The 535,451-nt window shown below is 42.9% G+C and overlaps 1 protein-coding gene across 2 annotated transcripts; it reads left to right on the forward strand.

Annotated features, from left to right (window-relative positions):
* Positions 1–119,195: 119,195 nt before the first annotated feature.
* CTDSPL (CTD small phosphatase like) lies at positions 119,196–415,180 on the forward strand. Of its 2 annotated transcripts, none has more exons than XM_029588367.1 (7): positions 119,196–119,901; positions 262,170–262,324; positions 300,309–300,410; positions 342,121–342,177; positions 379,031–379,123; positions 391,677–391,862; positions 414,654–415,180. In XM_029588367.1, exons 1-7 carry the CDS (start codon positions 119,826–119,828, stop codon positions 414,777–414,779), a joined length of 795 nt encoding a protein of 264 aa, XP_029444227.1. In that variant the 5' UTR covers positions 119,196–119,825; the 3' UTR covers positions 414,780–415,180. The 2 variants fall into 2 exon arrangements, with proteins under 2 accessions (XP_029444227.1, XP_029444228.1); XM_029588368.1 differs by lacking the exon at positions 119,196–119,901 and adding an exon at positions 125,383–125,856.
* The last annotated feature ends 120,271 nt before the right edge of the window (positions 415,181–535,451 follow it).

Consider the following 535,451-nt stretch of genomic DNA (forward strand, 5'->3'; position numbering starts at 1 on the left):
CTGAGAAGAACCAACAAGCTGATGCCCTCTCATGCTCCATTGATGCTGAGGGCTCTCTGGAATCTCCAAGGCATATCATGAACCCTATGAAGATTATGATTGCTGCTGCTTCGTAGTCCCTCCTGGGAATATAGTGGTTCCCAGCATCTACGTCAAAAGATTCTTCAGTGGGTTTATCACTCCCACTTGGCAGGTCATCCAGGTATCACCTGAACTTTAGAATTAATCTTCCAACACTACTGATGACCACAGATGAACACTGACATGATACATTACAAAGAGTCCTGTCCCACAAGAGCGATGAAAAAAGTGTGTAAGCTCATCCTTGGGAGTTGTTACAACCACTGCCAGCCCCCAAGGATCCTGGACCCACTTGGTCATTGATTTCATCACTGACCTTCCCCTCTCTGATGGTAACATTATCGTAAGAGTGGTAGTGGATACATTTTCTAAAATGGTGCATTTCACGGCCCTTCTGGGCCTCCCATCAGCACCTGAACTGACTAAACTCTTTATTCAAAACATCTTACATCTGCATGGTCTCCCTTTTCACATCCTTTCAGATGGGGAGTACAGTTCACAGCCCATTTTTGGAAAGGCTTATGCAGGAAGTTTGGAATTACATTGGATTGCACTTCAGCTTACCACCCTCAGACAAATGGGCAAACCGAGCGAGTAAATCAGAGTCTCAAGGCCTATCTACGAGCCTATGTGAACTAACAGTAGGATAACTGGGTCTCCCTCCTACCATGGGCTGAATTCTACCATAATAACCATGTAAGCAGTTCCACTTGCTCATCGCCCTTCTACTTAGTGTACAGGAACCATCCCCACATACCTAGATCTGTTCTGATATCAGTCACTTGTTCGGCAGCTAACCTGATGGGGCATGAACTCCAGGAACTTTGGCAGAATGCATATCACCTCCTAGAGCATTCAGCAAAGTGGTTTAAAAAACAAGTAGACAAGTAACGTTGCCCAGTGCCTCACCTTCACACAGGAAGCCTGGTTTGGCTCAGCACTAAAGACCTGTGGTTGAAATTGCCTTCATTGAAATTTGCTCTGTCATTTGTGGGTCCATTTCTCATTGAATGACAACATGGTCCAGTGGCCTACAACTTACCTCTAACTCTGTGCATCCATGATGTCTTCCACATATCTCTGTTAAAACCTGCAATTCTCATTTAAAATGGCTGATCATCTCTCCATGCCACTGAAGTCTCTACAGAAGAGGACACCCAGTTCAAAGTCCAGATATATTTTTTTATAAAAATGCTTCAATCATGCATTGTGAAATTACCACACTTTAAGAAACACTTGTACTAAGTGCACATATATCCCAAAACACTTTATGGTCAACTTATCTTCAACTTAGCCGACACCGAGGTGTTCCAATGTTTTATCCAAGAACAATTTCTTCTTTTCTTTTCTTTTTTTCACGTTGCATGCGCTACTCGTTTATCTTTTTTCATTTAATGCTGCCTCCGTGTTGCACGCACTGCTCAACTCCCCATGTTGCATGCGCGACTCATTTATCTTTTTTCATTTAATGCTGCCCTCCGCGTGTAGGGATTAGCTAAGAAGGAGGGTAGGCTATATAGGGATATACAGGTAACAGAACAGTGTTGATGGGCATATACAAGAGTAATGCATTTGTTAAAAGTTAAGAAAAAATCTTGAAAACTTTTTGGGACGATGATTAAAATTAGCGATATAAGATGCTTTATATATTCTAGATTTGTGAAATTACATTTATGAGTGCCCTTTAGTAAGCTTTTTATACTTTTCCACGTTTTTTTCATTATTGCATTTGTGGTAGGTGACATTTTCAGATTGGTGCCTTAGGAGAATAATTATTCATTTTCTTTTAATTTATACATAGGAAGGGTAATTTCAAATTGCGGCACGAGCACATATATACGCGTGTGTGCATGTTATGATTACAAATCTTTCTCTGGCCGTTCAAGCACTCAGTCACCCCTTTGCATCTGACCATAGATCTACTGTGTGGGCTTCCAGATGACCTGGAGCTGGATGACCAGGTATCTGAGGACCGACCTCTGCCATGGCCCAAATCCGAAGGCTGCAGTGTTGGCAGGCTAAGGCAGGCCCCTCATGGTCAAGTATCTATAGAAGGCCTCCTGATGGCAGGTCTACTCCATTCTGGTTTCCTTTCTCTTTTTTCTTCATGTTCTTCTGTCTCTCATTCTTGGGCATGAAAGGCTTCCTCAACAATGTTCCCTCAGAAGGGAGGGTCATTTTCTGGTGGACCTGAAATTTCCACCACGGTTTTGGAGATGATGGAAAGAGCAACCACCTCCATAATGACATTCACCTCTCCCGAGGTCTTGGCATCACCATTCGCTGTTGGAATGGGAGATCCCCACGGTCCTTCTGGCAGGGTTCCCCAGCAGGTGGCATTATCACCACTTCCCTCAGATGTTGCTGAAGGGGAAGTTAAGCGGTGTATAATAGGCCTAGGCACTGGCGGCACTGGAGCTTCAGCGGCTGCACTGGTTGAAGAGTGCAGCAGTCAGTGCATTCCACAGCACCCATGGATCTGGCCCTTTTTAAGTTGATTTTCACCCTCCTGCGAGGAATGAAGAACATGGGAGTTTCGCTTGCCTCCATTGTGGTTTAGCTGCCTGCCAAAAGTGGGAGCGATGTTCCACTCCAGTGATCCAGTGCTGCTCCCCATCCCAGGATGGTCACTCAGTCCTTCCTCCAAGCCCCGAACTGACCTATGGCTGCAGCTGGATCACATCAAATTGGCCATCAACATTTGCATTCAAAGTAGTGGTTTTTGTGCTCGCTGCTACTTCTCCTGCTGTTTTACCACCCAACGCTGAGGAGGCTGTGCCTTGTGCTGCATGGTTAATGCAATGATGTCATTTGCGCATCTCAACGGTGGCCTGCTTGATGATGTCTGTCAACATACTCCCGCTTCCCTCCTTCCTTTTGATGATTTGTTTTGGTGCGAACATTTTCGGCGGGTACAGCTTTGGAGCAAACAACGGCCATCATGGTAAAGGACTCAGATTTTCTTTTAAACGCTCAACAAGGATTAGTAGTTGCAACATAGCAATTAGTAAGTTCACTTTGACACTATGTACATCCTGCACTTGTTTGAGCCTCACATTCTCGGGTGCCATTTCATTTTTCCCCATCCCTGGGTAGATTGCTACCCAGCGAGGCCATAAAATAATCTGTTATACTCTTTGGGGAAGGAACCTTTCCAGGCTCTTGGCATGGTCTCTTTATTGCAGGCCTGAATCCTTTGTCGAGTGGTGGGTGTTGCGAGCCCCATCCGTGGTAGGCCCGCAACCGGGCCTACTCACCCTTGCAGCGCTGCTCCCAGACCTGGACCATCCTCACTTGCGGCTGTGGGCAGCCACCTGCGCCCCCGAGCACCTACTGCCTCGTCGGCTGTTCCAGACTCCTCCATGGACCTCCTCAGTTCCCGGCGGGTCTCCCCGCATGGGCTGTGGGGACATGCTGTCGTCCGGCCTCCTGCAGGCCCTGGCTTACCCACGTGCCTCCCGTTCCTTTAAAGGGACCGCAGCAGGAAACTAGGCTGCGGCCCCAGATGATGACTTCGTCGGGCTCTGGTATATAAGGCAGGGCTCCACCACTAGTTCCTTGGCAACAGGTCTTCACGTTTGATCGTGGGCTCATTGTCTATTGTTCCTGGTCCTGATCCTGACTTCGTTCCTGGTTCCTAATCTTGACTCTGTTCCTGGTTCTTGCTCCTGGCTTGTACCTTGGTCCCTTCCTTGTTTCGCTGGATTGACTCTTTGGCTTTGACCCTTGCTACGTTGGACCATGCTCAGGATTGCTTCTCCAGCTTTGACCCTTGTTATGTTGGACCACGCTCAGGATTGCTTCTCTGGCTTTGACCCTTGCTACATTGGACCACGCTCATGATTGCTTCTCCGGCTTTGACTCTTGCTACGTTGGACCATGCTCAGGATTGCTTCTCTGGCTTTGACTTTTGCTACGTTGGACTATGCTCTGGACTGATACTCTGGCTTTGACCCTTGCTCTGCTCTGTCTCAGTACCTTGTCTTGCTCAGCTGCCTGCCCTGACCTCAGCTTGCCTTGACTATGCCTTTGGTATCTACTTGGACTTGGCCTCTTGGCTTTGGCCTCTATTACTTGGGCACCCTCTGTCTCCAGCTGTTCCTGATGGCGCCTGGGTCTCTGGATCCCTGCTTTGTCCGGACCTACGTCGGTCCCTTGATACCTCTGCTGGTTCCCGGCAACTCTTGCACCACTACTACTGGGGTAGGACCTACCTGCTATCTGTACCGGAAACCCAAGCAATGACTGAATACATTCAAGAGAACCTGGCTAAGGATTTCATCAACCTGTTTTCCTTGCCGGCTTGTGCAAGCTTTTTCTTTGTCATGAAGAAGGATGGGTCTTTGAGACCATGTGTAGATTACCGTGGCCTTAATGCTATAACTCGCAAGGATAGATACCCACTGCTGTTAATCTCGGAAATGTTTGACCGCCTCCAGGGCGCTACCATTTTCACCAAATTGGATCTACGTGGTGCCTATAATCTGGTCCGCATACGCCCAGAGGATGTTTGGAAAACAGCATTTAACATTAGAGATGGGCATTATGAGTACTTGTTATGCCTTTCGGACTTTGTAATGCACCTGCGGTATTTCAATAAATGATTAATGAATAAACTCCTCTCTACCTCTGAACTCTGTTCCAAACTCAAAGGAATGCCTCTCTAGCAGTAGCCAGAGCCCTGCTTTTAAAAGCTTACATGAGGGATAGTCATTCCAGACCCCGCAGAGAGCGGAGCTGCATTTGAATGAATTCTCCCCACTATCTGATACTTGATATCCAGGGCTTACTGGTAACCTAGAAAGGTGCCCGGGATACAGTGTTTTCACCAAATCCTCTGTTAGTTTGTGGGCTGAGAGAAAAAATACTTTCTATGATTTGTTTTAAATATGCTACCCATTAGCTTCATGGAGTGTCCTCTAGTCCTAGTACTATTGGAAAGGGTAAATAACAATTCCCTATTTACCCATTCCATACCACTCTTGATTTTATAGACCTCTATCATATCTCCTGTACAGGGCTGGTGCTAGTTTTTTTTGCTACCCTGTGCAATGACTGTGCTGCTGCCACCCCACCATCATTCATTCATTGTTTGTCTCGGGCCCATCAAAAAAATCCCAGCTCCCTTCAGTGAAACAAATTTTAAAAACTAACATCAAAGCACCTCCCCGCTACCCCAGAATCCATGGCTGGTGCAAGGGTATTAGGTGTCCTAGGCAAACATAGCCTTGCACAATGCCCCTCCCCCCCCCCCCCCCCCCCCTCATCTTCCTCCCTCAGCCTGCTACACAAACACAGTTAAGAGTTAAGCATTTATAATAATATTTTACATGAAAAATATCAAAGTACAGTATTCTGAACCAGAAATCCTGCAAAAACACGCTTGGAACCCATATGGTAATAGGCCTGTTGTAACATGTTGTTTGTGGGCTTGACCCTTCAAAAGCCCTAAAATAATAATACACTTCCTATTAGGAGAATACCACACCTCAGTCACATTTGCAGAACATAAACAGATCCTCACCAAATATAGAACAGAGCAATCATAAAGTAGAAATATAAACTTGACAAAACCTGAACTGGAAACCACAAGAAGCCAGACTCTCTATGCAATGCAACAATAAAGAGCCAGAACCATCACTATTCCTAAAACATCAAACAATAAAATCAAGAAATAAAACAAATAATCATAGTAGTAAAAACATACTACTAATAATATTCCAAAAACAGATGATAAATAAAAGATCGAATAATTGAAAACTCATACAATTTTTTTTTAAATGTCCCAAACACCAATAAAAAATTTCAAAACAGCAGACACATTAAATAACACCTGAAAAATAAAACTAAAAAGGATTTTCAAAAAATGCATGCTCTCCATACCTGGGAAATTTAGATTTCCAGACTTCCTGAGATTGTCGTGGATTAGGGGGAGTGGGGTGCACAAACTTTCTCCTCTCTTTCTTATATATATTCACACACAAGCTCATACACACATATGCTCCTTCTCAGACAAAACCCCAGGTGTCTCCAGTTCTTCTTTGGTTGGGATCTGCCAGCAGCCCCATTTTCTCTCTCTCTCTCTCTCTCTCTCTCTCTCACACACACATACACAACCCAGACAAGCTCCTATTCACACCTACACACCCCAGGCATGCTCCCATTTACATCCATCCAAATAACAGGCAGGCTCTCATTCACACACACACACACACACATATTCACACACATATTCACACACACAGACACATCCCAGGCAAGCTCCCATTCACACAAAAACACCCAACCCAGGCAGGCTCCCATTTACACAAACACACACACACACACCCCTCCCAGGCAGGTTCCCATTCACACACCCACTCATCCTAAGCAGCTCCTATTCATCACCCACACATCCCAGGCAGGCTCCCATTCACACACACACACACACACACACAGACACACACAGACACACACATCCCAGGCAGCTCACATTCATACACCCACCCCTCCCAGGCAGGTTCCCATTCACACACCCACCTCTCCCAGGCAGGTTCCCATTCACACACCCACTCATCCTAAGCAGCTCCTATTCATCACCCACACATCCCAGGCAGGCTCCCATTCACACACATCCACTCATCCCAGGAAGACTCCCATTCACAAACCCACTCATCCCAGGTAGGCTCCCATTCACACACACCCACACTTCTCAGGCAGGCTCCCATTCACACATACACACATGTAGACCAAGCAGTCAAAGTCCAGCCTGTACCTTCTTCATTGGGGAGAACAGCCATTCTGCAGCAACTCCTGCATGCTGGCCCAGGGGTAATTCAACACTCGCGGTGCTAGAATTTCCTGTATTCTTATCTTGCAATGCACGAGAAAATAGTAGAAACTATCAACACTATGCTACCAAATAATACACACCTATTTACCAAAAATACTTTTTTATTATTTTTAAATCTTTTTATGCAAACAAAAACCATATTTTAAAATAGTACTACAAAAAATAGTGCAAAAACCACCGCATGTGGCCCCTGTCAGACCACTAAAGTAAGTGCAATGAGTAGAACTGAGAACTCTCCAGCAAGGGGAGTTACAGGGAGGTGTGTAGAGGAGAGTGATTGATGGTGGGTACCTTTTCCCTAAGGGGATGGGGTTTTGGGAGAAGGTGCATAAAAATGCCTTCCATGAGAAACAGTCTCAGCAGGGCTTCTGGGAAGGAGTGGTAATGAATCATGATTTGGACTTGCTAGAGTGGACACAGAGAATTTACTTTACTATCATCTGTAAACAACAGGAAGGATAAGGAGCCCTCAGTCCTGGGGATCCGTATTCTGCCTGGGAAGGCGCTGGTTGACAAGGAAGAGGAGAAGTTTGTGCTTTTTTTTTTTTTTTTACAGCTTTCCCACTGAGGAGCCCGAAGAGAGAGAGAAAGGCCCCGGTGAAAAGCTGTGAAGGGGACATGAAAAATTAATTACACAAAAAGGCTGAAGAAGAATTGTGAGCAACCTCTTTGAAGATTATTTATGAATTGTCTGAGAAGCTATGTCTGATATTTTTTTCTTGCTTCTATTTGGACTTTAATTTTCTTGGATTTGAAATAAACTTTTTTCTGTTTTGGAACAACATTCTGGGTGTGGTTTTTCCGGTTTTTTTTTTTTTTAGCATGTGTGGCTTCCCTTGAGCCCCATAGTGGATACTTTTCCCCGCTGGAAAAACTCTGTTCCTGGGCGACAAGCAGGTTGCCTCCCCAATGTGAAGGGAAGGGTTTTATATAAATATAGATGTAGCTATGACAGTTTAATATTTAAAGGTATGATACCCAATTATATGTTTTTACAGGATTGTTCTGGGAGGATTGGTGGAGGAGGTCATAATGATTGCTGAGTTTAATTCTTAAAGTATCGGGGGGGGGGGGGGCTATAAGCCTGAAAGTTAATTGGGGGGAGGGGGAGGTGCAAGGCAGAAGGTGCACCTAGGCTGTCAAATACTCTTGCACTAATCCTGCCCCTAGTGTAAGTCTCTTAACACTGCGACAGCCTGCCTGACCCAGAAAGAGGAAGAAACCTCACACCACACTTGCACGGGCCTACATGGGCCTACATGAGCCCGTGTTGGCCAGCATAAGTCAGGAAGAGGTGGGGTGGGGCTGCCCTCCAGTCAGCTAGAGCAGAGAAGGAAAGAGGCAGTAATAGGCTGTTAACATCAGATTAAACAGGGAGGGGATAGAGGAGGGGGGGGTGGAAGAGAAGGAGAGGGCTGGGGGTCAGGGAGAAGAGGAAGTGAGGTTTTTCCCAGGGTTCCTTAATCGGAAGAAGTGGCCCGACCTCTTGCACAACCAGGATTCACCCCCCCCCCCTGACTTCACCCCCACTTTCAGGATTCAACTCCTCTCTCTCCCCCCCCCCCCCACCCCCTACAAATCAATCAATCAGTTTCCCTGATTTGTGTTGAGGGGTAGCTACCTCGTCCTTCTTTCTTAGCCAACAGGAGACCCCAGAGCAGCCACTTGCTGTGTCCCCCTCCACCTCCTTTCCCCATGGCAACAGGGAGCACATGCTAGAAGGGGGAGTTGCTGGAGCAGAGAGAGGGAACCAACTCTTATCTCTACTCAACTCTGCTATGTCCACTGTCCATGTGCTCCAGGAAAAGGAGAAGGCAAGATAATCGGCAGTTACCTCCTCTCTCCCATCCAACTCATCCATTGCAATCCTGCTTCAGGCCAGCTAAAGACAATCAGTGGGCAGTAACAAAGATAGAAGTAGTCCGGGATGTGGCACTAAGAAGTTAAAGGGGGTGGCAAGGTAGATTTTAGGGGGACTCTTGCTTCACTCCCTCCTTGTGGCAACATCTAGGGTGAGACTTTGACAGGGACCTGCTGCATTCTTAGTCCCATATTTAACCCTGCCTGCAAGGTCACACAGAATGTGGCAGGGTCTGTCACCTGAATGAGCCATGTACCAGTCTCTCAATAGTGTTCAAGCAGTTTTGGGTCAAGCAGATTGTATAGGACAGTGGTTCTCAATAGGTGCTCAGGGACTCCCTGACCAGTCAGGTTTTCAGGATATAAGAATATGCCATACTGGGTCAGACCAAGGGTGCATCAAGCCCAGCATCCTGTTTCCAACAGTGGCCAATCCAGGTCATAAGAACCTGGCAAGTACCCAAAAACTAAGACTATTCCATGTTACCGTTGCTAGTAATAGCAGTGGCTATTTTCTAAATCAACTTAATTAATAGACTTCTCCTCCAAGAACTTATCCAATCCTTTTTTAAACACAGCTACACTAACTGCACTAACCACATCCTCTGGCAACAAATTCCAGAGTTTAATTGTGCATTGAGTGAAAAAGAACTTTCTCCGATTAGTTTTAAATGTGCCACATGCTAACTTCATGGAGTGCCCCCTAATCCTTCTATTATCCGTAACAGTAAATAACTGATTCACATCTACCCGTTCTAGACCTCTCATGATTTTAAACACCTCTATCATATCCCCCCCTCAGCCGTCTCTTCTCCAAGCTGAAAAGTCCTAACCTCTTTAGTCTTTCCTCATAGGGGAGTTGTTCCATTCCCCTTATCATTTTGGTCACCCTTCTCTGTACCTTCTCCATCGCAACTATATCTTTTTTGAGATGCGGCAACCAGAATTGTAGACAGTATTCAAGGTGTGGGCTCACCATGGAGTAATATAGAGGCATTAGGACATTTTCCGTTTTATTCACCATTCCCTTTCTAATAATTCCCAACATTCTGTTTGCTTTTTTGACTGCCGCAGCACACTGAATCGAAGATTTCAATGTGTTATCCACTATGATGCCTAGATCTCTTTCTTGGGTGGTAGCACCTAATATGGAACCTAACATTATGTAACCATAGCATGGGTTATTTTTCCCTATATGCATCACCTTGCACTTATCCACATTAAATTTCATCTGCCATTTTGATGCCCAATTTTTCGGTCTCACAAGGTCTTCCTGCAATTTATCACAATCTACTTGTGATTTAACTATTCTGAACAATTTTGTAACATCTACAAATTTGATTACCTCACTCGTCATATTTCTTTCCAGATCAATTATAAATGTATTGAAAAGTAAGGGTCCCAATACAGATTCCTGAGGCACTCCACTGCCCACTCCCTTCCACTGAGAAAATTGTCCATTTAATCCTACTCTCTGTTTCCTGTCTTTTAGCCAGTTTGTAATCCATGAAAGGACATCACCACCTATCCCATAACTTTTTATTTTTCCTAGAAGCCTCGCATGAGGAACTTTATCAACTGCCTTCTGAAAATCCAAGTACACTACATCTACCGGGTCACCTTTATCCACATGTTTATTAACTCCTTCAAAAAAGTAAAACAGATTTGTGAGGCAAGACTTGCCTTGGGTAAAGCCATGCTGACTTTATTCCATTAAACCATGTCTTTCTGTATGTTCTGTGATTTTGATATTTAGAACACTTTCCACTATTTTTCCTGGCACTGAAGTCAGGCTAACCAGTCTGTAGTTTCCCGGTTCGCCCCTGGAGCCCTTTTTAAATATCGGGGTTATATTAGCTATCCTCCAGTCTTCAGGTACAATGGATGATTTTAATGATAGTAAAAATTTGTAACCTAATAGGTCTGAAATTTCATTTTTCAGTTCCTTCAGAACTCTGGGGTAGATACCATCCGGTCCAGGTGATTTACTACTCTTCAGTTTGTCAATCAGGCCTACCACATCTTCTAGGTTCACCGTGATTTGGTTCAGTCCATCTGACTCATTACCCATGAAAACATTCTCAGGTACGGGTACCTCCCCAACATCCTCTTCAGTAAACACCGAAGCAAAGAAATAATTTAATCTTTCTGTGATGGCCTTATCTTCTCTAAGTACCCCTTTAACCCCTCAATCATCTAACGGTCCAACTGACTCCCTCACAGGCTTTCTGCTTTGGATATATTTTAAAAAGTTTTTAGTGTGAGTTTTTGCCTCTACGGCCAACTTCTTTTCAAATTCTCTCTTAGCCTGTCTTTGCAATGTCTTACATTTAACTTGCCAACGTTTATGCATTATCCTATTTTCTTCTGTTGGATCCTTCTTCCAATTTTTGAATGAAGATCTTTTGGCTAAAATGGTTTCTTTCACCTCCCCTTTTAACCATGCCAGTAATTGTTTTGCCTTCTTTCCACCTTTCTTAATGTGTAGAATATATCTGGACTATGCTTCTAGGATGGTATTTTTTAACAATGACCACGCCTGTTGCACACTTTTTACCTTTGTTGTTGCTCCTTTCAGTTTTTTTCTAACTATTTTTTCATTTTATCATAGTTTCCTTTTTCAAAATTTAGCTCGAGAGCTGTGGATTTGCTTACTGTCCCCCTTCCAGTCATTAATTCAAATTTGATCATATTATGATCACTATTGCCAAGCGGCCCTACCACCATTACCTTTCTCATCAAATCTTGTGCTCCACTGAGAATTAGATCTAAAATTGCTCCCTCTCTTGTCGGTTCCTGAACCAATTGCTCCATAAAAATATAATTTATTCCATCCAGGAACTTTATATCTCTAGCATGTTCTGATGATACATTTACCCAGTCAATATTGAGGTAATTGAAATCTCCCATTATTACCGCACTACCAATTTGGTTAGCTTCCCTAATTTCTCTTAGCATTTCTCTGTCCATGTCACCATCTTGACCAGGTGGACAGTAGTATACTCCTATCACTATAGTCTTCCCCGACACACAAGGGATTTCTAGTTCTACCCATAAAGATTCAATTGTGCATTTAGTCTCATGCAGGATGTTTATCCTGTTGGACTCTATGCCATCCCAGACATAAAGCGCCACACCGCCTCTCAGGTGCTCCTCTCTGTCATTGCGATATAATTTGTACCCTGGAATAGCACTGTCCCATTGGTTGTCCTCCTTCCACCAAGTATCTGAGATGCCAATTAAGTCTATGTCATCATTCACTGCTATACATTCTAATTCTCCCATCTTACTCCTTAGACTTCTGGCATTAGCAGTCAAACATTTCAAAGTTTGTTTTTGTTTGTATTTTCATTCTGCTTTTTCATTGATAGGGATAAGATTGAATTTTTTAGCTTGGGTGAGTTTTTAGTTACAGGCACTTGGATTACTTTTCTTATTATTGGAACCTCACTGTCAGGATGCCCTAATTCTAATGCATCATTAGTATCCTTTGAAGATACCTCTCTCCGAACCATGTGCTGCTGAGCAACTGTCGGCTTTCCCCTTTGTTCTATTTTAAAAGCTGCTCTATCTCCTTTTTAAAGGTTAGCACCAGCAGTCTGGTTCCATCCTGGTTAAGGTGGAGCCCATCCCTTCGGAAGAGACTCCCCCTTCCCCAAAAGGTTACCCAGTTCCTTACAAAACTGAATCCCTCTTCCTTGCACCATCGTCTCATCCATGCATTGAGACTCCGGAGCTCTGCCTGCCTCTGGGGACCAGTGCATGGAACAGGGAGCATTTCAGAGAATGCTACCCTGGAGGTTCTGGATTTAAGCTTTCTACCTAACAGCCTAAATTTGGCTTCCAGAACCTCCCTCCCACATTTTCCTATGTCGATGGTTCCCACATGTACCATGACAGCCAGCTCCTCCCCATCACTGTCTAAAATCCTATCTAGGTGACACGTGAGGTCCGCCACCTTCGCACCAAGTAGGCATGTTACCAGGTGATCCTCACGCCCACCAGCCACCCAGCTGTCTACATTCCTAATAATCGAATCACCAACTATAATGGCTGACCTAACCATTCCCTCCTGGGCAGTAAACCTTGGGGAGATATCCTCGGTGCGAAAGGCCAATACACCACCTGGAGAGCAGGTCCTTGCTACAGGATCCTTTCTTGCTGCACCAGGTTGATGCTCTCCAATCATGAGACCTTCTTTCTCCAAGGCAGCACCAGGGCTGCCAGTCTGAAGTTGGGACTTGGCTACTATGTCCCTGAAAGTCTCATCTATATACCTCTCTGTCTGCCTCAGCTCCTCCAAGTCTGCCACTCTAGCCTCTAGAGATTGGACTCGTTCTCTGAGAGCCAGGAGCTCTTTGCATCGCATGCACATGTACAACTTCCCACCAGTGGGTAAAAAATCATACATGTGACACTCGATGCAAAAGACTGGAAAGCCCCCCTCTTGCTGCTGAAATGCATTTACATACATTGGAGGCAATGCATGAAAATATATCTCATGGATATTCTTTAGAGGTATCTCGAAAACCAGACTGGACCATATTGAGGTATCATTGGTATAGTGGACCCGGGCCCAGAAGGAGAAAGAGGGTAATCTCCTGAGCTAGATAGGGATCTCACACTACAGGGATCTTCTCTATGACCCCTCTGATGACTATCTTCTCACAGTAAACCAGGAAATAGGGACTCACTTCAAAGATATATTCCAACAGACAAATGTTTATTTTCTGATGATATCAGCAGTCAGAGTACATAACAAGTTAAAAGACACTGATTAAGTCATGGTGCAGAGGCTTCCACATCTAGGTTGCAGCAGTTGCAAGAATATAGTAAAGGTTAATATACTAACTCTTTAACAATTATATACACCTTCCCCTTGGTAAGAAGAAGTACTTGCCATTGCATTTCCCACTCTCCCCTCCAATAATGTAAAGTATGTACAGTAAACACAGTTTCCTCTCACTTCCATCAAAATTCCTCCCTTCTCTTAATAGATAATAGTTCTCACAGTCTTAGCAAAAAGCATACCACTTAAGATGCATTAATATTCACTTACTGGACACATAATAATTCTCTTCAATATAAATAGAAACTCTGTAATCATTCAGCAGTTTCCTGTTGATGCCCAGTCAAGCAATAGCAAGAGACTTTCCCTGCTTTCCTTGGCTCTCACTCTTCTGAGGCTCCTTCACTCCAATTCCTCCTTTACCAACTATAAGACCTCAGGACTCTCCTCCACCTCCGGGTCTCGGATTGGTTCCCTGTTCATTTCCTCTTGAGGGGAAACACCTCTCTGCCTTGGGCCTGTCCCCTTCAAGGGGAAAGCCCCTGCAAGGCCTTCTCAGAACAGCGACAACCCTGGGCAAATCCACTTCCCGGATGGGTTCCCTCCAGCTCCTCTCATCAAACCTTAGGCCCAGCATTTTATATTGGTGAAACACTCCCTCTAAAGGACTTCTCTCCCCCCCCCCCCCATCCTTCTTATAAGAAACATTTCCCATTAGAACCCACTAAACACTCTTCCCAAATATTACTCCATACAAATGCATCATGTAACTTTACCATGCTTGATATGGTATCTAGTAGGGATGTGAATCGTTTTTCAACGATTAAAATTATCGTCCGATAATGTTTATATCGTCTTAAATCGTTATAGAACACGATACAATAGAAATTCTAACGATTTATCGTTAAAAATCGTTAAATCGTGTTAGTGCGCACTAAATCGAGTTAGTGCGCACTAACTCCCCGTTAGTGCGCACTAACTCGATTTAGTGCGCACTAACTGAAAATGATACAAATAAACACTTTCCAGGTCACTGAAGGTCAGTTAGGAATGAATATGTGTTCCTATTGGCTGGCTGCCCTCTTATCTATTGATGTTACCAAGGTTACCACTGAGGTGATGGTTGGGGGGATGGGAAATGGAACTGGAAACTAACGAACACCAACAGAAAATGAAACAAAGTGTTCACACTTCCCAGGTCAGTAAAGGTCACTTAGGAATGAATATGTATGTATGTATTCCTATTGGCTGGCTGTGCTCTTATCTATTGATGTTACCAAGGCTAACACTGAGGTGATGGTTGGAGGGATGTGAAATGGAAACAGTTGGAAGCTTGACAAAAAAAGTAATGTAATGATCAGCACTCACGTGACTAGAACTTGTTTGTTTATTATTTTTGTTAGCAGGCACCTGAAATGCTAGTGCATGTTGAATTTGCCAATCACTGTGCATTTTAGAAAGGTGGTCCTGGCTGGAACTGTACACAGTTCAAATATATGTAATTGATTGTTGGTAAGTGTATTTTTTAAGTAGCCACACTGGCACAAGTATGTTTACTTTTCCTCCTACTTAACTCACTAGCTCAGCTTTGTAAGAAGGGCTTCTCTGCTTGTGTGTTGTTTTTGTTTGGTGTGAGGAGAGCAGAAACATCAGATCTTTATTCAATCTACTACAGTCATCTCTTACAGTGCCCTATCCCTATTAATACCAGGAGTGTTGTGATCTTCCTGCACACAGTGCCCTAACCCTGATACCAGTCTGAGACAGCTCCCTCCCTGCATTACTAGTGAGAGGCTGGCTTCACAGACAGGGGGGAGCTGCCTGCCCCTCACTCCTGACTTCCCCCATGTCCCAGCTAGTGAATGGTGTGTGGGTGAGGGGGGGGGGGGAGGAGGATGGTGAAGTCTGAGACAGCTCCCTCCCTGCATTACTAGTGAGAGGCTGGCTTCACAGACAGGGGGGAGCTGCCTGACCCTCACTCCTGACTTCCCCCATGTCCCAGCTAGTGAATGGTGTGTGGGTGAGGGGGGGGGGGGAGGATGGTGAAGTCTGAGACAGCTCCCTCCCTGCATTACTAGTGAGAGGCTGGCTTCACAGACAGGGGGGAGCTGCCTGACCCTCACTCCTGACTTCCCCCATGTCCCAGCTAGTGAATGGTGTGTGGGTGAGGGGGGGGGGGGGAGGATGGTGAAGTCTGAGACAGCTCCCTCCCTGCATTACTAGTGAGAGGCTGGCTTCACAGACAGGGGGGAGCTGCCTGACCCTCACTCCTGACTTCCCCCATGTCCCAGCTAGTGAATGGTGTGTGGGTGAGGGGGGGGGGAGGATGGTGAAGTCTGAGACAGCTCCCTCCCTGCATTACTAGTGAGAGGCTGGCTTCACAGACAGGGGGGAGCTGCCTGACCCTCACTCCTGACTTCCCCCATGTCCCAGCTAGTGAATGGTGTGTGGGTGAGGGGGGGGGGGGAGGATGGTGAAGTCTGAGACAGCTCCCTCCCTGCATTACTAGTGAGAGGCTGGCTTCACAGACAGGGGGGAGCTGCCTGACCCTCACTCCTGACTTCCCCCATGTCCCAGCTAGTGAATGGTGTGTGGGTGAGGGGGGGGGGGAGGATGGTGAAGTCTGAGACAGCTCCCTCCCTGCATTACTAGTGAGAGGGCTGGCTTCACAGACAGGGGGGAGCTGCCTGACCCTCACTCCTGACTTCCCCCATGTCCCAGCTAGTGAATGGTGTGTGGGTGAGGGGGGGGGGAGGATGGTGAAGTCTGAGACAGCTCCCTCCCTGCATTACTAGTGAGAGGCTGGCTTCACAGACAGGGGGGAGCTGCCTGACCCTCACTCCTGACTTCCCCCATGTCCCAGCTAGTGAATGGTGTGTGGGTGAGGGGGGGGGGGGGGGGGGTGGTGAAGTCTGAGACAGCTCCCTCCCTGCATTACTAGTGAGAGGCTGGCTTCACAGACAGGGGGGAGCTGCCTGACCCTCACTCCTGACTTCCCCCATGTCCCAGCTAGTGAATGGTGTGTGGGTGAGGGGGGGGGGAGGAGGATGGTGAAGTCTGAGACAGCTCCCTCCCTGCATTACTAGTGAGAGGCTGGCTTCACAGACAGGGGGGAGCTGCGTGACCCTCACTCCTGACTTCCCCCATGTCCCAGCTAGTGAATGGTGTGTGGGTGAGGGGAGGGGGGGGAGGAGGATGGTGAAGTCTGAGACAGCTCCCTCCCTGCATTACTAGTGAGAGGCTGGCTTCACAGACAGGGGGGAGCTGCCTGACCCTCACTCAAGCAGAGAAGCCCTTCTTACAAAGCTGAGCTAGTGAGTTAAGTAGGAGGAAAAGTAAACATACTTGTGCCAGTGTGGCTACTTAAAAAATACACTTACCAACAATCAATTACATATATTTGAACTGTGTACAGTTCCAGCCAGGACCACCTTTCTAAAATGCACAGTGATTGGCAAATTCAACATGCACTAGCATTTCAGGTGCCTGCTAACAAAAATAATAAACAAAGAAGTTCTAGTCACGTGAGTGCTGATCATCACATGTCAAGCTTCCAACTGTTTCCATTTCACATCCCCCCAACCATTACCTCAGTGGTAACCTTGGTAACATCAATAGATAAGAGCACAGCCAGCCAATAGGAATACATATTCATTCCTAAGTGACCTTTACTGACCTGGGAAGTGTGAACACTTTGTTTCATTTTCTGTTGGTGTTCATGAGTTTCCAGTTCCATTTCCCATCCCCCCAACCATCACCTCAGTGGAAACCTTGGTAACATCAATAGATAAGAGGGCTGCCAGCCAATAGGAACACATATTCATTCCTAACTGACCTTCAGTGACCTGGAAAGTGTCTATTTGTATCATTTTGAGTTAGTGCGCACTAACTCGAGTTAGTGCGCACTAATCGGAAAAAACGATTTTTAACGATTTTTCAATGAAATAATCGTGCCAAACACGATTTTCTTCTCCTGCCACACGATTTCTATCGTTAAGACGATATGGAAAACGATTCACATCCCTAGTATCTAGTATCTATTCAGGATATCACACCTTCCCACAGGAAATTAACAATAATTGACAGTTTCCACTATCCTATAGTATATCCATATTCCCCATCAATTTCCACAAATTCAACAATAGCATCCAAGTAGAGATTAAGTAGTCTCTCTATCCATGTGTCTTCTGAGTGATGAATAAGGGCTCCTTCTTGCGAGAATGAACTATGAAAAATGTTTTGCTGAGAATGAACTATGATAAAGCTGCACTAAAAGCATGTTTCTCTTTTCTACTCTCTGCAGCCACCTTGTTAAATTATGTGTAACAAGGTAACTATAAATCCCACAAGCTTACCATGTGTTGGAGCCTTACAATATGAACCGAGCCTCATCTGGATCTGAATGATGTGTATTGGACCTGTCAAAAGGGGTTTTCAACTCCACTACAGCCAAGGTGAAGGAATACAAATATACATCAAAACTCATGTGCGCTCTCCTTTGAATAACAAATGTTCTGCGTGAGCCAGGATCCAGCACTCATAGTGTTAACAAGTTGGGAAAAGGGCTGTACTGTTTAGCCTGCCTAGAGAAGAGCACTACATAGCCAGCAGAGGAAGAAGAAGCCAAAGGAATTCTGGGAGACATTATAAGGTAGAAAACATACAATTTGGCTGGAGTTGGAGCCAAGAGCCAGGAAGAGAGGGGTATATCTGGAAGCTCTGCAATTAATTTTTTTTCCTAAAGAACTAATTATCAAGAGGGAGAGACAGAAGTATGTGCTCTGAGGAAATAGACAAATAGCCTTTTTTGCTTCATAACTGAGCTATATGGAAAATCCCAACACCCCCTGCCACAGCCACACGAGATAGGGCAGGGAAAGAGAAGCTGATGGACCGTGGTTTTTCTGTAAGAGACAGAAACCAGGCCACTTTCTGCTTAGTACCAAATAAAGCATTTGGGGAAGCTCCCCAGGACAGAGAAATCTTTCACACACCTCAGTGCTCATCTGTTTGATTTGTCCTCTAGCCTGCTCCACCATCAAGAGGGACTTCTTCAATTTCTTGTGTTTTTTCCACATAAATTTATGTTTGAGATAGAGTGCACTGTTTACAAAATGGTGGCATTGAGGTGGATCTGTTCCCCCCCTCCCTCTTTTTTTTTTTTTTCGTATTCTGGGGTAAAGACAATATTTGACAGCTGTGTTCTTCACTGCTTTTCTCACCGACCTTTCTCTATTAGTGTTCCTATCCTTATTTATTTTTTTTTTTTACTATCCATATGAGTATGGAGTATTCCCTGGCTAACAAGTCATACCCAGTGTTATTTTTGCATTGCTTGATTTAAAATAAGAAAACTGCACGTTTATATTATACTTTACTACTGTACTTTCCCCATTTAATGTTTTAGTTGGATTCACTGTCTACTTACACAATACTAGTAAAATGGTTAACTACGGTTTTATTCTGGTGTGATTAATGTATCTGGTCTTTGGTGCCACAAGTGAGAGGTTATTTAGGAAGGGCACAGAATCGTGGTATCGTGGTGGCTGGGACCCTGTCTCATCCCCCACTCAGGCTACAAACCTGAAGATAAATCATATTAGTAAATAATATAATTTCTCATGTGGTACTTCCCACCCCAAGCATAGGAGTAATTCATAGTCCAGAGCAAGGGGGGGGGGGGGGGTTGAGGCCACATGTGTTTACATGCTACAGAAGCATTTGAAACAACGTAAATTTACATCTAAATTATAAGGTGACTAAATTAACTTCCTCAGTCAAACCATTTGTATTTGATTCATCTAATCTTACCAGTATAAGAGGATGCCCAGCTCATTTTCACTTACAACATGCTTTGTAGCTGCCGTTTAATATTAAAGTCACCATGAAAAATTGACTCATTCTTGGTAAGTGGAGATTTGCAAAGTGCTACACTCAAGTTATATGTTAAACCTTTTAAGCTCCTGCGTTCTGAAAAGAACGAATGACCATAAATATACCCTGGCTGTCACTGCACTAATGCATATTCATTCATGCAGGCTGTGCCTGTTCTACATCCATAGCATATCACTAATCTTTCTAAACCCATTTTGCTCTAACTGGCAATAAAAATATTCAAATTGCAAATAAGGAATAAATTAAAGGGGATCCATTTCAATAAATTTGATTCACGAATGGAGAAAGCTTTCTCATCCAGCTGTAGAAGGATAGGAGCCACTTTTTAAAAAGTGGCTAAACAGCCAAGAAAGCCGGCTATGTTTGGCCGGCTATCTTTATGAAAATTCTCAACTGCCGGCTGAATGAATGAAAATGGGCCTAAGCCTATAGCCAGCTGGCTGTAATATAATAGACACCTCAGGATCTTTGAGAAAAACATCTTGACCCTCCCACTCAGGGCATCAGGATTCTAATTCACTCTCTCTCCTGCCGCAGATAAAATATCACCCTGCCCCCTCTCCCACACAATTGCAGCACTCTGACCCTGCAACAAGCCTCCCCCCCGACAACCAGAAATCCACTCATCCACCACCAATCCAGCATCCTCCTTCCCATCCTGAACACCGGTGTCATTAGGAATCTGGTACAAGAGTAGATAGGAGATACGGTAAGTGCAGACCTACTTCTGCTGCCTGAGTGGAGACGGGCTGGTCTGGATGGCTTAGAGGGTATGGTGGTCAGGACAGGAGGAAATGATTGCCGGCTGCCGGGGATGGGGTAAGTTGTTACAGGACTGAGATGCTGTAGATGTGAGAGATAGGTGTACTGCACATGGGGGAGTATGGCATGCTCAACTGGTATTTAAACCTGCCATTCATGCTCAAAAGGTATAGCCAGCATAATTTACCTAATTAGAAAATAGTGCTACGTAGCTAAGTTAGTTTCTCGATCCAACCCCACCCTAAAACTGCCCACAATTTTAGTGCAAAGGTGATGCTAGGAATTATAGCACCTGGGGCAGGCAAGCATATTTGTACCCCCTCCTTCTGCCCTTCGCTCTACCATTCTTCTCTCTCTATAATCCCTCCACTTATTCCTGGTCCTTTTTTTTTTAACTCTTGCTACCCTCTTACCTCCCCCACCCAACCTGCATGGCAGGAAGACAGGGATGGAGATGAGGCAGACAGAGAGTAATATAGAGGAGACCTTCAGGAACACAGTAACCAAGTCCCAACTACAGTCTGGCACCCCTAATGCTGCCTTGAAGGAGGAAGATCTCCTGGTCAGAGAGCATCACACAGGTGTAACAGAAAGTGATCCTGTAGAAAGCACTTGCTCTCCAAGTGATGCATTGTCCTCTCGCATCGCGGATGAATCTACCAGGGCTACTGCCCAAGAAGGAAGGGTTAGGTCGGCCATCATAGTTGGTGATTTGATTATTGGAATGTAGATAGCTGGGTGGCTGGTGGATATGAGGATCGCCTGGTAACTTGCCTGCCTGGTGTGAGGGTGACAGACCTCATGCATCGTTTAGATAGGATTTTAGACAATGCTAGGGAGAAGTCAGCTGTTGTGGTACATTTGTGTTGCGGTCCTGGGTCATGCCCTGGTCCCTCCACCTAGTACCTCGGGGATGGCCCGGGCCGTTTCAGGGCCTTCTCGGGCCAACTTGGCCTCCAGCACGTCTCACCCTCCTCGGGAGAGATGCCGACGATCTGCAGCGGCTGGCCCCGACCCCTAGACCGGGGCCCCCTAGAAGGGGCCAGCGCATGAAAACCATAGAGGATGCCCTGGATGACGTCAGACGCTGCAGGGTATTTAAACCCTACAGCTTTACCTAGACAGGGCCTTGCAACGAGGTTCTCTCAGTTACTGAGTGTCTAGTTGCTGCGTGAGATCTTAGATTGTCTCTTTCATCTTCCGTCTCCTGGCTTCTGATCCGGCGTTGTCTCCTGACTTGTCTTCAGCTTCCGCTCCTGGTTTTGGTAATTGACGTCTGACTTCTGGCTTCCGACCCGGCTCTGTTCCATGACTTTGTCTTCAGGTTCCATTCCTGGCTTTGGTATTGTCTTCTGACCTCTGGCTTCTGATCCGGCTCCGTCCCACGACTCCATCTTTAGCTTCCACCCCTGGCTCTGGTTTGGATCTCTGACTTCTGGCTTCTGACCCTGCTTCGTTCCTGGACTACGACTTCGGCCTCTTCTTCCACCTCAGGTATCCGATACTTGCAGGCCCAGAGGATTCTCCTAAGTCCCAGCAGCTCGGGCTCTCACGTGCTCCTCCCGGGGGAGCTGCAGGCTTCCGAGGGTGAAGACTCTTCCAGCCTCCTGGCTCCTGCCATCCTCACCGTCCACCTCTTCGGCCGCTGCCTGGATCCTTGGTTGCATAGGGTCCCGCCTAAATCCAAGAGGCCCGGGTCCCTAAGGGCTCCTCCTGGGGGGACCTCAGGCTTCCAGTGGTGAAGTCTTCTCCCGAGGATCTTCAGCGCCGCCTCCCGGCTGTCACACTTCCTGTGGGTTCCCACAGTATAACAGCTACCATCTCAGCCGGCCCAAGGGTCCACAACCATAACAATTTGGGCACCATTGGCATAGAAAAATGTGGGAGGGAGCCAAATTTAGGCTTTTAGGTAAAAAGCTGAAATCCAGAACCAGAGCTTGAGGGGAGAGGGCCACATAGTAAAACTAGACGGCTATAATTTAGCTGACTGAAAATTTTCAAAGGGATCAATAGGTGGCCAGATTGCTTTGAAAATTACCCTCTAGAATATTGACAACATATAAATAGCACAAGACTAGTTAATCTGTCTATTTTCCCTTTCTAAAATCTCAGTCAACTGTTCCCATAACTGGCTGTAATGGAAAGGATGGTGGAAGATGAAGAAAAGATTCGGGTCAGATGAGTGAGTGAGGAGATTGTGGGGGAAGGGAAAAATGAGGGTGAGTGAAGGGATCATGACGGTAGTTTAAAGAGTAACTGAGGGAATCATAGGAGAAGGGGAGAACATGACAGACAAAAGTGACTGAAAGAATGTGAGGGAATGTAGAGAAGAAAGTGATTGAGGGAGAGGGGGATTGTAAGGACAGAAGAAGAATGATTAAGGGAGAGTCACTTTTGGTGATTTTTCATCAGGAACGTGATTAACAAATGATATTAAATAAATAAGGGCGAGTGAGGGGACCATGGGGAAAAGAAAGTGAGGGTGGTGAGCAAGTGACTTAAGGAACGAGAGGGGACTGTGTAGGTGGGGGAAGATGGAATGAGGGAATGTGCAGAGAGTGAGGAAACTGGAGTGAGTGAGAAGATCATAGTGTGTATAAGTGGCGTGAGGAGACTGAAGGGGTATAGAGTGTGAATGAGAGAATTGGAGGAGGTGTGATGGGATCAGTGGGGAGTGCGAGAAGGGTTCTACATCAGAAGGATGTGTGTAACAGTGATCTTCCCTTTCCTGATCTAAGATCTCTTCCCTAGTCCAGGATCCCCACTTTTCTTCTCTTTCCCCTTGCGATCTTTCCTCCCTCTGCTCCCTAATTCCCCTGCTTATCTCTCCTCCTTCTAGGCCTCAAACTCCTATCCCTCCTCTCTGAGATACCTGCTCGATCCCTTGCTCCCCCAGTCACTACTGAGGTTCTCTCTTCCCAGCTCTGATCACTAAGTTCCCCTTTCCCCACAAAAGATCCAAATAATGCTGCCAGGTACAAGAAATATCAGAAAACTACTTTATTTTTATAAAATATGCAAATCCATTCAAATTTATGGAAACATGCCACAGAATTAGAGAAATTTTGCATCAGAATTTTCAAACTCTTACCATAAAATCTACCCTTGAGCTATCACAAGGAATTAGAATAGAGGTACCGTTTAGTAGAACTGATGTTGATGTAGTGGGTCACTTAGATGACAGTTCTGCCTGGTGGGTAGCAATATATACTAGAGATTAAGGATGGGGTGGGGGGGGGGCAATAATGAAGCTCCCTGAAGGCCTTACAGCCCTATGGATATTTATTACTCACAAGACTGCAAATGCATTTTTACAGTTCATACTAAAACTTAGGTGGGGAGATTTGATTGTGCAGTCTCCCCGCACAATGTTCCTTCTCTGAGTATATGCTGTGAGCAGCTCAAATACCTTTACTTTCACAGAGATGGTTTATGCAAATAAAATCAGACCATGATTTTATCTGCCAAGAAGGTGGCCTGAGAATTAGTAAAGATTTTCGGCCACATAGAGATTCCCATAGAGATTTTAACTTATGCCTTACAAAGTACAGATTAGCCCACCCTACGAGGTGACACCTTCCCCCCCTTCCCCTATCTAACCCTCCCTCAGCCCTACCTAAATCTTTCCTACCTTTTGTTGTCAAAGTTAAGCCTGCCCATGGCAGGCGTAACTTGCACGCGCCGGCCAGCTGCTGGTGCGCGAACCTCCAGCATGGCTGCTGTGCCGGAGGACTCGGGACCGCCCCCGGACCGCCGCCCCACCCCCGGACCACCCATTTTTGAAAGCCATGGGACATGCGCGCCGCCGAGCCTATGCAAAATAGGCTTGGCGCGTGCAGGTGTAGGTTTTCGGGGGTTACGCACGTATATTACGCACGTAACCCTTTGAAAATCTATCCCTAAGATTGCAAAACAAAGGACTATTAACTGTGCCAACAATGTGAATAACTCATCTAACACAAATTAGAGACCAAATGTTTTCTATTGCAGGCCCTAGGTCGTGGAATTCTCTTCCAGAGAAGTTGCGTCTGATAACAGACAGAAAGAGCTTCAAATGTGAGCTGAAGGGCTCTTCAAAAATGCATATAATCTAACATAAAATATCAATATGCAGAAAACTACAAGATTATAAGCATTGTAAATATTAGAAGAATGCGCGACAAGTATTGAGTGATGTAAAGAGAATTATGACAATTCTATGACTAACATATGAAGACTATTGAAATAGAAATAATATAATCACAAATGATTTTCCTAGCCCTCTAGTTAACATGTTTTAGATGTTGCATTATCCTATAATATGAATGTCACTTTTGTAAACCGTTGTGATCTTCTTTTGGAATGACAGTATACAAAATGCATAACTAAGCATAAAAGGTAACAAACTTTACATATTGTTTGACTGGGTCATAAGGTTAATTAAGATTCATTCTATAGACACCTCAAAATGATAACCCCAGAACAATTTAATATTAGTCCTATGAACATGCTTAGAAAATCCAAAATGACTGACACTAAGAACTGGTACAAGCAAATTCCATTGTTATTTCAGCAAGTGATGTTCCACAGACCCTAACAGGCTTTTTTCTTTTTGAGCTATTCTGTGGCTGACAATCCCAGAGAATCCTAGAAGTATTAATCATGTTGACTTAGGGGGTCATTTTCAAAAGCGATCGCACGCGAAAAGTCCCTTTTTGTGTACGATCACTAAATGGGGGCGGAGACGGGGTGGAGTCGGCCCCGGAAGAGGAGGAGTTGGTGCGGCACCAGGGCCGACTCTGCGGATACATCGCTGGCGGTGAAAGGTAAAGACCCTTATCGCCGCCAGTTTCGCGCCGAATAACTATACATTTTATGGTGTAGTTATTTGGTGCGAAAGCTGGCAGCCAGTGCACCACAGTGGTGCGATGGCTGCCACCTTTTGCAGACCCGCTCCCCACTTCACCCCCTGCCCCCCATTACCGCCGGATTTTCTAAGGTCTACAACCTTAGAAAATCCAGGCCTTAGGGGATAGCCACTGCTTATTACAAGCAGCAGTAGCATGGGATGTATTAACGGGTAAATTTTCGACCCGCTGCGCGCATAAATTCTGGCCTTTAAACGTGTGGCTGGGCCTTGCGCACACCGAGCCAATTTTCCACAAGGCCCAGCCATGCGCATAAAGGCCAATACGCGCACAAGTGCCAGCCTTCCCACAAGGGGCAGGACGGAGCAGGGGAAGGACCGGGACAGCACCATTGTTCGCTGTCCCGGCTGCTGATGCACGCAACTTACTTCAGCTCAGGAGCTGAAGTAAATGGCAAAACAAGAAGAAAAAAGAAAAAAGGTAGGGTTTCCAGATCATTTATAAATGATCTGGAAAGAAATACGAAAAGAAAAAAGGTAGGGTTTCCAGATCATTTATAAATGATCTGGAAAGAAATACGACGAGTGAGATAATCAAATTTGCAAATGACACAAAATTGTTCAGTGTAGTTAAATCACAAGCAGATTGTGATAAATTGCAGGAAGACCTTGTGAGATTGGAAAATTGGGCATCCAAATGGCAGATGAAATTTAATGTGGATAAGTGCAAGGTGATGCTTATAGGGAAAAATAACCCATGCTATAATTACACAATGTTGGGTTCCATATTAGGTGCTACAACCCAAGAAAGAGATCTAGGTGTCATAGTGGATAACAGATTGAAATCGTCGGTTCAGTGTGCTGCGGCAGTCAAAAAAGCAAACAGAATGTTGGGAATTATTAGAAAGGGAATGGTGAATAAAACGGAAAATATCATAATGCCTCTATATCGCTCCATGGTGAGACCCCACCTTGAATACTGTGTACAATTCTGGTCGCTGCATCTCAAAAAAGATATAATTGCGATGGAGAAGGTACAGAGAAGGACTACCAAAATGATAAGGGGAATGGAACAGCTCCCCTATGAGGAAAGACTAAAGAGCTTAGGACTTTTCAGCTTGGAGAAGAGAAGGCTGAGGGGGGATATGATAGAGATGTTTAAAATCATGAGAGGTCTAGTACGGGTAGATGTGACTCGGTTATTTACTCTTTTGGATAGTAGAAAGACTAGGGGGCACTCCATGAAGTTAGCATGGGGCACATTTAAAATCTACCCCTTAATATTTGGGTCCTTGCCAGGTACTTGTAGCCTGGACTGGCCACTGTTGGAAACCAGATGCTGAACTTGACTGGAGCCTTGGTCTGAGCCAGCAAGGCAACTTCTTATGTTCTTGGTTCTTTAAAGAACTCTGGAAAGGTTCCCGTCTCCTGATCTGAAAGTGTTATGCAGTATGCCCTCGAGTTGAGGGAACATTTGGAAATATTTGGAAAGTTTTCTCTGGAAAATCTCTTTAAGAGCCCAGCACAAGCAGGATTATTATTACATGCAAAACAAAAACAAAAATATTAGAAGATTTAGTGCTGCTTCTTAGTAGTCAAAACTGACTGCTGGTAAAACTGATAGAATCGTATGAGGTCAGCAAGACAACTGCTCAGAAACCCACAACAATCTCTTCAGGACCCAGAATTTAAGAGAAAAACGTTGCTAGGCTTTTCACAGATAAGGATAAAGTTGATGTAGGAAGACTGCTGTCAAGTGACCCATGTAAGCCACTCTAAAATCTTCTTCATAGTGGTAAGAGAGGAGGTATTAGGGTTTTATTTGTTTTCCTTGGACTCTGATACCAAATAGTCTCAAAAACTGAGTCCCAAGAACTATTGTGCTGCACTTAGCATTACCTAAGAACAGAAGTGCTGGCTGGCAACACAGAAATCCTTAAAGAAACAGTGACCTAATATTCGTATGCTGCTTAATTGCCCATTATGAGGGCAATTTTCAAAAGATAAATGGCTAAAAGATATATGAAAATTGTTCATCCGGTGAGCAGGGAAGAGTACATAGGTTGCTGCGGTGAAGGTATTCCCAGGAGAAGGATTAAGCAGGATTAGGCTACCAGTTGTGCAGCAATGGGGGGTATAAAGGGGTCTAGCCCTTACTAACAGAAAATGTTCCAGCAATGAGAGGTTCAGGGAGATGTTGGTTAAGGAGTAATTGATAGAAGGTTTCTTCCCCCAATAAATTATTGATCTATGCATGATTTCAAGCAGTGGGCAAGCAATCTGAATTACCTGATCTGTACATTTTTTTTACCCTAAGGTTAAATCTGACTCCCAATTTCCAGGAATGTTATCACCACTCTCCTCCTTCATCAGAGATGACTAGGTAGATTGGTCCGTTTATTCTTTATCTACATCATCCACTGTGTTACTATATTACTGTCTGAGCTAAATAAAATAAACTGCATGATATTTTCAAAGCATCATAGAAATAGAACATAAACGGCAGATAATGACCATACGGCCCATCCAGTCTGCCCATCCATATCTCCAATTCTGTTTTAAAGTCCCTTCACCTCCCTCAGCAATCCTCTCTGCTTGTCCCAATTTTTCGTGAATTCTGATTCTGTCCTTCTTTCCGCCACCTCCACAGGTAGACTGTTCCATACGTCCACCACCCTTTCTGTAAAGAAATGTTTCCTTAGATTACTCCTGGATCTATCCCCTTTCACCCCATCCCATAGCTTCCTTTCTATTGAAAAAGGCCCGCATCCTGTGTATTTATTACTTGATGTCATTTAAATGTCTCTAATTCTTTCAATGGTACCCAATCAATTATGAGGGATTCCTACCAAAATTTCAATAAACACACACGAAACCCTCTTGAAACAATTAACGAGGATGAACTCCCTGATGAAAGATCCCTGGACGGACTTGAAACGTGGCTGCGTCGGTCATTGATTTACAGCATCAGATTTGTCGGGATGTTGATTGAGCTTGTATTCAAGCCTTGTTTACATTTATAATGCCTGAGAGGTCGACATAGCTTGTTCAAGCACTATAAACTTATTCGGGCAGTTCACAGATTACTGGGACAGTTACATTAATTGTTTCAGTTTCTTATGATGTGAAATTCACAGTTCTTCCTAATCTGTTTTCTTATGATCTATAACGTACCTACTATTTCTTTTAATGTTAGTCAGGGTTAAATTTGAACTTTTTTTCTCTGAGGATACTAATTGACTCCTATTATGCAGATTTTTTTTTCCACAACCCCCATAAATGGGAAGTAGTTTATACCAACTTTGAGTGAGGATTTAAGCAGCACTTATTTGTCCACCATACTAAAGGTTCCTATGATATACATTTTCTCCCTTACCGTTATTGGTCAATAATCTATAAGTACATGTTTGAGACAGGGTTAGATGGGAAAAGCAAACATGAAAACAGCTCTACCACACCCTCAAACAGAAAGAAATATACTTGACAGCACAATCAAGCAAGCTCCCAAAAACAAAGAAAAGGAAAGGGAGAACAGATGGAATTTAGCAAATTTGATTTATCTTTATAGTTTTAAGAAGCATTTCAGTTTTCTCTTTCTGGAAAGATAACTACAGCACTTTCAGTTCCATGACATTTGTAAAATGTTCCTCAGGTACCTGATCTCACCAGTAATCCTCAGATTGTACTGCGGCTGCAATACAAAAGCTTTTGCAACCCTGTTATGAAGGTCCTTAAGAGATCATTCCGGTACTTAAACAGCTACATCTGAAAAATAATGTCTGAAGTAAAATTATGTATCAAAGACTAGTGCATGCTGAAGAGCTGTGTAAGTCAACACCTTTCCTATCACTTCCTGTTTGGAAAGAAGATTTATTATAATAAGAGGATAAAAGATGATGACTTTACTTTTATAGGTGAAGAAATAATTGAAAATTGTGCGAAATCATTACCACATTTTTTTTTAACTGCCTGTTACTTGCTAAGGAAGATAATATCACAGAAAGGCATTACTTCTCAAGATCCACTCAACAGTGATGCCCTTAACGCTCTGTTCCTGCAATCATATAACATAATGTTCAGAGTACAACAAGGGAAGAAACTGTTGAGCTACAAGGGATGAAATGTACATTGAAAATAACCAGAAGACCAAACAACTTTTTTATAGGGTTGCCAACTGGCTTTAGATTTTCAGGACAGACTGAGCCATTCCTGGTTTTACTGCATTGTCTGCATGGAACTGCATTCTTGTTTTCCCAAAGAAATCAGTAGGGACTACATGGCCATGCTGGCAGGAGAGTAAAGTCAGGACAGGATTAACCTGTCCTGAATATCTGGAGCCAATTGGCAACTCTAGTTGTTTAAATGTAACAGCACTTGATGGTTTTTCACCCCTTGCCAGTGTATTAATGCTATAAGAAAAAAATACATTCTGTTTGACTGAAAAAGTCAGGTACTTTTTAATAGTATACCATTATACAGAAGCGGGATTTCTTATGGTAGGCTTGATATGACATTCCATTATAGTCCCTGAATTTTCTCAAAAGTATGCACTCTCTTCTGATTAACAGTGGGTGTGTAAGAGCCACAATAAGCCAAAAATATGGCAGCTGGAGTTAGGCCACTCAGACTTGTGTGTGCCTAAGCTTAATCGGCAGTCAGTAATGCAAATCAGTACTAGCTAGCCAAAGTCTTCTCCTTTAAAGAACCTCCCTCCCCCCCCCCCTCACCAATATGGCGAATCCCCCTACCAGAAGAATCTTATAAAAAAGAGCCCCAAGCATCACCCCAATCTTCACCCTACCCATCTGATGTAAAATTTATGAAGTCCCTCCAATGCCCCCTCCCAACTGCACAAAACAAAATGAAAATTAAAAAAAGCCCCAAATCCTCTCTCTCTCTCATTCCATGAACTCTTCCTCTTAAAATCTCTCCTAAGCTGGCAGGGGGACTCAACCTTACCTCCTACCAGCCTGGTTTCCGGTTCTGCTTTGACACTAGGCATTGCCAAAGCAATGCTGGATAACATGAATGTACCTAACAGGAAGTGCAAATGTTTCCTCTTGCAAAATCAGCATTGTGAATTGTTTTTTTAGGCGGAGTGCCTGCTGGGTGGGGAAGGGGTTGATGGTTTTGTTTATTGTCAGTCAGACAGTTTCACTTAATTTTCATTAGATGGATGGGAGGATGGATTGGGGGGTGGGACCCTCTATAAGTAATGTACATAGCTGCAGGTTGGAAATCTCAGACAATAAAAGTAAAGTGTTTAATTGGAGTGGAGTGAGTTTTGTGGGACCTCAAGGGTGGCCAGCACTTAAAGATCAGAGGAGGGACTGGATTCATGGAGGGGAGTATATTGGAGGACTCCCTGACCAGGACAGAAGGGTAGCCTACCCTACAGTCTTTATCTGGGTTCTCTATGACCCCAATGTTTCTGAACTCCCTTGTAACAACATGAGTGGTCTTGGGGTAGGCAGAGAACAGGCTAAGGCTGGAATTTGGCAAACCTTTTGTAATCTTCTTTATTAATGACAAGAAACAAAACAAAAGCAGCAATGCTATCCTTCGCAGTTCACAAAACCAAAGGCAGTAATACAACTTATAGTTAGCAGTATTTTCTTTCTCTAGACTTCCTTCTCTTCACTTCCTTCCTGCCTGAGCCAGGCTAGTTAGTCTCCTTTCCTAGGTACCTCGGCCCAGGATCAGGATTCTCTACTGTACTGGGTTTAAGGTGGACTGGGCCAGATCTCTGGAACTGGTATTTTAAGGTGTTCTGCGGTTTTCTCCTGTATACCCTTTCACATCACCAAATAAATTAGAGAGCTTGATTCAGTCCACATTGTCACAGGTGTGAGCCCTTAAGCTGTAACATGGTTAATGCAGCCTAGTAGGTGAAGCCACTAGGCCCACGCAGACAGCTGTTGGACACACTCTTGCTGGGACAGAAGCAGGAGCTTCACCTGTACCTGCCCCGTTCTCTGTGGGTTGAGCCTTTGGTTTCCAGGGGCCGGCAGTGCTTAGGAACATGACCCTCAAGGAGCAGTCAGAAGGAGTCCAGATATAGATGTAGCAAGCTCTTATAAACCAGATTCCTGCCCCCATGAGCTTATCATGTGTTGGGGCCTTACTATGTGGACTGACTTGCGTCTGGATCTAAGTGATGTGTTTTGGACCTGTCAAAAAGGGTTTTGGGTTTTTTTTTTAACTCTGCAGAGACTGCAAACCACTTCAGCCAAGGTGAAGGAATATAAAAAAACATCATAACTCCTGTGCTCTCCTGGAGAATGATAAATGTTCTGAGAGAACCAGCATCTATCACTCACAGTGTGAACAAGTTGGGAAAAGGGCTGTATTTTTAGCCTGCCCAGAGAACAGCACTACATAGCCAGCAGAGGAGGAAGCCAAAGGAATACTGGGAGACCATTTAATATAGAAAAGGCACAATTTGGCTGGCTCAGTCTGTGGGCAGGACAGGGATGGCCAGGAGTTCGAGCCAGGCACCAGGAAGAGAGGAGTGCATCAATTCTTCTCCTAAAGTGCTAATTATCAAGATGGAGAGATAGAAGTATGTACTCTGAGGAAATAGAGAGACAAACAGCTGTTCTTGCTTCATAGCTGAGTTTCATGTAAAATCCCAACAAGGAACAGAGAAGCCAGGAGCTGAGAGACTGAGATTTCCTTTCCAGAGATATCTAGGACCAGGAGCACATAGCAGGAACACCCTCCTAAGAAACTGAGTTATGTAATCTAAACATTGCACAGAGAGAATCTTAGCAGAGAAGGGAGACGGTTTATTTCATTGTATTTTGTCATAAATCCAGTATCTCATCTTAATTGCTTCAGCCTTTCAGCCGAAGTCAAGCATAAACCCATGCTAGCAGTTATAGCCATGTGAGATAGGGCTTTGAAAGAGAAACTGATGAACTGTGGTCTTTCTGTAAGAGACTGAAACCAGGACAGCTTTCTGTTTAGTACCAAGCAAACCATTTGGGGAAGCTCCCCAGGAGAGAGAGAGAGACCTTTCATACTCTGCAGTGCTCATCTATTTGATTTGTCTTCTAGCCAGCTCCACTTTCCAGTGAGACTTTTCATTTTCTTGATTGCTTTTTTCTACACAACTTTGAGTTTGGGACAGGGTGCACCCTTTACAAACTGTGACATAGAGGTGGATCTGTGTCCCCCCCCCCCCTTCCTGAGTACTCAGAAGACAAGTTTTGAAAGTTGTCTACTTCACCGCTTCCCCCTCTTACCCCCAACCTTTCTCTATTAGCATTCCCTATTGTTTTACTATCCATATGAATATGTTGGTTGCCCTGGCTAACAGGCCATACCCAGTGTTATTTTTGCATTGCTTGATTAATAAGAAAACTGCAAGTTTATATTGTACTTCACTACTGTACTTTTTCCATTTAATGTTCTGATTGGATTTACTGTCTACTTACACAATACTAGTAAAAGAATTAATAACTGTTTTATTCTGGTGTGATGATTTTTATCTGGTCTGTGGTGCCACAAGTAAGAGGGTGTTTGAGAAAGGCATAGAATTGTGGTATCGGGGTGACCTGGGTCCAGTCTCATTCCCCACTCAGCCTATGAACCCAAAGATAAATCATATTAGTAAATCAAATTTCTCATGTGGTACTCTCCATCCCAAGCATAAGGGTAATTCATAATCTGGACCAAGGAGGGGCCACATAGATAATGGTCAGGCAGGCACCAAGCAGAGAATTGAGGCTGGCAGCGAGAAGACAATGTCCATGTCCAGGCCAAGGATCAGGTCAGTCAGCGAGAAGATGGAGTTCAGGCCCCGGCCCAGGCCCAGGCCAAGGGTCAGATTAAAACAATCAAGAGCTACGCTCTGTCACTGACATTAAAATAAACTTTTGATAAATTATGTATTTTTGTTTTGTGTTTTGATACAGTGAATACCTACACAATGAATGGAAAATTTTGCAAAAATTGTGTGTATAAATTGCTTTAACAAATAATGAATGAGTCAGAGAAAGGTTTCATACATAGTGTAGGTGCCCAGCACCTCTATAAGGTGATCTTATAATCATTAACCTTCCTCCTCCTCCTCAAGTGCTTTTAACATTTGTTTTTTAAGAATTTTGTTTGTGATTAGTGTTGTCCCGAATGTATTGGGTCAACGCAGCAATACTGAAAGGATTAAAACACACACATTGCTAGAGCTGGCAGAAATCGTTCTGCACCACAACTTTTTTTGGTTCGGTCAGAATTGTTATCACCAGATACATGGCATCCCGATGGGGTCGCCCCTCGCCCCTTCGGTGGCAAATCTGTATGTCGCCCAGTTCGAAAAGACCAAGGTGTACACTTCCAATTGGTGGCAATTCCTCCTATGCTGGTATCGTTTTATAGACGATATCTTTTTCATCTGGAAAGGCTCAGAAACACAATTACATTCTTTTTTAGAATGGATTAATACTCTGGACGACAACTTGCAATTCACATCCCATACTTCAAACTGTCAGATCACATTTCTTGACGTTTTGATCAACATAGTCAATGGGGAGCTTTAATCCACCATCCATCGCAAACCCACTGATCGCAATAACTTATTAAGATTCTCAAGCCATCATCCCCAGAGCTTCAAAATGGGGCTACCAGTAAGTCAGTACTTCAGAGCTAAAAGGATTTGTTCCACTGAGAAGGACTTTGAGACACAAGCAGCGATTTTGGCCAATAGATTTCAACAGCGGGGTTATCCACAGAAGGCCATTAATAGAGCTTATAAAAGAGCAAAGTTCAGTGAACGAACATCATTACTACAATACAAACCCCACAGGGAAGAAACACGGCTAACATGTGTTTTGAAACAATCGACGGCAGCCAGTATAATAAAAGCAGCCATTCATAGACATTGGCACATACTGTCTATGCATGATATTTTTTTGGAACCACCCACATTTGCCATGGCTCGGGGGAAAAATATCAGAGATCAGACGGTACACGCTCAGATAGACAATCTTGAAAGTGACGAACCTATAATGGGTCATCAAACTTGTGGCCATTGCACTTGGTGTGCACAAACCATTACAGGAGTTCAATGGGAAGATCCACTCTCAGGATACAAGATTTGGAGAAAGAGCAATACTAACTGCCAGTCCCACAACATGGTGTATGCAATCATTTGTACATGTCCCAAGTTATATATTGGACGTACTACCAGACCCATTCGGGTAAGACTTGGGGAACATAAATCAAGATTTAATACGCTGAAGCTAACCGCACCGATGGTTCAACACCTAGTAGACTTTGGTCACAAAATCCCTGATTTAAAATGGACGATCCTTGAGCGAGTTAATCCCTCATCACATGGTGGTGATATACGTTCGGCCCTCAACTTACGAGAAGCTTTCTGGATATTTACCTTGAAAACTTCTGCACCCCGAGGCATGAATGATGAGCTCAATTTTAATGCCCTTCTGTAAACGATTGGTTCGGTCCAGCCACAAAGCCTTTTGTTGTGCCACTAATCGCGCTTCCATGCCGCTCTATTTGTTTATCAGATCGCATTTCTGTTTCAAAGTTTCAAACAGGGCGTAGGCATCCCGCCGCGCTGAACATTGACAGATTAGAGGGCCTCTGTCAGGTCCGCTTATCTGAGTACTAGCATACAGAGCGAGTTCTCTTTCAGGTCCGGTTGTGACGTCATGAACATCGTTGCAGCTCTGAAGTCTCCTATTGGTGGTTTCAACTCCAGCAGAAACATATATAAGAAGTCACCCCGCCTGATAGATTATTCTTCCCGGCGATCGACAGAGGAAGATCGCCTGTGGCAAAAGCTCTGGAGGAATCGTCGAGCAAAGGGGTACAGACTCCGTGAGGTTGGTTCCAGCAAACATCAAACTCCCTGAGGAAAGGCACTCATGTCTGAAACATGTCGGGATAATTCATAAGAAGATGGACACACCAACTAGAATCGGGGAAGTCTGTTTTTATACCCTTTATTGACATTTCATTGAGTTTGATTTAGTTAATCTTTGCGGGTACGCATTTGAAAACATTATTCTGCCACGGAAGAGTCGTCAGGTGTCCTTCGGGACAACACTAATCACAAACAAAATTCTTAAAAAACAAATGTTAAAAGCACTTGAGGAGGAGGAGGAAGGTTAATGATTATAAGATCACCTTATAGAGGTGCTGGGCACCTACACTATGTATGAAACCTTTCTCTGACTCATTCATTATTTGTTAAAGCAATTTATACACACAATTTTTGCAAAATTTTCCATTCATTGTGTAGGTATTCACTGTATCAAAACACAAAACAAAAATACATAATTTATCAAAAGTTTATTTTAATGTCAGCGACAGAGCGTAGCTCTTGATTGTTTTTGTCTAGTATAGTAGTTCGCTGTACAGGTGGATTTTTGATATTTTCAAGGGTCAGATTAGGCAGCAAGCAGGGAAGAGTCAGAAACCAAGCAGGGGTCAAAACCAGGAAGTCAAGCTAAGACAAATAAGATGGGCAGAGACAATAAACCAAGAGATGGAACAGCGCAGGACAGGCAAGGCAACGAGAACTAGGGCAAAGTAGGACAAGGTACGGAGGGCAGAGCAAGGGCAGTATCCAAGCAGGGCAAACTGCAGGAACAGGCAAAGCATAGGAACAGCAAGATGAAGCACAGAGTAGCAACATGCACTGCAAGGCAGGAGGACCTGTTACTGATGCAAGGATCCAGGGGTCTGTCCAGTTTAAACAGAGGAAGAGGCCTGACAAAATCAGGAGGCAGTGAGAGCTGTTTCCCACCATCTGGCCTTTAAGAGCGGAGGTGGCACACGCACACACACCTTAGGAAGCAGCACAGTGTGGCCAGAGGCAGGAGTGGTGGCAGTGCTCCAGGCAGAGTTGAGGTGGGTCAACGGCATCTGGGATGAGTGCAGCCAGTCGCAGGGCCATCCCACAGTCAGCTAAATGCTATACACATGTGTCAGATCCCCTAGTTAGTTTATGTGCCTAGGGAATGGGTTATACTGTAATCCATTATTTTCATGTGAGTGCTTTACTGGTTTATAATATACGTGTGACAGTGTAACCTGCAGTCTTGGACTCCAGTGATCTGGAGGAGCCAAAGGACAAGAAGAGCTTATACTCCAGCTTTCAGCAAAAAAACAACTTTTATTTATTTGCAAAACAAAAAATGAACAGAATCAGCTTACTTTAGCAGTTTAAATAATTTTCAAAAGTTATTGTACTCATATATACAGGGTCAGGGCTGGCAGCAAGCATACTCTCTAGACCAGAGCTTTCCAAACTGTGTGTCGGGACACGTTAGTGTGTCACCTGCAGTGTGCAGGTGTGTCGCGCAAGCCCGGTCAACTCTGATGCGAGTTTGGGCTTTTTTTTTTCTAGAGATTCACTTTTTTTTTTCGGTTTATGGGTTGCTTATTATTGGGTGATTTTTGCTGTCAATCGCATTTTTTGGGGGGGCTTGGTGGGTGGAACGAGCCCAGCCATCCTTGCATTGGCTGCTGCTGCCGATGAGGCCTGGCCATGAGGAGTACTGACTGCAAGCAGCAGTGTCTGGTGATCATGGAAGGGAGTGAAGCACTTAACTGGCAACAATCAAAAAGACGAGGTACATGAGTGTGGGGGCCAGACATGTGCTGGGGGGAGAGAGATGAGTGAGTGGGGGGCAAACGTGCTGGGGGGACAGACATGTGCTTGAGGGGGAGAGATATGAGTGTGTGGGGGCCAGACATGTGCTGGGGGGAGGAGAGAGATGAGTGTGTGGGGGACAGACAATTTGTTTTATTGTTTCTCATAAATTATAACAATAACATGAATCTTGGAATATATATTTTTAATATAAATTTAAGGTTTTCATGAGATAGGTTGTATTGTGAAACATTTTATTTATGTATATATTTAAGGAAACATACATAAATTGTCGAAATATGTTTCGTTCGTTTAACCTTTAACCTCTGGTTTACTAGTAGACTGAATTACCGTGTCGTGAAATTATGTTTGTCTAAAAAGTTTGTCACCAACATGAAAAGTTTGGAAAGCTCTGCTCTAGACCTTCTTAGGCCTGATTTTATCTCCCTTCTCAGGAAATTGCCCTCTGACCTAGTTTCCCATCTTGGGTCTTTCTTAAGGTGGATTGGGCTAGAGAGCTGGACCCAGTCCTTTAGGGTGTTCTGGCTTATACATCCCTTCACAGTAAGATAATGAGTTAGCAATAAAACATTGTTCATAAAAAAATTACTTTGGAGAAGGCAAAATAACTCCATAAAATTATATTTTATTACTCAAGAAGTCCAAACTAACAGCTCAAACTGCAATTACTGACATTTTGTAAAGATATTTTTGTTAAAGATTATTACCTCATCTCATTATGGGCCTTATTCAAAAACATATATTCCATAATTAGAGAATGAGAAGTAAGTAATTCTGTTTGCTCTTTGCTGAAGAAAGCGAGAGGAATATGTATGTATCTCCTTCCTTCCAGGACCTAATTCTTTATACAAGGAGCTTTTAGTAAGGTAACCTATGACCTGTGCTATTAGTTTCCTATCTAATTCCATGGTACTTGGAAATTTTACTCCAACCATGTTTTTTCTTGGACACCAGGGGCCAGATTACTTTTTGATCTAACTCTCATTTCATAATGACATGAATTAGCTTGGTGACATATGTTCTTCATATGTTCTGTATTTGTCTCTCCCAATAAAGGGACATAAATAAATTAAACAAGGCTTAGCAATCCAGGAAGTAATTACTGTTGCCCTTGACACTGCACATAAACAGGAATTACATCCATAGATCAATACGATATATTATAGCTGCATAAAGCGTTTGCTGTGCCTTGGTGAATCTTAACAGGTAAACGTTCCTCATGCTCTCTTAGCTATAAGGAAATAGAAAGGAGAAGTGAGAAACTTACTCATGGAGCCCTCACCAATTGCTGAAGCATGACAAGTTATTATGGACACTGCCAGGCTGGCCTCTGGTCGCATCCTTCTGTTGCCATGGAGTGCAGGTAAGAAGTCGTACAGCTGGATCTTTCAACTTCTTTGAATTCAGACACTGGTGAGCCCCCTCCCGATCCCATGCAGGCAGCGGTAACTGACATGAATCAAGCTTGCACTTTTTTTTTTATTTTCAAATTTTCAACTTTTATAACAACAACGTTGTATGATATATATTGGATATGAATATATAATGACGTTAAATAGCAGTGATACTTATTCACTAATAATATACTCACTTACAATTTATATATCAGTATTTGTTCTTCTAGGAAAACTGAAGGACATTTAGCAATATCATTGAGCGATTCAAGTTATTAAGAGAATATACTACACTCTTACATTTAGCATAAGTCAGAGTAAGCAACATTATCTCATTATTGCTCTCATCCATTAGCTGCATTTAGGGGGTGGCCATCTAGGAATGCCTGAAAGGCGGAAATCTCGTAGAAAAAATATTTTTGTTCTTTATACAATAATTCACATTTACAAGGGTAGCGTAAGAAGAATTTTGCCTCCCTAGCAAGAGCTTCAGGTTTTAATTTAAGAAATTCTTGTCTTCTTAATTGAGTTGTTCTTGCCAGGTCGGGATATATCCAAATTTGTTGACCATGAAATTTTTGTACTCTATTTCGAAGAAATAGATATAGCAATGTATCTCTCTTCGATGGAAAAATAAAAGAAACAAATAAAGTTGCCCTTGTTAATATGTCAGTTTCTATAGTTATTTCTAAAACATCTGAAATATTTATGGATTGCTCTGGTAATGTATCTCCTAGTCGTGATCTTTGTGTTAGATAATATATTTTTGCCAAAGCTGGAATAGACTGGCTTGGCATTTTCAAGATATGTATTAAATAATCCTTTATTATTTACCGTCAATAATCCTTTATTATTACCGTCAACGATGCTGCTGCTATTTTCATTTTCACATACTGTTGGCCCTTGAAGAAGGCGTTTAGCCGAAACGCGGTCCGTGTCGGGCTTGACTCCGTGCATGTCCTCACGCCCATGTCTCTGCTAATTTCTTGAGCATAAAATCTGCGAATCTTCAGAAAAGATGGAAATGATATCTGTAAAGCTTCAGAAAAGATAAGCTACTTTATTATTCACTTGCGATATATTTTGTGATATGCCAATGGGCTATTTTATTGTTCACCTACGCATGAGGAAAAGTTTTTGAAAAAAATATACATCGGGCAATAGACCAATGATTATATCGCTGCTGTACTACTGCGCATTGGCACTAGATACGTATGCCCCGTATGAGGTCTGCCATGGAAAAAGAAAATATGAGGTCTGCCATGGAATAAGATGAGTTTGTGTATCTACATCATTATTCAGTTTTCATTTTGTGGGTTGGTAGCCTATATACTTATTACTTATTAAATAATCCTTAAACATTTCCCTAGGAAGCATAGTTTTTAAATAAGGAAAATGTAATATCCTTAAATTGGAATATTTTAAACTATTCTCCATATATTCCATTTTCTTCAAATTTGACATCTCCATCTTTACTGTATTTTTTTGAATAGCTTCAATTTTTTCCAATTTTACATCATGAGCCTCTAATTTAACATTATGTTGAGAAGTAACTTTTTCTAACTCTAAAACTTTCTGATGGGAATCTATATTAATATTAGTCAACTTTAATATTGCCACCTCAAGGGATTTAATCGCAGCCCAGAGTATATCCATAGTTACTTCAGTAATATTTTCTGGTAGAATAACTTTCAATTTAGGCTCTTCCTCCCTACCACCCCCTACAGCTTGGTTCCCCATTCCCAATTTTGAATTTGTTCCAATATTTAAAACAGGAGATTTCTCTTCGAAGAGAGAGTCTCCAAAAATATCTTTTGAAACTATTGGTGGGGATGGGGTATTGGGAGCTCCGGGGCTCAAGGAGATGGCTTCTCGCTCATGAACCATGCCTACTGCGGCAATTTGCCCCGGTAAAACATTTGTTGCTGCTAAACAGAAAGAAGATATCTGAGGTTGGGTCGGTCCGGATATGAGAGAAGAAGACATTATCTCCCTAATCCGGGCCTTCCGTTTAGTGTGAGGCATGAAGGTATATAAATTAACAAGTTATCCTTCCTTTTATTAAACTCCGTTCGATTCCTAAAGCTAAAGTCCTTCAGAATGGAGGCCTGGAGAAGTTGAAATATAAGTCACTTATCTGAAACTTCCGCCACCAAGATCTTATTTATCTTCCAGGAAAAAGAACTTAGTTCCAATACAAAGCAAAGCCGCGTGCCCCTTTGGCGCATGCGGCTTCTGCAGCGTGCCGGCATTGTCTGCGCGCTGCAGGGGGGCCAGTTTTGAGCTTACCGGTCCCTCCCCATTGACATCGGCGGTGCGAGAGGGACAGGGGACGGGGGTCTCTCCTCACCCTCGTTAGCGGCATGGGATACCAGCAAGCAGGCAAAGTCTTAGGTAAATTGCTCACGGCGGGATTCCTCCTCACCTCAGGAAACAAACAGCTTCTCTCGCACCCCCAAGCTTGTACTCTTTTTCCCTACCCCGCCAGCAAGGTGGAGAATGGCCAGTCCTCCCGGAGAGAGACAGTCGTGTCTGTGCGAACATCCTTGCTCACCACTGGGGTAGTAGGGTCAACTGGTGCAGCACAGAGACGGCAGAGGAACAGTAGAGGTGGCAAGCTGTGCTTCTGTTACTCCCAAAGAGATTTTTCGTCTAGTGGTTTCTTCTCCCCACCTCCTTGGAGTCTATGCAAGAAGAATGACCTGCTTTATAGAGACTAAAAAACCCTTTCCATGGGCAAAAACACTGCTTTACAAACAGAATTGGCTTGTTATAAAATTGTGATATCATTTCAAAAAGAATGCCACCATCTCCACATCGTAAATAATCCTTAGATAATTTCCCATTCGTACCTTTTTTTTTTTTTAAACTCTTCTTATAAACTTTATCAGCCTTCTAATAAACTTTGTGCAGCGTGTTCATAAATGGTGGAGAATGGCACACATTTTAGCATAAAAAGATGTAATTTGTATGCAATTTACCAGAAGAGATCTAATCATAATACACTTCCCTTTTTTTCTATTTTGCTTACACCAGTGTCATTCAAAAAAGTCCATATTGCCTAACATTCTTATGTGGGCTGCTACAAAATTATCCCCAACATGGAAAGTCCTGTTTACTCTGGAACATTCCATATCCATGTGTCCTGCAGATATTATTGCCCTATCTGCTAATTTTCAATCCAAAATCTTTGATTTTGAGGCGATCTTTTCAATTCATGCAGATATGCTGAATAGTTTGGAGAATCAGAAATTCTTGCTAGATTCTAATTTTGTGCTGATACAAAACTGGGCAAGCTGTTTAATTTGCATTTTACCAGAATTCCCTGACTCCTATGATTTCTGCTGCTGAGATGTACAAATATTTATTAGAAATTCTCAAATTCCATTAGACATGATCTCCCCCTTCTCCCACCCCCCACCTCCTCTCCATCTTGTGCTCCTACCATGTGACAGGGGCTGACCAATGGCACCGGTAGCCCCTGTGACATAGTAAGGGCAAAGGCTATCAGCACCATTTTGATTACTGGCAGCCAACGGCCCAAGTGCAGGAGGTCACTCCCGGACCCCCGCTGGACCACCAGGGACCTTTGGCAAGTCTTGTGGGGGTCAGGAGGGTGGGGGGTGTAGTTAATTCAATTTTAGCTGAGAAACAAATAAGAATTAACGCATGAATGTATCGGGGGGCCCCTTGCCGAATGCAACGTATCTGCCCCCTGACAAATACGAATCGTGAATGCAACGTATGGCATCCCTCTGCACATCCCTAATAGAAACATAGAAATGACGGCAGAAGAACACCAAACGGTCCATCCAGTCTGCCCAGCAAGCTTTCACTTTTTTTTTTCCCCATACTTATCTGTTACTCTTGTCCCTTGTAAGTGACTTTTTTGTTCTATTTCCCTTCCACCCCCGCCATCGATCTATTTCCCTTCCTCCCCCGCCATCGATGTAGTTAGCAGTGCTGGAGCTGCATCTAAGTGAAGTATCTAGCTAATTGGTTAGGGGTATCAGTGCTGGAGGTGCATCTAAGTGAAGTATTGTTGCGTCCGTCGCTGCTCGACGCCCTCACTCCGCCCTTTTTACCACTGTGGTGACTCCCTCAGGGTCTGATGGACGGTTAGCTGCCGCGGCTTCTTGCCATCTCTTTCCGGCGTCCCCGGATCGGCACAACGCTGTGGATCTGCCATGTTCCTGTTGACGTAGGATGCACGCGCTCCAATGTATGTACCAGCCAAGGCGCGAACCTCGGGGGCGTCCCCCTGAGATGACATCATCTGCTTCCAATATAAAAGGTCTCATTATTTGCTAACAGATCGAGTTAGCAAGGATTCGTCCAAGCTACTCTGCCACCTCGGACTTACCAGGGGTACCCGCTCCTCGGGGGCCTCGCTCTCTTTTCTTTATTTCAGAATACCTATAGGAACCGGTACTCGCTCCTCGAGGGCCCATGTTCCTGAACACTCTGAAGATTCTCTACTGCCTGGAAGCTATCGCAGATACAGACATTTGTGAGTTACCACCGCTCTCTCAGAGCTTTCCCTGGAACCAGGTACTCACTCCTTGAGGGCCTAAACCTTTCCAGCAACTGAGCTTTCTAAAGACCTTATGTGAGTTTTGTCATCTAGTTCTGGCTATGAACACAGCATACCCTGTCTACTCACTATCTATAGTTTCTCTACAGCTCAACCCTGGGATCGCTGTTCCAGTACCTGAGGGGTTTCAGCCCTGCCGGGCATATCTACTCACTCCTTCCACCTTTGGTGGTTCTACTAACCTGTCTAATAAAAGAACTATCTGTGTCTGTCTCCATACACCAGCCTAGCCGGTGGTCCCTCTCAGGATATCCTCCTGGGGGTGTATTCATCTGCCATCGGCCCAAGGACCCACCTATCTACATTCCTCTACAGCTGAGTGCCCTCTTCAAGCACTCCGCTGGTAACAGATTGCTACTCTCTCCATCAGGAGTCTTCAGCAACAGATTCATTATAGATTGCTACTCCGCAGTCTTAACTCTAACAGATTGTTTACTACTCTCTCTACAGGAGCTGAGCATATCAGACTGCTACCTCCTCATTCCTTAGGAGCTAGTTCATAACAGATTGTTAACTCCTCACGGAGTTCCTAACAGGCTGCAATAACTCCTCCCCTTTGGAGGGAATCAAAAACAGACTGCTAACTATCTAGCAAGTCTACAACAGATTGCTAACTCCAGTGGATCTGGCTTTAATTTGGAGAAGCAGTACTCCTGGGAATCCAGCTTAAGGTATGAGATGTCAGTACCCATGGACCCGGCAAACCTCTCCGCTTTGCAGGCTATACCGGGCCTGGCTCAACGAATCTCAGAACAGCAAGAAACCTTGAAGAAACTTACTGCAGCATTCCATCAGCTTCACACACAGAAGATACAAGGCACAGCTTCTTCCCAAGAAGGTCAGTTACAGGAGGTAACTTTAAAGACTGCTGTTCCACTGGCTGCTCCTATTCGCTTCTCCAGAGAACTCCAGAAGATGCGGGGCTTTTTGAACCAGTGCAGCATACATTTCACCTTACAACCGTCATTGTTTCCCACGGATCTCTCTAAAGCCACCTACATCCTGTCATACTTGAATGGGAGAGCCTTGTCGTGGGCATCTACCTTGTGGGAACTCAAGGACCCTATTTTGCAGGACATAGAAGGATTTATGGACTTGAAGCAAGGCAACAGATAATTGGCTGAATTTGCCATAGAATTCAAGACTCTTGCAGCAGAACTTTGCTGGGACCCCAGATGTTTCAAGACTCTCTTCTGCAGAGGCCTGGATGCCCATTTGAAGGACGAGCTGGCTGCTCGCCAGACACCTGACTCGCTGGAGGAATTGATAGCCTTAGCTACTCGGATTGATTGTTGGCTCCGAGACAAGGTGAAGGAACTCCGGCCTAAGGTGTTAACTGGGTTGAAACAAGTCAGTACCCCTGCACCTCGGATGGGTCCAGCTACTCCTGCTGTTGATGCAGATGCACCGATGCAACTTGGTCATGGTCACTTGACCTCAAAGGAGAGAAGATTCCGGAAAAAACGTGGGCTGTGCATGTACTGTGGTCAGTCTGGCCATGATGTCTGTACATGCTCCATTCGTCCGGGAAACGGACGGGCCTATGTCCCGCGGGAGGACTGTTCTTGGGCCATACAGCGTTATCTCCTCCAGTCTCTGTGACCTCTGAACCAGTTACGGTTCAAACCCCTGCCCTGGTGGACTCAGGGGCAGGAGGCAACCTTATTCTCAGACGTCTTGTGGAAGACCTGAGGAGTCCCTTCGTCAAATTAGAAGATCCATTATTGCATCACAACTTGAAGTGGACTTTGGACATTTCTTTATGTTGCACTTCTCTTGAGGATCTCGACAACGTCCACAGCCGTTTTTCTCCTGGCTACTGATATTCATAGCGGTTGCTATATTCGCTAGAGCTAGATGGCACTCTACATCTTTACCATCTTCACGGACTATAACTTAGAGATATCTGCTATGATTGTTTCACTCGGAAGTCGTGTCTGAAGCACTACAGCACTATTACTTCTGAAGAAGATATCTCTAGCTACCAGCCTGGTTGTTTTGCTGGTGCTGCCACCATCTCTCTTTCAACTTCATCTACGGAAGAGTTATCCAGAAGTGGGTTTTGGATGTACCCTAGCATTGCCACTTCTGTTGAAGTTCTGTGATGTCCATAGCAGCTAAGATTGCTGCTGAATTCAACACCTCTTCCAGCAATTCCACAGAAGAGTTATCCAGAAGTGGGTTTTGGACATACCCCAGCATTGCCACTTCTGTTGAAGTTCTGTGACGTCCATAGTAGCTGATTGCTGCTGAATTCAACACCTCTTCCAGCAATTCTACGGAAGAGTTATCCAGAAGTGGATTTTGGACGTACCCCAACTTTGCCACTTCCACTGAAGGTTCAGTGACGTCGTAGCAGCTAAGCTATTGCTGCTAAAGTCAACACCGCATCCAGTTCTTACTGATGAATTACCTTTAGAAGTGGGGTTGGACGTACCCTAACATCGCCACTTCTGTTGAAGTCAGTGGCATCTATAGCAGTTAGCTATTGCTTCTAAATACTACCATCTCTCATCCAGCATCTTCTACTGGACAGTCATCTTTAGAAGTGGATTTTGGACATTCTTCAACATCACCACTTCCACTGAATTCCTCAGTGACGTCATAGCAGCTCTACACATTGCTGCTGATATCATCAATCACACTTTGAAAGATTCTTCCAAATCTCACCTGTCACCTTTACAGAAGATGAAATAGAAATCAAGATCAAAGAGATTCTGGATGTTCACAATAGAGGCAAGACATTTTGAATACCTTCTGAAATGGGAAGGTTTCAGGCCCGGAGACGATCACTTGGGAGCCTCAGACCAATATCTTGGACAAAGAGATGCTTCATCAGTTCCACCTTGCGCATCTTCTGAAACCTAAGCCTGGTACCCGAAGAGGAGATCGCCCTTTGAAGGGGGGTACTGTTGCGTCCGTTGCTGCTCAACACCCTCACTCCGCCCTTTTTACCACTGTGGAGACTCCCTCTGGGTCTGATGGACAATTAGCTACTGCGGCCTCTTCTTGCTGTCTCTCTCCAGCGTACCCGGACCGGCAAGACGCTGTGGATCCACCATGTTCCTGTTGATGTAGGGCACACGCTCCTATGTATGTACCAACAAGGGGGCGTCCCGATGAGATGACATCATCAGCTTCCAATATAAAATGTCTCAGTATTTGCTAACAGATTGAATTAGCAAGGATTCATCCAAGCTACTCTGCCTCCTCGGACTTACTAAGGGTACCCGCTCCTCGGGGGCCTCGCTCTCTTTTCTTTATTTCAGATTACCTACTTGAGGACCCATGTTCCTGAACACTGAAGATTCTCTACTGCATGGAAGCTATCACTGATACAGACAGTTGTGAGTTATCTTTATTTCAGATTATCAATAGGAACCGGGATTCGCTCCTCGAGGGCCCATGTTCCTGAACACTCTGAAGATTCTCTACTGCCTGGAAGCTATCTCTGATGCAGACATTTGTGAGTTACCACTACTCTCTCAGAGCTTTCCCTGGAACCAGGTACTCGCTCCTTGAGGGCCTAAACCTTTCCAGCAACTGAGCTTTCTAAAGACCTTATGTGAGTTTTGTCATCTAGTTCTGGCTATGAACACAGCATACCCTGTCTACTCACTATCTATAGTTTCTCTACAGCTCAACCCTGGGATCGCTGTTCCAGTACCTGAGGGGCTTCAGCCCTGCCGGGCATATCTACTCACTCCTTCCACCTTTGGTGGTTCTACTAACCTAATAAAAGAACTATCTGTGTCTGTCTCCATACACCAGCCTAGCCGGTGGTCCCTCTCAGGATATCCTTCTGGGGGCACAGTCATCTGCCATCGGCCCAAGGACTCACCTATCTACATTCCTCTACAGCTGTGCCCTCTCCAAGCACTCCACTGGTAACAGATTGTTACTCTCTCCATCAGGAGTCTTCAGCAACAGATTCATTATAGATTGCTACTCCGCAGTCTTAACTCTAACAGATTGTTTACTACTCTCTCTAAAGGAGATGAGTATATCAGACTGCTACCTCCTCCTTCCATAGGAGCGAGTTCATAACAGATTGCTAACTCTTCATGGAGGTCCTAACAGGCTGCAATAACTCCTCCCCTTTGGAGGGAATTGATAACAGACTGCTAACTACGTAGCAAATCTACAACAAGTATCTAGCTAATTGTTTAGGGGTAGAAACCGCCGTCATAGCAAGCTCCTCCCACGCATGTTTATCCAGCCTGTGCAACTCAGTCCTTGTTGGTTGTTCTCTGAATATAAATATCTTTTCATCATTCCCCCTGCCATTGAAGCAGAGATCTTTTCATCATTCCCCCTGCCGTTGAAGCAGAGAGCTATACTGGATATCATTGAAAGTGAAGTATCAGGCTTATTTGGTTTGGGGTAGTAACCGCTGTATCAAGCAAGCTACTCCCCTGCTTTTTTGTGGATGCAAATCCTTTTTTTTTCATATTTCCTCTTGTCGTTGAAGCATAGAGCAATGTTGGAGTCGCATTAACTGTGTGGAAGTTTATTGAATTAGGATATTAATCTCCAGGTAGTAGCCATCATTCCCGCAAGCCGCCCCCATGTCTCTTCGCTTCATTTACATCCTCTAGACTTTATGGATCCACAGTGTTTATCCCATGCCTCTTTGAACTCCTTCACAGTTTTGGTCTTCACCACTTCCTCTGGAAGGGTGTTCCAGGCATCCACCACCCTCTCCGTGAAGAAATACTTCCTGACATTGGTTCTGATTCTTCCTCCCTGGAGTTTTAAATCGTGACCCCTGGTTCTGCTGATTTTTTTACAATGGAAAAGGTTTGTCGTTGTCTTTGGATCATTAAAACCTTTCAAGTATCTGAAAGTCTGTATCATATCACCTCTGCTCCTCCTTTCCTCCAGGGTGTACATATTTAGATTCTTCAGTCTCCCCTCATAAGTCATTTCATGAAGACCCTCCACTTTTTTGGTCACCCTTCTCTGTACCGCCTCCATCCTGTCTCTGTCCCTTCAGAGATACGGTCTCCAGAACTGAACATAGTACTCCAGGTGAGGCCTCACCAAGGACCTGTACAAGGGGATAATCACATGCCTTTTCTTACTCGATATTCCTCTCTCGATGCAGCCCAGCATTCTTCTGGCTTTAGCTATCGCCTTGTCACATTGTTTCACCGACTTCACCGACTTCAGAACATTAGACACTATCACACCCAGGTCTCTCTCCTGTTCCGTGCACATCAGCCCTTCTCCCCCCATCAAATACAGTTTTTTCGGATTTCCACACCCCATACGCATGACTCTGCACTTCTTGGCGTTGAATTTCAGCTGCCATATCTTCAACCACTCTTTCAGTTTCCTTAAATCCCATTTCATTCTCTCCACTCCTTCCAGCGTGTCCATTCTGTTGCAGATCTTAGTGTCTCTGGTGGTCCAGCGGGGGTCAGGGAACGATCTCCTGTACTCAGGCCGTTGGCTGCCAGTAATCAAAATGGTCAGGAGTCCCCCCAAAAGTCCCTGGGGGTCCAGCGGGGTCCTGGAGCCATCTCCTGCACTCGGGCCGTCGGCTGCCAGTATTCAAAATGGCACCGATAGCCTTTGCCCTTACTATGTCACAGGAGCTACCAGTGCCATTGGTCGACCCCTGTCACATGGTAGGAGCACAAGATGGCGCCGGCCGTCCATTGCTCTGTTCTAATCATTTCAAATACAGATCCCAGTCTCCACCTCCTATTTGTTTCTTTACATGATCTATAGTGCAAAATCAAAGGGTTTCAAAATGTTTCCAATTTCCCCTACATCAGACAGCTCTGATGTTCAAAAATTTTTGTTTTTAACATTCTACTTCTCTTTTTCCACGTACCGTAAACAGCAAGGACACATTGCGACATAGAGTACAAAGTCTGATGAACACGTTGCAAAGTACTTAAGCTTAAACTGTTTTCCAGAAATCGGATAAGCAAATTCTTTTAATTGTAACATGACTCCACATATTGCCTACACTAGGGTTGCCAACTGTCCACTTTTGGACCGGACAGCCAGGTTTTCAGGCATTCTGTACAGTGTCCAGTCAGAGGTACTGACTGGATGCTAAATGTCCGGTTTTGCAGGTGGATCCTGCTTTTTCCCACAGCCTCTTAGATGAAAAGAAAGGCAGGTCAGAGCCTATCGGAGGAGAGCTGTGCTTTATCCCTGCTGTGATTGGACAGCATAGAGAGAGGAGGTGCCCTCAGCTCCCAGTGGTTCTGCAGATACATAGATACACTGTTTAGGAAGATCACTGGCAGGATCTAAAATTTATTCAGATGAGGGGGTACCATTACCCCACCCCACCATCCCCAGTCCTGGTCTATGAAAAAGTTGGCAAATGTAGCCTACACTTAAAATGTCCCACCAATTCACTGCTCTGTAATGTTTGTTCAACCTTGTTTGATATTGGTTGCAAAGCAAATGGACACTAATGTTCCTTAAGATTACAATCTCTGGTATATGCAATTCTCATCCATTGGTTCTTAAATACTTAATGCAACTGACGCATTGACAAGTGTTTATATATAATTCTGACAATCTTCTGGGACATGACCGAATGACGCATAACATAAGTAATTGTATACAAATTTTCACTCTTCTTAATATTTTGATTCAAAAGAAGATCATAATTGGAATACAGAGCACGTTTCGTTTATAAGGGTATCTTTTCTGCCATCTTTTCTGAGTATCATATTCAGTCTCAATTTGGATTTATAATCCAGTATTATGTACAGTTTCTTCTACGTCTCAAAACCTAAGAGTAAGGAAAACTACTCCTCATTGCTGCCAGATACCAGCTAGTATAATGGCACATTTTGGTGCATAAAGTCACATCCTTTTGCTTACTCACTAATAGAGCCTTAAAAGGAATTGTGTTCTCATCAAATTGTGGAGTAAATTGAATGTTTTCTTCACATGGACTCAACCATTTATGGAATAATTCCTGCACACTGCTAGCTCACAAAAAGAATACGTCATCAGTACGGTTTTTCCAGATACAAATTCACTTTGTAAATGGCAAACATTTAATCCAAATATTTTCAGACCTAGTCATATACAAATTGGCCAGTTACAGCACCATGGTGGTGCTCATCACTATCCCGTGTGTTTGATTATAATAAACTCCTTGTTATGCTCCCAGCTCGCGGAGGTCCGCGGCCGGTCCCTCTCCTTAACTCGGGGCTGCTTTGCTTGACCATGGCGTCCTCCATGCCCGTTCGGGCCTTGTTGGGGCCTTCCCACGGTGCTCCCTCCAGGAGGGAGACGCTGCCGACTCGCTGCTGCTGATCCTGCCCCTTAGGCATGCGTGTGCACAGGGCTTGGGAATTTAAAGGGGCCAGTACGGGAAACTTAGCTCCGCCTCTGCGAATGATGTCAGATGCCTTCGGGTATTTAAACCCGGAGGTGAGTCCTCCTCTTTACCTTGCAATGGGTCTTCTCGTCTAAGAGTGAGTTGCTGTTCCTACTTCGTCCAGTTTGCTCCTGGTTCCTGATTCCTGATTCCTGCTCCGTCCAGCTTGTTCCTGATTCCTGCTCCATCCTCACCTGGTTCCAGTTCCTGCTTTTCTCTTGGATTGTCTCTCTGGCTCCTGACCTTGGTACATTCTCTAGGACTTCCTGCTTCGCTGCCCGTCCTGATCCTTGGCTTGTCTTCGGTTTCCCTTGTCTGCCACCTGCCCTGACTGCTAGCTCGCTCCCTCGAACTGCACCACTGCTGCCTGCCATGACCTTGGGACTTCTCCTGGATTCTCTTCAATTTCACCTGCCTTGACTCGGACAGCTCTTCAGATTCCTCTGTTCCGCCTCCCAGCTACGAGTCTTGCTGAGGGCATTCCCTCAGCAGATTTCCATCATCCTCTAGCCGGATCAAGGGTCCACACAACACTCCTTCAAAAATAACGTAGTCCAGTTTCAAAGCAATTGATGTTAATTGCATCAATAATTCTGTTGGTACTTTCTCTGATTTAGGTCATGAAGCCATATATTCTCCAGTAACCACAAAAGCTTCCTCCTGTGGTATATTAGTGTACAATGAGACCACATCCAAACTAGCCAATATATCTTCAGGACAAGAACCTTTCAAGTTTTCCAATATATTCATGAACTGTGAGGAGTCACACACAAAGAACTACATTTATCAAATGGTCGTGAAAAAGAATCCACAAAAATGGAGAAAGGTTCCAGCGCTGAATCATTAGAAGACACTATTGGTTTTCCTGGAGGATTCTCCAGGCTTTTATGGACTTTTGTTAGCATATAAATCGTAGATGTTCTTGGATGCAAAACATTAAGAAATCTAAATTCTTTCTTAGTTAGAAATACAGAACTTAGAGAAGTAGTTTTCACATCTCATATCCTAATTTTAAATCAAGGAATAGGATCTGAAGTTCACAATTTATAGAACGTATGATCTGATAGCAGTTGCAACAATTCTTGAATATATCCTTATTATTTAATAATACATTGCTCCTCCTTTATCTGCTGGTTTTATTACAAGCAATTGATCTTTAGCCAAATCATATACAGAATCCCTTTCTTCTCTAGAGAGATTACCATGAACATATTCATGTGATTTCTCTGCTTCCATAACATCCTTCAACATCAGTTCTTGAAAAGTATGTAAATAGGATCCAAGATACCTGGATGAGTCCAAGTTGATCAGGTTTGAACAACAGAAAGAGTAGATTCATAGAAAGAATTTTGCAATGTTCTAATGAATCTAAAAACATCAATCCTGAACTGAAAAGAGTCATAGTTGGTACTTGGTACTATCAGATTTAAATTTCTATTAGACTCAAAAAACTTCCATTCTCTCCTGCAGAGTCTCATCTTCTCAGGTATTGACTCTTTTAATGCCCTTTACATTGCGCTTTCAGCTAATTCTTCAAGAGCCCTGCAGATGGTGCAGAAAGCCTTTGTCCGGATTCTCACAGGAACCAAGATGCACGATCATATCACGCCAGTTCTGTATTTACTCTATTGGCTTCCTATTCAATGGAGAATTCAATTTAAGCTAGCAATGATAGTCCATAAATTCCTGAATAATGTTTCAGCACCATTGATTAATGGAATCCTACACATTTATAATCCAACACGCTCTTTGAGATCAGTTCAACAAGGTTTGGTAGAGGTACCCTACCGTTATTGGCACACTTAGATGAAAAACATGATCGGGCCTTTTTCATTTCAGGCCCTTTGTATTGGAATACACTTCCAGTTTACATATGTTCCATCAACACAACTATGGAATTTTAAAAGGCTTTATAAACCTCCTGTTTAAACAGCCATTTGGAGTCATAGAGCTTCAGGTAGCAGCTGGTAAACCGATACATGATCATCTTGTATTATTCAAAGGTTTTTCATGTGAAAAAGAATTAATTCTTACTACTTAATAGTGTTACTTTCTTTTGCCATGGTGTATATTTTTATTACTATGTATACTAATCTGTACCCCACCATAAATGCTATGGAAGTGAGTGGGTAATACATTTTTAAAATAAATAAATAAGTTGATATTACTGGAGAAGACATCCTAGCAACATGTACCTGATAGCTCAACTGCCTGATACTGTCCAGAGTGGAAAAAGAACAATGCTGGCTACACATTTTCAGTTGCATTTATTGATTTGCAAGTAGATAAAACCAAATGACTTGTGCAAGTCCTATAGCGAATGTTAAAGGGGACGTTTAAACTTCAGTCTCAAAAATTCTCCTGAATTATTGCTTTGTATATTACCCACAAATACAAACCTTGTCCAAATACAATGTTAATCCTACATCATGTGGCAGAGCACATTATTGTGTGACTGAAAAAGCAGAGATTCACAAGATAAATGGACACAGCATGTAAAGATCCTGGATCTTTAAAGTTCTATTAGTTTTTCCTACATATCATAGATTGCACAAATTGTTGCAATTAGCAGTCCACGGGCTAATCCTGTGAACCGCCACCCTTTCTTCCAACCCTGGGCCAGCTGTCGAGACAGTGAAGCCTCACTCTCACTTCATGCGGTGGGATGCCACTCACAGATGCATCAAGGAGCCACTAGGCCTTCATGCAGCAGAACACCATCTATTCCAGCATTCTGTGCCTCCCTCTAAACATGGACACGCCACGCTGCAACATTTAAATGGACTCCAATGGGAAAATCCCTGTGGCCCCTAGAGATAACATCACCAATGCTGTCCTATAAAAGGGTAGCTATCCAGCAGCAACACACCTCAGCAAGAGGTCCCACTACCCCTGTAGTTGCTACAGCATGTTGTCTTCAGCCCAGCCTTGTCTTTGGCATCTTGTCTTCAGATACTGCATGGTCTTCAGTGTTGCTTGCCTTCTTTGCTTCTCCTTGCTTCACCCATCCTTCCTATCCCTCCCTTCTTCCCTATGGTTAGATACCTGGATTAACCTCATCCCTTGACCTCGGATTACGTTTGACCACTGCTTGCCATCAACCTCTGCCTGACCTCAGATTATGCTTGACTGCTGCCTACCATAGACCACTCCTTGCTCCTGGATTACATCTGACTGCTGCCCGCTGCCTGCCACTGACCACTGTCTACTCCCAGATATGCCTGACCTCAGCCTATCTATGAACCTACTATTCAAGGACCTCAATTCAGCCATCAGCGGAGACCCCACCTAAAATCTGCCAGCCCTGACACTCAAAGGCTCAATCTAAGGGGAACAAAGGCTGGTATAGGCAAAGCTCCAGCTGGGTCTCTACTTCTTCTGGGTCTGCTTACTGATGATGGGATCTTACAGGGCTCTTCCCTGCAAGTTGTGCCAATCCTGCCTCAGCCTAAGTGCCCATAAACACAAATAATGTATACAACCCCAGAATTCTGACAAGTAATTCTCTGATGAAAACTGAAATCCAGGATGATATATTTTGGGAGACAATCACCACTCCATGACTGATTACAAACACTGCATGTCCAGAGTGGCACAAGCATCAGTGATCAATTTATCCTCAATACAGTTATTGTCTGACCATATACGGGTGCTTGAGAGAGGTTTATCATTTGTTTCCGTGATCAAGTTTGATTTGTTTCAAGTGGAACTCCATCTGTACAATTTTATACATACATTATGTTTACACCTCCTTTCTGAAGGCTCTAGCGTTCAGTCAACTGATGAATCAGTGATTTTTCCTACTTCTAGTGAGCTTCCACCTGAATCAGTTGATCTGGCTTTTCAAACATTTTATAATTTAGTGTTGAAGAATATTTATGCCATAGCTTCATGTAAGCAGAAGTTAGCATATAATCTTTCCAAAGCAGAGTAGTCACTGTTGGTTGAGTCATAATACCATTGAGATTAAAAGGGGGAGTAGTTGTTGCTTGACAAATGTAGATATAAGGAGGGAATTCTCCATTAATTATCAGAAGAAGCATTCTATCATCGATTAGAGAGAGACCCAACATATAGTTTGAAAGAACAGATAGATGAGATACTGGAGGAAGCTTTACAGCAACATTGGATTACATCAAGGGAAGCCTGTTTTTTAAGAGTGGATTTCCCAGTAACTCCTGTTATATATGTTACCAAAAATACATAAATCCCTTGATAATCCACCAGGGAGACCTATTATTTCTGCTAGAAACTTTAACAATGTTTGCTGATAAATTTCTACTCCCTACACCCTTCTGATAATGTTTTGATGGCTACTAATGATATACTATCTTTACATATGAATGTGCTGCAGGATGCGATGTTGTACATCATTCAGCACACTTTGGAATGTTGGGTGGATCTCCAGAGTATCCCTAATTAATTCATATTGACTTAGCCAAGTTTGCAATGAAACAGAATTTTTTCATGATTGATGGGGTCTATTACAAACAAATAATAGGGGTCACAATAGGCGCAATGATGGGCCCCCAATGTGGCCAACTGTGGGACAGTTTGAAGCAACATGGTTGATGGGTTCTGTTTTTCAGCAGAATATTGCATTATGGCATCAATTTATCAATGCAAAAAATAAAGTGGAGAACATGAGCGGTATACACACTGGTAACAAATCATATGTGGACAGTATAGCGCTAAAGGTTGTGGGATCCTTGTAGAAGCGATGAGAATCAAAACTCAAGCAGTGGAAGATATTTCCTAATAATTTATTTAAAGATGCTGTAGATCTCGATCTGCTGATACTGTTCTTGTTTCGTCACAAGCGCTGCGCCGGGAGGGACTGAAGCCCAAAGGTAACAACAGATAAAAGGCAGGGTATAGACAGACAAGGATCCAAGATAGAATAACAAATGAAATAAATAGCAAAAAGGCTACATCAAACGTAACACAGAAACAATGAACAAAAACCAGAAAAATGGGTAAAAAAGGAACAATGTATTCTGTACAGAGATTTAAAATTAAACCACAAAGAGAGGAGCAAAAGTAAGACATGGGACAAATAATGAAAAAAGAAAAATGACTGAACACAAGGTATTTAAAACATAAATATAGCCTCAAAACTTAGCAGAATATGACAGCAATATCATAGTAATAGTACAAACATATAATATTATAACACGAAAAATAGCAGTGATGGGGCAGGAAGGAGGAGGAGTGGGAGGGGGAGGAGGCATGAGGGAAGGGAGAGAAGGAAAAAGGAAGATGGAAGGGGAAAAGGGGGAAGAGGAGGAGGGAAAGGAGGTACTCTCCCTTGATGTATCTTCTCGTTTTATCTTTTTCTTCTTGTTAGAGTTTGCAGCTGTCACATTTGAATAGTTCATTGACGCCATGTCACTAGGTATGGCTTTTTATTACATGCATTTCTCTAGGTTATTTCAGACCCCCACCCTCTTTTCTAGTCCCTTGTTTCCCTTTATTTATTTATTTATTTATTGTTTTTGTTATACCGAGTTTCATGATAGGCATCACATCAACCCAGTTTACAAATAACAAGGAGTGTAAAGCATAACGTAACGTAAAAACAATATTTTCAATAAGAACCTTGAACTTTAAATACAGTGAATCAGAAAAAGGGAGAGGGAAAGTTACAAAAAATAAGGAAAATAAACTTGGGATGGAAGGGGAGAAATTGAACAGCACAATATTTACATTTCAGCCTATTGATACATTAGAATAGCAAATGAAAAAATAAGACTATGAAACGGTACATAGGTAATCAAATGAATAAATATGACACAGTTGTGAATGGTAATAGTATGATAAATATTCAGCAGGAATTAGTGAGAATTAGTCTTCCTCCCCTCCTCTTCCCCCTTCTTTCCCCTCCCCTTTCCTCCCTTCTCTCCTCTCCCTTCACCCCCCCTTCCTTTTTCCTTCTGCCCCCTTCAACGTATGTTCTTGAAAATCTGGTTTGACAATCTTGGGGAGATAGTTTGATTTGGCATTATGTGGGTGAGGATTCCCAAGTTGCAAGCATTATGGCCCCTTGGATTGAACAAGGAAATCAAATGGGGTATTTTGTGAGGATTTTGCCTTTTGAAATCTTTAGAATTGTTGCTTGGTTGTTTTTTTAAACCTTTCAAATTCTTTCAGCTGTGATTCACTACTCTTTGAAATTTGGTTTAGTAGGAGGAGCACGTAGTTGAAGAGCTGAAAACGTTACCATTTGATTGGCTAGGTGTTGCTTCCTTTATGTGGATTAGGTAACCTCTGGTAGGTAGGTTTCAAATATAAGCTTTGGGTAGTTAGTTTTATAATGGTGGTGCCATTTTGTTGAACCTTCATGGGCAATTTGTGAAACTTGCTCTGGTAGGTGGGAGATATATGATATTTTATATATTTTTAAAATTGTATTGCTTTTAAAAGTGTTTGATTTAGCATTTTGGGTATTTAACAGAGAACTTTATTTTGACCCCTGAAGAAGACAGTGTAGTGCTGTCAAAACACTGTCCAAGTTGGTCATATTAAATGAAGGTACAATGCAAGATATGAGGAATCAGCAAGAAGCTAATTATAATTTATGGTAGTATTTTCACCTGGGCATTTTTTATGGTTAAAGTTTAAAAAAAACCTCCAAGGTATGAACTATGACATAATGTCTGTGCTGGTGTCTGACAAGTGAGAGACAGTAGATTGCAATATTGCAGCATACACTAGTTTCTGATGCTGCTCCTTAGAAATATAAAAATTGAGTATTTATTGATTTGCCACCTCTTTTTATTTGTCTTGTGTGTGTGTGTGTATACATACATATGTATATATATGAGTTGTGAACTTACTTGTATTTCTTCAGGAAATGTCTGTCTTGCATCTACAACAAGAACAGCAGAAAAATGATTTTCCGGGTAGTGAATCTGCATATAGTACATGCAGAGTTTGGGAAAACTTCAGAGTAAATGTCAAAAATAAAATGTTATCTCTACAAGAAACGTGGACATGTTGCAAGGGATTTCTATTTTGTACCCATAGGAAATAAAAATCCTCAAATGCAAAAAGGACTAAATATTTTTTAAGCAAAGAAAACATAATCAGAGAACAAAAATAACCAATAAGTCATTTAATAATTAGAATATCAATGCATTCATCAAGAAGCAAAATGTATTCTATTTAAACACAAACAATATAGATCAAGAGACAACTGATAACCAAGAACCATTTTCAGTACATTCTGGTGCATCAAGTCATCTAACTGGATAATATGTCTTAAAAACTATACTGCAGTACAGGACAGATCTGTAACAATGGCAGATGGCACATTCGAGGAAACATTGGGAGTAGGAAGTATTAAATTCAGGCCATATGGAGACAGCAACTATGAAAATCTCATATCACTTTCCAAATTAACAGTTGCTGGATGGAAAGTGATTTCTGATAAAGACAATTGCAAAGTCAAAAATTGCAAATAACTTTTGTTGACTGCATTGAAAGTCTGGCTTTAGCGATTGATGCCTAATTGTTGCCAGAATGCCTTGCACATTTGAATTATGCACTCTAAAATCTATGAGCAGAAGAGTGAAAATCAACACTTGACGACAGGAATTCTAGATACATGTGAAGTTTATTTCAAATGTAAACATTCAAATAAAACATTTAAGTCAATTTCCCAGGAACCAAGCAAAAACCCTTTGAAGCTAATGCACATGGATTTACAGTATGTGAAACCAGGCCAGTGGACTCTATTTGTGGTAGATAATTGCAGCTGGAAATTGAATGTCTTTTTCCATAAGCTCAAAGATGAAGTCCCAGATATTTTTACTGATTTTGTACGATACTCAGAATACCAAATAGGCAAGAAGATGAAATGAGACCGTACCAAAAATGGGCATGAGCTCAACATAGGCAGGATTGAACATTTCATGAAGGCATATGGAATTCACTAGAAGAAGACAATTCCATATTCACCATTCCAAAATTAAATTGCTGAATATGCTAATCAAACACTATTAGAAGCAGCAAGAATAATGTAGATAAGAGCTGGACTACCAGTCATGTTTTGGGCTGAAGCCTTAAATACTGCTGCTTATATAAAAAAAAACATTGTTACTGAAAGAAAGAAAGAAAGAAAGAAAGAGAGCATCTCTGGGGAAGCCTTCACAGTATTCAACTATTTATATCAGAATAGGAGGGCCAGCTAATAACTTGAGGTGAGGTTTTGATGGTGATTTAGGGTTTTGGGGCCAGTTTGACATGCACAGTGTGACGTATGAACAGCACAGTACATCTCAGTAAAAATTTGACATCATTTGGAGTGAGGAAAATCTCACAAAGATGAGATTTCTACAGTGTTCTCTCGCCCTAGCTTGATAATACCCTGTTATAGAGTCCATCAAGCTAGGGCGAGAGAACACTGTAGAAATCTCATCTTTGTGAGACTTTCCTCACTCCAAAAGATGTCAAATCATTTTGGAAAATTCCCCCCTCTCCCTCTCTTGCCCAATATAACAAACTGCCTGTCTGGGCACTTTGCAGCTTGTGAAGTGAAAATCTTGCAGGTGCATTACATTTAACACACATTGTGATAAAATACCTATGCGAAGCGCTAAAATAGCATGCTGTGTGGTAACTCTAAAATTCATAGCCATGCCCTTTTCCTTATCGCGGGCATTATTCATGCAACATTTAGAGCATTTTCATGAATCTAGGAAAGGATATATATGGGCATAGTTTTAATGGAACAAAGCCAACATGGATTTAGCAAGGGAAGTCTTGTCTCATCAATCTGCTACATATTTATGAGGGCATAAATAAACATGTGGATAAAGATGAGCCAGTTGATATAGTGTATCTGGATTTCCAGAAAGCATTTGACAAAGTCCCTCAGGAGAGATTTCTTAGGAAATTAAAAAGTCAAGATACAATTGATAACTAAGAACCATTTTCAGTATATTCTGGTGCATATTGGAAACTAGTTAAAAGATAGATAACAGAGAGTAAGGCTAAATGGTAAATTTTCTCAGTGGAGAAATGTGAATAGTGGAGTGCCCTAGGATCTGTTCTTGGACCACTGCTTTTTAACATATTTATAAAAGAAATGGAAACAATGAGTGAGGTGATCAAATTTACTGATGACACAAAATTATCAAGAGAGGATCATGAGAAATTGCAAAAGGACCTTGAAAACTTGGAGACTGGGTGATTCCAAATGGAAAATGAAGTTTAATGTGGATAAGTGCAAAGTGATGCACTTAAGGAAGAGTAACCCAATTTATAGCTGCACAATGCAAGGTTCCATATTAGGTATCACCATTCAGGAAAAGGATCTAGGCATCGTCATTAATAACATGTTGAAATCCTCTGCGCAGTGTGCTGCAGCAGCCAAGAAAGCAAATAGAATGCTAGGGATTATTAGGAAAGGAATGGAGAATAAAACAGAGAATAACATAATGCCTCTGTATCAATCCTTGGTGCGACCTCATCTTGAGTATTGTGGGCAGTTAACAGTACTCAAGACTAAATTCTGAACGTCTCAACTTTTTAGTCACAATTTTTAACTAAAGATCTTCAGTGTGGCCACTTTTGAAAAATCCTACGAGCAAACCGCTAGAAATGACAAGTTAAAGACCCATCTCTTTACTACCTTTTTTGACTAAATTCACAGAGAAGGTGGTTCATAATTATTTAGAAGAAAATGATTAACAAGAAACCCAAAATTTCACCCACTAGCAAGATCAAATAGGCAACGTATTAACAGCTTATGACACAAAAATGATACTGATGACAGATCATTCTCTTGTACTAAATATGAAAAGTGGAAATTGCTTCAACAGGAAGACAGTCATTTCCATGACACCCTGCCTTGCTGCTATACCCTTTATCTTACAACTTAGGAGTCTTCTTCTACTCAGCATTGCTGCCGTACACAGGTTTTTGCACCTTGAGGGTCTTGCTCACTCTGCATTGCCATCATACCCCAAACTCTACACCTTGGAGTGTTTTTGCCACTATGGGAGGCTGCTTTGCACCTTGGTGTGTTGATGCCCTTCCTTGTTCTATTTTGCCCCGTTATGGTGCATTGGGGGTTTTCCTGCCACCTTTTCTGCTTCACTTCCTTTAAATGGTGCCTTAGGATGATGATGATGGTGACGCTGCCTTTGGGGGATCATGCCACTGTGGTTGGTGCCCTCTTTTGATGCCTTGGGGTGTTCTTACCCCTCATGCTGCTTTTTTGCTCCACTGATAGTATCTTCAAGAACTCCTGACACTTCTGGTACCCTTTGCCCCTTTCAGTGCCTTAGGCTATTTAGGCCACTTTGGTGCTACTTTACCACAGTCTACGGCCTTGGAATTCTTTCCCCCTTCTGGTGATGCCTTCCCACAAGGTTCATTGGAATTGATGAGAAATTCCCAGTTTTAGAATCCAAAATAGGTTGCAGTCCTTCCCCTCATTAACTTTAATTGCAAACAAATGAACGAACAAAACGTTTTTTTTTTTTGTCTTTTGAAACTAGTGAAATTAATTGAGGTGCCCCACGAAATGAATGAACCAAAACGTTTCTTCTGCACATCCCTAATAGTGAAAGAATCATTACATCTTCTATGGCAGAAATGCATGTTGGATTCTCATCAGTACAAGAACAGAAACAACCAGATAAGCAGGAACTGCATTTATTCAACATATAAGTCATGACCCCTAATAGACTAGTACCTAAACAAAAGGCAAACAATGTGCACTATAAAGTGAAAGGCCCAAAATGCATTGAAGATGTGATGAAAAATGACCAGGATGATAAATGGGCAACAGCTATGGCTGAAAAAATTCTCATCTCACAGAAAATGAAAACTTGGGAACTAGTGCCATGAAAGAAGGCCATGAAAGTTATTACCTTTAATGTAAAAACCCATTTTGATTTTAAGTCCTAAAGAAGATGTACATCAATATAAAGCATGACTAGTGACAGTTGATTATGATCAGCAATATGGAACGAATACCAAATAAGTTTCACGGGTAATGAAAATGACAGCTCTTATATTATTATTGTTGTCTAGAGATGTAGTGTCCCATATTTTCATTTCTTTTTTCATTTTATTTTGTTTGTTTTTTTGTCTCGGATCAATTTGTTTCTTTTCTTTTGTTTTGTTTGTTTGATTCATTTGTCAAATGGAAAACAATTAAACTATTCAAAAAAACCTCCTGAAACAAAAAAAAAAAACCCTCAACTGCTAAAAATAAAATGTAGGCCTCCAGTAGCCATTGCTAGGCTATCCCAGGCCAAAAAATGGCCCAGGTCCAGTGTCTAGGCCTAGCCCTGGCCTGGTACCTGGACCTGGTGCCAAGGCCTGGCCCCAGCACCAGGACTAGGTTGCCAAGGCTCTGCCATGTTGCTGAGGCCTGGTTCCAGCAATGAAGCTTAGGCCTGGTCCAAATGAAGGGGCCCAGCCCTGAGACCTAAGTCAAGTTCCAGCACTGATATCTGGCCCAATTGCTTGGAGATTTGGTCCATCAACAACGCCTAGGTCAAGATCTGATACTAGGGCCTGGCCTAGAGGCCTGATCCTGTCACTGAGGCCTAAGCCCAATGCTCAGACTCAGCACCAGAGGCCTGTCCCATACCAAAGCCTAGGCCTAGATATAGGCCTGATGCTGGGCTAAGTCTGGAGGCCTGGTTCCCATCAACAAGGTCTAGACCTGACGCCAAATCCCAGCCCTAAGGCCTAGGACTCCTGAAATAGTCTTTGTCCATGATCTTCAAAAACTCATTGGAGGGCACTATATCCCCAACAAAGTTGCATCAGTATTGGGGTGAGGGGGGGAGGAGGGTGGTCCGGATCGTGATGTATGTTTTTAGAAAGAGGGGTGGGGGGGGACACTATTTATGTGTGAGGACAAGGTTTTAGAGCTACTCCTATCCTTTCCCCTTGAGAGGGCTATCCTAAGATTTCAGAAGTATTTGGGACAAGAGAGAAGACACAAGAGCTTTGGAGACCCATCCCTGGTAATCTCTATCCCTTTGGGATACAGGACACGGGCTAGAAAAAGAAGACTGAACTTGTGGACCTCAGGTAGGAATTTTCCAGGATGAAGGGGATCCTTGCATAGTTAGGCTTTCCTGCCTATCTGGGACATTTTATCATCTCGGTACAGCAGTGATAAAAACATAAGAATATGCCATACTGGGTCAGACCAAGGGTCCATCAAGCCCAGCATCCTGTCTCCAACAGTAGCCAATCCAGGCTACAAGTACCTGGCAAGTACCCAAAAATTACAGTCTATCCATGCTACTTATGCTAGTAATAGCAGTGGCTATTTTCTAAGTCAACTTGATTAATAGCAGGTAATGGACTGCTCTTCCAAGAACTTATCCAAACCTTTTTTAAACCCAGCTACCCTAACTGCACTAACCACATCCCCTAGCAACAAATTCCAGAGTTTAATTGTGCGTTGAGTTGAAAAAGAACTTTCTCCCAATAGTTTTAAATGTGCTACATGCTAACTTAATGGAGTGCCCCCTTGTCTTTCTATTATCTGAAGAAGGTAAACAACTGATTCACATTTACCCATTCTAGACCTCTCTGATTTTAAACACCTCCATCATATCCCCCCTCAGCTGTCTCTTCTCCAAGCTGAAACAGTCCCTAAATCTTTAGTCTTTCCTCATAGGGAAGCTGTTCCATCCCGTATCATTTTGGTCGCCCTTCTCTGTACATTCTCCATCACAGCTATATCTTTTTCGAGATGCGGCGACCACAATTGTACACAGTATTCAAAGTGCGGTCTCACCATGGAGCGATACAGAGGCATTATGATATTTTCCCTTCTTATTCATCATTCCTTTCCTAATAATTCCTAACATCTGTTTGCTTTTTTGACTGCTGCAACACACTGAGCTGATGATTTCAATGTATTATCCACTATGACGCCTAGATCTCTTTCCTGGGTGGTAGCTCCTAATATGGAACCTAACATCGTGTAACTATAGCATGGCTTATTTTTTCCTATATGCATCACCTTGCACTTAACCACATTAAATTTCATCTGCCATTTGGATGCCCAATTTTCCAATTTTACAAGGTCTTCCTGCAATTTATCACAAGCTGCTTGTGATTTAACTACTCTGAATAATTTTGTATCATACTTCACTCATTGTATTCCTTTCCAGATCATTTTTAAATATATTGAAAAGCACGGGTCCCAATACAGATCCCTGAGGCACTCCACTGTCCACTCCCTTCCACTGAGAAAATTGTCCATTTAATCCTACTCTCTGTTTCCTGTTTTTTAACCAGTTTGTAATCCACAAAAGGACACCACCACCTGAGCAAAGGAAACCAGTGTAAACCCAGCTGTAATTTGGCACAATTATTTGCTGATTGGACATTTATTTATTTTGAAGAAATCAAATTTTGATTTGAACACCCAAACTATGTTGGGCCTGATCTCTGTGACACCATCACAGAAAGGAGCTTAGTAACATACCAGAGATGGGAAATTCACTACACCACCTGGTCCTTGAAGGTCATCCTTCCCCCTAGTAGAAAGAACTCACACCTTGGGTCAAGCAAGATGGGGAAAATATACTAATGGAGACAGCCCAACTATATTAGTGTTTTTATGGCCCTTTGGGATAAAGTTCACCCACCAAAATAGGGTTACATGCAGTTGAGAGAGAAGTGAGATCTGTTTTATTCCATAGAGCAAGGATAAGAAGGCATTTCAATACCCCCTAACTCTATGAGAAGGGATAATATATCACAACTTTGCCTGTCTTGGAGAACCAGGAGAATGGGAGCATCAGTCACCTATAGTATCAGATCTGACACCTTTGGTTAATGGGATCTCTAGGGTACCATTCTCTGGAAAGAGATATACAGGAGTATCCCATAATAATGATGTGCTTGGAAAGAGGTGACTATCTCAGAGTCAGATAATAATGGTATGTTCATACTCAACTGATATTCATTATCATTTGGTGCAGCGTGGTTTGTATAATCATGACATACCATAAAAAAAACACTGATGGGATTATTTTGTCTAAATTATCTGCTATGTAAAAGGTTAAACTTTACCCCATATACATTCTCAAAACACTTATTCTTATATAATGTTCTTTAGAAATTTGAAAATTCACTTATCTTACAAATGTATCTGCACTGAAAGTGATATTATTAACTCCATTATTTTTTATATCTTCACAACCCGTGAGGTCCCCAGGACTGGTTTTGGAAGTCCTGCCCTAGTAGTTCTGGCACTAGTGAATGGTAAAAATGATCTTGGCTCTTAGAAGAAAAAATAGTTTGTCAGTTTAATATCTTATTAAATGAACTGCAAATAGTTTGTAAATATTATTTCTTCTGTAAAACCTTTCTTCTGATTATTGTTCAAAGAAAAGGGACCAGTTCTGAAAACAATTTACCTGAAATGCTGTGAATTATTTGATGCAAGATGAAAATGCTCAAAAGGTAAGGAGTGGACTTTTTAATCTTATTTACCAGTGAAGCTCTCTCTAAAGAAAGATAGACTTAACTCCTAACACCTGACTGGGCACTAAAGCTTTATGCTTTTGGAACATACGAGGTTTGGCCTTTAATCCTGTAATGAAGTTATAACTACAGGGCTGGTGCAAGAGTATTAGGTGCCCTAGAAAGCACTTTTTCACTCAGAACACTATTAAGCTGTGGAATTTGTTGCCAGAGGATGTGATCAAGGTGACTAGCATACAGGGTTTAAAAGAGGCTTGGACAAGTCTATAACACCTTATTAGCCAAGTAGACTAAAATAAGCTATTGCTATCTCTGGAAGTGAAAACAGGAAACAGATATATACAGTACTTTATAGGATATGCCAGGTACTTGCAACCTGGATTGGCCATTCTCGGGACAGGATGCTGGGCTCGATAGACCTTGGCCTAACCCGGCATGGAAATTTTTATGTTCTTATGTTCTAGGCAAACCTTCAATCATGTAGCCTCCCACTTAGAGACCCCTCTAGTGGTGGCAGCTCTGACACAGTACCCCCTTCTCTCAATGCTCAGCATCCATCTCACTGTCCTCTCACCCTTTGCCAAGTCCTGCAACCCTCTCTTTTTGCTCCCTGTTCATCATCCCTACCATCTATCCCCATATCAGTATCTGTCCTCTCTTCTTCTCATCTTCACCATCCTCGTCTTTCTCCTTGTCAGTCCCTGCTCAAAATGCCAGCATCAACCCAATTGCTTTGCCCCCTTTGCGCAGATACCAGCATCCTCTCTCTCTCTCCACACACCATCTGTCCAGAATCCTCTCTCTCTCTCCACACACCATCTGTCCAGAATCCTCTCTCTCTCTCTCTCCACACACCATCTGTCCAGAATCCTCTCTCTCTCTCTCCACACACCATCTGTCCAGAATCCTCTCTCTCTCTCTCCACACACCATCTGCCTAGAATCCTCTCTCTCTCTCTCTCTCTCTCCCTCTCCACACACCATCTGTCTAGAATCCTCTCTCTCTCTCTCCACACACCATCTGCCTAGAATCCTCTCTCTCTCTCCCTCTCCACACACCATCTGCCTAGAATCCTCTCTCTCTCCCTCTCCACACACTCTGCCCAGAATCCTCTCTCTCTCTCTCCACACACCATCTGCCCAGAATCCTCTCTCTCTTTCTCCATCTCTCCTTCCATCTGCCCAGCACCCTCTCTCATTACTCACTTACCCACCCATATTCTTCTCTCCCTCCACCCTCATATCTTCCCGCTTGTGCTGCCATGCACTAAACATGGGTTGGCTAAACTTGGAAGTTTCCTGAGGCTCTGCAGCCTATTTCTCCAGTTGTGGAACTTTAGGTGACTGCTAAGTATTCAAATTGAAAGAACTGGCCCTGCATAATTAGGGTTGAAAGAATCACACAATTATGTAATGTCAGTAAAGGCTGCAGTATTCGACCCTTGTAGAATTGTGGGAAACAGGGTGATGAACCAGCACGGCTTCTGCTTGTCTATACCAGACCCTTTTTACCAGTCTATGAAGGTCACTTCCTCTCCCAGTATCACTCACAAGAAGAAAAGCAGAGAGAGGGAGGGAAACAGGTGGGGACTAGAACATGAGTGGGCAGAGTAAGGACTGTTTGGAAGGATGGAAAGGAAAATGTGTAGAGAAAAGACTGCAAGCAGAGGGACATGGATGATAAGAGATTGTTTGCCTGGGAGGGAGCAAGAGAGTGAACATGAAGCAGGAATGCAGAGTATGAATGAAAGGGATGAGATGTGTAGAGTATGAAGAAGAGGCATGAAAGAGAAAAGAAATTAAGATAAAAAAGAATGACAATTTAAAAAAGGAGGAAGAGGAAAACAAGTGGTAGAAGGAAGTAATAAATAAAAATGAAATTAATGAGATGTACACAAATGGATGGGAAAACAAAGGGAAGGTAATTTATCAAAGGACTTCTTCGAAAACCAGTGTTTTATGCCCAGAAATGGCCTTTTACAAAACTGGCCACAGGATAGGCAGGTAAACTTGCAGGCATATGTCCTGTTCCCACATAAGTTTACCAAGACTAAATGGAGGCATTCTTGGGTCCTGAGTTGGGAAGGGATTGGATTTAAATGCATACTTTTGAATTTTAAAAAGTCTGTGCATACATTTTCAGGAAATATTGGTACAAATGTTTTTGCAGGTGTAACTTGTGCAAATACATGTGGTGGGATAATTTCCAAAGCAGGCTTTGAAAACTGCGAGAACTTACGTGCATTTTTGCCAACATTCTTATGCGAGCTGTTTGAAAATGTAAAATAAAAAAGCCAGGTGAAAAGTTGTAATAAAATTGTACTTGTCATTAATAAATGACAAGCAAATTTATGTAAGCATGTCACCACATTTTTTTTTGCAATTGTACTGCAGAATGTTTAGCTCTTCATGCAGAATCTACCCCAAGTTGCCACAGGATACTGGGGAATGTGGTCATAGCCTTGTGCTTATGGCATCGGTTTGTATTTTGTGCATCACTGTAATGCCACAGTTCTGCATTGTCCCAGAAAACAATATGGAAGCTGATCCAACACAGCAGGAATGTGACCAAAACAAAATTAGATCGGTGTCAAGAAACGCTTTAATTATAAATGGTAAAAACCAATGCTCGACTCGGGCCGAGTTTCGTCCATACAATATGGACTGCTTCAGGGATTATGTATATAAAAGAACAACATGAAATAGATTATCACTTCCAGTATGCTGAGACGCTGACTTGTGCATTCGTGCTCTTCATTATTGTAAAGTTAAATAAGAATTCAGATTTGCAGTCTGCTGAGACGCCAATCAATTCACAAGTTTTGCGCTGAGCTTTGTGCTCAAGCTGATGTCTATAGCTGCACCACTAGTTACTGTGGAGGATTTTCTGTTTTTAACAATATTTGAATGATGATATTCTATTTCACATTGTTCTTTTATATACATAGCCCCTGAAGCAGCCCACATTATATGAGTGAAACTTGGCCTGAGTCGGGCATTGGTTTTTACCATTTATAATGAAAGCATTTCTTGACACAGCTCTGCATTGTGACATCACTGTTAGAGCAAGTAGTGAGAGAAGAATAAGAGAAGTCAAATGCTTAAAGTTTCTCTCTTGCCTCCTATATAAGTCCCTCCTGCCTTAAAAATAAAGGTGGTGGATCCAGGCATTTCATTTTCATTTTAATTTATTAAAATGTATTAATCACGTAACACTGGCAGCCTAAGCGATGTACAATAAAAATACTCATAAATTGTTACATAATAACCTCAAGACAAAAACTTAGCATAATAAACAAATAAAAACAAACATAAAGATTATACTCAAGCCATATATGCTCAATAACATGCTAGCTCATATACCACAACACAATAGGGAGGTTAGACTGTTTAATCAGATAGCATGAATTTCTTTATCAGCCAAACGCTTGTTTCAAGAGGAAATTTTAAAATGATAATCTAAACATCTTAATACACCGACTCAGCCTTAAATCTACAGAGAGAGAATTCTACAGAGTAGGCACAGCCACAGACTCTCTTGTAGTTGAGAGGTGAGCAAATCTAACAGAGGGTACATCATGCATACATTGCTGAGAGGATCCAAACTGATGGGAAGGCTGATAAATTTTGAGAAGCGCATTGGCCCAAGGACATGTACCTGAATTTAATAGTTTGAAAGCTATCATGCCCACGTTATAGGCAATTTCAGCTCTATGGGAAGCCACTGTAAACCTGCTGTCGTCATTTTGTTCCAGAAATTAATCGTGTAAAGGATGGCCGAGAAAGACCTAGTTGAGAAATTATTTTTATTTTGACTCCCTGTGGCATGCCAGTCTGGCTGATGATTGCTTCACAGATCCTCAGAAGGGCCTGAGGTATGAACCAACTTTCCACACAGCATTTAGGTGCAATTTTTCCCTGTAAACTTGTATGGGAAAAGTGACCATAAAAAGCCACTGGGTTGACTGGTCCACACATCACAGTCCTCCTGGGAGATTATAACACATGCTGCTGACTCAAACGGGACTAGCACTGAGTTTTTAAAAATTGTCTTTAAATTGATCATTCTGGGCTACTTTTATTCCCTATAAGGTGAATTTTAAAAGCCTGGTGCATGCCAAACTAAGGAGATGCGAACACAGGTCGAGCTGGCACACAACAAGCGAATTTTAAAAGCTGCCAAGATGCACGCATATCTCCTCTGGCACGCACATCTCACTTGTTTTGAAAACGGTGCATGGTCTGGGCAGAGCGTGGGTGTTATGGGGCATGGCCAAGAGATGTGCATGCAAATACTTATGTGCCTGGGCACGCGCCAAGGTCTAGTGCCACGTAAGGTTACTTCTGCAATGGAGGAGATGTAAGTTAAAAAAAGAAAGGCCATATCTGTAGAGTTTGAAAAAATGTTGTGACAAGATTACATAAATTTGCATGAAACCTGGTCTGGTCTAACTGAGGGGAGTGTAGACTATTAAACAAGAGGGTTTCAAAGACCTAGCTCTTAACTGGGTGAACTGGTGGACGAACTAGTGAAACTGGCAACAGCATGGGTACGACCCCCTTTTAAAATCCCATGACTTACGCAGTAGAAGTGAGATTGTGATATGTGCTTTCAATCTCATGAGAGCTTCTATTACTCAAATAGTAAATTCCTCGCTTACTTCCGGGATAATGCCCACCGTATTGAAATCTGCAGTAGTTAAACCATTGCTTAAAAAATCTAATTTAGATGCTAGTAAGGTGGAGAATTATAGACCTATTTCTTCACTTCCTATTATTGCTAAAGTGATTGAAGGGATTGTTTTAAATCAACTAACTGATTTCCTGGAAAGAAATGAGGTTTTGCGTCCTCATCAATTTGGATTTTGTCGTGGTTTAAGTACAGAATTACTTCTTATCTCTATGGTTGATTCTATTAAACGGAGTCTTGATAGTGGGCAACAATTTCTTTTGGTTTCGCTTGATATTACTGCTGCATTCGATTCAATTGATCATCAAATCTTATGTCGTCTTCAGGAATGCGGGATTTCAGGAATAGTTCTTGCATGGTTTAATAGTTACTTATCTCAGCGTTCTCAATCCATCAAATTCAGGAATTTATGTTCATCATCTCAACAGTTGAAAGCTGGGGTGCCACAGGGTTCTGCATTGCTAAATTGTTGACTAGCATCACCGATGGTTTTAAGATCTATGCTGATGATATTCAGTTTTACATAAAAGTTCAACATTCGTGGCAAGAAACAGTTGATTCTTTACTTTTGTGTATGGACACCATTAAACAATAGTTGAGACAAAATAAACTCCTGTTGAATACAAGTAAGACCACTATTCTCCTCATTCATCAACCACATTCGATACCTTCTCATGATACAGTGTCTATAGATAAGATCTCATTTTCTCTAGGTACTGTTATGCTCCTGCCCACAAGAAGCGTGTGCAGGTTCTTACCTCTCACAGCCACAGCCAGCCAGGCTGCTGACGCTGCTTCTTTCTCCCTGAATCACCTGGGGCCCTTTCCACAGCTGCTGCCATGTGGTCTGCTCCTCGGCTGCTGTCTCTGCCTTTCCCCGACGTGCTGCTGCGATCCCGGGACCTTCAGCGAGCAGGCCGTCTCTCCCAGTGCCTGCTTTAGCCCGGGTCCTTGCCCAGCAGGGAAGCCGTCCCGGCCGGTGCCTGCACCTCTCTGTTCTCGCTCACAGTTTCCTGCAGCCAGCACTTCTCTCTTCAGCCTTGCAGCGTGGAGCTGTGCCTGCAGCTTACTACAGCTTCCACTATCCCTGCAGTCTTACCTCTCTTCCTGGGGCTGTCCTCACGGCATGGAGCCGTTCCTGCAGTCAGCCCTTCCCCCGCAGCCAGCCTTGCCTCTCTTTGTTTCTGTCCTTGCAGCTGGGAGCTGCTCACTGACCTGCCTTCACCCAGCTCCAGTCCAGGGCTGCTCCGCGGCTTCCTTGGGCCCTCCACGTGGCTGAGGACACCACCAGCTGCCAGCTCTTCTCTCCAGCCTCCTAGGGCGCGAGCGCGCGCTTCTCTACTTACTGCTCTTCAAGGGCCAGCCAGGTGTGGCCCCCTGCTGACCCCTCCCTGGGCGTTGTCCACTTCATCCCTACTAAAGGGCTCAGCTTTCAGTGTATCTTTGCCTTCGCAAGGAGTTGGTCACTCCTGAGTTCCTCGTTCCAGGAGATGCCTTGTATTCCAGCCTTCTGCAAGGTCCAGTGTTCCATGTTTCCTGTTGAAGCTTCTTGTCAAGTTGTTCCAGTCCTGATGTCTGCCTGCCATTCCAGTCCTGATGTCTTCAGTGTTCCAGTCCTGATGTTTGCCTGCTGTTCCAGTCTCAAGGTCTGTCTCTTGTTCCAGTCCTGATGTTCCTGATGTCCATGTTCCAGCCCAGAGGTGGTCTCCTATTCCAGTGTATGTGTTCCAGTCCTGATGTTCCAGATATCCTTGTTCCTGATCCTGATGCCTAACCTGCCTTGTGCTGCCAGGAGAGCAGCGTATATCCTTGCCTTGTGCTGCCAGGAGAGCAGCGTATATCCTTGCCTTGTGCTGCCAGGGAGCAGCGAACCTGCTTCCTCTTTCCTGTGCTCTCCCGCTCTCTGCGTGGTCCGCGACCAGCCTTCCAGGGCTGTGTAGGGCGCATGGGACAGGGTGGTCCGCGACTCAGTCCCGCGGGTGGCCTGAGTAGGGCGCCCTGAGGGTCAGTGCCCATGTCTTCCTTCAGCCCTCGTTCCTGATTCCACCTCTGTGCATCCAGTACCTCGACCTGAGTTCTCGTCTTGCCTGCGTCCATGTCTATGCATAATGCACCCCGTTCCTGAAGTCCACGTCTATGCCTGAGTCCACGTCTAAGGATCCTGCATCTATGCCTGAGTCCACGTCTATGGATCCTGCACCTCGTCCTGAGTCCGCGTCTACGCCTGAGTCTACGTCATTCCTGAGTCTCGTCTGAATCCATGTTCCAGTCTTCACTGTCCTGGCCTCCATCTGGCCTGCCGCTTCGTGCCGTACCCTGCGGCAGGTCCGAAAGGGCTGGGAACGGTCGGAGGACTGTTCACAAGACCAACATTGCGTTGTTGGGTCTTCCGAAGCGCGCAGGTCCAGAGGAGGGCCTGTCAGCCAGTCTTCACTCCAGCCCTGCTCCCGTCCAACCCATGCTCAGGCATGCCACGCCTCCCACGGCACTTCTTCAGAGCCCTCTGGGGTCGAGCCGTGGCCCAAGGACACACATCACCCAGGAGTGGGATCGCTCTCCTAGCGCTCCACAACAGATTGCGAAGGCCCTGTGTCCGGCGTTCATGTCCCTATGATGGGCCTGTGCCAAGTTCCGGAGTTTCTCTTTGCCAAGGATTTTTTTTTAAAAAGGGAAAAAACTTCAGTTCCAGTTTTTTCACTGTGTTTACCGACCTGCTGGAGGCGCCAGCTTACTTGAACTTTTTGTTTTCCCCACACCGCTAGAGGCCTAGCACCTGTTTTCACCAAGTGCCTTCTTGAGACTTTTGCTTAGCCTGGGTACACTTGCTGTACGACCTGCAGGAGGCGCCATGCACCCAGGTTCACCACCATCTTACACGCTGCAGCACCCTGGTTCCTGTGTTGCATGACTATCTTGACCAGAATTTTTATTTTTTCCCTCCGAGAATGCTTGTTCTCCAGCAAGAGGTTCCTGCCCAGAAGAGCTTACTCTGCTGAATTTCCTGTACATCTTGCTCACTGTGTTCTCCATGCTACTAGTGATGCCTACTATCTGCCAGCTTGTGGTACACCTCTCCAGACGACCTGCAGGAGGCGCCTGCACCCCATCTGTGGTAATCTGTCCAATGGGGCCTGGAGTCTCAGTCATCTCTTCCAGCTGAATCAGCAGATGTCTTCGCTCTTTCCGCTCAGCCTCTACAGTACTTCTGTTACCACATGCTTGTCTCGCTCACCACCCAGAGCGCGAGTCCAACAGCTTCTTCGGGAATCCGCTGCAAGCTTCACCATCCAAGCAAAGGTACTGGTCCAAGTGTGCCTTTCCAAGTAACCTACTACCAGCTTGCTCTCAAGCAATCCAGAGGATGTACATCTCTACCATCAGCCGAGGACCACTCGAGTGTGAGTGTCTGTTAACCAAGCAACACCAAGATTCTGCCCAGTCTTAGGGCTTACTCCTAGATGGGAGTTACTGAACTTTTGTTTCTTTGTTCCTCTGCACTGCTCTAACCCTGACTCTCACCACCAGTTACTTGAGCTGCCAGTTCTTCCCACCAGAGCATCAGCAATGTCTTCACTAAGGATTTCAGTTACCAATCAAAGAACTCCAGCTTACATGCTTTGCCAAGCCTGAATCCATCTGTGACCACCAGCAGTGACTAGCAGTTCACCTGCCCTCTGGCATCTACACATCAAAGGAAGTCACGCTTGCTTAAATGGCATAGCTTCTAAGACTGCCAAGTCATCCGGTCACCCGGGCCCTTCAACCCTGACCCGTGAACTACTGTGTGGTACCCAACTCCGAGCGTGCCACCATACTTCAAAGCCAACTTGAACCAACTGGGGATGTCCTCCATCCTCTAGTGAAACCAAGATCATTTCTCGCCACGTCTTGCATTGCTACCTTGTCGCCTTGCTCCAGCTCTTCCACCTTGTGTCACTGGAGTCCCAAGTCTCTGGAACCATTAATCAGCACCTAAGTACTCCAGCCTGCACCACAGCTCCAGTCTTAAGCCTATGGACCTCCATTTAAGCCAAGTCTTGGATGGAGCCTTGCCTCTGCCTTGATCCTAGAACCAAGATGCCATCTTGTGGTTCTGTACCCTACAACCTGCCTGATCTACGCCTTCAACTTTCCATGTTCTATGTTTGTCTAGCCTGGACCTTGACCACTTCTGCCTTGTCTTCTGCTTCTGTATCCTTCTCGCTACAGTTACTCGCCAAGAAGTACCAGCTCGTCCTTGGATCCTCGCTTGCCCTCGACGGTATGGACTACCACCTTCTTCTCAAGCTGTTGACAAGAGGCTTGAGGGGGGGCTTTGAGGAGGGGGTACTGTTATGCTCCTGCCCACAAGAAGCGTGTGCAGGTTCTTACCTCTCACAGCCACAGCCAGCCGGGCTGCTGACGCTGCTTCTTTCTCCCTGAATCAGCTGGGGCCCTTTCCACAGCTGCTGCCATGTGGTCTGCTCCTCGGCTGCTGTCTCTGCCTTTCCCCGACGTGCTTCTGCGATCCCGGGACCTTCAGCGAGCAGGCCGTCTCTCCCAGTGCCTGCTTTAGCCCGGGTCCTTGCCCAGCAGGGAAGCCGTCCCGGCCGGTGCCTGCACCTCTCTGTTCTCGCTCACAGTTTCCTGCAGCCAGCACTTCTCTCTTCAGCCTTGCAGCGTGGAGCTGTGCCTGCAGCTTACTACAGCTTCCACTATCCCTGCAGTCTTACCTCTCTTCCTGGGGCTGTCCTCACGGCATGGAGCCGTTCCTGCAGTCAGCCCTTCCCCCGCAGCCAGCCTTGCCTCTCTTTGTTTCTGTCCTTGCAGCTGGGAGCTGCTCACTGACCTGCCTTCACCCAGCTCCAGTCCAGGGCTGCTCCGCGGCTTCCTTGGGCCCTCCACGTGGCTGAGGACGCCACCAGCTGCCAGCTCTTCTCTCCAGCCTCCTAGGGCGCGAGCGCGCGCTTCTCTACTGCTCTTCAAGGGCCAGCCAGGTGTGGCCCCCTGCTGACCCCTCCCTGGGCGTTGTCCACTTCATCCCTTCTAAAGGGCTCAGCTTTCAGTGTATCTTTGCCTTCGCAAGGAGTTGGTCACTCCTGAGTTCCTCGTTCCAGGAGATGCCTTGTATTCCAGCCTTCTGCAAGGTCCAGTGTTCCATGTTTCCTGTTGAAGCTTCTTGTCAAGTTGTTCCAGTCCTGATGTCTGCCTGCCATTCCAGTCCTGATGTCTTCAGTGTTCCAGTCCTGATGTTTGCCTGCTGTTCCAGTCTCAAGGTCTGTCTCTTGTTCCAGTCCTGATGTTCCTGATGTCCATGTTCCAGCCCAGAGGTGTGTCTCCTATTCCAGTGTATGTGTTCCAGTCCTGATGTTCCAGATATCCTTGTTCCTGATCCTGATGCCTAACCTGCCTTGTGCTGCCAGGAGAGCAGCATATATCCTTGCCTTGTGCTGCCAGGAGAGCAGCGTATATCCTTGCCTTGTGCTGCCAGGAGAGCAGCGAACCTGCTTCCTCTTTCCTGTGCTCTCCCGCTCTCTGCGTGGTCCGCGACCAGCCTTCCAGGGCTGTGTAGGGCGCGCATGGGACAGGGTGGTCCGCGACTCAGTCCCGCGGGTGGCCTGAGTAGGGCGCCCTGAGGGTCAGTGCCCATGTCTTCCTTCAGCCCTCGTTCCTGATTCCACCTCTGTGCATCCAGTACCTCGACCTGAGTTCTCGTCTTGCCTGCGTCCATGTCTATGCATACTGCACCCCGTTCCTGAAGTCCACGTCTATGCCTGAGTCCACGTCTAAGGATCCTGCATCTATGCCTGAGTCCACATCTATGGATCCTGCACCTCGTCCTGAGTCCGCGTCTACGCCTGAGTCTACGTCATTCCTGAGTCTCGTCTGAATCCATGTTCCAGTCTTCACTGTCCTGGCCTCCATCTGGCCTGCCGCTTCGTGCCGTACCCTGCGGCAGGTCCGAAAGGGCTGGGAACGGTCGGAGGACTGTTCACAAGACTAACATTGCGTTGTTGGGTCTTCCGAAGCGCGCAGGTCCAGAGGAGGGCCTGTCAGCCAGTCTTCACTCCAGCCCTGCTCCCGTCCAGCCCATGCTCGGGCATGCCACGCCTCCCACGGCACTTCTTCAGAGCCCTCTGGGGTCGAGCCGTGGCCCAAGGACACACATCACCCAGGAGTGGGATCGCTCTCCTAGCGCTCCACAACAGGTAAACCTATAAGGAGCCTTGGTGTGTTGCTTGATTCTACCTTTTCATTCAAACCTCAGATTAGGTCTCTTAATATAATCGGTTTTTTTAAACTATGGTTGTTAACAAGCTTACGACACTTACTTTATGACAGTGATTTTTTAACAGTGGTACAGGCGATTATATTCCCGCATATTGACTATTGTAATAGTCTTTATATTGGTTTACCTAAAGGTTTGATTCATTCAATACAGCTTTTATTGAATTCAGCCGCCAGGTTAGTTTCTCATTCTAAGCGTTTCGAGCGGATCACTCCTTCTTTATGTAGGCTTAATTGGCTGCCAGTTACTGAGCGGATTATGTTTAAAATTGGCATGATAGTTTATAAGCTTCTTGCCTCAGATTCTTCATACTGGCTTAATGCATTATTACGGATTTATAAACCTGTAAGATGTTTGAGATCTTCTCAATTGAATCTTTTAGAGATCCCTTCAGTTCGACATGCTCAGTTGTTTAGTACGAGGGAGACCTAATTTTCCATAGCAGCTCCAACGCAGTGGAATATCATTCCCATGGAATTGAGGTCTTTGGATGATGTTAAAAGATTTAAATTAGAATTTAAAGAGTTTTTACTCCACCGTGCTTATAATAAGTAACAGCCTGAAGTATGTGTAATTCAGTTATCAGAGAAAAGAATGTGAGAACATGGTTATTAGAAAAATGAAAATAATGTGAGTAGAGTAATTGCTATGAGTTCTCATTAATGTCAACTGAAGAATAAATAACTTGATCTAGGGACATAGATACCAGTATGCGGTAGTACTTTTCTCCAGTTTCTGTGAAAAAAGTTTTGTCTGAAATGTATGTTCATTATTGTTTTTACTAAGTATGTATTTTTGTTCATCGCCTAGGCCTACTTTTGTTAGGCGATCAATTAATTTTATGAAATGAAAATGAGATTTATGCAGCTAGGCATGTGTGCACTTAAAATTGGGCATACATATGTGCACATCCAAGCTATTTTATAACATGTGCATATAAAATTGCCGCATCCTGGGTGAGCCTGCACTCCAGTTTTAAAGTTACCGTCTTTGTCTTTAAAAGTGGTAAGGGAGAAGAGGAGGGGGAGTTATTAATTAATTAATTCGATTTATATTCCACTTTTCAGGCACTTCAAAGCAGATTGCATTCAGATACTGTAGCTATTTCCCCATCCCCAGAGGGCTCACAATTTAAAAGGTGAATTTTAAAAGCCCGGCATGCGCATCAGTTAAGGAATGCTCAAAGAAGTCTGGCTTATGCGCGCCCACCCTATTTTAAAAAGCACCCATATACATGTGTAAATGCCATGGCAAGCACATCTCAAAAATGTCCATAAAGGGGCAGGGTGTGGGTATGGTCTAGACAGGGCATGGCCATTTCAGGACTTGACCAAGAGATGTGCACATAAATACTTATGCGCCCGGCACGCTCCAAGGTCCCCTGCCATGTAACTTTACTTGTTGTGAATCTGCTCACAGGAGAGCCCGTGAGTGGCTCACTTACCTCCCAGTGTGGCCTTGTGCCACCGTTCTTGTCTCCTGCGCTGGCTCCCGGTGCCAGCTTGATGCCACCTTGCCTCTCTGCACGCCATCATCACAGCCCCACATTGCTGCTCAGCGGCATCAGAGATGCTGCCATCATTGTCCTGTTTTTCATGGCCTGGTCCGCCACCAATTTCAGTGCATGCTAGTGTTTCACGTTTGCTCAATTTAAAGGGACTAGGGTGGGAAAAACCCCATGGCACCTTCTGATGACGTCCTTCCTAGAGCACTATAAAAGGGCTCTTCAGTCAGTTCCTTGGGGCCCTTGCAAAGTCTGCTAGCACTTTCAAGTTATTCCATGCTGCCTGTTCTATGTTCCTGGTCTCTCGTTAGTTCCTGGTTCCTATCTTCAGTTTCTTTTTTTTTTTTTTTAATTCTTTATTTCTCGTTTTCAATAATACAAACAAATCAAAAACATTTGCAGTAGAAATACATGAACAGAATATATATTTATAATACATCCAGAAATTCCTCATTTTCTTCAGATATCTGAAGTAAATGAAACAAACCATAAGAAAAAGAAATCATACTCCATTTCATTCAACATTAATCATTATTAAGGGCATATGCTAGTAAAGAAAAACATGGGGAGTTTTTTATAACATAACATACCATATAATAAAACATCATATTGCTGCTATTTCCCTATTCTCCCCTAACTCGTAATTGGGGATGATGCCGGGATTTTTTCCTGTTGTAGAAATTCTTTAAGTTGTTCAGGTAGGAAAAAAATATATACATCGTTTTGTTTTCTTAGTACACATTTACACGGAAACCTTAAAGTAAATGTGTAAGCCAAATCTATAGCCTCCTGGCGCAAGGCTAGGAAGGCTTTTCTCCTTATTTGTGTTGAGTATGCAAGATCGGGAAATATCTTGATTGGCTTTTCCATAAATTGGACAGGATATTTTTGGAAGTAATTCTTCATTATTTGGTTTATGTCATTTTGTGAAAGAAAATTAACCAAGAGAGTTCCCCAATCTATAATTTGAGCACTTGTCTCGAGAAAGTTTGTAAGGTCTCCCTGAAATGGTTGCTCTAATCTATCATTTTCATCACTCTTTTTAGGTATAAAATAGCAATTGACTATATTTATTTTGTCTCCGAGTTCAGTGCCAAGAATTTCTCTTAGGAAATTTTTTAAGGTGGTCAGGGATAATTCCCCAATCACCCTTGGAAAATTTAAAAATCTCAAATTATGTTTCTTGGCCTTGTTCTCTAAAGACTCTAATCTTTTGAAATTACTTCTCTGTCTTTAGCAACTGCTGCATGGAACTCTAGATTTTTCTTTTGCTGTTTTTCTAAATCTTTAGTCCTGTCTGTTAAGTCTTTTATCTGTTTCTGTGTGTGTAATGTGTCTTGCTGGTAAACATTTATTAAGGTATCAACTTTCTTTTCCAACCCTTTTATATTTCCACACATACCCTCCATCATTCCCCAAAGTGCCTCGAGTGTTACCACTGCCGGACGGGTGGGTAAGCCAGGGCTACTAATCTGAGTTATAGATTCTTTATTCCCATTCAAGGGATTTGTTATTTCCAAAACCTCTCTCCTTACTCCACTTTTTGGAATAGCACCCAGAATATTAGAAGCACCTTCACTGATAGTCTCTGCTTCAGCTCCTTCAGAGCTTATTTCCACCGGTCTTTGTGCAGGAGGCCTATCGACATTGGGGCTTAAAGACGCCTCGTCTAGGAGCACACTCATCCCTCCCTGGATGGGTGGTTCATCAGAGTCTTTAGCTTTTCTTTCATTTGTAGCTGGAGAGAGTAAGAATCTGCTAATTTCTTGCTGGATTGGAGAAGGCAAGGGTAGTGTGGGAAACACCCGCACTTTACCCTTGCGCTTTGGAGGCATAATAAGTCAATTGGAAACAACAGCAGATTCCCTCTACGATATGATGGAAACAATTACTAGCACGATGGTCAGCAGAGACTAGATTAAAGTTATAAGGAAAAACTATAACAGTACCTGGAAATCCACCATTCGATATTCCGGTCGACTCTCGACGATTCCGGGCGAAGCCGGGCAAAGCCGGTACCGCGCGCGCCCCTTGAGCGCGCGCGGCTTTAGCGGCGCGCCGGCTCTGCAGCGCGCCGCTAGGCGCCCCGTTTAAATGGGGCACTTCCGGGTTCCGCCCCTGGGACCGCCCCTCACGTCTCGGCGTCGGCAAGCACGGCTGGAGCACCTCCGCGGGTAGGCAGACTTCCACCCCGGTTCCTCCACAGCGGCAGGATGGTGGTTAGTGTCTCCTCTCTGCGCCCTCAGATTGCAGACTCGAGCGCCCCGGTTAAATGGGGCACTTCCGGGTTCCGCCCCTGGGACCGCCCCTCACGTCTCGGCGTCGGCAAGCACGGCTGGAGCACCTCCGCGGGTAGGCAGACTTCCACCCCGGTTCCTCCACAGCGGCAGGATGGTGGTTAGTGTCTCCTCTCTGCGCCCTCAGATTGCAGACTCGAGCGCCCCGGTTAAATGGGGCACTTCCGGGTTCCGCCCCTGGGACCGCCCCTCACGTCTCGGCGTCGGCAAGCACGGCTGGAGCACCTCCGCGGGTAGGCAGACTTCCACCCCGGTTCCTCCACAGCGGCAGGATGGTGGTTAGTGTCTCCTCTCTGCGCCCTCCTCCTCTCTGCGCCCTCCCTATCTTCAGTTTCTTGTCCCTGAGTCCAAGTCTTCATTCCTGCATTCCATGTCTTGTTCCTGCTTCCAAGTCTTCATCTTGTCCAGAGTCTTCAGAGTCTTTGTTTTCTGGTCCAGATTTTGGGAAGTCCCATGTTTTAGTCCTGTTCTGAGTTCCTAAATTTTGGGGTCCTGTCCTTGGTCCTGAGTTCCTGTGTTTGAGTCCGAGTTCCTGAATCCAAAGTCTGAGTTTATGAGTCCTTGCCCAGTTTTCGGAATTCTTGTTCCAGCTCTGCCTTGTTCCTGAGCCCATTGCCTGCACTGCTATTGATGTGGTCCATGATCAGTCCACAAGTTGTATAAGGCACGCAGCAGTGCAGGGCACTCCTAGAGTCTCCATCATGTTCCAAGTCCTGATGCCAAGTCCTCATCAAGTTCCAATTCCAGAGTTTGTGCCATCATCACTGTGGTCCTTGGCCAGCCCACAGGCTGTGTAGGGTGCACTGTGGCACAGGACTCTCCCAGAGCTTCATCATGTTCCAAGTCTTCAGTGCCTTTGTCTAGTTCCAAGTCTTCAGTGCCTTTGTCTAGTTCCAAGTCTTCAGTGCTTTGTCTTGTCCAAGTCTTCAGAGCCCTCATCTTGTCCAAGTCTTCAGAGCCTTCATCATGACCTCATTCCAGAGTCATCTTCTATCCTCGCCTTCGTGTGTCCTGCTGCACAAGCCATTCCCAAGCGTCAAGTCTGAAAGGGCTTTCAGAATGGCCAGAGGGCTACCCCAGAGACCAGCATTGTGTTACTGGGTCTCACTTCCCAGTGCGTGCTGGACATTCAATATTTCCTGGTTCCAAGTTCAAGTGTTCCTGTTCCAAGCCAAGTGTGTTCCAAGTTCCAAGACAGGATTATTCCCATTCCAGTCAGCCCGTGACTGGATGCATTCGCCCACTAGCAGCATAGACAGTGGCCAGCTCCCGGGCTGTGCAGGTCGTGCCACGGCACAGGGATTCACACTCTCAAGCATCCGTCCATGCTCGCAGCATTACTTCTGTTATATATAACATGTAACTAATGAAATAAAAGGATTGAGCCATTTCAGAGGGGTTAAAGGGTCTGGGGTAACTGGCGGGAACATAGACTATCAAACCAGGGGCTTTGGAGGATCTAGCTGTTCACTGTGGGGCAGATTTTAAGAGCCCTGCGCGCCGGTGCGCCTATGTTCAATAGGCCTACCGGCGCGCGCAGAGCCCCAGGCCTTGCGTAAGTCCCGGGGTTTTTCGAGGGGGGCGTGTCGGGGGCATGTTGGGGGCGGGGCCGATCGGCGCAGCGTTTTGGGGGCGGGATGCGGCGTTTCGGGGGCGGGCCCGGGGGCGTGGTTTCGGCCCGGGGCGGTCCGGGGGCATGGCCGCGCCCTCCGGAACCGCCCCGAGGTTGCGTCCCGGCGCGCTAGCGGCCTGCTGGCTCGCGGGGATTTACTTCTCCCTCCGGGAGGCGTAAATCCCCCAACAAAGGTGGGGGGGGTCTAGATAGGGCCGGGGGGGTGGGTTAGATAGAGGAAGGGAGGGGAAGGTGAGGGGAGGGCGAAAGGGAATTCCCTCCGAGGTAGGCTGCGCGGCTCGGCTTGCGCCGGCTATACGAAATCGGCAGCCTTGCGCGCGCCGATCCAGGATTTTAGCGGATACGCGCGGCTACGCGCGTATCTACTAAAATCCCGCGTACTTTTGTTTGCGCCTGGAGCGCCAACAAAAGTACGCCAACGCGCCGTTTTTGAAAATCTACCCCTGTGCGAAGTGGTGGATGAACTAGTAAGCTAGGAATGGCATGGGTGGGCACCCCATTTAAAATCCCCAATTTATGAGGAAGAAGTGGGATTTATATGCCCATGCATGCGCCCTCTTAAAATTTGGCACACATGTGCATGTGGCCAGGCTATTTTATAACAGAGGCACATATATGCGTGTAAGTTATAAAACAGGCACATCCATGGGTGCAGGCCGAAGCATGTGCACAAATGTGCTCCAGCATGCCAGTTTGAAAGTTACCATCTCTGTTAGCATTCAGCGGCAGAATAGACATATTAGAAACACCTATTGGCTACATAGTAAATGTAGTAGGGAGTAGGGATGTGAATTGTTTTTCTGACGGATGAAAATATCGTGATATTTTCTCATCAGTCAGGAATCGGGAGTCCCTGAAAGCGATAGGAAAACCCCACAAAATTTTCGTGGGGTTCTCTTATCGTTTTGGGGGGGGCGGGAAGAAAGGGCACACAAAAACAACCCCCAAACCCACCCCCAACCCTTTAAATCTCATTATTTAGAATCCCCACCCTCCCGACCCCCCGCCCCCCAAAAACTTTTTTAAAGTACCTGGTGGTCCAGCGAGGGTCCCGGGAGCGATCTCCCGCTCTCGGGCCGTCAGCTGCCACTAATCAAAATGGCACCGATGGCCCTTTCTCTTTACCATGTGACAGGGGCTATTCGTGCCATTGGCTAGCCCCTGTTACATGGTAGAAGCAATGGATGGCCTGCGCTATTTTGTTTACTGGCAGCTGACGGCCCGAGAGCGGAAGATTGCTCCAGGGACCCCCACTGGACCACCAGGTACTTTAGAAAAGTTTTTGGGGGGTCAGGAGGGTAGGGGATTCTAAATAATTAAATGTAAAGGGTCAGGATGGGTTGTTGTTTTTTTTTGGCTCGTGACAGCCGACAAAAAACGCTCAGAACCACAGGAACGAAGATTTCCCGCGGTTCTAGTACGAACACAATTCCGGAAACGATTCCGGAAACGATTCACATCCCTAGTAGGGAGTATTACCAAAATTCTTGAAAAGCAAGTGGAATGTCAACTTCTATAGCACTATTCCTAGTATGACATTGCCAGCTCCTGCTTTTCTGGGCCATTATGGAACACAAACTTTATCTTCCCCTGCTGAGTCTGGGAGTGATGCTGCTGATGATCTCTTCACCCTGTGGAGGGTGGGGGAAAGGATGTTGGAAATTCTGGGCAGATAGAAATGGAAGGGAGAGGGAGTTTGGGGGCTGCTGAGCAGAAAGGGATGAGAAACAGGTGGTTGGGGTAGCTGGGCAGGGAGGGGGTAGGGAGAGTCAAGCAGGGGAGAGAGGGAGCACGGGGAAGAGGATAGGGGGGTCAGGAATGCTGGGCAGGGATGTGAGTGTGAGCGGATGATTGAAAGGGAGTAATTGGGAGAAGTGAAGGATGATGGAGACATGGAGGAAGAGTGGCAAGGGTAGAGGGTAATTTTCAAAGGCATTTCTGCAGGTAAGCCAGTATTTCACCTGCAGAGATGAGGTCTTTGCCTGGCCCGCCTGCAAGTAAAATTACATGTGTATTGCCATTGCCAATACTTTTACCCCAAGAGGGAGCGTATGTTCCCAGGGATAGAGTTAGCACTCGGGCACGTACTTTCTGATTTTAAAAAGTACGAGTGGAAATTTCTGAAGCAAAGAGGTCCTGCAGAAATATCAGGCGCGGGCCCGCCACACAGTCTTTTCCACCACTCAGATTGCAAACAGCCCAGTTATTTGGGCTTCCCTGCACAGTTTGAAAGCTGCCCTCTCCACTATCACATTGTCACCATACCTACGTACGCAGAGATGGACGGATTTAACGGTTCTTTTAATCATCCTAAGGAAGCGTTGCCAATATGTAAAACCCGGGACTCTCCACAGAGAGGGAGCATCAGATCGCAGCAAGAGTGAGTTCAGAAAGCGAATTCAGGGACCTCCCTGAAGAGTAAGCATAGGAGACAAGCGAGGCGTGCAGTCAGAAGCAGACTCCGGCAGCTGCACCGTCATACCTCTGTATTTTGCCAGACACCATTTCATTAATGGTACTCTAAATCATGTCCTGTCGAAGTCTCCTTCAGTCCGTGACAAGCCAGCTACATTTTACTTTTCGTTTCCATCTCCCATTACCTTGACATGATGCAGCACATAAAAAAAAATATAATTCGCCGGCGTTTCTAATCCAAACGCTGGCACCAGCAGGGCAGAGGGAGGCAGGCTTCCCCACACCAAAAAAAAAAAAATTGAAATCCGATTTTCTCCCGCAAAAGAGCCATAGAAATCGGGGGGGCCGGGCAGGCAGGGCGACCAATGGCAAAATTTTAAAAGATCCCTGAGCATCCAGTCCTAGAAGCCTCTGTCAGGCTGAGCGCCGCTGTACGAAACATTATGACGGTAACTTTCAAACCCGTCGGTCGTGGGCATAGTTGTGCGCATATGTTGGCCCGTGCCCAGGTACGTAGTCATTTTGTAACATACGTGTGCACGTGCGTGCACATTATAAAATAGACTGGACGCGCGCACACGTGCACCAAGTTTTAAGTGGGCGTGGGCACGTGCGTGCAAATCCCACTTTTACCGCTTAAATCGGGGGAGTTAAAAATGGCGCGAGCACCAATGTCAATCCCATTTTTACCAGTTCGTCACCAGTTCACCCAGATAAGAGACAGGCCCTCCAAATCCCTCTAATTTAACAGCCTTCACTCCCCCCCAGCTATCCCCGATCCTTCAAAGCCTGCAACGTCTGCCTATTTTTCTTTATTTTATTACTTATACATCATTCATAGCAGAAGTAAAGTTACGCCGCAGGGGGCCTCGGCACACACCGGGGTTGCATCAGTATTTTTGTGCACACCTCAGGTTCACGCCCCGAATTGCCCATGCCCCTCCCCTTTTTGAAAACTTCTGAGATGTGCGCACTCCGGGAGATACGTCACATATCTCGACAGCTTTTAAAATCCACTAGGCACATGCAAGCCCAACCTATTCGCCCATCCCCTAATTAATGCGCACGTCTGCAGTGATTGGCCCGGTGGAGGTTTTTAGCTCTGCATTTTTAAGGGTATTTTTGGAGGAAAGAAGGGTAAAAGAAGGGTGGCTAGATGCCCTGCTTTAGACAGGACAATCCTTTTTTTTGTTTTTTAAGAAATTGACCTTAGTCTTATACCCTGCTTGAGCAAAAACAGAACACACAATTGTCCTGTTTTTTCAATTTTACTATATACACAGAAAAATACATTTCCCTGAATTTCTTACATGACCGCCTGAATAGTTGTAGGATTTTCCAAAGGGATTGTGGACGACGGATTCCCTTGTCGCCTCTCGTTTGCTCTCTCTTTCGCTGCTCTCCTTCCAGGTTATTCTTCACCTGCTGTCCCTGTCAAGATCCTTTCCGTTTCACCTCCCATTCCCCTCTTCATCCTCCCAGCCCCTAACCTGCATCCACAAAGATCCTGTCCATTTCCTCCTTCCCAGCCTACAAAGTTCTCCCTCCAGCTTCTTCTCCCTTGCCAGGGTCCTCTTCATGTTCTCCCTGCCCTTGAATTCATTCTCTACCTCTTTTCCATCCCACCTTCCCAGGTCCATCTCAATCTCCCACCTCCATTCTTTTCTATTCGCCCACTCCATCTCCCCCTCCTGTCCTCACACACACACACACACACCCAGGTAGGATATAATCACTGAAATTGACATTGACCACCTCAAAACAGAAATAAAGTAATGGCACTCCTCAACCTTTTTTATTTCATGGCACACTTTCAAGTTTACTCAATCCTTGCCGAACCAAATTTTGCACGATTCTCACCCTCCTTTCCCCTTCTATCAGCAGGAGGAGAGCAGCACTTTTCACCTGGGGGTACCTCATTCTGCCAGCTTCAGTCTGAACACGCGGAGCCGGCTGATTACACAGCCCCACACATTCAGACATCAGACTGAAGCTGGCAGAGGCTGCGCACACAGGTAAGAAGCGCCGTTCACACCTCCCAGTGGGAAGGAGGGCAAGGTTACTAGAGTTCTGGTAGATGAATCTGGGACGCTTGTTCCCTGTAGTGCTTCTAGTGATTTAGCAGTTCGTTTGTAATGGGAGGGGGGGGAGTCCAGTGGACTGTCCCTATAGAAAATTAAACTAATTTACTTCCAAGCACACTCTTCAAGTTCTGTTACCACAAGTTATTTCTGAGCACAATATAAAATCCTCTGTGTTGGTGGGTATGTCCTACATACAAGCAAATTAATTGCATGCCGGAAAAAGACAAAATTAGCCAACAAAATGCAACTATTCTCATGGGGAGACATGTCCAAGTCAGGGACTTTGAACTGTGTCCCAGGATATTTCATACTGATGTATTATTAATATTCTCTATGCAGCAGTAACGTTTCTAACCATTGCTGTCTCTGGCTTGATTTCTTGCCCTAAAACACCTTCTGTTAGGAAAACATAATAAGCCAAGCTCCTATAGACCCCTATACAGAAACTGCTCACTAACAGAATAACTCACCATGGTCACACCTGCAGAACACAGACAGACCCTAAATACAGAATAAGGACACCATAAATTATAAATAGAAGCGTGCATACAAAAACTGAATGGGAACTGCAAGAAGCCTGACTCTTTCAATGGAAAAACAGAAACATTATCATTCCTCATACAATATTAAAATAAAAAAATAAAAATATCAAACATAATAGGAAAGCTATACTAATAAAAATATTTCAAGACAGCTTTCAAATTGAACCAATACTTAAAAACTCATAAATATGTTTAAAAATTTCACAAACACCAATCACATTTCAAAACTGCAAATATATCAAGTAACGCCAATAATTAAAATGAATAAGGATTTAAAAATCCCCCACTCTCCATACCTGGGACTTTAGATTCCAGTCACACTGAGATTATTGTGAATTAGTCAGGGGTGGAGGGTGTAGCAGACTTTATCCTCTATCTCTCTCATATACTCTCTTACTCCATAATACTCATATGTTCATTCTCACTCATATGCTCACTGAGTCTCTCATACACATGTTCATTCAGAGCATGCCAAGGAAATGCTCAGGATGCTACATATAGTGTCATGTTTGAGGACCATTTCCCATGGTCACCAAATTTGGCCCACATTGTGGTCCTACACAATCAGGACATGACCTGCTGTTGCCTGGGTCTTATCACCCTATCTCTTTGCTAAACTTTGAGATCAAATTATTGGCAAAGATTATGGCAGATAGGTAATCTAGTTGTATGCCGGGTCTTATTGGAGGCTCTCAAGTGGGATTGGTCCAAGGGAGGAACTCGGTGGTTAATGTACGGAGGTTTTTGCCTCAATGGAAATTAGTAAGAGGAGAAGTTTGCCTTCTCTCCTTCTCAGTTTCAATGCCGAGAAGGTTTTTGACCGTGTGACAATTTTTGTGGGAGGGTACTAGGGTTGTGGGCATAGAGGGTCATTTTGGGGCAGTTTTACAGTTGCTGTATAACCGGCCGACAGTGTTCATCCTGGTTAATGGAGTCCCCTGTGAGAGTTTTGAGATTTACAGGGATACCCGACAGGGCTGCACCCTCTCACCTTTACAGTTCCTTTTTTCTCTAGAACCCTTACTTATTTATGATTAGGAATAATGTGGCTATTAAGGGTATCTCTATGGATAAAGGGGATGAAAATATGTTTAAGCTATCGGCATTCACCGATGATACATTGGTCCATGTTACAGAAGTTCATACTTCTCTGCTGGCCCTTTCGGGGGAGTTCCAGACATACGGGGCATTAGCAGGATTTAAACTTAATTTAGATAAGATGGAAGCTTTACCAATGCTTGATGTGGTGAAACAGCTCTGTGGGTCCCGTTTTCCCTTTCTCTAGGTTTCTGATTCCTTTAAATATCTAGGAATCATTTTGCATAGAGACCTGTCTAGGATACAAAAAGAAAATTTTCAATCTGTGTTTCGCCATACTTCCTCCCTATTAGACTCTTGGATGAATTTGCCACTGTCACTGATGAGAAGGGTAAAAATCTATACCAAATGTCCATTCTCCCAAAGTGATTATATCTAATGCAAACTTTGCCTTGCTGGCTGTTGCGAGGGGATGTCACTGGGATAGAGAGGCAAATGCGACATTTTGTATGGAGCAGAGCTCGATTTCGGCTATGCCTGAACTGGTTAATGGGGCCATGCCAAATGATGGCTTGGATTTAGGCAATCTGAGGTATTATAATGCAGCATGTAACCTGCGCCACAAGCGGGATTGGTTGATGGGGACAGCTTTTTTCACTCCTTTACCCAATGAGCTGTTCCTGGTTGCTCCTCAGGAATTGCGCTTCCTTTTGCATAGGTCTCACTTGACCTTGCCACCTCATCTTCAATGTAGTGTTCTCATAGTCTCCATTATAAAGACATGGAATTGGTACCGCAGACTTACTAAAGTAGATTATCGTATTTCTCACTTTTTACCTCTATCTGGGAATGTTGATTTTGAACCAGGTTTTCCCTCTCGACCCGTCCAGGATTGGGCACAAAAGAGTATCCGCATAGTTAAAAATGTTCTCACTAAGGAGGGCTTCATTATGTCCTTTGCTGAGATGTGTGATCAATTTTCCATATCCCCTCAACAAAGGGTTTGCCTGTCTTCAATTGCACCACTATCTTGGGTCTTTGGATTTGACAGCCGTGCGAGGGGAGCAGCGGGAAATACAATTGGATTTGTTTGACGAGGATGACCCAGATTGTCACTCTCTGTTTTTGGTACAAATTATTGAAAAATCCTTATCGGAAGCCTGGTCTCGAGAAGGTGGTGCTGAGTTGGACCCGGGAGTTACTGGGGAATTTCCCTTTAATTGTCTTTCTAGGGCTCGCCGGATTACTACTAATGTCCCACTGCGGGAGACTCAATGTAAATTCCTGCTCCGGGCATTTTACTCCCAGTCTCAGGCATTTAAATTTTGGCGTTTAAACTTTGTTTGAAATTCCAGCAAACGAAAGGAACACTGGGGCATAGTTTTTGGGATTGCACTCACATCCAGGTGTTTTGGGGGGACATGCGGGCTTTATTGTCTGCAGTCGCGAATGTGACATTAGCTTGGGATGTTAAAATGTTCTTATTTGATGATTTACATTCTTATGCTTTCCCAAACCGATATATTTTTATTTATTTATTTATTTATTTATTTAACATTTTTATATACCGCAATTCATGTAGCAGAGTTACATATCATTTCGGTTTACATTAGAACATTGAACAGGCATGTAAGAATGCAATTACATAGAACAAGGGTATGACTAACTATCCCAAGGCAAACCAACCCAAACAAAGGCATGAACACCCCTAGAATCCAAAAGAGGGTCAAAGCAGCACAAGCAGTGGCATGAAGAAACCAAGGCATTGTAAGAAGGGTAAAGCAGTACCAACAGTTACATGAGCAGCTTAAGACACCAAAAGAGGGACAGAAGGTACCAACAATAGTGGTATGAATACCTCAGTGCATGGTGATAGGGGCAAAGAGCAACAATAACCGTGCCATGAACATCCCAAGGAACCAAAAAAGAGGCGCAACCCCTGAGTGAACAGTCTCAGATAGAAGTCCAGGGGCACACACACCTCAAACTAGATTTTAACTGTTCAGTTCTAATAAAGATGTCAAATCAATCTGAGTGTCCAGAATTCCCTGAGCTGGGTGAAGATTAATTTATAGACCCAGTTGCGTTACCTAACTCCTAAAAGCCATTTAAGTCCATGATAATAGCACTAATGCTCGCTCGCAGGAGGATAATGGCAGTAATAATCATTTTTAATGATAATTGAAGGAAATGGATGAAAGATTCCTTACAGATTTTGATGTTACTGTCCAATTGATTCACATGTTCATTCACATGATCATTTGTGACCTCAAATTTCTAGAAAATGTCTTGATGTTAAAGCCAATTTCGTTAATAATTTAGCTCCTTCGCCTTGTCAATAAATGAAATTAGGTTTTGCTTTTTCTCATTGTGAAATGGATGGAAATTTAAATGAATGCCCAAGCCCCATGTCTCTCTGGTAGTCGTCCCTGTTCTCCTTCCTTCCCTATTTAGCACCTAGATGGTATTGTCCCACTCTTCTCCTGTGAACAGTTGATTTGAGATGATGGTAGATACACTTGGCTGATGCCTCTGGTCTTCTTCTCTCTTCACCCAGTGCACCTCCTCTCAGTTAATGCATGTGAATCCATTGCTCCTTGATGATTTGGATGATCTTAGATGAAAGACACCATTTTCTTCAGATGACAAATAATCTGAGTCCTTGGTCTCTAGGGCATTCAGCAAAAATAACGCACAGGAAAAATACTTAAATACAAAGGGAAACCAAGGAAGAGGTGGGAAGGGTGGAAAAAAACATGTTTCCAAAACCCTGGACAAATCTATGGGACAAAGTACTCTGACTCCATCACTTTACCCAGATCGTAATCCAAAAGATCCCAGTCCCTACATAGTAAAATTACAACCCAGAGGAACTCGGCTCAATTTAAAGCCAACCATATACTTTATATATATTTATTTCAAAACAACATCTCATACAGTTTAACAAAAAGTGCTGAGTGCAATACATAATATCCCCGTTAAAAAACATACTCACATACACACCATACATACCCTCACATACCACCACATACTAAAAAACCCCACTAATACATAAATATTGCTAATGCCCCCCACTATATAACCCTAATGTTGCAATACATCCTTTATATTAAACATACACTGTTATTGCCGATACCAAGTATCTGTAATTGATTAACATGTAACATGTATCATGTTAATGAATAACTGATATTTGGTACATTGTAATATATGTTGATTGATACATGTTAATCAATTACAGATACTTGGTATCGGCAATAACAGTGTATGTTTAATATAAAGGATGTATTGCAACATTAGGGTTATATAGTGGGGGGCATTAGCAATATTTATGTATTAGTGGGGTTTTTTAGTATGTGGTGGTATGTGAGGGTATGTATGGTGTGTATGTGAGTATGTTTTTTAACGGGGATATTATGTATTGCACTCAGCACTTTTTGTTAAACTGTATGAGATGTTGTTTTGAAATAAATATATATAAAGTATATGGTTGGCTTTAAATTGAGCCGAGTTCCTCTGGGTTGTAATAATACAATGAGATTAACAGAGGGTGCACTTTAATATATAACCTACATAGTAAAAGTCATGTTGCCCCTAAGAGGGTCAACTAAGGGAATTCATGTTTGAAGATGGTGGCAGGGGTTTATAAATGGCATGGGAGAGCCAAAGTCCAACACTTTTGCTAACTACTCACTCTGTTTCCTTCACAAAGAATTCTTTCTAGTAGAGAATCCTTTTTGTTCTCTTCAGGGGCAAAGGGTAGAAACAGTAGCATAAACAGCCCAAAGCACTGTAAGAGCAACAAAGCAGCACCAACAGTGTCAAGAGCACACAGGTAGAGAGTCCATCAAGTTAGGTTGAGAACATTGCACAAATCTCATCTTTGGGTGAGTTTCCTCACTCCGAAGGTCATCAAATCTTCACAAGAGAGCACTGTTCTGTTCATATGTCTCACTTTGAATGTCAAAGTGACCCCTAACCCCTACACTAATACCTAAACCTCACCTCGAGTTACTGGGTGGGCCTCCCATAGAGATATAAACACCTATCTAGTGTGAAGGCATTATGGCTAGAGTCTCTCTCTCTCCCCCCCCCCCCCCCCCCCCAGTGGTTGAATGATAGAACATTTTGATAAATCCAGGCCTAAGTTGAACTGGATAACGTTATCTATTGAGCAGGTCTAACTTATTCAGTTAACTTAACTGGATAAGGCAAAAATAGGCATTTATCCGGATAAGATAACCAGATAATTTGATCCACCCATTGCCTGCCCCCAAGCTATTTGGCTGTCTACTTAGATGGATAAATACTTATTTGGCTAAGTGATGGCCGCTGAACATAGCCCAGTATGCAGCGGCTGCCACTTAGCCAGATAAGACCTAGTTATCTGGCTAACTCCTGTTTCAATATTGGCACCTGTGTGTCTCTGTTTATGCCAGCACTATGGAATGGTACCTGGCGCCAGAGTTTATGGAGAAGGATGATGTTCTCCATGTCCACTCACCAGAAGAGTGGTATTTTATCTCCTGCTGTCTATATTCAGGTCCAGTTCACCATCTGCATGACCACCTTCCTGAACCCACTAAATAAATTTCGGAGAAAGACCTTTCCACAAATAGGGAAATCCTCCCATCTTTTTAAGTATCTCAGGATGGGGTCACACAACTATTTGTCTGACTGAAATATATGGGAAGAGGTACAACATAAATGTGTAATGTGGTTCCTGAAAATTATTTTTCCCCATGGGAAAAGAACCTTGGTGCCAGTGTAAAAGGTTCCATTACAGACTCATGATGACATGCAAAGGTGGAAAAAGTAAGCTTGAAAGAAGACCCCATAGATCATTTTAGCAGATTTGAAATTCTGAAACAGCTTTTCACACAGGAACAGCCGTTCTTTTTTTTTTCTCTGTAATATGACGGCTCCTTTTCACTCGCAAAGATCCCAAGCCTTAAGAACTGCTTCCTCATATGACAAGCAGATGCTAGGGCACCTAGGAGTGTGACATCAGGAATAAGCCCCCAGATATACAAAAGAATACATTTTTATTAAAGTAAGTTCGCCTCAGAAGGGTACACCATACCCAATCGCAGCTGCAGATAACTCGATGTGCTAAAGGCTGATAAAAAGGCAGGTTTGTGCAAATAATAGCGCCTGCCTGCCTCCCTTACAGCTCTCACCTGCTACTTAGGCATGTAAGGACAACGGTGGTGCAGTGAAACCGTGAAAATATTTATTTATTTATTTATTTGCCATTTTTATATACCGGGATTCATGTAAAAAATTACATATCATCTCGGTTTACATTATAACGGTAACAAGTATGTAAGAATGCGATTGCATTGAACAGGGCGTAGAACTTGGATCAAATAAAAGGGGGATAACTAAAAAGTTATATTAAACGAAGTTATATAAAATAACCAAACTCATGGGGAGGGGACTAGAACTTTTGGTTATATAAAATAACTTTTTATATAAAATAACTTTTGGTTATAGAACCAAAAGTTCTAGTCCCCTCCCCATGAGCACTAGAAATCCACCAATCCGTGCTCTCTGACCCCTCCTCCCTAGCAGCGCGAGCATGCACGCGCCCCTCCTATTAGAGCCCACTCCATCCAAGCCCCGCCCATGCTCCGTTCCCCTCCACCCAAACCCAGCCCATGCTCCGTTCCCCTCCACCTCCTCCTTGCTTATGAAGCTTTTCTATACTGGGGCTGCAGCTGATTGCCTCCATGTTGAGAAAGGAGTAATAGAATGCAGTTAGTATAGCTGTGTTTAAAAAAGGATTGGATAAGTTCTTGGAGGAGAAGTCCATTACCTGCTATTAAGTTCACTTAGAGAATAGCCACTGCCATTAGCAATGGTAACATGGAATAGACTTAGTTTTTGGGTACTTGCCAGGTTCTTATGGCCTGGATTGGCCACTGTTGGAAACAGGATGCTGGGCTTGATGGACCCTTGATCTGACCCAGTATGGCATTTTCTTATGTTCTTAGAGAAGGAGACAAGAAGGGAGTCGCTGAGTGACAGAGAGCAATCGAAGGAAAGGTCCGAGCTCGTTCGGTGGTGCAAGTGGCTAAAAAAACAGAGCAACCCGGAGACGGGGATAATACTTCAATCCTACTGGAGCAAGAAACAGAATAAAAGCAGGAACTTTCTGCTTCCCCAGGGCTAGAAATCCCTGTAAACCTCAGGCCAGATCTGCAGAAGGAAAGAGAGCAGATTACAGGGTTTACCAGCTACCCTTCAGGGGATAGGGAGAGGAAAAAAATTCATATTCTTCTGCCTGGGGAATAGCCCTCATTGCTTTTTCATCAGCCCGAAGAGTTGTTCCCAAAGGTCCTTTTCTGCGAGCACCCTTCTCTCTTTCTTTCTTTCATTTTATTTAAATCTTATATTCCATAAATTTCTCTAAAAATTATATTCAATGTGGATTACATATTCAAACACACATTATCAAAATACAATATGTGTCAACTAAAACATTTAAAACGTGAAAACAATGCAAATCTAAATAAATAAATGTTACACAAATGGCCCGGCCCAGCACCACCGGGTGTGCAAACCATGCAATTGCATGGAGTGGCACACCCAGTGGGGCGGCATTGGGAGCAGGGAGAGGCCTGTGTTGCCGGCCGCCGGTGGACCAGATCCCACTGGCGGCGGAAGAATTTAGCTTTTTCTGCGCCAATGGATCGGGTCCACCGGCGGCAGGAAAAGCAGGAAGTAGTTTTATACCAGGGGCAAAGGAGCATGTCACTGTGGTTGGTGGGGCCGTGGTGCAGCTCATCCCACCACAGCCTGAAAAAAAATTCATGTCCAGGTGCCCCTCCTCCTTCCTGCCTGCGCAGCCCTGGAAGAAAAACTTTGCTGGATCCCACGTGGGCAGGAAGCAAGAGAAGCATTGGCCACGTGAAGAGGAGCAGTAGATATTGTAGCAGGGCCGCCACGGATTCCACGTGGCTGCCGGAGAAGAGGAGGCTCAGTAGCAGGGCCACTGAGGATCCCACCTCGCAGTAGCCCGAGAAGATCGGGCCGCCACCGAGCCCCTTCTGCGGCGACCTGCGAAGAGGAGGCCAAGAGGTGAGGTCTTGTAATGTATATGTGTATATGAAAGTGAGTTGAGAGATTGTGTGTGAGAGACAGTGAATTGAGAGAATGTGTGTGGGAGTGAGGGCCTGTATGATCGGAGACAGCATGAGAGAGCCTGTGTGCATGTGTGAGACAGCATGTGAGAGTGAGAAAGCCTGTGTGTGAGAGAGAGACAGCATGTGAAAGAGAAACCGTGTATTTATATATGAGAGAGCATTTGAGAGAGCTGTGCATGAGACAGCATGTGAGCATGAGTGCCTGTATGTGTAGGTGTGAGAGAGACAACATTTGAGAATGAGACCCTGAATGTGTGTGTGTGTGAGAGAGAGCGTTTGAAAATGAGAGCCTGACTGTATGTGAGAGAGACAGCATGAGAGAATGAGAGCCTGATTGTGTGTGTGTGTGTGAGAGAGACAGCATGTGAGAATGAGAGCCTGATTGTGTGTTTGAGGGAAGAAAAGAAGAAGACAGGTGGATAGAGAAGAAACAGAAAAAAGACTCTGTGAAGAATTGGCAAAAGATCAAGAAAAGGAAGGTGGGGGGAAAAAGCCTGTGACCAACCAATTAGAAAACTAAGATCAGACAGCAAAGGTAAAAAAAATAAATCATTTTTTAATTTTTAGTGATTGGCATATGTTATGTTTGGGAATGTGCAAGAATAGCACATTCTCTATGCCGATCTTACGATGTACAAGATCAGCATGGAGGAACTGGAAGCCCTGTAAATGTTTAATACCGCGGGGCCTGCACAGAGGAGGCAGCAGAATGGGCTTCAGTGTCAGTAGCAGCAATCAGCGCCTCCCCAATAGCCATGCGGCAGCAGTGACAGTGGCAGCAGAGGAATGAGAGAGGCTCCGAGGTTGCTGGCAAAAGAAAGAGAGAGGAGTCTGCCTGTGTGTGTGTGAGAATAGGTGCTGCAGGTGGATTCCAACCTGCCAGCAGCTGAAATGAAGATGAGGGCCTGACGCTGCTGGTAGATCCCAGTCAAAGAAAAGCTGGAGACGCCTGTGGGTTTGTCTGAGAGAGAGCGTATGTGTGTTTGAGCTTATATGTGCGTGTGTATATAAGAAACATAGGAGAAAGTTTATGCATCCCTTTTTCACTAATCCATGACAATCTCAGGATGAATGACAATCAAAGATCCCAGGTATGGAGAGAGTGAATTTTTTAAAATCCTTTTTAGTTTTGTTTTTCAGGTGTTATTTGCTGTGTCTGCTGTTTTGAAATATTTTATTGATGTTTGAGACATTTTAAAAAACTTGTATATGAGTTTTTAATTATTTGATCTTTTAGTCTGTTATGAACTAGCTCCTACGGAGGGAGGAGTTAGCAATCTGTTATGGATTAGCTCCTATAGAGGGAGGAGTTAGCAATCTGTTATGGTTCCTGCTAGGGAGTTAGCATTCCGTTAGGAGTTAGACTGCGGAGAGCAATCTGTTGAGGATCTGCTGTGGTAGGAGGAGTTAGTGATCTTTGTTATGAGCGAGCTCCTCTGGAGGAGCTAGCTATCCGTGATGGTTAAACTCCTATGAAGGGGAGGAGTGAGCAAGCTGGTAGCGAATGACACCTCAAGAGGGAGGAGTTAACAATCTGTTATGAATCTCCGTACGGAGTAGCAATCTGTTATAATCTATTCCTAAGAAAGGAGAAGTTAGTATACTGATATGCTCAGCTCCTGTAGAGGGAGTAGTAACAAACTGTAATGAATATGTTGCTGAAGACTCCTGGTGGGGAAGGAGTAGCCATCTGTTACCAGCGGAGTGCTTGGAGAGGACACTCAGCTGTAGAGGAATGTAGATAGGTGAATCCTTGGGCCGATGGCAGATGACTGCGCCCCCAGGAGGATATCCTGAGAGGGACCACCGGCTAGGCTTGAGTTCGGAGACAGACACAGATAATTCTTTTATTAGACAGGTTAGTAGAACCACCAGAGGTGGCAGTAGTGAGCTGATATGCCCGGCAGGGCTGAAGTCCCTCAGGTACTGGAACAGCAATCCCAGGGTTGCTGAGCTGTAGAGAAACTATAGATAGTGAGTAGACAGGATATGCTGTGTTCATAGCCAGAACTGGATGACAGATCTCACATAAGGTTTTTAGAAAGCTCAGTAGCTGGAAAGGGTTAGGCCCTCGAGGATCGAGTACCTGGTTCCAGGGAAAGCTCTGAGAGAGCGATGGTAACTCACAATTGTTTTTTATCTGTGATAGCTTCCAGGCAGTAGAGAATCTTCAGAGTGTTCAGGAACGTGGGCCCTCGAGGAGCGAGTACCAGTTCCTATCGGCAATCTGAAATAGAGAAAAGAGAGCGAGGCCCCCAAGGAGCGGGTACCCCTGGTAAGTCCGAGGAGGCAGAGTAGCTTGAACGAATCCTTGCTAACTCAATTCGTTAGCAAATACTGAGACCTTTTATATTGGAAGTGGATGACGTCAGTTCAGGGGGACGCCCCTGAGGTTCACGCCCTTGTTGGTACATTATTCGGAGCGCGCGCGCGCCCTATGTCATCAGGAACATGACGGATCCACAGCATCGTGCTGCTCCGGGGACGCCGGAGGAAGACGGCAAGAAGACGCTGCGGCAGCAAACCGTCCATCAGGCCCGGAGGGAGTCGCCACAGTAGTAAGGAAGGCGGTGAGGGCGTCGAGCAGCGATGGACGCAACATATTCATCAGCTTTTTTTGAAATATTATTAATATGTTTTTAGTATTATGATTATGCATTTATTTTATTTCTTTATTTTATTGTTTGATATTTGAGGAACGGTGATGGCTCTGTTTTTTCATTGTTGCACTGCAAAGAGTGTCTGGCTTCTTGCAGTTTCCAGTTCAGTTTTTGTCTGGGCATTTATATTTGTATTTTATGGTTGCTCTATTCTGAATTTGGTGAGGGTCTGTTTATGTTCTGCATGTGTGACTGAGGAAATGCATTAGTGTTTTAAGGCTTTCAGAAGGTCATGTCCACACCCAACACACATCACAATAGGCCTAATACCAAATGGGTTCCAAGTGTCTTTTTTGCAGGGATTTATGGTGGGCTTCACAGCAGTGCATGTAAATATAATGTAAGTGATACTTTTACCATAAAATACTGTACTTTTCATGTAAATATAAATGCATAACTCTTAACTGTGTGTGTGGAATGGGGTAGGGGGTGATGTCAAAGGCTATAAGGTTTGCTTAGGGAACCTAATACCCTTGCACCAGTAAATGTTTTGGGTTTTTTTTTTGGGGGGGGGGGGGTTAAAGTTTGTATCACTGAAGGGAGCTGGGTGGGGTTTTTTTTGTGGTCCCCTGACAGAGAATGAATGAACCGGGGGGGTGGGGGGGGGAACAGCACAGTAATTGTTCGCACAGAGCAGCAAAAAAGCTAGCACTGGCCCTGCAAATGGCACAGATCTGCAGCGCAACCATTGGTGATGTTCCTCGAAATGTCAACGTCCAGATGCCTCCTGAAACAACATGGTTTTAAGGCCATTCCTTCTCCCAACCCTCCTCTCAGTTCATCCTCTCTTCGTTTTATAGCATGAGCCCTCCTGGTTCTTCCTTGACGGAGCAGGAGGCAGGGCAAGTCCTGCAGGCCTGTGATGGTCAGATAACATGAGGGCCCGGGGGTGGGGCGGTACAGCTGATATTAACTGTTAAAGCTGGATTATTCCCCCCCCCCACCCCACCCCACCACCACACTGGATTTAGGGTTGCTAATGTTTCCATAGACCCGGACTGGACACTTGAGGACTGGGAGGGGGGGGGGGAGGAAGTGGGGATAAGAGACGGGACCCCCACCTCATTTGCTTACATTTTAGATCCTGGCAGCGAAGGGCCTAAACGCTGTTCCTGTGTTTGCAATAAAGGGCAATACTGAGCTGCGAGGCTGCACACAGGCAACAGTTTCTCTTCCAGCATCTCAAGGCAAAGAAGGGGGCTGCCTTGCCCTTCAGCTGCTCCCCGTTTCTTATCTCATGGATTATTAGGGGACAGTGGAAGTCACAAACTTTCTCCTCTGTCTCTCACTCATACACATACACATTCCTTCTCACACACAGACACGCATACTCCTCTTCTCTCACACACACGATCTCACACACACTTCTCTCACACACACGATCTCAGAGGATCAGAAACATGCCGGGCACAGAGGAGAGGAAAGAGGGGAGCCAGAGCTGTCAGGAGGGACCCTAATGCACATCAGTTGGCAGGGCACTAGTGCCTCAAGCCACCATTGGCCAGTTGTGTCATCCAAGGAGGTACTGCACCCCCTCCCCCCATGGCCAAACATGCTACCCGCACTCCCTGAGGCACTGGGCAGCCCAGCAACAGGCCTGAGAGGAGCAGGGAGATAATGGGCAGGGGAAGGGTGGAGAATGGGTCCGGGGCAAGGGATGCTGGGCAGGGAAATGGCCAGGAAGGGGGTACAGGCATGGGCAGAGAGGGGGAGGGGGGTCACTGCAGTACATTCTATGTTTTTGTTTAACACCAGATAACTTCCAAGTTGCTAAGGGACAAGGTGTGGGTCCAGAGTGAGCCCTGAGAGAGGAAGGTACAGACTGCAGAGCAATTTCCCAGACAGCTGCAGTTGTCTGGACTGAGTGTGAGATCCTGTGACCCATTCCCTCCCTCCATGGCCCCCTGTATCTCAACACTCCCACGTTCCCCACCATGTCTCTATCTACCCTTTTGTAAAAGTAGCTAAAAAACCATGTTGCTCTGCAGTGATGCTAGCACAGTTGATGAGCCTAAGAGAGGTGGCTCACGCTGATAAATTCTCTTAAATTCTCTTGCTCTCTCAGAAACAAACATACACACATTCGCATTCTCTCAGTCACACACACTTTCTTGGACACAGATACTCAGGCTTTCTGACGAGGCTCCTAAGATGGCGGCACGCTGAGAAGCTCGGGAAGTCAGGATTCTTGAAGCTCCTTAAAGTTACTTATTTTCTTCACAATGCCCACGAAAAGAAAGGGGAAAATACGTGTTTTCCCCTCAGTTTCCTTACCTATAGTAACTGGACAACAAGAAATCACGAACTTCCTTAGCCCGGCAACAAACACACCGAGGAATGAGGATACCGCTGGACTAGTCGGAGAGAGAGCTCCGAGTCAGTCACTGGAGGAGTTATCCTTGAGTCCAGATCTTAGACAAGCGCCGACTCAGAGGGCTGAGGTGGTTTTGCAGCCCGGTCCGCATATCGGGGGAACACTTCCTGGTTTGCCTGCAGAGGGAACAGCGGCAATCGTGGCATCGGCAGAGGCTGGGTCATCGGTTGCCAGCAACTCAGGGACCCCGAATGGTGATTTAATATCAGGTACCGGGCTGGGTCCAGGGGTAATCGGGGAAGAACCCCCGGGAGGAACTCTGCAAAATCATGTGGGAGGTTTACCCGAATTTGCCCCATTGGTTGTCCCCGAACGCCCTCAGGTCATAAGTCTTGTCGCATTGTGGGACATGATGGCTGGCATTGTGAACACTTTTAATGGGTTTAATACAAGATTGGAGCATTCAATTTCACAACATACAACAATTACTTTCTATATGCAAAATCAAATGAATTTACTAGCTGGTAAAATTCATGTGTTGGAAGAGAAAGAATCCGGAAATTTGGAGTTCAAAGTTGCCACAGTGAGAGACAGAGATACTTTGTCGAAAAGAATTGAAACCTTGGAAAATAAGTCAAGGCAATTGAATTTGCGCATTGTGAATTTCCCCAGAGTGATTGGAGAGACTCCTCTTACTACTTTTAAGAAATTTATGGGGGAAACGCTGGGGATAGCCCAGGAAGAACTTCCACCTATTAATAAATGTTATTTTCTTCCAAAATCAGCAGTTACCGCTACCACTCAGAATTGGCAAGAGAATCTCACTGATATAATAGAAAAGTTCAGATATTGATATATTGGAAAGAGCAACACTTCTGGTTTCCTTTATTTCCTTAATTGACCTACAATTAGTAATGAGAAAATACTTTAGTTCTTTTCCAGTGTCATATATGAATGCTAATGTTAAAATCTACCCTGACTTAGCTGCTGCTACACAAATAAGACGTAGAGGCTTTTTAGCCCTACGCCAAGAAGTGATTGTGTTGTGTTTCGCACCTGCGGCCGACCGCAAGCACGCCCCCCCTACCTGGCCGCGGCGGCGACCCACCGCAGCAAACAGCCCGAAGGAAGCCCGGACCCAGGGCAGTCGTTCCTGCAGGCTGGAGTGGGCCCGCAGGGTACCCACTCGCCGGGAGCCCTCCTAGCCTCCCCGGGGCTCAGCGTCTTCACTGCCGGGAGGATCCAAGATGGCCGCCGTCATCTTCACTATATTTAAAGGGACCTGACCCCTTTAATTAGACTCACCTGCTTCCAATGATCCAGAGCAGAGGAAGTATATAGGGAGGCTTCCTCTGCTCATTCCTCGACTTGGCAACGTCTCTTGCGAGTGTTGTTTGAGTCTGCTTGCCTCGGTGAGTTCCTGCTTCTTGCTCCTGTTACATCTTGGTGTTCCTGGTTCCTGACTTTGGATTGGCTTACGGTGATTCTCTGGTTCTTGACTTCGGATTGGCTTACGGTGATTCTCTGGTTCCCGACTTCGGATTGGCAAGCGATGATTCTCTGGTGCACGACCTTGGACTGGTGAGCGACGACCCTCTGGCACTCGACCTAGGACTCCTCCAAGACTCCGTCTCCAAGGGCCCACCTAAGTCCCAGCGGCATGGGTCCCTACGGGCTCCTCCTGGGGGGACCGCGGGCTTCCAGGGTGAAGCTCCAGTTGGCCTTTGCACCATTGCTCTGACCTCCCTAGGTCCACCTAAGTCCCAGCGGTCGGGTCCCTACGGGCTCCTCCCAGGGGGACCGCAGACCACCAGTGGTGAAGACTCAGCGCCTCATCTCGTCTCTTCATCGCCTCCATATTCGCCTCAGCCTCCAGTGCCAAGGGTCAGCTGGCCCCGCCTCCTGTTCTGCCTCGCCACCCGACAAGAGACCCTACGGACCCTCCGAAAGTTATACCATCCTCTTGTCGTCCAAGGGTCCACAAGCCTGAGCATAACAGATTGCTTTAGGTTTTTCTTTTATGTTAACATTTCCGTGTAAATGTGTGCTTAAGAAAGGGGTAGATACCTTTATTCTTTTTTCTCCTGAACAATTAAAGTCTTTTATTGATTTGAGAAAACCAGCCACATCGACTCCCACTACTACATGAAATATTTTGTTGTGTAGCGTGTAAAAGGCTATTCGCTCACTTTAGTATTTGTTATTTCCTATAATTCTCTCTTTAAATTCCATTGAGTTCTCCCATTAATTATATTGATTTTTGGGTAAATGGAAACATTTCAATTGAAACAGGATGGTGATGTAATGTGATTGGATTTAGTTAATCATGTTTCTTTCTTTGTTACTATAATTGATATTTCCATAATTTCTGTATTGCAAAAAAGATTAATTTTTGTAATTGAAAAACTGATAAATAAAGAATTAAAAAAAAAGATACTCAGGCTTTCTCAGTTACTTGGTCATGCATACACACTGTCTCAGTCATACTTTCTTTTTTTATAACACACACACACACTTCTACTACTGCTCATGTGGACTGCACATGAGCAAAGTAGATTTTAAAAGTCATTAATTATGTGCGTATATGTGCGTGCACAAGTTTTAAAAAAAAGGGGGCGTGGAAAGGGGTGGGGTAAGGCATGGGCATTTCGGGGCAGTGCCAACAGTCACGCACATCAATCCATATTTTAAAATCGGAGGCCACAGTGCCAGTGACTTGTTAGCCGCATATATTTACCTCTGCTCCGGATGAAATGCAAGTCTGCCGAAATCGCGTTTTAGACCTAACACGATAAGGTGAGTCCAGGTCAACTGGGGGGGGGGGGGGAGTGTAGGCTGCAGAACCAGAGGAGAACCAGAGGGGTCTGGATGACCTTGAGATAGACTGGGTAAACTGGTGAACTACTTGGGAGAACTGGGAATGTCACTCGTGTGAGCATGTTCTAAAATCCGCTTACCTGTGCGCGTTAAAGCCGACAAAGTCCTAAGGAAGATACGCAAAGTATGTTTGCTCGAGTAATGGCTTAAAATTAGGAGCACACATAACGCGCGGAAGGCGTATTTCAAGTCACACACGAGAAGCTGTGCATGTGATTTAAAATTCCAGCATATGTCTGCTCACGCGCCCAAATGCGCTTGTTTTAAAGTTACTGTCTTAGTAGGTGTCCCCTCCTCTGGGCTAGGCCAACCAAGGGCACTACAACATCATCATGAAAAGTTCTGCACTTGCTGCCAGCCCTTATCACCCTGCAGTAGCCACCTTTATACTTTCTCCTCCCTGTTCAGGACCACTCACTGTGTCCATGGCCCGTTGCATTGCCCTTCTCTGAGATTAGCCCGGCTAGCTAGCACAGAGGCATTACTGGCATGGCAGAGAACGTCCCCTGACTACCAACAGCACAGCACAGAAAAAAATAAAAATAAATAAATACTGATGATAAAACATAGTCCTCTATTTGTCTTCTGTTCTGCTGCTGTCAGTCTGTCATAAGGTGATAATAAAGTTGCAGCTCCTGCTAATTTTTTTTTTTTTTTTTTTTTTGCTGGCTGTGATTTGTTCTCTCTCTCTCTTTCTAGCAGAGAAATGTGTTCTTTCTCTTTTCAGTGGTGGAGGGATGATAGGGAAGAGACTGAAGGAGCAGAGCCTGTTCTGAGGAGTGATGGGCTTTATCAGTGTTGCCAGGTATTTATGAAAGAACAAGTATGCTTTGCCGAAAAAAACAAGCCCAAAACAAATTCCTTATTATTCTGTATTAATTTAATTTAGATTTATTGCAGTTTATAAATGCACAAGTATATCATGTAAAAAGCAAACATCCAATCATGTATTAAAATAAAAATCAATGTATTCTTTCATGAATCCTCTTTGCAGAAAGCCAGAAATCATGATAACTACAATAAAGTAGCATTAATCATCAGAACAGGTATAGAGCAGACCTAGGACAAATCACATAACAACCAACATGAAAAAAAATATTCAAATTCTTGTCACCTCAGCAAAAAATATCCCTCCACTGCTAAACATTTTGTGAAGTAACACAAACTCCTGCAAATAAAAAAGAGGTGTCTAGAACTTTGCCATACCATACAGTCACAGCACTGACTCATGACTCAAACAGCAACCTTATGAAAATGCAACAATGCAAATACTAAACCAGGCCCTAGGACATTAATACACCACCTATTGGGGTAACAGAACAAGCCAGACTGCTACAAATTCCAACAGAGAAATTACACTAGCAGAAACACTGCACCTCAGTCACACACAGGCAAAACAGAGACCAACCCTTACCTAATATAGAAATAAGGGACTACAAATTAGAAACAGAAACATGAAGACAAAACCGAAATGAAAGCGTGAGAACATAAGAAGAAAAGATAAGAACATGCCATACTGGGTCAGACCAAGGGTCCATCAAGCCCAGCATCCTGTCTCCAACAGTGGTCAATCCAGGCCATAAGAACCTGGCAAGTACCCAAAAACTAAGTCTATTCCATGTTACCGTTGCTAGTAATATGCCACATTGGGTCCATCAAGCCCAGTATCCTATTTCCAACAGTGGCCAATCCAAGTCACAAGTACCTGGCAAGTACCCAAACATTAGATAGATCACAAGCTACTATTACTTATTAATTACTGTCATAGCAGTTTATGGATTTACCCTCTAGGAACTTATCCAAACCTTTTTTAAACCCAGTAACACTAACTGCTGTAACCACATCCTCTGGCAATGAATTTCAGAGCTTAACTATGCGCTGAGTGAAAAATAATTTTCTTCGATTTGTTTTAAATGAGCTACTTGCTAACTTCATGGAGTGCCCCCTGGTCCTTCTGTTATCTGATATTTTTGGTTTTCTAATCGGTTGGTCCTGGGCTCTTTTTTTCCCACTTTCCCCTTGTCAGACTTTTCCTCATTCTTTTTCCAGGGTCACTCTACTCTTTCTGTTTCTTCTCTTTCTCCTGCCTTCTTCCCTTCCTCTCTCTCTCACACACACACAAAGGGGGTAATTTTCAAAGGAGTTACGCGCATAAATGTAACTACTATTGTAGCAATTTTCAAAAGCCATTTACTCACGTAAAGTGCACTTATGCGAATAAATCCTATGGACGATTCAATGGCATATATTGTAGCAATTTTCAAAAGCCCACTTACTCGAGTAAAGTGCATTTACATGCGTAAAACCCAGATTTACGCATGTAAATGCTTTTTAAAATCCGCCCCAAAGGCTCATGCTTTCTCTCACAGACTCCATTACACACACAGGCTCTCACTCTCACATGTTCTACCGCACTCACAAGCTCTCACTCATGCCCTAGCCTCCCATTCTACCACACACACAAGCTTTCACTCACGCACTCAGGCTCCCATTCTACCACTCACAAACACCCACACTCGGGCTTCCATTCTACCCACACACAAACACCCACACTTGGACTCCCATTCTTTCATACACAAACACCCACATTCGGACTCCCATTCTTTCATATGCAGACACCCACACTCGGACTCCCATTCTTTCACACACAAACACCCACACTCGGACTCTCATTCTTTCATACGCAAACACCCACATTCGGACTCCCATTCTTTCACACACAAACACCCACACTCGGACTCTCATTCTTTCATACACAAACACCCACATTCGGACTCCCATTCTTTCACACACAAATACCAACACTCGGATTCCTATTCTTTCACACACAAATACCCACACTCGGACTTCCATCCTTTCACACACAAACACCCACACTCGGACTCCCATTCTTTCACACACAAACACCCACACTCGAGCTCCCATTCTTTCACTCACAAACACCCACACTTGGGCTCCCATTCTTTCACTCACAAACACCCACACTCAGGCTCTCATTTTTTCACATACAAACACCCAGGCTCCCATTCTCATGCACAAACACCTATACTCATGCTCCCATTCTCACATGCATACAGCAAGCCTCACTGCCAAAACTCTTCTTCTGCCACTACAGGGATGGGCTCCTGCCACAGCTTTACTTTAGTGGGCCTTTGTTTTTGCTACCACGGGGATAGGCTCCCTTGGCCTCACTTTGGCTGGGCCAATCTACTTCACCGCCATGGGAATGAGCTCCTGTGGCAGCCTTGTTTCGGCAGGGCCGGACTTCCTCTTCGTTGCTATGGGGATGAGCTCCCATGGTGGCCTTGCTTTCATGGGGCCTTCTTCTTAAGCCACAGCAATGATGGAGTCAGCGGTGGCCAGGCCTCGTTTGGTGTCAGGTAGTCCTGATTGGGTGGGCACAAATCCTGCCCAAAAAAACACAAGTTAGAACAAAACCCAATAAGCTACCTGCAAGATAAAACAAAAGCGAAATGCTAAGAAAACAAGCCCAAACTCGCAGTAAATAAGAGAGGTTGGCATTTGGCAACACTGGGCTTTATCAAGCGGCCAGAGGGCAGGACCAGCCAACATGGCCCTCTAGCCAAAGATGATCTCAATCTCTTCTACTTTCCTGCCCAATTCTAGCCAGAGGCGGTTTCACTCTCCTGCACTTTTCTGCTTCCAGATATGCTCCGTAAGTAGGAAGCCTGATGGAAATTTTTGAGCTGTGAGAAAGTTGGTAGATCGAGCGCGTTGGGAAAGCAGGCGCTCGATCATGAGCGCCCGTTTTCACCGCACCGACGCTGCATCGGCCTGATTGTGAGAGAGAGAGAGAGAGAAGGGAGACCGGACCCAACGAATCCTCATTGTGGAGATTTGCAGAGCCACTGGGAACTGAGGGCTGTGGTGTGCTTTTCCTCTTTTTCCCATGCCATCCAGTCACAACATGGGAAAGGAAGTGAGGGGAAAAGAATCTCAACCCTGCTGTGGGGGAGAGAAGGCTCCACCTGTAAATCCAGACTTTTATAGCATGCAGTGGGCACTTCTGACTGGATGCTGCACAGAATGCCTGAAAAACCTGGCTGCCCGGTTAGCAATCCTGCCCGGGCTCCATGCCTTCCTGCTCTCTCTCTCGCTCTCTTTCTCTCACCTTTCAGTAACTTTTCAAACGCCCCCTTTCAGTTTCAGGACTTCCAGTAAGCTAGGTTTGGTTTATTCCTGGCACTTTTCTGTTTGCTTTTCTTGTCCGCACTGCACATCCCACGTTAGATTGCCTTGCCTCCTCTCACACAGGCAGTCTAAAAAAAAAACTGAGCAAGCACCAGCCCAGATGCTGGCTGCCTAATTAATTAATGAAGCCTTCTTTGGTTCCTTTGGGATTTCCCTTGCTCTGTTCTGCTGTAAAATGTAGAGAGAAGGTTGTTTTATTTTTTTTTCTCTTTCCTCCTGTTTCTTTTTATTTCTCCCCCTTCTTCTTTTAATTTGCTAACCCTCTGAAGGAAGAGGGTCACCCTCTTTACAAAAAGCCCCTCCTTGAAGCAAGGGAGAAGGCTGAGAGAGGAGTGGAAAAGAAAGGAGAGTGGGTGCTGTAACCCCCTCCCTCCCCCTCTCTCTAGAGTTTAATCCCCCCCCCCCCACCTCCTTAATCCTTTCCTTTAGTATTATTGGCTATAGACGCCTTTTTCTTTTCAAGTTCCTCCTCCTTCTCATTAACCCCCTCCCTCCCCCCCATATCTTTTCTGCTAAAAACCTTTTTTCTGAAAATCAATACCCGAAATGTCTGAACTAGTCATCTATCAGGAGGGAGTTTCTAGCAATCCTCCCCCCCCCCCCCCAACACCCTAGAACTAGTAGCCAAGGCGGTAGCATTGCTTTCTTAGCATCATCCCACCCCACAACTAGGGGGCCAAGGCAGAAGCTTGGCCTCGCCCCACCCCTGAATCCCAGTCACCAAGGGAGGATATGAACTGTTCCCAATTCCCCACTTTCCAAACACCCCTGCAATGCAGTGAAACCCTGACGCCGCTGTAGGGAATATGGGCGGGGAACAGGATGCCTCAGCCGGACACGTGGCGGGCGGGCAAGGGGGGGAACAGAGCCGTAGCCAGGCAATTTGGTGCCAATGGCCAAGTGAAAAAGTGCGCCCTCACCCGGTGCACAACAGGACACCCCGAGCTGGAAGACTCTTACATTTTCTTTTATTTAAACCTTAATACTATTACTATGCTATTACTTGGTCTCAAAAGTGTGACCTTCAGGTCTGTTGTTGAGTATGATGCTTTTCGTGTGCCCATGGGCCTCAGCCTGACCCAGAACTTCCGGACCGAGCCAAGGGTTGACGGTGGCTCCATGTGGCTGAACAATCGTGCCCTCGGCCAGGCCGGCAAGCTCCCATGGCCAACATCCAAGGATGTTGGAAGGTGAATGGTCCTCCGACCATTCCGGGCCCTTTCGGACCTGCTGCGAGCAGCATGGAGCAGCAGGCCTGGCCTGAGGTTGAGGGCAGACGGACCTTGAGACGTAGACATGAAGGTTGATGCGACGGCATCATATGGCACGAAGACTTGGGTTGATGCAACGGCATCACATGGCACGTAGGATAAAATGGACATCCAAACTGGGCATCTATTTTTTCAATGTGTGTATAACCACCTGGGACCTGATGCCAAAGCGTTAAGGACACCCAAGTAATCCCTAGTGCGTCCCTTTTAGCATGGCAGCTCATTTGTTTATTGCATCGGGCACTCAGGAGGGTGATTTGTGCATGCGTTAAAAAATCGTGCACCCAGTATGGACGCACATTTTTGGCATGTCCATATTGCATTGGCCTGTCTGTGCTGGATTCTCCGAGCAGAGAGATCCAACAGTGGGATACCGGCTGGTTAATCCAGAGTGCCAAAAGTTGCCACTCTGGATTAACCCTGTTGTAAAAGAGTGGCTCCTCTGACTGGTCAGAGGCTCAGTGCATTTGCTCAATTAGAGAGGGTTCTGCAGGCCAGGGGTCCCTGCCCATATACACACCACCCCCCCCCCCCTCACCTGCGAATAAGGAATAGGCTGTTTCAGCCTCCCATTGTCCAGTAGGCTGTGGAAAATGGCCCAAAGCTCTTTTGCACCATGCCGCGGAAAAGGCTCTACCTACTACTGGTCCACTCTGGGTACCGCCTCACCCTCACCTCCTGACCCTACGCACTTTAGTGGGATGTGCTGGGGATAAGGATGGTCCCTGCTGGGAGTCATTCTACTCGGAACCAACTCCCAGACACCAGGGACCAAAGTTGGAGCATGGTACTGTGGCCACTGGCAGGTTTTTATCTAATTTCACCCAGACAGATCCTTCTTTGGACAAGGGAAGGACGTGTTTCATTTTGGTTTATGTTGTTCCTGTCTTACCCCTTTCTTCTCTCTCCTTTCATTTATTACGCTTCTGGCTCTACTTCAACCCTCACCTCCTGGTATCCAAGTGTGCCATTTTACTGCTGAATGCCATCCAGTAGATAAAGTTTTTGCTCTTTGATTCCAGTTTTTAGGCCAACTTGGTTTCAGTTGATTTGGACCATCATACATACATACCTTTATTGCTTTCTGTATAATCATCGGTCCATAAAATCTATCCTTTTTTAAAATACTTTTTTATGCAAATAAAAAGTCACTTATTTTGAAACAAGAGCTTGTGTGGTTCTTCTATTTTTCTTTTTTTCATGAAACTGCTGGTGTAACGAATTCCATCAGTCCCTTTTCTTGACACACACCGTGTTTCGAGTGAAAACTCTGCCTCAGGGGATGGTGTTACCAAATGCCAAGAACTGAAATAGGAAAAAAGAGGACACACCAGAATGCTAGCACATAACTCACAGGGTAACATCACATACACACCATCCTTTTAAACTTCATTTTCTCATGGGTTCATACCTGACCCCGGACATAATCTGATTTATATAGACCAATGCTCATTGAAAGAATGTCTCTTATTGGCTCTTGACATAATGGTATGACATCATTGGTTGCCAAGTAAATTAGACATAAAGAATGTCTAAAAATAAATAAATCTATTGGCTCAAATGGTCCCAAAATGACATCTTCAGTCACTATGTAAATTGAATACAAAAAAATTAAACTAGCGAATACCAATCAATTTCTGCGTTTAATCCATAAGGAGTCACTGAGTTAGCTGTAAAAATCCAAAATTGTTCTCTTAAGTTTGTAATCCAAGCTTAGATCACGAGTGGAGCTCCGAACTTGTTCAATAATCCACAAACAAAGATCCGAAAACGAATGGGCTTTATCCAAACAATGATGGACCATAGGAGCTTGCAGCTTCTTTGTGGACAAACTACTTTTATGTTCAAGTAACTTTTTATTTGTTTAGTATGATGGCCCTTCTATGATTTCACATTGTACCACAATTGTGTTGTCTGTTTGTTTTTACAACTTTTCCTGGTGATGTTTTATTAGTTTTGAGTTGGCTCAGGACCCCAAAAAAGGTTGAAGTAGTTATTTTTTTAATTCGGTGTCTTGGATACTGGAATGGTATCATAACACAAGAAAGAGTGGGGCCACCTTTGGCAGACCCTGCTCCTTACCTGTTGTGGGAGTCTCAGTTTAGTGGACCCTTGGGCCGACCTGCTGGAGACTAGGAAGGGATGGACAATGTCTCTGATGAACAGCAGGCCAGGAGGCAGATGTTCAGGCAGGACATAGATGCTCTTCACCCTGGAAGCTGGTGCTGCCCTGGGAGGAGCCATAGGAGCCCAACCGCTGGGACTTAGGTGACTTCACCCTTGGAAGCCGAAGCCCCCCCCGGGAGGAGCCCGTAGGGGCCCGGCCGCTGGGACTTAGACGGGTTGTGGATCAGGACAGGTAACTGGAACCAGACTAGAACAGTAGTGATACTGTAACTGGGTACGGTTTCTGGAAACAGGCAGGAACTGTAGCAGGACTCGGGTAACTGTAGCAAGACTCGGGTACTGGAACCAGGCAGGAACCAAGCAGGTACTGTAGCAGGAATGGAGCGGTGCTCGCGGCCAGGACCGCAACAGTACCGCCCCTCTTACGCCCCCTCTTAGCTGATCCGGGTTTACTAGGGTGATCCAAATGAACCTGCCGTAATAAGTCCTTGTCGAGGATATTATGGGCCGGTTCCCACGAGTTGTCCTCGGGTCTGCAACCCTCCCAGGCAAGCAAGTATTCCCATCGGCGTTGATGGAACCGGACATCCAAAACTTCATGTACTTGATACGTAACCTTGTCCGGTACTGAAGGGTCCGAGGGTTCAGGAGCCCTGGAGTGCTATCTGGACAACACAAGAGGCTTCAACAATGACACGTGGAACACATCATGTATGCGCATGGAGGAGGGTAGGCGTAGATGGTATGAGACCGCTCCCACTCGTTTGGCGACTCGGAAAGGCCCACAGAATTTCGGAGCTAGTCTTCGAGAGGGAATACGTAACTGTAGATTTCTGGTGCTAAGCCAGACACGATCTCCTGGGAGGAAGGTAGGTGCTGGCTGACGATGCCTATCCGCCCACATCTTGGCGGACAGGGCAGCTTTCCGGATCTTTTCCTGGGTAGTGCTCCACAAGGCACAGAGCTGGCGAGCAGAGAGTTGCACTGCCGGGAGTGCACTAGATTCAGGCGAAGGCTGGGGCGGTCGTAGTTGCTTCCCATAAACAATGAAGAACGGGGAGCTTCCCGTAGCAGCATGCGTGTGATTATTATATGAGAACTCCGCCCAAGGGAGTAGCTTGGCCCAATTATCTTGTTGTTCGTTCACAAAGGCACGGAGAAACGTCTTCAGGGTTCGATTGGTTCGTTCCATTTGCCCATTGCTCTGAGGATGGAATGCAGACGAAAGACTAAGTTGCACATTAAAGCGCTTACATAGAGCCTTCCAATAGTGGGCTGTAAACTGTGGTCCTCGATCGGAGACGATATCCTGCGGAAGACCGTGAAGACTAAAGATGTGCTGGGCGAACAAGCCAGCTAGGTCAGGGGCAGAAGGGAGCTTAGGCAAGGGAACGAAGTGCGCCATCTTGGAAAATCGGTCCACGGTTACCCAGATGACTGAATTACCTCCTGAGACAGGAAGATCCATGACGAAATCAGTGGAGATATGTGTCCAAGGCTCCACCGGGATGGGCAATGGTTGCAACAAGCCCCTGGGCCTCCCGAGGAATGACTTTTGAACCGCACAAGTAGGGCATGAGTCCACAAAAGCTTGGACGTCTTGTCTCACCGTTGGCCACCAGTAGAAACTGTTTAACAATTCTAATGTTCCTTTCCAGCCAGCAAGGCCCCCAGTGAGGGAGTCATGGGCCCAAGCGAGGACTGCTCTCCTGGAGCGACGCGGGACGACGGTCTTCTCTTGGGAGGACACCAAGGTTGCAGCAAACTTACTTTTTCAGGGTCCAAGATATACTGAGGCATATCAGGGGTCTCCTTGACCTCAGAAGAGCGCGTCAGCTCGAACATTCTTAGAGTCGGGTTGGTAGCATAAGGTAAAGTCAAACCGATCAAAAAACAGCGACCATCGGGCTTGTCTTGGATTCAGGCGTTGGGCTTGCTTCAAGAATGCTAGGTTTTTGTGATCGGTGTAAATCGTGACTGGGTGGTTGGCTCCCTCCAACCACTGTATCCATTCTTCTAGGGCAAGTTTCATGGCTAGCATCTCTTTGTCACCTACACAGTAGTTGTTCTCAGCCGGGGAGAATTTCTTTGAGAAATATGAACAGGGCAACAGCTGTCCCAAATCAGAGTACTGGCTCAGTATGGCCCCCACGGCCACATTGGAGGCATCGACCTCCACCATGAAGGGCCGGCTGGGATCCGGATGAAAAAGGCAGGTGTCTAGTAAGAAGGCTTCCTTGAGGGCCTCAAAAGCTTGACAGGCAGAAGGAGGCCAATCCACCGTGTTAGCCCCCTTTTGGGTGAGGGCATTTAACGGAGCCACAATATGGGAGTAGTTGGGGATAAAGTGACAGTAGAAATTAGAAAAGCCGAGGAAGCGTTGCAATGCTTTAAGACCCCTGGGTCAGGGCCAATTCTTAATAGCCGCCACTTTCTCAGGATCCATTAGAAATCCTGCTGCAGAGACTATGTAGCCTAGGGATGGCAGGGAGGTCTTCTCAAAACTGCACTTTTCCAGTTTCACATATAGCCATACTCCCTAAGTATCTGGAGCACTTGGCGGACATGTTGACGGTGTGACGGCAGGTCCTGGGAGTAGACTAACATGTCATCAAGGTAAACAATTACACAGATGTTCAGAAGGTCCCACAACACCTCATTCATCAGGTGCTGGAAAACCCCCGGGGCATTACATAAGCCGAAAGGCATCACGAGGTACTCGTAATGCCCGTCTCGGGTATTAAACGCGGTTTTCTACTCATCTCCGGGACGGATCCTGACCAAATTATAGGCTCCTCGTAAGTCCAACTTTGTGAAAATCTTTACTCCTTGAAGTCGATCAAGGAGTTCTGGGATTAACGGAAGCGGGTAGCGGTCTTGCTTGGTAATCGAATTTAAGCCTCGATAGTCTATACACGGCCTCAATGAGCCGTCTTTCTTGCTGACAAAAGGCGACTTGGACGGGCGGATAAACCCCTTGGCCAGATTCTCTGCAATGTACTCGGACATGGCCCGGGTCTCAGGTATGGATAAGGGATAAACCCTTCCTCGTGGGGGCATGGTACCAGGTAGCAAGTCAATAGCACAGTCATACGGACGATGCTGCGGAAGGATCTCCGCCTTGGTCTTGGAGAATACATCGGTGAAGTCCTCATAAGGTGCAGGGGGACCCACAGCAGAGTGCATCAACGGAAGTGAGGGGGTCCTAGGCACCTTCATACAATTAGCTAGGCAGAAGGGACTCCATTTAACAATCTGTAGCGTGTCCCACTGACACGTGGGCGAGTGTTTCTGTAACCACGGCAACCCTAGCACCACAGGGTGGACAGCCTTATCCAGTACCAGGAAGGCTATCTCCTCTGAATGGATCGCCCCAGTGCGGACCGTAATGGGTGCCATGGACAGCTGGACGGGACCAGGAAGGAGCATCCCCTGGATCGAGGTAATTCCCAACCGGACCTCCTATGCGCAGGCATTCGCAACTGGGAGACTAGGTCATGCAGGATGAAATTACCTCCGGCTCCAGAGTCCAGGAATGCCATCGTCTCAAAGGAACCTCCTGGGTATTCCAGGGTAACAGGAACAGTGCATTGAGGAGCTGTAGCACAGCCTAGGAGGAGCTCCTCCCGACTCCTAGGCTTTGGCATTTTCCGCACACTCCTGGCAGTATGCAAGAAGTGGCCCTTCTGGCCACATTATAAACACAACTTCAACGAACGGCGACGTTGTCTTTTTTCAAGAGAAAGCAGGACCCGTCCCAGCTGCATGGGTTCACTGGTGGGGACGTCTGGACGAGAGCTCTTAGGAAAGGGTGCAAGTCTCGGCCCACAAGCCGGACTATGGCGAGAAGAGCGCTGCTCCTTGGCCCATTGATGTAGGCGGCGGTCTATGCGAGCAGCCATCTCGATCAAGGCGTTGAGGTCCTCCGGCAAATCTCGAGCCGCAATCTCATCTTTAATGCGTCCGGAGAGGCCTTCCAGGAAGATGGCTTTAAGACTACCATCCTGCAAACCAACTTCCTGGGCTAAAGTCCGAAACTCGATTGCATAGTCTGCCAAGGAGCGAGCCCCCTGACGCAGTTGCAGCAGATCAGACGTAGCCGTGGCTACTCGGGCGGGCTCATCAAAGGCCTGGCAAAAGTTCGTGAGGAACAATTGTAAATCCGTTAGTGAAGAATCATTGTTTTCCCAAAGGGGAGAAGCCCATATCAAGGCTTTCCCATTGAGCAAGGACAGGATGTATGCCACTTTCACCGCATCCGACGGAAACTGCCGAGGCAACAAGGAGAACCGTACAAAACATTGGTTCAGGAAGCCGCGGCAGTTCCCTAAATCACCAGCGTAGCGGGAGGGTGCTGGTAACTGAGTCACAGAGGAGCCGTGACCCTCGGGGGACATGCCAGCGGAAGGAAAGGACTCCAGGCGCGAGGATAGCCATTCCACCATGGCTGCCAAATTATCAATGCAGCTCTGGTGCTGTAGCATCTGCCGGGCCAATCTGGACAGATCCGAGGGAGTGGGTGCATCCACCGAGTCCATGGCCTTGCAATCTGTTGTGGGAGTCTCAGTTTAGTGGACCCTTGGGCCGACCTGCTGGAGACTAGGAAGGTATGGACAATGTCTCTGATGAACAGCAGGCCAGGAGGCAGATGTTCAGGCGGGACGTAGATGCTCTTCACCATGGAAGCTGGTGCTCCCCCAGGAGGAGCCTGTAGGAGCCCAACCGCTGGGACTTAGGTGACTTATTTATTTATTTATTTTTTAGCTTTTCTATACCGATATTCCTGTAAAATATACATATCACAACGGTTTACAATGTAACAACAACGTTCGCTCTCGGCGATACAAAGAACAGAGGTGGAATATTAACAGTGAAACGGATCATAACGTAACATAAACCTTATAAGATAATTCAATACAAATCATCTCAGAATGGATGAGATGAGAACTGGATAAAACAACGGAGATTATAAACTGGACTATGGTGACTGCTTGGAAAGTTTACTTGAGAGAGAGGAGTTGCAAATGAGGAAGATTACGTGTCCGGGAAGGCTTGGCTGAACAGCCATGTTTTAAGTTTCTTCACCCTTGGAAGCCGAAGCCCTCTCGGGAGGAGCCCATAGAGGCCCGGCCGCTGGGACTTAGGCGGGTTGTGAATCAGGATGGGTAACTGGAACCAGACTAGAACAGTAGTGATACTATAACTGGGTACGGGTTCTGGAACCAGGCAGGAACTGTAGCAGGACTCGGGTACAGGAACCAGGCAGGAACTGTAGCAGGACTCGGGTACTGGAACCAGGAAGTAACCAAGCAGGTACTGTAGCAGGAACAGAGTGATGTAGCCAAGCGGGTCACTCTGGGGCGCAACGCAACAGGAAACCAGAATGCTAACCCGTTGCAAGGCAAAGGCTGGATGGCCGCAGCCGGCTTATCAAGGCCGCGGCGTCTGATGTCAGGTATTGGGCGGAGTTGGCACTGGCGAGAAACGGGCTACAAAGGAACCCAAGTGGTGCGCGCACGCGCCTAGGAGCAGGGCGTCCATCGGCAGCTTCAAGGTGGTGCTACCCCAGCAGGGACGCTGCCAAACAGGCCGCAAGCCAGGACTCCAGAGGCGGGAGCAGGTCCGGGAATCAAGAGGTAAGGGCCTGGCTGCGGTGCTCGCGGCCAGGACCGCAACATTACCAGCTTAAACAGTAAAAAGGAGCAAGAGGGAGAGAGGCAAGAAGGGAGTTGCTGAGTGATGGAGAGCAAAGGACCGGGCTCACCCGGTGGCACCAGTGGCTGATAAAAATAGAGAGACCAGCCTGAAGATGGAGAGAATCTCAACCCCCACTCTGATGTGGGTTCCGGCACAGGAAAGAGTCCCTCATTTCTTCACTGATGCTGGGTATAGACCATAAGAACATGCCATACTGGGTCAGACCAAGGGTCCATCAAGCCCAGCATCCTGTTTCCAACAGTGGCCAATCCAGGCCATAAGAACCTGGCAAGTACCTAAAAACCAAGTCTTTTTCATGTTACCATTGCTAGTAATAGCAGTGGCTATTTTCTACATCAGTTAATAGCAGGTAATGGACTTCTCCTCCAAGAACTTATCCAATCCTTTTTTAAACACAGCTATACTAACTGAACTAACCATGTCCTCTGGCAACAAATTCCAGAGTTTAATTGTGCATTGAGTGAAGAAGAAGTTTCTCCGATTAGTTTTAAATGTGCCACATGCTAACTTCATGGAGTGCCCCCTAGTTTTTCTATTATCTGAAAGACTAAATAACCGATTCACATCTACCCGTTTTAGACCTCTCATGATTTTAAACACCTCTATCATATCCCCCCTCAACCATCTCTTCTCCAAGCTGAAAAGTCCTAACCTCTTTAGTCTTTCCTCAAAGGGGAGCTGTTCCTTTCCCCTTATCATTTTGGTCGCCCTTCTCTGTACCATCTCCATCGCAATTATATCTTTTTTGAGATGCAGCGACCAGAATTGTACACAGTATTCAAGGTAGGGTCTCACCATGGAGCGATACAGAGGCATTATGACATTTTTCGTTTCCTTCACCATTCCCTTCCTAATAATTCCCAACATTCTGTTTGCTTTTTTGACTGCCGCAGCACACCGAACCAACGATTTCAATGTGTTATCCACTATGATGCCTAGATCTCTTTCTTGGGTGGTAGCACCTAATACGGAACCTAACATTGTGTAACTATAGCATGGGTTATTTTTCCCTATATGCATCATCTTGCACTTATCCACATTAAATTTCATCTGCCATTTGGATGCCCAATTTTCCAGTCTCACAAGGTCTTCCTGCAATTTATCACAATCTGCTTGTGATTTAACTACTCTGAACAATTTTGTATCATCTGCAAATTTGATTATCTCACTTGTCGTATTTCTTTCCAGATCATTTATAAATATATTGAAAAGTAAGGGTCCCAATACAGATCCCTGAGGCACTCCACTGTCCACTCCCTTCCACTGAGAAAATTGTCCATTTAATCCTACTCTCTGTTTCCTGTCTTTTAGTCAGTTTGTAATCCACGAAAGGACATCACCACCTATCCCATGACTTTTTACTTTTCCTAGAAGCCTCTCATGAGGACCTTTATCAAACGCCTTCTGAAAATCCAAGTATACTATATCTACCGGTTCACCTTTATCCACATGTTTATTAACTCCTTCAAAAAAGTGAAGCAGATTTGTGAGGCAAGACTTGCCTTGGGTAAAGCCATGCTTTGTTCCATTAAACCATGTCTTTCTCCCTACCCTCCACCACTGCCCCAGCCCTGAAGCTCCCAACCACTTCCATCCTCTTAATAGCCACGGAACTTCTTTCCCTTGTCCTCCCTTCCAAACAGCAGCCTTGGAGCCCTCTGCCCTACCCCTTACCTGAACCTTCCTGCTGGGAGTTTCGCCCAACACTAGCTTAGCTGCCCCTTCTCTATTTGTATGAGATCCATCAGCAGGCAGCCCAGCTATTCCCTTTCTCAAATTTATACATAACTAGGTCAATATTCAAAAAGCATTCAGCACTATTTAGCTGCAAAAGTATAGCTTATGCAGCTAATTAGCGGACGTTGAATATGCGTCTACGTTCAGCACATGCATCTAAAAAGTTAGCCGCATATGTAGTGGGGGTGTAGTGGGTGGATCAGGTAGATATTCAGCCTTAGCCATATAAATTATGTGGCTCAGTTAGACCTGCCTTAGAGCGGGTCTAATTTAGCCAGTTATAATTTCTAGGACTAAGTACATATATATATATATATATATATATGTATATAAGTACACATGTATATATATATATATATATATATATATATATATGTATGTACTTAGTCCTAGACCCGCTCTAAGGCATATAGATATATATATATATATATATATATATATATATGTACTTAGTCCTAGACCCGCTCTAAGGCATATATATATATATATATATATATATATGTATATTTAGAAGAGATGTGATTCGGCCCACCGCGGGAAATTTTGTTTTCCCGCAGTTCGGGACGATTTTTTTCGGCTAACCCGAAAACCCCCCCAAACCCACCCCAACCCTTCAAATGTAATTAATTGCAAAACCCCACCATCCTGATTTCCCCCCCCCCCCCCCAAAACTTGCCAAAAGTTCCTGGTGGTCCAGCAGGGGTCCCGGGAGTGATCTCCCCCTCTCAGGCCGTCGGCTGCCAGTAATCAAAATGGCACCAGTGGCTATTTGCCCTTACCTCCCAGGACCCCTGTTGGACTACCAGGGACTTTCAGCAAGTCTTGGGGGGGGGGGGTTTGGGCAAGTCTTGGGGAGTCGGGACGGTGGGTGTTTGCAATTAATTAAATTTGAAGGGTTGGAGTGGGTTTGGGGTTGTTTCTTTTAATGTGCCGTTTCACACCCCCCCCCCCCCCCCAAAAGATAGAAAAACCACACGAAATTTCGTGGGTTTTTGCTTTCATTTCGTCAGCCCCCCCGAAATGCAACGAAATAGGAAATAAAGATATTTCCTATTTCGCTGCAAACGAATGCAAATCCCTAATATTTAGCGGCTTAGCCGTGCTGCTGATAAGTTAGCCTCCTATGTCTATATGGCTAACTTTTTAATATCTACCTCAACGTATATTTTTCTAATTATTATTATTTTTTTTTTTTAGCCTTTTGGCTGTTTTGAATTCATGTTGAAGAAGAATAAGTAAGGGACCCTATCTGGCTTCAGCTGGTTTTGGAAACCTTTTAGGAAAGAGAATAGTAATTATTATTATTATATAACAGTATTGATATTCACTCCAGTTTGGAGGGGGATTGTCAAGTAAATTATCAATGTTTCTATGGACAGTACATGCATTATCACCCAGGTTATTAACCCAAAAGAGGAAGAGATTATTTCCTGCAGTCAGGATAAAGGTAAGATACTGGGTCCATCTTATATATACATATATATCTATATATAGATGTGTGTGTATATTATAATTTTCTAATATGGCACATCCCATTTATATTTTTTAAAGTTGATTCTGTAAATTTTAAATAACTTGTATCCATTTCTTACAATGCTCACAATATGGAATAAACCTGAGCCTGGGGTGCCAGTCATTAAATCATTCAGTGATCGATTTACCAAGCTTATTTTTCTGTAAACACAGAATGGTAAAAATGAACAAAGCATGATTAAATTAGGCCCTTAGTGTCTGAAAGCTCAGTAGCTCTGTTACACATTGAAAGACATGCAAAGAAGGTAAAGGATATTTTATATGTCTCAGAATAAATAAATTGTCACTCTTTAAGTGGCTGCCTTGTATTTCTCTTCTCAAACAGATCTTCCCTCTCTGCATCTGATAACATAGCACGCATGCCTCCCCTAGTTTAACCAGCAGGTTCCTCTGAGCCCCAAGAGATACTATCTTTTTTTTTCCTTGCTTTTGGAGATTCTCAACCTTTTTAGGTTCTCCCTATTTTGTTAAATGTGTAATAACAACCCAGAGCATAAAGCGGTGCGTTTGCTGTGTTAGTCCGAGTGAATGCAGAGCGCAGGGAAGAAAAAAAAAAAAAAAAAAAAAGGCAATAGAGTGGGAGGGAGGGAGGGAGGCAGGAAGGGAGTCGCTGAGTGTCGGAGAAGCAACCGAAGGAAAGGACCGAGCTCGCCCGGCGGCGCCAGCGGCTGGAGAGGAGAGCGAGACCGGCCTGGAGACGGGGAGAATACCCTCACCTCCCACTCCCTCGCGCAGGAAAGAGTCCCTCCTTTCTCCACTGACGCCGAGCGTAGACCATTTCCCCACCCTCCACCACTGCCCTAGCCCCGGAGCTTCCAGCCGCTCCCATCCCCTTAACAGCCGAGGAGCCCAGCAGCCTCGGAGCCCTCCACTCTGCCCCTCACCCGGAGCTTCCTGCTTGGGGGGGGCGGGGGGGTTTCGCCCAACCTCTCCTCAGCTGCCCCTTGGTCTATTTGCATGAAAGCTGCCGGCGCGCAGCTCTGCCTTTCCCGTTCTCAAATTTAAACATTACATTTTTTTTTCTAAGGATTTTTTTTTTTTTTTGCTTTTTGACTGTTTGGAATTCATGCTGAAGAAGAGAAAGAGCAAGGGGACCCTGTCTGGCTGCGGCTTGTTTTGGAAACTTTATAAGGGAAAAAGAATAGTAATTATTATTATTATTACAACAGTATTGATGTTCACTCCAGATTGGAGGGGGATCGTCGAGTAAATTATCATCCGTTTCCATGGACAGCACGTCCATTATCACCCAGGTTACTAACCCCAAAGAGGAGGAGATTATATCCTGCAGTCAGGATAAAGGTAAGATCCTGGCTCCATTATATACGTTAAGCTCCATTATATATATATATATATATATATATATATATATATATATATATATATATATATATATATATATATATATATATATATATATTATATATATATATATATATATATATATTATATATATATATATATATATATATATATATATATATATATGTGTGTGTGTGTGTGTGTGTGTGCATGTTATCCCTTCTCCCTGCTGGCGCCACCGGGTGAGCTCGGTCCTTTCCTTCGGTTGCTCTCCGTCACTCAGAGACTCCCTTCCTGCCTCCCTTCGCTCTCTTGCTCCTCTTTTTTTTTTTCTTTTTCTCTTTCTCTGTGCCTTTAAGTGGACTAGCATAGCAAAAAGCATGGCTTTATGCTCTGTTGTCGTTACAAATTTAAAAGAAGAGAACGAAAAAAAAAATGTTGAGAATCTCAGATGCCAGGAAAAAAATGGTATCTCTTGGGATCAGAGGAGCCTGCCGGTTAATCTTGGGAGACATGCGCGCTATGTTGTGAGATCCAGAGAGGGAAGATTTGAGAAGAGAAACAGAAGGCAGCCACTTAAAGAGTGGCAGTTTTATTTATTTGGACACATATAGATTCGCCTTTACCTTATGTGCATTTCTTTCAATGTCTAACAGAACTCGGACACTAAGGGCTTAATTTAATCATGCTTTTTTTTTTTTCTTCATTTTTACCATTCAGTGTTTACAGGGGGAAAAAAAGCTTGGTACATCTTTCACAAAAATATTTAATGACCAGAACGCCAGGCACAGGCTAATTCCATACCGTGAACATTGTAAGAAATAGATGGATACAAGTTATTTAACATTTACAGAAACAGATATGAAAAATATAAATGGGATGCAAATACGTAACACATTTGAAAATTAAATATTTTCTTCTGCCTGGGGAACAGCCCTCATTGCTTTTTCATCAGCTAGAAGGGCTGTCCCCAAAAGCCCTGCTATAGCAGCTAGGTTTGTTTTTGGTTTTGTTTTTTTTTTAAGGCTTTTTTTTTTTTCCTAGCATTTTACCCTCCCCTCACGTTCAACCCCCTGTTTTTTTTCCAGCACAAGCCTGCCTGGTTCTCCACTCAGCAGCAGGCTCAACAAGTCCTGCAGGCCTATGAAGCAACTGTAATGGTCCAGTAACAACTGAGGACGTGGGCGGCTACTAGTTTATATTAACTGTTAATGCTGGATTATTCCCCCCCTGCCACCACACCGGACACTCCGCCTTCCTGCTGCTTTTCTCTCCTCTCCCCTTTCAGTAACTTTTCAAACACCCCCTTTCAGTTTCAGGACTTCCAGTAAGCTAGGTTTGGTTTATTCCTGGCACTTTTCTGTTTGCTTTTCTTGTCCGCACTGCACATCCCACGTTAGATTGCCTTGCCTCCTCTCACACAGGCAGTCTAAAAAACTGAGCAAGCACCAGCCCAGATGCTGGCTGCCTAATAAATTAATGAAGCCTCCTTTGGGATTTCCTCTGCTCTGTTGTAAAGAGGAGATAAGTTTATTTATTTATTTTTTTTTATTTTCCTTCCCGTTTCTTTTCATTTATCCCCCCTTTTCTTTTTTAACCTGCTAGGTCTCTGAAGGAAGAGGGTCCGCTCTTTAAAAAAAAAACAAACAAACAAAAAACCCCCCGCTCATTGAAGTAAGGGAGACAGCTGAGAGAGGAGTGGAAAAGATAGGAGAGTGGGTGCTGTAACCCCCTCCCTCCCCCTCTCTCTAGAGTTTAATTTCCCCCTTCTTAATTCTATACTTTAGTATTATTGGCTATAGAAGCCCTTTCTTGTTTCTAGTTCCATCTCTGCATCATTAACCCTCTTCCCCCCCCCCCCCCCCCGCCCCATATCTTTTCTCCTAAAATCCTTTCATTTGGAAATTAATACCCGAAATGATTGGATACTACTCATCTGTCAGGAAGGGGTTTCCAGCACTCTCTCAAACACTACTGAAACTAGTAGCCCATGTAGGAGCACTAATTTCTCAGCCTTACTCCACCCTACAACTAGGGGGCAGAAGCTTCAGCTTTACAGCCTCATCCCGCTCCTGAATCCCAGCCACAAGGGAGGACATGAACTCCTCCCAATCCCCCAGTTTAACACTGAAGCTGCAGTGGAGAATAGGGGGGGGGGGGGCAGGCTGACTCAAGTCATGTCTGAGTTGGACAGGTGGTGCGTGAGAAAGGAGGCTGAACCCCCAGCACGGAACCCACCTGGTCAGCCCCTGGGACCATTCCCAGGAGAGCAAAAGAGACACACACACCCCCAAGGACATACAAATATTCTAGACGCCAAGACAGGGAGGATAACTCTCTCCACAGTAGGGTATTGCGTCATCCTGTAGGCATGAGGAGAAAACCCTTCTGGTAAGGGAGTGAGGAAAACCAAAAATCTAGAACGGCCGTTCCCTGAATGGACAGCCTGGGCTGGTGGTGCCGCATCCCATAAGTCTACACCCCCCTCGCAAAGAGCAGAGAGAGTGGGGAACCCCCCCCCCCCCAATGTCCCATCAGTCCCCACCCCAACACCTGAGGATTCAGGGGGGGCATGTGTAAAGAAGAACACCATCCCGCCAACCAACTCCAATCCCTAAAGATATGGGTACAGAGCGGACATGCCAGAAGAAGAGCGATTGTGACCCCAATCCCGCACCTATCCCTGCGCCAGAAGGAGCAAGAGGAAAGCAAAGCTACGCTGTGGCAGCTGCCACTCGATTTCCCTTTGGCCCCTTTGCCAATCCAACACAGCATCCAGTGCCCCATGCTAGCCTCCCTGGACATAAATGATTACATCTCGGCACTGGCCAAAGTAGGCACTGGCCCTAGGAATGACATCTCAGCTAGCAGGATGTATGGAAAGGGAGTTCTTTTCATGCAAACTGTCTCCATGGGAAACAAGGCAATGGAGCAGAGCTTGGTGGTGAACAACATATTCCACCAGGTGGAGTTCCTTGTAGGGCAATGTATAAGGGTGGTACTTTCCAATGCGCCACCCTTCCTTCTGGACACCCTGATCAAACATCACTTCCAAGGCCTCAGGGAGTTCTGGTCTCTGATCACCACACTATAAACAGTAAATACGGAAAAAAAAGATTAAAAACATGTTACATCCTTCAGATGGAAATTCTGGATACATCTCCCTGAAAACGGAATACACGAATAGGTGGGTGCTAGTCCCCTTCAGAGGAGGCCAGTATAAAATCTATTACATGGCGGAGGATGCCAGAAGCTTCTAGTGTCATCAGATGGGGCACACATGTCGGCAGTGCCCCAAGCTAACCAGTGAAACTGGCGCAGAGCGCCTAACTAACCTCTTCCAGGACCTAGCACCTACCCCACCAACCTCAGGACCTGCCACCCAGGCCCAATCGGGCCGCGATACAGGAACAGGAGGTGTGGGCGCAACATCACAATCCACTTCCGGATACACGTCACTCCACCCCCACCACCGATGTGGCAGTAGTATCCACTGACACCCCTGTTGAGCCTGAGCATTCTACACCTCCAGGAGAAAAGCCAAGAGGCAGGTGGCCAGAAAAGAGAGAGTGAGAGCACCTGGCAGGCAGCAGGGCAGCAGGCAATCCTCCCCTGGCTGGTACCTCCAACTATGTGTAGAAAGATGAGGACTAAAGGGAACCAGCTGAGACTCAAACAGTGACCCCCGTCGTCAACCCAGCCAGTGAGATAATTGACGTTCGGTGACAAGAGCAGGTTAGGGGGATGGACACCGTGCAAGTTGTAGGGACCCCCGTTTAAGACCGTAATCTGAGAATAGAGAGCTTCTGGTACTCCCATAGTAGTGTGAACAACCCTCCCACTCACAAGTGCTGCCAAGTGCAGAGGAATCAACATTCCCTGAAAAGATGGAGGTGCGGAACCCTCCCCTTTTCCAAAAATGACAGCTCCCAAGTTCAAGAGACCCAAAATGAAGATGATGGAAGGAGACCCCATTATTACTCCTCCAGATGCCTCCTTTGGAATGCAAGCAAGCAAAACAATTAAGCAGCTTCAGAAAATTTTGCAGGACACGGGTCAAGGTGTCCAAAGCCCCCAAGCTGTGGGGAGAATGGCAAAGGCCATATGGTCCTTTGGTGAAGCTCCCTGTCCTGCCACCGCATGCCCCCTCCTGTCGGGATACTCCCTCAAATTTGCCTGAGTCCACTACTAACCACAGAAGCAGCAGATCCCATGGAGGATGGGGGGGGGGGGGGGGCAGGCCTCTGGTCTTTAGGTTCAATGATCAGGGCCAGGAGATGGATCAAGAGCCAGGAAATAGGCCCAGACCTCACTAAGAATATGCATCAGGGTGCGGGGGACTAGCAGGTCTGCCGAGAGCAATGGCAGGGGACCTGAGCTGCAGGGACAGTAAGTGAAGAGTGCACTCCAGCAAAATGACGCCCTCTCCTCCTACAGAGGAAATCTCCCCTCGAAAGGGGTCCACTCTGAGCTAGAGGAAGGAGAAATTCCAGACATGTTATTCACTGTGAGGCGAAGAGGAGAGTCCATACTTCCTCCTCCTCCTCCTCCTCCTCCTCTGCCAGCATTCTTTTCTCCAGGCACACCTCCACCACCTCTGATTCTACCTTCACCCCATCTAATCGTATCTGCACTCCCACCATGGTCATGCCTTCACCCCTATCTCCTCTTCTCTTGCTCCCCATCCCCTTTTATTTTGGTTTGGAGATGGCCAGGGCCACAGCCCCATAGTGAGGGGGGAGGTGGTAGCCCCAGAGGTAGGCCAGGGAAGTAACTTCAGGCCCAGAGGTCTCTCTCTCTCAGGAGGGCTGAAATCGAAGATGATTCAGGTCCTGCAAATCAGACAGGCAGTGGAGGGGGTGAGTGAGAGCATGAGAGGCAGATCGCAGAAACAAGACTGCTGGCTGGCACAGATGCCATGGGCCTCTTGATCCTTCCTCTCCTCTTTGAGACAGTAGCCACATGATTAACAACTCAAGATGGCTGTTTCAGAGCAAACCGAGTCTCGGGCGTTAAAGTGTGGCGCAGATGACCTTCTGACAACCTGTGCCCAGCACTCCCGGTATCTCCAAAGGTAGAGACTCATGCATGCTTCCAGAGGTCCTGTAAGTACTCAAACATTTCCTGATAGAGGATGGCTCTACTATTTGGCATCTACGTTTTAGGCCAACTTGGCTTCAGTTAGGTCAGCTCAGGAGTCTCACCTCCTACCAACTTAAATAGAAGAAAGAAGCAAGAGGGAGGGGAGGTAGGAAGGTAATTGCTGAGTGACACACAGCAACCAAAGGAAAGGACCAAGCTCGCCAGATGACACCTGCGGCTGAAAGAGAGAGAGAGACCCCAGCCCAGAGACTGGGAGAGCACCCTCATCCCCACTCTGTCAGTGGGTCCCCATGCAGGAAAGAGTCCTTCTTTCTCCCCCGATGCCGAGCATAGACCGTTTCCCCACCCTCCACCACTGCCCCAGCCCCGGAGCTGCCAGCTGCTCCCATCCCCTCCCATCCCCTTAGCAACAAGGAGCTTCTCTCCTCTGTCCTACCCTTCAGACAGCAGCCCCAGTGCCCTCCACCTTACCCCTCACCCGGAGCTTCCTGCTGGGGATTTTGCCCAACAACTCCTCAGCTGCCCTTTGGTCTATATGCATGAGATCTGCCGGCACTATATTTTTCCAAGGAATTTATTATTTTATATTTTTGCCTTTTGGATTTTGAATGTTGGGAATTCATACTGAAGAAGAAAAAGAGCAAGGGACCCTGTCTGGCTGCGGCTTGTTTTGGAAACTTTATAGGGAAAAAGAATAGTAATTATTATTATTATAACAGTATTGATGCTCACTCCAGATTGGAGGGGGATCGTCGAGTAAATTATCATCCGTTTCCATGGACAGCACGTCCATTATCACCCAGGTTACTAACCCCAAAGAGGAGGAGATTATTTCCTGCAGTCAGGATAAAGGTAAGATCCTGGCTCCATCATATATAGATGTGTGTGTGTGTGTGTATGATTATATTATTTTCAAATATGGTACGTATTTGCATCCTATTTATATTTTTTATAGCTGATTCTGTAAATTTTAAATAATTGTATTCTCCTATTTCATACTATGCTCTAAACATGGAATAAACTTGAGCTTGGGTTACCGGTCATTAAATAATTTAATGATGGATTTACCAAGCTTCCCCCCCCCCCCCCCCCCTCTGTAAACACAGAATGGTAAAAATGAACAAAGCATGATTAAATTAGGCCCTTAGTGTCTGGGAGTTCAGTAGCTCTGTTAGACATTGAAAGAAATGCAAAGAAGGTAAAGGATATTTTATATGTCTCAGAATAAATAAATTGTCACTCTTTAAGTGGCTGCCTTGTATTTCTCTTCTCAAACAGATCTTCCCTCTCTGGATCTGATAACATAGCACACATGCCTCCCTAGTTTAACCAGCAGGCTCCTCTGAGCCCAAGAGATACTATTTTTTTTTTCCTTGCTTTATTCTCAACCTTTTTGCCATGCTCCCTATTTTTTTTTTTTTAATTTGTAATGACAACCCAGAGCATAAAGTAGTGTGTTTGCTGTGATAGTCCATGTGAATGCACAGAAAAAAAAAAGTGATACTTTTTTGCTGGACGAACTTAATCCATTTCTTGTCTCACTTTTGAGAGCCAATACACTCTTCCTCATGTCAGAACATTTAGCATGTAAGCGCAGATTTTGCAGGATATAATCGTTGTACACAAGTGAACACGTGCCCATTTGTTGTCTAAAATAAGGAGCAGTGGAATGTGGATTAAATAATTACTAAAACCCAATGGCCGCATGCCCAGTTTAACTTTCCATTCCTTTTCTTTCCTCCTCTACTTTTGCTTTTACTACATTGAAGGTCCCTGCCCCAAGTGCTGTAAATTTTTGGCTCCGGTCCTCCTTCATCCTAAATTGTTCCTTACAAATCTTCGCTTTAGACCAATAGATTGTGACGTTAGAAAGTCTAAAATAAATATAATTTGTCTGTGCTTAAATGTTTCAAAGGAAATATCCAATGAAGTACAGTTTTAGTAGCCATATTGCTCCTGGAGAAAACATATCTTTATGAGCTGTGATGCCTGTTATTGGACCAACAAAAAGATAGTGTAGTTCCTTCCTGAGCTTTTGAATTGACATAGGTCCCTTATTCATATGGTAGCTGATACTTGCAGAAGAGGTTTATGAGGTCTCAAAAGCTTATGCACTGTATCATCTAGTTTTCTTGGTCCAATAATAGATTTTGTAGCCTACAAAGAAAGCTTGACAGTAAAATCCCTTTTCTTTTGATCTGCATTCCATTACCGTGGTGCACTTTTTAATTACAAGAGTGGGCTAAACTGTGCAGGCATCATCCCATTGACACATTGAGATTTTTTTTTTTTAAGAGATGGGTTGACCAAAAAGTATTATGAGAGGTGTAAAAATAGAAGATATTCCTAGGCTCCTCTTTTTTTTTTTCTCTGAATATAAAACCAAAATCAGATGGAATAGACATACAACACAGCTTATATTTTAAAGAATTCAGCTAGTACTAATACTTTAAAAAGTTTAGTACTGTAGTCTAGATTTCAAATTTTAACCATTTTTAAATATTCTCCTCCCTCCCCAACCCTATGAAATTGCCTGCTCCACCTTTGCTGTTCAGTATTGTTTTTTGTTTTATTTTATTTTGGTTTTGATTACAAATATCTGTTGTGTGGTTTTCATTTTTGGCTTTTGACATGGAGAATAGTAATTTAGGGTACAGTCCCAACAACTGTTCGTTTGGTTGAAACTTTACTTTTGCCATTTTTATTATTAGTCTACTTTCCAAAAAGAAAGAAAGTTTAACTTTTGTTCTGACAACACCACATTTTCAGGACTCATCAAGACTCTCAAAGAGGTATTTGTTTATTTTCCTGGACCAACATGGATCTGCATATTCTACATGAAACTCCATGTTAATAAGTTGAGTCTTTTATAGGTTATCAGAGTTGTATTGTAAGGCAGGGGTTCTCAACTCGGTCTTTGGGACACACCTAGCCAGTCAGGTTTTCAGGATATCCACAAAGTATATGTGTAAGATAGGTTTATATACAATGACAGCAGTGCATGCAAATCCACCTGATGCATATTCATTGTGGATATCCTGAAAACCTGACTGGCTAGATCAGGGGCATTTCATGAAGTTAGCAAGTAACACATTTAAGACTAATCGGAGAAAATTCTTTTTCACTCAACGCACAATAAAGCTCTGGAATTTGTTGCCAGAGGAGGTGGTTAGTGCAGTTAGTGTAGCTGGGTTCAAAAGGTTTGGATAAGTTCTTGGAGGAGAAGTCCATTAATGGCTATTAATCAATTATACTTAGGGAATAGCCACTGCTATTAATTGCATCAGTAGCATGGGATCTTCTTAGTGTTTGGATAATTGCCAGGTTTTTGTGGCCTGGTTTTGGCCTCTGTTGGAAACAGGATGCTGGGCTTGATGGACCCTTGGTCTGACCCAGCATGGCAATTTCTTATGTTCTTATGTGTCTCGAGGATTCGGTTGAGTACCACTGTGTAAATGTTTAGAAATTTTCTTGGTATGATAAGGTATTCAAGTGTACAATGGCTGAATGATTTTGTTAGGAGAGAGTTGGAGGATTTTCTGGGTGCCCGGTGAAATCAGCGTCTTTTAGTAAGTAGTTGGCATTGTCAGCTTAGAGGTTCAATCACAATGGTCTTTTATTGCTTATGAGAGTGATTAGTAATAATACAATGTTAGTTACCAGTGCCTTCAACAAAGCTATGAAAAATATATTTGGGTTAACTACTTAAAAAAACAAGTTTAAGTCCTTGACATTTTGCCATAGGGTGGTGCGCTTCAGATGAATCTGTTTGTCCTGGAGACCCACCAAAATGTTGAGCTGTTACAATATTACAAGTCTTTTCCTTGAGCTTAAGAATTTTGACTTAAGGTACATGGAAACATTTACAATTTTTGTTCCTCCAAAGTTGCTATTTTTATTGACAAATGTGGTAAATTAAATCTTAAACAAAGTTGCTCTTAAACTGGGGGGACAAGTTTGAAGAGCTAGACTTCTACGAAAACTGCTTTTGACTTTTGGCTTACTGAAGATTTATCTCCTCTCCAGCCATCTTTCTGCTTCAGCAAGTAATGAAGCCATTCATCATGTGTTTGATAATTGCTGTCCGTAGCAATTCATCTTATGATTTCACAATCGTTTCAGATTAGTAAAAGAAAACAATTCCTTCAGAAAAAAAAACACTGGGTTAACAGAGCTGACCAGGAGAAATTATGGTTGTTAATGTGCAGTATTTGATTTGACATTTAACGTGATGTGTGTGGAAGTTCTGTTTAAGCGTACCACTAGCTCGAAATGTGGGAAATCCAAGCAGGAGATCAGCACATCGTTGGAGGATATTATACAGTACATGCCATTTTGTAAGCTAACTTTTGTGACATTTTAAAATGTTTCTGCAGTACATTAGCAAACAGCTAAAGAAATCAGGAGGTCTGAAGAACAATTTGCAGAAGCTTTTGAAAACTTACCACTGCCTGCATTTTGATTAGCTCAAAAGGTATCCAGCTGCAACCCTCAAGGGCCACAAACCAGTCTGGTTTTCAGAATATCCCTAATGAATATGCTTGAGAGAGATTTGCATGGACTGCCTCAATTGTATACACATACACTACATCTCCTTCATATTCATTAGGGCCGGGTTGAGCAAACCTTTCAAGCCATGCCGCCCGCCACCCTTGCACCCGTGCAATTGGCTGCTCCCTCAAGTGCATACACACACTAAATATTTATTAATTAACACTAATGTTCCACAGTTTTCATTCTTCAATGTGGATTACAGCTGAACATACATTAAAAAAAAAACCACACACAAATCTCACACTATGTTTAAAACTAATAGTGAAAAACGCATATCAATATCAACAGCAAAAGCTTGTTAAAAAAAAAAAAACAACAACAAAACTTTGAGTCCATTCCGATTTTTTTTTAATATAATTTTTATTCTATAATAGCACATGCAAGGAATGAACAGAACAACAGTCAGAAAAGCCATTAGGAGAGAAAATAAACATCAGATACCAGTGTAGAGTATCCAAACCCACTGATAGGTACACATCACGACCAAGTGCTTGTTACAGTTTTTCCACACTTGTAATTGCAAACCCTTTGACAGCCGGCTACAATCATCTATTCACAGTCAACCTTCCTTATCTCACCCATGCATATGATTCACACATACGTACATCTCCCTTTCTCTCCCCCCACCCCCAATCCTGTGGGTTAGCAGCAAATGGATAAAACAAAAACACCATCTATCTACGGAAAGAGAAAACATTTACCAGATTACCGAGTACCCCAGATTACTGAGCATCCTCTGCACTTCGACCTCTAGGGGGGGCCTGTTGAATTTTCCCTACACTTCCATATAGTTTGACGCTTGACACATTTTTTTATCCATCCTTTGATCGGCACGAGATCTGTTCCCATATACTACATAACTCATATGGAATGGAATTCCATGACACTGGACCTGCAACCAGAACTGCCTTCTTTCATACATCTTGCAGTTTACTGATTTTTAAAGTTAGAATTCTCAACACATTCTGATCTAAGGAGTGTTGTGTATGTGTTGATACCTAATACTTAAGTTTATCTGAAAACATTGCAAGATTTCGTTATTCTGTAACTTTTACGTTTGAAATTAATCCTATGCTGAAATGGCAGCCAGTATAACTTCTATAAAAATGGAGTAATTCGTTCTGTATATGCATCTCCCAGAACTATTCTAGTGGTGGCATTTTACACCAATTACAGCACTCTTAACAGCGTTTTTCATAAACCAAAAAAAGGCCATTGCCAGTAATCTAAACTGCTCACTGCAAAAGCCTGTACAACCAATCACATATCACTTTTAGAGAAATGATTTAGAAGATTGTCTGTTTTTAGTTTTAAAAAGGCATTTCTGGCCATTTGTTTAACCTGGATTCTCAAATTTAATTGAGAGCCTAACATGACGCCCAGTCTCTTACTTCTGATGCAACAGAGAAAAAACAGAATCACCAGCAGTAGTCACCTGCTTCATATCGAAAGGAGGACATTGTCCTATGCATAATGACTTAGTGGGTTTTTTTATATTCATGCATAATGACTTAGTGGGTTTTTTTATATTCAGGACCAACCTATTGTTCATCCATTCATTTATTCTCAATAAATGTTCAATCATAATAGTTGAATCAAATAGCTGCTTTGCAGCACATGGCACAGTAAATTGGATATTGTCGACATGCATGAAATAATAAAGCCCCAAAGACTCCCAACAACTTAGCTAGTGGGAAAAGATATATATTAATTGTCAATACCACTGACCATTATGGCACATGGGACTCCAAGGGTTTCCATGAGAAATAATCTCTTCCCCTCCTTACCTGTTGTCAGTTATTCAAATAATATGTAAACCATTTTAACACAGCTGAGCTTATTCCATTTTTTTCTAACTGTGATATGACATGCTTGATTGCGTCAAATGTGGCAGAGAGATCCAACTGTACCAGCATTAAAGCTGATCCACCACATTTCGTCTGTGAATAAAGCTAGACAAATGTCTGTTCCATAAGCCTCTCTGAACCCAAATTTATATGTCTAAAATGTCATTGAATTGATCTAAAACACATTTTTCCACAATCTTTGCAACAACTGGAAGGTATAAAATTGGCCCATAATTTGATAATTCTTATAATTGTAATGTCAGGTTTTCTTGAACTGGCCTAATAGTTGCTCTTTTCAGTGACTCTGGTAAAATGCCCTCCCGTAATGATGCATTCCCAAGATGCATCAAATACTGGTAGACATGCTTTTAAAATCTTATTCTACACAATTGGACAAAAGTCCAGTGAGCTATAAGTAAAGTGCTATTTCACAATAACTCACTCCCAATCAATCACTGTTACCATAATAAAATGTTCCCATTTTGATGAAACTTCCCTCATACTATCACCTCTAGTAAACACATTTCCCATATCATCCTTGAAAGAGGCACACAATTTGGCCACTTTCTTCTAAACATATTTGGCTATGAGGGCCATCCTTAGCCTAATCTTTATGCCCTTTCTCTGTTTTTTTTAAATCAGGTCCCAGTCCGCTAAAATAATTTTTTGAGATAACTAAAAGAAGAATTTATCTATTCTTCAATAGGCCATTTTCATCTGCTGGACCCTAGTCTTATATAATGTCATTATCATCTGATACTGTTCTCGAACACTATCATAATGCTTATGCAGCAGTTTTCTTGTTTCGATTCAATTAGTGCACATATTTCTATATAGTGCACACTCATTGGAAATGAGTGCGCACTAAAAATTAACAAAACAAAAAAACCCTACAAATCAGGAAAAATTAAAAAAAAGACAAAATGAATGTTTGTTTTTTTTTGACTGCACAGCCCTTATAGATGAGGTGTGTGTATCTGTGTATGTGTATATATATTGCTATGGTTTGTTTAATGATTGTGCTATTCTATGATGCATACAATAGTTTAACTTGAAATACATTCAAAACAAGATGTGTGTTTTTCTGATCACTCATGTTTTCTTAAAATGCTATACAAGTTACAGATTCTGCCAGGGAAATGTAAAGTTAGGAGCACAACTGTATGTATGTATATATATATATATATATATATATATATTACACACAAAAAAGAATCTAGCTACCCTCCCCACCTCAAACAGGGTGAAAACACTAGTTCATATCCTCACAGTAGGAATCAAACTACCATAATAGTGGCTTAAATACCTCACTATTAAAGTGAGGTAGAGTCTAATCATAACTGGCTGAAAAAACACCTGCACTTGCAAATTTTAACATTAATGACTTACTGCAATTTTAACCTAAATGCAGTTTAATATGCTAGTGCACTTAAAAACTTTACATCTGAGCATCTCAATGTTAAACCCAACCCTCAGTTTATCCAAACGTGTGCAGCAAAGCTCCAATTCATTCAGATATACATGAACATAGCCCCTGCAAAGGCCCTTGTTTTGCCAATAGGCTTCCTCAGGGGAATTTCTGTGACATGAATTTAATTAAACATTATACTTACCTTTGACAATCATGTGAATGAGTTTCAAACTTGCTGCCTAGCTGGCTGCACTTGCAAAATACCACAAAGGTAATTTATAATCTGAAAAGAAAAACAAAACATTATAGGCTATTAGTTCTACACAAACGGCCTACTACTATTGCCTAAACAAAATAAAGCCTATCCCTTTTATATTGAAGATAAAAATAAAGCAAATGTACGCTGACCAAGTCATACCACATGCTGCCACTGATGCGTGTTTTTCTAACAGCTGGCAACTTATACTAAAACCATGATAGCTACTTATATTAGTTGAGACCACCGAAAACACAGAAACAAATAGTTCACATGGAGAAAGAGAGCCTGCAAGCTAGCTCAGCTTGGATTGGATGTTTAGTTCAAGAGGGGGTGTTCTCCCCACACACACACACACACACACACACAAACTACATCCTGGATTTGCGGTCTGATGTCATTCTCTTGCCAGCCAATCAGCTCTTCATCTGGTTGCCAAGCACCAGGTAAGTACACTGTCAGCGGGTTTTGTTTCTCTTCAGTTGTGGAAAGGAGCAAAACCACACACACACACACACACACAGGCAGATGCACCACATCTCATGCAGACGGGAACAAAGAAGCAAACACAGAGAGGCCACATCCCTAAAGAGACAGATACACCACACCTCGATAGAGGCAGACCACATCACAGGTAGACAATGTTATTTCAACTGGCTGGCTGAGCTAGCTTGCAGACTCTTTCTCCATATGAGCTGACTGAGCTTGCTGTCTCTCTCTCTCCCTCCCGCCCCCCTTTCTGCAGCCAGACTGGCTAAGCTTGCCTAGGTGAGTTAGATGGCCTAACTGGACATCTCATGCTCTTTCCCTTCGAACCCTTGCCAGTCTCTCTCTCCCTTCCCTTTCACCCCATCATTTTCTGTCTTTTCCCCTAGCCCCCATCAGTCATCCACCATTTTCTCTCCCTCTCCTTCCCCTTCTCCCATAACCTCACTGCTGCATGCTCCTTTCCATCTACTGGCCTGGGTGGGCCAGCACTCCTTCAGACTCACATGGCCATATGCGTGCACTGTGCTGCATTATTTCTGGCTCCCCCTTCTGCACTGAGAGAAAATGAGAAGGGATGCACACTGCCACCACCTAGGCTTTTCCAATAGTTTTGGCAGTTCCTGCTTTGGCATCATGGCTGGGCTGTTGCATAGCACTCTTTAAGTCTATGACTGGCCTGCATCAGCTGCCACCCTCCATTTATGCATCTCTGCATTAGAGAGAGAGGACAAAAACCATCTTGGTTTTAAGGATTTGAGGGTCACAGCCAGAAACCTTTTGCTAGGCAAACTCCAGGCAGTGGTGGTCTTCACAACCTCTGCAAATATTCTTCAATCACTCTGATCTGAATGACAATATTACAGTCCTAGGTTGTTCTTTAAAATTTGCCAGTCATACAAAATGTCAAATAGATAGTGCTTTTATGATTGATTTTTATTTATTTACAGTGTGGATAAATTCCTATTTGGGTCTAAATAATACCACCAATGTCATTTCATATTTGTATTTAGCTTCCATAAACAAGGAAATATTTCTGGCGATTGTACTTGTGTTTCTGGCACTGTGTGTGTGGCATGTTGGAAATCTTGTTCAGACTAGAGTACCAAATTTCATATTTTGATGTTGTAGCACAGTTATTGAGGCCTTTTATCCATTACTTGTACCCTGATCTCACACATGATCTTTAAATAATCAGATGAAGGGAAAAGTCAAGTTTAAATGACAGTATCAGCAAAATGAAGTGGGAATAGTTTGCATGAAGTTTTGCTTCTGTGAATTGCAGTGTGATTTTTTTTTTTTTCATAATTCAAAATGGGTAATCTAGATTGCAGAAATAGCCTTGATTAGTGTAGTTATTATAACAGTGCACCATTCAGCCTGATTAGTAGGTGTACTGCTCTGCTCTCCATATATGCTTTGAAATTGAAATTATTTTCACAATTCATACATCTTTTGTAAACATCTTAAAAAAAAATAGAAAAAATGCACTGCAATGATAGAAACCTAGATGTTAAATTGCTTTTATAAAATTGAGGCCTTTTGATTTCTGTTTGTTATTAGGGTTGCAACACAGTGATGTTCAAAACTCATTCTGAACTTTGTTCTTGACCAGCACAATTGCAAAATATAACTGCATGTGATATCTTTCATTCCTGTTTCAAATTTCTTTGTGTAACCAATAAGTAGTGGGGTCTGCATGTCAATTATTATAAAATTCATAATAACAAGGATGCTTGTTATTAGTATTCATGTTAGAGAGATGTTCATTTTGTTACACCTATGATATTAATGTAGAAAAGATTTCTGAAACATTTTACATCACACATCATTGGACTAGTGTTCTCTCTCAGTGCTTGCAGTGACAATTTAGAGAGATCCTCCTTGAATGGTTGCCAAGTTGTGATGAGTTCAGTTGACCCCTTCCTGGTGTGATAAAAGGACTTGATTAGATACAAATGCAACTGGGAATCAATTCACCCATACAGAGGGATGGCAAGGAGGATGACATGAAGAGCTATATGGGATAATCATGTGACTAATTTGAGTTTGAAAAATGACTCATTGGGAGCTTGACTGGCGATGAATGAGGGATTTCATGTAGATCCTTCCTTCTGCATGGTATGGAATGTATTATGCGTCTCACATGCATGAGATTCATAATTGTGTTTGTTTGTTTTTTGAATATGCAAAGTTGCTCTGGAGGAACTGCATTTTCTTATGTTGAGAGGAAGAGACTCTATAACAGGGTACCATCAAGCTAGGGCGAGAGAACATAATTGAAATCTCAACTTTGTGAGACTTTCCTCTCTCCAAATGACGTTAAATCTTCACCGAGGTGTACTGTGCTGTTCGTATGTACACCTTCCTCCTTGTCATCTTCTGGCAGTACAGAGCCTGGCAGCTAAGAGATAATTCTAAAAATGCAATCGTTCATTTCGGCCACAAAACTAAAAGGAGCGGTACAGTATAGGGATGAAATCTGTATATGCATGAAACAAGAGCAGGAGATGAGGTGACAGCAAAATCCAGAAAGATCCTTGGATGCATAGGGAGAGGAATGATCAGCAGAAAATAGGATAATTTTCCCATATAAGACCCTGGTAAGATATCATTTGGAATACTGTGTACAATTCTGGAGACCACACCTACAATAGGATATAACTGACTCCATCCGGTTTCAGAGGGTGGCTACTAAAATGGTTAGAGGTCTTTGTTATAAAGCATATGGGGACAAACTTAAAGTCTATACATGTATGCCTTAGAGGAAAGGCAGGATTGGGGAGATATCATGAACAAGGTATTGGTGCACAGGAGGTGGTCCTCTTTCAATAGGTTTTGGAAGAGGGGTCATGGGATGAAGTTGAAAGTGGGTAGACTGAGGAGGAATGTAAGGAAATATTTGTATATAGAAAGAGTAGTGGAAGCATGGAATAGTCTCCTAATGGAGGAGGTGGAGACAAAGACAGTATCTGAATTCAAGAAAGCATGGGACAAGTACAGGGGTCTTTGAAGGAATGATAGGGATTGTAGAACTGATCAAATGTTGTGGATATGTAGACTAGTTGGGGCATATGGTCTTTTTGTGCTGTCATGTTTCTGTTTCTTTGTGGCAGAAGGGAGGCACAGCCTGACTGTCTTCTGCCCTTGGCAAGAGTGAGTATATTCAGAGTCAATACTTCTGGTGATGACTAAAACCCTCATATGTATGTGAGTGGATAACTGCTTGGGTTATTTAAAGAGCAAAGTAGAGGATGGTAACTGTGTGTCTATGGTAGCTCTGCCTCCTGTATAGCCTGAATATCTTAATTCAAGCTGTGGTGAATATTTTCCAAACAGATCCTTTTATGAGAGTTGCTATGCGGAACAATCTAAATATCTGTTGCTATTCACCCAAGGGAGGATGAAAACTGTAGGGTGACTATAGACCCCAGAGTGATAAAAGCAAACTGCTTTATGAATAGGATATTAGGTGATTGCAAAATATAAATTCTTATCAGAAAAGATAATTTTTTCCACATCATTGGAGCCTATATTTAAAATTTGGTATTTAAATATGATGATCAACATGTTTTTATAAAATTTGGGGGTCATTATGTGCAATTTTTTGTATAACAACGTTTGGTATGGATTTTCTTAAACAATGGACTGAGTACCCTCAACCTATCCATATCAGCTTCTTCTTCTAATTGTTCTTTGGCTAGCTGGTTCTTTACTCCGTGGGCCAGTGGTTCTATTATATAGGTTTTAGAAGTTCTCACATGCAGAAAGACCAAGTATAAAGTAGGTTGTGTGTGTATAAGGTATATTAAAGTTTACTCTAACACTGAGGATACTTCAGCCAGGTTCACATTGCATTAACCTGTGATTATAAGATTCAGGGTAGGGAAAACCCATGGTGGAGCTTCCTAAAACATAAAAATTCAGGTTTGAAGTTACAGGATTAGTGAGAGGGAGGGAGGTAGGTTGATAGGTAACAGGGTGACTAGAAAGCAGGTTTTGGAAGCAACTGGGAAGCTGTTTTCTGGAGAGGACATATGTGTGAATATGTTTCTCATTTTTTTAAACTATATATAATGTGTGTGTGTTTAAAAAAAAAAAAAAAGAGAAACAGATTTTGTTTCTGATATGCCTAAAATTTATATTTTACACTATCATGAATACCTCCTACTCACATTGGCTGTCAAGTGTAGGTGGTATTGGGTTCCTATTGACTTTCAATTTTGGCTATAGGCAGATAACTACACATGAACTCTATGCCTTTAAGTATAGCCTTGCATATTGACACTTAATTACCTCTGGGATGGCAGAAATCTGTTCTGAAGCATAAAAGTTGATTTGGTCACAAATGTTTATCAAACCTTTGGCCTTGTCCCCACCCTGCTCTGGTTGTGTTTTTAGCTGCCTTCAGTGTCTCAGATTAGGAGTAGCCTGGTGTTTAGAGCAGTAGGCTGAGAGCCAGGGTTTAAATCCTATTGATGCTTCTGGTTACTTTGGGGAAAGTCACTTCACCCTCCATTGCTTCATGTACAAACTTACTTAGATTATAAGCTCTCTGGGGATAAGGAATATAAGTATTCTACCAGAATGTAACTTGTCTTGGAACTACCAATGAAAGGCATAAGCTAAATAAAAATAAATAAGATGGAATTTGTACTGCTACTGTTCCAAAATTAAAAAAACAAATGTTTGAAAGCAAAACATTTTTATTGGAATTAAACTGTTGCAAAAAAAGATGAACAATTTTCATTAAATACTTTGACCTACAAAACTGGTTGTCCATTTTAATATAAAAACAATTACGGTATTCATTCTACTTAGAAAAATGTCTGCCAAAGTTTTTAGAAGATGCTATTTAATATAATCCCCTCCCCCCCATGTTACTTTTTTACATATTCTAAAGAAGAAATATTAACCTTAGGATCCAGGCCACTGGGTAAGATTCGGTCCTTTTTGAGGCTGCAGTCCTAGTAGTGGAGACAGAGACAGCCAAGGGCTGGCATCAAGTAGGGGTCCCCATTGATGTTGCACCGGATCACTCCTCGCTCCTGCCAGTAGGCAGACATCTACAGTACTACTATGAGGAGTGAGCCCGCATAACTCAAGACCAGTGGAACATAGAAGGTTTTCGGAGGGCATATGTCATGGAGCTGAAAGCCCCAATAAGAGAACCCTTTGTTCTTTTCCCATGCAGATTTCAAAGAAAGGAGGCAGTACAGGCCACGAAGACTACTTTTATCTGAAAGTAATGGTACCTGTGCCAAGAGAAGAGAGAGAAAAAGGAAGATTATTCAAATCACTTTGTTGTTCCAAAGAAGGGAAAGACATTTCAACCAGTTCTAGATATGAAAGGGGTGAAACGGTCTTTGAAAATACCGCACGTTTGCATAGAGACCTTGAAGATGGTGATCAGTGCTAAAAGCATAACTCCATATCCCTATCAGAATTATCAGTGCTATCTGTGCTTTGCTAGACTGGGTATCCACTTTCAATTCGTTGCCTTTCAGAGTAGCCACAGTCCCCAGGACTTTCACAAAAGTAATGGTAGTGGTAGCAGCCTACTTGCGCAGAGAAATGAATAAGAGTACACCCATACTTGAAGATTGGTTGATAAGAATGGACTGCTTACTGGAAGGACACCAAGTGACAGACAAGATCATACAGATACTAGAGAAGTTGGGCTGGCTATTGAGCAGGGATAAGAGTCAGCAGGAGCCCGCGCAAATGCTGACCTAACTCGGAGTCCAGTTTGATATGAGGAGAGGAAAAGTGTGCTTAATTGACAAACAGATCAACAGGCTACAGGACCAGATGAGGGAAATGCTGACTTCAGCTTCCCCGTGAATGCTCCATGATGGCAGCAGTTGAGGTGGTTCCCTGGGCAAGGGTCTACATGCACCCTCTGCAGCACAGCGTGCTGGCAAGAGGGTCCCATAGAGTTAGGAGTTCAACAAGGCATTACTGGTGATAGAGCAGTCTAAGAAAAGTCTAGCATGATGGCTGGTGGCAGTCACCTCAAATGCGAACAGATATGGCTGGGGGGCACCCTGTGAGGTACACATGATGCAAGGGTGCTGGTCCCATATGGAGGAGTTATTCTTCGTGAACTACCTGGAGACCTGAGCAATCAGATATGTATTAAAGAGCATCCTCCCAGAATTAAAAGGGAAAGCAGTAAGGGTATTTTCAGACAATGCCATGCCAGTAGTCTTGTGTCAATTTATAAGGAGTGACAAAGAGCCTGCAAGTAGTGGAACAGATAGTTCCTCATGAGATGGGTAGAAATATACCTGCAAAAGATCTCAACCACTCATATAGTAGGAACATTTAACATACAAGCAGACTTCCTAAGCTGCCAGATACTTGATCCAGGGGAACAGGAACTGGCCGAAGAAGCTTTCAATCAAATTGTAACCAAATAGGTCACCTCCAGTGGGATCTCATGGTGACAAAGAAGAACTTCAAGGCAAAGGAGTTCTTCAACCAAAAAGAGAATGGGGATCTAGGGGGATAGACTTGTTAACACAAAAGTGGCCTAGAAACACACTACTGTAAATATTCCCGCCTTGGTCAATGGTAGGGAAGGTAGTGAGAAGGAATGCACACCATTCAGGGTCAGATATTCTGATAGCCTCACCAGATGCCTGTGGAATGTGGACCTAGTCAGGCTCAAGTTAAGAGAACCAGATTGTCAATGAAAGACCTCCTGCACCAAGGACCGGTATCCATGGAGGATCCAGCATAATGTTGTCTTAAGGTAAAGCTCTTGAGTGGAAGGGACTCATCAGAAGTGGTTACTTAAAAGAGGTAATTTCAACTTTACTGAAGGCAAGAAAGATGTCCACCTCTCTAACATACGTAAGAATTTGGAAGATCTTTGAAGGGTGGTGCAGGAAGAGAGATGTACAACCACAAAACATTCAAGTAGCCACTATTATGCAATTTCTACAAGATGGGCTGGATAAAGGGCTATCGGTGATCTCATTGCATATACAGTTGGTGGTGCTTGCATGCTATAGGGGCAGTGTATAGGTTCCCCCTTAGTGTTGCATCTGGAGGTAGTCCACTTCCCGAAAGGAGCACTCCAGATTAGGCAGCCAGTGAAGCCACTAGTCCTACCGTGAATTCCTTCACACAGTTTTTCTTTACATCTAGAAAAGGGAATGGATGTGCATTCTTGATCTCAAAAACATATATTCCACTTACCCATCCTCACACCCACTGGCGTTACCTTTGTTTCAAGATCAGCTATTCCCAATATCGATACAGGGTTCTCAGCAGCTTCAAGGGTCTTTACCAAATGCCTGGCTGTAGAATCCAAATCTTCCCATATCTGGATGATTGGTTAATCATGGCCAACTCCCAAAAGGATGTGTTAATCTCATTGCAAAATCAATTCAGCTTTTACAGAAGTTGAGATTTCTGGTGAATTTCAAGAAGCTGAACTGAGTGCCGTCCCATAAAATACAATTTATTGGAGCATGGATGGATTCATTGCAGGAGAGAGCTTTTATTTTATGGAAACTACTGAACACTCTTAGATCACTTGTTCACAAACTGTTGAACTCACAGCGCATGACAACCAGGCAAGTCTTGCCCCATTGGCAAGCACATCACCCCTGTTTCTGGCAATGTAATTATGTATAGGATTCAGTTTAAGTTGGTGACCTTAGTTTACAAAGCTCTTCAAGAAGATGGCCTGGCTTATCTGGCTAAAAAACTGGTGAGGCATGTTCCCCCGGCACGCCTTATGGTCCACAGACAAAGGTTTGCTCTCTGTTTCCACCATGAAAACGTTTCATACTAGGGCATTCTCAGTTATCAGCCCAACTTTATGGAATGCATTACCCATATAGCTTAGGGATATTGCTGACTACAAGTGTTTTAGAAAAAATTGGAAAGCCCACTAATTTCAGTTGGCTTTTCCTTGAATTCTATGTATAGTTTTTAACCTATTGATTATGATACATCTATTTATTTATTTATTTAAGTCTTTTCTATACCGTCGTTTAGTAGTTTCCGTCACAACGGTTTACAATAGGCACAAACAAATAATGATGCTGAAACGTTACTTTACACAAGTGCCATATCTGTCCGGTACATAGTTTTTAAAATAAGGTAAATGTAGTGTGATAAGATACTGTACAGTGTTTTTTTGGTTGTGGTTTTTTTTCTGAATCAAAAGCAATGCTAATTTTATCAGTGTCACTTTGCCTTATAGTGATGGATGATCAGACAAAGTAATATAAAAATAAATAAAATACAGCTACACGCGTCAGCGCGCACAGGTTGCACAAATGTGCACCCCCTTGCGCGCGCTGACCCCGGATTTTATAAGATACGCACGGCTACGCACGTATCTTATAAAATCCAGCGTACTTTTGTTCGCACCTGGTGCGCGAACAAAAGTACGCGATTGCGCAAATTTTTAAAATCTACCCCAGTGTGCGGCAGTGGTCAGAAAAAGCAAATAAGATGTTAGGAATGATCTGAAAAGGAATGGAGAATAAACAGAAAATAGCATATTGCTTCTGTATTGATTCATGGTGCAAGCCACATTGAGAACAGTGTGCAGATCTAGTTCCCCATAGCAGAACAAGAAAAAAGGTGCAGAAGATAGTGACAAAAATGATAAAGGGGATGGAATGACTCTCCTATAATGAGAAGCTAAGCCAGACAGCGCTCTTCAGCCTGGAAAAGAGACTGATGAATGGGATGTGACAAGTTTGTAAAATCATGAGTGGGGTGGAATGGGTAAATAAAGGACAGTTATTTACCCTTTCATTAAATAAAACAAAGGGATACTCCATGAAATATTGAGCTGTGACACTTGTCTGAAAATGTGATCAAGATGTCTAGCACAGCAGGGTTTAAAAGAGGTTTGGACTAGTTCCTAGCGGAAAACTCCATAACACATTATTAGCCAGGTAGACTAAGGAAAGCTATTGCTGTCCCTGGGAATGAATAACAAGAAATAGATCGACTTTTGAGATCTGGCAGGAACTTGCGACCTGGATTGGTCACTGTCAGACAGAATGCTGTGCTCGGTGGACCTTGGTCTGACCCAGCATGGCATTCCTTATATTACGTTCTTCAGTTCATTTTCCTGAATGAGCCATCACTGCTTGCTTGTGCTCTAATACTGATCGCCAGCACTGCCACTATGACCAGGATGGGCAAACTATGGCCTGTGGGCCAAAACCAACCCAACACTTTGTATAATGGGGCCCCCTACCTTGTGCCAAATTTCCATTATTTCCGGCCCACCGATGCCAAGAACTGCCATCTTAATGGCCAGTTCTCATGTGCCTTGCACTGGCCTCCATCAAATTAATGTCAATCTCGCCACATCCCAGCTCCTCACTAGCGCTAGAGAAGATGCTGGCCTGCTCTACAACCTGCCTACAGTAGTCATATTTTGAGTCCGAGACTCCATGCAACCAAGCTGCCTTGCACTGGATTATGCTTCCCTCGTGCCTTGAAGCTTCCAGTTGCTGGTGACTCCCACTCCAGAAGGGATAGCTGTTCGTCGGCGCATGCTACTTGGTGCGAGGGAAGGAGCTGGCAGCAAAGTGAGCAGGAAGCCCAGCAGCCCAAGTTGAGAGAACATACTTAATACACGGACAGCCTAGCCACATGTGACGGGGGCGGGGGGTTAAAGGGACCTATAATGAAAGTACAGAAAAATTTTGCTGAGCACACCCATAAAATATTTGTTTACTAAAATCAGTAACTGGGCCCAGGTCTTTCATACAATACGTTGAGGTATCTTTAATAGGCAGGCGGTGATCCTGAAAGCAATGATGTGCATGTTTTTCTCCCGCACCATGCTTTTCTGTTTAACCTAAATTAGACAGAAATTGTGTCTTAATTTACTTTGACTACAAAGTCTTTTGAGAGGTTTCCTGTGTATCGGAGTTTCCAGCCAAGTGTTAATGCCTGTCTATGTGTCAAGTACATTATGTGTATGACCTTCCTTCATACAAATACAGTCAACAAGACTCCTTTGTCTCGAATGTGTTTCTTTTTTCTTTTTATGAGAGCCTTGGTATGTCAGGGGAAAGGATTGTGGTGTGCAAGTGTCCATATCACCATCCATCTATAAGTGTTTATGGGATGTACATTTCACTATTGGTGATGCTTTCTTAAAATATTGCCAGATTTTTAAATGTATGCTGTACTAATTTCTCTGCTACAGCTACTTTGTTCCTTTAACCTTTATATTGGGGATTTGTTGCCATTTTAACTGCTTACTTGCCCATGTCTCAAAATGCTTTGTGGCATACATTTCACAGTTGATGCTGCTTTCTTAAAATATTGCTCAAATTTGTTTGTGCATCTTTATTTTGAAAATACCATAAAGTTCAAAAAAATAGAGGTGCTCCAAGAGGGACACCCCTGGCTCTGTTGGGGATGAGAGCTTGCAGTGTGATCCCAGCAGGAAAAGCTTTGCCCACCCCTGCACTATGACCTCAGCGATGCTCTGTCTACTTGTAAGCACCAGATGCAGTATTGGCTTTCTCATGCGTGGAAGAGAATCCAGGATCTGCCTTTTTCTAGATTTGGCGCACTTATTCTTTCTTGCAAAAAAAATAAAGTATTATTCTTGCCCAGATATATTGATAGAAAACTTTCCGCTGAAATTTTTCACACCTTTTTTCTCCTATGAAAAATTTTCTATCCAGTTCACCTGGCAGCAGAACTTTTGGATCCTCAACACAGAAGACAACTTTTATCAGAAAATAAGTTGTTTACTGAACATTATTCAATTATGCTAAGAATTGCCTCAAAATTGACAAAATATCAGTGATGATAGACACTGCTAAGTAGCATGCAAAAGAAAAAAGCTTTGGAGCAAACATTATTTAGTTGGCAGCAGAGTATGTCTCCTCTGAAAATGGTGGAAGGGCTACTATAACATATAGGGGTTGCACAAGATTGTACTTTCATTCACTGTCAGCAGCTGCTTGTGAATGGAATTGGAAGGGTTTTGGCTCAAGGGGGGAAAAAAAAGGAATGAATTAACAAATGAACACGCTGCTGCGTTAGTTTCATTTCTCAGAATCTCTTGCTTCTTGAGAATCATGGAGATGCAATGTGGTCAGTTGCTTTTGCCCATAGATTTACTGGTAAAACCATTTGGGTAGATTTTAAAAGGGCTGCGCGCGCACCCAACTCACCACGCGCAAAGATATGTGCTATTTTATATAGGATAAATAGGAAAATAGGATAAAGCATAAACTTTGGCAGGTTAAATGTAAGACATTGATAAGACAGGCAAAGAGAGAATTTGAAAAGAAGTTGGCTGTAGAGGCAAAAACTCAAAGTAAAAACTTTTTTAAATACATCCAAAGCAGAAAGCCTGTGAGGGAGTCAGTTGGACCGTTAGATGATCGAGGGGTTAAAGGGGCACTTAGAGAAGATAAGGCCATCGTGGAAAGATTAAATGATTTCTTTGCTTCGGTGTTTACTGAAGAGGATGTTGGGGAGGTACCCGTAATGGAGAAGGTTTTCATGGGTAATGATTCAGATGGACTAAATCAAATCACGGTGAACCTAGAAGATGTGGTAAATCACCTGGACCAGATGGTATACACCCCAGAGTTCTGAAGGAGCTAAAAAATGAAATTTCAGACCTATTAGTAAAAATTTGTAACCTAACAAAATCATCCATTGTACCTGAAGACTGGAGGATAGCAAATCTAACCCCAATATTTAAAAAGGGTTCCAGGGGCGATCCGGGAAACTACAGACCGGTTAGCCTGACTTCAGTGACAGAAAAAATAGTGGAAAGTGTTCTAAATATCAAAATCACAGAACATATAGAAAGACATGGTTTAATGGAACAAAGTCAGCATGGCTTTACCCAGGGCAAGTCTTGCCTCACAAATCTGCTTCACTTTTTTGAAGGAGTTAATAGACATGTGGATAAAGGTGAACCGGTAGATGTAGTATACTTGGATTTTCAGAAGGCGTTTGACAAAGTTCCTCATGAGAGGCTTCTAGGAAAAGTAAAAAGTCATGGGATAGGTGGCGATGTCCTTTCGTGGATTGCAAACTGGCTAAAAGAAAGGAAACAGAGAGTAGGATTAAATGGACAATTTTCTCAGTGGAAGGGAGTGGACAGTGGAGTGCCTCAGGGATCTGTATTGGGACACTTACTTTTCAATATATTTATAAATGATCTGGAAAGAAATACGACGAGTGAGATAATCAAATTTGCAGATGATACAAAATTGTTCAGAGTAGTTAAATCACAAGCAGATTGTGATAAATTGCAGGAAGACCTTGTGAGACTGGAAAATTGGGCATCCAAATGGCAGATGAAATTTAATGTGGATAAGTGCAAGGTGATGCATATAGGGAAAAATAACCCATGCTATAATTACACAATGTTGAGTTCCATATTAGGTGCTACAACCCAAGAAAGAGATCTAGGCTTCATAGTGGATAACACATTGAAATCATCGGTTCAGTGTGCTGCGGCAGTCAAAAAAGCAAACAGAATGTTGGGAATTAGAAAGGGAATGGTGAATAAAACGGAAAATGTCATAATGCCTCTGTATCGCTCCATGGTGAGACCGCACCTTGAATACTGTGTACAGTTCTGGTCACCGCATCTCAAAAAAGATATAATTGCGATGGAGAAAGTACAGAGAAGGGCTACCAAAATGATAAGGAGAATGGAACAGCTCCCCTATGAGGAAAGACTAAAGAGGTTAGGACTTTTCAGCTTGGAGAAGAGATGGCTGAGGGGGGATATGATAGAGATGTTTAAAATTATGAGAGGTCTAGAACGGGTAGATGTGAATCGCTTATTTACTCTTTCGGATAATAGAAAGACTAGGGGGCACTCCATGAAGTTAGCATGGGGCACCTTTAAAACTAATCGGAGAAAGTTCTTTTTTACTCAACGCACAATTAAACTCTGGAATTTGTTGCCAGAGGATGTGGTTAGTGCAGTTAGTATAGCTGTGTTTAAAAAAGAATTGGATAAGTTCTTGGAGGAGAAGTCCATTACCTGGTATTAAGTTCACTTAGAGAATAGCCACTGCCATTAGCAATGGTAACATGGAATAGACTTAGTTTTTGGGTACTTGCCAGGTTCTTATGGCCTGGATTGGCCTCTGTTGGAAACAGGATGCTGGGCTTGATGGACCCTTGGTCTGACCCAGTATGGCATTTTCTTATGTTCTTATAAAGTATAAGCATAGGTTATAAAGTACTCTTCATGCACATCTGCAGCTTTTCTGCGCATGCTCAGAGGGAAAGAGAGATACTCTTTATAAGGCTTAGCTTGTCACGACTCTCAATATATGAACTGCTGTAAGGGGGCACTTTGATTCGGGGTGAGTTTTCAGGAGGTGGGTTGAGGTTAGAGGGGTGTTGTTACAGACACATTCAGTGGTATTGATTGTAAAATCGAATTTTAGACCTTATAAGAGATGAAAATTCTAACAAGAGGAGATGATTTGTATACCGCAGTCTTTGCTAGCTGCATTGTACAAAGCAGCTCCTTTTCAACAATTATAAGGTCTAAAATCCTTTAATGATGTCAGTTTTGCAATGAATACCTCTGAATGTGTCTGTAACAACACCCCCCTTAACCCCAACCCACCTCCTGAAAACTCACCCAAATCAAAGTGCCTCCTTACAATGGTCCATATATTGAGTGTCAGGCTGAGGCTTATAAAGAATCTCTCTCTCCCCAATGTTCACCAGACTCTTATGCTTACTGAGGTGCTGTAGTAAAGTTACGTGCGTAACATAACGCATGCTGGCTGAGGAAAATTAGGGGTTATGTGCGTCAGTGCTGGCCCTGCCTCTATCGCCCATTCCCCGCCCCTTTTTCCGCCTACGTTTTCTGGGTGCGTGTACATTAATGTACACGCGCCGTTCCTGGCTATTTAAAAGTCACTTAGCTTCTACACAGCCCACTTACGTGCGTATGTGGCTGGTTTTGCGCGAGCAAGGCTTTTAAATCTACCTTGTAGTGTAGTGAAAGAAAATGTGCTTTAAGTAGTTTAGATTTGTCTGTCTGATTCTGAAATGGAACTAAAAGTAGCGTTAGTAATTTTGCAGATAATGACAGTGAAAATGGAAATACTGCAGTGACCTTGTTGGAAGAAAGCTACTCTGTTGAAGTAGATGAGTGGCCAATTATGCCATCATATGCACAGTTCTTTGGGTATACTAAAATGAGTGTTGATTAGTTTTCAGTTACTTCGGGGGTTTTTTCCCTTCAAATTTAAACAAGGTAAGAGAAATTTTTATTTTACTGCAAGAGTTCAGGAATCAAGTTAAATATATCTCAGCAGAGATGAGAGGTTTTTGGTGAATTTTACCATGCAAATTTCTCATTTATATAAAATATTCATTAGAAAATGTTACTATGCAAATTTTCCTGATTTTCCAAGCAGATTTATGATCTGTTTTGGCATGATACTGGATCTATATATTTTATTTTAAAAACACCACCATATTGATTTTCCATGCTTTATTGTCATTGGTTTTCAAGTAGTCAAGTAGCTGAAATGAAATATTTGATTATGGAGAAAAATAAATCAATAAAAGACACTTAATGTGGCATAAATGTTATACTGAAACATTCAAAGCTTTATGTGGAAATAAATTTTTATTGCAATACTTGTAAAATGCAAATACAGTACACAGTAACATGCACTTTTGTAGCTGCTTTATACTGTATGTATACTTGTATTTTTCTAATTTGCTATTACATTTTTGATAAGCCATGAGTTTTGAAAAGGACGATATGCTCAGTAACTTACTAGCCCCTACTGCTAATAGTTTTGCTTGACATTTTAGGACATGCTTTTTTCCCCTCCGTGTGTGCTTCTGTTTTGTGCCTATGGCAAAAGTGATTTGCAGTTAGTGTTTTATTTCTTGCAATCTCCTTTTATGATATTATCTTTTTTATGATTCCTTCCTGCTCTGCTTGCAGTAAAATAGAGTTTAAAAGTTGTAACTGTTGCTATTGAATGGTATGATTAGCCTGCAGCTCTTTTAAATAGTTTAGACCTTTTATGCATGCATGTTAAGCGCTGAAGAAGCAGTCCAGGAGAAAAGGTTTGGGCTGGACTGTTTTATTTTAAATGTATTAGTCTCTCTCCCTAGCATTCCTCATTACTTCTCCAATAAAAGAAAAAAAAATCTGCTTAGAGATGCAAATAACAAAATCTGTGTAACTCTGTATGCTATTATTTTCAATTGAAATCACATTTTTATTATTTTGCCATTTATACAGTGCCCTAAACCAGGGTACTTTACAACAGATTACATGGATTAATGGATTGTAAACCTTTTAACATAGTTAACCCCCCTCCACATACACATACATATACACACCAATTAAAAAGAGAGTTACTGTAAAACAATTAAAAACAAAAAACCTAAAACTTTAGAGTTTCTTTTTTTTCCTTTTGACTTCTTACTAAATGGTTTAGTTGGCCCTTTATTCATAGATTCATGGCATTCAATGAGGAGAAATGGGGGAGAGGGTTCTGATAGACTTTTAAATCCCTGAAAAGTGATAAGGCACAATAAGTAAGTCTTTTTATAGAAAGAAAGTTACAGAACATAGAAACATGACAACTAAAAAAGACCATATAGCCCATCCAATCTGCTCATCCATCCAATTAATTTAGCATTGTTTCCTTAGAGATTCCCTGTATTTATCCCATGCTTTCTTGAATTCAGATACTGTTCTTTTCACCACCACCTCCACTGGGAGGCTGTTCCATGCATCTACCACCCTCTCTGTAAAGAAAGATTTCCTAAGATTATTCCTGAATTTACTCCTTCACCCTCCTCTCTTAAGCCCCCCTTTCCATTGAAAAAGATTCTCCTCCTGTGCATGGAAACCTTTGAGATACAATATTTAAATGTCTCTATTATATCTCCCGTATCTCGCCTTTCCTCCTGTATTTGTTTAGATGTAAGACTGTCCCCATAAGCTTTAGCATGAAAACCACTGACCATTATAGTAGCTCCCTCTGGACCAACTCCATCCTGTTTATATCCTTTTGAAGGTGCGATCTCCAGAATTGTACACAGGTCTCACCAGGGACCTACATAGGGGCAGTATTACTTCCCTTTTTCTGCTGATCATTCCCCTCCCTATGTATGCAAGCATCTTTCTGGGTTTTACCGTCATTTTATCCATCTGTTTGACAAACTTACAATCATCAGATACAATTACCCCCAGATCCCACTCTTCCTTTTTGTTTAGAATAATTTCACCTCTAATGCTGTATCTTTCCCTTGGGTTTTGTCTCCTAAATGTATTAATCTGCACTTTTTAACATTAAATCTTAGCTGCCAGACCTTAGACCATTCCTCGAGTTTTGCTAGATCCCTCCTCATGTTTTCCACTCTTTCCTAGTTGTCCATGTTGTGGGCCTCCTGCGGCAGCTGCGGGCAGCTCCCACCTACCTGCTTCCTCTAATCAGTTGGACGCGGCAGACCACCGATGCCGTGGCTGGGCCGTCGTCGGGAGCCATTCCCCTGCCGCTGCCGCTTCCACTCCATCTTCGAGGATGGAACCGCTGCCTGGGTCCTTAGATGGCAGAGAAGCCATCCTTGCTTTTGCCCGCTTCTTCCTTCATCTTTGCGGCAGGGAGCCGCTCCATCTTGGGCCTTGCATGCGGCAGGGGCGCTGCAAGCCTCTCTGCTTTAGTCTTGCTCTCCACAGGCGCAGGCGCAAGCGCACGCCTCTCGTCAATATTTAAAGGGCCAGTGGCAGGAAAAGCCCATAGCCCCAACGGATGTCATCATCAACTTGCTTCCTGCTTCAGCCCTATATAAGGGCCCTGCCTGCCTTCATTCAGTGCCTTTGGATCGGATTTGCACATTGCTGTGATCTTCTTCCGTGTTCTCCTGTGCCTTGATGGATCTTCGTTCCTTGTCTCGTCCAGATGTCCGACTTCCGTTCCTGATATCCATGGTCAGTGTTGATGTCAGTCTTCCAGTTCCTGAAGTCCGTGATCCTGTCCTGATGTCCGTCTTCCAGTTCCTAAAGTCCGTGATCCTGTCCTGATATCCGTCTTCCAGTTCCTGATGTCTGCAATCCAGTTCTTATGTTCCTGATGTCCATGTTCTAGTCCTGATGTTCCTGAAGTCTGTGATCTCATCCTGATGTCCTGAACCCCAGGTTCCTCATCGCCACCTTCCTGGTGTGCCATGTTGTGGTCTGTGACCGGCCCCATGGGATGGCTGTGTAGAGCGCTTCGTGGTACAAGGCCTTCTTCACAGCTTCAGCGCAAGCCTCCGGGAGACTTCCGTCTTGAAGCCTTGTTCCTGAATCTCTAATTCCCGGTCTACGGAGTCCCCTTACGTCTGCTCCGTCCATGCCAAAGACACTGCCAGAACCTGCTTTGTCCAGCGTGGTCCGTGACCAGCCACAGATGGCTGTGTAGAGCACGTTCCGGTGCAGGCCTCTTCGGTATCTTCGCCATTTTCCAGTCTCAGCCTCCATTACCTCGTCTGGAGTCTGCCTCGAGTTCATCGTGGTCCGCCGACCAGCCCATGGGATGGCTGTGTAGGGCGCGCTGCGAGGCAGTGCTCACCCAGTACTTTGTATCTCCTGAATCCTTGCTTGAACCTCTGAATGATCCGAATACATTGAATCCTTGTCCAAGTCTTCGGAGTATCTTTGAATCCCCACCTGAGTCTTCGTCCAAGTGTCTTCGCCTGAGTCTTCCTTGTTTCAAGGCCTTCGTCTGCCCATGGCCTCTGTCCGGCCTGCCACTTCTTGCTGTTACCCAGCAGCAGGTCTGAAAGGGCTTGAAATAGTCGGAGGACCATTCAAAGACCACCATTGCGTTGTTAGTCTTCCTGAAGCATGCAGGTTCGGTGAAGGGTCAGTACCTTCAGTCATCCTTGTCTTCGCTCCAGCTCCACCCATGCTCGTACCAGCTCACCTCCTGCGGTGTGTCTTGGGGCTCCTCCCTGAGCTGTGCCGCGGCTCAAGGGCTCACATCCTTTCCAAATGGATCGCGCTTTCGAGTTCCTAACTGGGCCTGAGGGCTCGTTTCGCAACAGTCCACCCTGTTACAGATTTTAGTATCATTAGCAAAAAGACAAACCTTTCTCAACAACCCTTCTGTTATGTCACTCATGAAAATGTTGAAAAGAATCGGTTCAAGGATTGTTCGCTGAGGCACACTGCTAGTAACACCTCCTCCTCAGAGAAAACTCCATTTACCACTGCCCTTTGTTGCCTCCTACTAAGCTAGTTTCTAACCCAGTCAGTCATGTTAGGATCTATACCAAAGGCGCACAATTTATTTATAAGTCTTCTATGTGGAACCTTGTTAAAGGCTAGAGCTAGAGGTCATGATATGAAGCTCCAAAAAGGTAGATTCATCAGGAAATACTTTTCACGGAAAGAGTGGTAATGCTTGGAATGTCTTTCCAGGAGGGGTGGAGGAGTCAAACTAACAAAATTAAAAAAACAGAGGATTCCTGCAGACAAGAGGATGTCAGTGAAGCACTGGGGTACCCCGCATGCAGTTGCAATTCATCCCATAACATTACATTACTCTAAGATTCATGGACATTTGTGCTGTGGTAAGGTTGGCTCAACCTACAGGGAAGGCTCTGTAGGTATTTACTAACAGCTGGCTGAGCTACACAGGGAAGAGAAGTCTGGAGCTTCACCTATACCAGCCCCTTTCCCCTTGAGTTGAGCCCTTGGGTTCTGAGGCTGGCAGGTCTTAGGCAAGAGTCTCTTAGAAAGCCGAGGGGGCATAGGTCCAGAGGCAGGCTAGGATCAGAGGCAGGTGGCATGCAACAATGGTCAATATTCAGGCTAGGGTCAGTGGCAGGCAGGCAAGAATGGTCACTGTCCAGGCTAAGGTCAAATCCAGAAGTCAATCCAAGGGCAGGAGTAGTAAACAAGGAGAAGGATTGACACATCAGGGCAGGAAGGAAGGCAGAGCCTGGATAAGATCAAGTTGGGAAGATGAGACAGGCTGGGCTTGGAGAGACGAGGCGGGCTGGGCTGGAATGCAAGAGGAAGCAGCAACTCACACTACAAGGAATGGAGGCGACCTGTTGCTGAGGCGAAGAGAGGAAGTCCTGGGAAGCCCTATATAGGGCTGAGGTGGTGATGTCATCAAGGGGCGCCTCGAGCAATTTCCCACTGTAGGCTCCTTAAGTAGGGTGTGGTCTGGCGCTTGTGCACCTAAAGCAGCCCTGAGGATGGTGGTGATGGTGGCGTCCTGAGCTGAGGGCAGGCAATTCGGCAGCTTCCTGCTTCAAAGGCAAGGCCAGCAGACTGGCGGCATCGAGTGAGTGCTGCAACTTGCGGGGTCTGCCTGCGAGTCACAAAACATAACAAATCACATTTTTTACTTGTATATTGCCTTCTTTAATAAATTATGAACTAAAAGTGGATAATGGCAAAGATGAACATATACAATGGTCAATAATCATTTCTCAATATACGGTATAACCCTACTTATCACTCTCACCAAAGAGAGAGACAACCTGTATTACAACAATAAGCAATATTCTTCCCAAAAATATGCACAAGATTTTTTTCCCATCCATGTCACACCTACTTAACTAAAAATACATCAGTAGTATGTTAAGCTACCATACTAGCCTAATAAACATTACATGAACCGCCTCACTTTCGGGCCAATACAGTAAGGAGCGGTAGGGAGAGCTGCGTTAGTGCTGGGCGCACCCGTGGTTGCCGCACGCACAGTCCGGCTCACCTACCGCTCGATACTGTATGTAAATAGCTTGCAAATGCAAGCTGCGTCTAAGAAGCGTCCGTGAAGCGTTAGGCCCGCGCAACCCATTTTACTGTGTAGAGCACTATACAGTATCCTGGGTGCGCTGGCCTAACGCTTCACGGACATGCTGGTATCTGTCATTTCAAATGACATTTGAAATGACAGGTACCAGGAAGTGAACGGTTCTCCTACACTCGGGATTGCCAGTCCTCGCTCCTCTCCTCCCGAAGCAAGCAACGAAAGTTGAAAAAGCGAAAAAAAAAAAAAGTAGCAAGAGAGAGAGAGGGGAGAGAGGACGGGCAATCCTACGCTCGGGATTGCCAGTCCTCTCTCCCCTCCTCCCGAAACAAGGCGCGAAAAGCAGCCTTGCTTTTTGGGAGGAGGGGAGAGAGGACTGGCAGTGAAAAGCAACGAAGCGACTTACTTTTTTTGCAGCCCCCTTCTGGAGACGGACATCGGTGACGAGGGACCGCGGCTCCCCTCCCCTGCCTCCAGCTGCCCGCGAAGATAGACGCATCGCACGGGTGAAAGCGGCCCCTGTGCGTGCAATTGGCCGCTCAAGACGTGACGTCACATGCCGTGACGCCAAACGTTGTGACGTCACATCTTGAGTGGCCCAATTGCACGCACAGGGGCCGCTTTCGCCCGTGCGATGCGTCTATCTTCGCGGGCAGCTGGAGGCAGGGGAGCCGCTGTCCCTTGTCGCTGATGTCTTATCCGGCTAAACAGCATTTGAATATCTATCCCAGGATATTTACCTATAAGCAGAGACCTTCATTTTCAGTTTTTATTTTATTTTTCCTGAGATTTTATTAGTATTTATTGTAGTAAAACCAAAAATGGAAGAAATCCGAGGAAAAAATTTCATTTTTCCAGATAAATATCATGTTTGTTCATGTAGTAATAAAACACTGATAGATTCCCAGGAAAAAATTAAAATAAAAACAGAAAACGAAGGTCTCTCCATATAAGAGGAGTGGAAAAATGTCACCCAAGAATATCAGGACAGCATAATTTCTAATACTAAAAATAGAAGATAAAAAATGACAACGGTACAGCCAATATCAAAACTACAAATGTGAAAATAATTAAAAGCCAGCTAGATGAATACCATCTGAAGACATGCTACCACCAAACTCAAAGGAGGAGTAATGAAGGTCAAGTGATAGTCCTTAGATTCAGTCTTAAGAATGGGATAGTTTTTGTCCTTTAAATTTTTCTAAAGAAATGAAATGATTTTCTCAGGCTTTCAATATTTATTTTGCTCTATATTGCTGCAGATGTTTTTTCTATTTTTATGTATTTGTATTATAAGCTCCTTATTTTATTTTGTGTTTTTGCATATTGGTTTAGTGTTTTTTATTTTGTAACTCACTTGGCGCACTTGTGTGTGTATAGGCAAGCAAAAAATATAATAAAATCATGGATAGGATGGAACAAGCAAATTTAAAGTTGTTTATTTAGCTTTTCAAAAAATTAAATCAAGGGGACATGCCATGAAATTAAAGAAATCATAGAAAAATATATATTCAGTTATATATATATGTACACTTACAACATACACATGCATATATGCCACTGAGGCTAATGTGTCCTATCTAACTGTATAGGTACTAATGCAATAGAGGATCATTAACTAATCATGAAAATGAATCTCCAAAATCAATTTTGACACTTAGGCCTGGATTCTCTAAGGTCGCAGACCTTAGAGAATCCGGCGGTAACGGGGGGCAGGCCTGCGAAAAAGGTGTAGTTATTTGGTGCGAAACTGGCGGCGATAAGGGTCCTTAACTTTCGCCGCTAGCGATGTCGCCATAGTCGGCCCCGGTGCCACCCCGACTCCTCCTCTTCCAGGGCCGACTACACCCCCCCCTCCCCCATTTAGTGATCGCACATGATCCCTTTAGAGAATGACTCCCTTAGGCCTGGATTTTCTAAGGTCACAGCATACAACAAAGTCTTTTATATTTCTCCCTCAAGTGATAGGAGGTTGGTCAAATATTGGATGTAATTTTAGTATATACCAATATTTATGTATGATAGCACTGATTGCTGTAGACGGCGGTGAATAATGCAATACACATAGTTCGAGGTTAGTATCAAGATTTAACAGTTCTTTCTGCTTTCAGAACTCTTTTATAAACTTCCTTAATGATCCAGAATTAGTAAACATTTTCCAAAAACTTGTGCATGAATTTTAAAATCTTCTTCCGAGGAACATATTCAGCAAATCCTTAGAAATTGTCCTACTGGCAAATTAGATCAAAATTTCTATGGATGAAAACTAAAACAAATTCAATAAACTATTTCTTTCAGTAGGTTTGAGATAAAGGGACATTCTTAATTTCTTGTTAACTTTGAAAATTAATATATCCAAAAAGAAAAAATCGAATGGAGATTATGATCCATCGTGAACAGTAATTTAGAATTTAGTTAATTTAACCACTGTAAAAACTGATGCAGGTAGAGGTCCCTAAACAAAGAATATCATCTATATATTGTACCCATGAAAGAATGTGTTGAAAAAATATTGAAGTCAGTCCAGAGGGGGGCTACAAAAATGATCAGTGGTCTTTGTTCTAAAGCCCACAGTATACCCTAGAGGAAAAGATGAGATAGTGGAGATTTAATAGAGACATTTAAATATCTCAAAGGTTTCCATGCCCAGGAGGCTGGCCTCTTTCAATGGAACGGAGGCTCTAGAACAAGGAGTCATGGGATGAAGGAGAAAGGGGGTAGACTCAGGGGTAATCTTAGGAAATATTTATTTACAGAAAGAGGAGTGGATGCATGGAACAGCCTACCAGGGGAGGGTGGTGTAGGCAAAAACAGTATCTGAATTCAAGAAAGCAGGTGATAAATGCAAGGGATCTCTGAGGGAGTGATGGGAAATGTAAGGGCTAGATAAATCATCACAGATGCATTATTAATACTGGAATATCTGACTATGATGGAATTTTGGATGAAAACCATTTTGGCATTCATAAAGCACACAATATGGAACTATTATTACTCTCATTGGTGCATGTGCTATTTTGTAGTTAGGAGTGGGAAAAATCTAGTATTTTGGTACAGTTTGATATGTCAGCAGCTTTTGACACTGTATGCCATGTTGTCTTAATTTCCCAACTCAAAAATATTGGTATTTCAGGAAAGATGCTGAATTGATTTTTGGTTTTTTTTAGGAAAACAGAAAATATAGGGTTAAGATGGGGGTGAGGAAGAACCTGGTGGCAAGTAAAGCCTGGAGAACCTAAAGTATCTGCACTTTCTTCTGTATTATTTAATTTTTCTTTAGCATCATAAGAACATGCCATACTGGGTCAGACCAAGGGTCCATAAAGCCCAGCATCCTGTTTCCAACAGTGGTCAATCCAGACCATAATAACCTGGCAAGCACCCCAAAAACTAAGTCTATTCCATGTTACAGTTGCTAGTAATAGCGGTGGTTATTATCTAAGTCAACTTAATTAATAGCAGGTAATGGACTTCTCCTTTAAGAACTTATCCAATCCTTTTTTAAACACAGCTATACTAACTTCACTAACCACATCTTCTGGCAACAAATTCCAGAGTTTAATTGTGCGTTGAGTAAAAAAGGACTTTCTACGATTAGTTTTAAATGTGCCACGTGCTAACTTCATGGAGTGCCCCCTAGTCTTTCTATTATCCGAAAGAGTAAAAAACCGATTCACATCTACCTCTTATGATTTTAAACACCTCTATCATATCCCCCCTCAGCCATCTCTTCTCCAAGCTGAAAAGTCCTAACCTCTTTAGTCTTTCCTCATAGGGGAGCTGTTCCATTCCCCTTATCATTTTGGTAGCCCTTCTCTATACCTTCTCCATCATAATTATATCTTTTTTGAGATGCGGCGACCAGAATTGTACACAGTATTCAAGGTGTGGTCTCACCATGAAGCGATACAGAGGCATTATGACATTTTCCATTTTATTCACCATTCCCTTTCTAATAATTCCCAACATTCTGTTTGCTTGCTTGCTTATTTATTTATTTATTTATTTATTTATTTAAAAGCTTTTCTATACCATCGCAACGGTTTACAAATAGGCACAAAGACTAAGGTAAGTAAATGTAGGATATCGTACATTCTAACAGGTGCCAATAAAGTTCGGTTACAATTTCATAAATAAAATCATTATTTGAGTAATGGTCAAGTCCAGGTATATTATTGAGTTACTATTGCTTTGAAATATTACTTCTTAAATGTAGGATTGAGTAAATTCATTCTCATCTGCATTACCCTGTACTTTCATTCTCTACCCTCCACATTCTTTAGTGAAGGCTTTTTTAAAGAGCCATGTTTTTAGATTTTTCTTAAAAGTTTTGAGATTATTCTGTAATCTGAGTTCAGGGGGCATCGTGTTCCATAGTACGGGCCCAGCCAATGATAAAGCTCTTTCTCTCACTTGGGTTAATTTTGCTGACTTTACTGAAGGGATTGTTAGTAGTGCTTTGTTTGCTGAGCGGAGGTTTCTTTGTGGAATGTGTACTCGTAAGGCTGTGTTTAGCCAGTCTGCTTCTTTATCATATATTAGTTTGTGTATAGTGCATAAGGCTTTGTATTTTATCCTGTATTCGATGGGTAACCAATGTATGTGTGCTAGAATTTCGGTTATATGGTCCCTCCTCTTTTTTCCCGTTAGTATTCTGGCTGCAGTATTTTGAAGTATCTGGAGTGGTCTTATCGATGTGCTTGGGAGTCCTAGTAAGAGTGTGTTAGAGTAGTCAGTGCTAGAAAAGATAAGTGTTTGCAATACTGTTCTGAAGTGGGCAGGTGTGAGTAATGGTTTCAGTCTTCTGAGGACCAGCACACTGAACCGATTTCAATGTGTTATCCACTATGACGCCTAGATCTCTTTCTTGGGTTGTAGCACCTAATATGAAACCTAACATTGTGTAACTATAGCATGGGTCATTTTTCCCTATATGCATCACCTTGCACTTATCCACATTAAATATCATCTACCATTTTGATGCCCAATTTTCCAGCCTCACAAGGTCTTCCTGCAATTTATCACAATCTGCTCTTGATTTAACTACTCTGAACATTTTTGTATCATCTGCAAATTTGATTACCTCACTTGTCGTATTTCTTTCCAGATCATTTATAAATATATTGAAAAGTAAGGGTCCCAATACAGATCCCTGAGGCACTCCACTGCCCACTCCCTTCCACTGAGAAAACTGTCCATTTAATCCTACTCTCTGTTTCCAGTCTTTTAGCCAGTTTGTAATCCACAAAAGGACATCGCCACCTATACCATGACTTTTTATTTTTTCTAGAAGCCTCTCATGAGGAACTTTATCAAATGCCTTCTGAAAATCCAAGTACACTACATCTACCAGTTCACCTTTATCCACATGTTTATTAATTCCTTCAAAAAAGTGAAGCAGATTTGTGAGGCAAGACTTGCCTTGGGTAAATTCATGCTGACTTTGTTCCATTAAACCATGTCTTTCTATATGTTCTGTGATTTTAATGTTTAGAACATTTTCCACTATTTTTCCTGGCACTGAAGTCAGGCTAACCGGTCTGTAGTTTCCCGGATCGCCCCTGGAGATCTTTTTAAATATGGGGGTTACATTAGCTATCCTCCAGTCTTCAGGTACAATGGATGATTTTAATGATAGGTTACAAATTTTTACTAATAGGTCTGAAATTTCATTTTTTAGTTCCTTCAGAACTCTGGGGTGTATACCATCCGGTCCAGGTGATTTACTACTCTTAAGTTTATCAATCAGGTCTACCACATCTTCTAGGTTCACCGTGATTTGGTTCAGTCCATCTGAATCATTACCCATGAAAACCTTCTCTAGTACGAGTACCTCCACAACATCCTCTTCAGTACACACCGAAGCAAAGAAATCATTTAATCTTTCCGTGATGGCCTTATCTTCTCTAAGTGCCCCTTTAAGCCCTCGATCATCTAACGGTCCAACTGACTCGCTCATAGGCTTTCTGCTTTGGATATATTTTAAAAAGTTTTTACTGTGAGTTTTTGCCTCTACGGCCAACTTCTTTTCAAATTCTCTCTTAGCCTGTCTTATCAATGTCTTACATTTAACTTGCCAACGTTTATGTATTATCCTATTTTCTTCTGTTGGATCCTTCTTCCAATTTTTGAATGAAGATATTTTGGCTAAAATAGCTTCTTTCACCTCCCCTTTTATCCGTACTGGTAATCATTTTGCCTTCTTTCCACCTTTCTTAATGTGTGGAATACATCTGGATTGTGCTTCTAGGATGGTATTTTTTAACAATGACCATGCCTCTTGCACACTTTTTACTTTTGTAACTGCTCCTTTCAGTTTTTTTTCTAACTATTTTTCTCATTTTATCAAAGTTTCCATTCTGAAAGTTTAGCACGAGAGCCGTGGATTTGCTTATTCATTAGGAACTGTCATTCATGATTTAGGAGTTCAATATTTCTGTAATGTTTGCCAGTTGCAGGGTCATCCAAAGACCGGCAAAACTCATCCCCAGCACCTCCAGCAGCCTCCCGGCAGAGTAGAAAAATGCCACATGCAGACATGCTCCTTATGACAGACACCACCATCGCATCAGCGGTGCATGCGCACACTCGCCTTATATAGACCCCATGGCGGGAACTCTCTTGAGACACCCTCCGATGACGTCAGCTCTGCTGGGTTATTTAAACAAGGGCCCTGCACTATCTCTTTGCCTCAACAATGGGTCTCCTGCTTTGTGAGCAGTATGTGTTGCCTCAGCATTTCCTGCTTCCATGCCTCGTCTCATCCAACTGCTTTGTCCTGCCTCTCCAGCGTGTCTTTACTTGTCTTGTCTTGTCTCACCTCTCCAGCCTGCTTTGTCCTGCCTCTCCAGCCTGCCTTGCCTCGCCTCGTCTTGTCCAGCCTGCCTCATCCTGTCTCTCCAGCCTGCTTTGTCTTCTCTGCCTGCCTTGCCTCATTCAATCCATCATTGCCTCATTCCTGCCCTTGCCTTGGACTGACTTCTTGCATCTAACCACTGCCTAGACCTTGACTACTCTTTCTCTGCCGTCTGCCTCTGACCACTGCCTGGACCCAGACCACTTGCTGACTGCCCTGACCCTTGGCCTGCCCCTGATGTTTCTCTCTAACTGCTGCCTGCCCAGACCTAGCTTGTCCCTGGACTCTCTCTCTATGCCCTGTGGGACCACCGCCTAAAGTCCTGCTGGCCTCCGGAACCCAAGGGCTCATCCTGTGGGAAAAAGAGTTGGTAAAGGTGAAGATCCTGACCAGAGTGCATCTGCCATCTTTCGATATGGGCCTAGGGGGTCCACTCCCTAGGCTGCATCCAACTACACATCAGTACAGGGTCCACCTTCCTTATAAATTTATCTATGCAGATAATGAGCAGATCTAATATACACTAAGCAAAAACAAAAGCCCCTCAAGAAATTCAGGAAGCTACAGGCTTTATAGGGCAACAAAATAATAATATAAAGCATACTGTACTTTCCCAGAATTGGTATTATAAATTGGACAATTAGTTGAGGAACTGACAACTTTGCAAGGGTCATAAAAGCAGGTCTCAGTTATAACTTGCTATGCATATTTTTAATCATATACCAAACAGTTCTATCATATATCAAACAGTTCTTTCGTTTTGACAAAGTAGTTTTTTCCATCCATAAGCAAGCTGCATTAGCTATGACGTGACTGACATCATCCAGCAGCACCGAATGGACTCATCTATCCTAACTAGTAAAGCTTTGAGTTCTACTGAGCATGTGCCTTGAGAGCTTCCTCAGTCATTTTTTGTCCAAGCACAGCACAGACATGTAATCAATCACTGATAATTTTTTTCAGATTTTTAAAAAGTTTTTCTTCAGTTTTAGTTGTTCTCAGTTGCCTTGCTATGCTTGCAGCACCCACAATAACACTTTTCAGGGAGGAGGAATAACCTAGTGGTTAGAAGGGAGGAAGAATAGCCTAGTGATTTAGAGCAGTGGGCTACGAACCAGGAGACCAGGGTTCGAGTCCCGCTGTTGGTCCTTGTGACCTTGGGCAAGTCACTTTACCCTCCATTGCCTCAGGTACAAACTTAGATTGTAAGCCCTCTGGGGACAGGGAAATACCTACAGTACCTGAATGTAAACTGATGTGATATCTCTCATATCAAATGTTGGTATATTTAAAAAAAAAAAAAAAAAGAAGCGGCAAGAGTTGCCTCCTCAAGATGTGCAGCAAGAAGAAACCCACTATGAGTGGTTTTAAGAACTGCGTTTGTGGAAAGGTGATGTCTATAACTGATGGACAAGAATTATACTTTAATTGCCTCTGTCTGGACCATGAGCCGGCAAACTGCTATGCTTTCAGACAGATATCCCCACGTACTCTGTGTTCCAGAGTGTATACAATGGAGGAATTGTGTAAGTCCTCCTCCTGCAGCTCAGCTTCATCTGTCTTGTTGGGTAAGGAGTTGAGCAGAAGTTCCTTGAAATCTCCCCAATTGGCAAACCAGCCCATTGCCTCAGGTTTGAGTAGCAACGGCCACTCTGCATCAAGCAAGAGGCAGCATCACTCTGTGGGGATGTCTGACCACCTGGTGCCAAAGAAGCATTAAGCCTTGAAGTGAGTTGGCGCATTCAAACCATGGTGCATCGGTATTGTCGACACACAGTGCATTGATGCCCTCAATGCATGGCACATTGATGTCCTTTAATACATTGAAGCTGCTTTCACATGATGCATTTGCCACAAAGATGCATGACACTGGTGCTCATATGATACAAACAGTGCAAATGCTGTCAATGCATGCATCATTGAAACACTCCCACTCAGCACCGTCTTTGTATTTGAAACAAAGCCCTTTGCAAATGAAGCATGCTTCCTCTAAAACTTCGATGCACCCGGCATTGAAGCATGAGTCTCCTGTGCCTCTTCCATTACTATATCATTTGGAACATTGAGCCCTGAATTGTGGGCATCATGCAGAATTAATACTACAGCTGCATACTGGTCAGCCCAGTTCAGATGCCAAGGGGGATTTGTTACCACTCATCCTCCCATTACCAGAGCCCTTACCCCTTCCAGTCTAATGGCGGAGGGCTTAAGATGGAACCAATATGTTCTCTAATGCCACTTACCTGCAAATGGCCCTCTGTTCAAAAATAGGAGCCTGTTCATGTCTCTGAAGATGTTCCACTGACCACAACAGGTTAGAGGACATATCAGTCACTTGACCAGATGGTGGACTTGTGAAAAATGTTATCTCTTTGACTAAGGAGACAAAAGTAACATTCCATCTATTCCTCTCCAGTATTGCACGAGCAGTCCCATAGAGCAGAGTTCCATTTTCCCCTTGTTGAGGGGTCCTTCTCACTCAATTGAAGTGGAGTTAAGTCGGTCAAAGGTTGTAGACCAGGGCTATTCCTCTCAGACAGCAGGAAGAACCTCCTGATTTCTCATTGTCATCCATAGGGTCATGGATTAGTGTTCCGCACCCTTGGATTCTGAAGAAGTTTCAACAAGAATACCTTCTAATCCACTCAAGATCCTCCAGAACATACCTTAATTATTCGAAATTCATGGAAAAATTGGAAAAAAACACTTTGAAATGAATGTCCACAAGGATGGAAGTCTTTAGTCTCCTTCAAATTCTAAATGCTTTCTCAGAACCAGTGACTCCTACTGTTCACAACATTCTGAATTGCTTACAGGTGAGAATGTGGGAAAACCCTATATCTTGCATTCCTGCAGCAAGGACGTTAGTTCTTAAATAGAGTACAAAAATCTCCTGGATTTGAAATCGTCCAATTATGAGCTCATTCTGCTGCCATAGAATCTGCCCTAAAGAAGGTAAAAACCCAAGGATTTATTCAAATTCTTCTCTGTCGCATTTGGCGGTCCCCAGGCTCATCTCACAAATCACCACACTTACCCCTTGGGTCAGGCCTCTCCCATTGCTCCCTGAAGCTGCCGAACTGCCCTTCCTTCTAGTGTGGTGGGATGCCACCGACAACGCCAGATGACACTCCTCCTAGGGTACATTCGTGCCCGACCTCATTACCTTTTAAAGGGCCTGTGGCAGGAAAGCCCAGGAGGTGCCTCTGGATGACATCACTTCTTCTAACCTATATAAGGCCTCTGCAAATGCTCCACCAGTGTTTCAGCAACAGGTCTCCCAACAGTTTCATAGTTTGAGTTACTTCAGCATCTGCATCCTCAGTTCTAGTTCCTGCCTTTGTCTTCAGTTCTTGTGGTCCTTGTCTATGTCTCCAGTTCTTGTGGCCCCTCTTCTATTCTCCAGTCCTAGCACCAGTGTCTTCAGGCCTTTGTTTCCTCTTTATGTCCTTGCCTGCCTGTCTGCCTGTCTTGATCCTTGCCTATCCATCCTGCCTTGCCCTTCAGATGGATACCTGGTATTGACCATTGCCTGCTTCTCAGACTTTCCTGAATGCCACCTGTCACTCTCCACTGCCTGTTTCTTGAATCTTCCTGAATGCTGCCCGCCTCTAACCTCAGCCTGCTTCGGCTTCGCCTGCTCCAGCCCAGCAACCTCAATGGACCTTCAGATCAGCAGCAGAGGCTCCCACTTGCTGGCCCCAGCACTCAGAAGCTTAACCTGAGGGTAACTTAGGCTGGTAAAGGTGAAGGTCCAGTTGGGCCTCTGCCTTGTCTGACTCTGCCTGCCAATGTTGGGGTCCTGCAGGGCTCCTCCCTGCAGGTTGCAATACCTGCACTTTGGTCCAAGGGTCCATGAGCCCAACAACCTCCAGGAAAAGATCACAGACTACTTGACAATTTTGGAAAGAAAGTATTTCTGAGTTCCATGCTAACTGCATGCTCACCAATTTTATATACTACAATATCTACATGATTGCATTCAGAAACTAAAGCCTTTCCTTCAACTTACTAAGGGTGGAAATGATTATCCTCAACCATTTCTAGGTGTGGAAAATTTAATTCAACAACTTCGCTCGACTATGAATCAATCGATTCCACATCATGTACCTCATCTACCTGAAATGGAGCTAAATGCATGGCTTGATTAAGAACCTGTAGTATTCATGATGATGTTCAAATAAAGTTGGTGGATATGCCTTGCTTGGGGTAATATTTGGAGAAAAGCTCCGAGAAACTGTCGCTAAAATAAAAGAACAGAATGTTGTGGTCTAATCCCTCTCTACAGGACACGAGCAGCCATTTTCTTTGAGACGCTCTTTCTATTCTTTCAAGAGCCCGTATTCCAGAGATGCCCTTTTTGTCCTTTTCAGAGGTACTGGCTTCCATGTCTTATGGCTTAGCCACAGCAGCAACTTCTGGCTAGAGCTCATCAGTGGAAATGCTGACAGGCTCTACTAAAACTTGGGGCCAGTTTTTGATATTGGTGAATGCTCAACAGACATGCTCTCCAGTGGGAGGCAGGATTTATTTGTGTATTAATCTATTTATTAATTTAAAATAAACGTATATTCCACCGCTTCCACATCATAGTTCAGTGTGGATTACATTAAATATATATGCATAAATAATACATAATACTATAAAATCTTACTACAAAATCATATTACATCTAAAATAATCAAACAGACCTTCCTTAAGGAGAGGCATCAGATAACTAAGGGCCTTTCTCCCAGCTACCATTTCTTATTCATTGTTCTACCATCAACCAGATCAATCTGACTTGATGCAACTCTGACTAGAAGTGCAATCACTTCTTTAGTAATGAGTGATAAACTAGCCTCTGAGTAACAACGTGGACAGGAATTCTTGTTCTGGTATTTTCTCAACCCCAAGGAATCGAGAGGCTTGAAACTTATTCTGGATTGGAGAAAATTGAACAAACATTTACTCTGAGAAAAATTCAAAATCACAATTCTTCCCTCTACTATGTATGCTCCTGATCTAAAGGATGCTTATGCTCACATATCCATCAATCCCTCCCACTGGTGCTGCCTTCACTTCAAGGTGGATTCTTCCATTTATTAATACAGAGTACATTCGGTCTATTGGTAGCTCCAAAAGTCTTCACCGAATGTCTGACAGAAGTTGCAGTGCACCTAAAGTGTTAGGGAGTCCAAATCTTCCTATACCTGGGTCATTGGCTAGTCACAGCAAGTTTCCAAGAAGTGTTGCTTTCTCTGCAAAAGACTGTTCAGTTTCTGCAGAAATTCAGATTTCTGGTGAATTTTGAGAAGCCAAACCTAGTGCCATCCCAGAAAATAAAATTTATAGGGGCATGGATAAATTCACTGCAGGAAAAAGAAAGTATTCTATTGTCAAAGCAAGCAAGCATTATAGAATTGCTAATTCACAAGCTACTCAACAATCAGAGCAATTTTTGTTGTGTTAAATGACATGGTGGTGGCCATTCATATAGTTCCATTAACCTGGCTCTACATCAGTTACCTGGAGTGGGGTCTCCGCTGTCAATGGGACCAACTAACTCAGCCTTTGATAACTAAGAGACAAATTGTCATTCTGTAATTTTATTGTGATTTTATAGTTTTATGTTTAATTGTGATGTTATGAATGTTTTTGTTTGTATCCCATACTGGTCAATGGATGGAAGTCTTGGGTTATAAAAACTGTTAAATAAGATTCTGAGAAAATTAAAAAGAATTATGCTGGTGATTGAACCCCTGAATATTTCAACAGGGAGCCCTGCTTTGTGCTCTTCACCATCACTAAAGGATGGGGCACTCACATGGAATCTTTTCAAAACTCAAGGAACTTGGAATCTCAAAGAAATTAATTTTCAGATCAATCTGCTAGAACTGAGAGCAATCAGATACGCTCAGACAGTTTTCATGCATCTTCTCCAAGGAAAGAGCATTTTAATTCAATCTGACAACCACGTCACTATGTTTGAAGTTAACAAACTTGAAGGCACAAGGTCATGGATACTCTGCCAGGAATAACTGAATATCTGGCAAAAAGCAAGCAGTCCTATAGGCCACTTATCTTCCAGGAATCTCCAACATGGTGGATTATCTCAGGAGAGTTTTCTGTCTGCACAAAGTGGTCTCTACAACAATCCACAGCCAACATACTGAGATCTACCAGCAGTTGACCTGTTCAAATCAGAAGAGAACAGAATGCTAGAGAAATTTTGCTTGGGTCTACCCAGCAAACTCAGATTACATCAAGACACTTTCCTGTTCAGTTTGAATGTGGAGCTCATGTACTTTTTACAACCCATTCCGCTGATCGCAAAAACAATACTGAAAGTGCTACAGGATCAAGCTTTATCCTTATAATTCCAGCATGGCTCAGTTTTCCAGCAGTCCAACCATCTGCCTGGGCACAGACCCTGTCTTGTTAATACAAGACAAGGAACTCTATTCAATCCAAACCTTCCTTCTCTCCACCTGATGGCTTGGATGTTGAACGCTCACTGATTGCTGATCTTTTTTTTTTTTGCATAGAGAGATTGAAGACATAATAGTTTCAGCCAGAAAGCTCATCAACTAGGAAAGCCTACAGCTTTAAATGGAAAAGATATTCCATATGGTGTCAACAAAATGTCTTGGATCCATTTTATTGAAATCCCAAATATTTGCTAACATACTTGCTTCTCCTTTACAAATCAGGTCTTGCTTCATTTTCTGTGAGGATACATCTCAGTGCCATAGTGACTTATCATGTTACAGTTGACAACCAACCCATCTCAAATTATCCATTGATGTCGAGATTTATGTAGCATGTTAAACTTCCAGTACAGAAGCCTTCAGTACCATGGGACTTGAATGTTGTCTTCTCTCAACTGATGAAGCTGCCTTTCAAACCATTAGTGTTTGCTTCCCTTAAATACTTGGCTTGGAAAGAGGTGTTTCTTGAGTTAGTAATATAAACCAGAAGAGTAGGTACTAGTGCACTATCCACCATACATGCAATTCTTCCACAATAGAGTGAAGTTCCACAGTTGCCCAAAGTTTCTCCCAAAGATTGTCTCAGCTTTTCATATCAACCAGTACATTGTATTGCCTACTTTCTTTCTGAGATCATATGCACCTGAAGGAGAAAAACCCATTGCACTTTGGATTGTAAAAGAACCTTAGTCTATGATAAGAAAAGAATTTGGCCGCATCATCAAGCTTCACAGCTTACAATCCTAATAGACTTGGCATAGCAGTCACCAAACATACCTTGTTTAACTGTATAGTGGACCACATTCAGCACTGCTACACAGTCAAAAGCCTTCAAATCACAGACTTGGTCAAGGCTCATTTAGAGGTATGGCCTTGCCCATTGTTCACCTCCGAGAGGTGCCTCTCAAAGACATTTGCAAAGCTGCAAAGGGCTTGTCAGTACACACTTTCACGTTCCACTATTGTTGCATAACCTGTTCTTGTAGTAGTTTGCCTACCATGGTAGAGTCTGTATTACTTAATCAGTAAACACTGTTGCAGCCCTCAGTTTGGGATGCCCCACATATCTCAGCTAATTCAGTCTGCTTATAACGGAAAAAGCAAGATCCATAAACAGTGCTTACTGTAGTCAGCAGGATGTTATTAGCTTAGCTGAATACCCACCTGCCTCCCTGGAGAGTCTACTATCTGGCTAGGATTAGTTATTTCAACTGAGGAGACTATCAAGGCAATGCCCATGAAGGAATTCCTGCACATGTTCAGTAGAGCTCAGAGCTCTACTAGCTAGAAGAGACTAATGTGTTTGGTGCTGGTGGATGATATCACTCACATGTCAAGGCTAAATGTGAAAACAATATTTATTGTAAGAAAACTTGCTTTCATTGTCAAATAAAAGTCAGTTTATACAGCAAAACCAAGCAACTGAAGAAGGTAAAGTGCTTAGCTTGCTTAAAGTGTAGTTCCAGATAAGACACTGGGAGCTGTTAATTCACATACCATGTACTGGTACATACTAGCCTGACATCGACAGTGTTTTGGCAGCAAAATTGCTTGTATCAAGGGCCACACCCATAGAAGAATGAAGTATAATGGACCAAGGTCCCAGATCAATCTCTATAAAGCTGTTGACCATGTTACATGTATATGGGGAGTGGAAATCCGAATGAACTGTATTCGATGGGGGGAGAAAGGCTGATGTGCACGGAGCAGGAGAAAGACCTTGGGGTGATAGTGTCTAATGATCTGAAGTTGGCGAAACAATGTGACAAGGCGGTAGCTAAAGCCAGAAGAATGCTGGGCTGCATAGAGAGAGGAATATCAAGTAAGAAAAGGGAAGTGATTATCCCCTTGTACAGGTCCTTGGTGAGGCCTCACCTGGAGTATTGTTTTCAGTTCTGGAGACTGTATCTCAAAAGAGACAGAGACAAGATGGAGGCAGTCTAGAGAAGGGTGACCAAAAAGGTGGATGGTCTTCAACAAATGACTTATGAGGAGAGATTGAAGAATCTAAATATGTACACCCTGGAGAAAGGAGGAGCAAAGATGATATGATACAGACTTTCAGATACTTGAAAGGTTTTAATGATCCAAAGACAACGACAAACCTTTTCCGTCGGAACAAAATCAGCAGAACCAGGGGTCACGATTTGAAGCTCCAGGGAGGAAGACTCAGAACCAATGTCAGGAAGTATTTCTTCACGGAGAGAGTGGTGGATGCCTGGAACACCCTTCCGGAGGAAGTGGTGAAGACCAAAACTGTGAAGGATTTCAAAGGGGCGTGGGATAAACACTGTGGATCCATGAAGTCTAGAGGATGTGAATGAAGAGAAGAGGCATGGGGGTGGCTTGCGGGAATGACGGCTACTACCTGGAGATTAATATCCTTATTCAATAAATATACTCATGGTTAATGCGACACCAACATTGCTCTATGCTTCAATGGCAAGAGGAAATGTGGAAAAAAGGATTTGCATCCACAAAAAAGCAGGGGAGTAGCTTGCTTGTTACGGCGGTTACTACCCAGAATCAATTAAGCCTGATACTTCACTTGGAATACATATCCAGCGCAGCTCACTGCTTCAACGGCAGGGGGCATGAAGAAAAGAGGATTTATATTCAGACAACAACCAATAATGACTGAATTGCACAGGCTGGGTAAGGAATTCCTTCATGGGCATAATTCCTTCATTGGCATGAATTCCTTCATGGGCATAATAAGCAAGCGTGGGAATAGCTTGCTTATTATGGCAGTTACTACCCCTAAACAATTAGCAAGATACTTCACTTAGATGCAGCACCAGCACTGCTATCTATATAGATGGCGAGGGTGGAAGGGAAATAGAACCAAAAAGTTACTTATAAGGGCCAAGAGTAACAGCTAAGTTTGAAAAAAATAAGTGCGAAAGCTTGCTGGGCAGACTGGATGGGCCGTTTGGTCTTCTTCTGCTGTCATTTCTATGTTTCCTAACACAGCACAATGAAAGTGTAAATATACTGGTAGCAATATTCATTGGATATTTTATTCTCTAGATAAAGGATTTCTGTACGTAAAACGGCTTTTGAAAATTGCTACTTTTACGTATGTAACTCCTTTGAAAATTACCTCCAAAATGCGTATGTTTCATCCTTTTATTTAGAACTGCTAATTTATAGGCTAATTTTAAAATAAATGTGCTTGCGCCCTTGCATGCATATATGGGTGCGTGAGCAGAGATACACTGGAATTTTAAATCATGCATACACTTGCGTATATGATTTACAATATGCCTACTGCATGTAAGTATGCTCTTAATTTTAAGTGGTTACTCAACCAAACATATTTCGCGTGTCTGCTTAGGACTTTGTCAGCTCTAACACACGTAGGTAAGTGGAATTTAGTATGCAACGGTTTTTATTGGCTTTCAAACAGATAATACACAAAACATTTAGGAGGTGATCGGTCCTTAATCCCTCCTATTTTACATAGGCCGGTGAGCCTATGTAAAATAGGCTCACCGGCGCGCAGGGCCCTGCTCGCCTAAATCCACCCGGTTTTGGGCGGATTTAGGCGAGCAGGGCTCTTAAAATCTGCATTGCTCATTTGTGGTCCAAATGCTTTTAAAATAGACCCTTAAAATGTTCTTTTTTTCAGTCCAGTTCACATTTAGAACCAAACTTTGAATTTGTGTGCTACGAAGTCCTTTGTTCTGCAATGCTAATGGCTACATTTTTAAAGCCAGCTCTTGCTACCTTTCTGTGTTCTAGGCTGCATCCTTACAAATTGGTTATCTAAGTCAACAGATCTGTACATTTTTATAATAAACAATATAGCTTCTCCTATATTGTGCTGCATTCAACCCAATTATTTTACTGACAGATCTATTGCACATTTCAAAATGCTTAGCTCTGCTGTGCTACATTACTGACAATATTATGGCCATTTTAAGGCTCTTGCATGCTCATAGACTTTTTACTAATGCTGTAAGACTAGATGTTTCAACTTTTTTTTTTCTTTTTTTTAACAGTGTCTCAAAGTTTCAACTCTTGCATACCTTTTATATTTTTGTTTATTTTTAAGAAAGTCAATGATAATTATCTGAATAAACCAAACGTAATTTCAAACTTGCCATTTATTCTTGTTTGACTTGTGAATCTTTTTCTCCTTTGTCTTTTCATTTTGCTTTTCCTTATGTCTCCTCCTTTCTCCCTTTCCTTCATCTTTCCACCATTTCTCATTTCAGTTTTCATTTTTTATTATACACCTCTATCCAACTTGTCACTTCTCCCCATCTTGCTTATGCTTTGTCTTATTCCGTGTCACCTTCTAACCTCCATCTCCTTGCCCTCTACCCTTTTTATTCCTCTTCATTTTCACATCCTTTTGCATGCCTCTCCTGCTACCCCATCCTTCTCTTCCCCTGGGTGTCAACTGTATCTTAACTCTCTTCTTTCTATCTCTCACTTTCAGTTCCTCCTCACTTTTTCCTGCCTGTTTCCCTTTCTCAGTCTCACTTCATCTCTTTGTTCATCATCCCCCCCCCCCCCCCCAACAACTCAATCTTCCCTCATCCTTCTTCATTGACCCCTTCTGGTGGGATGCGGCAGACAGCATACACCATGGTGCCTTTGAGGGAGTAGATGCATGGTTATTATCCCAGCAGCAAACCTTTCAAAGGACATAGTGAAGAAAAAGCTGCTAATAGATTGCCAAGATGATGGAAGCAAAATACTGGCGAAATATGCATGGAGCAGTGGTTCAACCCCAAACCATACAGAAATGATTGTAAGGTGCTTCCACAAGTTAACCTGCACGAAGCTGCAGTTGCAACCCTGAATGCTTGCTGGGCAGACTGGATTGGCCATTTTGGGGATTTTTTTCTGCCATCATTTAGTAGGTTACTATAGTTCCTCTTTTCTCAAGGCTGGCCTCTGAAAATCAGCCCAGGTGCTAGTAGAAGTGATAGAACTGCCACAGGAAGCGCAGTCACAAGCTGCATCAGCTTGAGGCTGAAAGGGAAGAAGTAGCAGCTACATGTTTCCATTGCCACCACAGTGGGACCCAAGACAGGCTCCTTCTACAGGAGGGATGGTGGTGGTAGTTTGTGGGAGAGGGAAGAAAGAGCTGGGGAAGCAGTGTTGCACATTTCCCCATATTGCCTTCAAGTACCCCTAAAGGTATATATCTGGTTGAAAACCCTTGCTATAGTATCTGTTAATGAGTGATATGTTGTAAATGCAAATAATATTACCATTGTCTTCTATATTCTTTCTGAAATAGTTCTCACAATAAAGTCTAATCTGGGGTTGACACAAGACTAGACTGCTACTTTCTGTTACTTGTTCTCACTATGGGGGTCATTTATCAAAATGCGTTAAGGGCTTATCGCATGTGAAAACCCCTGTTAACGTATGCGAAATTTGAAAAAGAGGAGGAGTTAGGGACAGGGAGTTGGCTGGGTTTGCCAGTCTGTGAAGTGCTATTGCACAGACTTAACGACACCTTTTTCAGTAGTGTTAAGCTGTGCGATAGCTTGTGTTATGGGGTGGTAAGGTTATAGTGCATTTTGTGATGTCTCTTGAAAGGCCTGTTTTAGTAGATTTGATGCTCCTGGAGTGGGGGGGGGGGGGGGGGGGGGAGAGAGCAAGAGAGACTAGCCATAATGGCTTTTCCCTAGATAGATATTTGTATCCCTATGGGAGGCCCACCTAGTGACTCGAGGTGAGGTTTAGGTATTAGTGTAGAGGGTTAGGGGCCACTTTGACATTCAACGTGAGACGAACAGTTCTCTTGTGAAGATTTGATGACCTTCGGAGTGAGGAAACTCACTCCAAGATGATATTTGTGCAAGGTTCTCTCAACCTAGCTTGATGGACACTTTACCTGGGTAACATCAAGCTAGGTGGAGAGAACACCGCACAAATCTCATCTCTGGGTGAGTTTCCTCTCCCCGTAGGTCATCAAATCTTCACAAGAGAGCACTGTTCTGTTCACACGTCTCACGTTGAATGTCAAAGTGGCCCCTAACCCCCTACACTAATACCTAAACCTCACCTCGAGTTACTAGGTGGGCCTCCCATAGGGATACAAATACCTAGCTAGGGAGAGGGTATTATGGCTAGTCAGTCAGTCATTCAGTCAGTCAGTCTCTCTCTCTCTCTCTCTCTCTCATATATAATACATCTGAGCTCCTTGGAACCATTAACAGTGGTTGAATGCAGGAAATACAACAGGTATGGCTCTTATCACAAAGTCTGAAAATGTTATCACAATTTGCACCAACTTAGCTCTTCACATAGGTAATTAGCACAAATTGCAATAACCTGTATATTAGCATAAAACACACCCCTTTTGCTATCGCATGCGAGACATCACATTTTGATAAATCCAGGCCTATATTAGGGATTACCATGTTTCTCAACGCTGTTCATCCAAATTTTTCTTTTATCTAGCACTTCCAATATTTAAATAAAAAGATATTTATAATTATTTTAAACATTTCATTAACGAAAAACAAGATCAATAACCTCTCTCTGTCCTTAGTTCCTCCTCTTTTTTAGGTGCTGTACTCATTGTTTCTGAATCACCATCTTGCTAGAATAGCTTTTTCCTGATGTTTAATTCATCCTAGTTCCATCCTACTTGACTAAGATCAAAATGTTGGCGTAACTAATTATGTGGCTTTCTAGAAAACGCCTTTCTTTTGCCTTGGAAATGAAGTTAAACCCATATACAGTGTATATATTTATCCTTTCAATTTTTAATTGGTTCAAAATATATTTGTAGTATTCCAGCTGTAATAGATTGATTAACTACTGTAGTTGATTCAAGTTCTCTATCCAGTGATATTCCACTTTCCACTTTTGAATGTTTTCTTTTCTTTTTTGTTAGATTTACATTAACATTCTTATAATTCATACACATAATGCTTGACATTCACTTTTAAACATTTATATGTTTTGAAATTGATCTTTTCTTTCCATTTTTACTTGTTAAATAAGCATCCCCATTTCTTTTCAGTAAGAGCAGGAACTTTCACAAAATGCTGCTTTCTTTGGGGGGCCCCTTTTATTTGCAGACAGATTGTTTTCTGGACAGCTAAAGTCTTGGGAGAAGAGCTGCCAAACATGCTTTTTAACTGGACTGTCATCTAAACATCTGTTTTCATGTGTGTAGCTAAAGGGCAACTTCATACAGACATCCCAAAATGTCAGCCTTCTCTCAAAACAGGAAGTTCACAGCAGTAGCTGGCAAGTGCCAAAATAAACTAAATATTTTGTTTGTCCATCTGCTATTTTTTCCTTCTTCTATTGGCTAATCTTTGCTCTGTGAATGCTCAGCTTCCCCTGAACAGGAAATTGAGGGGCCTCAAATGTAAACCTGTACATTCTGTTCTTCTTTACATTGCAAAAAATCGTAAAAGATAATCTACTGGATGTTGTTAATGCCTGTCTTTGAGAAGGGAGAAAGCTCATTTCCAATCCAAATTAGATAGAAACAATTTATTGCATATATTTGAAATCATGGTTTTATGAATTATAACAGTAAATGATTATAGATGATGCAAATCAGTTCTGCCTATTCCTGCAGCAAGTCAGGTTAGAAATCTCCACTACCTGAGGGGCTGATGTAATGAGATGAGAATTAAAACTAAAAATCAGTGCACAGGTTCTTAATGCACACACACATTTTGGTTTTTGAACTCCCAGTACAGTAATGCTGATTCATTGCAAGTTTAAAAAATATTCACAAACGCCAAGATGTGCTTAAAGAAATGCTTAGCATGCTTAAAATCATAGTTTAAGCATACATAATCCATGTTTCCAGTGCTAAGAAAACATGAGTTAAGCTAGCACACCTGTCTGCATTGGGGGGGGGGGGGGGAAGGAAATGCTATCATTAGCATGGGATTTGCATGAGATAGCAGTAACCTGTGCACACATTATTTTGTGCACAGAGCTCCTTGCTGCAGCAGCAGTAAAGTTTGTGAACAAAACATGTGTGCACAACTGTAGGTTAAGATGTGCACTCTGCCAAGTGCATAGTATTACATCTGCCCCTGAAACAGAAAATTGGGCTGGCAGTAAATGTTCTTTCTGGAAAGCATCAATCCAAACAGTGATAATATTACATCTTATCACATAAACTATCCTTTGTAGGAGTTTATGGAAGATGAACCTTCCTTCCCAGATAGAAAAGCAGAATGAGTGTTCTGAATGGTTTTTACAAAGTTTCAAATACAATATTTTTTAGGGACCTTTGTTTTCAGTTTTTATTTTATTTTTCCTTGGAATTTCAATGTTATAATTTGGTTTACACTTTGGCACCAAAAGCAAGTTATAACAAGAGAGGTAAAAAGCATAAAACAGAGCATCTAATAGAATTTCAGTTGAAGAAAAAGAACTGTTGTGAAAAGACGATATCCCATGCAGACATTCAAAACACAATCTCCTGTTGGGGAGTGCAACCTGCATATGTGAAAAATATTAAGTGCATTTTAAATTGCAAAAAAACCTTTAAAGAATGGACATTTGCCTATGATTAAACAAAAGGCAAATGAAGGTAGGATCGACACCAGGAGTGCCTGTTATGACGGCCATAATAGATGGTTATTATCTGTACGAGAAGGAATTCTGTATTGATGCTGTATTGTGTGTGATTTTTTTCCTTCGGTTGCTTACACTATCGGTAGTGTCATAACAAAAAAAAAATATCAGTTTGTAAAATTACTTTGTTATAACATACAGGAGAAAAATCAGTGGGAAAATTATTTTTCCCCACTGATTTCTTTTTGCTGTAATATTGATATTCTCAGGAAAACTAAAATAAAAACTAAAAATGGAGGTCTTTAAATATTTTAAAACTGTGAGCAGTTATTTTAAAAATTAGAAGTTGAAACCTGGAGTACACAGAAATGCCCTAGGCTTACAGAATGTTAGTCTCCCTTTAAATAATTTTAAATGAATTGTATTATGTTAATTACTCTATATCTTGAATCGCTGTTCATAAAATGCAAGAGTGGGATAGTTAGATTTGAAAAGTGATGGCAAACACTTTTGAGCTCAGTTGTCCTAATGAAGAATCTATAACAGAGGTGTCAGACATATGGACCAATGGCCATTTCTGCTCCACAGGGGCTTTTCATCCGGCGTGCTGAACACTGCTGGAAACCAGTAGTGATATCATTCAGCAGGCCTTTTTAAGGGAAAAAGGGGATTTCTTGGCTAAGCTGTTTCTCCTCCATCCAACCTCAGCAATGAACAGAAGCCAAAGGACCGCGATTGCCTTCTGTGTCACTGAGCCACCCCACTCCTCTAGGTGAGATCAATCTCAGAAGCTGTGTTTTTCCCCAAGGCTTTATGTGCAAGGCTGGAGGAGTATTGTAATATGTACCCTCCCCACCAGCTGGCCTCCTCTCCCAGAATACTGCATCAAACCACAGCCTGTGTGAACTAGAAAGCAGCAGGTAACGACGTGCAGGATGAACACTCCTTTCCAGCTCCTCTCAGAGGCTACAGCTGAAGCAGGCGTTAATTTTATTAATTTTTAAATTTTATTTAATGCATTCCCCTTTTGCAGTGCTGGAGGAACATTTTTCGCTGTCTTACCCTTCCCCCTCCTGTAGCACAGCTCAGAATCTGCAGGAGTTTTTCCTGGTGAGCCAGTGCTGGTTAGCCAGGAGGCTGCTGTGAGAGGCCGGCAAGCCCATCCTGCAGTTGATGAAAAGATGTGGCTGGCAGAGTGGAGCCCTCTGACGGTATCCTCTGCCTAAGCATATCTGAGCAAATCAGCATTAAACTAGTATTTTTAATAGGTTAGCATCGCTGACCTCTAACTGTGTTTATAGGCAGAGATGTATGTAAAGTATTTGGCACCTGGGGTGGATACTTTCTTTGGCACCCCATCTCCTGCAATGATCTCTAGTTCACGCCCTCCCTGCCCCATCTGGATCCCCTCATTCACGGTTCCTCTCATTTCAAAATGAATAAAACCATACTAATAAGAAGAATATTTCCAATGAGCTGACAAATGCAATAGCATCCAATAATTAGGAGCTCATACAAAATTATAAAACTTTTCCAAACAGCAATAAAATATTTCAAAATGTCAGGCACATCAGAAACCCAATAATTAAAACTAATAAAGATAGAAAAATTCCTCACTTTCCATACCTGGGAACATTTGATTTCCAGTCATACCTGAGCTTGTTGTGGATTAATGGGGTAGCACAAACTTTTCCACACACAAACAAAAAACCTAGGTAGTCTCTCTCTCTCACTCACTCACTCACACATACATACACACACGTGTGCAGAGAGAGATGGGAGGCTGGAGGAACCAAACTGTCAGCACGCAAACAGCCAACTCTACTTATGAAAAGGCAATTCTGCAAATATTACACCGGGCCCCAAAACACCTTCTATTAGGAAAACAGAATAATCCAGGCTGATATAGATCCTTATTCAGAAACTGCATGCTAGCAGAAAACCTCACTTTGGTAACACATGCAGAACATACACAGACCTTCACCAAATACAGAATAAAGAGGCCACAAAGTATAAATAGAAACATGCAGACAAAAATTAAACTGGAAACCGCTGTAAACCAGACTATGTATATAATGCAACAATGGGGAAAAAACCGCCAAACATCATTCTTCATAAATTATCAAACAAAATCAAGAAATATAAAACATCAGTCATAATAGTAAAGCCATATTAATAAAAAGAATATATATTTTAAAACTGGTGTCAAATAGAACATCCAATAATGAAAAAAAATCATATAAAATATTTTAAAAATTTCCCAAACATCAATAAAATATTTAAAAACAGGAGACACATCAAATAACACCCAATAATTAAAACTAATAAGGATTAAAAAATCACCCGGTCTCCATACCTGGGAACTTTTAATTTACAGATGCCCTGAGATTGTCATACAGTAATAAGGAGGCGGGAGAGAGAATTGGGGGGCGGGGGTGTTGTTGCACACAAACTTTTTCTCAATCACACACACACACACATGCCCTCTCTCCTACACACATAACGCAGCAGCTTGCTGTCACACTTACATTCTGTCTGTCACAAACACACAGGCTCTTTTTCAGTCACAGGCTCACACATACATGCTCTTAATCACACACACTTAGACATATGCTTTCAATCACAAATGCTTTCTCTACACATGCTTTCACACACTCACACACATGTTTTCAATCTCATACACTCAAACACACATACATATACTGGCTCTCTCCACACGTGGTTTCACACACATGCTCTCAGTCACAAACACACACATTCTTTCAGTCACTCACTCCCCCCTGTCCATCCCTTCCTCCCCGGAAAGCACATAAGGCAGCAACAACCACCTCCTACTTTAGCCCCCGCATTCTACAAAAAAAAAAGACTCTCATGGACTGCAGTGGCTGCGAAGGCTCTGCTTCCTTTCCCTGTGCTCGTGCAGCCCAACTCCTTCTATCACCACTCCTTGGCCAGAAGCAGCATGGGTTCCACTTGTGGCCCACTGGATATCCTCACTGTTTCTTCTCCATCCGGTTGGGAACTCTTAACTTTTTAGGCTTTACTGGTGGCCTCAGATTGGGGCCTCTTGATATCGGCCCCTTCCTGGCTGTCAACCAGGTTGTCCGCCCCTTCATACCCTCTCCTTAGTACACTATTCTTTATAGGACTACCTCTAAAATGTATGCGGAAGTTACAGGTAATTTAGAATATTGCTGCACACTTAAACATGAATTTTAAAAGCCTGGCACTCGCATTTATTAGGGGATGCGCAAATATGTTAGGCTTGTGCACTGAGCAGATTTTAAAAGCTGCCGAGATGCGCATTTCTGGGAAGTTGTGAAAAAGGGGCGGGGCATGGGTGTTTTGGGGACTGAACCAGAGATGTGTGCGTAAATACTTACATGATCTGGCACATGCCAAAGCCCTCTGCTATGGATGACGTGTAAGTTAAAAAAGAAAAAAGAAAAATAGGCAGATCTGTGGGGTTTTAAGAGTCGAGGTTTACTGAGGGGAGAGAAGGCTGTTAAACTAGAGGGGTTTGGAGGACTTTCTCTTAAGTGAGCGAACTGGGGATGAGCTGGTAAAACTGGCAATAGTGTCGGCATGAACCCCTTTTTAAAATTCCCCTAATTTACATGGAGAAGCAGCATTTGCGCGCACTTATATGTGCCCGCTTAAAATTTGGCACACGTGCACTCGGCCAGGCTTTTTATAATATGTTCGCGTTTACATGCGTATTTTATAAATTGGCTGCATCCCTGGGTGCAGGTCGATGTATGTATGCTAGTGTGTACCTGCATGCCAGTTTGAAAATTAGCATACTTGGGGGTAATTTTCAAAAGGATTTATGTTTATAGCAAACCACTATAAACCAGATTCCCTGTCCCCACTAGTTTATCATGTATTGGAGCCTTAGAACTTGGACTAAGCTGCATCTGGATCTGAATGTGTTTTGGACCTGTCAAAATGGGCTTTTCAACCCTTCAGAGTCTGTAAGCCACTACTGCCAAGGTGAAGGAATATAAAAATACATCAAAAACCCTTGTGTGCTCTCCTGTGAATGATTAATATTCTGCAAGAACCAGTTTCCAGCATTTACAGTGATAAGTTGGGAAAGGGGCTATACTGTTTAGCCTGCCCAAAGAACAGTACTATATAGCCAGCAGAGGAAGAAGTCAAAGGAATGCTGGGAGACCATTTAAGGTAAAACAGGTACAATTTGGCTGGCTTTGTCTGTGTGTGTGGGGGGGGGGGGGGGGGTGCCAGGAGTTGTAGCTAGGAAGAGAGGTGTGAATCTGGCAGCTCTGCAAGAGGGATAGACAGAAATATGTGCTCTGAGGAAATAGAGAGAGAGAGACAGCTTTTCTTGCATCATAGCCAAGCTACATGTAAAATCCCCAACAAGGGACAGAGGAATCAAGGACTGAGAGACTTCCTTTCCAGAGATATCCAGGACCAGGACTGAGTTAAGTAATCTAAACTTTGTACAGAGAATATTTTAGCAGGGGGGGGGGGGGGGGGGGGAGAAGGTTTATTAGCTTGCCTTTTGTTACAAATTCAGTATCTCATTTTAACTGCTTCAGCTGAAGTCAAGCATAAACCCTTGCTGGTAGGTACTGGGAAAGAAAAACTGGTGGACCATGGTCTTTCTGTAAGAGACTGAAACCGGGCTCGCTGTCTGTTTAGTACCAAGTAAACCATTTAGCTCCCCAGAAGAGGGAGAGAGAGAAGAGAGACCTTTCACACACTGCAATGCACATCAATTTGGTTAATAATCTAGCCAGCTCAGCCATCAAGAGGGGCTTCATTTTTTTGATTGTTGTTTTTCCACACAATTTTATGTTTGGGACAGGGTGCACCCTTTACAAACTGACATATTGGGGTACATCAGCTCCCCCCCCCCTCGTTTTTGAGTACTCAGGGGTAAAGACAGTTCTTTGAAAATTCGCTCATTAATGTCTGGAATGAATTTTAGGGGAAAACTTGTCATTTTATGTGTACAGTATATAGGCTACTCATTATTTTTTTGGGCAAAATTTAAGATGTGTGTTTAGCCCTCATAGCTTAAATAATTTTGGGCCTCTGTATTTAAAGGGTCAGCTCTAGAGCTACATTCTGATGCACACTTTAAGATTTTCCCAGGAGGTGTTTCTCCAAATTCCTCCACCTTCTGAGGTAAAATTAAAAAGGAATGTAAGCCAAGCATTTCCATATGGTGCTCCATGGTTGTGGAATGGTCTGCTCTGATGGTGGTGTCTGGTGGTGGATGGAGGTGATGTGGAGTGACCCGTACACTGACAAGGCGAGTCAGAAGGGTCCCAATTGGAATAGCAGCAGGATATCTTATTCCTGTAATGCCACCTTCCCCTAGGATTGAGTCCTCAGGTAGTTGATAGGGCTTAGGTAATAGGCCCCAACCTATGGTTAAGCAAGTACACAGTATGAGGCACAAGTAAACTCTGGAAACAGGAAGACCGGATGAGGTGAATCAGCAGATCTAAGGAAGTAAGGAATATGCTGGAGTCAATGCAATGAGATTAACTCTGGATTCAGGATTCCAATGAGGGGCCAGAAGAATGTGAACCAAGCTCTTGCAACCTGCTTATTTGAAGCCTGGAAGTATATATATATCCAGACATTCCAACAAGATGGCTGCCCACAGGAATGTCATAGCTGTGGTGGGGTTGGCACAACCTAGCAGGCGAACCCGCTAGACCCACACCAACAGCTGGTGGACCTTCACCTATACTAACCCCGTTCCCTGCAGGTTGAGCCCTTGGGTTCCAGGGGCCGGCAGGGCTTAGGCAGAAGTTCCATAATGAGAGATCAAATAAAGTCAAGATATGGAAAGTGGTCAGTGCAGGCAGCAAGCAGATGTTATCCCGGTCTGGGCCAAGAGTCAGGGCAGGTAGCGAGCAGACGATATCAGAGTCCAGGCCAAGGGTCATGGCAAGCAGTGATCCAAGAGAGAAGTGAGAATCCAAGCAGAGGTCAGAACTGGAGAATCGGGCCAAAACAGGGACTAGATAGAGCAAGATGGACTAGGCAAGGTACGACAAGATTCCGAGCACCAGGAAAAGGGAGATGGACAGGGCAAGGACCGACAAGACAAGGGAGGATAGCAGGACAATGAAGCAAGGCACAAAGAACTAGCAACATGCACTGCAGACAAGGCAAGAGGAAGTGTTGCTGAGGCATCGAAGGGGAATGTGTCTGGGTCTTAAGTATCCAGCCACATTGACATAATCACCCCTCGCCATTGTAGTTTTCCTGCTATGGGGCCTTTAATTCAAAGGCTGTGGTGCGCGGGCACACCTAAGGCTGGCATAGGCGTGAGAGGGAGAGGCATTATGGCATGTTCTACTGCCGAAGAGCTTTGCAGCTTCTGGGGATGAATTGCTCATCCTGCAACTGGTCTATCGTTTCAAGGAAGTGTGAGCTGGGAGGACTGAGCACATAATCCCCAAAGCTCACAATGGGAGTTGAGAACTGCCTATTGGGACCTCACATCTGCCAAGTGAAATTCACAAATGAAATTAAGTTTAGCAAGTTGATCAAGACCTGGCTTTTTGCCACTGTTTATAAGGAATGAGGGTCCTATAAGTTTATCCGGTTGCTTTTAATATGTTAAGGTGTCATGTTTTTGGTATTTTGCTTTAGTTATTATTTTTTTTTTTGTATTTTATACTTTGACTCTTTTATTATTTGCTTATTATCCCTGCTATGATTATGTTTGTTTTCACTGTTTTATGATTGATATGTTTTTATAGTTTGCATTTTTTTTATTAATCCTTCTATGATTGTCCTAGTTGCTGCTGTTTTTGAACTGTTTTGTATTTTAGCTTGGGTCTTTTATTGCTTTGAACCCTCTTTATGATATGCTTTTTATATTTTCTGGATTTTTTCATATTCTATGCTTAATTATTATAATATTGTCATGATCTTGTTGATATGTAATATTTCTACTATTTGAATCAGTTAAGAATATTTTTGGTGCGACCTTGAGCAGTATTTGAAAGTGGGTTAAAAATCCAAATATATATATACCGTAAATGGTCAGTACTCTGAACTGAGTAGAGCAGGGATGGCCAACTCTGTTTTTGAGAGCCACAAATAGGCCAGGTTTTCAGGATACTCACAATGACTATGCATGAAATAATGGAGGCAGTGCATGCAAATCTATCTCATGCATAGTCATTGTGAGTATGTTGAAAATCAGGCCTGCTGTTGGGACACAGAGGCAGACCATGCTAGCCGAAGCTCGATCCTCCCAGGCCCTGCTTGCAGGGGTAGTCTCTTCAGTCCTTAAGTGCCACAAACAGGTTTCATTTTCAGGACATCCACAATGACAAGAGATAAATTTGCATTCAATGGAGGCTGTGCATGCAAATGTACCTCAATCATATTCATGGGGTAGATTTTATGATTTAGCCCGAACGCGTACTTTTGTTCGTGCGATTTCAATAGATACGCGCGTATCCATGAAAATCCGGGATCGGCGCGTGCAAGGCTGCCAATTTTGGGCAGCCTTTGCGTGCCGAGCCGTGCAGCCTGCCTCCATTCCCTCCGAGGTCACTCCGAAATCGGAGCGGCCTCGGAGGGAACTTTCTTTCGCTTTCCCCTCACCTTCCCCTCCCTTCCCCTACCTAACCCACCCCCCCCCCCCCCCGGCCCTATCTAAACCCCCCCTACCTTTATCGCCGGATTTACACCTGCTGGAGGCAGACGTAAATCTGCGCACGCCAGCGGGCTGCTGGCGCGCCATCACCTGACCCAGGGGCTGTTCCGGAGGGCGCAGCCACGCCCCCAGAATGCTCCCGGGCCGAAACACGCCCGCGGCGCCGCCCCCGAAACGTCGTGTCACCCGTGCCACACCCAGGAAACGCCACGTCACGACCGCCACGCCCCCCGGCACGCCTCTCCATGCAAGCCCCGGGACGCATGTAAGTCCCGGGGCTTGCGCGCGCCGCCGAGCCTATGCAAAATAGGCTCGGCGGCGCGCGCAGGGGGGGTTTGGGGTAGGTTTTCGGAGGGTACGCGCGTATCCTACGCACGTACCCCTTTGAAAATCTACCCCTATGGATATCATGAAAATCAGACCTGGTTGTGGCACTCCAGGACAGACATTGCCTACCCTGTCCTAGAAATAAGAATATTAAAGCTAGGTGGCTGAAAATGTATGACTTAGCTTTACTATTGTATCTTACCAACTTTTTTGGTAAAGAGTATAGAATAAAAAATGGGTGGAATGGCAAAAGCGAACCAACAAAACAAGGGTAAGAGTGACAGGAAGCCTTTGCACACAGAAACTTTAAAGAAAAATATTAAAAGCTAGGCAGAAAGTTGAGAAGGAGGAAAGCCATCAATTACCCTTCAAGCATTGTTTCTTATTGTTGTGATCAAGAATATAGCATGTATCTGAGAACGTGCCCTGCTTAGGATTTGGTCTGGCACTTCTCAAATGTATTCCTCAACATCTTTGATAGATTCCAGGAAGATAGACTTACCATTACTTGTAATCTACAGCTTAGCCAGGTAGATCACTTCAAATGTGGAATATCAATTCATTATTAATATGTAATCTGCTTTGAATAATTGATTGATGCAGTGGATTATAAATTGTAGTAAATAAATAAAATGTCTATTTCAAAAGCTGCTCATGTTATGGAATCATTTTAATTGTTTTACACTAGCCTGTTCTAAAAGAAGGTCAAATTGCTGAATAGTTGATGGAATTTGTGTTGCAGATCTTAGTATCATCTGCAATAAGATAAACATTTCCTTCTAACTCTTTGTCAAGATAGCACAACAGGTCTGTAACTCCCCAGAGGAAAGATACATGCTGGACTCTGACTTTTCTTATAAAACTTTATTTACAAAAGTAGCATTTATCTTCAGTATTCACAGCTGAACATTTGTCTTTGGTATTCACATTTTAGCACTTATCTTCAGCATTCTCTTTAACAAGGATGCTGGATTTTTCATAAAAGGGCACAAGTACATTAAACAAATAAAAGGTTTTATTGTGCTGCCAATCAGCGCGTATTCACACGGCTACAATGAGTTCTTCATAATGCTCCCCTGATGAAGCCTTTCATTAGGTGAAACTTAGGCCTATGTTGGGAAGAAGAAAGAGTGTTTACAAGGAAACTCATAGGACGAGCTTAATGTTGTTGTTTAATCCTAATATCATGAAAGAAATATTGAGAATTGTTAAGCACAGGAAACTAGAAGAGCACTGTTGTTGCAATATGGTGTGGGTGTGATGATTTTTAAAGTTGGATGCATTATTATTTGTATGAATGCAGTATGAATGGTTTTTAATAGGGGTGACGGTCTAATAGCATGTGCAATATATTTATAAGGAATTTAATAAACGTATTTTCATATGAAAAATCTGTTTGAAAGTATTATAAGCAATTTGATTTGAGGTTATGCAATAAATCTATAGTGCTTTACTGTGTAATGTTTTGTGCAAGTATCTTGAAATTAGGTATCCTTGGGAAGTTCTAATATTGTAACAGACTGTAGCCTTATCTTCAGTGTTAGGACCAAATTGATGCAGGGGACACACATTGTCCCAGGGTTAAGTCCCAGCTCTCTTGTTCCAGTTCTTTCAAACCCGGAACATGGTTTTTCTTGATGGCAGGGAAGCCTAACCACCTGAACTCAAGGCATGCAGGGTGAAATGGGGAAACCACCTTGAATCTCTCACCTCTCTGTCACCTCTCCCACAGTACTCACTTTAAAAAAAAAAAAAAAAAAAAAAAAAAAAAAGGTATAACGTTTGTTCATTGGAGAAGATTTGTGAGAGAGGGTTTTACTGCATTTCATTGTTTTGATTAATCATAGGTCAGACATGTCTCAGTATATTTTTTTTGTTTTATAATATGCAGATTAAAAAAAAGCCACTTATCTTCTCACTAGGAACAATTTGTGATAAAATCCTGACTCTGGACCAGGGTTTCGAGATGATGACCTCTGCATCAGGGGCTCTTCATTACTCTGCTCATGGACGCCAAGCAGGAAGGAAACAAACCACCATTTTAAAATAGAAAATAAGCAAAAAGGGAACCAATCAGAAAAGCTACCAGTTGATTACATGAATGGAATTAAGACATTCAATAAAATATTTTAAATTATCATTCAAAGGTGTGTTATTGAATGTTCTCATTCAAGCTGGATGGTGATAATTGTATTAAGAGTAAAAATCCAATAATGTTCCTGCTAATATAATAAAGCTTGAATGTTGTCCTCCCTTGGAGCTGGAGTGATCTGGTCTATTACAGATCATTGAAGCTGATCAAATGAATGATTATAAGAAATGCAGTGTTGAATGAGCGGCATTTGTACTTTGGCTGTTCTAATAGAACTCCAATGTTCAGTAAGTCAAGTGCAACTAGATCCCTTAGAATGGCCTACATAAACTAGAGGACAGGAACATTGGAACATTGATGTCCTTTCGTGGATTGCAAACTGGTTAAAAGACAGGAAACAGAGTAGGATTAAATGCTCAATTTTCTCAGTGGAAAAGGATAAACAGTGGAGTGCCTCAGGGATTTGTACTTGGACCAGTGCTTTTCAATATATTTATAAATGATCTGAAAAGGAATACAACGAGAGAGATAATCAGATTTGAAAATGATAAAAAATTATTCAGAGTAGTTAAATCACAAGCGGATTGTGATAAATTGCAGGAGGACCTTGCGAGACTGGAAAATCGGGCATCCAAATGGCAGATGAAATTTAATATGGACAAGTGCAAGGTGATGCATGTAGGAAAAAATGATCCATGCTAGAGTTACACGATGTTACATTCCATATTAGGAACTACCACCCAGGAAAAAGATCTAGGCGTCATAGTGGATAATACATTCAAATTGTTGGCTCTATGTGCTGCGGCAGTCAAAAAAGCAAACAAAATGTTAGGAATTATTAGAAGGGAATAGTGAATAAAACGGAAAATGTCATAATGCTTCTGTATCGCTCTATGGTGAGACCGCACCTTGAGTACTGTGTACAATTCTGGTTGCCGCAACTTAAAAAGTATATAGTTGTGATTGAGAAGGTACAGAGGAGGCCTACCAAAATGATAAAAGGGATGGAACAGCTCACCTATGAGGGAAAGGCTAAAGAGGTTAGGGCTGTTGAGGGGGGATATGATAGAGATGTTTAAAATCATGAGAGGACTAGAACAGGTACATGTGAATTGGTTATTTACACTTTCGGATAACAGAAGGACTAGGGGGCACTCCATTAAGATAGCAAATAGTACATTTAAAACTAATTGGAGAGAATTCTTTTCACTCAGCACACAATTAAGCTCTGGAATTTGTTGCCAGAGGATGTGGTTAGTGCAGTTAGTGTAGCTGGGTTTAAAAAAGGATTGGATAAGTTCTTGGAGAAGTCCATTAACTGCTATTAATCAAGCTGACTTAGAGAATAGCCACTATTATTACCTGCGTCAGTAGCATGGGATCTGCTTAGTGTTTGGTACTTGCCAGGTACTTGTAGCCTGGATTGGCCACTGTTTGAAACAGAATGCTGGGCTTCATGGACCCTTGTCTAACCCAGTATGGCAATTCCTTATGTTTTTAACACAAATTACAAACCACAATGTACAAATCTGTGTGACTTCTACAGATGATGTTAAATCATGTAATAGGGTTTGTCCATTGTTGTCCTAATAATATACTAGGGCACAAGTTGCATTTGCCACAGGGATAATGTCCTCTGCGTACATCAACTGGCACACATTGTCTTGGATATGCTTTGACCACATGATCTCTAATATTCTGGCCTTTCTTAAAAGAAATCCTTGGTATCTCTGAGAATATGGAATGCATAGCAAGAATGTGCCAGTGCTTTCTAATGGCTGCAATGGAATGTGACAAATTGATATATTTAAAAGCATAAGTATAATGTTCTTCTGCAGTTAATGATTTTTATTGCAATAATTAAGAACAATCTGCAAAACAAGTACAATGGTTTGTATCCTTAATATGCAATGTCTAGCCTTGAGAGACAGAATGAATCAAATTTTTAGATTTGTGCTTGATCTCTTCTAAAGATGAGAGCAGAGTCTGTGCAGTCTAAAAAATTGGCCTACTTATAAGCAAAGTAAATAGTTGCGGTCAACTTCATTAATTAAGGGGCTTTGAAGGAGAATTATAAACTATAATTATCATTTCATTATACTACATGCTATACTCAGTCTTTTTACAATTTATATCACTCATTATTGCTCAAATTTACAAGTATTGTTTAAAGTTGTGACAGTGATGTTATCTGCTTATTGACATTTTATGTTTGCTTGTAAGAGCCATTTTTTCAGTTCCCATTTGAAACTCTTTCTTTCTGTTATCAGACGTAATGATTCTGGGAGGGAATTCCATAACTTGGGGTCAACAATGGAAAATATTTGGTCTCTTGTTTGTGTTAGATGGGTGCTCCAGTTGTAGGCATCTTTAGAAGTCCTTTGTCTTGCAATCTTAGGGCTCTCTGTGGTTTGAATGGTTGAAGGGTCATTCCTAATAAGCATGGGTTAATGTTGTTGATGATATTAAAGATTAGCATCAATACTTTATAGTCAATGCAGTGCTATCAGTGAGGGGGTGATGTGGTCAAATTTCCTTGTCCCTAGTAGCAGTCTGGCTGAAGCGTTTTGTGGTAGTTGTAATGGTTTTATAAGTCCAAAGGGTAGGCCTAGTAATAGGGAGTTGCAGTAATCTATGTTTGAAAATATCAGTGTTTGTAGAACAGTCCTGAAGTCCTGTATTGTTAATAAAGGTTTCATTCAATGTAAACCTCTAAGCTTGGTGTATTTTGTTTTAATTTATTTGTTTATATGCTTTTTCATTGACATTCTCATCAATCTGTATTCCTAGGTCTTGTACCTCTTCTGAGGGGTAATGTTGAAGTTACCTAGATCTAGGATTGGTGATTTGATTATCGTGGAATTTTTTCATGACCACACAATTTTTTTTTTGTGTTTAGTCTTAATTTCAGCTGAGTTAGTCTTTGCTGTATTGCCTTCATATATCTTGACAGAGTGGAGGTAATTTTTTCAAATGATTTGTTGAATGATATGTAGAATTGTATTTCATCTGCATAAAGGAAGAATTTGATTCCTAGTTCTGTTAGTAATGTACATAGTAGCAGCATGTAAATGTTGAATAGGGTAGCTCAGAGAGCTTGACCCCCTGGGGGATACCTCTATCGATTGGGATGGTATCAGATATGTGACTGTCCAGTTTGACTTGGAAGGATCTATCTGTTAGGAATGATGAGAACCATTTGATAACAGTTCCATCTATTCCAATTTTTTCAACTGATGGCATAGCAAGGTATGGTCTACAGTGTCAAAGGCTGCTGTTAGGTTAATTAGTACCATTGATGTAGGATTCATCATTATCAAATGCCTGAAGTACACAGTCAGGGAAATTAAAAGAGTTTCTATAGAGTGATCTTTTCTGAAGCCAAATTGGTTACGGTATAGAATATTATTGTCTTCTAGATAGCTTTCTAATTATGGTAACTCTTCTTTTTCTAGGATTTTGCTGATGAAAGGCAGGTTGGATATAGGTCGATAATTGTCGTAGTCATCAATTCTTCCATATTTATTTTTTAGGATGGGTTTAATCACAGTTTGTTTTGCCTTATTAGGGACCAATCCATCTGATAGTGAGTGGTTGATCATGGTTGTGATTGTTGGTGTGATTACGCTGTGTATTGCTTTCAGGGAACTTGCAGGGATTGTATCCAGTGGGTGAATAGCAGGCTTAATTTTGGTGATGATTTCATTAGTTTCAAGTTTAGATACAGTGTCGAATGTGTTCCATTTTGCTTCTCCATATTTTTATTCATGTTATTTTGTTCGTAAGCAGGTGGGGAATTGTTTTTTTAGCCTTTTGATTGTATTTAACAATGATGCGGCATATTCAATGCATGAGTTCTTTGAAAAGTTATGGTTATTCAAGATGGAGGAAGATAGGTCCTAGATTAAGAGGGTCATTTTCAATAGCTTTCGCATGCGAAAAGGGACTTTTTGCATGCGATAGGGTGATCGGGGCGGAGTTGGCCCCGGAAGAGGAGGAGTCGGGGTGGCATTGGGGCCGACGCTGCAGAGACATCGCTGGTGGCAAAAGGTAAGGACCCTTATTGCTGCCAGTTTCGCACTGAATAATTACACCTTTTATGGTGTAGTTATTCTGTGCGAAAGCCGGCAGCCAGCGCATCGCAGTGGTGCGATGGCTACCGGCTTTCGCAGGCCCACCCCCCAGTACTGTGCGATTCACTATTCTCTGCGAGAATAGTGAATCCAGGCCTAAGTTTTTAACAGTTACAAAAAGTGATTTGGAATTAAATATTACACCATGAATCTGTTTGACATAATAGTCATTTTTTGCGTTATTGATTTGTTCATGGTATTTTGTTGAAAGGGATTTTATAATTCTAGTGATTTTGTGGATTGGCATTTCTGCCATTGCTTTTCAGATTTTCTCAGGGTTTGTTTAGTGGTATTGTTTAGAGGTTTTGTTCTTTCAGGAATGCTTTTTCCTGTATTGGGTTTAGTTTATCAGCTATTTCATTGATGATTTTATCCCAGGAGTCAAATTCTGAGATTGCATCATCATTTTTAAAATCTGTTATATTATTTATTTATTTTTTTACATATTTCTTTGTGTTTTTTTTATACAAAAAGTAATAAAACAATCTGTTATGGAACATTTGTAAGAACTACATACAGTAAAGCTAAAATGAAACAAAACCTCTTCCAGGTGTCCCCTCTTCCCCCCCCCCTCAAGGTTCCGTAACTTAGGTTTGTAGTGTGGTCTCACAAGGTCTTTGACGATTTATGATATCTGTCTGGAAGCCTCTTTATACTTCATAGAGAATAAAGTCTTAAACGATTAATATGTGATATTGCTTGCTGTGTGTTGAGAGTTATTTCTGCTTTTATTAGGTGGTGATCAGTCCATGGTAGTATGTAGTGAGATGAATTGATTATTCAGTTATTGTTGTTTGCGAATATTAGGTCAAGGATGTGTCCTGCTTTCTGAGTGGGCTTGCTTACGCATTGCGGCCAGTCCGTTGCTTCCATTGTATCTAGGAATATTTCACAGTAGTTTTTGGTATGCTATCTACATGTAGGTCGAAGTCCCCTATGATTAGGGTGGCTTCAGGTGATGGAAATGTTTTTGTGAAAATTTCGATTAGGGGTGAGCAGTCTTCTTGAAGTGTTCCAGGTGAGGAATAGACCGTACCTATGTTTAGTTGTGGTGATTTTATTATTGCCACCTTGTAGGGGGTTTACTTTGTAAGGTTTAAGTTTTAGCTCTTTTTTACTGATTATTAATAGACCCCTACCTTTACATTTGTGTCTGGGTAAGTGAAATATATCATAGTTGGGGTGATCAATTTGATTTAAGAGAACATTATCGCTATCTTTCAGCCATGTTTTGGTTATATAGAAGGTAGTGGGGTTTTTTCCTTCTAGTAGATCATTTAGTAATGGGATTTTCTTTGTCAGTGATTGAATGTTTAGTAGTAAGAGAGTAAATATTAGGCAAGAAGGGATTACTAGAGAATTGTTATTTATCTTGGGTTGGATCAGCTTTGTGCTATTTTTTTGCTTGTGTTGGGGGGTTCCGTGAAGATTTCTGAATAATCCTTGTCCGGTGATGGTTTCAATGAGGTGGGTAGGCTCCATTTTTATAATTGTTAGGAATGGGTGGGATTTCATTTAATTTATTTACTTATAGACTGCTTATATGAGGGCACTAAGCAATGTACATGAACCATTCCTAATAATTAAAATATCCAAAAAGGAAATTTGATGTAGATGATGATGCATAGTAAAATGTAATTGGAATCCAATGTGTTGAGCTGGTCATAAAAAAGATAGATCTTTCTCCATTCCTGTCCAGATGAAGAATATATCATCTATGTAGTGGTTCCACAAAATATGTTGGAAATAAAAAGTGGTATATACTGGATTCTCCTGAAATTGAAAGAGACATAGGTTAGCTATGTCAGAGGCAACTGGAGAACCCTTAGCTACTCCATGTGTTTGGATGTAAAAGCTACCATTAAACACGAAATAATTGTGGAACCAAACAAAAATAACTAGGGTATACAAAAATAAGGAAGGTATTTGATAAGGAACCAGACAGTGTTATAACACTGATATTACTAAATCAAGTATTGCAGTATGAGAGACATTGGTGTTTAAAGACTCCATATCTAATGTTGTCAAAATGGAATGCAGAGGCATATTAGTCAAAGACTGTAAGTTGCGATGCACATGTGATAGTATGTAAGAATGAGATTCATGAACCAGTGGCTTTAAAAAGAGATAAATAATTGCAGCAACAATTGGATGACAAGGAGGGGTAGTCATGGATTTAGGTACATATCTTCGGGACACCATAAAGAATAAGAACTTGCAAATGTTTAACTATGTTTAAGTATATTTTTAAGAAATTTCAATAAATAGGTACATAACAAGAACATAACAGAAACAGGATCAGATACATTGGTGTACACTTTCCAATGTCTTTTTACCAAACTTGGACCATACCCCTTCTAACCAAATGTGAATGTTTAACTATAAGGAAGATCTTTTCTTTCATCATCAAAAATTCATATTCAAAAGCTTCTTCAACAGTAAGAAGGATACTGTTCTGGAGATTGGATGTTATATTGGCTGAAAGACATGAATAAAAACATGTCTACAATAGTTGCCAATGCATTTTGTCGTCATAGGCTGTGGTATCTATTATCGCAACTTCATCACCCTTGTCATTTGGTTTCACAGTAATACTGGATTGGTGTGCTATAGAATCCAAGGCATATTTCTCTAGTAAGGTGACATGTATAAGGTGGAATTTGTAAGATGTGGACATCTTTGGTGAGGAGTGCTCCACTTCTTTGATATCATGAAAACACTTAAAATATTTTTGCCCCTGAAGAAGTTTGATCAGCATTTGTCAATGTCTGTGCTGCTTTTTTGTTTTTATTTTGATGTGTTAATTTTGTAAACCGCCCCGATCTTCTTTGATTGGAGGGGCAGTATATAAACAATTGTAAATTGTGTGTGATTGTCTACATGTTATAGGCATTCCAAGAAAACATTTTGGCATCCATAGTTTTTGATAACCACTCAATAAACTTAACTAATGAAGCCAGAAACCTAAGGATTATTATCGATACCACATTTTCAATGTGACCACAATAAAAAGCAGTTATTCGCTTCTCCTTTGTGAAGCTTAGATTACTCCAACATATTAAAACAATGCTAGAACCTTCAGACTTCAAGACAGTGCTACAGTCAGTAATATAGCCTAGACTTGATTATTGCAATGCCTTATACATAGGACTACCACAATACGTAATCAAACCTCTCCAACTGATATAAAATGTTGCCGCCTCTTTATTAACCAGCACTAGGTACCATGAGCCTATTTCACCTGTACTCTAACAACTTCATTAGCTATTAATACAGCAACATATACAGAACAAACTGGCAACAATTGTGCAAAATCTTATTTGCACTGTCCCCTTGCATTGGACCAACTCCATTCTTAAGATACACACCCCTTCAAGATCACTAAGTTCATCCACACAAGTCCTATTTGACGTACCCTCGATCCAATTGGCCCATCTTATAGTTACCCAAAAGAGAGCCTTCTCTGTTGCAGGACCCCTATTATGGAACTCTCTCACTAGCTTTATACAGCTTAAAAGACACTCGTGCATTCAAAAAAGCCCTAAAAACACATCTATTTCAGATAGCATTTATAAGAGAGAAAAAAAAGTGCCTCTCTCCCTTCTTCATCCTCCTGCTTTGCAACTCCATACTGAGCAATCTGCGATTCAAGATACTCGTTGTCAGCATGGTATTTTTTTTTTTTATGTCTGTTCAGACTCATTTATGTATTAGTGGGATAGAAATAGTTTAAATAAAAACAACATATATCAGACCAGGGGATTTTGGCTGCTTTGTAGATCTGCAGCGTACCTATTTGTACATTCTCTTTGTCCTGTACCACTGGAAGAGTGCAAATTTCTCAGTATCGCGTTGAAAAAAAAAAAAAAGAAGCTTATTTTTGTAGTGCAGATACCATTTTAAATCGCTGTAGTAGCAATTGAAAAGTCATCTACTTAGAAGTCAGGTAATAGAGGCCATGGGAGGGGGAGGAAGAGACTGGGGCCCGACAGAGAAAGCTCTGCAACTGCTGCGGAGAATCTATCCTTGCCCAGCCAGTTCCTCTGGTATTGAAAGCTGTATCAGTGGCATGCTTAACGCTGCTTTTTTGGGGTAAGGGAGGTGGAGGGTCGATGGGAAAGAGTGGCAGTGAGGTGGATTGTCTGCAGTGACTACAGGTTCAGCTTTGTCGCGCTACAGCTGCTGTTCCTCCTGTCTCTGTGCTACCATCATTCTCACCGCACCCAGGTAAGAGGAGAAGAAAGTTTGACGGGGTGAGGGGAAGGTGGAAATAGAAGAAGAACGTGAAGGGGGGAGGGGGAATTAAGGGAGCGAGAAAAGTGGATGAAATGAGGAAACTATTAAAAAAAAACCTCAAAAAAAACAGTGGGTGCAGCTTGTTGATTTAAATATGGGGACTAAAAGGCTCATCTATCCTGGATGAGTAGAAAGTCAATGAGAGAAAAACTGACTCGGGTAAAGCTTCAACAATTAGTGAAGTTTCCATGGCTGGACCAGAATAACTGAGCAGACTGGATTAGCCAATTGGTTTTTATTTGCCATCATCTACCATGTTGCTATGATTTTATCAACTATAGAAAAGTAGGCAAGAAACTGGAAGAGCGATATGGAGATGAGATGAGAGATTCCAGGGCTGGGAGGAAGCTGGAGTTCCTCTTTTTATCCCCATTTCATTCCCTGTCTAACAGTGTGAAGTGTGAGGGCAAAAGATTATGGAGGCGTGAAAGAGTGAAAGAAAAAAAATGAGGGTGGCGTGAGGAGGAAAGGGAGACAAAAGGAGAAAGCAGAAAAGTTCTGAAAGGGTAAAAGGAGAGAGATAGGGAGGAAGGAATGACAGAAAGCCGTAAAATGAGGCCACAGCAGGATTTCCAGCAGGGAAAAATTTGATGGCAGAGTGGAAATGTAAAGAAAAAACTACACCGGAATCAGAAAGGTTAGAAAAATGTTTGTTCAGTTGTTTTAGACCTGTTGCACAAAATTCTTGTTGTGTAATAGAAATTGCCATAAAGCAGTCTCTTCCCACCAGGGATTCCTCCTGTTAGCCTTGCCATTTAATGCTTTCACATGAGCCTTGCCAGAGTTGACAGACAGGAGTCAGCAGATGCGGCCTCTGCAAGAAAAGTTCTTTGAGCTGCTGTAAGTCACAGCCTGTGATGTACTGTTGGGAAATGTAATAAAACGTGACATTCCCTTACTGTCAGTTCTTTTTTTTTTTTTTTTTTTTAAATCCTGCAGCAGCAGTCAAGACTGTCCTGCCTATGATACACTGTATCTGAATGCCTCTAGCCCGCACATTACCCTACCTGAATGTAACTCGCCTCCAGCTGCCAATATTACAATAAAAATAGAAAAACACACAATGTAAATGTGTGCTCAGTTGAGAGATGTTTTTGCATTATGTTGTTGCTGAAAACTTGCTCAGACTGGAGAGGGGGATGACCCTTACAGAAGTGGGTGGGATGGAGGTCATGTGGTCTGTGATTTCTGATTTTAAAAACTGTTGCTGTTCTCAATGCACCTCAAGCAGTAATGAACCATAGGCCTTGACTATTGTGGGAGTTAATGAGCAGGAACTGATATTAAAAAGAAAATTCCCATTTTTTTTCTCCAGAATGTCATTTGCCTCATATCGGAGCCTTGTTTTGTTCTGTATACACTGTTGGATGCCTTCCTAGAAAAAAACAGAGGCTAAAACCATGTACATACAATGTGTCGATTTTTTTGAATAGAGGCATATCTGTGTATTAGTGAGTTTCCCTGCTAATGTACATAGATGGCCATTTGCAATTGATGGAGTCAAATCTGACATGTAATACAAGGATGAAAACACAAAAGACAGTATAGCGCAAGCTAGTTATGTTTTATGTATATAAAGAAGCTCAAAGACAAGGAATTTGAATTTGGAAGGAGGAGGACATGGAGCTTACTAAGAAGGCAGTTTGCATACTGGTAGTAGCCAAAACCAGTGACAGAATGAATACATGTTTATCATTATTTATTTATTTAGAGCTGGAAAAGTTATTATAAAGGCAAGGGAAGAAGATGCAATCAGGCTGTGGCAACTGGACAGGTCAAGTGGTCCTTGCTACAAACAGATGCTGCTGTTAACTGTTTGGAAACAGTAAAGTCCTTGCTGTCTCTTTTGTGATTCCAGGAAAGCTTGCTAAATTTTTGAAAGATTAGATCTTTCAGTAAACTGAAACAGGCTTGAATGCTTACTCAACTTTATAGTTGCTTTTAAATTTCTCTAAATGCAGATGATCATTTGAATGGAAGGGAGTTTCTGCATGTGTTTTAAGCATAAGAGTTTTGTTGCTGTTGACAGGAGTTGCAAAACGAGAGGTGAATTTTAAAAGCCCAATGCGCGCATTAATTAGGGGGATGGGCGAAGAAATTGGGCTCACGTGCACCGAGCGGATTTTTTTAAAAAATGATATACACGCAAATCTCCCACAGTGCGCACATCTCGGAAGTTTTCTTAAGCGTGGCGTGGGGAGGCTTGGGCATTTTGGGGCGTGAACCAGAGATGTGCCCGTAAATACCGACTCGACCCGGCATGCGCCGAAGCCTCCTGCCGCATAACGTCACTTCTGCTGTGGATTACGTGTAAGTTAAAGAAACAAAACTAAGCAGATCTGTGGGGTTTTAAGGGACGGGGCTATAACTGGGAGGGAGTGAAGGTTATAACAAGGGGGATTTGGAAGACTCCTCCATCTCTCTTAACTGGACAAAGTGGCAGAACTGAGAATAGCATCGGCTTGCACCCCTTTTAAAACACCCCAGTTTACGCAGAAGCAGCATTTGTGCGCACTTGCCCGCGCCTACTTAAAAGTTTGCACACATTTCATAACATGCTTTCATATGCGAGCGCATGTTATAAAACGGCCATGTCCCTGGGCGCAGGCTGATGTAAATGCCCAAATGTGCGCATGCACGCCGGTTTGAAAGTCACCGTCCCTGTGTTTAGGAGTTAGGTAAATATTTTGATTTCCAAACCTTGAAACCCCTTGTGTAGTTGGGCATATGCATTATTTTTACAGATCTTTTCAGCTATTTCTGTTGGGCATTAGGATTTTCTCATTTACATTTAACAAATTTAAAGTAAATTGTATGTAACTTTCCAAATAGTTTAGTATGTGTCAATTGTATGGAAGACTAGATGAATGATGGCTCCAGAAAAACATTTTTAACATAATCTTAATAGCAATACAGTTGAAATGCATTGAAAGAAATACGGAAAGACTTTGTGTATACATTTATTTGTGTGTATGCATTTGTGTGTCTGTGTTCATATATATAAATATAACTTGTATATTTAAAATATTAAAAAAATATATTAAATGTCAGATGCTTTTAGGCAGCATCAGTAAATGCAAGTGGAGTTTTAGTGGGTCATAATTGTCCAGATTTTAGTAGTTCAGGATATGGAATCACTATTAAAGCTTTTCATTTTCCCCATCTATAGTTTGTCTTGTATGCAAAAATATTTTAGAATACTTGGTTTACCTATTTTCATCTCATATTTTTTCAATTTACTGTTCATTTGAGAGGCTAATTCTTTCCATCGTGATAATCTCTTCACTTGATTTCCAAACTACCATTTGTTCAGCAATACATTTTAATCCCTTCTTTAACAGGGCACATTTTTTAAGTGCTTTACTATTTTTGCTAGCATAGACAGTAACTGTGATACTGGCATGTGGGCACACATGTACGCACATATGCCGGCTCGTGCCAAAGTTCGCAGCCATTTTATAACACATGCGTGTATATCTATGCATTGTATAAAATAGGCTGTATGCGTGAACATGTGCACCCAATTTTATATGGACGTATGTATGTGCACGCAAATGCCGCCTCAGCTGCATTTGCGTGCAAGGGACGTGCGCCGAAGCCATAGGGAGTTTTCCCAGTTCACTCCCTGTTTGCCCAGTTAAGGGACAGAGCTTCACAACCCGCCTAGTTTGTCTCCCTTTCCCACCTATTAGCCCCACCGGCTAGCTTAGATTTATTTATTTTATTTACACACAACCATAGCAGTAGTAAAATTATGCAGCATAAATACTTAGAATGTAGGCCTATGTTAAAGTCCCGGAACGCCCACCCACACTTCAGATATCCTACTGCCTTATTTATTTTTGGTTTATTTTTCAAAATATTTATATTTTATAAACAAGAATAAACTTAAGAAAATTAGGAGTTAATTATAAAAAAATATAACAAAAAAGGAAAATGTATAATCAAAGGAAAGAGAAACTCCCATTAGCCCTCAATCGGTAGGGGAAAATAATTCAAAGGAGATTAACAAATAGAAATAAATAACAAGAAGCAAACATGTTATGTCCAACTGTACACTTTTTTAAATGCCACTTGGAAACTCAGAGCATACACTGGTAATTTTCTTTAATCCAAGAAAAATTGCAACTGCTCAGGAGGAAAAATTGATATCGAACACCAGCATATTTAACAATACATTTACAGAAGTAACGTATTTAAGCAAAAAAGACGTGCCAAGAGCTGTAACTTCTCTGGCACATGGTGAGAAAAGCTTTCATTCTGACTTGTTATCTTGGTAACATCTGGGTAAATCCAAATTCTTTTCCCAGAATAAAGAGCTAAAGCTTTGTGGAAATACATTTTCAAAATCAGATTCAAATCTTGCTGAAATACAAACTGACCAGTAAAGTCTGCCTTTGCAAATCCATCTGCACAGAGAAAAAAAATCCCTCCTAACCTCCACTCCTCCTCACACCAGGTAGAAAGAAAATCTTATTCAAAGGAGGGCAGTTCCCCTTGGCAGACCCAAAATCTCAGGAAAATATTTCTTCAGCATGTCTCTCACTGAGAAATTAAAAAAAAAAATGTAAATTCAAGTGTCCAGTATAATTTTTAAGCTGTTCTATTTTCCTATGCACCAAGCTCTTATCCTGGATCTAATTTTAATTCACTTGCTTAATTAGTTGTTTCCTCGAATTTACATGCCGCACACAAAGAGAAAGGGAAGGATCCGGCTTGAATCCTCTGCATGTACCTTACCCACCCCAACTCAACCTACTATTGAGGGGTTCTTTATTCCGGAAAATGCATCAACTCCTGGAGGGAGGTCTGCAGCAGAGCCAGGGAAGGAACACACCCTGGCCTTGCAGGGGACACAAACATCTCTGAGCCCCGGGGCTTCCGAAACTCCTTCTCCACCATTCCATGACCCTGCTCGGGTCTTGGGTCAATTACAGTCGGAAGTGAAGCCGACTGCAGAGGCAGGATCCGGTGCATTGGGCGTGGGCTCTACACCTGATGGCGTTGCAGGCCCGATTGTTCCATCTGCGATGTGGAGGGCCGACTTGGAGGAGCAATTCCAGCCGTGTCTGAGTGTCTTGGTAACCACTCAAGTGGAGAGAGAAGAACCGACAGATGAATCTGTAAGGATTCCAGAAGTCTGCCGGGAAGGTGCGGTAAGCACTGCTTTCAATGCTAAATTGCCCAAACCTCAAGTGATTACATTAGAAGCAGTCTGGAATGCTTTAATTTCCTTGGAAAAGTCAATTTCTACATTAACTGTGGCTATAACTGATTCACAAAAAAGCATCCAATTTATGGAACCACTACTTAAGTCTCATGATGTTAAAATTAAGGATTTGGACACACAAGTTTCGCAGCTACAGGAAGTTCAAAGAAATGTATTACAAGGAGAAGTAGTAACTACGAAAAGAATGGAGAATATGGAAAATGCTCTCAGATATTTAAATCTTAGAGTGTTAAATTTTCTTCATGTTAAATTAATATCCCCCATGAAATCAATTAAAAAAATATTTGATGGATATACTATACTTTCCTTTGGATGGTATTCCGCCTTTATCTAATATATATTTTTCATCTTCAGAAAAGAAAGGAAACCATGATGCTACCGCTGACTCTCCTCAGAATATGGGCACGGACCTCTCAGCCTTACTGGAAACATCTGGGGAGGATCAAGTGGACCTCCGAGGAACACTGCTAGTAACTTTTGTTTTCCCAGCTGATAGAGATTCTATATTGAGACTTTTTCTTCGTAACAGAGAAAAACTATATTATGGTCAGAAGATATGGGTTTATCCCGATATTACTAGAACTACCCAAATCCGCAGGAAGAAGCTGTTAAGAATGTGCCAGGAGGCTAGACAACTAGGAGCACAGATTACAATCAGATAACCTTGTTAATGTGTAATGAAACTTAATAATGTTCAGTATATCTTTTTTGAACCATCCCAGCTGCGTTTTTTCTTGGATAATCATAGAATTGAGGGCAATGTTACCTAGCCAGATCAGGGTATAAAATGTATATTTCTTGTCTCCCTGTATTTTTTTTTCCTTTTCCCTAAATTTGAGTGTGTTTCTGTAACCCTTGGATCTCTCAGTTACCTTATACAGGGTCTAATGATTACCTAGTTAGGCGGATAAATTGTATATCTTAGCCTTAGAATTTTCTTTGAAATTATTTGTAATTGACCCATTCTAGATTGAATTATTTCTGTCTAAAGTTCTTAATAAATGCATAAATTAAAAAAAAAAATTCACTTGCTTGACTTCTTGAATTTTTTCCCCTATTTCTTCGATTTTCCTTTTCAGATCCTGAGAGACATCTGCCTGGTTCTTGCAAAGTTCTGACACTTTTATGTCAGAAGTACAGTTTAAAATTGCAAAATCTGTTCTTTCCATGGTGTTCTCTATACCATCCCACGTTACCTCTGAGGGCTTGATAAGGGGGAAGCAAAGGCTTGCATAATAATTTGGAGGGCAGCTGAATGGCAGGCATAGAAACATAGAAACATAGAAATGACGGCAGAAGAAGACCAAATGGCCCATCTAGTCTGCCCAGCAAGCTTCACACATATTTTCTCTCATACTTATCTGTTTCTCTTAGCTCTTGGTTCTATTTCCCTTCCACCCCCACCTTTAATGTAGAGAGCAGTGATGGAGCTGCATCCAAGTGAAATATCTAGCTTGATTCATTAGGGGTAGTAGCCGCCGCAATAAGCAAGCTGCACCCATGCTTATTTGTTTTACCCAGACTATGTTATTAGCCCTTATTGGTTGTTTTTCTTCTCCCCTGCCGTTGAAGCAGGGAGCTATGCTGGATATGCGTGACGTATAAGTCTTCTCCCATGCCGTTGAAGCAGAGAGCCATGCTGGATGTGCATCGAAAGTGAAGTATCAGGCACATTTGGTTTGGGGTAGTAACCGCCGTAACAAGCCAGCTACTCCCCGCTTTGTGAGTGCGAACCCTCTTTTCTTCTCCCCTGCCGTTGAAGCAGAGAGCTCTGCTGGATGTGTGAAGTATCAGTTTTTCTTCTCCCCTGCCGTTGAATCAGAGAACTTTGCTGTATATGCATTGAAAGTGAAGTATCAGGCTTATTTGATTTGGGGTAGTAACCGCCGTAACAAGCCAGCTACTCCCCTCTGTGAGTGTGAATCCTTTTTTCCACATTTCCTCTTGCTGTTGAAGCTTAGAGCGATGTTGGAGTCACCGTAAGCCTGTGTATGTTTATTTAATAAGGGTATTGACTCCAGGCAGTAGCCATCATTCTGGCGAGTCACCCACTCTTCATTGGCAGCCTCTTGACTTTATGGATCCACAGTGTTTATCCCACGCCCCTTTGAAGTCCTTCACAGTTCTGGTCTTCACCACATCCTCCGGAAGGGCATTCCAGGCATCCACCACCCTCTCCGTGAAGAAATACTTCCTGACATTGGTTCTGAATCTTCCTCCCTGGAGCTTCAAATCGTGACCCCTGGTTCTGCTGATTTTTTTCCTTCGGAAAAGGTTTGTCGTTGTCTTTTGATCATTAACACCTTTCAAGTATCTGAAAGTCTGTATCATATCACCTCTGCTCCTCCTTTCCTCCAGGGTGTACATATTTAGATTCTTCAATCTCTCCTCGTACATCATCCGATGAAGATCCTCCACCTTCCTGGTCACCCTTCTCTGTACTGCCTCCATCTTGTCTTTGTCTTTTTGAAGGTACGGTCTCCAGAACTGAAAACAGTACTCCAGGTGAGGCCTCACCAAGGACCTGTACAAGGGAATAATCACTTCCCTTTTCTTACTCGATATTCCTCTCTCTATGCAGCCCAGCATTCTTCTGGCTTTAGCTATTGCCTTGTCGCATTGTTTCGCCGACTTCAGATCATTAGACACCATCACCCCAAGGTCCCTCTCCTGCTCCGTGCACATCAGCCTTTCCCCCCCCATCGAATACAGTTCATTCGGATTTCCACTCCCCATATGCATGACTTTGCACTTCTTGGCATTGAATCTCAGCTGCCATATCTTCGACCACTCTTCCAGTTTCCTTAGATCCCGTCTCATTCTCTCCACTCCTTCCGGCGTGTCCACTCTGTTGCAGATCTTAGTGTCATCCGCAAAAAGACAAACCTTACCTTCTATCCCGTCCGCAATGTCGCTCACAAAGATATTGAACAGGACCGGTCCCAACACCGATCCTTGCGGTACACCACTTAAAACCGCTCTCTCTTCAGAGAAGGTTCCATTTACCATCACACATTGTCTTCTGTCCGTCAACCAATTTGCAATCCAGGTCACCACCTCGGCACTCACTCCCAAGCTTCTCGTTTTATTCACCAGTCTCCTGTGCGGAACCGTATCAAAAGCTTTGCTGAAATCCAAGTATATGATATCGAGTGCTCTTCCTCTATCCAATTCCTTGGTTACCCAGTCAAAAAAGTCAATCAGATTTGTCTGACAGGATCTTCCTCTGGTGAATCCATGCTGCCTCTGGTCCATCAATTCTCCGGACTGTAGATAGTTCACTATTCTCTCTTTCAACAGTGACTCCATTACTTTTCCCACCACTGAAGTGAGGCTAACTGGTCTGTAGTTACCAGCCTCCTCTCTGTTCCCACTCTTGTGAAGAGGGACCACCACCGCTCTTCTCATGTTGGTACTCTTAGCCACGGAGCTTTCCTCAACCCCACAAACTGCTTGTCTCACCACCATCAGCAAGGACTTCCTAAGGCATTCCCATCCAAGCCTTGGCCTCTCCCACTGGACTTCGCGGTGCCTCATTTCTAAGCACCATCTCAGGCTCCAGAGACTCTGATGCTTTTGGGCCGACTTGGAGGCTGCCATTCAGGGGGGCTCGGTTCTCCCCAAACCTACTAAGTTCCTCGCCACTTCTTCATATGAGCAGCTTGTAAAGGCATCCAAGTGATAATCACGCTGTCCGGGAGGCAGGACTCCCGAGTCAGAGGTAAAAAGTCTCAGCCTGCCTTTCCTCTTGGGTGATGTTTTAGGGAACAATTAGCTCGCACTCCCACTCAGATGAGCTGTTCACACACACTGCCCCAGCGATATGAACTTATTTATTTGAGAGCATTACAAAGCCAAATAGGTAATATTACTCAGTCTACAGGCAGTGAAAAAGAGATGGGAAACCTGAAAGAAAACCTTTCATTCCTGGTACGAAAGATACTATCTTGGTATACTGGAGATGGGGAAGGCTCATGTGGATCCAGAATACAAATAAAAGAAGTTAAAATCTTAACCAATTTGGTTGTCTTCATTGGTAGCACTGTTCAGCAAGGAGAAACAATCTTTTCACAAACATATATATACCTGCTTTTTATTACTCTGAAGCTTCAATGTTACCAGCTGAAATTTTTATGGATTATCATAAGGCTTGGGGATAACTGCATGGAGCGGCAGTTACTACTCTTAAGAGACATATGGGAATAACCTGCACAGAGTGGCAGATACTACCTTAAGCTTGCCGGGCAGACAGGATGGACCATCTGGTCCTTTTCTGCCATCATTTCTCTGTTTCTATATTCTCCAATCCACCCCTCCTATGACAGATGCCTTGATAGCTTGTAATCAGACTCTTACCTGTTTTAACTTTTAATCCTCTAATACTTTTATAATGCAGGAATTAAGGCTATATTTTTTCATATCGCTCCTGGACTAACCATCTCTGCTTGGGAATCAGTAGAATTGTGTTGCTTTCTTAAACTTTTTCTGTCTCTAACTTACTGCTTGAAAATGCAAGATCTTTTTTTTCGCTTTCCTTTTAAAAATTATCATAAAATCTGCACACCAAAAGAGATTGTGTAGTTTGCAGCTATGTGGGCTATTTGAAAATTCCTCCCCCTCTCCAGTATGCTTAAATTCTGCCAACTTTCTTTTCCACCATCTCTTCTGGTAGGTTATCCCAGGCATCTCCCTTTTGGCAAAGAAGTATTTTCTCTTATTTTCCCTAAGCCTCCCCCACCCTTAAATTCATGGCATGAGCCCCTTAGCTTTGAGTTTCATTTTCTGTGGAAAATTGCACCTTCCTGTAGTTTGGGTTGAAAAGGTTAGAATGTTTCAATGAGTACTAGAAAGAATTTTAACATTTTCCTTGCTCTTCCTGTCCAATTTTAGCAAACCTAGTGTACTTGAAGTATGGGGTAGGGGTGTTAATGCCCTTGAAAATCTTGCTTACAAAGTCACTAAATGCATCCAGCCTTTGTGGATTTATGAGCATAAAACAAATTTGGCCCTGGTCCGCTACAGAGAGAGAATACTGCCCTCTTCTGCTGCTGGAGAGAAGGAACAGAGAATTTGAACTGATGTTTGGGATCCATTGGGTAGTTCCTTCTGACCCAAACTGGCTACTGCCAGAAAGAGGATACTGGGCTCCATGGACTTTTTGGTCTGATCTGGAATGGCACATCTTGTATTCTTAACTGCTGCTTTTGCCAGCCAGACCAGATGTCTGGAGAGATGCAGGCTGGGGAAAGGATGATGCTGCAGTAGCAGGGAGGGGAAGAGGCTGAGGTTAGAGGCTGGAGGGGGAAGGGAAAACGTGAGAAAAATAAGTATAGCATGCGAGGGTTGCTAGCAGGTCTTTGGTGGCATTCTCAAGGGTTGTGTGACACGGTAGAAATAAGTAGAAGTAGTTGGTTTGAAATGCTGAGTTCCAGATCAGTGCGCACAAGGTCCTACAGATTGTGACTGGAGAATCTAGATCCCTGCCCTTTGGTCTGGTCACTAGATTGCATATCTCGTTTTCTGGTTATGCTTCCTCAGTAATTCTGTGATGTGACAGCATTTGAATTAGACTAATAATGAATAGCAAACTCAGTGGGAACCACTTCTTAATTGAATGAGACAGACCTCTTGAGCTTTTACAGCTGAAAAACAGTTCTACATACTGAGGAATTTGGTCTAATTTATCAAACCAGATTAACTACTTTTAATTTGAACATATGCAAATCTACAAACTTCAGTTTTTCTTGGTGGCAAAAGATGTTTAGTTTAAGAGGCCACATATTGACCTTTGAGCTCTCTGCTTTTTTTCATACAGCTTTTTTGTTGGAGAAGTGTATAATGTAAGGGGTGAATTTTGAAAGCCCGGCACGCACAGAAGTCTGGCTGGCATGCACCACGCGGATTTTTAAAAGGCACCCGTGTACGCTCCTTTCTCCCGATACGTGCACAAATAAGTTGAAAAAAGGGGTGGGGCGTGGACTTTCCAGGACTTTAAAATTAAACGAATGCATAAATATTTATGTGCACAAGCGCATGCTGGGGATCCCCTGCCATGTAACTTTACTACTGCTATGGATGGTGTATAAGTAATAAAATAAAAAAAAAAATAGGCTAGTTAGCGGCATTTTAAGGGTTGGTGCTAACCGGGTAAAAAGGAGGCTATTTAACTGGGGGAGGGGGGTAAGAAGTCTTATCCATTATCTGGGTGAACTGGGGAAACTGGTAATTGCGTCGGCGCATGTCCCTTATAAAATTCCCCCCACTTACGCGGTAGAGGTGGCATTTGCGTGCACATTCATGCATCCATATCAAATTGTGTGCACATGTACGCACGTTCAGCCTATTTTATAAAATGGCTGCACTCTTTGGCGGAGCCGGCATACGCGTGTACATGCGTGCTCACATGGCTGCTTCAAAGTTACCATCCCTGTGAGGAATGTAAGGACACCTATAGTGCCTTTCTTAACATTATTAATAGGAAGCTGCATATATATAAGAAAAGTTTAAGGACCTGATTCATCAAGGTATTTTCCCATAGACACAGAATTGAAGAAAAGCCTTAGTGAATCAGGCAGTGTGAGACTGTAAGTGTGAGTGGGATTAAGAATCTCTAGTTCCTAAAATAATCTGTATCCCATTTCATAAATAGCTATGCGCCCAAACCAGCTGATTGCTATTCTTCCAAGTCATGATTTTAGAATTTCTTTGAGATGCTCCCAAGCAAGGATCCTGATTCCTTGACAGAAGTCAACTTCAGAGCACTGCTACCAAATACCCCAATGATATCTGATCATATTTGTTCCTGCAGTTATGCTAATTATCATATCCATTGTGTGTGACTTATGAGGAGGATGTTTAAAGATGTTCAATAATGACTTAACTGTGGCATAAAAATAAATGATATCCTTTGTGTATACTTTTGCAATATTGCACTGGACACCATTATCTTTAAGAATGCAAATTCCTTGTTTTTCTTCTAATATCCAAAATTTCAGTGTGACACAAATCTGAAAGCAAGGGAACATGTAGATCTGCTTTGCATATTTATTCACTCGAAATGAATTTGAAACTCCTAGTGTCCTTTACAAACCATGATTATATAACAAATACAATTATGGATGGAATAGAAAGCACAAATAAAAAAAATTCCATAAATATGAATCAAATATCATTCTCTCCAGAACTGTCATAAACACTTGCTCAAACCTCCAAGAAGTTGCAACAAAAACCACCTTATCAATATCTAATCAAGTAAGCCAGTATGATATATAAAGAGTTCTTACAATTTTAGGATTATTTTCCATTCATCAAAGGTTTTATATATTATTTAAGTACATTTGGGACTACATTGTTTGTTTTTTCCCTCCTGGTTACAGTTCATTGGCTTATGTTTATTTGGTAATTAGTATCTTACACACAAATTCTCCAGCCTGAATTAAATAACTATTATATAGGAATTGTAAGAGTCAAATCTATTAGTGATAATGTTTCATAGATAGTTTGCTATTGTTTAAAATATAATGACATGCATGGACTAGAAAACAAATAATTGCAGAAGGCCTCTTAGCTTTATTTATTTATTTATTTATTTATTTATTTAAAGTTTCTTTTATACCGATGACCGTTTACACATCGCATCGGTTTACAGTTAAAAAGGAACAAATGGGCAGAACCCTTACATATAACATTGAAAAAACAGGTTAACTTTTGGGCAGGGCCCTTACATGTAACTGAGAACAAGGTGGTTAAAAGTGGGATAGGGTATAGAGCTGACTATGACGCGAGCGTCCGTGATATCAATAAATAGATACAGCATTCCCTCACCAGCATTCCCTCACCAGTAAGACAGTGTGACTCGTCAGAAGAATGATTTCATTCTTCTTGGTGCTGTCAGACAGTTTCCAGAGCTTTCTAGGACATTGTTGAGCTCTTTTGACATGTGCTGGGGTTCCTGTGCATCCACAGGATGCAACGTATTCCAGTTTGTGTTTTTGTGCTGAGATGAATGGATGTTTTTATTTTAACTATGCAGGTCACAGCTTTACAAACTAACTTGTTTACAAGCTTTTCAGCCCATCTGTTAGTGTCCTCTAGCCTTCTTGTTCTTTTCTAATTTCCTAGATAGGTTTTTTAGGCAGTTTTATTGATTTTGTTTCCCTGTCTTCTCAGCAGTCCCATTTTCATTTCATTTATTTCTTATATATTGTCTTCCAATATGGCTCCTTCAGACCTCCCAGTCTTGTGTATTTTCTTATACTCCTTGTTTTCTCAACTTCTGAATTTCTGCATTCGATTTCCCATCATCTGTTTTTATCTCAGAGTCCAAGAAGGCAACCAGCAGTTGCTGGGAGGTATCCATTACGAATGATCACAAGATCTGCTACAAGTATCTGACATATACTCTACCCCTTTGTAAGATCTGTTTAAAGAGGTTGCTGTCAAGATCACAAAGATAAAACTATTGTGTTATACTGAAGACTGAAAGAAGGACCATGGAGCCACACTATCCACTGAGACAAGGAGTTGCCCAAAGAAGCATCGATTCCTTTGATGCTGAAGCCTAGAGAAAAAGATCTTGATGTCCCATCTTGAGTCTTGATTTTAAAAAGAAATCTAAATTAATTTTCAGTGTGGGCTTGATATAAAAAGTAGGCTACCCTAAGCACATTCTTTGATGTACAGACTGTTATTGCAATTAAGAGGACAAGAGGGACATTTTTCACAACAAAAATCAATTGAGGATTTATATAAAACAGGGGAGAAACCCAGCCCATATTAATAGATTAGCTGCGGGCCCGTTGCAGGTCATTGCAAACTAACATAAAATGTACCAAATACATTTAACTATCTTTATATTAGATTAAGCATCCCTGTTCTCTTAGCAACCTTAATTAACAACTCAACGATATTAAAATGCAGATAGTCTTCCAGTCTTTTGCTCAGTGATACATGTATGATTATCTACATTTGGTGAGAGGTTGTGTGTATGCACTTGATACAAACAACTTCTGGCTCTCAGAGAACAAGTCTGATCTCTGGAGGCTAGAGTAATAGACCAAAGGAGCAGATACCAAGAGCAAGATGTATATAAAGGAGACCTTCAGGGACATAGTTGTAACATCCCAACTCCAGTCTGGCAGTCACTTAGAAGAAGAGCATTACCTTGGTGTAGCTCTAAGTAGTCCTACAGCTTGAACTTATTCTCCAGGTAATGCAGTGTTCTCTCACACCAAGGATGGGTCTCCAAAAGCTTGTGCCCAGGAGGGAAGGGTTATGACAACCATCATAGTTGATGATTCAGTCATTGGGAATGTAGATAGCTGGGAATCACAATCTGATTATCAAACCCGCTGATAAAGGAGGGAGAATTGTATTAATGAACAGGACCCAATATGTATGAGTGGTCAGACCACTCATTAATCTCCACCACCTTTTCGATGACCCAAACAAGCAACAAACACTCCCCTCAACAATCATTTCTCTACAGAAAAGCGTGCTCCTCTGACAAACTCAGCAATCACCTAACCACGGAACTCTCATTCATAGACATCACATCCCCTAATTCAGCCATAAACTCCTGGTCTACCATAACAGAATCTGTGGCAAACAAACTATGTCCACTAGTGGCAAAAAAACTCAAACAATGCGCGTCCAAAAGACAGCCATGGTTTTCTAACGAACTTAGAAACCTCAAACTCAGTCTACGTCAGAAAGAAAGTAAATGGCATAAAGCCCCTTCCCCCGCTACTCTTTCTGCATACAAACTCGCCCTACACTTATACAAGAGCTCCACCTTAAAAACAAAAAGGGACTTCTACGCACATAAGATTCATGATCTTATCTTCGACTCCAAAGCCCTTTTCGCATACGTCTCCAATTTAACTCAAGCTAATGCACCTGACATTCCAATTAACCAAGCTCAAACAAAAGCAGATGAGCTGGCCCTCTTCTTCAGTAATAAAGTCACGAACCTTCTATCACAATTAAAGCCTAATACTGGCACACCAGCCAGCACTTACATACACCACAACAAGGACACATCCCTCCACTCTCTCGAACTCATCACATCCTCAGAGATCTAAACACTTCTAAAGAAAATGAAACCTTCATCACATCCCTTCGACCAAATTCCATCCAAATTACTACTTCTAATCCCGGACACCATCGCCAAAACCCTGGCGGACATCATTAACTGCTCATTCACCCAGGGTTTCTATCCAGACGACCTTAAACTAGCGTCCATCAAACCGCTCCTCAAGAAACCGAACTTGGACGCCAAAGATCCCAACAGCTACCGTCCAATCTCCAATCTTCCATTCATTGCCAAGGTGATGGAGAAATAGTTAACACGCAACTATCGGACTACATAGAAGAACACAAAATTCTATTCCCTACTCAATTCGGATTCAGAAAAGCGTCAAGTACTGAATCCCTACTCATCTCCTTGACAGACTACCTCACCTTGGGCCTCGACAAAGGACAGGCCTTCCTATTGATCCTACTGGACCTCTCGGCAGCATTCAACACTGTAAACCACGCCACACTACTAAACCAGCTGGTGAACATCGGCATTACAGGAACAGCACTAACCTGGTTCAAGACATTCCTAGAGAACAGAGGGTTCAAGGTTAGAATCCACAACAAAGAATCCCACAGATACCTGTCCTCACTAGGAGTTCCTCAGGGCTCCTCACTCTCACCAACACTTTTCAATATCTACCTTCTCCCACTTTGCCAGTTGCTAAACAAATTGAACCTAAAACACTTCCTATATGCCGACGATGTCCAGATCGTGATCCCCCTCAAAGAATCCATCACTAAAACTCTGGAATTTTGGGAAAACTGTTTTCAAGAAATTAATGGCCTCCTCTCCAGCTTAAACTTAATTCTAAACTCATCAAAAAGCAAATTCCTGCTCATCTCTCCAGAAAACTGCAATATCACTATGAACCCACCAGCCAACTTGCAAATCTCAAAAGTAAGAGATCTAGGAGTCACTATAGACAATCGGCTAAATCTAAAATCATTTATTAACCAAACTACTAAAGACTGCTTCCACAAACTACATGTATTAAAAAGAATAAAACCCCTCTTTCATTTCCATGACTATAGAACAGTGCTGCAAGCAATAATCTTGGCTAAGATAGACTACTGTAACGCTATCTTACTAGGTCTTCCATCATCCCATACTAAACCTCTCCAAATGATACAGAACACTGCAGCCAGAATCTTAACAAACAAGAGGAGAAGAGACCACATTACGCCCGTCCTCAAAGACCTTCATTGGTTGCCAATCCATTACAGAATAATCCATAAGTCCCTCACCACAATCTACAAATCTATCCATGGACTTGCTCCACTCTATCTACAAATAACTCTCAAAAAACACTCCTCCTCCAGACCCATTAGAGAAGCGTACAGAGAATATCTTCAGGTACCACACGCCAACACCACCCAACATATAACATTGAGAGATCGGGCCTTCTCCACAGCAGGACCCCCACGATGGAACTCCATCCCCCTAGAACTACGACAAGAACCTTGCCTTCCAACCTTCAGAAAAAGACTCAAAACATGGTTATTCAAGAAAGCATTCCCGGACCCTTACTGATTATCCTCCATCAAACTGAGCCTTACTGATTATCCTCCTTCAAACTGATCCAGACATCACTAGTTACTGCAACGTTCTATCACTTATGTTAAACAGCTACTATCTTCTTCTTTTACTCCCAGTTCGAATCATCCCTGTTTATTGTAACTTCTTTTTTTCCTTGCACTTGTTACAGTTCGTACTGTTTATACTCAGGTTATAATTCTGTACGTTATAATTTATTGCTCACCCCCTGTTCTATGTAAACCGACATGATACGACCAACCGTGAATGCCGGTATAGAAAAGCACAAATAAATAAATAAAAATAAAAATGTAGCTGAAATACAACGTCAACTTCAAGATCGACAGTTTTATCAACCCCTACCAGCTGATCCCCATGGAGGATGTTTTTAAGATGATTGAACATACAGTCAAAGAAGGGATTGATAAAGGTTTTCTCACCGCTCAGGAGATTGCTTTTTTTTTTTTATTAAAAAAGCATCCGGTTATTCCAGTTTTTTATCACTTACCGAAAATTCACAAAAATATTTTGAATCCTCAGGGCCGGCCAATAGTCTCCAGTAGAGGATCTCTTCTAGAACCACTGTCAAGATTTATTGATTATTTTCTTGCACCATATGTTCATAGACAAAAATCTTACATTAGAGATTCACAAGAAATTATACAATTTTTGGACACTTTTCATGAAGATACCTCATAATTGCTATTGGTGACTCTTGATGTAGAGGCCCTTTACACCAGCATCCCTCAGGACAAGATGCTACAAATAGCATTTAAATTTTTTGAAGATAGACCACGTCCACAGAGGATCCCTTCCACTTTTTTATTATCATTATTAGAAATTGCATTAGCAAAATTTTTTTTGCTTTTGAAGGGTCATTTTATCAACAAATTTGTGGCACAGCCATAGGGTCCACCATGGCCCCTGACTTAGCAAACCTATACATGGCATTTTTTAAGGACAGCTGGATTTATAATAACAATCCTTTTGAACAATATATCAGAGTGTGGAAATGATATATCGATGATATACTATTGTTTTGGACTGATACTAGTATGAGATTACAAGAATTTCTCTCTTGGCTCAATGGATGGAATTCTCACTTACATTTTACAGCTGAGGTCAGGACATCTGTGATTCATTTTTTGGACATCAAAATTTTGAAAAGGACTGATGGTTTTGAAACTACCATTTATCGTAAGCCTATTTCAACTAACACTTTTTGCACTTTAGCAGTGCACATCCTCGATTACTCAAAGAAAATCTTCCAGTCAGTTTTTTCGCATAAGACAGCTGTGCACGACACTTGAGGAATACCACCAACAAGCTATCATATTGAGTGACCGTTTCAAATTGAGAGGCTACCCCAAGCGATGTTTAAAACGAGCCTACACCCAGGCAAAATTTACTCATAGAGACTGGCTTTTTTTACCGCGTCCAATAGAGTCTACAGATAATTTGACTTGCATCCTCCCTTTCTCATCCATGACTTACAAAATGAAACACATTATCTACCAAAATTGGCATATTTTACAAATTTACAAGGAACTTCAAGAAGTACCAAGATTTGCTTTTTCACGAGGAACCAATCTAAAAGATCAACTGGTTCACTCGGATTCATCAACTATCATCTCACCGGTTAGCATAGGAGCACATGCATCGTGTGGTGCTTGCACTGTTTACCACGTAATGATTAACACTTCAGCTCTATATTTTTCTAGGTATGATTTCACTTTTATCTTGAGAAAGTTTACAGATTGCCGTTCGACAGGGGTTATATATTTAATTCAGTGCCCATGCAATGTTTGGTATATAGGGAAAACCAAGTGGACTCTTAAAACCCACCTCATTGAACATCGATCATGCATATCTACGGGCTGTCTCACGGCTCCATTGACATCCCATTGCATTCAACAGACGCATGCTTTTGACGATTTAAAAGTATGTGTCCTTGAACAATTGTCTCCTAATTGGAGGGGAGGCGATTATAATAATCGGTTATTACAAGCAGAGCAACGATGGATCCGTAGGTTGGGCACGGTGGATCCTGATCGGCTCAGTTCAGCACTTGAATTGCAAGTTTTTCTGTGAAGTCCATTCATTGATTACTATGGTAACGAGACGCTTCACACTCATTTCCTGTTCTGTAGTAGTTACTATGGCGTTGAGACACGCTACACGTCATCACGAACAACGTCTCACAAAGTACGGGCTATTTAAAGGTACAACCAGTTCAGGGTGGTCTCTGTCCCGCACATAGTGGAAACGCTTGAGACGCATCTGTCCAGGAAGAAGGTTGGTCCTGCTGTTGACATCAAAGTTAAGTATTGGTCTTTAAACAAATCTGTTCAACAAAATATTGAGTATGTCTTTTCCTTATTTATAGTACCTGTTATAACAAATTACACTCCTGAAGAAGTTACTGACGGGTCACGATACAGACGGACTACTCACATATTTTTTGAATCGTTATTCGAATTTCAAAGCATTGTGTCTTCCAAAAAAGAAAAACCACAAATGACGATCAGACCGGACGGCTGTATAGATACATACTGCCATTGTCAGGCTTGCTGAAGCAGTTTCATCATTATATAAGAGAAGTTCCTTTGAAATTTACATAGTGTCACAGCATTGAAAGTTAAATACAGTGTCCTTTTGTTGTTTTTTGTGTTTTTTCTCAAGTACATAGGACCATATGCCATTATTGAGAAAACCAACTCAATAGCCTTGTGCTTTCAGCTTCTCAGTATTCTTAAGATACCAATCTCATTTCACCTCCTCTTCTTGAAGCCAGCCATACCAGATCCTTTCAATAGGCAAGGAATGCCTCCAGATCCAGTTCTAGTTGATGGCCAGCCTGAATTTGAGGTTGAGGTGATTCTGCACTCTAGAATGGGCCATAACAAAGTACAGTACTTGGTCCTTTGGAAGGGGTATAGCCTTGAAGAAAGATCTTGGATTGATGTATATCACTTCCATGCACCTCGTCTTTTGAAGAAATGTCTTGCAAAGGGGCCATCCCTGAAGGCAAGGAGGAGGGGGTACTGTAAGAATCTGTTGCTGAATTCTTCAGTCTGCAGGCTTGGCTACCTATCCAATCCTCCCAGCCCTGTGTCCCTTGCTTCCTCCCCTCTGGCAGCCATCTTGTTTCTTGTATAGACTTGTATATATACTGAGCCAGTCTCATCAGTCAGTTGCAAGAGCTTGGTCCTACCTTCTGGTCCTCATACTCTGGCTCCATTTCTGTGTCCAGAAGTTTTTTTTTTGTCTCCAGGTTCTACCTTCAGTATTCCTGCCTAATCATCTTGTTTCAGCTCCTCATGCTATTCCAGGCCTCTTGTGCCTTGTTCATATTGGGGGCTCCCCCCATTTTTTATGCCTTGCTGGCCAGCAGCACCTGAGAGCTCAATCTGAAGGAAAGGTGGCAGGCATAGGCAAAGACTTTCTGCCACCAGCTGTCTTGATTTAACTCTCCTGATTCTCATTTTTGGGGCAACCTATAGATGACAACCATCACATACCTTGCCTTGATGTTTTTACAGGAAAGGCAGTTCAATGGGAGTAAATGAAATAAACACAAGAACAAGGTGAGCATATGTTAATTTTGTTTCTGATATAGGGGCTTTTATTTCCTTTTTATTGTTACTGATGACAAAGAATAAACTATACCCACTCCTATAGTACATTTTATACATCCAACAAGTATAGTTTAAACAAAACTTCCACTGTTAAACATCTTTTTTTTTTTTTTTAAAGCCAACACATTTCAACTACTTATAATTTTAAATATGCACAATAGAAAGTTCTTATTTTGATCCTTGGGGAAGCACCAAAACAAAGTGAAATAAGTGGCAGACTGGATTAAAAAAATGATTGAGTGATAAAAAGAGTGGATAATGGTAAATTGAATTTGCTTTGAGGAAAGAAGGGTGATTGGTGGAGTGCTTCAGGGGTTTGTGGTATGACCAGTTCTATTCAATATTTTCCTATATTTTGAAGGGTTAACAGGAGATGTTTGCTTCTTTGCAGATGACACTGAGATCTGCAAAGAGTGGAAGCCTGAGGATTAAACAGAATAAGAAGTAACTTGAGGAGTAGTTCAGTGGAGTAAAGTGCAGAAATCTTGTGTGTGTTTGTGTGTGTGTGTGGGGGGGGGGGGGTTGTACACAGTGAGGAGGAGATACTGATCTGCACCAAGCAAGAGACCTCAGGTGATAGTGTCTGATTTCACAACAGCAAAACAGTATGATAAGATGATGGCCAGAGAAAGAGGGCTGTTATGGTGCATAGGGAGAGGACCAGTGCTTCCTCCAAGGAGTGCCTATGTGTATACACATTTTTTTTTTGTGTGAGCACAATTTTTTTTAAACCAACAATTTTTGAGCATCAGTATTAGCCTTACATTTCTGTATATAGCACAAAGATAAATCTATGTGAGCAAGCATGTAATACCTGTGAGCGACACTCTGAAATGTATGTGCGATCGCTCATGCGCTCAGCTTAGAGGGAACTATGGAGAGATCTAAACAGAAGAAGAAGGTGAGGCTATAGAATTGTGTGCAAAGGTTTAGACACTCCTGGGCAAATTGTAAGTTTCGGTGACTAAGTGAACAGAAACTGATGCAATCTCTGAATTGTACAAAGATAAACACATGCAAGAAACAAATGAGGTGATACACAAAAAAATCCAATGTAGCAAACTTTTTTTTTTTTTTTTTTTAACCTGGTATCAGAATAAATTGATATGCTAAATCCAAAGTAATTGTTGCAACCGTCGCTGCCTGACTGCTTCACTCCGCCTACCTTTCTTTTTCTGCGACGACTCCTGCTCCTTGTGGACGCCTGGCTGCCGCGGCGTCTGCCCACCGTCCTCTCCGGCGTCCCTGTACTGGTTTGGGCGCCACTCTCCTTAGGTACCTTAGGGCGCGTGTGCCGCGTGGCCCTCATTCTTATTTCCTCTATGGTGCGAACCTCAGGGGTGTCCCCAAGTGATGACATCACGATGCCCGGATATTTAAGCCTGTTGTTTATTGCTAGCCACTGGGTTAGCAAGGGAATTCCTACGGATGGGATTCGCTCTCCGTACCTAGCTACTCTGCCTCCAACTTCTATTTGGACTCTTTGCTGTTAACGAGGTACCCGCTCCTCGGGGGCCTCTCTGCTTCTTTCAGGTCGCTACCAGGAACCGGTACTCACTCCTCGAGGGCCCATGTTCCCTGACTCGCTGCCTGTGTCCATCTCCTCTTCTACTTGGAAGAATCCGCTACAGACACCATCAGTGAGTACTACTACCATCTACTCCTCAGAGCTGATTCCCTGGAACCAGGTGCTCGCTCCTCGAGGACCTGCCTCCGTTCCAGCACCAGTGCCATCTTCTACGGAGAACTACTGCATGAGTACTTGCCAACGAGTCTCTGCACCCAGGGATCTGCTACTCGCTCCTCGAGGGCCAGCTCTCCCTCTCAGGGCTTCTCCATACTGGGGTCTCTGTGAATGTCTCAGTGTACTCATTTTCTCAGTTCTTCTTCCTACAGCACTGCTACCGGAGAAGCCGCTGTTCCAGCGCCCTGAGGAATACTAGCCCAGCCGGGCTCCATCTTCTACTCACTACCGCCACCTCTGGTGGCTTCTCAAATTGTCCAATAAAAGATATAATCTGTGTTTGTGTGTCCAGAGCTGAGCCTGACCTGTGGCCCCTCACGGGACTTCCTCCGCATGGGCGTGGTCAGCTGCCACAGTGTCCAAGGGTCCACCCAAACCCTACAAAACATAACAGTAATCCACTATCTCCTGCCCACAATGGGCTTCAGATAGGATCAGACAGTAGCACTCTTTCAAATCCTTTTCCAGTTCACTTTCTATGTGATTTTATCTAATACTTCAAAATCAGTAGTAAAAATTATTATCTTCTTATAATGAAATCACATCAAACTACTAAATTGGTAATGAAAATTACTTATCTTCTTATGATAGAATCACTTCAAGCCACAGTGCTCCCATTTCCCAGTGTCTGACATGAGCAATGTTTCAACAGACATCTTCTGTCTTCCTCAAGGGTCACTTAGCCTCCAGTGACCCTTGAGGAAGGGTGATGTGTCAGGTGGAGTACATACAGCATTCCGCCTGATACATTACCAGTCTTACCCCAAGCCTACATTTTTGCTGACTATAGATTTTTCCATCTGACATTTTGTGCATTGTAGAACTTGCTTGAAAGTTGTCTTCTAAAAGGGCATACTTTTTTCACAGAAAGTGCACAGATACATATGTATGGTATTTCACCAGCAGTTAGTTCTGCTGGTATAAAGGCACACAGCATATATTTTCTTACCTGAGTGATTCACATTCCTACTGCACATGGGTTACCTAAACAGGCAAGCAGTTCTATTTCCTAAGCACATCATCAAGATACATCATAGATGGCAGGCCAAAGCTTGTCCCAATCTTGAAAATATGTAGTCAGAGCCGTGTAAAACTACTGCTTATTCTCTTGACCTAGCAGCCAGACATATAGGAAACCTGAATATATGTTATTCCTAACATGGGCCCTTCCATGCTTCCGGAGCCACTAACAGGTCAGGTATTTCAAATAGCATCGATGAATGTGCAGATGAAAGGTTTGCTTCCAAAGGATGACTTTCAGACCATTTTTGCAAATGCTTTATCAGTGTGGTAATCCTCAGAATGAGATCTGTTGGAGGCTTATGAGGACTATACCTGCCCACACCTGTTGACTTTCTGGTTATACAGACCTGGTTCTTTTGAGACAAGCAGCACTCTTGCCATTGTCCTAGTGTTCACTGGGCCTAAGGTACCCGAAGACTATGTAGCAGACATCCAATATGAGTGGTACTCTGCTTTCTTGCACACATGTAATATATGCACATGAAGTTTTGCTACTCCTGTCTCTCAGCCATGTAGCACCCAAAGGGCCTCAAATCTGTTAAAGCTAAATAGAGTGGCCCTCTGCTTGGATGATGATGACTATAGTATGTCTCCGCTGGAGTCCTTGACTGATGTGTTACATTGGTGGCCTCATATACAAAAAGTCTATTAACTGCAGAAAGTGCTCTGACTGAACTAGCAAATCTTAATTAGTTATCGGGACCTACAGATTCAAGGGCTAAGCTCACATGGCTAAGTTCATTCCACTGCCTTGATATGTAAATGCTGCTAAGGGCTACCAGGGAATTTTTTTGTTATATATTTTTATAGCTTCATATATAGAGAAACTGTTGTGTTTGTGGCATTGTGTGGACCCTTAGTCACAGTGGAGATGACTCCTCCCACGGGGAGGGGCCCCGTGGGGAACCACAGCGATAGGCTAAATGCAGAGAGCGGACACTTGTAGGTGGAAAGCTTTATTGTACTGCTGTAGATAGATGGTATGAGGCAGGAAGGAAAGGCACTGGGGTCCGGTAAGGTGCCAATACGTTCTGACAGTCTCAGATGTAGACGTCTCACCCAGATGTTCAAGGTAGATAGGAACCCGTGGTGCAGGATAAGCTGAGCCTGGTGGGTGGAGTTGGAGAACCGGATCATAAAGGTACTCACTGGAACATAGTGCAAGCGTCTTCCTGGTAGTGAAGATGGTGGGACCGAAGGTCCGTGGTGCAGGATACTTAGACTGGTAGGCCCTCGAGGAGCGAGTACCTGATAGTCTGGAGATCCTGAAATGAAATAAGAGAGAGAGAGACCCCCGAGGAGCGGTTGTCTAATTAGTAGAGGCCCCAAAGGGTGGATGGAAGCGAGAGACCCCCGAGGAGCGGGTGCCTAGAGCTTCTAAACGGAGCGAGGCCCTGGAGTGTAGAGCAGCGTCTAAGCATGCAGCTTAGAGCGGTCAGAGTAGCTAAACCGGAGTCTTTGCTAACTCAAAGGTGGAAGTGTAGCGGAGGCTTTAAATACCCGGACATATTGACGTCATACGGTGGGGATGCCCCCTGAGGTTTCCGCCATGACGTGTATTTGAGCGTAGGAGATGTGCGCGCACCCTAGGAGGCCATGGGAATGAGCATGGCGGACTGGGACACCCATGCTGAGCTGGAGACGCTGAGGCACTCTGCACCGGAAGCAGCCATCTTGCCCAAGGAGGAGGAAAAGGGAAGAAAAGAGGTTAGGCAGAGCGGTTGCAGCCATCTGCGACAGACGGACACAACAGTAACCCCCTTCAAAGGGCCCCCTCCAAGATTTCTTCCAGGTGGTCTGCGTTTTTGTGGGTGTGCCAGGTGAAATCGACATAGCATCTGCTGGAGGGAATGAAGAAAATAGGATTTATATTCAGACAACAACCAACAAGGACTAAATTGCACAGACTGGGTAAACAAATAGGTGTGGGAGTAGCTTGCTTATTGCGGCGGTTACTACCCCTAACCATTTAGGCTTGATACCTCACATTGATCCTACTCCAGCACTGCTGTCTACATCAATGGCAAGGGTGGAAGGAAATTAGAACCAAAAAGTTACCAATAAGGGCCCTGACCTCAGCGGTCAGAGTAACAGATAAGTATGAGAAAAATAAGTACAAAAGCTTGCTGGGCAGACTGGATGGGCCATTTGGTCGTCTTCTGCCATCATTTCTATGTTTCTATGTTTAACATCCTGGTTGCCAGTTCACAAGGTGGGCAGACTGTATACTGTATGCCCTGCACTAGGTGAACAGTTTTGTTGGTTTCATAGCATTGGTTGATTGAGTACTAACAGGGCACATATGTCTTGTGAGTCCCTGCATTGTAGAGCTTATTAAGTTCTAGTTAGCAAGTGATATTTAACCTGATGCAATAAACAGGAATTAGTCAGACACATGATTTTTGGGCTCTTCAGTCAAATAGAAATGTTGTAGAGTTTTGTCACATGCTGTCCTTCTGGATCCTCTATTCTATGGGCCTGCTACATTAGTGGTGCTTTACAGCATCTAGAGAGAAACACTTGCCCTGGCTCTATAAGATATTGTAGGATCCAAGCTAGACATTTAGACGGTAACTTTCAAAGGGGCCCAAGGACGCGGCAGTTTTATAACGTATGCATACATATGTGCGCAAATTATAAAATAGGCTAGATGTATGTATGTGTGTGCCTAATTTTTCAAGTAGGTGTGCCCAGTCGTGCAAATCGGGTTTCAGCCAGTGAGGAAATTTTGTAACTGGTGCATGTCTAGGCTATGACCAGTTTCCCCAGTTCATCCACCAGTTTGCGCAGTTTAGAGCTCGGTCCGTCAAATCCCTCTGGTTTAATAGCTTTCACTCTCCCCAGTTACCCCAGACCCTTTAAACCCCTCAGAGATGCCTTTTTTTTTTTTTTAAACTTACACCTCCTCTATAGCAGAAGTAAAGTTATGTGGCACTGGACCTGGGTACAAGCTCAGGAGTGTAAGTATTTGCGCACACTCTTTTGGTCCCACCCAAACCATGCCCACCCCATGCCCCCTTTTTGAATTGGAATGAGATATTCATGCGTCTCCTGACACATGAGGATGCAGGTGGCTTTTCAAATCTGCTGGGCATGTGCATGGCCTACATACGCACACACCTCCTGATTTTGGCAGTTCCGGGCTTTTAAAATTCACCTTTTATCATATAACTGAAGCATAAGAACATAAGAACATAAGAAAATGCCATACTGGGTCAGACCAAGGGTCCATCAAGCCCAGCATCCTGTTTCCAACAGTGGCCAATCCAGGCCATAAGAACCTGGCAAGTACCCAAAAACTAAGTCTATTCCATGTAACCATTGCTAATGGCAGTGGCTATTCTCTAAGTGAACTTAATAGCAGGTAATGGACTTCTCCTCCAAGAACTTATCCAATCCTTTTTTAAACACAGCTATACTAACTGCACGAACCACATTCTCTGGCAACAAATTCCAGAGTTTAATTGTGCGTTGAGTAAAAAAGAACTTTCTCCGATTAGTTTTAAATGTGCCCCATGCTAACTTCATGGAGTGTCCCCTAGTCCTTCTACTATCCGAAAGAGTAAATAACCGATTCACATCTACCCGTTCTAGACCTCTCATGATTTTAAACACCTCTATCATATCCCCCCTCAGTCGTCTCTTCTCCAAGCTGAAAAGTCCTAACCTCTTTAGTCTTTCCTCATAGGGGAGTTGTTCCATTCCCCTTATCATTTTGGTAGCCCTTCTCTGTACCTTCTCCATCGCAATTATATCTTTTTTGAGATGCGGCGACCAGAATTGTACACAGTATTCAAGGTGCGGTCTCACCATGGAGCGATACAGAGGCATTATGACATTTTCCGTTTTATTCATCATTCCTTTTCTAATAATTCCCAACATTCTGTTTGCTTTTTTGACTGCCGCAGCACACTGAACCGACGATTTCAATGTGTTATCCACTATGACACCTAGATCTCTTTCTTGGGTTGTAGCACCTAATATGGAACCCAACATCGTGTAATTATAGCATGGGTTATTTTCCCTATATGCATCACCTTGCACTTATCCACATTAAATTTCAACTGCCATTTGGATGCCCAATTTTCCAGTCTCACAAGGTCTTCCTGCAATTTATCACAATCTGCTTGTGATTTAACTACTCTGCACAATTTTGTGTCATCTGCAAATTTGATTATCTCACTTGTCATATTTCTTTCCAGATCATTTATAAATATATTGAACAGTAAGGGTCCCAATACAGATCCCTGAGGCACTCCACTGTCCACTCCCTTCCACTGAGAAAATTGCCCATTTAATCCTACTCTCTGTTTCCTGTCTTTTAGCCAGTTTGCAATCCACGAAAGGACATCGCCACCTATCCCATGACTTTTTACTTTTCCTAGAAGCCTCTCATGAGGAACTTTGTCAAACGCCTTCTGAAAATCCAAGTATACTATATCTACCGGTTCACCTTTATCCACATGTTTATTAACTCCTTCAAAAAAGTGAAGCAGATTTGTGAGGCAAGACTTGCCCTGGGTAAAGCCATGCTGACTTTGTTCCATTAAACCATGTCTTTCTATATGTTCTGTGATTTTGATGTTTAGAACACTTTCCACTATTTTTCCTGGCACTGAAGTCAGGCTAACCGGTCTGTAGTTTCCCGGATCGCCCCTGGAGCCCTTTTTAAATATTGGGGTTACATTTGCTATCCTCCAGTCTTCAGGTACAATGGATGATTTTAATGATAAGTTACAAATTTTTACTAATAGGTCTGAAATTTCATTTTTTAGTTCCTTCAGAACTCTGGGGTGTATACCATCCGGTCCAGGTGATTTACTACTCTTCAGTTTGTCAATCAGGCCTACCACATCTTCTAGGTTCACCGTGATTTGATTCAGTCCATCTGAATCATTACCCATGAAAACCTTCTCCATTACGGGTACCTCCCCTACATCCTCTTCAGTAAACACCGAAGCAAAGAAATCATTTAATCTTTCCGCGATGGCCTTATCTTCTCTAAGTGCCCCTTTAACCCCTCGATCATCTAACGGTCCAACTGACTCCCTCACAGGCTTTCTGCTTCGGATATATTTAAAAAAGTTTTTACTGTGAGTTTTTGCCTCTACAGCCAACTTCTTTTCAAATTCTCTCTTAGCCTGTCTTATCAATGTCTTACATTTAACTTGCCAATGTTTATGCTTTATCCTATTTTCTTCTGTTGGATCCTTCTTCCAATTTTTGAATGAAGATCTTTTGGCTAAAATAGCTTCTTTCATCTCCCCTTTTAACCATGCCGGTAATCGTTTTGCCGCCTTTCCACCTTTCTTAATGTGTGGAATACATCTGGACTGTGCTTCTAGAATGGTATTTTTTAACAATGACCACGCCTCTTGGACATTTTTTACTTTTGTAGCTGCTCCTTTCAGTTTTTTTCTAACAATTTTTCTCATTTTATCAAAGTTTCCCTTTTGAAAGTTTGGCACGAGAGCCTTGGATTTGCACACTGTTCCTTTTCCAGTCATTAAATCAAATTTGATCATATTATGATCACTATTGCCAAGTGGCCCCACCACCGTTACCTCTCTTACCAAGTCCTGTGCTCCACTGAGAATTAGATCTAAAATTGCTCCCTCTCTCGTCGGTTCCTGAACCAATTGCTCCATAAAGCTATCATTTATTCCATCCAGGAACGTTATCTCTCTAGCGTGACCCGATGATACATTTACCCAGTCTATATTGGGGTAATTGAAGTCTCCCATTATTACTGCACTACCAATTTGGTTAGCTTCCCTAATTTCTCTTAGCATTTCACTGTCCATCTCACCATCTTGACCAGGTGGACGGTAGTATACCCCTATCACTGTAGTCTTCCCTGATAAACAAGGGATTTCTACCCATAAAGATTCAATTTTGTATTTAGTCTCATGCAGGATGTTTATCCTGTTGGACTCTATGCCATCCCGGACATAAAGCACCACACCTCCTCCCGACTGCTCCTCTCTGTCATTGCGATATAATTTGTACCCCGGTATAGCACTGTCCCATTGGTTATCCTCTTTCCACCATGTCTCTGAGATGCCAATTAAGTCTATGTCATCATTTACTGCTATACATTCTAATTCTCCCATCTTACTTCTTAGACTTCTGGCATTAGCATACAAACATTTCAAAGTTTGTTTTTTGATTGTATTTTTATTCTGCTTTTTAATTGATAGGGATAAGTTAGAATTTTTTAGCTCAGGTGAGTTTTTAGTTACAGGCTCTTGGACTACTTTTCTAATTATTGGAACCTCACTGTCAGGATGCCCTAATTCTAATGCATCATTAGTATCCTTTAAAGATACATCTCTCCGAACCATGCGCTGCTCAGCGACTGTCGGCTTTCCCCTTTGTTCTAGTTTAAAAGCTGCTCTATCTCCTTTTTAAAGGTTAGCGCCAGCAGTCTGGTTCCACTCTGGTTAAGGTGGAGCCCATCCCTTCGGAAGAGACTCCCCCTTCCCCAAAAGGTTCCCCAGTTCCTAACAAAACTGAATCCCTCTTCCTTGCACCATCGTCTCATCCACGCATTGAGACTCCGGAGCTCTGCCTGCCTCTGGTGACCTGCGCGTGGAACAGGGAGCATTTCAGAGAATGCTACCCTGGAGGTTCTGGATTTAATCTTTCTACCTAAGAGCCTAAATTTGGCTTCCAGAACCTCCCTCCCACATTTTCCTATGTCGTTGGTGCCCACGTGTACCACGACAGCCGGTACAAACAAAACCCTGATCTCCTAGCCATTAACTATAATCATAGCTCTGTATGATTGAATGAGGCACAGCTCTTACCTAGTAGTCAACTGTGGCCATAGATGCCTTCTTCAAATTCATCAAAAAGTCCAGACTGGTGAAGTGAGCCACAGCATGAAGGATGCGCATTTGAATGTCGCAGACCACCTCCACATTGATGGGGTGGAAGAGTTTTCAGTTGTGGAAGGCCTCCTCACTATTACACGGTGTATTGGAGCAGCATGAGTACGGTCTATAGCTTCCAGAACATGTGGGAATTGCGCCATTACATAGAAATCTCTCTCTTCAAGTTCTGCCTTTCATTAGGAAATGTTACGTAAATAGAAATGTGGCTGCATACACATTTTATCACCTGGTGCAGTCAGCGGAAAAATGAGGTTTGTGACATTCCCCTGATGACCGCAAAAGTTATTTAAAAAGAACACAAAGCCATAAAATGCAAGATACATACAAATTTGGTTAGCCCTGGTATTGCGTGGGACCTTTCTATGACAGGATCCAGGTCATATTGGAGTTCTTGATGCAACTCCAGGATGGCCTGAGAGATCAGGCGATACCTCTTGGCCACACGGTCCTCCAGGATCCCCAGTAATGTGGTGTGGGATAGAAAGATGGGTTCCCTGTAGAGTCTGCATACTCTCCTGCATGGCAATCCCTGAAGTGGGCCCTGGTGGTCCACCTGTGGTGCTTGCAGCTCTGTCTCCAGTGCTGGTACTTCCATAGTGGGTGTAGGTGCTTCCCTTCCCCGTTGGTGCTGCTGTTGTGAGCTGCCCAAAGCATCCAGTGTCCCAATACCAATAAGCTGCCACCTAATATTCTGGCTGTAGGAAAGACAAAGCAGCTAATAAAACACTTTTTTATAGATGCAGCTGGCCTGTGAAAGTGTTTCAGGGAGATAGGCAATAATGATAATATCTGTTATTGCACAATATTACTTGCTATGGTGCAATAATTTTCTGTTTTTGAAAATATTTTTTGAGGAGGTGTTATTTCTCACGTTACATCCTTTCATTCCCTGTGATAGTTTATCGCGAAATGCAGTAGGTGAGTGACTCTTTTACATAATTTCCTCTGATTTGCATACTATTTGCACATTTTAATACTAACACATGGTACAATATCCATCACCCACTAATACCCCTACATCATGCAATAAAAGCTTAATGCAGCTTTTTGCAACTCCCTGCTAGATTGTAAGCTCTCTGCGGATAGGGAAATACCTACTGTACATGAATGTAATCCACTTTGAAGTGCCCTAAAGGCAGAGTATACATAAAATAATAATAATTAGAGATGTGCTTAGTTTTAAGTTTTCGGGTCGGGCGCTTCATGGAAAACTTTGTTTTCCTGAGTTTCTTTTTTTTTTTTTTTTTTTCGGCAAAACGGACCAAACCCCCCCCCCACCCCAGTCCTTCAAATTTACTTAATTATAACCCCTCCCACCATCAGGATCCTCCCCCCCCCACCCCCACCAAGACTTACTAAAAGCCCTGGTGGTCCAGCAGGGTCCCGGAAGCGATCTCTCCCTCTCGGGCCGTCGGCTGCCATTAATCAAAATGGTGCCAGTGGCACTTTGCCCTTATCATGTGCCAAGGTATCCGTGCCATTGGTCGGCCCCTGTCACATGGTAGGAGCAATGGATGGCCAGCGCCATTTTCAAAGATGGTGCTGGCCGTCCATTACTCCTACAACGTGACAGGGGCCGACCAATGGCACCGGTAGCCCCTGCCAAGCTGGACCACCAGGGCTTTCAGTAAGTCTTGAGGGGGACTCAGGATGGTGGGGGGGTTGTAATTAAGTAAATTTGAAGGGTTGGGTTTGCTTTTTTTAAAATAAATGTGCCCCTCCCGAAACGGGAAAAATCCGTTTCGGGACTCAGGTCTCCCGAACCAGGACGAATTAGGCAATTTCGTTGAAATTGCCTAATTCGTTCTAAACTAATGCACATCCCTACTAATAAGGCTTAAAAACAAGCCTATTAAGCTGACCACAATTTATTATTGCAGCCCCACACACAGCAATCCCAGTTACGGATGAATTGTATTTTACCTTATTCCCCCCAAATTTCCTGCATACAAGAAAGTATCCATATGCATTTACAGCTTTACCCCCACACACACATACTTCTCATTATGTAAGGGTTGTAATATCAGGTAAACAGTTATACACTCTGAATTCAGGACAGTTTTTTCTTTGGAAAATTGAGGAGTTAGTGGCCATTGCTCAGTTTGTGCTCAGTCTTTGAGGGTGATGTGTTGCCTTTTAAATGCCTTCATGATTGCACGTTGAAGATTTGCACTTCTGTGACCCAGAAGTTGTGTGATATACCTAAAACGCTCCTGTAATTTACTGTTTGTAGGAAGACTAAAAGGGTTTTAAGAACACAAATTGAGCATCTGAGTTCCATTATGTGTCAGAGACAAGACGCTCCTCTGGTTGAGCATTGCATGCTGGTACAGCATTCTTTTGAGCATTTTAAATTTGTAGTGCTTGAGAAACCTGCAGTGTGGTAATGGGGATGTGATTATGATTCTTTCCTCCTTAGGCATGAACAAAAATGGATATTTATACTGAATAAAGTTCACCCATGCAGGCTCAACAAGGAGATTGAGTGGTCTGCTATTTTTTTAGTTTCTCATATGATTGGTTCAGTTTTAGACTTAAGGCTTTTTCAATTGGTTGGATAAGCTTTGCTATGATTGGCTGATGGAAGCATAAAAAGAAGTGTCATGTGGCATTTGTGTCAGTGGCCTGCCAGTTTTAAGTCTTTTTGGAAATGTGCTGAGGAGAATTATTGCACTAAGAGGTATATGGAGATGATGAGATTAGTATTTTTAACTCATTAATAGTTTTTACTATTTACCACTTTGATTTTGTTGCAGTGATACATTAATTGACCTTCACAAAGGCAGAAGGGGTCTACTGAAACACTGGCTGTGTCAGGGACTAGGCAATGGAGAACACTGTTGTTTGAAATGATTCTATCACAGTAAAATAAGTAATTTTCATTACCAATTTAGTACTGTTGTTTGATGTGATTTCATTATAAGAAGATGAATCATTTTTCTACCAGTTTTGAAAGATTCTAAAAAATCACATAGAAAGTGAAATGGTAAAGGATTTGAAAGATTCTGATTCTGTCTGAAGCCCATTGTGGGCAGAAGACAATGCATTACTTTGATTTAGCACATCAATTTATTCTGATACCAAGTTCAAAAGAAAAAAAAAAGTTTGCTACATTGGATTTTTTTGTGTATCACCTCATTTATTTCTTGAAATTGATATGGAGGAGGTGACCTCTTAGTTTCCTAGTCACAAAGTTAAACATAACAGTTTTCTGCAATGTATAATGCAAAGTTACTATTTATTTGCTGATTTTAACATTTTGAAAATAATAAATCAGTGAATATGGCATATGTAACAGTTTGGACACCTTTCCAGTTGATTCATTACTCACTTGTTTAAAAAAAAAGTTAATAAGCACAAAACATTGCCTCATTAGGCCATTAGTTAGGTGAAGACAATTCTATGATTTAATAAATACTCTTACTTATCTGATTGTTCTATCTGCTTTCAGTAACTGTGTGAGTATTTGAAGGTGAAGATAAGTCACTCTTTTAAAACAGGGGAAGGCTATAAAAAGCTCTCTATAAATGCTTCCAGCTATCAATTTCAAGGGTCAGAAACAGTGTTAAGGAATGGAATGTATATGGAACTTTTGAAGTCAGGGTAAGATCTGGAAGACCAGAAAAATCACTGAGTGCACTGCATGAAAACAGATGTGCAAAACAGAACACAGATCACTGCAAATGATCTGCTGAAAAGTTTCTGCCATTGGAGTAGCTGTCCACAGTACTGTGTTGAAACAGTGATCTGTGTGGGAAAGTTGTCAAAAGAAGATCTTTTTCTCCAGCCTCATCACAAACGTCATCATCTAAATTATGTAAAACAACATCTTTTTAAGCCTGAATCTTTTTGGATCAAAGTGCTTTAGACTGATTACATGAAAATGGCTAAAACTGTTTAGCCACAATCACTCAAAGTACATTTGGAGAAAAAAATACATTGCCAAGCATGGCCAATCTGTTATGCTTTGGGGTTGTTGTGGCCAATGGCATAAGAAATATTGTGTGGGTGGAAAGAAGAATGGATTCAACTAAATAACAACACACCCTAGAAGGTATTGTCCCACAGGCTGTGAGAAAACTGAAACTGCAAAGAGGTCGGGTATTTCAAGCCAAAACATACCTCAAAATCAACTGCTTACAGGAAAGAAAGATGAAGGTTTTGGAATGGGCTTCACAGTGCCAGACTTGAATATTATTAAAGATCTGTGGGGAGATCTCAAATATGCAGTACATACAAGGAGGCCTAAGAATATTTCTGAGCTGGAAGAAATTTGCCAGGAACAGTGGGAAACCATTCAAAAAGTAAGGCAAGAGGAGCTCTTAGCCGGCTACAGGAAACATTTGGGAGCTGTTCTTGCTGCTGGAGGAGGTGTTACAAAGAAGTGACTGAAAAGGCACACCAACTTTTGCATGTGCTGTATGCGACTTGTTGGGTATGCCGTCTCTTCGCCATGCCCGTTTGACTGAGACTAGAGAGTGTGCATTTTCGGTGGCTGGGCCAGTGACATAACTCCCCCAAGAATTACATCTTACAGCAGATTCAAAAGAATTTTTTAAAACAATTAAAAACTCATCTCTGTAGGCAAGCATTATTTATTACAAATAAATAAATACATACATTTTATAAATAAATGCACAACTTTCTTATTTTGAATCCTTACAAAAAATGCAAATAGTAATTTATGCATTAAAATTTGCAGAAAAATGTTTTTCTCTGTATCATGTAGAGGTTACGTTAAAACAACTTCTGTTTTACATAGATTCATTGAAACATACAATTTGACCAGAATGCGTAAACTTTTCAATACAACACTACCTCTATATAGATTGTTGGTGAGATCTCGCAAATATTTTGACTGTTTTTTTTGAGTCCGTATCTTAGGATATACCAAAGCTGCCGGTGATCTAGAGAGAGGCTACCAAAATTGTACAAGATCTGCACTGAAAGCTAGATCAGATGAGACTTAAAAACCTAAATATGAATAGAGGAGAAAAAAGATGGGGAGAGAGGATATGATAGAAACTGAAAGGTATAAATAATGCACAAGAAGTAAACATTTTTCAGAGGAAAGAATGCGCTAGACAGGTTCTCAATCCAGTCCTCAAGACACATCTGCCAGTCAGGTTTTCAGGATACCTACACTGATTATATATGAGATAGATTTGCATGCACTGTTTCCATTATATGTACCGTAATTCTTTCTTATCCATATTCATTGTGGATAGCCTGATAACCTGACTGGATGGGTATATCTGAGGACTGGGTTGAGAACTCCTGCTCTAGGACAAGAGGTCATGGTATTGAAGATTCAAGCAGATAGATTTAGTAGCGACAATAGAAAATGCATTTTTCATGGAAAGGGTGATAGGTGCTTGGAAGTGGTGGAGACAAAAACAGTAACAGAATTTGAGAAATCATGGGGATAAGAAGTGATGAGTATTGCAGAAGTGATGATTATTGCACTAAGAATAAAACTGGGCAAAACAGATTGGCCTTTTGCTTCTTATCAGCCATCATATTTTGTGTGCCTAGGACAGATGGGGAAAATGTAGACAGCAGAAAATTAGAGATGGAGAAAAGTGAACTGAAGAATATTTTTTGTGTAATTTTTATGGTGTATGTTCTGTAGTCCACTTTGGGCATTTTGTTAGAGGTATAGAAAGATAAACTGGAAAAGAAACCAGGAAAAGGATTCGGATGACAGATAAGAGGAAAGATTGCAAATCTTAAGATTATGACAGAGAAAATTATTTATTTTTGATAGTTTTTTGAATTTGTGATACTTAGCAGTATTGATTACATTTTTTAATGGAAGTATTACTTTCTATACATTTTAATTATTCAGAATATGTAATAACTGACAAGTATCCTGCCATACTTCAATGAGACTTTTTCAAATCCTAGCTCAGCTGGCATCTAAGGAGTCGTGCTTGCAATCAAAAGTTTTAAATGTTTGGAACCCTGTTTTCAAGCCAGATACATTTTTTTCCCCTAAGTCTTCTCTGTCTTGTTCCAAAATGCATACTGTTAACTCCAGAAATGTTCTGATATGTTTTGAAGTTGTGAGCTTGGAAACAGAAAAATAAAACTTGAAAATCACATGGCTTATGTATGAATTCTCTGTTTAGCATTTGCTATGATTCTTCGATTAAAAAAAAAAGCATTGACTCACGTTTTTTTGCTTCAATTTATGCCCAATAAATATCTAGCTGTACACAAAAGAGGATGAAAAATATGGTCTATAAACATTTTCTAGTTTATTTTTTATTAGATTTAATTTAAAATAGCCCATAAACAGGTCTTTAGTGTTCATACAGTTCTTTGAATAATGGTTAATATGGTGACTAAACTATAAAATGAAAAACAATTTACTGAATAATATTTTTTGCATGTGGAAGCCAATTTTACTTATTTTATTCTTGTCAAGGACTTGATAATCATGTTTCAGCAGAATTATGTATATACTCAATTACTTACCCAGCAGATGGTTAAATGACTTGCCTGTCAGCTTATAGCAGGACAGGTTATAGGATTCAAGAAATATAATTGCATATTAATGATAAACAGGATCGTATTTTAACTCACTTGTTCAATATGATATTTTAGAACTTTTTAATCAAGATAAAGGAGAAGTATGTCTATTCAATGAATTATGAGTTTGAAGTTGTATATTTTGACTCTTGCTTTGGTAGAACAGAAGGTAATTGTTGTGTCCCGCGCCAGTGGACGGCCACAGACACGGCCCCCTACCTCCACTGCGGCGGTGACCCGCCGCAGCAACTCGTGATCTGGTCCCCTGGGCCAGTGCCCGTCTCTCCAGAGCCGGTCCGCAGTCTGGCCGCAGGGTGGGGAGCCGTCCCTGCTCCTCCCTCGCGGCGTTCTGCTGGCTTTCCTCCGTGGAGGAAATCCAAGATGGCCACCACCATCTTTAGGCGCAAGGCCGCACCCTCTTGCTTGATTTAAAGGGACCTGATCCCTTTAATGATACTCACCTGCTTCCAATGATCCAGGGCAGAGGAAGTGTTTAAGGAGGCTTCCTCTGCTCATTTCTTGACATGGCAACGACCTATGTTGGTCAGGTCTGCTTGCTTCGGTGAGTTCCAGTGTCTTGATTCCTTGTTCCTGTCTCGTCTTGGTGTTCCTGGTTCCTGACTTCGGATTGGCTAGCGGTGATTCCTGGTATTGACTTCGGACTGGCAAGTGGTGATTCTCTGGTGTGCGACCTCGGACTGGCAAGCGGTGATCCCTCGGTGTGTGACCTCGGACTGGTAAGCGACGACCCTCTGGCACTTGACCTTGGACTTCTTCCTGACCATCGTCTCCAAGGGCCCACCTAGGTCCCAGCGGCCCGGGTCCCTACGGGCTCCTCCCAGGGTGACCGCAGGCTTCCAGGGGTGAAGCTCCAGTCAGCCCTTGCACCGAACGTCCATTCCCTTGACCTCTCAAAGGTCCACCTAAGTCCCAGCGGTCCGGGTCCCTACAGGCTCCTCCTGGGGGGACCGCGGACTTCCAGTGGCAAAGACACACTTCCGCTCCTCGATGTCACAACTCTTCATCCGCCTCCACAGTCGTCTCTGTCTACAGTGCCGAGGGTCAGCTGGTCACATCTTCGTTCCTGCCTCGCCTCCCGATGGGAGAACCTGCGGATCTTCTCCAAAGGTATACCATCCTCCCGTCGGCCCAAGGGTTCACAAGCCTGAGCATAACAGTAATGAAGGCATTTTATGCCGGTACTGCCTAATATGATGGTCTTGCTTTAATAGGGTATGAGATCTATTGGATTCAGTAGGAGAACATTTTTGGTTGATAATACTCAGTTTGTTTCTCCTTCAAAGAACACTTTTGTATGAGTCATTATACACATGTCATAAAACATGAGTATCACAGATGTTTCCTCAGATTTGTAGTAGGCCAGCACCAACTCCAGTACTTCCCTTTGTCTGTCTTCTGCACCAAGAGTTGTTATCAAGTGCCTAGCAGTAGTGAGAGAATATTTAAGGTGACATGATATCCACATTTTTCCTTATCTAGACAATTGCCTAATCAAGGAGTCATCCTGTCCTCTAGCCTGCCGATCGATGAGGATAGCAATCCAATGGCTAGAATACTAGTCTAGTCTCAATACCTCTTTGAGAATCGAGTTTAGTGGTCAGTTTCATTTCCAAGAAGCCAAATTGTTTCTCCTCTTGGGGAAAATAACAGACAGCATATCTCCAGTATAATCCATCTCCAAGAGACAGATGATTTTGGCATGAGATTTTCTCAAGATGTTCAGCCATATGGCTTTCACCACACAAGTGTTGCTGATGACGAGGTGCAACAGAAGGCTGTCCTAGTGAATCACATATTTTTAATTGGACCAGCACTCACAGAACCTGTGGCCCAGTGTCCCGATGACCACTGAACTGAGAAACTCCCTTTGCTGGTGACTCTCATAACATTCAGCATGTCATCTCAACATGTGTTTCTGACAGATTCTTCTCTTCAGGTGTGGGAAACCAACATTCAAGGCCCACAGATTCAAGGTATATAGGAGAATCCCCCTTTCATCATGTGCTGGAGCTGCGAGCTATAAAACTGGCCTTGTTAGGCTTCTAGCACCTTTGTCTAATAGTTATCCTTGTACAAAGAGACATCCAGGTGGCTATGTTTTACATCAGCAAGCCATGGGGGACAGACTTCTACCCACTGTTTTGAAATCAAGTAATGGACTATCCTGCATGTAGCCTTTCTTCACCTGACCTACCACCTAGGTACAAAGAATGTGTTAGCAAAGAAACTGAGCAGAATGCTAAACCCTCATGAATGGTCCTGGAGCGACCAAGCTCACAGGATATTCCAGTTAGTGGGCAATCCAGACATGCAGTAGATCTGTTTGGTCTCCCAATTCACATTACAGTGGGGGACAGGCTTCCTATATGCTTTCCCCTAATACTGTTAATATAAAAAATTCTAGCCAAATTAAGGGAGGATCAGTGAACACTAATTCTAATAACCTCAGCCTGACCCAGGCAAGAATGGTTCTTTGCTCCTACAGTTGCTTTTCACAGAACAAATTTGTCTGCCTCTTTCACTGACTTTCCCAGGACCAGGGAATGCTTCTTCATATGACCATCTCCACACTGGCATTGACCACATGGATTTTGAAAGGACAGTAATTTCTTCTCATAGCTGCTTAAGATAGGTAGCCAGGCACTCCTACAATCCAGAAAACAGAGCCTCCTATATTCATATATGGAAGGAGTTTTTAAGTTGTGTGCCAGCATGCCCAGTTCAAAATTTCCTAGACTATTTACTTCATCCATCTAATTCCTTAAGAGTTCTTCTTAGTGCTATTGCAGTTTACCACAGCCTGGAGCAGGGAGTAGATGCCATCTTCTCTGCCCTTAGTTAAAGACTTCATAAAGATGATTCTTCATGTGAAACACCCTGTGAAGCCACCTATCATAATTAAGGGATTTCGGTAATAAGCTTTTTATTGCTATAAGAAGAATTGGCTATATATAGAGTGGGTTGTGTGACTGCAAACTTCTTATAGAGGTAACAAATTGTATGTATTTACATTGAATTTTTAGTGTGATTAGGACTTGTGGAGTCTAAGTATTGGTATTAGATGAATCATTGTCCAATTCTGTGTGTGTGAATATTACTTTATACTGATTTATCACTTATAGGTATACAAAACTTTAAATGTTATGATAAAAATACATATATTGTTATTGGTAAGAGATTGGTTCCCTCTCTCTGACAGTAACATTTTTGTTGTGTTTGTGATGGACCCTATTGTCACGTCACCATGAAGATCTGGTTGAATCCCTGTTTCAGCTAGAGAGAGAAGGTTAAAGTAGAGGGAGGTACCATTCAAATACAGCTCGCTATCATAGGGTTTTTTGAGATTTTTGTTAGTAGCCTCACTGAACACCTGGGCCTGTTTTGCACGCAGAGATTTTGTAGCCCTGCGTGTGAACCGCCCAGGGATAGGGAAGATACACCCCTGAAGTGGAGGTGACCTGCTGTGAGGAGGGGACTCTGCTGTTTCTGTTCCTTTATGGGGAAAGAGCACTTTTGTTAGAAGATCCAGGAGGGAGAGTTTTTGGCTGCCCCTTCCTTCCTGCTAAAGCAAGAGAACTGCTTATTTCAAAGAGGGTCCCTTACATCAAGGATCCAGAGAGAGTACTAAACAAACTGTACTTTGATCCTGAAGATCTGCTATTCGTGAGTAAAGGAAACAACTTCACTGGGGACTCCCATTCAGTGTTCACCACCCTGGGGAGAGAGAGAGAGGATTTACCTTCTGTGCCATAGACTTTGCTATTTTTATCAGCTTGGAAGGGGTTTTGATCATTCTAAAGACTCTACCCTTTGGGGAGCTCCACTTTACCTTAATCCAAGAGAGGGAATGTTTCCCTGTCCTGATATAAGTGCACAGAGAGAGAGAGAAGAGACAGTAAAGAGATTGAAGAGAGATTTCTGAGGTGCTGCAGTTTGAATTTTGTGACATTCACCATCGGTGCTTAACAGTAAAGACTTTTATTTTGGACACTAAGTGGTTCCAGAGTATTTATTTCTGCACTCACTGCACCTTCATCAAGGACCAGCATTCTCCTCAGGGGAAGCAAAGGTGAATGTGCAAAGAGACCACCTCTGTCACATCGAGCCCTGAGAGGACTACTTTCTTCCCCCAGTCCAGTGAACCCACACCTTGGGAAGTAAGGAAGGTACAAGAGCTAGTCAGGGTTCCTGCCCTGAAGAGTATAAATAACTTTATGGCCTCACCCGTGCTTTACCTGCACACCAGGGTAGGGTTACACGTTTTTGTCACAGGGCCTTTTTAAATATTTCTTTTTATTTTTTGTGATCCACAAAGTGCATTGATATGGGTGCATCAAGTGATATCATTGGGATTTTTGGTAAAATTGAATTGTTTGATTTAGCCTCATTAATTTTTTAACTGATGGCTGAGAAGCAGCCGTAGAAGCAACTTCAATAAATACCCTCATTGCAGATACGTATTGTTTTTTCATGAATCCCCCCCAATAGATGTATTCTCTGCCTGGAGGACCAACACAACATTGAGAAATGGTCCGCATTTAGGAAGATGATTCCTAGAGGATGTTGTTCCCACCTGGAGCTCATGAATAAACTCTTCAGGAAATCTTAGTCTGGTCCATTAGCATTGGAGACATTGACATTGGCATCAAAGGGCCCAGGAGCTACATTGGACCCTGGCAGTGCAAGAGTATGGAGGAAGCATCAATCTCCCTTGCATTGGAAAGGTACAGAGAAGGATGACTAAAATGATAAAGGGGATGGAATGGCTTACCTTTGAATAAAGGTTAAAGAGGTTAGGGCTGCTCAACTTGGAAAAGAGATGGCTGAGGGAGGGATATGATAGAGATCTATAAATCATAAGTGGAATAGAATACGTAAATGTAAAACGGTTATTTATGCTTTTAAAAAATACAAAGACTAGGAGGCACTCCATGAAGTTAGTAAGTGTAGCGATGTGCACTGATTTTTTTTTCATGTCATTTTCGTTTCAGGGCGTTTACTGTCAAATTTCGTTTTTATAGCGGTTCGGGAGGTAGTTATTTCATGTTTCCCTCATTTCGGAGTTAGTGCGCACTAACAGGGTTTAGTGCACATTAAGTCCCGTTGGTGTGCACTACCTACTTTTCTAATTTCGGAGTTAGTGCACCCTAATAGGATTTAGGGCACACTAACTGGCTGTTATTAACCAAAGTTAGTGCGCACTAACAAAAAAAGTTACCAATAAGTTAAAAAGTGTCAATTTAGGGGGGGGGGCAGTTTGTTAGTTAGAGGTATGATTCTGCATTCCCATTGCCTGGGACTTAAGTCCTATTAGGGCGCACTAACTCCGAAATTAGAAAACTAGGTAGTGCGCACTAATGGGGCTTAGTGCATACTAACTTCATGTTAGTGCGTACTAAGCCTGTAAATAAGAAAACTATAGTTAGTGCGCATTGCCATTGTCTATTTTGTTAAAAATGAATGCACATCCCTAGTAAGTAGTACATTCAAAACAAATTGGAGAACATTCTTTTTCATTCAACCATTAAGCTCTGGAATTAATTACCGGAGGATGTAGTTAAGACAGAATAGCTGGTTTTAAAATAGGTTTGGATAAGTTCCTGGAGGAGAAGTTCATAAAATGTTATTAACTAAGTAGGGAATAGCTACTACTTATCATTGTGTGATAGTAGCATGGGGTCTATTTACTGTTTGTGATCTTGCCAGGTACTTGTGACCTAGATTAGCCACTGTTGGAAACAGGGTACTGGGCTTAATGGAGATCCAGTCACTGCTTGAAACCTTATTAGCATTTGGCAGAAGGGCCCCAATGTCAATTCCTGGAGAGGCATCAACATCTAGAACCACTACACTGCTATCAATTTCCATTGCATTGACAGGGTAGCTTCTCTGAGGTAAAGAGGTTCTTCGGGGTCTACATGCCAACAACAAGATATCCCTCATGGAAGGCTTGTTGTCTAGCCAGATGCAGACTCAGACTGAACCAAAACTCAAGAACATGGCTCATAGACTCCTGGAGGGGTACACTTATGGATCTGAGGACTACTCTGATCAAGAGGAATCAACCAGTCTCTCCTCAGATCCCTCTCCTCAACAGAAAAGGAGAAAGTGTCATCTGGAAGACTTCTCCTTTGCTAACTTTAAGGAGAATGGTGGAGAATATTCCCTTTCAGCTACAGGAAGAAACTAAGAAAACATACTGGTTACTTCATATGCTCCAATCAGTGTACCCTATGAGAATGTGAAAGAACCTCTTCTCTGTTGTTTTCAGTAAATAAGAAGTTGGACACAATATATCATGTCCAGAAGGCTCCTGGATTCAAGAAACAGCAACTATCTAATCAGTCAGTTGTAGTTGAATCCGCTTTGAAAAAAGACCAAGAGGTCTAGAACTTGCACGTCAGTTCCTCCGGGGAAGGATTCCCTTAACCTTAACCTTACTGGGGAAGGATTCCCTTAACCTTGACCTTACTCTTCAGGGGACATACTGAAAGAGGTGAAAGTTGTGTCAGAGCTTCTCCCTGAGAAGGTGCATAACACCTGGAGTTACTGGTGGACAAAAGAATTGTGTGGAAAACACATGGTCTGTTCGACCTACAGTGTTTTCAAAACAGCATAGAGGGTCTCTGCAGTAGATATTGGTACTCAGACATGCATGGCTGCATCCTTTAGACCTCAGGCAAGATTTCCAGGAATGGCTTGCAGGTGTCTCGTGCAGTGAAGAGAATATTTTGGAGATGAGATCAAGAAATTGTTGCTCAAATTAAAAACCACTGTGCTAAGCTTCTGATTCTGACTCTCTCCACTGCCACTGCAGACCCTGCCTTTACATTTAGGAAGTATTATAGTGGAGCACTAAGGAGACCGTTCTATTCTCTGAGGAGGTGTTATCCTCCCCCCCCCCTCCCCCATCCCCATCAGCAGGAGGATCTCATGCTTATCCCAGAGAGCAGAGGGCTCAAAATCCATAACCAGCATCCCAGCCAAAACCTGCAATTCCTCTACTGGAGAAAAACCTTGCCAATAATCAGGAGGGATAGGGGGACCATGATTCTCATAAACCACTATTGGTCAAGGCAGATTTGTTTTCTACTCCTGCAGGAAGTGTCCATCAGGGAAATGATCAGGTTGGGGAATTCCTCATCATTCAGAACCAGGGAACACTGCATAATCATAATATCAATTTCTAGCTCCATCGGTTTGGATGTTGAGAGAATAGCACTGAATTCTCTTAAGCTTATCTGAGGATGTGTCTCAGATTCCACTAGAAAATCATATGGTTTCAATTGGAGGAGATTTGCTTACTGATGTGAGAAACAGATCATAGACTTTTTCTCCCATTCCACACAAAAACTGCTTGAATACCTTCCATGAATTTCAAAGTCTGGTCTGAAGACTAACTCCATTAGTGTTTATTTCAGTGCAGTTGGTGCTTATTGCCACCATGTAAAAGGCAAAGAACATAAGATTTTTTCATGTTGGGTCAGACCTAAGTCAATCAAGCATAGTATCCTGTTTCCAACAGTGGCCAATCCAGGTCACAACTGCCTGAGAGGTTCCAAAAGAGTAGAAAGATCCCAGGGATAAGCAGTGGATTTCTGCAACTCCACAGTAATAATGGTTTATGGACTTTTCCTCCAGGAATTTGTCCAAACCTTTTTTAAATGCAATTTATTTATTATTTATTTAGATTTTTTCTATACCGGCATTCGTGAAAATGTCACATCAAGCCAGTTTACAATAAACAATGGGGTGATAACCGGAACAGAGAACGAGATAATATGTACTAAACATACTATAGATGCAGTTACAATAAAACAAGGAGTCATACAACTAGGAGCAAGAAGAAGAAAAGATAGTAACTTTAACATAGTATATTAACCCGTAAAATGGTAGAATTTCCAAAAAGGGAAGTGTGTGATTTACAATGAATTGTTCAGTTCACATAGATGTAGTTTTTAAAAGGATGGTTGTAAAAAGAAAGTTGTTGCTTGGAGGTTGAATGTCGGAGAGAATTGGGTTTAATCAATTACCCTAACATCCTTCACCATATCCCTGGCAGTGAATTCCAGAGCTTGATTATGCATTGAGTAAAAAAAATATTTTCTCTTATATGTTTAAATATACAATTTAGTAAATTCATTGTGTCCCCCTACTCTTTGTTCTTTTTGAAAGAGTTAACTGCTGATTCATGTTTACTCATTCAACTCCACTCATTATTTTAAAGACCTCTATCATATTTTACCTCATCGATCTCTTCTCCAAGTTGGAGTCTTAACCTCTTTAGCTTTTTATCATAGGAGAATCATTCCATCCCCTTTATCATTTTGCTCGCCCTTCTCTGTACCTTTTCTAATTCTGATATATCTTTTTAAGAACATAAGAAAATGCCATACTGGGTCAGACCAAGGGTCCATCAAGCCCAGCATCCTGTTTCCAACAGTGGCCAATCCAGGCCATAAGAACCTGGCAAGTACCCAAAAACTAAGTCTATTCCATGTAACCATTGCTAATGGCAGTGGCTATTCTCTAAGTGAACTTAATAGCAGGTAATGGACTTCTCCTCCAAGAACTTATCCAATCCTTTTTTAAACACAGCTATACTAACTGCACGAACCACATTCTCTGGCAACAAATTCCAGAGTTTAATTGTGCGTTGAGTAAAAAAGAACTTTCTCCGATTAGTTTTAAATGTGCCCCATGCTAACTTCATGGAGTGTCCCCTAGTCCTTCTACTATCCGAAAGAGTAAATAACCGATTCACATCTACCCGTTCTAGACCTCTCATGATTTTAAACACCTCTATCATATCCCCCCTCAGTCGTCTCTTTTCCAAGCTGAAAAGTCCTAACCTCTTTAGTCTTTCCTCATAGGGGAGTTGTTCCATTCCCCTTATCATTTTGGTAGCCCTTCTCAGTACCTTCTCCATCGCAATTATATCTTTTTTGAGATGCGGCGACCAGAATTGTACACAGTATTCAAGGTGCGGTCTCACCATGGAGCGATACAGAGGCATTATGACATTTTCCGTTTTATTCATCATTCCTTTTCTAATAATTCCCAACATTCTGTTTGCTTTTTTGACTGCCGCAGCACACTGAACCGACGATTTCAATGTGTTATCCACTATGACACCTAGATCTCTTTCTTGGGTTGTTGTGACCGGAACTGCAGACAATTCTCATGATGAGGTCGCAGCATGGAGCGATACAGAATCATTATGATATGCTCTGTTTTTTTTCCATTCCTTTCTGAATAATTCCTTTCCTTTCCTTTCTGAATAATTCCTAGCACTCTGTTTGCTTTCTTGGCTGCTACTGCACACTGAGTAGAAGATTTCAAATATCAGCGATCACATCTAGATCCTTTTCTGGAATGGTGATGTCTAATGTGGAACCTTGCATTGTGTAGCTATAATTAGGTTATATTCTAAATCTCAAATTAATTCTGCAGCAGTGTTTCCCAACCAACTCCTGGAGACACACCTAACCAGTAAGTTTTCAGGATATCCATAATGAATATGCATGAGCAAGATTTGCATACATTGGAGACCTAGGGTTTGCAAATCTATCTCAAGCATATTCATTGTGGGCCATCCTAGAAACCCAACTGGATAGGTATGCTTCCAGGATAGCATTGGGAAACACTGCTGCAGAGTTCATTTGAGATTTAGAATATACCTTCATGCCCCCTATGACTTGCTGCTGTTATTTCATTCTTGCCCACTATTTTTAAAAAAATTTAAAATATTGGTTTGTTGCCACCAAAAATACTTCTGGCAGTGTTTTTTTGGTGTTATATTCTTTTTTCGCTGGGGCATCCTGTGGCTAGGCCTTCCCCACCTGCGTGTCCATAGAAAAAGCAAAAGTTGTTTATCTGCAAATTCCATCATCAATCCATATCAAACCATTACTCCTCTAATCCTATCACTATTCCCATTCCCTCTCCCTCTTCTCTTACTTTCTCATGCTCCCTGTTTCAACAAGCTTGCCTATATTCAGGACCTCTTTATCTCTCATACTCTTCAACTCTTTGTCTTGACTGAGACGACTCTGCTCAGTTGCTGCTCCTCCATGAGATTATCTTTTCTCCCATACACCTTGCACAGTAGGCTGAGGTGAGAATGTTGGACTGTTATTCTCCCACTTCTATAGATTTCAACCTCTTCTTCCACCTTAATTCCATTCTTTGTTTGTTTGAGGCTCACTCCATGCACCTATTCACCCCACTATCTCTCAGAGTAGCTGTCATTTATCGAGCCCCTGATAAATTCTCCTCCTCCTTTGATTCCTGTCTCTCCTTCTCCTTTGACCCATCTTCTCCCTCCCTTATTGTTGCTGACTTCATGTTGATAACCCCTCTTATTCTTATGCCTCAAAACTTCTTAACCTCCTCGTTTGATCTCAAAATCTGCTCTACTGCCCCTACTCATAAGTATGGCCGCTGCCTTGACCTAGTCCATTCCTCCAACTGCTGTCTCTCAGACTTCATCTTAGCTCTTCCTCTCTCAAATCCCTCCTCTGATAACTGTCACACTGAACCACCCTCCCCACGGCCTCATTTAGTCACCAATAAGTTTCTTCTCTCCTTTCCTCCATTACATTGTCTGTCAGTTGATGAAGAAGTATTTTCTTTCAACACTATACTCCTCTCTGCTTTAGACATTCTTGCCTCTCCGCTTACCTGTCCTATAAGGCATAACAAACCCCAGCTTTGGCTCACCCCTAGAATTTGTTTCCTTTGTTCCTATGCCTGCTCTATAGAACATGTCTGGCTAAAATCCTGTGCCTATGCAGGCTTCATACATTTCAGATTCATGCTGACCTCCTTCCAGTTTGCTATTGCACTTGCTAAGCAAGACTACTATGCTCATCTGACAAACTCTCTTGTATCCAATCCTCACAATCCATTCCCTCCTCAAATTTCCTGATTCATCCCCCTCCCCTTCACTCTCTGCCAAACTATGGGTAACTATTTTCATGATCATATTCACAAAATTAGTCTTTAGTTCTCAACCAGGTCACCTCTGCCTCCCTCTCCTTAACTTCTTTTCTCTACCCTTCCCCTAGCTTATGCCACTCTCTCTTCCTTTCTGAAGTTACAGTGGAGGAAACTGACTATCTTCTCTCCTCCTCCAAACTCACTACTTGTTCCTCTGACCCCCATTCCCAACCACTTCTTCATCTGTCATATCCTCAATATATCACTTTCCACCACTACTGTTCTTCCTGCATTCAAACATGCTTTGATTACATCACTTCTCAAAAAATCCTCACTGGATTGTCCTGCTAGGTATCATCCCATCTCCCTCCTTTTGCAACCAAATTACTTGAATGTGCTGCTCTCCACTGCTGTCTTAACTTTCTTTTATCTCAAAACAATCTTGATCCATTCCAGTTTGAGTTTTAGCCCTCTACATTCCTCAAAAACAGCCCTTGCCAAAGTCTCCAGTTACCTGTTTATGGCAAAACCAAAGGCTGTTACTCAATCCTTATCCTCCTTGATGTCTGCTGCTTTTGACACTGTTGATTACCACCTACTCCTTGGTATTCTGTTCTCACTTGGATTTCGGGACTCTGTCCTGTCTTGGTTCTCTTCTTACCTCTCCCATCACATTTTTAGTGTTTCCTGTGGTGGATCCTGCTTTACTGCCATTCCACTATCAACCTTAGGGTTCTGTCCTGGGCCCTTTTCGCTTCTCTCTGTATACTAATTCCCTTGGTGTTCTGATTTCTAGATAGTTTTCAATAAAATCTTTATGCTGATGATTCCCTCTCTACACCAGAAATTTCATCTGAGATCCGAGCCTACTTGTCTCACATTGCTGCCTGGATGTCCCACTTCCACCTTAAACTCAGCATGGCTAAGAATAGAGCTCCTTATCTCCTCCCCCCAAGTCCATTTCTCATCTTCCTCCTTTCTCTATTTCTGTGGATTACACTGTAATCTTCTCAGTTCCCTCAGCCCATAACCTTAGAGTCATTTTTGACTCCTCTCTCTCCATCTCTATACATATCCAAGGCACTGCTAAAATGTGCCATTTCTTTCTCTAAAACATCACCAAAATCTGTCTCTTTCTGAACACTCTACTAGAACCCTTACCCATTCTTATCACCTTTTGCTTAGACTATAGCAACCTGCTCTTCAGAGATCTCCCAGTGAGCCATCTCGCTCCTTCACAATCTATCCAAAATTCAGCTATATAACTTATCTTTTCCCAAAGTTGCTACACCCATGTATCGCCTCTTTTCAAGTCACTACATTGGCTCCCTATCAGTTCCCACATACTGTTCAAGCTCCTCTTACTCACCTGCAAGATCCTTTGCTCTGCAGCTCCTCACTATCTCTCCTCTCTTATCTCTCTACACCTCTCCTCAAGCACTCTGCTCAACAGGCAAGTCACTCCTATCTATGCCCTTTTTCTCTACTGCAAATTCCCAACTCCATGCTTTCTATCTGGCTGCACCATATCTTTGGCATAGACTTCCTGAGCTGGCTTTTCATGGTCCCTCTCTTTCCTTATTTAAATTCTGTCTAAAAACCCACCCTTTTGCGGCTGCTTTTAAATTTTAACTCATAATAGTCCCACTTGCAACCTCATTCATTTTGAATCATTATCTTAATAATGAAATTCCCCAGTATCTTTTGCCCTGTATGTTTGTCTTGATTAGATTGCACGCTGTACTGAGAAGGGACAATCTCTTGTATTTTTTGTACAGTACTGCGTACATGGAGTAGTGCTATAGAAGTGTTAATTAGTAGTAATTAGTGTTTTCAGAAGACAGGATATAAATCTGCACAGAATCTACCTTGGAGTTGGATTAAGTATCCAGTATTAACAGTTTTATGAACTGAGGGGGCCCTATGCAATGTTCATGATACAGAACAGCCCGCACGTGTTCAGTAGAGCATTTTAAAGCTTCTAAAAGTTTTTTTTGTAATCTTAACTGGCTGGCGCTATCAGATGACATCATAACTGGTTACACATTAGCAACTTTTGCTTTTGCTATATAACTCATATTTGAGGAAATAACTTGGATGTCATTGCTAGAAAACATTTGCATACCGAATCTTTTCTGAACACATATATTTGTAGCTTTCTGGCATGAAATGGAGACACAGGGCTGGTAACTTTCAAACAGCTTACATAAATACGCATATGCCAGTTTGCGCCCAGAGAAGTAGCCATTTTATAACATATGGACTCATGATAAAACATCGGCTGTACGGGTGTAACGTGCAATTTTATATGGAATCATGCAAATGCCGGCTCTACCACATAAGTGGGGGGATTTTATTAGGTACACGCCGACGCAATTACCAGTGTCCCCAGTCTGTTCCCAGTTCGCCCAGGTAAAGGATAGGACTTCCTAACACCCTTAGTTAATATGCTTCCCTTTTTTACCCTTTTAGCCCCAACCCTTAAAATCCCCCGAACTAACCTCATTTTCTTTTGTTTCATTACTTACACGCCATCCATAGTAGAAATAAAATTAAATGCTAGGGGACCCCAACGTGCGTTTGTTCGTGTAAATACACATGCACACATTTCATGTTACATATCCGGACTGCTGTGTCCTGCCCACGCCCACCCAGTTTTTGCTTTTCCCATTTGTGTGTGTACTGGGAGATACGCACGTACTAGGGCACTTCTTAAAATCCACTCGGCACGTGTGATGGCCCAAGATACGTATCTCCCAGCTTTGGCGCACGTAGGGCTTTTAAAATTCTCCTTTATATGTAATTTCAGTAATAGAAAACTGGAGACATAAAATAGTTTGGTAGCATAATCAATAAAGAATTTAATTTTGACATGGGAGTGGCCTGCAGAGAAAGAAAATAGTCTGCAGTGCTGAGAAGTACTTAGATTTATGCTTCTACTAGTGAAGGAATACATTGCTACTGTCTGTCTGCTCTGAAATCATATCCCTTTTGCACAGTGACTGCAGGGCAGCCAATTAACTAGCAGCTCTACCCAAAATAGCGACAAGAATGATTTAGTAAATATACTTTCTCACAGGACAAGCAGGATGGTTGTCCTCACAAATGGATGGTTGTCCTCACAAATGGGTGACATCGAGGATGGAGCCCACCACGGAAAACTTCTGTCAAAGTTTAAACAGAACTTTGACTGGCCCCTACTGGGCATGCCCAGCAAGGCACTGACCCTGCAGCCAGCAGGGGTCTCCCTTCAGTCTTCTTTTTTCCGCGCAGCAGTTGCCACGCGGTGAAAGGAGCTCTCTAACCACGTTCCTGACAGGAATTTGGAAGTTAATTTCCTAAGAAAATTTGCCCCTCAGGGGTCTCCCTTCGACAAATTTTTAGTCATCTTACGGAACCCGGTAAGTTTTTTGCCTTTTTCCATCGACTACCGTCGAATTTGGCCCTTGAGGCCTGTTGGCACTTACCGATCCCCAGCCTAAATTTTGGCTTCAGGCCATGGCAACGGGGTTCCGCCGTTGTCCGGATTGTACCCGGACTATGTCCATCACAGACCCCCACAGGGTTTGTGTGATGTGTTTGGGTAGTGAGCATGATGTCCTGACTTGCACCAAATGTGCCTTAATGACACCCAAGGGTCGCAAAGCCAGGATGGAGAAGATGGGGCTCCTCTTCCATGCACCCACCCCAACGCCATCGATAGCATCGACGTCATCGGAACCGGCACCGTCGAGGTTGTACCATCATCATCAACCCTCCGGTGACCGTCCGCCATCGATCGCTTCTCGGCCGTCGACTCCCGTCCCTTCCCCGGATGGGCGAGGGGATCGGAAGGAAAAGCACCGCTATCGACGGCACAAATCTCGGCCTGTCGAGGATCCACAGCCATCGACCTCTGCTCAAGCCGAGCCACCGACAAAGAAGCCGCGAACAGACCGGACACCCTCCACGTCTCGTTCGCAGGCATCGAGGAAACCCTCACCCTCCCGGGGTGTGGGGGCCGTGATCCCACCGGTTACGGTGGTCCCTCCGGCCCTGCCTCAGCCTCCCTCTCCCGTCGAGCCGGGTATGGTTACCCCTGGTCTCCGGGCAGAACTGGACCGGCTGGTCCAGGAGGCCATCGAGAAAGCGATGAAGAAATTGCAACCTCCATCGGCACCGTCTCCGGCACCGGTTCCAGTGCCGCCCCCGGCACCGACACCGGCACCGGCTTCGCCACCGAGGAGGGAACCGACCACCGAGCCGTTGATACAAACGCTAGCACCGCTACTGAGCCGCATGGAGGCGCTCATGACGGCCCTTCCATCGGTGATTCCAGTACCATCGACAACACCACCGTCTCCGACTGGATTTTCATCGGCAGGAGAAACACCGTTCCGGATTCCCCCTTCCGGGGTGGTTCCATCGGTGCCTTCTGGTATATCTCCACCGATATATCCTTCGGTTCCATCCATTCCACGCCAGGCACCGATTCCATCGGCAGCACCGAAGCCATCGATGCCATTTCTGGTTCCACCTACGGCACCGATTCCACCTCGGTTTCCATCGATGCCTTCAGAGCCTCAGCCAGGTCCATCAGGGCTACAAACCCCACTTGATCCCTACGATACCTGGGGTGATGATGATGATACATCTTCTGACACGGATTTGCCTTCGCCTCCATCTCCTACAGAGAGTAGAAAAAGATCTCCTCCTGAGGATCTATCTTTCATTAATTTTGTGAAAGAGATGTCAGAAGTTGTACCTTTTCAACTACAATCTGAAGCTGATGACAGACACCAGATGATGGAACTCCTTCAATTTCTGGATGCTCCAAAAATCATCGCTTCCATCCCTATACACCAGGTGTTTTTGGATCTGCTCAAGAAAAACTGGGAATCTCCTTCATCAGTGTCCCCAGTTAACAAAAAAGCTGACTCCACCTACCTTGTCCAGTCAGCACCAGGTTTCCAAAAACCTCAACTGGATCATCGCTCTGTTGTGGTTGAGTCCGCGCAGAAGAAGGCCAAGCGTCTTAAGCCACACTCTTCTACCCCACCTACCAGGGACAACAAGTTCCTAGATAGTGTTGGACGGAAAGTCTATCATGGAGCTATGTTGATTTCACGCATAGCTTCATATCAACTTTATATGACTCAGTACAACAGAGCCATCCTTAAGCAAATGCAAGACTATGCTGACACGTTACCAGACCAGTACCAACCGCAGCTTCAAGCCCTTCTTCACAAGGGATTTGAGGCAGGGAAGCACGAGATTAGGACTGCCTACGACATATTCGATGCTTCCACAAAAGTTTCAGCCACAGCCATCTCAGCCAGACGTTGGGCTTGGTTAAAATCATCCAACCTTCGCCCAGAGGTTCAGGATCGTCTTGCTGATTTACCCTGCTTAGGCGATAATTTGTTTGGAGAGCAAATTCAGCAGATTGTGGCGGAGTTGAAAGACCACCATGAGACATTGAAACAACTCTCATCTGTCCCACCTGAGCTGACCTCCAAGCAACCGCAAAAGAAAGACTCTAAGAAGTCATTCTTTCGACCACGCCGTTATTACCCTCCATCGGCCAGGCCTCGTCCAGCTCGATCCTCTACTAGGCCTCAGCCGCGTCAGCCTAGGAAACAAAGGCCTACTGTAGCCCCTCCTCCTGGGCCTGCGGCTGGCCTTTGACTCCCCTGTAGGGAACACATGCCAAACCCCTCTTCCGGACATCCCTGTAGGAGGTCGACTGTACCATTTTCTACAACCTTGGTTGCAGATCACCTCAGATCAGTGGGTGCTAACAATTATCGCACAGGGTTACCACCTCAACTTCATAACTCTTCCGGCAGACTCCCCGCCTCTTCAAGCGTGGAGTCTATCCACCCATTTGGCTCAATTACAACAGGAAGTATCCCTTCTTCTGCAATCAAATGCTATAGAACCCGTTCCTCCCTCTCAACGAGGCAAGGGATTCTATTCCAGATACTTCCTAATACCAAAGAAATCAGGGGGACTACATCCCATTTTGGACCTTCGAGCCCTCAACAAATACCTTCAAAAAGAGAAGTTCAAAATGGTAACCCTAGGCGCGCTGCTCCCTCTGCTACAAAGAAGGGATTGGCTGTGCTCTCTCGACCTCAAGGACGCTTATACCCACATTGCGATCACACAATCCCATCGCAAATATCTGCGGTTTCTAGTAGGCCACGACCATTATCAATACCGTGTCCTCCCTTTCGGTCTAGCTTCTGCCCCACGAGTCTTTACCAAATGTCTCGTAGTGGTAGCAGCATTCCTAAGGAAGGAAGGTGTCCACGTCTACCCATACCTGGACGATTGGCTAATCAGGGCCTCCACCCAACAGATAGCTCAATCCTCCCTAAAATTGACAATTCAAACACTCCTTTCCTTAGGGTTTCTCGTCAATTACGAGAAATCTTGCTTAGTCCCGTCTCAAACCTTATCCTTCATTGGGGCAGACTTGGACACCTTACAGGCGAAGGCTTACCTTCCTCTTCAGAGGGTCCACACCCTAATGTCCCTGGCTCGCCAGCTCCAGTCTCAGAACACTGCCACGGCTCGCCAGTTCCTCATTCTCCTAGGGCACATGGCATCCTCGGTTCAAGTCACTCCCATGACCCGACTAGCCATGAGAGTAACACAATGGACTCTACGACACCAATGGATTCAAGCTTTTCAGCCTCTGTCCTCCATAGTCACAGTCACACAAGCGCTGCGCCTATCCTTAACATGGTGGACGACTCAGGTCAACCTCCTTCAGGGCTTACCCTTTCTTCCACCGGATCCGCAAGTTATCCTAACCACCGACGCTTCTCACATCGGTTGGGGAGCCCATGTGGACGACTTTCAAACCCAAGGGTTATGGTCCAAAGAGGAAGCCGAACACCAGATCAATTTCCTGGAACTTCGAGCAATCCGCTATGCGCTCCGCACTTTCAAAGATCATCTCTTTCATCAGATAATCTTAATCCAGACGGACAACCAAGTGGCCATGTGGTACATAAACAAGCAGGGAGGCACAGGCTCCTTCCTTCTGTGTCAGGAAGCTGCGCAGATCTGGGCGGAAGCCCTCTCCCACTCCATGTACCTCAGGGCCACTTACCTGCCGGGAGTAGACAATGTATTGGCAGACCAGCTGAGCCGTGTCTTCCAACCGCACGAGTGGTCACTCGATCCTCTGGTAGCGACCCTCTCTGTTTCACAAGTGGGGTTCTCCCCGCATAGACCTCTTTGCGTCCCCTCAGAACCACAAAGTGGACGATTACTGCTCTCTCATTCGGAGCCAGCACTCTCGGCCGAGGGATGCATTCTCCCTCAAGTGGACAACCGGTCTGCTCTATGCATTCCCTCCACTTCCTCTTGTGTCAAAGACTCTCGTGAAGCTACGCCAGGACGGGGGAACCATGATCCTGATAGCACCTTACTGGCCACGCCAAGTTTGGTTTCCAATACTCCAGGATCTCTCCATCCGCAGGCACATTCCTCTGGGAAAGGACCCGCATCTGCTCACTCAAAACGACGGATGCCTCCTCCATCCCAACCTCCAAGCCTTGTCCCTGACGGCATGGATGTTGAAAGGTTAGTCCTTCAGCCTTTCAACCTTTCAGATTCCGTTTCTCGGGTCCTGATAGCTTCACGAAAGCCTTCCACAAGAAAGTCTTACTCATAGAAATGGAAAAGGTACACATCATGGTGCACTTCTCAGTCCCTTGATCCCCTTTCCTGTCCAATCTCCAAATTCTTGGACTATTTATGGCATCTCTCTGAATCAGGTCTTAAAACCTCTTCTATCAGAATGCATGTCAGTGCGGTAGCCGCCTTCCATAAAGGTGTACAGGGTGTCCCTATTTCAGTACAACCCCTAGTAACACGTTTTCTTAAAGGCTTGCTCCATCTGAAGCCACCCTTACGTCCTCCGGCCCCATCTTGGGACCTTAACCTGGTTCTTGGTCGTCTAATGAAACCTCCTTTCGAACCTCTGCACTCCTGTGAGTTAAAGTATCTCACATGGAAAGTGTTATTCCTTTTGGCTATCACTTCAGCTTGCAGGGTTAGTGAATTGCAGGCCCTAGTTACCTATCCGCCTTACACTAAGCTCCTGCAGGACCGGGCGGTACTCCGCACTCACCCTAAATTTTTACCTAAGGTAGTTTCTGAGTTTCATATTAATCAATCCATCATACTACCTATCTTTTTTCCCAGGCCCCACTCCAACTCCGGGGAACAGACTCTGCATACCCTAGACTGCAAACGAGCTCTAGCTTTTTATCTAGACCGTACAGTTGCTCACAGGAAGAGCACTCAATTATTTGTCTCTTTTCATCCTAACAAGTTAGGACATCCTGTGGGTAAGTAGGCTCTTTCCTCCTGGTTGGCGGACTGCATTTCTTTTTGCTATCAGCAAGCTGGCATTCCCTTTCAAGACCGTGTGAAAGCACACTCTGTGAGGGCCATGGCGATGTCAGTGGCACACCTTCGATCGGTGCCGCTTCCTGACATCTGCAAAGCTGCAACCTGGAGTTCTCTCCATACCTTTGCAGCCCATTATTGTTTGGACAAGGCTGGAAGACAGGACTCCATCTTCGGCCAGTCTGTCTTGCGTAACCTTTTTCCAACATGATGTACCAACACCCTTCCACCTTCCCGGTAGGGTGCGGATGCCCTTTACCAAATTCCACTCCAGTTGTAGTGCCTGTTGCACGTCATTGGGTGCATTTGGTGCAAGTTAGGACATCCTCAGCTTGGTACTCACCCATTTGTGAGGACAACCATCCTGTGAGAAAGCAAATGTTGCTTACCTGATGTAACAGGTGTTCTCACAGGACAGCAGGATGTTAGTCCTCACGAAACCCGCCCGCCACCCCGCGGTGTTGGGTTTGTTTTGTTTTTCCTTTTTAGGCACTGCCTGTAGCTTTGAAAATCAGACTGAAGGGAGACCCCTGCTGGCTGCAGGGTCAGTGCCTTGCTGGGCATGCCCAGTAGGGGCCAGTCAAAGTTCTGTTTAAACTTTGACAGAAGTTTTCCGTGGTGGGCTCCATCCTCGATGTCACCCATTTGTGAGGACAACCATCCATTTGTGAGGACTAACATCCTGCTGTCCTGTGAGAACACCTGTTACATCAGGTAAGCAACATTTGCTAAACTTCAAATTCCAGAAATTTTGGACAAAAATTTGCTATCCATTTTAGATGCTATCCAAGGAATGCAAAATAGAAAAACTAAGAGATTTCACCTCTAACTCTTTCCAGAAGTAAACTTAGAACAGATGTATTATGTTATATCTGAAGGATCTGCAAATGGAGCGAAGTACATGTTCTGGCAGATTTCCAGCATCTTCAGTTTCTAGACTGACTTCAGAATGAGAGAGACTGAGTCACATAAACTGTAAATTTGAATATTCTAATACAAGCACTATTATAATAGCACTGCAGATTATCAGTTCAGTAAATGCCATAGTTCAGGGTTTCCCAAGCCTATCCTGAGGACCTCACAGCCTGTCAGGTTTTCAGAATATCCACCATCAATATTCATGAGACAAATTTCCATATCATGAAGACTCAGTATATGTAGATTTACCTCTTGCTCATTCATAGTGGATATCCTGAAACCCTGACTATATGTGGGGTCCCCAGGACAGGTTTGGGAAGCCCTGCCATAGTTAATAAGCCGTACTACATAGATTCATCCTGTTAGGGTAATCATACACTTAAATCTGTTCTGTTATACTGATAAGCAAATATGGATAAAACCCAATAAAAATATAACAATTAGTCAACTTGATGAAAACATTGGGATAAGAAAACCTTTCAGTTGCGAGGCAGAAGAAGAAGAAACCTAGATGAGCAGGCATGGAACTTTTTATGAAAAGGAAACATTTCCTGTTGACTCAGTGGAACATCTCAGTTCTGTCCCTCTCATTTGGAAGTACTTTTTTCTCCACAGTGAATGTTATTTAGATGTAAGCTTTTATTGAGAAGAAAGCAGCTTTTCTGTTCTTGATTCTAAGCTTGTTTTTGTCTTTTCTAGCAGCTGACACGCTGATACTGAGCCAGCATCAGTCTCACTTCCTGGATTAAAATTGATGTTTGGAGTGCAAAAAAAGTCTTAACAATGTCCTTAGAAAATAGAAAGAGAGAAAAAATCCATAGTTCAGCTGGCATAATTTGTCTATAAAACGTTTCTCTTAAATTAGACCACCACTTGTGGTTAACTGTAAGCCCATGACCATAATCTGTTTAAAAAATCATTAAATATGGAAATGTGTTTTCACAAATCTTTTTAAGTTGAGAAGATAAAAAAATATTTGTGCATTTAGCATGGTATCTTGTCTTCTTCTTCTTACCTTCCAGTATTGAACTTCATTGTTAGGAGCCTGTTGCTAGCACGAGACCATTGTGTCTTATATTACTTATTTATTTTGTTGATTTATATTCCACTTTCCAGGCACTTCAAAGCATATTACATTCAGGTACTATAGGTATGGCACTATCCCCAGAGGGCTTACAATCTTTTTGATTTTTTTTTTTTTATGTTCCTTGCTACCTCATCACAGTAAATTTAAGTAAGTTTTATTTGGCAATAATTTAAAAAATAAAAAATGCCAATGGATTCTGTTCTTTTCTTGCTCTTGTCCCAAATCCATGAAGATTCTATAGTCGGGGAGCAAATCCTAGGTAACCAGTCTTTCTCCTGGCAAAGGTTTGAGGGCATGGGGAAAGGTTCAGAATTACTTCCAGCATAGGATATATAATGTTGAAAACATTTTAGAAAATACAGATTATACTATTGAATGCTTTGCTAGACTACTGATCTTTTAACATTTTTTTTCAGCTTTCATGGCGTGTATAATAACTACAATATTTAATCCTTTCCAAAACTGGGCATTATGGGACCTTTGTATTTGTTCCACCCTCCATGCTAGATTTCTTATTTTGATAAAATGTAATTGCTACTCCCTTCCTCTTCTGTTTTCATTTTCTGCCCCAGAATTAATAGAGTAATACAAGTGTAACTCAGGACTTCAGTGTTGGCCGGTTATGCATTTTAAGTAGGTTTACATTAATGATTTGATGTTTCCTTCAATACTATATTTCATTCAAGCCAACATTTGTGGCAGCTTAAGAGGACCCATTTATAAGAATCCAAAATTACTTACAAATTTGAATGCTTTCTTATAATAATTTAATTGTTTATATTTTTGGTGCTTGGAAGTAGTTCCATTCACTATATATGTATATTGCAAGAGAATTCATAACCTCTGCACCATTAACATTTTGTGAGATTTTATAAGTATTATATACTAAAGCTAGACATCTATAGTAAAAGCTATAATTAAAAATTCACAAAATCAATTTTGTTAAGTTTCAGTCTCAGGTTCCTCCTCAATCCCATTGTTTTTTCTTTTTTAAGACACACACCATCCTTCTGTTCACCCCACTATCCCTCCAGGTAGCTATTATTTACAGGACCCTGATAAAGACCCCTTCCTTTCTGAATTTGATTCCTGGTTTTCTTTCTTCCTTGAACCATCCTTGCTACCCTTATGCTAGGACACTTTTTTTTTTTCATGTTGATGATCCTGTTGTGCCTTTTTCGTGTTGATGGTCCTTGTGCCTCAAGACTCCTTGCTCTCATTTCTTCAGCTAACCTCCAGTTAGCCTCTACTGCTCCTACACACCAACATGGCCACTAGTGCTCAGGAGGCCTCACTCCTTGTAGCTGGCCCCATTGTTTTAACTCATAGATACCAATCCCAATATGTTTTGTTTGTGTCTTTTTGTCTGTCTTTATTATCTTCAAGTAGCAGGGGCTGTATTTTGTGTCTGTAAAGAGCTATATATGCCTGGTAGCAGTAATCAAATAATAGTAAACAACTGTTGAAAAAGACAAAACTGGCCTATCTAGCCTACCCAGTTACAATTCTTCCATTTTGGGTAGATGTTGATATAAATTCCCATAGTGTAAGTGGCAAAAATGTTGTAGCAGGCCTTGAACCTGGGGTATGGGCAGTCTCCTGAACTGGTGACTTGACCCTTGAATCACAGGCATGTGCTATGGAGCAAACGAGACAGGACTAAAAGAACATCTATATGGAACTGGCTGGTTGAATGGGGACCCTGCCCCTGAGATATTGGATTGGTCCCCTGGACTACTAAAGGGGTTGCTGAGAGGCCATTTTAGGCCTTATCATATATGATACTTACCAGACAACCACTATATTCAACACCCTGGTCCTCTTCCTTGTCTTATTACCAAGTTTTCTAATCAAGACAGCTACCAAAACTAGCAAAGCCATTGTCCAAAACATCTGGCCTCCCCATGCTCATAGAAGTTTGGATTTTAACCATGGTCACTTCATACAGGTTGTACCCGTGCCTTCTTTGATGTCTGATGCAACCATTCCACTGCTGTTTGGGTCATAACTGTCGCTTTGAGAAGTTTACATCAGTGCATTCTTGGAAGCCTGATATATTCTTGCTGCTGTTAGTCTCAGCCATGACTCTCTGCATATCACCCCTATGCCTTCTTAGAAGGCTGTAAGGGTCATAACTGCTGCTCTAAGCAGGTTACCCCAGTGTCATTTTTGAAACCTATTATAGTCATACCATTGCTGTTAGTTGTAAATGCTACTTCATGAAGATTACCCCTTAGCTATCCCCCCATGGTCTGTTGTGCCCCATAAGTCATGCTCTTCCATTTGCAAGTAAGGATCTATTGTATTTCTACCATTACTTTTTTTTAAGTCTATCATTTTAGCTTCCACCACCTGTTCTGGGAGGGCATTCCAGACATTCACCACTCTTTCTATGAAAATATTTCTTGAGGTTATTTTTCTATCCCCTCTAGTTCTATAACTTCCTTTCCATTGAAAAAAGTTTACCTCTTGTGCATTATTAATACCTTCAGGTATTTAAATGTCTCTATTAAATTCTCCATGTCTCTCCATTCTCTCCTAGGATATGCATATTTAGGACTTTAAGTTTCATCTCATGGTTTTTGGTGCAGGCCCTACACCAGTTTGGTTGCCTTTCTCTGGGCCACCTTTAACCTATCTATATTTTTAAGGCAGTACTGCTTCTAGAACTAAACAGAGCAGTATCCAATCTTTGATAAGTCAATTTAAGCAGAAACTTGCATGTCAAAATAACTTGAATGATTACCATCTTTGAACCCTAGACTTTATACCCTGTTTTATGTCCTGTTTTACTAGGTCAGGGGTGGCCAACTCCAGTTCTCAAGAGCCACAAACAAGCCAGGTTTTCAGGATATCCAGAATGAATGTGCATGTCAGAGATTTGCATGCACTGTCTCCACTGTATGCAAATATATCTCATGCATATTCATTATGGATATCCTGAAAACCAGGTGTGTTTGTGGTTCTTGAGGGCCAAAGTTAGCCATCTTGTACTATGTGATTACAGAAGCCACACAGTAAGACCCTAACTATGTATAGCTCCTAAGGTTCAGGTTGATTACTGCTGTTAGAAATCCTTTGGATAAGTTGACTTGAGGGTAGGTTTATGGTGTTGCGGTCCCAGGCTGTGCGACGGTCCCTCCACCTACCTCGGGGATGGCCTGGGCCGTTTTGGGGCCTCCTCTGGCCTGCACAGCTTCCAGCGCATCTCTCCCTCCTCGGCTGGCCCCGCTCCCTAGACACGGGCGTGAGGAGGAGACCCTCTTAAAGGGGCCAGCGCAGGAAAACTCTAGCCCTGCCTCGGATGACATCAGACACTATCAGGGTATTTAAACCCTGCTTCTGGACATCTTCAGTGCCTTGCAAAGAGGTTCGCTCAGTTCCCCTGAGTCACTAGTTGATGCATTTGGACTCTGGTTCGTCTCTGCTGACTTCTGGCTGCTGACCTGGCTCCGTTCCCTGACTACATCTTCAGCTTCCGCCTCTGACTTTGGTTTGTCTTCTGACTTCTGGCTTCCGACCCGGCTCCATTCCACGACTCTGTCTTCAGCTTTCGCCCCTGGCTTTGGTTTGGATCTCTGACTTCTGGCTTCTGACCCTGCTTTGCTCCTGGACTCCGACTTCGGCTTTTTCCACCACCTCAGGTATCCGGTACTTGCTGGCCCAGAGGATTCTCCTAAGTCTCAGCGGCTCAGGCTTTCACAGGCTCCTCCCGGGGGAGCCACGGGCTTCCGAGGGTGAAGACTCTTCCAGCCTCCTGGGCCCAGCCGTCCTCTTCGCCCGGATCCTTGGTCGCATAGGGTCCTGCCTAAGTCCAAGAGGGCCGGGTTCCTACAAGCTCCTCCTGGTGAAGTCTTCTCCAGAGTCTCTTCAGCGCCGCCTCCTGGCTGTGACGTTTCCTATGGGTTCCCACAGTATTCCCTCTACTGTCTCAGCCGGCCCAAGGGTCCACGACTGTAAGATATGGGAGATTTTGTTTCCATGCTATTTACTGTTAAAAACAGTAATTCTGAGCTCTTTTTGTTGTCAGAAGCCCTTAAAGTTATAACAAAATCATTTGAATTGTCATCACATCAAATTATGTGAAACATGACATTTAATTTTTTCAGTTTTAAATTTTACATGTTTAACACTAGTAATCTTCAAGTTTCAAAAACAGTAACACCCTTATCTCTGTCCTAGTGGTCATAGTAGAACTTAACCTATTAAGTCTCTTTTGGCAGACCTAACCCACAGGTTGAGAATACAATTGTTATTAGCTTCCCTGCTGTATGAAAAGAGGTTTATCAAATGGTACTAAATGTCTGTGCATGATTACATTTTTATGTTTCTGTGTGTGTCCCCTCTCACCTAATAACTTTTTAACTGCTAGACTAAGCAAAACCAAAGTTTGTGTGTAGGTTGGCTCTTGGGGGGACATGTGACATTTCTAGATTTCATAGCTTGGGAGTGATTTGTGCTGTGAGGAGGAGAGGGACATAGACAATTTTCCCAAAGGAAATACATGGGGAGAAGTTCAAGTGCTAAGATATCCAGAACCACTAGGCTGACCTGAATGAACCTTGATATCTGGACAGAGAGTATGAAGAACGTTATTTGTATGCCATGAAATGTCCAGTTGTAGGAGTGATTGGTGTGGCATTCAAGAGCAGAGCAAAGTGAATAATGTTTTCAAAGGTAATGCATGGGAGGAAATTCAAGTGCTTTTTAAAAATTGAATTCTCTCACTAACAGACAACATACTAAGAGGTTTTGATAACAGTAAACATTACATCCTTATAATGCTCGACTTATCTGCAGCCTTTGATACAGTAAACCACAAAATACTACTAAAAAACTTGAAGAAATTGGATTATGTGACAAAACAATAAACTGGTTCAGATCCTACCTAAACAACAGGTTCTTTCAAGTCCAGATAAAAAACACATTATCAGAAACATTTAAACTTGAAACAGGAGTACCTCCGGGTTCAGCGCTGTCTGCTACCCTCTTTAACATATATATGCTACCCTTATGTCATCTGCTGGCAGGCCTAGGGATAATACATTACATTTATGCAGACGACATTCAATTAATTCTACCAATAGACGACACAATTGAAAAAACATTAAGTCTAGCTAACATGTACCTAGACATAATTAAACAACTACTAAACCAGATGGAACTGGTTATCAACATTGACAAAACTGAATTCCTTCACCTTGAGAGAAAACATACTGAAATCATTCAAACACCGATAACCCTAAGAAATAACCAAAAAATTGAGCTAGCCGAAAAAGTAAGGAATCTGGGAGTAATAATGGACCCTGAAATCAACCTGAAGCAACACATATCTATAAAAGTAAGAGAAGGCTACGCAAAACTTATGGTCCTCAGAAGATTGAAACCATTACTCACACCTGCCCACTTCAGAACAGTACTGCAAATACTTATCTTTTCTAGCACTGACTACTGCAACGCACTCTTACTAGGACTCCCAAGCACATCGATAAGACCACTCCAGATACTTCAAAATACTGCAGCCAGAATACTAACGGGAAAAAAGAGGAGGGACCATATAACCGAAACTCTAGCAGACTTACATTGGTTACCCATCGAATACAGGATAAAATACAAAGCCTTATGCACCATACACAAACAATATATGATAAAGAAGCAGACTGGCTAAACACAGCCTTACGAGTACACGTTCCACAAAGAAACCTCCGCTCAGCAAACAAAGCACTACTAACAATCCCTTCAGTAAAGTCAGCAAAATTAACCCATGTGAGAGAAAGGGCTTTATCATTGGCTGGGCCCATACTATGGAACACGATGCTCCCCGAACTCAGATTACAGAATAATCTCAAAACTTTTAAGAAAAATCTAAAAACATGGCTCTTTAAAAAAGCCTTCACTAAAGAGTGTGGAGGGTAGAGAATGAAAGTACAGGGTAATGCAGATGAGAATGAATTTACTCAATCCTACATTTAAGAAGTAATATTTCAAAGCAATAGTAACTCAATAATATACCTGGACTTGACCAACATTACTCAAATAATGATTTTATTTATGAAATTGTAACTGAACTTTATTGGCACCTGTTAGAATGTACGATATCCTACATTTACTTATCTTAGTCTATGTGCCTATTTGTAAACCGTTGCGATGGTATATAACTTAGCGACGGTATAGAAAAATTTTTAAATAAAATAAAAAATTAAATAAATTGAATATTTTAAAATTTGATTTATATTCCACTTTTTCAGGCACTTCAAAGCGGATTGCATTCAGGGCAGATCAAGGTGTACACTGTGGGGTCAATTTTAAGACCTGTGTGCATGCACACATGGACATGCCAATTTTATAACATGCGCGTGCCGGTGCACGTATGTTATAAAATCCGAAGGCTGTGCGCTTCCCTGGGACAGAGTTGAATGGCGCTGTCCTGCCCCGCCCAGACCAGGCATACAAAAAATTCTAAAAAAACAAACACATTATTTCTTTTGGGGAACAAAAAACACCCCATTATAAACAAGAGAAGCAGGGTGGGAGAGCTGACTAGGCTCGGATCCTATAGGTATTCAACAAAATAATAAGGTAGAGAACCAGAAAAGAGATGGAGTCAGAGTTAAAACTTTTTTCAATTTTTTAACATTTTATTTTGAGGACAAAACATCATAGTATTACCAAGAAAGGTAAAAGAACTAGGCTGGGATGCAAGCAGCAAACAAAAAGAAGGCATCAAAACACCCAAGGTGTAGTATCCATAGACATGGCAACTAGGTGGAATGGCAGCAAATCCACCAAGGGTGGTACATCTAGGGCAAGGCAGCTAGGCAGAGCAGCAGCAAGATTGTTAAGGTGGTACATCAGGGACATGGCAGGAATGGAAAAATATTTAGAAAACTTAGTTGCCAACCAACATATTTAGGAGGTGGTGGAAAACGTTTTTTTCTCTTTCTTTTTTCACTTCGTCATTTCATGTTCCCCTTTTACGTTTGTTCTATTTTTGGTGGAGTTTTGATTATTTTGCTCTCTTTGAGGTGAATTTTAAAAGTCGGGTGCATGCCAAAATCGAGAGATGTGTGCACATGTAGGATATGCGCATGTCCACGTGATTTTAAAAACTGCTTACATGTGCTCACATCTCCTGATATGCAAATATCTTACATGGAACAAAAAGGGACATGGTATGGGTGGGATGTGGGCATTTCGGGACTGTGCCAAGAAATATGTGCACAAGTATCCTTAACCCTAGGTGGTTGCCCAGATCCAGAGCCACATAAGTTTACTTCTCAGGCAGAAGGTGTAAGTTTTAAAAAAAAGTTATCTGTGAGGAGTTTGAAGGGTCTAGGATAATTGGGTGGAGTGCAGGCTAAAGAACAAGGGGGCTTCAAGGATCTAGCTCTAGACTAGACGAACTGGTGAAACTGGTCACGGTGTGGACGTGCACCTGTTATAGAATTCCCTCATTTACGTGGCTCAAACTTGACGTTTTGCAGATGTGTGTGCCTACTTGCAAACTTGGGTGTATACATACACGCGTTTGTGCACCTATGTTTGAAAATTGCCACATCCCTGGCTGCACGCCAATGCACACATGTACATGTGCGCCTGCACCTCAGTTTGAAAGTTACTGTCCCTATTTTTTTTTTTTTTTGGGTGGGGGAGGACTTTGCTTTTAAGGGTTCATCTTCTTTTTGCTCTGTGTTGAGTTTATTATTCTTTTGCTGTTCTTTGCGTCCCTGCTTCTCCATCCCCTTCCTTTTTCTGTCATTCCCCCAGTCTCTTCCTTCCCATCCCCTCTCTTTCCCTTCAGTTTCTTGCCATTCCCCCTATCTCCATCCTTCCCCCAATCTTCTTTCCCATTGTCTGCCTTCTCTTCCCAACTTCCATCAGGCTGCACCAGCACCACCAATCTCTCTGCAGCCTCCAGAATTGAAAGCTTTGCTCCCTGGGCAACCAGAAGTTGTCCATCCTTGCTCAAATGTCTATTAAATAGTACGTAAGACCCAAACATCTTTTTAGTGGAAATGAATTACAAGAGTCCATCCATAATGCGATTGATTTTAAAATGAGCACACATATCGGTGCGCGAGCAGGTACACTGGACTTTTTAAGCTGTGCGTGCACTTGAGTGCATTTATGATATAAAATGCACCAATCGCACGTAAGTATGCTTCTGATTTTAAGAGGTTACGCGAGCGTGTATCTTCCATTTAGGTCATGCAAAAAATGCTCATATATGTGCATAGGTGGGCTGAGCATGTAACCTTTAGTGGGGTTTTAATCCCGAGGGGGCACAAACACATTTATTTCTTTGGAACTGCTATGGCTAGCAATGTATTCTCATGCACAAACTCATAATCCTGGGGGTATTCTTTTTATGGGGGGGAAACTCTCGCTTATGGCCCAGACCATGGTGTCTTGCTTTCAGTGTGATTAGAGTATAGTTGCTTCCTATGAGGTGAGGAGCAGAGACAAATCGACAGGACCAGGCTGAGCTGTTAAAGTTTACTGATTTGATGATAAAAATAAGTCCATTTGTCCATAATATTGAAGTTACATCTGTCTGCTGGTACATAACTGAATTTCTTGGGAGGTAGGTGTACTTTTATTTCTGGTGTCTGGGTAGAGCTCCCATGGTGATTTTACTTATATAAAGCTCACCCAGCAGCTAACCCAGGAATCCTATTTGAGGGACCAATTTCACAGCAAAAATCCTACCTTGCTCCATCTCCTTCCTTCCAGTCTGTAGATCTCGAGTTTTAGGGCATGTCGAAGAGAGTGAGGGGTCCGGGTCAACTCGGGAGTGCGTAGGAAGAAGAACTAGAGAAGTCTAGTTCTTCATCCTACGCACTACAGCTGAACTTTAACTTCATCCTACAGCTGAACTTTAACTCACCTTGAATCGAAAAGCAGATTTTAACAAAACATGGTAATCAATAACTTTTCAAATACCATAACTTTGCAATCACCATTAACTGGCAAATGTGTTCTCTATTTTAAATTCCTATTGCCTTTGCTCTGCCCCAAGTTATGTTATTCCCCATCGCCTTTTCATTGCTCCAAGTTTTGTTATATCCCTGTTTTATTGTAACTGCAACTATTTCTTTCAGCACCTGTTAATGTTCTTATTTATATCTCCTTTTGCACCCCTAGTTAATTGTAAACCAGCATGATGCGATTCCAATCGCGAATGCCGGCATAGAAAAACTCAAAATAAATAAAGTCTGAAATACCTTGCTATTAACTGGACACACTGGTGGACTAATTGCAAAACTAGGAATGTGCCTCGCATAAGCATATTTTGAAATTCACTTACATATGTGGGGAAAAGCTGACAAAGTGCTATGGAAGATGCACGCGCACTAGCAGTGCTCAAGTAACCTATTAAAATTAGGCGCATCCTTTCGGGTGGTTGGTGCAGTTTAAAATATGCATGCACACTTAAAAATTCCAGCCTCTCCTTGCTCACGCACCAATATGCACATGAATGAATGCATGTGCGCTCATTTTAAAATCAACCTCATTGGATCTTGTCGGCTTTTATGCGTGTATATGCACAACCCACGTGCATGCGTGGGCATTTTTGCATGAACAACGCTTTTAATATCGACCTGAATGTGAGGCTTGTAGGTGGTAAATTCAGGAGTAACATTAGAAATTTCTTCATGGTAAAGGTTGTAGATGTATGAAATAGCTTCCAAAATGATGTGCTGGAGGCACAACAGTAATGGAATTCAAGAGAGTATGGGATAAATACAGAGGATCCTTAGTGCAAAGAAGTGAAGGCATATGGTACTGAAAAAATAGTAATTTGAGCAGGCTACATGAGCATCACAATTCTTGTCCGCTGTGGTCATCTGTTTCAATGTTTCATTAAAAAGCTAAACTTTTATTAATAGTGTTAATTGCCTTAACAGTTACGTCATGGTCTTGGCAATGTCATAATCTGAGCAATGTACTAGTTCTGCTGATGTGCTCAGTAGGCCCTCTGTGTGTCGTAAATTCCAGATACAATGCTGCTGTTCCAGATAAATGCTGCCGTTGCAAATGTGTAGTACAATTTTTAGGATGTAAAAGACAGTTATCCCGAAGTGAAATAAAACTCTTTTTGGTTCATTATAATTAGTTTTAGAGAAGTGTTAAATTATTTTAGATTTTAATAATATTTAGAGTTTTGTTGTATAGAATGTAATAATGATATTTTCTGGAATGAAATTTGGTGAACACTTATGAGTGGTTTGCCTACTATTTTCATTACCACCACACTAAAGAAGAATTACTGCTTCTGGGAGCAGAGATTATTAGTGATTAAGTAGTGTCTTTAAAACCTGAGCAAGATAATTTTGTGTGTGGACAATTTAACTAATTTCAGATAGGGAAATCCTACCTAAAATGAGTTTTTTATGAGTGTGATTTTATTTTTGCAGTTTCCCAATGTAATATAAGCTTGAAGAAGCAAAGGAATAGAAGCATCTTCAGTTCCTTATTCTGCTGCTTTCGTAACTACAATGTTGAACCGCCATCCTCTAACAACACTGGCCAACTTCCTCCACTGGTGGAGGAGAATGGGGGCATTCAGAAGGTCAGTACCAACCAGAGATAAACAGCATTGAGATGGTTTCTATGTATTTATATTATGTGCTTACAAATCGTTTGATGGATAAATAGGATGCAGTGACCATATATCCTGGTAGGCATTGAAAATTTAGTCCTGGCTAAACCCTTTCTAGAAGACATACCCCTCCCCTCACTTCAGTCGAGGTCTCTTTTTACCCTTTAAAGGACAAAGTCAGTGGGTACCTGCAGAAACATTTGCCTTTTTTTCAATAAAACAAAAATAAATCATTTTTAGCCAGTTTTCTCAAGGAGGAAAAATAGGCTTATGAGATTACACACATGTGTGTGTGTGTCTGTGTTCCTCCTCTCCAATTTTCTAGTAAATTTTGTGTTTAGTATCCAATTCACCCCCAAATTTTAATGTAGGACGGGGTTCCACAGTGTCCTGCTAGTGATACTGTTTTTTGATCTGTGTGTGCAGTATGGAAAGCAGGCTCCATGAATTCCTCATCAAACTGTTTTAGTCGTTCTACAATAGCAAGCTTGTTTATAGTCTGCTGGAAGTTTGATACATGAAACACCTTACCTTATGGGGCAGTTTTCTGCTGAAGTCCTGGAAAAATTCACCCCGCGGTACAAGAAGCCATTTCTGGTTCTCTCTGATTTTCCGTGTCAAATTATAAACAAGCCTGCTTGCGAGGCAACACTTAAATTCAAAATCAGTAGAGAAATAAAAGAGACCTGTTCTTCAGGATGCTCCCTTTACTCCTATCTTTAAAGGGAAAAAAGAGGGCTGGGTCAAGGAAGGAAGACTTTTTTTTTTTTTTTTTTAATGACCATAGCATAATTTCATTCAGTTTTCTTGTTCAACATTTTTCAGTCATGTAACTGATTACTAAATTATTTTCTCCAATTGATGTCTGTGGGAAAAGTCTTTTACAAATTAGGCACATTGTAATTAAATAATTTAAGGGTTCCCATTGTGCAAAGTATTTTATGTTGAGACATAAAATGAAAATGTGTCTGATGTTGGTTTTAGAGCCTCTCACCAGTCTCTCTGGGTTGAAAAGTAAATATATGATCCAGCAAATGGTGTGGTGGGCCTGGCCCATTGGCAAGGGCTGTACAGCCTCATGCAGGACAGGAAAAGCAACCACAAATACTCCTTTCCCCTCTGTGAGTCATCTAACTGCAACACAATACCCTGATGTGCTTCAGTGTCTTCTCTCCTTGACTGATAGACTCCCACTTATGAACCCATGCCCTAGGATTAAGTAAACAGTCTAACTCAAAAGGGTATTTTCAAAAGAACGTTTCCAGTACTCAATATCAAAAATTAAAAAAAAAAAAAAAGCAGCCACAATAATGGATGAATTCACAGGATTCTCACAGCAGAGAGAAACACAGCAAAGAACCAAATATGCTTTAAGGCTTTTCTTCCTCAAGGATATTGTGGTCCATATTTACCCCAGTTATTAGACTTTTAAAAACCAAGGTGATCACTGCATTTTCAAAATGAAATATTACTATCTCCCCCCTCACCTAAAGTTAGCCACTATGCTGAAACTCGTAAAAGAACTTTTTCCTTAATAGGTCCTCGATTATGGCACGCATTGCCTCATTGTTTGCGAGCAATCTCAGATATGCTAGCAGTTAAAAGCATAAAGGTGAATTGTAAAAGCCCGGTGCACACTAAAACGTGCATAAGTTGGGTCGGCGCATGCCAAACAGATTTTAAAGGCACCCCAAGTACACACATATCTCCCGCTGCATACGCAAAAAACATTCTCAAAAAAAGGGGCAGGGCCTGGGCATGGTATTGGGAAGGACACACGTGTTCCTGGATTTCACATTGAAACCAGCGTGCAAAGACTTACATGCACATGCGCGCGCCAGGGACCCTGCCAGGTAACTTTACTTCTGCTATGGATGGCGTGTAAGTAATTAAACAGAAAAAATAGATCAGTGGGTTTTAAAGGTCAGAGCTAACAAGGGAAATGGGAGGCTATTAAACTAGGGGTTTAAAAGTCCTATCTCTTGTCTGGGCAAAGTGGTAATGGCGTTGGTGCACGTGTCTATTAAAATCCCTCCACTTATGTGGTAAAAATGGCCTTTGCATGCATAGATGCACATCTGCTTAAAATTTTACACACGTGTGTGCAGTCAGCCTGTTTTATAACTTGCACGCATATATGCACATATGTAATAAAGTGGCTACGTCCCTGGGCACGAGCCAGAAAAAGTGCATATGTGCGCTTGTGCACCTGTTTAAAAGTTACCATCCCTTATATTTGCTGAGGCTTAAGCTAATGTTGATGAGCTAGGAACTTAGATAAATGTATACTGATCTTATAAAGAATGTATGATATTTTAAATGTTTTATTTTATGTACACAGCTTAGCTCACTTTTATTTGTTGTGTGTGATCTATAAGTTTTATAAATAAATACATTCTAGTAGGCTGCCACTGGGCATGCCCCAGTGGCAGCCTACTGTCAAACTGGATCCCAGTGGCAGCCTGCTGTCAAACTGGATCCCAGACTAGCAGATGCCAGAATTGTTTATGTAATGCAAAAATAGACTTTGAGCTAGTAAAATATAGTGTTGTTTGTGCAGTGGGAAAACAGACTTTGATTCTCCGAGCTAGTAAAAGATCAAATGACAAGAGGCAGGTGGCACCTTATAGACTAACCAGTTTTTTGAGGCATGAGCTTTAGAGGATAGAGTCTACTTCATCAGCATCTGATGATGTGGACTCTGTCCTTGAAAACTCATGGCTCAATAAATTGGTTAATCTATAAGGTGCCACTTGCCTCTTGTTATTTTTGCCACACCAGAATAATACAGCTATACCTCTGAGGTTTTTTCACTAGTAAAAGATAGTATTTGTTTGCCAGTGTTTGAACTGTGACTCTCCAAAGGTCACATACTTGATCAGAGAAGTGAAAGTATTGGTTACTGGGCAACTTAGCTACTGGTTTGATTCCCACTCTCCCATCCACCACATCTCCCACTATCCCCTGTATCAAAATAAGTCAATTAATCACTTAACATTTAATTAAACCTGATTGTTAGTAACTTCCTAATCTTATACTGCTGGTCATTCATTAACATTAATCATTCAGTTATCAGTTTAAAAAACATAGATTTTAAAAGACACCTAATAAATAATTTTTTTAAAACCCTAATCACATTTAGCAACCCTTAAACTGAAACATACCTACTCTTTACCCTCCTTTAAGACTTTATCAACTCAGTCAATTAAGATGCAGACCAAAGCCCACCCCTGTTGGTGAAAGGTTGTATATATGCCCCCAGTGCAAAGAGTTCCTGGCTGTCAGAACGAGTATGATCTCTGGAGACCAGACTAGCAGACCTGGAGAAGCTGAGGCGGACAGGTATATAGAGGAGAGTGGCCCCAACTCCAATCTAGCATCCCTTGTGTTGCTTTGGAGGAGCAAGGCCATCTGGCAAGAGATCATCACCTTCGTATGGCAGGAAGTAATCCTGTAGCTAGAACCTGCCCTCTAGGTGATGCTTTATTTTCTTGCACTGAGGAAGTGTCTCCAGGGTCCATGCCCAGGAGGAAAAAATTAGGATGGCCATTTGTAGTGGGTAATTCGATCATTAAGAAAGTAGATATCTGGGTGGCTGGTGGGTATGAGGATGACTTGATAATTTGCCTGCCTGGTGCAAAGGGAGCGGACCTCAGATGCCACCTAGATACAATTTTAGAGAGTCCTGGGGAGGAGCCAGCTGTCATGGTGCATGTGGGTACCAATGACATAGGAAGGTACAGGAAAGAGGTTCTGGAGGCTAAATTTAGGCTGTTATGAAACTGAAATCCAGAACCTCCAGGGTTGGATTCTCAGAAATGCTTCCCATTTGATGTGAAAGATCTGAGAGGCAGACCGAGCTCCAGAGTCTCAATGTGTGGATGAAGCGATGGTGCAGGAAAGAGGATTTTAGGTTTGATAGGAATTGGGGAACATTCTGGGGAAAGGTAGCCTATTCCAACGGGATGGGCTCCACCTTAACCAGAGTAGAACTGGCTACTAACACTGGCCTTTAAAAAGAAGATACAGGAGCTTTTAAATTAGTTGATGGGGGAAAGGCAACAGTCACTCAGAAGCTTATAGTTTGGAATGATGTACTGTATCTTTTGAAGGATATTATCAAAACAGGAAAGTTAGGGCATCTTGATAGGCTGCAATAAATGCTAAAGTTGCCCAGGTGCCTTTTAAGTAAAAAGCAGACAGAACTTAAAGATTCCAAATTAGCCCTGTCAACTGCTAAGCAGGTTGTTAGTATAAACAAAAAACTTACTTTGAAAAGTCTGTATACAAATGCTGGAAGTCTAAAATAAATAAATAAATAAGGTGGGAGAGTCAGAATGTATAGCACTGGATGAAGAGAGAGATTTAATTGTCATCTCAGAGATCTGGTAGAAAGAGGATTACCAATGGGACACTGTGATACCAGGGTGCAAATTATATCACAACTATAGGAAGGACTGGTGGAGGGATGGGTGCAGTATATTAAAGAAAGCATGGAGGCAAACAGGATAAAAGTTCTGCAGGAAACTAAATGCACAATGGAATCTTTATGGATAGAAATTCCATGTGTACTACATCCACCTAGTAATTTAATTCTTTTGCACTATAGTGCTATACATTAATCACATGTACTAATATGCTTGAGTTTCCTTTCAAAAATAAATGCTAAATTCAAATCCACACTAAGTTTTTCTATTCTTCTTTGTGCATGTTTAACTTTGAATTTAAAATCTCTTTTTTTTGCCCTGCCTACTTTAATTATTCAAACCCTATTTTATATTCACCCTTTTTGCACACTGTTAGGCCTTTGCCCATCAGAGTCTTGGTCTTTTATTGTTTTGATTGCTATCCAAGTACTAAAAGACAATTGTAAGGACATCTGCATATATATAGGTACATTCTGTTGATTCAGACTTACTCTGTACAAGAGCTAGTGGTTAGAGCACCAGGCTGAGAACCAGGGAAGCCAGGGTTGAAATCCCACTGCCGTTCTTTATGACCTTGGGCAAGTCACGTGTGTCACCTCCATTGCCTCAGGTGGAGACTTAGAGGTAACTTTCAAACTGGCGCGCGAGTGCTCTTTAGCGCTTGTGTGTCAGCGCGCAACCAGATACGCAGCTATTTTATAACTTGTGCATGTATATACACACACTATAAAATAGTCTGATCACACGCATATGTGCACCCTATTTTAAGAGAGCATATGCCTCTGCACATAAATCCCGCTTCTACCACAAAGTCGGGGAATTTTAAAAGGGGCATACTGTCCTTGCCATTACCAGTTTCACCAGTTTGTCCACCAGTTCTCCCAGTTAACAGCTAGATCCTCCAAATCCCCCTGGTTTGATAGCCTGCACTCCCCCCAGTTTTCCCAGATCCTATAAACCCCTGAGAAATGGCCTTTTATTTTTATTTTTTTGATTTACACCTCGGTCCCCAGCAGAAGTAATCTTATGTGCCACAGGACCCTGAGTGTGTTATGCACACATCTCTTGGCGATGCCCGAAACTCCCATGCCCCAACCAGATCATGCCCATGTCCTGCCTCTTTCTGAAAACTTATCAGATGTGCGCACAAAGGGAGATAGGCACATATCTGGGCACCTGTTAAAATTTGGTTTGCGTGTACCAGTCTGACTTGTGCACTCATCCCCCAATTGATGCATGCGCCAGGCTTTTAAAATTCACCTTTTAGACTGTAAGCTCTCTGGGGACAAGGAAATACCTACAGTCTCTGTTTGTGATTCACTTTCAGGCCGATACAGAATGGTGCGCTCATCCGAGCGCACCGTTCAGCCCCCATTTGGCTGCGTGCTTTTGACGCGCTATTATTACCCCTTATACTGTAAGGGTTATAGCGCGTGGAAAACGCATGGCCAACCGCCCCCCCCCCCCCCCAAAAAAAAAACAACTAGGCGCTCATCACATGCAAAGCCACACATTTCAGATGGCACTGGGCAAGTGTACAGAAAAGCAGAAAAAAACTGGTTTTCTGTACACCCTCCAACTTAATATCATAGCGATATTAAGTTGGAGGCCCCAAGAATTTAAAAAAAAAAAAAAAAAAAAAATCTGCCCGCGGCCCGTGGGTTCGAAAACGGACACTCAACCTTGCCGGCGTCCGTTTTCCAAACCCGTGGCTGTCAGTGGGTTCGACAACTGACGCTGGTAAAATTAGGCAGAGATTGTGATAACTTAAAGATAACCACACTGCTGCCGCTTGAGACGTATACATACACATACGCGCGCACACAAATGCAGCGTACAGAGGGTTTTCCTTGTTTTATGGTAGTCTCTTAAGCCTGACATAACTAAGTTCATGAAAGAAAATACTTTGTTCGTGTTTACCACTGGAAAATCTGAAATGTAAACGACTTGCACTAATCTGCTGCTTTGTGGTATTTAGGGTTAGATGAGCCTGCCAGTTATTGGCATTTATAATCCTGGCTAGAGAAGAGGATAACCTCTGCTCTTTAACCCAGACCCGTAATTAACTGTAAACAAATATACTGGCTTTGGGTATTATTTCTTTCTGAGAAGGATATTGCATATATACATTTATGCTCTCCTCCCCATTGTATTCTAGTCCTTAAATTGCTTATAAAGGAAATAAAACTTTGATTAATCATTATTAAATGTTTAAAAGGTTACAAATATCATGCATGTAAAGTTTTCAAAGTAGTGTGCATTAAAGCATCACAGGAAAGAATAGCAATAAAAATACTCATTAAGTACAGTTGTACTTATATTAAACAGGTAGTAAAACCTTAATGTATGTTACAGTAATAACACTAATTTAATTAAGTGTACAATTAAATCGTATAATGAGCTACAAAACATTAACTGATAAAATAAGGTTTTAGCTTTTACCCTGAAGGTTGACTTGGAAGAGTTTTTAATGGTATGGCCCATGATCATGAATACCTTCACCTTACTAAAAACAGTGTTGATCTACATTTATAAGTTATTTGATTCAGTCTTGACATAAGAAATTAAGATTGAAAATGTGCAGGTGAGGAAATGCGTGCCAGTTACGTATAGCAGGTCTTGCACGTGAAACTTCCCTGTTATATGTAAGGAAGCAAATGATGCACAAGTGTGCGTGTGATTACTTATGCCAACTCTTGTCCCTTTAATTTATTACATGGACATTACATAGATCAATCTTTGTGGGATACATGTAGGTCCATCATTAACCCCTAGATTCATCAAAATGCTGTAATATATGAGAGAGAGAGAGCGACCCCTCATAGTAGTCAACTATTTATATCTCTATAGGAGGCACAGCCAATAGCTCGAGGTAAGGTGCTGGTGGTGGTTTAAGGTTTAGGGGCGAATTTTACATGCAGAGTGAGACGTACGAACTGTGCAGTACACCTCGATAAAGATTTGACATTATTTGGAATGAGGAAAGTCTCACAAAGATGAGATTTCTATAGTGTTCTCTCATCTTTCTCTCTCCCTCCTCCCAAGCCCAGAAATGGCCAAAATGCAATTTGTAAAATTCATAGCGAATCGTGTTATCGCTGTTTCGATAACACGATTCCTTAACACCAGGAAAAAAGGTGTAGCTATTTCTGACGTTAAAACCGTGCAACAGCATGCGTTATGCTATTGCATGGTGCAATATTGCCCCTATTTGAATTAATCCCGCCCAAACCCCTCCCTATTTCCGCCCCTTCCAAACATTTGCATTCATGCCGTGCGATAGTACTATTATCGCATGTGTTATGATGTTAACACATGCGTTAATGTAACATCGCGTGCGTTAACACCCTAATGCATTTTGATGAATGACCCTGTTGCTGCTCTTACGATGCATTGAAAACTTTTCCATTGAAAAATGTTCTATACAAATCCATATAGACAGGTAGGTAGGTTTCAGAATGCCACATAAGGAACAATTCTCAATAAATTCATCTAGCAATTTGCTTCATGGTTTTAGGAAGCAATGTTTGAGGTGTTTTAACAACATCATGTCAGTTATTACATATAAAAATATGAAGCAGTGACTGAAGTTCTTTGACAGGTTCTCTACATCAGTGGTTCTCAACCTTTTTTTGGCCAGGACACATCTGACAGATGGTTCTCACATGCGTGACACACTGAACATGTGACATCACAGGGCTAAATGTAAACATGCGCTCTGCATCCACAGGAACACCCCCCCCCCCCCCACCCGACCCCCAACAATGGGTGTAGAGCAGATCTAGGGCATTACCTGAACAACTCACCATACAAAAGATTTTCTGGTTCTGGTGACATCTCACGAAAAGCAAAACAAACTCCCTTTACTACCAGGCACTATAGCCTTCCTTATGAAAAGACAGTAATTTACCACTAATGCATATCCTATTGAGAAAACACAACAAATAAGATTGATACAAATTCTTACATGCTAGTAAAATACCTCACCTCGGTCACACACCCAGAACTACCTTCACCAAGTACAGAAACACCACAAATTATAAATATGGAGACAGAAACTGGAATGAAACCCAAAAAAGCCACTCTGCATGCGGTGCGAACCTGGAGAAATGGAAAGAGACAAATAGCACCTAACATAGTCCCAGGATCTGCAATAATGCACACAAACTAACCCACACAAAGTTACACCTGCATTATGGAACACACTCAAACAGTAACAACCCTATCTAAGAAATACAACTATTAAACCAGGCCCTAAACACTAATACATTTCCTATTGGGAAATCAGAATAAGCCAAGCTGCTATAGAGCCTCACACAGAAATAATTGTAAAACTATACTAATAAATGTTGTTATTAAACAGCTGATGAACAGAATAACACCCAACAATTAAAAACTCATGAAGATTATTAAAAATTGTCAAAATATCAATAAAATATTTCTAAACAGCAGACACATCATATAATACCCAATAATTAAAATGGCAGTCAATCAAGGAAAAATAAACTTAAAAAGCCATCTTTACTTATCCTCTCCATCAACTCTCTTACTCCTTTCCCTTGCAGCACACACACACAAACACACACACACACACCAATTAGACCCCTCGACCAGTCTCTGTCTCTCACACAGACACACCAATTAGACCCTCATGACCAGTTTCTGTTGCTCACACACATACCAGTCAGAGTGTTTATTTATATGTGAGAATGGGATCCTGAGTGTAGGCGTTTGTGAATGGGAGCCTGGGGGTGGGCGGTTGTGTGTGTGTGAATGGGAGCCTGGGGATGGGCGATTGTGTGTGTGTGAATGGGAGGCTGTGAGTGGGTGTCGTGTGTGTGTGAATGGGAGCCTGGGGGTGGGTGGTTGTGTGTGTGTGAATGGGAGTCTGTGGGTGGGTGACGTGTGTGTGAATGGGAGCCTGGGGGTGGGTGTCGTGTGTGTGTGTGTGTGTGTGTGTGTGTGTGTGGTAGAATGGGTACCTGGGTGCGTGAGTGAGACCTTCTGGCTGCTGGGATATCTGTGCACAGTGCAAACTACCATTGCACAAATCGTCCCAGGTAACATTATTATCACTTCAGAACATTATTGCTTGGGAGGATAATAGGTAAGTGACTTCTGTGTACAGTGCAAACTAAGTTTTACAGTTATTGAAATAAAGGCAAGTTCAGTTATTGTAATATAGGCATGTTCAGGACCTAGATGAAGAGTTTTGTTTGATTTATTCGTTGCCTCCCGCACTTGGTGAGAAATGCAGTCATTTATAATAATTCAGAAAACAACTGAATTTCATCCAATCCCCAGGCTCCCACAGCCCCCATCTACTTTTACAGACGCTGGGAGCTCCAATGGCCCCATCTGTAACCAGCACGGCTGAGTGCCACTTTTACTTTAATTGCAGCTCAGTCATGCTCACTGTTGCTTTGGGGGGAAGGGGGGGGGGGAAGAAGAATCCCCAGAGCAACAGGCCTCTTCATGCTTGCAGCCACACTGGGGAATCCCTGCTCTATCGCGGCTTCCTGCCGCTTTGGAAGGGGGAATCCTGGCACAGCTGGCCTCTTCAGTTTGCCGTTCACTACTGCTTTTAATTTCAGCAAGGCCGGGCTCCTTCACCGCCACTGGCCTGGACACTGCCATCCTCCCACCCCACCCCCAGGCTCTGGGATGCCCCTTTTACCCGCCCCTGCCAGCCAATCGGAGGCTTCCTTCCTGCTTCTTACTCCTACTGGCAGGAAGAAGGGAGGAGGCTTCTGATTGGCCCACAGGGGCAGGGAAAAGGGAAGCACAACTGTGGCAGTGAGACATTGGGAGCCACGACACACTGGTTAAGAATCGTTGCTCTACATCATCCCTAACTAGTTAAAAAGTTGAATATATTTACATTATACTGTACAAGCAAAACCATAAGAACATAAGAACATGCCATACTAGGTCAGACCAAGGGTCCATCAAGCCCAGCATCCTGTTTCCAACAGTGGCCAATCCAGGCCATAAGACCCTGGCAAGTACCCAAAAACTAAGTCTATTCCATGTTACCGTTGCTAATGGCAGTGGCTATTCTCTAAGTGAACTTAATAGCAGGTAATGGACTTCTCCTCCAAGAACTTATCCAATCCTTTTTTAAACACAGCTATACTAACTGCACTAACCACATCCTCTGGCAACAAATTCCAGAGTTTAATTGTGCGCTGAGTAAAAAAGAACTTTCTCCGATTAGTTTTAAATGTGCCCCATGCTAACTTCATGGAGTGCCCCCTAGTCTTTCTATTATCCGAAAGAGTAAATAACCGATTCACATCTACCCGTTCTAGACCTCTCATGATTTTAAACATCTCTATCATATCCCCCCTCGGCCGTCTCTTCTCCAAGCTGAAAAGTCCTAACCTCTTTAGTCTTTCCTCATAGGGGAGCTGTTCCATTCCCCTTATCATTTTGGTAGCCCTTCTCTGTACCTTCTTCATCGCAATTATATCTTTTTTGAGATGTGGCAACCAGAATTGTACACAGTATTCAAGGTGCGGTCTCACCATGGAGCGATACAGAGGCATTATGACATTTTCCGTTTTATTCACCATTCCCTTTCTAATAATTCCCAACATTCTGTTTGCTTTTTTGACTGCCGCAGCACACTGAACCGACGATTTCAATGTGTTATCCACTATGACACCTAAATCTCTTTCTTGGGTTGTAGCACCTAATATGGAACCCAACATTGTGTAATTATAGCATGGGTTATTTTTCCCTATATGCATCACCTTGCACTTATCCACATTAAATTTCATCTGCCATTTGGATGCCCAATTTTCCAGTCTCACAAGGTCTTCCTGCAATTTATCACAATCTGCTTGTGATTTAACTACTCTGAACAATTTTGTGTCATCTGCAAATTTGATTATCTCACTCGTCGTATTTCTTTCCAGATCATTTATAAATATATTGAAAAGTAAGGGTCCCAAAACAGATCCCTGAGGCACTCCACTGTCCACTCCCTTCCACTGAGAAAATTGTCCATTTAATTTAAACCAGTTCACATGACATCTTATTGACAGAGTATCCCAGTAAATCACTGTTGAATGATATGTGGCTAGCATCTGAAAGTGCAGAGTACATCCTTTTGTGGTTATAGAATGATAGTAAATAAAATCTGCAGTGCAAATCTATTACCTGTGTTTGAGAATATATGAGAAATTTAAAAGGCAGAACTTAGAACTCCAGAATGGGAATATTGTGTCACTGTTGGTCCAAATGCAGTGAGTGTTAACATCAATGAAATGCTTGTCAACACATACAGTAAAATCATGTCATTAAACTTGGAAAAGAAAACATAAAACTTAACATTAATTTCTATGCAAATATGCAAATATTGGAAACAAAAACCCTAGTTTGGTCAATAATCTTCAACAAGTTTGTCAACACATTGTTTGAAAGAATTTAAAGTGTTTAAGTATTTTTGTAGTAGCACATACCCAATTTTTGGTGAATATTTGTCAACATTTAACACATGGATTTTGTTTGTAAATCAAAAGAAAGCTCCTGAATAGAAGAATGGAAATTGCATGATGTCAGACTGAAGATATTTTTTATTTTGAGGAAAATGTTAATAGTAAAAATTGGCACTTGTTTTAAAATGAACCTTCAAGGAATGACGGTTGGTATTTTAATTATCAGTTTATAGTTTATTTCCTGTAAATTTCAAATGTCGGGACAAACAATTGGAATCTCCAATAAATATACCACAGACACAATGCAAATTGGAGCACAAGGGGCGGAGGGGAGCAGCCGGCCTGCATTCTACAGATTATGTGTCTCAAAGGTGAAGAATCTCAAAGGCAACATTAAATATCTGAGGGAAATACCAGTTAAATTATTTTTGTTGGCAGTTTTAGACCTAGCAGTTTCTTCTTCCTCTTCTGGATTTCTTGTTTAAGCAGAACCAAGGCTGCAATCAAGGGGCATGAGCAACAAACCAGGACACTGTCCTATATTTTATATCCCCTTCCAGCTTACATTAGTCCAGTCATTGTAGCGACAGTCCTTGGCCAGGAGCCTTGCTTCAGGGCTCTTTCTTGCACCCTGCCCTTATAATCCCTAAATCTGGCTACCAGGTGTTGCCATGGTGGGATAATCGACTCCCTGCCTCACAGCCAGGGGCTGTGAATACTATGTCTGCAGCCTCCCCAGCTGACCCAAAGAGCAGGAGACCCAGGAATCAGACTTGGGCCCCTCCGCATGGCAGTGCCACCGAATCCCCACACTAGCCTATAATATGTATTTGTAAAATGAGCCCCACCCCCTTTCAAAATGTTCCTCAAATAGACTTGTGTTTTACCATAGTAAAGCAACCTTTTAATTCTATTAAATATCAAGACTCACTAGAACATTGTTTTTCACCAGTTCTCTTAAAACTCTGGTTTTTCTGAGACAGCAGTGATAAATGCGTTAATAAAGGTGATTTTGTCTTCAGACAGCTTACATAAGCGATATCAGGGGATCGCCAGCAAATACAGTAAAAATAAAATTGGTGTGAAAGGTAAGGTGATTGTAACGTTCCATGTGCTCACAGGGATGGTAACTTTTAAACAGGCGCTCGGGCGCACATTCATCCTCCTGTGCCCATTTTGTAATGTATGCAGGCGTATGCACGCTTGTTATAAAATAGCCTGGCCGCATGCACACGTACGCTGAATTTTAAGTGGGTTCACGCTTCTGCGCACAAATCCTGCTTCTACTGTGTAAGTGGGGGGATTTTAAAAGGGACGCGGGCCGATGCATTTGCTAGTTTTACCAGTTAGTTCCCGGTTCGCCTAGTTAACAGAGAGCTCCTCCAACCCAACCTCCCTGGTTTGACAGCCTGTACACCCCCTAGTTTCCCCAGATCCTTGAAACCCCCTACGAAATAGCTCGTTATTTTTTTTTTCACTTACAGGCCATCCATAGCAGAAGTAAAAGTTACGCGGTAGGGGGCCTTGCCCTACGCTGAATCGTGTCAGTATTTACGTGCAGATTTCTGGTTAGAGTCTGAAATGGCCATGCGCTGCCCATGCCCCGCTCAGACCCCACCCCTTTTTTGAGGAGCTCCGAGATGCGTGCGGCAGCAGCATTTACACGTGTATCCAGACGGCATATAAAATCCGCTCAGCCTGCACGAGCCCAGCATGGTTACGCATCCCCTGATTAATGCCTACGTCGGACTCTCTTTCCTTCTCTTCCCCAACACCCGTTGTATTTATTTGAGAGAACCAGTAAAGCTTAAATTGGAGTTCATCACCACCATCATTTAGTTCATGCCTTCCCAACTGGAGAGCTCACAGCGTGTTACAGCAGGTCAGCATTTATTTATGTTTACACTTTATATGTCGTCATCCCATGTGCAAATCACTAGTTCATAACTGTGTACAGGTTTGACATTCATAAATAATGAGAACAGAGGTAGACGTGCATGTACAGGTAGTATACTAGGGGAACATTTAGAGACAATGGGTACACTTCAAAGGCAGGTTACATTTATAATCTCACAAAAAAAACCAAAAACAAATGCATAGTGTTACAGTTAACAGTTCTGACATCTAGCAACTACCTGGCTCCATGGCAGTGCCAGCAACATCTCCTGATCCCTCTCTGCTCCTCCTCAGCAATTTCTCAGTCAGCAAGTCACAAACTGGGAGTTGTTGAAACACTGTTCAGCCTTTAAGAAGTGATTAGTGTAATAGGAAATGTCCTGACTCTTTCTTCTTGACATTTTTTCTTATAGCTCTGTTAATTGCTTAGCTGGAACTTTGATTTGTGCTTTGTGGTTCCATATTAAGCAGTGGGCTGGAGTGGTTCCATTTCCTTGTCAGTCTCCTGCAGCCACTGGCTACAAAATTCATTGTTTAAATTGTAAGGATCATACAATTATATTATTCTCCAGTTGCTAAACCTTTTGAGATTAGGCTCCACTCATTTTATTCAAAATGAGTCCTGAAGATTGTGATGAAGTCATTTATTGGGCCAGCAAGAAAATTGTACACAGATGTACATACGTTTTTGAGACTGCATCAGATGACTTGTGAAGGGACCTATGTAGTCTCTCAAGATGATATACTGCACCTTTTGTATAATTTTCTTGTTGATTCAAAAACATGAGTCTGCAAGGAATCATGGAAAATCAGTCTATCCTGGAAATTCGCAATGAATGATTGCAGCACTTAAAATCTTTCATTTAATGTGCCAAGCCATCTTTTTCTTCCTTCTGAAATTCAGTATCCCTTAATGATATTTTCTTTTATTCTTTTCCTCATGGTGACCAGGGGCAGGTTATTCAAATTCCAAGTATATGTACTTTATTTTATTTTGACATTTATTTTTATAGAATTTATTGTGCTCTGTTTTGTATTAAATTGCTTAAGATTTGACAGCTTGAGCTGTCACAGAGTGTGATCATGCAAGTATTTTAGTATGTGCTTTTCCATTAGTTCAGTTTAATTTGTGCATTTATTTTGTGCAAGATAGTGCAACATAAAAACACCACATTAAATTTAAAGTTAGTTGGGAATGTACAACCTCCACAGTACAAGATTCAGATGTACTTTGCAAAAAGGGTAGAGTGAAAACAAAATATAACTGGATTAAAACATATTCTTAATGGAATAGACCTCATTTTAAAGGCCCTTTTTCACTGAGCACAAATTTCCAAAGTAAGTCTGAAAGAGTCAAGGGGAGGATGTATTTTAAGTATGCGAGTGAGAGAGACTTAGGGCCTTATTTATGAAGCAGTTTTCCTATAGATACAGAATGAGCAAAAAGCCACAATAAATCAGGCCTTTAGTTTTGTGTGTGTCTGTTTGTGAGACAGAGGCAAGAGCTGTGGGTGGTTCTTTGTACGAAATGTTTTGCATGCTTTCATGAGAGAAAGAGGTTGGTTGTGAATGTGAAATTAAGACTTCATGTATTTGAGAGAGATCTGAATTTGTTTGCAATTGTATCTCTTCATGTACTGGTGACAGAAATTCTATCATTTTTGAGTATGTGAAATAACGGACATCTGTGTTGGTATATTTGTGTCAGATAGGAAGTGTGTATGAGACAAAGAGGCAAGGTATGAGAAATGGAGTTTATAGGTAAGTATGTAATTGCTGATTTCTGTGCTTTTCAACTTGCACGCATAAATTTCTGTTGCTTATCACTTTGTGCGTAAATTCAAAATCTTTTTATGTTTATATATTTACAGTTGTGGATGATCATACTCATTAAGGCTCATGGTATTTTATAACAATTATATCCAGTTGCAACTTACAGTTAATAAAGTCACTTTATAGTGTCACATAAGTCATCATGCAAAAATGGACATAATCTTTCTCCATTCCATATGTTTGACAAACATGCATATTTTTTCAGTGCCACAGAATTTATAATTTTCCTGGCAACAAGTAAGATGAAAAAGGACAAGGAAATCAGCACTGACATAAATGTTTTGCAGCTCCTCTGTAAATAACACCAAATACACCAAATACAGAATGTATTCCCATGCACTTATTGTTGGATTCATGTACCCTTGAGCCGATTTGGACAGATGATGGCGCACTGTGGAGATACACAGTGGGTGTCGAAGCCAGGAGGCAGCACAGACAGGCGACTAGGAGGATCTTCACCACTGGAGACCCGAGGTCCCCCCAGGAGAAGCCTGTGAGGACCCAGGCCGCTTGGACTTAAGAGCGGTCTCCTGCGAGTCGGTTTCCCAAGGATGGAGAAGTAGAGCTGGAGCCAGGAGGCCAACTGGAACTTCACCACTCGTAACCCGCAGCCCCCCTGAAGGGAGCTTGTGAGAACCCGAGCTGCTTGGACTTAGGCGAGACCTCCTGGATGAATGCCGAAGTCAGGAATCAGTAGACAAAAGCCAGGGTCAGAAGCCAGTGGACGAAAGCCGGGGTCAGAAGCCAGTGGACGAAAGCCGAAGTCAGGAACAGCAACTAGCAACTCTTAATCAGAGTGAACCTTGTTGCAAGGCCAGGAGTGGAGTTGGTGCAGGGTTTAAATACCCTGGGAGCATCTGACGTCAGTCCTGGGAGGTGCTGTGTATTCCCGAGCTGGCCCCTTTAAGAATCGGTCCCCGCGCATGCGCCTAGGGGGCGGGGCCAGCCCAGACGTCGATGGTGATGTCCTTTCGTGGATTGCAAACTGGCTAAAAGACAGGAAGCAGAGAGTAGGATTAAATGGACAATTTTCTCAGTGGAAGGGAGTAGGCACTGGAGTGCCTCAGGGATCTGTATAGGGACCTGTACTTTTCAATATATTTATAAATGATCTGGAAAGAAATACAAGTGAGGTAATCAAATTTGCAGATGATACAAAATTGTTCAAAGTAGTTAAATCACAAGCAGATTGTGATAAATTGAAGGAAGACCTTGTGAGACTGGAAAATTGAGCATCCAAATGGCAAATGAAATTTAATGAGGATAAGTGCAAGTTGATGCATATAGGGAAAAAATAACCCATGCTATAGTTACACAATGTTAGGTTCCATATTAGGAGCTACAACCCAAGAAAGAGATCTAGGCATCATAGTGGATAACACATTAAAAACATCGGTTCAGTGTATTGCAGCAGTCAAAAAAGCAAACAGAATGTTGGGAATTATTAGAAAGGGAATGGTGAATAAAATGGAAAATGTCATAATACCTCTGTATCACTCCATGGTGAGACCGCATCTTGAATACTGTGTACAATTCTGGTTGCCGCATCTCAAAAAAGATATAGTTGCGATGGAGAAGGTACAGAGAAGGGTGACCAAAATGATAAAGGGAGTGGAACAGCTACCCTATGACGAAAGACTAAGAGGTTAGGACTTTTCAGCTTGGAGAAGAAACGGTTGAGGGGGGATATGATAGAGGTGTTTAAAATCATGAGATGTCTAGAACAGGTAGAAGTGAATCGGTTATTTACTCTTTCAGATAATAGAAAGACTAGGGGGCACTCCATGAAGTTAGCATTTGGCACATTTAAAACTAATTGGAGAAAGTTCTTTTTAACTCTGGAATTTGTTGCCAGAGGATGTGGTGTACTGCAGTTAGTGTAGCTGTGTTTAAAAAAGGTTTAGATATGTTCTTGGAGGAGAAGTCCATTACCTGCTATTAATTAAGTTGGCTTCGAAAATGGCAACTGCTATTACTGGCAACAATAGCATGGAATAGACTTGGTTTTTGGGTACTTGCCAGGTTCTTATGGCCTGGATTGCCATTGTTGGAGGCAGGGTGCTGGGCTTGATGGACTCTTGGTCTGCTTCCACATTGGGGCATGATGCTGGGAGCAGGGACATTCTCACAGAGGGTCAGCTCACCCGCACACAGGTCTCAGGAATAATCACATCCTTCAAGTGTCCAGATGTGAGACACCAATATCCCTCAAATGTCACGTGAAGATGTGATCACTCCTCCAGTTTCCCATGCAATATTGGCATCAGCAGTTTTAAGGAGGAGTTGGACAGAAGTATCCAAGCAGTGCTGGACTGTAGAATTGTGAGCATCAATACATCAACATTGCGGATAACATTTCAAACTGAGGTTCAGCCTCTGCTAAAGAGTGTTATGGCATCTGGTGGAAAAACTTGCTGCTATCTCTTGGAGACAGACATCAAGAAAAACCTCAGTATTGATTTTGAGTGCATTGGGAGAAGAAGCTTCCCCAAAGTTCAGAAGATCATCAGGGTGGTCCAGATGCCAAACGAAACGAGATATCCTCACAATGGTCTTCTTTTCTAGCCAGATGCACACTTAGACCACATCTGCAATGTATAATTCTGGCTCAGTCTAACTATTCCTTCGGGTTTGCCTATGGCTCTGAGGACTTCTCTGATCAGGTTTCCCTTCATACCCTCGCCTCCACAGGAAAAGAGAGAGTCTGCTCTGAACTCTCCTTCACTGACTTTGTAAGGAGAATGGTAGATACCGTTCCATTTAATTTACAAGAGGACCAGGAGCCCAGAATAAAAATAACGGATACCCTCTGTAGATTCCACTCTCCAAAAGAAATCATTTCAGTGCCCATACACAAGATCTTTGAAGGGACAGATGAGAATGTGGGAGACCCATCTCTCTATGTCAGCTATTAACAAGAAAGCAAACACAATATACCATGTATACAAGACTCGCAGATATGAGTAGCAACAACTGACTCCTCAGTCAATTGTAGTCTAATCCACTCTCAAGAAGACCAAGAGGTCTAGAACCCACTCTTATTTCCAACCAAGAAGGGATTCTCATACTCTTGACCTTATTGGAAGGAGAGATGATTAGGATGCTATGCTCAATACTCGCAGAGCAGCTTTTCATAGGCCAGTTTAAATGACACATTCTGAAAGGTAAGATGCATGTCATAGTGTCTCCCTCAGAAGAACTATGATGCCCTAACTGTTGCTAATGGACAAGGGTATGGATGGTGGAAACACATGCTTATATTGATTCATGATGATATTGAAACAACATTGAATGTTTCCTCAGTAGACATTGGTACCCATAGCAGGCTCGCATGGTCACGAGCATCGGTCCTAAGACAGGATGTGCAGGAAAGATGCAATGACATACCCTGCAATGGAGAGAATATCTTGAGGGATAAAGTGAAGGAAGTGGTGGCTCAAATTAAAGACCCACGGTACTACTCTCAAGTTGCTCTCCAGTGCCACTCCAGACCCACACCCCCTTATCTAGGAAGTATTTGAGTAGGGCACTGAAGAGGCACTTCTCTTAAAGGATTAAGAAGGCATTATCTGCTCCCCCCCCTCCCTCCCCATCCCTATCAGCAGCAGAGAACTTGCTTTCATCCTAGACAGCAGAGGGCCCTGAAACTACAGACAGCATCCCAGCCAGAACTTATGGCATCCAAGAAGTCATAGGCAGAATCCCAGTATTCATGCCGGAGAACCTTCCTGTTGGGGGAAGTTTGAGGTTTTATGAAAACTGTTGGTCCAGAGTAACCTCAAACACTTGGGTTCTCAGCATAATCAGAAATGGATACAGATTACATCTTTTAGAAATCCTACCAAATTACCCTCCAAGAAGATTTTGAATTATTTTTTAACATCAGGAACTGCTGCAAAAGGAGATTTCCTCCCTCTTAGAAGCTAATGGGGTTGACCTCATTGCATCAGGAAGAAGAGGGCAGGAATTCTATTCCAGATTCCAAAGAAAATAGGAGAATTATGTCTGGCAGTAGAGGAGGACCGGAAGGCTCATCTGCATACTGCTCCCAGCATCCCCCGGGAGAGGAGTCCAGAAGTCACCGCAAGTGATCCAGGGATTGGCTTCCATAGCCCAGCTTCCAGAGGCCCAGCATTCCTTTGCAGTAGAGGAGGACCGGAAGGCTCATCTGCATACTGCTCCCAGCATCCCCCGGGAGAGGAGTCCAGAAGTCACCGCAAGTGATCCAGGGATTGGCGTCCATAGCCCAGCTTCCAGAGGCCCAGCATTCCTTTGCAGTAGAGGAGGACCGGAAGCGCGCGCCATTAGGCGCACGAATCTCAAACCCTTCCATTAACTGAGTGAAGATTAACTGTGGTTAAAGAGGATTGGTAAGTATAGCTTTCAGAAATTTTTGGGCTTATAAAAGTTGGTGAAAGGTGAAATTAAGGGATATATTCTTTAGAGTTTGTGTGTGTCTGAGGTAATAAGCAAGCCAGAGATAGTTAATTCCAGTATCTGTCTTTCCCACCCACTCAACCCTTGATTTTTAGGCACGAGACAGTTTTTCATCAAAAATCAATCAGGGTCTTATCTAAATCATACTATTGTACCAGCCCTTACTGAAAGTTTAATCATCCCCTTGTAGGAAACTAGCTGATTAATTAGTAAATTCACCTGTAAATTTAAACTACTCTCATTCCAACTCCCTTAGTATCTTAAACTTAACTAGGAACTCAATAAAACTAAGATGAAGGCAGCAGTCCAGCAACAAGAGGGAGGCTTTCCAGTCTTTTGCATTGAGTGTCACATGTATGATTTTTTACCTGCCGGTGAGAGATTGTATGTGTGCACCCGGTGCAAAGAGCTCCTGGCTCTCAGGGAACGAGTCCGATCTCTGGAGGCTAGAGTAGCAGAATTGGAGGAGCTGAGGGAGACAGAGAGGTACATTGACGAGACCTTCAGGGACATAGTAGTCAAGTCCCAAATCCAGTCTGGCAGCCCTAGTGCTGCCTTGGATCAGAAAGGTCTCCCAGTAGGAGAACATCACCCTGGTGTAGCAGGAAGTGATCCTGTAGCAAGGACCTGCTCTCCAGGTGATGTATTGTCCTCTCGCACTGAGGACAAGTCTCCCAGGGCTACTGCCCAGGAGGGAAGGGTTAGGCCTGCCATCATAGTTGGCGATTCAATTATTAGAAATGTAGATAGCAGGGTGGCTGGTGGACGTGAGGACCGCCTGGTAACTTGCCTGCCTGGTGCGAAGGTGGCAGACCTCACGCGCCACCTAGATAGGATTATAGACAGTGCTGGGGAGGAGCCGGCTGTCGTGGTACATGTGGGCACCAACGACATAGGAAAGTGTGGGAGAGAGGTTCTGGAAGCCAAATTTAGGATATTAGGTAGGAAGCTAAAATCCAGAACCTCCAGGGTGGCATTCTCTGAAATGCTTCCTGTTCCACGTGCAGGACCCCAGAGGCAGGCAGAGCTCCAGAGTTTCAATGCGTGGATGAGACGATGGTGTAGGGAAGAGGGATTCAGCTTTGTAAGGAACTGGGGAAACTTTTGGGGAAAGGGGAGACTTTTCCGAAAGGATGGGCTCCACCTTAACCAGAGTGGAACCAAGCTGCTGGAACTAACTTTCAAAAAGGAGATAGAGCAGCTTTTAAACTAGAACAAAGGGGAAAGCCGACAGTCACTCAGCAGTGCATGGTTCGGAGAAATGTATCCTTGAAGGATACTAATGAAACAGGAGAGTTAGGGCATCCCAACAGAGAGGTTCCATTAAAAGCAAATATAGTCCATATGCCTATATGTAAAAAATCACCAAAACTAATGATTTCCAAATTATCCCAAACAACTGAAAAGCAGGTTGTTAAAACAAACAAAAAACACACTTTGAAATGTCTATATGCCAATGCCAGAAGTCTAAGAAGTAAGATGGGAGAGTTAGAGTGTATAGCAGCAAATGATGAGATTGACATAATTGGCATCACAGAAACTTGGTGGAAGGAGGATAACCAATGGGACAGTGCTATATCAGGGTACAAATTATATCGAAATGATAGGGAGGATCAACTTGGTGGGGGTGTGGCACTTTATGTCCGGGAGGGTATAGAGTCCAACAGGCTAAAGATCATACAAGAGACTAAATGCTCAGTAGAATCTATATGGGTAGAAATCCCATGTGTGTTGGGTAAGAGTATAGTGATAGGAGTATACTACCATCCACCTGGACAAAATGGTCAGACAGATGATGAAATGCTAAGAGAAATCAGGGAAGCAAACCAATTTGGCAGTGCAATAATAATGGGAGATTTCAATTACCCCAATATTGACTGGGTAAATGTAACATCAGGACTTGCTAGAGATATAAAGTTCCTGGATGTAATAAATGATTGTTTCATGGAGCAATTGGTTCAGGAACCAACAAGAGAGGGAGCTATTTTAGATTTAATTCTTAGTGGAACACAGGATTTGGTGAGAGAGGTAACGGTGGTGGGGCCACTTGGCAACAGTGATCATAACATGATCAAATTTAAACTAATAACTGGTAGGGGGACAATAAGTAAATCTGCAGCTCTAACACTAAACTTTCAAAAGGGAAACTTTGATAAAATGAGGAAAATAGTCAGAAAAAAACTGAAAGGTGCAGCTGCAAAGGTTAAAAGTGTTCAACAGGCTTGGACATTGTTTAAAAATACAATCCTAGAGGCGCAGTCCATATGTATTCCACGCATTAAGAAAGGTGGAAGGAAGGCAAAACGATTACCGTCATGGTTAAAAGGTGAGGTGAAAGAGGCTATTTTAGCCAAAAAATCATCCTTCAAAAATTGGAAGAAAGATCCATCTGAAGAAAATAGGATAAAACATAAGCATTGTCAAGTTAAGTGTAAAACATTGATAAAACAAGCGAAGAGAGAATTTGAAATGAAGTTGGCCATAGAGGCAAAAACTCATAATAAAAACTTTTTTAAATATATCCAAAGCAAGAAACCTGTGAGGGAGTCGGTTGGACCATTAGATGACCGAGGGGTTAAAGGGGCTCTTAGGGAAGATAAGGCCATTGCAGAAAGACTAAATGAATTCTTTGCTTCCGTGTTTACTAGTGAGGATGTTGGGGAGATACCAGTTCCGGAGTTGGTTTTCAGGGGTGATGAGTCAGACGAACTGAACGAAATCACTGTCAACCTGGAAGATGTAGTAGGCCAGATTGACAAACTAAAGAGTAGCAAGTCACCTGGACCGGATGGTATGCATCCCAGGGTACTAAAGGAACTCAAAAATGAAATTTCTGACCTATTAGTTAAAATTTGTAACCTATCATTAAAATCATCCATTGTACCTGAAGACTGGAGGGTGGCCAATGTAACCCCAATATTTAAAAAAGGCTCCAGGGGTGATCCGGGTAACTATAGACCAGTGAGCCTAACTTCAGTGCCGGGAAAAATAGTGGAAACTATCCTCAAGATCAAAATTGTAGAGCATATAGAAAGACATGATTTAATGGGACACAGTCAACATGGATTTACCCAAGGGAAGTCTTGCCTAACAAACCTGCTTCATTTTTTTGAAGGGGTTAATAAACATGTGGATAAAGGTGAACCGGTAGATGTAGTGTATTTGGATTTTCAGAAGGCGTTTGACAAAGTCCCTCATGAGAGGCTTCTACGAAAACTAAAAAGTCATGGGATAGGAGGCGATGTCCTTTCGTGGATTACAAACTGGTTAAAAGACAGGAAACAGAGAGTAGGACTAAATGGTCAATTTTCTCAGTGGAAAAGGGTAAACAGTGGAGTGCCTCAGGGATCTGTACTTGGACCGGTGCTTTTCAATATATATATCAATGATCTGGAAAGGAATACGATGAGTGACGTTATCAAATTTGCAGATGATACAAAATTATTCAGAGTAGTTAAATCACAAGCAGACTGTGATACATTACAGGAGGACCTTGCAAGACTGGAAGATTGGGCATCCAAATGGCAGATGAAATTTAATGTGGACAAGTGCAAGGTGTTGCATATAGGGAAAAATAACCCTAGTTGTAGTTACACAATGTTAGGTTCCATATTAGGAGCTACCACCCAAGAAAGAGATCTAGGCGTCATAGTAGATAATACATTGAAATCGTCAGCTCAGTGTGCTGCAGCAGTCAAAAAAGCAAATAAAATGTTAGGAATTATTAGGAAGGGAATGGTTAATAAAACGGAAAATGTCATAATGCCTCTATATCGCTCCATGGTGAGACCACACCTTGAATACTGTGTACAATTCTGGTCGCCGTATCTCAAAAAAGATATAGTTGCAATGGAGAAGGTACAGAGAAGGGCAACCAAAATGATAAAGGGGATGGAACAGCTCCCCTATGAGGAAAGGCTGAAGAGGTTAGGGCTGTTCAGCTTGGAGAAGAGACGGCTGAGGGGGGATATCATAGAGGTCTTTAAGATCATGAGAGGTCTTAAACGAGTAGATGTGACTCGGTTATTTACACTTTCGAATAATAGAAGGACTAGGGGGCATTCCATGAAGTTAGCAAGTAGCACATTTAAGACTAATCAGAGAAAATTCTTTTTCACTCAACGCACAATAAATCTCTGGAATTTGTTGCCAGAGGATGTGGTTAGTGCAGTTAGTGTAGCTGGGTTCAAAAAAGGTTTGGATAAGTTCTTGGAAGAGAAGTCCATTAACTGCTATTAATCAAGTTTACTTAGGGAATAGTCACTGCTATTAATTGCATCAGTAGCATGGGATCTTCTAGGTGTTTGGGTAATTGCCAGGTTCTTGTGGCCTGGTTTGGCCTCTGTTGGAAACAGGATGCTGGGCTTGATGGACCCTTGGTCTGACCCAGCATGGCAATTTCTTATGTTCTTATGTACTCCTACACCAGTGGTTCTCAACCCTGTCCTGGGGACCCCCCCCCCCCCCAGCCAGTCGGGTTTTCAGGATATCCACAATGAATATGCATGAGAGAAAAGTTGCATGTTATGGAGGCAGTGTATGCAAATTTTCTCTCATGCATATTCATTGTGGATATCCTGAAAACCCGACTGGCTGGGGGGGGGGGGGGGGTCCCCAGGACAGGGTTGAGAACCACTGTCCTAGACCTAAGGGTCTTGGACAAATTCCTAGCAGCTTTATTTATTTATTTATTTAGAACTTTTCTATACCGACTTTCCAGTAACAGAATTACTGATCAATTCGGTTTACATTTTGAACAATAACAACAGTGACAAGTAAATGTCTTACAAAGAACAGGAAGAAAATAACTTGGAAATAAATATGTGGGTTGATAACATAAAAAGTACTATATACAAAGCCTAAAGGTGGGTAGAGGCACTAAACAATGGCGTGGGACTGTCAAGAGGGTGGGTGTTGGGATTTGGACTGCCAAGGAGTTGGAGTTGGTTAGAAGAATTCTTTTGGTATTCCTTGTGGTATTTTTGGGGTATTCTTTGGGGTTTCAAAGAAGTTCCAGAGCTGAACTTGGATAGTTCTTGTGTAATTCTCTTGTTGGTTGTTTAAAATAAATTGAAGTTCTTATATAGCTCTCTTGTAGGATGAATGAAAATAACCTTGAGGGGTCCTTGGCAGATATTATTCCGCAGGCTGATGTTATGGAAAAGCTTGATGGAAGAGCCACGTCTTAAGTTTTTTTTTGAAAATAATGGGGCATTGTACTGATTTGAGTTCTGGTGGGAGACTATTCCAGAGTTTGGGACCAGCTGTGGAGAATGCTCTTTTGCTTAACGTTGATTTCATTGGTGGAGTCTGGAGGTTGTTTCTGTAGGCTTTTCTCACTGGTCTAGTAGATGTGTGGAGTTGTAAAGGGATTTTGAGCTCAAGTGGTGTTAGGTTATGTAGTGATTTGTGTATTGTTGAGAGCACTTTGAAGCATATTCTGAAATTGACGGGCAACCAATGTAGGCTTTTTAAGATTGGTGAGATGTGGTCTCTTTTGTTAGTCTTGGTTAGAATCCTTGCCGAAGCGTTTTGCAATATCTGTAATGGTTTTAAGGTGTTTGCGGGGAGGCCCACTAGAAGAGCGTTGCAATAATCTATTTTCGTGAGAATGATTGCTTGTAGAACCAGTCGGAAGTCATGGAGATGGAGGAGTGGTCTAAGTCTTTTTAAGACTTGTAATTTGAAGAATCCATCCTTTACTATATTGTTGATGAGAGCTCTATAATTCATTTGGTTGTCAAGTATGACTCCAAGATTTCTGACTTGTGGTGACAAAGTTCGTTGAGGAACGAGGTTGGTGCTGGGAAGTGAGTATGTTCCATCTTGAGAAATGATTAGGTATTCTGTTTTGTTTTGATTAAGAATAAGATTTAGGCTTGCGAGTAAGTTGTTGATGGCTTGTAGGCATGTATTCCAGAAGTCCAGAGTTTTTTGTAGAGATTCAGTGATTGGGATTAGAATCTGTACATCGTCTGCGTATAGGTAGTGTATGAGATTTAGGTTGACAAGGAGTTGGCAAAGTAGGAGGAGGTAGATATTGAATAAGGTTGATGAGAGTGACGATCCCTGTGGGACTCCCAAGTCGCAAGTGACTGGTTGCGATTCTTCCTTGTTGACCTTGACTTTGTATTGTCTGTTCTTAAGGAACGATTTAAACCAGTTGAGAGCTGTATCTCTAATTCCAATGTCTGAAAGGCGATCTATTAATGAGTTATGATTGACCGTATCAAATGCTGCTGATAGGTCTAGGAGGATGAGTAGACAGTGACATCTTTTTTCAAGATTCAGTAAGATGGAATCCGTTAAGGAGATTAGGAGGGTTTCTGTGCTTCTGGATTGGCGGAAACCGAACTGGGCTGGAGAGAGAATGTTGTTGTTGTTAAGGTATTCTGTGAGTTGTTTATTTGCTACTCGTTCTAATATTTTAGCGATGAATGGTAGATTTGCTATTGGGCGAAAGTTTGCTGGGATATCCGGTGAAAGATTAGGTTTTTTTAGGAGTGGCTTTATGATTGCCATTTTGAGAGAGTCGGGAACTAGTCCTTGAGATAGGGAGCAATTGATGATTTGTGCAATGTGTTTGGATATGGTTTTGGCGCATGAAATGAGGAGGTTGATGGGAATGGTATCTTGAGGATGTGAGGAAGGTTTGATTTTTTTTTAGGATGTTTTCTATCTCTAAGGAGGAGGTGGTTTCGAATTCGCTCAGGCCTGTCTTTTGTGATGGGTAGGTAATCTGTGGTGTGACTAGCGTAGAATTGTTGTTGTTCTTGGACTGCGCTAGTAGGTTTGGGATCTTATTCTTGAAGTAAGTTGCGAGTTCTCCCGCTTTGCTTGCCGCTTTATCATCTGGTATGGCTGTTGATGGAGGTTTCGTGAGAGAAGAGACCAGTGAAAAAAGCGCTCTGGGGTCAAAGATGAAGTGGTGAATTTTTTGTGAGTAAAAATCTTTTTTTGCTTGGAGGATGGATGTTCTGTATAGGTGCATCGTGGATTTGAATGTCGTGAGGTTAGGAGATGTTGGGTTTTTACGCCAAAGTACTTCTTTTTTTCTGAGCTCCTGTTTTATAGATTTTAACTTTGGTGTGTACCAGGGTTTTCTATTGTCTTTATTTGCTTGGGTGGCTTTGGTGATAATAGGGCATGAAGAATCGGCCACTTTTCTGGTGATGTTGTTCCAGGATAATATGGCTGAGTCCGCGTTTGTGAGGTCCAGCTTGTTAAGTTCAATGGTTAGCTTGTTGTTGATTGTCTCCTGGCTGCATATTTTCCTGAATTGGATAGTGTTATTTTGTTTTTTTGGGGGAGTAGGTAGGTTTATTTTTAGTACAGTGTTGATCAGCTTATGGTCTTATATATATATATATATATATATATATATATATATATATATATATATATATATATATATATATATATATTTATTTATTTATTTTTATGTTTCAATGTAAACCGATGTGATCTGTATTTTAATACAGGAACACCGGTATATAAAAATCTAAAAATAAATAAATAAATGTGTGTGAGAGAGGTTAAAATTTGTACACCTTCCTCCAATCTATGATAATCTCAGGAGGACTGGAAATCTAAAGTTCCCAAGTATGGGAGAGTGGGAGATTTTTTTTATTATACTTGTTAGTTTTAATTATTGGATGTGATATATCTGCTGTTTTGAAATATTTTATTAGTGTTTGGTAATATTTTAAATAGTTGTATACATGTTTTTAATTGGCTGAATTTATCAGCAGATTTGACATTCTTTTTATTGGTATGTTTAATGTTTTATATTTCTTCATCATGTTTGCATTGCATACAGTTTGGCTTCTTGTGATTTCCAGTCCAGTTTTTGTCTGCACATTTCAATTTATATTTTATTATCTCTTTACTCTGTATTTGGTAAGAGTCTATTTGTGTTCTGCTTGTGAGACTGAGGCTTTAGGTATTCTGCTAGCAACTAGATTCTGTGTAGGGATTTACAACAACCTGGCTTTAATCTGTTTTCCTAATAGGAGGTGTATTGGTGTTTAGGGCCTGATGTAATATTTGCAGTATGGCTTTTTCATAGGTTGAATGCTGCAATTATAATATGGAAGGCTTACTATTTTGGAATTGTAGTTCAGTTTATTCCTGACTTTCTGAGGGACAAGTCCACACCAAGTGCACTGTGCCATAGGCCTAATACCATATGGGATCTAATAAACCGCCTTGATTACTATGAGAAAAGTAGTTTAGTAAGTCCATTAAACTATTATTTTATTTATTTTATTTATTTAGAGTTTTTCTATACCGGCATTCATGATACAATCACAACATGCTGGTTTACAATTAACAGGGGGTGTAGTAACATAGAACATTGAACAAGTGCAAAGAAGCAATAAAGTTACAATAAAACAGGACTGATCAAACTAAGAGAAGAAGAAAAGCTATAGTAACTAACAGTAATAGGAGTAATTATTTATATTATTCTAAAACATCTCACTATAGTTGTTGCTGAAAGTGTTTTTTTGCAGTGTATGCTTATATATATATATATATATATATGTTTTGAGTGATATTTTTCAGAAGATTGTACTTTGAATGTCTGTTTTCCATATGCGCCGGACAATCGATCCTGCCTCTCGCCGTCTTCGCACAGCCCGCTCCCACCAGGCTTGTGGCAGTCGGCCCAGGAGACCCATTGTGGTCCGAGTCAGAACCCGAGCCTGTGGCTGTCGTTGCACACCGTAGCTCTACGCCATCGGACGGCCCACCCGGCTGACCTCACTTCCAGCAAAGCAAGCCTTTTAAAAGAAGCAGGCAAGCCTACCTCAGCCCTTTTGCGCCGGACAATCGATCCTGCCTCCCGCCGTCTTCACGCCGCCCGCTCCCACCAGGCTCATGGCAGTCGGCCCGGGAGACCCATCGGGGTCCAAGTCAGAACCCGAGCCTGTGGCCGCTGTAGCCCGCCGTAGCCCTATGCCGTCGGATGCCATCAGACGGCCCACCCGGCTGACCTCATATCCGGCAAAACAAGCCCCATAAAGCTAGCAATTAAATCCTTGGGGGTCTTGCGCCGGGCGTCTCGCACCGAAGGAGCTCGACAAAGGGGCCTGCCCCTTAGCGCTGCCCCATAGCGGTCCCTGCATATAGATTAACTCATTCCTTACTACTTCTTGCAATTTACCCCCCCCCCCCCCATTACCATCTTTATCCCTCACCCCCTTCCTATTATTTCTCTTAAGTATCTTGACCCTCTCTAATCGCCTTTCATCACCTTCAACATGCATGGTAACCCTATTGCCATACTCAAACACAATTATCGACCATACACATACACACCCATTAAACCGCAACAACTGAACAAACAACTCATCCCAATCATGCTCACGCCTTTCACACAAATTTTAGGACTCACGACTCTAGCCATTATGTTGATTAATGCGCAATCTATTACAAAAAAAACCCAACATACTACATGATATGCTACTCGATGATAAACCAGATATTTGCGCTATAACCGAAACCTGGCTGAAAAAAACGGATGCTGTCCTACTTAATCAATTGCCCAATGACATATATAACATCTACTCGATTCCAAGACCCAAAACAAAGGAGGCAGGCTACTGCTCGCCGCAAAAAAGGAATTGCAACTAATCTCATATCTTGTGCAAATTGCCCCAAAATTTGAAATCGGGCTTTTTAAATCCCCTCACCTGCAAATCTGTCTAGCTTATATACCTCCAGGCATTCTTGAAAAAATCCATCCCCCATCATTGAATTTATCACACAAAATAGTGAGATTGTCACACCAGCTATCATTCTAGGTGATTTCAACATACATGTTGATGCTCTACCATCCTCGCCCGCCTGTGAAAACTTTCTATCTGCCCTGAAAGCTATAGGATACACGCAAATCATTTCCAACTCTACTCACCAAGCCGGTCATATCCTAGATTTGATTTTCATTAACGACACCATCTCCGCAAGTGACCCCACCTGTACCGCTGTCCCATGGTCAGATCACCACTTTCTCCACACCACACTCAACTTGCAACTGACCACCTCACCCAAACTCACCTCACCCAAACTCCACCTCACCCAAACTCCCATCCCACAGCAATTTTGTAATGTTTATTTGCTTTATTTATGTGTTCTTAGTAGATCTTAGTTTGTATTCTACTTTATAATAGATTAACTGTTCTATATGTTCCATGTAAACCGCCATCTCGGCGATAGTTATCTCTGTTATCTGTGAACCGGAGTGATATGTATATATTATACAGGAACTTCCGGTATATAAAAACCAAAAATAAATAAATAAATAAATAAATAAATAAATAATACCATACAAGTTCGCAAATCATGCTCCATAGATGACCTCACTGACGCACTCAGTAAGGAACTGCAGAATCTTGACCTATCAGACATTAAAACCACAATTGCATCATGGAATTCACTCACCAGGAATATCGCCAATGAAACATGCCCTTTACGTACAAAAAAAATCAGTCACCGCAATATATCACATAAACCATGGTACACGCCTGAACTAAAAATGTTGAAGCGCACCCTCAGAATATTGGAGAAAGACTGGCGTAATGACCCCTCGCTCACATGACGCAATACTTACAGAGCAACCTTACGCATATACCATGAGCAAACCCTCAATTAAAAAAAAAACTACATGGAAAAAGAATACATGATCTGCAATTTAATGCAAATGCTCTCTTACGTATGTAGCACAAATGACTAAAATCAGCACCACATCCATCTCTGACAAAAATGCCCATATTAAAAGTGAGGAATTAGCCAGATTCTTTCATGATAAAATAGCTAAAATCATGGCATGTTTTCCAAGCTACAATCTCCCAACCAAAACCATCCCACATGCCACCTTCAATTCTTTTCAACCCACCACCTCCTTAAAAATTGAAAATACCATAAAAAAATGAAACCTGCCACACACCCCAGTGACACAATACCCACAAAACATCTACTGTCTATCCCAGAAACTATAGCAACCCCATTGCTGAAATTATCAATTGCTCCCTAGTGTCTGGAGAGGTCCCTACTGCGCTTAAACAAGCCATCATCAAAACTATACTGAAAAAGCCCAAAGCCGATGCCTCCGACCTAACTAATTACCGACCCATTTCCAACCTATCTTTCTTAGCAAAAATTCTAGAAAAAATTGTAAACACGCAGCTCACTGATCACCTAGAAAAACATGAATTTCTTTCACCCTCACAATTTGGATTTCGTAGGTATCTGAGCACCGAAACCCTACTCATCTCTCTCACCAACTCCATCCTCATTGGGTTTGACAAGGGGCAATCTTACCTACTAGCCATGCTTGACATATCTGCAGCTTTCGACACCATTAACCACAATATTCTCATTACCCAGCTTAGGGAAATAGGCATAGCTGATACCCCTCTACGCTGGTTTGAAGCCTACATGCAAGGACGTCAATATAAAGTCAACTTTGAAAACTATGAATCCCATCCATATAATATAAACCATGGAGTGTACCGCAAGGATCTGCCCTCTCCTCTACCCTCTTTAATATATACATCCTCCCCCTCTGTCACCTACTATCAGAACTTGGCCTCCTGTACTTCATCTATGCTGATGATGTACAAATCGTCATCCCCATCACCGACTCCCTTAACAACACCCTCAAAACATGGGACACAGCCCTCCCAACTGTTAGCACACTCTTCACAAGCATTAACTTGGCCATCAACCCTGATAAAACTGAACTTATGATCATCACCCCCCAGAAAGGCAATACTATGGATTCATCTACTCACACACTATTCACCTCTTTCGCCATTACACAAAATGTAAAAAATCTTGGAGTCACAATAGACAATCACCTTAACTTTAAAAAACACATTAACAATTCTATAAAAGATGGTTATTTTAAATTGCATACCCTAAAAAAACTAGCTGCTATGTCAACATGATTTCCGCACCGTACTGCAATCCCTCATATTTGCAAAAATTGATTATTGTAATGCCCTCCTTCTAGGCCTACCCAAATCCTCCGTACTGCCTTTACAAATGCTGCAAAATGCAGCAGCTCGCATACTCACCAACACTCGAAGGTCAGAACATATTAATCCCATTCTCAAAGATTTGCATTGGCTCCCCATTGCACAAAGGATCATGTTCAAAACCTTATTTTTAATACATAAGACCCTACACACTGAAAATATGATCTGGCTCAATAATGACCTACACTTCCACAAGTACTCCAGACCCCCCAGAACGCAACACGCTGCCACTCTACACACACCCTCTCACAAAGCAACCATACTCAACGTAACCAGAAAGCGTGCCATATCCATAGCTGGGCCTCTATGTTGGAACAACATGCCACCTTATCTCCGTCAGGAATCATGCCCAACAAAAAAAACTCGAAACATGGCTATTCTTGCAAGCTTATACCTAAGTTATACACAATTATTTATCAGCAACCCTGTCTCCTACTAATCTTATATCCACAATTTTGTGTAACCACTATATCTGCCCTCCTTCTCGCAGATTTGCCCACCTCCCCATTACATCTATCTATGTCCTCCCAGTGTGTGATAAACTATCAATCTCTTTCCTTTATTTCTCTCTACGTTTGACGCGACTCGCTCTACCTTATTTAGATCTGTGATATATGATAAGTGATAAGTGATATATGAATAAATTTACCTACCTCTGCTGTCCAATAATACCCCTTAACCTCATTTAATAGAGTTTACATAGGAGTTGTCCCCCCAGTTATATTCAACCGTGTCACCCATTGTACTATCAAGATATACTTAAATCATGTATATAATTTAATTGAATTAATTACCTAAGTTGTTCTCTTAGTTATTTCTATTATGCTAAAATCCTTCTTCTTTCTTCTTTTCCTCTTCCCCTAAAGTTAAAATAATATTTATAAAGCACGGCCGCTAAACACTTGTTTATTTAGCACTGTTGCGAAATATTGTTGATTGTGAACCAATGTGATGTTACTAAACAAATGAGGGTATATAAAAACTACAAATAAATAAATAAATAAACATGCAATCTTCCTTTTTAGGTTGAGGAAGTTAAATTTTAAAAGGAAAAGAATGCATAAGTTTTAATTATGTAGGGAGGGGAGGGAAGGGGGAATGAAAGGCTATAAGGTTTGTCTAGGGCATCAAAAACCCTTGTATCAGCTCTAAAAGAGAGTGTGACACACACACAGATCCCCACCATTCAACAACTCTCACACCCCCAGGGGGCAAATCCTGGAGAAGGGTAGGAGGCAGGCAATAGGGAATGAAGGAGTTCTATATCTAGACCCAGGGGGTGGGGACGCCAAAGGCCGCCCCACCAAATTAAACATTTCTCCAGTGCCTCCTAGTGCGAATGCCGAAAACTGAGAACAAAAAAATAACAGGCCAAAACTTGAGTTATAAGAGTTCAAATCCTATTGCCATTCCTTGTGACCTTGGGCAAGTCACTTCACCCTCCATTACCTTCTCCCTGCCCTGGCCCTCTGTGATTTCACCTGCACCGGGCCATGGGGGGTCACCATTTCATCCTTCACCTCAGGCAGTGCTGCGACCACTCTTGCTCACCTTCTTTACAGCTTTGACTCTGTTAAGAAGATTTGCGGCCTCTGCCAGCTATCGCCAGCCTGCCTACCGTTCATGGTCCTCCCTGGACGGTGCGGATGCTGCCCACTGCCATCTTGCCCTCGGAATCCCTTAGGCGCGCACGTGCAGGCCAGTCTTAAGCACATCATGATGGGAACCTTGGGGGTGTCCCCTCCGGATGACGTCATCCTTCTAGGACATTTAAGCTGGCTGGCCCTGCCTACATACGACTTGGCAACGAGCTCCCTCATTGCTGAATCCGCTTCGCTCACTACGGACTTCCAGTTCCAGTTCCTGCTCCTTTGACGTGAGATGCTCTGGGTACCCGCTCCTCGGGGGCCCTTCCTCATCTCTGGCTATCCGCTCCTCAGAGGGCCTTTTGCCTTGGACTACTGCTTGCCCCATTTCCCAGGGTTTCTCCAGGAACCTTTGCTACTGTGAGTATCTCCGCTCTACGGACCACTACCGTACCATCTCTAGTGTGGAACCCTTATCGGTGTACCCTGCAGTGCGGGCCACTACCGTACCATCTTTAGTGAGGAACCCTCATCGGTGTACCCCGCGCTGCAGGCCACTACCGTATCATCTCTTCTGAGGACCTCACTGGGGTGCCCTGTTCCACGGACCACTACCATATCATTTCTACTGAGGAGCCTCATCGGTGTACCCCGCTCTGCGGACCATTGCCGTATCTTCACTACAGAGGTAATCCCCACTGCACAGATTCTGTGACTGTTACGACTGTCGCTGCCCGACGTCTCCACTCCGCCCTCCTTACCTCTTTGGCGACTCCTCTCGCAGTTGATGGACATCTGGCTGCTGCGGCGTCTGCCTGCCGTCCTCTCCGGCATCCCCGGTCCAGCTTGGGTGCTGCATCCCGCCATGTTGTTCAGCTGCCGTAGGGCGCACGCGCCGCGCGGCCCTGCTTCTTATTCCTTCTTTGGCGCAAACCTCAGGGGTATCCCCTTGTGATGACGTCATGCATCCCGGATACAAAAGCCTACTCTGTTTGCTAGCTAATCGAGTTATCAAGGGACTCCTTACGGATGGGATTCGCGCTCTGTACCTAGCTACTCTGCCTCTCCTTATTGGACTTACTCTATCGGGGTACCCGCTCCTCGGGGGCCTCTCTCTTTTCTTTCAGGTCGCTGTCTGGAACCAGTACTCGCTCCTCGAGGGCCCATGTTCCCAGACTCTCGCTGCCTGAGCTCACTTCTACTTGGAAGAAACCGCTGCCTACACCATCAGTGAGTTACCATCTAGATTCTCTCAGAGCTGTTCCCTGGGCCTCAAGGGCCTGCCTCTATTCCAGCTTCTGTGTTACCTTCCAGGAGAAACCGCTGTGTGAGTAATCAACCAACGAGGCTCCATAACAGGACCCTGTGTATGCTCCACTGTACTCACTATCTCAGTTTCTCTCCACTACAGCACAGCTATTGAAGGATCGCTGTTCCAGTGTCCTGAGGGACTACAAGCCCAGGCGGGCTTCATCTCTACTCACTACTGCCACCTCTGGTGGCTTCTCAACTCTGTTAATAAAAGATAATTCTGTCTTGTGTGTCCTAAAGCTGAGTCTGAACTGTGGCCCCTCACGGGACTTCCCCCTGTAGGCGTGGTCATCTGCCAGTGTCCAAGGGTCCACCCAAAACCTTACAAACAATAACAGTGTCTTTCTCCTGCACTCCCCACTTCATGGGCAGTGCCTCTCTATTTCACTAATAAAGACTCTTTTCTACAGCTGTGTCTGATGTCTGCTGAGACCTCGCCTCCCGACGGTGAGGCTCACAGGGCTCCTCCCTGTGGGCGGTACCATCTCTCACCTCAGCCCAGGGCCCACATACCTACCAATCCTATCAGGCAGGAGATTACCTTGAACTGCCCCTGCCCTACAGATGCAAGTCTAAAGGGATAAGAGACCTGCACAGGACTAGATCATTCTGGTAGCAATCCACATGCAATCTCACATTAAGACTGTTGTAAAGTCCTCATTCTACAAATTATGATTACTAAGACACATCAAACCATTACTAGATCCATCTGATTTTCATACCATACTTCAATCCCTAATATTAACAAACGTTGATTATTGCAATTCTCTCTATTAAGGACTAGCATTAACCACAATATGACCCTTACAGTTAATATAGAACACTGCAGCAAGGCTATTGTCAAACACAAAAATAAATGAGCATATCACTCCAACATTATTCAATTTACATTGGCTCCCAATAAAATGGCAGGTAAGATACAAAATCCTCACTATAGTACATAATATTGTCCACAATAACAACAATAACTGGCTATCAACCAGCCTGCACATATACACACTAGCAAGAAGTTTAAGATCCAAAAATCAATTATTATTACACACTCCATCACCGAAATCCACCAGATTAGTTATGACAAGAGAGAGGGCTTTTTCTATCTCTGGACCAATCCTCTGGAACGCAATCAATCCACTCTCTGAATTATGGCAGATGCTAAAGAATTCAAAAAGGCATTAAAAGTCAGATTTATGCAACAATACATAAGACTACCAAATCTTGTATTGGATGCTTTATTTTGCAATTTAATGTCCACATTTTGATTTATTTTACTTTAGTGTAATTGAATTTTATGTCTATTTATTTTGTTTTAGGTGATTATTGTCCTTTTGTTATGTTTGAATTATTATGTATGTTTTATTGAACCTGCCCCGAACCTTGAAGGGTGCGGGATATAAATTCTTTTAAATAAAATAAAAATAAAATAAATTGTAGGTCACTTGAAAATGCAGACAGATTGGTTAAACAGAGCAGCAGTCAACTCAGGGAAATGGGAACTGAGAAACGTTTCCAGATTTATTCTCAGTGATGCACTCCTATCATGGTTCTAATGGCACAGGTCTGCAACATGAAACTATTGAGATTTTTCAGTTATTATTATTATTAGTTTGATTTGCTTCAAAAATGAGACTGGAGGAGGAAAAATATTTTTTTCTCCATGAGTCCTACTATTTCAGATGCTTATAAAAAATAGGGTCTCATAAGGCAGAAGTAATACTGGTAACACCCTTTTGTTCAAGACAACCATAGTTTCCAGAGTTGCTGGATCTGAAGGTATAAAAACATTCCTCTCAGATTATCATACCTTGTAAGTAAAGGCCCATGTTTCAGCCCAGTCCTCTGTATCTGAGATTGACAACTTACAAATTGAGAGGAAAGTCCTGAAATTTTGAGATATCTAGTGGTCAGCAAGGCTACCATGCTGCTCTGATTAACTTCTCCCCGTACTGGAAAGGCAGTCATGTTAAATTGTCCAGCCAGGTTTGGAATTGTTTTCTTTTATGGCCTAGATCATGTTTTTCTGTGGCTATTACTTTTTATATCAAAGGCTTAATTTAACAGTGTTCTTCTAGCCTTTCATCCAGAGCTGGTGTGATTCTTCAAAGCAGCAGAGTTGCAGTGGCTGCTTCATTGGAATTTGTGTGTGATACTGCCCACACACATGCAAACTCTTTGAGCCCCTTGATTCAACTTCCCTTTAATTTTTGTCCATTAAGATATTTTTTTCGGCTGCAGTTCACACAGCGAGGAAAGAAGCAAATTATACCTTTGTCTTCTGTGACATCTTTTCTGCCACGCTTTCCAGACAGGGTTGCGTTCTGAACAAAGCATGAAATTGTTCTTAAAGCTATTTATTTCACATTAACCAGAAAATGATTCTGCTTGCTTTGTGCCTGAAACCATAGAATAGAAGAGAGGCAATGGGAAGTGTCCTCTTCCTGAATTGCAAGGAACCAGTCGTTCCTTCCCACAACTCCAACTTCCTCACACAGCTCTGGTTTTCAGGATAGCCACAATGAATATGCATGAGAGGCAGTGCATGCAAATCTATCTCATGCATATTCAGGTTGGCTATCCTGAAAACCAGAGCTGTTTGCGGCACTTGAGGACCAGAGTTGCTACCCTTGCCATAGAGGATAGTAATCCTTTCATGCCATTACTAGAGATCTCCATCTGTAGATAAGTTTGTTACATCTCAGGCTTATAAACTATAGAGGTTTAATAGCCATATTGGTTCCAGGGAAAACTGGGCTCTTCTTAGGTTGTACTGTAATACCTTTTTAAAGAGAAAAAGCAGAGTGGTGGGAAGAAGACAGTAAACCAAAGGCCAATTAGGGGCAATATTACAAATGAATAAATTATTGCTGTTTTATCACATAGCACCTGTGTTTTTCACTTTAAATAAAATTTATATCTAAACTTTTGTTTTGTTTTGTTTTTCTCTCCTCCCCCCTCCCCCCCCCCCAAAAAAAATACTTTTCTAGCCACCAGCCAAATACCTTCTACCAGAGGTGATAGTATCGGACTATGGGAAGAAATGTGTGGTCATTGATTTAGATGAAACATTAGTGCACAGTTCATTTAAGGTAAAACAATTATTTTCCTTTTATGGTTTACATTGTATCTGTTTGAAGTTTAGTGAGTGAATTCTGTGATTATTGGATGCTTGTGGATTAGCAAATGAAAAGGATTATTCCTTTTTAAAAACTGGTATAGTCCATAAAAGTTTTCCATAGATGTTCTGTTTTAATGTTCTGCAGTGGCTTTTCTTTTTTCCCTTATGCTTCCCAGTTTATGGTAAGCTATCTTTTCCAGAATAACAAATCACTAAACCTAATCCACAAGTGCATTTTCAAGTCTGAGTTTGGTTTTCATTGTATTAAATTGAGAACAGTTTTTTTTCTTTTAGAATTTTCAAGAACCATAGACATCGTTGCCTAATATATCATGAGTGTATATTGCTCACTTGCCTGTTACAGTATTATAAAATATTGTTAATAGGTTGGACATTGTTAACCTGAAGACTAATAGTGCCAGTAATAACAGATTTGGATTTATTTATTTAGATTTTTATATTCTGCTCTTTGGCACTTCAAACTGAACATCAAAGCTGATTACATTCGGGTGCTGTAAGTATTTCCATATCCCCGCAGGGCTTACAGTCTAAGGGCCGGATTTTAAAAGCCCTATGTTCGCCGGGGCTAAAGTCCCGGGATGCATGTAAGTCCCGGGGCTTGCATAAAGGGGCGGTACAGGGGCAGGGTGGAATGGGGCAGAACGGGGGCGGGGTCGGAGGATCACATGCTGGCAGGCTGCCGGCGCACGCAACTCGCACCTGCCCGGAGGCAGGCGTAAAAGGTAAGAAAAAGGACGGGGGGGGGGGAAGGGCTGGGGGGGGGGGGGGGAAGGTTAGGGGAAGGGGTTGGAAGGTCAGGTTAGGGGGAAAGGAAGTTCCCTCACAGGCCGCTCCGATTTCGGAGCGGCTTGGGAGGGAATGGGGGAAGGCAGTGCAGCTCGTCGCGTGCAAGGTGCACAATTGTGCACCCCCTTATGCACGCCGACCCTTGATTTTATGACTTGTGCGCGCAAGTTATAAAATCGGGCATACATGTGTGCGCACCGGGTAGCATGCTCACATGTACGCCCGCGCGCTGTTTTGAAAATCTACCCCTAATTTTATACCTGAGGCAACAGAGGGTAAAGTGACTTGCCCGAGGGCGCAAGGAGCAACAATGGGATTTGAACCCTGTTCTCCCTGCTCTAACCACTAGGCTACTCCTCCATTGAGAGCTCTCCAGTGCAGTCATTCTTAGTTGCTTGAACCTTTTCTCCCCTCATAACTGAAGCCCTGAATAGCTGTCTAGATTCTACAATGCTTTAATATCACTGTAGCCTAGTGTTTGACCTGGTGGTTAGAGCATCAGGCTGAGGACCAGGAAAGCCAGTTCCCTGTGACCTTGGGTATGTCACTTCACCCTCAACCCCTTCAGGTGCGAACCTAGAGGGTCATGTATCAATTTGTGGTATTTTCCCCCAGAGGAGAAAATACTGCAGGGGTTTACTAAGCTCAGTACTCGGTATTGCAGCTTAAGAAACCATGTGGTATTTTTCCCTGCAGTAAAATACCATAGGTTAAAAGGCTCCAAAAGCCACGTGATGGTGTCTTCCTAGCCTGGGGCCATCATCTTGTTAAAGGCCTAACTCTACTACACATTTGCAAGGAAACTGAAGAAGAAGTGAAACATCCAGAGTGCAAACTCTTAGTCTTTTAATCAAAAACATTCTACATCTTAACTAAGTGGCACTAGAGACATCAAGAAATAAAGAAATTTAGTGGCCTGAATGACACCCCTCCCCACACCCTTATGCACCCTCTGTCAACTCACTCTCCCAACTATTCTAGAGTCGGCCCTAAGGTAAAGAAACCCCCAAAAGCTTTATGACATGGAGCAAATGGCCCTTCCCCCTTCTCAACACTGCCCCTTTTAAACATATATATATATCCCCTCACCCATCTTTGTCCACCTTCCCCCTCCCCCTGCCAGAATACCTCTAAGATCTGGTGGTCTAGTGGAGTCTAGAGCACCAACTAGTCTCTAGGCCCAGCACCATCTCAATGGTACCAGCCAACCTGCAATGCAAGTTATGCCCCTATCACATGATTCTTGAGTTATAGCTAACTTTCAGGAAAGTAACACAGCTTGCAATTTGATAGGCGGCAAGCTGTGGGTTTTTGGTTTGTTTTTTTTTGTTTTGTTTTATTAATTTAGAATATCAATATCAGGAATATTTGATAAACAGAAAGATACCATATAAGATATAACAAGAAAATAACAGCAAATAAACATATGGTTATCTGAATTTAGACCAAATAAATGGGGCTGATTATACAAAAAAATATAAGAAAAAGGAGGTAGGAGCAGATGATACAAACAAACATATTATGCTTTAAGTATTGGTTGATAGGCCTGGAGATATAGTAATTTCAGACTTAACTCTATTCTGAAAAATCCTTCCAATTGCTATGAGCCAAAAAATTCATATCTAGCAGTGCCCAACTTTACCACACACTTGCAAGTTATCATCAATCTGAGACTGCAAAATTTCAGTTAAATTCAAAGCTCTGCCAGTGTCGACTTAAAGGGAGTGCAAGATGGCTGCCTGCTGACAGAGGTTGAGTGCGGAGTTCCCTCCTTGCTGAACATATTTTTCTTGTTATTATGCCGCACGCCAAGCACAAGGGTAAAACCAGAGAGAATCCCCCAGCTCCTGCCCTGATGGACCCTATTCAGCAATGGATAGATGGGTTCCTCACCTTAATGTTGCAAACATCTCCGGATGAAACATAGAAATGACCACAGAAGAAGACCAAACGACCCTTCCAGTCTGCCCAGCAAACTTTAATACTTATTTTTCTCAAGCTTATCTGTTACTCTGACCCTTGAGGTCAGGGCCCTTATTGGTAACTTTTTGGTTCTAATTTCCTTCCACCCCTGCCATTGATGTAGAGAGCAGTGCTGGAGCTGCATCAAAGTGAAGTATCAAGCCTAATTGGTTAGGGGTAGAAACTGCCGTAATAAGCAAGCTACTCCCACGCTTATTTAGTCCTTGTTGGTAGTTGTCTGACTGTAAATCCTCTTATCTTCATTCCCCCTGCCATTGAAGCAGAGAGCTACACTGGATATGCATTGAAAGTGAAGTATCAGGTTTATTTGGTTTGGGGTAGTAACCGCTGCAACAAGCAAGCTACTCCCACGCTTATTTGTGAATGCAAATCCTTTTTCCCACATTTTCCCTTGCCGTTGAAGCATAGAGCAATTTTGGAGTCGCATTAACCATGTATATGTTTATTAATAAGGGTATTAATCACCAGGTAGTAGCCGACATTCCCGCAAGCCACCCCCATGCCTCTTCTCTTCATTCACATCCTCAAGACTTTATGGATCCATATTGTTTATCCCACGCCCCTTTAAAATCCTTCACAGTTTTGATCAATGAGAGAGCCTTGTGGAGGACACCACCAAGTGAGTGACACCATCGCTGGCCGAGGAGATCTTATTGAGTCTCAAAGTGCCAAGGATCCTTTCCCTGTCCTTTTGAATGACATCAGCAGGAGTAATCTTACTGTTGGGATGTGCCGTTTTAAGTCAGGATTCAGCGGTGCTTCGGGAGATTTCTTCTCCTGCCTTCATGTATCCTGAGCCATTGGTTGTAGTGGAGGCTCTATTTGCTGTGGGGAATTTCATCTCCTTTCTGGAGGAAGGAACTGAACGAGAGAGCCCCAGGCTTCAGGCCTTGATGCCTGTTGGTGGAGGGGAATCCGCTGGAGCTAATGCCATTGAGCAGGACTCCAGTAAAAGAAGTCTGATGAGAGTCATTGGTCAAACAGTTGTTGGAACCATATTTGGATATGTCAGCATTAAAAGCTATGATTTATGCATTGATTCTTTCACAGCTGGATTATTGTAATGTAATTTATTTGGGCTTACAGGGTAAACTGATTCGCAAATTACAACTGGTTGAAAATACAGCTGCTTGTATGGTCTTGGGGAAATCCAGAAACTTTTGCTGTTACAGCTTCATTGGCTATCTATAGTAGACAGATTTAAGAACCTGTTTTTAGCTTTAACGTTTTTAAATGGTTTTGGCTCTCTTTCATTGATGGGTTCTCTGGAATGGCATGAAGCAAAAGGAAATTTACAATCCGTGGGGAGGTGGTATTTGCGGCTTCCGCCCGTGAAAAAAAATGGGCAACAGATCTTTTTCAACAGTTATTCTCAGTTTATGGAATAGCCTTCAATGGGAATTAAGAGAAGTAAATTTAGCGAAATTTAGGTAAGCTAAAGACATGGTTTATGTCTGCTGCTGATTAGATTTTGCTGTTTTATAGAATTTGAAACCTCATGCCAATTGCAGAGTACTCTTTCAATGTTTGATAAAGCAAATGTTGCTTACCTGATGTAACAGGTGTTCTCACAGGACAGCAGGATGTTAGTCCTCACAAATGGGTGACATCGAGGATGGAGCCCACCACGGAAAACTTCTGTCAAAGTTTAAACAGAACTTTGACTGGCCCCTACTGGGCATGCCCAGCAAGGCACTGACCCTGCAGCCAGCAGGGGTCTCCCTTCAGTCTGATTTTCAAAGCTACAGGCAGTGCCTAGAAAGTAAGAATAAAACGAACCCAACACCGCGGGGAGGCGGGCGGGTTTCGTGAGGACTAACATCCTGCTGTCCTGTGAGAACACCTGTTACATCAGGTAAGCAACATTTGCTTTCTCACAGGACAAGCAGGATGGTCGTCCTCACAAATGGGTGAGTACCGAGCTGAGGATGTCCCGACTTGCACCAAATGTACCCAACGGTGTGCAGCAGGCACAATAAGTGAGGAGAAATTTGGGAAAGGGCATCCGCACCCAACCGGGTAGGTGGAAGGGTGTTGGTACATCAGGTTGGAAAAAGGTTACGCAAGACAGACTGGCCGAAGATGGAGTCCTGTCTTCCAGCCTTGTCCAAACAATAATGGGCTGCAAAGGTATGGAGAGAACTCCAGGTTGCAGCTTTGCAGATGTCAGGAAGCGGCACCGATCGAAGGTGTGCCACTGACGTCGCCATGGCCCTCACAGAGTGTGCTTTAACACGGTCTTGAAAAGGAATGCCAGCTTGCTCATAGCAAAAAGAAATGCAGTCTGCCAACCAGGAAGAAAGAGCCTGCTTACCCACAGGTTGTCCCAACTTATTAGGATGGAAAGAGACGAATAATTGAGTGCTCTTCCTATGGGAAACTGTACGGTCTAGGTAAAAAGCTAGAGCTCGTTTACAGTCTAGGGTATGCAGGGTCTGCTCTCCAGAGTTGGAGTGGGGCCTGGGAAAAAAGATAGGTAGTATGATGGATTGATTGATATGAAACTCAGAAACTACCTTAGGTAAAAATTTAGGGTGAGTGCGGAGTACCGCGCAGTCCTGCAGGAGCTTAGTGTAAGGCGGATAGGTAACTAGGGCCTGTAATTCACTAACCCTGCGAGCTGAAGTAATAGCCAAAAGGAATAACACTTTCCAAGTGAGATATTTCAAGTCACAGGAGTGCAGAGGTTCGAAAGGCGGCTTCATTAGACGACCAAGAACCAGGTTAAGGTCCCAGGATGGGGCCGGAGGACGCAAGGGCGGCTTTAGATGGAGCAAGCCCTTAAGAAAGCGTGTTACTAGGGGTTGTACTGAAATAGGATTACCCCCAATACCCTTATGGAAGGCGGCTACCGCACTGACATGCATTCTGATAGAAGAGGTTTTAAGACCTGATTCAGAGAGATGCCATAAATAGTCCAAGAATTTGGAGATTGGACAGGAAAGGGGATCAAGGGACTGAGAAGTGCACCATGATGTGTACCTTTTCCATTTGTATGAGTAAGACTTTCTTGTGGAAGGCTTTCGTGAAGCTATCAGGACCCGAGAAACGGAATCTGAAAGGTTGAAAGGCTGAAGGACTAACCTTTCAACATCCATGCCGTCAGGGACAAGACTTGGAGGTTGGGATGGAGGAGGCATCCGTCGTTTTGAGTGAGCAGATGCGGGTCCTTTCCCAGAGGAATGTGCCTGCGGATGGAGAGATCCTGGAGTATTGGAAACCATACTTGGCGTGGCCAGTAAGGTGCTATCAGGATCATGGTTCCTCCGTCCTGGCGTAGCTTCACAAGAGTCTTTGACACAAGAGGGAGTGGAGGGAATGCATAGAGCAGACCGGTTGTCCACTTGAGGGAGAATGCATCCCTCGGCCGAGAGTGCTGGCTCCGAATGAGAGAGCAGTAATCGTCCACTTTGTGGTTCTGAGGGGACGCAAAGAGGTCTATGCGGGGAGAACCCCACTTGTGAAACAGAGAGGTCGCTACCAGAGGATCGAGTGACCACTCGTGTGGTTGGAAGACACGGCTCAGCTGGTCTGCCAATACATTGTCTACTCCCGGCAGGTAAGTGGCCCTGAGGTACATGGAGTGGGAGAGGGCTTCCGCCCAGATCTGCGCAGCTTCCTGACACAGAAGGAAGGAGCCTGTGCCTCCCTGCTTGTTATGTACCACATGGCCACTTGGTTGTCCGTCTGGATTAAGATTATCTGATGAAAGAGATGATCTTTGAAAGTGCGGAGCGCATAGCGGGTTGCTCGAAGTTCCAGGAAATTGATCTGGTGTTCGGCTTCCTCTTTGGACCATAACCCTTGGGTTTGAAAGTCGTCCACATGGGCTCCCCAACCGATGTGAGAAGCGTCGGTGGTTAGGATAACTTGCGGATCCGGTGGAAGAAAGGGTAAGCCCTGAAGGAGGTTGACCTGAGTCGTCCACCAGGTTAAGGATAGGCGCAGCGCTTGTGTGACTGTGACTATGGAGGACAGAGGCTGAAAAGCTTGAATCCATTGGTGTCGTAGAGTCCATTGTGTTACTCTCATGGCTAGTCGGGTCATGGGAGTGACTTGAACCGAGGATGCCATGTGCCCTAGGAGAATGAGGAACTGGCGAGCCGTGGCAGTGTTCTGAGACTGGAGCTGGTGAGCCAGGGACATTAGGGTGTGGACCCTCTGAAGAGGAAGGTAAGTCTTTGCCTGTAAGGTGTCCAAGTCTGCCCCAATGAAGGATAAGGTTTGAGACGGGACTAAGCAAGATTTCTCGTAATTGACGAGAAACCCTAAGGAAAGGAGTGTTTGAATTGTCAATTTTAGGGAGGATTGAGCTATCTGTTGGGTGGAGGCCCTGATTAGCCAATCGTCCAGGTATGGGTAGACGTGGACACCTTCCTTCCTTAGGAATGCTGCTACCACTACGAGACATTTGGTAAAGACTCGTGGGGCAGAAGCTAGACCGAAAGGGAGGACACGGTATTGATAATGGTCGTGGCCTACTAGAAACCGCAGATATTTGCGATGGGATTGTGTGATCGCAATGTGGGTATAAGCGCCCTTGAGGTCGAGAGAGCACAGCCAATCCCCTCTTTGTAGCAGAGGGAGCAGCGCGCCTAGGGTTACCATTTTGAACTTCTCTTTTTGAAGGTATTTGTTGAGGGCTTGAAGGTCCAAAATGGGACGTAGTCCCCCTGATTTCTTTGGTATTAGGAAGTATCTGGAATAGAATCCCTTGCCTCGTTGAGAGGGAGGAACGGGTTCTATAGCATTTGATTGCAGAAGAAGGGATACTTCCTGTTGTAATTGAGCCAAATGGGTGGATAGACTCCACGCTTGAAGAGGCGGGGAGTCTGCCGGAAGAGTTATGAAGTTGAGGTGGTAACCCTGTGCGATAATTGTTAGCACCCACTGATCTGAGGTGATCTGCAACCAAGGTTGTAGAAAATGGTACAGTCGACCTCCTACAGGGATGTCCGGAAGAGGGGTTTGGCATGTGTTCCCTACAGGGGAGTCAAAGGCCAGCCGCAGGCCCAGGAGGAGGGGCTACAGTAGGCCTTTGTTTCCTAGGCTGACGCGGCTGAGGCCTAGTAGAGGATCGAGCTGGACGAGGCCTGGCCAATGGAGGGTAATAACGGCGTGGTCGAAAGAATGACTTCTTAGAGTCTTTCTTTTGCGGTTGCTTGGAGGTCAGCTCAGGTGGGACAGATGAGAGTTGTTTCAACGTCTCATGGTGGTCTTTTAACTCCGCCACAATCTGCTGAATTTGCTCTCCAAACAAATTATCGCCTAAGCAGGGTAAATCAGCAAGACGATCCTGAACCTCTGGGCGAAGGTTGGATGATTTTAACCAAGCCCAACGTCTGGCTGAGATGGCTGTGGCTGAAACTTTTGTGGAAGCATCGAATATGTCGTAGGCAGTCCTAATCTCGTGCTTCCCTGCCTCAAATCCCTTGTGAAGAAGGGCTTGAAGCTGCGGTTGGTATTGGTCTGGCAACGTGTCAGCATAGTCTTGCATCTGCTTAAGGATGGCTCTGTTGTACTGAGTCATGTAAAGTTGATATGAAGCTATGCGTGAAATCAACATAGCTCCATGATAGACTTTCCGTCCAACACTATCTAGGAACTTGTTGTCCCTGGTAGGTGGGGTAGAAGAGTGTGGCTTAAGACGCTTGGCCTTCTTCTGCGCGGACTCAACCACAACAGAGCGATGATCCAGTTGAGGTTTTTGGAAACCTGGTGCTGACTGGACAAGGTAGGTGGAGTCAGCTTTTTGTTAACTGGGGACACTGATGAAGGAGATTCCCAGTTTTTCTTGAGCAGATCCAAAAACACCTGGTGTATAGGGATGGAAGCGATGATTTTTGGAGCATCCAGAAATTGAAGGAGTTCCATCATCTGGTGTCTGTCATCAGCTTCAGATTGTAGTTGAAAAGGTACAACTTCTGACATCTCTTTCACAAAATTAATGAAAGATAGATCCTCAGGAGGAGATCTTTTTCTACTCTCTGTAGGAGATGGTGGCGAAGGCAAATCTGTGTCAGAAGATGTATCATCATCATCACCCCAGGTATCGTAGGGATCAAGTGGGGCTTGTAGCCCTGATGGACCTGGCTGAGGCTCTGAAGGCATCGATGGAAACCGAGGTGGAATCGGTGCCGTAGGTGGAACCAGAAATGGCATCGATGGCTTCGGTGCTGCCGATGGAATCGGTGCCTGGCGTGGAATGGATGGAACCGAAGGATATATCGGTGGAGATATACCAGAAGGCACCGATGGAACCACCCCGGAAGGGGGAATCCGGAACGGTGTTTCTCCTGCCGATGAAAATCCAGTCGGAGACGGTGGTGTTGTCGATGGTACTGGAATCACCGATGGAAGGGCCGTCATGAGCGCCTCCATGCGGCTCAGTAGCGGTGCTAGCGCTTGTATCAACGGCTCGGTGGTCGGTTCCCTCCTCGGTGGCGAAGCCGGTGCCGGTGTCGGGGGCGGCACTGGAACCGGTGCCGGAGACGGTGCCGATGGAGGTTGCAATTTCTTCATCGCTTTCTCGATGGCCTCCTGGACCAGCCGGTCCAGTTCTGCCCGGAGACCAGGGGTAACCATACCCGGCTCGACGGGAGAGGGAGGCTGAGGCAGGGCCGGAGGGACCACCGTAACCGGTGGGATCACGGCCCCCGCACCCCGGGAGGGTGAGGGTTTCCTCGATGCCGGCGAACGAGACGTGGAGGGTGTCCGGTCTGTTCGCGGCTTCTTTGTCGGTGGCTCGGCTTGAGCAGAGGTCGATGGCTGTGGATCCTTGACAGGCCGAGACTTGTGCCGTCGATGGCGGTGCCTTTCCTTCCGATCCCCTCGCCCATCCGGGGAAGGGACGGGAGTCGACGGCCGAGAAGCGATCGATGGCGGACGGTCACCGGAGGGTTGACGATGATGGTACAACTTCTACAGTGCCGGTTCCGATGACGTCGATGCTATCGATGGCGTTGGGGTGGGTGCATGGAAGAGGAGCCCCATCTTCTCCATCCTGGCTTTGCGACCCTTGGGTGTCATTAAGGCACATTTGGTGCAAGTCAGGACATCATGCTCACTACCCAAACACATTACACAAACCCTGTGGGGGTCTGTGATGGACATAGTCCAGGTACAATCCGGACAACGGCGGAACCCCGTTGCCATGGCCTGAAGCCAAAATTTAGGCTGGGGATCGGTAAGTGCCAACAGGCCTCAAGGGCCAAAATCGACGGTAGTCAATGGAAAAAGGCAAAAAACTTACCGGGTTCCGTAAGATGACTAAAAATTTGTCGAAGGGAGACCCCTGAGGGGCAAATTTTCTTAGGAAATTAACTTCCAAATTCCTGTCAGGAACGTGGTTAGAGAGCTCCTTTCACCGCGTGGCAACTGCTGCGCGGAAAAAAGAAGACTGAAGGGAGACCCCTGCTGGCTGCAGGGTCAGTGCCTTGCTGGGCATGCCCAGTAGGGGCCAGTCAAAGTTCTGTTTAAACTTTGACAGAAGTTTTCCGTGGTGGGCTCCATCCTCGATGTCACCCATTTGTGAGGACAACCATCCTGCTTGTCCTGTGAGAAACTGCTTAGCTTGTTGTAAGGAGGATGGAATTATTTGTTTTGTCATATTTTTAATGATAGTTTTAAATATATGAATTTTGTATTTTGTTTAATTTGTTGTTTTTCCTCATTGCTTTGGATGATAGTTTCTATCTGTAAAGCGATTCATAAATGCTATTAAAATAAATAAACTGAACCTTCTGTAATTAGACTTAGTTTGGAATGCTTTAGTTTTCCTAGAGAAGTCTATTTACTCTTTAATCAATGTTACTTTGGACACAAAACATCGTGTTCAAACTACTGAGATCTTGTTTGCCTCTCATAATAAAAAATTAGAAAATTTGGATAAACGTATTACAAAGATTGAGAACATTCAAAGTAATTTAGTTCAAAGTGAAAATATTCATGTAAAGAAATTGGAAAATATGGAAAACTCTATTAGAAACTTGAATCTTAGGATATTATATTTTCCTATTATAAAATATATTACACTGGTGGATTTATTCAAGAAATATATTGTTGAGACTTTAAAATTTCCTGCAGAGGCAATACCTCTTATTGTGAAGGCCTGTCACCTCCCATTGGGAAATAGGGGAGATGGTGTACAAGTGCAGGATGATAGTCTCAACTTAATTGGTTTTCTGGTAACAACAGATGTTCAAGTGGTTAATAGAGGGACACGGCTTCATTTACTTTTCCTCATGATTGAGACTCTGTTTTAAACATTTTTCTTTTGTAATAGATCTGCACTGTTTCATGGTCAGAAAGTTTGTGTTTATCCAAATATTGCAAGAGTTAACCAAGAACCTAGGAAGAAATTTCTGGCCATCCTTCCAGATGTTCTGGCATTTGGTGCAGAGTTTAATTTGCATTATCCTTGTAAGTGCATTGTAACGTGTTCAAATGCAAAGTATATATATTTTGAACCATCACAATTGAGATTTTTCTTGGATTCTTATTAATAGCATGCCTGTATTTAGTAACTCGGCATTAGAGTTGATGTGACATTATTTCTCTCAGCTTTTTCTTTTTCGTTTCATTGTTATTTGCTCAATTTTAGTCTTGTACTCCCCTATTTTTCCTATAAAATGAGGATAATGTTTTTGAATTTTGCTTGCTTTTTGTTTTGAATGAGAATTTTTTTTTTGTTGTCTCTTACAATTTTCTATTACAAGACTTGTGTTAGTTATATTTAAATTTCAATAAAAATACAATTTAAAAAAAAAGCTCTGCCAGGGTCTTCAGAAAGTACAGGAGTACTAACAATTTTCTCCCTTAAGGCAATATTTAAAAAATAAATAGATTAAATTATAGGTGGAATAGAATTTGAAGAAATCTTCAAGTGATCAACATAAAATTTCCTAAACATTTCAATTGGTAACAATTCAGAAGATTTAGGAAAATTCAATATCCTTAAATTAGATCTTCTAGATGAATTTTATAAATTTTCCATCCTACAATTTAATACTTTTCTATCTCTAATTATAAAAGATTGTGTATCCCTGATAGCCTTAAGTTGTTCTTTAAAAACAAATGTAATCAATTGTCTGGAACTCTAGGACATCACTTTTGGAGGTGTGCTAGAATCGGCTCCTTTTGGAAGTCAGTTGTCCAATACATATATAGGGTTACCAGGGTATGACTGCAGCTATCGGCAGACGTGTTGCTTTTTGACAATATGCGTGGGGTGGCTATGGGAAAGAAGTATGTGAGGCTTTAGATTTGTAAGGTTTTATTATTGACAAAGAAAACCATCTTGCAGAATTGGCTGGGTAAAAATTCCCCAATGTTAACACACTGGGGAAATCAGATCCACACTATGGGCCAGATTTTAAATGTTACGTGCGCGGGGTATATTTGTGCGTGCTACCCGGCACGCACAAATGTACACCCGATTTTATAACATACGCGCGCTGCCGCACACATGTTATAAAATCCAGGGTCGGCGCGCACAAGGGGGTGCACGCCGAGCCCAAGTGGAGCCCCGATGGCTTTTCCCGTTCCCTCCAAGGCCACTCCGAAATCAGACTCTGGACCGCCCCCGGACCGCCACCCCTGGCCCCGCCCCAGCCCGCCTTGTTCATACAAGCCTACAGAAACAACACATAACCCTCCCTTCCCTGGGCACCTTCTTAAGTCGACTCTCCCTGCTACAGTTTAATTTCCGACCTTTGTGAGCTCCCTATGGGCTCGTGCGCAATTGTTTCTCCCTCTTATTATTAACTTTTGACTTATTTTCACGATTTTCTCTCTCACTCCTACCCCCCCAATCTCCCTTAATTCACTATCCTGTAAATATCTTGTAAATACTCTCCTGTAAATATCCTGTAATTACCCCCTGCCCCGTAAACAGTGATTCTCTAATCTAACTTCCCTCAGCCCCTTCTATCTATTACCACAATTCTCCTTAATTCCCTCCACCCCAGTTAATTAGTAAATTGTAACTCCTTTATGCAACAATAATGATCTTTGTCCTTATGCAACTTTTAATGATCCCTGTAGTTGCTATGTTTTCCCTTAGCCCATATTAACTATTTTTGTTTTAATTGTTTAATACTGTTTTAAAACCGTTCTTTGTAAAGCTATGTTAGCTGCATTACCAGTTCTGTGGAAACCGATGTGATGTTCCGAACGAATGTCAGTATATAAAAAATGTTAAAATAAAAATAAATATGCGCGTCCTGGGGCTTGCTCGCACCGCCGAGCCTATGCAAAATAGGCTTGGCACGCACAGGGGTAGGTTTTTGGGGATTACACGCATATATTATGTGCTTAACACTTTGAAAATCTACCCTTATGTGTGTAAATGAGAAGTATGTAGATAAAGTTGATTTGAGTAGGCAACGCAGATTTTTTCTGCCTATTTGGGATTGTTATTTACAGTCCTTGCCGCTTTGGGCCAGAAGTTTGCTTTTGAATGATTATTGATTTACCTGTCTGTGACATGCTGGTTTCCCATTTTGGTAACAGACCAGCAGGATAAAGGTGTGGGGAGGGGGGTGAACAAATGTTTCTGTTGGGATGGGAAATGATATATCTGATTTATACGGGCATTGGAAAGTACAACTCAGTGAATCCGATCTTGTTCAACCGATGTTCTTTCTTTGGTTTTGTATTTAAATCAATAAAAAAGAATTGAGATATCATGCTCATTGACTCACCCTTGTAGTTCTCCGAATCTGACAACGATTTCTCAAGGCCTTTAATAGCAGCCAATAACACTTTCATATTAGAAGTGCGTAAAACTTGTGAGATGCCAGACCCGAATTATCCATTGCTTTGTAATAGTCCAACAGAATTTAATGGGGACTGAAACCTCCACATCAAAGGACCCATTTCTAAATGCATCTTCAGCCATCCAAATGTGCCCAGAAATAGTCATAGGCTCTGATGTTATGAGAGAAGGAGAGCATAGACCAGGGCTTAGGTATACAATTGTTCCTTCCACAGCGGCATTAGAACTGCTTAGCTGAATAGCCCCCGCACAATCATCTGTTCCTCCACTCCTCATATAAGAGGCAATTGACTGTTGAGAAAGGGGGAACCATGTTCCCCGATGGGATGGGTCTAGTGGATTCCTTTCTTATTGTTTTTCCCATCCACAGTTAAATCCAAGAAGAAAAAAAAAAAAAGTCACTCCACAAACACATCGCAACTTCCAAGGAAAGGAAAAATTGGCAAAAAGGGGCATATCTGTTTGGTGCTCAGCACCGCAGTGCATCAGAATTTGAGGAGGAAACAAGGCGCCCCTGGATGACATCACACGCTGGCATTCAATTGGAGGAGACCCCTCTCATGGGGTCCTAGCTGGAATCGGGCCGGGACTTCAATGCGAGGGCTCTGCATAGGAAAGCTGGTTCTCCTTGCGAGCCTCACTTCTCAGCTGCAGTGCACTGAAATTTGGGAAGGAAGCAAAGCGGACCAGATGACGCCAGACGCCGGCACTCCAAGACAGAGGAGATTCTTCCCACAGACTCCTAGCTGGAATCGGCCCAGTATTCCAATTCGAGCATTCTGTGCAGAAAAGCTGGTCCTCTCTGCGAGTCCCCTTGTTGTTTTATTTCCATAAAATTCACTTGTGATGACATGCTTTGCATGCATTTGCGTGCAAAACAGCTCATTACCGTTTTCACAATATTTAGTGAAAAATACCATGTGGTATTTAAAATACCATGCATTATCACTACTGCAGGGCGTTTTACCACAGGGTAACTGCCTAACTCAGCTTAGTAAATATACTCAGATTTTAAGCCTTCTCGGGACAGGGAAATTACCTACAGTTCCTGCAGTTTACTCGCCTGGAGCTTCCAATGAAAAAGTGTGAGCTAAATCTAAAATAAGTAATGCTTTGCTATGTGTCTCTAAACTGGCACTGCTGTCAAGGCCATGTTCTCGATTTATTTAAAGCCCAAAACTAAATAAAGGTCTTTAAGTAGAAGCCTTTTAATTTAACTGTGTGAATCAATAAACCATGTTCCAAGAGAACTGTAAGATCAGCCATGGTATCCTCTCTCTACATGAAGCTTATTTTAATGTAGAATTTCTTCATGTCTCATAGCAAGAAATGTCCAATAGAAGTTTGTAAATATGATACTAAGAATCTGTTTGGCGTGTGCCATGAATCTGAATTAGCTTGGCCCGGAGCTATTGTGAAGACATTTGAGTGAATTGTACTTTCTCTAGTGTTGTTGAGCCCTCTGCTGGCTGCAGTGGTAGGATTTCGTACTCATGATTATACCAAGCTGATTCCGACTCCAGAACTTTATGCATGAACTGAAAAGGAGAGATGAAGCTAGGATTTTGCATTTGTATATCAAGCCTATGTAATCATGCACTGAATCCAAGATAAACTCTTTTGTAAACTTACAGAAGCCTCAGAAATCCAAATGAGCATGCAGGAGGACAAGTTTTTGAACGTGATAGAAAAATGTCTTAATAGTTCATGTGTTTTTGTATTCATTTCAGATTAAAAACTTGGGGGGGAGGGGGGGTTGTCTTTTCCTCCTTGCTGCATTAAACCCTATTTGAAAGCAGGCCTTTTTTTCTAGTTGAATACTATTGAGAAATCTCAATCACAGGACTGGAAAACAATATGAATTACAAAAGTATGACACTGGTTCAGCTGCATGGAAATAGGTTAGCTGTATGAATGTTACAACATGCAGCATCTTGACTTTGTTGAAGCTTTGCTATCCCCTACCATGAGCCCTTTTCCTTTTTCGAATAAGTGAGCAGGAAGCACCTGATGGATTTTATTTATTTTTTTTTATAGTTTATTAGAGCTTTTTCAATGCGTGCACCGATTCCCAGCAAGAGGGAGCATGATGCTACAAACAAAATCCTTATTGCGTGTTGGGACAGTTGCAGAGGTCCAGTGGAAAATTACTCTGAAATCTAGCATTCCCCAACCAGTGTGCTCTGACTGCAGTGCAGGTGTGCCACAAAAAAGCCTTATTAAAAAAAAAAAGGAGATGAGATACAGCTGCAATTTTAATTTTCTTTCCCTCCTGGCCTACAGGGTGCCCTCCTGCCTGCCAGCAGGGGAGGAGGTCGGAAAGCAGCGCTTATCTGATGCTGCTGCTTTCCCCTTTGCTGGCTCCCCTTGGCAATTTAAACTACAGGGTCCTATAGTCTTGTAGACCTGCTGGCCCAATTACAGGGGGGAAGCCGGCAGAGGAGGAAGTAGCATCAGGTAAGTGCTCCTTGCAGACTCTGCCAGTTCCAGGACATAGAGAGCAGTGACAACTGAATGTGTCATGGGGTGTAGTGGAAGGGAAAGATGTTTGTGCCAAGGACATGGGGGGAGAGGGAAGGGTAGAAAGGGAGGGAGGGGAGGGAAGGGGAAATGATTCCAAGGTGGTGGGGGAGAGGGAAAGTGATGATGCCTTGGTGTGGAAGAGAGGGAAAGGATAAAAGGGCATGGAATGGCTCCCCTGTGAGGAAAGGCTAAGTTTATTTACTCTTTTGGATAATACAAGGACTAGGAGGCTCTCCATGAAGTTAGCATGGCATAGCAAGTTAAAACAATTCAGAGAAATTTCTTTTTTCATTCAGTGCACAATTAAGCTCTGGAATTCATTGCCAGAGGATGTGGTTAAGGCAGTTAGTGTAGCTGGGTTTAAAAAAAGTTTGGATAAGTTCCTGGAGGAGAAGTCCATAAACTGCTATTCATCAAAAGGGAATAGCCACTGCTTGTTGCTGACATTAGTAGCATGGGATCTGTTTAATGTTTGGGTACTTACCAGCTACTTGTGACTTGGATTGACCACTATTGGAAACAGGATACTGGGCTTGATGGACCTTTGGTCTGACCTAGTATCTTATGTTCTTATGATGATGCTAAGGGGTGGAGGGACAGGGAAGAAGATGATTATGCCAGAGAGTGGGGGAAAGGGAAGGGAAGAGATGATGATGATGCTAAGGGATGGGGGAGAGGGATGTTAATAATGCCAGGGTTCTGGGCTGTGGTGGTGGTGGTGCCAAGGGAGCAGGAAAAGAAGTTGCTGATACCAGAGGAGAGGTAAGAGAAAGTGATAATTCAGGGGGTGAAGGAAAGAGAAGGTAATGGTGCCAGAGATTATGGGGAGAGCGAAAGAAAGGGAGAGTGATGGCAGGGGGGTGGGGGAGAGAAGTGAAGGTAAGGTGCTGATGCCAGAGTGTGGGGGAGAGGGTGTTTTTGCATATCATGTATTTTATTTTTATGATGTCTATTTTAGTTTAGTTTACTTATGACATGCTCTATTCTTGTGTTTAGTTCTGCTTCTGTTTTATTATATTTTATGGTTTTGTTCAACCAGTATAATATCAATGACTCACAAACTGTTAAGTAGTTTTTCCCTTCCTTGGGCTAACTCCTTAGTATGCATCTATCAGCCAACCAGGAGTCCCAGATCTCAGGAAAGAGGCCTTCTTGATGTTCCCTCGATAAAGATAGCTAGATTTAACATCTACGAGAGACTGTGCCTTTTCTGTGGCTGCTCCTAATTTATGAAACTCTTTACGTGCATCTTTAAGACTTGATGAATGTCCTAAGAAATTTAAAACAGCTGTAAAGGCATTCCTACTGAATCAAGCATTTAATTAAAAGGCGCTGTGTGTATTTATTAGCAAGTCTGGCAAAATCAGGTTATGGTTATGTGGCAGAGAGTATGCTAACAGTTTTCACAGAACTTCTTGATTTAGCAAGCCAAATGTCTTATTTTAGATTGTTTTGAATGTTTATTTTAGACATAAGTTTGTTTTATTATGTTCTTTGTTTTATCTGTTATTTGTAATTATTATGTATGTTATCATGTAAATCACTTAGGGCTCTTGCACAAAGCGATTAAAAATGTTAATAAACATATTAGATTTAATTAATTGTAATTTGTACATCGCTTTAGTTTAATATTGTAATGAAATGCAATAAATCAAGAAATAAACTAACTGAGAGGGAAAGTGATGATGATGCCGGGAGCGGGAGGGAAGGTGGTTGATGATGCCTGAGGGTTAGAGGGAAACGGAAGGGGAAAGAGCATGATAATGATGTTGGGGGGGATGTGGGAGGGAAAAGGAAGGGAAGGTGATTATGATGCTAGAAAGTGGGGAGAGAGGGAAGGAAGAAGGAGATAATTATGCCAGGGGTGTGGGGAGAGGAAAGGGAGGAGGAGGATGTTAGGGAGTTGAGGGGGGAGGGAAAGTGATGTTAAGGGGTGGAGGGAGAGGGAAGGTGATGATGATACTAGGGGGGGGAGGAGGAGGAAAAGAAAGAGATGATTATGCTGGAGGGTGGATTAGGGAAGGGAAGATGATGATGATGCCAGAGGGTGGGGAAGGGAGAGGGAAGAGAAGATTATGATGATGGAGGGTGGGGGGGGGGGGGGGGGGAGAATGGAGGAAGAAGAATGTGATGATGATGCCATGGGGTGGTGGAAGAGGAAACGGAAAGAAGGTGATGATGATGTCAGGGGGGTTAGGGGGAGGAAAGGGAGGAGGAGGATGCCAGGGAGTGGGGCAAAAGAGAGGAACATGGTACTGGGGGGTTGGGGAAGAGGGAAAGTGATGATACCAGGGGGTAAGGGGGAAGGAAGGGATGAGAAGAAAAGGTGATGATGCCAGGGGAGAGGAAAAGAAGGTGGTGGTGATGCCAGATTTTGGGAGAGAGAAGGGAACAGAAGGTGATCATTATGTCTGGGGTATGGGGGAGAGAAAGGGAAGAAAAGATGGTGACGCCTGGGGGAGGTTAGGGAGGAGAAGAGAAAATGAGCATGTGAAGGTGATGGTGTTCCATGTTGAAGTAAACCTTGTACCGGGGGAGTCATGACACACAAGAATTGGGAACTACAGCTGTAATGGAAGAGGGCAGCTCTATTTCATGAGTCAGAGCCCCAGCAGCAGATTGTAAACAAACACAAGTGCTGAAAAAGCAAAAACTCCAAAATGTATGTTATTTTAAAAGAGACAGTTACGAAATATTCCCCTTTCCTTTATCTCTGAAAGAGAATGAAGGGCTTTGGAGGAGGAGAGAGGATTTAGAGTAATTCATTATTAACTGTAAGCTAAATTGGATGCTTCAGTGTAATCTTAAGGAGCTAATAAACTGGACCATATGGGGTTAATTCACAGGCAATACTCTGTTTCAAAAACTTAACTATTGAACATTGCCAATGCTTCTACTCCTACTCATAAGCAAAGTATGGTGGTTACCGTGTTAGTCCACTTGTTTGTGTAGAAATAAGGGTCCGCAAATAGCACAATTACTTTGTTACATAGAAAGAGTCAGCTCTTGCCTACCTACCCCAGTCCTTTGTAGAATGAAATTATCTCCCAATCCCCCTGTCGCCTAGTGGACATCTGATTTAAAAAGAAAAAATCCAAATGTTGTTCTTTGACCCGCCTCTCAACAGGCAACCATTATGTAAAAGAAAAAAAAGCCAAGCTTCCTCCCAAGGAACCCCAATCCTCCTCCCTCCCTGCCGGCAGCTGATAAAATTGAAATGAGGGAGGGCCAATCTGCCCTTCTTCACACCTTCTCATAAACCTCATCCCCACCTCCATCTATAGCAATCTCCAGAATTCCCTTCCCCACTCCAAAGGCACCTCAGGTGGCGCCAACAGGAGGTACACGCTCCTCCTCCTTGCTTGCTCGGTGTCACTCCTTGCTCTGACACCAATGCTGCTGTGTTGGGTCGGGGTTGGCAGGGGAGGGATATTTTTGAGACGGGGATAAGAACATATTGTAGATGTGCCATGCTGGGGTAAGGCCAAGGGTCAGCATCCTATTTCAGACCGTTGGCCAATCCAGACGCACAAGGAATTACCCAGCAGATCCATTCCTTGTTGCTCACGCTCAGTGATAAGTAATGATTTTTCCCCCCAAGTCTGACTGACTAATAATTGTTATGGACTTTTCTCCAGGGAACTTGTCCAAACCCATTTTAAAGCCAGTTATACCGGATGCCTTGACCATATTCTCTGGCAACAAATTCCTAAGCTTGATGTTTTATTTATTTATTTAAAATTTATAAACCGCCTATCAACATTTCTTGGTGGTTTACATAAAAAAATGTAATCATCTTGCACTGATGGAAATTTTTCTCTCTCTAATTTGTTTTGAATCTGCTACCAGTTCATTTCATGGCTTGTCCCCAAGACCTAGTACTATATGAAAGGACTATTCTCTATTTCAGTGTTTTCCAAACTTTTTTATGCCGTGGCACACCCGGCACAGAGTTCATTTCATCGTAGCACACCACCACTTTCACAATCATCTTCTCTTCCCTGTTGTCCCACCTCTGGCATCATCACCCTCCCTTTCCTTTTCCCCCACCCCTGGTACCATCAACTTACCTTCTCTTCCTTCAACCCCCTAGCATCATCATCACCTTAAATTCCCTTCTCTCTCCCCCCCCCCCCCCCCCCCACCCTGGCATCAGCACCGTCCCTCTCACTCGACTCTCCTGGCATCATCACCACCTTCTCTCTCTCTCTCTCTCTCCTCCCATATAAGCATCACCACCACCTCCTTTTCCCTCTCCCTTCACCCTTCTGGCAACACCACCATCTTCTCTTCCCTTTCTCCTGACATCACCTTGTTTCCTTCCCTCTCCCCCAACCTCTCTCCCTTCACCCCCTGGCATCATCATTACCTTAATCTTCTCTCTCTCCCTGGCTTCATTATCACTTTCTCCCTCCACCCACCTAACATCACAATTTTCTCTTCCCTTCCATCTCTCTCCACCCTTTTAGCATCATCACCACCTTTTCTTGTCTCTCCCCTGGCATGATCACCTTCTTCCCTTCTCTCTCCCTCCATCCTTGGCATCATCATCTTCTCCTTCCCCCCCTGGAATCATCCCCATTTTCTCTTACCTTCCCTTGACCCCTCTAGCACTATCATAATCTTAATCTTCCCTCTCCCCTGCCATTATCACCTTCTTCCCTTCCCTCTCCTTCTATCCCTCTGGTATATCATTACCTTCCTTGTGCAGCCGCCTAGCCCCAGCCTAGCCCTTGTCATCATCTTCCCTCTTCCCTATCATTGCCATCATTACCTTACCTCCCCCTCACTTCCCTGGCATCATCACCTTCCCTCTCCACCGCACCCTATGGTACATTCATCTTTCCCGCCCCCCATACCCCTTGGCACATTTGTTGTTTCTCCCCCCAGTAGCACTTGCCTGCTGCTGCAGCTTCTTCCTCTGCCAGCTTGCCTCTGCAATAGTAATAGCACGAGGCCAGCCTGTCTTGCAAGAGAGCTAGCAGAGAGGAGAAGCAGCAGCAGCAGATAGGCACTGCTCTTCGATGCCATCTGCTGGCAGGAGGACATCCTGCAGCTAGGAAGGGAGAAAAACGGAAGACTGCCAGCTCCTCCTCTTTTTCATTCCCGTCTCTTCTTGCAGCACACCTGCTGGTCAGTCACAGCACACCAGTTGGGAAACACTGCCCTATTTATATGTTTCTCCCTACTCCTGATTTTATAAACTTCTACCATATTCCCTCTGTCATCTCTTCACCAAGCTGAAGAGTCCTAACCTGTTAAGCTTTTCTTCATAAGGCAGCCATTCCCTTTTATCGTTTTGTTTGCCATTCTCTGTACCTTCGCTGTTTCCTCTATATCTTTTTTGAGATAGGGCAACCTGAACTGCACACAGTAATCAAGATGTGTTTGCATTGTAGATCTATACAAAGGTATTATGATAATCTCAATTTTGTTCTCCATTCCTTTCTGAATAAACCATAACATTCTACTTGCTTTTCTAGCAGCCACCATACACTGGGCTGCAGTTTTCAATATATTGTCCACAGTGTCACCAAGATCCTTTTCCTGAGTAGTGACTCCTAATACAGAACACAGCATTGTGTACCTGCAGTTAGGATTATTTTTCCCTATGTGCATCACTTTGCATCTGTCCACTTTAAATTTAATCTTCCATTTAGATGCGCAGTTCCTTAGTCTGGCAAGGTTCTTCTGCAGTTCCTTACAATCTGCTTGTGTTTTAAATATTTTAACTATTCATTATCACATTACTCATTGTTCAGATCATTAATGAATAAATTAAACACTAGTACCAATACAGATCCCTGAGGCACGCCACTATATATGTCTTTGCATTGGAAGAACCAACCATTTAGAGCTATTCTTCGTTTTCTATCTTTTAACAAGTTATTAATCCACAGTAAGACATCACCTCCTGTCTCATAAATTTTTAATTTTCTGAGGAGTCTTTCATGAGGAACTTTATCAAACACATTCTGAAAATCCAAATATGCTAAATTGACTGGTACACCTTTGTCCACATGCTAGTTACACCTTCAAAGATTTCAAATATGTTAAGGCATGACCTTCCTTTTCTAGATACTTGCTGGCCCTTCCCCTTTAAACTATATTTATGCATATACCTAGTAAGTTTTTCTTAACAGTAGCTTCCACCAGGGAAGAGCATAAGCACTGACAAGTTAGATGCAAAAAAGTAATTAAACAAGCTAAGAAAAACTTTGAAACTAGAACTAAAAACCAGTAGTAAAACCTTTTTCAAGTATATTCAAAGCAAAAAGCCTGTTAGGGAGTCAGCTGGACCACTAGATGACCGAAGGGTAAAAGAGGTGGTCAGTGAGGACAAGAAAATAGCAGAAAAACTAAATGAATTCTTTGCCTCTGTCTTTACTGAGGAGGATGTTGGGTTCATATCCATCTTGTAAACATTTTTTGATGGTGATAACTCTGAATGACTAAAAAAAAAATCGCTGTGTAACTGGAGGATGCAATAAATCAGATTGACAGACTAAAGAATAATAAATCACTAAGACCTGAAACTCAAACATGAAATTGCAAACCTGTTTCTGGTGGTTTGCAATCAGAAGACTAGAGGGTAGCCAGTTTAACACCAAGTTTTAAAAATGGCTAAGGGGTGATCCGGGAAACTACAGACCAGTGAGCCTGACTTCGATACTGGGCAAAATGGTAGACGCTATTTTGAACAAGAAAATTACTGACCACATAGGTAGACATGGTTTATTAGGAGAGAGTCAACATGGTTTTTGCAAAGGGAAGTCATGCCTTCCTAATTTACTAGATTTTTTTGAGGGTGTAAATAAACATGCAGATAAAGTCGAGCCGGTTGATATAGTGTATTTGGATTTTCAGAAGGCATTTGACAAAGTCCATCAGTAGATACTCCTCAGGAAGTTGGGAAGTCATGGGATTGGCGGCGGTGTCCTATTGTAGATTGGTAACTGGATAATAGACAGGAAACAGAGTAGGACTAAATGATCAGTTTTCCAAATGGAGAAACAGAGCTGGTATTTGGGTAGGGCCAGCCAGGCAGTCACCCTGGGAGCCGTAAGCTGGGGCACACTGGGCACTTCCAGCATCATGCAGCCCATGGCAGAATTCCCATCCAAAACTCAATTGAAGAAACGTACAAACATCTGCTCTACTTGTCTCAATCAAACATCTCCTAACATCTCTGAAACTCATAATTAACATCGACAAAACTGAAATAATCCTCATGGACAAAAAATCTAATCCAGCACCACCATCCTTACTCTTATTCTACAATCAATCAAACTCAATTATCCCTGTCACCCACACTAGAAACCTAGGAATTATTATTGACAAAGAATTTTCATTCAAACACCATATATCAAACAAAATCAAAGAAGGATATCACAAACTACTAACCCTAAGTAGTTTAAAACCTTTTCTTAACCCCTATGATTTCAGAACTGTACTACAGCTTCTCATATTCTCAACCATCGACTACTGCAACTCCCTACTGATTGGAATACCATCTTCCAACCTCAAGCCTCTTCAAATTTTACAAAACCCAGCAGCCAGAATTCTGACAGGAACAAAGAAGAATGACCACATAACGCCTATACTGATTTCACTACACTGGCTTCCAATTAAAGCCCGAATTGAGCACAAATCCATGACCATCATACATAAATTACTAAACAATGAACATCAAAATCAAATTGGTCTAAACATATCCCCCCAGAACCCCCATAGAAACTTACATTCAAACAACACAGGCCGCTTAACAGTCCCCCCCCCATCAAAGATGCTCACTTGATAACAACCAGAGAAAGAGCTTTTTCCATCGCATGCCCTAATATATGGAACTCACTCCCAAAAGATTTGAGAATACAACCTAACCTCAAAACTTTCAAAAAAGATCTAAAAATGTGGCTGTTTTACAAAGTCTACATTGACAATTAGAGATGTGAATCGGGACCGGAATCTCTTCGGTTACTTTTGTGTGCCATTTTTCCCACCCTCCCCCAAAATGATAAGAGAACCCCCATGAACAATATCATGGGGTTTTCCTATCATTTTGGGGGAGCCCCCGATTTCTGACGATTTTGAAAATATCGTACGATATTTTCAATCGTCCGAAGCCCGATTCACATCCCTATTGACAGTCAAACTTCACAACATCCTAACACCCAACGAAAATCCCAAATGAATCCACAAAATAACTTGTCTCCAACCAGCACCAAGCAAACCCTTCTCAAATGATTTTCTCTGGACTATAAAGTTTAACTTTTGTTTATAACTTGCATCCTGTTATACCTTAATTCACAATTGTTAAGAAAATACACTTTGAATCTTTTAAACCGTTGTGATGGCTTCACCGAATGACGGTATATAAAACTCAACAAATAAATAAATAGATATGAGAAGAATGAGGTTTCCCTGGCCCTTACAGCTGCAGCTGCTGCCCGCTCAGCCACCAACTCACATCCACAGTTGAAATTTTTTACAAATGATTTTTATAATCTGCTTTTTGGCACTTCAGAGTGGAGTACATTCAGATACTGGATCCATGCTGCTGAGAAAAACCTCCACCTACCCATTCCCAAGACTTCTCCTGCCGTAGAACAGCAGACTGTACTCAAATCCCGCGAGATCTGATCGCAGGATTTTTCCCAGGCCCCTCCTCCTCTTTTCAGCTATTTTCTCAATTTCCGGCAGTTCTCTCTGGGTTCTCCTAGTCATTTCCCTTTCCAGTGGAGTTTTAGCTGTTGACGGGTATTATGAAGTCATCTGGAGGAAGGTATGGGGGATGTTGGGAGAGGGCGCATGATTGTTGCCTTTTACACATTGCCAGGCATGAATGTAAATAAATTGGAGATAGGATCAGAATTCTTCAAGTAGACTGTGTATTAATTTTTTGTTTTACAAATACTGAAGTACAGATTATCAGTAGTCTTTTTATTTAATAAAAAAAAAAAGGCCCGGAGGGGCCTTCAGATGAGGGGGGAGCACTTTTTGCTCAGGGCGTCATTTGCCCTAGAGCCAGCCCTGTGGAAAATGGTCGTTACTGGAGTGTCCCAGGGGTCTGTTTTAGGACTTGTGCTATTTAGCACATTCATAAATGATCTGGAGAAAGGAGCAATAAGTGAGGTGACCAATCTACAGATGACACAAAATCATTTCAAGTCATTAAAACAGTAGTGGATTGTGAAGAACTGCAGATGGACCTTGTGTGACTAGGCCTTGTAAATGGTAGATGCAATTTAATGTGGATAAGGGCAAAGCAATGCATTTAGAGCAAAATAATCCCAACCACAGGTATTTTTATTTATTTGTCGTGATTTGTATACCGTCATTTGTTTTCGCCATCAGAACGGTTTACAGAATTTGGTGTTAGTTAAAAAAAACATTATAACGTATTGTCATCAAATCAGTTTACAAATAAGATATACAATAAGAAATCCATGTAAGAAATCAACACCCAGGATAAGGACTTCAGAGTCCTTGTGAACAAAACTTGAAATCTTCGGCTCAGTGTGTGGCTGCAGTCAAAATGGCAAACAGAATGTAAGGAATTATTTGGAAACATAGGCCAGGATTCATCAAACTATCACATGTGATAGGAAGAGGGGCGTGTTTTATGGTAATAGTGCACTTTGTGATAAATAGGTTACCTTAGCGCTTCGCATAGGTATTACCGCAGAGTGCGATAAGAGTGCGGTAAGTGTCACAATTGTTGCAATTCCTACCTGCAACCACTGGGATGGACAGAGAGAGAGATGTCCCTATTCCCAACAGTACCTGATCCCAGAGGCTCACTCCCGATCTTCACCTGCCTGGGTCCCGAGTCCCAGGGTGGACACTCTGGTTGGGAGTCTCCTGATGGTCTTCTTCTGCAAACTCTTTGAAAATAGCTCACTTGCTGGGCAAAGAAGGGGGAGGGGCAGCAAAAACACCTTCCATGTCCACAAAATAGAAAAAATACCAAAAAGGGGTTTCACTGGCTGGGCACTCCAACCTCCTGTTGATGGGTCGAAGTGGTGTGCAGGTCCTTCCTGCACCTCTGGAGAGGGGGGATTAAACCTCCCAGAAGATACAGGTCAAACCAGGCAAAATCCTTACTTTCAGTCTAGGAAAAATTACAAAAAATCATTCTGTTTCCCTCTCATTCCCTCCAGCCTTTCACCAAGAACTGGCAGGGCAGGGCCTCTCCCTTCTTTTGCTAAGCTGAGGGCCTAACACTGGAGAGCACACTGAAACCCGTCCTTCCTTCTTGAAATCAAAACTACACTGCCGCCTGTCACATGGTCTAACTCCCCCTCCCCCCTTGTGCCTAACAGACTGCCTATTCCTGCAAGCGAGGAGCAGTATTGAATGGCATTGGCTGCAATGAGATGGACTAACATTAAAGGCTGGGGACTAGTGTCACTTGGTGGAGACCTCATAGTCTCTACACATGCAAATATACCTCATGCATATTCATTGTTGATATCCTGAAAACCAGACCTATTTGTAGCTTTTGAGGAACCACAATGGCCACCCCTACAATAAGGGATCCTCTGTGTTTATCCCACATTTTCTTGAATTCTGCTACTGTCTTTATCTCCACTACCTCTTTTGGGAATTCATTCCATGCATACAACCACCCTCCCACCACCATGCAAGCACACCGGAACCATGCAAACACTCCTGAACCTCCTATGCAAATCCATTCCGAACCCGTATACATAGTCATTTTGTGTTGTTTTTATCTGGTTACACAAATATAATCCCAAAGTTCATTGGCTCTCATATGTTTCAGAGTAGCCTGATTCCTATGTACTTTCAACCTACGTTCTTACAGTTCCTATTTCTCCATCCACACCTCCCTGTTTTATGTAATTTCCATTCGTTATGCTTTGTTGTTCGATATAAACCGATATGATGTCCCCACTAATATCGGTACAGAAAAATTAAAAATAAAATAAATAAATAAACCACTGGATCTGAAGATGAGGACCAGGAACAAAGGATGAAGACAAGGAACTTAAGAACACATACAGGGAATGCTGAGGCAACTCATTACAAGAACTATAGGGATACCTGTTTCCGAGGTGAGGAGGCAATGCATCAATGGCCTTTTATAGGCCTTTCCCTGTGAGGTCATCATGGGTCGCCAATGGCCTTTTCCCGCCGCGTGCCCTTTTAATGATGAGCCGTCAGGTGCATGCATTCCTTAGGGGTCCTGGGGAGAGAATTGGCGACAAACTGCTGCGGTGGAGAGAGCAGCCTAGCCTGATTGAGTGTGGCGGTTTGTGGGAGGAACCTGCGGACCACCAAATGCAACACAAATAAAAACCATATGGCTCATCCAGTTTCTCTAAGCATTTTTCTCTGCTTGTCCCATATTTGTTTGAATTCTGTTACTGTCCTTTTTTTCACTATTTCTAGTACTAGGAGGCTGTTCCATGTATCCACCATCCTTTCTGTAAAGAAATATTTCCTTAGATTTCTTCTATGTCTTACCCTTTTCACATTCATCCCATGATCTCTTGTTATAGAGCCTCCTTTCCATCGAAAGACACATACCTCCTATGCATTTATTCCTTAGAGGTATTTAAATATCTCTATCATATTTCTCCTTTCCTCCAGGGTATTCATGTTTAGATCTATGTCTGTTCCTATATGCTTTTTGATGAAGATTATTACATTTTAGTAGCTGACCTTTAGATAAACTCCATCAAGTTTATATCCTTTTGACGGTGTGATCTCCAGTAGTTCAGAAACTTATGTTTAATAACTTGATAATATTGACTTTTAAGGTTTTGAAGGATATGAGTCCTCCATATTTACAGAATGTGCTACATAGTTCTTGCCCCAGTAAATATTTGAGATCCTCAGATAAGCATCTTATAGTGGTTCCTTCCAGTCAAGATACTCACCTCCAAGAGATATGCAAGTGCATTTTCTATAAGTGTGCCCATTTTATGAACTTCCTACTTTTAGAACTTAGGTAATTTGATTATAAAGCATTTCTCGAGAGATCATATGATGCAGTGAGCTGTGAGGTCATGTTTCTTACCAGCTCCGGGTGCCACCCCCATCTTTTGTCCTTTTCGCTGCTGTTTCACTTTTTTTCTGCTGCCTAGCTGACGTGAAAAATGTGTGGGAGTGTCTTTCTACATTAGTATGCCTGGTAGAGGCATCAGAAAAGAAAAAGATTGAGGGACGGTTCAAACTTCTGCTCCCAAAATGGCGACTGCAACCCCTTCTCCAAATGTTAGTGGAGCTGCGGAGATTGTTAAAAAAGTTACTGCAGGAATAATTGTGGCTATGGACGGTAAGCTGGACAAGCTGAATACTTCTGTGCTTGCACTAGACTCTAAAGTAGCAGACTTTGCTAAAAATTTCGTTGAAATTGAAACATGTGTTAGTGAAAATGGGGCGAAGGTGCAGGCCTTGGAGATCCACATGGGAGATCTAGAGACTACAGTGCAGGCTGCACACATTAAGTTGGAAGATCTGGAGAACCACAGCTGTAGAAATAATATTGAGGTATTGGGAATATCAGAGAATATGAATGAATCTAAACTGCTGGAGCTGTTTGAAACTTGGCTTTTGAAAAAACTGAATTTGCATGAGTTAATGCCGGCCATACAATTTGAACGGGTCCATAGGCTGAGCGCACATGGCGATATCAATGCCAGACCCAGACACATAATGGTATGGATATTGGATTTCAATGATAAACAAAAAATCCTAAAAGCATGTAAGTTGCTGACTGAGTTGAAGTATGATGGAATTAAAGTTCTACTCTTCAATGATTTTTCTGCCTTGGTCACGGCAAAGCACCACGAGATGACACCATTTTGTCATATTTGGTGCAGAAGAAGGTGAAATTCATACTGGGAAGACCAGCAGCATAAATTTGATTAGTCAACAGCAGTGTAGCCTTTTTGGATGAGTGAAAACCTGCGTGGACAGCGAACTAAAAAGATCTTTACTTTTGATGGACATACCGTTTTACACTGTTGGCTTTAAAAATAGTTGTTTTACAGTTGCTGCACTGATTTGCTAGATCTCAGTGCTCTGACCTGGCAAAAGTTAAGGATATATTTTTTATCCTGTGTTTTGTGACCAACAGAAGCGTCTATCTTCTCTATTTTCCAGTAGGCTCCATGAAACTCCCATGGGGAATAAGTATTATCTTGACTATGGTATATCTGGCACTGGGATCTCATTGCTGAATTCTTCATGTGAAGCAGCAGAGCTGATGCAAGGATGGTCTTCTCCAGAAGACCATTGCTGACATTTTTGGGGGGTTTTGGTTATTTTTGTTGACTTGCTCAGCCAACCATTGTGCTGATCATATTATGACAGTTCTATAGCGTTTAAGGTTGTTGGGTACAATTGTATGAATGGGAATATGAGTGTTAAGTATGACTGTTGAAGAGGGGGATGGGGTGGCACCCTAATTCATCCTGAAGAATAAGTGTTTGCGTGTTTAAGTGTGTGGTGTATATATGTAAACCTTTTGTTTAAAGTGATTGGAATATTTCTACTGGATGGGGAATATTCTGGGGGGAGTTGGGGATTGGGGAGGGTTGGGATGGGATGGGGTAGTTCAGGAGGTAATCAGTATGAGACAAAATGGAAATATACTGCACACTTTTCCAGATGAAAGGAGGAATCGATTAAGCTGGGGGGCGATGTCCTTCTATATCCTTTTCAAATCTTTACAATTATGTGTTTCTTTTAAGAGACCCAGAGGATAATATTTTTACTTGGAATGTTGCAGGTGTGGGTTCACCTATTAAACAGAAAAAGATATTACAAGCCTTGAACAAACAGAAGGCGAGTATAGCTCTGCTACACGAAATGCATTTGTCGGGTATTGAACATAATAAACTAAAGTGAGATTGGGTGGGATAATGTTGCCTCGGTGCCAAGCTCCAGAAAAGAGGGAGTTGCTATTTTGATCTGTAAATCACTTCCTGCTGTAGAGCACGAGTTATAAGGGATCCGCAGGGGAGATTTGTTATTTGGTTAGCACATATTTTGGGGGAACTGCTGATCCTTTGTTCCATATATGCCCCCAATTTGTATGATCATAAATTCTTTTCAGGCTTAGTGATGATTCAAGGGGAAATGGGGAATGTGCCACTCATTAATGGTGGGGAGTTTAACTGTGTCACTGATATTTCTCTTGATAGGGATAGTGCTACCCGGAGGATTGGTAGATTCTTGGAGGGCATTACGTCCTGGAGTCAAGGAATATACACATACTTCTAGGGCTCACCAGTGTCAGAGTAGACTAGATTACATTTTAGTCTTTAAATTTTGTTTCTCTAGAGTCAGATCTGTGGAAATTAGACTTCCAAAAATTTCTGATCGTGCCCCAGTAGTTTTGAGATTCTCCTTTGGAAGAAGAGAGAGGATTTATTCCTGGTAGATACCATACTATTTATTACAGGACCCTAAATTTAAAGAATTTGTGGTTAGTAAGTGGGAAGAGTTTATGCGATTTAATGGCCAACATATGGATAACCCACAATAATATTGGGAAACAACAAAAGTTATTCTTTCTCATTATATCTTACTCTAACTTTAGGAAAAAAACAGGGGTCGAGGGAACTTCTTCAACTAGAGTGGTCAATGGAGAGGGCACATCATGCTTTGGCAAGAGATATGACTGAAGCCAATCACAAAATGTTTTTTACTTTGCAAAGACGGGTGAATACTATGATTTACCAACATACTTTGAATATCTTTTGTATCAAAAACATCTCTTTTTCCAATTTGGGAACAAGTCAGGGAAAAGTTTGGTGTGATTAATTAAGACTATGGAGGGTTTAAGGTTTTTTCCAGGGGTACTGGATGAGCAGGGAGAGAATTTAGACATTTTGCATCACTTTTATAGTCACTTATACTCCTGGGAGGCACCAAATGTTTGTAATTTGAAATCTTTCTGTGAAGGTATTACTTTACCTAAGGTGACTGAAGAACATTTGGACAGTCTCAACCAACCTATTTCTGAGGGGGAAATTTCACAGGTGATACAGAATATAAAATGTTATCAAACTATTGGACCGGATGGTTTCTTGGTGGAGTTTTTTTAAGAATCTTCACTTACAAACCCTTTCCCAACTAAAATCTCTTTTTCAACAGATGGTGAGAGTTGGGGACTTGCCTCGTACCATGAAAGAAGCTTTTATTACTATTATCTCTAAAAAAGGACGAGATTCTGAAACACCTGCATCTTACAGACCAATCTCTCTTTTGAATACAGATGTTAAAATATATGCGAAAGTTCTAGCCAACAGATTGTTAAAAATATTGCCCAATCTGCATAGGGTTATAGCTAGTCTTTTAAATGGATGACAGTGAAACCGAGCCTCTCTTTTGGTTAGATATAGAAAAAGCCTTTGACTATTTATCATGGGAATTTATGTTTAAGGTTTTACGTATCTATGGCTTTCAAGGCTTGTACCTTGATAAGCTCACTCTATTGCACCACTTCCCTATGGCTGCAGTGATAACAAATGGTTTAGTTTCGGAACCCTTCCCCCTGGCAAGGGGTACTAGACAAGGGTGCCCCCTTTCCCCTTTTTTAGTTATATTGCGTATGGAACCCTTGACCAAGCTTAAAATTTCTGATCCATTGGTGTTGGGATACAATGTGGGTCTAAAGTGTTGAAGATAGCCTTATTTGCTGATGATTTATTAGTAAGTATTTCTCAAGCAAAGACTTCTCTATGTAGATTGATGGACATTTTGCTTAACTTTGCACTCCTCTCTGGGTTTCACATAAATATGGGGAAATCACTAGCATTGGATATTTATTTATTATTATTTTTATATACCGACATTCAGATACTAGTAGGTATTTCTCTATCCCCAGAGGGCTTATAATCTAAGTTTTGTACCTGAGGCAATGGAGGGTAAAGTGACTTGCCCAAGGTCACAAGGAGCGACAGTGGGACTTGAACCCTGGTCTCCTGGTTCATAGCCCACTGCTTTAACAACTAGGCTATTCCTCCTCCCTTTCCCATTAAGCTGGGCGGGTGATGAGTTTACTTATTTAGGGATGAAAACTAGAAACCAGTAATCCACCAGAATATTTGTATAACACCTCAATATGAAATAGCTTTTTTCAAGTCTAAATTAATTCAAATCTATTTAGTTTACAGCCTTCCTGGTCTTTTAGAACATAATTGTTCTCCATTAGTGGAACTGATTTCCACTACTGCAGATCCCAATATTCCTACTATCATATTCGGAGACTTCAATCTACATATGGATGTGATTCCATTGTCTTCCACTTGCGAATTACTATTATCTAGCCTGGAAGCATTGGGTTTTTCACAAAAAATAAATTCTGCTACACATAAGGCCAGCCATTCTTTGGATCTTCTGTTTATCAATGACGCCTTCGATATAAAAGACTTGCCTAATAGTTTACCAGTTTCCTGGTCAGATCATCACTTAATTATATCCTCATTATTTTTTTAATTTCCCCCTGGTGAATGCTTTTCTTCAAAAATAGAAATAGAATTAAAAAAAACCCTGTAAGATAGATGAGCTTATTGCTACGTTACCAGAAGCCCTTACTAATTTAGATACCTCCACTACTTCAAAAGCAGTAAATTCCTGGGAAAAGATCATACTAGACCTTTCAAAAATTCTTTGCCCCACTCTAAAGAAGTGGATCACTCCTTTCACAAAATATAAAGCCCCATGGTTCTCGGCACAATTAAAAACACTTAAACAAGGCCTATTCCACCTTGAAAGAACTTGACATAAACATTGTAATTCAACTTAATTTAAACAATATAGAGTAGCCCTGCATAATTATCGATTGGCCATTAACATGGCAAAATGGGATTTCTATTCCGAAAAAATTCACAAATTTCAATTTAATCCTAAAATCTTATTCACGTATGTGTCAGATCTTACTAAATCCAAATCATCCCTACATTCTTCAGATAATCTAAAAAACAAAACTAATGAATTTGCCACTTTCTTCATGGACAGAATTTCTCAGATTCTAAATAATCTAGCCACCACGTCTAAACAAGTTATTTCACTTCCGTCAAATCCATCCATTAGCTGGCCTTCTTTTGATACTGTATCCTCCACTGAAATCATCAATATTCTAAAAAAAAAAATGAATCTGGCATCCCATCCGCATGACCCTATTTTAATTAAATTGTTTCAATCGATTCCCGATACAGTTGCTCGTTCATTAGCTGATATCGTCAATATTTCCTTAGAAGGCCTTTTTCCAGATTCACTAAAATGTGCGGTTGTAAAACCCATATTAATGAAACAGCAACTAGATCCAGATAATATAGCAAACTTCTGCCCGATTTCCACTCTCCCCTTCCTAGCAAAGTTGCTAGAAAAGGTAGATAATAAACAACCAATGGATTATCTGGATAATAACCAATTGCTCTTTCCTTCACATTTCGGATTTCGAAAACTTCACAACACAGAAACCCTTTTGATTTCTCTCTCGGATACTATGTTAAGAGGTCTTGATTATGGAAATTCTTATTTCCTGATAATGCTTGATATCACAGCGGCATTCAATACTATAAATTATGATTCAATGATTAGAAGACTTCAAGAAATTGGCCTTAATGAAACTACCCTCACCTGGTTTAAATCATATTTTTCAAATCGTATTTTTCAAATCGATCCTTTAAAGTAAAAATAGGGCCTACCGAATCTAAAACAGTTCCCCTCATTTCAGGTGTCCCTCAGGGCTCATCTCTTTCCCCCACACTTTTCAACATTTACATGGCACCGCTATGTAAACTTCTGGCAGGACAAGGACTAGTCCACTATATCTATGCGGACGATATCCAGATTCTCCTTCCCATTAAGGATTCAATACACAACACTCTCAAACTTTGGGAAATTTATCTATGCTCCATTAAGCAACTTCTCACCCAAATGTCTCTTGCTTTAAACAACTCAGAGACAGAAATTTTGCTTATATGCAATAAAAATAGAGAAAAAATTTCAATTAGCATCTGTTCGTGCCTTCCCTCCTATCAAATTAGTAAAGAACTAGAAATTTAGGGTATATCTTGGATAGTGAACTTAGGCCTGGATTTTCTAAGGTTACAGACCTTAGAGAATCCGGCGGTAATGGGGGGCCGAAGCGGGGGGAGGGCCTGTGAAAGCCGGCAGCGATCGCACCTCCGCGGTGCGATTGCTGCGGGCTTTCGCACCCAATAGCGCCATCGTAAAAGGTGGTGCTATTGGGTGCGCTACTGGCAGCGAAAAGAGTTCTTACGTGAAAAGAGAGTTTTCACATGTGATACGCTATGAAAATGACCCCCTTAATTTGAAAGCCTTTATAAATGCCACAGTGAAAGATGGATTTTATAAATTGTAAATATTGAAGAAATTAAAACCTCTGCTCCACAGAAGTGATTTTAGGACTGTTCTCCAAGCCTTACTACTGTCCAAACTTGACTATTACAATGCCCTCCTTTTAGGACTACCCTTAGCATCAATTCGTCCCATGCAGCTCTTACAAAATGTGGCTGCTCCGTCTGCTCACCAACTCCAGGAAATTTGACCATATTACTCCGCTATTGATGGACCTCAATTGGTTACCAATTCAGGCCCGAATCCAGTATAAATGTCTAACTTTAATCCAAAAAACAGTACACAGCGAAAACACAGATTGGTTAAATGCATCTCTTCATATACACACACCCGCACGCAATTTAAGATCTTCAGGCAAGGCCCTTCTTTCTATTCCCTCACCAAAGTCAGCCCCTTAAACTCAGTTAGGGAAAGGGCCCTTTCACTTGCAGGGCCAAAACTCTGGAATTCTCTTCCACTAGATATTCGACAAGAAGTAAATATACAATCATTTAAGAAAATGTTGAAAACATGGTTGTTTGAGCAGGTCTAAACCCAACCAGGCTAATCCTTATTTTATTGACTCTCCTTTTTAAGATCCGATTAATAGCATGATAAGGAATTTTATGTTTTGTATTTTAAAAGATTGTATTTTATTATTTTGTAATTTTTTATCTATTGGTTTTTAATTTTTTATTTATTTAGTAATTTAAAAAAGGGCAATTTTTTAAATTTTTTTAAAATTTTTAATGACATTTATAGTACAGTTAATTTGTATTATTTTTTAGTTCTTTGATACAGTTAATCAATATGTTTTATAGCACAAGGATTAATGCCCAGTCCTCATTTTATTATAAACTGACATGAAGTTTACACAAATGTTCGGTATATAAAAGCGCTAAATAAATAAATAAATAAACCTTTCAAACCTTTATTTGGTCAATGTGAGGCCCCTCTTATTATATTCTAAATGATTAGTGAACAACAGGCAGCACCTTCCTCTCTCATGGTTTGGTCAGATGCAATTAGTTAAAATAGTTATATTGCTAAAATGGCTTTATGTTCTCCAAACCATGCCCATATGGCTTTTGAAAAAGGATATTATGGCCTGGACCCAGATAATTTCACGATTTATTTGCAATGGGAAGAAAACCCTTATGAAGTTTGTCAATCTTCAATGTAGCGTTAGAAATGGGGGAATATGTTTTCCCAATTTGAGGGTGTATAGTGTGGCATGCTTATATCAGATTATTAGAGATTGGCTTTCAGAGGGCTCTACAGTCACAGATTTTGAAATAGATAGCAGTATGGTTTCCCCAGTGGGTGCTACCTTATCTTTTACATGGAGCTATTGCAGATATTCCCTTGGAACTATGGAGTAGTCCTTTATATTTGCTGGTAATCCAAGCGTGGCGGTCGGTTCAGAATCATTATTGTTTGCCTCCTAATATTTCTATCTGTCTTCCTATTAGAGGCAATAAGGCATTTAGTCCCAGTTTGGACCATGAACAATTTTGTATTTGGGAAGCCAGAGGCTGTGTGAGGATTGGTCAGGTGCTAGAAGAATCTTGTCAGTCACTTCTTACTTTTCAAACATTGCGAGAGAATTTTCAATTGAATAAGCATATTTTTGCTTATTTACAACTACGTCGTCATATTTTGTCTTTGTTCCAGGCTCAGAAAGATAATTTTTGGGCAGGTGGGTTTGAAGGGGTGTTGGTGATGACCACATATGAGAAAGGCCTGATCTCTCAGTTATATAAACATGATTGGTATGAGGCATGTAGACCCTCCAGCTGATTTAACAGGGACATGGTCGAGGGATTTAAGTACTTCTCCAGAATAAGATGATTTGAGTTTTGCCTTTGATCAGGTGAACAAAATTGTAGAAAGTGCCAATCTTCATGAAATGCAATATAAAGTGATTCACAGACTTATTTCTTGCCCTAACAGGATTGCGACAGAGAGCAATTGTTTAAAGCATGGAGTTCAAGAGGGGAATTTTTTTTACTCTTTCTGGGGATGTGTCCATCTGCCTTTTTAGATGACTGTTTTCAGAATGACCAGTACCATTGGATGCGGCCCTAGGCTTATGGGATATTTTTGATGGTTATGATATGTCTAATTTATTATTATATATTAGGAAGGCCTGTTATATTATTAAAAAATGCATCCTGGTACAATGGATGAGTAAAGAGCCCTCTGCTTTAGAGCAGTGGAAAATTCAAATCCACCAATTACTACTTTTGGAAAATCTTTCTGTCCCTCTCAAAAAAAGGAGGACAAGGAAAAGGTTTTTAGATATTTGGTACCCATACCTGGTATATTTGTCTCCTAAGATGTGCAGTTCTATTGTCAATTCTTTGCCGCTAGATTGATTACCTACTTTTTATTGTATTTAAGGAGGTGGGGGTGTTATATATGGGGGGAGAACATTGTAGGTTGGTTGCTTTGCTGTTATCTGCACTTATCAGTTCAGATATTTGACAGTGTATCTGTATAATTTCTGGATTTGTCATGATAAGTTACTGTTGTCTGATGTTCTCTTGCGTGATAATAAAATGATTTTTCATAAAGCATTTCTCAAACACCTGATAGCTTAGTTATTTCGCCAAGCTTTTTATGAATTTTGAATTGTTTTAATGTCCTATGGTTTTGATGTATTGATTGTATTAAATGTATGTGAGTGAATAATATATATGTTGCAATTAATCTGCTTAAGGTGAATATGGTTGTGATAGTCGGAATATAAAAAATTTTAAATAAACGATATACTCCTATTGAGGTCTCTCTAAAGACTCATACAGAAGTAATGTTTTTTTGAGCGACATTGTGGAAGGGATAGAAGGTAAAGTTTGTCTATTTGCGGATGATACTAAGATCCTAACAGTGGACACGCCTGAATGAATAGAGAGAATGAAAATTGTTTTAAGAAAGCTTGAAGAGAGGTTGAAGATCTGGCAGCTGGGATTCAATGCCAAGAAGTGCAGAGTCATGCATCTAGGGAGCGATAATCCTGACAAGCTATATGTGATGGGAGGTGAACCGCTAATGTGCACAGACTAGGATAATAGTGTCTGGTGATCTGAAGGCAGCAAAGCAAAGTCGCGAGGCAATAGCTAAAGCCAGAAGAATGCTGGGTCAAACAGAGATGAATAATCATTAAGAAAAAGGAGGTTTATTGTCCTTGTATAGGTCCTTGGTGAAGCCTCACCTGGAATACTATGTTCAGTTCTGGAGACCGTATCTCAAAAAGAATAGTGACAACATGGGGGCAGTCCAGAGAAGGAAGATCAAAATGGTGTGGGATGTGTATTAGAACACTTATGAGGAGAGGCTGAAGGATCTAAATATGTATACCCTGGAAGAGAGGATGTGAAGCGGAAATATGATACAGATCTTCAGATACCTAAAAGATTTTAATGTTGCCTGAACTTCGTGTTATAATCTGGTATGGTTGTGAACCATGGATCGTAGTGAGAGCTGACTCCAACCACAGGGAGGAGCCCTGTGGGGACTCACTATGATAGGTGTGGCCTCAACTGAGACTGACACAGAAGTAAGAGGCTTTATAAGACTGGAACGTGGGTAATACCCACCGAGTAGAATGAAGACACAGTCCGGAGTAGTAAGGTCGCTCAATGATGATATCCCTGGTAGTGGCTCGCAGAGCAGGGTACACCAGGAACTCCTCTCCCGATGACACACCTCTCAGGGTAGATCCGGTAGTGGCCCGCAGCGCGGGGTACGCCAAGAATCAGCAAGTAGTAGTTCAGAGAGGTGCAGGAGGTCAGCAGAACAAGGTAGATGACAGTACTCACTCCGAAGTGTAGATGAAAGTAGCTGGGATGAGCACAGTAGTGGCCCAAGGCACGGGGTACACCAGTGGTTCTGTCAGCAAGATGGTAGAAATGAGAAGCATACTCACAAAGCTGAACTAGGCAGGATCCCAGAAAAGTAAAGATGGATTCTCCAGGCAGGAAGGCCCTCCGAGGAGCGGATAGCCAGAACGTGACAATGCCCCCAAGGAACGGGTACCTAAGGCGTTCTAAGTCCAGGAGTTCAGGAGCGAGTTCAGAGTAGTGAAGCGAAGCGTCTCCAAGAGGAGTGGAATAAGCAGGAGGGAAGTCCCTGCTAACTTGTAGGAAGCATAGGCTGGATGGATTAAATACACTGGCGGGTGACGTCATGTGGAGGCGATGCCCTCGAGGTTCCCACCATGATGTGAATAAGAGAGGGCCTTGTACGCGTTCGTGTGCCCTAGGTAATCCTCGATTCAAGATGGCGGATGGGATTGCCCACGCCGTCCCGGGGACGCCGAAGAAGGCGATGTTTGCAGGCTGAGGCTGCCATGGCTCTGAGAATCGCTGGTGCAGGGAAAAGAGAGGTGAGCAGCAGAGGTCGCGGCCATCTGCAACCGACGGGCACAACACTTCAAACATTTTCCGTTGGAAAGAAAACAATAGAACTAGGTTCATGAAATTAAACTCCAGGGAGAACAACTTAGAACCAACATCAGGGAATATTTCTTCATGGAGAGGATGGTGTGTGCCTGGAATGCCCTTCCAGAAGTGATAGTGAGGAAGAAAACAGTAAATGAATTTAAAAAAGCATGTAATAAACACTGTGGATTCCTAAAGGCTAGAGATTGGAAATGAAGAAAAGGGCGCATGGGAGTAATTAGTAGAGAATTACCATCCTTAACCAATTAATCTTAATTCTTTTGAAGCAACTGCACTTCGACAGGGGAGAGGGGGACAGAAAAAGGGAAATTGGATTCAGAAGACAGAAGACAGAAAACACTAGGACCCGACTTTTATGGTCCAGGGTACTGATACTCATACATTAGGAAAAAAAAGTGCAAGACTGCTTCTAAGGCCAAGTCCAAAAGCAAAGCTTATTCAAGCAGCATTGTCTGAATTATCAAAAAGGCTGCTCACCCCATAAAATTGTAGCTGGCAGTAATTTTGTTATGGGTTTGATAGTTGCTTGGTTTTGATTGTAAATATTACTACCCTTAACTTAAGGCTTTATGGTTACCAGCACAGAACAGCAGTTATTAGTGTTAACAGAAACATGGAGGTAACATGCACGGAGTGGCAGTTACTACCATAAAAAACTTTCTGGGCAGACTGGATGAACCATTTGGTCTTTTTCTGCCATCATCACTATGTTACTCTATATAATATCTCCTCCTTTATCTTGCCGCCTATTCTGTGCCTATGCACCCAAGCATCCTTCTGGCTCTTGCCGTCACCTTATCTATCTGTTTGGCCACTGTAAGATTATCAGATAAGATCACCCGCAGATCCTAGTCTTTTTCTTTTTTTTTGTGCACGGAGCTTCACACCCCCCCCCCCCCCATGTTATTCAGCTCCATTGTGTTTTTGCAAACCATATGCGTGATCTGCATTTTTTTACCATTAAATCATAGCTACCAGACCTCTACCATTCCTCAGGTCTCACTAGATATACTTCCTCATGTTTTCTACATCTTCCAGGGTGTCTAACCTGTTGCAGATTTGGTATCACCCGCAAAAAAAGGCAAATCTTTCCCGATGACCCTTCAACATTTTCGCAAGCAATTCTGTGAAACAGAAACAGATCCCTGCTGCATACCACTGGTAACCACCCCTTTTCTTAAAGTGAACTTCATTTACAGCTACCTTTTGTTGCCTCCCATTCAACCAGTTTCTAATCCATTCAGTCACTTTTGGGCCTATACTTAAGGTACTCAGTTTGTTTTTAAGCCACCTACTATGTGGAACAGTGTTAAAGACCTTCCTGAAATCCATGTACACTGTATCTACCGCTCTTTCCTTTTATAACTCTCTGATCACCCAGATTAGATTCATCTGGCACGAACTACCTCTGATAAAAACCATGTGACCTTGAATCCTGCAGTCCATTGGATTCCATAAACTATACTGTTCTCTGTTTTAGTGTAATTTTAATTAATGTGCTCACCATTGAAGTTAGACTAACCATCCTATAGTTTCCAGACCTCCTCCTTACTTCCTTTGGAACCACTCCTGACTCTAAAGAAGCAGATGATAGAAAATTATTCAAAAGAAAATAAATTCCCCCTTTTGCATCTATTGGATAAAGGAGTTGTGTGGTTGCCTTGTTAATACCCTTGAAATGTAAAAATTCAGGTTAACAAATGAGTTGTGGTTGATACCGTTTTATTGGACTAACTTAATACATTTGTGATAAGCTTTTGTGAGCTATGCTTCCTTTATCAGGTTAGTGCAGAATGAGTTGCAGATGATCAAAGTACAAAAGGAACTTCAAAACTAGCCACAAATGTAAACCATTCAAAATTAAAATTGTAAAATATTTTGAAACATACACAATAGAACTTAATAATGACACTGGTTTCTTCAATGCTGTCTCCCTTCTTCTCACCCCTCGGCAGCCACATGAAACCTCACCCTTCCATTTTCTTTGCGACTTTGAAAACAGATACCAGCACTGTAATGCAGCCTTTAATTTACTTGTATATTGGGGCAACAGTGGAAGAGAACAGAGCATAGCTCTCAAAAGTTAGTCACAGATGTTTTAAGTTCAATAAAGCAGTGCTGCTAAAACTTGTTTGTTTGACCTTTTTGGCTGTACATACATTAGTAAATCTAGTCCAAGGAACTGTAAGTTGGAAACTTCTCAAACGAGCGGCACATTTAAAATCCATGAAAAGTATTTCTGGCGGTGAAAAATTATTGCAGGAAAGTACTTGCTCAACTCTGGTATTACTCACTTCACAATATTTAAAGGCAACTCCTCCTGAAAAAGCATTTAGGGAGCAGATGGAATATAAATCAAACTAAAAATTAAATAAGAATGCATTTTAATGATTTTAATGATTTGTACAATGAGAAAAATCATCATTGAAGTTTGCATGTAAATATAACTGTATACTCAATTATAAACTTGTTTCCATGTCTCTTGTGACAGATACAAAGGTTTTTTTGTCAAATTTTGATGATATCACACTGCCAGTGTTATGCTCTCAAAGCAAGATTAGCTTGAAATGAAACAGTTTACTATAGTGTGGTGCTATAAGAGAAAATGTTTTGTTTTTCTAAGGTTCTGAGCACTTTAGTTGGAGCTACATGCTAACAGGACTTTCAAGCTGATTGGAGATACTTAGCAGCATCTTGTGCCCCATTGTGGCACATTTATTGCATGGAATGTGGTGGTTCGACATGTTTACATTTGTAGAAATACGTGTTATTTCTATTCTTTCTAGCCCATTAGCAATGCTGACTTCATTGTCCCTGTTGAAATTGATGGAACTGTACACCAGGTAAGCATAGTTACAAATTTATGCTGCTAACATTATATATAGTAGTGCATTACTAGAGATCTTAGGAAAAACCTCTTAGTCAAATAACATTTTTGTATTTTTTACTCATGGCAGCAGACCTTGCAAATACATTTTAGTTAACTTTATTTTAAATGCTATCTAAAGTAGCATCCCCTCTTTATTTCTTTTCCTGGCTTGCAATATTCCTGTTTATAGCTATTTAAAAGCATCTCCTACTTATCCACTCTTCCTGTGTATGTATGAATCGCTTAAACACAAAAGAAGAATATTGTATTAGACTCAGCGAAAGATATCTTAACAGGCTAACAAACAAGAAGATTGTCATCAGAATCTAACTAGTTTTTCTCTTTATGGGTGAAACTAAGGGATCAGTTGCAAAGAGCTGCTGAGTAACTGAATTTTCAGCCAAACTTAACAAACTAGGCAGGTCATTCATCCAAATGCATTAGAGTTTGAATGTTAGCATGCAAATTTTAAATGTGTTATGCAAGTGGGAGGACTTAATGCAAGTTGGGGGTTCTTCTACCACATTCTGTGGTAGATTAACACGGGATTTAACTACATCTTTTGTTTTATGGTAGAGGGGAAAACTTGTCATGTACCCACAGCCGTTATGAGAGAAGAATTTCTATCATTTGAATCGATGAACGGTACAAAAAGAGGAGCTTGTTGTACCGTTCATCGATTCAAATGACAGAAATTCTTCAGTGATTTCAAGTTTGCAGTTAATTCCTCTGACTGTGAATGTAACACCACCCCATAGTCCCACCCTGAGTAGAATGTGCCACACTCTCTCGCTGTCTCTCCTTCCCTCCCCCATATCTTATTGCAGATGATATTTCTGCAATATTTATAGCATTTTGATGAATCTAGGGGTAGATTTTTGACTGAAAATTTGACTAAATGACTGACTAGATTTATGACAGTTATTTGTGCAGCTGCTAGCTTGTTAGTGCTGAAAATGTGCTAAGTCATAGCCATGCTCTGGGAACCCCTGTAGCAAACCATTTTTTTTTTTTTTTTTTGTTGGCTAAATGTTGATGCTTTGCATATTTAGGAGGATATTTTATTACCGGGTAGTTTTAACTAGCTAACTTCCGAAATTAGCCACTTAAACCTTTTCCAAATTGCCGCTAAATAACTGTTTAGGTTTCACAGAATGTGCTCTGTATGCCCTGGTTAGTGATTGTCTACTCTTCTTTAACATTAATTTTATACCAATTTCTTTTATTAAATATTATTTGGATTTCTATATTATAGTTCATTCAGATGGGATCCCAAAATGATTTATAATTTAATACCCCATTTCTGGATATGATGGCCTGCCAATGTATATCTAGCATCTGATTGTGGAATGAACTATTACTTTACAACTGGAGAAAGTAGTGGATTCACTCAAAATGACAAAGTTACAGTGGCACAGGGAATTTGAGCTGGCATCTTAAAAATACTTCTGATTTCACATTTCTGTGCTTTGACCATTAGCTCAAACTTTATTCTTTAAGTGTATCCGTTCATTCAGATAATTTCACCTCTACATTCTTTGTTCTACCTGCTAGACCTCATTCTATATTCCTGTTGTTATGAGTGCTTAAACATGTTTTTCCTTCTTCTTAATTCATGCAATAGAGATAGCAAAGTATATAATTGTTCATGACTTATTTGGGGGGTTTTTCTCCCACATGGTTCTGTTACATTAAACATATCAGTAATTTTTATGACCCTTCCTTCTCAAGAGGCCTTTGTGTGCACTTTTATTTATAGATGCTGCTTAATAGGTGATTACTGTATAGAGCATAACTTAGGGCAAATATATTCTGTCATGGAATTTCTTCTAATTTGGAATGGTTAAGCTTAATGTATCTGAACACTGTTTACTAGACCATCTGTAGAGCAAGACTGTTGCCAGCATACAGTATTAGAGTATGGGTGGCTCAATGGCTCAGTCGAGGCCTGAGTTCAAGACTTGAATCTAACCCGGGTCCTTGAGCTATGTGAAGAACATTGTAGGGCAATAATTGCATTCCCTGGTAGAATGAGAGATGGAGATGGAATTACAAGCATAACACGCTGGTGGGCACCATTTGGCTAGAGGAGGAAAACAGTAGAGATGTGCATCGTTTTTTGTGTTCATGTCATTCTTCGTTTTTCGTCTGCCATGGAAAATGTCATTTTTTTTTTCGGTTCGGGTCTTTTTTTTTTTCGCAAAAAATCGATTTCTAGTGCGAGCTAACTCCCCGTTAGTGCGCACTAACAAAAACCGTTAGATTTTGTTACTTTTTGTTAGTTTTTGTTAGTGCGCACTAACGGGGAGTTAGGGCGCACTGACTCCCGTTAGTGCGCACTAATCGGAAAACGAATATTTGTGAAAAAACGGGAAAATCCCGATCTTTTTCGGGCTCCCTGAAACATGCCAAATTGGACAATTTTGTTGAAATTTTCCAATTCAGCAAAAACGAATGCACATCTCTAGAAAATAGTGTCCTCTGCTGAGTTTTCTTCAACTTTGGGCTTTTGCTATGGTTTTTAAAGCCTTGGTTCATTGCCCTAGTTGGAGATGGCAAGTGTTGTAATACCATTTCAAAAAGGTTAACCAGCATCCAATTCAGTATGGATTAATTATTGAGAAGACCTTTTTTGTACTTACTCAGAAGTTGAACAGAAGAAAAACATTTACTTTTCAACTAAGAAAAAGCTTCACTGGATTCTCCTCAGAGAACTGACTGTGACCTGGTTCAAGTAATCCAGGATAGGCTGTGCACATTCCATTTGGCCTATTCTTGATTACTTGCATTAGGCGGCAGCCACAAGAAACCAACCTTGGAATGCCTGGAAGACTGAAATATCCAACTGCATGAATTTTTTTATATAAGAAACATAAGCCCTTGTGTGGCTATAGTTTAGTGGTCATAATGGTTACAAAAGGAGATGTTTAATACTAAAAGCCCAGGTATGCAGGTAGTACTTCCTTCAAAGCTACACCTTAGAAACAAAGGATTTATTAACCATTGTATGCCCCTGTAGATCTATATGTTTAGGCTGAAAGAAGATCTTACCTTTTAATTACTTAATAATTATCTTTGTAAAGTAATTCAGAGGAAGGTGAAATAAAACATGCACCTGTAACAATATACAACAGACTGAAAAAATGCATTGTAATTCCAAATATGTTGATCAATTTAGGATTATTGACCACTTTTGCATTTTGTAATCTAGAGAGCTATGCTAAATGTTGCACTTTGGCTATTCGTGGCTACAGTATTTGTACTAGGATTAGTCCTCCTTTGTATTTGTTCAACAAGTAAATATAAAATATGTAAGTCAAGAAATGAAACACAGTCATAGAGGACAGATACAGTGAATTTTTAAGGCAGTATTTCTATCAAGTAAATATCGTTAAATGCATCTCTGCTTTGGTAAAACAGATTTGGAGGAGTAGAGATAGGAACAAATTTGTCATAAATTATGTGCACAAGTCCCTGAAACACATTAAAATCTTAATTCATATAATGAAATACTATAATAATATTTGCCTATTATGCTCTTGACCTCCCATTACTGCTCCACTGCATGCCCTTGCCAGATCCTACTAATGCTGCTGCTTCCTCAATATAGCCAAAAAATTCTTCCTTCTTAACTTGCATCCAGATCATCTCTATTGCTGTTGTATCCTTGACTCTGACCGCCTCCTGAAATGGTTTTCATGTAGTCCAACCAATTAATGGCTGTATCATCCATCTGTCCTGCGCATCTCTTTGAGTTTCTAAATTAGATTCCCATCCTTCCTGCACAAAATTAATTTCCTTCTCTTCTTGCTTAGCCAGTCCTTACCAATGGGATATCTCCACTCCACTGCTGCTGGAGACTAGATTCTGGTTCCGATTCACATGTGGGTTTTTTTGCATCGGGCCCGATTGCGATTTTGTTTATCGGCTGCGCCCGAGCCGATAAACAAAAAACCCACCCCAAACCTTTAAAACTAACCCCTTAGCTTCCCCCACCCTCCCGACCCCCCCCCCCCCCCAAAACTTTTTACAGGTACCTGGTGGTCCAGTGGAGGTCCCGGGAGCGATCTCCTGCTCCGGGCCATCCTCCCGCTCCTGGGCCGTCGGTTGCCACTAATCAAAATGGCGCCGATGGCCCTTTCCCTTTACCATGTGACAGGGTATCCGTGCCATTGGCCGGACCCTATCACATGGTAGGAGCACTGGATGGCTGGCGCCATCTTGTGCTCCTACCATGTGACAGGGCCTGACCAATGGCACCGGTAGCCCCTGTGATATAGTAAGGGCAAAGGCTATCGGCGCCATTTTGAATACTGGCAGCCGACGGTCTGAGTGCAGGAGGTTGCTCCCGGACCCCCGCTGGACTTTTGGCAAGTCTTGTGGGGGTCAGGAGGGTTCCCCAATACTTGCCAAAAGCCCCTGGTGGTCCATCGGGGGTCCGGGAGCAATCTCCTGCACTCGGGCCATCGGCTGCCAGTAATCAAAATGGCGCCGATAGCCTTTGCCCTTACTATGTCACAGGGGCTACCAGTGCCATTGGTCAGCCCCTGTCACATGGTAGGAGCACAAGATGGCACCGGCCATCCAGTGCTCCTACCATGTGACAGGGTCCGGCCAATGGCACGGATACCCTGTCACATGGTAAGGGCAAAGGGCCATCAGCGCCATTTTGATTAGTGGCAGCCGACGGCCTGGGAGTGGGAGGATGGCCCGGAGCAGGAGATCGCTCCCGGGACCCCCACTGGACCACCAGGTACCTGTAAAAAGTTTTTGGGAGCTTCTGGAGGGTGGGGGAAGCTAAGGGGTTAGCTTTAAAGGGTCGGGGTGGGTTTGGGGTTATTTTTGTGTGTCGTTTTTCCCGCCCTCCCCCAAAATGATAAGGGAACCCCCACGATCAATATCGTGGGGTTTTCCTATCGTTTTGGGGGAGCCCCCGATTTCTGACTATTTTGAAAATATTGACGTTATTTTCAATCGTCCAAAGCCCGTTTCACATCCCTACTGGAGACAGAGGACACATCTACATTATTTTCACTCATGATGTCACTCCTGGGTATAAGAAAATATGAGCCCTCCATCCTATCCTGGACTTGAGGGCTTTGAATAGAATCCTCACAAGGGAATGGTTCAAAATGGTTTCACTGGGGGCCCTGATCTCTCTCCTATGGAAGGGGGGACTGGCTTGGCTCCCTTGACTTAAAGGATGCCTATGCTCACATTGTCATCTCTCCCAGCCATCGGAGGTACCTCCTATTCTTGGTGGGAGATGAACAATTCCAGTATCGGGTACTGCCATTTGGCCTAGCTTCTGTAAGCTTTGTTTTCACAAAGTGCCTAGCAGTGGTGAGTCATTCTCAGAAAGTAGTAGGAGCAGGTCTTCCCCTACCTGAATCACTGGCTTATCAAGAGCACCACCAAGCCCAGGGTCTTGCAGTCTCTCCAATCCTCAATCCGGATTTTGGAGACCATGGGGATTCTGATCAACTACCCGAAGTCCCAACTGGTTCCATCCCTACAGCTGGACTTCATTGGGGCCAGATTTGATACATGCTAAGCCAGGCATTTTTGCCCTAGGACCGGGCATTAACCCTGGTGTCCCTGGCGGGGCAATCTTTCAAAGTCATCAGGTCTCTGTGCAGAAGATTCTGTTCTTGCTGGGCACATGGCGGTGACAGTCCATGTTACACCCTTTGCTCAGCTGCACATGTGTATGGCACAGTGTACCTTATGGTCCTAGTTGCGTCAGGCCACCCTGGACCTTTGGGTATGCATCTAAGTCACACTGCCTCTTCAGGAGTCCTTATCGTGGTGGGTGGCCCAATCCAATCTAGAGGTCCTGTCCCCACAGATCACCCTCACTACCAATGCCTCCCACTTGGGTTGGGGAGCTCAATTTGTGGATCTCTGCACCCAGGGTCGGTGGTCTGCACAGGAAGGTGATGTCAGATAAACTGCTTAGAGCTCCATGCAATCCAGTAGGCTTTCTGGGCCTTCCAGGATCGCCTAACCAACAAGGTAGTTTTAGTCCAGACAGAAAATCAGGTGGCGATGTGGTACCTGAACAAGCAAGGAGGTATAGGATTGTTGTTCCTCTGTCAGGAAGCGGTCCAGATCTGGTTCTGGGTGCTGTCCCAGGACAAATTCTTGCAATGTACTTGCCTGGAGCAGAGAATGTGGCAGCAGACATTCTGAGTTGCTTGTCTTGCCCCCACGAATGGTCCCTCAAGCAGGAGGTTGTGGATCAAATCTTCCGTCTCTAGGGGACCCCAGATAGCGATCTCTTTCTTTCCCATGCAACTTGAAGGTGTATCAGTTTTGCTCCCTGTTCAGGGGGGACGCCAGACTGACATCAGATGCCTTCACTACAGATGCCTCCCACTTTGATAAAATGAGGAAAATAGAAAAAAACTGAAAGGTGCAGCTGCAAAGGTTAAAAGTGTTCAACAAGCATGGACATTATTTAAAAATACAATCCTAGAGACGCAGTCCAGATGTATTCCACACATTAAGAAAGGTGGAAGGAAGTCAAAACAATTACTGTCATGGTTAAAAGGTGAGGTGAAAGAGGGTATTTTAACCAAAAAAACATCCTTCAAAAATTGGAAGAAAGATCCATCTGAAGAAAATCGTATAAACATAAGCATTGTCAAGTAAAGTGTAAAACATTGATAAGACAGGCAAAGAGAGAATTTGAAATGAAGATGGCCATAGAGGCAAAAACTCATAATAAAAATGTTTTTAAATATATCCGAAGCAAGAAGCCTGTGAGGGAGTTGGTTGGACCATTAGATGACCGAGGGATTAAAGGGGCTCTTAGGGAAGATAAGGCCATTGCAGAAAGACTAAATGAATTCTTTGCTTTCTTGTTTACTAATGAGGATGTTAGGGAGCTACAAGTTCCAGAGATGGTTTTCAAGGGTGATGAGTCAGATGAACTAAACCAGATCACTCTGAACTGGGAAGATGAGGTAGGCCAGATTGACAAACTAAAGAGTAGCAAATCACCTGGACCAGATGGTATGCATCCTAAGGTACTAAAGGAACTAAAAAATGAAATTTCTGTTCTATTAGTTAAAATTTGTAACCTATCATTAAAATCATCCATTGTACCTGAAGACTGGAGGGTGGCCAGTGAAACCCCAATATTTAAAAAGGGCTCCAGGGGTGATCTGGGTAACAATAGAACAGTAAGCCTGACTTCAGTGCCGGGAGACTATTCTAAAGATCAAAATCATAGAGCATATAGAAAGACATGGTTTAATGGAACCCAGTCAACATGGATTTACCCAAAGGAAGTCTTGCCTAACAAATTTGCTTCATTTTTTTGAAGGGGTTAATAAACCGGTAGATGTAGTGTATTTGGATTTTCAGAAGGTGTTTGACAAAGTCCCTCATGAGAGGCTTCTAAGAAAACTAAACTAAAAAGTCATGGGATAGGAGGCGATTTTCTTTCGTGGATTACAAACTGGTTAAAAGACAGGAAATAGGGAGAAGGATTAAATGGTCAATTTTCTCAGTGGAAAAGGGTAAACAGTGGAGTGCCTCAGGGATCTGTAGTTAGACCGGTGCTTTTCAATATAATGATATGGAAAGGAATTCGATGCGTGAGGTTATCAAATTTGCGGACGATACAAAATTATTCAGAGTAGTTAAATCACAAGCGGATTGTGATACATTACAGAAGGACCTTGCAAGACTGGAAGATTAGGCATCCAAATGGAAGAATGAAATTTAATGTGGACAAGTGCAAGGTGTTGCACATAGGGAAAAATAACCCTTGCTGTAGTTACACGATGTTAGGTTCCATATTAGGAACTACCACCCAGGAAAAAGATCTAGGCATCATAGTGGATAATACTTTAAAATCATTGGCTCAGTGTGCTGCAGCAGTCAAAAAAGAAAACAGAATGTTAGGAATTATTAGGAAGGGAATGGTTAATAAAACGGAAAATGTCATAATGCCTCTATCGCTCCATGGTGAGACCGTACCTTGAATACTGTGTACAATTCTGGTCACTACATCTCAAAAAAGATATAGTTGTGATGGAGAAGGTACAGAGAAGGGCAACCAAAATAATAAAGGGGATGGAACAGCTCCCCTATGAGGAAAGGCTGAAGAGGTTAGGGCTGTTTAGCTTGGAGAAGAGGTGGCTGAGGGGGGATATGATAGAGATCTTTAAGATCATGAGAGGTCTTGAACGAGTAGATGTGAATTTGTTATTTACACTTTCGAATAATAGAAGGACAAGGGGGCATTCCATGAAGTTAGCAAGTAGCACATTTAAGACAAATCGGAGAAAATTCTTTTTCACTCAATGCACAATTAAGCTCTGGAATTTGTTGCCAGAGGATGTGGTTAGTGCAGTTAGTGTAGCTGGGTTCAAAAATGGTTTGGATAAGTTCTTGGAGGAGAAGTACATTAACTGCTATTAATCAAGTTTACTTAGGGAATAGCCACTGCTATTAATTGCATCAGTAGCATGGGATCTTCTTGGTGTTTGGGTAATTGCCAGGTTCTTGAGGCCTGGTTTGGCCTCTGTTGGAAATAGGATGCTGGGCTTGATGGACCCTTGGTCTGACCCAGCATGGCAATTTCTTATGTTCACCCACCATTGGGACACCGGCCTCCTGTATGCATATCCACCACTTCCACTAGAGTCAAAGACTCTCCTGAAGCTTGAACAGGATCGGGGAACTATGATCCTAATTGCGCCGTATTGGCCAAGGCTGATCTGGTTCCCCCTTTTGCAGGATCTATTCTTCTGGATGCTGATCAGCCTGGGGACCTCCCCAGGCCTGATCACATCAGATCATGGTAGGCTACGCCATTTCAGCCTCCGGGCCTTAACTCTCATGGCTTGGATGTTGAAAGGATGACCTTGCAGACGCTGGACCTTTCAGAAGAGGTATCTCGTATCCTGATGGATTCCAGGAAACTTTCCGCTAGAAAATCTTACAGTCTGAAGTGGAAGAGGTTCTTATTCTGGTGTGAGGGACATGGGTTGGATCTGTTCTCCTGTTCCACCTAAAGCTTCTGGACTACCTGTTGTACCTCTCCAGGGCTGGTCTGAAAACCACCTCCATGAGGGTCCACCTCAGTGCTATTTGAGCCTACCACCGCAGGGTGGATGACTTACCCATCTTAACGCAGCCAATGGTAGGGAGCTTCATGCGAGGCCTACTTCAGGTCAAGCCTCTGATTAGGCCAGCAGTGGTATCATGGGTCCTTAGTGTGGTCTTGGCCCACTTGATGAGCGCCCCATTTGAGCCCCTGTGGTGTTCTGACCTGAAGTATCTGTCCTGGAAAGTGTCCTTTATCCCACTGTAATTGATTTTACAGCTATTACTGCATTGGTGCATTGGGTCCGAGTCACGGCACCATACTATAGCAGTTAGCTATTATAATAAATGTTATCTTCCTGGTTGTGGTTACCTCTGCATGCAGGGTCAGCGAACTTCAGGCTCTGGTGTCATACCCGCCTTATATAAAATTTTTTCATGATAAGGTGGTTCTACGCATGCATCCTAAGTTCCTTCCTAAGGTGGTGATGGACTTCCATCTCAATCAGTCTATCATCCTACTCACCTTTTTTCCAAAGCCACATTCACACCAGGGCGAGCAGGCTCTACACATCCTGAACTGCAGGATGACCCTAGCCTTTTATCTAGAGCATAGGGCGGGCCATAGGCAGTCCATCAACTCTTTGTCTCATTTGACAAAAATAGACGGATTTGCAGTGTCTAAGCAGACCTTAACAAACTGGTTGGCAGATTGCATTTCGTTCTGCTACTCACAGGTGGACTGCAGCTTGGTGGCCATTTTAAGGCTCATTCTGTACAAGGCAAGGCAGTGTCGGTTGCCCACTTGCATGTGGTGCCTATGGGTGAGATCTGCAGAGCTACAACCTGGAGTTCTTTCCATACTTTAGCCGTACATTACTGCCTGGATAAGGACAACCGACATGACAGCGGTTTTGGTCAGTCGGTCCTCCGTAATCTTTTTCATCTTGTGAAACTCAACTCTGCCTACCTTAGGCCCTTGGATTGGGTTCAGGCTATCTCCCAGGTTGTAGCAGCAATGCTTGCTGTGCACGTTGGCACCTGTTAAGTGCTGGCTCCTTATAGTTGGGAGCAACCTGTAGCTACATAGTCACCCATGTGTGAAGAGTACCATACTGCTTGTCCTAGGAAACAGCAGAGTAACAGGTGTTCTCCTAGGTCAGCAGGATTTTAGTCCTCATGAAACCCGCCTGCCACCCTGGGGAGTTGGATTTCTCCTGTTTGTTATTTTATTTTTGTCAATTTTGTGTTACAAGACTGAAGAGAGACGCGTGGATAGTGGCATGCTGGGCATGCTTAGTGTGCCAGTCAAAGTTCTAGAAACTTTTACAAATGTTTTCTGTGCCGGGCTCCATCTGATGATGTCATCCATGTGTGAGGACTAACATCCTGCTGTCCTAGGAGAACATCTTTTACAGGTAAGCAACTCTGCTTTCTCCTAGGACAAGCAGTATAGTACTCCTCAAAATGGGAGACATCTACTCTGTTTTCCCCATTGCTTTTGCCATGCTTTTTTGAATTCCAGTAATTTTTGTGTGTCTCATATTTAGTTTGAAGCTGTTCCATGCTATTTATGCAGCTTTCCACAGCCTTAAAAAAATTATGCATTCTAGTATATACACTGACAAAATCATACAGAATTGTAATATCTACTTTAATTATGAAAACTGGCAAATATGACAATCTGTAGCATGCAGGTAGTGCATTAGAATCATTCTAAGAATAAAGAATAAAGCATGCTCTGAAAATAGAAAATAAGGTACCTGAAACAATCTGAATGTAATATGATAGGGCCTCATATATTCCCTGGCAAGTGATTATAAAGGGTAATATATAAATTTAGAATAAACGTACTCTAAAGGTTGTACACTAAATATTACAGATACAGAATTATGACACATCAAGCATGCGATATTAAAAGTATAAAGTACACATTATTGTAGAAAATGCAGATAGATTCTCAGTACAATATAAGGATTCTGACAAATATAGAATACAATTAAAAATACATACAGTCTCAAAGTATGGAGACTGTAACAAAGTATTCAAGTTGTTTAACATGCAAAAAGTAGATCTATCAAACCTTTCCTTCAGTGCAAAATGTTATGGCCTACTGCCAGTGTTCTGATTCCAGGGACAGTAGCAAGGTTGGACGCTGGTGGAACAGAATGGAAGAGGAGTCTTCTGCCTATCCCAACCACTTCACCTTGAGTTTAGCCCTCAGGTCCTGGTGACTGAAAGGACTTAGACAGGAAATAGAGACATACACCAGGGTTCTGGAAGGCACCCACAGGTGCAGGAAAAACCCAGAACAGAAACAAGAGGATGCCTATTAAACCAAGACAAACTAGGACACACAAACAAAACAAGATAGGCAAACAAAGCAAGGCTGGATATGTGGTCTAAGAGTGGGGCCATTGTAAGGCTCAGAATTGATGCAGAACACAAAAACAGAACCAGAATCTGGGAATATTGGAAACAAGACAAAAGCAAAACATGACCATGATGAGGACCCAGAACTCTGGCAGACCCAGTATAGACGACAAGAAATCAGAATACAAGGCCAGACAAATGTAAGGCCAAGACTGGGACTCAAACAAAGACAAAGCTGATACACTGAGCATGATATAAGGCTGCTTTATAGCCATAAGCCATAAAGCCTGGAGGACTAGTCAGCTAGTACACAAGGCCCACTAAGGGGTCCCTTCTGGCAGGAGACAAGAACTGGCCACAGATCCTCACACAAAACAGTGGTGTCTTAATCGGTTGTGATATTTTCTCCACAGACAAGCAGGACTCAATTCAGCTATACAAGTGGATGACATCATCAGATGGCACCAACACAGAATGTGCTTAGAGCTCAGAAAGACCTAGAAGCCTTTACGAGCATGTCTGGGAGCTGCCACTGTGTGAGTCTCCTCAGTCATTGTTTTCCTACTGAAGCAAAAGATGGTTTTATGCGCTTTCCTAGCCACTCATCGTTATTTTTTGTGTATCTTCCTGCATTTTCTGTTTTTGATCTCTTCAAAAACTGTTAGGACCGATCCCTAACAGATGCAGGTCTAACACTCTGGAACAGTCTACCACCTCAACTCAGGCTCGACCCCACAACCCAATCATTCAAAAAGAATCTTAAAACTTGGCTCTTCAAAAAAGCATATCCAACATCCTCACATCATCCACCACCAACCACACTAAGATGAACCCCCCTCTCCCACCAACACACACATCACTCTCCTCCCCATAACACCCCTCATAGAATCCATAGTATGGTCAACCCCAACGAACCAAGCTATCTTGTTACATATATTACAATGTCACAATTTTTTCACTACTTCTGTTATAATTTATAATCCCAACAACTCTAGTTATCTTGTTACATATGTTACAAAATTATAATGTTTTTCACTACTTCTTTTCTTATTGATATTCTATATTTGTTTCTATCACCTGTTCCTAAATAGCTTGCCTCGCTATTTCTCGGTTACTCTAGGCTTTTGTTCTTAATTGTTCTAAATGGCACTGCAACATTGTTAATACCTTGTTACCGCCCAAGTTTTCACCCCACTGTTTGATGTATCTCTCATGTGTTTGATGTAAACCGATGTGATATGATTGGTCATGAATGTCTGTATAAATAAAATAAATAAATATAATGCCACCTATGATTCGCCACAGTCCAAATTGTTACTCATGTTACAAAGTTTCAATGTAAAATAAGAAATTTATGTTAATAGATTCCTATGTTACTCTGTAAACCGGCATGATATGTCTAATTGAACATCATTATAGAAAAACAAACAAATAAATAAATAAATAGATTTTCTCTTAGTCCAAGTATTTTTTGTTTGAGTCTCCTAAAAATGAAAAGATCTGTTTTAGTTTTTTTCTTTTCTCCACCAAACTTTTGTCATATCAGGAAATAGGTCCTTCAAGCTCTGCTCTAAATGCAGACACAAAATGTCAAGTCCCAACTACCACAAGCTCTGCCTCTGCTACCTGTGACTTTCTCAGAAGGTACCTGACTTTAATGTTGCAGAAGAATGTCATCTGAGCTCTTTTATACAGGAATCTAAAGCTGAAGTTCCATGTGTCCTCTCCCACATTAGAGAAGAAAAGGGGCAGTTTGGAGAAATCAGTACCGAAGGGGAAAAAAAGGTCAATATCTCCTAGACACCATAGCTGTGACTTTCTGGCATCAGGTGATTGGCGTAAAAAAGGAGAGAAAAAAAATCTCTGACACTGAGAAGTTCCAAGGACTGCCACAGGAAGAACTATGGTGACATTCCAATAGCATACAAAATGTTGGCACTATCCACCTCTGGCAACATTAACATTTACTGCCCTATCACTGAAACTTTCAGCACAGATACCCTTCAGCACCAAAGCTACATTAACTCAGAGCAGAGACACTAGAACCAAGTGTTCAGGTAGAAAAAGCACGCCACTATTTTGGTGCAGGAATCAGGAATCCATTCAATGGTGCCTCTGCCACCTCCTTCTGAGCACCACCCTTTCATTCAAAAACTGAACAATTATATAAAAATATCCTTTCCATTCCTCCACCTCCTAGATTGTGGAAACAATTTTAAAGAAGTTATCTAGCCAATTTTACTCCCAATCCTCAATTTTTAAATTACAAGAAAAATCTTAACAGCTCTAGATGCCTGAAGACCCTAGATGCCTGAAGACCCTCTTCTTTGAAGGCCTGAACTCCCAGTTAAAAGATGAGCTGGCGGCTCAAGAGATGCCTGAGACCTTAGCAGAATTAATGAAGTTGGCAACAAGGATTGATCACTGACTTCATGACAAGGTTCAAGAGGTCAAGAGTCCCAGAAGACCACTTCAGGGAGAGACTCGAGTCAAGTCTGTACCCAGGCCTATACCCTCAGGTCCTGTTGCTGGTGAAGAAGAACCAATGCAATTAGGCCACAGTCATCTAACTTCAAAAGAGAGAAGAATGCAAAAGTTTGGGACTATGCATGTATTGTGGACAAGCTGGTCATGCTGTACAAACATGCCCTATATGTCCGGGAAACTGGCAGACCTAAGTCCTGTGGGAGGATTCCTCTTAGGTCTAACTGCACCCTCTCCTCCACTCTCTCTTCCTGTACCCTTAATCTGCGGACCTCTAGAATATCAGACCCTTGCCTTAGTGGATTCTGGGGCAGGTGAAATTTCATTTTGAAACATCTAGTGGAACATTTTCGGATCCCCACCACGACCATGACATCTCCACTACTCTTGTCTTCTATTCATGGGGAGCCCTTACCGGGTAAAGTAACCTTGCTCACGAAACCAGTGAGTTTACGTACCAGTGCTCTTCATACAGAGACTATTTCCTTCTTTGTGCTAGAGAAGGCCATGCACCACTTAGTACTTGGGCTACCGAGGCTGCAGAAACATATGCAACAATTCAACTGGGCCAATTTGGGGCTTTCACGTTGGGGTCCAGATTGCCATGGCAAATGCCTGATGGAAGTTTCTCCAATACCCTGCATGCCAACTACTCCGTTGTTGCCTGGGTTGCCACGTCAATATGCATCTTTTCTAGATGTATTTTCCAAAGACGCCACTGATGTATTGCCTCCACACAGATCATACGAATGCACCATCAACTTGAAGCCTAACACAGAACCGCCCAAAGGAAGGGTTTACCCTCTCTCCGTAGTAGAAAATAAAGCAATGTCAGAGTATATCCAGGAGAATCTTCAGAAAGGCTTCATAAGACCTCCAAGTCTCCTGCCAGCACAGGCTTCTTCTTCGTGGGAAAGAAGGACAGAACATTACGTCCATGTATTGACTACAGAGGTCTAAACGAGATCACTGTAAAGGCTGCTGTCCCTTACCACTCATCTCAGAGCTATTCGATAGACTACAGGGAGCCAAGATATTTTCCAAGCTTGGTCTCAAAGGAGCCTATAATCTAGTTCACATCCGCCCTGGCGATGAATGGAAGACAGCTTTTAATACCCGGGATGGGCACTTTGAATATCTGAAGATGCCCTTCGGCCTGTGCAATGCCCCAGCTGTCTTCCAAAACATGATGAACGACATTCTGCATGATCTACTCTACCAGTGTGTCATTGTGTACTTAGACGACATCTTGATATTTTCCCAGGACCTGAACACCCACTGGAAGATGTCAGAGAGTGCTGCAGAGACTTCACGAGAATCGCCTATATGCCAAGTTATCTAAATGCGAATTCCACAAGGAATCTGTGCCCTTCTTAGGGTACATTGTTTCAAACAAAGGTTTCCAGATGGACCCTCAGAAGCTTGAGAGTATTCAAAAATGGACACAACCCAGTGGTCTAAAAGCTCTTAGATGATTTCTGGGATTTACCAATTACTACAGAACCTTCATCAAGAATTAGTCTTCACTGACTGTTCCATTAACAGCGATGACTAAGAAAGGTGCCAACATCGCCAATTGGTCTACGGAAGCTGTGACAGCATTTCAGAAGCTAAAAGATGCCTTCTCTAGTAAGCCATGCCTCGCCATCCGGACCCTGCATGGCCCTTCATTGTGGAAGTCAATGCCTCGGATGTAGGCATAGGAGCCATGCTAAGCCAGACCAGTGACTCTAAAATCTTGCATCCATGTTCTTTTTTTCTCCCGATGTTTCTCGCCAGTGGAGAAGAACTATGGCACTGGGGATAAAGTACTACTGGTGATAAAGATGGTGTTTGAAGAGTGGCGCCCCTGGCTTGAAGGTGCACAACATCAGATCACTGTTTACACTGATCACAAAAATCTGGAGTACCTCCGTCATGCCGAGCGCCTTAACCATAGACAGGCGAGGTGGTCCTTGTTCTTCAACAGATTTGATTTTGTGCTGAAATATTGCCCTGGAGATAAGAACGTTAGAGCAGATGCACTATCTCGCTCTTTTCTCTCTGAAGACGTTCCTGATGAACCTCAGCATATCATTGACCTGAAGAGAGTTATTCTGACAGCTACACATCCGGTACCTCCGGGCAAGACCATTGTACCCTGTAATCTAAGAAAGAAACTGTTAGCATGGGCTCATGATTCGAAACTGGCTGGACATCCTGGTCAACGAAGAACTCTGGCTAAGCTACAGAAATACTACTGGTGGCCCACTATGAAGGAAGACGCTTTTGCGTATGTAGCTTCTTGTTCCAATTGTGCCAGACAGAAACCTCCGCCCGGACGGTCCTTGGGGCCTGCTTCATCCCTTACCAGTACCAGACGAGCCCTAGACCCACATTGCTACAGACTTTGTGGTGGACTTACCACTTTCGGGAGGAAACAATACCATCTGGGTTACAGTGAATCAATTCTCGAAGATGGCTCACTTTGTGGCTCTCCCTGGCTTGCCTTCAGCTATGGAGCTTGCTAAACTATTCATCAGCCACATCTTTCGCCTCCAAGGCATGCCTAAACACATTGTTTCTGACAGAGGAGCTCAATTCACAGCAAAGTTCTGGAAGGCATTGTGTAAGAAGTTCGACATCACACTTGACTTCACCTCTGTTTACCATCCTCGGTCGAATGGCCAAACTGAGAGAATGAATAGAATCCTCAAGCAGTTCCTACGTGCCTATGTTGGGTCACGTCAGAATGACTGGGCTGAACTGTTGCCCTGGGCTGAATTCGCCATCAATTCACATCCAGCATCATCTACTGGATCTATACCTTTTGAAGTAGTCTACGGACGACAACCCTTACCACCTTTACCACTTCCACTTTCAGTGTCATCCCTGGCAGCTCAATCCACTGCCAAAAATATCCAAAATCTCTGGAGAAAGACTAAAGAGATTCTCCAAAAAGCTGGACAAAGAGCTAAGAAGAGCTATGACACTCACCATGGCAAGGCTCCTGAATTCCAGTGGGTTTCCAGTAAATAGATGTACTAAGTGAACCCTGTGAAATCAAAACTAACCATTTTCTAAATGTTCCACACCCTTCTCTTACTGGATTTTGTTGTCAAATTCCAGAAGTTCATTCTGATGCCAACTCATCAATTTGAATTCATTGGAATATATTTAGATACCCAGAAGGGAAGATCTTTTCTTCCACTTCAAAGAATGAGAACTTTGACAAACAAAGTACACAGTTTTTTCACCCAGTCTTCAATAACAGCCAAAACATTAAGGAATATATGGCAGCTACAGTTCACATCATACTGTTACACATCTACATACGAGACAAGCTCAATGATACTTGAAACTTCGATGGAACCAACATTCAATGCCAGTATCTCAGAAGATACATCTCTCTAAGCTTCTCACTTGTTCACTGAGGTGGTGAATCCAACATTCAGATCTTCTTTGTGTCAACCCTTTATTAGAACATAAGAATATGCCATACTGGGTCAGACCCAAGGGTCCATCAAGCCCAGCATCCTGTTTCCAACAGTGGCCAATCCAGGCCATAAGAACCTGGCAAGTACCCAAAAACTAAGTCTAGTCTAGTTACCGTTGCTAGTAATAGCAGTGGCTATTTTCTAAGTCAACATAATTAAAAACAGGTAATGGACCTCTCCTCCAAGAACTTATCCAATCCTTTTTTAAACACAGCTATACTAACTGCACTAATCACATCCTCAACTAACCACAGACTTAAAAAATATTAACTATAGATGCCTCCATTCAAAGTTAGGGTGCATATTTAAACACTGTTTTGTCTCAGAAGACTTGGAATGTAAAAGAGCAAATGCTGCACAGAAACCTGGAACAAAGAGCCATGTTCAGAATTCATCAGTTGTTCGAGCCATGGTTAAGGGAAACCATAATTCTAACACAGACAATCACATATCAATGAACTATTTCATTGTAAAGCCCTGTTGGCCAGTTTATGTTACACGGAAACCAATGTGATGTTTGCTTAACGAATGTCGGTATACAAAAATTTCAAATAAATAAATATATCAACAGACAAGAGGGTCCACAAAACTGCAGAAAACACTGCATGATATAAATTAGGCAATCTCACAAAACATTTCTCAATGCCATTCATCTCCCAGGCAAAGACAATATCTTAGTTAACTCACTGAGTTAATCGCATTTAATTTCACAAATGGATTGCTGCATCCCAGCACAATGCAATTTCTGTTTCATCTATGGGAAATTCTGCAAGTAGACCTCTGCAACTCTGTTCAATCACAATTCCCTCTCTACTGCTCGAAAAAATAGCGCCTGACTCATAGTGTTGAATGCTTTTTCCATTCCATGGAATCAAGGACTGATGTATGCTTTTCCCCCAGTATCATATCCAGAAAAATCTTCAAGTTAAGAAAAGACAAGGGAAAAATTATACTAATAGCCCTTTTAGGCCACACCAAATATAGTTCCCATGGCTTCAATGTAAAGTCGTTTCTTAGCTAATATGTCTGTAAGTATTCACAAATCTCATGTCATAATTCACCAGAACATTTCTTTTTTTTTTTTGATTAACATTTTTATTGAAATGTATAGCAACAGTCAACATATGCATAAACTGAGAAATATTCAGATAACAACCATATTCATTTACAAGTCATTGTTCCATCAAGCAAGTAACGTCAATGAAGACACCGCCATACAATATCCTGTATTCCCATCCCACCCCTCCCCACCCCCCTCCCCCATGTGGAAGATACACAAGTAAGTAAGAGTGAGAGACTCCCTAGACAGCTGGCGAAGAAATTAGACATCCATCCCTTCGGCCCGCCTCCGGCTCTGCCAGGTATGGTACGGCAACCAGACCTTCTGATTAGAACCCCCCTGGACAGGGCGGCGGGAATTCTGATGAGCATGGACAAGGCTTAGTGTGTGCAGACGAGGGAATATTTTCTCAATAGCTAGAGGGCCAGCAGTCTTCCAATCTAGGGCTACTAGACACTTCGCGGCTGCTAGGATATAGGTTATGAGCTTACCCTGAGTGGGGGATATGTCCAAGGGCAGATTCAATAGTACATGTTCGGGCGAAAGGACCACCTCAATCCCCAAGATTTCTCGTATGAGGTTCATTACTGAGGTCCAGAAACTTGCCAAGAAGGGGCACGTCCACCACATATGATAGAAAGTACCGAGTGCTCCGCACCCCTTCCAACACTTCGGGTCATAGGTGCCTTTGTATCTACTCAGCTTTACAGGTGTACAGTACTACCGAAAAAGAATCTTATAGCGGTTTTCAGCTAACAGAGATTGTGGGGTCCCCCTCTTGGTATAAAGGAAGATCTGATCCCAAGTCTCGTCCGTCAGAGGACAGGTAAGATCACGTTCCCAGGCCCTCATAAAAGCGGGCTTGCTCTGGGGATCCCCATTAAGATAATTATACAGCTGGGACATGGCTCTACGCAGAGTATCAGCTTGTTCACTCCAGACCTCCATCTGTGTCTTCCCTTTAGCTAAATCCCGCCCCACCTGCTCCGTATGAAAAAAATGCCGTAATTGCAAGTACGGATATACATGCTTTGGTGATAAGTCATAGGAAGCCTGCAGGGACGGGAACACAACCATGCCCTCCAACCCCCAGAGCTGTCCACAACAGTGAATCCCTTTCGCTGCCCAGATCTGGAAATCTTTAGATGAACCTCCCAGGGGGAACTGACTATTGTGGTATAGGTTCGTACTATAAAAATATCGTCTGTCCCCAGTCAAGCGAGATTTCCATTTTTCCCAAACCGTCAGTGTATGCAGCGTAGTTGGTGGTAGAGGTCGTCTGAGCCTTCGTGTATACTTGGGCTGCCAAATAAGGGAACCCAAAGGGATTGCTCCCACCTGCAATTGCTCTATCACTGTCCACGGTTTCTGTTCGCCCTTTCTATGCCAATCAAAAAGAGCCCTAAGTTGGGCAGCAACATAGTACCATTTCAAGTTAGGGACTCCAAGCCCTCCCCGCAACTTGGGTCGATACATAACACTCCTGGCTATCCTGGGTGGCCTCCTTTTCCAAATGTAGGAAAAGATCCGCCGTTGCCAGCTGTTAAGCAGAGCGTCGGATATGTGAATGGGTAGGGCTTGGAATAGATAACCTATCCGGGGAAGGATATTCATTTTGACCGAGGCTATCCTACCGAACCAGGAAAGGTAGAGCTCCGACCATCTGTCTAAATCTTGAAAGATTTTATGGATAAGCGGTGGGTAGTTCAACTGATAAAGATCCTTGGGATCCTTGCTAATATATACCCCCAGATATTTTATTTTAGTGGTCGCCCACCTGAACGGGAATTGTGCCTGCAAGGCCTGTAGGGTCGTAGCCGGCAACGTAATATTCAAGATTTCAGATTTCTCAATATTGAGCTTAAAGCCCGATACCCCCCCAAAGGTATGTAGGGCGGCCAGTGTTCCCTGTAGGGAGTTAGCTGGGTCCGTCAATGTAAACAAGATGTCATCCGCGAACATCGACATTTTGAAGGTCTTATCCTTAAGCTGCACACCTGTGATAGAGGCGTTAGCACGTACCGTTATGGCCAGTGGTTCAAGAAACAGGGCAAAAAGTAGGGGGGACAGTGGGCACCCCTGCCGTGTTCCCCTCTGAATGTCAAAGGCCTCGGAGTACATTCCATTAACCTTGACCCTAGCAGTAGGCTTGGTGTAGAGTTGCCGCAGCCATGATAGGAATTTATCCCCGAAATTCATAGCCTGTAATGTTTGAAACAAATAGGGCCACCGGACCATGTCAAAGGCCTTTTCCGCGTCCACTGACAACAAAACCATGGGTTGTGCACTAGTTCTAGCCCAGCCGATTAGATCAACGATTTTGCGGATGTTATCCGCTGCCATCCGGCCCGGAATAAATCCGGCTTGATCTGTATGTACCAATTTTCCCATAACACCGTTCATATGATTCGCCAGTATTTTGGCGAGTAATTTTAGATCAGTGTTCAATAGGGAGATGGGTCGGTATGACCCGCAGCAGGTGTGGTCCCTCCCCGGTTTCCCGATAACTGTGATTCCTGCCTCATTGGATCCAGGTCTTAAGGACTCCCCATTCCTCAGGGAGTTAAACAATGTTTGCAGTGGGGCAACAAGCGTCTCAGAGAACGTTTTATAAAATTGCGGGGTGAAGCCATCCAGCCCAGGTGCCTTATTTGCCTTAAGGTCCCGTATCGCCCATTGAATCTCAAGTGAAGTAATTTCACTGTCCAATCTATCCTTTTCCTCCTGCATTAAGGCAGGTAGTTCAATGTTGGCTAAATAGTTCTGTATCAGAGCCGTTGGTAAGTGGGATCGGTCATCATACAGAGCCCCATAAAATTCTTGGAACCGGGCTCGAATGGCCGGTGGCGCCGTCAAAATCTCTCCCGTGGCAGATTTAATTTGCAGAATTTGATTCTGGGTTTGTCGCCGTTTTAAGAATCTGGCCAACAGTTTCCCTGGTCTATTACCCCACTCAAACTGTTCTAGGTTCAGCATGCGCAATCTATCCGCCATCTCCTCTGAGGTAAGCACTCTCAATTCCTCTCTAGCTTGTAATTGAGTGTAGAGGGCAGCAGATAGCGTTCGTTTATGTTCCTGAGCTAGCGAGTCAATCTTTCCCAGTATTCGTTGCGTGGCCTCCAATTTAGTCTTTTCACATAAGTGCCTCTGGATATAAATTTCCCTCTCAGTACGGCTTTCAAGCAGTCCCATATTAAAGTAGGAGCTCCTTCATTTATTGCTAAGTATTCTCGAATATCATTTGTGATCGTGCTGCAAAACTGGGCATCTCTTAAGAGGGTATCATTAAGTTTCCAATTTTTGTATCCCATTCTATCTGGGTGATTGCGAATGCCTAATGTGATAGCGGCGTGATCGGACCATACAATAGACTGTACGTCTGATTTTGCAACCCGAGGCATAAGCGTCCTGTCCACGAGGAAGATATCAATTCGTGAGTAGGAATTGTGGGGAGCGGAAAAGAAGGTATAATTACGCTCACCTGGATGCTGCTGTCTCCAGACATCCACTAAACCCCAATTGTCTAGTAGAGATTTTAATCTCCTCCTGTGGGGTCGCGAGCCCTCAGATGCCCCTTTGGAGTTGTCTACCGTGGGGTCTAAAGTCATATTGAAATCCCCAACCAGTATAAGCAGCCCCTCCCCCTCTTTGCGCAGGAGAGTATCCAATTGTGTATAGAATTCCTTCTGTCCACTGTTTGGAGCATATACATTTAAGATGGTATACATGACCCCCTGTAATTCAAAGCAGACAAGTAAATAACGGCCCCCAGGATCCCCCACCTGTTTGCGGATAATATAGTCTTGCCCTTGACAAAATAAGGTACAAACTCCAGCATATTTAGAGGTCGGGCGAGCTGCCGAGAATAGCTTATGCGCAAACATGGGCCAGTTGAGCAAATGCTCATAGCGTGTTTTAAGGTGGGTTTCCTGCAGGCATATGATCTGTGCCCCTGCGGCTTGTATATCCCGCCTAAGCATATGTCGTTTGCGCGGGGTTTGTATCCCCTTCACATTTAGAGATAATATGTGTAACGCCATCATGTCATTATGCTGTTAGGTAAAACTGCAGAAATGCCTCTCCCAGTACCCGTACACTCCTCTGGCTCCGGACCCCCCAGGACCGAAATTCCCCTCGTCAATTTCCTCGCAGTGTCATAGAACAAAAATGCACATGGCCGATACAAGGAGTCTCCCCCCACTCTTGAAGCAGTCGTCCCCAACCCCATCCCCTCCCCCCTCATACTCCCCCCTCCCCTCCCCATCTGTAAACGCCATGTCACCATGACGCTACCAATCTTGGTAGGTGAGACTGGTGAAGTCCCCAATGCAGCGTTCCTCCTCTCCAGGCTGTGCCTCCATCCTCCGTAAGAGAATCTAACAGGGTCTCCAAAGTGAAGCATAACAAACTGGTCAAACTAGTAGTAGACAACAGTGTTCAGTGTGATTGAGTGCGCCGGTCCCGTTGCACAGTCATAAATTCAAATTCCCTCCATTCCCGCCTTAACTTTTTGGCGGGTCAGCGTCTTCAGTCAGATTTACTTCAGGTGTCCACTCGGGCCTCAGGCGCAGAGTTCAATAAAGCACTGGCGTTCCTCCGCAAGCGTTTGCCGCCTGTGTCCACCCGCTGCCATCTCCTCACCTCCGATTTCTCACGCTGCTTCAGTGGAGCAGGCAGATTGACTTGGTGGCCAGCGGCCCTCAAGATGGCCGCCGCATCCGCTACTGTTTGCGCCTTGGAAGTGGCTCCCTCGATGGTAATAGCAATGCCTTGGGGAAATAACCAGCGGTAGCGTAAGTTCTCACGTCGCAGCACAGAGGTAACGGGTTGGAATTCCTGGCGACGTTTAAGGGTGGCTGAGGAAATGTCCGAGAAGACTGTTACCTGGTGTGAGTCCCACTCCCAGCTTTGCTTCTTCCTCGCCGCGGCTAAGATTTTCTCCTTAAGTGGGAAGCGTAAGAAACAGGCCACGATGTCCCGGGGTTGGTTCCCGATTCGAGGACCAAGCGTGCGGTGAGCCCGTTCAACTTCTACATCCACTGGGGATGCAGAAGAGTCCTCCTGCGCGAGGAAAAATTTGCTCAAGTCCCGAACCACCTCGCCGCAATCAGAATACTGTGCAGTCTCTGGGACGCCTCTGAAGCACAGGTTACATCGGCGCGTCCGGTTCTCTAGATCCTCCAGTTTTGCAGAGAGATCCGTTTGGGCCTGCCGGGTACCCTCCTCCTGCTCTTGCATTTTATCCATTCGCACTTCGTGGGCATCCAACCGGCAGTCACACTCGTCGACCCGGCGCCCGATGTCCGCCATGTTTTCCCGGATTTCCGCCATCTTATCTAACATCTCCCTCTTATTATTTTTCATATCTCGCCTTAAGTCCTGAAACCATTGCCGGAATTCGTCCCTCATAGGCATCTCGGAGCCTGATGGTATGTGTTCGGCCCCTAGATCTTCTCTCTCCTCAGAATCCGGCGGTCGCGTCTCGGCCGCGCAGCTCTCGTCGGGCGGGGCCTCATTATCTTTGCCCTTCGTATACGAAAACTGCCGTAAATCTGTGCCTTTTCGTTTGGATGTCATATCGAGAGCACCTTGAGCCGTCCGTATAGAGGTTTTGTTGGGCTACCGGATCAGATGGTAAGCGATTCTCCTCGCTGATAGCGCTAGGCAAGCTGGAGCTGTGGAGTCAAGCTGCCATTCGGGCTCGTGACGTCACCGTCCTCTCCACCAGAACATTTCTACATCCCAACCTTCAGTCTCTAGCATTACAGCACGGATATTGAAATCAGAATAGTGCACAATATGCTCTTATGCTTGGAAGTAAAAGAAATTATTCTTTCAGCAATAAGGCTGTCCAATTGACGTTCCTATAACTTTAAATAACAAATATTTTCCATTTGGTGTATGTTGCAAAAGGAGGATTCATTCAACTACTTGACTTTAGCCCTCCTTCAATATCTGTTCAGCATCTCCAAATTGAGACTGAAGACTAATTCCATCAAGGTACATTAAGTGCTTTTGTAGCATATCATCAACACTTAAAAGATCTTCATTGCTTGCCATATGGTAGTAGCGAGATTCATTAAAGGCATGTATCATTGTCATCTGCCCATAAAAATCCCTCCTACACAGTGGGATCATGTATATTTAACTAATGAATCCTCTACTTGAGCCTCTCTGATCTCAAATTTCTTTCTTGAACGGTGGTATTTTTAATAGTGGTTACCTCAGCACACCAAATAAGTGAGCTCCAGGTCCTTTTAGCCTAATCTCTCTCTACACACATTTTTAAGAATAGCATAGTATTAAAGACTTATATGAAGTTTTACCTAAAATGGTTTCTCAGTTTCTCTTGAATCGATCTATTGTTCTATCAACTTTCCTTCCAAAACTTCATTACAGCCAAGTTAAACAAACTTGCCATATCTTGAACTGCAAAGGAGCTGCTTTGTTCTAGTTGGAAAGATCCAAAACTTAAAGAAAATCTGTTTTCTGTGCCCCAGTTAAAAAGGGCTACCAGTTAAAAAAAAAAAAAAAAACCACTCCCTATTTATATATCTAACTGTATTTCTTACTGCTATGCTAAATCAGCTTCCTTAGTTCTCCTTTGTTCTACGTCAAGTGGCCACTTGGTCCTCAGTGCACACTTTAAGCATTATTGCCTTGAAAATTATTCCCACAGGATAAGAACATAAGAACATGCCATACTGGGTCAGACCAAGGGTCCATCAAGCCCAGCATTCTGTTTCCAACAGTGACCAATCCAGGCCACAAGAACCTGGCAAGTATCCAAAAATTAAGTCTATTCCATGTTACTGTTGCTAGTAATAGCAGTGGCTATTTTCTAAGTCAACTTAATTAATAGCAGGTAATGGACTTCTCCTCCAAGAACTTATCCAATCCTTTTTTAAACACAGCTACACCAACTGCGCTAACCACAACCTCTGGCAACAAATTCCAGAGTTTAATTGTGCGTTAAGTGAAAAAGAACTTTCTCTGATTAGTTTTAAATGAGCCACAAGCTAACTTCATGGAGTGCCCCCTAGTCTTTCTATTATATGAAAGAGTAAATAACCAATTCACATCTATCTGTTCTAGACCTCTCATGATTTTAAAAGACTTCTATCATATCCCCCCTCAGCCGTCTCTTCTCCAAGCTAAAAAGTCCTAACCTCTTGAGTCTTTCCTCATAGGGGAGCTGATCCATCCTCTTTATCATTTTGGTCGCCCTTCTCTTTACTTTCTCTATCGCAACTATATCTTTTTTGAGATGTGGCGACCAGAATTGTACACAGTATTCAAGGTGCAGTCTCACCATGGAGTGATACAGAGGCATTATGACATTTTCCATTTTATTGACCATTCTCTTTCTAATAATTCTTAACATTCTGTTTGCTTTTTTGACTGCCGCAACACACTGAACTATTTCAGTGTGTTATCCACTATGATGTCTAGATCTCTTTCTTGGGTGGTAGACCTAAAATGGAACCTAACATTGTGTAACTATAGCATGGGTTATTTTTCCCTATATGCATCACCTTGCACTTATCCACATTAAATTTCATCTACTATTTCGATGCCCAATTTTCCAGTCTCAAAAGATCTTCCTGCAGTTCATCACAATCTGCTTGAGATTTAACTACTCTGAACAATTTTGTATCATCTGCAAATTTGATTACCTTACTCATTGTATTTCTTTCCAGATCATTTATAAATATATTGAAAAGTAAGAGTCCCAATACAGATCCCTGAAGCACTCCACTGCCCACTCCCTTCCACTGAGAAAATTGTCCATTTATTCCTACTCTCTGTTTCCTGTCTTTTAGCCAGTTTGTAATCCACGAAAAGACATCGCCACCTATCCCATGACTTTTTACTTTTCCTAGAAGCGTCTCATGAGGAACTTTGTCAAGCGCCTTCTGAAAATCCAAGTACACAACATCTACCGGTTCACCTTTATCCACATGTTTATTAACTCCTTCAAATAAGTGAAGCAGGTTTGTGAGGCAAGACTTGCCTTCGTAAAGCCATGCTGACTTTGTTCCATTAAACCATGTCTTTCTATATGTTCTTTGATTTTGATATTTAGAATATTTTCCACTATTTTTCCTGGCACTGAAGTCAGGCTAACCAGTCTGTAGTTTCCCAGTTCGCCTCTGGAGCTCTTTTTAAATATTGGGGTTACATTAGCTATCCTCCAGTCTTTAGGTACAATGGATGATTTTATTGATAGGTTATAAAGTTTTACTAATAGGTCTGAAATTTCATTTTTGAGTTCCTTCAGAACTCTGGGCTGTATACCATCCAGTCCAGATGATTTACTACTCTTCAGTTTGTCAATCAGGCCTACCACATCTTCTAGGTTCACCGTGATTTCGTTCAGTCCATCTGAATCATTACCCATGAAAACCTTCTCCGGTACAGGTATCTCCCCAACATCCTCTTCAGTAAACACCGAAGCAAAAAAATATATATTTTTTTAATTTTAAGTTTTATTAGTTTTACCCAGTAACAACATTCCAAACAGTTGCAAGTTGAAGAAATCGAACAAGCTCATATGAAATATAGACTTATAAATAATTGCGGAAAACAGACGGAATGTACTTCACCCCCCCCCCTATGCCTCCCACCCTCCCTCTCCCCACATGATAGTCATCTGCCCAGAGTACAGCATTGCATAAGCAATTGATAACTAGAACACAAATACAAGAATGCAAAAATAATACAGCAAATATATAGAAACAATCCAAGTCTCTGTGCTATAAGCCATTACTATTTATTCCAACTAACCTGTGAATACATTTTGGCTGTAACAAGCCAGATCAGTAACTTCCCAATCCTCTTGGTCCCAACAAATACCAGTTATCCCAAAAATGTTTCATAAACGTGATATATAATCCACAAAGTGTTTCCAAGTTTTTAAAAAGGAAGCCATTCGATTATGCTTAGTAGCTGTTAAAGAGGCCAACCGGTAGTAATAATGAAGTCGTTCCTTGACTTCTATAATCTTAGGAATGTGGTCTGATTTCCAGTTTGATGCGAGTATGCTATGAGCCGCTATAAAAAGCTGTGCACACAGCCGTTGATATGTCTTATGTATGGTATCAGGAAAAATACCTAATAAGGCCATAGTTGCTGATGGGAGCATCTCCACCGCTAATAGTTTGCTAAGCCAAGCAAAATTTTCTTGCCAGTAGGGTTCCAGCCTAGGGCAGTCCCACCAGATATGTAAATAGGAGCTGCGGCCTCCACATTGGCAACAGGTATCATCCATCTGTGAGTAAAACCTATGAATTCTATCTGGCGTAAGATACCAGCGGTAGATCATTTTATAGCAGTTCTCTTGCATTCTGGAAGAGATTGAGCATGCCTTGGCCATACTCATGGCATCCCTCCATGTGCTCGCTTCCAGTTGCACATTTAAATCAGATTCCCATTGTTTTATAAATAAACACTGCTCCAGCCCTTGCGTAAAGAATAATTGATATAGTTTAGAGATGGAGCCAGTGATAAAGTCACTGTTGGAGCAATAGGCTTCCACCAATGTCCGACCAGGACGGAGATGATTGGCCTTTTGCTGGGAGCGGATAAAATGGGCAACCTGAGCATAAGCTAAAAAGTCACAACTAACTAGGTGATATTTATCTGTCAACTGGTCCAGTGAGAGGAGAGCACATCCTGGGACAAGAGGTGCCCAATATTAGTGATTCCCTTTTCCCGCCATAATTTAAAGTATGGATTTTGGTGGCCACTGGGAAATTGCTCATTATTAAATAAGGAAGTCTGATAGAAATATCTATGGGGAGCCATAGATATTTCTATCAGCTGCTTTCGATTTTGGTTCCAGACACGTAAAGTGGCAGCCAGGGACCAAGGGATACGGCTTACTGGCCGCCAAGTATTACGGGGTTGCCATGGCATAGCAGCTATCGCCATTGAGCCCACTATAGCTTGTTCAATCTGCACCCACTGTTTGTGAAACCGAGACCTATTAATATCAAGTAAGGCCCTCATAACCCCTAGTCCACCCTGGGATTTTGATAAACACAGTATGGATCGCGAAATCCTAGGGGGTCGGCGACGCCAAATAAAATCAAAAATCTTTTTCTGCCAACTGCGTAAGATTGAAGAAGGAATAGACACAGGTAGCAAAGAAAACAAGTACAGGAACTTCGGCAGTATTGTCATTTTAATAATGGCAACCCTCCCAAGCCAGGAGAAGGAGCCACTATTCCACCAACTCAAATCATTCAGAATCTTATCCACTAGTGGTATATAATGAATGTGGTATAGGTTAGACAACTTGGAGGAAAGCAGCACCCCCAGGTATTTGATATGTGTCTTTGCCCATTTGAACGGGAATTGTTCCTTGATGGTATGAACTGTGTGTTGGTCTAGATTAAGATTAAGCAATTCAGATTTCTAAAGGTTAACCCTAAGGCCAGACACAGCACTGAACCTAGCTTGTTCCCGCATCACTCCCCTCAGGGAACTAACTGGATCTGTCAATATTAATAACACATCATCTGCAAAGAGTGATAGTTTATATTGTGAATCACCAAGAGACACCCCTTTGATATCTATGGAACTTCTAATGAAATTGGTGAAAGGTTCCAGATAAAGGGCAAACAGGAGTGGAAAAAGGGGGCACCCCTGCCTGGTGCCTCGCTCTATATCAAAGGTCATGCCATACCCATTGTTAACTTTAACCCTGGCTTTGGGCTTATCATATAGCTTCTGCACCCATTTTAGAAAATAAGGTCCAAATGCCATCTTTTGTAAAGAAAGGAATAAAAATGGCCAGTGAACCAAATAAAATGCCTTCTCAGCGTCAATAGACAATAACACTGCCGAGTCTTTCTCTTTGTGCACCCACCCCACTAAATCCAGCGCCTTGTGGATGTTATCTGCAGCCATGTGGTGGGGAACAAACCCGACTTGGTCGGTGTGTACAAGCTGTGGTAAGAAGGTGTTCAGTCTAAGAGCCAATATAAGAGCTAATAGTTTAAGATCAAGATTGATTAAAGAAATAGGCCAGTATAAGGCACATTGAGTGGGATCCCACCCTGGTTTAGCCGTGATTCCCGCTACATTAGCTTGGGGGGTAAGCTCCCCTTCCTCCCGAAGGCTATTGAAGAATTGAGCAAGTGGTTCTGCTATAGTATGTGCACATTTTTTGTAATAGACACTGGAGAGGCCATCAAGTCCCGGGGGCCTTGCCTGGTTTAAGTGCTTTTATTACTGCCAGGACTTCTTTCACCATTATGGGGGTGTCCAAAAATTTCTGCTGCTCAACAGAAAGTATAGGCAAAGTAATACCCTGCAAATAATCACAGATATCAGTGTTACGTATGTGCTCATTATTGCTGTAAAGAGTCCTATAGAAACCAGAAAAGGCTTCCCGTATCTCCTGAGATGCGGTCAACATATTTCCCCTATGGTCTTTAATTTTAGATATAGTGTTCTGAGATAGCCTAGCTTTCAACCTTCGGGCTAATAATCGCCCGCTTTATCACCTCCCTCGTAATACGCTTGCCTGGTAATCTCCAACTGATGAAGAAATTGTGCGTTGTCTAATTTATATAATTCGGATTTCAGAGCTAACAGTTTCTGATAGCAACAAGGGGAGTGTGTACGCATATGTTCTGTGGATAACATCTTAAGGGCACACAGAATCTCATCCCTTGCTTTTTGCTTGAGCCTTTTACACGTAGCAGCCCTAGAAATCAGCAGACCCCTAGCAACCGCCTTGGAGCACTCCCATAAAATACTAGGGGACATGGTGGGATTAGCATTTAACACAAAATATTCTTGCTATTGCCTCTCAAACTCTTTAGCAAAAGTCTTGTCTCGAAATAAAGATTCATTAAGCTTCCAGAATCGGTCTCCCAAATCATTATTGCTCATGTCAATATCTATACTGATAGCGGCAAGATCAGACCAAGTTATGGTATCAACCTCCACTCCACGGACTTGGTTCCCCAGCTGTTTATCAATCAGAAAATAGTCTATACATGAGTAGCTATCGTGGGGTGTGGAGTAAAAGGTATAGGAGCGAGATTGGGGAAACCGATTCCTCCATATATCTATTAAACTCCAGTCTGCCATAATATTCTTCAGTCTTTCTAGATTTACAGGGGAAGTGGGACCGTATACCTGAGTGATCCAGATCCTGTCTCAATGTGATATTGAAATCGCCTCCTATAATTAGTGAGCCAGCCGCATGGGTTAATGACAGCTTTTTGACCTTCCGCAAGAAGGACTCGAGTCCCGATTGGGGGCATAAATAGTAACCAAGGTAAAAATCTGATTGCCCACCCGAATTTTCAGTAATACAAACCTCCCCTTATTGTCAGCTACATGGGTCAGCTATTCAAATACCAACTGGGCCGAGATTAAAATCCCGGTACCTGTATATTTGTTATTGTGGTCAGTGGCCGCCAGGTATTTATGTGGGTATTCCCTATAGGCCATCAAATGCTTGTGCCTGCGCTTTAAGTGCTTTTCTTGTATATAAACTATATCGGCCTTTTGATGAAGCAATTCTGTTCGAAGTAAAAAACGCTTCCGATAAGAATTCAAGACTTTTACATTCAGGGATAGTATTTTAACCATGATGACTAGAATAAAGATTAGGAACACTGGGGTAGATTTTTAAAAATTGCGCGATCGCGTACTTTTGTTCATGCACCAGGCGCATATCTTATAAAATCCGGGGTCAGCACGCAAGGGGGTGCACATTTGTGCAACCTGCGTGCGCCGAGCCCAGCGCGCGCTGCCTGTTCCCTCCAAGGCCGCTCCGATTTCGGAGCGGCCTCGGGGGGAACTTTCCTTCGCCCTCCCCCTCCCTCCCTTCCCCTACCTAACCCACCCCCAGGGCCCTATCTAAACCCCCCCCCCTTACCTTTGTTGGCAGATTTACGCCTGCTAAAAGCAGACGTAAATCTGCGCACGCCAGCAGGCTGCTGGCGCGCCGTCACCCAACCTGGGGGCTGGTCTGGAGGCCTCGACCATGGCCCTAGGCCAGCACCACACCCCCGGGCCCGCCCCCGAAACGCCGGAGCACGCCCCTGAAACGCCGCGTCGTTTCGGGAACGCCCCCAACACGCCCCCTCCCTGCCCCTTTTAGAAAGCCCCGGGACTTACGTGCATCCCAGGGCTCCGCGCACGCTGGCGGCCTATGCAAAATAGGCGCGCCGGTGCGCGAGGGCCCTGCGCGCGTAAATCCGGCCGGATTTACGCGCGCAGGGCATTTAAAATCCGCCCCTATGCACATACAGTTGGTATACCTCAATAAAAGGGTAGCATGCAATATGGTAATACAATCCAAACAGTGAAAAGACTACAGAGAGAACTTGGAATAGGTAATGAGTGCTGTTTAGCCAGTATACAATTGACTCCATCAAGTCCACATACTGGACCTTGCAAGATTCGCTCGCCATTCCCTGCGAATCCTGGTCCCTGGGGTACACGTAGAGCAGTGTGATGGTCCGAGGATTTGTCCCTCCATCCCTCTCCAGGAAAAAATAGGTTTCCGAGAGCTCATGTGAGGCTTCAATGTTTCAGATGATAAGAGCACATGAGCCACCGAGATTATCGCCATATAAAAGAAAAATTTGAACAATAAAAAGAGAAAAACAACCCAAAACAGATTGCCAAAAAAGAGCTGAAAAGCTGCATGGTATATACACAGAGACAGTCAGTGTGACAGCCATCAGTATCGCAATAAAGCCACTTCAGTAATCCTGCCTGTTCATCCATTATCTGCGCTGAGGGTGCCGGCCTGACAAGGCTGTCTTCGTAGACGTCCCCGTCCCGAGCCAGGCCGCCACCATCTTGGGGTCGAGTCCGCGATTGAGTGGGAAGATGCAGGAGCAGTAGCCGCAAATGCATGAGTGAGTCCCGCCTCAATAAAGGAGCGGGCTGCATCCGCTATTGACTTAATTTTATAAGTGACCCCTTTGTGCTGAAATAGTAGCGCAAATGGGAAAGCCCATCTATATTTTATTCCTTCCTTCCGCAAGGCCGCAGTCACCTCTTGCAGCAGATATCTTTTTTGCAGGGTTGATGGCGCCAAGTCATTGTAAATAGACAATTCAAAATCACGCCATTTCCAGCAGGGGTGGTTTCTCGCCAATAATAATTTCCTCCTTCTGTTTAAAGTTTAAAAACTTTATGATCAAGTCCCAAGGTTTATTGTCGCGCCGAGGGCCTAGTGCACGATGGGCCTGTTCCAGCTCTATCGAAAGTGGCGCTGCCGCATTACCTGAAGGGTCCCCGAGCGTGGCGGGGAGGTCAGTGCAAATGGCCGCCGCGGTCGACATGCAATCAAGAAACTGATCCGATTAGGGTACTCCCCGAATACGGAGATTAGAACGTCACGAGCGGTTGTCTAGGTCTTCAATTTTTTTCTGCCATTGCTTCCATGTCAGTAGTGAGCTGGGTCGTTTGCTGGTTTAATGAATCGATATGGGCGCTCTGGTTATCTGCTCGCAGGTCCAGTTCATCCACGCAGTGTTCCATCCCGCTCAGGTCCTCCTTCATTTCCGCCATACTCACCAAAATCTCAGTTTTATGATTTTTTAGGTCCGCACGAAGCTCGATGAACCAGGCTCTAATTTCGGCTTGAGTAGGTAAATCTGGATGTAGCGTGCCCATATTTTGGTCACTGAGAGGGTCTGATATTGTACTTCTCTTCTGGCGTTTGTAAATCTTCCCGCTGCTGCGAGGCCTGCGACTCATCGTCAGGAGGAAGATCGTCGGCAATTTTACTAAAGGAAAACTGTTTAAGATCAGTGGTTTTCCTTCGTGTAGTCATCCTGGCTGTTTCCCCCGGCAGCGAATGAGCTTTCTGGCAATTTATTCTCGGGTTAGAGCAGTAAAAATGCCTCTAAGAGAGAAATTTGGAGGGAACAAATGATTCAAGCGACCATCTTACAACGCTGCTCAAGAGCGCCCCCAGCAAAAAAATAATTTAATCTTTCCATGATGGCCTTATCTTCTCTAAGTGCCCCTTTAACCCCTCGATCATCTAATGATCCAACTGACTCCCTCACAGGCTTTCTGCTTCAGATATATTTTAAAAAGTTTTTACTGTGAGTTTTTGCCTCTACGGCCAACTTCTTTTCAAATTCTCTCTTAGCCTGTCTTATCAATGTCTTACATTTAACTTGCCAACGCTTATGCATTATCCTATTTTCTTCTGTTGGATCCTTCTTCCAATTTTTGAATGAAGATCTTTTGGCTAAAATAGCTTCTTTCACCTCCCCTTTTAACCATGCCGGTAATCGTTTTGCCTTCTTTCCACCTTTCTTAATGTGTGAAATACATCTGGACTGTGCTTCTAGGATGGTATTTTTTTAACAATGACCACACCTCTTGCACACTTTTTACCTTTGTAGCTGCTCCTTTCAGTTTTTTTCTAACTATTTCTCTCATTTTATCAAAGTTTCCCCTTTGAAAGTTTAACACGAGAGCTGTGAATTTGCTTACTGTCCCCCCTTCCAGTCATTATTTCAAATTTGATCATATTATGATCACTATTGCCAAGCGGCCCCACCACTGTTACCTCTCTCACCAAATCCTATGCTCCACTGAGAATTAGATCTAAAATTGCTCCCTCTCTTGTCTGTTCCTGAACCAATTGCTCCATAAAAATGTCATTTATTCCATCCAGGAACTTTATATCTCTAGCATGTTCCGATGATATATTTACCCAGTCAGTATTGGGGTAATTGAAATCTCCTATTATTACCGCACTACCAATTTGGTTAGTTTCCCTAATTTCTCTTAGCATTTCACTGTCCGTCTCACCATCTTGACCAGGTGGACGGTAGTATACACCTATCACTATAGTCTTCCCTGACACATAAAGGATTTCTACCTATAAAGATTCAATTGTGCATGTAGTCTCATGCAGGATGTTTATCCTGTTGGACTCTATGCCATCCCCGACATAAAGTGCTACACTGCCTCCCAGGAGCTCCTCTCTGTCATTGCAATATAATTTGTACCCCGGTATAGCACTGTCCCATTGGTTGTCCTCCTTCCACCATGTCTCTGAGATGCCAATTAAGTCTATGTCAAACTTCACTGCTGTACATTCTAAATCTCCCATCTTACTTCTTAGACTCCTGGCATGAGCATACAAACATTTCAAAGTTTGTTTTTTGTTTTTATTTTCATTCTGCTTTTTAATTGATAGGGATAAGTTAGAATTTTTTTAGTTCAGGTGAGTTTTTCGTTACAGGCACTTGGACTACTTTCCTTATTATTGGAACCTCACTGTCGGGATGCCCTAATTCTAATGCATCATTAGTATCCTTTGAAGATACCTCTCTCCGAACCATGCACTGCTGAGCGACTGTGGCTTTCCCTTTGTTCTAGTTTAAAAGCTGCTCTATCTCCTTTTTAAAGGTTAGCGCCAGCAGTCTGGTTCCACCCTGGTTAAGGTGGAGCCCATCCCTTCGGAAGAGATGCCCCCTTCCCCAAAAGGTTCCCCAGTTCCTAACAAAACTGAATCCTTCTTCCTTGCACCATCGTCTCATCCATGCATTGAGACTCCGGAACTCTGCCTGCCTCTGGGGACCTGCGCGTGGAACAGGGAGCATTTCAGAGAATGCTACCCTGGAGGTTCTGGATTTAAGTTTTCTACCTAAGAGCTTAAATTTGGCTTCTAGAACCTCCCTCCCACATTTTCCTATGTCGATAGTAACTTAAAAGTTTATATAACTAATTGCTTCAACTCTTTTTCCAATCCTGTCTACTACCAGATTATAATTCTTCCATTACTGGCCAAAAATTGTTTTATGTTGCTTCTGAATCCCCACTTATGTGCTGAATTGAGTCCTGTTTGTCCAGAGAGTGAAATTGCTTACCTATAATGGCTGTTTTCCATAGACAGCAGATCAACTTAGTCACACAATCCCACTGTTCTCCTCGTAAACTTGAATCTTAGTTTGTGAAATGACTGAGGAGAGTCACACATGCTCATGCATGGTCAGAAAAACCTTTTTGCTGTTTCTAAGCTCTGAGTGAGCTATTCCACGTTAGTACCATCCAAAACCATCACCCACTTGTGTGGCTGAATTGCCCTGGTGTCTATGGAGAACACTTGTTACAGATAAGCAACTTTGCTTTAATGCAACATATAAAAAGGATGTTGTTGCACATGAGCTTTCAAAACCATACGAAGAAAGGGATCTGTATGGTTTGAAAGCTCATGAAGAACAATCTTTTTTTTTATTTGCTGATCCTTTGAAAGGTATCACAAAGGTATCACAACCTTCCAAGATTCCAGTTTCTTCCAGACCAGTATGGCTAGTAGAACTTCATTACATATTTATTAGTGAAACTGTTCCACTATTCCCACTGGGAAAAGCTCTGTAGTTAACCTGGAACACATTTTTGCATTCAATCAAACTCACAGCAAAATGTTTGATCTATCGATTCGATATGCAGTCCAAGTTTGGGAGACACAGAATGTAACCTGCATGTTATAGCTACTATTTGTGCATTTATATAGAGGGCTTTTATGTGAATATGCACAGCACTGGTTAAGAATATCTGAAACTGTAACATGGATAAAGTTGTGTTCAGAGGCTGAATAGGTTTGATATTCAAGGGAAGATATGCGAATTTTAAATGAGCCAGACTGCAAAAAGTTTAGTCACACGCGCGATCAAAATTTAATTGCTGGCCCCCTTCCCCTGCTTCCAGCCCAAATGGAGCAAGGAAGGCCACAGCAGCTGCTGCCACTAACTAGCCTGTACATAGGGAGAATGAGGAGGGCAAAGGAAACAAAAGAAATAAACAAACTTTAATTTATAAACATTAAAAAAAATTCCCTTGGCCCCTACAGAGTTTGTAAAACTAACTTGGAATTTAAGCACTCATGGCATGTTGTATAAAAATAGGGATACTATTACTAACCCTTTTGTCATGGCTAATGTCAACAGTTTAGGAAGCACCTTGGATTAGTGTTTAATTCCAGATATAGTATTTTTAGCAGTATTTTAACTCACTTCCTTCTAGCCTAGCCATTGCAGTGCGACTGTCCTCTGAAAGAAACGAACTGCAGCTCCCTCCAGAACTCTGTCAAAAGGTATCTGCTGCTGAATGGGTTGAGACTCCTTCTGCATGGGGACTGTGAGTGCTGCCTCCAGTAACCCTAGCCCTAGTCAGTTCGAGGAGCAGAAGCTGGGCTTAGAAATTGAATGTGAGTCTCCTGCACCACAACTACATTTTTAATGCTGCAAATTAGTGTTACATTCATTTATCTAGTTAAATAACCTAGGGATATTAATAAATGAGTCACAGGGAGGACAAGCTAGATGTTGTGTCATTTTAAAACGACTTAACAGATAATCTTTTTCCAGGTTTATGTGTTAAAACGACCATATGTGGATGAATTTCTCCAGAAGATGGGAGACCTTTTTGAATGTGTGCTCTTCACAGCCAGCCTAGCCAAGGTTTGTCTCATTCTGTATGCTGCTTACTCTTAGAATGCGATGTACAAATAGACTAATCTATTGAATGTTTTTTCTCCTATGGATAAGCATTTTCCTCAAATGGTATTGTCTTAATTTTTTTTTTCCCCTCTTCTTTTTGCTTCTTTGTCTGCCACTGTTTGCTTTGTCTGCTAGTGTGTGGGTAAGTGTTCCCATGGCAACATCATCACATATGGGCTTTGCTCATAGCGTAGCCTCCATGCACTGCTCATGATGCCTATATGAAAGGCTTACAAGTTGCCATGGTTATAGTGGGGGAAATTAAGCCAACACTGCTTAAAGCTATACATAAAAAAGGGCATGAAATAAAATGACATATACTTAGCACACAAGTTAATTATATAATTGCAGTAAAATTACCAATGCCTAAATCAGTAAGGAGCTTCTGGCTTTAAAAATGGCATTTTATAAATGGGTATAACTTTAAAATTTGCAACTGCTTCATCTCAGAAAAAGAATTATTTTGTGCCCTTATAGAGCTTTGGAAGTGACCCTAATGTAATGATAGAATATTACCTTTAGTTCTGTGTTGAATATTTGTTAACTTGTTTTCATGGTAGATTAGTAATTCAAAATCCTTATTTCAGTAGTATTGTGATTGGTATCTTGGTAGTAGATCCTTTTTATGCATGTAACCTCAGAGTTCAGATTAGCAATAATTTCTTTCACATTGGTGCTGAAAGTGCTATACTGAAATACGGCTGCTGTAGTAAGTATTAAAGCAAAGGAAATTTCCAGTATAGTTTTGCTGCTATAGTCTCCTCTTTGCCAAGATCCCGTGAAGAAAGAATAGAGTCACAGGACAAATGATGACCATTTAAACAAAAAGAGAAAATAAACGTACAGAGGTAGTAACAGTATTTGGATGGAGCATACCCTGTATCTGGCTAGTCTAGGGTCTAACGGTGATCTAGGACATAAAATGAATGATATGGAATTTACACTGATGAAATTTGGATGATTTTTATTTTGTAAAAAAAATGTAGATATTTCTTAATAGTGTATTGGCTCACCACTTTTTCTTTTTGATGATCTGGAAGTTACATTGATTGTTACTGCTAAATTATACTTGTCCAAAATATGAAGAAGATTATTGCTGACTGTAACTCTTAATGATGGTTAACATTAAAATCTGGTAACACAGGAGTGATGTCCATGTGTATCAGAATCTATGCATCTCAGTCAATGGTACCTCACTGCATGGCACGTAGGGCCTGATTTATGAGTTTCTCAACATAAGCACAATTTTAGGGCAAAAATCATTATAAGTCAGTTCATTGGTGGCCATGATAAAGAATGCTTGCCTTTGTATAGACTCATCAAAAATGTGAAAACTATTTCAAAATTTGCAGAGAGCCTGTGCAAACCAGAATCATTTCTACATAAGTATTTATTTTGTGCCTAACTACTGTATATACTTTCCTGTGTCTGCCCCTTGTGCATGCACACACTGTCCTCATTCCTGCAAATATAGTATTGAATAAAACCTTGTTTTTTCTCTAATTTCCCAAGTGTGCACTGAAACCTTTACATAATGTAGTGGAAGTCAAATATTTCTGAAAGCACCCTACAAGTGCTATCCAAAAATAGCCATTATTATTAAGCAGATTTTATTTGATTTTTTTATGTTTTGCACAATGAGAAGGTACCTTGAGAGGCTTGTTATTTGAGAGGAAAAATGGATCTATGTGTTGCTACCTAATGGCTAGTCTAGAATGCCTGTCTCCTTGGAAGTAACAGGCAGGATTCATGCGTTTTAAATTATCGCTAGACAAGAAGTTTTATGAACATAAGAATATGCCATACTGGGTCAGACCAAGGGTCCATCAAGCCCAACAGTGGCCAATCCAGGCCATAAGAACCTGGCAAGTACCCAAAAACTAAGTCTATTCCATGTTACCGTTGCTAGTAATAGCAGTGGCTATTTTCTAAGTCAACTTAATTAATAGCAGGTAATGGACTTCTCCTCCAAGAACTTATCCAATCCTTTTTTAAACACAGCTATACTAACTGCACTAACCACATCCTCTGGCAACAAATTCCAGAGTTTAATTGTGTGTTGAATGAAAAAGAACTTTCTCCGATTAGTTTTAAATGTACCACATGCTAACTTCATGGAGTGCCCCCTAGTCTTTCTATTATTCTAAAGAGTAAAAAAATGATTCACATCTACCCGTTCTAGACCTCTCATGATTTTAAACACCTCTATCATATCCTCCCTCAGCCGTCTCTTCTCCAAGCTGAAAAGTCCTAACCTCTTTAGTCTTTCCTCATAGGGGAGCTGTTCCATTCCCTTTATCATTTTGGTAGCCCTTCTCTGTACCTTCTCCATCGCAATTATATCTTTTTTGAGATGCGGCGACCAGGATTGTACACAATATTCAAGGTGTGGTCTCACCGTGGAGCGATACAGAGGCATTATGACATTTTCCGTTTTATTCACCATTCCCTTTCTAATAATTCCCAACATTCTGTTTGCTTTTTTGACTGCCGCAGCACACTGAACCAACGATTTCAATGTGTTATCCACTATGACGCCTAGATCTCTTTCTTGGGTAGTAGCACCTAATATGGAACCTAACATTGTGTAACTATAGCATGGGTTATTTTTCCCTATATGCATCACCTTGCACTTGTCCACATTAAATTTCATCTGCCATTTAGATGCCCAGTTTTCCAGCCTCACAAGGTCTTCCTGCAATTTATCACAATCTGCTTGTGATTTAAGTACTCTGTGTTGGGAGAAAATGAAGGGTTTCCTCCAAAGTTTGGAAGAAGGAGACTGAGGATACTATTAAAGGAAACATTCCTCCTCAGTTAGTGCTGTGGTCAAGTTTCCACTGATCATCTTCTCCTTTGATTAAGTAATGCAGCCAGTTCATTCACTCTGAAAGAGAAAAGTTCAGCAGAAACCAAAATATTCTCAGAATTAAGGAAAGATGTTGGATATGTTGCAAAAATTTCAAATCAAGAAGCTTTTGAGAGAGCATATCCACATAACTTGAGAATAAAGAGTAGCAGAGATGATAAGGCTTGTCAGAGGGAGGAGGTCAAGCATGCAAACTGTTGAAATATCAGTTACATTTCCTAAGTCCTTGCTGTCTAGCTATTTAGCATATTCACAAATGATCTGGAAAAAGGAATGACAAGTGAAGTGACCAGATTTGCAGATGACACAATTGTTTTGAGTCATTAAAACAGCAGCAGATTGTGAAAAATTGCAGAAGGACCTTGTGAGACAAGGAGACTGGACAACTCAATGGCAGATGTAATTTAATGTGGACAAGTGCAAAGTAATGCATGGAGGGAAAAATAATCTCAACTAACAGTACACAATGCTGCATTTCGTGTTAGGAGTCACCATCCAGGAAAAAGCTCTCTGAGCCCTTGTGGACAATATCTTGAAATCTTTGGCTCAGTAAGGCAAATTGAATATTAGGAATTATTTGGAAAGGAATAGAGAACAAACAGAATATCATAATACTTTTTCATAGATCCATGATGCGACCGCATCTTGAGTATTGTGTGCTGTTCTGGTCATCCTATTTCAAAAAAGACATAGTGGGCATAAAAAAGATACAGAGAAGGGCAACAAAAATGATAAAGAAGTTGGAAAAGCTCCTTTATAAAAATAGGGCTTTGGGGGGGTCACGTGGGGTGATGTGCTGAGGAGGACGCGTTTCCCTTCAGCTCCGCGCTCCCTGCACATTAAGCACCGGCGAAACCTCTGAGAATCGGCGATTTTTCCTAATTTTTTTTGAACACCCTGATAGCTGGCTTATGTCTATCGTGAAATTCATGAATAAATCGCCGCAACCTATGACTTCCCGGACCTCACGAAAGGAAAAGGAGAAGGACAGAGGCAAGGCGGGCGAGCCCAAGATGGCGGCGGAAGCGGCAGCACAAAAACCGACGGCAGGCCTCCCGGAAACGATCACCCTTGCGACTCTTCGGGAGACCATAGCGGCCACACTCGACGAAAAGTTAGCGGGAATACACGAGAAACTGACCGGCATGAGCAAGACGCTCTCTGATCTGGGACCCCGGCTCGACCACGTGGAAACGCGAGTGATGACGGTGGAGGAAGAAATGGCGTCTGCTGTTACTCAGCTCCAGGCACAAGCGACCGCCCTAAAAGAATGTCAAGAAAAACTTGACGACCTCGAGAACCGCTCCAGGCGGTCTAATCTCCGGTTCCTGGGACTACCCGAGGCAGTGGACGAAAAAGGGCTGGGTGAGTTCCTTGCTTCTTGGCTGCCAGACGCCGTAGGCCTCTCGGACCTTAAGGGCCTGCTTATGGTGGAACGGGCGCACAGAGTAGGCCCGAGAAAACAGAATGACACCCGCCCTCGAATTGCCATCGCTAAAATTTTGAACTACGCCCATAAGCAACAAATTTGGTCAGCGTCCCGACGCCAAAAAGAGCTCACATATAACAACCACCGCATTCGTCTTACCCAAGACTACTCGGCCCGAGTCTCCCAGCTGCGCAGGCAATATTCTCCCCTGTGCTCCCACCTCGTGGAAACCGATAAAAGATTTGCCTTACAGTACCCTGCTACATTGAAGATCTGGCAGGATGGGAAGGTGTTCACCTTTCACTCGCCGGACGAAGCTAAGAAGTTTTTACGCTTCCCTTCCCCGTAAGCTGACAGGGAAATGCTATGGAGCACAGACTTTCATCACCAGGACACGGATGCACGTGTTTGGAAACAGCACCAGATGGGCCGGAATGATTGGGACGCCAATGAACTCTGGCCCCCTGCGCTTCCACTGCAACAATACCTGCGGGGTTCCATTAGACGGGTCCCGGGATGTATAATCTCAGCGTGGGTGGGGAGTGCAGGGAAAATGTCCTTGTGGTCTTTTGTTCCCGTCCCCATTTGATTACAGTCTGCACTCGCACCCGACATGGGGTTACTGAGCTGCTTTTATTTTATGTTTTCTACAATGTGCGGGGAGCTTGAACATCCATCACTGACCCCGGATCTCCCCCCCGTTTGTGGGTTGTGGGAGGAAGACTTTGAGTTGAATGTATGTGTGGGGGGGGAAAGGGGAGGGGGAGGGGAAAGGGAGGACGGGGGGGGGAGGGGGAGGGGGGAACGGTTGATAGGGGTGGTAAAAGGTTAAGGGAAAGGAAAGGGCACGGGGTGGCAGGGGACGAGCAGACAGAGTTAGATTGGACTGGTACAAACAGTGAGCCTTGGTCTTTTGGGGGGGAGCGGAGGCTGGGCACTCCCTCCACATCAATACAGAGATTAGCAGGCATCAGAAATGACCACGACAGAGGCATTACATGAATAAGCTGGTGTCCTGGAATGTGCACGGACTAGGCACACCTATCAAACGTAAAAAGATTCTGAACAACTTTAAGAAATTAGGCATAGAAATTGCGTGCTTACAAGAAACACACTTAAGTGCTGTAGAGAGCTTGAAATTAAAGAAGGACTGGGTGGGCGACTGTTGGTTTGCTGCTGCACAGGGGCGTAAAGCGGGGGTGGCGGTTCTGACGCACAAGTCAGCTGATTTCACTGTAAAGCATTCCATAGCGGACCCAGAAGGGAGATATGTATTGGTTGTGGGACGCTGGAAGGGTACCATGGTCACTATATGTAACATTTATGCACCAAGTACAAATGCACCATGTTTCTTTAACCGCCTGTTGAGTACCCTCTTGGTCCATATGGAGGGCTCCCTGATAGTAGCAGGCGACTTCAATTGCGTTCACGACCCGGAAATGGACAGATCCCCAGCAGGACCCACTCTCCGCCCAGGTGTGTTCAATGGAATCAATTTGCTATGTCAAAATTTGGACCTTATTGATGTGTGGCGAACACTACATCCCACAGAAAAAGACTTCTCTTTCTTTTCACCCCCCTATGGCTCGCAGTCCAGAATCGACTACATCCTTCTGGCACGACAGCTGTTTCCTAAATCTCAAAAGGCGGAGGTGGAGACTCCAGTGATCTCAGACCATTCCCCCGTGACCTTGACTCTCCGCCTGGGAGAAAGACTACAGGGCGACCGGCCATGGCGTTTCCCCGGGGGCTTGGCCACTGATTTGGATTTCCAAAACTACCTGAAAGAAAAATGGAGACTCTATGCCCAGTATAACGAGCAGCATCGTACCACACCGATCTTATTTTGGGAAGCGGGCAAGGCTGTCATACGGGGGGATATAATTGCGTATCTCAGCGCTAGAACGAAGAGAGTGGCGGCTGAGATACTTTCTCTAGAGGCTAAAATGAAGAAGATTCTTAAAGCGCGATGGCTTTCCTCACCAACGGAAACTCATAAAAAACAGTATTTCAGCACACTCAGCCAATTAAACACAACTTTACATGCTCGAGCCTACCGGGAGTTACAAGTCATGAACCATAATTTCTTCAAATTTGGGAACAAGATCGGCAGACCATTAGCCAACCTGGTGCGAGGGTCCAGAAAGAAGTCCTTCATTCACACCATGAAGACGAAAGAAGGCAAACTAGTGAACAACGTGTCGGATATGGGAAATGTCTTCCGGGCATTCTACGAAACCCTATACGCGGATGACCTAGATCCCGCTGCGACCCAGGAGCAAGAATTTTTCTCGGATGTTTCTCTGCCCAGGCTCACAGAGGTACAGCTGGAGCGCCTTAACAAACCCATACAAGTTCAGGAGGTCCTCAGAGTGATTAAGGGGGTTGCTAAGGGAAAAGCGCCTGGCCCTGACGGGTTCTCGTATGATTTTTATAAGCAGTTACAGGACCTGGTGGCATCCCCTTTAACAGACTTTTACAAGGACGGCCTGACCAAACACAACTTCCCAGACGACTTCAACACCGCCATTATCACGGTCTTACCAAAAGACGGAAAGGACCCCAGCCTACCAGCTTCTTACAGGCCGATCTCTCTCCTAAACTGTGATCTCAAAATTCTGGCAAAGGTGCTAGCAGATCGTATGAATTCGATATTACCATCCCTCATCTCAGAACATCAAGTGGGCTTTGTCCAGGGGCGGAGAGCCACCAGCCACGTACTTAAATTACTTTCGGCTATGCGAATCTCTCAACACCAGCAAATCACGTCGATGGCGGTAGGCTTTGATTCGGAGAAAGCCTTCGACAGGGTCTCCTGGTCATACCTGTTCTCCGTCTTACACAAATATGGTTTTTCTGGCCCAATTACGGATTATATTGCCTTATTATACGACAACCCAAAATCCAGAATCTTGATCAACGGTCAAAAATCGGATGCCTTTCTTCTACACAGAGGTGTCCGACAGGGCTGCCCGCTATCCCCACTTTTATATATTCTATCCATTGACCCGTTATTGCGCAAAATCGACCAACACACGGACATCAAAGGATTTGAGAGGGGCAACAAGATCTTCAAGGTGGCTGCCTTCGCTGATGATGTCCTAGTCTTTCTGACACACCCACTTACCTCTCTTCCTCTCGTACTAGACCTGCAGTCACAGTTTGGGTCGTTTGCGGGCCTGAAGATCAATAGGGACAAGTCCGAAGCATTAGATGTCTGTCAAGCGGCCCAGCTCAACTGGCCTGTCCCCTTCCAGTTAAAATGGGCAAACAAGCAGCTGAAATACCTAGGAGTAATTATTCCGACAGATCTGGATGCCATCTACCATCTCAATGTGCAACCTAAACTTAAAAATACTATAGACACACTGGTTAAGTGGACATCGCTACCCTTATCTTTACGAGGGCGGGTCCACCTCTATCAAATGGTGGTTCTCCCCAAATGGATGTACATCATTCAAATGCTCCCATTGTGGCTACGGCTACGAGATCTTCAACTGTTGAATAAGTCAATTTCTGGCTTTCTCTGGGGGGGGAAGAAGGCTAGACTCTCTCTCAGAACCCTACAACTGCCAGAAACGAAAGGGGGACTGGGATGCCCAAACCTTTTCCGCTATAATCTTTCAAGTAATCTCCGGTTGGTCCAGGACTGCCTACTAGATACTTCATTTTTCATCCCGGGATCATTCCTAAAGGCATGGTTTGGGGTTCCCTCCTTAAACTGTCTTCTGCATGCGCTGCCCGCCTCAATACCGACCGAGCTATGATCGCATCTCCTGCTCAACACATGCAGGCGTACATGGAAGTTTGTCTGCTCGAAACTGAGGTTTCCATACCATACGACACCCCTGGTAAGCATCTCCTACAACCCACACTTTCTCCCAGGCCAAGGGCCATCAGTTTTTCTCCAGTGGCAAAAGCTTGGTCTGAAATACTTACATCACTTGGCAAATAAAGAGACAGAAGGTCTTCACAGTTTTCATGATCTTCAGGAGCGATATCAGCTTCCCTCTTCTGACTTCTTTGCTTACCTTCAGCTACGCCATTTTCTTGGCTCAGTGGGAGAGGAGCATACCCTTGGGATCCAGCGGCCGGCCCTAACTAACTTAATAACAGCAGGCACTAAAACTGGGCCAAGTATTTCACGTTTCTATGGGGAACTGGCAGGATGTTTGGACGGGGACGTGCTCACCCCATTGTACCTCTCCTGGAAAACATGGCCAGAATTTAATCTTTCCCTCCAGGAGTTTAGTAGAACCTTTGCAACTATTCGGGAAATATCCACCAACGAACAACTATGCGAGACACAGTTCAAATTTATGTGGAGGAGCTATATACCTCCCGCTACCGCATTCAAATTTAAGCTGTGCCCAACGCCCGCCTGCCTGAAATGCTCAGCACCCACTGGATCTTACACTCACTGCTTTTGGGAATGTCCTGCCATTCTAAGTTTTTGGGCGGATATAGCGTCATTCTGCGAGAAAATATGGGGACACCCTATCCTGGTCGATCCCAATGTCTGGTTATTTGGAGTGGCGAGGGCTAACATGCCCGAATTACTCTACCTGGGGATATTCCTAACCAAGGCTGCTACGATGGGGAAAAAAGTTATTCTCACCGAATGGTTATCCCAGCACCCCCCAAAGATGGATCACTGGTTTCAACGGATGCTCAGCCTTAATACTCAAGAATTTCTATTAGCGAAACATTCTACCACGCAACAGAGGGTCAAAATGCAACAGATATGGCAGCCCTTCCACTTGTATCTAAGCCCGGCTATTACTATGACGGGCAGACCACAAACCGAATAGGCTCTTATTCTTTTGACCATAAGCTCTGACTGCATAATACAGTCCCATCTACATCAGCTGGATTCTGTGGAACTCTTCGAAACCACACAGAACTCTTCCAGGCTACCTGCCGCTAGATGCCAGTCCTAGCGAATAACACGCTTCCAGTCCAACTACCCTGTTGCCATGTGACCATGCTACCTTGTCCACCAAGTTTAGAACATGCCGGAATCCCTGAGCTACACCTATTACGGCAAAGTTAGCTACGACTATTCCCTTTCCATATACCTACGATACATATTTGGGAGGGGAAGGGGGGAGGGGGGCAGGAGATAAGGGGATGGGATTGGGGAGGGAGATAAGGGGATGGGATAAGGGAAGGTTCCTACACTTATGGGGGAGATGCATAGGTTAGGAACTAGAAAAAGTGAAGGCACTCTGGTTCATAGACCATTCAGGTTCTTTATTTTCAATGTTACGTTGCTACAAATACTGTTAGACTTTATAATTGAAGGCTTTCTAGGGAAGACCAATGTATGCTATCTCTTGCGAGTTATGTTTTGTACGCAGTCTATACCTGGTTCTGTTACTTCTGGTTGAATCTGTACAGTACGATGTTTGTACTTTGTTACTTCACAACAATAAATATATATTACAAAAAAAAAAAAATAGGGCTTTGGATTTCCAGAAAGCATTTGACAAAGTCCCTCATGAGAAATTTATTTATTTATTTATTTAGATTCTTTTAATATACCAATGCTCAAGACAAAGTCTTATCGTACCGGTTTACAGTATAACCAGGGGAAACCAATAACCAGAATAGAGAAAGTTACAATGAACAGGGATTACAAAACAGGACAATTGAAAGAAGAAGAATTAGTTTAAACAGAGCTCTCCTGAGAGTAAAACGAAATAGTACACCATTGATTAGCATGGACGGTTAACTAAGTGGTTCAAGCATAACAGTTCTTTTCTATAATAGTAGGGGGAAGAATTTGTGAGGGGTAGGCTTGAGAGAACAGCCAGGTTTTCAGTTTCTTTCTAAAGGAGAGCAGACATTGTTCCTGGCGAAGATCTGCGGGAAGTGTGTTCCATAGTTGCGGTCCCATGGTGGACAGTGCTCGTTTTTGGAAGGACTTGTGAATGATGGATTTATGAGGGGGTGCCTGGAGAGTTCCTTTGTGTGCGGATCTAATCGGCCTGTTGGAAGTATGGGGTTCGAGTGGGATTGTTAGTTGGAGTGAGGAATGATGATAGATGGTTTTATGGATGATGGTCAGTGACTTGAACAGTATTCTATAGTGGATGGGAAGCCAATGTAGTTTTTTTAGTATCGGTGTGATGTGGTCTTTACGTCTAGAATTTGTGAGGATCCTGGCTGCGGCATTTTGCAGCATCTGTAGAGGTTTAGTTGTGGAGGCGGGGAGGCCGAGCAGTAGCGTGTTGCAGTAGTCCATCTTTGAAAATAGTATGGCTTGGAGGACTGAACAGTGATCTTGAGGAAATTAAAAAGTCCTGGGATAGGGGGCAGCGTCCTATTGTGGCTTGCAAACTGGTTAAAAGATAGAAAACAGAGAGTAGGGCTAAATAGTAAATTTTCCCAGTGGAAAAAGGTGAATAGTAGAATGCCCCAGGGATCTAATCTAGGACCACTGCTTTTTAATATGTTTATAAACGACCTGGAAATGGAAACGAGCGAGGGGATCAAATTTGCAAATGCAACAAAACTATTCATAGCTGTTAAATTGAAAAATTGTAAGAGGTGCTTGCAAAACTGGGAGACTAGCCATGCAAATGAAATGTAATGTGGTCAAGTGTAAAGTGATGCACTTAGGAAAGAATAACCCAAATTATAGCTACAAAATGCAAGGTTCCACATCAGGAGTCACCATTCAGGATAAGGATCTAGGCATCATCGTTAATAATACATTGAAATCTTTTGCTCAGTGCACAGCAGCAACCAAGAAAGCAAATAGAATGCTAGGAATTATTAGGAAAGAATATAGAATAAAACAGAGAATATCACAATGCCTCTCTATATTGCTCCATATTGTGACCTCATCTCGAGCATTGTATGCAGTTCTCATCACCACATCTCAAAAAAGATATAGCAGCATTTAAAAAGGTACAGAAAAGGGCAACCAAAATGATAAAGGGGATAGAACGATTCCACTATGAGGAAAGACTAAAGAGGTGAGGACTCTTCAACCTGGAGAAAAGATGACTGAGGGGAGATACAATAGAAGTCTATAAAATAATGAGTGGAGTGTAATAGGTGAACACGAATCAGTTGTTTACTCTATCAAAGAGTACAAAGACTAGTGGACATGCAATGATGTTACTAGGCAATACATTTAAAACTAATAAGAGAACATATTTTTTACCCAATGCATAATTAAGCTCTGGAATTCCTTAATAGAGGATCTGGTGAAAGCTATTAATATACCTGTATATAAAAAGGGTTTGGACAAGTTCCTGGAGGTAGCATTGCCGAAATCTACTTCTTATCCTTGGGATAAGCAGCATGGAATCTCTCTGTCCCTTGGGATCTTGCCAGGTACTTGTGACTTGAATAAGCCATTGTTGGAAACAGGATACTGGGCTTGATGGACCCATGGTCTGGTCCAGTGTGGCAAATCTTATGTACTTTAGCTTGGAAAAGAGACAACTGAAAGTGAATATGATTGAAATTTATAAAATCATGAGTAGCGTTGAATGGGTATTTAGAGAATGGTTATTTACCCTTGCAAAAATCAGTATTACTAGGTCGACACTCCATGAAACTAGCAACCATTAGATTTAAAACAAATTACAGGAAGAAGTTTTTCACACCGCGCACTATCAAGCTATGAAATTTGTTGCCATAGGACAAGGTCAAGGCAACTAATATAGTGGGGTTCAAAAGAGGATTGAACAAGTTTCTTAAGGAAAAATCCATAAAGTTATTAGCCAGGTAGACTTGGAAAAGCCAATGTTTATCCTTAGGATTAAGATACAAGAAATAGATCCACTATTGGAGATCTGCCAAGTACTTGTGGCCTGGACTGGTCACTGTCGGAGACAATGCTGGGCTCGATAAACCTTGGTTAGACCCAGCATGATGCTGCTTCTGTTCTTATCTGTGCTGCAAAAGAGTGAAGGAATCATTGTTCTATAACATTTAGAGACTGATTCACTAAGAGTTTTCTTTTCTCCTCATGTATAGGGAAAAAAGCTTAGTAAATCAGTTCCATAATTCCTTACAGGAAAATATTTTATAATTATTTGGGTGAAAATTGTAAAATTTCAGCATATTGTAACTATAAAATTCACGTCTTGGGGAGGAGGGAAACAAGTACAGTTTTCTTATTCATATTGAAATGTGACATTCAGGTTTTTTATTATTTGTTTCCAATTTTTGAAACCAACTTTAACAAATGTCTGAAGTATGCGGACCCGGTAGCAGACTTACTGGATCGGTGGGGCGTGTTCAAGGCAAGACTCTTCAGAGAATCCTGCGTTTTCCATAGAGGAAATTACGTGAAGGATCTTAGTCGACTAGGACGAGAACTGAACAAAGTCATCATAGTAGATAACTCACCCGCATCTTACATTTTCCATCCTGAAAATGCAGTAAGTCGCACAATAGAAAATTCAGTATTTATATATTAGCATATGACCTGAATGAATATAGATTTATTGTGATCTTAATTCATAAGTACAAACTCGATTGACAATATATTTGCATTGTTATTGTTTTTTGTATGACGTACCCTTCTGCAAATATTTATTTTGGCGGTATTGTTTAAAGTAACAATAAGGTCCATATTCAAAAGAAGTTAGCAGGCTAAATTAATATTTGGGCACTTATCCAACTAAATTCTATCTGCCTAATAAGATAGCTGGCTAGAATTTAGCCATCTAAGGCCTGGATTCACCATTCTTTCCAGAATGGTGAATCCTGCGAAAACGGGGGACAGTGGCGAAGGGGGTGGCGGGCCTGCGAAAGCCCGCAGCCTTTGCACCACTGCAGTGTGCCGGCTGCTGGCTTTCGCACGAATAGCGACACCATAAAAGGTGTAGTTATTCGGCATGCTACTGCGAAAACACCGCCGATTACGCCCCTCCCCTCCCCCTAATTTGCATCATATCGCATGCGAAAAGGCCCTTTTCATATGGCCTTATCACGTGCGTTAGGGCCCTAACGCACACGTTAAGGGTTTAGAAAATAACCCCCTTAGGGCCATAACTGGGAGGAGCTGAGTTAGCTAGCTATCTCCAATGTTTAGCGTTAGCCACATAACTTAGCCAACTAAGTCTGGTTGGGCCAAACATCTGTCCTAAAATTAGCCAGCTAACTTTAAGATAGCCAGCTATATTCAGTAGTGTGGCTGCATTATTGAATATACCTCCAAAGCTAGCCAAATAAGTTTATCTGGCTAACTTTGCTATCCAGACCATGTCTGAATATGAACCTCTACAGAATATTTCTAGCTGCCATAATGAGAATAATTTTTATGTTTGAGTAGTAACTAGTGACTACTGATACTTCCTCTTACTCTGCTGTATATCTATGTATCTCAGATTTGTGGCAGGGGCCGAAAACCTGAAATACCATGCTCTGCCTTTTGACCTAAACTCTGCTTTGTGGGTATTCACCAAATGTTTAGCAATCATTACAGCATATCTCCTCAGACTAGGATGCAAATGCTTCTTTACCAATCAAGAGCGGATCTCAGGCAGAAGCAGATGAATCCACACAGATCACCAACCCAATGCTGCAGCCACTAGGGTTTTTTTTTTTTTAATTTCCCTAAATCACTCCTGCGTCTTTCATCACAATTGGCATACATAGAAGCTGTCAGTCACAACTCAACACAAGGCCTTTCTCTCCAGTGCACAGCTACAAGAAAGAGAATTCATAGTCAACCGACATCAGGGTGTATGTTGAAGATAGGGGCCTTATTGTTGCCACTCTGCAAATAAGACTCATGACATACTGTATCTCCATTTACAAGAGAGCCTAAAGTCTCCATGTAATCCTGCCATTCAGTCTTAAGGATAGCATATGTGTCATAGAATTGCTCAGAAATGTCTTGTCTTTCCAATTTAGACAAGGGTCTTTCTTCCAAATTCTTCCTCATCAAATTGTGCTCATCACAGATGTATCTTGTCTTTACAATCACATGTCCTTTTCCTTGTAACTCCTGCAGAAATTCAACTTGCACAGAAACTCAGCAACAGATGTCACATTCACTGCTTTCAAATTACGTTCAGTTGCTCTTGCAGCCAAATTAAGTTTATCCCTTTTTCCATCACCAAGTGGAATCTTCTTTGCTATGTCTATGGCTCCAGATCTTGACACTTATCTCAGACTACTCCCTGCTTTCCTCTTTGGCAATTTGTCATGCTATCAAATATTAAATTAGATAATTTATCACCCTTTAATAGCTTTATTAACAGATCAGAGTAGCAATTGCAATAGAGTAGTGTCCTCTTCCAATCCCTCCCCCCCCCCCCCCCAATACACATACACATCTATAACCAGAAACCCCACAAACATACCTATACCTACTGCCATTGCACTTTGGGGTCCTGCAACTTCAGCATCTACCCCTCTCATACCTTACCTCATGCAGTTGCCACTTTTCCTCATGTTCCTCCTTTCTTCCATAAAGTCGTGCTGCTGCTGCTGCCAATCCTCCAGCCCCAGGGCACTCCCCCACCCCACCCCCACATGGGCCTCATTCATCCCAAATTCCCATTCATTCCTCTTTCTCCTCCTCCTGGACTCTCACTCAATAGTTCCATACCCCTCTCTTCCCCAGACACCCATTCATCACACTCCCTTACGCCTGCATGGATTTCCACTGCCTCTTCAGGTCAGTGCACCCCATCTCGGGTCGTATCTCCAGAAGAAGCAGCCCAGAGGAAGCTTTTGTAGACTGGTCCCGTTTCTGGTAATGGCAGTAGGCCTGCTACTAAATTAAGTGTGGGACCGAGCTAGCCCCGAGCTGGCCACACTTCCTCTGAATTCCAGGTGGATGGGAGGGCCAGTAAACACAGACCAGTTCAGTCCCTGTGCTTATTCCAAAGCATTCCTGCTGCTGCCAGCCTTTGGGCTTTGACAGAGGTGAGCAAGGAGGACAGCATGGAGAGTCCACATCCATGAGAGGAAAAGCAGTTAAAAGCAATGCCGCTGCTGCTGCTTTTGTGAGCTCTTGACATAGTGAGGAGAAAGAACCATGCTTTAGAGAATGCTGGGAATGGAGGTGGGTGAGGGAGAGAAGCTCTGCCTGTCCCAGCTCCCTTCACCTGTGGCCACCAGCTCCAGCCAGGCTATGGTGCTTCACTGCCCCTGCCCCCCATCTCTCCCCAAATGCTTCGTGCACTGAGCACCTGCCTCTCTCAGCCTGTCTTAGTTGGCCTTGCCTCATTCCACTGCTCCTGCTCCTTGGTTGCTCCTTCTTCCTCCAGTTGCTGTCACTGCTCAATAAAACAGACCTAGCACTCCCAGCTGTCCTTAGCTGCTGCTGACCTAGCCCCAGCTGCCTGCCTCACACATACTCTAACAGCAGCCCCATTTGACCTCTGCTTACCAATTCTAGTCCCCACTTTCCAGGAGGGTAACAGCCCACAGCGCCGTGACTTCGGTTTTACCCAACAACCTTTTTCCAGCTGCATAGGATAGTGATTCACAGAGCAAATGAGAAATGGCTCCTAGAGCATCTTTGCTGACCACCTGCTAACATCAAAAACACAAAAAGTAATTAGGATCAACAGAATGCTTTCAGTCTCCAGAAGACAATCGGGAGGGATCATCTTTTAAAATTCACACATTTACACTAGGATCCCTGATTAAGTAAAGAAGCCTTACTCAGCTTGTGGCTGGAGCCTGCACAGAAGAGAAGAGCTGCAGCTGGAGGCAAGTTAAAGGGAAAATATTGATTTAAAACTTTAGGGTGCTTTATTTTATTTATTTATTTTTTCTTTAATGTTCGGAGTCTTCAGAGCATGTAGGAGCTCTGAGGGGTTACATTTAGGAGATTTGACCAAAGGGGCCCTGTTTGTTTCCACAGTACTATCCTGCCTTTATGGGAGTAAGAGAGAGTTTATTGTGCTTGGGGGGGGAGGTGGTTTCCATAATTGTACCTGTGTGGGAGAAGAGGGCTGGGAAGTTTGTTGACTGCACAGGAGGCTGGTTGACTGCCAGCACAATATTCCAGTTTCTTCACCCTTGGAAAATCTACGCTGTCTCCAGAGTTTATTGGTGAGGAATGTTTTAGAAAGTGATGTATAATACGAGGAAAGTGTACCTAATAGATTTTTGTTTAAAAATCCAAATTGATTTCTCTTGCTAGTTATTGTTCGATCTAAGTTGTTTTGTTAAATGTTCCTTAATTTCTGTTACTGTATTTTATTTAGGATCAAGCAGTGTCTGATCAGTTTTTAGCTTGTGTAAAACTTTGCATTAATCAGATGTGTCCTAATTTGTGATTGACATGCAAACATTGACTGAATCTAAAGTAAATTAAAATTACTGTGAATTTAGGCTGTAGTTTGGAGTGGATTTGCAGAGCTGGGTGGCAGACACTTTGGAGGCAGTGTGATTTGAGTTTGGCGGTTCTGCTTGATTGGCCATGTGGGAAATCAAGACTGAACCGCCTGTTATATGTGATCTAAAGGGCAGAGCAGTTATTGCTTCCTCTCTAAATGTTACTGCACTGGAGCTGACAGTTATGGTCTGTTTTCAGCAGTTTAGGAGTGGGTAAGGGTGGAGGGGAGAGGATTAGAAATTTCACTGTCTGCCCTATGGATAGAGTATGGCTGGATTTTCAAAGAAATCTGTTTTCCTTTCTCTGTGTTGTATAAAGATGGTTATTCCTAGCATCTCCTCTTTAAAGAAATCAAATGTCCTGTAAATTCAACATGCACAATATTCATCTACTTTAAATAAGAGATAGCAGTAGACATGGGAAATTGGATCAAAAATAAAGTTGAAGGTTTTGTGCAGCTAACTTTTTGCATTAAAGGTATGGTATATTGTTAGTGTTGTGAGGTCAGAGCTATGCCTCAGAGGACTATAACACATGGCTCTGTGCTCTGTGGAACAGCCATACTGCTTAGAATTTTATCATTTTGCAAAGTATCTTTGAGCTTTATTTCAATGGTTGCTTCATTAAATATTTGTATATGTTTATTGAGAATGGTATAAATCATCATCTAGCAGCACCATGCAAAAGACAGAGGAATAAAATTTAAACCATTCAAACACGTCACATAAGCATATAGCAACATATTTTTCTAGCACTGTACAATGGTGATAAAAATTCAGGTAGCATAAGTCCCTGCCCCAAAGAGCTTACAGTCTAACAACCAAATATTAATTGAATCTGATACATATGCAGAAACCTCTGTCACTCAAGTTCTCATAAAAGGACCTGTGAGAGAAAATCCATACAAGTCTGTATTGCTCAGAAGAACTTAAGATTTTTTGCTGCTGGGGGAGATTATACAGAGACTGCTAGCCTGAAATCATTAGACATAACTGATACTTGTGATCTTTCTCTATCTGCTGTCCCCTTAGATTATACCTGCACAGCAACCCATTTTGTTTCTCACTTACAGGGTCATTCATCAGAATGTGTTATGGCATTAACGCATGCAGTAATTGCACTAGCGCAGAGCGCAAATGCAACTTTTGGGAAGGGGTAGGATTAAGAACATAAGAAATTGCCATGATGGCTGGGTCAGACCAAGGGTCCATCAAGCCCAGCATCCTGTGTCCAACAGAGGCCAAACCAGGCCACAAGAACCTAGCAATTACCCAAACACCAAGAAGATTCCATGCTACTGATGCAATTAATAGCAGTGGCTATTCCCGAAGTAAACCTGATTAATAGCTGTTAATGGACTTCTCCTCCAAGAACTTATCCAAACCTTTTTGAACCCAGCTACACTAACTACATCCTCTGGCAACAAATTCCAGAGTTTAATTGTGCGTTGAGTGAAAAAGAATTTTCTCCGATTAGGCTTAAATGTGCTACTTGCTAACTTCATGGAATGCCCCCTAGTCCTTCTATTATCCGAAAGTATAAATAACCAATTCACATCTACTCGTTAAAGACCTCTCATGATCTTAAAGACCTCTATCATATCCTCACTCAGCTGTCTCTTCTCCAAGCTGAACAGCTCTAACCTCTTCAGTCTTTCCTCATAGGGGAGCTGTTCCATCCCCTTTATCATTTTGGTTGCCCTTCTCTGTACCTTTTCCATCACAACTATATCTTTTTTGAGATGCGGCGACCAGAACTGTACACAATATTCAAGGTGCGGTCTCACCATGAACAATACAGAGGAATTATGACATTTTCCGTTTTATTAACCATTCCCTTCCTAATAATTCCTGACATTCTGTTTACTTTTTTGACTGCTGCTGCCGACGATTTTAAAGTATTATCCACTATGATGTCTAGATCTTTTTCCTGGGTAGTAGCTCCTAATATGGAACCTAACATCGTGTTACTTCAGCAAGGGTTATTTTTCCCTATGTGCACACCTTGCATTTGTCCACATTAAATTTCACCTGCCATTTGAATGCCCAATCTTCCAGTCTTGCAAGGTCCTACTGTAATGTATCACAATCCACTTGTGATTTAATTACTCTGAATAATTTTGTATCATCCACAAATTTGATAACCTCACTTGTCGTGTTCCTTTCCAGATCATTTCTATATATATATATATATATATATATTGAAAAGCACGGTCCAAGTACAGATCCCTGAGGCACTCCTCTGTTTACCCTTTTCCACTGAGAAAATTGACCATTTAATTCCACTCTGTTTCCTGTCTTTTAACCAGTTTGTAGTCCACGAAAGGACATCGCCTCCTATCGACTTTTTAGTTTTCTTAGAAGCCTCTCACGAGGAGCTTTGTCAAATGCCTTCTGAAAATCCAAATACACTACATCTACCGGTTCACCTTTATCCACATGTTTATTAACCCCTTCAAAAAAATGAAGCAGATTTGTTAGGCAAGACTTCCCTTGGGTAAATCCATGTTGACTGTGTTCCATTAAACCATGTCTTTCTATATGCTCTACGATTTTGATCTTTAGAATAGTTTCCACTATTTTTCCCAACACTGAAGTCAGGCTAACCGGTCTGTAGTTACCTGGATCACCCCTGGAGCCCTTTTTAAATATTGGGGTTACATTGGCCACCCTCCAGGTACAATGGATGATTTTAATGATAGGTTACAAATTTTAACTAATAGATCATAAATTTCATTTTTAAGTTCCTTCAGAACCCTAGTATGCGTACCATCCGGTCCAGGTGATTTGCTACTCTTTAGTTTGTCAATCTGGCCTACTACATCTTCCCAGTTCACAGTGATTTGGTTCAGTTCGTCTGACTCATCACCTTTGTAAACCATCTCCGGAACTGGTATCTCCCCAACATCCTCATTAGTAAACACAGAAGCAAAGAATTAATTTAGTCTTTCTGCAATGGCATTATCTTCCCTAAGAGCCCCTTTAATCCCTCGTTCATCTAATGGTCCAACTGACTCCCTCACAGTTTTCTTGCTTCGGATATATTTTAACAAGTTTTTATTATGAGTTTTTGCCTCTGTGGCCAACTTCATTTCAAATTCTCTCTTCGCCTGTCTTATCAATGTTTTACACTTAACGTGACAATGCTTATGTTTTATCCTATTTTCTTCAGATGGATCCTTCTTCCAATTTTTGAAGGATGTTTTTTTTTACTAAAATAGCCTCTTTCGCCTCACCTTTTAACCATGACGGTAATCGTTTTGCCTTCCTTCCACCTTTCTTAATGCATGGAATACATTTGGACTGCGCCTCTAGGATTGTATTTTTAAACAATGTTCATGCCTGTTGACAAATTTTATTATATGAACAAAACACTTCTACCTAATACATAACAATACATTGGGATAACTACAAGGTTCAAGTAGCTTTTCAGTAAGCGCTAATACAATATCTCCTAGAATAGAGCTAGCAGATACTGAACCTGCCACCCCCAATTAGTGCTTTGCCCTCCCTCCCCCTTCCCTTCCCCTCTCCCCTCCCCAGCTGAGGTGTAGGTGGCAAGATGTTAAATCATATCCTAATCTGGATGTTGTATAAAGGGCTTCAGTGAAGACCAGGTTCTATAAAACTTTGGTAGAGAGTCTCGTCTGATTGCTGTCATTTTTTCCATAAGATGGGATATGCCTGAGTTTGTTAAGCAGTTGCCTGCGAGACGGGGTATCTTTGGACTTCCACTGGTCAGCCACCAATAATCGAGCCGCTGTCGCTACATATGTAAATAATGCCTGTTGCGCCTCTGAGAGTGCTTCATATCGGAGTCCCAAAAGCCAGATTTCAGCCCTAAGTGAGATCTTAATCCCTAGGGCTTTGACTAGCAGAGCCTGACACTCCTGCCAAAATGTTTGGAGTTGCGGACAGTGCCATCACATATGGAGGAAAGACGCCACCTGAGAATATTGCCGCCAACACAGAGAAGAGCGTCCTGGAAAACATTGTGCAGTCCTGGCTGGGGAGTAATGCCACCGATACAGGAGTTTTTATCTGTTTTCCATCATAGCGGCTGACATCGATATCTGACCCAAGTGTCTAAAGCATTTCTCCCATTGACCCAGATCCCATGTAACTCCCAAGTCCGCTTCCCAGGCCCATAAATGTGTGGCAGCCGAGGACTGTTCCCCCCCGCCCCCAAGTAGATGATAGATTTTAAAGATCGTTTTTTTCCAATTTTCCCACCAAAATGCAGTAGCCTTCAAACAGTGTACGTCCCTGTTTTAAATAAAAAATGACCTGTCTCGTGAGAAGAAAATGCCTTAACAGAGCATAAGCGAAGAAGTCATAGTAGGGGGTAAGCCAAAAGTATCTTGCAAAGACTCAAAGGGGACCATCCCCAACCGTCACACCTGTCCCAAGCTGGTGAGGCCTCTCTCTTCCAACCTCTGAAACACCTTATTAGTTTGGCCTATAAAAAAATCCCTTAAATATCGTATGGGAGAAAGTGTAGAATACGTCTTAGTGCCCACTAATGACTGCTTTCAATGTTTCCAGATAACGATAGTGCTCTGTGTAGACGGGGAGAAATGTGGGAGCCCGCTCGTCCAAAACAGAGAGTAAATTGGAATGTTTTCCACCAGGGCCCTCTCCATCTCCACCCATTGCTTACTGGGACCTAACTCATGACTATAAATTACATGCTTGAGTTGTGATGCTACATAATAGAGAATTAAGGAAGGCAGATCAACTCCTCCATCGTGCTTGGTTCTATAAAGCACCACTTTAGCGACCCATGGGGGTCTCTGATTCCAAATGAAAAAAAGCAGTTTCCGATGTAAGGGTTTCAATTCATGGGTCGGTAACAAACAAGGGAGTATCTGAAACAGATATCCCAAACGGGGCAGGATATTCATTTTGATAGCATTTATCCTTCTGAACCACGATAATGGTAAATGTTGCCATCTGTCCAAATCTCCGATCAGGCACCGTATTAGGGGTTGGTAATTTTGTCTCACTAGATCATCTAAATTCAGACCTAGGTTGACTCCCAGATACCGTATGGATCCCTTCGTCCACCGGTAAGGGAATCTCCGCTTCCCTTCACTCTCTATTTCAGGGGAACAATTTTACCGGTAGGATCTCTGACTTCCCTGGGTTTACCCAGAATCCAGACAGGCCTCTGTATCTTTTCATTTGAGTGCCAAGGGCTGTCAGGGACGTTAAGGGTTTGGTCAATGAAAAAATAATTTCATCTGCATACAGTGATAATTCATATTGCTTAGCGCCAATCAAGATCCCATGTATCTCTGGGGCTTGTCGGATCGCCACTGCCAGGGGATTCCAAGCTGAGGGCAAACAAAAGCGGGGACAAGGGGCAACCCTGTCGTGTCCCCTCCCGAATCAGAAAATGATTTTTGTAACAGTGATTAATTTTTAAACATGCTAGGGGCTGGCGATATAACTCCTTGACCCAAATACAAAATGCTCCCCCTAGGCCCATCCTTTCCAAAACCGCAAACAAAAAAGGCCAGTAGACCCTATCAAAGGCCTTTTCAGCGTCGATCGTCAGAAAAACCGCCAGCTTGCCCTCTCGTTTTGAGCCATAGATCAGATTAATCAATTTCCTAATATTGTCAGCCATCGTGCGACCCTGGATAAAGCCCGACTGATCCATATGAATAAGCCCTGTTATCCGCCCCCGTAAACGAAAGGCCAAAATTTTAGCCAATAATTTCAAATCAATATTAATTAATGATATGGGCCTGTATGAGGCACAGAGGGTTGGGTCTTTTTCTGGCTTTGGAAGTAATGTAATACCCGCCACATTCCCATAAGGCAATAAAGTACCACCCTCCTGGGGTTGATTAAACATACGTGCCAAAAGGCCACTTAAAATATGCCGATATTTTTTATAGAAAAGTGGGGTGAAACCATCTAAACCCGGGGATTTCCCGGATTTTAAATCCTTTATGGCCCATTCCACCTCTACCTCTGAGATTGGTTTTCCCATAACTATCTGATCCTGTTCGGACAATAGAGGCAGGTCCAGTTCTGCCAGGTATGAGGAAATATCCTGGTTTGTCACCCTACTCTCAGGGGTATATAGGGTCTCATAAAAGGTTAGGAACTGGGAGCAGATGCCCTCAGAAGCCACAAATAACTTGCCCGAGGGATCTTTGATCTGTAAGATCGTCGCTTTGAGCCGCTTATTATGGAGCCGCCTAGCCAGAAGTTGTTCTTATCCCCAAATTCATAGTATTGTTGCTTTAAGATTTCTAAGCAGTGAGCTATTGCCGCCGTGTCTAAAGCGGCTATCTCCTCCCGTTTCCTATTGAGAATCCCCACCCTTATCGATCCAGGGCATTGCTTATGACGAAGTTCCAAGCTAGCCAGTTCAAGTATTAACGCTTCTCGTTTCTTGTTCATTTGTTTCTTATGGTAGGTTCCTAAACCTATCAGGTGCCCCCCTTAAAACCGTTTTCATGATTTCCCATACTGAAATGGGCGAGACCTCTGCATCCTCATTCAGTTGAAAATATTCCTCCAGAACCTCACCCATAAGAACATAAGAACATAAGAAAATGCCATACTGGGTCAGACCAAGGGTCCATCAAGCCCAGCATCCTGTTTCCAACAGTGGCCAATCCAGGCCATAAGAACCTGGCAAGTACCCAAAAACTAAGTCTATTCCATGTAACCATTGCTAATGGCAGTGGCTATTCTCTAAGTGAACTTAATAGCAGGTAATGGACTTCTCCTCCAAGAACTTATCCAATCCTTTTTTAAACACAGCTATACTAACTGCACGAACCACATTCTCTGGCAACAAATTCCAGAGTTTAATTGTGCGTTGAGTAAAAAAGAACTTTCTCCGATTAGTTTTAAATGTGCCCCATGCTAACTTCATGGAGTGTCCCCTAGTCTTTCTACTATCCGAAAGAGTAAATAACCGATTCACATCTACCCGTTCTAGACCTCTCATGATTTTAAACACCTCTATCATATCCCCCCTCAGTCGTCTCTTCTCCAAGCTGAAAAGTCCTAACCTCTTTAGTCTTTCCTCATAGGGGAGTTGTTCCATTCCCCTTATCATTTTGGTAGCCCTTCTCTGTACCTTCTCCATCGCAATTATATCTTTTTTGAGATGCGGCGACCAGAATTGTACACAGTATTCAAGGTGCGGTCTCACCATGGAGCGATACAGAGGCATTATGACATTTTCCGTTTTATTCATCATTCCTTTTCTAATAATTCCCAACATTCTGTTTGCTTTTTTGACTGCCGCAGCACACTGAACCGACGATTTCAATCTGTTATCCACTATGACACCTAGATCTCTTTCTTGGGTTGTAGCACCTAATATGGAACCCAACATCGTGTAATTATAGCATGGGTTATTTTTCCCTATATGCATCACCTTGCACTTATCCACATTAAATTTCATCTGCCATTTGGATGCCCAATTTTCCAGTCTCACAAGGTCTTCCTGCAATTTATCACAATCTGCTTGTGATTTAACTACTCTGAACAATTTTGTGTCATCTGCAAATTTGATTATCTCACTCGTCGTATTTCTTTCCAGATCATTTATAAATATATTGAACAGTAAGGGTCCCAATACAGATCCCTGAGGCACTCCACTGTCCACTCCCTTCCACTGAGAAAATTGCCCATTTAATCCTACTCTCTGTTTCCTGTCTTTTAGCCAGTTTGCAATCCACGAAAGGACATCGCCACCTATCCCATGACTTTTTACTTTTCCTAGAAGCCTCTCATGAGGAACTTTGTCAAACGCCTTCTGAAAATCCAAGTATACTATATCTACCGGTTCACCTTTATCCACATGTTTATTAACTCCTTCAAAAAAGTGAAGCAGATTTGTGAGGCAAGACTTGCCCTGGGTAAAGCCATGCTGACTTTGTTCCATTAAACCATGTCTTTCTATATGTTCTGTGATTTTGATGTTTAGAACACTTTCCACTATTTTTCCTGGCACTGAAGTCAGGCTAACTGGTCTGTAGTTTCCCGGATCGCCCCTGGAGCCCTTTTTAAATATTGGGGTTACATTTGCTATCCTCCAGTCTTCAGGTACAATGGATGATTTTAATGATAAGTTACAAATTTTTACTAATAGGTCTGAAATTTCATTTTTTAGTTCCTTCAGAACTCTGGGGTGTATACCATCCGGTCCAGGTGATTTACTACTCTTCAGTTTGTCAATCAGGCCTACCACATCTTCTAGGTTCACCGTGATTTGATTCAGTCCATCTGAACCATTACCCATGAAAACCTTCTCCATTACGGGTACCTCCCCAACATCCTCTTCAGTAAACACCGAAGCAAAGAAATCATTTAATCTTTCCGCGATGGCCTTATCTTCTCTAAGTGCCCCTTTAACCCCTCGATCATCTAACGGTACAACTGACTCCCTCACAGGCTTTCTGCTTCGGATATATTTAAAAAAGTTTTTACTGTGAGTTTTTGCCTCTACAGCCAACTTCTTTTCAAATTCTCTCTTAGCCTGTCTTATCAATGTCTTACATTTAACTTGCCAATGTTTGTTTGTTTATTTATTTATTTATTTATTTATTTATTTATTTATTTATAGGTTCTTTTATACCGAGGTACGTAAAGGAATACATCACCTCGGTTTACAGTGAAACAGTAATTTAGCAACCAGCTTTACATATAACAGTTTAACACAGTAAAAAACAATTAACCGAAAAGACTTTACAGAATATGCTGACTTCATTAACTATGAAACTATTGAATATTAATAATTAAGTATTACATGGGAACAAATTAACTGTCAAAATCAAAACTAACGTCTTCTTAAGGTAAAAATACAGGATTAAAAGACAGGGGGGGGTATAGATTAGCTGTATGATGAAGATTCATAGTGTGAATGCTTGTTCAAACAACCACGTTTTAAGGTTTTGTTTGAAGGTTTTGTGGCAGGATTCTATACGTAGGTCTAGCGGCATGTTGTTCCAGATATTGATACCAGCAATGGAGAATGCGCGGTCTCTGGTGGAAATGAGTTTGATGTGTTTTTGAGGATGTACAGCTAATTTCGCTTGGTGAAAACTTCTGATAGGTCTGTTGGATGTGCGAATTATGAACTGATCAGAAAACCATTGCATCTCTTGGTTGAGAATTGATTTGTGGATGAGTGACAGAACTTTGAAAGTAATTCTGTAGGATACTGGTAGCCAATGTAGGAACATGAGTGCTGGAGTTATATGTTCATGTTGTCTTGTATTAGTGATTAAACGCGCAGCCGCATTCTGCAGCATCTGTAGCGGTTGAATTGTGCTTTTAGGCAGACCCAGTAGTAGTGCATTACAATAGTCAATTTTAGGTAAAATTGTAGCTTGTAATACAGTCCGGAAATCCTGAGAATGTAGTAATGGTTTAATTCTTTTCATAGTATGTAGCTTGAAAAAGCCACTCTTAATTGTAGTCGAGATGAAATTCTTCATTGTAAAATGGTTATCAATTATGACCCCAAGGCTGCGGACGTATTTCAGTTTAAAATGATCTGTAGTTGAGGACGGTGATTGAGGAGTGTTTGCTGTGGTGTTCTTTTGAGGCGTTATGATTATGCTTTATCCTATTTTCTTCTGTTGGATCCTCCTTCCAATTTTTGAATGAAGATCTTTTGGCTAAAATAGCTTCTTTCACCTCGCCTTTTAACCATGCCGGTAATCGTTTTGCCTTCTTTCCACCTTTCTTAATGTGTGGAATACATCTGGACTGTGCTTCTAGAATGGTATTTTTTAACAATGACCACGCCTCTTGGACATTTTTTACTTTTGTAGCTGCTCCTTTCAGTTTTTTTCTAACAATTTTTCTCATTTTATCAAAGTTTCCCTTTTGAAAGTTTAGCACGAGAGCCTTGGATTTGCACACTGTTCCTTTTCCAGTCATTAAATCAAATTTGATCATATTATGATCACTATTGCCAAGCGGCCCCACCACCGTTACCTCTCTCACCAAGTCCTGTGCTCCACTGAGAATTAGATCTAAAATTGCTCCCTCTCTCGGTTCCTGAACCAATTGCTCCATAAAGCTATCATTTATTCCATCCAGGAACGTTATCTCTCTAGCGTGACCCGATGATACATTTACCCAGTGTATATTGGGGTAATTGAAGTCTCCCATTATTACTGCACTACCAATTTGGTTAGCTTCCCTAATTTCTCTTAGCATTTCACTGTCCATCTCACCATCTTGACCAGGTGGACGGTAGTATACCCCTATCACTGTAGTCTTCCCTGATACACAAGGGATTTCTACCCATAAAGATTCAATTTTGTATTTAGTCTCATGCAGGATGTTTATCCTGTTGGACTCTATGCCATCCCGGACATAAAGCGCCACACCTCCTCCCGACTGCTCCTCTCTGTCATTGCGATATAATTTGTACCCTGGTATAGCACTGTCCCATTGGTTATCCTCTTTCCACCATGTCTCTGAGATACCAATTAAGTCTATGTCATCATTTACTGCTATACATTCTAATTCTCCCATCTTACTTCTTAGACTTCTGGCATTAGCATACAAACATTTCAAAGTTTGTTTTTTGTTTGTATTTTTATTCTGCTTTTTAATTGATAGGGATAAGTTAGAATTTTTTAGCTCAGGTGAGTTTTTAGTTACAGGCACTTGGACTACTTTTCTAATTATTGGAACCTCACTGTTGGGATGCCCTAATTATAATGCATCATTAGTATCCTTTAAAGATACATCTCTCCGAACCATGCGCTGCTGAGCGACTGTCAGCTTTCCCCTTTGTTCTAGTTTAAAAGCTGCTCTATCTCCTTTTTAAAGGTTAGCGCCAGCAGTCTGGTTCCACCCTGGTTAAGGTGGAGCCCATCCCTTCGGAAGAGACTCCCCCTTCCCCAAAAGGTTCCCCAGTTCCTAACAAAACTGAATCCCTCTTCCTTGCACCATCGTCTCATCCACGCATTGAGACTCCGGAGCTCTGCCTGCCTCTGGTGACCTGCGCGTGGAACAGGGAGCATTTCAGAGAATGCTACCCTGGAGGTTCTGGATTTAATCTTTCTACCTAAGAGCCTAAATTTGGCTTCCAGAACCTCCCTCCCACATTTTCCTATGTCGTTGGTGCCCACGTGTACCACGACAGCCGGCTCCTCCCCAGCACTGTCTAAAATCCTATCTAGGTGACGCGTGAGGTCCGCCACCTTCGCACCAGGTAGGCATGTTACCAGGCGATCCTCACGCCCACCCGCCACCCAGCTATCTACATTCCTAATAATCGAATCACCAACTATGACGGCCGACCTAACCCTTCCCTCCTGGGCAGTAGGCCTTGGGGAGATATCCTCAGTGTGAAAGGACAATGCATCACCTAGAGAGCAGGTCCTTGCTACAGGATCCTTTCCTGCTACACCTGGTTGGTGCTCTCCCATTATGAGACCTTCTTCCTCCAAGGCAGCACCAGGGCTGCCAGTCTGAAGTTGGGACTGGACTACTATGTCCCTGAAGGTCTCATCTATATACCTCTCTGTCTCCCTCAGCTCCTCCAGGTCTGCCACTCTAGCCTCCAGAGATCGGACTCGTTCTCTGAGAGCCAGGAGCTCTTTGCATCGCATGCACATGTACAACTTCTCACCGGTGGGTAAAAAATCATACATGTGACACTCGATGCAAAAGACTGGGAAGCCCCCCTCTTGCTGCTGGACTGCTGCCTTCATCTCAATTTTGATCAGTTCCTAGTTAAGTTTTAGGTTGCTATGGGAGTAGGAATGTGTCTAAGTTCCTTTAAATGTATTAGTGAATTCACTATATGTCTGGTAGTGGCCTACTGGGGTCTGATCGAATTCTCAATAAAGTTTTTGTTGATGGGTTTTTGTTTGTTTTTTTTTGTGCAAGTGGCACCTGCCTATAAATTAAGGGAGGAGCTTGGGGTGGGTGGGCGAGGAGTGGGAATTACAAACAGTCTAACTTTAGTTAGTCAGCCTGAGTGACTCACAGCTCCCTTGATTAACAAATGTTGTTCCCTATTCAAACCTAATCACACTACCTCAACACCTTTCCAAGGTGAGTAACTGAGCTGAACTATTCAACTTTTTTACTTTGGTATATATTGCTCCTAGCTTATTTCTAGCTTCTGGCTACTTTTTTGTGGGGTTTTTTTTTGTGGGTTTTTTTTTTTTGTTTTTCAATACAATGCACTCAGTTATTTTTAAATAAAACACTTAGCTCTTTAAAAGTCTGGAGGACACTTTAATAGTCAGGCAGACTTTTAAAAAATAAACACACTACCTACTGCTACCTTATTGACTGACTAAAAATACAAACAGTCTAACTTGTGTATTCACTGCCTACCTACTGCTACCTTATTGACTGACTATTTAAAAATGCAAACAGTCTAACTTGTTTATTCACTGCCTGACTATTAAAGACACAAACACACTAAATAATATTCCCAAATAGTTAACTTTGCCCCAATACTTTTAAAAAAGTCAGTGTCAATGTCCCAAGCAAAAACTTACTGATTCCTTTCAGCCACCAGCAAGGTGATCCTCTCCTCTCAGTGTTTCCACTGGAATGTGGGTTACTGAGCTCTTTCCTTCTAATTTATAATGTGCTTCTAAGGTAAATTAGTGCAGAACAATCCCTTAGGAGATGTACACTTCAGTTAGATTTCCTGAGTGACCTTTCAGTTAGATTTCCTGTGTGACCTTTCAGTTAGATTTCCTGCGTGACCTTTCAGTTAGATTTCCTGAGTGACTCACTGCTGTGCTGATTAACAAAGAATAGCACCTATTCACAAACACACAATAGTACCTATTCACAAAACACACAATCTTCACACTTAGTTAGTCAGCCTGAGTGACTCACAGCTCCCTTGATTAACAAATGTTGTTCCCTATTCAAACCTAATCACACTACCTCAACACCTTTCCAAGGTGAGTAACTGAGCTGAACTATTCAACTTTTTTACTTTGGTATATACTGCTCCTAGCTTATTTCTAGCTTCTGGCTACTTTTTTGTGGGGGGGGGGGGGGGTTGTGGTTTGTTTTTTTTTTGTTTTTCAATACAATGCACTCAGTTATTTTTAAATAAAACACTTAGCTCTTTAAAAGTCTGGAGGACACTTTAATAGTCAGGCAGACTTTTAAAAAATAAACACACTACCTTACTGCTACCTTATTGACTGACTAAAAATACAAACAGTCTAACTTGTGTATTCACTGCCTACCTACTGCTACCTTATTGACTGACTATTTAAAAATGCAAACAGTCTAACTTGTTTATTCACTGCCTGACTATTAAAGGCACAAACACACAAACACACTAAATAATATTCACAAATAGTTAACTTTGCCCCAATACTTTTAAAAAAGTCAATGTCAATGTCCCAAGCAAAAACTTACTGATTCCTTTCAGCCACCAGCAAGGTGATCCTCTCCTCTCAGTGGGGAGGTTATACAAGATAGTCATTTAATCGTCAAAACCTTTGGCCCGTGTCTCCAGTAGACCATTTCCCAGACAACACAATAGGGGCATGATCTGACCAAGTAATACATTCAATATCAATATTGCCCGTTTTAGCAACCAAATCCTTGGAAAGTAAGAAGAAATCAATCCGCATATATGAATTGTGAGGGTGAGAATAAAAGGTGTAGTTTCTACTGTGAGGATAGCGTAAACGCCAGATGTCCATTAGTTGTCTAGCTTTTATCAATTGTTTCAGGGCTTGCCTTGATCTTGCATTGCCCTGAACTGACTGCGACGATGTATCTAAGCATGGGTTGGGAGCTACATTGAAATCCCTGCAATCACCACACTAGTGTCCAGATAATCTGCTAAACCGGTGCCTCACCTCTCTAAGGGTAGCCTCCTGCAAGGACAAGGCACAATAAACTGTTGCTAGCACCAGTTGCAAGTCCTGTATGGTAACATGGAGAATCTAAAACCTGCCTTGTGAATCACAATACTGGGCATGGACGTGTACTACCAGGTGCTGGGAAAAAAGGATCCCTACCCCATGATATCTATGGTGCACAAAACTGTAGGGGGAATTTTCTTGAGGTTAGTAATCGTTCATCTCGGTGTCTCAAGTGTGTCTCTTGGACAAATGCAATTGATGCTTGTAAGCGAGTGAGCTCTTTAAAAAGCATTTGTCTTTTATGTGGGGAATTAAACCCTTTAACATTAAGAGAAATACATTTCAATTCAGTCATTCATTCAGTGCCCCCCATGGCCCACTCAGGAGTATTGTGGGTACCTCTCTATTTCCATCTCAGATATAGAAAAACCCCTCGAATTTCAGTCATTCTCCCAGCCCCTAGCCTTCTTATCCCAATGCTCCCACCTCCCTTCCCCCTACCTCCCCCATACAACTCCCCCTGCCAACCCTCACCACCTCCATCCCCCCCACCCTCCCCTTTCTAAGCCCCAAATACCCCGTCCACCATTCAGGTAGACCCCTAACCCAGAGGAAGTTAACCCTTCTGTCCCTCCTCCATTGGATTCCTTACTTCCTGAAGCTGCTAAATTCATGGGGGGCTATACCCCCTCCCATTCCCTCTCCCAACTGATCCCTAACTTCGGGACATAACATCAGAAGAAAACTTCAAACATAGTGTAATAACCGGTGAATACCATTGTCCTCGCTAGGACTCAAATCAACTATGAAAAAAGAAACTATAGCTATCCAGGTTGCAGGTCCTTCACTGTCCTTCAGCCTCTCCCGGGTATCTTCTGTCCCCGGCCCTGCTAACTCCTAAGCAGCGACACTCTGAAATTAGCAGCCTCTCCCCGCCCCCCCCAGGTGGGGAACGTGGAGTCCCATATATTCACGCTGGCCTTTCCAAGGCAGATTTCCCTTTGTGTTCCGAGTTCCGGGTCAGTCGACCCTTTGCCCTTTGCCACTGTGGTTGGGCTTGGAAGCTAGATCGGGGCAGCAGTTTTTCCTCCAAGGAAAGCTCTATGCCCCGCAGCTTGCAAGATGGGCTTCACTTCAGCCACAGTTTTAATTTGTGAAGTTATACCTTGTAAGGTAAAAGCGAGTCCCCATTGGTATAGCCACCGATATCTGATATTCTCCTGCCGGAGCGCCAGAGTTAATAGTTGAAGTTCTCTTCTTCTTTTCAATGTGGTAGGGGCCAGGTCATTATGTGGAAGGAGGCCAGGTCATTATGTGGAAGGAGGGATCATATATCTCCAATCCTAAAAGATCTCCACTGGTTGCCTGTTCACTTTAGAATCCTCTACAAATCTCTTTCCATAATATACAAAACCATCCATCAACACACCCCACTCGACTTACAAGTCCCATTCCAAATTTATAACTCCTCCAGACCAACAAGAGACGCACTCAGAGGATCTCTTCAAGTGCCCCCAGCCAAAACTACCAGACACATTACCTTGAGAGATCGGGCCTTTTCAACAGCCGGCCCCCTTCTGTGGAACTCCATCCCACCGGACCTAAGACAGGAGCCCAGCCTCCCAACCTTCAGGAAGAGACTTAAGACCTGGCTATTTAAAAAAGCGTTCCTGGACACCGATTAATTCTATTCAGCCAGTTCTACCACTTCCACATGTAAAAATGTTATTACTAATGTAAATACCTATACCTAATTCTCTCCCTTTTCTTCTCTTCTCCCAGTTCTATTACCTTGTTATTTGTAACTGCTTCCTTCTACACTAATAGGTTATTCAACTGTTCATTGTACACCCCTGTTATATGTAAACCGGCATGATGTGTTTGCAACATGAATGCCGGTATATAAAAATTTTAAATAAATAAATAAATTATAAATCTGTAGCGCATAGCCCTCCCAACTAAAGGGGATTAGCTGCCGAGCACACCGCATCAGGTCCTCCTTGATGAGAAAACTATGCATGCAGACTATGATATCTTTTGGGGCATTTCTGGGTGCATTCCCCAGGGCCCTATGTGATCTTTCAAATAACTATGTTGGGTTTAATATGCGCATCCATTTCTGGTCTCCAATCAGAGGCCAGAAGCGTTGTACAGATTTTATGTACCACCTCCATCGTGTTAGCATATTCATAGGACTCAGGAAGGCCCCAGATACGAATATTCAGGCGCCGGGACCTGTTTTCCAGGTCCTCCATTTTTAGGGCCGCTTCTTCTTGCCGTTTCTAGAGTTCCATTATTCGTCAGTAATCATGGTGAGTTGCGTACCGTGCTGTTCCAGAACCCCCTCTGATTCCTCGACCCCCAGTCGAGATCGCGCAAGTCTGTTCGGAGGGTCTCAAGATTTTCATTCATATTGTCTCTCAGGGTGCAAATATCACCCCAGATTTCCTTGAACCAATTAAAGAAATCATGCTTTAACATTTCCGGGAGTTTTTCTTCCAGAGAGGGGAGCTCAGATTTATCCTCCTGCTGCGCCTGATTAGGAGGACAAGGCCGCATAGCGGGATCCTCCAGCATCAAAGGAGAATTGTGTTAGATATACCGCTTTTTTCTTACTGGCCATAATAAGCAGCCTTTTGTGTTTCCGATCGCACGCTTATCGTGCACAAATCATGGAGTTGATAGTCTAAAATAGCTCAATATTGATCGAAGAGGGACGGAGAGTCAGGTTTAAGCATCCATGATGACTCCTGTTGAACACTTTTAACCTTTGCAGCTGCACCTTTCTTTTTTTTCTATTTTCCTCATTTTATCATTTTCCCTTTTGAAAGTTTAGTGTTAGAGCTGTAGATTTACTTATTGTCCCCCTTCCAGTTATTAGTTTAAATTTGATCATGTTATGATCAGTGTTGCCCAGTGGCCCCACCACCATTACCTCTCTCACTAAATCCTGCATTCCACTAAGAATTAAATCTAAAATAGCTCCCTCTCTTGTTGGTTCCTGAACCAATTGCTCCATGAAGCAGTCATTTATTATATCCTTAGCACAAAGACTACTGACCATTTTAGTAGCCACCTTCTAGATTAACTCTATCATGTTTATATCCTTTTGAAGGTGCAGTCTCCAGAACTGTACACAGTATTCCAAATGAGATCTCACCAGGGACTAACACAGGGGCAATAACACCACCTGAACCGATTGCTCAATGAAGCAGTCATTTATTACATCCAGGAACCTTATGTCTCTAGCAAGTCCTGATGTTACATTTACCCAGTCAATATTGGGGTAATTGAAATCTACCAAAAATATCCAAAGTTTTGTGCAAAATACAACGATTAGGTAAACACTACTGCAAGACACGTTGTACAATAATATTCCAGGTTTAGCGTATGTGTTTTTCCAAAAATAATTCACTTACTGCCTTATTAAGGACCATCATACCACCCGTGGTCTGCATGCATTTGATGCCTGTATTTTCAGCCACATTGGGTCATCTTTAATTATCGGTCCTGTAAGATTTAAATGCAAACAGTCTTTTTTTGTTTTTTTTTACTTTTTTTTAAAAATTTGTGTGGAAAGGATACTTCCCTTGGTGAGGGGAAGTTTTACTATCATGCAAGTCCCGCTCAGGTACTTCTACTGGCGTATAAGAACAATACACTTGCCTCCTCGTTCGGCATTGCTTCACTATGCGGATCTCTTCCTCCGTTCGTTGTTCATCCAAGTGTGAGCGCTACCGCGCTATTTGCCGAGGTCCTGCTGTCTCTCTCCGATGATCGGAGAGAGACAGAATTGATGTTCTACTGTTTGAACCGAGTAGCGCATCAAGTGATTTCCTATTTAACAAAGAGCACAAGAGAACAATGATGATCTGGACATAGCATTTGTTCGATGTATACAATTATGTTTCAATTTTTATTTACATTAGAAATCCAGACACACAAAAAGGATACAACGATAAATCTGAGCCCCTGATGCAGCCCTATTGAAAGAGGGCGAAACTCGGCCAGAGTCGGGCTTGTTAGCACAATTTTGTCTCTATTCAATAAAGAAATCCAGATCGGACATTTGGCTGCTTATTCTGTACTGTCGCCTCACGACCCTGTTATAGGGACCATCAAGCTAGGGCAAGAAAGCATAGTAGAAATGTCATCTTTGTGAGACTTTTCTCACTCCAAATTACGTCAAATCTTCACCGAGGTGTACTGTGCTCTTCATACTTCTCACTCTGGATAAAAAACTGGCCCCTAAACCACCACCAGCACCTCACTTTGAGCTATTAGCTGCCCCTCGTATAGAGATATAAATATTTGACTACTATGAAGGCCTTATACATAATCTCTCTCTCTCTCTCTCAGCGCGAAATAGGAAGTATTGAGGGGTACAAAAATTGTTAGAAACCACAAAATTTTATTTAGTTTATAATCTACTTTTCTTTTTTGTTTCATTTACTTTTTCTTTAATTGGGTGCTTTTCTTGTTTTTTTTACTTTTTGTTTTGTTTTGTTTTTTACCCTCTTCCCGTCAGTCTTTTTCACACCAGCTGCAGGCTCCACTGAATTAAATATTGGTCTGCCAGGTAGCCAGAGTTTTTCTATCCGTGTTGCTGTTTGATTTCTGATGACTTGGCTCACAGAAATGTACCAGAGGAAAGGGGTAGGCAACTGTGCTCGAGTGCTACCCACATCTGGTTTTTAGGATATTCACAATGAATATGCATGAAATAGATTTGCATACAATGGAAGTACATGCAAATATATTTCTTGGATATCCCGAAAATCAGAACCTGTTTGTGGCGCTCAAGTACCAGACTTGCCTACCCTTGCACTAGACCCCAGTTCTAACTCTTCTCGTTAATTCTACTTATCCCCAAACTATGGGGTGGTCTTGGGATAAGCATATATTTTGTGTCATGTATTTTGTGCTATGTCTATAATTTGCTGAGATCCTAGAAGAAAACAAATCCATTGCACTTGTTGAAAACTCTTCTAGATGTGTCCTCTGCTTTAATTTTAGGTCCCTGTGCAGTCCTGGTTTGATGATATGGCGGACACAGAACTGCGAGATCTGATTCCCTTCTTTGAAGGACTTAGCCAAGAGGAAGATATTTATAGTATGCTTCATAAACTCTGCAACAGGTAGCCCTCACAATGCTACCTGCACTCTGTCGCTGTTTCTTGCAGCATCTGCAGACTTGGTCTTTGTTTCATTTCCGTAAAACAGACAAAGCTCTGAGGAGGCCTCACAGTGCAGGCAGGAAGTATTCCTGTCCTTCATTGTCCCGTTGTGGCAGACACATCAAGTAATGCTATTGAGCCTCTTTGAAGGAGTCCAAGATCCCAAGTTTTGAGCAAATGACCTTTTTTAAACAAAAGAAAAAAATATTTTAAAAAGGAAGGCTTTTAATTAATTTCATAAACAGACACGGATTTTATGGGATTTGAGGAGGGGGACTGGGGTTCCTTAACACATACCAAAAAAAAAACAAAACCCTGATGCACCGCAGCAGCTGAACTCTTCCCTCTGTCCCTACTATGCAGACAGCGGACTCCTCTTCCCAGCGTGCTTGGAGCAGTTGAGCTGACTCTGAATTCTTTTCCTACAGAATGAAGTGCCTTTTCGAATGACGATTTTGAGAGGAAAAATGTTATGTTTTCTACTTGGCATATTTCCAGGCACCTTTTAATCTTTTAATGATGAGATGCTTTAAAAATATATTTAAAAAAAATACCTTTATAAAGCACTGTAACTTAATGTTGAAGACAAGCAGGTGGAATGTGGAGGTTGGGTGCATGTCTCCATAAGCACATTAGGTTTTATTAATTCAGCATACCAGGATGCACTTTGTGTGTCATATACATGAAATGTTTTGAAAATGTTTATACTGATTCTTTTTTTTTTTGTTTGTTTGTTTTAAATAAAGGGGGTGGGCTCTGTCATACTGGTTTTCATTTCCAGTACAGTTTGGCCATATCTGCAGTTCTGTATGTTAAGCCTGCTAGGCAGTGTTGTGGGAAAAATGGTAGTGGTGATAATTAGATCAAAGTACCTTTATACTAAAGAAAGATGAAATTTTATTGCCTCTGCTTATGCACAGCTGTCATCCCCTGAGGTATTCCGAGTAAGTTATGAGAGACTCAGTCATACTGGAAAGTCCGTGTATGTATTGATCTGAAATGTTTCTTTCAGGGCCCATGTCAACAAGCAGGGGATACATACTGAGCTGTTTTTATTCGTGTGGGTTTTATTTATCTTTTAATTGCTGCTGCTGTACAGTCACCAAATGGAGTTGACCACCGGCTGTTATACTGTTCTTTGCCACTGTGCCTATGCTATACATTCATTCCTTGTAAGCTGTAAACTCAGGCAATACCCAGAACAGGCAGATCAGATGGCCATACCTCTGTAAGGGGTCTCGTTTATCACCTAAACTTAATCCATCCCACTTTCTCTTCTGTCCCTTCTCCCATTACTGTCAATTATCTGGGTCAGAAATGCAAAATTATGAGTCTGCAAGTGAGGAACATTTTACAGAAAATAAAATTCGCCATCACTATTTTGTATGTAATCCTACATTTGAAAGGAAACACTTGGGAAAAATATCTTGCTGGGAATAGTTCATTGGCAGGTGCTGTTTATAGTCCAACACTTGAAAGTAATTATATTTCCCTCAGCATGTTCTTTCTTTAGGGATTTTTGGACTGCCGTGTGCCGGTGACACCGAGTGCACCAAGTGGTTAGTTTTATCCCTCTGGTTCTTGTGACCACATTTGAAAGGGCCTTAGGAAGGTAAGAAAGTATGCACGTTACACCTGTTTTACAGCTATGTTCTCTTCTGGTACTTTCAGCCATGCAAGCCATACAGTCCTTCAATTATGGTCCCACAATGCTGCTTGGTTTGCACCTTTTTTTTGTGGCTGTATGAAAATTGTCAGATACTAAATGGCTGGTGCATCTTGCCGTTCATTGTATCAGGTGAGTTGGGCTAGGCAGCTTAATAAGTTAGCATATGAAAAATATTTAGCTTCTGGCTGGGGACATGCATATATATTTTAAATGAAATCGTAATACCTTCAGCCTTTTATGGTATCCTCTATTCTTTATGAATAATAGTGTTAAAGTTATGGTAATTGTAGATTATATTTTTAATCTACTGGATTCAGAATCAATAAACCCAGTTTAATTAATGCATAAGAAAAATTGTAGAATTCCCATGTTAAGATTGGTATTAATATTAAAGAAAATAATTGAAAAAGGTTTTCTCACACATATCCATTGAATTTTATAGAAAATCCCAAATGTTTTATCTCAAGTTATGGTATGCCACCAAATTTCAGTCCTTTGTTTTCTTATGTCTTTTTTTTTTTTTTTTACACAAGTAGTTTGTATGGAGTTCCTTTTAAGGATGTCCTGGTGCATTAGTTAGAGAAAGTTGATGGTAACAGCAATATGAGGGGAAGGTAAGGTGCCTCACAACCATGGGACACTACAGTATATCAAGGTGAAGAAATGCAAGCAGTATCATGATACTTGTAAAACATGACCATCCGTACGCAACATTTTTCTTCTGCAGTTTTATTTTCGCTTTTTGGTTTTGGCTTTATTTAAAGCAGTGATTGCTTTAGTACTTTGTACAGTATTACTCCAGAAGAACTAATAGTCATTGTAAAAGCCAAACAGTAATGTCTCGCTTACCATAGCTTAAATATGGTATGGATTATAAAGCGGCAGTATTATATAGTATGTAACTAACAATTGCTCTCGTTAGATTTTGTCTGCAGATAGAGCCCTTGTAACATTATATTGCCAACAATATTAATTGAATTACGGTCCAAGTGGTGTTCTTCAGGTTTGCACTACCAGTATTGCAGCAAGAAGCTGACAAATATGAAAGGCCCCCCTTTTTCTAAACATTGCAATTTTTTGATGAATCACTAATTATGTGTTATTTGCATGTGAAAAAGCAGTGATCATAAGAACCAGTTGCCTTAAAAGTCTGTGAATGAATGTTGATATTAAAGTGTCTGTACTCTTTAAAACCATATGTGAAGGATAGTTGAACTTTCAATTTGAAAAATACTAGGTAATCTTAAGGCCAAAAGACATCAGCATTTCATGGGGTCTATAGCATAAATTTTTACGTACTGGCTACGGCATTGGTAAGAAAACTTTGCCATTCAGTGCCCTATATCACCTGTGAGCCGTGCTTCAGTTATCAGCACCCTCAGATATTAAGATTTAAATAGTAGCTGCATTATATTGTGCTGTTTTAAAAGAGTCTATTGTGCAAGAGACAATGCTGATTGTAAAAGCCAAACTGATATTCAAGATGAGTAAAACAAAGTTTATTGGCAGTACTTTTATGTAGTAATTTGCAAACCCATGGAAGTCAACAAAGGAATAGAGCCCATGTTAAAAGAAAACAAATGAGTCATTCCGGATCAAGTGGACCCAGGGGTCCATGCTCAACCTCCTCCAAATCAAACCAGATTTTGCACGGATGTTCTCTAGGGTTTCAAACAAAACTGTACTAAATTTTTCACTTGGATCTCCATTGGTTAAAGAGATAGAGGCAGTTGAATGGAAGTCACCTTTGAGTACCATGTTCCATGCAACCTAAAATGACCATTTTGTCCAGGTGCTGCAGGCCGACAACACCTCTCAGGGGCCTGAAATTTTGTGGGTTAGTACAACCCCTAGTGGTAAGTTCCAGTGCAAAGTTTGGAACCTAACATGAGCTTGCCTCCCTTTTTATGGGCCAGCAAAATATGTGAAAAATGTTACAAAAGAAATATAAGGCCTACTTTGCTCCTGACCTATACTTTGATTCAGGCCCTGACTGGACCAGTAGTCATGGCCCATGGCATATATGTATAAGATTTGCACTAAGAGGCTTTAGAGGCAACTGGAAGTAAAGATATAATTATATAAAGACATGATGTCACTTTTTTTATGCAGATTTTTGCCAATTTTCCGGTGCAGATATCTCTACTGTGTAGATTTTAATCATTTTTTTAATATCATTTGAAAGAGTATTTTTTTCTACAAAAAGTCAACCTGTTTCATTTTGGACCTGATCTTGCTTTGGTCAGAATTATGGCCCCAAAGATATGCATCATTTGCATGAGTGGGTGCGCTATGTTAAAAAGAGGCATCTTTGTCGCCCTGCTGTGTAACACATAAATAAGTTAGAGATGTGAAATTCTACAGTGCAGCGAAGCTTGTAGTCCTTACCATGCTTGTGGCTTATGACATCTTGCTTCAACATACTTTTATAAACGACCTCTCAAAATTTTATTGTTCTGCATGCAAATCTGAACATGCAAAACTATCACCTCCACAAGGAACTATGGTAATGTCATGTTAGTAGTGTGTTGTGGCAGAGATTTTGGGAACATATCCTGGCCTGTGACACCATTGTGCTCTTTGTGTTCCTGGTATCAAAGTTTTCTTTGTGCCAAAGGAGGACATTGAAGTAATCAGACTTATTCAGGATGAGCGGTTTAGCAAAGGTCATACAGTTGCTGGTACAAGGAAAATCAATTCAAGCCCATTGAAGCAAATAAAATTTGCATTAGCAATATTTCGAATGACATCTCCTCATTCATTGCAAGTGTTCTAGAACAGTGCTTCTCAACCGGTGTGTCGCGACACACAGGTGTGTCGTCAAGCACTGGCAGGTGTGTCACATCTCCCGATGTCCCACTGCCCCGTTGTACTTTCCTTCTCCCTTTTTCCAGCCCCCGCAGGCCAATGGGAAACCTCCTTTCTTCCTACCCCCACTGTCCAATGGGAAGCCTACTTCATTCGGCCTGCCCCAGCGCAGGCCAATCGGAAGCCTCCTCCCTTCTACCTGCCAGTGGGAGTAGGAAGAAGGGAGGAAGCCTTTGATTGGCCAGTGAGGCAGGCATCACATAGCCCGGGGGTGGTGTGGGAGGAATGGCAGTGTTGAACCCCAACGAAGCAAGGCTGCCACGGGAGCCCATCCCTGTAGGGCAAAGAGGAAACTCGACCCCATACAAGCAAGGCCGCCACAGGAGCCTATCCATGTGGAGGTGAAGAGGAAACCTGACCCTGACCAAGGCCACCACAGGAGCCCATCCCCATGGTGGCGAAAAAAGAAGGTCTGCCGGAGTAAAGCCGCGGCGGAACTGGAGCCCATCCCTCCAGGGAAGGAAGAAGAAGTTTTTTGGTGAGAGCTTGTGTGCCTGGGTGAGAGCTTGTGTCTAAGGGTGTGAATGGGTGCCTAAGTGAGAGCTTGTGTCTGTGGGTGTGAATGGATGCATGGGTGAGAGCTTGTGTGTCTGTGGGTGTGAATGGATGCATGGGTGAAAGCGTTGTCTGAGGGTGTGAATGGGTGAGAGCTTGTGTGTGTGGGTGCCTGGGTGAGAGCTTGTATGTGTGGGTATGAATGGGTGCCAGGGTGAGAGTTGGTGTGAATGGGTGCTTGAGTGAGAGCTTGTGTGTGTGGGTGTAAATGGAAACCTGGGTGAGAGCTGGTGTGAATGGGTGCTTGTATGAGAGCTTGTGTGTGTGGGTGTGAATGGAAGCCTGGGTGAGAGCTGGTGTGAATGGGTGCTTGGGTGAGAGCTTGTGTGTGGGTATGAATGGAAGCCTGGGTGAGAGCTTGTGGGTGTGAATCGGTACCTGGGTAGGAGCTGGTGTGAATGGGTGCAAGAGCATTTGTGTGTGATTGAGAGCTTGTATATAAGAGAGCATGAGTGTGATTGAGAGAGAGACTGGTCAGGGAGGTGATGTGTTTCTGTGTGAGAGAGAGAAACTGGGCAGGAAGATGACTAGTGTGTGTATGTGAGAGAGAGAGACTGGTCAGGAAGATGACTGGTGTGAGAGAGACCAAGGCTGGTTGTGGGGTCTAATTGGGTGTATGTGTATGAGTGACTGGTTGTGGGCGCTAAGGAAGAGGACTGTGAGGACAGAGCTTCAGCAGTCCTTGCTGCTTCTGGTGAGTGCTTTTGGCCTGGAAGGGAAAGGAGTAGGAGAGTTGCTGGAAAGGGTAAGTAAAGGTGGCTTTTTAAATTTATTTTTCTTGATTGACTGCCATTTTAATTATTGGGTATTATGCGATGCCTGCTGTTTTGAAATATTTTATTGATATTTGGACATGTTTTAATAATTTTTATGAGTTTTTAATTGTTGGATATTATTCTGTTCAGCAGCTGTTTTGTAACATGTTTAGTATAGCTTTACAATTATTTCTTTGTGGGGCTCTATAGCAGCTTGGATTATTCTGTTTTCCCAATAGGAAAAGTATTTGTGTTTAGGGCCTGGTTTAATAGTTGTATTTCTTAGATAGGGTTGTTACTATTTGAGTGTGTTCCATAATACAGGTATAACTTTGTGTGGGTTAGTTTGTGTGCATTATTGCAAATCCTGAGTCTGTCAGGTGCTATATTTCTCTTTCCATTTCTCTAGGTTTGCACTGCATGCAGAGTGGTTTTTTTTGTTTTCCATTCCAGTTTCTATCTCCATATTTATAATTTGTGGTTTTTCTGTACTTTGTGAAGGTCAGTTCTGGGTGTGTGACCGAGGTGAGATATTTTACTAGCATGTAGGCATTTGTATCAATCTTATTTGTTGTGTTTTCTCAATAGGATATGCATTAGTGGTAAATTACTGTCTTTTCATAAGGAAGGCTATTGTGCCTGGTAGTAAAGGGAGTTTGTTTTGCTTTTACTGGGATGTCATCAGAACCAGAATATCTTTTTTGTATGGTGAGTTGTACAGGGTAATGCCCTAGATCTGCTCTGTACTAATTGCTGGGGTTGAGGGGATTCCTGTGGATGCAGAGCGCATGTTTACATTTAGCCCTCATGATGGTCATATGTTCAGTGCGTCACGCATGTGAAAACCATCTGTCAGGTGTGTCCCGCCAAAAAAAGGTTGAGAACCACTATTCTAGAACATGAATGTGAATATTTTCATGACCTTCAAATATGCAGCTTCCAACCTGATCAGTATTTAGCTTGCATCTATGAAAAATCCTGGTGCATTGGCCATATATGCGAAGTCTCAACTGAGGAATTTGATGTCTTGGTCAATTTCTTGCATCCCCAAGGTCCTACCAGGCCATTTTACTGGCCGCCTCTTAGAGACACCTGTTGGATTCCAGAAGAGCACATTATTGCTACCCTTGATGCACCCATAACAACTTCACCACATAGTTTGCTAGCCTATAAAGAGGGCGGCAAGCTCATGTTAGGTTCCAAACTTTGCATAGGAACTTAGCACCTGAGGTTGTAATAATCCACAAAATTTCAGGCCCTTAACAAGGGTTGTTTGGCTTCAGTGCCCAGACAAAGTGGCCATTTTGTGTTGCGCAGAGCCCAGTACTCTGAGTGACCTTCATTCAGCTGCCTCTAGCTCTTGAACCAATAGAGATCCAACCAAAAAATGTTGCATAGTTCTGTTTGAGGCTGTAGCGAACATCCACATAAAATATTATTAATTTGAAGGAGGTCGAGCATGGATGAGTTTCTAAATTGGTCCATTTGACAAGGAATGTCCTAAACATAAAATATGGCCAATAAAGTTATCACAAAAGGGACAAGAGGGTGAAGCCTGCTCCTGCACTGACCTAGTGCTAAGTGTATACAAAAAAACCCAACATTCTGGCTGTGCACAGTGTGCAGTTCACTGAAAGCAGCCATGTCTACAGGAATAAAACTATAGCCCTACAGATTGCTACAGTGAAATGCTAACTAACCTCTGGATGATTCCTCCTGGAACTGACATCCCAATTGATATTCAGCGATATTAGGGAAAAGAACATCTACATTAAAAAGCAAATCTTTAGAGACAAACAGACATATTCATGCAGGTGTATTAAGCCTTAAGGCCTCACAATGCAGGTTATTTACTGCAGGCCCCATTATTTTCAGTGGGGCCTACTCACTAATGTGCATTTTGGCATAATAATACTTAATACATCTGCCTGTAAGTGGACAGATATGATAGAGAATCTATGGAGTAGTAACCTAAAAGTGACCTTTTTTAGCTTTATTTTTATTTGCATATTAAAATACAATCAAATAGTAAATATTTGAAAAAACTAATCAAATCATATACAAGAAAAGAATCAAAATATAGATATATTCCCACAGGGACAGATTTTAAAATATACGTGCGCACACAAATGTATGCCCGATTTGATAACATGTGCGCACAGCCACGCATGTTATAAAATCAGGGGTCGGCGCACGCAAGGGGGTGCGCTGCCTTCCTCCGTTCCCTCCCAGGCCACTCTGAAATCGAAGCAGCCTCGGAGGGAACTTCCCTACCCCCACCCCCACCCCACCTTCCCTTCCCCAGCCCTCAGCTAAATCCCCCTAAAAGTTTTCTCTTACCAGTTGCACGCGCCGGCCAATGGCCGGCCCACAATCCCAGGCACAGCAGCAAATGGGGCTGTGCTTGGAGGCTCCGGTTCCGCCCCCGCCTCGCTCTTGCCCCACCCCTTTTTTTAAGCCCTGGGACTTACACGTGTCCTGGGGCTTCACGTGCGCCGCCAGGCCTTTTGAAAATAGGCCCGGTGCGCGTAACCCCTCCTGGATATACGTGCGTAGAGCTTTGAAAATATGCTCCACAGTATTTAGTACACAAAACATTGAAGAAACCACAATAAGGGAGATTAAAAAGAAAAATATCTAAGTAGGCTACAAAGATATCATAACATATAACAGGGGGAAAAAACCTATTAATTAGATGAGGTATCATACTGTATGCAAATTACAACTCATGCTGCCCCATAATCTTACAATAAGCACTTATAGGTTACATTTAATTCTTGGAATCTAAAAATTAAAAACCTTAACTGGAATGGTTCAAAGAAAAGATATTTAACAGCAGCCAAAACTATATAAATATATTTACAAGGAAAACATAAACTCCAAGTGCCAAGACTTCATTTCGTATAGACACAAATGTTTTCTTACGTTTTTGAGTTCTAGCCAAATCTGGGAAATCCATACCTTCAAACAATACAAAACGATTCAAAAAGTGATTTATTTTAACTGTTCTGTACTGTAAATGGAAAGATGCATTTTATCTTAGTTAGTAAATCAGTTTGCTGCCCATTTTCCTACTCATAGCGCTCTTTAGGAAACATATAACGACATAGTAACGCAATTACTGCCAGAGTTCAAAATTTCTAATCTGACTTTTTAAACTAAAATGAACCTTTTGGTTTATTATAGTGATTATTTCACTGTTGAGAGTGAAGATATATTTTGGCATTGTGTGTTTCCTACTGAATATAAATCCAAGATACTATACGCAGGAGATTTATATATAGGCAGTCTTGACACCATCTTTAAAGGAATTCCGTGTTATACATGACTAATTTAGAACCTGTGCGCATGGCCTGGTTTTCATCTGTTACCTGGCCTTGTCCAGTTTCTTTTTCCGCCTACTTCCATGTCTTTTTTTTATTAAAAAAACCTCTGGCTGATTTTATAGATATGTTTGTGCACTACCTATGTTGATAAGCCTCTTACACTTTTTAGAATCAAGCAATATCACTGGAAAAACTAGTACGAGAAAAATTGGAAGACTGGAATGGAAAAAAAGTACAGGTTTTTATTACAATGTAATGTAAGTTTATAACTGTGAGAACTTCCTTTTCTAGCTTGTTTAGGGTTATTCAGAATTACACTGTCACACTGATCACCGAGCAACTTTCCTTTGTGCTGTAAATTAATTTGTAGGTGCTGCCATTCTTTTCCATTGATCTTTCTGTTTAAAAATAAATAAATAAATAAATAAATAAAATAAAAGCATAGTATGACGTTCTGGTGTCCTTGCTCAACAGGGGTAACAGGTATTTACCTACATAAGTATTTCTATTTTGTTGTAAGATTAAACGCCTTATATTCTTAAAATTAATCAAAAAGCATTAACGGCTGACTTGGCATTTGTAAACTTTTAGACTGCAGCCAGAGTCCTGGATTGGAAAGTGCTGAAGAGCTTATGTACAGTGCTCTGTGTTTTATGTACTTTTAAGAGCCTGTCTATTGTGATATCATTTTAACAGCCCAGATAATAACACCGAAGAAAACTGCCACCAGCGCAGCTAGCTAGATGCTCGGTGTGTGCAGTCAGTTTTTGTTGTGTTGTTTTAATCAGAGTGACTGGGGAAAGAAAATACACCTTAGAGAAAGAAGAGAACACTGACTCTTGTAGCAGGCTTCTGCTTTGAAAGTTTCATGTAAGAAATCTGTAATACTTGGGAAGCACATACAGGCCTATGTTTTCCAAATCCTATTTTTCCTCTAATAAAACACACAACCCAAATATAAAGTAATGTTTGTGCCTTTATTTCAATACGTACTTTGATGTATATGTTTGGGAGGCTGCTAAGAAGGGAATTATACGTGGGGTGTGGGTGACACTAGTTGATATTGTACAAATTTAACTATGTAAAACAAATTTTCTGTTCGTATTTTGCTATTAGGAATTTAGGTGGGATTGTTTCCAGAGGATATTGGAAAAATATCTTTGAAGGTTGGGAAAGAAAAAAAAATTTGAGCTTTCTACTCATTTTCCGTGTATTGAATGTGGTGAGCAGTCCGGCAATACTTGAAAAATACTGCTTTGGGTGCAAAGAACCTTGGAGAAGTGTTGTCTCTCTTCAGCTATTAAATGGTTTATTTGCTATCTCAAATAAAACTTTTTTAACAATTTACATCATTGTCCATCCGATATTTCTCTTGTGTGACTAGTTTCTTACTGAACCAGCACTCGTTAGTTACAGAACATAAATAGCTTTGAGTTTTTTCCACACGGCTGGGGTGGGAAAAGGAGATGTACTTGGTTACGATGCCATATTTCCTCTAGTCCTAAAAACATCTTTTAACTGTTCCTGTACAAGTAATCAATTCTGCCTGCTTAGTAGAGAAAAGCTTGCTCAACTGCTGTTGAACTCTGCTCAATAAATTGCTGGTGACTTTGGCAGATGTTCCTGCTATTTAAATCTCTAGGATGAGATGATAGTGTATAATTTGTGCCTAGTCCTTAAGCTGTGACTTTTTTTCTTTTTAAAGGGTGCTTAATTCATCAGCTGCCTGAATACACTATAGTATTTTTAACATCATTGCCACAATTGTGACATTAAATGAAATTGGTGCCTTTGCCTTTCTCAGCTGAATCATTCAGTGCTAGAGGCTGTTCTGCTGTTTGTCCTTAAAGCTGAACTATGATACCAGATGTGCCATATTCTGAAAAGCAAAGTGGCATGTTTGGCTGCCATATATAAAATTAACAGGAAAACAAAATAGTTGGGTAAAGCTGATACTTTTATTAGGATAACAAATGTTCAAACATGCAAACGTTTGACATAATAAAGGTCCCTTCCCCAGGTAATATCCTGATAATTAAGATGGAGTTTATTATTTAGGAGAGGAAGGCATAAACTATCAGAGGTGAGTACTTTACACTTTATTTGCAATATAAATTGTGACTAAGTGCTTCACAAATTCAGGACTTGGGACTAATTTCTGGATGAAAGAATACCTGTGACTTTGGTTTATGAAAATAAATAGATGCTATGTTAATTAAGCAAAAAAAAAAATCACCTCAACTAAGAAGTTCTGCACATCTAAGGAGAATAATACCTACTCTCTTTACACAGAAACGTGATGGCAGGAAAAAAAACTGTATGGTCTGTCTAGTCTGCCCATCCATACCAACTATTCAGCTTTACAAGCTCTACCACTCCGAGATCCTATGTGGTTATCCCATGCTTTCTTGAATTCAGATACTGTCTTTATCTCCACCACCTCCACAGGGAGGCTGTTCCATGCATCCATTACCCTTCCATAAACACATATTTCCTTAGATTACTCCTGAATCTACCCCATTTCACCCGCATCCCATGACCCCTCATTCTAGAGCATCCATTCCTTTGAAAGAGGCTTGCCTCCTATGCATAGAAAACTTGGAGGAATTTAAATGTCTCTGTCCATATCTCCTCTAGCCTGCCTTTCCTCAAACATATACATGATTAGATTAAGTCTGTCCCCATATAAGAACATAAGAAATTGCCATGCTGGTTCAGACCAAGGGTCCATCAAGCCCAGCATCCTGTTTCCAACAGAGGCCACAAGAACCTGGCAAGTACCCAAACACTAAGAAGATCCCATGCTACTGATGCAATTAATAGCAGAGGCCATTCCCTAAGTCAACTTGATTAATAGCAATTAATGGATTTTTCCTCCAAGAACTTATCCAAACCTTTTTTAAACCCAGCTACACTAACTGCATTAACCACATCCTCTGGCAACAAATTCCAGATCTTAATTGTGCATTGAGTGAAAAATAATTTCTCCAATTAGTCTTAAATGTGCTACTTGCTAACTTCATGGATTGCCCCCTAGTCCTTGTATTATCCGAAAGTGTAAATAACTGATTCACATTTTCCTAGCGTGTAGCCAGATGGATTCAGAACAAGTGGGTATAGTGTGCTCGTGCTAGCAGTTGGAGACGGATCTGACGTCAGCACGGGTACAAATACCCCCACAGGAAGTGTAGCAACTCAGTAATTTCCGTCTCCAAAGCAGTTTGGAGCTCCTGCACGCTCGCTGAGCGTGTTTTCCAAATCTACTTTCTATTTTCTACTTTCTACTTACAAATTTCTAGATGAGCCCCGCACTCCTGCAGTGATACCCTCGGGTCCCTCCCCCAGTTGAGTTTCCCGGGGTGATTTCCATGATCCCCCGGAGGCCTACGCCTCGGTCCGGTGGCCGAATCGTGGCAGGGATCTAGCCCCCGAGAGAGAAGGGCTCGGGCCTGGCTGAGAGGCGCCTCTGTCCCGGCGTGGACTTAGCCCCGAGCGAGACGAGTTCGGCAGCTTAGAGGCAGCGGGTGCATTTCCTCAAGCGCAGCGGTGAAGGTATTTCCCCTCTCCCCCCGCAGCCGGAGACCGCCCGGGTTACAGCCGGGAAGCGCCGAGGATCAGGTAAGGCGTACATCTCTCCCTAAGCTCCATCAAGGTTCAGGTGGCTGCGCTGTCTTGCTACGGTCCCAGGAGGGAGGGCAAGACCATTGCCACGCACCCAGATGTTTCCCGCTTCCTGAAAGGAGTCAAGCACATCCGTCCGCCACTGAAGTGGCCAGTGGCCTGTGGAACCTCAACCTGGTTTTGGATTTCCTCGCGGGATCCACCTTCAGACCCCTTCGGGGCCTGTCTCTCTGTTCGCTAACTTTGAAGATGGTTTTCTTGCTGGCGGTGTGTTCCGCACACCGCATCTCAGAGCTACAAGCGCTGTCCTGCCGTGATCCCTTTCTCAGAATCACTCCAGAAGCTATCCATTTTCGCACGGTTCCTTCTTTCTTACCTAAAGTAGTCTCACAATTTCACCTCAACCAAACCATATCCTTGCCTACCATGGAAGGTTTGAAGAAATCGGATGAAGGTCGAATACTACGTCATCTCGACATTGGCAGACTGCTGTCCAGATACCTGGAACAGACAGAAGCAGTACGAAAGACGGACCATCTGTTCGTCCTTCACAGCGGGAAGAAGCAAGGGGCAGCGGCCTCTCGGCCTACCATAGCCCATTGGATCAAAGAAGTTATCAGAGCGGCCTACGTAGAGGTCGGAAAGTCACCAACTTTACAGGTCAAGGCTCATTCTACCAGAGCGCATGCAGCGTCGTGGGCAGAATCGGGGATGCTGTCGCCCGCAGAAATATGTAAGGCGGCGACATGGTCCTCCCTCCATACCTTTTCCAGATTTTACCATCTGGATGTCCAGGCCAGGGAGGACACAGCATTTGCGAGGGCAGTCCTACGCGGTCCTCAGGCAGCCTCCCGCCCAGTTCGGGAGTAAAGCTTTTGTACCATCTGGCTACATGCTAGGAAATGTTGAGATTACTTACCTGATAATCTCCTTTTCCTTAGTGTAGACAGATGGACTCAGCATCCCGCCCAGCTGCCGGTGTACATGGGTCTCACCGATTCAAAGTACGCCTTATCATTGTCTTACATAAGAGCGTCCACTCTACCAGGTGTCGACGCCTTCCGGTTGGAAACGCTGGCGGTCTCCAGCTACTATCAATCGGTCAGGGGAATCCTGTTTTCCTAATTCATTGATCGTCAGTACACATAGATCCATAACAGCTTTTGCAAGGAAGATTACTGAGTTGCTACACTTCCTGTGGGGGTATATGTACCCATCTGACGTCAGATCCGTCTCCAACTGCTAGCACAAGCACACTATACCCACTTGTTCTGAGTCCATCTGTCTACACTAAGGAAAAGGTGATTATCAGGTAAGTAATCTCACTGTTACTCATTCAAGACCTCTCATGATTTTAAAGACCTCTATCATATTCCCCCTCATCAGTCTCTTCTCCAAGCTCAACAGCCCTAACCTCTTCAGCCTTTCCTCATAGGGAAGCTGTTCCATCCCCTTTATCATTTTGGTCGCCCTTCTCTGTACCTTCTCCATCGCAACTATATCTTTTTTGAGATGCGGCGACCAGAACAGTACACAGTATTCAAGGTGCAGTCTCACCATGGAGCGATAGAGGCATTATGACATTTTCCGTTTTATTAACCATTCCCTTGCTAATAATTCCTAACAATCAGTTTGCTTTTTTCACTGCTGCAGCATACTGAGACGGATTTCAAAGTATTATCCACTATGATGCCTAGATCTTTTTCCTGGGTGGTAGCTCCTAATATGGAACCTAACATTGTGTAACTACAACAAGGGTTATTTTTCCCCATATGTAAAACCTTGCACTTGTCTACAATAAATTTCATCTGCCATTTGGATGCCCAAATCTTCCAGTCTTGCAAGGTCCTCCTGCAGTGTATCACAATCTGCTTGTGATTTAACTACTCTGAATAATTTTGTATCATCTGCAAATTTGATAACCTCATTCGACATATTCCAAGTACAGATCCCTGAGGCACTCCACTATTTACCATTTTCCACTGAAAAAATTGAGCATTTAATCCTACTCTTTGTAGTCCATGAAAGGACATCTCCTATCCCATGACTTTTTAGTTTTCTTAAAAGCCTCTCATGAGGGACTTTGACAAACGCCTTCTGAAAATTCAAATACACTACATCTACTGGTTCACCTTTATACACATGTTTATTAACCCCTTCAAAAAAATGAAGCAGATTTGTGAGGCAAGACTTGCCTTGTTGACTGTGTTCCATTAAACCATGTCTTTCTATATGCTCTGTGATTTTAATCTTTAGAATAGTTTCTACTATTTTTCCCGGCACTGAAGTCAGGCTCACCCAGATCACCCCTGGACCCTTTTTTAAATATTGGGGTTACTTTGGCCACCCTCCAGTCTTCAGGTACAATGGATGATTTTAATGATAGGTTACACATTTTAACTAATAGATCAGAAATTTCATTTTTTAGTTTCTTCAGAACCCTAGGATGCATACCATCCAGTCCAGGTGATTTGCTACTCTTTAGTTTGTCAATCTGGCCTAGTACATTTTCCAGGTTTACAGTGATTTGGTTCAGTTCATCAGACCCATCACCCTTGAAAACCATCTCCGGAACTGGTATCTCCCCAACATCCTCATTAGTAAACACAGAAGGAAAGAATTAATTTAGTCTTTCTGCAATGGCCTTATCTTCCATAAGAGCCTCTTTAACCCCTCGGTCATCTAACAGTCCAACAGACTCACTCACAGGTTTCTTGCTTCGGATAATTTTTTAAAGTTTTTATTATGAGTTTTTGCCTCTATGGCCAACTTCATTTCAAATTCTCTCTTTGCCTGTCTTATCAATGTTTTACAGTTAACTTGATAATGCTTATGCCTTTTCCTATTTTCTTCAGATGGATCCTTCTTCCAATTTTTGACGGATGTTTTTTTGGCTAAAATAGACTCTTTCACCTCACCTTTTAACCATGCCGGTAATCTTTTAGCCTTCCTTCCACCTTTCTTAATGCATGGAACACATCTGGACTGCACGTCTAGGATTGTATTTTTAAATAATGTACATTCCTGTTGAACACTTTTAACCTTTGCAGCTCACCTTTCAGTTTTTTTTCTAACTATTTTCCTCATTTTATCAAAGTTTCCCTTTTGAAAATTTAATGTTAGAGCTGTAGATTTATTGTCCCCTTCCAGTTATTAGTTTAAATTTGTTCATGTTATGATCACAATTGCCAAGTGGCCCCACCACCTTTACCTCTCTCTCCAAATCCTGCATTCCACTAATAATTAAATCTAAAATAGCTCCCTCTCTCATTGGTTCCTGAACCAATTGCTCTATGAAGCAGGCATTTATTATATTCTTAGCACAAAGACTACTGACCATTTTAGTAGCCACCTTTGAGATCAACTCTATCATGTTTATATCCTTTTGAAGATGCAGTCTTCAGAACTGTACACAGTATTCCAAATGAGATCTCACCAGGGACTTACACAGGGGCAATAACACCTCCTTTATTTTGTACTGATTATTCCTCCCCCTATGCACTCAAGCATCTTTCTGGCTTTTGTCGTCACCTTATCCATCTGATTGGCCACCTTAAGGGCATCACATATAATCACCATAAGATCCTAATCTTCTTTTGTGCTTAGAAGAATTTCAACCTTACTGTACCACTCCCTTGTGTTTTTGCAGCCCAGATGCATGACTGTATTTTTTAGCATTAAATCTTAGCTGCCAGACTCTACTCTAAGCTTTGCTTGGTCAGCCAGTGCTCAGAAAGATGTAATTTTTAATTAAATTTATAAAACTGATATACCATATATGTAGGTGAATATGTCCTTATTGCAGGTCCATGGACAGAAGGGCACGCTGGTTTAATACCAGGGTGCCCAGATTAATGCGGGAGCCAGGCACGACTTGAACAGGCACTCAGGCAGGGTCAGGTGGGGGGTGGACTGGCTGCTGGGCATGGGGGGCAAGCTCGTCTGCTCGGCTCCCCGATTGCCTAGGCAAGAAATGTGAGGGTTTGAAATTACAAACCCTGGGGTGTTAGGCTCAAGGCAGTGGGAGGAGTTTGGTGGTGGTTTATTTCAGGCATGTCAGGAAGTTATCACTTGCCTGTCATCGCTGCCAGGCTGAGCTGCTTACTGCGTCGCATTGAGCTGTTCCCATGCCGCGCCGATTGCTTGGATCATTTGGTTTCCTTTGACTGGCGCTGCTGTGTGGTCTGATGGAGTCTGAGGAGGCTGCGATGGCGGAGATAGAGGTCACCCTTGTGACTGGAGATGGGAGAGTGGCAATGGAGGCAGCCTATGAGAGTGAAATCTGCGCTCTTGGATCAGCAGCAGGGTCGGGAGTAGAGGAGGTTTCTTTGCACACAGTGTGCGAAAGGGGCCGGTCATGGGAGTGGAGCAGGGAGACCTGCCATTGAGAGCAGCGCGGACAGTGTTTTCAGTCAGAAAGGTACGCACAGCAGGGTCCTGTAGTGTCAGCAGCAGCGAGGAGAGCTAGCTCCTCTGGCGCGCGCAGTACCTCTGGGCCTGTCACCACGACTGTTAATGGGAGGGATAGTTTTGGCCCGCAGGCTTCTTTTCCTACTGTCGCTGGTTTAGGCCCAGCGCTGTCCCGGACACCTGCTTAGACAATTCAGGTGCTGACTGACACAGCAGATTAGCGTTCTGCTGCAGGGGGACTGGCTCAGCCTGCAGTTCACGGAATGGGTGAGTTAGGCAGTTTATGGCCTGCGACACAGGGTAATAGTGAGGTTCCTATTCTGAGAACTAGTGGGGCTGACAGAGCTTGGGCAGGCAGGGCTGTCTTCCCTAGCTCCAGTTTCCCTTTTGATTGGGGAATGGGAAGTCAGCTTGGCAATGGCCGAGGTTTCTGGGACCAGATTAGTCAGGGTTTCCTGAGTGAGGGGTACTCCGGACCTTGCCTGGTAATGGGCCTTGGCTAGGGTTCTTGCTTACCAGGTAGATTACCATCCCCAATGGGCGCCATTTGGGGGGGGGGGGGTGTGTTTTGCCTGATTGCTGGCCTTCTGGTTTCGAAGGAGCCTTTCCCTTTAGTTGTACAAGTCAAGGGGCCTGGAGATCTCCTGGTTCCCATCTGCACCCAGTTGTCCACCTCTACATGGGGGTGTCCCATGTTTTCCATTTCCCGCAGAAGGGGATGTCACTGCTTCTGACTGGTGGTTGCTCTCAGTTTCTCACGGGCTCGGCGAGCCAGTTGAGCACCATCATTCTCATTAGGTTGTCCTAAGGCACAGCAGGTCTGTTTGGCAGAGTAGCTCCCTGGTTAAAATTAGAGGTTTCTCCCATCCAGGAGTCACCTTGGATACCTGCTGAACTCAATGGGCATTTTTTGATAAGAACCACTGTTGCAAGTCATTCTTGCCTCAGGGACCTTACCTCAGTGAGGAGGGTTCTAGTCCATCTAATTGGCAAGTATGCTTTTCAACCTATCACCATATCCACCGCTACAGAGGTGCTGCTCTTTGGTTGCAGTGACTTGCAAGCTATATTTTCCCATTTTAAGGATAACCCTGACTGCGGACAGGGTAGTCCTGGTTCATGCAAAGATTGTTACTTTACTGGACTGTGTGCTTCCTTTGGGGAAGTATATGTAATCATGGCTGAGGTATTTCAGGCCAGTGAAGAAATTCTTTTTAACAAGGGTCTGCACTTGCAGCACTCCGGCTTCCTGTCTCTTGGTGAAGCATTCCTGAATTTCTTCTCTGGGGAATTCGGTCTCATTTTCAACTATTCCAAGTAGGCTGAGGGCTCTATCTCGATGAGTACTCCCTAATGGAACTGGCAGTGATTTATTCGCTTAGGGTTGAGATATACAGCCTAGCAAATTGTTCTTACCCCTGCAGTCTAGTGGTCTACCTCCTTGTGTTCTTCGCTTCTTATAACTAACGGTTGGAATGTCGAAAGGAGGGGAAGAAAAGATACAGCATTTGTGGTATATCTTAGTGTATACCTGAGGAAAAATACACCACTTTTCCCTATATTTTCGCCAAGTTCTGGCCAGTATTGCCTTTAGCTTTTCTCACTTCACTAGGTTGTCCAAAGTACCTTCATGCTCACCTGAATTATCTTATAGACAGAATGGATAGCTCTGCCCTTGGCAGCATGCAGTGTGGGTGAGCTTCAGGCCTAACTTACCTCCCTGCTCAGAGGTTTGGGATAATGATCCCATTCAGGGGTTGCCTTTCATCCCCTGATTCACTTGATGCTATCCTGCATGGTCAGCTATGTCTGATGCTTTGGCTCATAGGATCTGTCACAGACCCTGCCATTGTTGCTGATTATTCTTCCAAGCATTGCTTGGATTTTTCTACCCATTGTAACTATCAGCCAAACATGGGCACACTTCTGCAGATACATTCTGTCTTTTGGATGCCAGTGGACTACAATTTCTTTCTGGGGAGCTCTCGGGCCCTAGTTGGTTTTTCAGTTATCTAGTAAAAAATGAAGGAAACTATGCGGTTTTTATCCAAGATTCTTTCTCTTGTTTACATCTCTAGACTTTTTCCTGTATCCAGGAGGTTCTAGACCTACTGTTGTTCTCAGGATTTCTTGATCCAAAACCCTGCTTGTAATGTTTTTTGTGATGAGGAGTATGTTTCTTGGCTGGCACTCACATCACCTCTGCTTTAGGTGCCCCTGCTATGCTAGGGTGTTTTGTGTCTCAGTTGCTTCTATGGTTTTCTCTTTGTAGAACCCAACAATTTTCCCGCCTAGACCCCTTTGTGGATTGGCTGCCTCACAGGCAAAAAGGAGAGAAGTGGTGCTTTCAGCATGATGCGATTTCCTACTTTGTCCTGCTCGGACAGCCTATAGCTTGGGAATCACCCATGTGTGAGGACTATCATCCTGCTTGTCCTCGGAGAAAGCAGAGTTGCTTACCTATAACAAGTGTACTCCAAGGACAATGGGATGTTAGTCCTCACAAAACCCACCCACCTCCCCTGGGAGTTGGTTTCTTCATGTATTAGCTATATCATGGACTGAGGAACTCTGCCTAGGGAGTAGGGTGATGTCTACAGCTGCACATGCTCAGTAGGGCATGTTTGAAAGTTCTAGTATCTTTGAAATCAAAGTTCTGGACCAGGGCTCCATCTGATGATGTCACCCATGTGGGAGGACTAACATCCTGCTGTCCTCAGAGAACACCTGTTACAGGTAAGCAACTCTGCTTTTCTGTGGATAAGCAGGCTGAATTAGCCATTACATATGGGGAATCCCAAGTTAAGGGTTGCAGTGGAGCGATTATTTAGTAAGAAACCCAGACTCCCCCATGGAGTGTCTTAAACTACTACGGTATCAGTCTTTGAAATGATATCAAGACAGAAATGGAACCTGAATTTGTGGACTGCTGGTCATGTCAAAATACTAACCATAACCCACACAAGACCATTCATTCCCAAACTTCGTTAGATCTAAGCGACCCACTTCGTCCCCACGCATCACTAAGACCTATCAGATCCAGCTACTTAGGCACTTTATATGCACCTCCAGCCAAGTCACTTCTTAAGAAACAAGCTTTATCAACTGCTAGCCCTACTCTATGGAACGCCCTCCCCACGGACCTTCGTCTAGAAACCTGTAGTCGAACGTTCAGAAAGAAGCTAAAAACTTGGCTTTTTACAAAAGCCTTCACTTAAAGGTCTCTCCCTAGGGTTGATTCACTCATTTCATACCCCATCACGTTAGAACTACGACGCCGTAGCCAGTAATTCTCCTGTTTGGCTCCTTACTTCAATCTTCACCCATGTTTATTAAGTCAGTTGTAATTCAGACTTTGTTGATTGTTTATTTATTTATTTATTATTTGTAATAACAATGTTAATTTTAATCCTAAATCGTCTTCAGCTCTATCTATAAGTTCTCAGCGTTAGCTGGAATTTCTCATGATGTTAGACCTGTTATTTGTACCCTTATGTTTGATATAATGTTCGATGTAATTTCCAACTTTGGTTTTATGTAAACCGACGTGATATGTACCAGTACATGAACATCGGTATATAAAAGCTTTTAAATAAAATAAATAAATGTCACAGCTTTGCAGATATCTTCAATGGGTGCTTGTAAGACATGACCATAGCTAGTACTTGATGACCCTTAACTGAGTCTATATGTTGAAGTCCCTCTAGGACATAGCAATGATGGATACATTCAGTTATCCAATTCAATAAAGTTAATTTGGCAGCCACTACTCCAAGACAGTTAGGGTCATATGAAATGAAAAGCTGTCTAGCTTGATGATGAGGTTGGGTATGACATTTATAATATGCCAAGACCCATTTGCAATCCAGAGAATGGAGGGCTTTTTCTCCTTCATGTGCATGTGGCCTTGGGAAGAAGGTAAGAAATACCACAGACTGATTACTATAGAAAGCTGAGACTATTTTCAGTAGGAACTTTGGGTGAGTGCAAAGAACCATCCTGTTGTAATTGAACATGCATGTATGGAGGATAGTGGATGACAGCCTGGCAATAACTTTTCATGCCGAGGTGATAGCAACAAAGAAAAATACTTTCCAAGTTAAGAACTTTAAAGCAGCTGATTTCAATGGCTCAAAAGAAGGCTGCATCAATTTTGAGAGGACCACATTGAGATCTCACAAAAGAAATGGTTTCTGTATTGGGGGTTTGATGTTCCAGAGTTCTTTCATAAATCGAGATACAAGTGGATGCATGGAGATTGGTTTTCTGTTCAACAAACTGTGATAAACTGCAAATGTACTCAGTTGTACTCTCTCTGAGGCAGTGGTGAGGCTCAAATTAATATAGGTGAAGCAAGTATTGCAAAGGTTGCGGAGGCTCACATGAGAAGGGATTGGAATCATGTTGTTGGCACCAGATGGAACATCTTTTCCATTTGTAGGCATAGTTTTTCCTGGTTTAAGGTTTCCTATAGGAAATCAATGTGTCTGATCACCAATGATAGGTGAAGATTAGCAATTAGTGAGCAATCAGCATCCATACTGAGAAACTGAGGGCTGTAAGATTGGGATGAAAGAACATCCTGTTGTTTTGAGTCAAAAGAGCAGGGTCTGACCCCAGAGCTTTGGTAAAGTTTGATGAGATACACATACCACATTTGTCTAGGCTATGCCACCGCTATCAGGATGAGGTGGGCTCTATCCTGAAGAACTTTCTGTATTGTCTTGACAATGAGTAGTATTGATGGAAAAGCATATGTGAGGCTTTGGACCTGATCGAGAAGGAAAACATCTTGTACTGTCTTAGATCACTTGGAAGAATGGAATAATATTGATTTAGCTTTTTGGTTTGTTTTGATGCAAAGAGGTCCACTGACAGTAGACCCTAGAAACTGAATAGTTTGTTCGCTACTGATTGCTGAAGAGATTACTCATGACGTCAAAACTCTCAGCTGAAATGATCTACTAGAATGCTGGAAACACCTGCCAGATTAGTTGTTTTCAGGGTTGCCTGCTGACATCCTGCCCAATTCTAGATGTTCAGGGCTTCCCAGCAGGGAAGCCTTGACTCTATTCCCCCTTGTTTGTTGATATGGAACATGTCTGAATAAGGATGCTCTTTTTGCAAAGGAAATGTGTGAATGTGGTGAGAACATGCCACATCAAGAGATTGATTCGGAAGAGAGATTCCTATGGAGGCCAAATACCTGGTTGAGGTGTCTATTATGAGAATGAGCTGATGGGGATGCAGAGTGGAGCACCATCCTGGAGTGTATGAGGATGCACCTACCTTGCCATCGGTGGAGTGATTCATACTACTGAAGAAGGTTGAGTAAGCTGATCACAGACCCCACTGGAGATAACATATGTGAAGACAGGTAAAGGGAACTACATGGATGGCAGTCGCCATATTACCAGGTAGTACAAGGAGTTTTCTGGCAAAGGACCTCGGATTAGTAAGCTGTGTTTCAATTAGAGATTAGGGTGCTCTATTGGTGGGCAAAAAAAACATCCCAACCTTCTGAAGCAAGGAGTCTATGTGGGCCCCTATGAATTGAAGTTTCTGCATGGGTTCCAGGTTGGACTTTTTGAAGTTGATAAGAAAACCTAAGCTCTATAGCAGACATATGGCCACATCCAGAGAATAGAGAAATGCTTCCCAAAAATTTGCCATGATCAGTCATCTAGTTATGGGAACACCTGAATACCCTGATGATAAAGATGCACTGCTGTTACTGCATAACATTTGGTAAAGACTCAGGGGGCAGAGAAGAGACCAAATGGAAGGATTTTGTATTGGTAATGGGATGAATCTACTTGGAACTAAAGGTAATGCCAATAGCCTGGGTGGATTGGAATGTGAATATAGGCATCCTTGAGATCCATTTGCCATGCTGAATGAATGGGAGAATTGTGCTGAATGAGTTAATTTTCCAAGGGATATTCATGTTGAGGAGCCGTAAGACCAGGATCAGTCATAATCCCACCCCCCCCCCCACACACACACACACACACACAAACCCATACACACTCACACACACACACACACATTTTGGGGATGAGATAATATTAGGAGAACCCATGCTAGTGCTGTAGTGCAGGGAAGATCTACACTTCATGGTGTTGTATAATATTGAACCTCCAGATGAATTTGTGGTAGATAAGCGGGATTCAATCAGGGCAGTCAATAATGTGGAAAGGATGAGGGTTGGGAGAAATGCAACTGGTACCCATGCTGCAGAATGCTGACACCCCAAGTAAGTGAATTGTCTCCAGACACCCCAAGTAAGAGCCCTTGCTTATTTGACACCAGTTGTTCTGAAAATGCTAAATTCATCCCGCTATGAGAAGGGAAGGTTGAGGCTTGGATGACTGTATCAAAAACTAATACCTGGCTGGGCCTGCTGTTTGTTTTTGTGTTACCTTTATCTAGGTCTGGCCCGAAGTTATTGTTGACTCTGCCGGAAGAGGATGGAGGCAGTATTTCTGAAAAGGATGATCCTGCCATCTGTGAAAATACAGACATTTGTAAGGATAGTATGAATGGCGCAAAGGAGCAGGTTGTTCTGATGCCAGGGAGAAAGATAGGTCAGCTATGTTTTGGTCCTTTATCTGCAAGACCATTTCTTGGATAGGTTGTCTGCCAACATGGGAGGTCCACCAGTTTTTCATAGACGGCATCTCGATGGATCTAGCTCATAGCCATACTATGTGACACACTCTAATAGAGGCTGCAGAGACATGCAAAGCAGAGTCAAAGGATTCATAGACAGAATGGAGTCGGTGTCACATCACTTCCTCGACATTCCAAAATGGCCAAGGGAAGGTATTCTGATCAGAAGAATGTAGGTACAGCTTCAGTTTCTGGAGACAATTCTGAATGTATTGTACCCTGTAGAACTGATTAATAGCAATGCCTGCACAGAGCATTTCAGCCTGGATTGTTCTTTTTCCAAAATTGTCTAGGAGTTTATGATCTTTTCCCAGTGGGGAACTGGAATACATACATGTCTTCTTTGCTTTTTTCATTGCCAATTCTACTACAGTGGACTGATTTGGAACATGTACTACACCGAATCCCAGAGAGTGTTGGACTCAAAATTTGAGATCCAGATTTCTAGATATGGGGAGGCAAGATATAGGTGTTCCCCCATAATTTTAAAAATAATGCCTTAAGAATGTCGTGAACTAGTAAGCCAGCAGGTTCCACAGGTGTATCAGAAACTTTAATAGACTAAAAAGTTTGGATCATAGGTCTAAGGGTTCAGATCATGGATCTTTGTTTTTATGAACATGAATATCCAGTGTAGCTGCCAACCTTTCAGTATATTTTAAACAGGTGACATCTTCCAGGAGAGAAGAATTCTCCAAAAGATCTGTCAGGGGATCTGACAGTATTCCAGTGGACTCATTTAATCCTAGGGGTAATGGCTTACTCAGCCAGGACTCCAATGATGAAGAATGGCAAGAAGGATGTTCCTTTGGTTGAGGTTTCAAAGGAGCAGACTGGTCTATTAGAACCAAATGAGTAGACTCAGCTGCAGCTGAGTGTGTTAATGAAAACCCTCTTACATGAGGTTCTGATGATGAAATGCACCCAAAAGGTAAGTTTAGGACTGCAGTCTGAGAAACCATCGAAGCGAGAGTAGAAAAGAGGGGATAGAATATTCCATCTGTCTGTTTTGCGAGGGAGGTAAAGAAATTTGTCACTAACCCTGCAACATGATCATAGGACTGTTGTGGACAAGGTTAATGGAGGAACATCTTCTGAAACTAGAATTGGTTTCTGCATTGTCATAGGCAGTGGATTTGAGGACAGAGGCACTAGTGAACAAATAGGGTCTGGTGTTTATAATCGAAGACCTTCTGCTACCAACTTAGGGGTGTTAGCTATCTCACCAATAGAGGAGGTAAGGGTACTTTTACTTCTTCTCCTGCAGATCTTGGCTAGCAGATTATTGTGTTGGTAACTCGGGTCCCAGAAAGATGATGCAGAATCCCTGGGTGACATGGAAGATTGTGAGTTTCTTTTAGGCTGTATGTTCAAGGAAGGTCCAGAGACGACATGGCCTGCATTTGGGTATACTGGGACATGACACAGAGAAGGCATTGCTGCATCAGAAGAGTCAAAATTCGTCAAGTGCATCGGCATGACTTGCATCGGTGCATGGTGCGTCATAGGGTACGCCGATGTACTTTGCTTCAGAGAGGCAAGCATTGATGCAATGATCTTTTGGAGCTTTGATGTACTATGTTGGCATGATGCTTCTTCTGGTGGCGCCTAAGTGGGAAAGCCCAACTAATCTGGCACGACGCATCTCATAAGGATTGCTTATACTCCAATGCAGATATGACTGGCTAAGGGAATGATGCTTCTTATGCATCAATATCCAATATACTGCAATCTTGCTACTGTGAAAAGGACAAAATTTTTATAGAGTGACCATCATATAGCACTTCAGGCTTATTGGATTATTTAAATAAACCCTGTTTAAGCGCTAGGGCTTTATAATCATCAGTCACTCTAGTTGATTTTGAAATTCTTTATGCAAAAGATATCAATGCACTTATCTTTAGTAAAGTCCACTAAAGGTGTTGAGCCTCTCATTGTCCAACATTGCAATGTTTAGGAGAATACACTACTTCTTCAGGGAATCAATGAGATTAAATCTCGGCGTCCTTATATGTGGACTATTGCAATTTTATCTGTAACACAGTAATCAATGTTAAGTATGCCCTTTAGAACTATTATTATTTAATCTTTTTCTTAAGATTGCATTTAGGAGAGAAAAGACACTTACTTGGTCATATGTAGTGCTGTGAGCTAACTACAGGATCTTAGCATCTTCAGTGCTGGCAACATAAAGTGCTTCAAATACAACCTAAACTTTTTAATCATATCCTTTGCAAATGGAATTCACTTACTTGAATGAACACAGTGCTGTGAGCTACCTGCTGCTTCAAACACGCCTTGACCGTTACTGACAAAAGATGTTCTCTAGGGCAGCCATTTTTAAAGGGAATTCATCAGGCTATGATTGACATCCAGAAAGGACGTAGCGATTACGTTTAAATGAGTATGCTATTCTTTACTGACAACTGACAAGCTCTGAGGCGGCCATTTTTAAAGGTATTCTACCAGTCAAAAAATTGACATCTAGAAATGACATGTTGGTGACGTTTAAATAAGAGTATACCATTCTATTTTCTCGTCGAGGCCCTTAGGTTCCACGGATTGTAGGCGAAAAATTGGTTTTCTTTAAAGTTAAGCGTGGCTGCTCTGTTGCCTCCACGCCATGACAAAGGAACATGTTCTAATATGATCCATTTGAAATCTTCAAAATTATGTCCTGCCTCAATGCAATGCTGCACTGTGAGTGCCTTCTGATATTTATTATTAATCCAACTTCTGTGTTCTGTTAATCGGATACGGATCTTGCGCTTGGTGCGGCCAATGTATATTTTTGGACATGGGCATTGAAGCGCATAGATGACATGATCAGTGTCACAATTAACATCATGTCTACTAACTATTTTAAATCCAGTGCATGGATCTTGCCATTCTCTGCCTACATATGCCTGTTCACAGACCAAGCATTTGCCACATTGAGTCTGTCCTTCTATAATTCTAGAAGATCTATCCGAGGGTGCTGCCCTAACAACATGCTATTTAATATTAGTGCCTCTCGTGTAGACAAACATCGGTGGATCTTGGAAGATGGAATGTGGGCTTAAGACGTGCCAATTCTTCAGAATACTTTTTCTAATCTGTTGTGTCGATTCTGTGTGTTGTAAGACACATATTAAACTTTGTACTGAAGATGTTTCTCTGTATTGTACAGCTGTTCTCAATCAGAAAACGTAGCTCTCTTAAATGCTTGGTTGATTATTCAATTAGGGTAGCCTCTTTCTTGAAATCTTTCTCTTAGTCATAATGCCTGCTCGTGAAACTCATTCATGTCCAAACAAATCCTTCGAATTCTAAAGAATTGCCCAACAGGTAACCCTTCTTTAAATCGGCGAGGGTGGTGGCTTTCAAACCATAAAAAAAGTATTTCTGTCTGTGGATTTCCTGTGTAGAGTGGTCTGTATGCCTTGAGTATTTTTGAGGATCATTATGTCTAAAAAAGGTAAATTCTCATGATGGTACATCAATGTAAATCTTAGATGTGTGCTGGCTTGATTCAACCATGTATGAAAGGACTTTAACTGCTCTTCTGTGTCTGTCCATATGAAAAAGATATTGTCTATATATCGTGATCATAGTACATGTTCAAAACATTTTGAGTTGTAGACTGTGGTTTCCTCAAATTTTGTGAAGAAAAGATTAGCCACATCTGGGGCTAATGGAGACCCCCATCGCTACTCCATGGATTTGTAAATAGTATTTTTGTTCAAACAAGAAAACGTTGTTGAACAGTAACTCTGTTAAAGATGTTAAAAAATTGGAAGGGATCTGCTGTGGTCTTTCTCTTTTAGATAAAACTTTTTTCACAATCTCCAAAGCTTCCACTTGGGGTACATTAGTATACAAGGCTTCCACATCCAGGCTTACTAGAAATGCATCACCGGATACTCGACCTACCGATGCCAATTTCTTCAACATATCTGATGTAACTTGAATATAGGAAGCTGCTTTTCGTACTGCCGGTTGAAGAAATAAATCTACGAATTTTGTTAATAGTTCTAGGATGGACCCATTAGCTGAAACAATGGGCCTGCATGGGAGATTATTTAGTGTCTTGTGAATTTTAGGAACCCCATATCTGGCGTTCGTGGAAAAGGAACTTGCAAAAAATGTTATTCTTTTGTGGTCAAAAATCCAATCGTTTGTGCCTGTTTTAATAACCTCTGTATTTTGTCTTGTAGTATTGAAGTGGGGTCATATTGAAGTTAAGTATAATAAATCTGATTATTTAACTGTCGAAAGATCTCTGTTTGGTAATCCTTATTGTTCATAATGACCACTGTTCCCCCTTTATCAGCCGGTTTGATGATAATGTCCCTATTGTTGGCTAGAATTTTTAATGCTCTATTTTCCTTGGCTGACAAATTATAATAGGTACGATATTTATTATCTTCAATTCTGGCCACATCCTGTAGGACCAGGTTTTGGAAGGCTTTAATCTGCTCATCTACTAATCCTGGTGGTATCCAACATGATTTGGTTTTAATGACTGACATATCTTGTGAAGAATCAGGTAATGCTGAAAAATGTAATTTAATCAACAGGAGGTGAAAAAAATCAATATAGTGCTATCCTGCATGTGAACAAATTATGTTTATTTGTGGGAACAAAAGAATAACCCTCTATCTAACACGTGCTCTTCTTCCTTGCTCAAGTCATAACTAGACAAATTGATTATCGACGATTGTTTTGAGATTGAGTGAATGGTTTGTGCCATTGAGAATCGTCATCCTGTATTTGCTGATTGCCGGTTATGCATCAATGGCAACTGAACTCGACCCTGCGGCCATATACCTCATGGATGGGGGTTTTGGAATGGCTCCGACTCAAAGGCTTTCCCAAGGACGCAGACGATGCTACACAGCAAGAGGCTGCAGAAAAAGAGAGCAAGTTTGAAGTAAAAAAAAAGAGGAAGGACAAAGTACACGTCCGTGCTTCAGCTCTGGCATAAAATGAATGAGGAGGTTCATGAGGCAATGCCCATGCAGGAACCCCTGCACATGCTCAATATAGCTTAACAGCTCTACAGCTTGGAGAGACTATCCTTTTTGGTGCTGCTGGATGATATCACCCAAATAAATAAATAAATAAATATTTTATAGCTAATTCAGCCTGCTTGTTGACAAAAAGTTGCTGTTTTAAGAGAGACACATGTTGATTTCTCAACTTACTCTTGTAATCTTACACCTGATAATTATTTGGCGTAAGAGATATTAAATGTTTATTGTGTACTATTGGTTGGGTGAGATGTCTGTGTGAACTGAAAGGAGTTCAGGCTGAAGAACCAGGAGGGTCTTGGTGACCTGGAAAAGGACTGGGAGAATTGGTGGATTAATTAGTAAAATTGGTAATTTCCTTAATGTGTGTATGTTTTAAAATACACCAACCTCCACACATACATCCTACTTTATTTTTGCACATAAAATATAAGTGCATATACTTTTTAAATAGGTAGGAAATGTATGTGCATTCTATACACTGATATATATTTTCAATGCATTGCATGTATTTGCACATAAGCCGAAGGATATGCATACTTTATAAAATGCACATGTATATGCAGGTTATAAAATACCAATGTAGGTCTACTTGCAGTCATATATATATATGCATTTCTGATGCTACATGCAGTTTGACAGTTATCCTCTATGGGCAAGTGGTGACTTTGCCCTCTCCCCTCATCCCCAAGAATCCCGCAGTATCTATAAAAGTATGCGCAAAGCTGGGATATATGTGCACTTTTACATGCATTGAATCTGGTCAATTTTAGAACATAAAACCAGATTTTCTGCAAATATATGACTTTGAAAACTACCCCCTAAGTAAATGTTACACTAATTGGGGTTTTTATTTTAGAGAAAACGAGGATATGCACTCATTTATCTCCATGTTATGAAATTGCAATGAAACCAAATTCTGGATAAATTGACTTTTTTTGTGAGCTTGACAAAGGCTGTCAAATCTTTTTATTTTGATACCATTCACTCAGCCTGGCATATAAATCGATTTCTTTATAAAAAAAAAACACACTTTTTTTTTGGGGGGGGGGCCTAGCAAGCACGCAAGTGGGCTTCATAATGTTGTGATTTTATTTTACTTTTTTCACATCTCACAAATAGATGGACAACATCAAAAGATGCCAGTGTAACAAGATGTGAATTGTTCTGTAAGTTTTCTCCAAACGTTTTACTTAAATCTGGAGGTGCTAAAGACATGAATTTTATTGGGCAGGGATACCATCTCAGGAGTACTGATTCACAACTTAATTGACAGAAGGCTTGCCAAGTTGCACATTTTGAGGGTAACTTTCAATAGGGTGACTATCCCAGCACAAATACACATAAGTAGGTGTACCTAAAGTTCTATTTGTATTTTGTAAACTGCAGTAAGAGCCACACAGTTTATAAAATATCATGTATCATTGCTGCGAATGTCTGCCCATGTTTTAGTAGATGCACATTTTTAATGCAGGAATCCATAGTTTATATACCTATTATATAAAATATGTACATATTTTACGCATTGTATAATGTGCATGTAATAAACCAAGGTTAGAACGAGGAGACAAAAAACGTTCAAGATACAGACAGGAACAAGGCAGGCTGAGATAAGGCATAGAAAGGAAGAGGCAAGGCAAGGAGCAGGAACAAGATGAGGCAGGAATATGGGACAGGCAAGGCAGGAACACAGAGCAATACACACTGCAGTCAGATGCAGGAGGACCTGTTGCTGAAGCATCGGTTCAGAGTGTGGCTGGGGTCATCATTGGGCGCCGGCCATGTGCTTCCCGCTGCGGGCATTTTATCTCACGCACCGTAGTGCATGCACACACCAAAGGATAGTAAGTGAGCAGGAAGATGGTGGCGTCTTAGCAGCTGGTGCAGCATCCGGGGATGAGTAGGCCAGCACCAGAATAGCTCCCAGATGGCCCGTCATTACAATTTCTCTTCTGCTTGTCTTTCTAGGTAGTTGCTGGACTTCAGTGCCTTTCCTTCCTGCCTTATACCATCTAACTACAGCAGTACAGGAAAGCTTTCTACCTACAAGTGTCTGCTCTCTGAGTTTAGCCCATCGCTGTAGTTCCCCACGGGGACCCTCCCCATGGGAGGAGTCAACTCCACTGTGACTAAGGGTCCACATGATGCCACAAACACAACAAGCATTATATAGAATTTCAGTTGTATATTCCCAACCCCTAAACTAGGCTACATAATTGGAAAAAATTCTATGATTGGCTTTCTGTTATAAACAATCTGAATGGCTTAATGGTAATTTGCTTTTATTTTCCAAGTTAATTAATCCTCATCCCACATGTAAATGTTTTCTTGGAATTTGCCAGCATTAGCAACCTTGTGTTTGTTCTAAGAATATGTTCTATAATCTTAGATGAAATGGCAACTAACCTCATCTCTGTTCAAAATATTCTACAGCCTTGTATTTCAGCATCTTTTATTTAACTTTTGTCTAGGAAAACAAGTGCAAGGCTAAGATTATAATGTTATTGGTACTTACAAAGCTGCTTATGATCAAAAATCAAAATCCAGGAGAACAGGAAAAATGACTTCATGTATGACATGTCAAAAAGTTTCACTGAGACTAAGGGCCTATGAGCTCCCACATCTTTCCCTCCTTTTCATCATTTTTATAACATAATAATCCAATTCTAAAATTATTTTTGGATTAAGTTCTACGCTTTAGGTCATAGGGAATATTAAAAATTATCTGCAGTCTTATAATTTAGAATTCTGATTAGTTCCCTTAGAAAAAGGAGACAGGAATTGGCTGATTGTTTTGTTCATTGTATTTAGGTAAATGTTTATAACAAGTGGATGGACTTCTGGATCTTACCCTTTTCTAAGATCTACTATTAGTTAGAGCAATTACAAGGTATCAATGATATTTTAGCTGACTAAATCCAAACCATGTCACCACTCACTGTCATTACACTTACACGTACCCTAAAACACATTACAATAAGTCCATATACAATCAGACAAACAAACTCTTCATGAAAGGAGAGCTCTTTCAGTCCTTATTTTGCTATCCATAACTATACCAGCAGGTAAGGAAACTTCTTGTTGAGGCTTTATCATTCTTTTGCTAGTTTCATTGGCTTTTTGCTCTGCTATGGAAGAGACATTTTTCACTAGTTAAATGTTTATACCAACTGCATTGATCTGATGGGGTTAGTATCTTCTTTTCACTTGAAAATGATGGATATCTGAATGATAACTGAAAGCAAAAGCAATGAAATTAACATAACAGGAAAGTTAGAAATGATGCACTTTAGAGGTGGTGGAAAATCACAGTCTTTTAAAAGCTCTTTGAAAGATACAAGATGCCCATAGCTTTTATAGTTATTTTCTGAGTGGGGGTGCTTTTGCCAACCTTCGTGAAGAGAATTTCTGTAACTTGGGCCTTCCATATGAATTATATAACTGGCTTAGAATGAAGCAGGTTAGCAAAATCAGTGTGGACTTGGAGTCATGGTTGGCTGAAGTGGTGTTCAGTATAGTCAAGAAGTTTAAAGGTGGATGATGATTCTTGAAGCCAAGGGATGACAACTGTTAGGAGAAGTCCATAGAAATATAAATGTATTTATTTATATTTACCAACATTTGATCTGAGATATCACATCGGTTTACATTCAAGTACTGTAGGTATTTCCCTATCCCCAGAGGGCTTACAATCTAAGGGGTGGATTTATCAAAATGTGGTAAGTACCGCATGCGATAGCAAAAGGGGCGTGTTTTATGCTAATATAGTATTTATCGCAATTTGCACTAATTACCCGTGCGAAGAGCTAAGTTAGCACAAATTGCGATACCATTTCAGATTCTGCGATAACTGCCAGACCTGTTGTATTTCCTGCATTCAACCACTGGAGGACCATCTTTAAGGGTGAGAGAGAGAGAGAGAGAGACTGGCCATAATATCATGGCCCGTAGGCAGAGAGTCCATCAAGCTAGGTTGAGAGAACCTTGCCCAAATCTCATCTTGGAGTGAGTTTCCTCACTCCGAAGGCCAGCAAATCTTCACAAGAGACCACTGTTCTGTTCATAGGTGTCACGTAGAATGTCAAAGTGGCCCCTAACCCCCTACACTCTTAACTAATCCCCACCTCGCGTTACTAGGTGGGCCTACCATAGAGATACAAATACCTGCCTATGGGCCATGATATTATGGCCAGTCTCTCTCTCTCGGCTCTGAAGCTGTCAATTCAGCTGAAATCGGACTTACGGGAGACATCGCAAATGGCGATGAAACCTTACCGCACGGTCACGGCAGCTATCGCACAGCCTAACGCATTTGAAAGAGGTGTAGTTAAAATCGGCGTTACGGCTGTGCGATAGCTCTTTGCAGACAGGCTAACCCAGCCCACTCTCCACCCCTAACTCCTCCTATTTTCGGAATTTGCATCGCAGCATACGATATGGTGCGATCGCATGTGGTAAACACGTTTTCGCATGCGTTAACAGGGCTTTTTGCATGCGATAAGCCCTTAACGCATGCGAAAATGCCTTATCGCATTTTGAAAAATGCCCCCCTAAGTTTGTACCTGAGGCAATGGAGGGTAAAGTGACTTGCCAAAGGTCACGAGGAGCTTCAAATAGATTCAGTTTGAAAGTCTTTTAATATTACTTAGAGCAGGACTCAAACCCTGGTCTCCTGGTTTGTAGCCCACTGCTCTAACCACTAGGCTATTCCTTGTCTTGTCACAGTTCTAGGATTGGTATTAACAGACCACTGTGATGATTGTTTTGGGTGAGTTGTCTAGGAGTGAACAACTTAACTTAGTATCTTGGAAAAGATGAATGTAGTCTGATAATAATGGAAGCATGGACTTTAGCATAATAGCAGTATTAAACAGTCTGAGCAATATTAAATCTTGTATATAGCTGATTACTGTTGAAGTATGTTATCAGTTTAATGCATCTAGGTTTAGGAGGACATCTTTATCTGTGGTCTTGTTTTTTTTTCACACTTTGGCTGGTAATACAGTTATAGGTTTGCAGCAAGAAATAATTCACTGGGTCTTGTGTTTATTTGATATTTATTTTCAATATATCATTTTCTTCTTTGGGGAAGCAAGAAGGCAATCAAATTCCACAGGACAAATGTCCACAGAGGAAGGTTCAGGGCTGCCATCTTTGCACTTGAGAATGAGAGAAAGACAAACGAGTGCCTCTTCAGCATCTTCTTCTGTTTGTCATCACATTGAACACCCAGTGTTGGGCAGCCAGCACTGAGAGCCAGATATGAAATAGTTGTAACTTTGGATTTCACAGTCATTATGTTCATGTTCATGAGGTAATAAAGGTCAGGTGAAGAATGCTGTAATCTTCCTTTCCGGTGTGCTGATGGTTAGCAGGAAGCAAGCAGAGTCGGGGGAAATTTTCCAGGTGCAGTAATGAAGTCAGCGTAGATGAACTGAAATAGGACCAAACTTGTAGTTGATTGCTGAGAATGTTTCTGTATAAATACAGATTGCAGGAAACAGAGTAGCTGTCAGATGAAATTGCAGTTCACAGTGCCACTTGTAGATTGGAGAAGCACTTGGCATAAGTCGCAGTTCTTTCAGTCAGAAAGAAGGATGAAAATTAAACTTCAATAAGGTAAAGGCATTTCAATTACAAGTACTGAAGTCTTGTGTTCCACCTGGATTACTGGAAATATTCAGTTGGACCATTCTGGAGATAAGGTATTCTGGAACAGCAGAGAAGTTCAGCAACTGGTAAGATTAGGTGAACATTTTTTTCAGGAACAGGCATCACTGAGTCATTAATATAGCAACATAGAAATGACAGCAGAAAAGGACCAAACAGTTCATCCAGTCTGCCCAGCAAGCATATAGTAATATCTGCCATGCCATACAGATCACCCCCATACTTATCAGTTTCCAAAACCATAAAAGTCAGGGTCTTTGTTTATTGTTTTCTGAGTCCAATTCTCTGTTACTTCTTGCACTGAAGCAGAGAGCAATGTTGGAGTTGCATCAAAAGTATCAGGCTTATTGATTAAGGGTAGTAACCATTAAGCCTCAGCAAGTTACCTCCTTGCTTATTTGTTTCCCCAGACTGTAAAAGGCAGGGTCCTTGTTGGTTGCTGTCTGAATCCAATTCCCCTTTTCCTCTTTTCCCCCTGCCATTAAAGCAGAGAGCAATGATGGAGTTGCATCAACAACATGAAGGTTTATTGGTTAAGGGGAGTAACTGCTACACCAGCAATTTATGCTCATGCACTTTTTTCCTCATTTCCATCCTCTAGCCTTCAGCGATCCACAGTGTTTATCCCATGCCCCTTTCAATTCTTTCACTGTTTTTGTCTTCACCACCTCGTTCAGAAGGGTATTCCAGGCATCCACCACCCTCCCTGTGAAGAAATATTTCCTGATGTTGGTTCTGAGTCATCCTCCCTGGAATTTCATTTCATGATCCCTAGTTTTACTGATTTCTTTTCAACAGAAAGTGGTTGTTAACCCTATCTTGTGCAGAAGAGCAGAAACAGTCTTTATCAGGCATAGAAGCAAGCACATTTTTGTTGTGGGGCCCCGATGGACCCTTACCAGTAGAACTGAGGAATGAAGAATCATTTAGTGGGGTTAGGTATGTATCATCTGTTGCAGGTTCAAAACAAAATTCATGACATTTCCATAAGAGGCCTTGTCTGTAATTGCAGTAAGCAGAGCAAATGTCCAGTGGTCAAATCTTTGTGGCTGTGAAGCTGGATACAAGGATGTAGGTTGTAGTATCATTGTAGAAACAATTGAACAGTTCAATATTTTGGGAATTTGGAATCAATGTACTTATCTGCTTCTTTTGATGGCATGCAAAATGTAGCAGGTGAGATATAGATCTTGGCTTTTCTTCATGGCTTCTTTAGCAACAAGTGTGGAAAGTGTAGAAAGTAATACTTGTTGTTAACATCTGTCCCTGTCAACACAGTATAGATCTGCAATGTGAAATTATTAAGATTGTGTTAAGGGGTGCTGGACTATAATCAGAATATACGTCAACAGGAGTGGTACAAGGCTGGACAGGCAAGATGAGGCTTGAATGGGCAGGCAGGAAAATCTTGAGTAGGCTGTAAGATTAAATCTTGAGTAGGCTGTAAGGCCCAGAGACCACAAGACAAGAGTGGCCAGGTCAAAGAACCCAGAGTGACTCCATGAAGAGGCATTAAGGAAATGGCAAGGCTTGAGGCTTGAGCATGGTGTAACCAGTGAGGAGATACTTGGCAATACTATAGGCAAGGCTCATTAAGGACTCTTGCTGGTGGGGAAGCATCATTGCAGTCAGGTACAGTAAAGCTGCACAGGAGGTGTTGAACAGTTTGTTGATTAAAACAAATCACATTTAATCAAGTTCATGTTCAGAGCTTGACTGTCAGATATTAACATGGGTATCCAAAATTACTTCAAATAGATTCAGTTTGAAGGTCTTTTAATATTACTTAGAGCAGAGCAATCTTGTTTCTTTATCTTTTAATCAGTCTAAGCCAATGTAGTTTATCCTCCAGTTGGTTAATAAAATTTTTTATTTTATTATTGCACTGTTTCTTTAATATAGTTTTGTGTCCATTATCACATAATATATTCAGTGATGAATCTTTAAATGTATTCTCCCAAGGAGAGCCGAGGTAGAGCCGGAAGCCAGATGGAACCCAAGAGGCGCAGGGCCAGCCCGAGGAGCAGGGTAGACCAGGGAACAGGTCCCCGTAGAGCACACACTGACCCCCGAGGAGCGGGTGCCAGACAGGGTCCGCGATACAAGCAGGAGCGGCATCTCAGGAACAAGGTAGGCGTAGGACTCGTACGGAACTTGTTGCCAAGTCTGCTTGCTGGGGGCGAAGCAGGAGCTTAAATATCTGAGTCTGATGACATCATCAATAGGGGATACCCCTGAGGTTCCTGCCGAAGTGGCTTCAAAGGTGGGACTTGTGACGCGCACACACCTAGGAGGACCCAACATCAGAGCCGGAAGTAATGGCGTCCATGCCTCCGTGAGGAGGCCCACGGAACACGGCGATGCAGAGAGGCCCGTGCAACGAGGAGACCCGGAGTGGATAGGAAGCAGAACAAGCTGTGAGTACTAGCGGTCGCAGCCGTCTGCGACCGACAGGCATAACAGCATCTTAGTTTCACATTTAAATTTAATATCATAATATAGGAATATATTCTGAATACTGAATAATGAATCACATGTTTCAAATACATTTTAATACTCATGAGGGAAGGAAGAACTCAGATAAAAAGTAAACTATTTTTTAGTGTATATATACAAACAGGCTAAGTATCTTACTTAGATAAAGAGAAAGTAAAGTGTCTACCATGGCACTAGCCAAAAACAAGAAATGATTTACTAATCATAGGGAAAGGAATAATATTAACAAAATATTTGAATATTTTGTCTTTAGTCCTGAGCTAGAAGATTATAAAGAAAAGCAATAGATTTTAAATGATGACAAACAGAGCAGTAGCACCATTTACTTTCTAAGTATTTTATGCTTGCTAAAACATATGTTAGTATAGGTAAGAAGGTAACAGAGACAGAAGTGAAATCTAAAAGAAGAACATTTCAAAAGAGATTAAGGCAACAACTTTAAACAAACAGCTTAAATACTATTATTTTTTCAATAGACAGCTAAACATGAGAGTTCGTCAGACTGGCTGATTTAAACTTTTAAACATTTTTGTAATAAAATTTCAGTGTATTCAAATAAAAAAAATTCAGTGTATTAAATAAACTTTAAAATGTTGCTATTAATTTGTTTTTATCTTTAAAATCATGTAATACATCTCTAATAACTTTTCTAAATCTAAATAGCAGACACTAAAACAAACAATGTAACTTAAACTTGTAACTGTGCTGGGATGCTTCCTACATAGAGAAGGGAAAGATAAGAGTTAATATATCTGAATTAGGTGTGATGTAATTTTGTAGCTTTAAGAGATCTTTTATTCAAAATTCTACTGCACAATATTTTCTCACACAAGACATTCAGTGACTATGGTTTCCTTTTTTTTTCTTTTAATAAGCTCTGTAATTCATAAATTATCATGCTGCATTCAGCATAGAGGAGCATAATTTTCGATTTACTTATGTCATCCTTAAATTTATTTTTGCTACTGAATTGTAACATTGCTATAATCCTAATTACATATTAAACATTCTAGAGCTTAAGGTAACTTTTTTTTTTTCTAGGCTTTGACTACAATAACTATATTAGTCTGGCACAAACATAGAATAGATCTGTCTTTCAGCAATTTGTCTTTATCATAAACTTGTTACACAGAGAAAAAGAAAAGTATGTGTTAAAATTTAAATTTTACTTAAGGTCATCACATTATTAGCTTTGTAGTTTTTATAAGAACCATTATTCCCGTTGTATGCCAGAAAAAAATGAACAAAATTAAACTTGTTAGTTTCCAGATGTATAAGCAAAGCAACTTTCACATAGAGAAGTATATTTTCCTCTTTTCTTTTAAAATTTCTTAGTTAGACATACTGCGTTCAATGTATGAGGATATAAATCATTTTTAATTAGCTTGTTAAAACAAACAAAAAACAGTGTTAGAATCCTAAGATTGTATACTTAATGCAGGGAGGAGGCTATAATTCTCCCTTTGGCATTACAGGAATTCCTGAAATAAGATGAGGTATTTCTTCAGCAGCCATTTTGAATCACGTTAATCAAATGGAAACCTTTTTAGATATGACGACATTATAAAAGCAGGCATTTCAGAGTTTTAAATATTAACCACAGCTTTAGCCAGTAATAACTGAAACTATAGATTGAAAATAAATGTAAACTATTCTAAAGCCCGGAAATAAAGCAGAGATAGTTTATCTAAACTTAATAATAACGGCTTGAGGAAGACAGACACAGAAGTAAAATCTAAGCATTTTGACTGATAAATCTATAACAGAGAGCAATATTCCTTGCTGTTTATAATACACGTATAATACAGATAAAGAATAACAGAACAGGAGCAGGTAAGCACCACCACTACCATCTCCTTTTCGAGGCAAAGCTGATAAAGGAAAGAGGGGAATTTAGCCATAACAAGGACCAAAGAAATAGCAAAGGATATTTTTGAAACATTTGCCTCTAATATAAACATTTTTAAAGGAAAGACTTCTTAAGTTAGAGAGTTATTAGAAAACATTGGAAACATAAAACAGGGGCAGGCAGCTCCCCCATCTCTCCAAGACAAAACTGATAAGAGAAAATATTTTAACACTAATTCAGTTTTGAACATTTTTTCAATACTGAAATAAAATGAGCAGGAGCTTCAGCTAATTTCAGTTTCACAATTAAAACCCTTTAAAGCTAGCACAACTTGCTTTAAAGGGAAAAAAATATAGAGCTTTATTTTCTGCAAGATATTAAGATGTAATAAAAAAATTTGCAAGCGTTATCAGAATCTTATTATTGTTCATACACTTTACATAAAAGACAGAGACACACACATACTCAGACAAAACTCCATAGCCAGTTCACACACACACACACACAGACACACGCACAGACATTAACATTGGCACAGAGCTAGTTTCACAGAATTAACAGAAATAACTCACTACAGTAGTGATATACACACATACAGTTGCAGCCATACTCAAATGTTCCTCCCTTCCTTTCTCACATACACACACACATTCCTTAGCTCTTATGTATCTCTCTTGCTAACAAGTGAAGGTCATTGGAGAGATATAACATTCCAAACTGAAAGTTAGTTCATACACACATGCATGCTTTTCAGTAAGGAAAACCTCCCTAATCCTAATTATTGTCAGATTTTGCAAATGTATTTTTGGCCAAAACCAAAAGAAATAGACATAAACAAAACAGAAACAGTACATAAAGCAAATAACACACCTAAAAAGAATTACTGGTAATCATTATCTTAACTATATAAAAACTATTAAAACTATAACTTACATTAAATGTATGGAAACTATTAATGTGTATTCACACATTACACAATAATGCACGTTATCCGGAGAAAGTCATTATTCAGTAACATATTACCCGGAGATAGTCATACATTCACAATAGCAAGTATTGCAGTTTTCATACCTTTGCACACACAACACAACACGTACTGACAAGTACTTTATTTATTTATTTATTTATTTATTTTATATACCGACATTCGATCGAGATATCACATCGGTTTCCAGATAACTAAAAGAATAGGGTGGTAACAGCCCTATTTTACATTATAACATTGTAATAAATATAACAAATTATGACAGAAATAACAGGGTTACATGGAATATTTGATTATAGTATATAACATATGTACATAAAATGACTTGTTGATGAGGATAATTTATGGTTAAGGATAGCAGGGAGGGTTGAGAGGGGGGAGGAGGGAGAGATGGGGATAGGTGGGAGGAAGGTAGTGAGAGGGAGGGAAGAGGGTGACATTTTTCTCTCATTTATTCACATATCTTGGATGTCCCATTATACTGTACCTTAAAGTTGAGCGCTGTACCTTTAACTTTTTAAACCTGTTAGTTCTTATCAAATCTAAAACTTATCTTTATCTAATCTAGCTGATTATCACAGAATAACCCTGTTATGACCCCAGTAAAATGCATATGTCCTAGTCTGATAAAGATGCTAACATTCCTAGCTATACTCTATGCCTATCTTAAAATATAAATAATATACTATAAATCTTAAATTTTAGCCTAATAAAGTTTTCTCCAGCTGTGGCCCTTTCTGGAATAGAGGAGAGAGAAAGCCAGCTGGCAGTGGAGAGAGGATGAACGTAAGGAAAAGACCATCATGCCCCTCTCCCTTAAACAGAGCAGCCAAGAAGGCAATTCCACCTACCATCTCTTCCAGGTTCTGATGGGTCGCTAATTGTTGTGGTTCATTGAAAATAAGAATAAGAATACCTACATTGAAGCCTTTCTGGATTCTGGAGCAGGTGGCAACTTTCTAGTGGAGTATTTGGTTCGCCAACACAACCACCACATTGCCTACAGCTGTTACCATATTCTCCATATATGGTGAACCTCTGCCCAGATGTCTAACTCTCACCACCTTACCATTAACCCTTCAGACAGGGCTCCTACACCAGGAGACCATCTCCTCCTATGTGCTACCCAGGTCAATCGACCCCCTTCATCCTGGGAATACCCTGGCTCATGCAACACAACCCATCGATATACGGAGAAATGCTACAGTTAGCCCAATAGGGACCCTCATGCCATGAACACTGCCTCTACCAGGTCCACCCATCAGTCATAGCTGCCCAGACAGCTACCTCAGCTCTGTCAACTCTTCCACCTCAGTATATGGCATTCACTGACGTATTCAGCAAAGAGCAGGCTGAGACTCTACCACCCCATCTGCTGTACAATTGCCCTATTGATTTGCTCTCAGGTAAGATGCCTCTCAGGGGCCAGGTCTGTCCACCGTCAATCCCCGAAACCAAAGCCATGACTTCCTACATCCAGGAGATCTTGAAATGGAGTTTCATCCACCTGTCCTCCTCACCAGCCAGATCAGGATTCTTCTTTGTGGGGAAAAAGGTTGACTCGCTAAGGCCCCTGTACTGAGAGAAGATAAGGATGTCATCCAAGTATACCACCACATGGGAATAAAGAAGGTCCAAGAAAATATCATTTACCATATGCTGGAAAAAGCAGGGCATTACAAAGGTCAAAGGGCATGACCAAGTATTATAGTATCTGTCGCAGGTGTTAAAGGCTGTTTTCGGCTCATCACACTCCCAGAGGTTAATAAGGTTATAGGCTTCTCTGAGATCCAGCTTTGTAAAGTACCCCATCCCTCAGAAGAACCACTACCCATTACCACTAATCACAGAGCTCTTTTGATCACCTACAGGGGTACAAATCTTTACAAAGCTGGATCTCAGAGGAGCCTATAACCTTATTAACCTCTGGGAGTGTGATGAGTTGAAAACAGCCTTTAACACCTGCGACAGATACTATAATACTTGGTCATGCCCTTTGACCTTTGTAATGCCCTGCTTCTTCCAGCATATGGTAAATGATATTCTCTTGGACCTCCTTTATTCCCATGTGGTGGTATACTTGGATGACATCCTTATCTTCTCTCATTCCCTGGCACAGCACTGAGAACAAGTGAAACAGGTGTACAGAGACTTCGGGAAAACCATTTATATGCAAAACTCAAAAAATGTATCTTCAAGCAAGAGAAGCTTCCATTCCTGGATTACATTGTCTCCCGGCATGGACTACAAATGGACCCGGAGAAGGTTAAGGTCATTCAGGATTGGCCACAGTCCAAGGGGACTTAAGGCCTTGCAATGTTTCCTTGACTTTGCGAATCACTACCATCAGTTTGTGCATGGGTATTCCTCCTTGGCAGCTCCTCTTACCTCCTTCCCAAAAAGGGCAGAGATACCTGACACTGGACCTCCAAAGTCATTCAAGCCTTTGATAGTTTCAAAAGGGAGTTTCTCAGAGACACTTGTCTCTGCCACCTGGATCCATTAAAACCCTTTAGTCTGGAGGTAGATGCTTCTGCCCTTGGTGTAGGGGATGTCCTCTCTCAAAACAGTGTTCAAGAGACCCTGATCCCATGCTTTATCTTTTCCAAGAAATTCACTCCAGCAAAAAAGAATGATACTATTGGGGACTGAGAGCTCTTAGCCATGAAATCAGCCCTGGAAGAATTGTGCCATTTGTTGGAAGGGCTATACACACTTTCACGATCTATATGCATCACAAAAACTTGGAATACCTACCACTGGCCCAACATTTGAACCGACAACAGGCCGGATGTTCATTGTTTTTCAGTTGCTTCAACTTCAAACTCCAGTACCATATGGCAGAGAAGAATCAATGGACCGATGCCTTTTCTAAGTCCTTCGAGACTGAAGACTGCTTGGAGCCCTCCCACCACATCATTGACCTGGTGAGGACTGTAATCACTGCAGTCATACCTGTCTCTCCTGAAAAAATGGTGGTCCCCAAGAGACTACGAGAAAGGTTGCTCAAAGGGGCCCATGACTTCCATCTGGCCGGACAGTCTGGAGTCGCCAGAATGCTGAAATTACTGCTCCACCATTACTGGTGGCCATGAGTGCAGCAGGATGTGCAGCACTACGTAGAGTCTTGTCCCACTTGATCTGGCCATAAGAGCTCCCATGCTCAACCTTGGGGTTGTTACAGCCATTGCCAGTACTGGATAAAAATGGACTCATCTAGCCACTGACTTTGTCACTGACCTTCCCCACTCTAATGGCTGCACCACCATCTGGGTAGTAGTGGATCATTTCTCCAAGATGGTTTACTTCACAACTATCCCTGGACTTCCATCAGCAATGGAATTAGCATGCCTTTTCAGCCAACATGTCTGTCGCCTACTTAGGCAACCTATGCCTACCCTCTCTGATTTACAGCCCATTTCTGGATAAGTCACTGCAAAAAGTTTAGATCGCCTTGAATTTTACCTGCACATATCATCTTCAAAGCAATGCCAGACAGAGGGAATCAACCAAGTCCTTAAGGGGTTCCTGTATGCCTGTGTTAATAAGTGTCAGGATGATTGGGCCGCACTCCTCCCCTGGGCATAGTTCTGGCACAATAATCATGTCAGGACTTCATCTGGATCCTCACCTTTTCAGATCGTGTGTGGCAGACATCCTAGGGTACCACTTCTCATTCTGGTGTCAATTTCTTGCCCTGCAGCCAACACTATGGGCCAGGACCTCAAAGACTTATGGCAGAAGATACACCAGCTCCTTGCTGTGGTTGCCAGCAGATTCAGGGAGCAAGAGGACAAGACCCGCTGGCCGGTACCCTAATTCAAGCCCAGAGAACGGATGTGGCTAATACCCAGAGCCTGTGTCTCAAGATGCCCTCAGCCAAATTTGCATAAGGTTCATTGGGCCATTCCCCATTGTCCACCAGGTGAGACCAGTGGCCTACTAGCTGAAACTCCCACTCACACTCAAGATATTTAATGTGTTCCATGTTTCCCTTCTCAATCCTATACCTTTGTCATGGCCCTTATGGCCTCCTCATAAACCTGCACAAGTAATGTCAAAAAAAGATACTAGGTCGAGGTTCAGGAGGTCCTAGATTCCAGGAGAGTTCAGAATAAGCTACAATATCTCATGTCTTGGAAGAGCTTTGGCCCCCGAGGAGAAATCATGGGAGCCTGTTTCTAGCCTCCATGCCCCCTGGACTCTCTCCGACTGCTCTTAAGTGGCATTCACCTAGGTCCTGCTGGCCCCTGGAACTGAAGGGCTCAACCTGTGGGGAATGGGGCTGGTATAGGTGAAGCTCCTGCTCAGTTCCAGCAAGGGCATGTCCGCCAGCTGTCAGCATGGGCCTGGTAAGTTTGCTTACTAGGCTGAATCAACTACGCTGCAGCCCAAGGGCTAACCAAACGTGACAAGGGTGCAATATAATGTTACCTCTTTATTTCAATATGCAAAGTGCATTTATAGCACATGTTACTGTGTTTGCTCTCTGAAACAAAATCTAACAAAAAGTGAACAAATAAGTTTGGTAATGTATATATTTATTTTGAATTTTAATGTTACCGAAACCTTTTGGCACCATTATACACGTATTGCTCAGTTCTTCACTGAACATTTCAATTTGTGCCTTTTTGTAGACCATTGTGATGGTATATAACAACGACGGTATAGAAAAGATTTTAAATAAATAAATAAATATCTCTTACGGAATAGCAACTACTGCACTTACTTTTCAATCTTGCCCCAAACCACCCTTTACCTCCCCTTCCCCCAGTAAACTACAGTTTACGCACAAAACTATAAATATGCACATATTCTTGATGTTTATTAAATAGTATCTACTACGTCATTAAAGATCCTGAAATGATATCATGAGTGGATAAGCTCATAGAGACCTCATATTTAGATGCCAACAGGCTAAGCTAATTTAAGCTTTTTATAGCGTTCAATTACATTTTAATCATTGGTCTCAGTGGGCTGAATGTAAGGGGCGCTTTACAATAAAAGCTGCCCTTTTATGCACATTGAGTCTGTAAGTACTTATAAACGGATTGCTCCCACGCTTAAATCCGAAAATGTACTTATCTTGCCTTGTCCGTCACTGAGCCTTGTGAAGATGTTGAAAAAATGGTTGACTCCGATGTTGCCCCGACACTGAGTGTTTCGGAGAAACCTCCTTCTTCAGGGGGCCTGGTACCACCGACAGGGGCTCTGTTGATATCCGGAAAATCTTGCCATACTAAGGAAAAATAAAAGCAAGAACCAATGTGCATGAATAGTACCACTCAATTTTGAGAAATGGCGCCGAGATCTGGGAGTACACTTACTGATGCAAGAGTGTTTGTTAATGCGGCAGCATCGCTAGCATTTCGGTTTAGCTCTGTGAATGCAATAAAACACAATTTGTAGAATTGGAGATATAAGCATAAGTCTTATGCTATGAGGGGGTACCTGTCCTTCACGCAGTACTGACTTTGACGATGCCGGACTGAAGGCAATGCGCTCGGCCGTGACACTTCTATCGGCTGCAGCAGAAAGAAAAGACGCCGACCTTTAAACGGGTGAAAAAGGCGCCAATTCGATATGAGTGTCCATATAAGGGTAAGTACGTCATAAGGGGCGCCATCTTGGACAAGCCGTGTATCCAAAAAAGGAGAGTGACGTCGTCGGACGCCATGATGGATCTCTCTCTGTGAAAGGCTGCCCCCCGACTAGCCAAAAAAGGACATCTACGTCACAGACATCGCCATTTTAACGGAGGAAACCATGGAATCCGAAATGACATCTCCAGAGGTGTAGACAAGAAATATTAAAGCGGGGCATAAGGATATAGCTAAATGAGAGTGTACCACTCAATTTTCTCATTTAAGCCAGAAGGTTCCACTGATTTGAGACGATAAATCCATTGATGTTCCTTATGATTTAAAATGGAAATCCTATCCCCGCCCCTCCATGATGGAGTAACTTGTTCTATAATAAGCCACTGGAGTTGCTCAAAGGTATGCTGATGTGTGACACAATGTTGTACAATGGGCGCTTTAAGATCCTGATTTTTCATACGGCTCCGGTGTTCCGTGAGGCGGGTCCTGATTTTTCGTTTGGTCCTGCCCACGTATACTTTTTGACAAGGGCATACAAGTCCATAAATGGTTTCCTCCGTTAAAATGGTGATGTCTGTGACGTAGATGTCCTTTTTTGGCTAGTCGGGGGGCAGCCTTTCACAGATAAACAAAAAACCCACACTGACCCTTTAAAACTGACCCCTTAGCCTCCCCCACCCTCTCAACCCCCCCCCCTCCCAAAACGTTTTAAAATTACCTGGTGGTCCAGTGGGGGCGCGGGGAGCAATCTCCCGCTCTCGGGCCATCTGCTGCGCTAATAAAAATGGTGCCGATGGCCCTTTGCCCTTACCATGTGACAGGGTATCCATGCCATTGGCAGGCCCCTGTCACATGGTAGGAGCACTGGATGGCTGGCGCCATTTTTAAAGATGGCGCCAGCCATTTTTATTAGTGGCAGCTGATGGCTTGATGGCCCGAGAGCGGGAGATCGCTCCCGGCGCCCCCACTGGACCACCAGGTAATTTTAAAATGTTTTTGGGGGGGTCGGGAGGGTGGGGGAGGCTAAGGGGTCAGTTTTAAAGGGTCTGGGTGGGGTTTTTTTTTAATCGGGCCATCAGTGCCATTTTTATTAGTGGCAGCCTACAGCCTGAGAGCAGGCGATCGGTCCCGGGGCTTCCACTGGACCACCAGGTGATTTTAAAACGTTTTGGGGGGGTTTGGGAGGGTGGGGGAAGGTAAGGGATTAGTTTTAAAGGGTTGGGGTGGGTTTAGGGATTGTTTTGGTGTGCCGGTTTTCCCGCCCTCCCCCCAAACAACTTCCGTTAGTGCACACAAACCCGATTAACGATTTTTCACGATAAATCGGGGGAATTTCTATTGTATCGCACTCTTTATCGATTTTTGACAATTTAGAAAATATCGGACGATATTTTAAATCGTCAAAAAATGATTCACATCCCTACTTTCCACAATTTAACATAGACAAGGATGAATCTTTTGCAGTACATTGCTACCAAGTTTATTCTACATGCAATATTACAATATTTTATATTGGAGAAGACCACACTTCAAATGCTCTCAGTGAGTGTTCTCAAAATAAAGTGCATACAATCAGACATATATTGTTTCTAGATACAAGGTCAGCATGATAAAGCAAAATATTGTCAGCATTTTAGCTTAACTCGACCAATCACAGTTTCATCTTTACATTTTATTCAAGCCACAGAAATCTTAGGTCCTACTTAATCAACAGGTCAGCATGGCCTAGGTTCTAATTATAATTATCTACCGTATAAGCACAGCACATTTTGTTACAATGATATGTGTTCCTTTCTTATCAGTATCTATTTTCTACCAAACGTAATTATTTTTTATCTTGTCCATGGAGTCCAAAAGTCTAACTGTATAGCCTTAAGCAAGTCTGCCACATATCTTTTATTTTCATTATAATCTAAAATAGTAGCTTCTACTTGCACAATAAAATACCTTTTACCTATTCTGATCTCTAAACCACATAAACTAAATTGGATTATATTGGACAAAGAGATGCAATAAAACAGTTTTCTCATTAGCTCCAAGCCTAGCACAGTGCTGTGACCAGCCCCTCCTTTTCTGGCTTTCCTGCCTCTCTGGCAAACTCCTGCCCCTTGCTGGTATCACTTGGCAGCTCCTAGACACTCTGTCTGTAAGCTGCCCCTCTCCAGTTTGTTCAAGATACAAATCATGTTCTAATTGGCCACACCTGTCTCTATGACTCCCATTCTCTTAGAACTACATGACCCAACAGCCTCAGAGAAATAGTGACATAATTTCATTTCTCCCATTTATGTTCTTCTTTGCAGTCCCCTCTGCTTTCCTGGAGTGCTAATTGCACCTTTGCCAGCTGGGAGCAGGCCAGAGATGAGCCTCTTCTATAAAGCCACATTCCTTTTATAATGTTCTTTACATCGCTGACAGCCTATCTGTTCTCTGTGAACTGTTTCCAATTGTGCAGAACCTTGGTTTCATTATACAGGATTAATAAGCAAAAACAATAGGTCAGGGAAACAAGTTACTAGCCATCAGTCTGAATTTGCTTATTGTCTTAAGGTCATGTTAAATTTTTAGCTGAGAATTATGCAGTATCGATTTGTATTCTTAGATATATAAACAGTTATTCTGTAGGTGATATTAGGTGGCATTTAGCAATCTTGCCTTGCTGAAAACTAGTTTGAAATCCATGTAATAGAAGAGTTAAGATCATGGAGAGAAAATATTGTAGTGATATTAAAAAATAATAATAATAATAATAATAAAATTTAATTTATGACAATAACAGTTTTAAAAAATGAAGAATTCACAAAGTTTAAAGTGCATGTCAATAAAGAAAAATTGCAATAATAAAGCGGTGAATGAATTAATTTAAATAGCCATTGTAACCTAACCAATTCAAGAGTCCAGCTAGCTGACTTTCTTCCTGAGGTTGTACAGTGCCAAAATATAGTATTCTACATCCTGATGAGAAAGGAATTACTCTCTGAACATTTTCATTGTGTGGTATCGAGAAGTAAGTCGTCCTACTCATGGAGAAAGTCATTTCAAATTGATGTATTTAGTGCCAGATGGCTTTGGGAAACATTTCAGTGCTGCTGGCTTTTTAGAGTTAGTAAAATGAAAATGCCTCTGTAAAGTGGCAGAACATGCATTATATAATTCAGGTAGTGTGTTAAAACAGAATGAATAATAGATATATAGCAGATGGTTCAGTCTGCTAACTCCCTAATTTGCCATAAGTGGAATATTTTACTTGGATGCAGTTTACAGTTTGATGTAAATCTGTGACTATTTTCAACGTGGGTAAAAAAAAAAAAAGTTTTTAAAAATAATTTTAGCATCTTGATAAAAAGGGATAAAGAAAACATACAATTTTCCACTTTAAAGTTAAAATGATAAATATCTGATAAGATATTAGTGTTTATAGCTTTTGTAAGTTTAATCAATTGCATCATTATAAATCACAGGAACCTGAGATCAGCAAACAAAGCACTGCTAACTATTCCTTAAGTCAAAACAGCAAAACTAACGCAAGTAAGGGAAAGGGCTCCATCCTTAGCAGGATCTACAATATGGAACACCATGCTGTTAGAAATCAGAACACAAAGAGACATCAAAACATTCAGGAAAAGTTTAAAAACATGGCTATTTAAGCAAGCGAATCACAAAGAGAATGGAGAGTAGAATCCAGGAAAGTGTAGAATGCGGTCAGTAAGACACCCACACACATCACCTTAATCAATATGGGGTAGATTTTCAGACGAGCGCGAACAGCCTACTTTTGTTTGCGCTCCAGGCGCAAACAAAAGTACGCTGGATTTTAGTAGATACGCGTGTAGTCGCGCGTATCGGCTAAAATCCTGGATCGGCGCGCGCAAGGCTATCGATTTCGTATAGCCTGCGCGCGCCGAGCCGCGCAGCCTACCCCCGTTCCCTCCTAGGCCGCTCCGAAATCGGAGCGGCCTAGAAGGGAACTTTCCTTTGCCCTCCCCTCACCTTCCCCTCCCTTCCCCTACCTAACCCACCCGCCCGGCCCTGTCTAAACCCCCATCCTACCTTTGTCGGGGGATTTACGCCTCCCAGAGGGAGGCGTAAATCCCCGCGCGCCAGCGGGCCTCCTGCGCGCCGGGCCGCGACCTGGGGGCGGGTACGGAGGGCGCGGCCACGCCCCCGGGCCGTAGCCATGCCCCCGTACCCGCCCCCAAAACGCTGCCGACACGCCCCCGCAACGCCGCGCGCTCCGGCCCCACGCCTCCCGACACGCCCACTCCGAAAACCCCGGGACTTACGCGAGTCCCAGGGTTCTGCGCGCGCCGGTGAGCCTATGTAAAATAGGCTCACCGGCGCGCAGGGCCCTGCTCGCGTAAATCCGCCCGGTTTTGGGCGGATTTACGCGAGCAGGGCTCTGAAAATCCGCCCCTATGTGTGTATTTTAATTTAATTTCATTTAATTTTATACTCTCATATCAACAGCAAAAGATAAGATTTAACCACTAATTCATTTTATAGCTGATAAAGATAGAAATGGACATGTTTTATCACACCCAACAATTAGTATTTATTATGAAACTATGTTACAGTACCTGATGGCACCTGTTTAAGTTGATATAATTTAATACATTTAGTAACATTAATTTATGTGCCTTATTGTGAACCATTGTGACGGCACCTAGCTTAACGACGGCACAGAAAAAGACGTTAAATAAATAAATAAATAAAATAAATCAGAGTATACTGATAATGAGAAGATACAGCTGTTGTCCTTGGGAAAAGTGGCTGATTTTAGTAGAAGAAGCACGACAAACCAAGAGCCCTGAAAAGAGACCTGAATATAAAAGAAGAAAATGATGAACCGCCCCCTCTGAATTAGAGGAAAATCCCATCTATCCTCCCTCCAGGGGACAGGAACACACACTCTGCCCCGGTGGCAGCCTCTCCTCCCCCTGGATGGCATGCTGCTGATTTACAAAGCTGACACTCATGGAGGAGTAGCTGAAGGAAAGATAATACAGAGATGTCTTTACAGAGCGATGCTGCAGGCAGGAGTTGCCTGGGCAGAGAGGAGCCAGTGGCAGTAGAGAAGAGAGGAAATGATGGTGTGTGATATTTAGGCCGGGGTTTCACAATAGGCACACTTAAGCGTGTGCAAAACCTGAAAGGGGTAGAACACGGCACAAAAGATTAGCCACCTTCAGTCCCACCTTTCTGCTTCTAGGTCTACGGTAAGGGAAGGCCACCGCTGCCCCCTCTCAATGTGGTGTACCTGGGCTTTAGAGGAGAAAGAGATGGATTTTTTTTTCTGACATGTACCCAAAAAGCCTTAATCTGGACTTTGATATTTTCATTGTGTGGGTTCTTCTCCCTTTCCTGAGGCTATGGGCTCAGTGGTGGCCTATGATAAAAAAAAGGGTTAACACAGCAAAGGTCCAACACTCTTTATTTTATATGCACACTTTAACAACACCAGTATGGCAGGCAGATTGCTTTTTGGTCTCGCTGCTCCTCAGATAACAGGTGTTTTAGTTCTCTGTACTGCACCACTGCAGCCCTGGGGGTGCTTGCTCAGTTCAGATAATAGTGACTGCTCCACAGCATACTGGTGACTTTCTGCACGGGCAGATACCATTGCTCCTACTTGGGTACAGCTGTCCCTCCCGATTCTGTTACTGGCTGGACCTCCCAGCCTCTCACCGGGGTGTTCCCCCTCCTCCAGCATGGGTTTCCCTCATAGGTGTAGAGACCTCTCCTCTAGGGAGTCCCAATCACCTTCCCTCAGAGCTTCAGGCTCTCCTGCCTCCAGGGCCAGTGCAAGGCTATTTGTCGACCTAGGCGACCCTTGCACTGCCCCCCCCCGGCCCCGCCCCCCCCCCCCCCCCCCCCCACACACCTGTTTCGGCACAGACAGAAGCACCCAGTCTCTATTTCTCTTTGCCGCGAGCGAGATAGGCCCTGCTTGCAGCACCATGTGGCTGCTCTTCGGCGCCCCCTATGGCTCGGCACTCTAGGTGACCGCCGAAGTTCGCCTAATGGACGCGCCGGCCCTGCCCGCCTCCAGCACTGACAGTTCCTGCTCTAAACACACAGTAAACTAACAATGCATCAACTTTACAGATCACACTCACAGGTCTTGGCTTCTCATGAAATTCCCTGATGTCCACACCCTCCCAGCAGGCCCTCTCTGTCATGTGACCTCCCTGTCATATATCCGCATACACCCAAAGGCAGGGAGTTAGAAGACAGATTGTAGGAGCTAGGAGCCTTGCTCTTTGCTTGTAGCACAGGAAGCAGGGGAGGGGTGGCTACAAAGTGCCAGGGGTATATGTGCTCCTGCCCAGACTTACATTACAACACAAATGTAAAAATATAAGAAACATATTAATGTAAAAGAGAAAGGAGACCAAGAAATAAGACCAAAAGAGGAAATCACAGTCATGCACTATTTATACTGTTTTGAAGAATCTAGCTAGTACTAGTGCTTTTATGGTAAATTTATAATCTTGTGTTGGGCAGAGCTTCTTGGACATGGAGGGATTTTCCTTGGTTTGGAACTGTAAACTGAGCATGTTTATTCTTCAGTCCATGTACTAACTTGTTAATTCTTCAAAGATTGTATTTCGCCTGTATTTTGGAGCAGCTGACGTAAATGCGCACGTTCTGCATGTGACCCTGTTCCAGATCACTAGATGGTGCAGTTACATTGTCATATCAAGACAATGACGTGGGCACGTACTGAGGAAATGTTTTTCGCTGTTTGCGGATTAATGGTCCAAAGTATTTGTATGATGAGTTGGAATGGTACGTTCCAGATCGGGCCTTGCACGATCTTCGCAGGGTTTCCAATTCTCAACTTCAGTGGGCTATGGATTTCGGGTGCAGCGCTTTGCTAAAAGAGCTTTTACCAGCAGAGCTCCACAACGTCGGAATATGCTGTCAATTGCAGTGCCGTAGGAACAGACCCATCAAAAATTCTGGAAACGAGTTGAGGCTTTCCTGTTCCCTGATGCTTAATAGGGTGGGACTGCAGGAATAAAGGGTGAGGCAGTGAAGAGGGTGATTGTTTTTTGTTTGTTTTGTGTTTAGGTTTTTTATGGATGTTTTTATTGTAAACCGCTCTGATGGTTTTGCTTAGGGTGCAGGCTATACATTTTTACATTAAAAAAAAATGGAAGAAATAAATACAAATGCTTTGGAATACTGCGGGAACAGGGGAATAAACCTAAACCAGTAAAATAATGATGGTACAAAACTGCTTAAGACACAATCAATGTATCTAGCAAAGCATAGCTTAAATACTGAGTAAAAATGTGCATGTGATGCACGTGAACAAAGAAGGATATAAGGAAAGATCCCAGTATAAGAGGATCAAATTTTAGCCGACGTCGATATTTATTTATTTAGATTTTTATGCTCTGCTTTTCGGCACTTCAAAGTGTACATCAAAATGGATTACATCCCCACAGGGCTTACAATCTAATTTTGTACCTGAGGTAACGGAGGGTAAAGTGACTTGCCCAAGGTCACAAGGACCGCCAGTGTGACTTGAACCCTGGTTTCCCTCACACAACAAATCTGAATATCTAAAAATGCATGAAGCAGAAGAATCAGGAATCCAAAGCCAACATATTTCTGAGATGGGGCCGTGGCCGCGGACCAGGTTTCAGTGTGAATACTGATCCATCAACTTGTCTTGAGGAGCTTCAGTGGAAGAAACGACTCCCTGAAACACCCATCTAGGCAAGCCCTGCCAGATCCAAGTGTCCAGCACATTTAAATGCCAGTTTATTGGTTGGTATCACTCACTCTTTTACCTTCCCCTGGGACTCAGCACCAACTTCCTTTTAGATAATTTCTGCTTCACACAGGAAAGTATTTTTCTGGTGTTTACCCAGCAGCAGCCACCCATGATTTACTGACCCCCACAGGGGGTCACTGCGGCTGCTGCCACCTTCCTTCCTCCTCCATCCCTGGCCCAATTTGCCATATGCAGTCTCCTCCCACCCCCACCCCCCCGCCCCATCCCCCATCTACAGATGCAGCTACTCCTCCTTTCCTCCCTCTCCTGCCCATTTCTGACATAACAGTCAAGTCTACATTGTGTGATAGTAGATGCTTGTAATTTAGCATTTGTTTTCTATAATTAATCAAGTGACTGATTAACTTGTTTCTAGTTCAACAAATGTTTTCGTTCTAGTTTCTTTTATGATTGTGTATTGAGATGTTGTTTTGAAATATTTTATTGGTGATTGGGAAATTAAAAAAAAAAATTATGAGTTTTTAATTATTGGATTTTATCAATACCCACAGTTTCTGAATGTGTTCTGCGTTGAAATGTTGAAAAGCAGAATACAAATACATTTTTTTAAAAATTCTGTTCAGCAGCTGTTTTGGAATATTAATTTTTTTTACTATTATGATTGATACTTTATATTTCTTGATTTTATTGTTTGATGTTTTCTGAGGAATGGTGAGCTTCTATTTTTCCTTTGATGCACTACATACAGAGTCTGACTTGTGATTTCCAGTTCAGTTTTTGTCTGCACTTTTCCATTTATATTTTATAGTCACTTTATTCAGTATTTGATAAGGGTTTGCTATGTTCTGAATGTGTGACTGAGATTAAGTATTCTGCTAATGTGTTGCTTCTATCAAGGGATCTATGGCAGCTTGGCCTGTATTGGTGTTTTAGGGCCTGGTGTAATATTTGCAGTGTTGTCTTTTCATAGGTAGGGTTGTAACTGTGTTTAAGTGCTGGAAGTTAGTGCTGTTTTGGAATGGGAGGTTTATTATATTGTAATTGTAATTAATAGGGTCATTTATCAAAATGCTATAAGGCGTTTTCGCATGCATTAAGAGCTAATCGCATGCGAAAATGCCTTAACACATGCGTTAGCACCATAACGTATGATGCGATGCAAATCAGAAAAAGAGGAGGAGTTAGGGGCAGGAGTGGGCTGGGTTTACTGTTTTGCGAAGCCCTATCGCACGGCTTTAACGCTGATTTTAGCTACACCTTTTTCAGTAGTGTTAAGCCATATGATAGCTTGCATTAAGGCATGTTGCGATGTTTTTGCCCATGCCGGTTTTAGTTGTTTTGATGCTCCCAGAGAGCCAGCCTAGCTATCTGGGCCTGTCCGAGAGAGAAAGAGAAACTCTCTACCTGGGTAACATCAAGCTAGGTTGAGAGAACATTGCACAAATCTAATTTTTGTGTGAGTTTCCTCACTCCGAAGGTCTGTTCTTACGTCTCACTTTGAATGTCAAAGTAGCCTCTAACCCCGTACACTTTTAATACCTAAACCTCACTTCGAGTTACTAGGTGGGCCTCCCATAGAGATATAAATACCTATCTAGGGTGAGGGCATTATGGCTAGGCTTACTCTCTCTCTCTCTCTCTCTCTTCCCCGCCCCCTGTCAAAGACATCATTGATTTTTAGATGAGTGATGTATGATTTGTGCCATTCACATAAGTGGGGATCAACTTTTTCTGTTTTACTTGATTTACCTAGTGATTCTTCCGCTCATTTTTGTGTATTTGATTTACTGTTTCTAAGAATCTGCCAGAGCTGAAAGAGAGCAACTACTGGGGAGGGAAGGGAAGGAGAGAGAGTGAGTGCTTGGGACAGAGAGTGACTGCTGCAGATGAAAGAGAAGAGAGAGAGTGTGTAACTGCTGGAGAATGGGGAAAAGGGAGCCGAGGATAGGGGTATGGAGATAGAAAAAGAAAGGGAGATGAGAGAGATTGACAGATAGAGAGTGACTGCTGGGGAGAGGGAGTGTGTGCCTGGGAGAGAGAGTGTGTGCTGGGAATGAATGGGATAGAGAGAGAGTGTGACTTCTGGGGATTAGGGTGGTTTGATAGAGAATCAGTGCTGAGGATGATGACAATAGAGTGAGGGCAGGGGATGATGGGGATAGAGAGAGAGAGTACGACTAATGGAAATGAGGGGGATTGAGAGAGTGTGACCATTGGGGATAAGAAAGTAGGGAATAAAGAAAGAGAGATTGAGTGTGGCCTCTAGAGATGATGGTGAAGGAAGAGAAGATTTACATGTGTCCAAAGTATCTACTTTATGGAATCTGTCAGGGACTTGAGACTTGAATTGGCCACTATTGGAGACAGGATGCTGGGCTCGATGGATCATGATCTGACCCAGCATGGAATGTTTTATGTTCTTATCTTATGAGTGAGGGAAAGGAAGAAATGAGAAGAGGGGGAGAGGAAGTGCAGAGGTGAATGGGAGGGGGAGTGACTGAGAGAGGAGGGAGGGGGTGAGTGACAGTGGGAAGTGGGAATGAAGGGATGAGTGATCAGAAGGGAAGGGAGATGAGAATGAGAGTGAAGTAAGTGACTGGGAATGAAGGGAAGAGAGGTGAGTGGGAAGGGGAGTGAGGAAATAGAAGAGGGGAGTGAGAAGAGAGGGTAGAAGGGTTATGTGTGTGTGTGCAAGAGTAAGTGAATGTATCAGTATACGAGAAAGAGAGAGAAGAAAGTTTGTGTTCCCTCCTCCCCTGCCTCCCCCCTCCACTAATTCACAATAATCTCAGGGTGACTGAAAATCAAAAGTACCTATGTATGGAATGGGGACTTTTTTTTAATCTTTATTAGTTTTATATTTTTTCAATTTTATTGTTTTTTTGGAAATGTTTAAAGTTTTTTATCCTTATTCTTTTCTATTAGATTCTTTATTTGTCATCTGTTCTGAAATATTGTTTTTATTGTATGGTTTAGTATTATAATTGATTTATATTTCTTGATTTTGTTTTATGAGGAATGGTGATGTGTCTGTTTTTGCATTATTATATTGTGTATGAATCTGGCTGGGAGGTCTGGAGGGGGCTGAGGAGTCTGGGAGGGGAGAGGGGGCTGGAGAGCAAGGCTGATGAGGTCTGAGAGGGGAGGGGGCTTCTAAATCTCTGAGATGGGAAGTGAGAAGAATTTAATTTTTTTCTGTCATTTTTAGGAAATGTAAATGGATAGGCATTCCCATATAGCCTAATATTGGCACTTTATGAGGTTTCCCCAGCTCAATTACATACAATCTACTTAAATTTGAGCTAGACTTCTCTATAATTTACTGTTGATTACATAAGTGTCTGGCATCTTCTGGGTCATTTTTTTTGAGTATTTTTAGGAAATGTGCATCTAAATGGTTATATATTTTTTTACAGTACAGGGAAAATGCAATTTGTATTTATTTCTCTGGTGTTATAATACAGGCAGAGTCTGGCTTTTGGGGGTTTCTAGTTCAGCTTTTGTCTCCATATTTCTCTTTCTAGTTTTGTGGTCAATTATTCTGTATTTAGTGAGGGGATAAGCAGTGTGCTGCAATGAGGCTGCAGTGATGTGTGCAGGTCTGGTAACATGGACAATTCTGGAATGGGGTTTTCTTTTTTACCGATGGTCAGAAGTGGAAAAATTTGAAATTTTGGATGAATTTAGAAATTTTACATCACAGTGTTTGTCTCTCAGTCTCATTTTTTATCAAAGGCTGTTTTTCTTTGCTTGCAGGCAGGGAAAATATTGCCCCATAGGTAGTGCACAACAGTCTGTCAGTTAATTTCTTTTCTGTGTTTTGAGTGGGGGTGAAGGGGCCAATGCATTTGTATTGGCTCCCCTGAATGCTGAAGACCCTCGTGCACCTCTGGCTCTAAGGCCACGTGTAATATTTACCATTTTGCTTTTTCATGTATAGCATAGATCCTGTTTGATTTCTGTGACTTAGTGCTGTATAGCAGATTTGTTGAATAGGTTCTGAGTGACTTGCCAGGGGCTTGTGTTACATCACAAAATGACCGATATTGGAAGGGGCTTATGTCACAGAGGTGACAACCTAATTTTAATAATTTTTTATAGTGAGTAGTAAGCCAAGTTCAACCTAACCAGTCATTTCAGAGATTACCTTCAGCCAATACACAGGCCGATACAGTAAAGCGCGGCCGTGGTTACCCGGTTTTTAACCTGCTTTGGACGCACGTTTTGGACGCGTAAGGCATACCCGCGATTCAGTATCGGCTTTTACGAGTCCTTACCGTTTGCCGAAAAGGACGCGTATCCATTTCCACCCGCCGCATGTATATATGTTATGTTAATGATCGGACTAGCTATTCCCTCCGATACAGTAACGGGGGCCCAAATTATCGCCCTTTTAACCAGCTTATTTACCGCGTCTTTAACCTGACTATTTACCGCCTACCCTGTCCCTGGCATTAGTGTGGTGTTCAGTCAGCTTCGTACTGGACAGCGCCATGGACAACATGTATATACTGGCTCTGGCGATATTTTTCATTCGGTTGAGAAGCAGAATGAGAAATGCTCGATTGAGAAATGCTCAAAATGCTCGGCAGATTGGAGAGGTGAACAGGGGAGCCCAGCAGCAAGAAGAACCCATCCGACTGGAGAACCCAGCAGCAAGACCGGAGGAGGTATGTGTTCTGTTTCGGTTCAGCTGTACCATCCATCTCTGGGCATCTCTGAGGCTCTGGACATGGATGCCTCTATGGACGCCTGAGAGAATGGCATCCGCTAGGCATCTGCTAGGCGTCTTGAGGCTCCGAGGTCCAGTGGAGACATGGACGCCTCTACGGACGTCTCTACGGACGCGGCTTCCGTTCATGGACCTTTCTAGCCTGGCGCTCAAGGCAGCGGGGACCTTGGACATCTGAGATTGCGGCTTCCATTCATGGACCTTCCCGCCTGTATCCGGGCGTCCATGATTGGAGGCACCGCTGCCTTGAGCTCCCAGCAGGACAAGGCAGCGGGGTCTGTAGAAAAGAACCATCCACTTACCTGGTGGAATGACATTTTAAATGACATTTCAAATGACAGGTACCAGCGCACCCTAGATACTGTATAGGCGCTGCATACCGCTCTATACAGTAAAATGGATTACGAACGTCTACCGCTTCATTGACGCACTTTGGACGCCGCTTGGATTTACATCTAATTTGAATACTGAATCAAGCGGCTTGTGAACCAAGATGTGCGCGCGGCAAACGAACGGGCGCCCGGCACTGCCGCACATTTTCTTACGCGTCCTTACAGTATCGGCCTGACAGTATGGATTTCTTTTCATCCAAGGCTTCCCAAACCTGTCCTGGGGACCCCAAAGCCAGTTGGGTTTTCAAAATATCCACAATGAATATAAATAAGATAAATTTGCATATATTGTCACCATGATATGCAAATTGATCTCATGCATATTCATTATAGATATCTTGAAAACCCGATTGGCTGCACAGTCCCCATTATAGGTTTAAGAAGCTCTGTTTTTAATCTATACATTTATGTATTTCTTGATTTATTTTTTGACCTCCAAAAATCACAAATGACACATGCATCAGACACTGTGACACGATTTCTGAAACTTATTACAAAGTAGGATATCCAATTATGTATTTTTATAGGATTGTTTTGGGAGATCATCATATGATTGCTGAGTTTAATTATTAAAATCTTGGGGGGTAGGGAAGGTGTGCAAGGCTGAAAGTTTGCCTAGGGTGCTTAATACCCTTGCAGTGGGTAATAAGCACCCTAGGCAAGAGGTCACGAGAGGGTAGACTCAGGAGTAACTTCAGAAAATGTTTATTCACAGACAAGATAGGGGATACATGGAACCACCTCCCCGGTGAGGTGGGAAAGACGAAAATGGTAATGAAATTAAAGAAAGCATGGGATAAGCATACAGAATCCCTTGTTGTGAAGAAGTGAGAAGAACGCCAGAGATCAACTGGGCTTTATGGCATTGCAGTGGGAATTAAATTGGGCAGACTAGATGGGCCTTATGCTCCTTATCTGCTGTCTTTTTCTGTTTCTGTGATTGAAAATAAGGAATCTGTGACCCAGTCTTATAGTTTCTTGACTGAGAAAAGTAAGTAAAGACACATCCTAAACCAGTGATTTGCTAGGTGATATGTGAGCATTTTCCACCTATCATGCCATTCAGATATAGAATACAGACGCTGCAATTATTTTCCAAATTTGCAGACCAGCTGTGCAGATTGATCCCAGTGCTAAAATTCTAAGTCAGAATGGTATTGCCATGTGGGAGCATGGGACAAGGGTCTATTAGGAATTGCTTGGGTGACAGGACTCCTTTCATAGCAGGATTTGTTCACTCCCACTTCTGGCAGGAATTGACATGTTACATTCTCCAAAAGAGATGTATGGATACTTTTTTTTTTTTTTTTTTGCATTTCATTAAAACAAAAACGTTGCCAACAACTGTTTTAAACTTTTATTCCTGAAGAACTATGTTTGTGTTCCCTGGCTGCCTTGATATATACTTGTTAGCAGCACGTCGTAATGTGCAGAGTTAAAAACAAATAGTGATATATTCTTATACACACAGATTTTCATCTTTTAGAATAGATTTTTTGCCAAGAAAGAAAAGTACAAACCTTAATAGGAACTGGCAAATACAACTTAATAGAAAAGTATTACACTGCTTCTACAGGCAGTTAATTCCTTCTGAAAGCAGAATAGTTTGTCAGTGTTTGGCTTGAGAAGGAAATTACTAGTGAGTCACGAGTAAGGAATTTTAATTTGAAGTTCGACAGACCAAACCAGGAGACAGAAGAGCCTTTCAGATTTAAGTTCCGGATTAAAAACTAAAAGTGCAAAAACAGCTGGCAAGTAAGTGTCCAACATAATTTTTAAGCAATGCAGCTTTTGCTCAAAGATTTAAATTCCTGTTAATTCAGAAAGAGGAAACAACAGTTGTCAGAAAAAGAAAATTGTGGTAGCAGAAGTGCATACAAAGATCAGCATGGAACTGGTATTCATTTTTAATGTTTGCATTTCATAGGCTAATCTCCCAGAGCACCTGATGCATTTTTGCTTTCACACTTTTTTCCTGTGGATATTTTTTCCCCAGCCATAAGTTGCAGGAAATTGATGTGGCACCCCCATGGGTTAGCCACTAGATGTCACCCACTTCCTATAGATGATAACCAGCTAGAATACTGTTTGGCAGCTCCTTCTCTAGAGGCAGCTGAGTGGGTGGACCCTGCTTATAAGTAGGGACTAGGGCTAGATCCAGTATGGCATTTGAATTAGAGTTTTGAGGAGAGAGGAGCGGGTGCTGTTGTGTGAGGCCTACAGAATAATGACGGGGGCGTACCTAGAGTATTTGGTACCCGGGGCCGATACGTTTTTGGCACCTCCCCCCTAATATAAGAATTTAAAATTTCCTAAACATTGATAAAATATTTCAAAACAGCAGACCATCAAATAGCAGCCAATAATTAAAATAAATAAGGATTTTAAAAATCTCCCACTCTCCATACCTGTCACCCTGAGATTGTCATGAACTGGGGGTACACACACACACACACAAATAAAATATGCCCCCTCTGTCTCACACACACATACCCGCTTGGTGAGAGACAAAGGGTGGATGCCAGAGATAATGTGTGTCATAATCCCTCTGTATCGCTCCATGGTGAGAGCGCATCTTGAATACTGTGTGCAATTCTGGTCGCCGCATCTTAAAAAAGATATAGTTGAACTGGAGAAAGTGCAGAGAGGGGCGACTAAAATAAGTGGCATGGAACGGCTGCCCTATGAGGTAAGGCTAAGAAAGTTAGGGCTGTTCAGTTTGGAGAAGAGACAATTGAGGGGTGGATATGATAGAGATCTACAAAATGATGAAAGGACTTGAAAAAATTAATGTAAATTATTTACTTTCTCAGATAATAGAAGGACTAGGGGGCACTCCATGAAGTTAGCAAGTAGCTCATTTAAAAGAAATCAAAGAAAATTCTTTTTCACTCAGCACATAGTTAAGCTCTGGAATTCATTGCCAGAGAATGTGGTTATAGCAGTTAGAGTAACTGGGTTTAAAAAAGGTTTGGATAAGTTCCTATTGGAAAAATCCGTAAACTGCTATTAATTAATAAGCAATAGTAGCCTGAGATTTATTCATTGTTTAGGTACTTGCCAGGTACTTGGATTGGCCACTGTTGGAAACAGGATCCTGGGCTTCATGGACCCTTGAACTGACCCAGTATGGTATATCTTATGTTCTTATGTCTGTGTGTGTGTGTGAAACAGACACACACGTTTCCTCCGTTTCTTTCTCTCTCACTGTTGCATTCGTGCCTATTCTTGCCCTCGCTCCACCCTTTCTACCTTTGTGGCGACTTCCTTCGGCTCAGACGGACAGATGCATGCTCCAGACTTTGTACCAGCAAGGGCGCAAACCTCGGGGGCGTCCCCCCGTATTGACGTCATCCATTTTCAATTTAAAAGGTCTTTGTTTGCTAACTACAAGCGAGTTAGCAAGGAACGCCAACGGGACTTGCTTCGGCAGTCCACGCTACTTGCAACTACGTTCCGAGTCAGCAAGGGGAATTCTTCTCCACTGCTCGGCCTTTTCAAACTTACCAGGAGTACCCGCTCCTCGGTGGCTCCGCTCTCTCTATTCTTGATTTCAGATTGTTGGACGGGATCCAGTACTCGCTCCTCGAGGGCCTACATTCCCGAAGACTCAGAAGACTCCTATTGCCTGGAGGCGATCGCAGACGTGAACACAGTGAGTCCTATTACAGACAGGAACCTGTACTCACTCCACGAGGGCCATTGTTCCTAATCGCTAAGGCTCCCTTCAGTCTAAGACGTTATTGCAAGTATGGAGATTGTGAGTTACCATTGCAGTTTGCAGATAGGAATCGGTACTCACTCCACGAGGGCCTGTGTTCCTAATTCCTTTCTCATACTCTCTTCTTCCTCAGAAGATATCGCATACCTATATCTTATTTATTTATTTATTTGGAGTTTCTTATATACCGATAACCGTTTGCACATCGAATCGGTTTACATATAACTAATAACTTGTGGGCGTAGCCCTTACAACGAACAGTAAAAAGAATGTGGAAAACAAATATACAAGAGATATATGTGTAATTAATAGATCTATGCAACAATATACAAGGGATATATATGTATATAATAACAGGGAGTATAAAAGAGGGATTCTTAGACAACTATAATAATAAATATATCTTAAGGAGAACAATTATGAAGTAGGGGTCATGATACTAGCAAAACCATAACCTTAAACTATACAAGGTTGTCAAGAGAGTGTAAAAACAGTGGTGTTGAGCTGAGTAAGTCAGAGATTCAAAGGGTGGGTCGGGGAGAAAACAGCATAACGGAGGTAAAAGGGTGTGGGAGAGAAAAGGAGGGTGAGGGAAAATACAAAGGAGGGCGTACAAAGGGGTAGGAGAGGGGAGTGGGTCTTGAGTTACAAGGAGGTGGCCATGGGGTTAAGGGAGTAACAGAAAGCGCTAAGGGTGGTGAGAGTCAGAAGCATGGGTTATCCTATCGATATCCTGTTGTAGGGTCTTCTTCATTGGGATATCCTGTTGTAGGGTCGTCTTCATTGGGAGGGGGGAGCATGTGGGTAGGCCTGTATGAACAACCAGGTTTTTAGTTTGTTTTTTTAATTTAGGAGTTGAGGTCTCAGTGCATATATCAGGGGGTAGGGAGTTCCATAGGGTAGGGCCAGCAAGTGAGAATGCTCTGTTCATGGTAGAGGTAAGTTTGATAGTTTTGATAGTCGGAGTGCGGAGGGTTCCTTGGAGGGCGGGGCGGGTGGATCTGATGGAGGTGTGCGGATGTAGGGGAGGGGTGATCCAGTTGAGGTTTTCATTAGTCAGACTTTTATGTATAAGGGAGAGGGCTTTGTACAATATAAGTGATTGTATATTGTATATATACGTGATTGTATGGATTACTATTACAGATTAACAGATAGGAACCGGTACTCGCTCCATGAGGGCCTACGTTCCTAAATCTCTCCTAAATCTCTCCTAGCCTCTCTTCTATTCCAGAAGCCATCCCATACACAGACTGCTTACAGGAACCAGTACTCGCCTGCGGCTCCTGTTCCTGAATACTGAAGACTCTCTGTTGCATATAGAAAACACTACAGAGATCTACAATTGTGAGAGTATCATCTACCACTGGTTATGCCCAGCATATCCTGTCTACTCACTACCTATAGTCTTTCCTTACAGCTCAGCAACTCAGAGATCGTTGTTCCAGTATCAGAGGGACTTCAGTCCTGCCGGGCATATCAACTCACTACTGCCACCTCTGGTGGTTCTACTTCCAGTCTAATAAAGAACTATGGGGCGGATTTTAAATGCCCTGCGCGCGCCTATTTTGCATAGGCCACCGGCACACGCAGAGCCCCGGGACGCGCGTAAGTCCCGGGGCTTTGTAAAAGGGGCATGTCGGGGGCGTGCCTGGAGTGACGCAGCGTTTTGGGGGCGGCGACGCGGGCGTGGTTTCGGCCCGGGGGTGTTCCGGGGGCAGGGCCGCGGCCTCCAGCCCCCGGGACCGGAACACGGAGCGGGGCTGCCGGCCGGCACGCGCAAAGTTACGCCTGCTGAAAGCAGGCGTAACTTTGCCGACAAAGGTAGGGGGGGTTTAGATAGGGCCGGGGGGGGTGGGTTAGGTAGGGGAAGGGAGGGGAAAGTGGGGGGAGGGCGAAGGAAAGTTTGGATTTCAGAGCGGCCTCAGAGGGAACAGGCAGCGCGCACTGGGCTCGGCGCGCGCAGGTTGCACAAATGTGCACCCCCTTGCGCACGCCGACCCCGGATTTTATAAGATACACGCGGCTACATGCGTATCTTTTAAAATCCAGCGTACTTTTGTTCGTGCAAATTTTTAAAATCTACCCCTATCTGTGTTTGTCTCAATACTCCAGCCTAGCCGGTGGTCCCTCTCAGGATCTCCACTTGAGGGCGCTGTCAACTGCCATCGGCCCAGGGATTCACAATTTCTACTAAGTGTTATTCCTATACTAATAAGAGCGGTATTATCATCTACCACTCTGTGGGAGCCAACCCACATCAGACCATCACTCCTCTCTCTGCGGAAGCTGATCCATATCACATAGCTATCTCCCCAAGGGAATCATACAGGTTGCTGGAACAAAGCATAACAGTTGCTACTCCTTCCCTCTGGAAAAGCAGAGCACTAACAGATTGCTATTCCTTAGCAAGATCCGTAACAGAGTGCTAGCTCCGCTTCCCCTGGCGGGGTGATCGCTTATAGATTGTTAACATCCTTCAACGGGAGTATCCAGCATCCAGATTCATAACAGATTCCTGACTCCTCCCCTCTGGGGAGCTGGTCTTTAACACTCACACACACACATACCCGCTTCCTCTTTATCTCTCACACGTGATTACTGTCTCACACACACACACACACATTCTTCCTCTCACCCCCTACCCCCACACGCACACAGGCACCCTCTCATATATATACACAGGCACACACACACACACTCACTCTTATATATACACACACTCACCCTCTCATACACTGTCACTTACTCTCTCAGGGCCAGTCTCTCTCTCTCACACACACATTTTGGAGCTCTTCTGCTGCTGCCGGTTCCGGGAAACGCCAGCAGCACCTCAGGACCTCAACTTCTGCCGCTGGCCTCTTCCACAGGATTCCGCCAGCACCTCACTGCTTCGCACCGCCACAAGACCTTCCTGCTAGCGGTAATGGCACCCTTCCCCCCTGTTGTCACCCGGGGCGGATTGCCCCCCCTCGCCCCCCCTTAGTACGTCACTAGGTAACTTTAATTAGGCGCACATGTGCACACATATGCTGGCTCGCGCCCAGAGATGCATCCATGTTATAACATACATGCATACATGTGCGCAGGGTATAAAACAGTCTGGCCACGCGTACATGTGCGCACACTTTTATAGGGGCGCGCGTATGTGTGCACGCCTTCATATAGAAGAGCGCATGCGCGAGTACATACTTACATGCATATTTCAGGTTAAAATCTCGGCATGCCCATGTCCCGCCCATACTTTGACTTCCCTAATCCTGCTTCATTTGTGTCATAGACAGAGGTACTACTTGGTGATTGGTGTAAGTCTTTTTGATTCAGCCAGTCAAGTGGCTGTTTCTTGTTTTACCCCTCGTTTTTTATACTCAGCGGCATTCTGCCTATCATAAATAATAAGGCTGCTCTGGTGCTAGTCTGCTTCTCTCCTTTGTGGAAACTGAAGAGGCACCAGCTCTTTGGTCATTTGAATGTCTTTGTAAAGAGAACAAATTATTACTGTACTTGCTAGTCTTAGGATGAGATTGTTTCACTGTGGGTCTAACTGGCTTGGCATTTTTCCACTGGCCAACTGATCTGGCTAATTGCAATCCTCAGTCAGTATGTGTTGTGCTGCAGGAAGTGGATTGGATTTTCAGAGCTAGTCTTTCACCACAGCAGCCAGTAGATTCACTGGATTGTGTAAGGAAGGATTAATAGGTGTGTAGTTGTGTACTATTATAACCGCACACTCCTTCTACATTATTACAATTCAGAATTCAAACAGCAGTCAGTGTGTGAATATGTGCCACTGTCTGTCTACAAGCACAGTTGTAGTACCACTACTTTATTGCAAGAAAGAACAGTGACCGGGCTGACTCTGAGTGCGTTTCACTAATATCTCTCATTCAATTTGTGTTGTAGTGTGATGCTGCTGGAACTGGATTAGATGTTCAAAGCTAGTCTTTCGCTACAGCAGCCAGTGGCTTGTATAAGGAAGGATTAATAACGAGCGTGCCCTGTACTGTAGCCCTCTTAAGTAGCACTGCTGCAGTGCAGCTCACTCAGCACAGAGAAGACTCAGACTAGCACAACACTGAGTGACCACGCTAAGCTGAGTGAGAAGCACTTGGAGTTTCTTTTCTCTGTTGCACTGTTGGAGGTGGTAGGGTCTTCTCATTTTCAAGTGCAGTCTGTCCTTTTTATGCTGCACTGACTTGAGATATTGCTTTCATTAGTCTAAAACAGGATCTAAAGTAAAGACTAACTTACTAGGTTAGTGTATATTACTTGTTCTGTGATTGCCTACCCTGCAACACTTGCCTTTAAGAACAGAAATTGTTTAAAATCTAACTCTACTGGTCTAGTAGTATATTAAAATCAACCAATCGTGCCATTGCCATTCTGTAGAAAATGTATGTAGTGCTGCTGCTGCTGCTGTCTGTCAGGTGTCAAAATATGGTAGTACAACTAGCAGCAAAAGTACTGGTACTACTGGCATTGGCAATGGTACTAATAAAGCTAAACCTAGTAGTACTAGCAGCACTAGCAGTGTTGGTGCTGGTATCCGGTGCACCAGGATCTTGAAGATCAGCTCCCCTGTCCCTAGCAAGAAACATTGCTTATTTTGGTAGGAAACGACTAATGATCCTAAAACGTCTGAGGATGGAGATGAAGATTGCTTACAGGCTCAGGTCAGCAGCAGCAAGAAAGAAGGAATACCAGAACAAAATGAGGGGCAGAAAAAGGCCAAATCTGTGCAGCGCACTTTATTCTTTGACTAACGATCAGCGCTAGATAAGGTCTGGCAAGCAGATGATGATTTTTCAGACAAAGAAGATAATGATGAATCTGATGAGGATTTCCAAGTATCAGGTGATTTTGCTGCTACTGCTGGCACAGTGAAGGCCACTGAGGATTGAGAAAGGGGGTGAGGGTTTGACTGCTGCTAGTCAGATTCCTGAGGAGGAGGGGGAGGAGACCAATGGCAATAATAATGATGGCAACGCAATGTCATTGCAGCAGATGTTTTCCAAAGTGCAAAAATGAAATGCAGCATTAATCTGATGCTCATCATTAGACAATGAATTGACTATGACTAGTACTACTCCATCTCCTACTAGTTCTTCAACAAGCACTAGTCCTTATAATACCACCGCTAGTGCACCCACTAGAGTAACAAAGCAGCAGGTTAGGGATGGTAGAAAGAAATCTCAGATTTGGAGTCACCTTTACTCTCTGACTGATCAGAGGTTTGCGGAATGTATCCACTGTAATAGAACTGTGAGCAGGGGAAGGATAATTGGCCATCTGTCTAACAGTAAAATGAAATACCACCCGGGAAAGCAACACAGAGCAGAGTTGCTTGCAGAAGAAGCTGTGGCACACTGGTTGCTGCTGATGGCCATCAATCAACAATTACAGCAACAGAAAAGCCACAGGAGCATGATGGGGGAGAATGTAGTCACTCTTCCATTGTTACACCCACCCCCAGCCCTCTCCCCCCTCAGGTTCTGTGCAGCAACCTCTTCCCCGGGAGCGGCATCAAGCTGCCACGGAGCAGATGGGGGCAGTGGCCCACCGCACGGTCCCAGTCCAGGAAGCAGGCAGCATCTCAAGTGGTTACACGACAGACTGGTGAAATGATTGTGTTGGATAATCAGCAGCTGTAGGTGGTAGGGAATGAGAGGTTTAAGCAGCTGATCCACTTCTTTGCCCCCTATTACACAGTTCCTTCCAGAAGGACATTTAGCCATTGTGTGATTCCTTCCCTGTACACACAGGGGCAGAATTTCAAAGGGATACGCGCGTACCCCCCGAAAACCTGCCCCAAGTTCCCCCTGTGCGCGCAAAACCCGGGACGCGCGTAAGTCCCGGGGCTTTCCTGGGGGGGGGGGGGCGAGCTGGGGGCATGTCGGGGGGGCATGGCGCGGTGGCGCATCATTCGGGGGTGGCCAAGGCCTCCGAAACAGCTCCCAGACTGGGGAATCGCGCACCGGCTGGCACACACGAGTTACGCCTGCCTCTGGCAGGCGTAACTTTTAAAACAAAGGTAGAGTGGTTTAGATAGGGCTGGGGGGTGGGTTAGGGAGGGGAAGGTGCGGGGGGTGGAAGGAGAGTTCCCTCCAAGGCCACTCCGATTTTAGAGCAGTCTCAGAGGGAATGGAGGCAGGCTGCGCGCCGACCCCCAATTTTAAAGGATATGCGCGGCTACGCACATATCTATTAAAATCCGGCGTACTTTTGTTTGCGCCTGGTGTGCGAACAAAAGTACGCGCAGGCATACTTTTATAAAATCTATCCCACAGTGAAGTGCTCAATTGCAAACCTTGCTGGCAAAGGGGAAGAGCATCCATCTCACTACTGACATATGGACTAGTATGAATGCAATGCATGCATATTTGTCACTAACAGCACACTGGTGGGAGATGGATGAAGCATTAACTGAAAAAATGATTCTCTAAACGTGAACTGCCACAGGATACCGATGGACTGTGCTGCAGCCTCAAGTGCTAGACAGAGAGGTACATAGATGGACATACACCATCAGGAACATAGTAGCCATGTCCCATTTCCAGTCTGGCAGCCCTGATGCTGCCTTGGAATGAGGAAGGTCTCCTTGGTGGAGAGAATTAACCTGATGCAACAAGAATCATTCTGTAGCAAGAATGTACTCTCCAGGTGATGAACTGTCCTCTCACACTAAGGATGTCTTCCAGGGCTACTACCTGGAGGGGAAGGGTTAGGTCGGCCGTCATAGTTGGTGGACGTGAGGATTGTCTAGTAACATGCCTGCCTGGTGTGAAGGTGGCGGACCTCAGCTACATAGGATTTTAGATAAACAAGCACTAAGACACACAAATACGTCATAATGAGGTTGGCTCCTTTGCCTCCCTCCCACACCCTCATCTGTATATAGTAGACTATCATTGTTCACCCCCTCTTTATTTCCTATCCACAGTTAATGTGCCCTTGTTACAATGTAACTTTATGCTTCATCAAATTTTGTCTCTTGTTATTTGGATATGGTTAACTGCTTAGTTAGATGTAAACCGAGTTGATTTGATTTGTATCAAGAAAGTCGGTATATAAAAGCCTTAAATAAAATAAAAATAAAAATAGAGAGTGCGGGGAAGAAGCCAGCTGTTGTGGTATATGTGGGCACCAACGACATAGGAAAATGCAAGAGGAAGATTCTGGAAGCCAAATTTAGGCTCTTAGGTAGAAAGTTGAAATCCAGAACCTCCAGGGTAGCATCCTCTGAAATGCTCCCTGTTCCACGCACAAGCAGGCAAAGCTCCGGAGTCACAATGTCTGGATGAGGCGATGGTACAAGGAAGAGGGATTAAGTTTTGTAAGGAACTGGGGAACCTTTTGAGTAAGGGGGAATCTTTTTTGAAGGGACAGACTCCACCTTAATCAGGGTGGAAGCAGGCTGCTGGTGCTAAACTTTAAAAAGGAGATAACGTAGGTTTTAAACTAGAAAAAAGGGGAAAGCCAACAGTCGCTCAGCAGTGCATGGTTCGAAGGGAGGTATCTTTGAAGGATACTAATGAAGCAGGAGAATTAGGGCATTCCAATATAGTGGTTCCAATAAAAGCAAAAGCTTGATTGGTTAGGGGTAGTAACCGCCACAATAAGCAAGCTACTCCCATGCTAATTTGTTTACCCAGCCTGTGAACCTGGAAGATGTAGTAGGCCAGATTGACAAACTAAAGAGTAGCAAATCACCTGGACCGGATGGTATGCATCCTAGGGTTCTGAAGGAACTAAAAAATGAAATTTATGATCTATTAATTAAAATTTGTAACCTATCATTAAAATCATCCATTGTACCTGAAGACTGGAGGGTGGCCAATGTAACCCCAATATTTAAAAAAGGCTCCAGGGTTGATCCAGGTAACTATAGACCAGTGAGCCTGACTTCAGTGCCGGGAAAAATAGTGGAAACTATTCTCAAGATTAGGGGTGGGCAAGGACAGTCCTCGAGGGCTGCAAACTGCATACAACTGAGGCAGTGTATATGTAGGTCTCTCTCATGCATATTCATTAAGGATATCCTGAAAACCCGACTGGTTTGCAGTCCTCGAGGACCGGAATTGCCCACCCCTGCTCAAGATCAAAATCGTAGAGCATATAGAAAGACATGATTTAATGGAACATAGTCAACATGGATTTACCCAAGGGAAGTCTTGCCTAACAAATCTGCTTCATTTTTTTGAAGGGGTTAATAAACATGTGGATAAAGGTGAACCGGTAGATGTAGTGTATTTGGATTTTCAAAAGGTGTTTGACAAAGTCCCTCATGAGAGGCTTCTACAAAAACTAAAAAGTCATGGGATAGGAGGCAATGTCCTTTCGTGGATTACAAGTTGGTTAAAAGACAGGAAACAGAGAGTAGGATTAAATGGTCAATTTTCTCAGTGGAAAAGGGTAAACAGTGGAGTGCCTCAGGGATCTGTACTTGGACCGGTGCTTTTCAATATATATATATAAATGATCTGGAAAGGAATACGATGAGAGAAGTTATCAAATTTGCGGATGATACAAAATTATTCAGAGTAGTTAAATCACAAGCAGACTGTGATACATTCCAGGAGGACCTTGTAAGACTTGAAGATTGGGCATCCAAATGGCAGATGAAATTTAATGTGGACAAGTGCAAGGTGTTGCATATAGGGAAAAATAACCATTGCTGTAGTTACACAATGTTAGGTTCCATATTAGGAGCTACCACCCAGGAAAAAGATCTAGGCATCATAGTGGAGAATACTTTGGGGTCGTCAGCTCAGTGTGCTGCGGCAGTCAAAAAAGCAAATAGAATGTTAGGAATTATTACGAAGGGAATGGTTAATAGAACAGAAAATGTCATAATGCCTCTATATCGCTCCATGGTGAGACCACACCTTGAATACTGTGTACAATTCTGGTCGCCGCATCTCAAAAAAGATATAGTTGCGATGGAGAAGGTACAGAGAAGGGCAACCAAAATGATAAAGGGGATGGAACAGCTTCCCTATGAGGAAAGGCTGAAGAGGTTAGGGCTGTTCAGCTTGGAAAAGAGACGGCTGAGGGGGATATGATAGAGGTCTTTAAGATCATGAGAGGTCTTGAACGAGTAGATGTGAATCAGTTATTTTAACTTTCGAATAATAGAAGGACTAGGGGGCATTCCATGAAGTTAGCAAGTAGCACATTTAAGACTAATTGGAGAAAATTCTTTTTCACTCAACGCATAATAAAGCTCTGGAATTTGTTGCCAGAGGATGTAGTTAGTGCAGTTAGTGTAGCTGGGTTCAAAAAATGTTTGGATAAGTTCTTGGAGGAGAAGTCCATTAATGGCTATTAATCAATTTTACTTAGGGAATAGCCACTGCTATTAATTGCATCAGTAGCATGGGATCTTCTTAGTGTTTGGGTAATTGCCAGGTTCTTGTGGCCTGGTTTTGGCCTCTGTTGGAAACAGATGCTGGGCTTGATGGACCCTTGGTCTGACCCAGCATGGCAATTTCTTATGTTCTTATGTGCAATTCAGACCTTGTTGGTTGTTGTCTGAATATAAATCCACTTTTCTTCATCCCCCCTGCCATTGAAGCAGAGAGCTACACTGGATATGCATTGAAAGTGAAGTATCAGGCTTAATTGATTCGGGGTAGTAACCGCCATAACAAGCAAGCTACACCCAAGCTTATTTGTTTACCCAAACTATGTAATTCAGTCCTTGTTGTTGTTGTCTGAATATAAATCATTTTATCTTCATTCCCCCCCTGCCGTTGAAGCAGAGAGCTATGCTGGATATGCATTGAAAGTGAAGTATCAAGCTTATTTGGTTTAGGGTAGTAACCGCCGTAACAAGCAAGCTATTCCCTGCTTTTTTGTGAATGCAAATCCTTTTTTCCACATTTTCTCTTGCCGTTGAAGCATACAGCAAGGTTGGAGTCGTATTAACCATGTGCATGTTTATTGAATAAGGGTATTATCTCCAGGTAGTAGCCATCATTCCCACAAGCCACCCTCTCTTCATTCATATCCTCTAGACCAGTGTTTCCCAACCCTCTCCTGGAGGCACACCTAACCAGTCGGGTTTTCAGGTTTGCCACAATGAATATGCATGAAATAGATTTGCATACCCTGGGTCTCCAACATATGCAAATCTATATCATGCATATTCATTGTGGCAAACCTGAAAACCCGACTGGTTAGGTGTGCCTCCAGGAGAGGGTTGGGAAACACTGCTCTAGACCAGTGGTTCTCAACCGGTGTGTCGCGACACACCAGTGTGTCGCCAAGCTCCGGCAGGTGTGTCGCAGCTCCCGGTGTTCCACTGCCCCGCTTGTGCTTCCCTTCTCCCTAGGGGCGGGGCCGAAGAATGAAGAGACGCTGCGCGCCAACGCCAGCGGGGCCGAAGAACGAAAAGACCTGCGCGCCGACGTCAGCGGGGCCGAAGAACGAAAAGACCTGCGCGCCGACGTCAGCGGGGCCGAAGAACGAAGAGACGCTGTGCGCCGACGCCAGCGGGGCCGAAGAACGAAAAGACCTGTGCGCCAACGTCAGCGGGGCCGAAGAACGAAGAGACGCTGCGCGCCGCCGGCAGCTGAAGAGCAGAGAGACCTGTGCGTCACCAGCGGCGGGGCTGAAGAACGAAGAGACGCTGCACGCCGCCGGCAGCTAAAGAGCAGAGAGACCTGTGCGTCACCAGCGGCGGGGCCGAAGAACAAAGAGATGCTGCGCGCCGCTGCCGGTGGCTGAAGAGCGCAGAGACCTGCACGTTGCCGGCGGCGGGGCCGAAGAACAAAGAGACGCTGTGCACCGCTGCCGGTGGCTGAAGAGCGCAGAGACCTGCACGTTGCCGGCGGCGGGGCCGAAGAACGAAGAGACGCTGTGCGCCGCTGCCGGCGGCTGAAGAGCGGAGAGACCCTGCACACTGCGGGAGGCGGCTGGAGAGACGTTGCGTACCGCGGGAGGTCAGGCCAGAGGTGGCTGAGAAGTGGAGGCCAAACAATGAGAAGAGGCTCCATGTGAGCTTGTGTGCTTGTGGTAGAATGGGTGCCTGGGTGCATGAGTGAGAGCTTGTGTGCGTGTGTGTGTGTGGTAGAATGGGTGCCTGGGTGCATGAGTGACAGCTTGTGTGCCTGTTGTAGAATGGGTGCATGAGTGAGAGCTTGTGTGTGTGTGTGTGGTAGAACGGGTGCCTGGGTGCATGAGTAAGAGCTTGTGTGTGTGTGTGTTAGAATGGGTGCCTGGGTGCATGAGTGAGAGCTTGTGTGCCTGTGGTAGAATGGGTGCCTGGGTGCGTGAGTGAGAGCTTGTGTGTGTGTGTTAGAATGCATGCCTGGGTGCGTGAGTGGCAGCTTTCTGTATGTGTGTGTTGGAATGCATGCCTGGGTGCGTGAGTGGCAGCTTTGTGTGTGTGTGTGTGTGTGTTGGAATGCATGCCTGGGTGCGTGAGTGGCAGCTGTGTGTGTGTGTTAGAATGCATGCCTGATTGCATGAGTGAGAGCTTGTGTGCCTGTGGTAGAATGGGTGCCTGGGTGTGTGAGTGGCAGCTTTGTGTGTATGTGTGTGTGTTAGAATGCATGCCTGGTTGCATGAGTGGTAGTGTGTGTGTGTGTGTGGTGGAATGGGTGCCTGGGTGCATGAGTGAGCGCTTGTGTGTGTGCGGTACAATGGGTGCATGAGTGGCAGTGTGTGTGTGTGTGTGGTAGAATGGGTGCTTGGGTGCATGAGTGAGAGCTTGTGTGTGTGGTACAATGGGTGCATAAGTGGCAGTGTGTGTGGTTGTAAGTGACAGAGTATGTGTGAGCTTGTATGTAAGTGACAGCATGTGTGTGATTGAGAGAGACTGGTCAGGGAGGTGACTGGTGTGTGTGTATGAGAGAGACAGAGACTGGTCAGGGAGGTGACTGGTGTGTGTGTGAGGAAGAGATACTAGTTAGGGAAGTTACTGGTCTGTGTGAGACAGAGACTGGTTGTGGGCCCTAAGGAAGAGGACTGTGAGGACAGAGCTTCAGCAGCCACTGCTGCTTCTGGTGAGTGCTATTGGCCTGCAAGGGAAAGGAGTAGGAGAGTTGCTGGAGAAGGTAAGTAAAGGCAGCTTTTTAAGTTTATTTTTCTTGATTGATTGCCATTTTAATTATTGGGTGTTATGTGATGTGTCTGCTGTTTTGAAATATTTTGATATTTAGACAATTTTTAATAATTTTTATGAGTTTTTAATTGTTGGATGTTATTCTGTTCATCAGCTGTTTTGTAACATTAGTATAGTTTTACAATTATTTCTAAGTGGGTATCTATAGCAGCTTGGCTTGCTCTGTTTTCCCAATAGGAGGTGTATTAGTGTTTAGGGCCTGGTTAATTACTGTCTTTTCATAAGGAGGGGTATTGTGCTTGCCAGTAAAGAGAGTTTGCTTTGCTTTTACTGAGATGTCATCAGATCCAGAATATCTTTTTTTGTATGGTGAGCTGTACGGGTAATGCCCTAGTTCTGCTCTGCACCCATTTTTGGGGGTCGACGTGGTTCCTGAGGATGCAGAATGTATATTTACATTTTGTCCTGTGATGGTCACATGTTCAGTGTGTCACGCATGTGAGAACCATCTGTCAGGTGTGTCCCTGCCGAAAAAAGGTTGAGAACCACTGCCTTAGACCTCACTGATTTCCTACACGATTCACAATTGGAGATAGATACTTATGGGCATGCACACCAAAAAATGTAATTTTGTGTTGTGTTGTTGAGTCAGTTTTTGTTAATGTTGTCCCTTTTTTTGTTGTTGTTTATGTTTCAGAAAGATTGTACACTGTCTATTCATTTCAAATGAATGCACAGATACTAGGGAAACGTTATTGGCTGTGTTTGCTTTAGAACCTGACAAATACTGGACCATGGAAATTTATTTTTTTTTTGGGTCCAGCAAAAACGTTTCCTAGGCCATAATATTGCCCTGTTTCCTGATGGTTCTAGGGTTACACAATATAGTGATAGTCATAGATTATTATTATTATTGGGGCAACCTTTGCTCTGAGATTTCCCTGTAAATGTATTATCAAGATAGGGAATGCAAAGTATATTTTCTATGATCCTGATAACCTGGAAGGATTTTGCAAAATAGGAACCTGCCCAACAATAGCAATGTCCAGGTAATATCTAATTAGTGCATGATATGAAGGATTTTTAATGTTATTATTAGTATTTTCCTTATTTTGGCCCTCCCACATTATGGTCTTGTATTTTTATTATTTTGTGAAATTAATATAGAGATATTATAGAAAAAATGTACCAAATACAAAAATCAATAATTTATCAAAGTTAAAGCATATGTTACAAACTTTTAAATGTGAAATGTCACTTTTGAATTGAACTACTGCAAGCATCCTTTTCATACTTTCTTCAGAAAGTCTTCTTTCAGAATATATGAGTTTATGCATGATAAAAATGCCTCAACATCAGCAGTTTGTCATATTGTTAATTACACAGAAAATACATGCACATATTTTAAGCACATGATAACAGACACAAAAAGGGATTGAACTAACACAAGTTAGAAACTCATCAATATTGCCATCTTCTATGAACTGAAATTAATGCCTTCTCTGCCAGCTGTGAGACACCAGCAGTTGCAGACTTCTAAAAAACACATCCATATCGGATGGTTTATGGTTTACTACATATGCAGGTGCAAGAACCTTTGTATAAAATTCTTCTAAAAGGGGCATCACTCCATCCAGGAATTGCATCAACATTATCTTTGGTTTAAGAGATCTTTAAAGGGATGAAGCATTCTAACTGCTTTCTCTGTGCACAACAACTTTACCCCTAACCACCTGATTCCTTCAGAACAAGAAGAAGGAAGGAACAACAGAAGGAGATGGGCTGGCTTAGGGAGCAGACTGTTCTTCCATCTGTTTTAACCTGGTTCTCTTCGATGCTGCCTGCCTCTTGTCCTGAGACAGTGATTATGAAACACCACCCTAATTCTTCTATGGTGGGTTACCACTGCAGATGCGGGGCAGAGGGGTCCTGGCCTGCCACCTGCTTGGTAGAAGGGGCTGTGACATCAGCTTGGTGAAAAGTCTTCCCTTTTTAAACCCCTTTCCTCTGGCTTTTACTTGGAGTGGCAGATGGTGTCTCCAGGGCAATACTGCCACCTTCCCCTGATGCCAATGCTAGCAGGTACTGCATCTGCAGATGATTCTGCATACCAGCATTTGTCAGATACCCCACTTGCTTTCCTCAATTTATGTCCTTACTGTAGTGAATAAACTGAGCAAGGTTTGGGTCCTCTACTTTAAAATGCTTTCAGACCAGAGCTGTCTTGTACAATCTCTCCACTATATCCATGGGGGCTGATGCTGGCACTGGAGTTGAGGTTGAGGGTGGTCCATAAGGAAAAAGGCCATGGGCATCACTCATGCTTTCTAAGTGTACTGTCTATTCTTGTTGTAGATTGCTCCCAACAACCTCAGTATCCTCTATCTACTCCATCAGTGTACTGGAGGCTAAGATGCTACAGAATTAACCTCCCACATTTTCTTCAGATACTAGCTTTTCAATTTCTGATTCAGGGAATCTCAGACAAGATTCTTCCTCAGAATCATTTTTTGAAAATACTGCCTTCAGTGCTTGAGAAGCAGTAACCATAGAGGAGCATGCTGCTGGTTTTGATTTTTGTACTTCTTCTGTTTCTGCCCTGATAATTCCAGCCTTGGTGTCTCTCCAACTTTTTCCCTCTGCTCAAAAATAAGAGAGAGAGAAACATGTAGCAGTGGCACATGCTCTACAAATTTCAATTGCTTCTGTCTCAAGCCGCCTTTACTCCTGCCATTCTGTGGCTAAAAATGTTTCTTTTCGTTTAGAGGCAGGACTGCCTTTCTTATCACTACTACTAGGCTGTGCTGGCTCTGCAGCAAATCCTCTGCCCCTGCCAAGGCTGCCATTCACTCCTCTGCCTTTTCCTCACAGTGGTGTAATGGAATGTGAAGTGCCTACTAGGGGTTTGGATATTACAAAGCAATTTATTTATTGATACTGTACCATCACTCACAATACCACTCTATTGTGTTCAGAAATGTCAGTCACACACACATACATATACAGTGCATGTGTGTGCAGTGCACTACTGACTTACTCCTTTTCCATCCCCCCCAAAACAACTGTTAGAAACTAGAAAGTTAAATATGTATGTATTTATTTATTTATTTAATAGCTTTTCTATACCGACATTAGAATGCACATCATATCGGTTTACATCTCAACAGTAGGTGGAAACTACAATGAACAGGGATGGGAGAGGGACAACAATAGAAACCCGAGGGCAGGAGGCTCTAGGGGGAGCCTGAAAATTGAACTAGAGAAGTAACAATAACTCGAGAGGTAACATATTTACATGATACAAATTACTTGGAGCGAGTCAAAGATAACAGAGAAGCAGGAGAAGAGGGTGAGAGAGGTGCGTAGAGTTAGTCTGGAAATGCTTGGTGGAAGAGCCAAGTCTTTAGCATTTTCCTGAATTTAGTATGGCAAGGCTCCAGGCAGAGGTTTGTGGGTAGGGCATTCCAGTGAGTTGGGCCAGCAATTGAGAGAGCACGGTCCCTTGTTGCTGTGAGACGGGCCTTCTCGAGGGGTGGTACTTGTAGAGTGCCTTTGAGATTTGCTCTAGTGGGGCGGGTGAATTGTGAGGATCGGAGCGGTTCGCTGAGCCAAGAGGAATTATTTATGTGGATGGATTTGTGTATGATAGTGAGAGTTTGAATAGGATGCGTGATGGGATGTGGAGCCAGTGGAGGTCTTTGAGGATGGGGGTTATGTGATCTAATTTGTGTGTGTTCATGATTATCCTTGCAGTGGCATTCTGTAGTATTTGGAGGGGTTTGATGGTGGAGTAGGGAAGGCCAAGGTACAAGGAATTGCAGTAATCCAGCTTGGATGATAGGGTGGATTGGATGACGGTTCTGAGATCGTGTGTGTGGAGGAGTGGCTTGAGCTTTTTTTATAACATTGAGCTTGTAAAAGCCTTCTTTTAGGATGGAGTTAATGTGGTTTTTTAGGTTTAGATGTGGATCAATTAGAATGCCAAGGTTTCGTACAGGAGGCTGTGAAGTGAGGGAGGTGGCTGTAGGGTCATTGGGAGGAGAGAGCTTAAGGGTTTGGTGGTTGTGGATGAGGAGAAGCTCAGTTTTTGAGGAATTGAGGGCAAGTTGTAGGGAGGTGAGTAGTGAGTTTATGGATACAAGGCATTTCTCCCAGAAAACTAGTATTGTAGATAATGATTCATGGATAGGGATGATGATTTGTACATCATCTGCATAGATGTAGAAATTGAGGCCAAGGTCAGATAGATGATGGCAGAGGGGCAGGAGGTAGATGTTGAAAAGGGTGGATGATAGGGAGGAGCCTTGGGGCACTCCTTGGGTGACGGCAAAGTGTGTGGATTCTGAGTTGCCAAGTTTAACAGAGAAATGTCTGTTAGCCAGGTAGGATTTGAACCAGAATAGGGCTATGCCAGAGATACCGATGTCAGCCAAGTGGGAAATGAGGAGGTTGTGGCTAATCGTATCAAAGGCTGCAGAGATGTCAAGGAAGGCAATGAGAAAGCTATGACCGTGGTCAAGGCCAGTGAGGAGGGCATCAGTGAGGGATAGTAGAAGGGTTTCTGTGCTCAGGTTCTTACGGAAGCCAAGTTGTGAGGAGTGAAGAATGTTGTTGTCTTCAAGATAGTCCATAAGCTGGGTGTTCACCACCTTTTCCATGATTTTGGCGATGAGGGAGAGATTTGAGATGGGACGGTAGTTGGCCAGGTCTTTAGGGTCAAGAGATGTTTTTTTGATCAGGGGTTTGACGACTGCGTGTTTTAGGGAATTGGGAACTGAGCCAGCGGATAGGAAGCTGTTAATGATTTCTGCTAGGGGTTTGGCAATGATGTTGGGGATGGATAGGAGAGTTTTGGTGGGGATGGTATCGGATGGGAGGCTTGATTTTTTGAGAATGGACTCAATTTCCTTGGAGGAGGTGAGGTCGATGGTGTGGAGTGAATTGTTGGGGGAGGTGTGGTGGTTGCTGGGCATGGGAGTGGTTGTGGGAGAGGGAGAGAACCTGAGGAGTATGTTTGTTATTTTGTTATGGAAGAATTGAGCGAGTTCTTCACATTTTGTGCTGGCTTCTTCGTCGGCGATGAGAGGGGCGGTGGCTTTGGTGAGGGCGGTGACATATGAGAAGAGGGCTTTGGGGTTATAAATATATTGATGTATTTTGGCAGCGTAGTAGTCACGTTTGGTTTTTGAATGACAAGGCGGTATGTGTGTAAGAATGATTTGTAGGCGGTGGAGTGTTGTTGGGTTGGGTCTTTACGCCAGGCTCTCTCTTTAATACTAAGGTTGTTTTTCATATGGTGCGGTTCTGTGGTGTACCATGGTTTGTTGTGTGGGGGTGTAGTGTGTTGCTTGCGGGTGATGAGAGGGCATAAGTTGTTGGCTATGTTGAGGGTGAGGTTATCCCAGAAGCTGAGTGCAGCTTCGGGTGAGGAGCAGCCTAGTTTGCTTAGGGATTCGGAGAGTGCGGTGATAATTTTTTCGGATGAACAGGGTTTATGGAAGGAGAAGGAGTTGTTTTGGGGAGGATTACAAGTGGTGGTGGCACTTATGGTAAGGTGAGTCTCAATAAGTGAGTGGTCAGACCAAGGGACAGGGGTGCAGGAGGCGGGAGATGATGTGTGGATGCAAGAGTTGATGAAAATGAAGTCTAGGGTGTACCCCGTTTTATGTGTGGGGGTGGATATGATTTGGGTGAAGCCTAGGGCCTGTAGGGCCTGTAGGGCCTGTAGGGCAGCAAGGAATGTTTCACATGATGGTGAATATTGAAGTCTCCTAGTACTAAGGCAGGTTTATCGTAGTTGATGTTGTTGGATATGAATTCAATGAAGGGGGAGGGATTGTGTTCCAAAATGCCTGGGAGGGAGTAGACTAGGCAGATTTGGAGATCTATGGATCTGAATAGGTCAATTTCGAGTTTGGGTGGGGGGCTGATGTTCAAGGGCCTGAGTTTGAAGGTTTTTTTGGCGGCTAGGAGGATGCCTCCTCCTCTTTTTTTAGTCTGGGAATGGAGAAGATGTCATAGGAATGTGTGGGGAGTTGTTTTAAGAGAACAGTGTCAGAATCCTTGATCCAGGTTTCTGTGACTGCGCAAATTTCTGGTTTGCAGTCTAGAATGAGGTCATCAAGGATGTGGGTTTTTTTTAGAGAGGGAGTGAGCATTAAAGAGAATGAGGGATAATGTGGTGAGGCCAAGGAATTGAGTTAATGGGGAGATAAGGATGGGGAGTAGGGATTTGCGCTGGGCTTGCGGGTTCGCATGATGGAGAGAAGGTATTCTGAGCGAGGGGTGATGTATACGGGGGATTGGCAAGACTTCTTAATCTTCACTTGTTAGTGTGCTAACTTCACTGCATACATTAGACACTCATACAGACAGAGACAAAAGCACTGCTTCAGTCTATACAGACCTATGCTCCCCAGAGCACAGAGAAAGTGCAGTGCTATTGCTTCTTTCTGTTACAGTGAGCGAGGCTACTGCAGCAAAGATCAGAAAAAGCCTTTTACCAGTGCCAAAGCCAAATTTTTAAATCTTTTTTAAAACTCAGAGAGATTCTCAAACATCCTTTTCTACCAACTGCTAGAGAAGAAATAGAAAGTTTCTTGCATATGCTGAAACCTTTCAGTGGGAGGATGCCAGCATCACTTGATCTAGATGGCATTGATAGGCTAATTAAAAAGAAGCTTCACCATGATTTGTCCTCTATCCCATCTCTTTGCCAACTTGTCCTGCCTGCCTCTGCTCCCAGGAGGTTGTTATGTCAGACAGGCAAATGCTGGTTGCTGAATTACCTGCACCTGTTTATTTGCTCATAGCACAGCCGTAGACTGGAGTGGGCCATAGACTTCAATGGGAAACAAACGAATGAGACAAAAAAGTTTGTTCAAATTTGTAGACTCTTCCATTTGTTTTGGAGGTCCATGAATGAAACAAAAATGGACTCATTGGTTATATTTTATCTATCCTTATGCAGAAAATACATACCAGCAGAACACCTCATCTAGGGTCACACACACAGAACAGACCTTTAGCAAATACAAAATAAGTGACCACATTTTAAAAATAGAAATATGCAGACAAAACTGTTCTTCTTTGCTCTGCTGCCCACTCCTGAATTACTCCTCCTCTCTTGTTCTTTGCATCAGAAGGGAAGGAGTTAGATTAGGGATCAGAGAAGTTATTCTTTGCTGTATGTCTGCTCTGAGTTCACCTGCTCCCCTGCTGTCCCTTAGGAGTGAGGCTACATTAGGGATCCAAGTAGATCTCCTTTATTCTGCTTTGAATTCTGCCTGCTCCAGGTTACTCCCTCTCCCCTTTCACTGCAGCTACCTGGGAAGGGAGAGGTTGGAGCAGGAATCACAGAATTGTTCTCTGCTGAGATTCAGGGCACTGGACAAGAGTCATCGAGTCTAGGTCCTCTGTGCTTATGCACATGCTATGCAGGTCCTGGGACAACTGCCTCTTTTGCCCATAAGTGAAAGCAGACCTGCGTACTGCTCTGTGTTCAAATATTCAGGACTCTTCCAAGTCTTCTGGGTTTGTGCCCTTCCTCAAATGGTTTGCACTGTAAAACTTGCATTACCATATTAAGGAAAACATGCTAGTGTATAGCAATTTAGAAATGTCACACAGTTCTTGATAACTTGATTTTCCAGTTTCTCTGCATCAGTTGATAGTCAACAGTAAACTAAAAAAAAAAAAAAAAAAAGAGGTATAATACTTGCACTTAACCACACCTGGAGTATATATTCAGCTGTGCATACAGGTTTTCATGCTGCCCACAATTGGAGCAATTTAATTATTGCATCTTGGACAATGTAAGAAATGGATATGGGAATTGATCTGTATTTGTAGTTCTGTGTTCTAATCACTGCAAGGCATTATAAGCATCAATCTTTTTTCTTAAGTTTGCAATGGCACAGTTCACACCAAAACAAATTAGGAGACGTAATATGCTACATTAAAGAAGATTGTTATAAAAGGCATACCTGCCAGCCACACTTAAGGCTAAATTCAAATATTAGTACTGTTGTCAACCTGAATGCTTAACAATCATGGGTGAGTAGTCTTAAAAGTAGAGCAAGAGCAGAATGCTTCTTTGAATTCACAGGATAATGTAGACAACTAGGCAGAAAGTCAATTCATTAGTAACGTATCATTAGCAGCAGAAGTCAATGAGTTGGCCTTGCCAGATAAATATACCAAAGTGTAAGTTATGTGCTATAATTAGAAAACGTCATGTTTTTGTTTCAAAAAGCTCAAAACCCAGCTCAGCAAAATCTGTTAATTTGAACCAATTTCCAAATTATTTTCTTCAAAAATGTCACAAATTCCTTATTGGATATCAGACGTATAAACATAAAACTGAAGCGCTAATTGGAAAAAAAATGTTTAAGCCTTCTCATTAGCATGAGAATTATGATATTAAATCAGAAAATGTGCATTTTTCAGACTAATTAAAAATAATGTTAGGCTGTACATATAATTACCCTTTTATCATACCTACTTGAAAGGTAATGTCTAGCACCATGGGTTCTGTATTGCATACTTACTGAAACTAAATTTTCTGAATATTTGATGTGTTGCTATAATACATTTTTAAAAATGGCGCCAGCCATCCAGTGCTCCTACCATGTGACAGGGGCCGGCCAATGGCACGGATACCCTGTCACATGGTAAGGGCAAAGGGCCATCGGCGCCATTTTTATTAGCGTAGCCGACGGCCCGAGACCAGGAGATCGCTCCCGGGACTTCCGCTAGATCACCAGGTATTTGTAAAAAGTTTTGGGGGGGTTCGGGAGGGTGGGGGAAGCTAAGGGGTCAGTTTTAAAGGGTTGGGGTGGGGGTTTTTTTAATCGGGCCATCGGCGCCATTTTTATTAGTGGCAGCCAACGGCCTGAGAGTGGGAGATCGGTCCCGGGGCTTCCACTGGACCACCAGGTACACGTAAAAGGTTTTGGGGGGTTTGGGAGGGTGGGGGAAGGTAAGGGATTAGTTTTAAAGGGTCGGGGTGGGTTTAGGGGTTGTTTTGGTGTGCCGGTTTTCCCGCCCTCCCCCAAATAACTCCCATTAGTGGACACTAACCCGATTAAACGATTTTTTCAACGATAAATCGGGGGAATTTCTATTGTATCGCACTCTTTAACGATTATTGATGATTTAAAAAATATCGGACGATATTTTAAATCGTCAAAAAAGGATTCACATCCCTACTGTTAACTATCTTCCTGCTGTAGCTAAATTTCATCTTCTATTGCTATCTTAGCTATCTTGCCTTACCTTTTCTCTAACTACTTTATTAGTCTCTATATTACTGACTCTTACCTCCTTTCATCTGCATTTCCCTAGAAGTCTGCTGTTTGCTATTTTATTTCTATCTACATACTAGCGGTACCCGGCCACGTGTTGCAGTGGCAGAGTCAGGTTCTTTTCCCTCCCTCCCTCCCCCTTCCCCTTGCTCATTTACCTCAGTCACTCATCCTCCTCCCCCTTGGTCACTCACCCCCCCCCCCCCTTCCCTCCACTGTCCCCACTCCAACTCTCTCCCCTCACACTCACCTCGCCCCTCATTCTCCCTCCCCTGACACTCACCTCCCCCCTCATTCTCCCTCCCCTCACTGTCACCCTCCCCCCACCTACTGCCTATTCTTCAGATCAGAAAACCTTTGTCTTTCTATTTCTGTGGGAACCCCCCACCCCCCAAAAAAAACCCAGTCCCAACCCTTTAAATCAAATAATACCCCCCCCCCCCAAGACCTGGGAAATTAAAATTGTTGGTGCTACATGTGGTCTGTCCCTGGGCGTCTGTGCGTGTTATGTAGCCAAATAGGAGAGTGCCTAACCAAATGTGCACTTCCAAATTTGTTTTGTGGTCTGGGGAGGGCCATTTTGGTGCGTTCCCGAGATCGTGCAAGTTTAGTGTATGTATTTGTGTGTGAACCTCCCCCTTCCCCCAAAAAACAACCCTATGAGAAAAGTTCTCTTAAACTAACCACCCCACACTCTCCTGCCCCCCCCCTCCCCCAGCCCTGCGAAAAACAGTAGCCCCCTGCCCCCCCCCTGATTTTCCAAATCAATGAAACCTGCCCCCCCCTGTGACCCCTCCCCAAGATGTTCGCAATAAATTCATTACCACCCCCCACCCTCCAGACCCCCCGAGACCTGATAAAAATGTCAGTCAGTGGAGCAGGCGTTCATGAGCCTTCTGGGAGCGATGCATTGGCGTTGGTCCGTCGGCTGCGAGCACTGAAACGGGTTCCGACAGTCCTTTGCCCTTACTATGTCAGTGGCGTGGAGCAATGGCAGCGGTAGGTCCTCTGACATACAGGTCAATACAGTAAAGTGCGGCCGCGGTTACCCTGCTTCTAACCCGCTTTCTACTCACAATTTGGCCGCGTTAGTCCAACCTGCAATTCACTATCCCCTTTAACCCATTCTTACCGCCTCTTTAAATCACCGGGTAACCCCTTCCGCCCGCGGCATGTATATGAGATGTAAACAACCGGATTAGCTATTCCCTCCCATACAGTAATGCGCGCCCCGATTATCGCTTTTTAAACCTGCAGTTTTGCCGCGCGTTTAACCTGCTAACTTACCGCCTACCCTTACCCCTGCGTTAGAGGCAGGGGTATGGGTAGGCGGAAAACTTTCCCCCAGCCCTCGCTCACCTGCCCTGGCCGCGTCCATGGGTGCCGGTCTCCGGGGCAGCCCCAGTCCTCTCTACCCTCCTCCTGAAGCAACGAAAAGGGAAAAAGGAGAAAAGCGAAACGACATGTGAAGTGTAACTTACTTTTCTTGCAGCCCTCCTCCGGAGACACACCGCAGCTCCCCTGCCTCCCGGGGACAGCCGGTGGTGAAAGCGGCCCCACCAGCGAAGATGGATGCCTGCACGGGCCCTCTGACACGATCGCTCCAGCTGCGGCCACTTCTCCTGCGTGCATTCAGCCTGTGCGTGCAGTTTGGCCGCTCAAGGCGTGACGTCACTACGTTTGGCGTCACGGCGTGTGACGTCGGCGTTCGCTGATGCACTGCCTTGAGCGCCCAAATTGCATTCATTCACCTTCGCCGGCGCTCAAGGCAGTGCATCAGCGAACGCCGACGTCACACGCCGTGATGCCAAACGTAGTGACGTCACGCTTTGAGCGGCCAAACTGTGTCCGGTGTGTCCCGGACCGGTCCCCTCCTGGACTTCTGTCAGGTTTTGTGTGTGTTGTGAGGGCCTGGGAAGTAAATTAATTTGGCATGTGTGTGGGGGGTGTGAGGAGGATTGTTTTGTGTGTGTTGGGAGGCTGTGGGAAGTAAATCAATTTGGCATGTGTATGGGGGGTGTGAGGAGGGTGGTGGGTGTATTTTATCTGTAAAGGAAATAGTTATCTTCCGGCGAAAAAAGTGCGCGAATGTGTTAAAATGGAAGTGCAACGTGGACCTGGACTGGCGAAATGATTAGTGTAGCGTGTGTTAGTGTAAGGTGTAACAGATGGCGCTTACGTCCAGCAGATGTCGCTGTTTTCTGGAAAAAAATCTTTAAACCTATTTTACCTGTCACAGGTGTGACATATCTGTAATGTAAGTACAGAAGAACCTTCCTGTATGCGAAATGAAGGTTGTGTCCAAATTTGAAAGCAATCGGTTCAGTGGTTTCTGAGATTAGCGATTTTATCCAAACTGTTTAACATTTTCATTTATATAGATTCTACATTCTCCACAAACATAATGTTCTCTAATAGCTCTATACAAAAGACATGGAAATCTCACTCCATGATTTTTCTCCCCTTGTCCAGATACAGGTCACTGGCTGCTTTATTTCTTCCCAGTTGTCCTTTCATCACGTACATATTAATATGTCTGTTTCAGCTCCCCCTTTTTTTCTCCCTCCTCAAGTCCTCCTCTCTTTCCGGCCACCATGCTTCTCCTTGCCTTGGTCTCACTTTAAAATATTCCTTCTCTCTTCCCAAATCCAGGTTCTTGTTAAGTCTTACTGCCCCCTGCTGCACAATACCACCAACATTTGACCTTGCCTCTCTGTGCCCCCGAGACTTTCATTTACACCCTCTTCCCTGATCTAAATTCCATCGCCTGTCTCCTCAGCCTCCGCCACTCCTCTGCAGTCAATATGGAACACCTTAACCAGAATAATCATTTTCTTTTTACACAATTTTACAGAGAACTCCTTCCAACATGAGGTATTTAAACTAATCCAACAGAAAACCTAACAAAATGAATCTCAATAATTATAACTACAAAGTAAGCAAGTAATTATAAATTAGTACCTAAGAACACGACTTGCCATAACCAGCTTGCTGAAACCTGCAAAACGTCTGTGGTCAGATTTATATCTTTATTGTAACAATACTTGTGTAAATACAGGAAGCCTAGTTATTCTTTTACTGATGGTTTTTACAGAATTAAAATTTCAAAGGAGGATCCAGACTGGGGGAGGGAGGGCAATGTCCCTTAACTCGAGTCTTGGTCCCCTTCACATCTCCACTTTCTCTCCCACTCCCTATCTTCCTTCTCTCCTTCCCAACGCCCCCCCCCCCCCCCTTCTCTGGTAGCCTCCCAAACACACCTCCACTCCTTTCTCTCACACACACCCCAGGTGCTGATCTACATTTCCTTTCTTTCTTACACACACACACACATACACACACTAAATCCCCTCTTACCTCACAAGCCAATCCCTCTCTAAATCTCCCCCAGCCGCCCCCCCCCCCCCCCCAACTGATTCCCATTCTCATACCCAGTCTAATGCCTCTACTTCCAGCACCCACAGCTTGGGAGCTCCTAGGATACCTGGCACCACCCCTGTGGCATGCTGGCCATGGGCCCTCACTGCTCCCAAAGCACAGTGTGGCCTATGCCAAGGCTTTCACAACTGCCGTTGCCTCCATTATGACATCAGGAACCCCATTGCCCTGCAACTATGGCTTCAAACCTCCCATTGTCACCATAGCATCAAGTTCCCCTTTGCTGGAACACCTGATTTGTGCTGCCTCTGCAGTTGTTGACGCTACCACAACCAGTGCAGCCACCTTCCCAATGTCACAGCTCACCTCAACATCACTCATTCTCCCTACCACACATTACTTGTGATTCTAACTCTGATGTGTCCCACTTTGGTGTTTTGAACCCATAGCCGAATGTAGCCTAAAACTGCAGGCTAATTTCATGTATGCACCCCATGGCCCCACACTCCAAGTGCATGCATGTTCAAGACAGACAAACATAATACTCAATTTTTGTCATTCCCAGAAATGAAAGATGCTGCAGTAACAGCAGTTGCCACGAGGTGTCAGTGTTTCTGAAGAGATACCTATTGAGTATTATTATAATAGGTACCAAGAAGACAAAGAGAAAGACACAAAAGAAATAAACAAAAGAAAAAAAAATAACTGCAAGCCAATGGATTACAAAATAGATTTATGATTCCTTGAATGTTAAAAAAAAAAAAAAAAAATTCTCTAAAACACCAATCTGGCTGTGAGTACTAGAAAGGGAATTAAAATCAAACTATTTAGCTTCATTCTCCAAGAAGGATATCAGATGTTCAGATTAAAAGAAAATATATATGCTTTCTTTAAATTTTGTTGAGACATTTAAATGAGTATTTCAATACAAAATGCACCCTTAATTGCAAAATCTTTTAAAAAATTGGAATAGGAGACCGTGGTATCTGATTAAAAGTTAGGAAACAGAATATGACTAAATGGACAGTTTTCCCAATGGAGAAAGCTCCCCAGGGGTCTGTGCTGGGGACCAGTACTGTCAGATTCATTAGTGTTCTGAAAAGGGAGCAATGAGTGATGCGATTACATTTTCAGATGACACAAAATATTGAAGGTAGTTAAAGCACAAGCAGATTGTGAGGAACTGCAAAAGGACTTTGCATTGCAAGACTGGGGAACTGGACATCTAAATGGCAGATGAAATCTAATGTAGGCAAGTACAAAATGATGCACGTAGAGAAAAATAATCCTAAGTATAGGTACAATTCTCTCAGCTGGCCCCACTGAATTTTTCCCATACGCTGAAGTTTTATAATCCTTTTCAGGAGGTATTTTTCCCCCAAGTATTGAAACAGGTAAGCAAGGAGAATCTCTTGCCAGCATCAAAAACAAGGCTTACTGAGCCACACTCAGAAAGAAGCTCCAGGATCTTACAGTCCAAAAGATCTAGGCTTACAATCCCAGCAAATGTTACTTGACACACTGCCTTTACATCTTAGAAGGCACAGAATAATCTCTAACAAGCTTTAAAAAAAAAGATATGAACTTCAACGTACATGAGAAGGACACCAAACAAGCAGACATGCCAAGTGACATGTTTCCAGAGGAAGACTGTAGGCCAATCCAGTGTTGTAATGCAACGTGTCCCCGACTTGCCTGCGCACAAACATACCCATTTTAATACTTGTAGTGCTGGTTTTCAAATGGAAGAACCAGGACTACAAATTCTTTATTTATTTAGCTCATGCTTTTTTTTATTAGTAGCTCAAGGGGAGTTATAGTCAGGTAACAGTAGGTATTACCACAATGGAAGAGATATAAGTCCAAAGCAACAGGAACGGTCAAATTCTTCTGTCACATACCGGGTCAGTTGGCGGTTCTCCAACGAGAGTAAACTGACAGAAGAACTTATTGCTGCTATCCTGGTTTCATTGAATTTGAAATTGAAAATTTTTAATAGCTTTAAACAAATATGAAGTGTTTGCTAATGCCAGACTCACTAGTGTATATGTACAGTGTGCTCTACCTGCACTTTGAGTTTCTCTTGCCTGTAAGGTTGCCTTTCCAAGGATACTAGATGAATAACTCTTGACTGTACATGCTTCTCCCGGTTTGGCAAGATCTCTACAAGGCTTTCATAAGAAGGTGACTGTACTGTACTGATAGACAAGATTTTCTGCTCATTTACAGACGAGGATCTGGGTGAGGCTTATTCAAGAATTTAGCCTGGAGTTACTTTGTATAAGAAAAGCCTGTACAATCCATTAATATACTTCTGCAGCAGGAGTGGTTTCTGGCATCATAAACTCCACATGAGCTTCAGGAGTAGATTCTTTTAATAAAGTGAGTTTAGCAGGCCAGCTATGCCTTCAGAGGGACTGATACAATATCATGCGCATAAAAACATGCGTCCAAACTGAGCACCCATTTTTTTTCAATGCGTGCACATCCACCTCTCTTGGGCATGTGATGCTATATTTTAATGAGCTGCCACGTTAAAAAGCATCGGGCGATCAGGAGAGCTGTGGCTGTGCGCGCCTTAGGAAAACAGGCACACAATATGAGCATCTGTTTTCTTGCCTCGCAGGAATACATGAGAGAGCGACTGGGATGGGAGAGGTAGCTTTATTGCAGAGTGATATGCTTCGACTCCTGAGGGAGGAGGAGTTAGAAATCTGTTATGCTTCGACTCCTGAGGAAGGGAGGAGTTAGCAATCTGTATGATCTACTCCTCAAAAAGGGAGGAGTTAGCAATCTGTAATGAATCTGATCCTGTGGAAGGAGGAGTAGCAATCTGATATGCTCAGCTCCTGCAGAGGGATTAGTAAACAGTCTGTTAGTGTTTAGACTGTGGAGTAGCAATCTGTTATGAATCTGTTGCTGGAAACTCCTGATGGAGTTACCAGCAACAGTGCTTGGAGTGCTTGGAGAGCTTGGAGAGGACACTCAGCTGTAGAGGAATGTAGATAGGTGGATCCTTGGGCTGATGGCAGATGATTGCGCCCCCAGGAAGATATCCCGAGAGGGACCACCGGCTAGGCTTGAGTACGGAGACAGACACAGATAATTATTTTATTAGACAGGTTAGTAGAGCCACCAGAGGTGGCAGTAGTGAGCTGATATGCCCGGCAGGGCTGAAGTCCCTCAGGTACTGGAACAGCGATCCCAGGATTGCTGAGCTGTAGAGAAACTATAGATAGTGAGTAGACAGGATATGCTGTGTTCATAGCTAGAACTGGATGACAAAACTCACATAAGGTCTTTAGGAAGCTCAGTAGCTGGAAAGGGTTAGGCCCTCAAGGAATGAGTACCTGGTTCCAGGGTAAGCTCTGAGAGAGCGATGGTAACTCACAAATGTCTGTATCTGCGATAGCTTCCAGGCAGTAGAGAATCTTCAGAGAGTTCAGGAACATGGGCCCTCAAAGAGCGAGTACCGGTTCCTATCGGCAATCTGAAAATAAAGAAAAGAGAGCGAGGCCCCCGAGGAGCGGGTACCCCTGGTAAGTCCGAGGAGGCAGAGTAGCTTGGGAGTAAAGCCGAAGCAATCCCCCTTTGCTAACTCGATTAGTTTAGCGAATACTGAGATCTTTTATATTGAAAGCGGATGATGTCATCTCAGGGGGATGCCCCCGAGGTTCGCGCCCTTGCTGGTACATCAATTGGAGCATGCGCCCTACGTCATCAGGAACATGGTGGATCCGTAGCGTTGAGCCGGTCCGGGGATGCTGGAGGGAGACGGCAAGAAGACGCCGCGGCAGCTAACCGTCCATCAGACCCGGAGGGAGTCACCACAGAGGTACAGAGGGCAGAGTGAGGGTGTCAAGCAGCGACGGACTCAACACAGAGGGAGGAGTGATGCTTTTCGCTTCAATGAGTAGTGGGGAGAAAATACATCTACACGGGTGCAAACAAAAACATAAAATAAAAATATCTGGCCTGAAAAGTCAAGGTGCCAAGAAAGGAGAGTGCGCCTTCTTGCAGCAGCTCTCGGCAGGGCTGCCCTTCCCACAGAGAAGCAGTATTTTTTGTCTTTTTGTTGAGCCCTTGATGTGCTGCAAGACTTATTGCTAGCTCCAGGGCTGGCATTAAATTTGCTGTGTTAAAAAGTGTGCATCAGACGCATGGCAAATTTTTGCATCAGGGGTGATAGCTAATAGACTCATCTACATGACAATTACATGTGATGAGTGCTATTAGCTACACGGTTTAGCTGCATGTTTTGGATGCGCTAATCTCATTGTATTGGGTGTTAGTCTAGCGCATCCAAAATTCGCGTCCAACTGAGGGTTAACCTGTGCACTAGGCTGAGAGCACTTTATTGCATCGGCCCCAGAGAGAGAAGGATCCTGTCCTGGTCAGCACCAGCCTAACCTAAGACAAACAAACACACACCTTTCAAAATTAAGGCAAATCTTAACACTCTACTTAATGTAGAAAATGTAATCAGCCTGCCTATCAGAGGACAGGGTGAAAACGCCTACAGAAAATCGCCATGTGGCCACTCCCGAAAAAGAGCGTTGATGTTCGCTTTTAGGTCTTGCCTGCAACTGAAGAACATGGAATTTATGCTTTGTTGAAGGCTGCCAACAGGTCTAGATCTGGTAGGCCCCAGTGGTTCACCAGGAGCTGAAAGGCCTTGTCTGTCAGCTCCCATTCTCCTGGGTCCAAGTTTCTTTTGCTAAGGAAATGGGCTCTGATATCATCCTTTCAGGCAATGTGAGAGGTGGATCTGCTTATGAAATACTGCTTCGCCCACACCATGAGCACATCTATCTCCTCTGACACCTGTTGACTCTTGTTTCCACCCTTATGATTGATGTAAGCCACCAACATTGTATTGTTGGACATCATCTGGACCAACCGAGTCTCTAGCCACTTGGCGAACAGCAGGCACGACAACCACACCGCTTATGCCTCCAGTCTGTTGATGTTCCACTGCCACGCTGCTGCATCCCAGCACCCTTGCACCACCAACTCCTGACAGTGAGTCTCCCCCAGCCCGAGGATTCACATCTGTCGTGAGTACCAACCAATCCGACATGGTCAGGGAAATTCTCTTCCTGAGATGATCCGCATGTAGCCACTAGTCCAACTAGGATCTCACCTCTATGGAAGGCACAGCCTCACCGCATAGTTCCGTGACTGAGGACCCCATCAGGACAGCAATACACGCTGAAGAGGGCGCATATGTGCCTTTGCCCAGGGAACCACTTCTAAGGTGGCAGCAATCAGCCCCAGGACCTGTAGATAAGACCACACATTCAGATGAACAAATTTGCAGGGATCAAACTCGCAGCATCAATATAAGGATCCGAGACTCTGGCAGAAATACTCTGCCCTGCCTCGTATCGAATTGAACCCGAAGATACTCCCAGATCTGAGACAGCTGCAAACTGTTCTTGGCCAGATTCACCAACCTGCCTAGATCCTGTAGCAAGGAAAGCACCCTGAGGGAAGCACAAAGACTCTCTTCCACTGTCCTGGCTTGAATCAATCAATCGTGCAGATAAGGGTGAACTAGAATATCCTCCTTCTGAAGGGCCACCACTACCACCACCATGATCTTGGAAAAGGTCATTGGCGCCATGGATAGTATGAAGGCAAGGCCTGAAACTGGTGACAATAATCTGGGATATTAGATCGGAGGAACCGCTGAGGTTCCTGCCAAATGAGAATATGCAGATATACCTCATTCAGAACCAAAGATGTGAGGTACTCCCCTGCTTGTAAATGTCGATTGATGTCCTTGAGATCCAGTAAGGGCCAAAACCACCCTTCCTTCTTGGGCATGACAAAATAAATGGACTAGGCCTGTATTTCACTGTGATTTGAGAATGTAAATCACCGCTTCCAGAATCACCAGCCATTGTAATGTCGCTTATAATTTTACTCCCTTTCGAGGGAAGTTGCATGGAGAGGCCATGAAGGCATCCAGAAGAATGCAAAGAACTTCTAGAGCACATCCGTCCTGAATGACTTTGAGAACCCATTGATCCAAACTAATCTAGGACCCACCTGTGATAATACCGGGATAGGCTATCCCACCTATCTCCTGCACCACCAGGTGAGCCCACAAACCTTCATTGGGAAGACTGAGGTTTCCACCTCTGGAGCCTGCATCCTTTCGAGGTCCTCGGGGGCAAAAGGACTGAGGCCTGTGGAAGGGACAGGGTCTCTGGGAAGGACCTCCCCTCTAAGGCCAAAAACGCGGGTAGTCTGGAGAGTGTTCAGTCATCTGAAAATATTGAGCAATAAGTGAATTATCCTCTGGCAATTGAGAGACCTGGGTCTCTCCCCATTTACTTGCCATTTTTCCCCAAATCACTACCAAACAAAAGTGAGCCTTTGAAGGTTAGCTTAGTAAGACTGGACTTTGAAATAATATCTGTGGAACTGTAGCACAGCCACAGCTGCCACCTAACTGCAATAACTGAAACAGCTTCTCCAGCAGCGGTGGTACAAAGGCACAGCCCACATCAGCCAAGAAGGCGGCCCCCGGTTCTCTCATAGGTCCAAGATTGGACCCAGCATTACCAGACTCTTGACAAAGATGCAAGGTAGCCTGAGCTACCAAAGCACAACAAGAAGCAATTTGCAAGTTCATTATCACTGCCTCAAAGGCTTGCTTTAGGATAGCCTCAATCTTCTATCTTGAGCATCCTTTAGTGCCACACTTCCCTCTACTGAGATGGTGGTACGTTTCATGACAGAACATACTACCACATCTACCCTAGGGAAATGCAGCTGTTCTCTAGCCTGTGGATTCAAGGGGTATAAACCGGACAAAACGTGTCCCCCTTTAAAAAGGGCCTCTGGCGCACTCCATTCCAGATCAATCAACTCTTGAATTGCATCTAGGAGGAGAAAGAAACCAGAAGCCTTGTGCAGGGTGATCAAAATAGGATCCTTCTTCTGTATTCTCAAGGAGTCAAGCCCAGCCACTCCGAGGCTCTTCAAGGTCTGAGAGATTAAATCCAGCAGCTCATCTCACTGAAATGGAAAAGAGCTCTATATGCCTCCAAATCTGGGGGGATACCCCCTTCCTCACCAGGAGAGCCACCCCATCATCACTGGTATCATCATGATCCATCTGCATTCTAACTCTGTGAGACTGCACTGTACCACAGCGCTTAATCATGGAGACAGGCAGGGGAACACTTGGACCTACCACAGTAGGTATTGCCAATTTAGAAGACTAGCCCTGTAGAAATGTCTGCAATCCCTGGAAAAATTTCACTTAGGAAAAGGATGGGACCTTTCCAGGCCCCACAGACCCAAACCTGACTTCCTGAGTGCCAGTATCCCCTGAGACCTTAACCTATGTCTCCCTTGGTCCCACTCCCCTCAGACTAAGGAGATGGACCATCACTGGCAAAATCAGGAGGTGGTAAATCTCCAAGCATCCAGGCTTAAAGAAAGCTGCGGCTGAATGGTTCTGATGTAGCAGGTAGCACAAAAGATAGGCACTTAGGTTTCCTCACTGCAGGCATCATGTACACCGATAAAGCTCATGCCTAGATTACCTATGCATATAAGCCACGCCCAAAATGGACACAAAAAATATACATCCAAGTGCACGTGCCTAAGTCGCTCGTCCAGCTGGACACCCAAACTGGATGCCTAGTACAGATGCCTAACCTGGACGCATAAGATTTGCATCAGAAGCAAGAATGCCCAAACTGGATGCACAGATAAGAGCAGGTGCACACAGACATGCAAGTGCTGCCAACGGCCTGCAGCAAAAAATGCAGGAAACTACCCCATGACCTACCACACGCCAAAGTGGGAGAAGCCTGGGAATGGGGCCTACCAAACTGCTGCTCAACCCACCTGTACTATTTGCTCACCTAACAGAACTCTCCAGAGACATGAGCAGTACAGCCGGATGCTAAGGAAACAGACCCTTCTCCTGCTTTCTTCCTTTTCACTGTTTTTTTGTTGTTGGTTTTTTTTAAGTAAAAAAACTTTTACCTGATCTCAGCTCTCCATGGCTGAGAGCAGGAATGGGTCCTGGCAACAGGGGGAGAGGGCTAAATCCTTCACCATAGAGTCTCTCTCTCTCTCTTGACCTGCAAACATATTCAAATTTAGGTCCACGCCAGCCAAGGCTACCAGGCCAAAGGCACTCTACTGAGGAAGGGACCGCACGGTATAACCTCAGGAGGCAAGTGGTGCTATATAGACATGTTGTCTTTCCAATAACTCCTTTCCAACTTTTTTTTTTTTACTCACAGGCAATCCCCTGAAGGGAAATGCATGTCCACCATCTGCTGGAGATGGAGAATACTGGGGGGCTGATGTCGGGGCAGGACTATATAGTAGTGACGGCAGCTTTTGCTCCATCTCCATCTGCATAACCCACTCATTGGGACTGACCAACCTAAACGCTAAGGAATCTGATATTCCAAACATAGCTTCTGTTTACTGCAATTTGTGTCTGAAGACCTCCAAAAAGATCATAATAGAACAGATACCTTGCTTCAAAAAACTGATTTTTTTAAATATTCTTTATTTTCCAAATTTTAACATTTCAAGTTAAAAAAAACTTGACATTTCCAGAAGTTAGGCGAACAAACAAGACAGAAAAAATAAATTTGACTACAAAAAGAAGGAAAAATAAACAAAGTTTGTCTAATAAGATTTCAGTTGGAGACTGTATATAAAATGAAGGAAAAGAAAAATAATAAAATATAATGGCTCACAAATAACTATTATACTCCGCTATACCATAGACACAAATGGAAGGCTAAACTAAAGAGTCCAGTCAAGGATCTTTCTCAATTCTGCAAAACTCCTTCTAACTGGTCAGGATTAAAGAAAAGGTACTTAAGTGTACCAATTTAAAAATACATTTACAAGGAAAGTCAAGAAGAAATGATCAACCTATATCAATTACACATTGTTTGTTTTTTTTTAACATAAAGGCTTTCTGTCTCAGTTACCTTTGCGACATCAGGAAATATTGCCAGCTGTTGGCCAAGAAAACTTTATTAGAAACACGAAAAAACATTTTTATAGACTATATTTTATCAGGCTCTAAGGCAAACACAACTAACAAAGTAGCAGAACCTTGAATTTCAATCTCAGATTCCTGGAGAATAGCTGTTAAATTACCTGTAGGATTGGGTTGTAAAGGAGGGCTACTAGATGATATAGGTGATGAAGGTACCTGTCTAGAAAATTTATTTATTTATAACTTTTATATACCGAGGTTCAATTAACAGAATTAATTATCACTTCGGTTTACATTACAAACAGCAAACGACAACAATGACATAGTCTTGTCTTACATTGAACAAGGTGGAGAAACCTGGATAAACATAACTTGGGATAAAACAGTGAAAGTGTTTTGAATTACATTGAACAGAGTGGAGATAAAACTTGTAAAATATCTAGAAAATATCTAGAAGGCTTTCGTAATTGGTGGAATTGAATTCTGAGGAACTTTAAGGACTTCAATATAAAATTTCCTGAGCAATTCAATTGGGAAATAGTAGCTGATTTAGGTAAATTAAGTATTCTCAGGTGTAATTTCCTAGAATTATTCTCTAAAGCTTCTAATCTTCATTGATAGAATTCCTGACCTTTAATCAAAGCCACATCGTTTTTGCTCAATGACTCACACTGTTTCTCTAAAAGAGAAATATGCAGTGTATTCCCTTTTATGACTTGATCTTGCCCCAAAACCTGATTTTGAATTTGGCCAACAGCAGCAGTAACATTTTCAAATTTGGACCCTAAAGATTGGACTGCCATTAAGGGTTTGGAACAAAGTGTCTCCATAATTATCTGTGCAAGTCTCAGAGGAAGATTGGCTGATGTCAATTTGCTAGTAGCAAGGATCTCTAAAGTATCATTGGTTGTCCCAGCTAGAACCTGAGAGGCCATCAAAACAGGGTCCCCCACCACAGGTGAACATTTGGGACATCCTGAAACTGTACTGGGTTCACCTGAGAGCCTGATGATAGCAAAGAGTCTAATCCTGGTGGTAAGTGGAGGTCAGGGCTGAGGTAGATAGAATTCGCCAGAGGCAGGCGTAAATCTGCGCGCACCAACGGGCTGCTGGCGCGCCATCACCCGACCCAGGGGCTGGTCCAGAGGCCTCGACCATGCCCCCGGGCCGGCGTCATGCCCCCGACATGTCTCCCGCCCCGCCCTGAAATCCGCGCCGCCCACCTGACATGCCCCCGACACGCCCCCTTTGCAAAGCTCCGGGACTTACGTGCGTCCCGGGGCTTGCGCACGCCGCCGAGCCTATGCGTAACCCTTTTAAAATCCAGCCCTTAATGTTTGGAAGCCCAGAACAGATATATTCCATGTATTAGAAAAGGCGGAAGGAAGGCTAAATGACTACTGTCATGGCTAAAAGGGGAGGTGAAAGAGTCTATAAAGGCTAAAAGAACATAATTCAAGAAATGGAAAAGGAATCCAAATGAAGAAAATAGGAAACAGCATAAGTGCTGGTAATTTATCTGCAAAGCATTGATAAGGAAGGCAAAGAGAGAATTTGAAAAGAAGCTTGTTGTGGAAGCACAAACGCATAATAAAAACTTTTTCAGGTACATTCGAGGTAACAAGCCTGCGAGGGAGTCGGACCATTAAATGATCATAGGGTAAAAAGGGCACCTAGGGATGACAAAGCCAGAGCAGAGAATCTAAATGAATTCTTTGCTTTGGTATTCACTGAGGAAGATGTAAGAGAGATACCCATGCTAAAAATGATATTCAAAAGGTGAAGATTAAGAGGAACTGAAACAAATATCAGTGTACCTGGAAGACGTAATAACGCAAATTGACTAACTAAAGTGTACAAAATCAGCTGGACCAAATGGTATATCCCAAAGTGCTGAATGAACTGAGAAATGAACTGAGAATGAACTGAGAAATGAAATTGTGGACCTACTATTGGAAATTTGTAAACTATCATTAAAATAGTCTATAGTACCTGAAGACTAGAGGGTTGCCAATTTAATGCCAATTTTTAAAAAGGGATCCAGGAAACTACAGACCAATGAGTCTGACATCTATGCCAGGCAAAATGGTAGAAACTATCATAAAGAACCACATTACTGAACATATAGACAGATATAGTTAATGGGACAAAGCCAATATGGATTTGGCCAACGGAAGTATTGCTTCTCCAATTTGCTCCATTTTTTTGAGGGTGTAAATAAATATGTGGATAAAAATGAACTAATCAAATTTGCAGATGAGATAATCAAATTTGCAGATGACACAAAATTGTTCAGAGTAGTTAAATCACAAGCAGATTGTGATAAATTGCAGGAAGACCTTGTGAGACTGGAAAATTGGGCATCCAAATGGTAGATGAAATGTAATGTGGATAAGTGCAAGATGATGCATATAGGGAAAAATAACCCATGATATAGTTACACAATGTTAGGTTCCATATTAGGTGCTACAACTCAAGAAAGAGATCTAGGCGTCATAGTGGATAACACATTGAAATCGTCGGTTCAGTGTGCTGTGGCAGTCAAAAAAGCAAACAGAATGTTGGGAATTATTAGAAAGGGAATGGTGAATAAAACGGAAATATCATAATGCCTCTATCTCGCTCCATGGTGAGACCGCACCTTGAATACTGTGTACAATTCTGGTCGCCGTATCTCAAAAAAGATATAATTACGATGGAGAAGGTACAGAGAAGGGCTACCAAAATGATAAGGGGAATGGAACAGCTCCCCTATGAGGAAAGACTAAAGAGGTTAGGACTTTTCAGCTTGGAGAAGAGATGGCTAAGGGAGGATATGATAGAGATTTTTAAAATCATGAGAGGTCTAGAACAGGTAGATGTGAATCGGTTATTTACTCTTTCAGATAATAGAAAGACTAGGGGGCACTCCATGAAGTTAGCATGGAGCACATTTAAAACTAGTCGGAGAAAGTTCTTTTTTACTCAACGCACAATTAAACTCTGGAATTTGTTGCCAGAGGATGTGGTTAGTGCAGTTAGTATAGTTGTGTTTAAAAAAGGATTGGATAAGTTCTTGGAGGAGAAGTCCATTACCTGCTATTAAGTTCACTTAGAGAATAGCCACTGCCATTAGCAATGGTAACATGGAATAGACTTAGTTTTTGGGTACTTGCCAGGTTCTTATGGCCTCGATTGGCCACTGTTGGAAACAGGATGCTGGGCTTGATGGACCCCTGGTCTGACCCAGTAAGGCATTTTCTTATGTTCTTATGTTCTTCTTAACTAGTTGATATAATGTATCTGGATTTCCAGAAAGTATTTGAAAAAAAAGTCCCTCATGAGAGAATTCTTAGGAAATGAAAAAGTCCTGGGATAGGGGGCAGTGTCATATTGTGGACTGGGAACTGGTTAAAAGATAGAAAATAGAGAGTAGGGCTAGATGGTAAATTTTCTCAATGGAGAAATGTGAATAGTGGCGTGCCCCAGGGATCTGTTCTGGGACTACTGCATTTTAATATATTTATAAATGATCTGGAAATGGGAACTGAGTGAGGTGATTAAATTTGCTGATGACACAAAATTATTCAAAGTTGTTAAATTCCAAGAGTATTGTGAGAAATTACAAGAGGACTTTGCAAAACTGGGAAACTGGGCATGCAAATGGAAAATGAAATTTAATGTGGATAAGTGCAAAGTGATGCACTTAGGGAAGAATAACCCAAATTCTAGCTACACAATGCAAGGCCCCACATTAGGAGTCAATATTCATGAAAAGGATCTAGGCGTCATCATTGATAATACATTGAAATCTTCTACCCAGTGTACAGCAGCAGCCAAGAAAGGAAATAGAATGCTAGGAATTATTAGGAACGCCTCTGTATTGCTCCATGGTAGGACCACACCTTGAGTATTGTGTGAGGTTCTGGTCACCAAATCTCAAAAAAGATATAACAGAATTAGAAAAGCTACAGAAATGGTGACCAAAATGCTGAAGGGGATGGAATGATTCCCCTATGAGGAAAGGCTAAAGAAGAGGTGATATGATATTGGTCTATAAAATAATCAGTGGAGTGTAATGGTCCTTTACTCTTTCAAAAAGAACAAAGACTAGAGGACACACAATGAAGTTACTATTTTACTCAACGCATAATTAAGCTCTGGAATTCACTGTCTGAGGATGTGGGAATGTTGTAAGTTGCATTTACCAAAAGGTTTGAACAAGTTCCTTGAGGAGAAGTCCTTAAACCATCATTAAGGTGAAGTTACAGAAATCCACTGTTTATCCCTGGTATAAGCAGCATGGTATCTAACTACTTTTGGGATCCTGCCAGGTACTTGTGACCTGGATTGGCCATTGTTGGAAACAGGATACTGGGCTTGATGTCTTATGTTTTCATGTTCTTTAAATCGGTCATGCTGCAGTAAACCAGCCACTAGGGGTGTGCATTCATTTTCGCCGTATTGGCGATCCGCAACGTATATTACACTATTCATAGTATTCGTGGGGAAGCAAAACGTATCGCGATTCCCCACGAATACATGAATCTTCCCCGAATTATACGGCCACCTAAATACAAATTTAAACAAACCCCCCACCCTCCTGAACCCCCCCCCCAGACTTACCAAAACTCCCTGGTGGTCCAGCGGGAGGTCCGGGAGCCATCCCCTGCACTCACACCCTCGGTGTCGGTTTCATCATGGCGCCGATAGCCTTTGTCACAGGGGCTACCGGTGCCATTGGTCAGCCCCTGGCAGCAGATCGCCTTTGCCCTCACCATGTCACAGGGGCCGACCGTCGGTACCTGTGACATATTGAGGGCAAAGGCGATCGGCGCCATTTTGAGTACTGGCATTGGACGGCCTGCGTGCAGAAGGTCGCTCCTGGACCCCCGCTGGACTTTTGGCAAGTCTTGTGGGGGTCAGGAGGCCCCCCCAAGCTGGCCAAAAGTCCCTGGGGGTCCAACAGGGATCCCGGAGCAACCTCCTGCACTTCGGCCGTCCGATGCCAGTACTCAAAATGGCACGATAGCTTTTGCCCATACTATGTCACAGGGGCTACCGGTGCCATTGGTCAGTCCCTGTCACATGGTAGGAGCACAAGATGGCGCCGATGACCATGTGACAGGGGCTGACCAATGGCACCGGTAGCCCCTGTGACAAAGGCTATCGGCGCCATGATGAAACCGGTACCGAGGGCGTGAGAGTGCAGGGGATGGCTCCCGGACTCCCCCTGGAGTTTTGGTAAGTCTTGGGGAGGTCAGGAGGGTGGGGGGGTTGTAGTTAATTTTAATTTTAGCTGAGACACGAATAGAAATCGCATATTAACGCATGGGGGCGCCATACGGCCGAATGCAACGTATCTGCTCCCTGACGAATCCGAATCACGAATGCAACGTATGGCGTCCCTCTGCACATCCCTACCAGCCACAGACAATGGACAAAATTCAGCTGCTTGAGAAAGAGGAAATACTGCAAGTACTGTTGGTGGGGTAGAGGGGAAGTCGATCAATAAGTATGAAATAACATAACGTAACCATTTTCAAACCCATTAATGCAGCAACCAGAGGAGGCTTTCCCAGCGGGATGTTAAGGTGAAGGGAGGAATAGTACTTAGGTAAATGGCATTTTCAAATCTTCATTCATACTTTTCCAGGCAAGGCAGATGTAAGTGATTGTGTATATTTTATTTAGTTGAATTTATTTTCCACATTTATAGACTGCTCATCAGCTTTTCTAAGCGGTATACAATAACAACATTAATCAGTCATATAGTCAAAATACTAATCAATATAATAGCATAAAACTCATCAAGTTCTAAAATTAAAAAAAACAAAGACATCTACAATCACAGAAAACAATTAAATAAACTAAGACGAAAAATAAAGTGAAATTTATACTTACCCATTAATTTAATTTCCTTTAGTCCTAGCAGACTAGTCCAAACAGGTGGGATGTGCCCCCTGGCCAGAAGATGGAGGCAGAGACAAAATTCAAGAGCTGACTTCACTCCCTATAAAAGGCCTAGTGCTGCCTTAGCTGCTTAGTATGTTATGCCAAAGCTAGAAAACCAACCAGGAGCCATTTTTAGTTCCGATTTCCACAACTGTCATTATAACAAGAACTTACTGTTGCGTCCGTCGGTCTCAGACGGCTTCGACCTCTGTGCCTCACCTTTCTCTCTGCTCTCTCCGCTAGCCTTGGGAAGATGGCTACCGCCGTGTCTGCTTGCTGCTCTCTCTGGCATCACCAGAACGGCCATGGCAAGGCTATCCGCCATGTTTCTCCTAAGGGCCTCCTAGGGTGCGTGCGTGCATGTCACCCATGTCTTTATCCACGTCATGGCGGGAACCTCGGGGGCATCCCCCTCGAGTTGACGTCACGCCATCCGGATATTTAGCCTGCCCTTTGTTTGCTAACAATTCGAGTTAGCAAGGATTGGATACGCCTCTGGTCTAAGCTACTCTGACACTTCCGTGCTGCCACTGGAAGCTCTCTCTGCCCTTCGGGGTATTTCATCTAACCTGGGTACCCGCTCCTCGGGGGCCCTTTGCTTTCTTACAGGTGCCTATCTGGGATACCAGGTACTCGCTCCTTGAGGGCCTGCACTCCCTGCCTTGGTGCCTGCAATCCAACTAATTCTTCCTGCTGGGATTTACATCTATACAGCTACCAACTTAATGAGTAATCTAACCTTTATCAGTCTGTCTCATCTACAGCCTGCACTGGGAACCTGCAACCGGAACTCCCTATACTATCGTGTGCTGCTATCATCTACCATTGGGAGACGGGTCTCCTCTGCCGAGGGTCCCTGGACTGCTACTACTGGATCACCTCACTACTGCCACCTCTGGTGGTATCATCCAGCTGTATAATGAAAGACAAATCTCTGTGTTTGCATGTCTCGAGTCTAGCCTAGTACTGTGGTTCCTCATGGGGCTCCTTCCCGTGGGGGTGGCCATTACCACAGTACCCAAGAATCCACTCCAACACCTTAAAACCACAGCATCTACTACCATCACCAGAGTCTCCTTTTTTGATACTAGGCCTAGAACCCAAATACCAATTCCAAGTTTGCAATCAGGACTACTGCATTCCGAATGGACAATGTTGCACTTGCCGTTGGTTCTCTGAGTGTAAGGTTCTCCTAGAATTGCAAAGAGAGGAGAAGAAAAAAGGACATTACTCCACAAGAATAATTCTTTTAGTCAAACCACAAAGGTCAGGGTCTGATGATACCCTCTGCTTCCCTCTTTTTGCTAAATTCTATCCAGAGGCATGTAAGTGTATATGTGAGTGAAATTATAGAGATAAATAGATAGATTTGCTCACTCACCATCTTCTCTTTTTTTTTAAACCACAGTTGTTTTCTTAGGGTGGGTCCTGGACTAGTCTGCTTGGACTAACGGAAAGGAAAGTATAAATTTCACCTTCCTTTTCATCCTGCAGACTAGTCCAAACTGGTGGGATGTACCCGAGCAGTTCCTATCCCTGGTGGGAGTTACTTAGGCCTACTTCCAGGAATCTCATATTAGATGCCATGTCTTTTTTTTCCTTTAAAAGTATTAACCTCTAATATTCTGTCACTGTATACTGAGATGCCCTTGTAACTGCCCTACATATTTTTCCTAGGGGTCACGGATCTGCCTGGTGCAGAGGACACTGCCTGGCCTTTGCCAAGTGTAATTTTAGGCTCTGAATCTTGGCTTTGCCTTTGGTAAGCATGCTACCATAAATTGCTTCCTTAATCCATTATGCACTTGCTGCCTTTGAAGTCACTTCTTTCTTCAGGCTTCTGCAGCCATATATAACCAGCTACTTGAGTTCCTGCATTTATTAATGAATTGCTGCTATCCTTGAAGAGCCTTAAACTTATCTCATGATCTGAGCTTCTACTTCTGACCTGGACCTTTCTCATTCATAAAAAAAAAATAAAAATCTTGAATAACATGTCCCATTATTTTCAAAACAACAGGGGGGCATATTGGGCACCATGATCTTTGTTTTGTTTTGTTTTTTTGAACGATTGCTCAAGAGCATCCAGGAGACAAGACTCCCATAGTAACATATTAATGTCGGCAGAAAAAGACCAAAATGGTCCATCTAGTCTGCCCAGCAAGTTTCCCAAGGTAGTAACTGCTGCTCCATGCAAGTTACCCCCATGTTTCTCTTAAGGGAAGTAACTGCCGCTCCGTGCAGGTTACCCCCATGTTTCTTTTAAGGGTAGTAACTACCGCTCCATGCCAGTTAAGCTTTATTTATTCCCATCCTCTAGCCTTTTAGGGATCCACAGTATTTATCCCATGCACCTTTGAAATCCTTCACAGTTTTAGTCTTAACCATTTCCTCCAGGAGGGCATTTCAGGCATCCACCACCCTCTTAGTGAAGAAATATTTCCTGATATTGGTTCTAAGTCTTTCTCCCTGGAGTTTCAAATCATGACCCCTAGTTCTACTAAATTGTTTCCAATGGAAAAGGTTTGTTGACGACCACAGATCATTAAAACCTTTCAAGTATCTGAAGGTCTGTATCATATCACCCCTGTTCCTCCTCTCCTCTGGGGTATACATATTCAGGTTCTTCAACCTCTCCTCATAAGTCATTCGATCGAGACCACCCACCATTTTGGTCGCCCTTTTCTGGACCACCTCCATCCTGTCTCTGTCTCCTTTGAGATATGGTCTCCAGAACTGAACACAGTACTCCAGGTGAGGTCTCACCAAGGCCCTGTACAGGGGTTAAGGATCTGTACATGTCCATGAGATGCTCCTCTACAGTGCTTGAAAGGAAGTGATGGTAGATCTCTTCCACAGAAAGCTCCTTACCAAGTTGAGGAGACTTCCCTCAGTGGAAAACTTGTGATCTTGACTCCTCAAAAGAATTGTATCTTAATGTTCAAGTGAGATGAGATAGGTTTCCTTTCTCTGTTCCTTGCAACAAGCCCACATTCTACAGGAAGCATTTTCCTTCTATTGCTTTTACGAGTTCACACATTTAGTCACCCTGCACATCACTAACATTTTCAGAAAGAAATGTAATCGAAATGCTCAACTGAACCCATGTTGACTTTGCCCTTTTGTGAGCCTTATTCGACTGGCCTTCCTTCCAGTATCCCTTGATCGAGAGCCTGGACTCTTCCCATGGAATATTGAATTTCTTATAACACTGACCTCTCAGAAGCCCCTCACTCTAAGGCATACTACATGGATCACTTCCACCTTACCAGTGGTCCTAATCTTACATCCTTACCTGTCCTCTCTATGTAGCCTAGTCCTTATAGCATCAAGGCTGGCCAGAGAATATCATGCTCTTTTTGGTAAGAATTATTTGCCTAAAATGAGGGAGAACCCCTGTGTGCCCTGTCCCCATGCTAAGTACAAGGACTGTATGGGCTTCTAGCTGATGCCTCCTCCCAAGTCTGGATATTAGCCATTGGCTCTCTCAGGAAACCTGAGCTTCCTGGCTCCTGCTTTCCCTTTTCTTGTTATCAAGGTGCTCATTTGACCCAGTACACCTCTCATGGGGGTCACCTTTCCTACCCTTTCATAGGATCACAGCTCCTTCTGCAAGACCTTGCCCAATCAAGGCCTCCAGTATGTTCATTCTACAATCACAGAATACTGCTGTTAGCCTGAGCACACTTAGATTTTGAAGTTCACATAGAACAACTACAGATCAGGCACTAGTTCCTGATTCTTAGAATGCCTAATTTGCAACCAAATATTTGGAATTTTAGCCCGCTGGCTGTTATGGTTAAGCGGTGTTTGGGTGGATTATCGGGTACTAAGGCAGATGACCACACCCACGGGGAGGAGCCCCGTGAGGCGCCACAGTACTTGGCTAAACGCAGACGCACAAACACAGAGTTAATTCTTTTATTAAACAGCTTGAAGTGTACCACCAGAGGTAGCAGTAGTGAGGTAGTCTGGATGTAGCAGTCTCAGGACCCTCGGCAGAGGGGACCCTTCTCACCCCGTTGGTATAGGGGAATTCCGGTGTAGGTTTCCCAGCAAGGCAATACTGTGGATTAGATTACTCACTAGATGGTTGCTGTTGGTATGCGATTCCACCAGGTTGAAGAAGTTGGTAGCGGCACTGAGGCAGGGAAAGCAGGCCCTCGAGGAGCGAGTACCTGATCCCTGTAAGGCACCTGAAATAAAGCAGAGGGCCCCCGAGGAGTGGGTACCCAAGGTTAGCAATACCCCGAAGGGCAGAAAGAGAGCTTCCAGTGGCAGCACGGAAGTGACAGAGTAGCTTAGACCGGCCGAGACCAATCCTTTGCTAACTCAACAAGCTAGCAACTTAGTACAGGCTATATACCCGGATGGCATGATGTCAGTAGAGGGGAACGCCCCCCGAGGTTCGCGCCAATGCTGGAATAAAGACGTGGGTGATGTGGGCACGCGCATCCTAGTAGGCCCTTGGGAGGAGTATGGCGGGAGGCAGCACCATAGCCATTCCAGGGACGCCGGAGAGGTCGGCTTGTAGACGTAGCAGCAGCCATTTTCCCAAGGGAAGCGGGAGAAACCGTGAACAATGTGAGGCAAACGGGGCGAAGCCATCTAGCACCGACGGACGCAACACTGGCCTTTGTCATCTACCTGGATCTGGCCGCTTTGGTCCTCCATCAGGGCTCCTATCCAGTTTCTGGTGGTTCTGACCCCACTTTCCTCTCAATTTCTATGGTTTATGCCAATAGACCAACCCTCTGAGGGACAGTAAAGACCTGTTCCCCCTTAGAGGCAAGGATGAGGGCCTCCCCATACAAAAGACTAGGGAGAAAAAAAACTGAATGCTTTCTAACAACAGCATATGGTGGCTCAGGGCTACCCTTCAGTCCACCACTAAGCTATCTGCTTAAATGGAGAGGCCCGGGCCAGTTTCTCTCCCTGTATCAGGGAGGCTTATTGCTCCTTGCCCTACCAAGTATCCAGAGCTCCTGCTAACCCAAGGGTGGGGCGAGCCTCATTGCTGTCCTCGAGGGATCCAGGAAAAGACGTTTGACCAATATCTGATCATAGAGCTTGGGAAAATATGCAGGAATGCCTTTGAATTGCTTTATTATTCTGCACGATAGTACACAAATTCCCGCATTGTCTGCATAAGTTTACAAAATTAACAATGTATATAAAAAAGTAAAACAGAGATTGATAGAAAAGTATATTCATAGCAAGGTTTTAGTGGCTTTCTTGCAATGGGCTTGGCCGCAGTTCTTAAGACTCCATGAACGCTCTCATGAAGTCTCTTGTCTGCTGCCCATCCAGGGAAACGCAGATTTTTTAACTGGCGATCAAGGTCCAGAAGTGGGCTAGATTGGATATTAGTCAGATTCAGCATGTGATCGGGGATGGAAGAGAAATGCTGTCATTTCAACTGTTAAAAGAGCAAACTCAGGTGGAAAGGGTTGGGTTTCTTTGTTTTTTTACATATTTGCAAATAAGACATTGTGCCAGATCCCTAGACAGGAATAGGCTTGCTCTAAATTTGATGCGTTTTTAAAAATGGGTTCATAAAGCTTTGCAAAAATTGGATGTGGAACAATCTTGTGACAACCCATTAGCTAAGTGGCTTAGAGAGATGGAATTCCCTTTTACAGCTGATGTGCTGGGGGCTTGCTTCAAAAGGCAGAAATAAATTATAGGGCTCATGTACTTAAGCGAAATGCATTCTAAAGTTCTTCATAGAGATTATAAATTTTACACTCATAAGTACTAGGAGTATTTTGAACATTTACCATGTGAGGTACACTCAGCTAAAACAATAAAACAAAACAATTAACAGAGTTAAATAACATTTTAGAGATGTATTTAAAACTTTCCAAAATGTTGTAGTTCAAAGCAACACAAAGAATCACACGCACATATACTGGCCAACCTCCCTCCCCCCTCCTTCTGCCCAGCAGATTCTCCTCCTGCCTCTAAATGGTGCTTGTAAGGATTTTTTTTTTTTAATGGTTTGGCTAAAGAAAGAAGGGTACAGAAAAAAAGGGAAAAAAAAACAGTAGGCACAATAGTACACAAAATCCTGCATTATCTGCATACAGAAATCAACACAGAGAAACACGTGCACATATACTGGTCATCCCCCCTTCCCCCTCCTTCTGCCCAGCAGGGATATTCTTTCATTTTTTTTGTAATGGTGTGGCTAAGAAGGGTGCAGAACAAAGAGAAAAAAAACAGCAGGCACAACCTTGTTTTCACCGTTTTCATGCCTCTGTTGATGCCGTGTAGTCACGGTCATCTCTCCCTGTTCACGGCTTGCAGTACTTGTTGTGACTGTGAGGCATCAGGGAAAGGATAGTACTTCATGCTTTGCAGCTTTAAATATATATTCCCTGTCCACCATTCTCCCCTTCTGCTTCTGGCAAGACACCCAAAAAGACACCCAAGAGAAAAAAAAAAGCCTAAAATCCCGCAGCCAAATAAACAGAAAAATTTCCCACACATGCTCATTGGAAAGTAGCCCAATTGGGCGTGAAAACCACCCATCTGACAACACTGGATTTAGGAATTCCCCTCCTCTCTTCTGTTTCTGGTCTCTGAGCCTCAGTGCGCCAATCCGATATCTATTCCCATCTCATAAGAACATGAGAGATTGCCATACTGGGTCAGACCAAGGGTCCATCAAGCCCAGCATCCTGTTTCCAACAGAGGCCAAACCAGGCCACAAGAACCTGGCAATTACCCAAACACTAAGAAGATCCCATGCTACTGATGCAATTAATAGCAGTGGCTATTCCCTAAGTAAACTTGATTAATAGCAGTTAATGGGCTTCTTCTCCAAGAACTTATCCAAACCTTTTTTGGACACAGCTACACTAACTGCACTAACCACATCCTCTGGCAACAAATTCCAGAGCTTTATTGTGCATTGAGTGAAAAAGAATTTTCTCCGATTAGTCTTAAATGTGCTACTTGCTAACTTCATGGAATGCCCCCTAGTCCTTCTATTATCCGAAAGTGTAAATAACCAATTCACATCTACTCATTCAAGATCTCTCATGACCTTAAAGACCTCTATCATATCCTCCCTCAGCCGTCTCTTCTCCAAGCTGAACAGCCCTAACCTCTTCAGCCTTTCCTCATAGGGGAGCTGTTCCATCCCCTTTATCATTTTGGTTGCCCTTCTCTGTACTTTCTCTACTGCAACTATATCTTTTTTGAGATGCTGTGACCAAAATTGTACACAATATTCAAGATGTGGTCTCACAAAAATTTATTATCTTTCGCAACCTAATTATGTAAATCAAGCAGCTCAGGAAGGACAGGTACAGCCATCTGAATCCTTGGATATCTCAAGGATCCTGGAGAGTTCTCAAGAGGAGGAGATCACACAAAGAAGGTCTTTGCTTGTATCTTTCGCCTTCTTGATGGACAGGAATAATATCTTGAAGCAATTTTTTCATAATCGTCAATCTTTATTTCTTGGCCAGAAATTATGGCTATTTCCTGACTTGGTAAAAGCTACGTAGATAAGAAGAAAGAATTTCCTGAGTATGAGACCGGAAGTTTTACAGTTAGGAGCAAAATTTGATCTCCACTATTCTTGCAAATGTTGTGTTCTCCATCAGAATATAAAATATGTTTTCTTTGACACCAACCAACTTAGAGAATTTCTGGATGGCCACCACCAAAGAGACCCCACAGCTGGTTCAACATAAGAAATTAGCTCCCCCCCCCCCCCCTCGGCACCATTGCTGAATTATATAATGATTAGATAATATTATCGCTCTGTATTACGTTCAGCCTCTCAATTGCCTATATTGTTTGGTATATGGTTAAGAGTGTCATTAATATATTTGAAATTATTTTGTGAAATCTAATTGGACTTTTACAATATCCATGTACCTTGATTGCTAAAGAGTTCTTCCTGTAAGAATTTATAAAATTTATGAAAATAAAAAAAAAAAAAAAAAAAAAAAAGAAACGTGCCAAGCGGCAACGTGGTCCTCCTTAAACACTTTTTCCAGGTATTACCATCTAGCTGTGCATGCCGTGCAGGATGCAGCCTTTGTGCGTGTGGTATTGGTCAGACCGCGGGCAGTCTCCTGCCCTTTTTGGGAGTAACTTGGGTACATCCCACTGGTCATGTATTAACCTGTCTGAATGCTGAGAATTGAGAAATTACTACCTCCCTGTCAATTTCCTTTTCTCTAATGAAGACAGGTTAATCCACCTTCCAGCCCTTGGCTGCCTGTTTGTGGTTCTATTGGCCTCCTGAGTGGCTGCGTTCCAGGGATAACTGGTAAGTATCAATTTCAGTCCCTAGATTAATGATGTTACACTCTTTAGCGGAGCTCAGTGTTTCTTGTTGCTGAGTGCTTGTCTGTTAATTGGTATAATCAAGTATTATTAGTTTGTTCAAGGTTGGCTTTTGCAGAGAATACTGGTGGGCTGATGCCAAGAGCAGCGGTGTATATGACATCACATCAGCTTTACTCCGTTTCCATCTGCTGGTAGAGGTGCATAACCAACTGGTCATGGATTAACCTGTCTCTACTACCCCTTATACTGAAAACATCGAAAACACACGGCCAACACCCCAGAAACTAATAGCGCTCATCACATGCAAATGCATGTTGATGAGGCTACTAGTTATTCACTTGGAATACTGAAAGTAAAATGTGCGACCGGGGCAGGCATTAATTTCTGAGCAGCAGAAAAAATTACTTTTCTGTACACCCTAAAAAAAAAAAAAAAAGTCAGGTTAGGAGAACAGATGCTCAGTTTTTCCAACCTATGACTGTCAGCAGATTTGGAAAACTGACTGATAGTCACCACTCCTGGGTTGCCACATGCTATCATCCCTAGCATCCCCCTCATTTAAGTACAGGATTGTACACCCAGGAGAGGTGGCTGGACACACATTGGGAGAGCACAGAGTGCCTATTTTCCTGCTCTTACGGGCCAATACAGTAAAGTCCGTGGGAGAGCAGGCGAACACCCGCTCTCCCGGTGCGCACAGGCCACACTCTTGTGCGCGCGATTCACTATGCAAATTAGGCCCGGCAGTAAAAACAGGCAAAAGGAGGCACTAGGGACACTAGCGCGGCCCTAGCACCTCCTTTTGGACCGGAGCGGCGGCTTTCAGCGGGTTTGACAGCCGACGCTCAATTTTGCTGGCGTTGGTTCTCGAGCCCGCTGACAGTCACGGGTTTGGAAACCGGACGCCAGCAAAATTGAGCGTCTGGTTTTCAACCCGTGGGCCGACTTCAAATTTTTTTTTTTTTTTACTTTTGGTAACTTTTTGGACCTCCGACTTAATATCGCCATGATATTAAGTCGGAGGGTGCACAGAAAAGCAGTTTTTACTGCTTTTCTGTGCACTTTCCTGGTGCCCGAAGAAATTAGCATCTACCTTTGGGTAGGTGCAAATTTCTGAAAGCAAAATGTGCGGCTTGGCTGCACATTTTGTTTTCTGAATTGTGCGGGAATACCTAATAGGGCCATCAACATGCATTTGCATGTTGCAGGCGTTATTAGGTTTTGGGGGGTTGGACGCACGTTTTTGGCCCCTTACTGAATAAGGGGTAATGCTAGCGCATCGAAAATGCATGTCCAATAGAGGGTTAACACTGCACTCCATCAGAGTGAACTGTACTGTATCCGCCTGTTAGTTATTTAGATTTTTATATTCTGCTTTTCACACTTTTTTCAGTAGCTATTTCACTATCCCCAGAGGCCTTATCATCTAAGTTTGAACTTGAGGCAATGGCCCAAGGTCACAAGGAGTGATAGTGGGACTTGAACGCTGGTCTCCTAGGTCCTAGCCCACTGCTCTAACTACTAGGCTACCTGTCTTATTGAATCGGCCTGTTTGGGTCTAGAATGTTGACAAAACTGGGAGGGTGTGTGCCTCCTTACAAGGCGAGAGTAATTTTTCAAAAGTTACATGGATGGCTGTGGGGTGCTAGATATTTGGAGGCAGGCCCATCCATCAGGGAGGGATTAAACGTTTTGTTCTGCAGTTCATAATTCTTACTCCAGTATTGATATGCTTTTTTGGGAGTTCTATGTGGGATTCAGGGATATGTAAGGCAGAAAGTGGAGAAATAGTATGGTCTGACCATGAGCCTGTATTGATTGATTGCTATCTCAGTTTCTCTCATGCAAACAGAGAGGGGTAGTCCTTGGATCCCATCTTTCTTAAGGATCTTTTGTTTGCAGATGCTATTGGGCAAGAATTGCAGGAATGTTTTTATTTTTCAATAAAAAACATTCCTGCAATTTTTAAATTTCAAATTTAAAAAGAAATTAAAAACTCTGTTATTTAAACAAGCCTATCCAGATTAACCCCTGCGTCACCCCTTTGTGGTTATGCTTTCCTTACATTAAGGATTAACTTGCACGGTCAAGCTATCTTATGTTATCCTCATGTTATCCTTATATTAAGGATCAAGATGCGTTGTTAATCTATTTTTCCTAGCTGCTCTTTGTTACCCCTCTTCCCAGTTTAATTTCCCTGTTACATGTAACTTTGCTTTTTCATGTTCAACCTTTTGTTTTGGTTACTGTTCTTGGTTCAGTTCCCCTATTCGATGTGAACCGACCTGATATGGTCTCTACCATGAAGGTCGGTATAGAAAAAAGTGTTAAATAAATAAATAAAATAAATCTTTCCCTGTTGACATGTATTTTCCATATCTAATTGTTCGGATGTATGTCCACTACTAATACCGGTATATAAAAGTTTCTCAATAAATAAATAAATAAAACATTTTTAACTAGACTCCAGAGGTGGTGAAACATTATCTGGGATTAGAGATGTGAATCGTGTGATCGATCGTCTTAACGATCGATTTCGCCTGGGAGGGGGAGGGAATCGGATCGTCGCAGTTTGGGTTTTTTAAATATCGTGTAAATCGTGTAAATCGAAAACCGGCACACTAAAACATCCCTAAAACCCACCCCGACCCTTTAAAATAAATCCCCCACCCTCCCGAACCCCCCAAAATGCCTTAAATTACCTGGGGTCCAGTGGGGGGAGGGGAAGGGGGAGGGCAGGAAAACCGGCACACTAAAACAACCCTAAAACCCACCCCGACCCTTTAAAATAAATCCCCCACCCTCCCGAACCCCTCCCAAAATGCCTTAAATTACCTGGGGTCCAGAGGAAGGGTCCCGGTGTGATCTTTAACTCTCGGACCTCCAGTGCGTTGTAGAAATGGCGCCGGCGCTACCTTTGCCTTGTCATATGACAGGTCAAAGGTAGCGCCGGCGCCATTTTGTTTTTTGTCCCCCGACGTCAGGAGCGTAGATCGCTCCCGGACCCCCGCTGGACCCCCAGGGACTTTTGGCCAGCTTGGGGGGGCCTCCTGACCCCCACAAGACTTGCCAAAAGTCCAGCGGGGGTCCGGGAACGACTTCCTACACGCGAATCGTTTTTCCGTATGCCGTACGGCCGGCACCATTTTGCGCAAAATGGCGCCGGCCGTACGGCAACACGATTCGACTGCAGGAGGTCGTTCCGGACCCCCGCTGGACTTTTGGCAAGTCTTGTGGGGGTCAAGAGGCCCCCCCCAAGCTGGCCAAAAGTCCCTGGGGGTCCAGCGGGGGTCCGGGAGCGATCTCCTACCGCGAATCGTTTTTCCGTACGGAAAAATGATTCGATTGCAGGAAGTCGTTCCCGGACCTCCGCTGGACTTTTGGCAAGTCTTGTGGGGGTCAGGAGGCCCCCCCAAGCTGGCCAAAAGTCCCTGGGGGTCCAGCGGGGGTCCGGCGCCGGCGCTACCTTTGACCTGTCATATGACAAGGCAAAGGTAGCGCTGGCGCCATTTCTACAACGCACTGGAGGTCCGAGAGTAAAAGATCACACCAGGACCCTTCCTCTGGACCCCAGGTAATTTAAGGCATTTTGGGAGGGGTTCGGGAGGGTGGGTGATTTATTTTAAAGGGTCGGGGTGGGTTTTAGGGTTGTTTTAGTGTGCCGGTTTTCCCGCCCTCCCCCTTCCCCTCCCCCTTCCCCCGATTTACGATTTTTTGACGATAAATCGGGGAAATTGTTATTGTATCGCGGCTCTAACGATTTTTGACGATTTAAAATATATCAGACGATATTTTAAATCGTCAAAAAACGATTCACATCCCTATCTGGGATAGTGTGAAAGTGGTTATTAGAAACACATGTATTTCTCTTCGTTATTCTTGTAAGACTTCAGGCCTACGCTTGGAAGTTGAACTGAGGAAAGATTTAAAGGATTTAGAAACGCCAATGTCAGAAACCATAGTCAGAAACAAACTAATCCATATCCTTGAACATTCGTGACATCATTTAGATAATTTGGTGGTTTACAGCTTGATGAGAACAAGGCAATGATATTATGCAAAAGGGAAAAAAGCTGATAGGTTGCTTGTTTATAGGTTAAAGAAGGAAAAATTAGATCATTTAGTGAAATTTCTAAAAGATTCATCCAGGTTACAGTAATCTCTGCAAATCAAGATATTTGTAATGCCTTTGCACTTTTCTATAAGTCATTGTATACTTCTGAGATAGATTTTTCACAAAGGGAGGTAGGTAACTTTTTACAAGGGGTTTCCTCTGCCAGAATAAATTATACAAGCATTTGTATTCTCTACCCGAGTCTATTACAATGCTTTGTACATAGGATTGCCCAAATGTCATCTAAAGGCCTGCAATTAGTCTTGAACACAGCGACTTGTTTGCTTACTGTGACACCCTTCAGAAAACATTAGTCAGTATTGAAAGCCTTACATTGGTTTCCTGTCCTTCATTGAGTCAAATTCAAATTGTTGACATTAACATTTAGTGTGATGCATGGAAGGGGTCCCAGAGTATTTGAGAAAGTTATTATCCTGGAAAACCTCCATATAAGTTAAGGTCTGAAGAATCCTTTCTGTTAAAGTGCCTAGACCACAGGAGACTAGGAATAGGGCCTTTGGAATAATCTCCCAGTGGGCATTTGGCAGTTACTGGATTAAAAATCTTCCAAAAGCAGATAAAAACATATTTGTTCTAGGAAGCGTTTAATTAATTTTGTATTTATGTAATTGTTTTATTTTTATTTTATGTTTAATTTTTTTAAATTGTATATTTTATTTTGTGAACCGCCTAGAACAGGTTTCTGGTAATTGGGGTGGAGTACAAATTATGGTACCCAGGTAGAGAGTCCATCAAGCTAGGTTGAGAGAACATTGCACAAATCTCATCTTTGGGTGAGTTTCCTCACTTTGAAGGTCATCAAATCTTCACAAGAGTGCAATGTTCTGTTCGTACGTCGCACGCTGCATGTCAAAGTGGCCCCTAACCCCTACACTCATACCTAAACCTCACCTCGAGTAGTTAGGTGGGCCTCCTATAGAGGTATAAATACCTACCTAGTATGAAGGCCTTATAGCTAGTCTCTCTCCCCCCCCCCCTCTCTCTCTCCTATCAGCTTAAAATACTGAAAATGCTATTTGCAAAAACATCACAAAGTAGATAAAGCCATATCACACAGCTTAATGAAAAAGGTGTAGTTAAAAACTGTGCAATATGGCATTACAAAGCTGGCCCACTTGGCCAGAAATCCCACCTCTTTTCCTAATTTGCATCATACCATGCATTATGGCGTTTTCGCATGCGAAAACGCCGTATTGCACTTTGATAAATGACCCCCTTATTTAGCTTTTGGGAAAAAGTGTTTTGTGTTGTACAACAAGTGTCATCAGCCGATGTTCAATAGTCAATGTTTATTGTTGGGATCCCAGCTGCGAAGTACGATACTGTCTAAGGACTATGCTCATTTTGTCCAAAGGGCATTATTTTTGGCCAAGGCATGTATTTTGCACTATTGGCCTGAAAAGAGGGTACCTCTTATTAACCTACAGAAATATAAAATGATAGATTGGATACAACATGAATGACTCGTTCTTTTCATGCAAAGAAAGATATCCAAAGTTTATATTAAAGCATGGGCATTTTTCTGTAATACATTACCAGACCCTGTGCAACATAATCTTACAGGTTTGAAGTACTCTGTTTTTGATTGTAATTGCTAGTAATATTTTGTTTGCTCAGTGCACAGTATGAATAAGTGTATGGAGCATTTTGTTATCTGTTTCATGTTGCTGCTATGACAGCTTGATAAATTTTAAAATGATTAGGCAAGCTTGATTTTTCTGTGGCCTGGCTCATTTTGAAATTTCAGTGTGCTAAACTTTTTTATGCTTTGTACTTCCCTGTGGTTTAAGAATATGATGTATAATTTGCTTGCCTCGTGTCTATAAATAAATATGGGTGAAAAAAAGAACCTCATAGCAAGAGTTTGATTAAAATAAGTTCATTTATTTATTTATTTATTTATTTATTTATTTATTTATTTATTTTATTTATTATTTTTACTATACCGGCTTTCGTGACATGGATCACATCAAACCGGTTTACATTTAACAAAGTGTGCAAGAAAAGAGATAACTCAAACAACTGTAACAAGAGCATTGTAAGGAGAGTGACAGTTACAATAAAACAGGGAAATAAATAACTGGGAGTTAGAGCGAGTAGAGGGGGGAATAACTTACAGCAAATTATTTACAAGGTTACAAGATTATCCGATTAAATGTGATTTGAGTGTTAACTTACAGCAAATATAACTTACAGCACATATTTACAAGGTTGTAAATATTTACATATTTACAAAGTTCATAAAATTCAACAAACTTCGCGCTAGCCATGTTTGAGTAATTATTTGTGCTGACCCATAGGAAGGTTTCAAAAAAGTGACGTTGCAAACCTGAAACAGGGGTCTTGTCGCTCATCACTGACTGGACTTTTCCAGAGTTTTCTAAGAAATGTTAGACAACACTTCTGAGTATGTATGAAGATTCCTGCTCTGCTACACCCATGCAGCATGCCTCGGTTCTGTAATTAGTTCAAAGTACTCAGAATCAAGCTTGGAAACAAGAATGAAGTACTGTCTTATCTCTGAATTGAGTCAAGATACTATCCCTGGTTTTGACTAGGTAATATAGTAGTATTAGTAGTAGCAGCAATATGGAGCTTAACGTTTCTACCTTCATGGTGGCAAGGCCTGAAACCCTGCTGCTGCCTTGAGTGAGCCAAACCCTGGTAGACTTTTCTTTCCTGAAAAACCAGCTTCCTGGTCTCTTAGTTTTGGTAGTTCCAGAATATGGAGTGTGGTTTGGGGTAGTAGTGGAAGCATTGAAACGTTGGGAGTAGTTCTGGAGGACTGGAGAGCATCTGAAGAGTCAGGAGTCGCTCCAGAGGACAGGAGTGGGGGAGATGTAGGTCCTATTCATAAAATTGGAAATAAGGAGGAAGCTGGGAACTATAGGCCGGTTAGTCTGATCTCTTTGGTGAACAAATTAATGAAATTGCTGACCCACTATCTTTATGCGGATAACATTCAAATACTAATTCCATTTCAAAACACATTAGACGCAACATATAAGAAAATAGCCATGTAGCTTTCCATAATTAAACAATTACTAACCCATATGAAACTCATAATAAACATTGAAAAAACCGAAATAATACTTCTTGAAAGAAAAACCAGCACAACACCTCTTCCACCTCTAAAACTTGAGAACCAAAAGTCAGTAATTTCCCCTGTAACCCATGCATGCAATCTACGAGTTATCATAGATAATGAATCTTTCAAAATACACAACATGACTAAAATTGTTGTGCTGGATTGGTACGGCCCTCTGGTCGGACCCAGAGAGCACCTGCCACCAGGAGGTGGAGCACATGAGGAGACAGAAGCTGACTGGAGCTTCACCAATAACAGTCTGGAGTTTCCGCAGGTTAAGCCCTTGGGTACCCGGACCACCTGGACTTAGGTGGGCCTCAGATGGTCTCACGGAGAGGTAGCGGAGAGGTGTGCCCACCAGGAGCAAGGGTGCGTGGCTGATGCTGAGAGGATGGACCAGACCCAAACTGGAAGCTCCAGATACCTCAGGGAGGTAACAGTTCAGGAAGGTTCTCCGGGCGAGGCAGGCAGTGCCTGCGGGTCTAATCTGGTGAAGGCCGCGGGTTGAATCCAGGCAGGTTGATCTGGAAATCACGGTAGGCCAGAAGAGAGCTTCTGAGTGAAGCGCAAGGGTCAAGGCCAGTGTATCCATCCAGAAGTGGTCAGCCAAAGCAGGGGTCAATTATCAGGGTCAGTCCGAGCGTAGTCAAGGCAAGCGATGGTCAGTTCCAGGCAGCAAAGAGAGTGGTCAGGCAGGCAGTGGTCAGTTCCAGGCAGCAGATGAAGAGAGTAGTCAGACAGGCAGCAGACGAAGAGTGTAGTCAGTACCAGAGATCAGTCCTCAGTAAGGAACACTGAAGATGTTGGAACAAGGAGACGCTGGAACAAGGATCAGATACAAGGAACAGGCAAATTAGTACACCGAGGTGTTGACCCGATTGCCAAGGTGAGGACCTCGCTTTATAGAGGGCTTCTATATGATGTCATCACTTCTTGTCCGAGTCGGGTTTCCCACGCTTGGCCCTTTAAATCTGAAGACGTCGGCCGCATGCACGCCTATGAGCAGGGCTGAGGTGGCTGAAGACACGGAGCCCCGACAGGAGCTTCGCTACGAGGCCTGCAGTGTGGAGGAAGCCAGAGAGGGCCACGGTGAGCGTTGAGGACGCCGGGAACTGGCAGCAGCAGCAAGACCGGAGGTCGTAGAGGGCAGCGCGAGGTGAGCAGGCCCGGTTGCGGCACCCACATGGCTGGGCCGTGCAACAAAAATAAAGGAAGGATATCATAAATTACTAATGCTGAGACGATTAAAATTATTTCTAATTCCGGATGATTTCCGAACTGTTTTACAATTGCTCATTTTCTCTAATCTAGATTATTGTAATTTGCTTTTACTTGGTCTACCGCTTTCTACTATTCATCCCCTTCAAAACCTACAGAACACAGTGGCTACAATCTTAATAGGCACTAAAAAGTACGAACACATAACCCCAATCCTAACATCTCTACACTGGCTTCCAATAAAATCCCGAATTGAATACAAGATACTTACCATTCTGCACAAAATACTAAAGGAGGAGCAAACAGACTGGCTAAACGCAGCAATCAAACTTCATGTTCCGCAGCGAAACTTACGCTCAGCCAACAAAGGCCTCTTAACAATCCCTTCAATATGCTATGCACAACTCACATTAGCCTGTGAACGTGCAATTTCACTCACCAGCCCTAAACTTTGGAACGCACTCCCCACTGAATTATGATTACAACCGAGCTTAAAAACATTTAAGAAGGAGTTAAAAACCTGGCTCTTTACCAATGCCTATCAAGACTCACAATAACCCTTACACATCCCCTCCCTCCTACGCTTACACTGCAAGACCTTTTTTAATATTTTTTTCTCTTTGTACTTATTGCTTTTTAATATTTATTTGCCTTGTAATATGTAATTCATAGCTAAATTTTTATATTGAATCTTATTGTATTTTATTTTTATTAAGTTTTATTTTTACCTATATTTAAAGTTGTTAAACCGTTATGGCTACACCTAATGACTGTATATAAAACCCAACAAATAAATAAATAAAACAGAAGATAGTGCAGTTTCTGGAATTCAATACATTGCATGATCCGAGGCAGCATGGTTTTACTAGAGAAAAATCTTGTCAGATGAATCTGATCAATTTCTTTGACTGGGTGACCAGTGAGTAGGTTCAAGGGAGAGTGCTAGATATAGTGTACTAGGATTTCAGTAAGGACTTTGATATGGTTTGTATAGAAAACCTATACATAAACGGGAGAATTTTCAAAGCCCGGAGTGCACAAATACTGGGGAATACATGTGTGGCTGGGCCCTGCACGGGCTGAGTGCATTTTAGAAATGACCCAGCCACGCGTGTATCTCCCGGTACACACAGAAGTGCTGGGCTCTCTCAAAGGGGTGGACTGGGAGCCAGCCAGGACAGTGGCCATTAGTCTCCATCCTGGGGAAGCATGTGCTGGCAGATGGCTGGCATGCAGAAGTTACTTCTACTTAGAAGGAGCAGTAAATAATTTAACAAAAAAAATTTGCCTAGATAGGAAGGAGTTAGGAGTCTGGGAGGAGAGGGGAAAGGTAGGAAGGGTAGTTAGGGGGATTGGAAAGATCCCTCTCAATCCGCTCCTTAATTGGCTTAATTGGAGTGGACTGGGAGGGAACTGGGAAAGGTCTACGCCCATCGCATTGTGTATTTTTTAAAAATTCCTCCTCCCCTCCCGTTGCGAGCATGACACGACACCCATCCACACATGCGAGCACTGATAATAAAATCGGCCTGGGTGGGAATCATATTTTATAACATGCATGCGAAAACGGGCGCATATTATAAAACAGTCACATCCACGCGCGCACGCTGGGAACCGCGCACACATGGACACACGCACGCGTTTTTGAAAAATCTATCCCAAATTGAGTGTGCTTGGTATGGAATCCATAGTGACTGACTGGGATAGAAACTGGCGGAGTAGGAGATGGCAAATGATAGTGATAAATGGAGTTTACTCTGAGGAGGGAGGCTTTACTAGTGGTGTGCCTCTGGGATCAGTCCTGGGATCTGTTCTTTTCAACATTTTCATGAGTAACATAGTAGAAGGGTTTCGAGAGAAGTCTATCTTTTTGCTGATATCAAAATTTGCTACAAGGAAGACAGCCAGGAAGGTGTGGAAAACCTGAGGAGGGATCTAGCGAAGCTCAAGGAATGATCTAGTGACTGGCAGCTAAAATGTAATGCTAAAAATATAGAGTAATGCATTTAGGATGCAAAGACCTAAGGGATAGGTACAGTATCAGAGGCGAAATTCTTCTAAACACTAAAAAGTAGAGTGGGATCTGGGAATGATTGTATCTGATGATCTTAAAATGGTCAAGCAGGTGGA

Source organism: Rhinatrema bivittatum, chromosome 2 (genome assembly GCF_901001135.1).
Source record: "Rhinatrema bivittatum chromosome 2, aRhiBiv1.1, whole genome shotgun sequence".
Lineage (NCBI taxonomy): Eukaryota > Metazoa > Chordata > Amphibia > Gymnophiona > Rhinatrematidae > Rhinatrema > Rhinatrema bivittatum.

Excerpts from the sequence above, each read along its gene's own strand:
- CTDSPL (XM_029588367.1), top strand. The coding sequence starts at position 119,826 with ATGGACAGCACGTCCATTATCACCCAGGTTACTAACCCCAAAGAGGAG. Across the intron at positions 119,902-262,169 it reads ATCCTGCAGTCAGGATAAAG|TTTCCCAATGTAATATAAGC; the intron begins GTAAGATCCTGG and ends TTATTTTTGCAG. Across the intron at positions 391,863-414,653 it reads TTTTCCATCCTGAAAATGCA|GTCCCTGTGCAGTCCTGGTT; the intron begins GTAAGTCGCACA and ends CTTTAATTTTAG.